The sequence below is a fragment of the Drosophila navojoa genome, chromosome X (assembly GCF_054131105.1).
Source record: "Drosophila navojoa isolate 15081-1374.11 chromosome X, UAZ_NAV_1.0, whole genome shotgun sequence".
Lineage (NCBI taxonomy): Eukaryota > Metazoa > Arthropoda > Insecta > Diptera > Drosophilidae > Drosophila > Drosophila navojoa.
This window is the reverse complement of record NC_142895.1, coordinates 7,037,311-7,584,483: the sequence shown is the minus strand read 5'-3', so window position 1 is coordinate 7,584,483 and position 547,173 is coordinate 7,037,311. Positions and strand designations below refer to the sequence as shown.

Genomic DNA, 547,173 nt, shown 5'->3' with positions numbered 1-547,173 from the left:
GTGACCCTAATAAATAATGATAAAGATCAAGAAGCGATGGCATTTACATACCATGATGAACCGATTCAAGGAGGTAATACAGGCATTACAAAAAACTTTGGCCAAAGTAAAAAGACATTATTATTGGAAAAAATGGCACGTCATATCAAAGAGTACATTAAGAAATGTTCAAAATGTCTTAAATCAAAAATAGCAACAAAAGTAAAGAGCCCAAGGACAATAACAGAAAATCCAAGGATAATATCACATCTACTACTATCACAGAGTGATAGTAGACACTATAGGTCCACTACCACGCTGCGATTTAACAAAATACTTAATATCCATTTCAATTCGGAATAAAAGTGCAACAACTGTTGCCAAAGCTATATTTGAAGGCTTTATTCTGAAGTACGGTCCAAGAATATAAAAATTCCATTATAAATGACTTGTGCAAGTTTTTGAAAATAGACAATATAACGTCTACTGCGCTTCACCACCAGCCCTTACTGACAATAGAACAAAGCCATCGAACATTCAATGAATACGTTCGTTCACACAGGTTAGGTTAGAAGTTGCAGATAAAATAACTAGAGTTATGTTAGAAAAAGCCAAGGCTTACAGGAAATTAGAATATCATAGAAATACTAAGAGTTTTGAATTAAGTGTAGGAGATAAAGTACTAATAAGAAATGAAATAGGGCACAAGACCCAGCATATATAGGACTATACATAGTAGTTCAAATAGAAGATAATGACAATGTTTTCATTGGGGATACTAAGAATAAGTAACAGAAAGTACATAAGGATAGGCTACAAAAAAAATACTATACCTAAAAGATTTCATGAAATCGTGAATACGAGAATATTTTTCTTTTGCTTTTGGATATTTTCAAAATTTATAATGAATATACGTATTATTCTCCTTTCATTTAAAAAAATTTGTTTTGTGTTTCTTTCCCAATACGCTCTAAGTAGCGTTGTCGTTCCTCCGGCGTCTCGGCTTAAACTTTGTTCTTGCTGCCCGGTACTCAGCTATTGTGAGTGGGCGTGGTCCATCGATGGGATGCCCCAGCAACGCTTCTTGGAGTGTTGGTGCGTCCCTTTGCTCGACAGGAGCAGCTTCCTCCAGTATCTCGTAGTACCTCTGCTTGTCTGCTTGTCGTTTACTGCTGTTGAATCAGGAATATGGGTGGTTCTTCGTTGAGCAGCGAGGCCAAGAAAGTGACACAAATTTAGTATAGACGCTGAGGTGGGCCTATGGAGACCTGATGTACAGAGAGCGTACGTTCTGCCAACTCTTCTTGTTCTTCATTAGTTGTAGGATTGTTTGACTGATGTAATTAGATGTCGCTGTGCTTGCACACTACAGTTAAATAACATTTCTGAGTCATTACGATTTTGTTGACTCTGTTTATTTTCACTATAGTCAATGAATCGAGTTTTGTTTAATATTTATTTTCACTGCTTTATATTATTAGCACAACACTGATAGGTTTGTGACCATGTCACGAAGCCTTTAAACTGTTCGGTTTGAGTAGCTTTTATTGAATGATCGAATCATAAGAATCAAAAAATGCCTAAAGCTAAAAGTACATAGATTTCTTATTAAATGTCTCTACCGCTGAAGGCAGCAGAGCCAGAGAGCGCAATATTTACATATATATGTATGTATGTATGTAGATGCAAAGGGCATAAACACTAGCTTGCTATATGAGCCGTTGGGTTGTCAAGCGGTCAAATGCTGACGCGGCTATGTATATGAGCCGCTGCTGCGGAAGGCAACAGTATACAAGCGGCAGCCGCTGGATTGCTAAGCGATCCAACGCTGACGCGGCTATTCCCATGCGTCTTGTTTATAAGCGGTCCACTTATGTGGCCGATAATATTTGAAGTGCATTTATGTTTATAGTATATATATATATATATATGCCTGAAGGCCTTTGTTGCTCTGGCTTAACAAAAAAATTGTTATTTATTGAATTAATTCTTGATAACAATAAATAAATAATAAATAATAATAATAATATATAGATATAGCTAGGAGAATTTCTTGAACTGCTGTATGCTATATGCTGTATGCTGTATGCTGTATGCTGTATGCTGTATGCTGTATGCTGTATGCTGTATGCTGTATGCTGTATGCTGTATGCTGTATGCTGTATGCTGTATGCTGTATGCTGTATGCTGTATGCTGTATGCTGTATGCTGTATGCTGTATGCTGTATGCTCTGTATGCTGTATGCTGTATGCTGTATGCTGTATGCTGTATGCTGTATGCTGTATGCTGTATGCTGTATGCTGTATGCTGTATGCTGTATGCTGTATGCTTGTATGTGTATGCTGTATGCTGTATGCTGTATGCTGTATGCTGCTGTATGCTGTATGCTGTATGCTGTATGCTGTATGCTGTATGCTGTATGCTGTATGCTGTATGCTGTATGCTGTATGCTGTATGCTGTATGCTGTATGCTGTATGCTGTATGCTGTATGCTGTATGCTGTATGCTGTGTGTGATACCAACAATGTCTCGCTATTCCCTTCTTCCCTTTATTCACGTTTCTCTTCCTCTTCGTCTCTCTCTCCAACTGCTCTTCTCCCAGCTTTATGCCCTTTGCAAATTTCGTTTGGCATTTTGGTTAAAGTTAAGCCAAAGATTGAATGGCGACAATTTCTGCACACATACACACTGAATGGCCCAAGTTAGCCCAAGAAGCATAACTCTTGGCAAAGGCATTTCATCAAGTCTTTACCCTGGAGTCTCGTTAATTACACAATTCCATTATTTTTCTGCTTGCAGATAGTAAAGTTTGCGATTTCTGCAATTTAACTTTCCCGCTACCAAAACAGGAAGAACAAAAAAAAAAAAAACAAACGAAATAAAATAAATGAAGAGAACAAGAAAGATTCGTAATTATGTGCTTATGTACGTGGTCCATGGACACATCCATCTGAGAGGCACCAGAGAGCGCTCGCCTCGTCGCGCTTGGGTCACAGCTTTTAGTCATTTGGTTCGGCTTGACAAACCCGCAGCATGAACACCAACAATAGCAACAGCGCCAACAACAACAACAATGGCCACAAAAAGGACAACAAATGCTTCTGTAATGCATGGACACGTACAGCTAATTAATGTGCCTTTCATTCCCACCACATTTGTCAGCTGCGAATTAAGCGATCTAATCGCATATGTCATCCACTTTGTGACACATGTCAGCTGGTAAATATGTTGTATTACGTGCCAGCTGGCAAAAATACCATGAAGTATTATAGAATATTATGTGTGCTTTACGAATTCGGGATACTATAGAGTTTGGCATACTAATGAAAATTGCAAAAAAGTGTCAGTTAATAACGCTCATTGTAACTTGCATGCTCAAGCTAATGTTAATGTTAAAGGTTCAAATTGAAGTTCTTGGTAAAGTACTTTATAAAAGGTTAGTACTTAAGTTTATGATAAAGTTATTTGGTAAATCTGATCAAACGGCTTGTGAATGGTAAATAAGCTGCTAGACTTTAGAGAGAAGTTCAAGTTGAAGTTCATGTTAAAGTTCTTTGTAAAAGTTTGGCACATAAGTTCATGATAATGTTCTTTTGTAAATTTAATCAAACAACTTGTTTATACTTAAGATCCTTGTAAAGATTATTTTAGAGTATTTTATTGTATAGCTTATTGTCCAGTTTTTAGAGACACTTACTGAATACATTTGCAATTCATTGTAAGGCTTAGACTAAAGTTCATGCTAAAACTTTTTGCAAAATCTCAGTGGAACTTTTCAATTAAAAAACTCATGCTATAGTGTACTTCATTTATATATGGTTTGGTTAAGCTTAGGTTTTACTTTAAAAGGTCTTGTTGAATGAAACAAAGTATAAAGCCAAATAGAAATTTTTTTAAAAATATTTTTAACATTGTTACTTTTTAATATTTCTTCACAACCTTTATTCATAAACATATGTACTTTTTGCATAGAATTCTTAGAGTATTTTGTATTCGGTTAGCCTGAAATCATCTTCATCTTGCTTGGCTATTTACGAGCTTATTTTGGTTGTTCTATTCTTTGGCATTTCCGCATTATTACTCACAACTTGACACAAACATTTTCGCAGGTCACACACACACACACACACACACATACACCGACACACGCACACTCGCAGAGAAATGGACACATAAACACATAACATAAAGTTGGAACAGGAGAAACGCGACAACTGGCTGCCCCTTGTGGGACATTTTGCATGGGCCATAATCGAGCCGCAGCGAAGCGGTGGCGGCACAGGAAACCTAATGAGCGTACCGCCCACGCACTGAAACAGTTACACACGCATATATACACATATACATATATATATATGTAGGTGGGACTTGGCGAGGCATACAACAAAGCAATTCGGTCTGCTCGTCCAAGGACAAAAACAATAACAATGATGCACGCGATACTTAAGAAAGTTTTGTGCTCCAGCAACAGGGCGTGGGACAGTGCGGTAGTGGGGTAATGGGCGGCGGACGGTGGGCGGTGCGGGGCGGGGCGTCGCCATAATTAGAATCATTGAAATACATGGAACCATTCAAAGTTCATTTGCTCAGTGAGGCAGCACGGGACAAAAGTGTCCATTCGATGGCCGCGCTGCACGACATATGCCCTCCAATCGTGCGATTGTGTGTGTGTGTGTGTGTGTGTGTGCGTAGGTGTTGTGGCAAATGAGAAAACAATGCCCGAATAACGACTCTCCGATGTGCATTAAAAGATTTATTTCTTTGCGAATAAATGAAGTTCGTTTTTTTTATGGTTTCGTTCGCTCCGTTTAGTAGCTTCGGTTGAGACTAGAGATGGGCGTAATATAATTACATTTACTTTCAAATATCTGAAGTTCTTGGTATTTTTTTAAGTCATATATTTTTGGAGCTATACTGAAATTAGTTACTATTAAGCTATAATGAAAAAATATTTCAAACAAATATTTTTAATTCTTGATTAATTTTGTTCAAATAAATATAAAAAAAATTTTTAATAAAATATACAATTAAGTTAATAATTTATGTTATATACATATGTATATTTTTTTTAATAAATATGAATACAAAAATATTAAAAAATAAAATACTATTAGTATTAGTTACAAATATATATATATTTTTTTTAATATTATTTTTTTTTTTTACCTTGTTAGCTGTTATTATAAAGTTTAGATTTATAAATATAAAAATAAATATTATTTTCAATAATTTTATTTGTATAACAGATGCAGCATTTTGCATCATAATTTGACCTGTTAAGTATGCAGTGTTTTTTTTTTTACATTTTCGTGTCACGCTCTCATCGCTAGTGAAGTGCTTACCTTTATCTCTGGGCGCATTTCGGTGGGGACATACATTAAGCACAAGCACAGACAGAGATGTCCTTTGTTTGCGCACATGAAGTATTTGCGTTGATGTTTATGTGCCCACATATGTATGTGTGCGTGTGCTTGCGTGTGTGTGTGTAATCGCTGAGTAGTTAAATGCTGTTGAGTTGTATTTATGTGGGTTGCAGCCAGCTTAATGCGCTTTGGCCAACGCAACTCTACAAATCACCGCAAATTTATTTGTGCGATGCAAACAGTTTACTCACACATAGACACACACGCACACACACAGATACATATACTATATAAATATGCATATACATACATATGTATATGCCCTTAGCTATAAGCTATGTATATGCTACAAGTAATTAGTAACTGCAAATGTAAATTTTTGGCCTTTTTTTTATAAATAAATATTTTTGTTCATAAAAAGTTGATCATGTTTTTTAAGCGGACCTTCTACGAGGTTTCTTCAAAAAGTATTGCTAACAAGGAATTTATTTGAGTTTGCTGTAATATATTCTTTTATATTGTATAATATACGCCCATAAATTGAGATAGTTTGGCATTACAACTAAATTTTTTGCAGTATAAATAAGCAGCTTATAAAAGAAAAAAATATTCTTATAATAACATATTATTTTATAATACATATTTATTATTGTTTCCATTGCAAGCATTTACCTAAATTATACATTTAAGCTTCAAGTTGCAACTTTGCTGACTTTTGAATTATGGCAACCCTTAAAGAGCACTGCAAACTAGTGTTGTTAAGTAATATGAGAGTTTGATAAGGAGAACACGTGTCAATTACCCTCTTGGTCAGCCTTAGTTTGCGTGCGCACAGCAAAGGGGGTGTGGCATGCGAATGAGTGTGGGTGTGTCTACGTATTCGTGTGTGTGTGTGTGTGTGTCTGTGTTGGCAAATGCAAAACCTATAAATCTTGATACAGCACACATTATTGATTGGCGCTAGCCATAGCATGGGCTTGTGGGGACGTGAAGCGTGGAATACACGCAAATGGACATATGGACAAACATATTATGCATATGGATGGGCAGTGTTTGGCTAGTTGTATTATTGTCAAAAGATATGAAAGGGCAAGGGCAAGGCTGAGGCTGAGGCAGAGACAGAGGCCAGCGAGACGGGGGCCCCATTGCGTATAATAGGATAAATAAATAATTCAAATAAATAACGCCGAAATAAAATCATATGCAATGACGAATTATGATACAATGTGGATGGAGTGTGTGCGTGTGTGTTGCTTTTGGGTACGTTGTTGTCCCACTGTTGTCCCGTATGATTGGGGCGCTCGTAAATCACTGACAATAGGCCAAACGAGCCGAGCTGAGCAAACACCCCTCTGGCTCTGATTAGAGCACTACAAGTCAAACTCCTCTCCGGCCCAGCACACTGGTGTCAAGTGCCAAGGGCATTCCGAATATCTATATATGTATGTATATGTGTATATATCTGGTACATGATGTAGGCTGATGAAGTCGGCCAGTGGCGTATGTGCTCTGCTCTGCTCTGCTCTGCTCTTTTGTCATAAATATTAAACGAACTTATCTCTTTCGTCTTTGTTTGCGAAAAAATTTATCATTTGAGCCAAGTTTGTTAATTATTTATGCTGCCATGTTTCATATTTTGCTGCCCGCTGCAGCTGATTTATGGCAACGGAGACATCCACCCACACACATGGCCACATCACTAAACATATACATATATACAATATATATCTGAAATTTATATATATATATATGTCATATATATCAGATTGTCTGACATGTGACATTTCGTTTCCTTGGGGACCTGAAAGTTTTACTTAGATTTGTTATCATTGAACTACGGCTCTTAATTTGATTTTTGGCTTTGCTGAGCAAAATTAATTTTCAATTTAATTTTCTCACATCTCATATTCGTAGTATTTGAGTGAGGTCAGAATACTCAAATTGGGTAGGAGCGAATTTTCTACTTGAGCTAGTTAATATGATTTGGACCTAACACATAAATCGATTTTTATCGATAGGATGAGTTGATGAATTGAATTGGCAATAGAATGAAATGATACAGTCGATCAGGCGGACAGATAGGTGGACTGATAGACGCCCTGATGGATACATGGATGACATTAGCATGAAGGGAGGGGTAGAGAAATGGAGGAATGCGCAAAAAGATAGACGGATTGGTTTACGGACGCATGGACGGATGAACAGACAGAGGGTTGATACTAGATAATATTCCTAAATATATATGACACTTCTATCTCTACTCACATTCCTATAAAATAGACGAAATCGCGAGCTCCAAATTCCGATGAGTTTAATAAGTAAAGATTACCAAAATATCAGTCAAAATTGTTATTCATTATTATTATTATCTTTTTCGCGTTAATTCTCTATTATGTGTTCCTTATTTTATTTATTTTTTTAAATATATTTTTTTTATAAATTCTTATGAAATCGTGTGCTTTTCATTGATGTATATAAGAATTGCTAGCTGGGCGCAGCTCTATAATTTAGTTGTACATAGATGCTGATTTATTGCTCTACTTAGTTAAGAGTCGCCTTCTACGTCTCCTCGATTCGAGTCTGGGATAGAGGTATGTGAGTGCGTGTGTGTGTGTGTGTGTGTTGCTATATCATGTGCTGCTCAGATTCGATGCGGCCTCAATGTCGGCTTTGGTGTCCATCTGTGTGTCGATGGTTGGTTCGCTCGCTCGCTCGTTCGTTTCGATATTGTTGAAGTGCAATAAAGTCGAATTTAATTGCCCGTTTGAAATGAGCAAACTTAATGGACAATGACTCATTAACACTGACACGTCAAACAATAATGGCGTGTCTGGCTGTTTGGCGCAAAAGGCAAGGACAGGCAAGGAAAGGAAAAGGAAAAGCGGAAAGGCGGAAATTGAAATAACGCTTCCTGCGAAAACAAGGACGACGCAGAGCGAGCATCAGCACGTCCAAAGAGTCAGCAGTCGCAACCTACAATTCGTATGTCCATGTTCACGTTCACGTCCCATGACAAAAGCTTGACTAGCGCCGAGCCCCCCAAACACACACACAGGCACATCAAAAGAATGGCAATACACACACACACACATACACACACACGCAAGGCAGAGCACAAAAAAAAGCAATTAAGGACGTTGAAAGCAATCTTAAGCGCTGGCTGACGGTGACAGTAACGATGACAGAGGCAGGAGCAGGAGCAGGAGCAGCAGCAGGAGCATGAGCAGCAGCAGGAGCAGCAGTTGAAGGGGGACTGCATGTGAACTCTGATGTATGTGTCGTCCTCCTGTGAGGCTCTTAAGGATGTGACATGAAATGCTTATCAGCTGGCACAGGCCCAAGCCCATGTCCAACTTTTAACAGCCGTTTGTGTGCCACTCACTCAAGCCAACGCCCAGCACGCCCAGCACGCCCACACGCCCCGCCTATGAAATTAGTTTTCCCACAGTTTTATCTGTGGCTCTCAATTAACCAAGCAGCCAAACCAAGGATTCAATCAAAATGTAGCAAATGCTCAGCTCTTTAAATGAACTCCGGGGCGAGAAAACTATTGAGCTGCCATTGAATGGCAGCGGCTAATGAATAATGCCTGATTTCCAGACCCGAGCAGGAGCGCCATGCTGCCATCCATACCAATGAGCCAGACGCCAAGAGGCGCGTCGGTCCATCTTTGTAGGCCACTTCAACAGCTGCTAAGTACAACATATGGGCAGTACGGTTAATTGCAATGCAAAACGAGTCAACAGGCCAATGAAAGGACAACGGTTAATTATCTATGCTCGAGCAATGCAATGGAAACAGACGTGATTTATAACAGAGTTTATAACTCATAAAGTTCTGTATGACATACACATAATTGTGTTTAAGACTAAGCTAGAGATGTGCGTGGTAATTCTCATATGGAGCTCTATGACTGTTGATAGAGATTTATAATTTGAAGCTCTATCTGATGAGGCTCTACTTCCATACGTGGAAGCGAAAAGCAGTTCCTGATACCTTATCCATAGAAGCCTTTGATATATTGAGGTTCTACTTTAATCCTCGGTAGGCATGAACGAAGGATCTTTTTTAGATCTTATCTTCGTTAGCTGTGCTTGAGTAGCTGCTGAAGTTATCGATAACATGGAGCAATATTCAATGAGATCTGTCATCGTCTTATGCATTTTAAGTTATATTCTTTTAAAGACATTTTTACAGCGCGATATACTCCCTCTCTATTATAAAAAGACAATATATGTAGATATGTATACCACAAAAAAAGTTCTACTCTTCTTTCTGGTTCTCCAACTAGTATGTTACGATCTTTGCTCCCCTAGTTTCCATTCAATTATGAAAACAAATATTTGTTTTTTCGGGATCTCAGGATTTCCTGCTTATAAATGTCATCTGTTATAATTTTACAAATCTAAGAAGAAGTAAAGCTAGTTAATGCCCAAGAACAATATATTTTCCATTCGTTTTATGCGCTGCTTGGGCTGTGTCCGTCTCATTTTTGTTGTTGTTTGTTTTTATTTTCCTTTGAATTTTTCATAACGAAGCGCAAAGCGTATTTTGTGGACATTAAAATGCCACAAAACGTTTTATAGTAATTTTTCATATTTTCACCGGCTCGACCGTTGCGTCGCGTCGCGTCGCGTTGCGTGGCGAAAGGACGCAAAGGCAACTGGGATGGTTTTTGCCTGGGCTTCGCTACGGGTTGGGCCTGGGCTGTGCTCGAGTTTGGGTTTTGGTTTGAACGTGGGTTGGTTGCTGGAATGTTGTCGACGTTGATGTTGATGTTGATCTCGTGCTGTGAAGTAACGCGGCACACGCATCTACGCTGATAAATTTTTATCTTTGTATGACAAGTTAATAATGTGCCAGCCCAGGCGCCGAGCCGCCTTCTGCCTTCCGCCTTCCGCCTTCCGCCTGCCGCCTCCTTCGTCTTCGTTGGACGAAAGGCGAAACAAATGGCTGGGTAAGTGGTGTCGTTGGGCTTGCGACTCATTCGCATGTTGCTTATTGAAATTTAGGTAAAGTATTTTCATGGAGTTTTAACGGATTTATTGTGATTTTTGGGTCACGTGACTTGTTGTTGTGGAATGCCAACAGGGCGCTTCCCTTCCCTTCCATTCTGTTTCTTCATTTTTTGTAATTGTTTTTTCATTTGATTCATGCCAGCGATAGAGAAACAATTTGTTACACTGCACAAACATTAGCATACATCATGCGAGCGTCTGGGTGTGCGTGAGTGTGTGCGTGTGTGTGGGCATTGGAAATATATACCCACTGTACGTGGATACACTTATGGCTATCGATTTCTGTGCGGCAAATATCGAGAGAGTAACAAATTAAAAAGTAACGCACATTCGACAGTATGCGTAGCGCAAAAATTGTTTTACATTCATATCTCGGAAATTACGACACCCTGGGGAAGCGGGTGTTGGTCACTTGGACAGCCGTACCCATGCCGATTCATTCGGCCCTCTTCCTTTTTTTTTGTTTGGGGTCTTTGAAATGCCACTTTGCCGTTAAGTATAAATCTTGGCCAGCAGCCGAATCAGAGGCGAAAACCGAAATGTTTAGTATGCGCATCACATGCTGCGTCGATGGGATATTGGTAAGTGTGGCCGGTGCCAATGATGCCTAGGTAAGAGCTACGACATTTGAGCGCCTGATGTGGTTAGCACACACACCCAAGCTCATACACACTCACACTCACACACACACACACGCATCTGCAAGCTCGTAAAAAAATAAAAATTGTATTCGATTTTTAAGGGATTCTTTTCAATTTATTGTACACGGTTTGTGGCCCAATCAAGTCGGCTTTATGAATTTATATGCCAGCACGATAACAAAAGTTTAAATAAATAAAATGCGATTGAAAATATGCTAGACTATGATGGTATACAGGTAGATACTCTATAGATGTGACATACAATGTATGTATATCTGTAGATGTTCCACATAGCATATGTCCCTCCTGATGCTCTGAAGGTACTCTGTGGGTGCTCTATACTATTGTATTACTGTTATACTCTTATATTTCTATTGTTCTACTATTGTTATACCATTAAATGTCTACTACTACTGTACAACTGCTACCACTATTATAGTACTATACAGCTGCTATTACTTTTATAGTACTATTCAACTGCTAATACTACTATATTATTCTACTATACTACAATTACTACAATTATAGTACTATATAACTGCTACTACTATAATAGTACAATATACCTGCTACTACAATTATACTACTATACAACTGCTACTACTATTATTCTACTATACAACTGCTACTACTTTTATATTACTATACAACTGCTATTACTTTTATAGTACTATTCAACTGCTACTACTATTATTCTATTATACAACTGCTACTACTTTTATATTACTATACAACTGCTACTACTTTTATATTACTATACAACTGCTACTACTATTATACTACTATACTACTACTACTACTACTATTACGCTACTATACAACTGCTACTACTTTTATACCACTATACAACTGCTACTACTATACTACTATACTACTATACTACTACTACTACTACTACTATTACACTACTATACAACTGCTACTACTTTTATACTACTATACAGCTGCTACTACTATTATTCTACTATACAACTGCTACTACTTTTATATTACTATACAACTGCTACTACTTTTATATTACTATACAACTGCTACTACTATTATACTACTATACTACTACTACTACTACTATTACACTACTATACAACTGCTACTACTATTATACTACTATACTACTACTACTACTACTATTACACTACTATACAACTGCTACTACTTTTATACTACTATACAACTGCTACTACTATTATACTACTATACTAATACTACTACTACTATTATACTACTATACTAATACTACTACCACTATTATACTACTATACTAATACTACTACTGCTATTATACTACAATACTAATACTACTACTACTATTATACTACTATAATACTACTACTACTACTATTATACTAATATACTACTACTTTTATACTACTATACTACTACTATAATACCACTACTACCGCTAATACACTTATTCACTTTATTTTTAATACACTAGTACCACAAATATACAGCTACTACTATTTCGCAACTAATATTACTACTCTAATATCTTGAGGTACTCTCTTAAAAGCTATAGTACTTTTATAAATATGTTGCTAATTCAGCTTTTAATTTCATATTCATTTTTGTTTAGCATACTTTTCGGGTTAACGCATAGAATTGGATGTAATTTGAAGGGGAATCAAGCTAGATTCGACTTATGTCTGTTTAATTACGAGATTCCCTCCGTCTATTATGCAAAATTTTGTAATGGTAAAATACGAAATTAGCAAATCCAAATTGGAAATAATTTCTCTGCTCGTTTCAACAGAATTTTTCGGAGATTTTTCACAGCTACACAATAGCAGGAATTTCGGTGAAAATGATGTTGGCCTCAACTGTGTTGGGTGGTTGGTTGGCTTTGGTCTGTTGTTACCCTTCCGCAAAGCACATTTCATTTACAAATATCTCGCATTGGTGCATATGAATTTATTCTAGTTCATGGTTTGCTTTTATTCCGAACTGTGAATGCTGCTGGCAGCATTTGTATTTTGTTCCATTGTTCAATGCAGCAGTTACATACAGACATTAGATATTTTTATTGTGCTATATAGGGCATATATTACTTATGAATAAGCATTTTGTTACATTTTATGAGCATTACACATTGAACAGTTGGAAACTGTTGAGGCTTAAAACTATAGTATTTGGATGCATTTAAATGTAAAACATTTATTTGTCAGAGATTTATTTGATTCACATTCAATTTTGGCATTAAATATGTTTAAAGAATTGTTATGAAAAAATAAGAAGGAAAGAGGATATATATTTAGGTTAGGATAGAGTGATGTATATTGATAAATCTTAAACGAAGATTTGATGGCCCTTTAATACCAAGTTATATTTAACGTTATTTAGTATTTTTAGTATATCTTGAAGTTTATATAGTAGGCCTAGTAGGTTGGAGGGCTATCCCCAAACATTATCATACATACCTTATACATATACAATATTCCTATCGTATCGACTATACTCAATACACTTCCAAGCTTTCATTACTAGCTCTAGTCCTACGTTCCAAATATTGTAACTATATCAAATGTACCATCAAGCTCACTTAGTTAGCAATTCAGATGTGGTTTGACAGCTGCTGCTCGGCATCTCCCCAAAAATACTTAAATTCGGGAATTATATGGCTAGGTGGACCAGCCAGGCAGTAATTTGAAAATTGCGTTGGGTTATAAAATTTGTGTGTTTACCGCTTCATTGCCATGTATATATAAGTAATAGAAACAATTTATTGTACGCCAACTCCCACCACTCCGGGCGCCAGCTCTCCCCAGCCATTCCATGATGGCCATCCGGCTGCTGCTGCTGCTGCTGCTGTTGCTGCTGCTTAAATAAATGTAAATTTGCTCGATTCAGAAACAGAAGCAGTTTTCCTTCTGGCCATAATGACGGAGCGACTACGATGTTTGCCTTGAACTCTGGGGTCGCGGCATAGGCCTAGGCCTAGGCCTAGGTGGGTTTGTCCTTTCTAAACGTTCTATAATTTGCTTATTATGCGCTTCATGCTGCTCGCTTTTATGTTTTGCCACTTTTTCTCGGCACCCAGAGCATAAAATACGCACCCTCTGCATACGCATAAGCGTACGCGTACGCGTTCCCATTCTCCTCCATTGCGTCCACGTTGACGACCCATCCGCCCATCCGCCCATCCGCTCATCCTGTCGCGTCCTTCCGTCGTTGCAGCCATACGGAAGCAGTCGCGGCAGCCAGGACGCCGTGATCCTTGGCCCCTTGCCCGGTAGCGTCGTCAATGGTTCATATTTTGTCATAATTTATGTCGCTTTGGGTGTTGTTGCTGATGCCTCGGCCTTAACTTTGCCATCGGGCCACAGCCACAGTCCCCATCTCCAGCCTCCGCCCCAGTCTCGGTTTCTGCGGCATTGGCACTACCGGCGCAGGCACCGCAGCCGCAGCCAGGACACCTTTTATTTTATTTTTTTTTTCCAGCAGTGGTTGATTTGCTTGCAAATTTATTAAAAATCTTCTGGTTGCTTCATTTTATTAGGGCATATCCGTCAGAAGACACTGTGAACGCGATTTTCAGCTCATCCGAGGGCTGTCACAGCAGTACAGCAAGAGGGTGCGAAAGTGAAGAGTCTGCTGGAGATTGGCCGGGGTTTTTATTTTATATTTTAATATTGAATTTTATTTGACATATATTCCATCTGGGAAGGTAGCTATCTGAGACTAGGATTGGTAACTAACGGTATATAGATAGATATTGATAGAGAGATAGAGAGCTAGATGGAACTATTTATAACATTTTTCCAACTATCCTATGTATGCATCTATCGTACTGTCTAGCTTTCCTATGATCTCATCTCATGTGAACTACTATATCTACCCTACCTATCGGTTCTATATGTCTATCTTGTCTACTATACCAATCCATCTATTCATCTATCTTTCTATAGTATCTGTTATTCCTTCTATATTTTCTATACATCTATCCCATCTATCTATGTAATATATTTGTCCCATGCTCTATATATGTATATTAATTATGTATTATATCTATCTATATAGCCTAACTACTCTATCTAGTATATGCAACTAAGCAATACATTTCTTTTACATTTTCCATCTATCTATCAATTTCTTCACTTATTCAAATTCGTTCTTATTTAAATTTTTAACTACAAGTTTAATTTTATATCTTCCCAATAGGCTTAGGTTGATGATGTCGAAATTGGTTCAATCGTTAGAGGCAACCCACTGGCTGCTGGGCCACAGTCACAGCCTGGTTGCCTGGTTGTTGTTCCCGCTTCGAAGCCCACTCCAGAAATTGGTATTCCCGTTCCGGTTTTTCGATTGCCAGTTGCCTTCCTGTGCGCGCCCCTTTGTGTGGTCGTCGTCGTCGTCGTCGCATTTCGCATGTTACGCATTTCCTCCTGGGATTCCGTGGCATCCATTGCGATGTTCTTTTGATATTGTAATGTGCATAATAGGATTTTTATGACACCTTCACTGCGGCTGGCAACGCCAACGGCGCTACCACCGACACCGGCACCGGCACCGTTCCCCGACCCCTACACTTGCCATCAGATGGCTCCAGTTGCCTGCCCCATCGCCATCTACATTTTGATTGCTGTGCGCCCATCGCTTGTCACCAAAAAGTTGCAAATTTTATCGGCCGGATGTGCGCACGGCATGTGGATTGCGTGGATTTGCATGAGATCATGAATTTCACACGATGGTAATGGCCACATTAGCATTGACTACACGCCATTAGATGGCACCCTCCATGCCATCCAGCCAGCCCTCAAGTGCATGTGCTAAATTTTTAATATGCAAATTTCGCTGTTTGCCTCCCGTTCACCTTTGCCATTTCATTTACACTTGTGCTGCATATTTTATTGCCTGTTGTCTCTGCGTCTCGGCACAAATGGCCAGTTACATATTAAGTTTGAATATAACACTTGGGGCCCCCGACCCCCTCATTTGCCATTTGGCTGGCGTGCTCGTTGCGACTCCTCCTTGAGGACATTTCGCTTGGCACTTTAATAAACAATAAGATTTAATTTTCGGCACAATTTTTGCTTTCGCATTTGTAATGCACGACATGGGAGAGAGAGGCAAGAGATTCCCATATATGGTTCCTATGGCTTGCATTTATTTCCGTGATTTGCAATAGCGATTTGATCTCACTATTGCTCCTCTACTCTCTCTCTCTCTCCTTCTCTGCGGAAAAGTATGCTATGAATTATATAGTATATTTGATTGAAACTAGTTCAATGAACTTTGCTTAGAACTACATATATTACATGCATTACTAATTCTGTATCTAGATTATTCATGATATGGATTAGATTCCGATTCAAAATGCAAGTCAGTTCAATCCAGGGCAGACTTTGATTTGAAAAGACTTGAGCTAGTTGAATGAGCTTTGTTTAAGCCTAAGGCCTGATTCAAGATTGATTAGAGATTGAGAGATGATTTCAAATAGTGAAACGGTGCGGTAGAGGTCAGACTTTGTTTGGAATGGTTTTGAACTAGTTCTTTGATATGCGTTTAGGATTCATTTTAATACGAAGGTTTGGATTATGTTGTAGGTAAGAAATCGATCTGCTTAGCTTAGTCTCTACACTACACTGAAGCACTACACTAAGGCTTACCTTATGAGGTATAGCAAGTGTAAGCGACAGCTCAGGGGCAGTCTTTGCTTTGGATTGATGGGCTTAGTTTCAATTTGGTATTTCAGATATGAGTTGGGTTAATGAGGTTAATGTTACGGCTTCTACTGAATCACATTACAAACGTTGAATTATTATGCTAATTGATGTTCCAAATGGAAACCAGTTCGCTTCAGAGCATACTTGCAAATATTTACAATACAGCTAATTTGCCTGAAATAATAATTGAAATAACGAAACGGAAGAAAAACTGAAGAGACTCGGCAAGCGCTTAAGTTTTCCCTAGCAATTCCGAAATATGCAAATAAATATCAAGATTCATTTTCTTTAGTTTGTACAATAATTTTCACATGTATATATGTACATTTATATGTATGTGTGTGTGTGTGTGGATATTGATTACCTGTACCTGTTGCTCTTCAATTGCAGACATTTGTCTGGAAATTAATTGGCTTTTCGACTGAAAATTGAAATTGCGAAGCTGTCTGCAAGTGATTTGGCTGTTGACCTGCGCCTCTGTAAATATTTTAGGCCGTCTAACACTTAGTTGAACTTTACGTAAATGCGGTTAACAATCCAAGAGGGTGAAATCAGTCCTCTGTAAATAATATCACGTCAACAACAAAACAAAATTGGGCCCAACACACAAATTGTCGGGTGATAAATGGTCTTAAACGGGATTTTATTTCGACGTATTTGTTGTTGTTGTTCTTGTTGTTGTTCCTCTGCTCCCCTCCTCCATCTGCTTCACATTCATTTACATTGTGCGAGTAGATACTCTCCATTAGAATTGTTTGTGGGGGCGCCCCAAAAGGCGATGCACCGCGGCCTTACTTAATTTTAGCATAAAAGTGTACATAATTTGACATTGACAATAGAGAAAGACAACGGACAGCCGGCAACGGACAGCGGATAACGGTTAGCGGAGAGCGGACAGCGGTGCAGGGTTGATCGAGTAATGGGAACAGAGTCACCGGGTAGAGGCATGGGTACTGGGAGTGAGGCGGTGTTGGAACCCCAAAAATTGATTAATTGGTTTGTGAGCGTCTAATTAAATAAAGCGGTTCGCTGCTCGGCTCTCTCAGAGCGGGCAGCGAGTGGGTGGTGAATTGGCACGCCCGCTAGCCGAGGGGTCGACGTGTTAGACCCACATCAGCGTCACCACCTCGAGTGGCTAGGGAGAGGGCGGTCGCTGGTCGTTGCTTTACTTTAAAAGACCGCATTTTTACTCTGTTTCGGTTTTTTTTTTTTTTGCTCTCTCTGTGTTCTCTGTGTTGTGTTTTTATTAATGTGACGGCTATTTGTTTCTAGTAAGCAATTACAAAGCAATTTTATAGCAATTACCTTCTTCTAACAGCTTGGGACAGGGCTTTTTAATGCTGTTTAGGGCAAACCACACCCAAAATCCCCTACTCAGCCAACGAAGGCCACCCCCAGCCCTGCCCACCTCTTCGATGTCCAATCAACGAAACTGGAGCCCGTTGAAATATGCAACTCAGCCCCCGCCTTCCCGTCATCCTGCCGCCTCCCCGCGTCCGCAATCGAGTCGAAAGTAATTTTGGCCTGGCTCTGGGACAGATGTGACCATGCCATGTGTTGTGAAATATTTGCGTTTCAGCCATTTACTTCCTTCTCTTCCATGCTTTTACACCGATTTTCGTAATATTACAGATTAGTCACCTACTGTCAGCTATAATTAGCCCTTGGTAAAACGTTTTTCCCTTCTTGCATCTTTTACTGTCTCTCCTTCATTTCGTGTTTGCTTATCGTGGGCGTTTGGCGTCCTTAAGCGATGAAGGTCACTTACTTTAGATAAGAGGCAAGACAAATGGCAGATTTCTTTTCTTGCTTCAAATTGAGATTGAGTGTTGGGTCCTGCAATTCCTTTTTTTTTCCAAGTTTACTATGGACAAATTTTGAAGTTGATATAGATGTCATGTAATGAATAAGATTTCCCTTATATTTAATCTGAGGATCTAAGGATCTAGTCTGAGAAATGTTTATAATTCTGATTATATTGAACTCTTATGTTGGTTAGAAAGTTGAGAGTGATCGTTATTGATAATAATATATAATAAGGCTAACTTTAATTGTAATAGTTACAGCTATAGTTACGGTTTTGTCTACCAGATCCGATCTCTGTAGGCTAACTCAGCAAATCTTATGCCATTTCCATTACCCGATAACATTTAGTTGGTGAAATATCTAATATGATTATCATTTAATTTCAATCATGTCTTGCAGATGGAGATTCTGACACCATAGAAGGGAATGGTAAGGTAGCGTTCAGTACGTCTTTATATTCTACGACTTCTTACGGAAACTGCAAGCTAACTCAATCATAATTCAAGTTGTATTGCTCTAGTTTGCTCATACCATAACATATAACATAAACATTTTAGGATTTCACATTTCTTGACCCCTAATTGTTACAAATTATGAATTCTAGCTCAACATTCGCTAGAAATGATATCAGTAATTCATTCAAAACAGATATAAGAATAATAGTATATGCAATTGAATATATTATTTATAAGCTTCGCTCACATTTACCGTATAAAGACAAATTTCCATGATGATCTAAAGTTTCGTTTGCCTAATGTATTATGAAATCTGTAAACTAAAAAAGTTAACAAATATTTGCTTTTGGGAAAAAATGCTGGGCATTTCTTTGAAGTGAGTGCAGACCGCAGTTGAGTTGTGAAAAAAGGGCCAGGGGCTAGGCAAAGCGGGCAAGGAGCAAGTTGTTCGCTTCTGACTCTTCGCTTCTTTTCCCAAAAAAAAAAAAAACTTACCGATAATGCGTAAAATTCCATTAAATCGGGTGTAATTAAATGACATTTACTTTGGCCACATTAAAAAGAACATAAATCAGCGACTACTGCAGCCGAAAGCATATTTGGCTCGCGGCCCTCGCGACCAGCTTCCAGGCTTCTGGACCTCGAGTCGGCTGGGTGGTGGTGGGGGGAGGTCCGCTAAAAGTTTCGCCCTCGTTTGCGTACACAAAAGCCAAAACAAATATGGGGTGAATTGCTTTGCCGCATGCCGTCGCGGCGACTTAAATGGATCCGGAGACGACGTCGACGTCGACGCCGGAATCTGTAAAGAAACCTAATTTATTGAAAAATTGTTGCTCGGGGTGAGTCTTCTTGACTTGTTGTCCTTATTGCTGTTGTTGTAGTTGATGTTGTTGCTGCTGCTGTTGTTGTTGTTGTTGTTGTTATGCCGTAGGCATGCTGTGACCTTTCCTTTGTTTGTGTTCACAGTGTTATAAAGACAACATTCTACTACTTAATGTCCGTCGCACCATTCCCGTTGGCAGTTACGCCAACGCGCCCCGCCCCCCGCCACAGCTCGCGACCAAAAGAAAAAAAATGTAATAGAATGAGAAAAAAAACCAAAAATATTGCATCAAAGAACAAGTTTTGTCGATACCTTCCGCCCAGCCCGGCATTGCGAGCAGTCTAAAAGCCACAAAATCTTACATTAACAAAAAATAAGCGAGAAAGTAAGTGAGGAACAAAATATTACTTTTAAAATACGCATTTCCATTTACCTACTTTTGACTTGCTTTGATTAGAAAATACTGTGATTCACTGGGATGTACATACATCCAAATTACGCATATTTCGTAAAACATCTTAAATCACTTTCCTTCTGGCGGAATTGGGTGTGGGCCAGCTTCTTAAAATTCTTACTATTTTCCAACGGTTTTAAACAAATGTGCAACGAAAAAATATACATACATACATACATAGAAAAATAGAATTAATAAAAATGACAATGACATGACAATGACAATGACAATGACAATGACAATGACAATGACAATGACAATGACAATGACAATGACAATGACAATGACAATGACAATGACAATGACAATGACATGACAATGACAATGACAATGACAATGACAATGACAATGACAATGACAATGACAATGACAATGACAATGACAATGACAATGACAATGACAATGACAATGACAATGACAATGACAATGACAATGACAATGACAATGACAATGACAATGACAATGACAATGACAATGACAATGACAATGACAATGACAATGACAATGACAATGACAATGACAATGACAATGACAATGACAATGACAATGACAATGACAATGACAATGACAATGACAATGACAATGACAATGACAATGACAATGACAATGACAATGACAATGACAATGACAATGACAATGACAATGACAATGACAATGACAATGACAATGACAATGACAATGACAATGACAATGACAATGACAATGACAATGACAATGACAATGACAATGACAATGACAATGACAATGACAATGACAATGACAATGACAATGACAATGACAATGACAATGACAATGACAATGACAATGACAATGACAATGACAATGACAATGACAATGACAATGACAATGACAATGACAATGACAATGACAATGACAATGACAATGACAATGACAATGACAATGACAATGACAATGACAATGACAATGACAATGACAATGACAATGACAATGACAATGACAATGACAATGACAATGACAATGACAATGACAATGACAATGACAATGACAATGACAATGACAATGACAATGACAATGACAATGACAATGACAATGACAATGACAATGACAATGACAATGACAATGACAATGACAATGACAATGACAATGACAATGACAATGACAATGACAATGACAATGACAATGACAATGACAATGACAATGACAATGACAATGACAATGACAATGACAATGACAATGACAATGACAATGACAATGACAATGACAATGACAATGACAATGACAATGACAATGACAATGACAATGACAATGACAATGACAATGACAATGACAATGACAATGACAATGACAATGACAATGACAATGACAATGACAATGACAATGACAATGACAATGACAATGACAATGACAATGACAATGACCAATGACAATGATTCCGCTAATAATCATAATATAGGTATGCAACTACTAATAATTTACTAATGATAATAAAATACATTAAACAATATTCTATTTACAAATAGCTGAAATAAATTGAAGCAGACCCAATTTTCGAGCTACTGTTACTGTAAATTTGCCCACACATATGTTAGGGCCATCATTGGGGTGCTGGGCGCGTGGGATGCGTGGGATGCGTGGGATACGTGGAATGTGTGCAGTTCTTGAAGGGGAGGCGATGGTCAATATTCTAGCCAACAGCCAGTAGCTACATACTTGCTGCTCGCTGCTGTCTGATGCCCGCTGCCTGCTGCCTGCTGCCAGTTAATCGGACTCAATTGCTTCAAAGTAACTTATACACGCTTTTCACGCACAAAACACGCCGAAAGCGTTGCTCATTGGGCGAACCCACAACAATATTTGTCTTTGACCCTATTATTTACTAAATTACCTTTTCCTTTTGGCAAGAGCTACCCCTACCCGCCGGCTCGAGCAAACATCAGACCCTGCCAACACCCGCCATCCCCGCCCCACCATTAACCCTGATAAAGCACAATGGTATTGCCATTTCCGAGCCCATTGCCTCCATATGCGTCCAAGTATGTGTGTGAGTGCGTGTGTGTGGGCGAGTGGGTGTGTAAGTGTGTGGGAAGGGGCTTAGCGCTATCCAGTCGCTAAGGTACTCGTCAGCAGCATCTGCAGGTGAATTTATTTCTTTTGCTCGGGTTAATCCACTACAAAAACAAGTGAACTGAACTGCCGCCAAGTTGGACGGGGAGCTCAAGGACCCGAACTTTACTCGCATTCTGTTAGAGCAGCCAGCTAAGCGAGCTAAGCAAGTGAGCAAGCAGCCCCGAGGACTTAAACGTGTGTGTCTGCCTGCCTGCCTGTGTGTGTGGGTGTGTGTACGTGTGTGTGCGTCTGTGTGTGTACAAAGTGATTATCATTTTCTTTAAGTGATTTCAACATTACCTTAAGGTATTTGGCCTTAATTGAAAACGTTTCCTTAAATGCCTGCTGCGGTGGTTGTCTTTGTGGTTGAATGCTCCAAAACTTAACTCCAGCATTTCGGTATTTTAGTATTCACTGTGATTAACTCTATAGAACATTTGTACTACAAATAAACTTGATGCGTGGGCGTTTATGTACCACACAAAAGGAACAGGAACGGGAACAGGAACAGCAGCAACAGTAACAGCAATATGGATTTATGGGCTCAAGGACAAGGCGTTTAAAGTTGACTTTAATCTTAAAGCCTGTTGATTGCAGAGATTAGACTGATTGGCTTGGATATGACAATGGGTTAACAAAATAATTACTAGACAGACCCAAACAGGAATTATCCCAAATCAATGGACATAGATCTAGGAACCCTAGGATGTCAGGAGGACCCAAACAGTAATTAACTCAACTTGTCTTACGTTTTCATTAGTCCCTAGAATATAGTATAGAGATATTCCGAATGGTTTTAGTTTAACTTTCATTCTTTCTTCTGTTCCTTACTTCCCTGCATCAAGCTTAGATTTCTTCCGGGCAACATTTTCTAGGTCGCTGATTGTTTTTACTCGGTTCTTGTTCTTGTTGCTGTTTTTATGACAACATAATTATGCAAATATTTATGTATTTAGGTATATAGGTACATGGGCGTGACCCTTTGGCTGCATATTTACGAAGTGGCCATAATTCCTTGACAACGGTTTGTGCTCCCATAAAAGTTTATGGACGGCTATTCGAGCTCAACGGAGCTCTCTGGGCCCTGTGCTTTTTAAACATTAATAGGTGCATAATTTAAAAAAAGCTAGAACAAATGAGCCCGCTATGGGCTAACAACGGGTTAATTAATAATGCTCCGGCCCGAAAGTCTAACCTGTACTTATTTGGGAATCCATTCGGCAAATGGCAACTCTTTAAAAGGGTTTGTCTTCAACTCCCAGCGCTGACACCCTTTACCCCCCCCTTCTTAAATGTGTATGTATGTATAAATATATTTTTTCTCGAGGCTGGCAAACTTTTTTTTTTCATTTTAATTATTATTACGAGAAGGCTCCGGATTGTCATGCAGCGCTCTATGCTGTATCCAAATCTAGCCGGGTAAACTTTCAAGTCCTGGCAATTACTATCTGCCTTCCCGAGCGCTGGCTGCTCTTAATGAAGCCGCCCGCTCCGAGGCCAGAGCCGGTACCAGATCCGGATCCACAACCACCCAACAGCCACAATATTCATCCCGTCGTCACGTGGCTCCGAATGTCTCCGGCATGGTATGGCCTGGCCGGGCTTGGTCTGGTTTGGTCCTGGCTACAGGCTCGTCCTGTCGTCGCGCTCGGAGTTTGTCGTTTTTAATCTCCAGCAAGGGTAGCACAGCTGGCGGGGGTGGGGCTGTGAGGGCAGCTGGTATATAGTAGCTGGTGTCGGTGTCTGGGGTGCCAAAATGATTGCGAAATTGAATTTTCAATTTTATTTTGTGTTTTTTTCGTTATATATATACATATATATTTTTGTATTTTTTGTGCGAATAAAAAATTCAAAAGCAACTCCGCTCGACTGTAGCCGAAAAAATATTTATTGCATATAAACTTTTATTACGATTTGTGTTTATTTGTTCAACCTCTTTCCAATTAGAAGGCCAAAAGTCGAGAGCCCCATAAAACAAAACCGAAACTCTAAGAACTGCGAGCTGAGCATTAGCTAATGTTCATGATTATTAAAGTCGAGCAGCAGAGTTACTTAAAATGCGATTGCAGGCGCTTTAAGTGTCTTACAATCCAGTTCAGAGCTGGGAAAGTGAAGGAGGATGGAGTGAGAATTGCATAGAAAGGTGATAGTGGAAGTTGACGACAGCTCACATCGACATGTAGATGAGCTGTACAGCTCTTTCTCTCTCGCTCTCGCTCTTCTTTTCTATCTCTTTCTTTTTTCTCTTTTTCCCATCCTCAGTATTCCTCCCCCATATTATATATAGGGACTAACTGCGTTTTGAGTATATAAGATGATACTTAACTAGACTGTAGTCATCTTCAGAGCTGGCATTACGAAGAAGACTATATGAGAATTGCATAGAAAGACGATAATTGGAGACAAAATAGCGACGGCTAACATAAAGCATAAATTACTCACTCAGCGACTCTCTTCTAGTCGATGGTCCGCCTTTCCCACTCTCTCTCTCTTTCTTTCTCTCTCTTCAATTTACTCTCTTTGCATATCTTACTTAAACATTTCTTCAATCAAAATTAAAGACAATATTGTTATGATTTCGCACACACACACATAGAGTATAACAAATTAGCGCTTCTTCCGATGCTAAAAGTGGGGTGTGGAGCTACGGCCTTGCGAGTGGCTCAGCGGTTCGATATGACAGCGAACACAACACGCAACAGCAGCAGGAGCCGGAGGAACGCTTAAATGATTGATGATTGTCATAGGCGTTGGCCCAGGGGTTATTCCATGCTATGTGAGTGTGTGTGTGTGTGTGTGCTGTTTGCTTGTACTTTTCAATTATTGGTTCAACATGCCATATCGCAATAGGTTGCGTGATTTGCTTTGTTTCATCCATGTGCTTGCACGGGGACAGTCTGTCATTTGTGCATAATATAAGCACAGAAATCCCAATCCCTAAGTGACAGTAAACACGGCACAGCACACCCGGAAAAACCTAAATCTATATGTATATATATGTATATATGTATAAAGGTGCTAACTGCACAGAACAGGATGATTCGCTGAAAACGAGAGCATTATACAATAGGGCCGCGTCATAGCACAAGTCACTCTCATTAATTAAACCTGATTTAAATTTGCCCACGATTTTGTCAACTCATCCACAGACGTTGCTAATCGAAATGTCTAGCCAAAAGAAATCTTTTTCTGGAAATATATATATAAAATATATATATACATATATAGATATATAAACTCTTACCAAATACAAAATAAAATATGATATTCTTCTCAGTTAGTCAATATCTTATAAAGTCTTAGGCCTTCCGTGGTTAGCTAACAGTCGGGTCTGAGTGTATCTCAAATTTCAATTTCTATTCATAACATACCAAAATTCCAATTAGAAATTGTCCTTTAATTATACATCAAATATGAACTTTAATGTTTATGAGGATTATTTGCTGGCAGAGAGTCAGATCCCGCTCCTTAAATGCCGGATATTAAATTAAATGAGAATGAATTTTATAAAAATCAGGAACTGTCTAAAACAATCAAACGTACTTGCTTACTTCCGCTTAATTAATTTTAAACCCTAAATTCAGCTGTGCCAACAGACGCTTACGCTGCGAGCCGAAAATGCCCCTGGGCCATCCGAGGATGTGTGCAGCAGCCGTGGCAGAAGCCGGAGACCGAACGTTGAACTTCAGCTCAATGAATATGTTGTTTATGCAACACAGAAAAAAAAAGAGGAATAAACAACAAGTGAAACTGCTCCAATCGGGAGTATACGACTTAAAGGTATCCGGACTTCAAGGGTTTTTAGCTAGGACTTCATATAATTCGTTAATTTGTCCCCCAGAACGTTGATTGTAATCGATTATTGGGAAATGTGACGTAATATCGGAGTAAGAGCATAAATGTTCTTCAAATAGTTCCTGAAAAACTAAGTCAAAATGTCGATTATTATCGATAAAGCTTAAATGAGTTATTGCAAAAGTATTCCTTGACCAATTTCCGAGAAACCAAGTAAAATAATTGATTATTATAATGAGGGCAAAAAAATATATTATCAAACCCGTTTCAAATACTTTCATCAAGGATACAAGTACATGTATATGAGTACTTCACAGGTTCAGCACCGTCATCTATGGCCAGTTAAATGTAACCATTTATACCCATTATACCCAGAGAACATGTGTACGAAAAATGGGTTTGTCACTGTTGGGCCTGGCTGGAAATGGAGGCGAGTATTGGTAGCCAGTTTTTTGGAGTCTGTTTCACTGTTTGCGTACGCCCACTCCGCCTGTCATTATGCACAAATTAAAATCTAATTGTAAAGAGGCAGCCACAAATCAAGCAAACAAAGAGCAAAGTTAACCCCAGGCCGGGCCAGAGCTGGGCAGGGTAGGGCAGGGCAGGGCAGGGTAGGGCAGGCCACGCACACAACCAGTGAGCCACCCAAACCCCAAAGCACCCACGGCACCACTGAGCCACCAGCTGCGGAAAGAGTCGCAAATTGTTGCTTGCCTATGCGGACATTCCTTTATGCAAATTAATTTCAATTGATTGCGTTTGAAACACTTTTTATTTTGACATTCCAGAGACGCAAACACATTATCCATTATCCTTAGATAAACAACATCAACATCAGTATCAGCATCAGCATCAGCATCAGCATCAGCATCAGTCGTGGCTTTGATGTTGTTCATGTGGACATTGTATGCCATCATAATATTGTTATTTCACAACGGTCTGCACTCTGGTCACTATCCCGGCGGAAAGGTCAGACCTGTTCAGGCAGTGAGAGCCAAATCCTGTCAAGGACATGCAAAATTAACGCCAAAAGCGAACCGAAGCATTTGGCATTTGCCTTTAATCAATATTGGATGAGACTACAAATGTTAACTTTGACTATTGGAATGCAGCTTATCAAAGGCGGTTTAAAATTTTTATTGCTGCATATTTGCTTCACAAGAATTAAAAAATCATTTTTATTGAAATTCATTCAGTTTTCAATTGGAAATACATTTTTGATATATGAATAAATTAAAATAAGATATAAAGCCAGTTTATATACACTAGAAGGTGTCCGCTACTCAGACTTGAGCTTTGAAAACTGATCAAACTACAGCATATATATGTACATATATATATTTTTTTAATGACGACTGTAAAATTATACAACACTTGCCCAAAATATCCTTAGCAGAATATCCTTAGTCTAGCAAATAAATTTTCTTCTTTGGTCACACTGTTCTTCTCACGCTTGCATTATCAATGGCACGAACCCGATGATCGGCATGACAGCGCCATCTATTGACATAGTTTGTCAGCAGGCATTTGCATAATTTGTGCAGTCAGAAGGATTCACCAAGCTGAGCTAAATTTAAGAAGAGATACATAAATTTAAAAATACAAAATAAAAAGAACAATAATAAATATAAAAAAAAATGTTAAGTAAAAAAACATATATAGAAAAAATATTAAATTGCTGCTTTGATTTGTGCATCTAACCTAGATTCAGGTTCTGTTAACATTTGATGTGATTCGAGCAAGGATTTGTGCTGCTCTCGTTATGAAACCGAACCCTTTTTGCACTGAAACGCTGACTGATTTCAATGCGAGTGAGGCTCATTTGCAAAAGGGGTGTGGCTCTGTCCACCCCTTTTCGCTTGCGAATGAAAAATATTTATTAATAAAACCATCAAAATTGCTGGGTTGATAGCCTTGTGTAACCCATTTAGGGAGAGAGAGAGCGTTGAATTCGACCAAGGGGTTACAGGCGCTGGATCATTAGGGTTTAATTTTTGTTTTTTATTTTTTTGTATTTGCTTAAAACATAATGTGCGCATAATCCAGATGGCTATAAGTTTTGTATATGATATATACTGACATAATTAAATGCAGCTTTACATAGGTCCATGTATATGTACTCTAGCAACTGCCTATTAGCAGTCTATTCAGAGGAATATCAATGTAATAAAGTTCAATTTCTTACACCCAACAGCTTGACATGAAATTCAGACGGAGTCCTCTTTGAAAATCTATATGATTTATAAAGCTGTAAAGTTCATCTAAAGTGCATCTCATAATAAAAATATATATATGTATATGTGGAAACGATCTTAACGACAAACTTTTAGGGATAGTAAAGGACCAGCTTAGACAAAAATTGCTGACCTTAAAATGATCTTAAAGGTGTGAAAAGCTTACATTGTTTTTCCAGCACTGAAGACTGAGGACTATAAAATATATGATAAGCTATTTCATTCAACTTTTATCCCCATTTCAGTATAGTATTCTCTGGTACTACAAGGCAGATTTATCCTGACTTTTCCTGACTTAAAATGTAAAGAGGATATATTACAAAATTCTGTTATAAGTACATACATGGTATAGTTATATACATACATTTATCTATTATACATATAATATTGTGTTTATACTTCATATGATCTCATTTTATAGACAAAAGCTTTCGTTAGCTTTGCTGATCTGCTAAAGATAAACAAATTTATTTAGGCAAAGACAGATAAAGGGAGTGATAGAAAGAAAGAAAAAGAGACAGGGAGAGAGAAAGAGAGAGAGAGAGGGAGTAAGAGAAAGAGAGTGTGTGAGGCTATGCTCTGTGGGCTTTGATCGATCAAAAATGCTGGCTCATTTTCAGTAGATGACTTGAATAGTTTTGAGGGCACGAAATGTATTTCATTATGTTGATTGACGATTTACAATTTAGAAATGAAATTATGATTTATACGGTTTTCCTTAAAGTACGGCGCGTACACCTATTCCGTGTATGTCGAGAGACAATAACTGTTGCAATGAGTTGCGTATGTATGTGCATGCGTGTGTGTGTGTGTGTGTGTGTGTGTAGTGGATATTGACTGCCATTGATTAATCATTGCTGGCGCCGCAACATCGGGTGAACAAAAGTTGTGTAGATACATATATATATCGCTCTAGCTGGAAAGTGCAACTAGACACGCGTACTTGGAAATAATGCGGCACAAAGCGAAGCCGCCCGAACAGAAACGCCCAAAGGTAAGAGAGAAGAAAACAGAAACAGAAACAGAAACAGAAACAGGATGAGAATAAATATAATTAACTGCTTATCGACGGGGTGCGAACAAACCGGCCGATTCATCTTGAGTCCAAAAATCATGCCAGATCACCCAATGTGCCCCATGGACCATGTCAAAGTGCGCTTACAAGTGGGCCGATGTCTTCGATATTGGCATTGGGCATTGGGATTTTGAATTTGGACAGGTAGAGGTGCTGCTATGATTTTGATTGATGATTACCTTATGTTCCGATGGCCGTTTCGGCTGACTAACTGATGGACTGGTCAGCGACAGTTGCTTGATGATGCCAGTCCGCTGTCTATCTGTGCGTGCGTGTGTGTCTGTGTGTGTGTCACTAGCAGCTAACAGCAAACAGTTAACAACTGACAACTGACAACTGCCAACTGCAAAAATGATGAGACGGCGTTTACAGTTGCCAGCAGATATAATCGGTAATTGGCTTTCGGTACCAACAGCAGCAGCAGCGGCAAATTAAAACAGCAGGCAAAGGGATAGACTGGCCACTTGGCAGGACATGTCAGGATCACGCATATATCACCGACAAAGCAAACCGAGCTAGAGAAAGAAAGCAGAGAGTGTGTGTGGGAGAGAGAGAGAGAGAGAGAGAGAGAGAGAGAGAGAGAGAGAGAGAGCGAGCGAGAGTAATTACACACACTTGATGTGAATAGGATAATTAGTTGTGTGTTTGCCCTTTGTGCCTTTTGTTGCCGCTTGCTACCGTAGTCCGTAGTCCCGTTCGCGTTGCCCGGCCCGGCTCAGCGCGGCTCGGCACGGCACGGCACGGATACGGATCGACTTGGCCCGGCCAGCAACTGAGAAAAAGGGGCCCGGCGAATGCTCTTTTGCGCCATTTGCCATTTGCCATTTCGCTTTTCAGAGTATTTAACGCTTTGCTGCATTGTTTTTGCCTGCTGCGCTGTTGCCCTTCCACACACACACACACAGACACACGCACACAGAGAGAGTTGCTTTGTTGTGTGCGCTAAGGCCAAGCGCATGGCGCTAGGCTCAGGCAACGGGCAGCGGACAGCGGACAGCGGGCAGCGGGCATCGCAGCCGAGGCGAGGATCAATGCAGATCCTGAGCCATTGTGCGCGCCTTTGTTCAACCTGCCTTAACCTATTATTTTAATTATTCATTCGCAACACTGTGCCATTGTTGGCCACATTGTGCTCGGCTGTTGTGTTTACCTTGCTGTTAAGCAGCCGTATCCAAAATCCGGCGTTAGCCTTTCTCATTTCTCAATTCCTCAATTCCCAATTCTCAGCTCAGCTCGGGTTTGCTTTGCTTTGCGCCCTGCTTTTGCGTCTTGATTTCAGCTTTGGCTAATCCCGGCGTTTCTTTTTGCCATTTTGATGGGATTTGCATTGTGGATTCTTGTTTTGTTTTATTGTCCGCCCAGCGCTTTATTTATGCTACTTTGCTTTTACAAAAATTATAATTGTCTTAGGCTTACCTTGTCCAGAACATTCCTGCAAGATGCGCAAACAAACCCAACTATCTAGATAGACTTTGTATCATTGGGAAAATCGTTGTGATGTGGGAGAATCGATTTTATTGAGTAAAATACTAATGCAATCCAAGATAACTAATAAGATAACGAAATCTAGATTGACTACTGTAACCGGGAGCGCCTAGATAGAAGGTAGATGCTTAAAAATCAAAGTTTATCTATTGATATTAAGGAAATGAGTTTCGATGGGGTGACGACTGACAGACGAATAGACACCCGGATAGGCGAGTGGATTTACATCGACACAGCTCTTCATCCAGATGAGAAATATATAGTTAATGGACTCTACCATGTCTCCATCTGCCCTAAATCGGCTCAATGGGTCCAGTGTAGAACGTGGTAAGTGTTTCTTCTATTTCAGGATACGCAGAGTGAGCTCTCGAATGAGCTCAACCTTCCATATTATATTCTAGTCTATGTATGTAGCTATATGCAGGCCCTAATGCACATGCCCTATATATATAACATATATATCTATGTATGTACTGTGTTTAATGTGCTTGGTCAGATTTGTGGCGGCGCTTGTAAATGATGACGCAACTCGATGGCGTTATAATTAAGGTACACATCAATGAGAGGTGCTCAGCTGAGATGGAGGGCTGGAGGGTGACGGGAAGCGGTAAACCGAAGATGACGATGAGTGCCACCTGGCAGGCATTAGGTAAACAGGGCATAGACTAAAAACACAAAGCAGAGCCAGCTAAGCCAGCATTCTCCAATTAATCAAGTCGAAAAACCAACGACAAAACCAGCGACAAAAGAGATGAAAACTCATAGAGAAAGAGTTGATCATGATCATCAGCGAAGGTCCAGTAGGCGCTATAAAGAAGTGCTATAAAAAAACAATGACATCTAACGAAATACACTAACTAAAATTGGAAAAGAGATAGTGAGAGAGAGATAGAGAGAGAGAGATAGAGATATAAAGAGAGAGAGATGAAAGTATATAATATATATTATTAAAAGAAAATAAGATCATATTTTGAGTTTATTCCCATAGAAGAAGATCTCCGTTGAACTCTTTGACTGGGGCAGAGTATTTAACAGTCTTATAGTTAATCCAGCTCGTGTGTAGCTCTGAAGCTGTCATTATCAGTGCGATCATCATGGAGCATGGAGTCAAGCGCACGATCTGCTTGGGGTAACTAATGTGGACAATAAAAGCCCACAAGTCTCTCATATGGGTCTTTGGAACTCGTGTCAGTCTTTTGCCGTAATTGGTTTAGAGCACGTACCCAAATACACACACTCATACATACGACCATACTATACATATGTGACTGTCTGTGTGTCATCGGAAGGCCGCTAATTGCAGGTTTGGTCGGAATCAGAGCGGTCGCTATAAAAGATTTTTACCACGCCGACACGGAATGTCATTACGTTTGAGACCTTTTCGAAACGTCGCCTGAGCAATTGCAATGCGAGCAGCTTCGTCTTGGGTTTTCATTTCATATTATTTTCTTAGTTTTTGTCATTTGTTTGACTGATTTGACTTTGTGGCCAAGAAAGTTCATCAGAGTTCTGCTAGACAATGGACTTCCTCTATCGCTCATACTAATTAAAGCGTGACGAAAATCATGCGGTTCTGTGTGAAGTTTAGAGAACTGAGGAATGTCAAAGCTTAAAGTTTACACTAATCCAATTCTTGAGTTTGATATTGAAAAGAGAAAACTACGAATGGGATTTATTTTATGTTATTTAAGTGTGTGTTTATAAATAGTGAATTAAAGCTACTTGATTAGATGATAGATGCATATCGGAATTTCATATATGACACTTTGGATTAAGGATAAATATTGAAAGAAGACTAGCTGAGTTACACAAGCAATGAGTAGAGAGTAAATAAAATATCAGCGAATATGTTCTATCAAGCTAACTTAGTAGACTTTTTGTGCATGATATCTAGTCTAGCTAGTGGAGTTTGTCCTTCTAAACAAACAAAGAACGAGTATATTCCAGCAAGTTTAAGCTAAATTAACTATTGACTAGTTATTACTAAAATAAACTAGGTAAAGGAAATGAGTAAAGACAGTGAGAGTAAGCTTCAGCAAGTAAGTTCGAGAAAGTTTATTGAGCAGAGCTTCTGTGCCATTTAGAAGTGTTACTGTAGCTCGTGGTTCGAGTAAGAGAGCAACCAAATTCCTGAGAGTAAATACCAACGGGCAGGCTCTAGTTAAACTGATCCTTATCTATATAACACCTTGCTAGAACTACAACTACTGGAAACTGGAGAACAAAAACGAGAGAGTGAGCTGAAACCTATTCTCTATGACATCTAGTGCAACTACTCAGAGCAAACAAGTGAAGACAGACGAGTAGCCAAAAATTGATTTACTAATGACACCAACAGCAGCTGCTGTCAATGTAAATAAAGTCAAGTAAACAAGAAACGAGTTAAAGCTAACGCATTCGAGTAGACTGAGTGAGAATTTCGAGTAAGATAATTAAATTTGGCAAGACTCAAGTCGATGCAGCTACTAAGTATGCATCCACATATTTGTATATACAGACGTTCTGTGGCTCTGTGTCTGTGTCTCAAGTATGGGTGCTCGCATTCATGGCACCCACTCCACGGCGTTCGCTGCCAATGTCCATATGAAAGAAGCCGACAAAATTGCATCTGAAAGGTAAAAGCATGCAAATATTTGCCAACTCTGCAAATCATACACATAATTGGAATTCATGTGTATGTATGTATGTGCGTGTGTACATATATCTGTGTGTATGTATAGACGAGAGCTACTATATTGTGGAGACTCTCTACATAGGATGTACATATAAATGTATTTCTGCTGCCTGGCCATTGTGCTGACCGACTGCTGTGCATTGAGTTAAAAAAACGGAGAGTGAGCGAAAAAAAAAACAATGGCATTGGCCACGTCCTGCTCAACGGGCCCACACACTTTTCTTTTATTCATGGAGAGCTGACTGGGGGCATACGTCGTTCGCCGTTCGTCGTTCGTCCTTTTATGCCACACGACCAAACATTTTGTATATGAGTATTTAATTAATCCGCAGTTGACTCACCAATGAGCGCGCTAGGGGTGCCTGCACCCCCTTAACACTCATGCCCCAGTCCGAGAGCGAGCCCAAGTCCAATTCCAGTTCCAGGTCCCTTCAGATTGAGCAGGATGTTCCATCATTGCGCAATTTGAATTGGTTCAAGTGCGAGTGCGATTCCGCATGTGCATGCAAATGAGTCTGGCATGTGCAGAGCGAGCACTACGCAATCGACTTATAAGCAATTCCCAGTCTCCCAGTACCATTCAGCATACAGCATACAGCATACAGCATACAGCATACAGCATACAGCATACAGCATACAGCATACAGCATACAGCATACAGCATACAGCATACAGCATACAGCATACAGCATACAGCATACAGCATACAGCATACAGCATACAGCATACAGCATACAGCATACAGCATACAGCATACAGCAACAGCATACAGCATACAGCATACAGCATACAGCATACAGCATACAGCATACAGCATACAGCATACAGCATACAGCATACAGCATACAGCATTACAGCATACAGCATACAGCATACAGCATACAGCATACAGCATACAGCATACAGCATACAGCATACAGCATACAGCATTACAGCATACAGCATACAGCATACAGCATACAGCATACAGCATACAGCATACAGCATACAGCATACAGCTACAGCATACAGCATACAGCATACAGCATACAGCATACAGCATACAGCATACAGCATACGCATACAGCATACAGCATACAGCATACAGCATACAGCATAAGCATACAGCATTACAGCATACAGCATACAGCATACAGCATACAGCATACAGCATACAGCATACAGCATACAGCATACAGCATACAGCATACAGCATACAGCATACAGCATACAGCATACAGCATACAGCATACAGCATACAGCATACAGCATACAGCATACAGCATACAGCATACAGCATACAGCATACAGCATACAGCATACAGCATACAGCATACAGCATACAGCATACAGCATACAGCATACAGCATACAGCATACAGCATACAGCATACAGCATACAGCATACAGCATACAGCATACAGCATACAGCATACAGCATACAGCATACAGCATACAGCATACAGCATACAGCATACAGCATACAGCATACAGCATACAGCATACAGCATACAGCATACAGCATACAGCATACAGCATACAGCATACAGCATACAGCATACAGCATACAGCATACAGCATACAGCATACAGCATACAGCATACAGCATACAGCATACAGCATACAGCATACAGCATACAGCATACAGCATACAGCATACAGCATACAGCATACAGCATACAGCATACAGCATACAGCATACAGCATACAGCATACAGCAGTATTTACAGCAGTATTTACAGCTATTTCTCTTTTTGCATCGCTTTCGCAGGCCCATCAACTTGGCCTTGTCATTAGTAAAAATCTAACACCAACGTGAACAAATACTTTTATTTCTATAAAAAAAAAAAAAACGAATAATACGTGCGATGTACTTAACACCGATATAAACAGTAATTCTAGGCCATTGTTAACTCTTTCTTGTCTCGTTAAGATAAATCGCACTTCTATGCGATTTTCGCGATCATAAAACGAGCCCACTTTCTTTCCTAGACCGAGAGCAACATTATGATATTCCATTATGATAGTATAAATAACGATTATATATTAGATATACAGCTATGTATGTGTCTGATTGGAGCGACTTTGGCTGGAAGAGAACGCCATTTTGAGTAATTGCTTGAAGGGGGCGACAACCGCCAAGTGCTCAAGGCTGGCATGTCAATGATTAACGAAATTATGCTGACAAGGTAGCTGCGAAAGCGACGGCCCAAGTATTTATTAATACAAATTAAGATGTTATCGTCTTAAATTGAATTGAGCCGAGCGCCGCCCCCCCTTTCGCCCAGAGCTACAACGAAATTGAGCAGCTTAATGTAGTCAAGGGACGCCACGCAGCAGAAAGAATGAAAAAAAAAAGAACAAATATAAAAAAAAAAGCACAAGGATTCACGCAAAGGACGCGACTGCTCGAATTCCCAATGCCAAACACCAAAAATGCGAACCAAAGCAGAACGGAACGAGCTGAACGGAACTGAACTGAACTCTGGCGAGCCGAAATGAACTGGAAAGAAGCAGAGCAGCAGAAGAGCGAATTGTAATGCGAACACAAAAGTTCACAAATTAGCAAATTTGAGAAACTGAAAGGAAAGAGCATCGAAAGCAACAACACGAAGGAAACAAAAAAAGCAGCAGACACACGCACACAAAAGAAAACAAACACAAATAAGACAAAATGAAAGCCAGCGAGGGAGAGAGCGAGAGAGAGAGAGAGTAAAGTGGTCTTTTGAGTGGGAGCAGCCGTGGGAGACGAGGCGGGAGTGGGCCCCAATAATAAGGACATGCAAAAGGCGCGCACAAACACAAATGTTTTCTTTCTTTCTTTTACGTGAAAATAAATAAAAAATGGAGTAAGAATTGAAACGTCGTCGTCGTCGTCGCCGCCTGTCACTGGGGGCGCGCTTGATGACCGACAACAGGCAGGTCTAAGTGCCCCAAAAGGCAGAAGAAATAATAAAAAATAAAAACGAGAAAAAAATTGGAAGCAAATCAGTGAATGAGTCGGGAAAGAGGGATGGCACGGGGGGTCCTGGAGGAAGGCAGCAATAATAAACAATTGTGCGCTGGAAATCCGCGATTGTAATCCGCAATTTTTACGGCTTTTGTTGGCGGAGCTGCGGAGAAGCGGAGCTGGAGGCTGGCAAGGCCGGTTGGGCAGCCTCAGCGTCACTTCCGTCACCAGGCGCTGGCTATCGTCGACACCATCTTTATATCATTGTTGTTGTTGTTGTTGTTGTTGAAAAAAACAATCGCAACGCAATCTGCCAGCAACAACAACAACAGCAAAAGCAACAAATGTAACGGCTATAATACCACAAAACAGTTAACTGACTAAGTGACTGCGGGGTTTGGAGTGGGTTTACAGCTGGGCGGGTGGTAAAAGGGCAGCCAAAGGGAGCTTCAGCTGTGGCTGCTCTTGATAACAACAAGGACACACACACACACCCACCCACACACACATCACATTGTTTGCTGCTGCGCACCTGCAACACACAACAGGGGCCAACAAAGCTGCATTGTCTCTGACGATTCATCAATTGTCGCTAGTCAAATGATTCCGATATTACTAAAGAGAGGGAGAGAGATAGAGAGAGAGAGAGAGAGATATAGAGAGAGAGAGACAGAGATACACCAAGAGGGAGAGGTCGAGGGAGAGAGGCAGGCACATACACTGATTGAAATTCCAATTGCGATTTGAGGTTGCCTTCAATGGCGGTAAGGGCGGCAACAACAACCACTCGGCGCTATAAACGTAATTTAACCCCATATGCCATTATGTCATATCACAGCGCAAATACATGCAAAGCATGTGCGTGTGTGTAACATAGGAATACAGTCATATAGGCTGAATATTGTGCGCCTCGCAGCCAATGAGAACTACCCACCCGACTGCATCTGTCTGGAACGGGTTTCCTCTGGGAAAACCCAACGAAAAAATAATGAGCTGATCGGCATTATGTTAAGCAAAAAATCCTGCGCACGCCCTAATAAAAATATTCATATTTTTAATCATGTTTAAGCTAAGCTCTTCCTTTGCTCGTTCACAAATAAATAATGGGAGTTTAAATGGAAGATAAAAATAACAGACGACATTCTTCCCATAGTCTGACATTAGATTGTATGACAAGAAACTATGGGGAAAATATTTACTATCATCATATAATTATTGTCTATTATCATATCATCATATAAGCTCTCAGTCGAATATTTCTTGGGATCTTTGGGATTCTAATATATCATATATACATATATATGTATATATATATTAAAAAACTTGACAATCAGAGGCAACAAAACGCTTCATAATTTAAGTACTAGGTTCAATAAATCTTTGATAGAATCAGCGCTGATCTAGGATCACGTTAGGAATGACAGGAATGAATTTAAGAAATGTCTTTGTGACTGAAAAAGCTTCATTAGTTAAAATATTGATCAGTTGACTGCCTCCGATTTCAACATTCATTGACTTAACTTTTTTGTTTCAAGATGAATTTCGTATATGTATAAGATCTGCATTTTGGCAATATAATTTTTGATTCGTACACGAGAAGAGTCTATAGGCTTTTAGTGCAGTACAAAAGCTACTCACGATAAAAATAGAGACAATAACAGTTTATTTAGCTGCATTCTCAGCAACATTTATATTATATATTTATATAGAATATGTATGTATATTATTCTGAGGTGTATGTGTCTGTGTCTGTGTGAAGGTGCGTGTCGTTAACAGCGAATACAGAGAGAGAGAGAGTGAGGGAGTGAAAAGAATGTGCTTTTGACACGAGAGCGTCCATTGTAAGCGATACTAAATTGGTTTGTTTCTTGGTTGTTAAAATATAATCGTGACTGGCCGTGAATAGGAATTGGAATACCATTTCTTTCTTGTTGCATACAGCTGTTTGCCGGAGAGCCACACCCTATCCAAAATCATTCGCGTATGTCCCGTTTCTGTATGCTGTATGCTGTATGCTGTATGCTGTATGCTGTATGCTGTATGCTGTATGCTGTATGCTGTATGCTGTATGCTGTATGCTGTATGCTGTATGCTGTATGCTGTATGCTGTATGCTGTATGCTGTATGCTGTATGCTGTATGCTGTATGCTGTATGCTGTATGCTGTATGCTGTATGCTGTATGCTGTATGCTGTATGCTGTATGCTGTATGCTGTATGCTGTATGCTGTATGCTGTATGCTGTATGCTGTATGCTGTATGCTGTATGCTGTATGCTGTATGCTGTATGCTGTATGCTGTATGCTGTATGCTGTATGCTGTATGCTGTATGCTGTATGCTGTATGCTGTATGCTGTATGCTGTATGCTGTATGCTGTATGCTGTATGCTGTATGCTGTATGCTGTATGCTGTATGCTGTATGCTGTATGCTGTATGCTGTATGCTGTATGCTGTATGCTGTATGCTGTATGCTGTATGCTGTATGCTGTATGCTGTATGCTGTATGCTGTATGCTGTATGCTGTATGCTGTATGCTGTATGCTGTATGCTGTATGCTGTAAGAAGAAGAAAAAAAGCTAGCAACACGTGAAATGACTTGAATCGTGTAATTAGCCAATACTTGAAATGTGACAAGGAAAACGGGAAAATGTGATTCGCAGAGTTCGATTGTGAATGAATGTCCAGAGATAATTGCGTTGTCGTAGTAACCAGAAGTGGAATTAAATTTGAAATTGATTTAGGAGGGGGCATATGACCAGCAACCGGAATGGGAGCAGGAACAGGAAGAGGAACAGGAACAGGAACTGGCAAATTGAAGGTAGCAGCTAAATGAAGAGAGAGAGAGAGAGAGAGAGAGAGAGAGAGAGAGAGAGAATGGGAGAGCAAGTAAGAAGTGCGCATTAATTAAAATGTGAAACCTAATAAATTTAAATTACAACTTTCAATAAAAACTTTTTAACGCCCGCCTTTTCCGACGTCCCAGCCTATGCCCAAGACGCAGCTCCAGCTACGGGCAGATGCTCCGGCGGAAGGAGCTAAAAACTTTGATGCGCTGAAATTATTTAATGAGCATGAAAATTGCGGCGCAGCCAAAAAAACAACAGCGAAACGTAAGCCTGATGCTAAAGAGGAAGATGGGGAAAGAGGAGGAAAAGCGAACTGAACCAGGTTCAACCCCAAAACAAGAGAAAGAAAAAAAAACAAGAAAAAGGGCTGAATAAAAACATAGCGCGACAAATAGATAACCTCAGGTAAAAATTAATAAACATCCTGCCGTTCCCTGCGGCCAAGAAGAGTCAAGTCGAAACAACAACATGAAGGAAGAGGAAGCTGAAGTAGAAGTAGATGAAACTTCTCCTCCAACAAAGCTCGGCTGGCGTCGCAGACGAAGTTCGTTCGCCTTCAACAACAAAAATTGCGGTGCGACGATTGTTTTTCTTGTAATCAAAAGCGTTTTCATTGTTTAACAATTAAATTGCTGGAAAAGGCATCATTAGCAGGCCGTAAGCAGAAGTCGCAGTGCCAAATCCTGGCGGAGTGTTCACTTGAAAGCCTTAAGAATCGGCAAAAGTCTCGCAACTGGCTGCCGCAGCAGTCGGAGAACAAAGAAAACTACGAGGGCAAAGTAAATGAAAAACATCGCTGGAATACCCCACGGTAATGGGTCGCCCATTAATGAAACGGAACAAGCGCCAAGGCTAGGCTAACCGAATGGTCCACGACGGCAACAGAGAGAGAGAGAGAGAGAGCAAGGGAGTGAGAGAGAGAGAGAAACCCAGAGCAAAGTTCACTTTCAGGCAGACAAACACAACGCCAGACTATGCCAGACAACGCAGACAAGGCGTCTAAGGCGGCCTGTTTTGGGGCAGCAGCAGCTGGAGCAGAAGCAGGAGCAGGAGCAGTGCTTCGGGGTATACGCATTACGGGGAATCAATTTCGAAGGTGGAGAAATTATGAGCAGCATCAGCAGCAGCAGCTTCAATTTTGGCCGACCTTCTGGCTAAACTTTTGTGCAAACAGTTGTTTAAATATCCAGCAAACACGAAAGGGTTAAATTCATAATATGGCCAAATTAGATACAGCGGGCGGCACGGTCATAGAATAACATAATAGAAGACAACTCCACGACCACCCCCCCCCCCCCCACCCCGCTCCCCCTTCTCCGGCCATCTCCTGCCCCGCATTGTGTCCTTGCGTCCTTGCTTCTGTCGGTTGCCTCCTTCCATTCGCTAATGAATTCCCAGAAGGAAATTTTCATGAATTCGCTTACAAATTTTAATACTTTTTCTTGTCGCTGCACCCCACCCCCCTTTCCATTCACCCTTACCCACACTCATTGTCCCTCACTCTCTCTCTCTCTCTCTCTCTCTCTCTCTCTCTCTCGACTTTTTTTTTCGTCATACACTTAGCCGCGTCTCCTGCCCCAACGAAATAGGCTTAGGCCATGTTCTCGGCGAAAATTTTGCTACTGCAGAATCCACAGCATTGGAAAACTTGCAAAAGTTTTTCCCGTTGGTCAAGCACTGTTTTTCCTCATTCAGCTCTGCATAGTTCAGCGCGAAGACTTTAAATTAAGATTGGAGCATTTAGTTTTAGTCTGAAAGTATTTTTAAGCCAAATTAAATTTTTACCAAATTCAACTTTAGAATTGATCGATACTTGAATAGTTTTTCGTGAAAGTTTTCAGACAGAATAGGTAATGAAAAGAGTATATTGGTTTTGTGTAATGTCCGTCCATTCGTCAGGTTGTCCTTACGCCCGGTCCTTACACCGGTCTTCCATCTTTAGAATGAAGTTCTGTTTAGAATATTAAAATTAATATAGCTTAGATTCTGCAGGACAAACAGAGATTGCATGCTGTATCCTGTATGTTTTCCCTCTAGTACTCTTACTCTCTCTAAAACTCATGGAGTCTTACTTTGGCTGTGGGATAATCAAATCGAAAACTCCATTTTATATATTCAATTTGAACGCTAATGACAACAGATTTTAATCCCTTAAAGTGGACTTGATTTTATTTACTCAGTACTCGTGCACACTCACAGACACACGCACGTACACGCACACACTCACACTCATTTATGCAAAGCTGAACGTTGAGGAGCAACCCACACATCAAGTAATAATTATGAATCCTTTGGGGTAGGTTTTTCGACAGGGGCGTAATATAATTGCCCATAGGTCGGCACAACTATCAAAAAACATTAGAAGGCTGCACCCTCTCACAATCGAACTCTATGTGTGTGTGTGTGTGTGTGTGTGTAGAGTCTTCTTCTTTGATAAATGTGAGGCTGACATTAAATGTAGTCACAAGACCATCTAATGGCAGATCGCACAGCTTTCAGCTACGCTCACATTTGATAATGATGGAACAACCCCAGATGCATGACCATTGTTCGCGGACAACGTGTTGCTGTTGCTGGAGTTGTTGTTGTTGTTGCTGTTGTTGTTGTCTATGCTACTATCAAGGGATTATTTGTGTGGTTTACAGTTTTTAATTATGCACCGCGACATGGATGCAGAGCAGAGATGAGTGCCACAGAAGATGAAAAACATTTTTAGGGGTGAACTCAAGTGGTGGCACACACACACACACACACATAGGCAAACGGGGCGAATTGCGGCATGGAATGCAATGCATTCATCATTCAACGCAGTACACACACACAGAGACATATATAAATGCACATACATATCTATATGTACATATACATATACTATATATGCTTACAAAATGAAGGACGCTTTGCTCAGTACAAATTTTTGTAAATTTCTGTGCTCGCTCTTGACAGCCAGCCTGTGATATTTAAAGCACATATAAATGCATATAAAGAGGTATATATGTATGTACATATATGTTTATAATATATATTCATATACATGCTTGTAATTCCTAATCCGTATCACAGCTTATTCAGTCGACTCAAGCACACTGCCTGTCAGAGCTCTCCATCAATCTAAGCGACAAGCCTTTCACTCAACTCGACTTGCAGCTGCTGCAACCCATTCTGATCGCTAAAAACTTTAAATTTAGTTGCCAGATGCAGATGTTTATAGATAGAGAGTGCTACGATTTTGTAGTTCTATGAGCATAGATTATAGATTGGCCAGTTTGGGTCTACAGCAAAGTGAAATTATTTTAGCCTTTTTAGATCATTTCAAGGTCTCCTAGAGTAAGAATTGTTTGTAAAAATATATTTATATATAATGTTCAAGACCTATGAGACTTGCATTAAATGTTATTATAGAGAGATAAGACATGACTGTCATAGATGCCTAGAGAAATAGTGAATGTCAAATAGAGCCTGAAGGACCGACAGAAAGTGCATCTGAAGCAGCTCTATCTACGACATCCATATATAAACTATTTCTGCCATTTTTCATTTATATTCCTTCTATTCTATATTCCCTGATTTCTCTGCCTGTTCAATCAATGAAAGAGAGTATATGGGCTCTACAATGTCTAACTGTTGCCATACTAAGTAAATTATATATAGTTTTTATAACTTTTAGTTGGTTTAAACATAAATGTTATGTAAAATGAGCGAGCATTAGGCAATCAGTTACGCTCGACCGCACAATGAGTGTGGCAATCAATGGCGATATTTAGACTGAATTCACTTGTAGCTTGCGAATGCATTCGATATATAAAACTATTTTTAGTAATTCTTTAATACGCTGATAATCTTATGAATATTAGAGAACAATCTGGAACTCCATTAAAAATTGAAATAAAATCAATAAAAGTTCTGAATAAAATAAAACTAAAATTTTCTAGTTAGAGCCAGGTGAATATCAATGTGAGTAACAAAATAATAAAAAAGAGTAATAAGAAAAACTCTAAGCGAGTTCAAAATGGGCGTGGTCGCTGGCAGCCTTTGGCTTAGATAGCGGCAATGGCTGTGCGAAACCCAAGATGGAGATCGAAAGTCGATATTGTTCAAGGATTATCCATTGCTAACAATGCGCAATTACGCCATAATTACAACTGACAGCCAGACAATGCCAACAACAGCAATAGTAATAGCAACAACAACAACAACAACGACAATGGGCAACAACAACAACAGCAACAATGGAACATTTTGCTGCTTGTTTAGATATCTGTAACTGGGCCTTTCTCTCTCTCTATTGGTATCAAATCTCTCAGTTGTTGTTGTTGCAGTTGTTCAATCTGGCCAAATATTATATGATTTCATATTTGCTGCAGATGTTTTCATCGAGATTAAAATTGAGAAGAGCGCAAAATATGTTTGATGCATTTCCGCTCTCAACAGCAACAATAGATGCCCGCAGATAGAGCACCAAGAGTTAGATGAAAGATATAGATAATAGATTTTACTTTCCTTTCTTTATTTTTTTTTTTTTTTAATTTAGCCCACCCACATGACAAAAGAATATCAAATTGAACTTAATTTAATTATCATAGAAAATTATATCTTAGATTTAGTTATGGAAACTCAATTGATATTGAATTGAATTGAATAAATAAATGCTGTATGCTGTATGCTGTATGCTGTATGCTGTATGCTGTATGCTGTATGCTGTATGCTGTATGCTGTATGCTGTATGCTGTATGCTGTATGCTGTATGCTGTATGCTGTATGCTGTATCCTGTATCCTGTATCCTGTATGCTGTATGCTGTATGCTGTATGCTGTATGCTGTATGCTGTATGCTGTATGCTGTATGCTGTATGCTGTATGCTGTATGTTGTATGTTGTACGCTGTATGCTGTATGCTGTATGCTGTATGCCGTATGTTGTATTCACATTCACATTCAAGCTTAGATTTGTGAATTAAAGAAGATATCCACAAAAAATACAATGCAAACAAAGCAGGAGCAAAGCGCAAAGCGCAAAGCGCAAAGGTTCATTGTTGAGTTTATGCCGCTGATGATAGGCTCATAAATTAATAAATACACACACACACGTGTGTGACTGTGTGTATGTGATACTGTTAAGTACCTGTACAATGCAGCGCATTATCGAGATCCTGTTTGTACTTTGTATGAAGCGTGCGCTGCAGCATAGTTTTTATTGTGCTCGCGTTTCGTACTTAGTTTGCCTTGGGTGCTTACTTTTATTGAGCTTCCTTGATGGACGTGTGCGCGCGGCATAGTCATTGAACTACCTACATAGTATATATGTATATATACGTGAGTGTGTGTGTGTGTGTGAGTGTGTGTAGCCCGGACAATCGTGCATGCTGCATCCGTTCTGTGGTCCTTACCTGATTACTCAGCTGTATAGCCAGCCATCCATCCATCCATTCGCAAAGCTGGCAATTTTTATGGGTCGCGGCCATTATGAAATTTTCGACGACATGTTTGTTCGTAAACCCTTTTTCTCGAGCAACATTTTATCACCCGGTTGCCGGGCGAAGTTCTCATGAAGCCCGATTGTAACCCTTTCACTTAATTATTGGGCACATTATGTGCCACATATTCATGGCAACGCGACGCAACAATGGAAACTAGCTACCTGGCAGCGAGCGAATGTTGTGCAATAGCCAAAAAACAACAACAACAAAAACTCTTACCAACCGGCCGCCCCGTCTCGGCATCAGCCTCAGCCTCAGCCTCAGATTCAGTTGCAGAGACTCGCGCAGATTTCACGCATTCATTGAGAAAATATTTGAAGGGCGCTGAGCGATAATTGCACCACCAAACCCAAAGGCAGCGGTTCAATGTGTGTATGTGTGTGTGTATGTGTATGTGTGTGTGCCTACCCATTACCCAATGCTCATAGCCATGTGCGTGACCCAGCGACCAATGCAGGACGGAGTTTCCATTTTGAACTGGGCCTGGCTCACTCACTCACTCACTGACTCAGTCGTCCGTCTCCTGCTTATTTCGCATATTTGGCAGCCCGGGCGTCCAGCCGCCCAGGCGCAGACGGCGAAGTGTAAACAAATCTCTTCCATTTTGGATTCCCAGAGACAGGGCCAAGGGCCAGGCTGGGGCAGACCGGGCTGGCAGCATTGACAACGATGCACAGCCTCTTGGCACTAACAAGAATTTCGAATTTCCAAAATGCACCTCAGCCAGACCGAGAACCAGTTGCTAAATCAATATTTTGCCTCGGCCTGCACAATCCTAATTGATAACAATATTGCCCAAGCAAATATATGTGTATACAATAGTATATGTTTACATATATATGTATATGTATATAATAGATTAGATTATATTCTGCAATTACTTTAGATGTAATAATCAACAGTAATTGGTTTATTCACAAGATTGCATTTGCCCAAGGCCTAAAGTCTTTAAGCCTAAATTTAAGTTAAAGTCAATATAATTAATAGTTTTAAGACGAACAATACTTTTAAAACGAAAATAAAACAGACTGCTTTCGTTGGGTGTACTTGACCTGGCCCACTGGGGTGAGCTGCTTATCTAATAGGGAGATATATAGCTAAATAGATAGGATAGATAGAGGAATAGATGTATGATAGATATATATGTATATTTATATATATGTAGATAGATATATAACTAGATAGATAGCTAGATAGGTAGATAGATAGGTAGATAGGGGGATAGATAGCGAGATATACAGATAGATAGAGATATAGATAGCTATATAGATAGATAATAATAGGTAGTATTTGATATATTTATATGAGTTCCAGCTCCTTCTTACTATAGTAAATAAATAAGTTGTATCCTGAATGCTTTTGATCTAGCTAAACGGACGGAAGGACGTACTAGTACTTGGGTATTAAACCAATATACTCCTTTCACTTTTGAGAGTGCGATAAATTAATATTTGCTAATTAGACTATGTAAATATTTCTATGTAACAATTAACGCAAATATCAAAGTAGTACTGAAATTAGGTATTGAGCATATCTTAAGAATATATTGATTAAATTTAACTTAAACAAATTTAGGCAACTTAAAATACGGTTGTTAATCAGAAGCGTATAAGTCTTGCCTTTATCAAATCTCTGCCAAAATCTTCTCTTCTTATCAGGTTTGCCCTGCTGTTTGCCTCGGCAAAGCTTCTCATGCTACTTTACATCTACAATTATTATATATTCAAAATATATATAAAACATGAATAACTTTCTTAACTTAAGAAAAATTATTGGATTTGCAGCAATTATTAGCTAAGCACAGTCAAGCACAGGTTTTTTCATCCAACTTCGACTTTAAGCAAACAAATCGTTCTCTATCCTAACTCAAATTTAGTTTAGAGTTTCTTCACAACAAACGGTGTTACCTACCCAATGCCAATTAAACTTTAAGAAGACAGACAGCTTTAAGAATTTTCTCATGATTAGGGCTGAGGGAAAAGTTTTGTGTGTTTAGCCTTGGGGCTAACTGTTATACAAATTAATATTTTTATGATATAATTATATTCGATAAGTAAACAAATATCAGCTCCTTGGCGGGCGCTGCTACAAAAAGGGGGCGTGACCAGTACTGGCCAGAACCGGCCAGCGACTGTACGGAAAATGTAATTAAATGTGAGATGTTTGTGACGCCTTTGTCTGGGCGGCTTTCTGGAGCGGAGATCGAGGCAGCGGCTGTGGCTGAGGTTTCCCATGGCCTTTGTCGCTGTATCTTTTGGCTAGACGAGAGCTCGGGGCGAGGGCGGTTACCGGGCCGAGTAGGCACACACACACACACATAGGTAAAAAGAATCAGACGCAATCGATGCGTCGCTGTGGATTATTAATGGATTTTTAATATCATTTGTGTCGGCGTAAATTGTGTTTTAAAAAAAAGATCTGAAACGATTTATTGACACGAAGTCAAGTACAATCGACAATTCGAACTCGAATTCAGATTCGAATTCGAAATCGAAGTATGCTGTATGCTGTATGCTGTATGCTGTATGCTGTATGCTGTATGCTGTATGCTGTATGCTGTATGCTGTATGCTGTATGCTGTATGCTGTATGCTGTATGCTGTATGCTGTATGCTGTATGCTGTATGCTGTATGCTGTATGCTGTATGCTGTATGCTGTATGCTGTATGCTGTATGCTGTATGCTGTATGCTGTATGCTGTATGCTGTATGCTGTATGCTGTATGCTGTATGCTGTATGCTGTATGCTGTATGCTGTATGCTGTATGCTGTATGCTGTATGCTGTATGCTGTATGCTGTATGCTGTATGCTGTATGCTGTATGCTGTATGCTGTATGCTGTATGCTGTATGCTGTATGCTGTATGCTGTATGCTGTATGCTGTATGCTGTATGCTGTATGCTGTATGCTGTATGCTGTATGCTGTATGCTGTATGCTGTATGCTGTATGCTGTATGCTGTATGCTGTATGCTGTATGCTGTTTGCTGTATGCCGTATGCTGTATGCTGAATTATATCTATGTACCTGTATACAGATACAGTCACAGACACATGCTGTATCTGAGCACTCCACAGGGCTCGGCGGCCTCTCTCACTTGACGCTGGACGCTGGGCCAAGTGTGAAAAATGATTGATCGATTTCGATTTCGATTTCGATTCGTGCAGCACTCACAAAGGGCGCCGTGCTGTTTATAAAGAACTTCGACAGCGGCCAAAGGCGAGAGGCGAGAGGCTATAGGCGAGGGAGCGGGGGCCGAGGGTCGGCGGCGGCGACAGCAACGACAATCGGCATAATAAGATAGCAATTATTTATCTCAAGCTGAATAAAGGCAATTTTTGATTAATGAAAGCAGCAAGAAAATCAAAAATATAAAAGATCCAAGCGCGTGTATTTCTAAATGAAGTGAAAGGAAGTGAAACGAAAGTGTTGACTGGCAATAGAAGATATTTCCATTTGTCCCCTAATAGCCAACTCCATTTCACAATTCGTCTCACCTCTGGGACCCGCCGCTGACGACCTTTTGATTGTGCAAACACACCAACAAGTCAGATTCCACTTGAGCGGCCAAGAGCAAAACGAATTTTCACCTGGGTCACCCAGAGTTCAAAGCGCATTTCGAATAGAAATATCGTTAATTGATCGAAATATAATTAAAGTCAAGTGTGATCGGTTCTCAAGCTACAGAGCTCCGATTGTCCTTAATGATTCGAGATTGAACTAGATTCCAGATTCGCTATTGAACGATGCATGAAAACGTTTCTCCTGCTCTAGTTGGATTGTTGGGAGTATGAACTTGTCGAATGCCGATACTGCATCGATTATTATCGATGCGTTTTCGCTTAATCAGTAGACCTCATACAGATATTCTAAACATTGCATTGATTCGTGCTAGATATTCACTGTTTTCTATAGATCTCTTGAGTGCTAAAAGGGTTCTTCTATTCGTTAGCAGCAAAAACTCTGATTTTTTTTATATCAAAAACAACTTTTTGGTATTCCCCAATTGCTTTTAATGCAGAAAACCTCGCTCATGAACTTTTCGGCAAATTTAATCAGCTTTGCTATTTAATTGCAATTATTTATTTTATAGAGTTCGCATAGCACTGAAAAAGTAAAGCTGCTTAAAAATGCAGAAAAGATTTTATAAAAAAAGGATTTCAGTTTTCCTTTTAAAAAAGTACACAATTAATTTAATAAATAATACTACAAAAATAAATGCTGTGCTTGCAAGATAGTTTTTATGCCCTAAGTAATATTAAGCAATATGTGAGTAAATGAGATTCATTTTTATTTTATTACTTGTACTTCTATAGAGATTTGTGATATGTTTTCCATTTAACAAATAAACACTTTAAAAAGCTTAAGATAACTAGGATACTTGAGGTAAGTTTTTGAGGCTACACAGCCATATGACTCTGGTATATAAGAGTTTTTAAATCATATTAAATTTCTAATTTTGTTTCACAGCTTTGTTATCATCTTAAGCCTTAAAGTCATATTCAAGAGCTTTAAGAGTCATTTACTTCATGTATTACGCGAGACGTTAAAGCTAAAGCTGACTATATTAAGAGCAGATAACTATACATAAGTATATGTATATAAGTGTGTCTCTATGCATATACATATGTATACGTATATAAATTTATATGTAAACATAGTTGTTGAGAGCATAATGTTTATATATCTCTGGCAAAAAGTATCTCAACACTTGAAGATGCGCAGATACATACATATATATATACAACCAGAAATCTATACATATTTACGTATATACACACATACAAACATATGTACTTATGTTTACGCTTTACATAGGCAGCAAAGAAATGCGATGAACAAAATGAAAGCATATCAAAAGATAAAGAAGAAGAAGCAGCAGTAGCAGCAGCAACGGCAGCAACGGCAGCAGCGCAATAGCTGCTTCGGTTCGTGCCTGGGCTCGGGGTCGGGTGCCGTTGTCACCAGAGCGGTGCTCGATTACTATTGGTGCAGGAGACAGGAAAAATCGCCCCCATGCTAAAGTGTCGCTTCGTGTGACACCAATGGCACACATACAAGCACGCACATACAAACACAAACACAAACACAAACACACACACACACATACACACATGCATACAGCTATATAAATTTGTGGCGCAATCGCATAGCCAGTAAAGCAAAGTCGTCGCTGCCGTCGCTGTTTGCAGCAAGCGAGAGGTGTGCTCACGAATACTTGGAGAGACAACTCACACACACACGTATGGACACGCACACAGTCGCACGGGCACGGGCATTCATTGGTGTTTACTAAAAAGAGACGGACACACACTCTCAGCTCTCGGTCGCTGCCGCCGCCCCGTCGCCGGAGCGCAGTGGACAAGAAATCAAATGACAAAAATTTAAAAAAAAAAAAAATCCGAGCTAAAAGAGAAAAAGCAATACGACAAAAAAAATAACCGAACGAAACGGCAGCGTGTGACGTCTACGAAGAGCAGGCGAAGGCGACAACAACAACAACAGCAACAACAACAACAGCAGCAACAGCAGCAACAACACTGCCATAGCCCATAATGAGACGAAGACAAAACGACGGCAATTTCAAGTAAGCTACGGCACATGCACACCGAGCAGCGCTGCTGCGGCCGACGTCGCTGCCGGCGGCAACGGCAACAGCGACAATAAGCAGCGACAACGACGAATTGGCTGGCCATTGCCATTTCATTCGAACAAATGAAGGGGCCAACTCGTTTTAGCTCTGTCACACGCGGGCAGGCTAATGGGACGACACACTCACACACACACACGTACACAGATCTGTATACACATATATATACACAAGCGCACACACCAAGCCCCATGAGAGAGCGCACTGGCGCTCTTTGGTTGGCGAGCAAATGACACTGTGTGACGCTGTGGCCGGCTACGGGAGAGCAGCAGAGCGAGGGAGAGTGAGCAAAGGTGCGTGAGCGGGCAGGTGTGCTGGTGTGTGTGTGTCCGTGTGCCTGTGTGTGTGCTTGTATGCTTCTGCTGCTGCTGGTGCCGCTCACTCGCTCGGTCAGCAAACACAAATACGTCGCATGTCAACCACTCGTCCACTCAGACGACAGTGTGAGAGCGAGACAGCAGTAGCCCAAAATGCTTCGTGGCCTGCTCGCACCAATACCCACACGCACACACATTTGAATGTGGTCGTGGTCAAATGTCCCACGAATTATTTTTTCCCTATACACACACGCACACAAATACACATACAGCGCTGACCGTGCGTATGCGTGGGACATTAGAGTCGCCTACGCTTACGCCTACGCTTTTGGCTTTGCCTTTTGCCACCCCCAGCAGAAGCCATTGCCAGTGGCAGCCGAACTGTTCTTGTGGATTACTTTAAATTTGATGCCATCATAAACTGCCTTTAAGTTTTCCACCGGTGAATATTTGAGACTTATTGAAAATGCAATCAAACAGCCAGCCAAAGAGAGCCGTTTTTCTCTTCGGTCTGCACTGCTTAGCCGACAGCTGCGCGTCAGCGTCAGTGGTGCGACCGAGAGAGAGCCAACTGCCAATAGCGCTGTCGCATTCGTCTATGTGTGTGTGCATGCATGTATAAATTTGTGCGGAGTGTGCCTGTGTGTGTGTGTATGTATGTGTGCGCTGACCCAACGACGACAATGTGACACAGCCTAAACAAGCAGCAAGAGCAGCAGAAGCAGCAGCAGCAGCAGCAGCAGCAGCAGCGACAGCAGCGGCAGCAAAAGGCATCACAAAGACCGCACGAATACACCTACAATAACAACTACAACTGCAGGCCAATTCCAATAGCGCAAGCGACGTCGCTGCTCTCATACTCTCGCTCTCTTCGCCGCACACACACACACACACACACACTCACACACTGCTCACTCGCTCGTTGGCTGGCTGGGCCTGTGCTGCGTTTCAGGTAGACATTTGTGGGGCAGTTACGTTGAACTTGTCCGCTGCTGCGTGTCTGTTGCTGCTGCTGTCGTCTCTGCAGTGCTGTGCTCTTTGCCGTCGCTCGTCGCTGCGAGAGCAAAGTGTCACCCACCCCGCTGCCGCTGCCGCTGCGTATGCGTGCGTTTGTCTCGTCTCTCTGTGTACGTGCTCGTGTATGAGCGTGTGTGACTGTGTGTGTGTGAGTGTCTGTGCTGCCGCTGTCTCTGCTGTTGTCGCTGTCGCTGTCGCATTTGTCGTCGTCGTCGTCGTCGTTACATTTTTTCTGCTCGCAGCGGCACGACAATCAGTGTCACCCACGACTTTCGAAGGAGTGGATCTCTTCTGCTGCCGCTGCTTCTGCTTCTGTCGCAGTCACAGTCACCGTCACAGTCATAGTAACAGTCACAGTTACAGCCACAGTCACAACAATAACTGTTTCGTTGCCTACTACGTTCTTCGTCTCTGTGTTTTGTTTGTGTGCCCCGTGAGACAACAACGTTGCAAGCAGCTACCGTCGCCGTTGCCGTCGCCGTCGCGATCGGACAACAAATAATAATAATAATAATAAAAAAAATTGATTAAAACAATTTAAATAAAAACAATACAAATTAAAAAAAAAAAAGAAAAAACAAACGAAAACTAAATGAAATATGCAAAATATGTGAAATTTTTTATGGTGACAAAAACTAAACCAAAAACAAATTAAAAAAAAAAACAACGAAAAATTTAGTGCAAATTCTAACGGACAATCAAAATTGTAAGTACAAGAAAAACAAATTATTTATTTGGTTAGTTGAGCAATTTTTTTATGTGCTTTGCCGTCGGCCAAACAAAACAAAAAAAAAAAAAACCGAGCAAAAAAATTAAAAAGTGTTGAACAAATTTCGGGCGAAAATATTTCCAAAAAAGAAAAGATACGAAATTTGTAATTAAGATTTTTGTCTTTTTAAATGTTGCTTGAGATACAAATTGAGATACAAATACGCGCAGCGCCCAGAGCTGAGCACTAGACCAAGTCTCCAGCCTCCGTTTGAGCCTCAGCCTCGGCTTTGGCATCATCATCATCATTATCATCTCTGTCTCTCTCTCTCTCTCTCTTTCTCTCTCTTGCCCGTTCATTGCTCCTCCAATTTATTGTTGTTGTTATTATAATGTGTACTAACAGCAACAACCAACAACAACAACGATAAACAGGAGTTTGTTGTCGTCTCTCGTCAGCTCTTGGAATTTGTGACTTTCAACATGCCGATAATAAAAAATATACAACAACAACAACAGTAAACAACTAACAACAAACACATTCGACGCTGGCCATCAAAACTTGTGATTGGTTTTTTGTTGTTGTTGTTGTTGTTGTAGTTGTTGTTGCTGCTGCTGTTGCTTTCGTCTCTTAAGACATTTAAAGCGTTTGACAAAAATAATTACCACACGAACAGCCACACACACACACACACACGCACACATTGGCCACTGCCATTACACATTTCGTTTTGTTACCAACGTTTCTAATGACTCGAAGCCATAAAATCGTGAAAAACAAGAGAGAAGTTTTGAACCAATTTCAAGCACCCAGCAGAAGTTTCGATAGATCATTGGGAAAATTGGCTTTGGAAATTGCTCGAATGCCGTTTGCCCCACTGTGCAGACGCTTGTAGATGCAATCGATCCTTGCGAATCAATGTCACTGATGTATCTCGAAGATATTTTAGCCAATACTTGCGCTTAGTTTAGTGAAAGCAAAGCAAATATACTAAGAGCACTCAAAAGATACATTTCTATCTGAAAATATTCTCATATAAATCCAAGGATACTTTTGTATCTTATGAATATATGTATGTATCTTGATGGTATTTTAGAGCAATCGCCTTAGCGTTTATTTGCTAACGCTTCATTACTGCAAATATACTTTCATATCTCACAGATACTTTTGTATCTTTCGCATTTCACTGCAGAAAATTCTCTCATCTTAGTTATATTTTATAATTAATATATATTTTTCATATTTTGCTAATCATTTATTGTAAGTTACTTTTGTATCTATAAGATACTTTTGTATCTTTTGCTAACATTAAGATACTTTTGTATTTCATAAACAACTTTTGTATCTTTTATCAGTAATATTGAATTTTATGGCAAGCGAATTTCCCACATGAGATGCAGAGTGACAGCTCCTGTTGTATCTCATAGATACTTTTGTATCTTTTGCTAGAAATGTGGCATTTTCGTTGCAGAGAAACGTCTCATAGTTTTGCTCTAGTATATACTTTAATCTCTCCGATTAGTATCCCGCAGATACTTTTGTATCTTCAGCATGGTATTAGATCGTACAAGTCCTTAAACCATATCAGACACCACAAGCGACTGCACTCGCCCATGCCGAGGCCCGTTCACCTGCCAAGCTGGCCGGATTAGAGTATTGCCACATCAAGTACATCGCCGCTCAACTGGGCTGTTGGCTATGTTGGGCACACACACACACACACACACACACACACACTCACACTCGCACACAGCGAGAGATGTGTATTCATTTATGTATGTTTATATGGCTGACATTGGCGCATGTGTTTGTTGAACATTTGAGATTGATTCCGAGTGATAGCGCAATAGAGGGGCACCCAAAGGCGGCTAACAGCAGCGCTGATCGCTCGACATGCGGCTGCGATGTGGCCGCGATCCCCATCGTCGCTTTAACAATTGTCCCCATCGTTGTCCGCTGCCTGCCTGTCTGGCCCGCACCGCACCGCCCCGTCCCGCCCCACACGCTACACTTTGGCCATCAATTCTGCGCCGCTCGTCAGTCACAATTACAGCGAAACACGGCAACAATAAAAACCAAAAAAAAAAAAGACACAAAACTGAGAAAAAAGCCACTTGGACTAGCTGCCGATCGCCGCGTGTTATCGTCGTCTTTGCGGCTTTAATGGGGGCCCCCGAACAGACGAGCGGCCGAAAAGGCCGTAAAAGATTTTGGCCAGGCAAATGAGCAAATGCCGCTGACCAGCGCCCGCTGACGTTTAATACAGATCTCCGGCGACTGGCCAGCCAGCACAGTGATTCACGGCCAGCAAGACGAGTAGCCAATCTGATTTACAGTTATCATATAAAACACAATTCGCTGCATGCCAAGAGATATATGGAGATATATAGATTTATGCGGATTCGATTTGCAATATAAGAATTTGCCCAGAATTGCCTTCGTTGGCTCCACTGTGCGTGTGTCGCAGTGTCTCCGCGATTTAATTGCGCAGCAAATTTCAAATCTGTAATTGGCATGGCTTGCTGCAGGGTGGTGTGGGGTGCCACGATGATAACACAAAAAGTCGCAAAAAGTTGCGCAATTTTCGCAGCTGTAACAGCGACACCCTGCGCTGCCCACTCAACCGACGCCCATTTCTCTCATTTAGCTCTGATTAGGTTTTTGCCATCGCCTTGAATTACCCCCGCCAACAGCACTCCGAACAGTCCACGTCCCTTCGGGCTGCCCCTGCTGCGCTGACCGAGTGACTTTCAGCCACATTTGATTGACGTCCGCGACACTTTGGACTCGCCCGTTGCCCGTTGACAACTGAGCTGCGACGAGCCGTGTCGGGAGCCTCTCTCTGCCTAGCGACTGACGACAGATTCAGCTCAAGATCCGACGGCAAAAAAGCGTTGTTTTGTTTAGCATCAGATACTTTGCTTAATTAAAGATACTTTTGTATCTGAAACTGCAATTCAACTTAAATTCAGCTGCATTGCGGTGCAGGGATATGATATTGTATCTCGCATTGATTTGCTTAGCTAAAGATGCTTATATGACGTGATAAGATACTTGTGTATCTCGAATGAACTTTGAAACTAATCTCAGTTGCTTAGATATGCCTCAAAGATACATTTGTATCTCAACTACTAAGATATGACTTAAAGATACATTTGTATCTCAACTACTAAGCTGGCAGTGATTCGCGTGAGTTTTCAGGTCAAAAGATACTTTTGTATCTTGCATCCGAACTCATGCTACTTTTGTAGTTGAGAGATACTTTTGCATTTTGAACTGATTTCTTTGAGATCCTTTAGCAAAATATACTTTTGTATCCTGAATTGAATCCCTTGAGATTCTTTAGCAAAAGATACTTTTGTATCTCAACTACTAAGATATGCCTTGAAGATTTTTTTTTGTTTAATGAAGTGATTTACTGCTGATTTTTTAGTTAAAGATACTTTTGTATCTATAATCGTCTCTCCCTAGTCAAAGATACTTTTGTATCTTGGCTTGACGGTTTTGTGTACCAAGAACTTTTGTATCTTCAAATCATTTGCTTGAGGTAAAAATACTTTTGCATCTCAAATAGATTTTTAGAAGAAGCGACACCTTAAAGATACTTTTTTATCCTTTAGATACTTTAAGACAGATACGATGTTAGATTTAAAGATTTATGGCCTCGTTAGCTGCATTTAATCTTGTTGTAAGATTTTCCTCATCTATCTTTAAATGACTTTTAGCTACATTTATATCTTTTTCACACACACACACACGCACAAATGTCAATCCAATCTAATCCGCGACTTTTCTCTTCAACTTCTTCTGCTTGCAGCGAGAACCCAGCCAAAAAAAAAAAAACAAAACCAGGAACAATGGAGCACATTATGAATCCATTCATGTCGTCCGCTTATCTGCTGGGCCACCCGCATGCCCATCCCCACTCGCATGCCCATCCCCATGCGCACTCGCACATTGGTGCCAAATCGCCAGCCAGCTCGCCGGGCACGTCGGCCGCCACGGACCGCAGCGCCGGCTGCAACAGCAGCGGCAGCAACCACAACAGCAACCACCACAACAGCAAGTCCAGCTCACATGCCAGCTCAAAGCCGAAGCGCTGGGGCTCGCCGCCCATCAACCTGGCCGGCCAGTTCATCAATCCGGCGACGGGCAAGAAGCGCGTCCAGTGCTCCATCTGCTACAAGACCTTCTGCGACAAGGGCGCCCTCAAGATCCACTTCTCGGCGGTGCATCTGCGCGAGATGCACAAGTGCACGGTGGACGGCTGCAACATGGTGTTCAGCTCGCGGCGCTCGCGGAATCGCCACAGCGCCAATCCGAATCCGAAGCTGCACTCGCCGCATATTCGCCGCAAGATTTCGCCGCACGATGGACGCACCGCTCAGCAGTTTCCCGTATTTCCGGCGGCTGCGGCCGCGGCCGCTGCCTTCCCGGGCCTCCTGCCGCCGCCGCCACACCATCCACATCATCCGCACCACCCGCACCACCCCCATCATCCGGCCGTGGGCTACGGCCCGGCGGCAGCGGCGGCTCACGTCATGTTCGGCGGACAGTCGGGTCTGCATAGTCTCGGCCTGCTCGCCGGCCGCACGCAGCACGAGCGGCTCTTTGCGGAGGCGGACAACGATGCGGATGCGGATGCGGACGCAGATGTGGATGGCGATGCGGACGCGGATGCGGATGCCGAGGATGAGGGCGTCTATGTGTATGTGGACATGCATGCCAACAGCTCCAGTCCAGCTAGTCAGGATTGTCACAGCGATGCCGATGCCGATGCGGATGCGGATGCGGATGCGGATACCGAGGCGGAGGCCGAAACAGAGCTGCACTGCAGCCTGAGCCTGGCCAGCAACACCAACAGTCACACCAGCTTCGATGAGGAGGATCGCGCGGAGCAGCCGCTCGACTTCAGTTTGCACAAGCGACGCGAGCCCGAAGCGGAACGGGAGAGGGAGAGAGAGAGGGAGAGGGAGAGGGAACAGTCACAGCCACGCCCAGCTGCTGCCGAGCCAGAGCAGGAGCTGTGCGATGTGCGTCGCATCAAACGGTCGCCCAGCCCCTGCGGCGGCAGCGGCTTCTCCATGGAGCGTCTCCTGGGCAAGCGTCGCCGGCACGACAGCTGCGCCTCCAGCTCGCAGGAGTCGACGACGACGGCCATCAAGATGGAACTGGAGCTGGACGGCGACAGTGCGGATGCAGTGCATCTACCCACCGACCATGCCCACGATCTGTCCACGCCTCTGGCACGCAAGCACCTGCCCAGTGGCAGCGCCAGCGGCAGCGGCAGCGGCTCACCCCATCCCGCCCATGCCGCCCACGCGTCTCCAGTCACAGCCACAGCGCAGAGCCCCCAGCCTCAGCCCAATGCGCTCGCCATCTCGGGTCATGCGCTGGCGCCGTCGCCGCCCTCGCTGCTCTTCGGCATGGACCTGGAGGAGCAGCATCATCTGCGGCTGCTGCAGACGCAGATGTTTGCGGCCGCCGCAGCAGCCGCCGCCCAGTCGCCCGGCGCCGCCGCCGCTGCGCCCTGGAATCTGTTCTCCGAGGTCTATCGCTCGATGCTGCTCAGCAGCAGCGGCGGCAGCGGCAGCATCGCCGGCATCGCTGGCATTGCTGGCATCGCCGGCAGCAACCTGAAGGCGCCCCAAGCGGCGCCGACGACGCCGCAGTCGGCGCAATACAGCGACATGCCGCCCACCAATGCCGCCATTTCCGTGTAAGCGAATACGGCGGAGCATGTACGGAGACGCGACGGAGAGATCAAGTAATTAGAGGAGAGGCAAACCTAGGAAAAGTTCTCAATTGATCAGCAGCAATCCCCAACAGCCCCCTCCCCTACCCCGTTTTTTTGTGTGTAGCCATGAAATGGTTTTTAGTGTATCCCCAAAAGTTGAAATTGAAATTGAAAACGCAATTGAAGTTGATTGAAACTGAATCTTGATCTTGATTGAATGATTGTATTGGTGCCGTGCCGCACTTAGCTTTTCTACTCGTACTTGTGTTATATATAAAAACAAATTTATTATTATTAATAATTTTTTTTTTTAACAAATCTATTGCTATCTCTATATATATATAAACATTTTTTTTTTTTGATATTCTAAGATAATGCGACATCTAAGTGTATAGTATTCAATCCGTTCCTCAGTGCAAGTGCACCCAGTGTGGTCCAAAGAGTTTGCCTGTGTGTGTGTGTGATTGTATGTGTGTGTGCGTGTGTGTGTGTGCAACTCTTTCGATCCACTGTACGGCGTACAACGAAGTATTCATATTTATATGTATCCACACATATATATATATATATAAATATACAGATATATATATATATATTAACTAAAAAGCAAATAATATATTATGTAATTTTAAGTGCAACAATTTTTTTTTCATAGCCAATAACTATTTGTATTTGTAACTAACTTTATATAGGCATATACCGCTATACATAAATATTATTATTATTAAAAAAAAAGAGAAAGAAAATTAAAAAAAAAAAAAAAAAAAAAAAAAAAAAAACATATCTCGTGTGTTTATGCTCCCCGTTTTAGTTCATAGATTACTAAACGAATTCTACAAAGTCCCGCAACGAACATGGCTAAATCTAAGATATTTGCTCCTTGCATCTACCCGAATAGATCAGATCCATGACTGTTTAGTAGAAATGTTATTGCTCTATCGAAAATCGAAATATTGAAATATTGAAAAATTGAAAATTTGCTCCTTAAGAGTTTTATTGTGTATTTAATAATGATATTTCATTTGAACAATAAAAACCAAACAAAATTAAACAAAAATTGAAAAAAAAAAAACCAAATGTCTTTTGACTTGGGCGGGATTGAAGGAAATTGAAAGTAAACTAAAATGTATTATATTAGATTGTTGAAGAGGTTTTAGGAATGCTAAATTTCATATAGATGGTGTGTGGATATATTAATTTTACAAGTAGATACTAATAATATATTAGAGTTCTTAAATCGAATTCTGGTATATTTATTTATCGGAAATATTTGAGAGCTACGTCGGAACTATATGGAATGGAATTGTATTGGAAATCTACTGGAACTATATTATAACTATGCTTGCCTATAGCAAGAGAGAGAGAGAACTAGATATATGAAAAGATTATATGTAATCAGAGAGATACATAGAGAGAGAAAGATAGAGAGGGAGATTTCAATAAGAGAGAAAATGCAACTAATTTTGATAACTAACTAAACCAGGCATTCGAGTAGTAAATGCCCTCTCCCTCGCCCCCTCTCTATCCATCTACATATGTGTTTATGATACACTTATATATCTATCTCATCATAATCAGATTTGTGGCATTTCTTGGGGAGGCGTGACATTCATATCCAGGCTACTTTTGGGTCTGTCTGACTGGTCGTATGGCAACCGCATTATCAACCACATCATCATCATCATCATTATCATAATCATAATCATTATGGTATATGCTAGGCAGAGGCCACTTATGAACAGATTACACGCAGGCAGGCACTCGAATGCCATATGAATAGAACATTGCGTGGCTCCAAATGCCGAATTCTAAATTCGGCATATAAAAAAACAGTTCAATGGAGTTTCAGATTGAGATTCCCAACTGAAGCTGAAGCTGGAGTTGGAGCTGGAGCTGTAGCATAGTTGCGTGAAACCGAAACCGAAACCGCAAAATTGACATGAATGCGTGTAGACTGTGAAGAAAATGTCAAGTGCCGTCGCGCGAGGGGGAGCAAGACAAAAAAAGAAGAGCAGAAAACGAAAAGGATATATGACTGGCTGAGAGTGTGAGAGTGTGAGAGCGAGAGAGATGGAGATGGAGGGGGCAATCCGTCAGTGTGTGTGTGTGTGCGTCAGTCAGACAGCTAAATGCTTGCCACATTATGAGATGATCCTTGGCAGCGTTGTCACTTGAGACACCAATACACAAACACCAGCACACACACACACGCACACACACATGCATATGGCAACCACAATGACAACGACAACGACAACGTGGCTCTGTGAAATGGCTGCTCTCATCTCTGGGGATCTATTTACTTTTAAGTTTTTCTGAATTGGATGATGTCACGAGGCGGGAGCCATCAACGGGCGGGGGGCGGTGGTGCGGTGCGATGCGGTGCGGTGCGAGTGGGTGACTTTTGTATTCAAGTGGTTTGGCAATGCGACGGAAGCAAAGGAAAAGGTTTCGCTTCGTGCGGCGCATTTTTTTTCATATTTTTTTCTTTCTCTCTTTTCTCTTGGCCTTTATGAAATATTAGAAAAATTTACAAAGCGTTAAAAATTAACATTTCAAATGGGATTGCGATTGGGATTGGGATGTGTGTGTGTGTGTGTGTGCGTGTCTGCCTCTCGTCGCTGGGGGGATGCAAATGCGTTTATTTTTGGAGACAATTGAAAACCACTCGAGGGTTATTGAGATGTGACAGTCAAGTAGTCGGAGGAGACGCAGGCACACAGACATAGACGAAGATGGAGCAGCTAAGGCGAGACAGAGACAGGCAGAGAGAGAGAGGGAGAGGGAGATAAAGCTGATTCGCAATGTCGAGTTAACTTGACGTTTGAAATAGGATCAACTGCTTAGAAATTTTGGCCAGCGCGAATTCATTTGGCAGCAGCTAAAAAACATTGATATAAATACACGCACACACATGTGCGTCTGCTCATGTGTGTGTGTGTGTGTGCGTGTGTGCATTTGCGTGCTGCACACTGTCCAATGCCACATCAAGTGCGGCACTTGACAGGCGAATGACACTGCCAAAAAATAAAGGCGAAAAGTTGGCTATTCAAGCTGGAGCAGGGCCAAGGGCTGTAGGGGAGGAGGAAAGTTTTGAAAGGATCAAAGCGGCATTTGATAATTTGAAAACCATTGTGAAATGGCCAGCGCAACGCTTGTCACTTCCCAGGCAAACATTTTGCATAAATCTAGAGAGATTTCAGATTTCTCAGAGAACGAACTTTACCCATTATCCATATGGTTCAATCGATGCTACTCCACTGTCTACTGTAAACGTGTCTGATAGCTCACTGTGATTAGCGTAATTGAATCAAGTCGAGTCGTGTTCGTGGTAGGCCGATGCCTCTATATATACATACATATGTACATATATGTATATTTGTATATCTGTCTATATTTAGATATCTAGTTTGTCATATGCCTGGCTTTGGGGTCACTCGATCAACCGGTTGGCCGACGCGACTACTGATAAGCTTCTGTTTAGTGGAGATGCAGATGTAATCATCGTAAAATGCATTCAAATTTGGGTAATTGTCGTTGCCAAGAGGCAGCCAAGAGGAGCAACGACAACAACAACAGCAACAACAACTGGCCAACAACAACAACTGGCCAGAGCAGACGGGTTAGCAGGCGAAGAGACAACTTCGATTCCAAGTAAATAAATATACTTAATTTTAATGACATAGAAATTGCTGGTAAAGTGCTCGCTGATTGAATCTCGTTAGTTGCTCGTGTCGGAGGCTGGGAGAATACCAAGAAGCGGCCTCGGCTCGCTCTCAGTACTTGGGCAATTAATTCGACATTTTAATTTACATTTCATGGGAACATGAAGCAGACACAGGTGACTGTATCTAATACACTCTATGTGCGTGCGTGTGTGTGTGTGCGTGTGTGTTGGTATGTGTGTGTGTGTGCAGCCCGAAGTAAACGAACAACTTTTGGACAAGTGGCAGCAGCAAAAAGACATCGACAGTTGCTCATTTACCAGCTGCCAGACACAATCTGCATGGGCAATAGGCGAACTCGGAATTCTGTTGAAGTTTACGAAAGTCGAATCAAAGATCTATCTCTTTGTCTACCCCCCCGAGCATCCCTCTACCGCCCATCGCTCTCGCTGTCTCTTTCTGTCAATATCAAGGTTATATATGACGCATTAAAATATTATTCTGACGGAATTTTATTCGTTTTGGTTTCTTTTTCTCTGTTTGTTGTATTTAGTTTACTCTATATACATCTATATATATGTATATATGTATAGAAAAGACTTTGTTCTTTGATGGCCTCTTAAATTACATAGACTTCACATTAGTTTTATGCAGTATCTCCAAGTGGCGGCACTTTTTATTGCATTCTGATGCTGAGCTTGATTGATCTGAGCAACTAAAAGTGAAACTAGCTAAGAGAGTCGGACTAAGAATGAATTTGAGGAAAGCTCTTAAATGGGTTTGGGGCTTACAGCCACTGTATGTGGTATATAGAATGACTTGGCTGGAGTGCTATTATGAATGGCATAGATTCAACACTTTATCAATAATATTTTTTAAAATATTTTTTTATAATTTATTTATATTTTTTCTATGTAAATCTTTTTTATAATTTTTTACAATTTATTTATATTTTTTCTATGTAAATCTTTTTTATAATTTTTTACAATTTATTTATATTTTTTCTATGTAAATCTTTTTTATAATTTTTTACAATTTATTTATATTTTTTCTATGTACATATTTTTGAAGATCCATTAAAATTTTTCATTTAAAGCAATGCAATTCTGGAAGCTGTAGAGCTAACATTAGCATAAACATTAACAGTGATGTTAGCATTAACACTAACATTAACATTAACATTGAATGGAGCTTACTCGGCTTACAAATTCTTAAAGATGACCAAGGAAGAGTGACACGAACTCCTATAATAATGTATAGGAATTATAGAAAATATCCCATGCAACATATAAGACTTGCTATATCATGAATTGAACTGCTAAGAGCTGTTGACATTAAATTAAGTTTTTCAGCTTACAGAGTCTATTAAATTACATATATGTATGCATGTATGTATATGTATGTATGTATTTATTAACTATTGTATAAAGTGACCAAGTAAAAGTGATACTATTTCCGTTAGATATTTAGCAGCAGCTGTTGCAGCTACATCTCCATCACATAATGCTGTTCAAATATTTATTAGCTCAACTTTCTGGCAGGGCTCGAGGTTAACATGCGAGCTTAGGCCAAACAGCCGTGCCCCAGGCCGCCCCTCAATAGATAATAGCATGATTCTCGCTTCAAGGTGGAAGCTTGAGTGAACAATGCAGTAGCTCACACCGCATCTATTTCAAGCAATTTGTAGCTGTTATATGGTCACCGTGTTATCAATGTATATAATTCACGAAAACTCATTTACCTTGCAATGAAGAGCGAAATCTGGATCTACTCATTGCCCTTCTCGGCTTCAGGAAAGTTAATTTAAAGGCCTCGGCTCAAGTAGAACATTTGTTGCACTCGGCTGGAAGTTGGATTGATTAATAAAGCATTTAGCTGCATGTGGCGTGGGCCAGCTGACGTAGCCTCCTGCCTTTCACACCTGTTGTCCGGCTGGCAGGTGAGGCTTAATCATTATGTGATTAAACAATTGATTAAGTTTTAATAAATTTGTAAAATCAATATTAAAAATTAAGTGCAGTAATTACTTAAATGGCTATTTGCTTGCCAGCCAAAATAAATATTTTGCGAACAACCATTTAAACAACGCCGTCGCCCGTTCTCTCAGATCCTACTCCTGTTGCTGTTGTCGTTATTGTTGTTGTTGTTGTTGCTGGTGTTGTTGCTGGTGTTGTTCTTCCATGCGGCCGTGCGGCAGCGGCCTCTGTGGCTGCGAATGGCCGTGGGCGTGTGTGCATATGCATAAATGTGTATATGTAATCGCACACACACACACACATGCACAGATGCACATGTACACATGCACACGCACACCTGCAAGCGGACAGCATAAATTTACCTGCTGCATTATATAAATATTTACGTAATATACGTAAAATGCGTAACGCCTGTTGTCAACAACATAATCAACAACAACTGTGCCACACACACACACACACACGCACACGCACACAGAGTCAGCCTGGGCAGCAGCCAATGGCGCCCCAACATGGACATGACCAGCAGCCTGAGCTATCATCCCGTTCGACATACGATTTGCATACGCACACACACACGCACACACACGCACACACACACATGCACATATATATGTTTTTTTCTTTGTCATTAATTAAATTACATTGCGCAAATTGCAGTGAGGTCGGCATACCGCAGGCCTTCCTCTCCCTCCCGCCCCCACGCCCATCCACCACCGCAGTCCCAGTCTCATTCCAGTTGGGCACTTGGCAACAATAACGGTAGAATGTTACTGTCTGATTGCTTCGCAGCGAAACGAAAAGCAAAACCAAACCAATACCGAAACCCCAACACGATCCCCATCCTGCGATATTCCGATACTCCAATACCCCGATACTACGACACGCCGTGACTCCAATACTCCATTCCCATTCGCCTGCACAGCAGCAGCTATCGCACGCATGGCTTACTTATTGTTGGATCTGTTACAGTAGCATCGCTCAAAATGCCTTTTGATAGCGCCTCCTGCCGCCTGCCTCCTACCACCTGCCTGCCGCCTGCTGTTGACTTGTGTGCCAAGCCATATCAAAGGGGTAAAGGGTGTATGTGCGGCATGGACCACGGCCATACCGCCGCACTCAGTTCGGCTTGTGGGGCGGCGTAATATAATAACTTTATCGTACGCATTTTAATCATAAATGTACTCCAATTAAAGCTGCTTTAAGGGCGAGCGAGCTGCCTCCAGGTATATCAAATATTAATTATCCCAATGGGGTCTGGGATGCTAGAGTTCCTTCTTTAGATAGTCAACGAATGTCCGTAAGAGCAGAAGAGGTCTTTAGATATCTGTTTAAATGACAGTCACATTCCTTCCTCCCGATATCCAGAATGTAACAAGATTTCATAAGGAAAAACATGAATAATATAATATATTATTAACAAGAATAATTTGTATTTAACAGAGATCTAGGCCCACGAATCTTTAGTTATACGAAACTTTCAGTGACTTTAGTTTTCATATTAATATAGTTCTTGGGGTAAGATTCTACAATCGATTCCTGCTCCTCGACATCAAGCCAAGTTCAAAGTGATTTGTACAGCTTGTAAGCATGGTAAATGCTGTCTCTGTTTTTGTATGCCCATGATTATTCCACGGAAACAGTTCAAGGAACGGCGAGCAGTTGCTCAATCTTATTTCTCTCCTACGTAATTAGCAGTATCATAAAAACACAATGCCCAAATATATATTGCCGTAGCGCTCTGATCTCGACCGACCCGATTGTAGCTACCGGAGATAAGTGGCTAGCATAAGCAGAAGAAGAAGAAGAAGAAGAAGAAGGGGAAAAAAGAAACATACGCAGCTCAAAGCAAACAATCAAATGCGAGGATTGAAGTGTGACAAAATGTAGACAGCCAGCCCGCTATGATGCATAAGATGCTACGAACAGGTAGTACATGTAGATACCGTATGCAGGGATTGTCTTAAGATGCCATCTCGTACTATTATTTCAAGTTAAACGACATCAAACGATGCTAATTGGATACAGAACTGAAGTTCTCATATGGCACGCACACACAGCGACACCGACACCGACACCGACACCGACACCGACTGAGAGGGAGCCCAGGCGATGTTGGGTTTGAGTAAATAGGGATATAGATAAATAGAAGTGAAGAAGCAGCAGCAGGATAACCGTGAAAGGGTAAATTGGGCGACATGTTGTGAAAACATGCTACCGAATTGCAGTTAACAAACATGCGACACCAACAACAACAACAACAACAAATTCGAAATGTTCCCTGCTCAGAGTTTTTGTTTGCAGAAGACTCTACGTTTTTGGGATCTGGCCAAGGTCGTGCGTGTCGGCAATGTTGTTTAATCTGATATCGCATAGCCCATATCGTTATCGCAGTGGCTGAGCGCGCGGTGCAGTAGTCGGCACGGTACGGTACGGTACGGTGCGGTACGGCATGGTACGGTACGGGCAAAAGGATCACTTTTCAAGGAAAACATCGCCAAGTGCAATTAACACATCGCGGCAACAAATGTGTTGCGAGATCCGGGGCCATAGCCGGGTACGGCCAGCCATCGACCAAAGTAAACATATTGATAATGATAATGTGAATTGTGAACTGTGAACTGTTGTGAACTGTGATCTGTGACTGCTGGCGGTGTCGTTTCTAGATGTCGTTCCTCGTTTCGGATTTTCCCAAATTGACAAGCGGCGCGGCACTTTAAGGATTTTTATTTCGTTTGTCGTTTGCCTCACTCACACTCACTCTCTCCCTCTCTCCCTCTCTATCTCTCTCTCTCTCTCTCTCTCTCTCTAGCTCTCTTGGTTCTATTGTTGTGTGTTGTATCAACATAAACAGCACGCAAAGACAACTACAAATTCGTGTCTAACAAACTCATAGATAAGTGCTAATTGGGTTTGCCAGAACGAAAGGGCTGCAGTCAGCTGGGCTCTTGTAATGGACACCCTACAGCACCCTGACGGCTACTGTACAGCCCAGCCAAAATGAACCCATCAAGAGCTGCCACAGCCAGTGCTACTGCTGCCTGACTGCGTATAGAATGGCGGAGATGTGGCATGGGGCATGCGGCATGGGGCATGGGGGTAGCCCGATTGCTGGTTGAAGCTCAAGTTGTGTTTTTCCTGTTAGCGGCCACTTTATGCACTTTAGTTGCTGCAGGCCAGCAAAATTAGTTTTTTTTTTTTTATCCATTCAACTGCTGCTGCAGCAGTTATTGTTGTTGTTGTTGTTGTTGTGGCTGCTTGATTTTTTGCGATTCAATTGAAATTGAATGCCATGAATATCGAGGCAAATCGACATCAACGAACGGCCAGTCGAGTGCCTGGAACGTTGCTTCTTTTTCTGCCGTTTTTAACAAACATAAAATCAATTACACAAGCTTCATTAAGCTTCCATGCGAAGGTGTATGGGTGTGTGGGTGTGGACTCTCTCTGTGTGTGTATGTGTGTGTGTGTGGTCGTCAGGTCGGTAAGGTCACCCGTGTATGTTTGTTTGGGCAGCGCCCGCAAGCTGAATGGCAAATGCGACCGGTAAACGGCGTATGATGAAAAAGGCCCATGGCTATACGTCCCCCGCGCTGCCCCTCCAGCTCCTGCACGTCTCGTGCCTCTCGACCACAAAACACACCAGTGAATACAGCAGCAAGCGCGAGTACTCATCAAAGCCTAAAAAAAAAAAATAGAAGAGAAATAAAAGGAAAAACTTCAGACCATAGTTGAACTTTAACTCCGACTTGGACTGCGACTTCGCCAGCAACTTTGACCTGAACTCTGATATTGTCTCAACTGATTGGGCAGCCCAGGGGTCTCTGGGCATATGTCAACGGCACGGCTCATCGCCAAGTTACGCTTGAATAATTGCAACGGCCACTGTGCTCCAACGGCTGCCATTGGCCCACAGCCCGCGGCGATGTCTTAATTCAACTTAAGTGATTGATGCCAGTTGCAAAGTTTGATGTCTACACACATACACACACACACACACATACACATTCGGTAGTCCTTAGAGATTCATGCAAATTATAAATACAAACTTCAACTGGCAGCCTAATTGGCCAGGCATCAGCCTTGCTTAGACTCCCCGCCCCCTTGTAGGCGGACTTCACTGACAAATGAGAAATCACGTAAATCCAAAGCTAGCTGCCGCTCTACTGCATAGTCTCAGGGGCAAAAATCACGTGTAGTTTATTAGAATAAATATCTCTATAGATTAATGTGAACATCGTTAGGCGATTAGCTAAGTGTGCGCTTAGATTTGCCATATGGGCCTATAGGTCTATATATGGAATTTCGAACCTGGAGATCTATAGACCAATATTTGGATCTTACTGAAGTATGGATCTAAAACTTAAGTCTGTAGATCGATCTACATTGTAGATCTATATCTAAAACATTAATCGATCGATTTATATTGTAGATCTATACTTCAAGTCTATTGTTAGATTTATTTAAAGACCTTTCTTATCCTATATATATGTGTATTTTTTAAAACTTTTGATTCTATCGTTTAGTTCTTTAGCCTTATGCTGATCTGATATATTGACACAGCTTTCAGATCTATGAATCTATTTTTTATATTAACAAATAAATCTAGCTTTTAGTTCTATCCTTTTGATCTTGAATTCTATTCTGATCTGATCTATTGATCTATCTCTGAGATCTATGTATCTACACCTTAGATCTGTAGTTCAATCCTTTACATGTACAGGCTTATCATCTAAATCGACAGATGTATCCCTTAGGCCCATAAGACGATCCAGACCTGTCCTTTAAGTCTATATCTATTGATTATTAAAAGTAAATTGCAATTTTAGAGATCTCTATGGCTAAATTAAACTATCGTCTTTTTATTGGCTTATCGGCTCTAGCAAAATAAAATTTTAAATATTTCCACATTTTTGCTCTATCTCTCTTTCGCTCTCTCAGTCAGCAGCGTCTGCTCTTACTGGGGCGGATTGAAAAGCGATACAAGAGTATGGATTTTAATTGTCTAGATCGTACTATTTATACCTTCTTAAGACTCTCGACAAATGTTTGTATACACTTGTAAATGATTTCCATTTATATGCACTTAAGTATGGCAATTGTCTGGGGCTCAAATCAGCGACTTCTGTGCGCCGCGCTGTGGTGCGGTGCGTGCGGTGGGTGTGATGGTGGTGGCGGTGGCGATGGCGGTGGCGGTGTCTGGAGGTGGTTAGTGGCAATCGGTTTGTTCCGAGTCAGCTGCTGCCTGGGCAAAGTAAATGCTCGGGCCACAAATATTTGAATGGGCGACCGCGCAAACAATGTTTTTCTAGCCAGAAGTTATGTTTTTAGTTTTGTGGCATTCGGGAGTGGATCTTTGGGCAGCTGACCCCGGCCAGGGTGGGGGTGACGGTGGCGGTGGCGGCGGCGGTGGCAGCGGCAGCGGGGGCTGTTTACCCATTAACTTGCTTTTATTGACAACGACGACTTTCAGTGATGAAATGTAAGCAACATCAAAGCCAAATACTCGCTCCTTTCACTCGCCTTGGCGCATTCATTTCGCTACTCCTGCTCAGCAGCCGGTTGTTTGGTTTTTGGTTGTTTCCAATGTTGACGCAGCCCAACCCCGGGCCGACGTTTCGCTTCAGCATCAGCCCTTGCTAAGTCCTGCGACGAATGCGACAAGTGAGGGCCCGCAGGAGTGGGACTGAGACTGAGACTGGGACTGGAGCTGGAGCTGGAGCTGGGCCAGATTGGCAGGCGGCATTATCCCTTTTGACGTGCGCGCATTATAAAAATCAATGAATTAACATTTACATGCAAAAGTATTTGACCACAAAAAAGAAACAAATGTACAACGGCCAACTGTTGGGCGTCCTATGACCATATGGGAGAAGGGGGGGTGCCCACCCAGTCCAAGGACCAAAGCCGGCCCGTGCATCCCTTGTATGCATACACTTGATTACTGGTGTCTTTACCCCTGCCCAGCTCAGCTCAGCTCAGTCCTGCCTTGCCTCGGACTGCCCTGGTCTGCCCCATCTGAATATTTGCTTTTTATGCGAGTGTTTTTCCTTTGCGTTTTCTTTTTTCATTTCATGTTTTTTTTTCTCTCGGTTTTGTCTTTTTTTTTATGTGGATGTGGCAACATTAAAGTCAGAGGGCACTCGGCCTCGGCCACGGCCTCGGCTGCGTTTGATTCATTCCGCTCGGCGTGTGGAAGGGGCGGCGGGGCGGGCAGACGACAAAGCCAGCCTATGCGAAATCATTTCTATAACAAATTTAATCATCCTAAACAGTTTCCCCCAACCAGCAATTGATTCATTTCAGTGCCTTTCAATTGGCTTTTAACCGATTAGCAGCACAGTTACCAGCTCTACCCCATTGCAGCCATTCGCTCTAACCACCTGATCAGTCGGGCACATTAACCCTTTCGTGATTGCCCATACCACTTCATTAGCATAAAACGGCAATATTTGACAACACTCAAAGCCCATTGCCAGTGTCCAAAATATGCAGGCTCCATATGTCCATATGTCCAAAGTAGCCAAAGTTAAGTGAGGGCTCAACTTGAAGTCGAAACTCTACCCGAAGATACCCTGTGAAGAAGAAAACTCTCTCAGAAAGAGAGAAAATCTAGCTGAGTGGTAAAGATCTTTGAAGATTTTGGAATATTGAGAAGTGATTACCAATATATATGATCTTAGTTACCCTAGCTGCTGTAAACCTCAACTGTTCTGCCCTTTAGTCCCTACAGACCCATCGAATGGGCATACCCAGTGCACGGCTGGCACCTGAGTGGCATTCGAGTAGTATGTCAGCTGCCCTTTTAGCCAATTGTTTAGATATTTCAAATGCTTATTGCCATTAAGCTGAGTGAAGTTGCAGCTTGTATGACACTTGGGGCTGGCCGAGGCCACCGGAACAACAACAATACGCAACCGAAGCTAAGGCAACGCAGCTGAGAGAAAGGATCTGGGCATCGGAGCATCGGCAATGCTCAGATTAGATCGACGCGAAGCGACAATGGAACGTGCTGTGTTCGCTGCTGATAAGAGCATCTGCGCTCTGGATAAACGTCGCACTGGACCGCGCCGGACCGGACCTGGAGCTCGAGCTGGAGCTGGGCAATGCTGTGCGCTGTCAAAGACAAAGTGTCTGGCATAATGCTCATGGGCACTTTGAAAGCTGAAACGAGTACGCGAATGCAGAATGGAGAATGGAGAATGGAGAGTGGAGCATGGAGCACGGCAACGGCAACGGCAACGGCAACGGCAACCGTTGGGGGCAGCAGCGTTTCCTGCTTGTAAAGCTGGCCCCTTAATCTCGCTTTCGGCACGTATCGAGGAGCCGACGCGATATGTTGGCGGTCGCAATGCTTTGCAGTAGTTTTACATACAATGCCATGCGGCTACCGCCAGCGACTTTGACTCTGGCTGCGACTGCGACTGCGACTGGGATTGGAGAACTAAGGCAGAGAGTGCGACTCAAACTGGGCCTGGCACTGGGACTGCGACTGGGACTGGGGTGTTGCTGCTAAAGTCTGGGCAGCAGTTGCTTTTGCTGATCGCATGCGATTGCGATCGGCGCGGTAACAAAGCGATAATGCGAAAATCGTGTAATCCATTAGCGTAACTTTTTGCAAATTTGTGACAATGACAATATTAAGATAACACATACAATACACCAAAGCGCTCGACTCGCGCTCGTCGGCCCTCTCGATGCGATAGAGCTCCATGGCTTTCGTAGTCTTGGATTCCAATTGCTCTGTCCATTGTTTGCCCAATGAGCTGCCTGTGCCAAATTAATTTGTCGTCAGCCGCACTCCGCCAAAATCTTTGCCATCGAGTCTGGTGGTCTTCACTCTCGCTCTCTCTCTCTCTCTCTCTCTCTCATTCTACCGACTTCATCAGCTCGAAAGATGTCAAACTGGTAATTGTGTTGCAGCAACTGTTGCAAGTTCAGCTTCAGCTTCAGCTTCAAGTTCCAGCCCAGCTCCAGCTCCAGCTCCAGCTCTAGAGCTGCCGAGATGCAGATCTGCTCGAGGTCCATCTCTCGTATTCAGCATATGCCTTTAATTGAAGATGCGTGCGCGCATACTTAAATCGCGCAAACAACACTTTGATCTTAAAAGAAGTGACGTTTAGTGGTAGTTTTATGGCGATAATGATCTTTCGGATGGGACAGTGATGCCATTTATTATTCAGCGATTATCGGCTAAACATGCCCCAGCCAAAGGCGGACCAACAGCCAACAGAGCCAGCAGCAGATTGTGACACTAGTCTTCCCGGAGCAGCAAATATAGAACACTACTGATATGAACTGGGAGACAAATACATTCTGCATATAAGCAGTAAAAGTGCATAAGTATGTTATATAGCTAAAGTAAGCTGTCAACTTGGACTGCAGCAAAAGAGTGCCATTCCTCCAGACATATAGACTCTTTGGCAGTTCATATGGGTCTATTATATTCTAGAAATGCATTGGGATAGTTACATAGCTCAACAGAATTGAATAATCCTTTGAGAAACCTGATAGAGCTGTTCGGGTTTCGGTGGAAGATGAAATAACAGGATTCTTGGGCAGTAAATTTCATCATGTGTTGACTTCTGTTGTTATTATAATCTGAGCTTATGGATAATGGGTATGAATATAACCGACATTAGGAGGCGTGAGAGACCACACAAAAAGCATTATATAGTCTTAATCAGAACAAATAACTGAGTCGATCATACCTTGTTTGTCTGTCCGTCCGTCCGTCTGTCTGTCTGTCTGTCCTCCTGGCGGTACAACCATCGTCTGTCAGTCCCTCTGTCCGTCCATTCGTCCGTCTGTCAGTCCGTCCATCTATCTCTCTGTCCGCCTATTTTACTATTCTTAACACCCTTCCGTCTATTCTGTCCGTATGAGCGAGCACTGTAAAGACTTTGCTTAAGCAAATGTGTGAGACGAATTCTTATATGATTTGCTTTGGAAAGCTTTACTTTTTCGAAGTCTGATCTATTTTAAGGCTCAATTGAATAAGTACTCAATAACATTTTTTTAACATCGTATCTAAAAGTGACATTTTACCAAATCATAAGCTGGTCAAGCCCATGTTAAGTGCATGTTAAATGAATGTTGTATAGATTAATATGGATAGTCGTGAGTGAGGAGCGATAAATTTGTATCAAATCTAGCTTACGCTATCTAGCATCCGGCTAGATACACACCCCCTCCCCCCATCCATCAGCGATCAGTCCGAGGGCATTGCTCCTGTGTCATTTATCTGTGCGTTTCGGGCCGCAGCAGCCGTTGTGTATTGTATGTAGTATTACCCATCGGCTGTTGTTATGATTTGTCACCTTTTAATTTTTAGATGGCAGCAAATGTAAACTATTGTCGCCCGCGATGTAAACACATCGCAAACAAAGAAAACAAACACCCAGTCACATTCCCAGTTGCAGACGCGACTCCCACCCGCGCCTCTCTCTCCGCCGCCCACCAAGCGGCAGTCACCATGCGTCATGTCGCTGTCGCTGTCGTCGATGTTGTCGTCGTCGTCGTCGTCGTCGTCTTCGTAGCCAGTTCCGTTTGGCGTTTGTCGATTGTCGTTTGTCGTTTGGCGGATCGCGTCGCCCGCTCAGTCACCTGCATTCGGCTCGGCTCCAGCGCAGGGTAGCTGCTGGCTGCCGTTTGTATGCGATATCGGAGCTGGCTGGCAGAGCCAATAATTGTTTGCTGGCTGCTTAACAGCCGAAACGTCAAGCATCTGGGGACTGTGGAACTTCGCTCAGCACCAGCAGCAGCAGCAGCAGCGGCAGCAGCAGGCGAGCCTCGCATGCTCGCTCACACACAAACCCACATCAAATAACAGTTTATGGCATTACACCACAGTGCACAGCACCACAGCACCACAGCATGCCACTGCCACGCATTTCCTTATGCTCTGCGCTCGTACACAATTTAGAGACTATTGCGAGCAGTTGCGGATGATCGCGTGACTGAGTCGTGAGTTCCTTTCGAATGAGTTCCTTTATATGGAAAGGAATGGAAATGGACTAGACTAGGAAACTCATTTCCATGAGAACTGGCCATACGAAGACTATGATGCTTAGCTTTAAGCATTCGGCATCTTTGTGTAGTTATATGTTTCAACTATCGCTTATATTCATCCCATCTCTAAGTCAACTGCAGTTACAAGTTATGCCTAGTTATCTTCATCTTGGTAAGCTGCAATATTTATGGACTATCTTTCTGTATCTATCGACTTCAACTATCGCCTACATTTCTCTCATCTCTAATTCAATTGCAGTTACAAGTTGCGCCTCGCCACCTTCTCAATGCCTGAAACTCCTCGCTTCCATTACCCATTTCGCCCCTCATCGATTACGCGCACTCACACACACCCACGTCACGCACACACACACACATACACAGAGATATATATATCGTATTTTTAGCTAGTGTTGATGTCTTCAATTAAAGAACCGCGGATGCTGCCAACAGCAATTAGATTGCGGTACGTTTAGGCTAGTGCGAGTGCGAGGCGATATGTGAGAAAGAGAGAGAGTGAGCGGAGAGAGAGAAGAGAGGAGTGGATTGGGCAACTGGTGGGAGTATAGGAGAGGATGGGGGTCACATCTTCCCATTGCTAGTCGTGCAAGGTGTCGCCGTTGTCGTCGCCACCTCGAAAAATTAGTTGTCAAATGGCTTTTCAGCAATTTGTGTGACAGACGGCTTTTACCAGAGTGTAAAAGTGAGAGTGTCGCCACGTCGATTATTGTCGCTGTCGCTGTCGCTGTCCCTGTCGATGCGCTGAATCATTAAAATTTGACAAAAATGTATTTGTTCTTGTTAATAACTTACAAATTTATGATTTGACTCGAGCTGCGCGTAATGTATTTCATTATATTTTTCTTGTTTTTACTTTTTTTTCACTTTTCTTGTTGTTGTATATTTTCGTCTTGACGTCGCACATGGCCCACTGTATTGGCCCCCCCTTCTTGATGACGACGCTGGCGACAGCAGCAGCAGCAGCGGCAGCGGCAGGCACAGGCGGTCGCATTCGTGGTCGCGGTCTCCATGTGCCCCCCTTGTCAATATAATCGATTTAATATGAATTTTTCCATTAGTCGCATTCTCCGATTTTAGACGCGTCGTTTTTATAACAGCTCGCCCTCCACACTCCACACACTCCGCACTCCGCCCTCCGCCTGTCTGCCCAGCCTTCAGTTTTGGTCTGAAACGGGTGCAACACATATCCACTGCACTGCAGTCGCGCATTTCCCTTCGAGCTGTACATGTGCCGGAGTTTTGACTATGTACTCGAACTTTAAAAGTATTCATGGGGACCACCAATTGTGGAGTTGCGTTTGCACGACTGCTTAAATAAATAAATACACATATACATATGTGTATGTATGCGTGTACACATGTATATATACATATATATATATTTCTGTGTATGGTCAATCAGAAATGCGTGCGGTTTTGACTTTTATATCCCCGACTCACACACACACTCACACACTGGCCGATCTGCGGTCGACTGCACTTCTCTATTAGGAATCGAAATAGTTCGGGGTATCTGCATCTCCATCTACATCTTTGACTTGAACTATGTCTGCGTGTACGTCTCGGATTCCACATTGCATTTCCTTTGCACGGTGGTCTCTTTGGCCCGATTGAACGATTCGGTTTACCATTCAACTGGACGCCGGCCGCATCTGGCAAGTGGGTCGCCGCAGTCTCCCAATCACGGGGCATTATTTCAGCGAATTAAGCACTCCGGAGCGTGACTCTTGCAGCATATGGGCGTCATATTAACCATCGTCGATATGTGTTCACAACTAGTCACGAACCCCAACAACATATTGATGCCCTATTTATAGATCTTCAGAATACGAGACCTTCGACCTAGGCTGCATGTCTGCCTCACAGAAGTAAGTGCTCGCAAGCATCATCAAAGTCTATGTCTCTAGATGCTCTAATCGACTATATATCTAAATCTCGAGAGAGCGAGAGAGCCTAATAGAGAGCTAGGAGAGCGAGAGAGGCGAAGAGCAGAGAGCTAGGATAGCGAGATAGAGCGAGGAGGAGAGCAGAGGCAGAGCAGATAGCTAAGAGCTATAGCGCAGAGCTATAGCGGAGAGCGCGATAGGCGCATCGCGAGAGCGCGAGAGCGCGAGAGCGCGAGAGCGCAGAGAGAGCGAGAGCGAGAGACGCGAGAGCGCGATAGAGCGCGAGAGCCGATAGAGAGCGAGAGAGCCGAAGCGATCCGAGAGCTCGAGAGCTCGAGAGGCGAGAGCGAGAGCTCGATAGAGCGAGAGCGATATCTCGATAGGAGAGCTCGATGAGCTCGAAGCTCTATATAGCGAGGAGCGATAGCTCGAGAGCGATCGAGAGCGAGAGCGCGATAGAGCGCGAGAAATCTCGAGAAGAGCGATCGTACGAGATCGGAGCGAGAGCGAGAGCGGGAGCGAAGCGGATAGCGAGATATAGCTAGAGCGATATCGATATCTCTAGCGATCTATATCTAGAGCTATCGATATCTATATCTATATCTATATCTATATCTATAGCTATATCTATATCTAGATCTATATCTATATCTATATCTATATCTATATCTATATCTATATCTATATCTATATCTATAGATATCTAGAGCTATATCTATATCTATATCTATATCTATATCTATATCTATATCTATATCTATATCTATATCTATATCTATATCTATATCTATATCTATATCTATATCTATATCTATATCTATATCTATATCTATATCTATATCTATATCTATAGATCTATATCTAGATCTAGAGCTAGATATCTATATCTATATCTATATATCTATATCTATATCTATATCTATATCTATATATCTATATCTATATCTATCTAGATATCTATATCTATATCTATATCTATCTCTATATCTATATCGAGATATCTATATCTATATCTATATCTATATCTATAGCTATATCTATCTCTATCTATATCTATATCTAGATCTATATCTATATCTATATCTATATCTATATCTATATCTATATCTATATCTATATCTATATCTATATCTATATCTATATCTATATCTATATCTATATCTATATCTATATCTATATCTATATCTATATCTATATCTATATCTATATCTATATCTATATCTATATCTATATCTATATCTATATCTATATCTATATCTATATCTATATCTATATCTATATCTATATCTATATCTATATCTATATCTATATCTATATCTATATCTATATCTATATCTATATCTATATCTATATCTATATCTATATCTATATCTATATCTATATCTATATCTATATCTATATCTATATCTATATCTATATCTATATCTATATCTATATCTATATCTATATCTATATCTATATCTATATCTATATCTATATCTATATCTATATCTATATCTATATCTATATCTATATCTATATCTATATCTATATCTATATCTATATCTATATCTATTTCCAAATCAAGTTAGTCTCTGGGCTACCAGTGGACATTGGAGGTATCTGAATGGTTCGATGGGAGAGGAAGGGCACTTGGGTGGGGTTAGCTGTCGCTGTCTCTGCTTTTGCTGCTGACGTTGAGTTGTAGCGCGTGGATATTAAATATTTGACTGGCGTTTCAACAAAGTGAAAATTTATTAAACTTCTAAATAGTGTTGACAAAGATGTACGAGAGTGTGACAGACATGACAAATAGTTTAGCCCAGCCTCTGCCAACACCAGCACCCACACACACACACACACCGTCGCTTTGACAGCAGCAATTTAAAGTGATGGCAGTGACTGGGTCTAGCCTAGGCCTCCACTGGCTGCCAGGGGGAAGAGAGGCGCGGGGGCTGTGGCTGGTGTCACAAAGTGGCGTGAGATTTGGGTATGAGGCGCCACCGCCTGACATACTCCCCATTATTTGTCAGCCTCAATTTGAACATCATTAAATGAGTTAATGCAATTTAAAACTCTCGACATCTGTACTCATATCTGTGCGCATATTTTTCACCATTTGCGTTCGCCATCCATTGGGGTTGCTGTAGCTGCCTATATGTGTGTGTGTGTGTGTGTGTGTGTGTGTGTGGTTCACACTCATTGTTTTGCCAATATGTTGTATCCTGTGTGCTGTATCTGTTACTGTAGGTGTTGCCATATCTGTATCCTTTTTTTCCGTTACATCTATACAATGGCATTTACATTTTTTTTTTTTTTTTTTTTTTTTTTTTTGCTGTTTGCCTCGCGCCGCTGTTGCTGTGCATGTTTTACACCAGGAACTGTTGTTTAATGTGTTGTTCCTGTGGCCCCCGGGCCCCGCTCCATCCGCATCGCAATTCCGTTCCGCTGGCAGCCGTCCATCCAGCTAGCTGGGGGTTGGTTAGAGAGGGTGGCTGACTGGTTGGCTCTCTGGCTGGCAGCCGAAGTCAAGTTCGCATCATTCTTCAAAACGTTTAAGAATCAATTTCAACACAATGCGCTCGACAAGTAACAAGTAACAAAAAAAAAAAAAAACACCGTCCCCCCGCCTCTACCAGTATTTACCCAGGGGCTTTGTCCCCGGCATGCAAATGCCATTGGATTAATTCGTGAAGCTCTGTCGATGTGACGGCTCCAGCTGATGTCTGTGGGTTGTTCTCCACGCAGTCGATTTTGGAGCCCTTTGCGACCTTGGCTCTACTTTTCCATTCCATCTATTGACAGCTCCGTCCGAATGGGAGCATGAATAAAACGAAAAGAAAAAGAAAAACTAACCAAAGGCAACAACAAGCTGCTTATACTTATAAATAATGTCAAACGTAACAAAGTTGTCAGCTTGATTAGCTGCAATTAAAAATGATCCACAGCCCACTCACTTGGGTGTGCGTGCGGCTCGCGTCTGTGTGAGCTGTGCGACGTCGGTGCGGGGTGTGGGCGGGTGGGGCATGAAGTGCGTGGCTCGCTCTGCCGTCGCCGGGTGTCGTGTATGCAAATGTTTGACAGTGTCGCTTTATTGTTCCGCTTCGTTCCATATGGTTTAGCACTCGCCAAGCAGCCAAGTGCCAAGAACCACTTGCTGCTGCTTAGTTGTGGAAAGTCACGCTGCCATATTGCGTGTTTTGATTGATGGATAAGCGCGGTATTTGTTTTGCAAACACTTGACAGGCGGCTTGATTAAAAAACTTCACTGCTCACATGGGACTTGACGCTCTGGCACTGGCACTGGCACTGGCACTGGTGTTGCCACTGACACTGCTGTTGCTGGATTGCTTTTGCTTGGCTAAACGGCAACGTCCTCGACGACATGTTCGGGCGTGTCCCCGGCTGCGGCCCCTTGCCATTGCCTTTTAGCCAACCTGCTCAATTACCAGAGGGCGGCAGATACAATTTACATGACGCTTACGGAACGGCCCGGCCCGTCCTGATTTGTTGTCCCTATTTATTTCACGACCTTTGTTGAACATGCAAATTACCATAAATGAAATTGTCGAAAACCCTGCAACAGCCAGCCGTCGTCTCGTCCCATTGCACAATCTTTCATTCTGTCAGATATGTCATCACAACTCGCAGCAAATGAAAGTCAAGCGTTGATTAATCGAAAATTCATAAACACACACACAGGCCGAGTGGCAAAGGGCGGCCGAGCGGCATGTGGGGATGGCGGAGAGGAAGTGCTCTAACAGAAAATTCCATTAAATATCTTAACACGAATATCTGTAGATATTTCACAAGCAAACACACAGAAGTTTTGTGCTCTGTAATGGACCTCAGCGGCACTGGCGTTGTCTATTCTTGAGTTTATTTTCGGATACTTCCCGTTCGCCAATTGAACGGACTCGAGGGGCTAGCGACAGTGGGCGAATTGAGCTCATTGTAATGGCAGCTGTGTCGATAGCCGATAACTACTCTAGCTTAAATTACTTGGTTTAGATAAGAGTTTAAGAGGGGAACAAAATATATAAGAGCCAATTTGAAATTCCTACACATAGTCGATCCACATGGCTCGCCCTAGACTCAGTGTAACTGAGTTCGACTGCAAGCAAACAGTCATCTAATATCTGACTCTACCATGCATTGATCGCAGTAGTCTCAGTCGTGCATTAGAAACTTACTCTCACTTACTTGCTTGATTGACAATAACTTCACAGTGTCATTAGGAACTAACTCTTCCTACCCTTAACTGACACTACCGAGCCTACTTAACTCTACCTAGTCTTTACAGTAGTTTCAGTCATTCATCCTAGAGTAAATTGGACTTCCTTTACATAGTCCTCAATGACCACAGTTGCACTCATGCATCCTAGAGACGTAGGCAACTGAATCTATCTAGTGTTCACTCACAAAAGTTTCACTCATGCAGGCTAGATTCATTAGGAATTGACTCTACCTGGTACCAGCTGGCAAAAGATTCACTCAGACATCCCAGAGCCATTAGACACTGACTCTACCCAGTCGTAACTAACAGTAATCTCAGTCATTCATCCTAGAGTCAATGGGAACTGACTCTACCCAGTCTTAGCTAATAGTAGTTTTAGTCATTTATCCTAGAGTCAATAGAAACTAACTCTATTTAGTCTCAATTAAACTTAGTTTCAATTATTTAACATGGAGTCGTTGGGCACTGACTCTACCGAGCCTTAACTGACAATAGTTACACTCATACACACCAGAGTAGTTATAAACTGACTCTACCTAGCCTTAACTGACAATAGTTAGACTCAATACGAAAACGCTTTAGATTTCAACTTATAGATTTTTCTTAGATCATCTCTTGGATGCTTATGGCACTCCGGGGACTTTGGCGATGCTTGAGGTAATGAATTGTATATCATTTGCATTTTTGATATGTTACTCGCATTCGTTGGCAACATTATTGCGGCGAGTGAATTTCACGCCGCTCTATATGCTGGGTCCACGCAATTACGATAACTGCATAATGGTCTATTTATCATGAACGGCTGGCTAATCAATATGGGCGGGACGGGGGCGAGAAAAGGGGTAAATGGAATGGAAGGCAAACGGCAAACGGTCACTCACAAATGTCCCCTGGCACTATAATACTTTGTATTTATTTAGCCTGAATAAAGATGTCATAAAAAACAAATTTCACTTTTATGTTTTGGCACGGCCAGAGCGGAAGAGATTCATGGCCCATTCGAATTGGCCTTTAACATTCGCGGTAAGGGAATCTAACACATTTTTGGTGGGGTGGCAGCCCACTAGCTCAGCAGTTCACCAGCTACCAGCCACCAGTTACCAGCTACCAGTTGCCATATAGCATATAGCATATACTCAAATACCAGACCAACATCTATTGCCTTGATGATGCTAACGCTGATGCCCAATTTCAAAAGGACGAGCGACTGCACGAGGCATTAGCATTAGCTGCCTACGGGCCCTGGTTGCGTCCAAAGGACCTGACTACTCAGGCCCAATGCTCAAAGGGTTAACGTGTGCATACATTTTTCAGCTCTTTAAGAGGGGGCCTCAAACGGCTTGGGACTGGGAGTGGGCATGGGTATGGGAATGGGGTGTGTGATTCGCCTCCGCCCTGGGCTCTGATGCATGGCACAGTTTTTCCCGGCAAGGGGGGGCACGGGGAGAGAGGTGGAAGAGAGACAGAGCACAGGAAGCGAGGGATGCTGCTGGTGCTTGTTATTGTTGTCACCCTTGTACTAGATGGATACATAGCGTTACATCGTTAGGCTACAGCCACAAGCGGGCGGGCAGGCGGGCGAGTCGGACGGCCGGGCCAGACGACTTCTGGCTGCGCCGGTCAGTGGGTGGGAAAGGGTTTAAATGATTTGTCGCCTTTTACGCGAGCGATTACCACATTATAGGATAAAGCGCTCCTTATATTGGAAAACACTTTCGTTTATTGCACGATGCGCCACTTTGCCAGCAAATGTATTCCCACTTGTGCGGCCCCAGGAGCTGGTGCTCGTCCTCGTCCTCGTCCTTGTGCCGATGCTGCGAAAGGGGGACGCACCCGGAATTAGGTATTCAGGCAGGGCCCGTGGCAAGCATTGCGACACATTCAAAGCTTTTCCCATCGGGTTCATAAATAATTCCAAAGCAGTTCTTACATAAACAACACCCAACAACAACAGCAACAACAACTCGGGTAAAACATGCTCGCACTTGAAACATGGAATTCAATTTGAGTCTCCCGCCCCCCCTGCTCCCTCATCTTCCGCCTCCTCCCACACAGCTCGGCACTGGGCCCTTTGAGCTCGTTAATGAGTTTCTACGCAATTTCGTTAGCAAGAATTATTAAAGACCCCACCAAATTATTATGCAGCTCAGAGCAGCTACTACAAGAGCACCGGCAACAAACAGCTCATATAATATGCATGCTTGTCCAGCCCAACCCCTTTCATCTGTCCCTCATCGCATGGCTTAGCAGCAAATCCGGTAAGACTAGACCAGGAGTGGCGAATTGTCAATGCAATAGCCAGTGCTCGATTCGTGAGCCGCGACTTGTATCTGATTTGTCATTTGGCATCAAAAGGCGCATCATATTACACCTGGTGCCGAGGGCCACTGGCCGGTAGCAACTGGCTGCGGCTACAGCTGTCGTGGCAAATGAGACCACCGTCCAAGTGGAGCTGTTGCATGCAAAGATTAGATCGAGGACAACAGCTTAAATACACTTGCCCCAAAGGGTAGCTCAATGAATTAAGTTTGTTCGTAACACAGATGACATCGGATTCGGAATAAGCTCTTACCCTATTATACTTTAAAATAACTCCAGAGTTAGCCTTATAGTTCGCCAAATTTGATTGTATTCCCTTGATTAAGTATTCGAGATTTGTTGGTCTTACCAGAGATCTTTAACCATTGGCTAATAAGAGAGTAGACTACGATATGATTATGCTTAAGGGTTATCCCTTTGTTTGACTACCTCTTATTAAAGCTTCCCAAGCGCAAGGGTATTTCATATTCGTTGCTTTGCCTCGAGCTCTGTCTGTTGGTTTTCGCTTGCGTTTAAATATTTGCTCCCGGGCACGATTTCATGAATGCGGTTTTCGGAGCGAGACAATCCTAAGTTCAGGTCCATCAAAATGTGTAATGAGTTTGTATGCAGTTTGCGGTGATTATGTCTCATTGCTACCCTTTTAGTTACCCTTTGTCCCGGCTCCAGATATGCGTGAGCTCTACATTTATTCAAATACACAAATTTCGGCCTCGGATAGGGCATCGTGCATTCGTACCTGCACTGCACTGCACATCTTCTTCATATTCTTCATCTTCATCTGCTTCTTCCTTATTTGATTTGTTTTGTTGATCATCAGCTGGCTGTGAGATCTGGCATGAGGGGTGAGAGGGTAAGGGAAAGCATGAGCAGTGCTTCTGGGCGCCTTAATCATGTGGCTGCAGCTACTACAGTTTTTGTGGGCAGCTCCTGGGCTTTGTGATGCGGTTTTTAATCGTGCTGCGTCTCAGATTTCATAACGACCCAAGATGTCATGTCGCTTGTAGATTGCGACAAAACGACAACAATGGCCAGGAATGCCTACAAATGAACTTGATGAACTACGTACGGATCTTTGCCTAATAACTGCTAATAAGGCGAGCCTTCTTATTCCATTTAAATATTTTGAAGATGAGCTGATTTCATTTTTACACTGTCTTATATAAACTTTTATAAGGAGTATTTGATCTCTTCTATTGAAGACGTGAATGTGGAAATACCCTGTAAATTTCCGAGTTTTAGAGCGTGTGTCTCAGTGACTTTACCTTAGACTCTAACTCAAGATTGGCCAGAAATTATACATCCACGTCCACTGGGAACGTGGCAAATCAGATAAGCCTATATGCCTGCTTATTTATTATTGAATTTCTAGATGCCCTGCCGAAGGATTCGTCATCCTAATTCGTTATTATTTAGGACAGCTTAAAAACCAATTGCTGGTGCTGGCTGACAGCTCGACCCAAATTGTTTTTCGTCTTTTTTTATGGGGTTTGTCAATTCGGCATTTAGCCGAGTGTGGAGAGTATGAAATATTGTTGACGGATCAAGCAACCACTGGACTGGACTGGACGGGACTTGTCGGCATTTACAGTTACGAATGTGTCTGTCTATGTGTGCGTGCTTGTGTGAGTTTTGTGTGCGAGTCCTGGGGACAGCTGCTTGAAACAAATTGCTGATATGTCCAGAAGCGATGCCGCAAATTAGTGTGTTTAATACGTGTGTCTGCAGCACAGTTAACAAATTGAACTCATTTCGTTTACATTGCGATGATCACCGGAAAACAAATGGCCGCCAAGTGGCAGCCAGCGGAAGCTTTAACGGCCCAGCACAAAGGACTGAAACAAGGAAGTCGAGTCCAAGTTCGAGTCCGAGTCCGCGTCGAGTCCGAATCGAGTGGTGTGGCGTGGAGTGGAGTGGTGTGGATGGTGTCGGGCAAGGTGTCTTTTATCTGTCGTTGGCGCCAAGTCCCAGTCCAGGCACTGTGGCAATGGTCAAGCCCCTAAGACTAACCAAACACATTTACAATGGCCCAAGTAGTTTTGCGGAAACAAAAGAGACAAATGAGCGGCACGTAAGTTATTTGTACAGTTTGTCCCCTTTGCTGGGCGCATCAGATGTTATGGCCATAAACAAAAGTGTTTTAATAACAAGGTTAATGACAAGTGGAATGCCCGCAGACAGCCGCAATGCCAGCACAAACAACTGGTAGCAGCGGCAGGAGGAGGAGGAGGAGCAATTGCTGGACCAGGACTGGCCGCTCGTCAGAGTGATGTACGTGAGACATGAAAGTCTTTGGCTATTGTCGTCGTCTCAAGACGACCAACAACGCCCGCTGGTCAGTCACGAAGTAAACAAATAGCGCACCCAATGTCACTCGTCCTGACACGCCACGCCACAGGACTCGGCCAGGCTGAAGCATGAAGGATGCCTTGACTGACTGCGAGCACACATGGGCCCACAGCCACGCAGAAGTTACGAACTTGGCCATTGTGTTTGCCTGGCGGGGTGTGTGGGGGCCAGAATAGGAATGCCTAATAGTTATGGACTTGTATCAAAATTTAATTATGTCAAATATTTCACTTGTCAATGCAGCTGCCGGGCATGAGAGCCACTGCCTGCCTCCAATTGCCGCAGCTCAGTGTCCAGCATGCAGCCAGACAATGTGCAGCCACAGGCAATCGAGCCGGGCCCAGCCAGGCCGTCCAGCTGCGGTTGCCCCGCTTCAACTTTGGCCAAGCCGGAGCTGGTCGCAGCCAAGAAGCCGCCGCTGTAGCCACTTCATAGATTATTAAAGCGAAATGTTACACAAAAGCATATAATTCTTATTCTTTTATTACGAGTATATTGCCAGCAAGTGTCTGAATGTTTGGTGGTGCCGTTTTTGGCGTTGGTGGTGGTGGTAGTGCTGCTGCTGCTGCTGCTTCTGCTGCTGCTGCTGCTGCTGTGGCTGCTGCAATCAATTCATGCATAAACCCTTATGACTTTATACGCTTCACGCTTTCCCCAACAAGAGGCCGCTGCACGGAACACTGGACCGTTGGACCGTTGGACCGTTCGGCTGTGGGACTGCCAATGGACACGAGAGCATGTTATGGCCAGTCGAGAGCGTATGCCACAGTAATATTTTACCATAATGTAACGGCAAATAGCCAAGACGTGGTCATTTCAAATATTTCATTTTATTTCGCTTCAGTTTTCACAACAACAACAACAGCAGCAAAAGGTGTAACGACAGAGAGAGAGAGAGAGAGAGAGAGAGAGAGAGACAGCCGCAGACTGTGGCACCATCATCTTTGCATCTCATACAGTAATAATACTTGCTTAGAATACATATTTAGACTCCGTACACACATTGTATAAAGCCGGCGGCTCGACCCTAAAGGAAGCTCGTGCCAAGATTTTTATCATCTTTTATTGCGATCAATCTGTCAGTCAATCAATCAGCACAAAAGAGTTTTATGTATTAGGATTCCATATACATATATGATTTTATATTGCAAATCGTGTGACAGCAAAGGGAATATAAAGTCCATTCCATTAACTATTGTGGATAGTAAATGCATTATAAAGTATATTAAAACGATTAGCTTGAGTTTCATTAGAAAAGAAGGTTTATTCATCCTAATATAAAAACAACTGATTGACTATAAAATATAATACATAAAATATAGCATACATTATTATTATATAATATATTCTGCGAGGTTTCTTCAAGGAGATTTACACATTTAATGGGAACTACTTGGTATCTAAAAGTCTCAAGAACTTTTGTCCTTTGGATCATTGGCTCAGGAATATCTATTTGAAGATATACAAAAATTTTAGAAAATACAAAAAGAAATATTTAAAAAATCCAGGTACATAAAAAAATTGTAATTAGATGAAAATTAAAGCACATAAAAATTCGTGATATATTTCGAGAGGAAATCGCATGAGTTTTCTATCATTTCTTGTTAAATATCCTATATATGTATATCTCATTCGGCTGCAGCTTCAGCTCTAGACGGCTTTAAGCACAAACTTTTAGACATACGAAAATTTAGCATTTTCAACGAAGTTCGAGAGATAAATTATTCGGACTGAGAGAGGATTGGATGTCAAGTGGTGTCTTCTTCTGCTCAGCTCGGCAAGCGTTGCAACTGGAGAGTTGCACAATCAACAAATTTATATATAGCTGATACATACGTTCTGTATACACATATATATGCCCTGTATATAAAGGCATCGCATGTATATACATACATACACATACATATATATAAGTGGGAAAACTGAAAAGCGGAGCTCTGCTGTCGACTTTCTAGTAGAGGTACGTGACGTGGAAAAAAAGTAGAGGAAGAAGAAAAGAATCTAGAATTCAGGCTGGGGCGCAAAGTTGTTATTTTGTTATTGCGGGAAGGCATTCAAGGATGCGAATGCGGATGCGGATACGAATGCGAATGTGAATGCGAATGCTTCCAAGGATACTCATATATGTGCCATTGATTCATGAGTGCATGGGTGTGGCCACCAGCAGCGGGTGTGCCTCTCTCTCTCTCCTTCTCTCTCGCTCTCTCTCTCTCTCTCTCTCTCTCTCTCTCTCTGTCCTTCTCTCAGTGTGTCCGATTTGAAATTATTGGCTGCTCCCATGGGTGTCGTAAGTATGGACGAAATGCTTGGGTTCATGCATAGTTAGCCAGCAGAGGCTCTTCACTTGCTGCCCCTGCTGCTGCTCCTCCTCCTGCTGCCTCCACATTTTCAGCTGCCGACTCCAGCGATTATTCCGTTTCGTGGTTACGGTCTATTTCTATGTATTTCTTGTTCCTTTTTTTTGTTTTTTTTGGCTTTCCATCTTATTGGATTGTTTGGAGTGACCACAGATTGCCAGCAGAGACGCATATAAAACACGCCAAAATGTTTTATTGGGCTATTTTAAATTTTCCGAATGGCGGCAGCAGCTGCCATTTAAGCCAATTTAACGTTAGCCAGCAGAGATCGACTGCGACCCAAAGAGTGCCAGCCGAATGAGATTATTTTTTAATACAATATTGTCATACCAAAAAGGTGAAATAAAGAAACGAATTTAATTCGGACTGTTTATACGTTGAGCCCATGGAAAATGGGATTCAGAAGAGGGCGTGGCAGAACCCATTGAGGCAGCCTCAAAAGCCGCAAAAACTAAAGACATGCAATTTACAGTATATATCGATAATAATCGATAATTTGCAGGGTATCTCCTAGTCAGAAACTCCCGCCTCACCTGCTTTGCTTTTAGCTTAAGCTAAAAGTATGACAGAGTCGATTATAGCCGATTGCAGCTATGCATTGGGGGTGTGGCTATAGCTTGAGTTGTGGCTTACCTTACGATTGACACCTGTGCTCGGTTGAATCGACACCGTTATAGCTGTCGCTGTTGCCATTGCCAGACTCGTTTTTCTGCGGAGTGCGGGCTGCCGGTTAGCGGGTTGCGGGTTGCGGGGAGCTGCAGCAGCTGTGTCAAACGATTGCAGCGGTGACAATTTAGAGAATCGCCGAACAACTCTTGACAGCGCTGACAGCTGACAGAATTAGCCTTGGCTGGGGCAGACATCGCTGTGGCATTTTGGCCATGTTGTTTTGTCTGGCTGGTTGGCTTGACACCTGACTCCTTCACTCGCCCTGGCTCGTCAACGCCAGCGCAACAATTTGTGATTGTTGAAGCTGTTTCTTCTCACCTGATGTTGCTGTTGCTGCTGCTGCTGGCACAATGGAACGTTACGAATCGCGTTTCTGTCACAGAAATTAAACGACTACGCGTTTGACAGTTAAATTGACACGATCAAGTGCGCCCCTTGCCACACAATGCATGGCCATTAAGTTGGATTAAGTAAAATGGCAACTTCTTCGCGGCGTCGTCGATCCGGGTCTCGGTTATGGCCCGGCTTTAACGAATTCCGATTGCCCATTAAAAACGGCTTGTCAAACGCGTTCGCTTCTAATTGAATGTCAACAATTTACTTATTGTCAAAGCGTCGCCCCCAAGAGCCTCTTGCCGTGCCATTGCCATCGCCCTTGCCCTAATCCCCAACAATCAGAGCTGGCAAATGCCAATAGCAATAGCAGCCTTGCCATACTCATTACTGTCCACCGAGCGGCAGACAGACAGTCAGACGGACTGACCGACACATTTAACACGAAGCTTAACACTTGGCAGTGGGCACATGTGTCCCGGGCTGCGCGCTCGCAAATGGTCGGGCATAGGCCCGTGCCCTAAGTCGCTTGCACGTTGCACGTTGTGCGGCATTTGGGATGTATGCCGTATGTGTATACAATCGAATGTTTATGTATAGAAGAAGAAAACAAAAATAAAGAGAGAGAGAGAGGAGAAAACACACAAAATATATTTGACACGCCACAGTTAAAATACCCTATAAATGCATGGAGGACTCCGCTGCGATCTAGAAATGATGAGAAACTGGGCAAGGGAGGTAGTCAAAATGTTATGTCCTATGAAAGCAATGCAGGAAAAAGTAAAGGAAATTCCAGAGACTAATAAAAGTGAAAGCTAGTTTCTGATTTCTTTACTATATTTACGGAAATAAATAAAACATGTTAACTAATTTTGATAAGAAAGCCAGAAGTAATTTTCTTTTTCCTATAAGAGCCTATAAGGGAGGTAGTCAAAATGTTATGTCCTATGAAAGCAATGCAGAAAAAATGAACGGTAATTCCAGAGACTAAAAAAAATTAAAACTAGTCTCTGATTTCTTTACTATATTTACGGAAATAAATAAAACATGTTAACTAATTTTTCAATTTCATATATTCATTCAGAGTATTTATGTGATAAGAAAAACAGAAGTAATTTTCTATTTCCTATAAGAGTCTTCTATAGATTCCCTTCTATACGGCGCTGGTTAGAGTATTACCAAAATATACATGTGCGACTGCAGCTATTATGGAATTGGCGCCAACATGTTCTTTTTAAAGACTCGTTTACAGTCTGCATTGTAAAAGTTGTGGAGTAATTGGCGCTAAACCGCCTACAAATCATCACGAAAATGTGACGAAATAAAATAAACAAACTGTCAAATGTCAAGACAAGATTCATAAACATCTGTCCCTCCGATTGCCGATCTGCGACGCCCCACGCCCCACGCTCCACACCCTACCCCCGAGGTCCTCTTCTGTTGCTTCTCTCAGCTCATGTGACTTGTTCGCAGCCCGCCTCCCACTCTCTTCCACTCTCTCACTGTCTTTCTCTACGCTCTTCCTAGTCAGCTGGCTGGCGCCTATTAAATAGCTGTCCAGTCCAGCTCTGGAGTTTAGGGTAATTGACTCGACTTAAGAGAAGACCCAACTAGGTTATAGATGGCACCCAAAATGTCTCAGTTTGTATATGAATATGAGTTTGGGTATTCACTGTTGCTGTGCTCTACCATGCACCGTGTCTGGTGCTTGGCTGGGACAGATGCCGTTAGTAGCTGCTTTTTAGTTTCCGTCTCGCCGAGGTGAGCCACGGCCACAGGCGGAAGAAGACAATGTGGCCACACGCGCACATAAATGTGGGTGCCCCACCCAGAGCGTGGCTAGATATTGTGAGACAAGCAGCGACAACGACAACAACAACGACGACAACAACGACGGGAACCCAACTCAACTCAGGCCAAGCGAGCCCAGCACGCGCCCTTAAGGCTCACGGCGTAGTCGTTGCCATAATTCGTTACCTCTTCATCGTCGCAGACGTAAAAACATATAAAAGATAGAAATTTGTCCCAGGAGCTTTGAAAATTTACAATTTAATTTTGCAGATGGCTCGACTCGGCTGCCGTAATGGCATCGAGTTGACTTATTCCGTCTGTGTTTTGACTTTTTGAAGACATTCCCCGTTCCGGTGCCTATTCTCAGACTGTCTCTGTCTCGCTGTCTGTGTGTGTGTGTGTGTGTGTGTGCAGCTCATTCATATGCGAGAATGTAGATTAAATTAGTTAAGAGCGCACTTTGACCTTAAGCACTCAGATTTTGACCAGCTTTATGGGCAATAACTGGAAATCGACTCGGGCAATCACTTTGCAGCATTCTCTCGCCCAGTTCCCAAGCATATTACGAACTATATATACATATATGTAGCTAAACTTTCGAAATATTAAGCGTGCGTGTGTTGTTGTTGTTGTTTCAGATTTTGCGAGTCAGCTGACTTTTGATTGAAGACAAACTCATTGAGTCGCACATGTCGCAATGTCACCGTCCGTCCAGACAGCGGCCTGGTCAGAGCCGAGAGACTGGGAAGTGGGCAATGGGTGTGTGAGTCCTTGTTAAGTCCCTGACGTCGTTATCCGCTTAATTACGATAATCATTCATCAATGTGACATTTGCGTTTGACAGACGGAGCTGAATCACGAGCATGATTAATTTTTCGCTCCTCCAGAACCAAAACTATGCAACACTATATATATAAGTATAAGTGTATATAATTGTTGTTGTTATTATATTTGAATCAGAAATGAAATTGGTTCAATTTACCCCAGCTCAGAGAATTCAATGAAAATTTGCTTTGAGCCGTATTTGGTACAAGAAATTATTCCGTTTGCTCAACAGATAAATGAACTGATGCATAGAACTCAGTTTTTGGCGACATGTTATGTAAGATTATTCATGGGAATTTCAATTTAAGGAACATCTATCTAAAGGCAGAGACAATCAGCATGGATCCCAAAACATAAAGATAGAAATATGAATGCAGGCAACAGATGCCCGTTGTTCCTTTCCTGATGGTATGACATACTTTGGTTTAACTAGAGAAAATTTCATATTTAATGTACTACAATTTATTCATCTTTTATCCATCAAGTCGAGAAGAGGATATCTACTATCTAATCTTATGACCATACGGACCTTATTTTTAGTCAATTTTCCATGCCTCCTTATAGCGTATGAAATTATAGCTTCTCATCTTCTAAATATTCTGTTCAAGGCTTCTACAACCAAGGCTTTTATCGGTTTTTCAAAATACCGCATATAAAGCAGTCTAGAACGCTAAGATTAGGTGATCTGGCTTAAAGTTAAAGCAATCACATGCCGATTCCCCCATTCAATATTCCGTGGGGTAAACCGATTCGTGGGTTGTCTTCATTCACAAAAGTCGGAACCCAATTGACATATGAGGGTTTCCAATCATTTTTTATTACTCTTAGCCCAAACCATAATTACTGTAGATAGTAAATCTCAACTTAAAGTAGCTTCTATATACATATATTCAAGATTTACTATTCGTATGTAGGCTAAATTTTGTAACTCGAGCAAGGCCATAGATGGAGTCCTTGGTGCATCGCTTGGACCTGAAGCAAAATTTATATAATGCTTAAACCTTGGCTCAAAGGTTTCGGCTGAGCTATTCGATGCATTGCCACACACATGTGTGTGTGTGTGTGTGTGTGTGTGTGTGTGTATGTGTGTGTGTGTGTGTGTGTGTGTGTGTGTTTAACGGGCACTTGAAACCATCGAGTGTTGGGGCCGCTAAAACGGTACTCTCACTACAATTGCTCGAGCTGGCGAACTGGGGCTGGTGCCGGCAGCGCCTCGTGCTGCTTTGTCGGTGTGGGCGGCGGGGGGTAAGGTGGGGGTAAGCTAAGGTAGAGTAAGGTAAGTATTATTTTTTTCTCTCGCAGTTGCACACGAGTACGCGCAGTTAAAGTTAACGCTTGAGCGAACGCTGCCCGCTTGAGGTGTCTCAAGGGAGTCCGCATCCAAGTCCGAGTCCGTGTCCGCGTGCTGGTGACGGTGGCGGTGACGGTGACGGTGGCGGTGATGGTGACGGTGACGGCGCCAACACGATTGCAGCTCAACGAGAACGGAAAAATGATCGGCATAGTCATATAGCCAAATACTGACCACACCATGGGTATTGCGGCAATTGCTGCTGCTGCTGTTGTTGTTGTTGTTGTTGTTGGCGGTTAGTTGAGTCCGAGCTGAGTGGCGGCGAGTAACGGCAATGGCCACATGCAGCATGCAACATGCCACATGCCACATGCAACATGTGAACTGTATGATGGGGCAACCGCTAGACGAAACAGTCAAATGCAATCGATGTGCCAATCTGTTGCTAATGATATTTGCCAATTAGTGCGATCTTGATACAGATCACAAGTTAAGTAAGACTTTACAAATCAAAGAAAGAGTGTGTGTGTGTGAGCTACGCCTGGCTAGAGTGTGGCCCACTCTATTTGTGGGAAGGGAGTCTGTTCAGTCCCTTGATCGACAGCTGTTTGATTGATCAGCGTCTCGTTAGCCACTGATATACTTATCATGCACATGGTCATAATTTAATGAAAATTGGCTGTCTTTTAATATGCAATAAACGACTTATTTAACACTTGCGCCATGCAAATTGCGATATTCAGTTAGGGAAAAGTCCGGGCCATGGGCCCAAAAGCCGGTCGAGGACCAGCAGCCACAGCTAACACATTTACATATGCAAATCAGGAAGTCACGGCTGCTCTTCCCCCCCGCACACCCGGACACCCGGACACCTGGACACCCAGTTCCAGTTCCAGTTTCAGTTTCAGTTTAGAGTCTCGAAAATACCCTTACAGATACGCAAATACCCTTGGGTTTTCAATCATTACTCAAATTATGATGGTTTAATTTGGACGCTTGCAGAAACCGCAGTCATTAGCCTGGCACCAGCCCCATCTTGCGCGTCCGGGGGGCATCAATGCATAATGCGTAATGCAATGTTTGTTTTTGTAATGTCCGTGATGCGACTAATGTGACGACCCCAGGCTCAGCCGAAAAGGGAAAGTGCAGCAGTTGCAGCCCTTAAATCGACACAAACACACACACACACACACAAGTGTGGCTGCCTGTCTGTGCATCTGTAGGGCTTAGCTGGTTCAATAAAGCTCAAGTGGTCTCTATTTGTCAGTCCATATTATTAGGGAACCAACCTGCTTGACGATGACTTATTGCTAACACCTTTGCTATTCCTTAAAAGCTGCGATTTTTATACGAAATAGGCGCGATTATAGTACTTAAGATTTATAGACATATACCAGCAGATTCCTAGGGGAATTCTTAGTATTCTCTTAGATTTCGGGTTGATCCTTGAAAGTTTCTAGAGATATGTACATAGATCCCTGGGAATATCAACTGATTTTTTGCAGCTTCTATGACTGAGAATACTTCACACCTTCTTTGGTATTCCAGATTTATGATTTATGATAGATAGGATAAAATGATTCAATGTAAGTATGATCATACATACATAGATCCCTCGGACTATATAGAGATATCTATGTATGTATGATCATATTAGATATTATAGAATGATAATACATAAGTATGTTCATACATAGATCCCTCGGAATATCAACTTCATCTGGGATTTCAATTCCTCTATCCAACTACTCAAAGAGCTTATACTCCACTTTAATCTTAAATATAGTTCAAATACTATGTATCACGTGTTATATAGCTACATATATTAATCCTTGTCAAGTGGTTTACTCGGCTGACTGTGGGAATTTTGTTGAAAATTGAAAGATTGCTAATCTGCTGTTGATTCATAATTAAAATGTGTTCATTTTTGAAACAATTAAGCTGCGGCTAATTGGGGTCGGTTGACAAAAGCAGAGAAAGCCAACAAATCTGTAAGCGAGACCCTAAAGCCCTTGGGTCGTTCGGGCCAAGACTAATAGGTATGTAAATGAAAGTCTGGGGACGGAAGTGGATGGCAGATACACACACACACACATACACACATACGACTAGTTGTTGCACGTGTCTGTGGATGGAACTGGAACTGCGTTATAGTTGGTGATTCATGAATATTTAAACGTCACATTTGGTCGCACTTTTCACGATGCTCATTAATAAGGCGAAGGCAGAAAAAAAAAATGAAGAAAATGTGGCGATCATCGCTGCTTCGTTTGCTGTTTGCCGTTTTCTGTTACGTTTCTGGGGCACTGAACAAGTGCCCTCTCTATGCACACACACATACACACACACGCATCTACGGACATGGACATGGACATGGCACGGTTGGACAACCGCCTGAGCCTGAGCCGCAGAGAAGAGTTTTCTTTGTTTCGGACATGGCCACATGCATGTGCATCTGTTGAATATCTGTGGGGCTTTTGCCGCTGCATTTCACCAGCACTTGGATATGCAAGATAGCAGCCAGCAGCAGATCCCCGCCGCTCGTCGCCTCCTCGCCGTTCGACGCGTCTCAGATATGAAGTTGGATTTAATTTCATGCCGCAGTAGTTCGCGCATTCGTTTTACGCCGCAACATTTCCAACTAAACGGCGACGGGGCGGGCAACGTCTTCGGGTTCGTCTTGGTCTTGCTCTTGGTCTTGGTCTTTGTGTTGTTGTTGTTGTTTTCTGTTTGCTTTTTTTTTTCTCGAATTATTTAAACCACATGCAGTTGCAGCGAGAGGGGGGCAGCATATTAACTTATTCATGAATACATAATCAGTGGAATTGAATGTGCAAGTGGCTGTGGACAATGCGAGAGAAGCAGCCACTAATGTTGTCAACCCCTGGGTAAATGCATAAATGCATCTCGTACAGTGTTAACCCTGGCTAATGACCCCAGCCCCAGCTCCAGCCGCAAGCACTTGCCACAACTTTTGTCAACCCAGTCGTAGTCGCAGTCAGAGTTTTACAGTTTACATTTTACAGTTTATAGTTTATAGTTTACAGTTTATAGTTTACAGTTTACTGTTTGTTGTGGCAGGTGCAGCAGCACTTGGCCCCTGGTCACGCTCAATAAATACAAATATTAAGTAATTCCAGCTATTTATGAATATACAAATAAATATACAGACATATAAATACATATATACATATGTATATGGAAGAAGTATATTCATGAATTACTGCAGATGATCGCTGACCATCAAAGAGCTCAGCAAGCAGCGCTTTAGCCATTAGCTCAGTCAGTTGCTCTCTAGCCCGCTCCCTTTGCGCCATGTTCATGTGCAAGGTGTGTGCGGCCACAGTTGATGTTGCCATCTAATTTGTTCTCATTACCTTTTCTTTTGGGATCTCAAATTGTTGAAGAAATTAATCATTTGCTTCGTTAACGCATTATCGAACTCAACTCAATACCCGCATGACTCTAAAAAAATACTGCATTGATATGAGTACTAGAGGAAACTAGAGGAAACAGCATACAGCATACAGCATACAGCATACAGCATACAGCATACAGCATACAGCATACAGCATACAGCATACAGCATACAGCATACAGCATACAAGCCCACAGGCATACAGCCTACAGCATACAGCAACATCTACAGCATACAGCATACATCATACAGCATACAGCATACAGCATACAGCATACAGCATACAGCATACAGCATACAGCATACAGCATACAGCATACAGCATACAGCATACAGCATACAGCATACATACATACAGCATACAGCATACAGCATACAGCATACAGCATACAGCATACAGCATACAGCATACAGCATACAGCATACAGCATACAGCATACAGCATACAGCATACAGCATACAGCATACAGCATACAGCATACAGCATACAGCATACAGCATACAGCATACAGCATACAGCATACAGCATACAGCATACAGCATACAGCATACAGCATACAGCATACAGCATACAGCATACAGCATACAGCATACAGCATACAGCATACAGCATACAGCATACAGCATACAGCATACAGCATACAGCATACAGCATACAGCATACAGCATACAGCATACAGCATACAGCATACAGCATACAGCATACAGCATACAGCATACAGCATACAGCATACAGCATACAGCATACAATACAGCATACAGCATACAGCATACAGCATACAGCATACAGCATACAGCATACAGCATACAGCATACAGCATACAGCATACAGCATACAGCATACAGCATACAGCATACAGCATACAGCATACAGCATACAGCATACAGCATACAGCATACAGCATACAGCATACAGCATACAGCATACAGCATACAGCATACAGCATACAGCATACAGCATACAGCATACAGCATACAGCATACAGCATACAGCATACAGCATACAGCATACAGCATACAGCATACAGCATACAGCATACAGCATACAGCATACAGCATACAGCATACAGCATACGCATACAGCATACAGCATACAGCATACAGCATACAGCATACAGCATACAGCATACAGCATACAGCATACAGCATACAGCATACAGCATACAGCATACAGCATACAGCATACAGCATACAGCATACAGCATACAGCATACAGCATACAGCATACAGCATACAGCATACAGCATACAGCATACAGCATACAGCATACAGCATACAGCATACAGCATACAGCATACAGCATACAGCATACAGCATACAGCATACAGCATACAGCATACAGCATACAGCATACAGCATACAGCATACAGCATACAGCATACAGCATACAGCATACAGCATACAGCATACAGCATACAGCATACAGCATACAGCATACAGCATACAGCATACAGCATACAGCATACAGCATACAGCATACAGCATATTTGAGTTCTTTCACAATATTACCTAACAATATTTTAATTTTCATCTTGCCGTTTTTTTTTCTTTTGGCGATCCTTATCTCACATTCATCTCACTCTCTGTCTGCGGCAAAGGTATTAACTTCTTCGAAGGACATTTTTAATTAGCGGACACAAAGCGTGTTCCTTTAGATTGAAATGCGCCGTTTCAGGGGCCATAAACGCCCTCATGAAGCGCTTGTGGCTGTGCATAGTGTGTGTGGACTCGGTGTGCTTCGTCTGCTCTCTTTTGCTGCTGCTGCTGTTGCTGTTGTTGTTGTTGTAGCTGGTGCTCCCTTTTGCCCTTTGCCTGTTTGGATATCAATCTGCATTGGGCGTCAACCGTGGCTACGGCTGCGGCTACGACTGCCCTGACCCTGTGCGCTAGTCGAGCTCTCGATTGTTGTCTGTCTTGGCCGCTAGTGTCTTTCGCATTCACTACACTCAGACACTCACATACTACTCACATTCACATTCACCCCATTGGCAGCGGCGTCGGCAGCTGATTCATTCCGCTACGCATTATTAATGCACATATTTTGATAATTGCCGGTTTGGGCAGTCAAACGTCTGCTTCCGCGGTAGGCGTTCTTTTTTTCGGTTTTTTTTTTGTTTTCATTCCTTCTTTGCTCTTTGACTTGAATTTGTTTTAGTTGCTTGTCCTCTGTCGGCTCACACACACACATACACTCGCTGTCAGACAGCACTTTAAAGAGCCATTTGAGCCGCATAGAACCAGTCCAACTGATTGCTCTTTTATGGACAACAACACCTTTTTACCCCTCTGGCTCAGGTAGAGTTCAAAATCTGTGCGATATGCAGCTATATAATTTGCACTCGATTTCTATTGTCGTTGTTGTTGTTGGCTCTATATATTTTTGTGGTCTTATGCAACAGTGCATAATCTCGACAAACACTTGAAATCTGTTGTATCTCATTTAAATCTTGGTGTATGGCCATACGCCTTCTGCCTCTCTCCCTCTCACTCATTTTCTCTCTCTCTCTCTCTGTCTCACTCTCTTTCTCGCTGTGGTCGCTCAATCGGTTACAGGCGCGCATTTACTTCCCATCCGTCAATCAAAATGAAAATGACCAAAAGATTAATCGTTTGTTTCGGAATTTTGTTTGATGTTTTATCGCCACAAAGTCCCCCATACAAACACACGCACACGCACGCACATTCATACAACTAAATGTATATGTATGTATGCCCACTATATACATGTTTATGTCCATGCGAACTTTTGGCATTGTCGGTCAGCTCTTGACTCAGCCGCTCATTTGCCAACTCATGTGCCAGCCTATGATAATAATGACAATGATAATGATGATGAGGTGAATGGCGTATGCATATACCTATATATATGTATATATACAAATATATACATACATATATATTCATACGCACATCTAGCCCTATTATTGCCAGATTTTAATCATCGCTCGAGATTTGTTCAATTATTTACATATTTCATTTAAATATAGTTTTTATGAAAATAGTCAATTCTCGTATAGCTCGAAGATCAATTAACCCCTTGGCTATGCTCTCAATTTAATATTGACAAAAATGCCATAAATCAAAGCAAATCGTGTAGCTGGCAATGAAATCGAGATTTGAATTTGAATTGAAGGAGCTAGGGTTGTGCCTACTATAAAATTGTATATATGTTTATATACATATATGATTGCTAATTGGATTATGATGTTAGCATCTGAAAATTGCAAAAAGTACAAAAGAATCTTCATCAGATAAGTATGAACTCGTTGATGGGCTTACAATAGTTGCTTCTGATTTTTAGTGAATTTCAAAAGAAAGTAGTAGCATTACTATCAGAATTTGGGGCAGTAACTCTAGAACTAGAATATATAATATTTCTAGAAGATAACCCCTTATGATTTGTGACTTATCTGACATAAATATTTGGTATATCAATAGAAAAATCAACAGCTCTAAAGCTGTGAAAGTTATAGTTTTACCACACCTTCAATAGGTATATAATCTTATATAGTATATTTGATAGCCTTGCGTTGCCTTAAAGAGTTGATGTTCAATATTTAACGAAATTTCAAGTAAGAGATTTTCTCTTATACCATATAGAGTATTAGAGTATTACCACGGCCCCAGCTGTACCTTAAGGCTCAATAAGGCGAGGATATCAACGAATATCTATTCAAATTTTCAATATATCCTAGCTTCAATTGGGAAAAATCAGTCAACAGTTATTTGAGCAGGATCTCGGATGAGCATAGACATATATAGACAAAAGGTATAAAAGACCCAATACTAACCTTACCCATATAAAGTTGGGTAAAGGCTTCGTAGCTCTGCATAGATAGTAATTAATTCAGTTTAATGTATTTTTGTTACTTCCTGAATTTTAATTTAATTTAAAGAACTCGTGTGAAGCATAGCCATTCGAGCGACAAAGCTTGCATCTAGATGAATATACTTTAGCTCCATGCCTTGATCTATATAGTAATTAATCTTGGCTCTCATGAGTTTGACTCAAGTCGAGAATTGTCGGGCTTGTGACATCGATTCGGTTGATTTGTGCGAAATGCGAACACAGCTTGAGACACGCAGCCAGATAGATGGGAGTTTCAGTTCCCAAATCACACACTGAGTTGCATAAGTATACGCACTAGTGTTCGCCTTTCTCCCAGTCGCACTCGCAGTCCCTCTTCCTCTACCTATCCCTCTCCCTCTCTTTCTAACTGAAGTGTCTAGTGCTGTCTCTGTCTGTGCTGTAGACCACAACCTCAGCGGCCAATTTGACTTGAGCAATATGGCAATCAGCGGCTGCTTGGCCTTTGCTTATGGCTTTGCTTTTGCTTTTCCTCTTGTCGAAGTCGTAGTCGATGTCGATGTCGGTGTCGATGCTGTGGATGTTGATTGTCGATGTGTTCTGGGCCATATATATTGGAGGCCGCGTCAGGTCGAGTAGATGGTCACAATTTAAATTAATGATTTTTTCTACGCTTGATCTGTGATAGTGACTGACATTTTCCCGTCATTTCTGAGATTAGTCCAAAGTCATCGGCATTTTCAACTTTCTACATTTGGCGTACAGTCGATGGCTGGGCCTGGGCTCGCCCTGGCCTGGCCAGCAGAAGTAACCAGCAGGGCCAGTGGCACGGTGCCAGTGCCATTGTGTCAGGGTTCGTCATTTATCCTCCTATGCGCACTATGAGCGAGCACTTTTTTCTTGTCGATGGAGCAAAACGTAATAATTATATAAAGAATCATGTACGCCTTTTGCGTACAGTAGCTTTTACTTGAAGCCGCCGCAACCAAAACCAAAACCAAAACCAATACCAATACCAAAACCCGAAGCTGAGGTTGAGGTTGAGTCTGGAGTTCTTTGGCTGGAATTGAAACTGTGGCTAAATCGGCTTGGGAATCAATACAGTGGTTACATCTCTACACATGACTCTTCGCCTATGTGTGTGTGTGTGTGTGAGTGTGTGTGTGTTTGTCCGTGACAGTGGCCAGTCACTGATTTTTGATTCGAGCGCCGTGTGTCTGCCAATCTGGCACTCTGGCGCTTCGGCGTCGTCATTACTAGATTGAGATTGATGGCTCATACTCATACACGGTACGAAGTCCCGGTCTTTGTCCCAGTCTTCGCAGTCGGTACTGGTAACTGGCGCCAGCGTTCTGTCGCTGCCTTGTTTTGAGCTCGGTCATGGGTTTTGGCTTTTCTGTTTTGAGTTTGGGTATGGGTATGGGTATGTGTATGGGTTTGGGTTTGGGCCAGGTCTAAAGCGACGGCAACTGCCGCTGCCGTTGCCGTTGCCATTGCCGCTGCCTGATATTGTTGTCAATAATTTGTCACAATCGCGGCAATGGAACAAATTGTTCCATGTCATGTTATTGTCAAGATTTGTCGATGCCGGGCGTCGATAAGCAAGTGACAAAATAATTAAAACCCATTTTTAAGCCCGACGTCACAGTGAATTTGGAAAATAAGGCGACAAAACGTTGAGTGCTCAACATCAGATGGCTTCCAGAAGATGCCTCGCCTGGATATGGGTCGGGGCCCGACTCAAAATCGGTCAGTCATGCACTTACTTACGCCTCTTCAGCCACTTCTTGCAGCCAGATTGAGATACAGAACATGTTAAGTATGAGAGATGCGACAAGGATGAAGCAGGTGTTATTCACGGGCTTACACATGTTTCAATTCGATTTGACTTTTAGCCAAGAGGCTTAGACCTCATATCATATCTAGCGAGAGTTGAGAGTATTAACTGGTATTTCATTATGATATTAGTCTAGGGTAGAATTCTATTGACGGCTTTAAGGGAAAAGGAAAAGTTTATTAAAAATCAATCCATCTAGAGGACATTCAAATTATTTATTTTAAGAAGAGTCAGCACAGTCATACAAATGGCTAGTCAAAAATTATATAACTAACATGTAGTGAAAGTATACTAAGTGATATTTTATTATGCCCAAGCAAAGTCTAGACATATAAATCGATTTTAAGAACTACTTGAAGCATCAAGTATATTGTTTTATAATCAATCCATTTACAGGACATTCAAATTGGCAAAAGTCAAATCAATTTGAAAGAACGAGAAGATGGGAAATCAAAGGCCGAGCCCGAAATTATATTATCTTCATATGAGCTGATCTCTTTAACAAATAAGAGTCAATAATATGATTAAATTAACTAAAACGAACTAAGGTATATTTGATTATTATGCTATACTAGGCTTATATATCTACTACAAAAATAAGTTAAACGTGTCAAAGGCTTAAACTTCAAAAAATTTGATGAAGGCTAAGTCTAGAAAAGTTTCAGAAACCAATCCAACGTATCAGGACATTCTAGTTATCAGATCGATAAACATTTCATATGAATAGAAATACTACATATGGCCCTAAGCAAACTCTCTAGTGTTTCCGTTTCTTAATTATAAATAATAAAATCAATGCATATGTACGGATGGAATTTTTGGGGTGAATTCCCGCAAAATCAGAGCGCAGTCATTAATTATGATTATTACAAGGTATTCCCGAGTCGGCGACTTTGACAAATTCAGCTATGCAGCGTGGATGGCGATAACAAATGAGTGTCCCTGCCCCATGGTCATCATCATCATCTCTTAAGAGAAAGAGTGAGATAGAGATAGAGTAAGAGTGAGAGAGAGAGAGAGAGAGCGAAAACGAAAGATGGAATATCGAAATGATATGGTTGCTCACTTAGCCGGGTATACGGCTTTCGGTTGGGGGAGAACACTTCATATTTTGTCATTACATTTAATGGCCTGTCCGAAACGAGTGTACGAGTGGTGCGAGAGCACCCGCCTATTTTGTTGGTTGCCAACTATGCACAGCATCCAGCATAAACTATTCAGTTGGTTCGCTCTGTTAGCATACGAAATGATGCCCATAGGAAACGAAATAGTCGTAATCTTTGATTGTTGCTCTTGCTCTTCATTTCTGTGCGTGTGTGTGTGTGTGTGTGTGTGTGTGTTTGTGGTGTGGTATGGTGGGTTTTTAGTCATGGCCAAAACATTGTTAATGGCATTTGGACCGTAATTTCGTTTGAGATATTTAAAATTTCCCATAACTCAAAATCAGTGGAAACTATTTGTGATTACCGCTTGTTACCGCTGCTTTTCATACTGCTTTCTACTGCGATCAATCAACTCAATTTGTTGACCCAGCCCCAGCTCTGTGTACAAATTATTAGAGCCAGAGCTCGGCTCGAAGCTGAAGCTGAAGCTGAAACTGAAGCCGAAGCCGAAGCTAAAGCCGATCAGTCGAGTCGAGCAAAGGGCCGCCCCAAAGATCAGCATCGGCATTGGGCATTGGGCAACGGCAACGGCATTTTCATAGCTGGTTATGGCTGTCACGGCGTCCATCTATGAGAACCGCGGAAAAATTAGTGCCACAAGAGGCAATTACCGCATCCAAATGCAACACATGTACAACATGGAGCGGAGAGCGAGAGTAATTAATTACCGTTTCTCGGCTCTAGCTTAGGGATGAGCCGCGGCCATTTTAGATAATCAACGATCGCAGGATCGCAGCGTGACAAGAAAACAAATCGGAAAACCAAATCCAGTTGATACAACCATTGTTTTGATTGATCATTTGTCTAGCTATTGTTTTTGTTTTCTTTTTTTTCCCATATACAAAGTTTTCCTCGTATAATTCATAGATAATTGTTGCGAGGTAGAGAAATTGTCACGACTTGGAGTAAAATAGAGATGGATATATGGAAGCCATAAAATATGATATATGAGCATGTGGTGACACTTCAGTATTTATCGACTGATCTATGGGGTATATGTCCTGGTCCAATTAGCTCCTGCTCTAGTCTGTCTTACGTAGCATTCGTCACCCATTCAAATTTACTTCAATTTATTGCCCTCCATCTCCCTCTCTCTCTCTCTCTCTCTCTCTATGTATTTTCCCCTCGAACTGTTAAAAGTTTTCATTTCGCCTGCTGTCATATTCGTTGCCGTCGCGTCTGCATTACGGGTCGCAATTCGCGTGCACCGCAGCCAGTAGGGCGTGTTCGTATCGGTCTAGGGGTGAATGCCGTACGTACATACAGCTGGCTAGAATGGCCTGTCTCCGTTTAGGCTTGGCACCACTTTCCGTGGGAGGGTCGTGCCATAAATCAGTGAAAGATAATTGAAGGAGTGGTCTATGCGGAACAACGTCATTTTTATTGTATTTCCTAACTACCGTGCACAATGTTACCCCCTTGATGAAAATGGCTGCAAAAACTTAGCATACATACATATGTATATGTATATGTATGTGTGTAGTAGTATGTAACAGCTAATCGTTGCTGGCTTCGATAGATAATGTGCCTAAGTGACCCACTAATTTAAGCTAGCAGCCGGAGAGCAAGCGGGCAAACGGCTAAGTGGGCAACTGGGATGGAACCATAAGGCAGTATATGGTCTTAACTGGAGACGAACTGTGCTATCATAATACATTATTTGAAATATAATTAAATTCTTAGTTAGTCCTGCATGTCCTGGCCTGATTTTCTCAAAGATCTTCGGCATGCTGAAGCCGATGATCCCAAGTCCTGAAAGCTAATTCAGTTCAGGTCCTGCGGCATCGAACATCATTTACCAAATCCTGAAATACAATTTACATTTTGGATATACTTGTTGTGAGTGTTGACTAAATTCATGAACTAATCATTCATTAACTGCCATTCAAAATGATTCATCTGCTCGCTCTACAATACAATTGCAAAGTCGTATTTCTCTGTAGCCTGCATCAGATCACGCTCTGTTTGCTCTTAGTTTAGTTTGTCGATTTCCATCAGGCATTCCATGCTCTCTGGCTGTGGCATGCGAATGCACTTTGAAACTCCAATTCACGTTTATTTGTCTATTGCTGCAAGCGAGTACAAACAGCAAAACGCCAGCGAATGTTTATATCATCATTTCGATTTGGATGCGGATTGTGGGCCGTGGGCCGTGGGCTGTGGGCTGCTGATGCTGATGCTGGAGACAACCTGCTGTGCTTTGAACGCCTCAAGATGAAACAGTCCTGATCCATTTCTCCACACATGCACTTGTTGTTGTTGTTGTTGCTGTTGTTGTTGCTGTTGTTTCTGCTCTTCATTTTATTTTGGACAACTCAAGTGTCTAAGTGCTGGCCGGATTCGACGCCGATTTCGGATTCGATTCCGTTGCTGACTTTGACGCCGCTGCCATCGACATGAACGAGGCGCTGCCACAGCCACAGCCGCAGCCACAGCCAAATCCAAACATTCAAATGTTCTACCCTATGCGAGTACTATGTATGCGCGCTCCACTCAACGCAACAATCCAGCAACTCACCTTTCAGTTCATGCCATGAGCAATATATATGGATATATATAGATATAGATATTCTATGAAAAGGAAGCATTAAGTAGCTATATTTATGGTATTTTCTCTCCATGTAGATATAATATATCTATACAATTTATCTAACTCAACCATCCCCTATATTATAATAAAACATCTCTCAATCCAGGTTTCATTTACGTTTACGAATGTCGCCACAAAACTTTGCTCTCTGCTGAGAGTTACTCGAAAGGAAAGTTTATGCATTGGATCTATTGCAACACTTTCTGGAATCTCGTGCTTTTCGCTTCATTTGCATCAAGTTAATTCTAGTTTTTTTTCCAGTGTACGCCATTGGCGTCGTCTAATACCGTCGCCAGTTTGGTCGTCGCCATCAGCATCAGCGTTGGCAGCTTTGGATCGCTTTGGTAGCAGCGAACGGCAACAAGAATTCGGGCGGGGGCCATCTGTTGCACATCATTCGCACTTGGTTTCTGTCGGCGCGTTGCCCTATATTAATGGTAATTTCTAACTTTTTGTATACATTTTGGTTTTCGAATGTTTTTTGTCTATTTTGCTTTTGTTTCGGGGCAACATTTGCGATGCGAGTTTGTGGGTATTTCAAATAATTTAATCGCTCCTCTTGCTTTGCATCTTAGATTTATATTTTGTTGATACTTAACAATTAAGTATTCTGATGTTGCTGCTGCTGCTGCTGCTGCTACTTCTGTCTTCTGTATATATTGTGTACCTACACACACACACACACATGTATATACATATGTATTTCTATTCATTATATATGTACATATGGCAGCAACAAATTACTAATAAATTTTCCGCATTCAACTTGCTCGAGATCTGCACTAATTATTGCCATTTTGGCCTTTATGGCTTTATAGTGATTATTAATATTGGATCGTAAATGGCAAAACTTGAATTACAATTATAAATGGTCGAGGTCGAAGTGGCACAAGGTGCAAATCCGGGAATCATGGAGGCGATCAGCCGCGAACCCGACCAATCTTTTTAATGGGCCGTTGCAACCAAATGCCGCACACTCACCAAAGCACACCAAGAACAACAAGCCAGAGGCAGCTGGAGCCACGTTAGTGACCGACAAAGTCGAATCATCTGGGCGGCAAGAAGAAGCACGAGCTAAATGTAGGTACAAGTAGAAGACTTGGGCACACACACACGGTATGGGGGAACTTTTTAGTAGTCGAGATTTTTTTTACTATTTCGCGTGAAAGAAATTACGATGAAAAATGTGCTCTAATAACAATAATGAAAAAGCAAACAAAATTCTAACCCAACCAAACGCCACAAAATACGTAGTATGTACCCCGACCAAATCACACTCACACACACACACACATGGACGACCCCTGGCACACAAACACCCCACTATGAACAACAGATTTCACCTCAAGTCATTGCCAATGAAATTTAATTATACATACAACAAATACAATACGCAATTGTATCTGTCTGTTTGTTCCAATATGTTTATATTTGCGCCTGGCCACCCCTGCTCCACTGCCGTCCCCAGAAACAGCTTCCACAGAAGCACGAAATCCTATTTCAAATGAAAGAAAAACACACACACAAATAACTCGGGCTAATTCATTGCTACGTTGCCATAAAGAAGCAGAGAACACTAAAATCATTGTTTAGCCGAAAATTTCAAGCGTCTTAAAACAAAACCCTCAAACAGATACAACTCATTGCCTATGTAAAGATTTCAGTTCGATTGTCTCCAAACGGCTCTTCAAACTTATCCTCAGATTACCAAATAGAACCCCAAGAAATTTCTCCAGCACATCCCAAAGCAGATCCTCAAACCCATCTTCAAGCACATCTCCAAGCAGTTCTGAAACACGTTCCAAAAAATATCCCCAATTGCATTTTAATGCGATAGATCCTGAAACCCTTCCCCCAAAACAAATCCAACAAATAGATTCTCAAATTGATAGTCAAAGGAACAGATTCTCAGATAGATGATGAAACCCATCCCCAAAACAGATTCTCAGACAGATCCTCACCGATCGTCAAACAGATCCTCTAACTAAGCCTCACGTTGATACTCCAATGGAACCTAAAAGAGATCTTTTCCTGGTTATATGAGAAATTCAAGCCTCCTCGAACTTATCCGCGAAAGCAAAGCTCCATTAAATTGATCCTCTTTTGCCCAAAAACAACTTCCTTAACTCCAATTCTGGAGCTCAATGTGAAATTATGAAATTGGGCATTGGTATGAGCAGTGGCATGGGCATGGGGCATGGGGAATGTTGTATAATCATAGCTAGGTGTAGACTAGCAATGCAGGCAGTGTGAAAAGCTATCTGGTCATGCTCATTCCTCTGCATGTTAGCAGCAGCTCCTCAAAATCTGATCTAATCACCTCGGCCCCCCTCCCACACCACGGTGAGTTGGGGGCCTAGCTGTGGCACTAGCCGGCCGCATGTGCCAGCTGAAGATGAAGCGTTCTATTTGGTTTATGCCACGTGAAAAATAGCGGTCCAAGACTTTAATGCGTACTACAAATTTTTTTTATTTCTAACTTGGGTAAACATTTAGCCAGAAGTAAACAAATACAAGACACTTAAAAGGTATTTTCGGTAGTCGGTACTTGTGCCCAAAAGTAGACATTCCATTTGGATCAGTTCGCACGGCAACGCATCGGATCCCATCGGATCGTATCGGTTCACAATTTGTTTCTATTCGTTGCGTTTGGTTTCGTCTGTTCGATTGTAGGAAGCGCAAATGATCATTTCGTTTTTCATTTCTTTAAGTTTCATTTTCTATGTTTTTTTTTTTCGCTTTTCGTTTTTTTTTTTTTTCCATCATATATACATATGTATGTATGTATGTGTATCTGTTTGTTGATTTAAGGAATAAGTTGACTCATGCGCCATTAACACTTCAAATGTGCACATACACATATTATACGACCCATAGAGAACGCGCATAGCACAGATGTGTACATGGAAATGTTACAACTGTCGTGAAGATCTTTGTACGTATCGACAATTTAGGACAAACTGTTACCCCATCATGGCCCCCAGATAGAAGAAAGAAACGAAAATTACTTATAGATAGACAGAACAATTTTCACATCAACTCACCATAGATCATTCTATTTAGAATTCATGATCTTCTCCAGTCTGCAGATTCTCAAAGATTTATAATATATTAAGAGGAAACAAGATTTGTTTCATCTACCTGTAGAAACATTTCACAGCAACTTATCGCATAAAATTCACGATCAGCTCTAGCTTGCCCATCTTTATAGATCCATAATATATCATATGCATATCTGTGTTTTCTTACATATGAAACGAGAATTACATTTAGTTGAAATATTTCATATCAGCTCATCTCATCTCTCATTTAATATTTCAATTTCATGATCTAGTCTGCCAATCCTCATAATTTCTGGGCTTCTTCTTATAAGAGTCAAACGTATAGAAGCATTTCTCATCGACTCATCTATTCCAATTCAAACTCATGATCTTCTATAGCTAGCAGATCCTCAAAGCTTTCCAATACATTGACGGTATAACGAGTATCATAATGAAGACTATTTAAAATTTATGATCGCTTCTAGTCTGCAGATTTTCAAATGTTCAAAGATGGTGAATGATTCACAATTGGCTCAAGCCAAATGGCCTTCAGCTTCTTCTTATAGTCAGGCATCAGCATTTTGTCAAGTCGCCAGACTTTTGTTTTCGAGTTAAGAAATCTTGTGATCCAAAATTGCTCGCAAATTGATGCGTCGTCTGATCGTTTTAGATCGGGCGTTCCGCTTTTTGGCTAACTCTTTGCAAACGGTGCGTGCTGTCTCCGATTTTGTATTGCTTTTGTTTTTGTTTTTGTTGTCGTCTGCGTTTTCATTTTCGTTTTGTCCAAAACAGGCCGCGCCCTGAACTTGAAGCTGGATGGACCTAAGCCACAGCCCAGACATATCCTCTTGCTTTGCGTGCTTTTTGTGCTCTCGTTTTTTTTTTTTTTTTGCCTGATTTTTTTTTTTCATTTGCCCGCTTTGTCTGTGGCTGTGTGAACCAACATCGATCGGCGGCGCTTGCCCGTAAACGGGGTCCACTCTGGTCCAGTTCGGTCCGGTGCTGTGTCCCAGTCCCAGGGCTCCTTGGCCGAACTGCCCTTAAAAACCAACAATAACAATAACAGCGACAACAAAGGAAAATAAAAGAAACGAACAACAGGAACAGCAACGAAAAAAGCTCGCTGTCCACCTATCTGTCTGGAGTTTAGATGCCATTTTTTGACTTTACAGCCAGAAGGTAACACCCACTTGCCGATTCTTGCATATTCCAAATCGAAATTCATTAAGATTCATTCTATGAAGGCCGACAGGGCACGAAGACAGCTTTTTGTGTATCGATAAATATATTTGTGGTGGCCTTTTTTCCAAGTCTGGACAGGATCTGCAGACGGATGTGAGTTTTATTTTTTTTCCCCTTATCTTTTCTCGTTTTTTTGTGATCTTGTTTATGTTTTTGTGGATATTTCGATGGGATTTGACGTTAACGCATCCATTTCTCGCCGATCTTCGTAACTCAAGCTATAACTTGACAGCAAGTCCAAAAAAGAAATTAAATCAAGCACTCATTTTAATGGATTCCCTAAGCCCAAACGCGAGTACCATTCGCCGGAGACAAAAGCAAAAAAAAAAAAAAAATTGGGAAGAAAAAAAACCCATCTACGACAATCAACGCGAGGATCACAAGGATGAGAAGACTGAGAATGAGCATGTGAATGAGACTATGGAACAGCATATCCATATAAATATATATACATATATGTATATGTATATGTATCTGTATACATATTTATATGTATGTGCTTTGGGCTTATATGTTAGCCCTTTGGCTTCCCATGGCACGTCTGCGTCTTGAGGAGAGAATCAAGTCAAAAGAATGGCAACAAATTTGCCTTTATTTGATTGTGTATAGTAAATCCATTTGGTAGCTCGACTTTTATTTGTTAATTTATTATGATGTTCTGCCGAAAATGAGTCTAGAGCTCCCCCAATTTTCCATTATGCATGCGTCTTAAGCCTTTCGAACTGCCCATTCAAGAATACAAACTTACTTGAGCCGTGAGCCTCTCGATAAGGCTTGATACACAATTGGTTAGCTGCGATTCGCTGGAAAAATATTAATCAACTTTTTTGCATCGTGCCTTCCGTTTATTGTTTGTTCACTGTGTGTGGACTTTAATTCTTATCAAAGGTCAGTCGGATCGCAACAATGTAGAGGGCAAGGAACTGACTGTTGTTTCATTTAACTCTTCACCCTGATAATGATTGTAAACTGTTTCATTGTCGGCATTAATCAAACTAGATCACTGATGAAAGCAGAATCAGAATATTGCATTGACTTTTATTTTTCTCAAGTGCATATGTTGTAATATACTTTAATAAATAATTGAATAGTTAGCTCATAGTCCTAAAAGATATTTTGCATTAGATATGAAAACTTTGGCATGACTCAATTCATCACTTAAAGGGTATACGCTCGGTATTAACTTAAAGAGCCTTTCTATCTTCTCTCTCTCTGTCTTTTTCTTGCTTTCTTCCTTCTATCTACCTTATTATTATTATCTTATTATTATTATTATTATCATTCACTTTTTGTCTTTTGCTCGCTCTGTTTCACTTTTTCTTCTATCTCTCACATTGCTCTCTTCTCCCTCTTTCTCTCCCTCTCTCTCTCTCTCTCCCTCTCTCTCTCTTTCTTTCTCTCTCTCTTTCTCTCTCTCTCTCTCTCTCTCTCTCTTTCTCTCTGCCTCTAACTCTCCCAATGGACCTCCTTCTCTCTATAGGTGCTCCCTAATGCTTTTAGATAGAGCTTATACCCTATTTTAGTCATATTTACAGGGTATATACACAGCGCCAACTTTGTCAAAGTCATCTCAGATATTTCTATTAATTTCATTACAATATCTCTCTATTGATCTGTCTCTAGCCCCGCCTCTCTCTCGCTCTCTCTTTCTCTCTCTCTCTCTCCCTCACACTCTCTGTGTTCCTTTTACCCATGTGTCGCTATGACTTTCAAATTTGTTCAAACATATCGGAATTGCCGTTGTACTTACGGGTATTAACTACTTATTTCTTCGTTTAAAGCAACAATTAACCCAATGGCAACAAAAGGCTTACAACAAGTCAAAACATTCTCTGGTCATGGCCATGACGGCCCAGTCGATCTCGATCTCAATGCTGATGTCGATGTCGATGGCGTCTTCGTGGGGCGCATGGAATTAGATTTATACATAGAATGAAAACCTTAATGGGTTTCGGGCCGCCACACAATGACGGATGAACAAATTTTTGATTTTACGCTCTAAATTATGTACGTACACGTTCGATCAGCTTTTTCGGTAATCTGTATATCGCTTTTCATACGATGAATTATAGCGCCGCCCATACAGGGTGCACTTTTGATGGTTGCTTAATATCGCTCTAATTCTCAAATTTCATGGGAACGCGATTATGATTATCATGATGATGCACAGATGTTGGAAGGATCATTCTAGGGTTTTACCGATAGGCACCCTGTATGCGCTTTATTGAAAGAGCTTCCTATATGCACATTCACACGGACAAAATCAATCCACATCTATGTGAATGACCATGCCCATATATACATATATCTGTATATATGTAGGTGTATCCATCCAGACAACGCGGTGACCATCGAAGACCCAGAGTAAGAGCCAGAGCCAGACGCAGACGCGTTTCATGTATGTCCGGCCCGGCATGGCCTTTGCTTCATATGCTCTGTATATATCTCTCTCTGTGTATGTGTGTGTGTGTGTGTGTGTTTGCTTCGAGTCATGTTGTTTTATAATAGACTACGGCTTTGAAGTTGTTTTGGCGATGACTTCGTCGCTTCATTCTCTTTCCGTTTTCCATAAATTTAAATTATTAATTTTTTAACCACGGATAAGATGACGGCGACGATGATTATGTCGTTTTGTTATTGCTGCCGCTCTGCCTGATGCCTTTGTGCCGTTTTAACGAAATGAGAGTAATTTGTGAATTTTTACCTTTTTTTTTTTCAGTTTATTTTTTTCCCCCCCATTTTATTTCAATTTTGTGCGTGTGTGTGTGTGTGTGTGTGTGTCGACCGTGGACCAAACAAAGGCAAACCAATTTGACTACATGCGGCCCAACATCAAAACCGTCGCCATGATGCTCAAAACAAACATGGAACAAGCCGAACAGAACTCGACCAGGGCCACGGAATGCTCCTTGGCTGGTCTGGGATCTGGGAGCTAAGCGTTGAGAGCCGAGAGCCGAGGTCGCCGCCGAGGTCGAGACCAATCGAGGGCCAGACAGACAGACGGCGGGCAGCGGCATCAGGTAATGCCTAATGTCTGCTAATGTAATGCAATAATAACAACGGCCGAAATCTACACGAGCCTGATTAAGGACATTCAAGTGAAAGGATGCCAGCAGGCTGCTGCCACCAGCCCACTGGGCAATCGGACTATCACAAGTCGCAAGGGTTATGTGTATAATTAAATTAAATATTTAAGAAACATTTTAATTATTTTAACTATCATTAAATATTTGAATATTTGTAATGATATTTTGGATACGTTTTAGATCTAATTCACTTGAGCTGCATTTGAATGCGGGAACTCATGTTGTCCTGTGTGTGCGTGTGTGTGTGTGTGTGTGTGTGTATGTATGTGTGTGCTTGTGTTGAAGAGGGTGTTGCAATCGGAAGCTGTGTGGATTAGTGTTTCTGATAACTCTTCAAGCGAATGCCCTCTGAAAAAAAGAAAGCACAAAATATATGCTACAAAATATAAAGCCCAACACTTGGGGCCCAATCAAATGTTTTTCCTTTATTCTGCTCCATTTTTTTTGGTATGCTACCCAAAACATATGGCAATGGAGTAATATTAAAGGGTATGCTAGTTCTTAGAGCGGTTTTGTAACAGACTGTGGACATTACTTATATGTGTACCTCTTTTTTTTAGCAAACACGTGATGAATTAATATTAATATTGAAATACCTTATCTACATTATATCTATGTATACCACAGCTAAGCTAACTCTTGGCCCGCTTACTCCTCATCTTTGGACTTTTGCATCCAGCATAGCTATAAAAATTCAAATACCTTATAAAAAGAAAAAATAAAGTAGAGCACCCATGTATCGTAGGTGAGGGTATCTGCTAGTCAGAGACTTCCTTTCGGCTAGAGCAAAGAAAACACGCGCATTCTTTGTTGTGTTATTTTGTTGTTGCTGTTGTTGGTTTGTTTTTGTAATCCTTGCGGCTGGCACAATCATGGCAATAATCTCACATGTTTGGAGCAAGCGATGCCACTTGACGAGCTGCACTCCAACTCCGAGTCTGACTCCGAGTCCGACTCTGATTCTGACTCTAGCCCTTCTGGGCGAGAGAGAGAGACAGACATCCGCTACGCAGAATGCACCACCAGACAGCCCCACGGTGAGTGGCATCGTCAGCGGCATCGCCGAGGCCGCCAGCAAAATTGACAATGGTAATTGAAACGCGCGCACGGTGAGTGCTCTCGGCAAACTCGCTTATCGCCATAAACCACTTATACGGCAAGTATCCCAATGTGCTGTTAGTTTCCCTGCCTGCATACCCTAACCGAGCGGGTGGCCTATCAGCCCTGGCTCCAAATATTGTATAGATTTATTTGCCTAGGCTATGTGTCTTTAAGTCTTTGAGCGCATTTTCCATTCGTTTATTTTTTATATTTTCTTGATTGTTTTTCATATTTTCTCTACCTCTCTCTCTCTCCCTGGGCTTCTGGTAGGGCATGCGCTGAAACTTTGGACCTTGTTTTTAATCGCATCAAAATGAAACTAATGCGAGTATTATTATTAGAACGATAACAGGAACAGGGCCAGTGGCAGGGGCAGGGGCAGGGGCAGGGGCACGGCCCACAGCTGCTGCTGCTGTGGCGTCTGCTGTGACGCAAGCCCAGCGCCTGGTTGGAAAATCTGGCTTTTCGGAAGTTTTTTTTTTTTTTGTGTGGGGGGGCTAATGAGTCGCTTCGAGTGTCGCACGTGCGTCGACTACAACTGCTGCGGCCCACTTAAAGAGCGTACCCCCAGCTCAGCTAGATTGTTCTGGCAATGCCCAATTAAGGGACCCATTAAACAAATGACCATTCAAGAGCTAAACTTTGGAATAATCTTACAATTGGCAGCAAGCAGCTTAAGGATCCAGCATCATAAGCATTCTATAGCGACTGTCTGAACTGCATTGGCTGGAACATTTGGGGGGCGGACATCTTGCTGATTGGAAGCTTGTAGACAATAGCCGATCTATCTATCTCTCTCTCTCGCTCGCTCGCTCGCTCGCTTGCTGCCGCCTCTTTGTTGCTGTTGTTGCTATTGTGGCTCTCCTTGTTGCGGTTAAGCCCATCGTTGTCAATTTTTCCTGGAAACAATTCCAAATTAATGATGTTTAATGCTGCACGCTTCGTAGGCCACATGCGTTCGGCGCTCGACGTTCGACGTTCGACGTCCAACGTCCAACGTTGTTCGGCTCCTCGCAATCATCTCGCGAAACAGAAGCAGCCGCAGTCGTGCCATATTGCTGATGATTCCAATATGCGTTTGGATACATGTTAATGCAGCCGCCACATAGCCCATAGTCCACCGCCCTTCCCCATGTGTGTGCGTGTGTGTCGGTGTGTGTGTGTGCACAATGAAACATGCACATTCCGAACAAACAAGCATGCGTAGCATAGGGGAATAATCGGACATGCAGCGCAATTATGCTTAGATACTCGAGCTCTACATGTATGTAAGATGCAGCCAGCCATATGCCATGCCTATGGCCAGTCATGCTCGTAATACTCACTATTTCTGGAGTGATCGAAACTGCAGCGATATCATATTAATTAACCCTAGAAGTCAACCAACATCAGAAGGTTTAAATCCTGAGGGTTCAAGGCGAAGGCAAGTCAGGAATATGGTTTCCTTCAGATTAATCGACAGGCATTTCGGTTTATATCATATATATATATACATATATATATAATTTAAAGATTTATAAGATCTTTGAGCACACTTTATAGTGATTATTTTATATCATACTTTATATATGTAGATCGAACTCCCCTAAAACCTACCTAATTTAGACTCGTTTCTCTTTCTATAATAGGGTATTCCTTATTCTTCTATTTGGATTAGTATACCATGCATTTCATTCATATGTATATTCACAAAACACTGTTCACAGCTTCCATTCAGTCCTGTGTGCGTCTGTCTAATGAGCCCCACGTACAGCTACAACTAGCCCAAGACTTCTGCTCTCTGTTTTGTTTTGTCTTTGGTTAGGACAATGGTGCGTGGCATTTTGAGCCAGTTTTTATGGGTTTTCTTATGAATTCTGCTAAAATCACATTTGTCCACTTGCGCTTCCCCATTCAATGACATTCACATGCATTCGCGAATCATCAGCGAACAGCAGCAAAAACAAAATATATGAAGAAAAAAAAAAAACTGAACAAAATCACTTGTACTCATATGGTAAATTGATTTTGAGAATTTCTCGCGCGTGCATTTGTTTATCCCTTCAAGCGTTAAGTGAACAACTGCGCTTAATGATCACAACAGCAGCAGCAACAGCAACAGCAGCAGCGGCAGCAACAACAGCAACAATTGCTGCCGCTGCCTGCCCGCCTGCAATTATGACTATTTGCATTGCATATTACACATTTCACACTGCCAACTCTTAACTCAACGCCAGGCAGTTTTTCATACTTATTACTTACTCGTACTACCTTCTCCTTTCTTGTTATTGCTGCTGCTGTTGCTTGTTGTTGCTGTTGTTGTTTATGTTTTTGTTATTCTCAAGTTCCCAAAACCCGGCCTCGTCTTCAGTTCAGTTGAGGCTTTTCGCATCAGGCAGGCAACAGAGGCAACAGGCCCACAGCATCTGGTTGTCTGCTTGTTATACCCTGTACCCTCTCGGAAAGCGATAAAGAGGTATACACAAGTTATGTAGGAGCATGCGTAACGGACAGAAGGAACATGTATTGGACAAATCTGTGGGTCAACAAGTCAAAACAACAGATCGATAAATAATCGATATATATCGAGCAATAGCATATTACCCATGTGAATACATTTTGAGTACAGTTCAACTCTACGTCTACTTCTCTCAGCACTAACTGATCACAAGATCGATAAATCGATAAACATCGGCATGCCATTCACTATTATTACTATATCGATAATTATCGATGCAGCCTATTACAGACTTTTCTCCCATCCCTCTCCATACACAGTACAGAGCATCAATCAGTCGATCACAGCCGACTCTAGCAATCATACTTGTTTCGGGTTGTTTGAGATGACGCGAACCGGTGACTAGAGAGTAAGAGACTGTAGACAGGAGACAGGAGACTTCTCGAAATGGTAAAGTCAGCATACAGAGCTGCGATGCAATGCGATGCGATGGGCTGGGATGCCATGGGATGGTTATGGAATGGGCTGGGCTGAGCCCACCGCCATCATACAGCCAGTGCTAAGTAGCTGCTAGCGAGCACACGTACCTCAGCGCGTAGAGAGCGGTGCAGCAGTCCGTTTATAAATAACACATATTCACACTTTCACGTTCGGATTGAGCTAATTGAAACGTATCTGCATAAACTGCATCAGGAACTGCCCTCTCTCGTTAAGCAGCATTGCCTGCGGCCTGCGGCTCGACCCGCCAACAGAATCCGCATTGCCATCAGCTGCGGCGCAACGGTCTGGTGTGTGGAGTGTGGAGTGTGGGGTCGGTGTCCCAATACTTGGGGGCTCCGCAGATTGCAACATGCAGTTGAAGCTAAAGCTAAACTCATTGTCATGGTCGTGGGTCGTGCTAATGGTAATGACTCTCCTTAGCCACAAAACACACACACACACACACACACACACACACACACACAAATACAGAGACGCTCTCATAAAGCTCTACTATTTAGCACTTGCAATTTTCAGCTCACTGAAAGTACATAAAGCTAACAAAGCTTCATCTCTAGTCACATTACAGCAGATAGTGTCGAGAGCTACAAGTGAACCCATTCATATGATCAATCGAAAACGATTTGAATTTGACATACGAAATATGATTTAAATTGAAAAAACAAAGTTTTGATGAGCTTGATGTCGTCTTGCATTCGCCCTATTGAAATGGAAATAGATATTCATTGTTTAAAAAAAAACTGTAGAGCAAAAAAATAGACCTAACCTGTCAGTTGATCTTATAAGCTCAGAAACCTAAGTATTCCAAACGGTCAGCTGTACATGCATAGATAGATCAACTAGACTATCGATCTTGATCAACAAAAGTGATTAACTTTATGAGTCTGCCACGCACCTTCTGGCTGTTACATAAATTTTAATAAAAGAAATGTATCCTGACTTCCCATATTCAAGGAATTTTAGTTACACTTCCATTTCAACTAACTTGAAGTTGAAAGATCACTTTCAATCAACATTTTTGCTCTACTAGACCTTAACAATTAATAAGTCTTCAGTCAGTCAATTCACATTTTATAAAACTTATAAATTTATTGAAAAGGAGGTAGAGAGGATCAAGAAACCCTCATTTTTGAAGGACATTCCTTGCTTCATTTTCAATTACTTTCAACTATGTAATCATGAATTTTCTCAACAATGAGCCTTCATTCCGAAAATTCTTTCGCATAGCCATTAAGAAAGAGGCGGGTTTTCTTTGCTTTTCCTCAGTTGCTGGCCCAGAAAACCAAAAACTAAAACTACAGCAAAAAAAAAAGATCGTTTGCCAGTTGAGATTTGCAATCGTTTATGCGATGGCCAACAGCGATTCCAATAGATTGGGCTGGTAGCGCACATGTCTATGTGTCTGTGTGTGTTAGCGCGTCTGGGCTACTGCACATGAAACCCGGCCGCATGGTCGTAAATTGTGAATGGGTTTTGGGGGTATACACACACATACATATATGTATATGTATGTATGTATGCATGTGGTATCTATCTATATCTATCCATGGCTATGGGTGCTTCATCAACCAAACATCGGCAACGACATGGACAGCGACAGCGACATCGACATGGATATGGACATCGCCACTGCGATCATTATTTTAGCTTTCAGCGATCGGTGCCAAGTGAAACGACAGCCAACACCAACACCAATAGCAACATCAATAGCAATAGCAATAGCAATAACAACTGGCAACTGGCAACTGGCAACAATCCATCGCAAGTAGCTCGAGCGAACGTGCCACACTCATTTCTAGGCATTATGCATATGTATGGTACATATGTATGTGTATTTAGGCGGGCTGCTGTTACGGTACGGGGGGCACGGTTTACGAGTACACGACAGTAAGCCGCAGGTGGAGACGTACTTGGAGACGGGCCCCAAAAGCATTCGTCCTCTAATCACAGCACTGAGCGCTGAGCGCCTGAGCGCCTGAGCGTGACTAAGTACGACTACGAGTACGGGCTAAGACTATGGCCACTCGTTCAATCGTACCGTCCAAGTCGCATGGAGTGGCTCTGTCTTACACATTTGAAAGAGCTGCAACATGGTCGCTGGTCGCTGGCCGCTGGTCTCCAGTCGCTGGCCGTTGCATTAATAGCGAAGCAATCAGGGCGTTGCAGAAGCGAGCGCGGAGATCATAACGAACGGTTTAAATACAATATATTAAATGGATTTATTATGCCAAGATATTGCGCCTCTGCACGGCCGCAGCGCAGCTATCGAGCATGTAACCAACTACATGTGTATGTGTCTGCGTGTGTGTGTGTGTGTGTGTGTGTACACCACTCTCATTCACAAGTACCTAAATATAAGCGATGCCATGCATACTATGTTACACGATGCCCATATAGCCCAACCGAGCCAACCAATGGCCAATGGCTGACCACGAAGATTCGTTGTCGCTGTCGTCGTGCGTCACTCATCTGTGGGAGGCTCAGCCAAGTAGAGATGACAGCGTGACACGATCGTCAGTATGCATTTGAGCATACGTCGTGAGAGATCTATCTCCTCCTCTCCATCTAGCTGTCTTTCTTTTTATATATTTTTACTATATTTAACTCCTTGTCAATATTTCTATATGCAGGTACTTTTCTCTCCATCTGTCTCTTTTTCGCTTTATCCGTCAAGATACGTCAAGATTAGTCTATATTTATTAAGCTGTCTTTTCTCTCTCTCTTCCCGTCCCTATCTCTCATCTTTCTGTTTTTTCGTCTTTCTCTCTATCTTCTCTCTCACTCCCTTTCTTTATTTCTCTATCACTCTCACTGTTTTAATCTCTCTACTTATATAATACAACTTATATAATATACTTATATATACATTATATACATATATAATATATAATATATATACACTTTCCTTCTCTCTATTTCTCTCTCTCTTTCCATCTCTCTCGCCCTGTCCGTGTCTTTCTCTCTCTCTCTCTCCCTGCTCAGCTCAATCATATTCCATATCATATACTTAGTAATACGTTTCCCATATAGCTCAGTTCATATTTAGAATTGATGCATGCCAAAAGTGAATCCATTTTATTTTAATTATAATCGACACGCGCTCATCTCTAGGGACTGCCACTTGGCTAGCTACGATTTCGTAGTCGCAGTTATTACTCAGTCCACTCGCAATTAATGCTTGAAAGTAGAAGAAGAAGAAGAAGAAAAACAAAGTAAAGGTAACGTCTTTGGCTGTGCAGTTTGCCGTTTGCCGTTCGCCGTTTGCCGTTTGTTTCATCGTCCTCACTGAACACGCGCATAAATTTGGACTTAATTAGAGATACGAAGACGAATACGACTACGACTACGAATACGTACCCCAAAGATGTGTAAATGTAGTTCCAAGTAACGCTATCACTCGCATGCCGTGTCGCTATCCACAAGAAAATTGACTATGACATCGTTATCTCCCACCCCATCTCTCTCTCTGCAGCTCTGGCTCTAACTCTCCCTCTGCCTCCCTCTCTCTCTCTCACACTCTCTCTCTCCCTCTCTCTGTAATAGCAGCAAGGGGCCTCTGCTTTCGAAACTGCATAAAACTCCAGAGGCGCATCTTTCAACAGCTTGAATATAGATGTACCTATAAAATGTAGGAGAAACTAAACAGATATATACTTGATCTAAAACTAAGACTAGAGCAAAATCTAAATATTTTTCTCTTTTATTTAATAACCTAAGCTTTACGTCAAGCTTGTGTAGCTGCTAGATAATAGACAAAGAGAAACTATCCATTCTTCTTTTTCAATATCTATTGGATTATCATTAGGCTCAAGAATAAATAGATTTATATATGCTAAATGATATAAGCTATGATCCAGAAGTAATTTTAATAATTTTTTTAAGCCTTAAAGTAAAAACTGTGCAGTCAATTTATGGACTCTTCTAAAGTCTTATCTGATATGCTAAAATCCATAGCAAACATATATTTATACGAGGATAGTCTATAAATTTAAAATGCCTAGATATATAGCAGATTTTTAGAGGACCCTTTTTTAGAGGATATTAACAATAGATCACATAACAACAGTTTGGCTTATAGCATAGCTCCCAATGGGCCCAGATACACCTTCTATATATTATGAGTAGGCGAGCAAATTATATTTGCTCTAATACTTTAGATAATAGTCTATTTGTTATGTAGTTATATATTTGCCACGCCCCCTAGAGAACGTATGTAAAACTCTAGGATACAAAACAGAAATACCTTTTAAGGTTCCATATATCTAACTAGCGAAGAAATGGTTTGTGTTCATATGAACAGGACGAACTGGTAGACGAATGGAAGAAGTGGAAGGAGACACGGATGGACAGACGGTCGGATAGACGCGTAGACAGATGGTTCTACGGATGGATATTGCACAAAACCAAAATAGTCTTTTCACAAGATATTAATATCTATTATGATTTTATAAATTGCTTAAGCATTTCGCTCTTTGATATAAAACAAATTCATTATCAATATAGAGCAATGGCAACTTTTTCACACACCCCCACACACACACACACATGCACACACTCACACAAAGTCCGTTATATACCCACGTATTTACTTAGGTAAGTGCTGAACTTGAAAAGATACGCTTTGCCTGGCAATTACCTTATAAGTATTTCATTGTGGGAACTCTGCCGCCTGGATTATGAGAGGCATACATATACATATGGAGGATATGTTGTGAACTAGATTTAGACTACCCTTACCTAAGAGACTGCGTGTGTGCGAGAGAGAGAGAGGGCGAGCGAGTGTGTGTGTGTGTGTGTGAGAGAGAGAGGGTGAGTGAGATCTCAGCCCTTCAACCGCCACGCTCATGCCCAGGTCCATATACAATATGTTGCGTAAGTGTCTAAACAATGGAGGCCAATGCCAAGGCAGACAATGGGCAAAAGTGCGTAGGCACAATGCTCGCAGCTCGCAGCTCGCTGCTATACAAATACACGCTGTGGAAAAGGACGACAGCGAGTCCTCCATGCTGTCTGAGCCAAGCAGATGGCCCTGGCCATGTCTTCAATATCATGCTCGTCATTTGGCCTGTCGCAGCGGATCGCAAGAATTGGGATTTCTATTTGAGAACAACAACAGCAACAAAGCAAAAAACAAAAATGACAGCATAATAATGCTGCAGCCGAGCTTCCTTATAGGGGTCGCGGCGTGTGCGTCTTGATAATGGCGTCTGGCGATGATTACACAATATTTATTTACAGAAATTATTATCATTTATGATACCCGCCAGGCCTGGCCTGGCATTTCTATTCACATCCTATCATCGCGCTGGCTCATCGGGCCCGCTACTTAGCCCCTCATTTGGGAATCGAGACAGTTGCTTCCCTGCTTGTTGAATTGTTGTTGTTGTGCAGAGGATATAGCACATACGGCCGACACACACAACAGACACAATTGCCAAGTACTTAGGGCCACTCAATTTGGGGCACCCAAATGCGACTCATGCACGCCCTGACATCTCTATGCGCACTCACCTCAACTTGATGAAGATTTATAATGTCCAACAATTTGGCTAGCGAATCTCCTCTGGAACCAACTGTCAAATCTAATAGTCTGTGATCTATGCTGATCTATGTTGTTAGGGAGATCATAGAAGATATCTAGTACTAGATAATACTTGCCAAGTTGAGCTTCAGATTTTTGTAATTAGCTAAAGCTATAGCTAGATTGTAGACTTAGATAGGCATCAGATATGGTAAAAGATGTTGACTGATCTTTAGAATTTCGCTTGGGATACTTTTGGTTCATATTGCTCAAGGTCTATCCAGCTGCTTGCCTAAGGAAATTACTTCCTAGAGACATAAGATATGAAGAAGCAAATCAGTTGTTAGGAAGATATTTAGAATTATGATTATATTTCCGTATAACAACTACATATACGAATCATAGATATCATAGACAGGGTTTCTTCACAAACTATCTAGCAGCTTGCTTTATATAACTGCTCGTTTCTCACAATCCTAAGTCACTAACCAACTAAACCTTCATATATTTTGCCTAAGTATTAGACTAAGGCTTGCATATGTATCATTTTCTTAATTCAATTTCAATATACCAACTATATTTATGGATCACAGGCATCACAGGCAGAGCTCTTCACAGTCTGCAAAAAATGTTTTCCTGTTCGCAAATCCCAGTCGAACAATGGCAGGGAAATCTAGTCTAGCGTTATGTAATATCATATTTGCTTTATACAAAATGGCGTACAGCAGCTGATAGCAGGGTAAAAGGGTCTCTGGCTCTGCCAAAGCCAATGACAGCCAGCAGCTGCCTCGGAAATCGGATGCACCGCAGGATTAACACATTGATTACGAATCAATGGATTGCTGCTGCGTCTGCAGTTATTGGTATTATTCAGCAGCTCAATTATGAAATCGATGCGTAATTTCCTGCAGCAACAGATTACAAAAGTTAACTGCAAAGCTAGATCAGATCCAAGATCCACAAGATCTGTGCACCGATCGTGACCTTTCACCGGGGGCGACGCGTCGCTGGCCTTGAACCTTTCGCATTGCCGAGCAGATTAACAATTCAAGGCTGTGACTTTAATAGCAGCGACAACATGAAGAGAAATATCTACATAGCGAAGCAGTTGCTGTGACTTGAAATGGAAACAACAACAACAACAAAAAAAAACATCCAACATATAGAAAATGGGGCGACACGATGCGACGGGGCGGCTAGGAATGTTATGTAAATTGAACTTGAAAATCGCTGAAACAATGGCAAAGGTTTTGAATATTTCTCTCGCTTAATTAGAAACGCAAGGAGGCGAACGCAAATAATTCTCCCCCAAGCTGCGGCAGCGGGGTTACGTGAAAAGTCGACGCAACAGCGCGACATTGCCGTAGCCGTAGCTCGACTCTCAGCTCGGAGGAGGTGCCGCTGACAACAGTGGCGCATAAATTATTCAACAGCTGTGGGCTGGCCGAGACCCGAGCACCGCGCGCTCACCGTGGATCGCGATATTCCGTTCCGTTCCGTTCCGCATTGGCGACGCAATCGCAACGCAGCTGAGGGAGGGATTCCCCTGCCCCCATATCTCCCCCTTCCGCCCATCTCTCACCTACCTCTCTGTAGATCTTCAGGTTGGCTAGTGTCGTGGATAATGTCATATGCATACGCGTGTGTGCAGGTATTTGCCAGCGATTTGTGACGCCGACGACGACTTCAGCTGAAAAATCATTAATGTGCTCGTTGATATCTAAATGTGTACGAGCAGGTGCCAGAGGGTCTCTCTCTCTCTCTCTCTCTCTCTCTCTCTCGCTCTGTATCTCTGTGTGTGTCTGAAAATTGCTCTGGGAGACCAAAAATTTGAATCGTCCCCAGCATTGTTATGCAAATGATGTCGCTTGACACGCAAACGCCACCGTCGACAACCGTCACCGACATCGCCTCGTCGCCGTTGTTGTTGTTGTTCTTGTTGTTGTTGTTGCTGATGTTGTTATTGTTGTCGCTTACAGATCTCTTTGTTGTTTCCACCTCCGGCGATTGCATATTATGCGAGTCGAGTCTAGCTCTACACTCGACTCCACAGAGACCACTCCAGCACACACTATACACCACTCCACACTGTATGGCCACTCCATAGGCCAAGAAACTGGTCAAGAAATGTCAACAGAGCCAGCTCTGGCCATTCGGCCAAATGCAAAGTGGATCAGTTGGGGTGATCTCATCAACTTAATGGGTCAGTGATTCCCAGTTATGATTAAATTCGTAACTCGTTTGCCTCGCCACAGCTGTAGCCTTCTAGGCAATATATTCACCCATGCAATTTCATAATTCTGGCGAGACCTGTCGCTTAGCTGAATTCTTTACGATTCGATGGAATGGATCGTAGCCCGAACGGCTTTAGTTTCTGGCCTCTGCACAGCACCTCAGACAAAAGGCAATTATACCTGAGATATAGTTTCTATGAATATATGAAGAGAGGGGGACATAATTCAAGTGATTTGCATTCATATTAGACACATGTTTGCTCAAATTTGCATTATCATTAACTCTATCCCTATTGTTGCTATTCTCATTATCATTGCCTATAAATTGATGAATTATTTTATGACTGTTATTATCATAATTATAGCTGTGCTTATCACTCTCATTCTGATTTATTTTCATTCTCAATCTCAGTCTTTTTCTCATTGGCTTTACGATTTTTATCTCTTATTGTCATGATCATTATCATCATTCATATAGTTATCAATACTTTCGCTTACTTCCATTATTACTTTCAGTGTTATTAGCATTGGCATTGGCATTGGCATCATGATTATCATTCTCATTATCATTGGCATTAGTATTAGTATTAGCATTAGCATTAGGATGAGCATTAGCATTAGCATTAGGAAGAGCATTAGCATTAGCATTCAGATGATCATTAGCATTAGCATTAGCATTCAGATGATCATTAGCATTAGCATTAGCACTAACATTAGCATAAGCATTAGGATTATCATTATCATTGGTATTATCATTAGTATTATCATTAGCATTATCATTGTCATCATCATTATCATTAGCATTAGCATCGGCATTAGCACTATTCAACTGATAAAATCAAATTTTTGAAATGATTTCGGCCTATACCATAGTACGGTCAGTATGATATCCTCAGGAAATATCTTCAAACTGAGCTCATCAAAATAATTCATCAAATCTTGAAATATAAATGGAGTTTCGCTGGATCGCCCTGGTAACCAACTATTGACATGAACAATGCCAAACGAGCAGAAGGGGCGAGGGAGATGGAGGAGGTGGAGTTGGAGAGCGCAAGGGATGGGGCGAGGATGGCGAAGAAACAGGCAACAAAGTCGATAAGAATGACACCCAGGTTGTGGTGATCAATTGCATTCGATCTGGCACGCTGCGTGATGTAGTGTCACGTGAGGAGTCAGAAGCTTCTATTGCTGCGGCACTTGCCACACACACACACACACACACATCCATCCATACAGACAATGGTGCACACACATGGACAAACAAGAGGCTGTAATTAGCGAAGCGGGGTCTTAGCCATTGCATGACATTTGGCTTTGGCCACGATGAATGATGCCAAATTAACCAACACTGAACACTGAACAGCACAAGGCTGACTGCGCGAGATGGCTCCGAACAGTTCAGTTCAGCTGAGATTCAGTTTCAGTTATGTAGGTATGAGTACGAGCATGGGCAATGGGCATGGGGGACCTCCTGCTCTGCAGCGGAGCTGGGGCTACTCTGGAGCTGCGTGTTCGTTAAGATGTGCCCGCCGATAACAGAGGCGGCAACAATTTTTCGAATTGTAAACAATTTGCGCTGCAGTTGGGTCTAGCCGAGTCGCTGCGCTCGCTCAGCTGGCCAAAAGCAATGGGAAAGCTGGGCAGCCCAGCGAGCTCCAATGTGTGAATCGAGCCCAGCATGCGGCGATGCTGTGCAGATCTCGCTTGATTCATTCGTTAATTAAACAGAGGCTCCATCGCAAATACAAAAAAAAGTATTAAAACTAAAAAAAATAATGTACAAACTGTCATAAGGCAGTGAAAATGGTTTTGGTTAACTGTCGATCAGTGTGACCGTTTGCATTTAAGGAAAATGTCAATTAGATCAGTCTAACGGATATATTGAGAGAACAAGCTATAAGGTCTAGCTATGAATTAGAACTACAACTGAAAAAATACGAATAAATTGTAATTAGCTCTCATGTAAGAAACATAAATCAACGAATCAGTGTGACCATACATTTGAAAATTAACGAACGCATATAGATATGGATCTTACATACTCTATAGCCCATACCATATACACATATATACATATATATACAGTACATTTAATACTTGCAAGTCACTTTCATAGTTTTAATTGCACCACGCCCACGCCTAATGCCGCCCATTATCAAATTTAAATATTTCCGACAACTAAACCCCAATTAAAATGTGCTCAAAAATGTTCACAGGTGCATTTGCAGGTGGCAACAGCGAGCCACAGCTATGACTACACTAATAATAATGACGATCATGATGATCACAATGATCCTCATCATCATGATGATGATGATGTTGTTGTTGTTGAAGGCGAATGCAGCTTGCGTGCATCTTCCTAGCTTTTCAGGCAGTTAGTTGGCCCGGCCTCAGCTATGTATGTATGTCCCCAGTCCCCAGTGCAGTAGCCGAGCGTGTAATAAGGATCGAATCCACAGCAATATTGCAATATGGGAATGGAGCACATAGAGCCGGCCAGGCCATTGGTTGGCATCATAATCAAAGGCCGTCAGTGCACGATTGCAGCCAAAGCCAGCTCCCCAGGCGTTCCTGTTGTGATCTGCCCCATTGACAACTGTCCGGGGCCAAAAACGAAATATATATACAGCAACAACAACAACAAAACAGTTTGAGTTTGGCTGGCGGGTTTTGGGGGGCGACTAAGCTGGCACAGCCCCTCCACTCGGCCAGCGACTGAGTGGCTGGCTCAGCATCGAAGCTGGAGTCAGACAATTGGACGGCTGACCGGCTGTCCAGCTGTCCAGCTGTCCAGCTGGCTGGCTGGCTGTGCGACCGATCGCAATGGGGCTGGGAAAATTACATGTCTTCGTATCTAAACGCACATTAACCATCGCATTCCCCAGCCACAGTCAGAACTCTGGTCAGTGCCAGAGACTCTGGCTATGGCTATGGCTGTGGCTGGAGCTGTGACGGTTTGGGGGCCAGTCGCTGGTTCCCTTATATATATATATATACAATTTTTTTTTTATTGTGGGACGCCAGGCAATCGGCAGGGCATTTTCCTCCTTTCTCGTTGCTTACTTTTCTTATTTAATTTCGATCGATCACTTAAAGAGTACGAATAATGAAAAATTGCAGCAACATGCCGCAGGCCAAGAGTTTGGTCTTTTAGATAACACACACATACACTCGCACACACTCACACACTCAAAACAAAAGGGCATGGCACAGGAAGCTTTGCGCTCAGGTCGTCATTGAACTAGCGTCGCCAGTAGAACGAGGCAGATGGCCAGAGATTCGATTCGCTAGACTCGTAAACACACACTTTAGCTTGACGTTTCACAAAAAAAAAAAAAGAAGACTTTCTCGGCACTGCATTTATCTATCGCACTGAAACTGAACCCGAAGCTGAAGCTGAAGCTGAACTCCAAACCCCAGAGCTGAGTCCCCGGCTCGGAGATTACATCGGATTTGTGACGCTCATGCGTAGAGCTTGAACTATAAGCAAACTCATTTGTGGCACATGCATGTGGAAATCAATTAAGTGCAGTTCTCACGATCGCAAACGCGCTGTTGATGCAACAGCTACCACGGCTACCGCATACCGCGAGCTGAATGCAGCTCAAGTTCTCATAGATTGCACGGCTCAAATCAATCATTCTCAATATGCGATTCGCATTGAACTGGCGACAGCTACAAAGGCAAAACATATCAGCGTTGTTACCTGATTTGCTTTAGAGTTTCTCGCTGTGATATGAGATGTGAGAGAAACGCATTCTCGATCAATCAATCAGTTCATCAATGTGATGGTCAATCAGTCAACTTTCCCTCAATCAGTTTAGTTACTCAATTCCCAATCAGCTTTAGTCAATCAGTCGCCTTTCAACTAGTCATTCAATCAGTTGATCCATCACACGGTCATCAATCATTCAGTTGCATGTTTCTTCAGTCAACTCATCAATCACTATATCAATCAATCGTTAGTCAGTCAGTTGTCCAATTATTAAGTCAGTTAGTTCCTTGAAACAGACATCCTTCAATCAATCAGTCACCCAACTAGGATATCAATCAGTCAATCCACCAATCAGTCAGCTACTATTCAGTTAATCATTCATTCAGTCACTTTACTCTTTTCCCAGTTCTTCAAACAGTCACTCGGTCAATCAGTCAATTTAGTTAATCAGTGGAATTGACTCACCTGATATGTCAGTTCTTCAGTCAATCAATCCAAAAATACAACTAGTAATTCAGTCAGCCACTACCAATCAGTCAGCAGTCACTAAATCAGTCAACCATTCAGTCAATCAATTAGTTAATTAGTCAACCATTAGTCAGTCCGTCAGTCTCAATCAATCAGCCGCCAGTCAACCACACAAATGGACACACGACACAATAGTCAGTCAGTCAATCAATCAGTCAACCTTTGGTCAGTCAGTCAGTCTCAATCAATCAAGAGCCAAGCAACTAACCAGTCTTTCAATCAGTCATTTAATCACTGAGTCATTCACTCATGCATTCAGTCCTTCTCCAACTCCGTCAGTCAGAACGAACCCCATTTACAGACCGATTTACATATGCTGTGGAAGTACTTTCGACTATTGCTCGCCCCCTGAATCAATGTACTCGATTAGGATGCTCTGCCCATTTAGGCAGCTGCAAACTGGCCAGCTATCGAGCAGCTCAATCAACCCATCCAACTTCCATCCAGCTTGGCCGCGACCCAACCCAGCACAACCCTAGCCAACTGACTAGCCAAAAGTCTGCCGTTGCAGTTGCTGTTGTTGTTGTTGCTGTTGTTGTTATTGCCTTTGCATTGCAGCTGATGACTCGAGGCATTTGTGTTTCCGATCCCGGCCAGATAGCATCGCAAGGCAGGGAGGCAGCCTGAGGCAGGCTGATGTCAAAAGTAAATCACATTGACTTGGAACTACGATCGCCTACGCCCGGCCAAGAGCCCTTGTTGGCCACTTGTCCACTTGGCCACTTGTCCACTTGTCCACTTGGCCACTTGGCCGCGGCACTAATCGCATGTCAGGTGTCTGAGCCGCAGTCAAGAGTTCTGCGGCGACAAATACCAAATCCTGTCCCTTTTTTCTCCCTCTCTCCCTCTCCCTCTCCCTCCCGCTCTGTGTGTATTCGAGGGTGTTTACGTTTCGAGAGTCCTGATCCACACTTCGGCCTGATCCGGTAAATGTTTGGCTTCACACAAAGGGGATTAAATCATAAAATGCTCATGACATTCTTTGAACCCAACCAAAATTTCACAATTTCATTGTTTTGCCAGCCACATTGGCGCATCCTTTTTTCGTTGTTGTTGTTGCTGTTGTTGTTGTCTTCTGCTTGTGTGTGTGGCTTGCCCTCGGTTTCGTCCTCAGCCACGACTACGAATACGACTACGCTCTACCTTGTGCCAACAAGGTGACATCGCTAAAAAATAAGGTAAATCCAAAAAAAAAAAAAAAATACGAAAAAAATAAACAAGTGAACAATGAGGCTGACTTAGCTGACAGCCACTGTGCGTGTCCGCGATCTGTTTTGGGAATGTTTTTTGTCTCTTTTTGTCTTCTGTTTTGTATTTTGTGCTATCTACAGACTAGTGCAGGGCATTCGTAATTTGAGAGCGTTTCAATTGCGTCAGCGATTGGCAAATTTACGAGTATGTTGATTGAAAACTGCGATAGCCATGCACTCGCACAGTGGTTCGAAGACCCGTGAAAACTGGCAGCAGAGAGAGACGATCTATGGAATGATATTGTTGAGAGAAGTGGAAAGTTTATTATCGTAAATTGTTGGATAACTGCTTGATGGAATAACGGCCACAGCTGAGCGATTGGGTGCTGATTGAAAGCTTATGAAATAATTGATTGAACAACTAACTGATGGTCTGACTAACCGAGCTGATTGATACTACTAATTGACCGCTCGTTCGATTGATTGAATGACTTACTTATTGAGTGATTGATAAACTGTTTATGCGTTCGAATTTAACTTAAGGCTGATTGATCGACTGATTGAACAACTGTTTGATTGATGGATTGATCGATTCAACTTATTAACTCATTGAAAAACTCTATGACAGATTGACTAATTGAATATACAACCGATTGATTGACCAACAGATTCACTGATGAATCTACTGACTGATCAAATGGTTGACTGAACTGATTTACTCAATCTACACAAAATATTGATTACTTATAATTGACTAGCTGCAGAATTATCAGTATGTTTGACTGATTGATATGATTGATTGGTATGATTGATTGAATATCTTATTGACTGACTAATTGATTGACTAAGTGACTGATTTGCCAATGATTGCCAGATTGATGGAGTGACTGATTGATTAGGATATGTACATCGCGTGATTGAACGACTGGTTACTGATAACTGGGTGATTGATCAACAGATTATCTGGCTCATGGTTTAGATAACTGACTGACTGAATGATTGACTGACTGACTTATTAATTGATTGATGGATTGACTGATTGACTCACATGGAGAGACAACCTTTCTGTGCAACTGATAGCTTGACGGTTTATCGAGCTGACTGACTGACTGACTGATTGACTCACCACGCCACTTGCCTGACTGTCTAACTTGACTGTCAATCAAGGGTAACCAACTAGGTGCTACTACTGGAAATCCTTATCATTCCATCTGCTGGCAACGTCCACTGAATGTGGGCATGTAAGACAGTTTGGTGAAATGTTGTATTTGACACCACTGTGCCATGGGCCTGGCCATGTCAATTAACATTAACTGAAGTGAAATTAATTGCCGTGCCATGGTCACTCTAATTGCGGTTAATGTGGAACCGATAGCCCAACTCGCCGCAATGGGCGCAATTTCTGATAAGCGATTAAGCGATTATCAGCCGCGCGCAATTTCCACTGCGCTTCATTAGCAGCAACAACAGCCGTAAAAGAACTAACTGACGAAGAAGAAGAGCGAGTGAGTGTGCGTGCGTGCGTGTGTGTGTGAGTGTTGAAGTGCCATATGCTGCTGCTGCTGCTGCTGCTCAGAGTGGACAGCGTGGACAGTGGGATCGACATGTGGCTATGCAGTTGGCGTGACCTTTACGACACAATCAACAACGGCTGACCGCAGCGACTGCAAGGACCCCAAAAGCGTGCAACAGACGAAGCAGAGGCAGAGGCAGAGACGAAGAAGAAGAAGAGACAGAAGTCCTATTCAATATTTGTCATGGTCATTATGAGTTATAAACGATATTTTGATCCCTAATCACTTGGCCAAAGACAAGAGGGAGAGACGGAGAGAGTGCGAAAGAATGAGGGCGAGAGTGAGAGAGGGAGAGATCTAGCAAACAGTCGCAAGCTGTCAACGCATTCGTTTCACGTTTTACCCAAATGTCGCTGCCTCTGCAGACGTCCTGCCCGACCCGCAGCGACAGTAGGGACACATTTTGTCGGATCGTCGTCGTCGTCGTCGTCGTCGTCGTCGGCGGTGGAATTAAAGGAACAATTGTTGCAGCAAAGGGCAATTATAGATTATCACCTTGTTGCCGTCCCGCTTGCAGCGTGTGCGCGCTATCTCTGTCGCACCGCCCGCAACGCGGACTAAGCCCGGGCATCGAGCAACGGGCATCGGGCATCGGACATCGAAAAAGAACCATAAAAATGACACCACATTGTTTTTATCTTTATCGCATAATTGCGGTCAATTCCCTCGTCTGTGGCCTGGGCTGGCGCGGCTTTGGTGGCTCCGGTGGCTTCGGTGGCTTGGCTTGATTTCAATAGCACGGCAACGTTTTCGGCTTTGTCTTTGATCATGCTCTTTGCCATGGCTATAAGCAGTCAGACCGAGACAGCGAGTGAGGGAGTGCGGGAGTGCGGGAGTGAGGGAGAGGGGCAGTGCTCGCCCCCTGTGTGACAGCGTTAGAACAGCAATAGGTGCGGCAGCAGACGGTAGGCGATCGCGGGGCCAGGGGAGGCAGACACAGCACATTTATCTTCTTGTCACAAATTAACGCTCTCGAACATGAACCAACCAAATCCCCAAGCAAATTGCCCCTAAGAACTAGTCACAGCTGTCACACGCAAATCGGAAATACGAAAAGACACAAAGGAAGTTTCACAAATACTCCGAATTATTCCAATTTTATCTATAGTAGCAGAAAATTGATTATAGATTATGGAAATGCGACTATGTTCGAAGCGAGATCTTGAATAATATCAAATTCGTCGACATCAAATCGATATAATAGTTCGTAAGAGATTTCGAATTCGCATTCGAAACATTTGAGAGATTTCGAACTGATGTTCATATCATCTGAAGTAATATGTCCAAAATATCGAACTCGTATTCGAATTGATGGATGAGGTAATAAATGATTCCTGAAAGATTTCGAACTCGACTTCAAACTTACAACAGATGCAGTAATACCGCTCTTGAAAGATCGAAATCAAAATCGAATTCGAATTGATATAGGTAATACGTAACACCAGATAGATTACGAAATCGATCTCGTACCTAGGTTTCGACTTTGATGAAATATGCATATGCAATATGGAATTCTATAAGATGAGATGTTAATCTGATATAGGGACTTCGAATTCGATATATGTTTATTTGATATATGCCATATGGATAACGGATTTCAAATTCTATATCTAACTAGTAGATCAAATAGATCAAAATTTTTAAGATTTTGAATTCCATTATACATATGTATGTATGAACATATATACCACAGACTTTGATCTGATACTTTATAACAATATAATTATTGTTCAATAAGTATGATGGTCTGGTATTTAATTATTATATAATTATTATTATTCAATATTAAGTGAATGATGTTTAAAATATTTCGAATTCGAAATCAAATGTGCGTATAATAAAATTTAATTCTTAAATTATTTACATTTCAATATCGATTTTATACATGAAGCAAGATATATTATTTACAATGCGATTGGGTATATAGAAAACTTCTCACTTTTGAAACTCTAAATGAATTTTATTTTTGCTCTTATATAATATAACATGATGTTGATCTACATTACTTCTGTTATATTCTACTATAGAGTTTCGAAATTGAAAGAGATAGATAATAATAGGAATAGGAATAGATAAACACTTGTTGAAATATCATATAAAGCATTTACCTTAAGTTCACTCAGCTCATTAGATATGAAGATATCGTAAAATAGTATTCTAATATCAAGTAAAGCTATATGTATATATACTATATGGGTTGCTTCCATCAGACTCGCTCTCTCCTTCGCCCACGCCCTCTCTCTTTAATCATCTATCCTGCAGAGTTAAATCTTGAAAACAAAATAAAAAGTGATGCTGCGGGTGGAGCAACGATCGTTTAGCCAAAGTATTTGATAATTTGCAACTATTTGCGAGTGTTGAGATAATTCAAATGCTGCGCGCTAAAACCTCAATTGCAATCAGCAGACGAAATATAAACCGGTTTAGCCATCCTTGGCAAGCGCACAAAGAGAGCGAGAGCGAGAGCGATAGTGAGAGTGAGCGAGATAGATAAAGAGGAAGCAGCTAAGTGCGAGAGTCTTTGGGGCCTGGACTTGACGACCTTCAGATTGGCTAACAAAAGACCGCGACGCTCCCACACTCCAATTTGAAGTTTGAGCCGACAACAACAACAACAAAGATAACAAACAACAACAATCACGCCAGCAACAACAACAGCAATTGAAGTGCCACTCTCGAAATAACAGTTATGATCTATTCATAGGCATTTTGATGCACATAAATATTTATTTGGCTATTGGGTCAAGTTGTCGCAATTGTCGCAATTTTGTTGCGATTTTAATGCTTGGCCCTAAACTGACACACACACACACACACACACACACACTTATCTTTCCCTTCCCCCTCCCTGTCACACTGCCTCTCGTAATCATTCCCTCTGCTTGCACGCTCTGCTCGCTGCCACCCGCCCTCTCTTGACCGAGCAGCAGCAGCAGCAAGGCATTTGCACTGCTTTGCCGACATTGTCATAAGAGTGAGAGCACAGTGGCAATTGTTGGGTGTTCGTGTGTGTGTGTGTGTGTGTGTGTGTGTGTGTGGAGGCGAGAGGCACGCTCTAGTTGTAGCCCACTCGCACGCTCGCCTCTGCGCTAGCGCTCTCTCGCTCGGTCGCGCGCCCTCTCTGTCTCTCGCTCTCGCTCAGAGCCATGCGCGGCCATCCGTTTCGGCTTTGACCAATGCTGTCTTTTTTCGAACGGGTAGGGCCACAGCAGGGCGTCGCGGCGAGGAGCGCGGCTGCCGACGCGACGACAACGTTCGACGCGCGACACATTTCACTGTGTCACATTCGTTGCGTGGGCAGCGTGTGCTAGAGTGAGAGGTGGAGGTGACGGTGGAGGTGTAGTGGTAGGCGCCGAGGGGCGTGTGGGGAGGGGGGTAGGTGTGTGGGGTGGGGCTAGAGGGTGGCATTGCCGACCGCATTCGTTGGCTCCATTGGCTAACGTCGCAGTTGTCGTCGATTTGTTGCTGTTGTTGTTGTTGTTGTTGTTGTTGCTGGTGAATGCGTGTGGGAAAAGGAGAGCTCTATATAGTATGCATACATACATATACATATATGCTTATGTATGTAAATATATATATAAATCGTTGACGATTACGAACAGACTTAAGCAGCTAACGGTACCATGAGTGCTGAGCCGCAGCAGAGGGAAGATGCCAAACGGAGGAAGAGAGGATAAAGGAAGGAAGTTCAGATAAACAAATGATTCAAGTGGGGCACAGACATAGGTATATATGTATGTATGTGTATACTTATGTATATATGTATGTATGAGCATTAAAGATTTTAGTATGTCTATACATATTTAATTTATAGTTTAGGCAAATGAAAGTGCTATAAATCAATGATTGGCTGAATCTTTAAGTTATAACTGAAAAAAAATCATCAATGAAATTAATTACGATATTACAATATATGTATGATTTAATTTATAGAAATGGTATTTTCCAAAACTAAAATATTAAATTGAATTTCGAATTTGAAACAGCTAAAGAGCGAAATGTTTAATGGGCTGCATTTGTATGTAAAAATACTTTTTTATTTAGCAAGTGCCACAAGATAGAAAACAAATGTTCATTAAAACTTGAATTAAAGTTAAATATTTTTTAATAATTTTTTAACATTCCTATAGAAATCAATACACATATAAAAACTTAATCAGGCATTTATATAGGTATATATAAATGTATGTATTTAAATGAAAATGAAATCACATACATATGTATATAGTAAATCTTGGAATTGAAAAGAGAAATAACACATAAACTTTATAATCACATTTTATCAATCAAATGTCTCATAAAAAAAATTAAATAATAATAAGCTATTCAAATTAAAATATATTATAAAGTTGACTACAATAAAAATGAGTTTCTCATAAAGATAATGCCACAAGCAATATCAATAAATTAAATCAACAGATGAACAAATTTAAACCCGAAAAAATTTATTTGAATAGAAAATTAAATTATAATTATAATATAGTTATATCATATTAGACATTAAATACTATATTTATGGGGAAAACAAGCATGTGTAACCATAATTTTAGGAACAAAAGCCCTATTATAATTATTAAAAAGCTCTTTTCTTATATTATCTCAAGACGTTTTCTCATAAATCTTATATAAATAATGCTAAAAATTTTGTTTAATTACTTTTAATTACCTCTATGTATAATTTAACTGTTACCCTTACTATTACAATTACTAATTTTTACAATTATTCATATGCTAAAATCAAAATATATTTCTATACATACAAAACTGATCAAATAATTAATGTTTTCTGTTTCTTTCTTTTTATTTTCGTTTGGTATTTGATGTGGAATAATGGGACCTAATAACAATTAAATTTATCGATGATCAATGAAATTTGCCGACGGCACTCGATATTAAATATGAAACAATTTCAATATGATCATATATTTACATGTATGTGTATATTAGATGTATAAATTTATATTATACATAAATATATAAAAATATCAATATATAAATGTCTATGTATGTATGTATGTATGCATATGCATTTGTATGGAAATCGAATTTTGTGGCTAAGAAATCGCTTAAAGTGGTTTAATTAAATTTGATTTGATTTGTTGTGTTCGCTCTTTTTTTTTTTCTTTTTTGGCTGCATCAAAAACGGCGACACCCCATCCACACACACACACACACACACACACACAGCCAAACGGACATAAATAGATACTCACACACACAAACACGCACACACAGAGAGACACTTAAAGCTAAGATGTCCAGCAAGCACACCAACAAATAAATACATAGACCCATCTCTCACAATACATGTGCATGTGTGTGTGTGTGTGTGTATGTTGAGCAACGGCTGAATTTTGTGCTTGTGCTCGTAATTAATTATTTCATTAGTGCACACTTGATTCAAGCCATGCCCAGCGCCCACAATGAGTTGGACAGTGAACAGAGCGGCCAGCATAACCACAAAATACCCTGCAAAAATATATTTGAAGTAATAGTAGACACTCAACTGAACAATTACGATGTACAACAATATTACAACTATTTATGTAAAAAATACATTTTATAGTACCATATATTAATATTTACAATAATAGAAAAACCTCCTAAACTATTTGTTCATCGTTCACAACTCACAATTGGCCGAAACGTAGGGTGCACAATCATAGTGCAGAGAGTCAACGCTAACACCAAAGAGCGCACAGCTCGCTCTTAAGAGCGAACGTGGGAAATAAGCATTTGAATTCAATTTTGAACTGCTTGCTCGTTTTTTGGCTCTCTCTCTCTCTCTCTCTATCACTCTCCCTCTCTCTGCCATTCAGTACCAATATGTTTTTTTCTCGTCTTACTCAGTGTGTGTGAGTATGTGTGTGTATGCGTGTGCCTGCTGCTTATGGGCTGGGCATGAGCGAGAGTGAGGGAGCAAGCACTACAATACGCACAGAAGCGAATGGACACTTGCGGCGCCAGTATATGTATTTGTGCATTTGTGTGTGAGTGTGCGTGTGTTTGTGTACTGGTCGCCACCAGTGGCCGTTCAGCTTATGCATGCGGCGAAATATACGAGAGAGAGAGGCGGTGTGAGTATATGTGTGTGTGTGGCTGTGTGTGTGTATTTATGCTGTCTTTTCTCGCCGCTAGGTGGGTCTCGGTCTCCGAGTCCAAGCACGAGCGCCAAACACTGCCCAGGCCCATGCGACGACGACGACGACAGCAGCAGCAGCGTCAGCGTCAGCAGCAACAGCAGCAGCAGCAACCGCGACGGCGACGTGCGTTGGATGTGATTTCAAATAGTAAAGTTGAGTTGCCGCTGCCGCATCGCCATCGCAATCGCCATCGCAATCGCATCGCAATCGTCGCCGCCGTCGTCGTCGTCGTCGTCGTCGTCGTCGCCGTTGCCGTCGCCGCTGTCGTCGTCGTAGTTGTCGTCGCAGTCATAGTCTCTCTTGTGTGAACTGAACTGCTTACCGATATTTTATCGTCGCGGCCATAGCCGCCGCTGCCGTTGCTGTGCTGTAGCTGTGGTGGCTGTGGCTGCACTGTCGCCCCCACCGGCATTGGCTGCGCTGCCGACTTTGCCATAGCCCAGCCAAGCCAAGCCAGGCCAGGCCAAGCCACTGCCACTGCCACTGCCACCGTCGCTGTCGCTGTCGCTATCGTTGTCGTTGTCGCTGTCGTTGACGCTCCTCGTTGTCGTTTTGTTGTGTACGTTTCCTCTGTACGTTGTGTTGTGTTCTGTTCTGTTCTGTTCTGTTCTGTTGTATTCCGTTGCGTTGCGTTGCGTTCTGTTTCTGTTTTGTTGTTGTTGCTGCTGTTGCGCGCGCGCGTCTTGTTTTGCCGTCGCTAAAACGGCAAAGCGCAGAACAACTGCAAAAATAAATAAATAACGAAATTAACGAAAATCGTAAAGAGCCTTACAAACATTTCCACGTTCGTTTGCATTTGATTTAAATGATTTATTCAATAATTTTGTATATTTTATTTTATTTATTTTTATTTTTTTTACTGTGCTTCATCAACGAGAATTTACAGTTTTAGTTGATTGCAATTGCAGCAAAAAAATAATAATAATATAATTTTTTTTTTGTGTTTTTGTTTTTGATGTGCAAAGAAAAATAAGAAGAGAGAAAGAGAGCAAAAAAAAAAAAAAAAAACACGAAACTCTGTGATAAATGCGAAATGCAAATGCACAAAATGTGCTGCAAGTGAAACTTGGACAAGCCATAAAAACTGCCCCTAATGCACACATACACAAGCACACACACACACCCTCCGCCCACACACACACACACACACACGCACACAGAGAGAGTCACATGTATAACTGTATATAGTCCTTGACTGGCTATGTACTGGACGAGCATAAAAAAATGACTACCCTCAATTGTCGCCACTGGCTGGCTGCCTGGCTGGCTGCCTGGCTGGCTGGCAGAGCCCAGCTAACTGTTGTTGTAGGGGTCGCGCTCGTCGTTTGACGACAACGTTCTCGCTCTGCTCTGCTCTGCTCTGTTCAGATGGTGCTGGTGCTGTCCTGCACCACCTACTCGACAGTTACTCCTATTCCTACACTGCTTGCTTTTGGCTTGCATTCCAATTGCCATGCTCTCGCTCCCACTCGCACATAAACACAAGCACAGCCACACACACACACACACACACACACACCTACACATACACAAGTGTCGCGCGTCGTTTGTCGCTTGTCGCTGCTGCTGCCGTCGCCTTTTGCTCTTCTGCTTCGTCATTTTGTGCGTCCTCTGGATTGGTTTCGGCGTTTCAATTGCGTTCGTTTTTTATTCTACCTCCCCCTCTCATTCTGCTGTGTGCGTGCGTGTGTGTGTGTTTGTTCTCGATTCGATTGGATTACATAGTCGTTGTCGTTGTCGTTGTCGTCGTCGTCGTCGTCGTCGTCGCTGCCGACGTCGTCTCTGCTGTCGCCTGCCTTGAGGTACTCTGTGTGGCTGCGTAATTTTTTCTTTTCTTTTTTTTTTTTGCTTTTTTTAATACATATTTTGCTGTCCCTCAGCATCTGCAGCGCTGTTCGCCCCCATTCCTGCCGCGCAACGACGCCGACGACGACATTTCGTTTTTTCGAGATTCGCTTTTTGCATGTTTCGTATATACATGCTGTCGCTGTGTGCGTAGCTCTTTTTGTGTGCGTGTGTGTGTGTGTGTGTGTTCTTTAATATTGTCGTCGAGTGTCATTGGTCGAAGGCAAACGCAAGCAGCGCTGCCAGCGTCAGCGTCGTCGCATATTGTCGCAAAACCTTCGTCTCGGCACGTTTTTTCTCGTTTTTTTGTTGTTGTTTTTTTTTTTTTTTTTTTTTGTTTTTATTGGCTTTCGGCTTGCTGTTGGTGCTGCTGCTGCTGCGGCTGGCTGGCTTTTTATTAGAGTCCATGCAAAGGGCGTAGGGGTGTGGCACATAGAAATGCTTGGTCTGCCTGGTGGCCGAGCGTGCTTTAGGGCCGAGGGCTGGCAGCACGAGGAGGCGTGTGCACCCAAGTAGCCGAATGAGTTTTTGATTGTGTGTGTCGTCGTCGTCGTCGTCGTCGTCGTTGGCATCGGGTGCGGGTGACTGTGTATGTGTGTGTGTGTGTGTTTGTTATTTGTGTCGTTGTCGTTGTCCTCTCTCGCCGTGTGTATATGTGTTTGTGTGTGCGTGAGCGAGAGCGAGAGCGCATTAGCTGCATATATATATATATATGCATGCACGTGCCTCTGTGTGTGTGTGTGTGTGTGTGTGTACGAGAGCGAGTGCAAAGTGCACAAAAGTTTTGCCAAGCAAAAATGGCGACAACAGCAGCGACAACGACAACGACAGCAGCCGCAGCAGAAGCAGCCGTCGTCGTCGTCGTCGTCGTCGCCGTTGCCGTTGCCGCAGCAAATTTTTGTGTCGTGCGATTTTATAACCGTTTTCAAAAGCGGCGGCGCTGCTGCTTCTGCCTGTCGCACAAAAAAATCGCACGCGGACGGACAAACACACAGCAACAACAACAACAACAATAATAATAAAACGAATTAATATAGAAAAAAATCAAATCAAATCAATAAAATGCTGCAAACAGATTCTTTAACCCAAATATGCAACAAAACATTTTGTTTCAGTGTATATATACACACGTGTGTGTGTGTGCATGCGTGTGTGTGTGAGTGCGGGCGCAGCTGTGCTTAACAAAAACAGAACTTAACGATTTAAGACTTGTTTTGGTGCACCCAAAAAGAAAAAAATAAAATACTAATAATAAAAACAACATTAATTTTACAGTTAGCCAACAACGACAACAAACAAACAAACAACAACAAGCACATTAAACATAAACATAATAAAAAGAATTATAATTATAAGTATAATTATGATGTGATCAGAATTTTAACAACAACAACAAAAGGTGCTAACAACAACAACAACAAAGAAGTAGAAGAAGCAGAGCTGACAACGAAGTATTAAAGAAAAAGAAAAACAAAAACAAACGCCTAATAATAGTTAATATAGAAGAAGAAGAATCCAAACAAAAAATGCTCAACATTTGCAACAACAGCAACAACAACAATCGCACACATACATATGCCCAACAGTGTGCGTGTATGTTTGGCATATGCATGTATGTGTGTGAGTGTGAGTGTGTGTGACGATGTTCAACAACTAAACGAGTTAACTAACTTAACAAACAAACACATCAAGCAAATTGATCAAAACAACAACAACTACAACAACAACAACGAAAATACAAACAGCAAACACAACTCTAACAGCAACTTCAACTCCACCAATAACAACAACTACAACAACAACACCAATTACAACTGAAGCAACAACTACAACAACAACAACTATTCTAAGAGTATTAACTAAGAAAGGAGTTAACAAAGGCAGAACAAATAAAACTCCGAATTCAGGTAAGTTCTTATTTTGGCTTAAACGAATTATCTTGAGATAATTAGAAACTATCTATGGTATGTTTGTCATATAGCAAATACTTGGCTATATATATATTTTAGATTCATTTAGATTTAGACAGATTTATATATGGATTTTAAGTGTTACATGACGTATGCTCGATAAAGACCTCCTTTGACACTTATGATACAGAGATCTCCCTCTTTCTCTCTCTCTCTCTCTCTGAACTGTTAAAGTACCTACCATGCATATATGCATATGCTTATATGTACATACGTATGTATCTATTATATATAATTGATAAATACATACATACATATATGTATATATTAATCAGATATGCTATAGAACGGCTATTTCTTTGAAGGATCCATTTGGAATCAATTATTTTTAATGGAAAAATAAAACTTAATATTGTATATTAAATTCTGAGCATAATGTCACTGGATTATTTTGATTAAAAATAATAATAAAATATATGAAATAAGAAAGATAAGATCTGAGGCATATCAATAAGGGAATGAATGATAGACTATATGTTGTGGATAGTCAAATCAAAGACTTATAGTAATTAGATTTAAGATTGCTTAGTCGAAACTGTTAAAGAGATTACATAGTGGGATATATATAAACTCTATATATATATTTCATATATCAAAGGATTACATATGAACTCTTTAAATATAGAATGAGTTGTATGTCAACTCTTTATATGATGGTTAACACTTTATGGTTATACATACAAATATTATGAAATATACATACATATGTATATTATGAGCTATACATATACCTATGTAGGCACTTGAGGGCATTTAAAGTTCATTTCAGTTTGTAGCTATATTATTTACATACATATATAGGTATATATTTATTATGTATGCATATATAGTATGTACAATAAATATATTTCGTTATATGTATATTTCGCTTATCTCTCTGTAAGCTATTAAATCAATGAATTTAATAATATTAATAATAATATACATATGCATGTATATAAATGAACATAGCACAAATCTTATATAGCTTTCTTAAACATCGATCATTTCCGTTGCTTTATCAAGCAGATCTTGAGAATTACTTGAGCTATAGCATCGAAATTTAGTTTCCCATAATGGGTACACCGATTTGAAGTTATATATGCAGACTCTTGATAGCATATCTATATACATATGTAAATATATGTAAAAGACGTTGCTTGTTTTTATTAATATTAGTTTTTTGTTCGCTGAGTTTATCTTCTTGTATTCTAAAGTCATTTAATAACTCTTCACTCAATAAATCTCTCGCTTTCTATATACACTATACACTATATGTATCTCTCCCTCTATATCTATAAATATCTCTAAGAACCAAACTTCCATCTGGACAGTGCTGTTTATGGAAATGAATTGGAAAGCTGCTCAGAACTAAGATTCGTCTCTCAATATCTTTAACACCTTGTATTACCAGTGGTTGGTAAAAATACAGAAATTAAATATAGCCAGAGCTCTGCTGCTCTGGAGTGAAAACAAAGTTTAAACAAATGAAAGTCTTTGAAATACTTTTGACCAGATGCGCGGGACATAATGAATTTCCGACTAAGCATAATCGTTTATCTATATATATATATATAGTATATATATGTATTCATATGTGTTTGTGTTTGTGCTGTCAAGAATATCGATATTTGCCAGTTGTCTTAATATTTACATTAACATCTCGCGCTCTTTGCCTTTTGTCAAATCGCACAGCTCTAAATAGTGAAAAGGAGAAGAGACAAAGATATAGAGAGAGGGAGAGAGGGAGATGGTGAATGGCCATAGGTATACCTATATATATATTTATCTGTATATTGGTATATATAATCGCCTGTTCGTGAGCTGTAAACACAGGCATTGTAAATTTACACCATGCTTATAATTAGCTATAGAACCGAACAGCCAGTTGACTTTTTTTCTTTTATTATTTGCTATTGTTGGGCGTATATATGTATATCTGTGTGCAGATATATATAAATATATAGCTATATATCTATATTCTTGCTGCAACTTCATAAGGTACTCGCACACACACACAGCTTCTGCTCAAGTGTTAACAAAAAAAAGTCTGTAAGACTTTAATTCTCTCTCTCTCTCCCTGTATCTCTCTGTCTGTCTTAAGCTCCCTCTCTCTCTCTCTCTCTCTCTCGCTCCCACTCTCTTGGCTATGCCTCTCGTTACGGCTGCTGGCAGTCGCTGATTTGCCTATGCTTGATTGCCAGCAATAATTGTCGCTCAGGCGTTGACGCTTGATGCCAACTTCAGGGCCCACCAATGCCTCAATGCACCTGCAGCTGCAGCCAAAGCCAACAACAACAACAACAACAACAACTGCAGCTTTGACAATAGAGTTTGCTTTGTCGCCACCGCAGAGTTGTGGCAAACAAAAAAATAACAAAAATAAATAAATAAATATTGACAAATTGCTGATAAATCATTTATTATACTGAGCCGCGTTTGCTAGTCTCTTAGATATACTTTTAAAGATATATACACATGCACATATATGTACATATAATTCGTGACTAAAACCAATTGAAATTTTGCACAAAAAAAAAAAAAAAAAAAAAAAAAAATTAGAAAAAAAACGATTGGATTTTGAAAATCTTTTTTTAATATATTTATATATAAATATAAATTTTATTACTACACACATATATTACATAAATATTTGATGTATTATATTATTAAAAGGCACCAAATTTATTAGAAATATTTAAGTTTCAATCAATAGTTTTCACTGCCCAAACTGATAATATTTAAGCTTTAAGTAAAGACTCAATGCATATAGACTATTATCTCTATAGTTTTATTTTTACATCTATCATAAATCAATGTTACATAATTGGAAATTCCAGATGAAAGTCCCAGTTCAGTTTCTCAGCTACAGTTCCTTCAGGATTGTTTTCGATTCCAAGACTGAAAATCTTTAAATTAACCTATTTGATAATGATAGCTGCCTAAATGACGATTTATCTAAATTATGATTGAAAATATACATATAGACAGCATTTTCAAGTATATTGTTTACCTAATTGTTGTCCAACTCTTATTAGGCTCAAAGCTATTATAAATCTCCAACAATTTTACTTTAATTAATATGGTAATAGTTCCATTTCTATATAGTTCTCTATAGACTATTGCTTCATTTACTTCTCATTCCGCTTCATCCTCTCTTTATTCTTGAATTTCTTTCTATTTTAAATATATTTATTCTCATTCTTCTTCATTTTCTTCTTACTTTTCCTGTTGTTCATCAGATGACGAAGCTCTACACTTGTTCTTCTTCTTTTATCTTCGTTATCATCTTCGTCTTCTTCCTCTACCTCTTTCTCTGCTTCCTGCATATCCAAATCCATTTGAAGCACTTGTAAAATCTTCATATATTTTCTCTACTAAGTGTATCATATCATATGTTTTCCATATATTCTAGACATCTCTCTCTTTCTCCCTCTCTCTTCTTCTCTCTGGCTTGCTCTCAATGCTCCATGCTGCAGTTTCAGCTTCAGTCAGCTGCATTGGCTCTGCTGCCTGTGCCTATTAATTAACATATTTCGTCATGAATTAGCAGTTGAGTTATAATGAAGTGGAAAGCAATTCCGGTTCCCGAGAGAGAGAAAGAGATATTGAGTTTTTGCTTGGATGTAAGCGATATCTTCTATATTATCCATTGCCCTCGGCTTCGTCCTCGTCCAGGACGATAATCGTTTTGCACGCTCTCCAGTTGCACAGTCCCTTCATTTGCCTCCTCTTCTTCTTCCTTCCGTTCCGTTCCGCCCCGCCCTTCTCTCTAGCTGGGGACGGACATTCACATGCCGACATGTCGTTGTCGTTGCTGCTGCTGCTCAGCGCCAGCTCTCATAATCCGTTGCCTTTGCAATAATTGCAGTGTCGCCGCCGTTGCCCTTGCACAGTGGTACTAAAGCGATAAAACGGCGTAGAATTTGGAGAACATATAGGGTTACGATACCAGAAGAAATAGTGGAAGTCACAGAACAGGGAGAACAGGGAGGCATTAAAAAAGGAGGCATACCAATTTTATTCAATGAAGTTAATAAAATAAAATAAAATTAGTAAGAAGAAGAATCTAAGAAAGTGTAGAAAGAGAGATGTAGAATAAGAGTACTAGCTAACTATATATATATACTAGCTAACAGTAAGAAAGAAATACTCGAAGAGTAGAAAATAGAGTACAAACTAAATGAAGAAATATATAAAATAATAATATAAGAGAAATAAAAGTAAAATAAGAAAAGGGAGAAGAAATAGAAAGGAAAGAAGTATAAGTTAAAATAGATGCTGAAGAAAGAGGTAATTATTTCTCTATTTTTACTCTGATATAAATGTTATTTTACATAAGAAATTTCGATATGTTGGGTTTATATTATATATATCAAGTATACGCATGTTATATGAAGTATACGTATAACATATACACACATATGTATATATTATATATTTAACTTGTATACATTATAATATCATGCATAATCATATAATAGATTATGCATTAACTATAATCAGTAAAAATTAAAAAACTAAAAAACTATGGGAGCTCGGCAAGAGGAGAACAGCATTAGATAAGTTGATAGAGCTAGAATATAAAAGAGCTAGAAAGTGCTTCAAATAGCTTTGGAATCAATCTGCTTTCATCAATAGATGAGTATTAATTAGTAATAATTACAATCAACAGGGTCTTAGAAAAGCTCTATAAAATAATTCATAAATACAAAATAATTTATATATTACATATATAGAGAGCTGTCTAGAATGAACATAATGAATTCTTTTAAGATTCTTTTTTTTTTGCCTATTTATATATAAATTTTCTGTTTATATTTTGAGTGTCTTGAGGTTCCTAAATACAGAAACAGTTAATCAAATCAAGCTCTGCTAAGTTAGCTTCAGCCACGGCGCAGCTCCAATTTAAATATATTTTGAATAATATTGGATTATTATTATTTAATTGTAATTATTATTATTTAAATTTTTGGAAGAACATTTCGTAGGTTCTGTTTCAGGTTCTTAAGCTGGCAAACGCACGAACTGCCAATTTGTGACACGAGATTGGATTGGCAAATTAAGAGACTTAATGGGCGCGTGCTTAGGCTAGCCACGAGTTAAGCCAGAGGCAGAGACCCCGCCTCCTTCGGCCCTGCCCCCCCTCTCACTTTAGAATAATTTGCTGAAACATGCATATGTTTTTCGGTCTTAATTGCAAGGGTTTCGCACCACGGTGCGTTGGCACAGCAAGTCACCAACCAGATGTTCAATCCCATGTACAGGCCAATGTTGTTGCTGTTGTTGCCGTTGTTGTTGTTGTTGTTGTTGTTATTATTATTGCCTGTACCTTGGCCGATGCGATCCGATGCGATCCCGTCGAACGGTCGCGACTGCAGATGAAGACGACAATTCGGAGCTTATGTGTCAGGTGCGCGAATGAAACAATTTATTGCTGTTGTTGTTGTTGTTGTTTCAGTTGTTGTTGTTGTTGTTGTTGCTTTGTTGTGGCTGGCTTTAAATTGAATTTTCCCGCAAAGCTCTGTGCACAATTCGCCAATTTCAAAGTCTTTGCGCTTGCTTTGCTCTTTGCAAGTCATAAACAAGCGAGTGTGCAAGGATGAGGGAGAGGGACAGAGAGAGGGAAAGAGAGAGGAAGCGAGCCAGCGATATGCGTTAAATTGGCCTAAAATAAGGATCAGCAGCCGGCATACAATTACAGTTGGCCCTTCTGCTGGCCAACACGTGCGCCATCTGTTGGCCGGAAGTGGCACTGCTGCGCCTTAAGCAACACTCAATTGATTCAGATTCGTACAGCGTGTCGTATGCGTAATGCCTCAATGTCTCAACCAAAACAACAACAACAACAACGACAGACAGCAATATTAATTCATGCATGCGTGTGTGTGTGTGTGTGCGCTGTCAGCCACTAGCTGTCGCTGTGTCCCGGACCTGAATGCTCTGGCATCTCGTCAAATCGCAATCACAAAATGCTATCGCCGATCGCCGTGCCCCTCCCAGCCCCCCAGCTCTCCCCTCTCCCGCTGTCAGCTGGGGTCGCGGTTCAAGGTAGTCGATCCGCGTACACAAAGCAACGAGTACGAATGCAATTGCAGAAGCAGAAATACAAATACAAACACAAACACATACATATACACAGATAGAGATACAGATACAGATACATTTACAGTTACTGTTGCTGTTGCTGTTGCTTTAGAGCCACTCACAGTCTTTAATCGTCAGGCCTGAAATAATAAGCAACATCAAATTGCTCGCTTTTTCAGCGAGGGGGCAACGCACAGCTTCAGCCTGACTACACACACACACACACACACACACACGCAAACACATAGCTGTGCGTACATAATTCATGCACAGCATTTTTTTTCATACAAAATCAATTCAGAGTCACAGTCAAAGTCACGAGGCCGTGAGAGATTGGCAAACTCTCCATCTCCATCGCCATCTTTGTCTCCATTTGTATCTCCATCTATGCATATTTTTCGACGCTCAGCTCAGCTCCGGCAAGGTCAATTAGAAACCAAAAATATAATTACCCAATCACAATTATTAATAAACATTTTGCCGCACTACAATGGAAGATCATTTGTTCAAGCTTTTGATTTTCTAAGCGAACACCCTGTGAGTGCCAATCAGTCAGTCAAGGCACTTTGGCAGTTGCTATAGGGTATGCGTTAGCTGTGCTTCAGCTGCGTGCTGCAATCGGTTTGTTCTGGCCATGCCAAACGATTAGCCGAAGACTTTCAATTGCCAAATGTGAAATGCTAATCAAAGCTTTGCTGGCATTAACAGCCTTAACATTTTCTTCGGCTTTTCTTTTTTGGCACTCTGCCAACACACACAGATGCAGCATCTCTGTGTGTGTGTGTGTGTGTGTGTGTGTAGTTGGCTTTTGCTTGGCCTGTTATGACTCTATAAATGCTTGGCTAACAGACGGCAGCGTCCGCGTCTCTAGCTGGGCGTGCGGCAACAATTGGTTGCACCAAAAAGATGCCACAAACTGAGCGATCGGAAGCGCAGAACTAATTGGGAAATAATTTGCAGCCAGAAGGCATGGAATTCCTAGGGTATTATTAAAGTTGAATAGCCAGCAATTGGAAAAAGAATAATACACCTATTTATGTATATATCTATATCTATATCTATATCTATATCTATATCTATATCTATATCTATATCTATATCTATATCTATATCTATATCTATATCTATATCTATATCTATATCTATATCTATATCTATATCTATATCTATATCTATATCTATATCTATATCTATATCTATATCTATATCTATATCTATATCTATATCTATATCTATATCTATATCTATATCTATATCTATATCTATATCTATATCTATATCTATATCTATCTATCTATATCTATATCTATATCTATATCTATATCTATATCTATATCTATAGCTATATCTATATCTATATCTATATCTATATCTATATCTATATCTATATCTATATCTATATCTATATCTATATCTATATCTATATCTATATCTATATCTATATCTATATCTATATCTATATCTATATCTATATCTATATCTATATCTATATCTATATCTATATCTATATCTATATCTATATCTATATCTATATCTATATCTATATCTATATCTATATCTATATCTATATCTATATCTATATCTATATCTATATCTATATCTATATCTATATCTATATCTATATCTATATCTATATCTATATCTATATCTATATCTATATCTATATCTATATCTATATCTATATCTATATCTATATCTATATCTATATCTATATCTATATCTATATCTATATCTATATCTATATCTATATCTATATCTATATCTATATCTATATCTATGTATATCTATATCTATATCTATATCTATATCTATATCTATGTCTACATAGATCTCATTGCAGTAAATGATGTCTAGGTACTTCTCTTCCTCTGCTTCTGCTCCCATCTCTCTCCCCCCTCTTTTCCTCTCTTGTTGTTTGTTTTGTTTGTTATGTTGGCTTCGACTGTTTGTTGCTTTTAGCTGTTGTTTCGGCGTCTTGAAAGCTTAAATGTTTTGTAAGTTTGGCTAATTTGTGACATGCGCGACCTTAATGGCTTCTTTTCACATCGTAAACTGCGTTTAATTGCTCCACAAAAAGCAAATCAACTTTAGCTGCTTCTTGGCTCTCAGCCCAGCTCCGGCTGACGTTGACAATTCTCTGGGCGGCCGTCTGATGGCTGGCTGGGAAACTGTGGATAGAGACATGAGTCGGGTTCAAATGTAAATTAATTATGCATTTTTGATGTCTGAGAAATGTGTGTTTTTTTTTTTTCTGATTTTCTGTCTTTTGTTGTTGTTGTTGTTGTTGTTGTTTTCTTCTCTCTTGTTTGGCTTGATGTAGTCGTCATGGTACGCGCTCATCAGCTTTCCAAGTAACCCAAGCTGGGGGCTAAGTAATATGCTTTTATATTCAAATTATCACGCATGCCAAACAGGGCAAATGTTGTTAAAGAAAGCCAACAGCATCTGCCTCTCTCTCTCTCTCTCTCTCTCTCTCTCTCGCACACTATCTCTCTCTGTCTGTCGGCATCGCCTAAGTTTTAACGAGCTGCGCTGATGATGGCCGCGGGGCAAACTTTATGTTTATGTTTTGGTCCAAATAAGATTTTCGATTGGTTTTGCCGGCCTGCAATTAGTCGCTGGAAATAGATCCGGGCGAGGAGAGCGAGCGGGCGACTGAGAGTGAGCGAGTGAGCGAGTGAGCGAGTTAGCGAGTCTCAAGGTCGAGCGCTGGGGCCGCTTTAATGGGCATCGGGTGACATCCAGTGTCACACAATTAAACTCGTATTTATTGATGAACTGGGACATTTTTGTAATAGCCAGCGATTTCCTGGCCCCCAGGCCAGTGCTCCAAAGCTGTTCGCAGCGCCTGTAATTGAGCTCACGCTGGCAGCTGTAAGCTAATGACAAGCCCGGTCCAAGCATGCCGAGCGGGCACGCATCCAGCATCGATAGTCGCCAACTTGCCGCCGTGCCATGTCGCGTCGATGCGATTCATTTCGGGATCCCCTTTGGTTTCATATATAGTTTTTTTTTTATTATTATTATTTTTATTTTTATTTTTGCCATGATCTGGCCGGCACTTTGCACCATTATCTGCTGCAATTGCCACGCCGCATGGGTTGGTCGCAAACACGCAACGCCAGCTCGCTCCCTGCCCTCCAGCTGGCACTGTCTCTCCCGCTCTCTCTCTCTCTCTCTCTCTCTCTCTCTCTCTCTCTCTCTGTGGCCATGGCCATCGTGCTGATATGTTGATTAGTCAATGTTCTTGGTGGCACAGTCGGGCTTCTGCTCGACTTGACTCGAGTCGCCTCGACTCGACTCGACTTGGCTCGATTTGGATCGGCTCGGTGTGGGGGGCACTCGTCATAACTGGCAGCAGTTGGCGCTGTGCTGCAGAGCCGAAGACAACATTAACAACGGGATGACAATGCATTCGTACACCGTCATCCGTCTCCCCCTCATCCCACATCTCTCCAAATGTGCTTTCGATCATTATTATTATTATTTCATCTTCTTCATCTTTCTTCTCCTTTTTTTTTTGGACTGGTGAGAGTTGCGGACTTCGATCGAGCATGCCAAATGAAAGTATCGAGATTAAGCTTTAGTTGATATTTTGGCCAAACATTGCTAAAGAGGTTCAGATGCTGCTCCAAAGGAGTTTAAAGTACAGTGAAGCTAAAGAAGCTGGACTGTACAGGGAAAGGTTTAAATTTGAGTTGGCATTGATAGAAATGCATTTTGTTATGATAAAACTGTCAAAGTCTAATAAAGGTCTATCGATTATAAACTTCATGTTAGAACATAAATCTAATTATTAAGTAACGGGAAAAATTATTCTTGCATTAACACAGTTCGAAGGTCTGTAGAATAGAAATTTTTTAATAGAAATTTTTTATTTATAACCAATAATGCCATACAAATTGAAGTCAGTTAAGATTTTCTTCGATGACAGAAACTTGAGAGATGCAAGTGCATGTCAAAGTAGATATTAAATTTGCAAGCAGCGTTAAAACATGTTGCTTGCATAAACCTATTTCTAATGTCTGCTAAACGCTTAAATTGTTAAATTAAATTTGAGCTCAGTGTTAAAGTACATGTTAAACTTGCAATGAGCAAGAGTCAGAAACAATTTAGATCACTTTATGGCATAAAAGCATAGCATAAAGTTTATGCTATCCTATTTCACTATTTTAGGCAGACAGTCGAAAGAAATGCAGCACTTGTAAAAGTATATTAAAGTACATGCTAAACTACATGTTAAACTTACAAGGAACATGAGTTCGAAACACATGATTTCATTAATCTGACGCCAGCAAAGCAGTCCATAAAATAAATTTAGCACTTTCAAGTGCATGTTAACGTACATGTTAAGCTTACAATGAAGAGCATGAGTAAATGGATCCATATACTTAATGCTATCGCATTGTGGCTCAGACAATTATGCAGCCTGAACTAATTTAGGTCTGCGAACTTGGTATTTCGATGTGTGTGCTCAGCGAACATCAAGTGGCAGTCATCAATGGACGTCTAATTTCGCTCTATTGCTCTGGCCATGAAGCTGACTTGGAATGAGCTTGGGATAGCCGAAGAAGATCAGCAAGATCAGCAGCAGCAGCAGCAGCTTTAACCAATTACAAGAGCAACAACAACTGCGCTAAGCACGCACACAAGGCTTCCCAATTGACAGCGGAACGAAGATGACGAACCGGGAATGGGGCTTGGCTTCGGTGGCTTGGTGGTTCGGTGGTTCGCTGCACGTTTTCGCACTGCCCTTTGGTTAATATTTACACCTCTGAGAGACGAATCCATCAAAATATGGCAACTCGTTATATAGCTAATGCTAGTGGGGCCTGTCGACTGAGCGGTGCGAGTGGGGCGAGTCGGCCATGACCTGTGGCCAGTGGATCACGATTGCGGTTGCGAATGCCAGAAACGGCAGCCCGTTGACGGCGGCTCGTGATGAAGCACGCAAAGGGGGTGGGGTCGGTTATTGGGCTTTAAGCTAAAGCTAAAGCTGCAGCGGTTCAGCGGGTGACGGGCTGTGGGTGGGGGTCTAGGCGGACACTTGTCATGTCGCACGACTAGGCCTGGGCCGTCGACATCTACAACGCAGAGAGAGAGAGAGAGAGAGAGAGAGAGAGAGAGGGAGCAAGCGAGTCGTAGAACATGCCGAGTTTAGTTTCTGTTTGAATTTATTTAATGGCATGACAAGGTCAAGACGCCACTACCACTACCATTTCGACAGACTGACTGCATAGCGCTCCAGGTTGGGCTTTAGCTTTGGCAGTCTCTGGCCCTGGCTACCTGCCGACTGACGATCGGCGAGCGCACAAGTTGGGCCGGGCCATAAGTCACAAAGCAATTACAGTGAATTGCTTTCTACAGGCAAAGAGGCTACGGCTACGGCTTTGGATGCGGCTGCGGCTGCGGCTGCGGCACAGGATCGACTGAAACTCAGGGCAGTGCCGCCAAATGCGGGCAGGGCGGGCAATCCACAATAAATGGTGGAGCAGGAGCAGCAGCAGGAGCTGTAGTTGTAGCTGTTGCTGTTGCCGTTGCTGTTGCTGTTGCTGTAGCAGCAGCGCCTGGCGGCATGCAACGTCCATCTTTGACCAGCGGATGTAAGCGTTGGGTGTGAGAGCGTCGACAACGACAACGACAACAGCGACGACGACGACGGCGACGGCGACGTTGAGCGGCAGCTGCGTCTCTAAAATGCTGATCGCACCTGGTCAACCAGTGGCGGCGTTGGCCGGCTTAGCTCAGTGAGCTCAGTTATGGCATTAGCCATGCTTGAGTATCCACAAATGCCAATGCAATGGGGCTTACTGTTAGGGGGGGCTAATCCAGTGTTTGGCTTCGCGTTGGCTAAGCCACAGCTGAGTAGCAACGATAGCTATTTACATGCTGCTGCAACAATTGCTAGTTTACGGCAGCCTTTACATATCGATATGCATATTTATCGATTGCAATAAATACAAAAAGCTACATAGCTAGTATTATGTGTTTACATTTTAACGTGCCATCAAATTATCATGAAAATTATCGAAATATTAAGATAATCGATGTATATCGTTCGATATCCTGTTCGTTTGCATATTAGCTGCATATATCGATATATCCTAAAAAGTTGATCGATAATAGGTTGTCCAGATTTCTAAAATTAATATATTGATAAACCGTAGATAAACAAGATGTGACTATCGATCAATCATATATCGATAATTAATCGTCAAAACATCGATTTTGATTTTGATGCATTTTTTGCTCAGATTATATATTTGGACGTTCCATGGATGGCTGTATGATCGATATATTGTGATCAACTATAACTTTTTAATTTACAGATATCGATTAGCGATACTATCGAGAACTCAAATGAACATTTTAATTAATAAATGCGCATTGCTGTCCACTTCTTCTGGTGCTATACATACCAAGATATATGAATGCATTATAAGATCTTATGTCAAAGAACGAAATCTAATCCCCATTGAATTAACATGAAACGGCGCCTGTGCAGCTGTTGCTGTCGGCCAGAGTGAGCTGAGTGCAGTTTGTGACTTGTGTTGGAGGCGGTGGCGGTGTCGGTGGCGGCGTTCAGCTGGCCGAAAGCTCTTTTTGCGGACCCCAAGTTTCATAACACTATAAAGATGAAATTGAAACCGATTACCGCACTCTTGAAAACGATCAAGTACCACGAATGCTCGCGGACACATTTTACTCATGTAATTTTATTGCGGCTGCGAATGATTGGCAATTCTGGCTAAAAGACAAACGCAGGCAATGGAGTTGCGATTGAGGACAGTCTCTTGGCTGGCGGGGGCGTTGTGCGGGAGGGCTGGGGGATGAGTATCGGTATGGGTATGGGTATGGGAATGGGAATTGAGGGACGACGATGTCCAGAAAACCAGTTGCCGCTGCTTGCCACAATGGCGCAAAATGACGACAACGACGGTTGACGGTGTTGGAGCGAAGCTGATGATGATAATGCTGCTGATGAAGATGCGGATGATGATGCTAAACGCGAAAACATGAAAAACAATGGCAACCAAATCGACAAAGAACGAATCGAAGTCGCAGTCGAAATCGAAGTTGAATCGGCAGCCAAACAGTTAGACGAGAGACACCTGCCATCAATATGGCCAAGAGCACAGCTTAACTCGGCTCAATCCAAAGCGAACCAAGCCAATCCAATCACTCAACAGCACACACACACACACACACATACACAGGGAGACAGGGACAAGGAGCAGCTAAAAAGTATGGCAATCTCAGCCATCATAAAATGTGCGAACGAGAAAACTTTGCCCCGCCATTTACCGCCTCAGCACTCGCATCCGCGTCGTAGATCAGCCAACATCAGAAAAGAAGTAAAATAAAAAAAAACAAAGGAGAGAAAAAAATAAAAGAGAAGCCACTTATCTCTTCTCAAGCTCAATAAGCAAACGGAACAGCCGCAGTTACAGGAACAGGAGCAGAGGCGGGAGGCGACAGGCGGAAGGCGGGGCAAAGGAGCAATGGCATCGGCATCGCTCACATCTCACCTGGCAGCAGCAGCAGCAGCAGCCGCCGCAACAGCAGGCATGAGAATAAAAAGGAAAATACATGTAATGCCGCATAAAAATAAATAAATAAAACCTTTCAGACGCAACCGAAAAATTCTACACACTCGAACGGGTGCAGGGGGGGGCGGAGGCGGAGCGAACGGCGGGCGGCTGTCCGAGGGGCCGCAAAAGACAATGCCCAAAAGTGAGGCAAAGCAAAGGCAACGCCGCATAGCCAGTCACAGCGAGTATATCTATATAGATGACTGACTGATTGATGACTGCTGAACTTGTTGAAGAGTTTCGGATGGTTCCATGTCCTTCCTGTTCAATAAGTACATCTGGTTAGCACTAAAGGAAAACACGCAAAAAAGGACAGAAGAAAATGCCAAGGCGAAAAAACGATGGGAAATAAAGAACGTAACGAAAAACGTGAGAACACCTTGCCACGAGCAAGCGACATGCAAAGAGTGCAAAAAGCTTCAGCTAACTAATTTATTGTCAACAGTTTTCTTGCAGTGTATGCCTAAAAGTCGCTTAAAGCTGCCACAATGCCAAGTGTTGTAAAATAAATGAAAATATTTGGAAATTTACTTGGAAGACGTTCCTAAGTTGACTGAGGGTTGACCAAAAGAACTTGCATAAGTCTTTCATGTAATTCAATAATATTGCGATCGGCCTAAAGATTATTTATTTAGAGCCAACGATTGTATTAAATCTAGGGAGATATCCTGAACCCTGAATGCTGTTTGCTGTTTGCTGTATGCTGTATGCTGTATGCTGTATGCTGTATGCTGTATGCTGTATGCTGTATGCTGTATGCTGTATGCTGTATGCTGTATGCTGTATGCTGTATGCTGTATGCTGTATGCTGTATGCTGTATGCTGTATGCTGTATGCTGTATGCTGTATGCTGTATGCTGTATGCTGTATGCTGTATGCTGTATGCTGTATGCTGTATGCTGTATGCTGTATGCTGTATGCTGTATGCTGTATGCTGTATGCTGTATGCTGTATGCTGTATGCTGTATGCTGTATGCTGTATGCTGTATGCTGTATGCTGTATGCTGTATGCTGTATGCTGTATGCTGTATGCTGTATGCTGTATGCTGTATGCTGTATGCTGTATGCTGTATGCTGTATGCTGTATGCTGTATGCTGTATGCTGTATGCTGTATGCTGTATGCTGTATGCTGTATGCTGTATGCTGTATGCTGTATGCTGTATGCTGTATACAATATTTAGTAACAATAATAATAGTTATAACAATAGTAATATTATAATAATATCCCTTGCTGTATTCTGGCAAGGCATGAGAACTTTAAGTTTCAATGAGTGATTGGCCATAACAAAGAGAAAACCACTCAAAATATGAATGAGTGCAGCCTATAGTCTTCGTAAATACTCCTACACACATACACACACACACACACGCACACATGTGTGTGAACTTGATTCTGTTTTGCACTTTTATCGGTGTTGGCGATCAACGCGTCGGCAATATCAAAACAAAGAGTCCTGCCGTGCCGCCGATAGGATGAGAAAATAAGATAGCAACAAATTGCCATGGATATGGGTGTCTGTAATCGTCAGATTGGGTAACATTTGCTCGTAAAAGTATCACTGTGAATCGACACACACACACACACACACACACACACATACACACAACAGACACATTGCCATTGTGGCAAGAGGCAAGAGAAGAACTAACAAACGGTTGTCCATATCGTTCAGCGCGATATCGATACGGACTATGGCTGCGACTGTGGCCGTGTTGTACCTGGGAATGTGTGATCTGATGGCCAAAAGCGACGCCGACGCGGACAGTATCAACACCAGCAACAACACCAGCTACTACAACAACAACAACAACATCGAGTACTGACAACCGCAGGCAGATCCATGGCCTATTTCGATTTGAGTGCGCAAAAATCGACCGCTGCGCTGCAGCTGAAACTGGAGGCTGTCGTCGTTGCAGACGCAAAACTGCGTTTTTTTCTGTTTTTATTCAGTTTTTTTTTTTTTTCATCCGCTGCCCCAGAGGCCTCTTTGGTCAGCTTACGCTGCATGGTCAAGGAATTGACTTCAGAGAGCGACCACATACGGTGCCCAGGCCCACCTGCCCACCGCCTGTACAGTGCCGCGTTTCCCTCGTCCCCTCTCCATCTCTCGCTGCTCTGCTATACTCTGCTCTTTCCGCTTAGTTACGCAGTGGAACCAGCATAAGCTGCTGATCCGCAGCCGATCGGTATAAGCCCGATCAACTTTGTCTGGTTTAGTTACGGCCTAAACGTCGCAGCCACCGCATCGCCCGGAGCCAGTAATCTCTCGGCCAGCTCAGCATCACATTGAATCGAGCATTCAATGGGGCGACTGGCGGACCTTAACTTGACTGAACTTAACCTCGAGCAGAGAGTGTGCACAAATTAGATCTACCAGCTGCTCATGACCCGGTCCTTGACTTACATTTAAATACTTATGACTAAATTAAGGCTATGTCGAGTTCAATTTGAATTTAGTTTGCTAGCCAAGTTCAGTTGGCCAAGAGAGAAGTTTTGTTATGGGTCTTAAGCGAAGATTAACTCATTTCGGATTTAGGGATGGAGCAGACGTCCTCTACTCCGCCCATTGATTAGTGTTCTTCTGTTAATGTGGAATACCATGATTCATAGATTACTTCGATTAAGCATTTAGAATCCTAGGAATATGGATTAATAATGACATGGGGATTATGAACTAGACTCTTCTTGAAGGGTTTCTAGACATAGTTGAGCCATAGCTTCCTTGCCTCTATTCGTCTCTTTCTCTCTCGCAATCTAATCAATTCTTAGCACTAAACCACCCTATGCAACCTCAATGGATCCTAACCAATTTCAAATGAGAGCAGTCAAATGTTATTATAGACGACATTCAGTCAGTTTTTCCGTTAAACACCTCGATAGAATGCACATCAAACGAATTCGAACTTATTGCACCGCTTCACCAACCAATTGTTTACATAATTTCTTAGTTCTTTTCGTTTTCTCTTTTTTTTGTTGTGCCGTGTTGAATTGGTTTGGATTGACAGAGTCGAGAGGCATTCGCAAGTGTTTTCGGGCGACACAATTCACCTTCTGCCATCTTCCACTCATACGCCCCGAGGCGGTCTCTGAGAATGGCATTTGGAGGAGGCGACGAACTATTTTTCCCCGTTAACGTGTTCACTTTTCAAGTGCTTCCTTTGTGACTGACTGGCTGACTGCCTGACTGGCTGGTTGGCTGGTTGGCTGGCTGGTTGGCTGACTGACTGACTGACTGAGCGCCTGTCTACGTATATAATGCATGGTCGGGCGCTCGGCCGGCATAAACACTGACACAGCCATGACGTGTGCCTTTCAAAGAAACGCAAACGCGAACCGGCGAATGCCAGTCCTCAGTCCTCAGACCTCAGTCCTCCATCCGCCGTCCTCTGTCCTCTGTCCCGGTCCGAGCTCTCAGTTGGCAGTTCTCAGTGCTCAGTTGCAGTCACAGTTACAGTCTCAGTCTCAGTCTCAGTCGCCAGTCTCAGTCGCCAGTCACAATCGCAGTGTCAGAGCTCGTGCGAGCGCGAAAAGCAAAGATTATAATGCCAAACAACTTCAGAACGTTCCTTAGGCAGTTGACGACGCCAAACTTCGTCGTTAACCCTTGTGCGGATGCATTATGATTTATGCCCAATTGTCACGATGCTCACTAGTCCCAACTAGGCCATAAAACGTCAGCGGAATGCATCATATATGCTCCCATATATTAGGAAGTCTCAGCGCGCACACCCAAGGGTTAATGTTCGATATGTGCTAAAGACCTAAATGCATTCTAATGGATTCGTAAGATGTGAAGATCTATGAAGATCTGACGGGACTCAACCTGATGCTCACTGCTATAACTACCCATAAAGTCAACGCATTGTTAACAGGGTATTAAAAACTTAGCTGATTTGACGTCGCACTCGAAAATCGCGCGCACTCTCTTGTCGCACATTCAAGTCAAAGTCACTACTGCCATGTCGGACCCAACTGACGGGGCCCTCGTAGCAATGCCAAATGCCGGCGGTACAGCTAAAAGAGTCAACCTGGTGGACGTCGACGTGGATGTGGATGTGGATGTGGATGTGGACGTGGACGTGGCACGACACAACGGCAAACGGCAAACGGCAAACGGCAACGACAACGACAACACGACATCATTTTGTACGTCACTCAAAATGTTCGTAGGCTGTCAGGGAGACAGTTCAAAAAATGAAATATATACATACACATTATAACAAATTCTAAAACGCAAAAGAGACACTCACTCACACAGACACATGGAACGACGGCCAGTCAGTCAGCCAGCCAGTCAGTCAGTCAGTCAATCAGTCAGTCAGTTAGTCAAGCTTCATTGTTCAATTGAAGGTGTAAGGCGTATGGATCAGCCCCAGATCCGACGACCGATGTCAGAAACCCAGGACAACCCCAACAACACTTTTTCACATTTCACTCCATACAATGAGGGTGCGAGCGAGTCAGCCTTGCTCAAGTGCGCTTGCTGCCCCGTTCCCGCCGCTGACGATGACACGGACACCGGCGCCGTTACAGACACAGACACGGACACGGACACGCTTGGCTGCTATATGCAGTTCCAGTTGTTGTTGTTGTTGTTGTCATTGTAGAAGGGTCTGGGGCGGGGTGAGGGTGCGGCAAGAGCACCTTTTGATTTTATTATTGATTCAATTACAACGTCAATGCTAAAGGAGGCGCATATGGTCGTCGCCAGGATTGTCAAGTGCGCCACTGCCAATCACATACAGTTTCGCCATCAACTTATCAACTGTCAATTCAATTTTGCCTCTTCTTCTTCAACATCAGCTTCGTTCGTTTTGATCATTTGAATCGTTTATGAGTATTCATCTACGTACGTACGTATGTATGTATGCATCCATACGTCTTTGCGACGTTGACATGTGCCTTTTTAGAAAAAATATAATACACATCTGATAATACTGCTAATTGCTATATACAATATTTGCATTGTTAAAAACGAATTTAAGCTGCTAACTGTCCAAGTTTTAAAGCCAAACAAACTTGAGAAAAGGCCAGTGAAAAGAAGCACTGAACAAAAATATGAATAATATATGAATAGCAGCGGGTATGCACGACTTCTAAATATGCAGCAGTGGGAGAAATACATTTTGTTGGGGTAAACAATAACAATATGATAAAACCTATAACTAGTATAAATCAGAAAAGTTTACAGATCAGAAGATAATAGCGAAAATCGGAATATTTATGAAATTAAAATGTTTGTTTTTGTTATTTTTCAACAATGTCAAACTCTTTTCCATTTCACCTTTATCATCAAATCCACTATGTAGTCGGTCAGTCAGCACAGTGTTTTGACAGCGGACAGTAGTACCTAAATGGTACTGCTAATAAGCCGTTTAAATTTTTTTCGTAGTGCTAATGACAATAATATTTGATTAGCCAGTTTAATTGGTTTTCTATTTTCCACTTTGTGTCAAACGCTGTCAACTGACTCTGCCTTGGAGTATTTTTTTTTTTATACCCTGAACCCATTGAAAATGGGAAATCAGGGTATAATGTTTTTGTGTAAAAGTATGTAACAGGCAGAAGGAATCATCGCAGACCCCACAAAGTATATATATTCTTGATCAGCACGATGAGCTGAGTCGATATAGCCCTGTCCGTCTGTCCGTCCGTCCGTCCGTCCGTCCGTCCGTCCGTCCGTCCGTCCGTCCGTCCGTCCGTATGAACGCCGAGATCTCAGAAGATATAAGAGCTAGAGAGCTGAAATTTTTTGTGCATACTCGTGTATACCATACGCAGTACGAGTTTGCTTTATTTTTTCGATAACTCATCCGATAACTTTTTTATCGAGAATAATCGAAAAATTGATTTTGTTTTTTGAGCCTCATTGGAATACTATTAGACATAGAGACTTCAGATTTACTGTGTATATATATATGATGAATACAAACATTTTGTAATCAACAGATTTTGGATACCACGCCCCCTCCGCCCCCAATTTGCAAAAAACGTATTTCAAGTACTAGAGACTTGTGCTTTAGAATGTACACACACTTTGACCATATGATTACGCTCTGAAAATTTCATTAAGATTGCATGTCTACAAAAAAAGTTATTTATCAAATAAATTCTCATACTATTGCCCACACTGCAGCGCAGCCCAAGCGCAGTCGCTGCTTACTGCGCAGTTAGCAGAGCGCGGGCGCGTGAGGGTGGATGCATGTGTATGTGTGCGTGCATAAAAGAAGTGCAGAATGATAAGAATATCAGCTTGGAGGGTTCAGGGTATCTCCTAGTCGAGCAGTCTCGACTAGAGTCTTCTTACTTGTTTTTTAATATGACAAATCGATACTTACTTATCGATAGCCAACGTAAATGTTTCACAAATTATCGCATATTTATTACATCAAACGTTCCTGAACCTAGTCGACTGACAACTCTCTAATATCTACGAATAGTTTACTGTCTGCCGGCGAGCGAATGTCGTGGGATCTTGTGTTTGCACAAGGCACTTAGCACATTTTTGCCGTATCGTATTAGAGAAGACTCGGATTAAATTTTATGGTCGTTTATTATATTTTGTCATTTGATTTGAATTAACACCATTTCGTGGCATTCGCTTTATGCCGCATTACAAATGTGTTAGCAAAAAATATTCTCATATGTATATAATAAACGGAGCATTTTTGATTGTCATTGAAGGCTTTTGCGTGTGTACGCTGGCTATCGATAACATTGTTATCAGTATCTAATTGTGTGTATATATGCAGCATTAGTAATCAGAAGTGAACTCTATTAGATATATAAACAAACCTTTGACATGTCATTGGTTAATAAATTTGTTTGATTTTTAGCAAAATTGGACTATCGATAGAACAGTTATCGATAATTAGTTATTTATAAGTTACATATATCAGAAAGATCAGTTCCAAATAGAAATGAGCGCTTTAACGGTCTTTAATTGGTCAAACTATCGATAGCTTTACTATCGATTTTTATATGATATCGAAAGTATATACAATCTTCAATACGAAGACTGGAAATATAGTTAGATATGGCTTTTAACCATCCAAACAATTTAACAGAGTATTTATAACATTATTATCGATAAGACTATCAAAGTAAATGTGCCGTTAAAAGCTCGATAAAAAGTCGATTATAGTCTAAGCAGATCATACGTCTGTTATTATCAATGATCTTATATCGCGTACTTTCCATTTTTCAATTAACTAATTCGCACTCACAATCTCTATTTGCAGATGTTGATTTTGGAGGCCTATGCACTTTTCTCAATATGTAAGTATCGATGGCTGCTGCAGCCTTTTACTGATCTGAAGCTTTGGTGGCAAAGATTATGTCGGTTGTGTGTCTGTTGCTTTATGCATTCATGTTACCTTTTTGCCGGTCACTCATAGGCGTTTTTGACAATGTTACAACAGACTAATTTTTATTGTTTCGTAGCATATCTTAAGCGGACCGAGATGCCCTCAGATATGCGCCTCAGATACCGGGCCAACACAATAGAGTCACAAAGCTATTAAAAACTGATATAAATCTCATTAAATGCGATGGTTGTAGCACATGAACAAAGCCGCCGCCTTGCCTTCAATCAATCGTTTGTTTCGCTCCCGGCTACAAATAAGATATAAGAATGGGCTCTTGTCTTTGGTTCGGTTCAGCTCAGTTTAGTTCGGTTCAGTTCGTATCGTTTCGTATCGTTTTGTGTCTCTCGTATTGCATCGCTTCTTTCGCTTTTGGCTCTTCTTCACCAAATGACTTTTTATATGGCAATGTATTTACGAGTCTTTCCGTTCATCTCTCTCTCTCTCCCCCCTTCCTCCCACTTTTTGGGGTCCGGCTGTCTTCAGGGCTTTTGGCTTACCTGTGGCCAAGTGAGCGTATCATAACTCATAAATTTGTCGTCAGGTTGATGACGCCACAGCAAGGGAGGGCGTAAACTGCTGCTCCACAATGGTTATTTGGCATTTTGAGCCTTTACACATTCTTCGGCTTACACAAAATATGAAAATGGAATAACGAAATATCAGATTTGCCTCCTGATAAGCTGAGTTAGTTATAAATTTCAAATAGCAATCTGTGTTCGAAACGGATGGCAGTAACTAATGTTCTCAATCATGAGAAATTTTAAGTAAGAATTATTAAGAGTAATTAAGAGTTCGAATCGATATTTATCGATATGTACATGTATCTTGCAATTTGTTCTCAATCAATCTCTATCCAATTTAAGCAAGTTGAAATTGATAATTTCTATTGAAGTCGAATTTGGTATTCTAATCGATAAATATCGATTCACAATTCTGTTATCGTCAGTACTAAGATTTAAGCAATTAAAAATTATGAATCCTCGTAAAATAATTTTATTTAACTGAAGCTTAGTATACTATGGAGTTTTATCGATAAATATCGATTTGTGACTAGCTCGCTCACATCCTTTAAATAAAATCCGATATGATATTTAAAATGTTGTATCATAATATATGAAGTTAACTGACTCCAACTGTGCAATAGGGAAATAATCGTGCCTCCCTGCTTATCGACCAAGTGTAGAGCCACTGTCATCATCGATCTCATGCATTTCAACTCCACTTGTCTACCTTTTGGTGGCTATATTTAGGACATAGTGGCAAATTCACACCTTGCCTCCCTACCGATCGTGGTCGTTCGTTCGTTCGGTCGTTTTCCATTTGCTATCTGTTGATTTGCTTGGCTGAGCATCTCTGGTGCTTGATTCAATTACACAGGGCTCAGCTCTAAATTGCGTTCACTGAGCCAAGGGTCTTACAAAGCTGTGAACAATACGGAGAATGCCAGCTCCTGCTGTGCTCCCAAAAAGCAAAAGAAACAAAATCGAAAAGAAAAAAGAGCCAACACATTCAGAACTGATCGGGAGAGACATGGGGACTCGGCCGGTACAAGTAGCGCCACAGTCTTAGTCGCCGAAGATGAATATGCATTTGTCGCCCAAAATGTGTCAGAGGCAATGCCAAAAACCGCCAGCCCGTATAGCTATGCCCCATGCCCATGCCCATGCCCATGTCCCTGTTCGTGTGTCCATGTTCGTGCGTCCATGTCCTGCCATTGAGCACTCACATGGATGCCAGCGTCTGTTGGCGCTCCGTTGTTGCCTTAGCTTCCCACCTCTGGATATTGTTGTTGTTGTTGCGGTGTAGCTGTTGCTGTTGGCAATGCAACAGCGGCGTCCGTCAACGATCCTAAAGCGATTTGCATATTAAAAAAAAAACAACAACAACAACAAGAAAAAAAATAAAATTTTTGTTGAAATCACTTTGTTAAGCTTTGTTCGGCGGCAGTCGGAGGCGATCAGAGGCGTTCATAATCAAAACTGAAGTGATGCGGTGGTCACGCTGCTGGCGGCTCTGGCTCGGCCACAGACGGCGGAGGGAGACCATGGGAAGATTGGAGCGTTGGAGCGTTAGCAGCCGGCTGCCGGCTTGACCAACACATCTATATATATATGTATGTATGTATGCGTGTATGCGTGTATTTGTGTATTTGTATATACACATATTTTATATGCAGCAAGCCGTGTTGACACTTTTTATGTGTTTAATAAATTAAGTTTTACAAAATAGAGAGAATACGACACGCTGTCGCTTCTGGGTTGCCCCTCGCTCTCTCGCTCTCTCTCTCTCTCTCTTAGCCAACTCCTGAACGCGTCTTTATGGCATCTTTTGGGACATTCGGTTCGTTTAATGGTTGACATTTGAAATTTTTGTTGGTCGACTTTAACACGCATTTATGGCTTCTGCTTTATGGCCTTCGAAATGCGTTACCTTTAACAAAAAATATACAGGTATATACATATATAGTATTTCTAAATATATATACATATAAAGCCAATAAAGATGATTGGTGTCTGGTCTGGCCCGGCTTGGCAGCGCTAAGCCGAGAGATGAATATTTCTGTATTAATTTTCTGGTGGTCTTTTTGAGAATTATGAAATTTTAATGAATTTCTAGGGAAAGTAAAGGTGCTTCATTAGAACCAGTTGACACAACCAAATGGAAGTCAAAAAGTTTTATAATTGAATTTGTTCAGGTCAAATGTGATTTATTGTGAGTATAAAAGCCGGAAATTTTGATTATAGAAAATCACTTTCAGCTGAAGCCCATTGATTCACACTTTCAAACGTAGTTGGGTGAAATACAATAAAAAAAATGTCATTTAATTTTGTTAAATATGGGCAACGCCTGAAATAATTACACAGATATTTCAATAAGCAACAACGTCAGGCAAAGCCACAGCTGAGAACTTGTTTGGCAACAGTGACAAATGAAACTAAATAAATCGACAGACAGACAAACGATACACATATACACAGACATACATACATATATCTATATATATACATATATATACCCATATATATGTCTCAGTCGAAAGCAATTAAAACTTGGCCAGCGTTCATCTCTGTTGGGCAAGTGGCCAGAGCCAAGAGCGTCAAGTAAACTGGGCTTTGAGCTTGGCGTAATCGAAATAAATGTCATTACAACAACAACAACAACAGCAACTACAACACAACAACAACAATATTTACGAACAGGTGGCAATTAAAATACAATTTGTGCAGTATTTAAATGACTTGCCCGAGATGACATATGTCATGCAAACTGCCCACAGACGACAAACAACAAGCGATTGTCGTAATAACAATAATATCGAAACAATACGAGCTTCAAAGAGAAGCAGACATGTACACATATATACATATATATGTATATGTATATATCTGTATCTACTTATGGACACATGTACAATTGTCAATAACAATATTATTTATTGAAAGTGACATTGTTCAATGCTTAAGTAATCTGTTGTATATCTGAGAACGTTCAATGGGAACTTTTGCACGCGGGCATAGGTAACTGCATAATACTCGTCTCTTACATTTTAATATAGATTCATATGTATTTACCCACCCAGCATACAGCATACAGCATACAGCATACAGCATACAGCATACAGCATACAGCATACAGCATACAGCATACAGCATACAGCATACAGCATACAGCATACAGCATACAGCATACAGCATACAGCATACAGCATACAGCATACAGCATACAGCATACAGCATACAGCATACAGCATACAGCATACAGCATACAGCATACAGCATACAGCATACAGCATACAGCATACAGCATACAGCATACAGCATACAGCATACAGCATACAGCATACAGCATACAGCATACAGCATACAGCATACAGCATACAGCATACAGCATACAGCATACAGCATACAGCATACAGCATACAGCATACAGCATACAGCATACAGCATACAGCATACAGCATACAGCATACAGCATACAGCATACAGCATACAGCATACAGCATACAGCATACAGCATACAGCATACAGCATACAGCATACAGCATACAGCATACAGCATACAGCATACAGCATACAGCATACAGCATACAGCATACAGCATACAGCATACAGCATACAGCATACAGCATACAGCATACAGCATACAGCATACAGCATACAGCATACAGCATACAGCATACAGCATACAGCATACAGCATACAGCATACAGCATACAGCATACAGCATACAGCATACAGCATACAGCATACAGCATACAGCATACAGCATACAGCATACAGCATACAGCATACAGCATACAGCATACAGCATACAGCATACAGCATACAGCATACAGCATACAGCATACAGCATACAGCATACAGCATACAGCATACAGCATACAGCATACAGCATACAGCATACAGCATACAGCATACAGCATACAGCATACAGCATACAGCATACAGCATACAGCATACAGCATACAGCAGTTGTCATATCTTTTTCTTTATTTCCTATAACATTTTGCTCTTTTCATCTCTTGCAATTCTCAATCTGTTAAAGCAGCATAAAGCATACAGTCGTTGTCTCCAATAACATTTTTCGTTTTTCATCTCTTGCAATTCGCAACCTGTTAAAACAACAACTAAATTGTCTCAGTTCGCTATTTGACTCAGTCGCAGCGCTGCTCGTGTTGACGCATTTGCGACAAGGTGTTGTTGCTCTCGTTGGCAATACGCATACCACTATTCGATATACCTATTTAGGTGATATTAGGCGCAATTTGTGCTCGTCTCGTTGCTTAATGATCGGCTAATGCTGCTTACCATTTGGGAACGATGTTGAACGATGACGAGGCCGTTCCCAATCATAATTTGCGTATCCGAGTCGCACAATGATAGCGATGGCGATGGCGATCGCGATCGCGATCGCGATCACGAGCTGTGACTTGGGTTGGGGCACGGGCTGGTAGGGGGGGTCTGGCTAGCTCTATGGCTGGTGCCATGGCGGTCTTTGGCTAGACATCGACATGGAGATCGCCTCTTGTGCGGCGCACAAGAATGTGACATGGGAATTTGAAGTGGAAGTGGCCATGGTCGACAGCACGAAGACCGTCAGAGCGTCAGCGTCTTCTTCTCGTATTGGCACTGGTGCTTGTCTCTTCCTCTCCCTCTCTCTCTCTCTCTCACTCTGCGTGTGTGTGTGTACATTGTCATGTCACGCCGGGGCAACTCTAGAGCGCGGCTCGTTCAGCCAAATGTCCACTCTGTGTGTCCAGTGACTGTCTGTGCGGCATCGTTACCATCGCTCTTAAAAACGTGAAGTGTCCACTCAGAATTTGTCACATCATTATTCTTATTTTTCTTTTAAATAATCATATTTACACACACGCACACGCTTACACACACACACACACACACACGCAAAATACGTGGCAGTTGGCTGTGGTGCGCCTGGGAGGTCTTTTGGCCACTTCGTTAGGCCGTTTCGGTGGAACTCCTTGAGCATCAGCAGTGGACAATGTTTCACATGGAGACAGCAACAGTGACAGCGACGGGTGCGTGTTGCCCCCAACGAAGGGCCAAGGGGCGGGGCGCAGGGAGAGGGCCACGAGAGTTGTGCACCACATCGATGACAAGACACGAATTCGAATCGAACGTTTACGAGCCAGGCGAATAAGCCCTAAAGATATAATTTATTATACTTACAGATCATGTGACAATTAATTATATATTGCGAATGGGAAATGATAAATAATAATTAAGGGAATTTAGATGTTTAAATGAATTTATAAAGCTAAAGCTTAATACGTGAATGAGCGAATAAAGAAAAAGGAGAGCGAGAACGAGAGGGAGAGCTAGAGAGAGTTAAGCAGAGATGAAGGGGGTGAGCAATAGGTAGAGAGAAAGAGACAAAGAGAGACAGATTTAAAACTTCAGTGAGAAAAAGAGAGAGAGAGCATCAGAGAATTTGCTTTGCTGCTTTTCTTTCCTCTCTCTCTCTCATTCTCTCTACTGATCTCTCTTTTTCTTTTTCGCAATCGCTACCTCTCTCTTTCCGTAACCTTCACTTGCTCTCCTCTCTCTCTCTCTCTCTTGCTCTCTATCTCTCACTCTCTTCATTCTGCTTTCCCTTACTCTATATTTCCCATCTTATCTCCCCCTATTCTCAAACTCAGTAGGTCTCGCTCTTTATTTCTCTCTCACGCACTCTCACTGAATCTAGCTTTAGCTCTAGGCTTCAGTCATTGTAATACATTTTAGTCGAATAGATCTAAAATAAATTTATTTATTTATTATTATTTATTTTTTTCATTGCAGCTCCGAAAATTATTGCAATATTTTGGAAGCAAGACCAACGAATCAATCTGGATCTGCAACGGAAACATACTATATCAGTGTCTAGTCTAACGTATTGTCACAACTCTATATAGATTAACGGTAGCTAGTAAGGCAGACGCTCTTGATGAATATTGGCCAGGAAGATCATACGCAACACTCGCAGCAGTCGCACACACATCCACACCCACATCCGCATCCACATTCGCATCAGCAGGCGATCGGCAATCGCAGCCGCAGCCGCAGCCGTAGCGCAGATCCACACAGTGTCCCGGGTGCCGTTGCTGCTGGGGCCGCTCCATCTGACCATCCCGGCCTGCTGCTTGGCTACCGCTATACGCTGCCGCCCGGCCATGATCATCGACTGCACATCGAGCAGCTCAGGCGCTCCGCTGGGAGCGAGCGGCAAGTGAGAAGTCCCCACAGCAGTTCCATGGTTATGACACCCAGTCGACGCAGCTCGCCGTCGCCGTTGCCGCTGCCGCTGCCGACGCGCCATGCACTAAGCGCTGGCTCCGTTGGCCCAACTGCCCAGCAGACCCAGTCCCAGTCCCAGACCCAAGCTCAGGCTCAAGCACAGGCCCAGGCCCAGGCTCATGCACAGACACCGACCCAGACGCAGTGCATGAACGCTCACTTTTTACACTTCCAGTCGCAGCTGCATCAGAAGCTATCCGCCAGCTACTTTCGCAACCAGCCCTCGCCATCGCCAACGGAACGTGAACGTGAACGTGAACGAGAGCGCGATCGGGAGCGCAACATTTGCGGCACCGGCTCTGGATCCGGCACATCGCCGCCGGCGACGAGCATGAGCGCAGCGCATCTGAATCCGTTGAGCGATCTGCAGAATATGCAGCCCTTTGACTTTCGCAAAATCAACTCGTTCGGTGGGCCGCCGAACGCGACGGATTTCGTGCACCACCAGCATCTGCAGCAGCAGGCGGCGGTGCTGGCGCAGGCGCGTCGCCGCATCAATGAGGCGACCACAGCGGGCGGGAAGAACGCTGCGATGGCAGCGGCGGCGGCAGCTGCTGCGGCTGCTGCCCAGAGCAATCAGTTCTTTAGCGCCATGGCCATGGCTGGGCATCCGTTGCCGTATCACTTGCCACCACCGCCACCCCCACCGCCGCCACCGCCGCAGCAGCAACAGCAGCAGCAGCAGCAGCAACAACAACAACAACAGCAGCAGCAATCGAACAACAATCAGGTGTCGTTGGCCGGCAGCGTCCCAGAACTTAGTCACGGCCATGGGCCGCACTCGCCAAATCACGCACAGATGAATCACAGTCACAGTCACGGCCACAGTCACGGCCACGGTCACGGCCACGGCCATGGCCACAGTCACAGCCAGTATCACCAGCACTCGCATTCACATCATCACAAGGCCGGACAACCCACCTCGCCGGAGGATTCGAGCATCTCGAGCAAATCTCGTCACTTGGCCGCCGCCATGGCCGGCGACAAGTCGAACAGCAGCTGCTCCTCGTCCAGTGCGTCGGGCACACAGCCGACTAGCGGATCGCAGCGCTTGACACGCCTGGCCCTGGCCTCCGGCTCTGGCTCGGGCACCGGATCCGGCTCGAATATGCGCGCCAGCCGCAAATCGGGCCACTCGCCGGGCAGCAAGCGCCAATGGGGCACGATGCCGGCCAACCTGGGCACGCAGTTCATCAATCCAGTGACCGGCAAGAAGCGCGTCCAGTGCAATGTCTGCCTGAAGACCTTCTGCGACAAGGGCGCCCTCAAGATCCACTTCTCGGCGGTGCATCTGCGCGAGATGCACAAGTGCACGGTGGACGGCTGCAGCATGATGTTCAGCTCGCGGCGTTCGCGCAATCGTCACAGCGCCAATCCGAATCCGAAGCTGCATTCGCCGCACTTGCGCCGCAAGATCTCGCCCCATGACGGACGCAGCGCTCAGCCGCATCCGCTGCTGCTGCAGGCGCCGAACGGCATCATGGCGGGCCTGGGCCCGTTCGGCAGCTTCCCGCTGCTGACACCGCCGCCCGATCTGCGACACCATGCGATGGGCGGCATGGAGCTGAAGCATGGCCAGGACTATCTGCGGCGCTCCTACATGGACAGCAACGGCATGCTCGGCCGCTACGAGGGACAGCGCCGCAAGACGGCGCTCGAGCCGGGCGACGAGGAGGATGACGATGATGAGATACTCGAGGTGGGCATCCACATGCCCGATGACGACGACGATGATGACGAGGCGGATGGCGAGGGGGATGGCGACGATGATGACGATGATCCCGATGGAGATGGCATTGTTGTGGTCGGAGATGAGCTGGACAGCATTCCCGACAAGGACAAGCACAGCCACGACGATTATATGCTGGACAATGGCAACGAGAGCGACGAGCGCTCCACCTCGGCCATCTCCAGCCACAGCCTCAGTCACAGTCTCGGTCACAGTCACGCTCACAATCTCAGTCAGAGTCACAATCTCAGTCACAGTCACAGTCAAACCAAAGAACAACAACAGCCAAGCCCATGTCCGAGCAAAGCTGAGCCGGAGGCTGATGAACAGCACGAGGACTCACAGAGCCTCACCGACTCCTCGCACGCCCTCGGCCAGACGACGGCGAGCAAACGCAAACGCAAAAGCCAAAATCCGGTGCGCTGCACCGTGCAATCGGATGAGAACTCTTGCGACAATTCACTGGATAACTACGATGTGGCCGCCGACCTGTCCATTAAGAAGATCAAGCTCAAGGAGGAGGATGTGGATGCAGTGGCTGCCGCAGCAGCAGCCGCCGCAGCAGCAGCCGCAGCCGCAGCAGCAGCCGTAATTGGAACAGATGCGCCATTGGCCGCCCAGCTGGGCGCAACAGCCAAAGAAGCCGAGGTGTTAACCGGCTCCACAGAGTCCACCAAGGCGATACCCTCGCCCCCGCTGACGCCCTACACCAGCGAGGCCAAGTCGCACATTAAGATGGAGCTCGAAGACGACGACGAGGAGGAGGTGCAGCAGCCAAAGGCTGTGCCACAGTCGGATCCATACGGCCACCCAGACGAGGCAGTTGGCACGCTCGATCTGTCGCTGAGCACGACCAGTGGCTCGATTATCAAGCAGGAGCCGTTGGATGAGCTGGCCCTGAGCTATGGCGCCGATGCGGACGAGAATCGTTATATGCGCATCAAGCAGGAGCTGCTGGGCGACGATGAGCCCAGCTTTGGTCGCGCGGCGGTCGAGGAGTGCCTGAGCAAGACCAGCAACAACAACAACATCATATTGACTGAAAACCTGACGAGCAAGAGCCGCGACTCCAATGGCAGCATCAAGGCAAAAGCGGAGCGTGTACGAGAGTCCGAGCACGAACCAGAACCGGAAGCAGAACCACCAGAGCCTGAGCCCGAACCGGAGCCAGAGCCCGAACCAGAGGTACCCATCGACAAGGAGAATCCATTGAAGTGCACCGCCTGCGGTGACATCTTTCAGAACCACTTCCACCTGAAGACCCACTACCAAAGCGTCCACCTGAAGCTCCATCACAAGTGCAACATCGACGGCTGCAATGCGGCCTTCCCCTCGAAGCGCAGCCGCGATCGCCACAGCTCGAACCTCAACTTGCATCGCAAGCTGCTCTCCACCAGCGACGAGCACAATCTGCTGCTGCCGCCCGATCCGCTGCTGGAGCTGATGAACATCAACAACAACAAGGCCTTCGGTAGTGCTGGCGTAGCCGCAGGCGGTCCCGTTGCCGCAGCCGGTGGCATGCCCAGCAACATTCACGCCGAGATTTTGGCACGCATCTGTGCGGGCGCACACGGGCTAAGCATGCCGCTCTGTTTCGAGGCACTGCAGCATCGTTTCCATGCTGGCCCCGGCCACGGCCAGGTGCCTGTTGGATTCGCTGATCCGAATGTCAATGTCAATGCGACTCCGAATCCGAATCCGAATCCGGGCTTCATGCCGGCAACCGATCCACGTCTGCTGCTCAATCATGCCAGTAATCCGCTGCTCTTCCCCGGCCTGCGACTGCCGCGCTTCCCACCCCTGACGCACCACATGCTGGCGGGCGCCAGCACCCTCAGTCCGTTCTGCCGTCGCACCTCTTCCGATTCCAACTCCCAGCACTCGATAACCCCGCCCGTTGGCGCACGCGGCTGCGATAGCGGCTCGCTGATGGGCTTGGGTCCGCGTTCCGGCTCCGGATCTGGTTCGCCCGACTACGATGCGCAGGCGAATAATCATGGGCATCCGCTGGCGCACACGCACATGCACAAGCAGCCGGCCGGCGAGGAGGCCGAACAGAGCCAGCGGCAGTCGCCGGACCGCATATCATGACCATGTACCTCGTACTATGCCAGGGCGCTGGCATTTTATCACTGAAGGATCGTTGTCGGACAGCAACAACTCATACATGCAATATCAGGCTAAAACTTAGGACTACACAGCATTGCTCATAATCATAATCGATTAATCGATAGGTCGACTTATCGATCGAACAAGGAAGAGAAGGAAGTATTCGCAATCCAAACTGCAGCTTGGCTCATCGGCGCTCATAAATAAACAATACTTTTACTAGGCTAATATAAAACATTAGATGGATCAACTAGCATTTTTTTTTTCTATATATATATATAAACATACATATATATATATACATAAAATAATGAAACCCCCATTTTTTTTGGAACTTGTATTTATAAAAACTGTTGTTTTGTGTACAAGCATGAAATTGTAGAGAATTGAGTAATAATAAAAATAATTATAATAATAATCATCATCATTGCAGCAATAATGATAATACGTATTATAATGATAATGACGAGAAGAGCGAATAATAAAGCAAATTAATATATTAATTAATAACGATATATATTGTTAGTGATACTCGATTATGTAAGCATAGCCTCTAAGCGCATACTTAACATAGATATGTGTGGGTGGGTGGTGTCGACTACTACTACAACTATGAATGGTTTTTTTTTTTTTTTTTTTTTTTTTTTTTTTTTTTGTGATTGATTTGTGTGGAGAATCCCAATATGTATTGTATGATAACAAATTGAAAACGAGTCAACGATAATGATGATGATAATGAACAAAATGCTTTCAATGGGGCAAACTAAACTGATTACCAATTACTGTATCGATATGATCTATCTTCCTAGTTTATATAAATGTTTTTTTTTTCTGTTGTCTTCTTTTACGAGAATCCTAGAGTATCATATAGTGGGATAGTTCTGAAGCAGTAACCAGGCAAATACCTTCAACTCATATTTAAGCTATATATGTTTGCAATAAAATATCATGAAAAATATAAAAACAAAAAAAAAACCAAGCAATGCATTTTTATATTTGGTGCGAATCGGGGCAGCTAAGATGGAAATATATAATTACCAACTTGACAGGCCTGGAAGAAGAAGAACGAGAAGCTCATTGACTAGTTAAAGGTTGTATGTGGCCAGAAAAGGATTGGATTGCAGTAGACCGTACCAAGAACCGTGCCTTAAGAATCCATTCAATTTGGAAATACATTAATGTTCAATGGAAAAGTACGTGGCAAACCCAGTCAGCCTATCCGTCTGTCCGTCTCATCTGTCAATCTAAAGGAACATAATAATAAGACAAGTCATATAGAGAGTACGTATAGAGGGTGCATCTAGGATTTTCTACAACTAATTTCCAGGAGCAAAGCTCAGATTGCAGTGGGTTGTAGAGCGCTGGGGTGTGTGTTTGCATATTACATATATAAGTATAAACGATGATTGGAATAGACGCGACGCATAGAGCTCAGGGTGTCTCGCAGTTCTCTTCACTTTCCACTGCAAAGTACTCACAGATTAGTTAAGATAACTAGACAACGAAAATTCTAACTTAAATTCTATTATGAATAGCAAATTTTTGTCGGATCTTATGACCATTCATGGCAAAGGAAATACCAATAAAGAACCCCTAGTCAAAACATAAACAGTGATTCTGATATGCTTGCATGCAAAGAGCATAGAAACCTATCCATAGATCTGTTATATATTATCCAAAACTCTTAAATAGATATGGTAGTTACCAAGCAAAATTCTTCAATATAATATTAAATCTATATATTTGCTGTCAGTATATAATATATACTATATATTAAATATTCCATATATATGATATTTAGATAAGACGAACTCCAGATATAAAACAAAACCCAATAATTATCAAAGGCCTTCAAATATCACGTATTCACTAAAATTGCTGAAAATTGAGCTCTAATCTCAAATGAAATATGTGAAATAAATGCACAGTTTTGGCATAGGTCAGAGGTCTGGCGGTGCTGCTTATTAGGATGCCATTGATAAAATGCAAACTTGTGGTTAGCACATTTTAGGGGGTTGCTATGCATGCGATTTTAATTTTAGATCGATTAAAATGGCTCGTAAATTTCGCTGCCTCCGCGTGGGCGTTCAGTGTCCAAATAAATAAATGCATCGAATGGGTTGAATTCGCAATCGCACTTGGGCCCACATGTGGGTAGTGTTGTTACCCAGCGCTATCTATCTATATAGAATACACATATGCACAAACGAACAAACATATATGTCTCTATATACATATGTATATGTGTATAAAAGTATCTCCGGGCTTGTGGTTGTCCATGTCACCCCTGGGTCGTCGTCGCCATTGCCAGTGCAATGCATTGGCCTCCCTTAGGAGAAAATAATAGAGTGTACGGTGTGTACGAGTACGAGTAGTGCAATTTATTTAAAGTAACATTTTAGTGTTTCCTTCCGCTGAAATTCGTTCTCTTCCTTCCTGTTTGGCAAAGTCCCGCTGTCTTTCTCTCCCTTTCTCTCCCTCTCTCTCATACCCTTCTACGGCTTCTGTCGCTCTGTCTTTCTGTCTCGCTATCTCGCTGGGCATAGGGCCTCGGCCTGCAGTTTACATACATACATACATATGTATTCGTATTCGTACTCGAGGCATAACAACAGATTGTGGGCAAATAAAATTGCCACAATGTTATCGTTAAGCCTGCAGGACACGCAAAAACAACAACAACACCAGCAACAACAACTACAACAACAACAACAGCAACACCAACGCCATATCCGTAACAACGGCACGTTCAGTGCCGCCTCCCTGCCGTTTACATACCCTTACATTAAGCTTACATATGCACACACATACAATTGCATATGCCACCATATGGCGGCACACACACACACACATCCACATGTGTGTGTATATATGTACGGTACTTAGTTTTTCTGACTGCATTTCATTTGCTACTTTATTCCGACTCATATGTGCAAAGCTTCTATATATATATACATGCATACATACACATGTACATACATACCTACATATTGCAATTATACACATGTACATTAGGCGACAGTTACCCCACGCACACACCTGCAAACTCACACACACACACACACACACACACACTTATACACACAGCTAGGAGATATGACAATATTACATGGATAATGTTGTCCTAGATGCAATTCAACTTTTGTTTACGGCCCGCTTTGTGGAAGCTACGTAATCCTGCACTATTGTGCCCAAATCACAGATACATTCACACACACATACGCACACACACACATACACTCAGAGAACAACTGATGAGCGTGTTTGGTATTTTATGGCTCTAGCTGCAACGCTTTTAAGACAAACAAGCCAATGTACAGACAACACAGTTGCTCGACTAAAAGATACCCAGTAAAGAAATTATTACAGATAATATAAATAAATGAATATATATTATATATGTATAATATGATAATGTATATGAATAAATATATGTAAAAACTCATACAATGTAATACCGGGTGAGTTAAATATTTATTTATTTTTTTATCTGTTTATTTTTTAATAAAAAAATTTGTCTACTTCTTGAGAAAATTGTTTTTCTAGTCCATTAGTAATTATTTCGTCAAGTCAAGAAAATAATTTAGGTCAAGTTGATGACCTTCCGGCACACTTTTATGCCATATTCCCTTACTCTTGCTGCTTCCAGATGAATATTATTCATAAAAACCCAAGTCTAAAACACTTTCACATTTTCTGGCTTTTGCAAGAGTGAAATTATTTTCGACCCTCTTAAGTATAGCCTTCCAATTTAGGCTTGCTAATTATATAAGACTTATAATTGAATAAGTTAACATAATAGGAAATTCTAACCAATAAACTTTTCCTTATATACATACATAATACATATCCATATATCATTATATGTGTTATAATATATATTTAAATCTCGATTCCAAAAATGTTTTAATTTTTAACTATGAGAACTATACGCATATTACTTCAACAAGTTCTTCATCTTATTGAAATTACAAACCATATCTTTATACAAGTTAAGGTCAACCATATAGGACATATGAATGCCCGAATCAAGCCATCAACTGTGTGCAAAGACTTTTTACAGGGTATATGCAAGTAGCTACACTTTTTGCTCTATGAAAGTATGTGCTTATGTGCGTATGTGTGTGTATTGGGACATATACAACTACAAAATGTATTACATAATTCTATCAGAGTACACAAAGGAATTGCCCGGGCAAGTAGACAGGTAAATATCAGTATAGTTTGCTCGTATGTGCATGCATGCATACGTATGTATGTGTGCATGCATGCATGCAGATATGTATGTGAACACATACGAGCATACATACATATGTATGCATATACAGTACTCATACGCTCACTCATATAGACACCTTGGATGCCACGGATAATGCAGTCTATGTCTAGCCCCTAACGTGCAATTGTTAAATTTTGGTCTGCCAGTGGCAGTGGGTGGAAATGTGGTCTCGGTCTCTCGGCTTGGGCTTTTGGGTGTGTAACACGGTTTGGGTCTGTTTACGGTTCCGGGACCGTGTTTTGCACCGCACAATCGCCGCCATACAGATGTGGCAGCCAAAAAAAAAAAACAACAACAACAAAAACTGATAATGTACTTCTCCTGCCAACTGCAAAACTAATTTGTTACCGAGGACCTTGCAGTCAGTGAGGCGTTGAATCGCATCGTAACTATTTCATATATGTACATGCATCGTGGAGCATAGTTTCAGAGTGCGCCATTCCTAGATATTACTTTATAACTACGCCCAATTATGACCCCTTTGGCTGAAGACTTGCATATGTACGGCTTTAATTAGCCGTTCTACACTGAGGCTGACACCTTGACTATTGATTATATTAGTTAGCGTACAACTAATATAATAATTGAGAAATATTAGAAATACATATGTATTTTGTAGGACATTATCAATTGGACTATGATTCTACATGAGGAATAAATATATTATCTATATAATATTTCGTATGCATGTGAGTATTATGAATCGAATAATGACAATGATAATAATGATAACCATTAGAGCTACAATAATAGTGCTTAAAAGAAAAAATATTCCTGATTTTCTGTATTGTATTGAAGTATATACATATTATGGGTCAATAATGACAATGATAATGATAATTGAAAGTAATTGTAATGTTACTACTATAAACCTATGTACACTATGCCATATGGCTATAATTACAATACTATGTAGTACTGAATATTATTCATATTACTTGAACATACATACATATGTATATGTATATAATACCCATATTAGACTAATAAGCTTGATAGAAATACTAATGATGTGATACTTGTGTCTAACTACATTACTCTCTCTCTCTCTCTCCCTCTCTCTCCCTCTCGCTCTCTCTCTATCTCTCTCTCTCCCTCTCTGTCAAGCGCGATAGATCACGAACATTTACAAATATTTCCTGATTTGATAGATCTTTGACAAACGGTAGAGCAGGCAGACAAGCAAACAGATCGAAAGGATATTTATGCCGAGAGAAACTGAGCCGTGCGGGCGCCGAGAATGGGAGTGTTGGGCAGGTAGAATTAATCCAATTTAAAAAGCTGTTGGCTAATCCCGAAAATGTTCCGAATTTGTCAACTAAGTAGCTGTGTGTGTGTTTCAGCTGGGATCAATGAATGAATCCGATGGCTTTGGCTTTCATTGATCTGCAGTTGTGGCCCAGCGACGATTACCAAGGGCGGCCGGGCAAATCGAATTTAATCTATGGCGCAGGATATAAATTCGTAATCCCGCAGCTTGCGCACATTCCCTCTCGATTCCCGGTACGAATGTCGCTGGAATAAATAGACCATGCCAGATGAAGCTGCCGCACAGTCAATTCAGAACATTTACAGCGGACACATCTCAACGGAAGAGCATTATTCATTTGAAACATGTCCATGGATACGGCGCCTGTGTTCCAGTCCAGCTTCTCCATACGCTCGTTGCTCTCCAGCACGCAGCTGGAGGAGGAGTCGGGGCAGCAGATCGATGTCGAGATCGAGGCACAAACCAAGGTAGAGCCACACAAATACTACACCAGTTCCAGTCCAAGCGACTCCTGCAACAGCTCCGAGGATGCATCCTCTGAGGATGGCAACACGAATTCCCCCACAGCTAGCTCCAGCAGCAGCAGCAGTAGTAGTAATGGCATGTCGGATGCGAAGCCCGCCTTTACGTATAGCGCGCTAATTGTGATGGCCATACGGCGGAGTCCGGAGAAGCGATTGACACTGAGCGGCATCTGCAAGTGGATAGCCGATAATTTTCCCTACTATCAGAATCACAAGAGTGTCTGGCAGAACTCCATACGCCACAATCTGAGCCTCAATCCGTGCTTTGTACGTGTGCCGCGCGCCCTCGATGATCCGGGACGTGGCCATTACTGGGCCCTCGATCCGTATGCCGAGGATCTGACCATTGGCGAGACAACGGGCCGTTTGCGTCGCAGCAACAACTCGCTGCTGGGCCGCAGCAAGGCCACGGCTCATGGCAAGAGTCACGGCTATGCGCATCCTTATCAGCAGCTGACCGGCAATCCAGCTGCGGCGGCTGTGCTCTATGCCCAGCTCTTCAAGCCGCACGCTGCCTACTTTCCCATCGTGCCAGAGCCAGCACAGCCCCAGCATCCAATCATGATGCAGAGCGGCCAGCATGCGATTGGAGCTGGCATGGGCGTAGGCATGGGCATGGGCATGGGCATGGGCACATTGGCTATGACAACGGCCGCAGCACAACGATACCAGCAACAGCATCAGACACAGCATCAGGGTACCTTATCAGCGCCTTACCATCAGACACACACTGAAGCTCAGTCGCAGTCGCAGTCGCAGACTCAACAACACCAACAACAACAACAACAGCAGCAGCAGCGGTACAGCAACAACAATTACTACCAACGACATCAGCAACACCAGCAACAGCAACACCAGCAGCAGCAATTCCAGCACCAACATCATCATTATCAACAACAACAACAACAACAACAACAGCACAATTATTATCTACAACAACAACAGGAGCAATACGCATCAGCCTATAACAGCAAATGGCTGCGACAGCCGATTGAAAGTTTGTGGCGTTGATAAATGTGAGAGAAAATTTGAATGTCCTGTAGAGGGTGTGCACAAGTGTGGGTGTGTGAGTATGTGTGTGTGTGTGTCATAAGTATTTTTTGATATTTTTGTTTCACCTGTGACTAACAACAAACAGCAAAGGTTACCTGCCATGGCGTAGAACGCGTTTAATTTAAGATAATTTCGGACTTGATATGATATGATAATATATAATATATGAAATGGTATAATATGATATATGATATATGATATTGTGATATATCTATTCGGAATATAGTATATGAAATGGTATAATATGATATATGATATATGATAATGTGATATATCTATTCGGAATGTGATGACATCGGTATATAAAATATGATAAATGATAATATAACATATATGATGTATGATATACTTTAAATGCAAACATATTAGAAATAGCTTTAAGCAATGGGATATAATCGAGAATAGTTTTATATAGATGTAATCTTAAATACTTTAACAATTTGTTTATTGAATTAATAATATCTATACATAAGTTAGTAATAAATTTTATGATTAAAATAAAAACTAAAAAGGCAAAACCCACGTTTGTTTCCCATATTTCATAATATACACAAGTTTTCTTAACTAAAGATAATTATAGTATATAATATATAGTATATTATAAGTATAGCTAAAAATTTTTTTAAATTCTTAAGAAACAAAAAAAATGTAGATGCTCTCGAAGCAATTTATTTAGTTATACTGGAGACAAAAATTATATAGGGTAATCCCAAATCAAGTAAACTATGTCAAAAGTGATTTTTTTGAAAAGGGATCTATAATTTTGAAGACAAATCCTTGATCTGTTATAATAATACCAAAGAGACTATCGTATGATTATGGCAATGTCAGATGCCTATTGAGTTCCAGGCAAACCTCAAGATTTGATATATACATCTCCAGCTATACTCAGCTCACCTGAGTAGATTTTTCCTGAAAAGCAAAAAATACTTGTAAAGTTTTTATTATCCTCATATTAACCTCAAGCGGCTTAAAGCCGTTGGACTAAGTTGACAAAACACTTGATGCTTTTACAAGCTTACAAGCTGCAATGCTAGTTAAAATGCTTACAAATCAAGCTCAATTAAACTAAGCGGGGATTGAGCTGATGCTGCGGCTGCTGCTGCTGCTGCTGTTATGCATAATTATGGCCAAATCGTGGACTAAGCTGGGCTCTTATGATATTTAGTATTGGCTCTTAGCTACACCTGTCGTGATGATGATCAGCTGCATTATTATTGTTATTAGTATTGTTATGACTTCTATTTTTATTTTTATTTTATTATTATTATTATTATTGTTATTATTATCAACAACATCATAGAGCATCATATGGCTGCTGGCCTGGCTTGGCTTGGCTGGACTAGCTGACTGAGTGGCTTAACTTTGGCTCGTAACTTAATGCTAGCGGTCAATAGCATTACGCCAGCTACAGCAACAACAACAACAAATGGCTTATGAAAAGAGCTAATCTGATAATACAGAATTGAAAGGGGCGGTCACGGCACGAATTTTGCTACACGCTCTTGATACTATGGCAGCAGCAGCAGTTGCAGCAGCAGCTTAGGCCAAAACAAAAACCAAGCTGAGGCGGAGAGGTAGAGGCGCGGTGGGGGCAGAGAGAGGGCGTCAGTGCCAGTGGTCTTCAGACTGAGCCACAGCCTCAGCCTGGAGCCGATGCGACGATTGACGACGAGGACGACGACGACGACGACAACATCAACTGCCCCACCGAACCACCGCCAACATATATTGGTGGTATAGTGCACCACATGCGAGCATAAAAACAGAAGGGATCGATGATCGGACAGCGAAATTGCATTTGTCTGCAGTCAAAGCTGAAGCTGAAGCTGCAGCTGAACCTGAGAGTTGGGAGTTGTTGGCCGTGCTGCACTCGTACTTATTATTGGCCGGCTCTACATGGCCATAACGATATCGAGTAAAGTGCACAGTGCACAGACAAACACACACAAACACACACACACACACACACACACACACATATATATACATGCTGTGTGTACAATGTTCGAACATGCATAATGACGAGAAGCTGCATGCTGCATGTGGCATGCCCCCAGTTGCTTGTTGCTGCTGCTGCTGCTGCTGCTCGTAATCTGTTGCCCGCGATTGGCGTCTGAGCAACAGATGTCAATAATTCAGCAGCAATAGCGGTGTTTTTTTTTTTTGCTTTCTCGCTCTGCTTGCTGCAATAGTTGAGCTCTATATTTATGTGCAACGCGCACTTTGTTCCACTTTGGATCGTTTTAATTTGCTTACTTCCTAACTGATTGCTGATTGCTGGCCGCAGTCGCAGTCGCCGTCGCAGTCGCCGTCGTTTGGGACAAAAGAAGAGATTAACGAAAATATATGCGAAAACGGAATACGAAATCTGCTCTCAGCTCTCAAACTCAAACTCAAACTCAATTATAAAAATTTCAACCCAATCTCAATTCTGGCGAAAATGCTGTTTTGAAGTTTTTATTATTGCCGTTCCGTGGCTTTAGTTTGTCTGATCCCGATTTCAGAACCCTTATCCCTATACAAGTCGCTCTCTCTCTCTCTCTCTCTGTTGTTGTTTTGTGGTCATTCGTCATTTTAAGTTTTGCACAGACATACAGCAGAGAGAGAGAGAGAGAGAGAGAGCGAGACAGAGAGCTGTGGACCCGCTCCCCGTGCCCCAGCGAACCGACAGTCCCTAGCCATTGACACTGATATGTGTGGCAAGATATGTCTTTTGAAATGACAATCTGCAATTTGCTATTCGAAACCGTTTAAAGTAATTTATTTTTACCCTTGCCGAGGACGCGATCCGCGACTTGTTTTCCCAAACGCACACACAGACGGGCAGACAGACAGACCAATGCAGTATATATACATACATATACATATGCATATATATGTATGCATGCATATCTTTTGATACACGCTAAAAAATGAAATCTTTTCAGATATTTGGCATTTGATCAAGTTAGCTCTTTCAGTTAATGTTTATATATACACACACACAATAGTATCAGATTATGATAACACCCAAGGGACCATTATATACGTTTTTTTGGGAACCAGAATCGACCAGAGTCGCTATTACCAGGTTCTACTACATAAGAATTCCGGTTTATATGGATTCATTCGTCAATGAAGTTCGGTTCTCAAAACTATTGAAAATGGGATAATAGGAAGAAGGCGTGGCAGACCAAAAATTATATATAGATTCCAGATCAGGATTACAAATAGAGTTGATCAAGCAGTGCCCCTCCATCCATCTGCCAGTCTGTCTGTTCATCAACCACATTTCCCAGAATTTTCAATTAAGATTATTTTAGAGAGTATTTCTTACCTCAATACCGAAAATAGTTTTCTCTAGGTCTTTTAATTCTTTCCATTTACTAACAAGAACTCCAAACCCAACTTTCTAAATTTGTATTTCCTTTTTGTTAAATCGAATTTAGAATCCGAACAACTCTCCCAAGGTTTTGTACAGTGTAGCTGTCTTCGTTTCTGTAGAATGTCCAACACTGGCCAGCAATAGGCGTTGCACGGTCAACCGGATGTCTGCTCAGATTCAGAGCTTCACACAGTGACGCTCATTATACATACATATGTACAAATATATATAACATATGTATGTATATGCTCTCACATTATGAAACTAACAGAAATGAATTCCCAATAGATGTGCTCAATGCGCCTCCCCTGGGCGGACCACATTGATGCATTGCCCGGATTTTTGTTGGGGACAAATGATTGGCAACGCGCAGACAAATGACACTGGCTGATTAGGGGCCATCGGTGAGGCATTTAATTAATGGTTTCTGCATGGCACGAACATAACTCAAAGAAAACTCCACTGACTCGATAATCAATGAACCGGCCGGACTAGAGTCCGATATATCCTCCGGCATATCCTGCACACATGCACATCCTTCAGTCAGTTAGCTAATAAACAAAAAGACGAAAAACATTTCGTTATGCTAAATTGAGTTCGTAAATATTTTATGCAGCCGAGCGATACAATAGTTTTCGCCCGCAACCAAATCCGGGCAGAAGCCAAATTTACTCTCTTGACGTTCTGATTGAAGAGCGCCCCACACAGACACACACACACACACGCGAACACACACACACACATATGTCAACCCTTTTATTGTGGGTTGTCATTGCTGGTCAGTGGATGGACCATGGCCCAAGTTCCGGCTCCTGGCTCATAAATAATGCAGCCAATTAAGGGAGCGTACATGTCACACATTACATCATGTTATGCATGAGAGTTTGCACGTCGGCCTGGACGCTGCTGCTGCCCAGGTATCCTTCTCAACAAGGACATGCTCGGACAGCCGTCAGCCGACAGCGGCTAGAACTGGCTACTGCATACAATATGTATGGATGGACTCGAGACTAGAGGAATCTGTTCAAGCTGCTTCGGCTTGGGCATAATCTGCGGTTGCTGATTTATACAGGTGTCAGGTGGAGCGCCTTGGAGAGATGTGCGCGATGGAGCATCATGTTGGACTTGGCGTGGGAGTTGATTAAAGTGCAGACCAATACGTAGAGAGTGATCGGCTCAGATTGTTTCATTTATCGATTACATTTATTCCATTGATATTTTCACTTTGTGAACCGAATATACCCTTAAAAACCATTTAGAAAGCCAATTTGTATGCATTCGCTGAGCTTTACTTACGTAGTGCTTAATCCTAACTATGCGGCAGAGTTAGGATTAAGCACTACGTAAGTAAAGCTCAGCGAATGCATACAAATTGGCTTTCTAAATGGTTTTTAAGGGTATATTCGGTTTTTTTTAGGAGGAGGCATTATAGACATCTTTAAATATAAATATCCTGTTCAGGACAATAAGTAGGGAAGATGTCCGTCCGCCTGACCCTCTCTCCAGCCGACCGACTATCCATCTATCCATCAGTCCATTTCTCAATCTATTTGTCTGTCTATCCATCTAGTCATCTGTCCATCCATCCTTCTATCCATCATTTCATCCATCTTTCTCTCCGTCCAGCCATTGCTCCTTTTATTCATCTATCCATCCATTCATCCGTCCGTCCATACATCCATGTGTATATCCATTCCGTCCATCCATCCTTCCGTCTGTCCACCCATCCGTCCTTCCATCCATCCATCCGTCCGACTGTCCAGCAATCTACTTGTCCGTCCATCCATCCGTTCGTCTATCCATCCATTCCGTCCGTCCGCGAAATCGCAAAATCGTGTAGTCGGACAGCTCCTACTCAAAAACTCTTGGTTGTTTCCCATACGTTTCTTAGCCATCAGGCGCTGAGGACATATTTTATGGCCAGTGCAGTTACTCTAAGCAGTAAAAGTTCAATCAGCCTGCACAGCTCTGTTAAGCTGGCCATAACGCGTAAATAACTTGAACCAGTTGTGGACTGATCGGATGGATGACAAATGGACTTAAGTAAAAGTGATAGTGTCACAGTGTCAGGTGACTGCGGAGTGTCGAGTATGCCAGGCCAGTTCACATTCACAAAGCTGTCCCCCCATGATTGACAAATCACATTGGAGTTGGACATGGTCCTCGTGAGCTGAATTTGGAGGCAGCGTGGAACTGGTTAGGTTATGATGAATCAACTGCAATTAAGTCAGAGCTGAGAGCTTACAATTTCATCACGTCACACCATATACACATACATATGTATGTATAAGTACCAGTAAATAGGATTAAGTGCTGCCAAGGTAATGTCAACACGCTGACTTTCGACTCACTTTCGCTGTGACAATTTTCACACAGCTCTGGTCACACTGGGCCAACCTGTTGCCTGCCTGGGGCCAAGCGCTAAATCTGGCGATCGTTTTTCATCTTTTCACGTTGCTCCACTCGCAACTGGAGCGGAGCCCCATAAACCATTTGATTGCCTTGAACCCTTTTTGCAATTGTCTTCAACTGCTTCTTCTTCTGACTCTTCTCGGTTTTTTTTTTCTTTTCTTCTCTTTCCTTGCTCTTGTTACTGTTACGATCGCTGGCGCCGCCTCCGCTCGACTTGCCAAAAAGCAGAATCCGAGAAATTCTTCTTGTTTTTTTTTTCGTGCTGCATTTGGCAATTTCTTATGCTGGGAGCTCTTTAACCGACTCTTCTTGAATTACCTGTAGACGTTGTCCATTGACTCTTCGCCTTTCGATTTCCTTTGTTTGGCTGGCCGCACTTTGTCTTTCCCAAGCTACCAGCACTCGACAGCTAATCATAAACATAATTAAATTATTTACAGTGCTTTTTAAATTAGTCAAAACACGATTTGCGTGTCTGTAGCTCATTGAGAATGTATTTGTTTGATGACTGTATGTTTGCTTTAGTTTACTGTGCTAACAAATCGAACTATCAGCTCGCTTGTTCTCTTTTGAATATTTTGTCCTTTTGTGTTATCCAATGTCACTTTTCAGCCAATTGCCGTTGGCCTTATAATATGATTGTTGATCCTTCCACGATTACTACTGTGCTAGAAGCACACATTTGTTCCTATTCCTTGTCTGCCTTATATACATTTTCTACTTAATGCTACTCCTCCTTGTCTACTTTTAAGACTGAATTATTTGCTTCCATAGTTCCTCCTATAGCAAACTAAGGCTTCCAAGAAAAACTGCGTCTATTTAACGATCACTTTGACGTCTTTACTTCTGTATCCGTTTGTCCTTCTCTCTGTCTCTCTATTTATCTCTCTCTCTCTCTATCTGTCTCTCTATCTCTCTCTCTATCTCTTTCTATCTCTCTCTCTCTCTCTCTCTCTCTCTCTCTCTCTCTCTCTCTCTGTCTCTCTCTCTCTATCTCTCTCCATGTCTCTTTCGCTCACTATCGCTATTTAATTCTCTCTCCCTCTCAATCCATCGCTCTTTGTCTCTGCCTCTCATACCGTATATCGTATTCACACACTAGTTATTACCTACCTACCTCTACCTCTCAGCTGATACCTCCCTCTCTGTCTGCTTCTCTTTGTCTATCTCACTTTCTGAGTTACTTACATTTGCTCGCTCTCTCTTTCTCTCTCTCTTTCCTTCTCATTCTATCTTTCTCATTGTGATAGATGGAGATATTTCTATCCTTCAACTCTTTATATCTCTCTCTTTCTCTCTCTATCTCTCTCTCTCTATCTGTTTCTCTGTCTCTCTCTCTCTCTCACTTTATCAATTTGCATACCTTTTCTTGCCTTTTCTTTCTTTCAATCTCTCTCTTCCTTTCACTCTCGCTCTCTCTCTTTCTTTATGTTACCCAGTCACGTTACCATTATCTTTCTCTCTCTCTCTCTCTCTCTCTCTCTCTCTCGCACTCTCTTTATTAATTTGCAAGTCTCGTCTTGCCTTCTATTTCTTTCAATCTTTCTCCCTCTCACTCAGTCACGCTCCCATTATCTCCCTCTCTCTCACTCCCTCTGTCCTCTTTTTCTATCCTGTATGTATGTATGTCCTCCATGGCCCGTCCATTATATAAATATTGACAGCATGTGCGTAAATGCTAACGAATGCAAACTAGTTTTCTTGTCTATTATTTTCGTCCTTATTAATTGAGACAATTACAAGTCGATTTGTTGTGCTAGGTGTCACTCAGTCAGTCCGTCCGTCCATCCGTCCTCTGGGCCGGCTTGTTCCGCCTGTTAGTCTGCAAAAGCACAAAGAAATGCATGCGGCTAATTAACAATAATTAATAATGCAATAGCTTCAAGCAAATACACATACGCACACACGCAAACACACACATACACACATACATGCATACATATGTATCTCTCAATATACAATGTGTACAAAAGTCAGGTCCAATTCATGCTGTCTCATTGTCTTTGTGGTTGTCGTTGCCGTTGCCGTTGCCGTTGTTGTCGCTGTTGTTGTCGCTGTTGTTGTCGTCGTCCTTGTTGGGTTCGCCATGTCGCAAGTTGACTAGCCGCTCGCTCTTCTTGAATTGCGTGTAAGGGGCACATTTTGCCAACATGCGTGAATAAATAAAAGTTTCTAAAGGGATTGTCACCCATGCCACTAAAAACAAAATCCGCCTGTCATATATATCACTCCACAGAGGGGGCCCCAGACCAAGGCAGTCGAGCTGCCAAAATGGACTCGGCGACTGTTGCTTTCGCTGTAGTTTGAAGCTTGGAGCCGTAGACGGAGACGGAGACGGAGATGGAGCCGGACGTAACCGGCCCATAAAATATGACAAACTTAACAACGGCACGGACTGCATAACAGCAAAGACAACACCAACAACAACAACAACAACCACAGCAGCAGCAGCAGCAACAACAGCAGCAAAAGAACTGTCGGCATGGCCAAGAGAGCCATGGTTAAAGGTAACCAATGGACACCCACTTCGCAGCTGTCAATCGTCTAAATCGTTATGGCCACTTGTCGGGTGGAACTACAACAAAAACAAAAGCAAAACGAACAACAACAACAGCAACAAAAAAGTGCAAAAGGAAAAAAAAATTATATATGCAACCATTAAAAATGCCACAAAGTCAGTTCTTAAATTATTAACGACAACAAATGTTGTGACGGCCCATGTGCCGATGACATGTAATACGAAATACGCCAAGCTAATATGGCCAATAGACCAACTACTAACTGTACACACACACACACATACATGCATACCTATATGGATGTATATCTCATTGCAACTCTAATTAAGCCGAATTCATAATTGACTTCCTGCCAAATAAATGACATCGTATACTTGAGCATCCTGTCGTCACATTCGCTTAAAGCGCTCTGCCACAGCCAAATGATCTTGGCCCAGATGGGCGTCCGTCCCTTTAGGCCATGCAGCGTGGGCTCTAACGACTATGTGAATCAGCTACAGGCAGGACTTACATTTAATGCTAGCTCCTAATCCTATCCTAATCTCTGCGCATTTTTAATCAATTTAATTTTTTTTTTATTACTTAGATAAATATTTAAAACAGACTTTTCGATGCTAGGGATGCACAATAATTTAGAATTGCTATTCCTTAGTTTAATGAATTTTTTGAGTTTTTACTTATACATATTTAAAATAAGCCTAATTCGCACATTGTTATATGATTATTATTATTATTATTATTATTAAATTATGATCAATATAAAAAATCTGGAAAACGTATTTTAGGCAATAAATGGAACTACTATAAATTTGTAAGAAATATCAAACGAGGCTCGCAGAAGTTCTCAATAGAAAATCGGTTTGAATGGTCGATAGAATCTGGTTTCAATCAGGCTAGTATATGAATGTGGTATTATCGTAATGAAAAAAAAATATAGTAGAATTTAATATTTTTAATAAATGTATGCAAAATATTACGGCAATACTAATCCAAATAGTTCCTGGGAGCAGATCTTATGAACTATTAGAAATCAGATTAATGAACAATAATAATGATAATATTCTATGGTAAGGATAAAGACAATAGCCCCACTAATAGTACTGACAATAATAATAATAGTAAGTAATGATAGTAAGAATCAGTAAAATAAGCAAACTGTTAATAATGTAATACTAATGATGAGAATAATACCAATGGCAATGATAACAATTTCAATGATAATGTGCCTAAAGAAATCAAATGATGCGTTATGCATTATTATTATAAATAAAATCGTAAAATAAAATCGTAATACTAATGATTGGTAAGAATAATGATAATATGAAAAAGTTTGATAGTAATGTTAGGAATAATAGGAATGTTATTAGACATAATAATAATAATAGTATTAGTATTAGATGAGACTAGCTCAATCAAAGCAAGTTCTTACTTTGGATTAGACTGGTAGTACGAAAGAACTTACCATATAAGACCTTACTATAGAGAGACATACGCCTATACATATGCATATAGGTCAGATTTATTTCGTTGAGGTCGAACTGTTGTTGTTTTCCGTGGTCTTTGTTGTTAATACGCACAGTTCTGGGCCGGTTAGCAAAAGGCGCCAATGTTTGCACTGCGGGGCGCATTTTCGATGCAGATGAAGCACATCTCTGCTGCTTCTTCCCTTCCTCTTCATCCTTTTTTTTCCATTTTTGTGAAAAAAAAAGAAGGAAAACCGAAACGATTTACCTTCTGAGTAGCATATTTAGGCGATTTTATTGCATTGGCCTGTGAAATGAGAAATAAAACAATGTTGTCGCTGAGCTCCATCTGTGCTGGTGTTGTTGTTGTTGTTGTTGTTGATGGTGTTCTTGGTGTTGCTTTCTATTTGCCGTGCAGGAAGGAAGTTGTGAATCTTTTTGGGCAGCACACGTCTGACAGCTTTGGTACAGCAAAGATTGTATTATTTTTTTCGTTTTTGATTTTGGGTTTTTTTTTTGGAGTAGGGTGTTTCTGGTTGTTCTTTGGCTTTTTGGCGAGAATGACGCCGGTTGGGTTTTTAGTTTTCGAAAACATTTGAAAAGTAATCGTTCAACGAACCGATTGACAAGGTAATCTTCCTGAAAACATGTGTTCACAATATCAAGGCCGAGCCACACACACACACACACGCACACTCACACATACAGTTGGTTGTGGCTGCAAAAGTTTGCTAAAAAGAAAAACCCCATCGAGTTAATGCTGCAAGCGAATGAAAATGATGCAAAAAAAAAAAAAAGAACAACGGAAAAACGCAAAGGGAAAAGGCAGCAGCGAGCGGCGGGGAAAAACGAAAAAAAAAAAAAAAGGCAAACGTGATGGGCGAAAGTTGAAGCATTCTGATAAGATTCGACGAGCGGCCCTTTGGGCAGCATTGAAAAGGGTTTTCGCCTGGTCAGAAGCTGTTTGGCTGGACGGGGGGGCGGGGGGTGAGCAGTGAGTTTCTCGCTTCATCACTTATGCATGCTTTGGTCTATTAGATTTCCGTTTCCGGTTCAACTGTAACGCACGAAAGTTACGCAACGTGTTTGAGGTTTTACGCTCTCTTGGCACACACGTCAATGCGATTTGAACCGCTAAGGCTCACACACCTGGCCCGGCTTATAAGCATACTCCAACTGATGCGGGACTGAGTGTAGCCAGCGCCAGGCCAGGCCCAGCACACAGATGCTTAGCCCATCTCCTGCCACACACACACACACACACACACACTGTTCTACATATAAGTATATGTATGTATTTTCCACTGTTATGGTTTTTCTTTTACTTTTTTTTATTAATACTTGAATTTTCATACTCTCAGCTGAGAGATGCTTGACCATTTTAGCATATGTTGAGAGGGAGAATTATGGTTCCTGTAGGATCGTGATTGATTTTACAAGAGATCTTCCAAACATTTAGAAGTAAAGTCTAGAATTTGAGGTAAAAAACATCTCTATTATCATCACACAGATGTAGAAGTATCCCAGAGAGCAATTTGATCAACTCAAAGAAATATCAAAATTTGCGCTTACCAAACCATCCTTCTCCAGTCTCAACTGCTAGTTAGGGTATCTCAACGTCGTTCAGCTTTCGGTTAAGCACTTTGAAAGTCTTTTGACATCGGATGCAAGAGGTTTAGGTGGACCCTTTGTTGATGTAAGCATTTAATTCGTTCTAGCCCGTTGGAATTCAAGCGATAAGGACGAACGTTTAGGACGCGAATGGTTAGATGGATGAATGGTCGGATGGATGGATGGATGGATGGGCGAGTGAGTGGGTGAATGGCAGCTTGGGCAGCAGAGTTTTTCAACAGTTACCAACAAGACAAAAGGGTGAAGATACAAACACATGTGAATTTTGTAAATATATATACATACATATACGTATATTCTCTATATCTAAGCGTGCATAGCAAGGGGATGCCTCCGCTTAACCTTAGACCCATTGCAAGTTATTGTTGCTGATTTCTTAAGTGGCTGCTTCAACATTTTAGATTGTTTTGCTATTGCGCAATAAATAAAGAAACACTTTCACACAATATACTCAATGATGAATCAGCCAGTCCGCTTCAGTCTCCCCCTCTCTCTCAGTCAGTCGGGCTTTTCGTGCATATTAATGCGTGTTTAAGCGACTCCCTTTAATTTGATGCCCGCAAGAGCTCAAGGAGCTTACAAAGTTTTCTTTTAACATATCATTTAGGACGGGGAATTCAATTTCATTTAATCCTTTTTTTTTTAGACTGTCTGCATTCGAATGGTCAATCTCTGCTCTGTCAAACTCAGCTCTCAGCAGTTCTTGGACTAAGTTTCGCTGGTATAGCCTAGTCGGAGAAACATATATCAAAATTTATGCTAATATTGATATAATAATAATATATCATATTTTGTCATATTAAATATGAGTGCACATTGCTTAACATTTTCAGTTATATAAGCTTATATTTAATATATATATTATATTTATAGGTATAGCTAAATCTACGGCTCTTCAAAGTCAGGTTATACCTTATAGATAGATATAGTTATAGTAGATAGATCATTCACGAACTAGAACCGCTTGCAAAGTAAAATACTCCATATTCCAAAGTAAAATATTTACTTGGACTTTCATAGTAAATAATAAAATAATTATTGAGATCAAACGGAATTCTATTGTATGGACGCCTAGAATTCTAAATGTATTACTGTTTCAGGTGTAAATTACATAATCTGCAATAAACAGCATGTTATACACCACATATAACGACCCATCTATCTTGATCTTATATACAGATACATACATATTTACTTACTTGCCTGCCATATAAGTCAAGAGTCTTGGCGGTTTCAACTTAATTGGGAGGCCGCTAATAAATGGGCAGCGTGGCAGCGATAAAGCGATTCATCAATTAATCGAGAGATCAATGACAGCGAGTCCTTTCTCGATATTTCGATATTACATAGGCAGCGTCTCACGTAGGGACATTTACAATTGTGACAATTTCTCACTCCCCATGATGCAAACTATGCGATTAATCAAATTTTGTAAAGCTCTCAATATGACAAAAGTGGAATTAATGATATACACGAGTATACATATACCACATGCCACTCCACTTGTCGAAGGGGCATGAACAAGAAGAAGAAACAAGACACACACACACACGCACAAAGGAAAGGAAAAGGGCATACAAAACGAAACTGAAAACTGAAAACTGAAAACAACAAATCATCAATTGACAAATCGATGCGCATCACTAAAAACTCATTATTCCAATAACAGGACACAGCAAGCCACATTCTCAGCCTTAGCCCGGCCGAGACGAGCTCTCGGCCAACGGGCAACGTGCATATAACCATCATCGGTTGTCCGTCTGCCCGTCCATCCGTCTGTCTATCTTACTGACTTCAACATCATCACCGCCTCCGCCTCCACCCTCAGCCATAGCAGCAGCAGCAGCAGCAGCAGCAGCAGGGCTCAGGCAGTCGTCGAGCAACATTTTCAAAATCGTCGCATTCGTCATCGTCATATCAGCCGCTCATCTTGTAGTTGAGTGCGAGAACAGTGGTCATTATCTGTTCAGATTTTGTTGCCTGCGTATTTGTGACGACAGACAGACGGGACAGACGAGACAGACGGGACAGACAGACGAGACAGACGAGACAGACAGACAGAGCAAAAGGGCAGCTGTATATGGGCGACAAGAACAGTGAAACAATTTTGTTGCTGACTGCAATCATTGCCAGGATCAGGGGCCTCAGCCGGGCCACATATCGCATCAAGTGTAGGCAAGTGGAGTGAAGAGCAAAGTTAAATCCACTTTGCCTCATTCGTAATTTAGCAGGTTAATGGCTAAAGGAGGCAACCCAAACTGAAGCTGAAGCTGGAGCTGGAGCTGAGGGCGACAGGCGTTGTCCAAAACGATGGCCACAAGGAGCGAAATATGAAAAGAAAGACAGAGAGAGAGAGAGAGAGAGAGAGCTCAGCCCCAAACTAGAACTGAACAATGGTTGCGTTGTGGTTCGATAAAAATGGCCTCAGACCTCGGGACAGTTGAGTTGAGCTCAGTTCAGTTCAGTTTAGCTCAGCTCAGTTCAGTTCAGTTCAGTTCAGTTCAGCTCGGCTCAGCTCAGTCTGCAATCTGTCGAGTTATGTGCCTCTCTCTCTCTCTCTCTCTCTCACTCACTCTCTGTCTCTGTTGGCATCAGCTTGTCTGCGTCTCAGTTTAGTTTAGTCGGTCTGTCCATCTGGGCGCCCCGTCTGCCAGCCTGTCCATCCATCTATCCATCGAGCCAGCGTCCGAGCCAGAGCCAGAGCCCGAGCCAGAGCCACATACATTATTCCAATTCTGATGGTCATCATCTTTATCATTAACTTTTTGCCATCGACGATAATGCCCGTGTGCCGGCCAGTCCCATGCCATGCGTACCGCAACGCCCCCGTTACCAAAGCACCAAAGCAACCTGCCTTGTCCCGCCCTGCCCTGCCCTGCCCTGCCCTGCCCCCGGCCATCGGACGCGGCCTCGACTCCCCACACACACACACACACACTCATACAGACTCACGCTCTCTCGACTCGACAATGGCGCAGAGTGAATTAAAAATACGAAAATGAAAATAAATCATCATCAGAGACGCATGTCAAATTCATCTCTTGACTGCGTGCGCTGCGACTGCGACTGCGGCTGCGACTGAGATTCAGATTGAGATTTGAGGCAGCGCAGCGACTGCGACTGAGATTGACTTTGTCTCTGTCGCTGCCTCTGCCGCTCTCCCTGTCCCTGTCCCTGTCCCTGTCTCTGTCTGCATGTTGAGCTATGTCATTCAAAATGTAACATGATAAAAATAATTAAGGTAACAGCCGCACACATACACACACACACACACATACACTTTACTGGCTGCCGCTCATAGAACAGGAGTCTCTGGAATTTACTGACGCCGCATGCTTAATAATATTCGCATACAATTATGATCCAATCAGATCTGCATAATTACCTAAGCGAAAATGGAAAACGAAAAGAAAACGATAAAAATAACAGAAAAAAAAAAAAACAAAAAAAAAACGTTTGCAATGCAAATCAATTTTCTTGTCTTGAGATTCGTTGCGGTATCCTGAAGGTATTGAAAATGCCTATAAGAAAATGGCAGAGATTAGGCATATATCTATGATTGATTGATTATGGTGAAGAGCTTAGGCGATCGCAGTCGGATTTTGCCTAACTCTGTCTTACATAGATGATGCCAGATCGAAAGTGCTGGACACTTAAAATTTTATTGCTGAATTTTTATTATAGTTTGTTTATATATTTTATGTTTAGTAAACGATATCTGTAGCCACTTAAATATAAATCGATTATACATTTGGCACAAATTTAGCAGTTAGGGAAATACATTTTGGTGGGATGACGAGTGATTTATTCAGAAGTGCCTGATCAGAAGATAGACTGAGCCCAATGCAGAGCTTCTATTTCAATTATTCTAAGCCTCCTTTCACTTCCTGCCACGGACATAAGCCTGCTCTGTGGTTAGACATCTATACATTCATATGACTCCTTTAAACTTGTCCTGAATGAGAATATATATAATTAATGGGTCTTATCTATCATTCACATTCCTTTCTTCCTCGAAATGGGGCTTACAAGCTGTAATGGATCAGCTTTTATAAACCTATTGATTCAGGATATAAAAACAAGTCAAAAGTTCAAAGAACGAATATCCGAATATTCCGATTTTAGTTTAAATTTCTCATACATATATATACATACATACTTATAAACGTATATACTATATCTTAAATATATGTATTCAATCATAACTATGTCCACGTACCTTCAAGTGCTATAAATCTTACTTAACAACCTGGAAGCAATGACTCAATTTCTCTATATTATTATAAATTGATTAAAACTCATATCGAACTCATACTTTATACTTATATTCCTCTTACTGCACCTTCAAAAGTATGAAACGTCTGCCTTTGTTAGCAACTCGAATTGTCAACTCGAATCAATCATTTATAATGCCGAAACTGAAAAGATTCTTGCTGGCCCTTGGACACTGCCTATAAACCTGTCCGTCCTGCTAAATGGTGTGAAAAGCCGAAACGATCTAGTCAATTGCCCAACTGTTTGTGCTCTGCTTGGGCCACTCCAAAAAGAGCGGCGACGACACACACACACACACAGACGTCCTGCCCAGATGTGTCAAACGTTTTATGTGGTAATTACCTGAACCCAATCTCCAATCCACAATCTAACCCAATGTGAACCGAAAAACCGTGCCACAACACAACTGAGCAACCTAATCGGCTTAGACTCAGTAGCGTTAAGCTGATGCTGATGCTCATGGTGATGCCGATGTGGTTACTCTTGCTATAGTCAAAAAATAAAACAAATGAGTACAGCACGACTAGTAGATGTGCTGTAAAGCCTCTATGCCTCTATAACTAAAACTTTGGACTCCAGAGTCAAGAGAAATTTTGTGTTTTTTTAAGACCAAAAAAAAAAGATTTTTATTTTTGAGGAATATTTTTTTTTTAATTACTTTAAAAACTTAAAAATAATAGTACGTAATCCTTAACAATAGTTATAAGCTGAGAAATAAATATACAAAAATTTATTTAAAACAGAGATAAATTCCTTTAATAAATATTTAATATTAAAAAATGATAAATAAAAAATTAAAAAATAATAAATAAAAATAAAAGGATAAGTCAGAATCCTTTATAATAATTAAAAAATACAAACACATATAAATAAAAAATTCCGTTGAATATTAAAGGTAGTTACAAAATCTTAAAAAAAATTAATTTTAATATATTTTTGAGCATTAAAAAAAAATTATTATCTATTCTTACTTTATAATATTTAAAAAGATCATAAAACCATTTTTTAAAAACTAAAAAAAAAATATTATTGGAAAAAATATTTTTAAAAAGTGGTTAAAAAATCGTAAATAAATATTTTTTATATTTTAAAAACATTTTAAGATTCTTACGAAGTAAATGTGGCGATAGTTTTATGTTTTACCTAATCTAGATGATCTTGAAATGAAATACTGGATATAAGCAAAATACATTTCAGTAAAATAATTATTTCATTTCCAACTTGATATCATAGGGATTTGCATCAAAAAGCACAAACTCTATATATGAACTACAAACAATTTATATATTTATATAAAGAATTTCAATTAATATAATATGAATATGATATAATAGAAATCTACTAATGTATAAAGTATATACTAGCTAAAGCTCTTGGCTGAAACAAGTTCCACTTTAAAATGAGCATACCCAGGCATAGTTGCCTATGTATATAGGGTATTCGCAGCTTGGCCACAAACAATTTATTGTCAAGAAACGCGTTGGTCCACGGTTGACAGACGCTCGACTATGGGACAATGGGTCGTCGTGTAATCAATCAAAATTAGTTGTGACTTAGAGGCAGAAGCCCAGTAGTACAGTAGTGCATATTGTGACAAACCGGCGAGACCGCGGCCAGCAGAAGAAGCGCAGACGGCATTAAGCCACATACCAAATGGCATTGCCAGGGCCAAGTAGGTAAGCCATTCAAATTTCAATTATGATTGACAAAAAGCTTGGCAATGGAACTGGAACTGGAGCTGGAACTGGAACTGGAATTGTAAGACAAACTATTAACCAATCTAGTTGCATTCTTCTCTCCCCCTCTCCCTCTCCCTCTCCCGCTGTGAGTGTGTGTGTGGCAATGCCTGTGCTGCTTATCCAGATGCAGATAAAGTCGACGGCGACACGAAACCAGCAATCAAGGCGCTTAATAACAAGCTCCAACAGCCCCAACCCCCAGCCGGCAGGCAATTGCCTGCGCCCTCGACTCTGCCAAGTTCTTAACGCCAATCCCAAGCTCAAGCGCAAGCCCAATCCCAATCCAAGTCGCTGCGATATAGCTGACAGCTGCGTGAAGAGCGACAGCATTGCGATTCCCACAATTTGGAGCAAAAGTTTTGTCAGTGATTTTCCCTTTTATTTATTTTGTTGTTTTTGTTTTTTCCTTTGACTTTCGCACTTGAGTGAGCCCACAGGACTCAACTGCAGGCAGGCAACTGTCGCTTATCGCCATCACCAGAGAGATAGTTTGGCAATGTGACCTCAAGAGAAAGTTGGTCACTCGAGAGTTGACTGACAACTGTAGCTATTAACGTCGTGAGCTAATATTACCTAAGTATCGGTCAGACGATATGCATTATGGGCTAACCGAGGATTGAGCTCAATGAGGAAGCCATTTATTCATACCCCAATAGATCTTGATCCCATTAGGAAAGTTGTGTTTCTTCTATATTGAAACCATTTATGATACTAGACAATTTTGGTATATATGGTGTATGTTAAATATATATACATATGGCATATGATACAGTTTTTCGATCTCTATGCTTTTTTCTATAGCTATAACCAGTAGAATCCGGCTATAACGACGCTCAGAGGACCGTTCTTATACTCGGAAGACTCTATAATCCTGCTCTATAAGTTTGCTCATATGAGTTTGTCTGGGGGACCAGAATTTTCATCGCAATAGTCGCACGGACGCTATAAACGGAGTCGTTATAGCCAGATTCTACTGTATATCGATTTTTAGGTATATAGATATACAATTACATAGAAATATATATGTATATGCTATAAAGATACATAAGTTAAATATATTCGACGGAAATAACTGTCAACTCTATAAGATTGCCCATGTTTTTTTCACTGAATCACCAATTTTTATAAGTTGACAATAATAATCATTTGATATGACTTAAGTAGATTTGTTGATATCTCTTTTTCTTAACATATCTCTCAAGTGGAGGCTTGAATTCTGTACGGCGTACGGTGCCCGTCTCTGTCGAATGATATACAGATGTACAGTGTTGCCAGATGGGACCTGTACATGCAGATATAGTAATAAATATATAATCATCCTCATGAGTCCTTTGAATTTAACCTTTTTATACACACTTTTCACACGCATCTCTTGTTGGGTATATGGCCATGCAAATACCCTAGAATTAACTGTGGACCATTTTGTGAGGTCTGCTCATCCAGTGACCTTGCGTAATGCCAAATTGACAGCAGCTACAAACGGCAGCACCAAATGACACAACAACAACAACAACAGCAGCAGCAAACAGAGAGTCGTTAAAGCCAAAAAGGAAGAGGAAAAGCAATGGATATTAAAAACAAAAACAGATACAGAGACAGCGAGGAGCAACAAAAGTTCTCAGGTAACCAATGGATTGGTTCAAGTTAGTGATTGCAGAGTTTAATAGCCGCATTATTACAGCCAAACAGATCCATGCAAAAGCCATAAAAACAAAAAAAAAAAAACTGCGACTGCGACTGTGGCTGAGGCTGAGACTGAGGCAGCAGCACGTTCGCGCTGCCTTGCCCCAAACGGAGGCAGCAACAGCAGCGGCAGCCGCATAAAGCAGTTGCAACTGCAACATTAATGCGCTGCAAGTTAATGAATATTGTGTTTCATAGCCATCCAGCAGCAGCAGCAGCAGCAGCAGCCGCCGCAGCAGAAGGCCGAGTCGAGCCTTTAACAGCTTCCGACTGGAATCCGTTTGTTGACTGCTGCAGCTCAATAGAAAGAGAGACAGACGCAGAGAGTGAGAGAGAGAGGGTGGGGGGGAGAGAGAGAAGCGATGCAATCTCGTGGCAGCTTGTGCTCATGCTTATAGATCGAATGAGCCGCTGACGCCCGTGGAAGGTCGTGCACGCCATCAACAACAGATCAGAGCACGACACACTTGCGCCTATGCAAGCGCCGTCGTCTCCGCAGTCAACCCCAAAGACGGAGCCAAGTGTAGGCGTAATTGTTTTATGTTGTGCGCTTCGCTACGGCAAGCAGCCAGTGCAACAGATAGAGAGAGGCACAGCCAGAGAGGACGAGCCAGAGAGAGAGAGAGAGAGGTGAAGCGGGGGTGAGTGAGAGCGAAAAGTTACGAGCTGGAAGCTGGCATTGCTTGGGCTTGGCTTCGTTCCAGAAGCAGCATGCCTTTTAAATTGGCCGACCGTACCGCCTACCCAGCCAACGCCAACGTCGACTCCAGCTCCAGCTCCAACTTCAACTTCAACTCCAAGTGCGACTCCAACTCCAACGCCATTGCCATCAAATGGCTGCAAGTTGCACTTGACTCGCGCCGCATGCAGCATCAAGGAGGCATGCGGCATCCCTTGGCCCAATGAGCGCATTTTCAATTTTATGCTAATTAGTTTGGATGCGACTGCAGCGGGCCCAGTTGGGCCCAGGTGCGAGCGCCCGCAGTGGCCACCATTCAATGTGCAACGCCTCGAACGACGCCTCAACGCGCCCTCGAACTGCATGAATGAATGAAACGCTGCCCCCATTAATGGGCCACAGACGGCGGGCAGCCTCTGCACCTGCGACGGTTCCTTGCCCAAATCTAGGTAAACAAACATTGCATCGAATTATCTTGTCTAAAGATTTGTTGTTTTTTATTTATATGATATGCATCTATCCAGGTGGAACTATCTTTAAGAGTGTTTAAGCTAGTGTTAGTCAGATATCCTTTTTTTCAAAAGCGCGATGAAGGTGGGTGAATGAGACACAGTAGGAAGAAGAATTCAGATATGGAGAAGGAAATAAAATAAAAGAAAATGCATAGATTGAGAGTAAAACGGAATGAGAAAGAGGCAGAAAACTGAAGTTGCTCAGAGGAAGAGAAAGAAAAAGAGAGTGGAGGAAGGAAAGCGAAAAATATTCATAGAGATAGAAGTAGAGAGAGATACAGAGGGAGACCAACAGAGAGCAAGAATAAGATTTTTAGAGAATTAACAATTGAGAATTGAGGAATTTGAAGATTACAGAACTTGAAGATTACGGAATCAGCGAATTATTTCATTAGACTTGCATATACAATTGAAGAAAGAGAGCATGGCGAAATGGGAGAAGAATAGAGATAGGAAAATAATGGGAGGCCGACAAAAGAATATAGAAATGAGAGATAGCTAGAGTTAGATAGATTGAGGAAGACAAATAAGCAATAGAGAAACCTTTATAGGCCGATAAATATAGAAAAGAAGATAAAAAGATAATAATATAAGAAGCCGGTCAGAGAGAAAAGATAGGAAAGAGAAATATATAGGAACATAACTATAAACAACATAGACAAAGAAAAAGGGATATGGCAAATAGAGAAGGAGCTAAGATAGACAGATGCTCACAGAGATTAACTATTAGGAAGATATGCAAAGAGAGCGACAGAGAGAGAGAGAAAGCGAGAGAGAGGGAGAGAGCGAGAAAGAGGGAGAGAGCGAGAGAGAGAGAGAGCTAGAGAGAGGGAGAGAGAGCTAGAGAGAGGGAGAGAGACAGAGAAAGACAGAGAAACCCAGAGAGTATTAGAGAGAGGCAGAGGATGACAGAGAGAGAGAGAGCTAGAGAGAGGAAGAGAGACAGAGAAAGACAGAGAAACCCAGAGAGTATTAGAGAGAGGCAGAGGATGACAGAGAGAGACACAGATAGAAGTATTATTGTTTTTATTAGTAAATATTAATTTTATAATTAGCATATAAAGGTTTATATCTTCTACTATTCCATTGGCAATACCCTTTAAAAGAGTTTTGCTCTCCTTTTCTCTAACGGAATTTGGGCATATTGAAAAATTCCGAAATCCTAAGACAATAAGATAAGATAAGACCTAATCAGTCGACCTGAACTCTGTGACAAATTTTCCACAAATCACTTCTAGCTGTGGGAAAAGAATCACAATAGGCGATCGGGCTAGCCCAGTAGGTGCAACTGATATGCCCTTGGTCAGCTGAAGAACAGGGTATTCAATTTGAATTAAATAATTACGCAACTATATGAAGCGAATACGGGGTGCAAGGCATTATTTTTGGGTTGATTAGCAGCGTTTGCTGCAGCTGCGTATGGAAATGAGGCAGAAGCTGAAGAGCAAGAACAAGAACAAGAACGGCGAGAGATTTCATGAGAATACAGTCCATATTGCGCTGAGAGGCCCCAAGCAATTGCAACTTTAATTGAACCCAATGAAAATTATGGACAAGCAAATTTTCCCACAGATTGCCAAAGGTTTAACGATATTTTGCGTTTTTTTTTTTTTTTTTGCAATTTTTTTTTTTATTTCGAACGTAATGAGCCTTTAAGTCAAACGTAGACCTGACAGCTTCAATGGCTTAAACGTAGCACAGAAGCTGCAACTAACCACAAATCACAATAACACCCATGCCACACACACACACACACACACATGCATATGGAGTGAGGTGAGTGTGTGTGGATGTGGAAGGGAACGCATAATCATTATCACTCAAATTGGGGGCCCCCTCGTGTGTGTGTGTGTGTGTGTGTGTGTGTGTGTCTGCCCGATCCAAAGACCAATTATATATTGAAACCCAGAGACGAGACCAAAGAGAGTGAGTGAGAGAGGGAGAGGGGTGGAGAAAGAGAGAGTGTGTGATCAGCATATTCGTATATGCATATGAGCTGGTCCGGCACTTAAACGATCTACAACCATGAAATGGGCAGATCCCGGCATCGAAAATCCCAATTCGAATACCGTAACTTAAGCCCATGAATTAAGCGGCCGCAGCTGATGATGAGAACCAAGCCAAAGCTCAAACTCAAACCCAAACCCGAACTCAAAGCCAAAGCCAAAGCCAGAGCCAGAGACGAATTGGAATCGATGTCCAGCGACGCTGACCACCACGACTCCACAATATGCAACTCGAATTTCGCGTGTGTGAAAGAGAGAGGGCGAGAGAGTAATGCGGCTAGGCGGTACCAAATTTATAACTTAGATCATAAGTGAACCTCTCGACGCGCGCATAGAGCAGCATCGCCTCGAGCTTAATAAGTGCATTCGCCGGCAGCTGAAGCGTTTCAGGCAAATTATAGTCCACATACAGACGATCAAAGATAGTTTTCGGCTAAACAAACGTTTAGATAGGCTAGATGCACGTATATAGAGTTGTCATACGAAATGATCGTTTTAAACTACATTCAACATATAAAGTTATGGTATATGATATAGGTATCTATCAAACGCTGCGTTTGTACAATTTCCGAGGCCATCTTTGCGATTCTCATAAGATCAAACGTTGGCTATTTGTATTATATATAGCTAATTTATTGGTATTCACTTGGTATATTACTTTCACTCAACTAAACTATACTCAAATTTTCTAGATTACTAAATATTTCACACCCCCACACTCTCTCTCGCTCTCTTTCTAACACGTCATCTTAACTTTGAGCTAGAGATCCATTTCGCCTTAATATATCAGAACTTACATGTATTAATATTTTCAAATATTTATATATCTCACGTGTGATTACAATAATACCTATATAAATCAGATCAATATTTATAACTAATTACTCGCGCCTTCCAAATATTCTATTCGTCCACCATAGTCGTATACTACAACCATTTGGCAGCTTTCAAGCTCTTCACCACACCGTATACACATACCTTTGCTAGCGTCATCTACTGCAACGCTTAAACAACTACTACTTAGTCAATGCACGCACCATGCATGCTTGAAAGCACCGCATTAGCATAGACATACACCACAGTGCTCGCACTGAACGCAGCTAGATACTCATACAACGACGAACATCACACGAACTTAACGAATCGACCGAACACTGAACGAAAACTGAAAGAAATTGAACGAAATGTGCCCGCTGTTAGTTAACAGGCAAATTTTCAGATTCAAAATACATGCGACTTTCGTGGTGAGCGGACGTGTTTTTTTTTATTATTGTTGGTTTTGTTGCTTCTGCCCAAGTACTCGACGTTTGAGTACACCGCTTAGTGCGCGTCGTAGATTGTGTTTATTGTTGTGAGTACTGCAAGCTGTTGTTGTTGTTGTTGTCGTCGTTTTGGTAATTGCCTGCCATACAAACACACACACACAAACACGCAGCTAAGTCAGTCATGAATTGGAATCGGTGCGCGCGGTCGTGTGTGTGACGGTTTGTTGTATCTGCAACTGCATCTGTATTGTTGTACCAACGTATATTTTCGTTACGGTAATATTCGTACATATTGTACTTTTTTCTATCATATTTTTTTACTGTTTTTGTTGTAGTCATGAAACGTTATTAGAAATTGACGACAAGACACGCCAAATTAATAACACAGCCCAGACGTGATATGTGTATGTGTGTGTGACTGTGTGCTATTGTATCTATGTGCACATGTGTGTGTGTGTAGTGTGTAGTGTAGCTGTATCTGCAGCCGTGCATCCGCAGCAGCGGCTGTGCTTAAGCAAGAGTTTTGAACGAGACCAAGTTGGATGATTCTTATTGGATTGTTGTGGTTGTTGTTGGTGCCGCTGCCGCTGCTGTTGTTGCTATTGTTGTTGCTGCTGTTGCTGTTGCGTTGCCGGTGAATGAACCCAACCGAAAAAAAAAACGCACAACAAACGTACGCGACGTAAGTTTATGTGCGTGTGTATGTGTGTGTGCGAGTGTGTGAGACCACAAAATGGTGGTAGAAGGTAGAAGAGCATTAAACATTTCTCGAAATATTAACCCAACTGTGCACAACGGCATAAAGCCTCAAACAACAGCAACAATAATAATAACAACAACGAAAGGGAAGTAAGAAAAAGTCAAACGAGCAAAAGCGTCCGCCGTTTTGTTTAATGTCTTTTTTCACAGTTGCTTTTTGTTGTTTAAAAACAACAATAACAATAGCAGAAAAAACAATGGCAACAGCAGCAAACAATTATCATTTACATTCTATCTCTCCAATTAGAACTTACACTCACACACGCACACATGCATACTTGTTATCTTATCAGTTATAATCGTTTGCAATCTGTTGGCAACATTTGCGCGCAACACAAAAAAAAAAAAACATCAAAACAGCTGCCTTTGAAATTGACTGACTAACTAAAGCTGTGCATATACACCAATACTTATACATAACATGCATGTATATAACACTTTTGTTATATACACGTATGTAGATTTACATAGCTGCATGCTACATGCATTACTCAGAGCTTTTATTTTTTTTTCGTCTGCGTGTGCCATATCCGATAGCCGATACCGGTTTAAGGTCTTAAGGATTCGCAACTCGATTCGCAGAAAGCGGGGTGCGCCAAAAGGTGCTCTGCCTCTCGCTCTCTCTCACTCTGCCGCTCGCGCTGCCTCTGCCAGCAGCTTGTCTTCGTCTTCTACTTCGGTTTCTTCTGCTGCCTGTGCTCAGTGCTGCTCGAGTCAAAGCTAAACGTATGCAAAAAAAAGGCTAAACAATTGTTGGTGCAATCAAACAAACGAAAGTGCCTTTATTTACTTATGAAATTGACATCATTCTACAAATATAAATAAATATATATGATAACCAAATGAGTAATATATCAGTTATATTTGTATACATATTTTAATGATTAATTATGCAGTGCAGCTAATGTCAGTAAATTTAAAGCTACTTTTAGCAGTTAGCCTTGCAGAAAAGTAGCTAAACTAAAGTGTATTGAATATATTTTGTTTTTTGTTTTTTTTTTTTTTTTTGGTAATATAAGTGATAAAGTAAATAAGAAGAAGCTACTGAATGTGTGTAAACATTTTATCATCATAAACTTTTTTGTTTGTTCAAAATATACTTAAAATAATGAATTCGAAAACAAGCCAAATGTGACACTTAACAAAAAAAAGTAACTAAAAAGCGGCTAAGTTAGCTTAGCCAAGCTGGCATTTCTGAGCGCTCACCGGCTTGGCTCAGTGCACACGAAACAGTTAAAAGTTCAGGCTTCAAAATTAAAGTTCGCTCCGGTCACATGAGAATGCTGTGAACACAGCTGTACTGGGCGAGTGCTGCGGGCGCTGCGTACTGGCTCTAAAAATGTTCAAATACTACGAATCGAAAGCGCCTTATCATCACACTGTCAAGGTGAATCTGCTATACATACATACATACATACATTCATATGTACATATGTAATCTAAGTGGTTCACACTTCTTGATGTCTGTATATATGTGAATATAGATATGCCGCATACAACAAATTATGATTTATGGGCAAAGCAAAGGCAATTGCCAACCTTCGCTATAGCAATCATATGTGTGTATGTATGTACATATATAGGGGTATGTCTGTATGTCCGTTCTTAAATTTACTGTAGACTTCAGTTACATAGAAGTGTGCACATAAATTTGACTAAAAAACGCTAAATTGCCGGCAAAAGTCACACACAGCGTTTTCTTTATGCTTTATACATACCTAGGTACATATATGTATATAATTTTGTACCTCTTTTTTAGCTGCTTGCTTCTTTCTTTTCGTTATTTTGTCCATTGTTCAGTTTTTTGTTACTTCTGAAAATCTTGCATAACTACAAAGGTACACACAGTGGGTAAAAATGAAATAAAAAATCATAATTATAATATGTACGCGGCGTGCGGTGGAGGGAGAAAGAGAGAGGGAGAGGCAGAGCACACAAAAATCAAATAATAACCCAGCCGTGAGCTTTCATTTGTGTGTGTGTGTGTGTGTGTGTGTGCATGTACTTGTGTAATCAGCATGAAACTTGTTGTTGTTGTGTGTGTGTGTGTATGTATGTAGTTCATATGAATTTGGTGTATGGGCGGCTGCTGTAATCGTTCGTAATCATTTAAGCCGGCGCCCATAGAAAGCTACAGACGCACAAACATACATGTATGTATGTGTATGTAGATATATACTATAGTAGTAAGCATATATAATATTTATATTATATATAAGTGATATACAAAACGCTGTGTGCAAGCATCTGTATAATCGTAATTGCCAGCGATATCTGGCTACCTTCTATGCATATATAAATATATACACGCACACATACATTCATATGCACTCATCTATGCGGTACCTAAAAGCCAGACAGAGCTCAGCCATATAAATGAGGTAGGGGTAGGGATAGGGGCTATGGCAAGGGAGGCGCTGTTTGGAAGGGAGCAGACACTTCATAAAGCTGGGTTAGTAGTTCACCTGTTGATTGCATTGCTGCTCGCGACCGCACAGTGAGTGAAATTTGATACATACACACACACACACACACACACACACACACACGCATACACGTTCGCTGAAACTCACTGAATTATCAATTTAACGGCTCTTTTGCAACTGCAATTGCACAAGTAGTGCACTAACAGCAAAGGGAGGAAGAGTGGGAGAGGGGGGGGGGCGGAGATTGGGGGATTGGGATGGCAGGAAGGGCGACAGACAGAGCGAAACAACTTAACTTTAACCTGAGCTACGAGTTGGCTCTGACGTCATGGACACAGTGGAGTAAAATAAAGATAGCGAGAGCTAGATAGTATATACACATACATACATATATAAGACTCTAGATCATATACATATATACCTTTAAACTTTCTATGTAAAGAGTACATTTCCATTATTGAAATATCCTATATAAGTCCCTATGATAGAGTAGTTTAACATGGAGAGCTGATAAATCTACTAAATATCAGGTTTATACATATATATTACGTTCCAGTGTTGATCGATGATTACTCTGACAGCTATATGATATAGTGCTTCGACTCAACCAATTTCGATCTATAAAATAATTAAGCTATATTGTATTTCATATTACAGACGTCTATTGGTATTGATCTTGAAAATATATACAATCTATGTATATACTATATATGAGTAGACATTAAGTAATTTAATATCTATATCTAATAGACCTACACATATGGTCACAGATATCTGTCTCTGGTCTTACATACATCGTACAGTGGGCACACGATGACGTGACCAACTTGCTGCTAGCTAATCACTGAATTGTCTCCATTTATGGTGCGGCCGTTAAATCAATCAATATCTCATCACTCGACAGTCCACTAAAAAGTTGCCACTAAAAATTGAAGACATTCGAGCCATTCTAACTTTTTGATGGGCCTGTGACATTGTCACGAATCTCTCAAAGTCACAATTAATGCGAAACATGTTGAGTTGTAAAGCCAGGCACAGTGGGAAAAAAGTTACAGTAAAACGAGCTGGAAAATGAAATCCATATCAAATCAAAGAAATGTATGCGTAACACCCATACCCAGAGCTCAATGTACTACTCAAACATATATAGTGCTCGGGCCAGCTGGCCCGTCACATAACTGAACTATCTGCTATATGCCGCATTCCACACGTTTCTCGCAAGTCGAGTCCAAATTACGTAGCTTTCATATTCAATGCTCTCAACTATATCTATGTTACTCTGTACTTTATATAGAATTTTTCCCAAAATATTAACCCAATTTCAAATACCGCTCATGAATTTCTGCATACATAGTTCTTTCCATATGCAAATGGAGATAGACGTAGATGCTCCAGTAATTTCTCAATTGAACTTAATTAAAAGTGCATCGTAGGCACTGCAATTGTCTACGTATTTCTTGAGAACCTATTTCCATATATAGTATATATGCGGATAGGCTAAGATGGTTGGATAAAGTCTATTTATAGTGCATAGTTTATATTCAAAGACATTCACAGAACTAGTATTCGGATAAGGTCTATCTATAACTCAATCTACACTCAGATATGCTCCAGATAAAGTCTATCTACATTCACATAAGCTAAGGTAGTTCGATACCCGATATTTGGATCAAATCTATCCATGCAATAGTCAACATTCACAAAATTTCGGACATTCCGATAAAGTCCGACATTTAGATAAGTTAATATATGTGTATAAAGTCTATCTATACTAATATATACATTCAGATAAGTTAAGTGACTCTATTATAAACATTTTATTGAGTCTCTCTATACTAATGTTCACATTCAGATAAGTTAAGATATGGGGATAACATCTATCAATACTAATGTCTATATTCAGAGAAGATAAAAGAGTCTATTTAAATATAGTCCACTCATACTGCTCTATTCAGATAAGCTTCCGACGTTTATATGTATTAGATAAGTCCAGTTGCTCTCTGGGTATACCCCTTCCTTATTACACTAGACACTTCATTGAGCTCTCCCATATCTGCAGCTAATTTCGTATATAATAATCAATTTTTCCGCTATTTGTACGATTTGTAATGTGAGAGCTCGTAAACAATAGAGAGAATTGAATGCGCATTCGCAATGGCATTCTAGAGGCATGCATAAATTCATGAGGTCTGTTTGTCTGGCTTTTGGTTTCGCAATTTCTGTCTCAATTTTCTTTCAGCGAGTCGGGGCTAATCGAATTACCTTAAACAATATCGAAGACGGTTTCATTCATAACTGCAATTCAACCAAACAGTTCGTGTCTTCACTGTGCCTAGCGAGTGCGAAGCTAGTGCACTGGCGTTTTAGTGGGTCAATCTGGGAGGGGGATGATGTGGGTATGGGGCATTAGAATGGCGTCATCTTTTAACAATTAATCGATGCCAAGAATTAAGTAATCGCAATTGACTTGAGTTTACTGCAATTGCCATGAGTTATATGTGTATGTATGTATATCCATATACATATATCTCCAAATACATACATCTATGTTAATATGCGTATCTGTATGCTTATAAGTCGGCTAGAATATTGGATAGTAAGGTCAATAGATGACGTATGCACAATGCGCAATTAAAGATTCATTCGACTCACTGCACAGATTGAGCAGCGGGGACGCCCAGAGCCATAGACATGTGCATATCATTATAAATACAAGACAGCGACAAATCCATGGCACGACTAGAAGATACCCTGTAAATTGAGTGATTCCAATTGATTGAAGAGATCGGCTTAAGACTTTGTAGTAGAAAATAGAATTAAAATACATTAAAGAGAAATGATCCATGGCACGACTAGAGGATACCCACTAATTGAAATATCTCTAGTTGCTTATAGAGATATGGAAGAACTTTTGCGATTTCTGAAAACGCAATAAACGTAATTGATTTCTGAAGATTAAATCGTTGATGGTTAGCAATTAGAATATACCCTGTAAATTACGTTAATCTATGTATCTTAATTCAAGGAAATATACTTTAGATATGATATAGAATCAAAGAAATGCAATGGCTAGATAAGAATACGACACGCTTTAAATTGAATGTTCCTAGATGAAGAGATATAGAACGATAGAACTGAATAGGGTATCGCCGTAGTGTGGCATATCTAGTCAATGGAATTCGGAAAATATCTTGGGCATTTCTCGGGCATGCTCGTAAATAAAAATCCAAACACTTGAGCCGGCTGGGCGCTCTAAGTAGCGCTGAGTACTAGGCGAACGGAGATCAAACAGAAAAAAAAAAATACAGAAAAAAACACGCAAACAGACGGGAACTGCGAGAGACCAAGATACTTGGACAGTCAAAGATACATTCGGCCAGTCCGGGAGATACAAAGATACAGATACTGAGATACTTGAAAGTGTTGCGCAATTTATTGTGCGTGCGTACCAGATATATGCATACATACATACACACACACACACACAGAATACATATATAGTATATATAGAGAGTTGATAAAGTACGCACTGTGCGTAGCAGACACGTAATCACGAAGTTTTTGCCTGACTTCGAAATTGAATTTCACATCGAATTGGAATGCCCGTTGCCATTCCAATTGGAACACAAGTCACGAGGGCTCAGCACAGCCAAGCGGAGCAGCGGTTCTAATCAGAGCCGCACAGAGCAGTTACTAAAAGAATTGTACAAGTGTTTTTTTTTTTTTTATATACTTTTTTTTTCAAATTGGTTTTTGCCTTCCCCTCCACTTCCAAGTAACTCTTGGCCTTGCCGTAAAGCCAACTGAGTTTATGGGATCAGCGCGTCGAGTAACTAACGTTTAAATATTTTGAGGAAACGAAAACCAGTTTTCTAAATGCGCTTCGTGCTTGACTCTGAAGTTCACTTGAGCAATTTCTTAAAAGGCAGCAAAGCACAGACAAAAAAAAAAAAAAAAATAAACAAAATAGAAGAAGAAGACTGCTGCGATCGGCTATTAGATACATCACTAATTATACCCTGTAAATGAGCACAAGAGGAAGAGAAAGAGAAATGCGGCCACTAAACGAAATCACAATCATAATTAGGCCGAGAGAGTTTACTTTTTTTACTTGAGCATAAGTGCAACACTGATTATACCCTGTAGAAGGGCGGAGGGGGCAGTAAATAGGTGGCTGGGTCACAGTGCGAAAGCAATCACAATTTGACCTGATCTCTATAATAGATGTAAGATGTGTTTGACTTGCCTTTGCAATAGATGCAGCACTCGTAATACCCTGTAAAATAAAGCATAAGCAAAAAGAAATGCGGTTAACTCACTCAGCTGTGTAAAAGAAATCACATGAGCAATTAAGCATAGAGACTTATTCTCTAAAATATTTATATATCACTAGTTATACCCTGTAAAATAAATGAAAAGGCGGCTAGCTCACTGATTTATATAGACGTTATCATTAATGGAGTGCACAATTAATCTCTATAATAGGTATCTAATATGTATTTGTCTTTGCAATCGATACAACTCCAAGCATACCCTGTAAACTGACTGTCTATTGGATATCCATGATCACAATCAAATTTAGGGGGCAAAGTTTATACTCTTTGATACCTAGCATTAAATATCCGCCTTTAGCTTTGAACTTAAGAGTGAAAATAGTTGTAGGTTATCGATCATAAACTTATCGATCGATTTTAACGTTGTTTCCTATAAATAGTCTACTCCTCACATTCTTTGCAAGAAAACATATTTCTATTTATATTATTTTCTATATACCCAGGGTATGTTCTAACCGATCAGTCTTCACCTTTGCCTTTGGCGCTTAGCACATACAAAGCTGCAATATCATGTATCGTCTAACCCAAACGGGATTTACCTCTTTCGAAAAGCAACAACAACAACCATGGCGAATAACGAATAATCACATGAAAACATAATTATTGATTGGAAGCGTAGCTTCGCTCCCTCTCTCTCTCTCTCTCGCTCTCTCTCTCTCTCTCTCTCGTTCTATGTCTAGATATGGGTTTTATGGCCAGCTCAATGCCCCGACAAGGTTTCCCGCACACACATTTTGCAAGCTTTATGCAAGCCATATGAAATTTTGCCAACTCAACTTGGATAGGAATCGATGTCTATTTGACTGTATTGGATTGAAGCAATTGCAGTAGAGTTCTTAGGGAGTATATGGAACTAAATGAACCATTGGGCTTACATATATGGGACTATTGGGGCTAGGGTGAGCTCTATGATCTGCATAGATAGAAGTGTATGGGGTTGAGGAGCTACATAGACTATAAATGCTTAATATATGGAAGAAGCTGTAGTAGACGTGGAATAAATGAGAGCTCCAAGACCTAGATAGACTACATGGGATCTATCATTGGCTTTTGAGGTTGTATGATCTACAGAAGGTTAGACATTGCTAAGAACTCTCTGTATAAGCTAAGGAGATTCTATGGACGGTATAGGCTGTCAAAACTGTGGGACCTGTAGGCTATTTCGGTTACACGGAGAATACAAGCTATATGGAAAATTGGAGTAGTATGTGTCCTATGGGCTATACAGATTGTAAAAGCTAAGTGAACTATGAGATCTATACGGACGACGTAGGACCACATAGACTATATAAGCTAAAGGAACTGTCAGATCATACAGACTTTATAGAGTATATGGTCGGAACGCAGATTGCGCTATCTAGACAGAATAACGGAAATGAGGTTATATAGAGCATACAGGCCGTAAAGATTATATAAGCATGAGGGGCTATTGGATAGCTTGTATACTATCACTATACTACCGTAAGGATTCTGGGAAGTATAAGTACTATACAGCCTACATATACTATATTAGCTTAATGGCAACTCAACCTATAATCTTTATGGGCAATTCGAGCCACATAGGCTGCACATACTGTATGGCCTACACGTACTGTATGGCTAGCATGGGCAGCACGGGGTGTACGGCCTGTGGGGGGGCATATGTTTGCCTTTATTGAGGTCGATTGTTCATTTATCGTCAATGTCAGTCATCAGTTGGGCTGGCTTGGCGCGTGTTTTGTTGTCTTTACACATTCCCTTGCGTGTGTTTCGGTTTCAGCTTCATTCTTTTTGTATTATTTTGTTTACATGGAGTCGGCGGGTCGGGGAGGGACGTTTATATTACAAATGAAGAAGAGCCAAGTGCAGCCAGCAGTAAGCCGAACGAGATCTGGGCGACTCCAATGAGAGACGAACAGAACGAACAAATTGTAATTTAGGTGTTGCTCAATACAAACAGCTGGAGTTTTGCCATTTGCAGGCAACGATAAACACGCAATTAGCGTTAGATATATGTTTGGACCAACACCCAGACAAATCAATGTGTCTATGTATTGTATGGCAGAGGCTGCAGTCGAATCGATAAAGCTTGTCTAGACTGCCCATAGTTGCTTTTGTCTATCTTTAGTTGCCTTTTTTGGCAGGACTTTTGCTGCAGTTTGATTGCCAGCGTCTGGCTAAGATGTGGATCTAAGCATAATCCCTATAGCTGTGCATGCGTTTGTGTATCTGTGTGTGTGTGCGTATCTTATCTGCAAGTTGTCGCATAAATCTTTTTGGACCGCAGCCCATTGACTTTATGGCGCCGCGTCTCAATCTATAAATCATTCCCAATGGTCGTCTGCCTAAGCAGATAAAAGACTCTGGCTGAGAGCCCCGAAAAAACGAGCTGAACTGTAAAACAAAACTGAAGTTTACATAAACCAAATATCATTAGACGTAATTATTGCCTAATGAAAATATTAAATGTTTGAAAATATTTGATTTCATCATACATAGGTCGATAATCATATTTGGGACTGAGAACAAACGCCTTATAGGAGACATTGCATTGAATCTAGTTGAGCTATAGCTAAATTTTACTTTGTCGCGCGAGTTCTTATTGCTTCTGATTGCTCCCTCAGTCTCGGTTATTGGAATTGTATTTATTTTGTGGACACAAAGGAACGATTTACTGGACTTATTCGTTGGCCTTCGAAAAAAAAAGATATCTTTATCTTTACAAAGAATCGATCGCTGCTTGCAACACATGTTTGTTTATATAATATATGTCTATACATATGTACATATATGAATGCACGATAAAGAACACTTCAAACTTGCTTACAGTGCATGTGTGAGAGGGAGAGGGAGAGTGCGAGATATTCTGAGGAGGCAAAGAAACAGTAGAGAGAGAGAGAGAGCGACGTAGAGAGAGAGAAAGAGTGCAAGTGAACATCCTTCTGTACAGCTAACACATCATTTTAAATCCTTGATATTTTAATTTATGAGATTTGCAGAGAAGGGCTCATATTATGGACTAGGAGATGGGATTGCTTTTACGATTGACTTAAACACAGAACACATATTAAACATATTTACAGGATGTATGCCAGTTCCTATGGTAGAGAGAAGATTAATGCAATGTAAAGCGCAAGAGTGAGAGAGACAGAGAGAGCGAGAGAGAGAGAGAGAGAAAGAAAATTCGAGCAAAAACAAGCTCAAAACCCTGCTTGAGCTATGAGAATTGCAAAGAAATGTGTATATTTTACTCTACCATTGCTTCTTTCATATTATTAGCCAGAACAAGGTTTTTATATAGTCTTGTATGCATGTGTAGAGTACCACATAAAGAACATTACAACCCTTTTGCGGGGTATCAATGCCAATTAGTCAAAGCTCGACAACAATAAAATATTTAATGTGGGCAAACAAGAAATAATAATTATTTATATACACTTATTTACGATTGCACTCAACATTCTTGTGTGTTTCTAAATATATCCATGTTTAATAAGCCTCCTTCAACATCCCCGAAAAAAGACTCATAATATACCACATTTACAGATGTGCTCATGGAAATAGTAGCGCTGCACTACACAACAAAAATCAAGAAAAAGAAACATTCATTAATCAGAAATATGTTAATGTTAATATTCGTTTCGAATTGCTTTCAAAATATGGTTTTTATCACTATATTAGGTTGTTTAACGACTTGATGCTCATTCGCACTACTCTTTTAATTAGAACAGCTGTATGTAGAGCGTACCGCCAGAGCTCCCATTCAATGAAATGAAAAATAGCAAAAGCCACAAATTTCAAGAAAAATTTTCCAATTGCAATTCCAATCCGGAAAATACTTTTTCCTATGCCTATGGTTATTTATATATATGTACAATAATATATATATATATATATATTGCTAGTAGTTTCTCGGGGGATGTTAGTTAATAGACGTCGAGCAGGGGTGGATGGCACACATGTATAGGGTATAAGGTAAGGGTGGTGAATGCTGAATGTTGACCCCACAGCAAATGCTCGAACAAATTTCTCCATTTCAGCGAAATATGCGACAAAGGGTGGCATTCCCTTCAATGTGATTCCACTAAGTTTTCTTTTGACTTCTTTCCTGGATATATACATATATATATATTTACGCATGAAGTCTCTTAGAGTTGGGCTGAAGGTTAGAAATATATACTCGTATGTCTGGGGCGAACACCTGTCCCTGTTTGTTTTTATTGCTTTTGGGGTTTGTGTACATTAAATAGAGAACATTTACAGCTTGAAGAAAAATTCATTGAGTTCTTGTCTTAAAGTCGGTCTATCCATCTATTTGTATATCCAGCTCAAAATTACAGCATATCCTAAGCATATTGAGATTATTTTCTTGATTTAAATCTTCAAATACTGTAAGCAGAAATAAAGAAAATTGAAAACAAATGTTGGCCTTTCTTTGCAATTCTCATAACTGTGATTTACATCTGCTATGATTATTTTACATTCCATGAGTCTCTATCGTTTTCTTTGTGTATCTCTTTCTAAAGTTCTTTCTCTCTCTTTCAGTTTTTGACTCTGTTTCTATCATTCGTGCGGTATTCTCTGGTATTCTTCTGCTTACCTTTGTATTACTCTCTCTCTTTTTACATTCCCTCCTTATCAATTTCTCTATCTATCCTTTGCTTGCCTTTTTATACTTTATCTCTCTCTCTATCTATATCGTGGCCTGTGTCTGATTTCCGTCTTACGTCTTCCTAACCTAACCACTAGAGAGAGCACCTTCTACACCTATCTATTAGTTCCTCTGTCCGTCTATCTAACTCTATCTCTCTATCTCTCTTTCAGTCTATGTTTTGATTTTCACTTTATTTACCTATTTCCCTTCTCCCCAAGTCTCCTTTCCCCTCGCTCTCTTCCCCCCTGTTTACACTCTGACCCTTCCCTGCCTCCCTAATTTCTCTTCAATCTCAATGTCAGCATTGTTCTAATTACGGCCCTTCTAAGCAATTTTCATGAACTCAATTAGCTTCGAGATCTTAATGCCGTATAGTCCATATAGTCTGTGTGTGTGTGTGAGTCTGTTTGTATAGCAAACACTTATAGGTAAGCTCATAATTCCAGACAATTTTCGTACGCTATAGAAATGGATTAGCACAAAGGCAGCAAAATGATTCGAGTGAAGCATTCAATTTGCAATCGGCTGGCGATTTTGTGAGACATACACTAAATGCGCAGCTAGTCGTATCAAGGTGCACTAGATATATATACAAAGAGAGTGACAGAGAGAGAGAGGGTGGGAAAGAGAGGTAAAATAGAAGTCGGTCAGATTTGCATGCAAATTGGATGCAAGGCAAATTCTTATTTATTTTTTTTTTAATGCCTCAAGCCGGTTAACAGCTGCATGCAATGCATTGGACAAACCCCTGTACCACCCGCTGCAATCGACCAGCTGCACATGTGTGTGTGTGTGTGTGTGTGTGTGCGTGTGTGTTTGTGTCAACCCCAAGGCAAGGCACGGGGCAATCTTCGTGTTAAGCAATTGTCAACTCTGGCGTTAAATATGGGTGAAAAATATTGATTACATTGGTAAACGCAGGCGCAGGCAAAGCCATTTATGCTACACAGATATACTATGTATATACATCTATAGTTGTATATATGTGGCTATTACCTACATACATATGTAGATCGAAATTCTGCATATGCTTAACCATATGCGCATTTCATTACCGCACAAAAGGTACGCGCAAAAGATTAGCTATCAAGTGACCCAAATGCAGAGGCACACACACACGCACACACACATATGCATAACCAATATGTACATATCTATAGCCATATCTACATGTACTCAATTCAGCTCACTTACGTCTATGAGCCGGAAGAAATAATCATTATTTAGAAATTGCTTTGCTTTGGCTTTGGCTTTGGCTTTTGTTGTTTTTGTTATTTTCTGCTTTTTTGTTTATGCACATTTTTCACAATTCTTTGGCCATGCCCTAATGAACAATAATAAATGATTTGAACAAATTTGTGGCAAAAAAAAAGAAGCAATTCGCAACAGTTGCCAGCGAAAATAGAGAAAAAAAATCAAGAGTCGAGACAGAGAGAGAAATGCCCAACTTGGATATACCCTAACTAAGCTCCTTTAGGCTTTTAGAAACTCCTTAGAAGAAGAAGAAGAAGATCTATTCAATGTTGTACAAAAAACTAGATTGATAAATTCCATTTCCACATCCAAATGAATAACAATATATGTTGAGCTCTATATTCATTTGAAATTGTTTTCAAAATATTTCGTTTATCACTAAGTTGTGTAAGCATTGAAATTAGTAGTAATTTATCTAAGCGATGTTAGTATCAGACACAAGGTTGATAATAGAGCAAAAAATGAGGTCTACCTATAACAAAAATTCCAATATCTAGTACGACTGAGCACTAGTATTATTTGATGTATATAAACATACTTGCATATGCATATATGTATGTACACACATGCCTAATATATATATAGTACATATGTTTTCATAGAAACTCTAGTTCCCCAGCTCTTAAACTTGGAACTGCACTGAAACAAAAGTTTTCTAGAGATTTAAATTGACTCGCGTTAAATGTACGAAAAAATCGTTGATGATAATTTGAAGGGTATAGAGGTATATATGTATATATACTATATATGTAGTCATACTTAATCTACATACATTTAAAATTGCATATATGTAGCTCCCATAGCTGTATATATCTTTATGTACATATATAGTCTTGATCAGGCTAAACGACTGTTCGTGTCGTGTCTTGTTAGCCTTGTTCATCTGACGCTTTGTTACGTCTGTTCAAACGCGGTTTCAAAGTAATATATATACATATGTATTTGTATATATATATTTTCCATATTTCCATATAAATATCTACACATTTCTAGTATTATTCACGTTTACTTGGCTATATATACAGACGTAATGTCTGTTTGCCAAACCAATAACAAACGGGATTCCCGGTAACAATAGATATCATAGCGAGCCAAACATTTGTTTTCCCCAGATCTTGTTCTACTTTCGCATTTTACCTGAGACAAGAAAGTTCTGCCCCTGACTGCCATATGCCAAAAACCCGAGCACAGATGTCACGTAAAATTGCCATTTTAAAAGAGATATGAAGGAAAGTCTCAAATAGGCCTAGGCATCATAATGAATTTCAGTTCGAATGGAACTCAGCGTAAAGTTAGAGCTACACAGAACATGCATCTACTGAACGAAATTAAATTCTATGGAAGAATTTATATATATATGTATATTTTTATCAAGATTGTATAATATCTGGTGGAGATAAATAGAAATTATTGAATAAATACAAAATGCGTATAATTTTCTTATTATATATGCAACGGGATCACAGATTGACTCTACTTATAGTTACATTTTTTTTAGATTAATTGAAAATGGAAAATAGAGGATAATGATAATGATTTATAATAGTTTCAAATGGTTTACAAAGTACTAAACTCTTTCTCTCTCTTTCATTGCTCTCAACTTACAGATAGAAGAAATTCCCCATAGCTAGAGGCGTTATGAACACGCCTAGCGATTGATACAGCTAAAGGAATATAAATTGCAAGTAAGCAATGTTATGATATAGTAGAACCCATCTCTCGATATCTATCTCTCTTCACTCTCATGAATACAATGTAAATCTGTTTCAGAATTTCTTGCTTGCTGGGACTTTGGCAACAATCTCAATGGTGGGCGGATACACACGAGTGACTTCCAACTATCTTCCACTCCAAATCCCTTCGTACTCCCCAGCCCTGTCCCCCCTAGACGAGCGCTACGGCCTAAGATGTCTGACACAGTTGCCAGCGAGCGTAACGCCCCGGCAAATGGAACTTTAAGCGATACGATTGAGTCTATTGAGGAATGCCCAGCTGTTGCTTGATTCGAAATCGAATTCGAAATCGAAGCTATTCAGCGATTATATAGTCCAGGAGGAGCCATTGAAGATTGTGGAGCCGAGCGATACGCTGGAGAAGAGTGTGCAGGAGAAGGATAAGGATAAGGAGAAGGTGAAGAAGTGTGTCACATTCAATCCGAACGATGAGAAGATACGCAAGTTTACCACGGGCGAGCCCATTATCGATCAGCAGAATCCCTTCAAGAATGGCCTCATAGACAGCAGTGGCAAGAAGAAGACGCCGCCGCCGGTGCCCACCAAACGATCCACGCTGAGTGTGAGAAAGACGGTGACGCAACAGTTGCGTGAACGTGAACGCGAAAAGGAGAAGGAACGCGAGAAGCTCAAGGAGCGCGAGCTCGAGGAGAAGTCCCTGAAGGACAAGGAGCGCGAACAGCTCAAGAACGAGGCGAACAACCGCAAGAAGGCTGAGCTCGTGGGCGACGATTTCATCACCACCGAGGAGGTACTTAAGCAATCGAAGTATGTGAAGACCTATATCAAGAATCCGGATGCGTATTTCGTCTATGATCCCACGGTGCTGGCGCGTCTGAAATTCGAGGAACTGCGCGAGATATCGGGCAAGCCGCCCAAGCGTAAACAGGCCTGGACGAACGGGCAGCAGGCGGCGCATCGGCCCAGGGAGGCGAAGACGCCGGCAACGAAGCTAGCGAAGCAGCAGGAGGCTAACGGTAAACCGAAAACGGCCACGTTCAAGAAGTGCTCCAAGCCCAACTATCCGGAATTGGCCAATCTGAAAATCCGCACGGGCACCGACACCAACGGCGTCTACTTCAATCCCGCCGAGGTGACCAAGAATGCCAAGAAGTTCGACGAGCGCGTGAAGAAGCTACAAATCAGTTCCGACGACGATCTGGACGAGATCGACGGCCCCTTGACCAAAAGCGAGTCCAGCGACGAGCTGAATCAACCGAGTGCCGAGGACGATCCAGCCACGATGACCACGAATACAAATGGCAAGGCGAATGACAGTGGAAATGAAAATGAAAATGGAAATGGGAATGCCAATGGACACGCTCCGGGCACCTTCACCAACACCATCAGCTCCGAGGAGTTCCAGGCGTATCTGGAGCGCAAGGGCCTGGCGCTGATGCCCAAGCGGGAGATCAACAGTCCAACGCCCACGACGACGCCCAAGTCGACGCCGGCAGTGACGCCGACGGTGACGCCAACGCGTGCTACGGCCGAGGAGCGGCGTCAGCAGGTGGCCGAATCCTTGGCAGCATTGCGCAAGAGCAATACCAAAAAGCTGTCCGTGCTGCAGCGCCTCTCCAACAGTCTCTTTGCCCCGCGCCGCAAGACCACGCCCAAGGCCGTGCTGCCGGCACCGCGCAGCGTCTACGGCGACGCTGCGGAGCAGAAGCAACTGAAGACGCCCGCTGAGATGCGACGCATCCTGCTCGAGAACCAGCCGAATGGCCAGTTGAGGCAGGAGCTGAGGCAGCCCCAACCACAGCCACAGCCACGCTCCAAGCCCACGCTGGAGGCCCGGCTGGAGCCGGTGCCGTTCCAGCGCAGCACCGTGGAGCGTCAGAGTCTTATCCCGCGCCGCGTCTCGCCGCCGGAGAACAATCTGAGTCGCTTCACGCGCTCCGCCTCCATGGACCGCAATCAGATCAAGCTGCACGGCCAGCGCACCCTGAGCCGGCTGGAGAGCGTGGGCCAGCGCCGTTCCGTGGCCTCCAACGAGGAGCGCAGCAGCAACAGCAACAGCAACAGCAATGGCAATGCCCGCAGCAACAGTTGCAGCTATCCCATTGCCACATCGACGCCAGTGCGCAAGGCTCTGGAGACGCAGTCGAGCAATCAGAATGAATGGGAGCAGCTGAGGGCGATCAAGGAGGTAACCGATAGACAGCTCTACAACAAGGTTATTCAGCAGCAGCAGCAGCAACAGCAACAGTTGCAGCGACAGCGCCAACGCCAGAGCGAGGAGAACATTTATGAGCATCTGCAGTCGCAGCAGCTGGCGGCGCCGGCGGCTTTTGTGCGCGGCTCCGTGCAGCGCAATACCTACGCTGGCGTCAGTGGACGCAATCGCCAAATGCTGCAACAGCAACAGCAGCAACAGCAACAGCAACAACAGCAGCAGCAGCAACAGTTGCCCGCGCGCTGCCAGAGCGTGCTGGACGAGCTGATAAGTCCGCCGGAGCGGGGCATGCGGCGCGGCTACGAGAGTGAGAACGAGAACGAGACGCCAGTGGTGCTGCGACGCAAGGAGTCCAATGCCGGGCGACGCATCGGCGGCCTGTTGACGCGCGACGAGATCCTGGAGAAGGTGAAGGAGTTCTGCCGCAAGTCCATCAATCGTACGCCAGCGCCGGCGGCCAAAATGCAGCCCATCTATGAGCGTCACAATGGCCAGCAACAGCATCCGGCGGACATTTCGCCCGTGTCGTATGCCTCCGTGGAGACGCACAAGCGTCCCGCCTCCCAGCTGAGTCTGGCGCGGCCCCAAGTGCCGCTGCGTGTCCAGAGTCTGCCGCGCTCCAGCTACGCCGCCGCCGCCTCGCCCATCTATGCGCACGTGAACAAGCGCAACAGCCTCCTGTCCAACGAGTCCGAGCAGTACGTGTCCAATCAGCAGCTGCTGCAGCGCCAATCGCTGGTCACGCTGACGCCCACGGAGTATGTGCTCATCCAGACGGAGGATGGGCTGCAGGCGGCCAAGCTGATCACGGACTATCAGCACAATAGCAACTTGTATATGCAGCCGCAGTATATACGGGCGAGTCCACAGGGCTACGTGCGCATCGAAGAGCTGGCAATGGCACAGCAGCAACAGTTGCAGCAGCAACAGCAACAGCAGCAGCAGCAACAGTTGCAGCAGCAACAACAACAGCATGGCCGTGCCACGCCCCTAATCCTTGATCGTGCCGGACAGCAGACAAGCCAAATATATTGGACGCCGCAGCATCAGCGGCTGCAGCAGACGCATCAAGCGAATCAAGTGAATCAGCTGACGCTGCAGAAGACACCGCGCATGTATCCAGTACCGGCGCCCAGGCTGCACATGCCACAGGGCTATGTCCTGGCGAATGGCCAGGCATATGCAACAGTTATGCCGGCGCCAAGAAATCAGTCGAACAGGCAGCAGTCGGTCAGGAATGCGTCCAATTGGGATTGCAGCTCGGAGGCGGGCGAGATAAGGCGCATACTAGATAAATCGTTGTAGGGTAAGTTAATCAAATTGTTTAAGAATAGCATAAGTGGCTAATATGTGGGCAAATTTAAAAATTGCGCCTTAAAAAAGTTTACGTGTGCCCGTATATACGACACACACCGAAAATGACTTAAAAAATACCCAAAACTACAGTATCGAACAGTGTTATCGATATATCGTCTCGTAGCGCAAAAAACATCTGCTTGATTGTGTATTGTATCTATGTGCGTGTAGTCCAAACACAAAGGTTGACGCGTTAGGTAGGAAATTGCGACGTACGTCCATAGCAGCGGCCAGCTGCAGACAGAGTTATTATCTACATTTGTGAGTTAACAACAATTGTCAGAAGATTCAAGGTCCTTCACTTATCAGGCGACAGCTTGATAAATCTGAATATTGAGAAAACCAAACGACGCAAGCACTAAAGTGAATTTCTAAATGTGAACGCGTTCACACACATACATATACGCGCTGTGTGTACATATATATGCATTGTTTTTAAACGAATCTGGTGAGTATGGGTTCAAAACAAACCGAGTTATCTATGTGTGTGGGTGTGTGTGTGCGTGAGTGCATGTGTCAGTGCGTCCACGTTAAGTACGTGCATTTGCACAACAAATGCAGAAATTTGCGTAATAACAACACACACACACATGCATGCACATACGGTGTTGTTATAATTCTAAAAGAAAAAAATACACCAAATCGAATCGCTAAATTTGTAACTTAAACTGTCAAACACATTCGAGACCTTTCACGCAAATGTACAATAAATATATTCCCAGGTAAAGATAATAGATATATACACATACATACATACAAATTTATATAGTCCGAGGCCCGGACAAAACAGCAGTAAATTCGCGCACACACACATGCACATGTACCTGCAAGTGCCAACAGTGCATGCATACATATGCAAATAAATACACACATACATACATACATGCATGAATGCATTAACATGAGCAACAGTGCAGCTCAATTCCTCGAGCTAAATACATGAGACTTTAAAAGAATATACATGTATAAATTGTATGTACGTATGTATTTAAAATTTAGAATGAAAATAGATAATTTATAAACAAAATATTGTGTTTACAAAAGTGGTATTAACTATTATTATATGAAATTTAGCCATGTGTCAAGAGTCAATCAAAATAAATAAGTAAAAAAAAGCTATTAACTCTAAAGGAGCATATTTTACACAAAACAGACAGCAAAAGATTTAGTTATAAGACAACGCATTTGAAAGTCATTAAATGGGTATTTAGCAAACCACATTTACGCACTAAGACAGACTATCTAACATTAAATTCGAAATAGAATAAATGACTATAAAACAGTTGCACTTTACAGTCAACAGTCAATCATCAAATGAATATATATATATATGTATAATAATAATGAAAAACTGATTCAGCACTAAAACACATTTTAGGCTGAAAACAGTCTACTATAAAGAATAAAATACAAATACATATGTATATAACACAGTAAAATCACAATCTAGTTGGGAAGTAGGCTTTTGTAAGAACTGTCAGTAGGAAAGTAGGCCTTTGCAAGAACAGTCAGTGTAGGCAGCGCTCGCTTAACAACACTGTTCAGTATCAGTCCAAAAAATATAAGTTGTCGACAACAATTTGTGAAAAATATTTTACCAAAAAAAAAAAAAAGGAAACATTTAAATATTCGCGCTAAAAAGCATTGCAATTCACTTAACAAATATTCGCATAAAGAATAATAAATTATTTGCAAATATTTGTTCAATAAATAAACAAAGCCAAAAAGACGTTGAAGTAATCTGCGTAAGAAGCAGCGAAATTCAGCTATAAACTCACAGGTTTGCCAGCACTGTTGAGCAGAGGCCGTGGCTAGTGACGCCACTGGCCATTGGCCCATTGGCTAGCTATAATTCTAGAGCGCCACGAAGGTCAATACGAAAATATCTTTGACTTATTCTGTTTCTTGTATGCATTTTTCAGACAAAGAGGCAAACAACGACGACGCAGCATGGATGAGGAGCAGACCAAGAGCAGCAGCAGCAGCAGTAGCAGCAGCATCGTCATGGACGATCAAAGCAACGCCGGCAACAGCAACGCCGGCAACAGCAACAGCGACAGCAATCAAATCAACAGCAACATAACCAAAGCACCGGAGCAGATGCTACCCATTAGTACATCGTCATCGTGGACGATCTTACCACCAGATAGAATCGAGTTTCTTGAGGCAAGCAGCAGCAGCGAGGAGTTGGAACAGCAAGCAAAGGCAAAGGAGGACGAGCAAAACAATGCAGAGTAAGTGCCACAGAAGAGAGAGAAGAGAGATACACAGTATATATAAAATCTCGATATTCACAGATGCAAGCTCGTCGAGGATGCAGACACCCAGGCCGAGGACGTCTCCGATGGCATATCGATAATCAGTGACTGCGAGAGCACTGGCCGCATTTCGCCGCATCCCTTTCTGCGCGAGCATCTCAACGAGCTCAGCTTCAAGTTCGATGAGGGCCATGGAGTGCCGCTGGTGGCCAATATGCCCAATCTGAATGCTGGCCAGGAGATGCGTGAACGTCGTCGCCGTGCCTCAAACCCCATCTTGCACCTCAAGAATAATGTGGCTCAGCCAGAAGCCCCGTCGACAGACATGCAACGTCGCCATCGTATGCTGCCGCTGGTGCATAACGGATTGACAGCCGTCTTCTATGTGGGCGCCACTTTGGCCGTGCTGGCACTTATTGGCCGACTGCAGAATCCTGAGTGGAAGGTGCTCTGCGGCAATGAGCCCGTTCCGGATGTGGCCCAGCGTCTGGAAGATCTGGAGTTGCAGAATAATCTGATGCGTGCCGAGATTGATATCATGTCCAAGCAGCTGCTTTATCTCAGCTCCATAAATGGACAGGGTCACGGTCCGGGCCAGGGTCAGGGACAGGGTCATGGTCATGGTCATGGCCACGGTCAAGGCCAGGCTCAGCCGCGCAAGCCGAAAACATTCAAGGCCTGGCCCGGCAACGGCGACTCTGTGGAACCGGTGGACATTACCAAGGCGGACCTGAAGCGTCCGTACAAGTGTCCCGATGGCAAGTATGTGGAAATCGCCGCCATGTGCATGGAAATAAAACCGCATGCCGAATCTCTAGCCGATGAGATTGGTGATGCGGTCAACGATGTGCTGCGGCAATCTCAAGCTTTTCACGACTTTGAAAAGGTCACCGAGCGGCTAGGCACACTCGCTGGCGAGGAGGAAACGCCCACTCCCACACCCGATGACGGTGCCAGCGATCCATCCAAAGCTTTCCATGTGCATGGCGACAAAATGCGAGCTCCGCCCCTCGAGGCCAACAAGCAACGCTATCCCAACGGAGATGCATCCAAGGAGCGCTACAAGACCAAATACAACAACAATGCAAAGTGGCAGGACTCCAAGGAGCACAAGTATGATTCCAAGGAGTACAAGTACAGCTCGAAGGAACGCCGCAATCGCATGCATCTGGACAACTCCAAGGAGCAGCGTCACGGTAGAAAGCAGCGCCATGATGGCGACGACGACGACAGCGCCAGCGGCGAGTGGCACGAGCGCATGATGCAGCATCGTGAGAACGCACGCCAGCGTCATGACAAGAAGCGCAACAACAATTGGTTCATCGAGCGCGGCGGCGGTCGGGAGCAGATCCGCTCCAGCGAGACGCGACGTTAGGGCAAGGCAGGAGTCACGGGCAGATATGGGGCAAGGGCATTGGGCGAGGGTAGTCTGAAAAGTTGACAATTTATGGCTAGTGTTTCAAGTTGTCAGAACTGCCCTCTTAGAGTGGGTATACGACAGGGTATTGGGGATCTGTTCTGATTGTTCGCATATTTTGAACCCAAAACTATAATCTTAAGTAATTGGATTCTTGTCTAGTTGTTGGTACTATTACGACGTTATATAGAATATCTCGATCTACTGACATCAAATGTACTATGTGCTTATATATAAATATATGTATATTGAATGTATGTATGTATTTGTCTCTTATCCTATGACAAACTAAAAACGCGCTATTTGATGTAAGAACCTTAACTATAATGAATAATAACGAGACGAAATGAAATATATATATATATATATATATATATATATTATGATATACTAGATCGAATCTAAGGTAACCCTAATTTAATTCCACATTGAATGTAATTGGGCTCTTCCTTTATCAATCAACACAATTTTTTTTTCGGCTTAAAATAAAATATACATATTTGTGATATATACACCTACACACTACTACTATGATAATTGTGTATGTTTTTTTTTATTATTATTTTTATTTTTTTTTTTTTTGTCTTAGGCTATAATATTAAATAATTGTACCATACTAGATATTCCTTGGAAGCCAATTCATATAAATATTTTTGTATGCATGTAATTCCTTATACAGAATATATATACATATATATTATATATAAATGGATCTACATATATGTGTGTTTGTGTATGTATGTACCTTTCTGACAATGATAAATAAATAAACCTATCCAAAGCACACGAAACGAAGTTAAATTTCAATCTTATTATGTAAAATGTGAAAATCTATTTATATACGCATTGAGGGGCAGGACTATGTGACACACATACAAATGTATATAAATATACATACATATATAGTAGCATAAGCGTTTGCCCTTTTCAGGACATTTTTGTATGTCAACTATATGTATGTGTGTAGCATGTACATATATGCGCGTGTATGTGTGTGTTATGTATGCACTTTCGTTTCTATGAGAAAGTTCCCTAGGTACAAAACGTTCGCTGTGTTGGGGTTGTCCTACGCTTACAGTTTTTTTTTTACTACGTCCCTAAGCTTTCAACATACACATACATATACAGAGCGTTATGCATGCAGTCGTGTGTGCGTATACAACAAAAGCACACAATATTATGATGATAAAACAAATTTAGCCATCGTAGCTGTCAGGAAAAAGCACAAGAGAAGCGAGCTGAGAGAGAAGACGAGAGGAGGTGTGTGAGCACGAGAGAGCACTGCAACGTTCGTGTTGTTCGTTAAAGACGACATCGGCACATCAAGCATTGTGCAGGTTGCTTTTGGTATGTTGTGCTGGAGACGAATTAGCTTTTTTCCGTCAATTGGCTTTTCCGAGACAATTGCGGAAATTAAGAGGCGGGACGGATTCTGGCTTTTGAAATGATTAGCTTTTTTCGATTTTTTAATACTTCGATTTTTTAATCGAATCAGTCTTTGATTAATTTGTATTTTTTTGTATAACGATGCTATTGCCTAGCTAATATGATGTTCGTAGTAGCACTAACCCACTTAAGCTAAGTCTTGCACAAACCTCTGCGCGCACCATGGTTAACATGGCGGTTGCCACTTGTAAGAAAAGAGCATGTAGAATCCGATATGTACAAAGGGTATGATTTTGAAAAGAAAATCAAGTCTTTAAATATCGATGCAGGCCTCGAACAAGAAATTCGTGCTCGCTGCTCTTCTTTTGTTATTGAACTTATCAAGCAGCTAAAGCAGAGGTAACCAATTTTTCAGATTCTTCTACCGACCGTTAAATAATTTTGATTTTATCTGCAGTCTCCCCGACAATTTTAAAATCTTAAAAAACATTGACGTTTTTTCCGTTGATAAAATTGTGTCAACTAAAAAAAAAGTAATTACAGAATTGTTGGAACACCTCCAAGTAGACAGAATAGCCGACATTGAGCGGCAGTACTATGATATTAATCTAGTTAAGTGGGAAAACGTTAATGACAGCTCCGAATTTTGGAATGAAGTCTCCAATTACAAGGATTCTGGCGGCAACCGCCGATTCCTTGACTTGGCAGCTGTTGCCCTGCAAATGTTTTCATTACCATGGTCCAACGCGGAGGTGGAACGCGTATTTAGCCAGCTTAACTTGGTAAAGTCCAAGTTAAGGAACTCAATGAGCCTAAGCACAATAAACAGTATTCTTAGCATAAGGTAATATTTTATTGAGAGTGAAAAGATGATACCGATATATATATTACTTTTTTATTTAATATAACACACAGATATGGTTTGCGAAGACTGGGCAAATGCTGCTATGAATACAAAGTTCCTTCAAATTATTTTCGCATGATAGGTACTAACAGGTCGTACGATTCTGAAACCGATGCTAGTCGCGAAGAATTAGATAGCATGCTAAAAATCTTGTAAATTAAAAAAAAAAAAAAAAAAACAATCAAACTATAATAACCGCTTTTTTTTAGGCTTTTTTGTAAAAATTTTCAGCTTTTTTTTCCGTTTCTTCCATCTAAAAACAGCTTTTTATTCTGGTAAAAAGTTGGCAGCACTGGCTGGGAGTGCGTAGCATGAGTGTGTGGGTGTTGTACAAGCGCGTATTTGTTTGTTGCTGGCTGACTGAGTTTCGCGTTCGCGCGTCAATTCAGTTTCATTTCAGTTACTACAACGATTTCAAGACCTACGGACGTTCTACACGGCGTTGGTAGCGCGCGCTGCAATTAAGTAACGGGACAGAGCGTTTTACAAAAATTACAATAAAAAACCCACACAACACACGCAAAACAAAAATAATACAAAATAAAATAAAACAAATTAGGTATTAAATTTAGGCAAAAAATCAACTTAAATATATGTACATAGAACAATAGCAATGCAAATGTAATAACTAAACCGTATTACACAACTCGACAACTCTCGCCCATCGTAATAAACAACGACAACAACAACAACAACAACAACAATAGCAACAGCAGCAACAACAACAACAACCGTAATTCAACATAATAAATACATTTGGTATATGCTCAAATAAATACATCAAATATTGTGTTGTGATATCCAAATCCAAAAGTAAATGTTAGTTTTGTCGTTCTTCTCTCACACATAGTACATATTAGTATATATATTTTTTTTATGTATTTTTTTTTTCTTAAGTAACTGTAATTTGCATTACAAATGCACATACGATGTGTGTAAATGTGAAAGATACTCGTATATACAATATACATACGTACATATACATGTGCACTACATAGACAGTGTGCGATAACTAGAAACCGACAACAAAACGCATTGAGATACATAGAGTACACAAATTTCGAGTCCGAATGTCCCTGTCCCTGTTCGCTCTCCTTGCCCCTGTCCCGTTTGTAGCAGAATCAGTTGCCGATTTGACTCCATTTCGTTTTCGTTATCGCTCAGTAGGCCAGTGGAGCTCGTGTTCGTGCTTCGGCCAGCTGTTGAGGCTGTCGCTCTTGCCCCCCTCCCCCGCAACTCAACACAACTCTCAGTCGCATCAAGTCATCATCCCGCGCAACCCCTCGAGCAAAAATGAATGCGGACACGTTCCATCAGCCTAGTGCTGTTGTTGCCTCTAAGTTATTTTTTACGTATTTGCTTCCCGTGCGCAGCAGCACACAAACACACACACACACAGCTACATCTACACCTACACCTAAACACATGCAAACGTACATATTGAAAATCAAATGAATAAAACAAGTGCGTCCTCTCATGCTCTCCCGCTCACTTATGGCCTGCTCTCGTTTCTGGCAGCAATTTGTCGTCATAGTCTGCACTCAGCTGTTAGCTGCTACGAGACTCGACGAGCAATACGTAAATAGGTACATACATACATACATACATATGTATGTGCGTGCGTACATATCCTAAGCATGTTTCTTCTGCACCAGAAAACTAAATGCTAAATACTCCTCTTATTATGTATTCAATTCGATTTCGATTAACCACAAATCCGTTTTAGTGGCTTGACAGTGTTAACATTTTTTTTTAGATATGTGTGCACATACATACATACATATATGTATGTACATATGTACAGGGATAAGTATGTATCGGAATGCATGTTAGCTTGAGTGTATATGTGTGTGTACAAACGTCATTTGGCATACATATGTACATACATACGTACGCTGTGCATAAATACATGCATACATATGTATGTACATATATAAATTCGTAGACGACTAGTGCATAAATATCTCTACAAATGTTAGATGTGATACTTACATACAGATATACATATCTACATACATATCTACAGTTGTTCATATTTACGTATTTGTCATTTCAATTTTCATGTGTGCAGAGATAAAAAAAAATCATGTGCTTTAGTTTTGCTGTCACTTATAGTAGGTACATTCGTACCGACATACATACGCACACATGTACATGCATATGTCTGTATGTGTGCATGTTTATTTTGTGTATGTATGTATGTATGCACACAAAAGCAGACAAAATTAGCAGCAGCGAACAGTTCCCATTGTATTTAATGTTGAATAACATCAGCTGTTTTCCGATACGATATTTGCCAATAATAACGTGCGTGCATTTTGTTATTGACAAAAACAAGCTCCGATAATAATAACAAAATTGTACGAGCAAAAGCATTTTAATTGTGGCAAATTGATAGAAATATACTGAGACACAGTGGTAAAGTTCTGAACAAAATGTGCTCAAAAGCACATACAGAACACGCACACAGGCACAGACACAGATACTACCATATTATACGCACGCACGCAGATGTAAACACATGCAAAGGCTGTCAGCTGTTTTGTGTTGTTATGCCAAATTGTCTTCAGCAAATTTTTTTGCTTGCCTGCTGATGATGACGATGTTGCCGTTACTCCTGCCAGATGTAGGAGAGAGCGGTGGGGAAGAGAGCTTTACAGCAAATACAGCGAAAACGTAAATAAGCGACAGCCGATTGTGAGAATGCGTAAGTGGGAGCAGAGCAGCGTGAGCTGTCGTAGCTTACGCCTCTCTTAGGGTGTATGTGTGTGCATTTGTCCGTGCCTGCCCGCCTTTGCATTTGTGTTAGTGTGGTACATGCTCTTCGGGGGCAAATGAGAGGCAAACGCTGCTCAATGTTGAGACGAGTCAGTGAAAAATATTTCCCGTCATATCTAGTGAAAAATAATTTAGTGTATTTACGATTTTATAATATTAAGTACACGATCAGGTGCTTATGTGCGCGCGCGTGTGTGTGTGCGTGTGTGTTAATGTAGCTGTATGTGTGCGTGTGCTTTGTGTCCACTCAATTTTTAAAGATGTGCTAAACAGCGAATAACCTAAAAGGAATTATGCAATGAATAGAAAAAAGGCTTGCGCTTAACTGTTTCTTTTTCTTTGGTGTAAGTGAAAATTAACACACACATACATATACTTAGACTTACATATAAAACCCATGTGAAATATGTAAATGCGAAAGTGCAACGCTAAAGATAAACAACGAAAAGGTTGAAAAACAAAAACAGTGAAATTTATTGGCAAGCTAAATGAACAAAAAAAAAAAAGAAAATCAGCTGCACAAATGTACACATATGTACTTAAGTAAATATAATTGTACATCTGTGTAAATGTATGTGTGTATGTTGGTATTAGTACATCACGTTTGCCATTTATTTGTATTTATGTAATCGTCTCTGTTGCTCTCTGTTGAGAGTTTAGTGCCAGCTGCAGAAGAACAGTTAAAGTAAGGGAATTCGAACAGTTGTTCAATACTGCATTAACAACTGTGGAAACACAAACACACGCACATACATATATAGTATAAACATATGTATGTACATACGTGCATAGTCAGCGTGATGTAACAACAACAACAACAACTGTTTCTGACACTGACATGTGAACTGGATTACACATATTATTGGCAGCATAAAGAAACAAGCAAGAATAACAAAATAGAAAAAGCAACAACAACAACAACAACAAAATACGTCCTCCCACTTTATATACAGACATGCAAGCTAACGTATATACATACATACACAAATAGTCATTAGTCTGTATAGTGCATATACATATGTATGTATGTACGTACATATATACCAATATGGTTTTACGTACGCTCTAATTATCGACAAACAAGCTATTCGAAGGCCACTCAGATATTTAGATCCGTAGACATCTAGCGATAGGACTGTGGCATATGCCCTACCTTACCTTCCCATTATCACGGTGTATTCATAATCGACGGCTTAAGAGTTAATTAACTTAAAGCTATCTAATTGAAGAAACCAGAAAGTAACGGCAATGACAACGGCAGCAGCAGCAGCAGCAGCAACAACAACAACAACAACAATGACAATGACAACAACAAATACTCTAACACTTTTAATTGACTGCACGAACAATGCCATAATATCACGCAATTCCAAAGCCAACCCATTTGAAAGCACTTTGTCGTGCCCTACACCACAATATGCTATATGCCACATAACGGTAATGCTGTAAAAGTTTCTAGACCACAAACAGCAACAACAACAAATTACGCAAACAAGAGTTGTAGCCAATGATCAGCTAGTCAATACCCTGCATACGATTGAAATTGTTATTAAATATATATATTCGATATATATCGAACGTCTGATACATTACAAAAATATGTATTTACATATAATATTAGTATGCCAAGATATTAGCCCATCATATATACTATACAAGATAAATTGTCTCGTAATGCCTACAGGGTATAAAAATAAAACAGCAAAGAAATGAGAGAATTGCTAGCGAAAGACATAGGAATTATATTATTAAATGATTTTCCATTCAAGGCTCTCAATAAATTGAAGCTTTAAAACAAATGTGAAGCAAACAAAAATGTGTTTTCAATTAAATTAATTGCATTTGTGTTCGGAGAGATTTCAACTTTTAATTAATTAATATTTATGTTGATTTTTTCTTTTACAAACATTTCATTAATAATTTTATGCCTTTTTGTGGCCCATGAAAAACAAATCAACAATTTAATTGAAAAGATAAGCTGATAAAACTTTGATGGAAACTTTGATTTTGGTCAGGGGGAACCTTTTCCTTGAAAACCCATCATATGACCCAAAGGGGAAGGCTTTTGCTATGCCAGCAGACACAGTGAAAGCCCAATTGACGAACAAGTTCCGTTACACGGATATTACTTTTTATCTTCAATCGACTTTTTTTTATTGCTTTCGTATTTGATGCAATTATTGGCAGGAAAAATCAACAAACGAGAATAATTCCTTTTGAAATTGCAAAAAGAAATAATAAATACATAGATCCATAGAAACTGGAAAAAGCTGGCATTGGAAATTTCAATTTGTAAGTCGTTGTGCTTAATCTCTTTCTTATTTAACAGATAGAAGACTAATGTGTGCATATAATGTATGCATATATGCATATACATATATGTATGTATATGGTAGTTTGGTAGTTCCGCTTAATAGAGCTTTCACTGTATATGGTTACATGCATAGCTTTGAAGTCCGTTGGTTCTATAAATACATTTCGCTTGAAGTATATTTGGACATTCAAAAGCATTTTGACAATTTGTTGCACACAGCAACCAAGCAGATAATTATCATCAACAAACCAAAAGCAAGCCAACCAAACCAAACCCACCCACCCACCACCTAGTCACCATCCCTCCATTGATGATGATGATGATGATGAACATGCTTCCAGCCAGCATTAAATGCCATGTAAAAGTAAACACAACAACATCTGCGCCTCGCTCGCTCAGCTCTCAGCCGTCGCTCTCTCGCTCTCGCTCTCGCTCTCCTCGTCGCACTCTTTCAGCGGCGTCAACGTCGTCGTCGTTGTCGTCGTCGTCGTTGTCGTCGTTGTCGCCGTCGCCGTTGCCGTTGTCGGCTGCTCTTTGCCACACAATAAAAATCAATAAAATCTGGGCCACCAGTTTTAAAGGTTGATTTAAAAGGTATGGCGATGCCACTTTGACCTAACTCTGCACACATGCATAAAGTACATACGCACACAGACACACCTTATCATACATTGAGGGTGGTATGTGTCTGTGTGTGTGTGTATGTATGTGTGTATCTCAGTATATAAATAAACAATAATGAGCTATCAACATCCGGATGTTGCCTACCCAGAGGGGCTTTATTAATTACGACCATCTGGCAGCTCTATGGATTGCACTACGCCAAGGAGATTTGTCTGCATCTTATGTAGCGACATCTGCCTACATGTCCATAAAAGTGAAAATTGAGCTTTTTCAAGTTCACACAAATTCACACACATACACATGCATGCATGCCTATTCGTAGATACATATAAATACATGCAAAGTGTAATACTTATACATAAGTACACACATACATACATATGTACATATGCTGTACTCTATTTCTGTACTAGCATTTAAGCTGGTATTAAGCTCTCTGGGAATATGTCAGTAGCTTTTCTTAGGCTTAAACTTAGATCATGGAGTAGACAATATATTTTTATTAATTATATATAATATCAATTTATAAATCATAAGTATACCATTGGTATACTATGTACAATTGAAAATATAAATTTATTTGAAAATATTTCCTGAAGCACCACTTCAATAATGAGTAATCTATAAGTAATTATAATTGGCTCTTATCGTTAATAAGATATCACGTAAGTGATTGCAATTATATATAATACATACATATATACATATACACATGCCACAGCTGAGTATTGATAAGAAAAAATTCATCAAGTTGAAACATATACAATTTATTTTCTTACGGGCTTTCATATCATTCAAATATATATCATAGGGTATTCGCCCGTCGGTGTTTACTATGCTTGCCTTTGCCTCGCCTTCGTCTGTTTAAATGTATGTGTGTGCGTGGCTATTATTAAGCTAAGTTTCCCATAGCGCTGAGCTTTGAGTCGTACGGCCTTCAGCCAGAGCGCAGACTTGCAAACACACATACAAATGTACCTATATACGAATACATACATACAGCTGTGCTGCTATATATGCATACATACATATATCAATGCATTTAACACAGCTGCAATAGCGCGATTAAGCTGTACATGCACTTGTACACATACATGTGTATGTATATATAGCCATGCATAGCGGTGTGCTTGTGTATGTGTAGCAGCGTTTTAAATGTCATTGCGCATACGCACAAGCAATTTGAGCAACAAGAACAACAGCAGCAACAGCAACAACGACAACAACAGCAGCTTTTGCTCTTTGCTCTTTCGTTCGTATACGTCGCTGCTCCAATTATGAACTGCAGCCGAGGAAAAAAAAAAGGAAAAAGCAACAACAACATTTCGCTATTTGTTCTTTGCTCTTTCGGTGTTCGCTCTCGTCTTTGCCCCAATTACGAACATGCAGTTCGGCTTTCGCTCTCGCCTGGACTAGTTTTTAGCTGCTCTCTTTGGGATGGCCATGGTTAACCTATATTCGCGGCTGACATTTAGGTGCAGCGTATTGGGCACCCGTCTGCAACTGAATGACGTAGCTAGCTGTTTGTGTGTGTGTGTGTGTGTGAGTGTGTATATACATAAGTGCAAGTAGAGGCCGTTTTTTATGAGATTTTAAAATATTCATTGAATGGAAGAAACCGGGTACTCACAATTAGCGTGAGAAATAACAAAGACTTAATTAGTCAATTGATTGGCTTTAAGCAGAATCCAGAATCCATAAATTCGCATGGATTTATAGTAAATAAGGTGAGGACTTTATAACGGTTTCACTTATGAACAATAATGCCTTTAGTTAGGAAATTTGAGACGTAACTTAAGAAAACAATTTTGGTTAGGTAATTTGCTTCATTTCTTACACGAGACATCTTAAATGCCTAAGGACTTTACAACTGTTTCACTTAGAAAAAGTCTGTTAGTCAGGAAATTTAGTACATTTATTGTATCGGACTGGATTTCACTATAAAACCGTCAATTTCTCAGTGAGCCAAAATGGAGCACTGCGCACAATTTTACACCTAATTGAAATTTACTTAACCGTCTTCTGAGCACACACACACATAGAATTTGGTTAGCCAAAGTCAATCCGATTTGCTTTAGATAGTCTCTGTAGTTTCAACAATGCGACAGATAATGGGTATATCTTCTAGATGTGTACCGTTGCTGTTGGTCTCAACCAATGTGCTCTGCACATAATCATGCTTGAACTTCTCCCAGCGGCGCGTCTTCATGAAATGATTGAACAGCTCCTCGCGCGACGGTATATTCGTTTCCAGCGAGAATCTGCGTCGCAACCAGATGTGGCCCGGATTCTGTTCCGTTGCCATGAGCCAATAGCGAGGCAATAGCAGACATTGCACCACGGTGCGGGCCATTATGACACGATGGGTGATTTTTTCGCCCAGGCCAAAGATACCGCCATAGGTCATGGAGCCGACATCTATGAAATGCGTCTCTGTGGGCTATCAAAACAAGATTGCTTTCAAATAAATACAACTAACTGTGCTGGTGTCCTAGATATCGTCTAACTAACCATATTTGCTAAACTCCTCTTCTCATGGCGGATGTGAAATCCCAGCAGCGAGCTTGAGCTATCGTCTGAATCGCCTGAGCCCGATGCATCTGTAGCAGCAACAGTTACGTTCTTGGTCCTGCTCAGCTTGGGACCGATTACGGTCGTGGTGAGCTCCACCTCGCTCAATGGCTGCTTATCGATTATCGTAGAAGATTTCGAAAATCTCGTTGTTGAGCTATTCGGATCGCTATTCTTTGTGCTTCCGTTTTCGCTTTTGACTGACTTATCATCATCGATCACATCGTCCTCATCAATAGAGGCAACCATACCCTCTTCGTCCTCCTCGTAATCCGCCTTCCACATACTATTCATTGAATGCTTGTGTATTGGTGTTATTCGCCTGGAGGAGCCTCGTAACTTTTTTTTACTCGAACTGACTAAGGTGTCATTGGCAAGTCCACAAGCAATTTCAATTTCTCGCAGACCCGTTTTACGCTTCTGAAATTGTATAATGAATTTAGATGCTATCGATGAGTTCAATAACCCGAAATAAGGCATAAATACCGCCTTTTTTAGCAGCCTAGACTCCTCGGTGTTCAGGTCCGATGACGATGCCAGCAGTTCAGCGATATTGAACTCCGATTCAGATTGTTTATCCTTTCTTTGCGCTTCGTCGAGGAATGAGCTATTGAATGATCGGGCCGATTTTGTGGGATTGACAAAAATATCCTGTTCCTTCTCCTTAACAGAGATCAATTCGTACGTTCTTGTGCCATCCTCTTTGATCACTCGCTAACAACAGATAGAATAGATAATATATGTATACATATATAGCATATATAGTAGCATCTCTACTTACGAACATTTTGAGGCACTGTAAAACTACGCACTCGCCGCTCAATATGAAGTGAACACAGCTGACAGCTCCCCTGTCCTCCGAGTAGATTGACTGCAGTGGATCGTACTGCTCCAGCTGGCAATAGGCGCATGCTCGCACCATCTAAAACATATATTCATATATACATACATATATCTGATTATATATACATGTATATATATAATATATTTCTAACCTGCTCTTCACTGAAAAAACTGAAATATGTTAACGAACGAATTGCCATTTTTTTTTGCTTCCATTGTTTTCTCATGAATTTACCCAAGACTGTTTTGAACTCATCGTCGGTAATGGAGAGAACCTCACAGTGTGCTACGAAATGGAAATGGGCATTTAGTCTGAGATTTTATCATCGTTGTCATTTCCGAGTCTCAGCACTTACTAAGCGTTACATAAGTGTTAAGTCGCAGGCAGTCCTCGAGCAAGGCCACATCGCCTATGACGTCGCCCACGCCCACAATCGCCTCGGAGACCATGGTCGTTTTCTTTGTGCTCTAGTAAACGTAAATTATCGTAAGATAATTATAGCAAGAAAATCCTAGTATGACCCTGAATGTGGGCCGGGTCAAGGGATTACTTTAAATGTCACTTACTTCGCTTTCCCTCTCTTCCTCTCTATCTCTTTCAGTTAAAGAGACTGATGGAATGAGATTAAGAGCAAAAGAGAACATATAAATAAAAGAAAACGTGTAAATAAAGAACTGGAGAGACAGGGAGGTAGAGACAAAGAATGATAGAAACAAGGGGATGGATAGAGATTTATATAAATGTCAATAGAATGAGGGAGAACAAAAATAATAGGACATATGCATAGAGAATATATGGAGAAATATATGAGAATTCATTTCTCAGCTATTTTGGACGCACCTTATCGATGACGTTTTTCCTCATTTCAACCTCGCCAGATATCATGAAGTAAACCGTAATCGGTATATCATTTTGTCGTATTAGCATTCGATCTTCTCCATAGTTGGAGTACCTTAAATACGGTATTAGCCGGACTCGTAGTTTCTGTAGACCCAATTCATACTGGTAATTGGAATGTCGATATGCTACTAGGCAAACACTTACTGGAGGCAGATGGGAGAAGCACGGCAGACCAGCTACAATTAGGCAGAGTTTCTTACGATCCTCAACCGTGCGGTTCGCATGGGGAGTTCGCAGCAAAGATTTTTCCTATGAAACATAAAGAGATCTTAAGTAGAATATATTGTGAATCGAATATCGTAAAACGAATGTCACAAATCGTATATCGTAAATCGTATATAGCAAATTGCATATCGTATATCGAATATATCAAGTTGAACATATTCACCGCAACTGTCAGCACTCCGGTCTTCCGCTTCTGCCTGATGAGAAAGGCAACGTTCCTCTTAGCATTCATCACGATGCCCTGTTCCTCGGGATCATCCATCCATTGCTGATTCAGCATCACATTTAGCACCAATCTCTTGAAGCGCAATCGAATATTTCGCTTACGAATTTGCTTTTCATCTAAATCGCGTTTTTTAGGTAGCATTGTTATTAAGACGTAAACTTCCCGAAAATTTTTATAAATTTTTTATTTTTTTAGTTTTTACTGTTTAATATGTTTTTTGGTATTTCTTGTTTTTTTTATTCGTTTTTTTGTGTGTTTTTATTTTTATTTTGTTTATATTGATACCATGAGTATACAACAAATAAAAGGATTATCTAAAATAAACATAAAAGAATCGCCTGCTTTGATGTAAATGGAATTTTGAAGAAAGCAAAAGGAAACTCTGTTTCTTTTTTTTTATTATTATTATTATTTGCATAGTGAGGGAGTCCATTCGATTGCTAAAATCTTACAATAGTATAGTTGCTTAGCTATATTTTTCACAATTACCATATAGTATTTATATATTTCAATCAAATTATTTTATATATTTATATATTTTTCTTTTATTTCCAGGTACATAAACTATTAAACATATAATTCTTATGAGCACTGCACACCGCTGTGAGCACACACACAGAGGGAGAGCGAGAGAGAGAGAAAATAGCCAAAGACAATAGACTACCAAGAGCAATAGACAACCAAAACATATAGATGTAGATAAATATACAAGCATAGAGAAACATATGTAAGCAGATATGTATATTTAAGGTATACAGAAGTCACATACATACATACATATGTGTATATATAAGATCTAGTTAGCCATGCCCGATAAGTCAACTGAATGAGGAATAGTTAGTAAACCAAAATAGAGCACACAACTCTCGTTTGACACAGAGAAACAGTTTGATAAATATATTCACTACAGCGTGTAATACACAACAACAGAAAACAGACATTGGACCTAAGCAAAAACAAGACAAAATACAAAAAAAAAGTCAACAAATTAATCACACATACACACACGCACACGGCATAAACCAGAGAACAAGAAGAAAAGCCAAGAGCAGATCAAGAAAGAGAAAAATTATTAACAAAAAACCAAAAACCCAAAAGTTTTTCGACCAAAACAAAACAAACAAAAAAAAATAAATAAATAAAATAATAAATCAATAAAAATAACTTAATAAATTAACTAAAATCGCATAAAATCAAAATAAAAAAATTCCAAATTTAAGTTAATAAGTGAACCGTTAAATACGTTAACTGCCCCGCATAAGGAGAAAAAAAATTATTTTTAAAAAACTTTTTTTTTTTGCAAATTTGAATTTCGTCTGAAGAAAGAGTTGCATAAATATCTCTATATATATGTTGTACAACTATATACATATATATAGCTTGTAAATATATGTATATATATATATATATATAAATATACCTATATATATATATATCTATAAATGCATATATATATACAGTAGATCAAGCGTCGATCGTGTAACAAAGCTTGCGGAGTCTGGGGGCGGCCATCAAAATGCATATTGAAATACAAGTGGCGTTGAATTTTGTCATTTCGTATCTGTACAACAAATTGCCGCGACGTCGTGTGAACATATTCGGGGAGGAGCTAGAGAAGGCGTTGCGCGACAAGTTCCAAGGACACTGGTACCCAGAGAAGCCCTTCAAGGTGAGCTTAAAAAGATAATAAACATCATGGTTAATATCTATCAATCATTACATATCATCTATCATCTATGATCTATTATCTATTATATTTCTTATATCTAATATCTTATGTCTTATATCTTATATCTTATATCTTATATCTTATATCTTATATCTTATATCTCATATCTTATATCTTATATCTTATATCTCATATCTTATATCTTATATCTTATATCTAATATCTTATATCTTTTATCTTATATCTTATATCTTATATCGTATATCATATATCTATTTATCTATCATCTATCATCTATAATCTATAATATATAATCCTTAATCTATCATATATCATATATTTCCTCATAATATCATATATAACTAATATTTCTAATATTTACACCTCCTTTGTAGGGCTCGGCGTACCGCTGTCTCAAAACTGGCGATCCCATTGATTCGGTGCTGGCTCGTGCGGCGCGCGAGAGCGGCGTACCCATAACCGATATACTTGAGAATTTGCCCAACGAGCTGTCCGTCTGGGTGGATCCCGGCGAGGTGTCCTATCGCATAGGTGAAAAGGGCGCTGTTAAGGTGAGACTCTCTCTCTCTCTCCCACTCTATCTGTCTCTTTCTTTCCCGATAACTAATGGTATTTCCGTTTCAGATACTCTATACAGAGAACAATGATAATCCCGAGGATAGTCATTCGGCCGATCGTGAAGTTACCAAAACGTTCAATCCGGAGGCTCAATGCTTCCGTCCCATCGATGTGGTCAACACGACCATGAATAACCTGAGCTTAAGTCCCAAGGCATTGCCGTTGCCGTTGCCGCTGCCATTGCCATTGCCGCTGCCGTTGCCATTGCCGTCGTCCGGCTCGTCGCCACACTCGGCCGCCTCGAGCGGCTCGCCCACCTACAAGGGCAGCCCGAATCCCAATGGCGGCGGCAGCGGCGTTGCCGGTGCCGGTGGTGCTGCTGCTGGCTCCAGCGCTGCCGGAACTCACTCGGGCAGCAGCAGCAGCAATGCAGCCACAGCCAATGCTACAGCCACCGGCGGCGGCGGCGCGGGCTTTGTGCAGCGCGCCGCCCAGGCACCGCTCACATTCACCACGGCCACCTTTGCCCAGACGAAGTTCGGCAGCACCAAACTGAAGACTAGCTCCAAGCGTACCAACAGGTAAGAGAGACTGCAGGATAGAGTATATATATATATATATATGTGCATAAACTGATTCATTCATCTTGTATAGCAGCTCGTATCGCATGTCGCCCACTGAGTTCTCCAACTACATCAAACAGCGTGCGATGCAGCAGCAGCTGCACCATGGCCACACCGTGGGCGGCTCCTCGGCATCGGCATTCGGTGGCCTGGATGCCGTATCGCCCGCCCGCTCCCTCTCGCCGAATCCGCTGACCTTGGCCGGCAATCAGGGCAGTGGACCGAACGTCGCCCCACCAACTGCAGCCGATCCGTTCTACTATTCAAACATTTCGATGGGCCTGTATCCGCAATACAATGGACAGCGTGGTCTATACGAGAATCATTTTAATGCGGATGCGGGCAATCTGGGACTGTTTGGAGCTGCAGGCGGAACAGCAGCAGCAGCAGCAGCCGCCGCCGCCGCCGCAGCAGCAGCTGCAGCAGTCGTCAACAATGGGGGAGCCGCTGCAGCTGGCAGCAATAGCTTCAGTACTTACCTGGACCCATGTTACTTTAGCAATGGTCATGTCAACGTGAATGCCAATGCCGCAGGCGCCACTATGATCAATCAACAGCAGCAGCAGCAGCAGCAGCATCACCTCCACCAACAGCAGCAACATCATCTTCTTCAGCAACAGCATTTGGAGCATGCCAACAGCAGCGATAGTTGCTTCGGCCTGGATACGGATTGCAGCGTCATCGTTGGCATCGAGGAGTCGCCCAATTCGGCTGTTGGCGTCGCTACTGGCGAATCGTCCACCGATAATAGTCCAATAGCCACGCCCACAGCTGGCATTGCCGGCAATGTGGCCAACAGCGGCAGCGACAGCAACAGCAGCAGCAACAGCAACAGCAACAGCAACAGCAACAGCAACGGCAACAGCAACAGCAACGCAAACGGCAACAGCAACAGCAATCCTCAGGCAGACGTAACGACTGCCAGCCTAGCAGCAACAGCAGCCCCATCAGCTGCAGCGGGCAACAATCAGCCGGACAGCAGCAATACGGCAGCTGCCAGCAACACTAGCAACAATAGCAAACTGATCGATGGGCTCAGCTCGTTCTATGGCAGCGGCTCCACCTACCAGCAGCTGCTGGTGGCCAACTAGAAGCAGCTGAAAGCACCGCGACAACAAATCACCGCAGACGAGAAATCGACGTTAACCGGAAATGCAATAAAAAATAATAAAAACAAAAAGACGATGGCGACAAGTGTTCAAGGCAACAGCAACAGCAACAGCAAAAGCAAACGAAAAAGCAAAAGCAAAAGGAAAAGCAAGCGGCCAAAGTCATCTTAACTTTAACTAGATATAAATGTTAAACGGGTCAACAGCAGACTGACCCAATCATAAAAATTTAACTAGAGAAGGAAAGGTCTATATATATATAGAAAGCAAGTCGGAATGGAGTATGTGCTGGCTGGGAGACGAAACGAATGACATTAGACAGAGAGAGAGAGAGAGGAATACATGCCCATATATATAAACAGACAGATGTATATCATATAGATGTATATCTCTATATATGTATATACAACTGTATGCGTGTATATGTGAAGCATCTGAAGCGGAAACTCCAGCATATATTACCAAGCAACAGCCAGCAGAGACAAGAAATCAACTCTCAAGCAACAAATAAGCAGAAAATATACAAAATCGAATAGATAGTGTATATACAGAAATATGTAATGCTCTGTACTTGATTTGATGTGCATATATGTATATATGTATGTATCTTTATATGTATATATATATAGATATATGTATATATATATATATATATATATATATTCTTATAGGGCATGTGTGTGTATGTAGACATATTTATTTTGTTATTCACATATTATCTATATTTATATATATATATATGTAAATGTACTATATATGTATGTATATATATATAGTGATTGTGAAAGTTTATTTAGGCATAGATATATAAACATATATATATATATCTATCAATATTAACATTTAAAGCACGACATTAAAGAACATTAACAACTAGAGACGAGATCCTTTTTAGAATTTCTAAACTAATTGTTTTCCAATTGTTATACACATATACTATATATAAAGAAATAAGAAAAACAAAAACAAAAACAAAACAAAACCAAAAACTAAAAACTAAAAACTATGAAAAAGAAGAGAGTCAAAAAAAAATTAATTTAGATAAAATCCTCTGACATTAAGTTTTTTAATAAGTTTATAAGTTCTGTTTTTTGTATCAAATGGAAAGAAGAAACACAAATCAACATATGATCGATATGGACATACCCTGTGAAGCCTAACGCTAAACAACCCAACTCTCTATAAATATGTTTATCTGATATTTTGTTGCAAGTTTTTATAGCTGGTGTTACTGCCATGAATAGCAAAGTTTTCTCATTTTTCTACCATTCTCATATTTTGTTTTTTGTTTATTTTTCCTTCTAGGGTATGTCGCGCATGTGTGTATTTGTGTGCGTGTGTGTATGTGTGTGGGTGCGTGCGTGTATTACTATTTGACTTTATTTTTTTATATGTATGTATATCTATTTTTATATGAACATTTGTAACTTTTATAAAAAAACAAAAACAAAAAAACAAACAACGTAATGAAAAAAAAAAACAACATTTTACACTTTTTATACGGGCTTACGTAATATACCTTGTGCTATATAAATGTTTACTTTAATTTCCAACAAAAAAACACAAACTGAAAATTGAAAAAAAAAAAATAAAAATAAAAAAAGGCATTTTTATTTATATAAATTAAATAATCTAAACATATATATATATGAAATATGTATATGTATGTATGTATGTGAGTGTGTTTGTGTACGTGCGTGAGTGTGTGTGCGTGTCTGTGCCTGTGTGTGTAGCTATTCAATCTAACCTAACATATGTCAATGCATATACCAAAAAGCCTAATTTAAAGAATATTCTAAACAAATTGAGAATTCAAGAAATATATTGAATGTATATATATAATATATACATATATGTGTGTGTATGTATGTATATGTACATACATAGTGTATATGTTTACATACATATATGAAACAGCGGTCAACAAATTCCTTCTAAATAGCAAAAAAAAAAAAAAAGTTATGAAAGTCTAGTAAATAAATCATTCAAGTTATAATATTTACTAAAAATAATAGAGAAAATCTGTATTTAAAAAATATTTATTTTATTAATTTCATATATATTATTATTATTTTTTTTTTAATATTAAAATAAATACGAATATACATATATGTTTTTTCATATTTATTGTATATATGTATATACACCTGCGGTCAAACCAATAGTAGTAGTAGTACAGTTGGGAAAAAATCTTAGTGATAAACCCAATATATTGAAAACCATTTGGAACTTAATATATATTATTAATTCTACTACTATTTTTATGGCCGTAGCTGTGCATCAAATGAATAAATATGAAATTCATAAAAAATATCTATCGACAAAGTAATTAAATCTATTTTTTTATAAAGTAAATAAAAAATATATAAACGTATATGTATATATATATTTTGTATTATTTTTTTATTTTTATTATTAAAAAAAAGTATACATATGTGTAAATATGAAATACAATTTTATTTTGTTTTTATAATTATATACAAATTTGTTTTCTTTTATTTTTTTTATAATCCATAACTTAGAGTTAGGTTTCTAATGCGAAAAATTAGTTTGATATATATGTATATATACCTACACATACACACACATACATACAAACAGCACACACTCTCTCATACACAGATCCTATCCTATGCATGTGTGTGTGTCGCCTAAAAACTTACCACTGAAATGGAAATTTAAAGAAACATTTAAGTACCTTAAAAAGCTTCTAACTAACTGTACTATAACTAACTATACTAACTGTTATGATGCGAGTGCATGCGAGTGCAAATGATTTGTCTATGAAATATAAAACTCATTTACATGCAACATTTCGATCATGATAGTACGAAAAGTACCTACAAAACAGATAAAGAAAGAGGAAAAGTAATTGAAAAAAGAAAAGTAAATAGAAATTAAACACGAAAAACTTTTAGACAAACTAGAATTGAATTACAATTTTGTACTTTTATATATGTATATGTATGTATACATATAAACAATAAAGAGACATATGAATAATATATATCTAGATATATACTATATCTATCTCCCTCTCTGAATGTATAGAAAACAAATTCTCAATGTTTATAATGCTATTTAGTTAAAGCAAATTTGTTAAATCCGTTTTATATGCATATATAAATATATAGTATATCTAAACATATTCTAGATCGATGTGTGTATAAGCTAAGCTAGGCCTAATGACGTTTTTTTTTTTTTTTTGTTTTTTGCTAACTGAAATTAGGCACTCTCCAATTGTGATAGAGTAGATAAATGTATATATACATACATACATACATCCATATATAAATATAAATAAATGGAAATAAATCTATATAAATCGGATGAGCGGGAGAAATACATAAATGCCTCTGTATGCCCCACTAATAAGTTATAGCCCACGACTGTACCTAGTGCAGACCTATATATGTATGTATAAATCTGTATGTACATATATATATGTATGTACGTTAGACCCACAGAACGAAAGTATATTAATTATAGCAATATTAAAATTGAATAACAAACCTACCAAATAAACAAACAACAAGAAACACAAAAAAGCTACAACAATAATTAACAAAAATTATAAATAATTTATGTAAATATAGAAAATTCTATATACATATATATAGTGAAGTATTCATGAAGAAGTCTTATAAATAGAACAAGAATTATGAAAAAAAAAAAAAAAAAAAAACAGAATTGCTCAACTTTAGTTAGTGCGGATAATCCAGCAACTATCTATATATACATAGATAAACAGTTATGTACTTACATACATATATTCAGCCGAAACTAACAGAATTTATATATAACAAAAAAGGAAAACTGAATTATGAAAATTTAAATTTTTATCTGAATCTTCATGTCAAAGGAAAAAAACTAATTTTTTTTTTTATTTTGTACCTCAAAATGTGTTTCTATGTGAATATATGTATGTGCATGCTAGTGTATGTATGTATATCATCAAATTAAAGTAGTTAAAAAATAAAAGCAAATGTTCTTATGTATGTGTGTATCGTAACATTTAGGTAGTTAGAAAACAATTCATTTAAAATTAGATATATTTTTTACCTACATATATTAATTAAATTGTTAAGCTTTTTCAAAAAAGAAAAAAAAAAACAAACATCTAAATGTCCATTACATCTATGATTATGTATGTATGTGTGTGTGAAGTTTTCGAAATCCTTTTCAATGAATATGCATGTGGGTGTGTGTATGCAAGCAAAACAAACAAGGCTCATGCAATCCAGGCATGCACACATACATACACGAAAGCAAGCTCGTATGTATGTGTGTGTGATCTATGCGATACCCGCTATCAAGAGCTCTCCCATCCCCTAAACAGTTCCAGTTCCAGTTGAGTTTTGAATACGCATAGCATGAACATTAAATATTTAGAAGAAAGGCGAAGCTAATGATACATACATACATACATATTTGATTATAAGCGTGTCTTTTTTTATACTCAAACATATGTACACATATGTACATTTGTTTGTTTTCAACAATTATTAATTAAATAAATGCATATCAGTGAATACAATAATGAGAAATCGACAAACAAACAAAGAAACATACAAACATACACACATGCATACATATATGTATATGTACATACATAAATATGAAATTGAAAGTGCTATATAGATGTACATACATACATATGTATGATTGTGTATGTACGCAAAAATTAGTAAATAAAATATTCAATCAATTAACACAACAACAGAATGCAAATCTAAAATTGTGTACATATATAAACCAATAGAGTTAATATTGTAAATGTAACATATACATATACACATATGTGTACATATATGTATCTCTATATAAACGAATATAGATTTATATACATACATATATGCATGTATTATGTATAGAAAAGTAATAACTTCCATATTGAGTATTTTTCATATTACCTTTAATAGAATAAAGATTATCGTATTATTCAAAAAAAGAACAAAACTTGACTTTGCCTTTTAATTATTTGTTTACCTTGACAATGGTATAGTAACATGAATACATATTTTACTTAAAAGTTAGGCCAGTTCAGGTAGAGCCGCATCAAAAACTAGTTCCGGAACGAAATAGCGCATCACTCTTTGCATATATACATTTTAGCGTTGACAATATCAGCATGAAACTGCGATGAAACTGATTCATGCGTGAGCATGAAAATACGATAGTTGTTATCGGTCATCCCTACTTTTGTTGTTGTGTCAAACTTACTTTGCTGACAACGTTGAGTTGTTTTGCTCATTCTAACGAAATATCTGCTGCGGTATACATAGTCTATAGTCGGAAACTGAAAAATTATAATAGAAATGTCTGAAGAAAAGAAGGTAAATATTCTACGAAGTTTGTTTGTTTCCAGGTAAAAATTGTTCGTGAATAAATTGTGGCTAGTGCGAAAAAAGCCGGCGTGTAGTGAATATACATATACACACACACACACACTTGCAAGCGCGATTGTATGCGCCAAATACCAAAAGAAAAAAATGAAACATGTTTTCAATAATTTAAGCATGGCAAAAACAAATTTAGTCTCAACTTTTTTTTATGTTGAACCGTGATTTTTTGTTTTTGTATTTATGTAAATATATAATGGATTGATATATACAATTTAAATATCTGATTATTTTGATTGCCGCTTAGACTGAAACTGAGCACATCAACTTGAAGGTCCTGGGCCAGGACAATGCAGTTGTTCAATTCAAAATAAAGAAACACACTCCGCTGCGTAAGCTAATGAACGCCTATTGTGACCGTGCCGTAAGTGAAAGATAGCAAACAATCATGGAATATCACATTGAGAACTAACATAATCTCTTTATCTGTGCATTTTAGGGTCTGTCTATGCAAGTGGTACGATTTCGTTTCGATGGGCAGCCGATCAATGAAAACGATACACCCACCTCCCTGGAAATGGAGGAGGGCGACACAATCGAGGTCTATCAGCAGCAAACGGGTGGCGCAGCAGGAAACATAAATCCAGTACAATTCCAATTCTATTCTTAAGTCAACGTCAATTGGTTTTGGGTTCATTTTTCATAAAAAACACATCAATTTCGCAGACATTTGTAGTCGGTGCAGTAAACATTTTTTTGCTATTGTACAGTTACGCTGCTTTAGTTGCATTAGTAAACAAAAATAAAATTAAAATAAATAAAATAAAATAAAGAGTATTTACGCATTCGTTGAGCAACAGCCAACATTAATGCCCAAACGTATAAAAAAAAAACTTTTGTCATCCTTTAATGAAGATGTAAACAACATGGATTTCTTTAGTAACTTAACTATATTTAATAAAAGTTTAACTATTTAGCATTAGGCCAGCGAAGTTGATGTCCTCTGGCGCATTCTCAATTTCAAAGTTGAATCTGAAGGGCTCTTCCTTGCCAGTGGACAGCTGCAAGCTGTTGCTGATGTTTGTGGCAGCTGCAGCCGTTTGGGGCACGTCCTGAGCCTGGCCTGCAGCTGCCTCGTTCTCATTGTTGTTGTTGCTGGGCAACGCAAAATTAAAGCGAAAGTCCTTGCCGGACGTCAACAACGCCGACTTCTTAACAAAGCTCGATTTCGGTTTGTTTTCGTCAGCAGTTGTGAATTTAATCTGTTTCGATGCTAAAGACAGAGAAGATTGTTGTAAGCAAGAGATGTCCGAGATAAACATGAATTGGAAAGGGACATAGTGAGCGAGAGCGAGAGGCATATGATGCATTAATATTTCCATCTGATTATTAAGCTTAATATACATAAGTATATAGAAATTAAATGGAATATCGGGTTTCTTTCTAATTGACAAGATCGTTATCTGAATCAGATACTATATACATATATCTTTCATAAATTAGCTACAACTAATAATACATTAGCTTACAGATATCGTTCTTTATGTTGATTAATTTTAAACATGGATCTTTCTATAGTCACATAATATGTCAATCCATAAGATATAATCTGGAATTCACTTATTTCAACTTGAGCTTCCATCTTCTTGTCTCAGCTTTTCATTAGTTGCTTATTCCATTCCATATATTTTTCTATGTACTATATTCAATGTAAACAAATATTATTAGAGTATACATACATACATATGTATTTAATGCAGTCTTTATAACAATTAAAGTATGTATGTACATATGTATGTATGTATGTATATTTAACATTTGGTTCATATACTTCTTGTATTCCTACATATGTATGTGCATATGTATGTACATCTGCCTAATATGGAAATCCATCTATTTTTACATACAAAACAACATTTACATATATATAATTAATAATAGCTAAATTACTTTTAAATAATTTCTTTATATTTCTCGCTCTCACTATGATTCTTCTTCCTCTTACCTAGCAGCATTTTTTTCTCCTCCTGTTGCATCTTCGAACGGTAATCGCCGAGCGCCAGTTTCATGACCTGACGCTTTTTGATGAGTGGCGCCGTTTGGCTCGTCAAGACCTTCAAATTCTTGGTAGTGTCCTCAGCTGTAGGTTAGCATTGAACGATTTGTTTTCATTTATAATTTACAAATCCGGGCCGAGCTTACCAACTTTCTGGCTCAGATTGCCGCTCTGGAGCGCCGTCTGCAGTTGCTGCACGCACCAACAGAGTTCCACTTCAAATTGTATATCATTGTCACCATCGAAATTGGTCTTCTTTGCTGCAGCTTGTATTGGCGGCGGTTTATTGATAGATTTTGCAGTTTTCATTCGTCGCATATTTACGTATTTCTCTGCGCTACATGTGCGGTTTATCAAAATAAATGTTCTCGCTCACACACACGCACACACATCATATGGAATTTGTGTCTGTGTGTGTGACTTTTGAGTATTTGCGCCCTGCTAGAGCCACCATTTTGGTAACATCTGTGTTGAAACCGATTATGTTGGATGAGTAAAATATATCGATGCTAAGTTCGATATGAAAATACTGAGAAAATTAATGTTCAAAGTTGCAAGGAAAAAATATAATAATCAATAATACACATACATATATAATCAGATATGATATAAACCTGAATATAAATTCTTAAATTAATTTTTGTAATATTTTGATGTTAAATTCGACAAGAAAAAATGGAGCAAAATTAATATATTGCAATTCACAGTAGTAAGCAAAAAAATTGCTTAGTTAAAATGGAGAAACGGCATCGATTTTCAAAGTATAAATTTGAATATAAATACATATTCAAATTTTTATAAGCGTTTCAGAGCTATCGATAAGTATAAGCACCTCTGTCATGCAGTGAATTGTGTCGTGTGTCACCATCTTAGGGATACCGTATTTGTGCTAGAATATTGCTGCAGCCCTGCCAATGGCAGCGTGTTTCCGTTTTGCTGGTTGATCTGCCTTTTTGACAGCGTCACTCGACCAAGGTGGGTGGGTTGCTCCGCGCTTAGTATAAATAATTGTTAAAGTTAATCTTCTTTCTTGTAGTTGTTATTGTGTGACTTAAAACATTCAATATGGTTGCCGTAAAGAAACAGGTAAATAATAAAAAGCAAACCAAATTCTTCGTGTGTGTTAGATTAACGATTTCGTATTGTTTGATAATTTCAGAAAAAGGCCTTAGAGAGCACCAATGCGCGTCTGGCGCTGGTTATGAAATCCGGCAAGTACTGCCTGGGTTACAAGCAAACGCTGAAGACCCTGCGTCAGGGCAAGGCTAAACTGGTGCTCATCGCCAGCAACACGCCCGCATTGAGGTAAAAGAAACGAAATTGAAATTGTGTCCCTCGTTTTGGGTTACAAACCAAATATACTACTGAGAAGTAGATTTCCATTACGCCCGCGTATGAACAGTGATAAGTAGCTGTTGTTGTAGTTATTGGAACCATATGGAGTCTTCTTTAATGCTGACTGAGAAATATGATTCCAATCGAATAATATTTATGGAAACTATGGAGTAGTATAGCAGCAGCAGTAGACGCCTTCGCCGCCGACAATGTGTAACATAAGCCAGTTTCTCATGGCTCCAAATGGTTCCAGTAACAACACACGCACGCACTCACATGTAAATGTGTGAATGGGGGTAAGGAGTCATTCTCAATAGATATGAATAGTAATCCAACTTATTTATATGATGATTTTTTGTAATTCCGAATGCCTTGACGAATTTTTATTACTAGAGACTCTTTCTGATTAGCCATATTCCAGCAAACAGTTGGAAAAATTATGTGCGTGTACTTAAATGAGGAATTTTGTAATTGCAGGAAGTCGGAGATTGAATACTACGCCATGTTGGCCAAAACTGAAGTCCAGCACTACAGTGGAACCAACATTGAGCTGGGCACCGCTTGCGGTAAATACTTCCGTGTGTGCACCATGTCCATTACCGATCCTGGAGATTCGGACATCATCCGCTCATTGCCCGACAATTAAAAGAGGAGTGTTTTATTCGTTAAAGCCAACAGACATTTATTTAAATAAAACTCTTTGAAATTGTATATCCGTATGCTGTTTTTATTCGAAAATAACCACGGTGGTTGCCGGTTAAATTTTGGTAGTGCTTTGGATGGTGGTGGCGCGCATCGAGCGATGCAATTAAATCGATATTTGTGCTTCACATGAACAATTTGACACCCCAGCAAAATCTAGCGATGGTTGCTTTGACGATAACTTTTGAGCCTGCGCTGTGAGGCACACGAAAATTCAACACATCACTAGTGCTGTTTTAAATAGATTTTAAGTAACCTTACGTTCAGTCTCAAAAAGAAAATTTTTACAAAAATGACTTCTGGCTATTTGAGTACGTATCAAATACCGCTAATTACAACAACAGACAAGCAACATAGGCACGTCTGCGAGCCGGTGTCGGTTAAGATTACATCGCATCCGGCAACAAGAATGGCCCCGAATCGTTATTACAGTGCCGCAAAAATAGTGCATGGTGATCAGCCCGTTATGATGAATAATATGGTGCACCCATCGGCAATTGCATCACATCAGCGCAAACTGAAGAGGAAAATGTACGAAACCGTGGAGATCGAGGGCAATAATTTGGTGCTGTTTCAGGGCCGCGACGAAAGCTATCCGGACGAGCTGAACAAGCTGATCCATCCGTTGTCCTGTCAATTGTGCAAGGCGCAGATGACCTCGATGAAGAGCGCCAAGGACCATTACGAGTCCAAGGCCCACGACCGTCACATCAGCGCCTGGCTGGCCAAGAACTACACCGAAATGGGCCTGGAGACACCACCCATTAAACGTCTTGTCAAACAAGGCCCCACCGGGCCGAATGCATTCCACTGCAATCTGTGCGATCTTCCTCTGACCTCGATGACCCATGCCCGCCAGCACTATGCTGGCCGCAAGCACCAGCTGGTCGTTCAGAAGCGCTCGAAGCCATCGGGCGCCGGCTACTACAATTCGGATGGCAACTGGGTGCGCACTGGCACCAAGGCAGAGGTCATGGTTGATGACGGCCGCTACGGCATTGGTGAGATGTTCTTGAGAGGGACCGGTGGAGGTGATATGCATGATATTGCCAGTGATATGATGGACAGCGCCGAGGAGCAGCGGCACCACTTCAACGCTGTCGATGAGAGCCTTACCTGTAAAATCTGCAACATCAGCGTCACATCAGCATCCCAAATCAAGATGCATCTCGATGGAGCCAAACACCAAAAGAAACTGCGCGCTCAAAACCTCGAAGGGGATCCGAACGCCCAGGAGCTGCTCAAGGAACAGCAGCAGTCGATAGCAGCCGCATCTATTATTGATATAAGTGGCGATCTCTCCATGTATCGTACCCCTTCCGGGTCGTATTACTGCAAGCTGTGCAACAAGGCGATGAATCATATATCCATTCTGCAGCAGCACTTGCAGGGCAAGAAGCATCTCAAGACTGTGCGCCTGCAGTCCGAGGAGATGGTCTCCCCCCAATAAGCATTAAGTTCAGATTAGCTATAGGCCCATATATAAGCCTAATAGAACAACAAGTGGGCTATGTAGAAAGAGGCGATGCAGGATAGTAATAAGAACAAGAAGAGGAAGAGGGAGGAGAGGCACTTCAACAACAGCATCAACATCAACCAACATCAACATCGTTATTTAGTTTAATTGAGATTTCATTGGCTTTACAAAATTTGGTTCAGTGCATCGGCGATTGGCGGATGTCAGTTGAATGAATTTTATTTTGATAACTATATACCCTGAAGGAGCAGTCGGGAAACAGCAGGATCACCAATAATCACCGCTTGGATTATTGCCAACCATACTCGAATGGCATCCACAATGGGTTAAAAGAAGACAGAACTGTTATTTTGTTTATAGTTTCGATACCTCTGCGAGGGGTGATTAACAAATTTTTCATGACGTCATATTGTAAATGTATATAATATGTGAATATGTGTGTATGTGTATATATACATATATGTATATGTGTGTATATGTATGTTTATATATAGATAGATATAAATGTATGTATATACAAATATATACATATCTACATATGTATATTCATATATATCAATGTACATATGTATATAAGTGGCTATATATAGATAGATATATATGTACATGCACTTGTCTATATATCATTTATATATTTTCAGAAATATGTATGTACACTATACACATATATATATATATATATATATGTTATTATATTACATATATTTGTCAATATGTTCAATAGCAATCGCAATTCAAAAAGTTTGCACTGCTCTTTCATTTATATTTTCATTTCATAAGATAAATTATTTTTATTCCTAAATCTTCAGCGAAGTCTTTGTGAGCTCGGCTAAGTAGTAATAGATCGGCCATAAGAATTGATTTCCTATGATAATATAACCTAGTGTTTTTTTTTTTAGTTTAAACTAGGCTCAAATCTATCCAACTTAATTGAATTCCACTTTCTGTACGGCTTGAGCAGAGCATAAAATATACTTAATACTATTAAGCAACTGTAAATATTTATAAAAAAAAATGAAAACGTTTAAAGGCAATGAAATTTAGTCAAATGGAAAACATCTTCAAGTGTTTAAGTTGAAGTTGTTCCGCTCGAAGAATGCCTAAGAGAGACCTGTCTTCTATTTATGTAAATTCCAAGTTTTTCTTAACAGAATATGAAATGCAACTAATCGGAAAGTAAAATTTTAAAGAAAATATTTTTCAACTAAATGCGATTCATTCACAATTTATTTGATGTGTACACAATTATATTAACAATTTTATATTCAAATACAATTTTTTTTTGTGCTCCGATCCGATCGATATATACATATACATATATCTATAATTTTCAATAGGAGTCATATGCAAGTGGTAGACAACAAAAATGCACTTTGATCTTAAGAGCTAGGAAAGAATTGAAAGCATTCGAATGCTGGCATTATATACAATTTTTCAACAGAAATATAGGTCGCGCAGGCTTGGCTTGGCTGGGGCTTGGCGTTTGGGGTCACAACAGTTTTTCGTCTTCTTCTTCGCAGCAATTCGTAATGGAATATCGCTGCTGACACAGAGATTAGTCTCTGCAGTGGAAATTATTCGTACTCGGATTGACCCGCACTACTGTGTGGGTGAAAATTCGGTGGGCGCCAGGACGCGGCAGTGCATCTCGCGAATGAGGGGCACGGTATAGGCCACACACTCGTCCCAGCCGGGTGATCGCCAGGCGGCCTCTCTGGTCTCCTTGCGATCCTGCAGCGATTTGTAACCTAATTGAAAGCATATAAATATACATTTATACATATATCTAGTATAATTATGAGATATCTGTTATAATTACACCAAATGTGATGCACATTGTAGAGTCGACCGATTTGCGAGAAGAAGCCGGCAAAGGCCTCATTGTTGTGCTTGCGGAAGTTGATGGCGCGCGCCCAGTTGTTGCCCCACTCGATCATGGTGCCAGGAGTCAGCCGATATGATCTATACGAATATATATTTATATAGAGAGAAAGATATATATAAAATATATATAATAATAAATATGAATCATTTGTTTATACTTGCCGCATCTCGTAGATATTTTTGCCCGTTCGGCTGGTGATCTGTGGCCAGTAGCTGAAGGCCAACAGGTATTGCAGGTGACGGGATCGTAAGAATTTCGAGCGCTCGTTCATTAGCTTCAGATACTCCTCATCGTGCCACAGATCCTCTTTGGCCTGGTCGATTTTCTCGAAGCCGCCGGTATATTTCCACAAATGGAGGCACTGATCCATATCGCCCACCTGGACAGTCCATGAGGCAACCAATTTGCATGACAGGCTCGTCTTCTTCTCATTAATTAGGCCCACAGTGTTTTTACTATTTTCAAATAATAGCAAAAGTAAGAAGAAGCAAATTAATTATTTTCGAGTTATCTGATCTGATTCGATTTGCCACTCACTAATTATTTAGATAGTCGCCCATGGAATCGGGGCGCACATTATGCGTATGCAGCGCGTATATGATTTCCTTATCACTGAGCATGCGACTGTGCGACTCCTTCGTTGGCTCGATCTTGCGCACCAGCAGCTTGGAGAACCATGATTCAGAGTCTTTGCAGCTGGCCGTTGTTGATAAACAGCTGGCAAGACAATCGAAATGAGGATATTAGATGTCGTGCTGATGTCGTAAGTTGGGCAACTTCAACTCACCGCATCGCGATTGGACCGGCATTGTAGCCCACCGCCGACCAGGTGTTACGTAGCTTCAACATGTTCTGCATCGACGATTGTGCCTGTGGGGGGAAATCACTTGCATGTTATTTTTGCTACTGTGTTATCATTCCAGTCGTTTTGTTTTTGTTTTTGCTTTCGTTTCGTTTTTGTTTTTGCATTGCCCCCGTGTACTTTAGTCAAGGTGAAGTCAGAGTCAGACAAACAAGTGGCACAAGGAATAATTTTTTCTGCCATCGATAGTTTCGGCAATCACCCACACACCCACACAGTCCATTTATCTCAGTTAATTGACAAGATAGGCGTTCCAGTTTCTAAATTTGATGCAAAAAGTCGAATATACATACAAACAAATTTTGTATGCAGTTCATTAAGGTACTTAATGACTATATGTAAATATGTACATCTCTCTATACATGGATGTGTCTTATCACTAGGCAATGCAAAATATGTCACACACACTTTGTTTTTATATAGTCAAAAGTAGACGCACTTTTTATGCCTTGCAGGATGTGTTTGAAAAAATTAATAATAAAAAAAAAAATGTTGTGTATGTTGTAAATCAAATGTTGATGTTGTTATATATTTAAACAAAAAGAAAATAAAAATTCGTGCTATAAATAAGTATGCGATTGCTTTTAAAACATCGATCGCTAAACTGGTGCTATCGATAGAATTCTGAATGTCATCGATAGTTACGAGCTTACATTTGCCTAAAGCTCACAATATTGTGGAGCTTTATAGGGCCAATATAGCAAAAGTTGCAAGAAATATCTTGTTGGTCTACTATTTGGCCATATTTGACGTTATAAATAAATAATATGTATGCCGTTATGCAGCAAAATCAGTCAAAGCAATATGCATTGGGCGCCAAATACGTTCGCCAATTTCGATTATAAAGGGGCGTGATAAATATTATTTTTTAATGCTAGCAGACATAAGCTAAATGAAATGGTACACGTACATAAGCTGCTTGCTATGGCTTTCAGTTAAATTAATTGATTAGATAAATGTTTGGCGCAAAAAAATAAACATAATATTAAAACACAGCCACAATTATTTTTCGTTAAGCATTCTAATTCGACAATATATATTAGTATAATAAGAACAATTGTATAATTTTGTCTGTTCCGACACTAAGCCAATTTAAATTGCGTGAAAAGCTGTAATAAAAAGTTTGTTATAAACTAAGTTCTCAACCTCATGAAATGCCACCGTTACACTTACCACACACCTGAAGTTTCAGCCAGTTTCAGTTACTTCATCATTTTCATCTACTCGAACTTCCAGGTTCAGCCACTTCGTCTGCTCGAACTTTGTGGCTAGAAACTTTGGCGCAACAAAATGGGGTTAAGAAAACACTTGGTCTGGATTTTATATTTGAAAGTATGTATTTTGATTTAGTTTGTAATATAGCATGATAATCATGATAATGCACGATTATCGCAATTTAACAATATTGGTGGATCATAGAGTTTCGTTAATCCAACCAAGTAGGTTACCATTAACTAAGATATTAATACATATATTTATGTATATATATATATAAATCAATTCGAATAAATAGTTTAACTATACAATTTTGAGCTAGCAGAATGAGAATTGAGAAAATATATATGCACGGTATGGAGTTGAGGAGGTAAAATCCTAACTTCTCTCATTTTACAATATTTACAAACATACTAATTGCCGAAACATACAATTAAAATGTTAAATGAACTCATTTATGTAAGTGAAAGTTGAACTTGGACTCACACACGTTAAACGAAACATAATAACAAATTTGATTTGAAATTTCACGTTTTCCTTTTTGCATACAAATTCCATTTCTTTCTTTTGATTTTTTTTTTTATTTGTAATAAAACATATACTTTTATTTTCATTATTATTATTATTATTATTATTTTTTAAATCTTGGCTAAGTTCCTGTGGGTTTACTTGAACTGATATTCGGAATTGTTTTCGATTTTCTTTTTCTTTTTTGGGCTTTCGTTTTTTGTTGTTAAGTTTTTAAACAAGTTGTCGACTTTATTTGTATTAAGAAGAATGTCAATGAAAGTCGTGTAAATTGATATAGAAAATTCAATGTATGTATTTTGATGTAATTGATGTAGATACATACATACATAGACGAATCATTGTTTTTGGACAAATCGTTCAGTTTTAGCAGTTACACAGCATGAAACATATACGTACACATATGGAATTCATTTTGCTTTGTTTCTCAGAAATATTCTATGCTCTGGTATTTAGTCAGAAATACCATGTATTATTATATAGATAAATGATCGAATGCTAAGTACAATTCCTTTACGTCTGGCATTCATTCATTCGTTCGTCGCTTTAATACTATGAAATTGTGATGAATGGCTCTTGAGTATGTAAAAACAAATAACAATAATGAAGAGACTCCATGAGAGGGACAGACAGCTGCCGGATCTTCTTGCCAAATTATGCTGAACTGCGGCAGGCAATTCACCCGAAAACGAGAACCAAAAGCACAAGCAAATTGAGCAACGTTTTAGGAAACTTTAAAAACTTTGTTCATTTTATATTACCCTGTGAGAACTTGGACCTGCACAATTACAGTGAAGAGTCGACCAAGGGAACAGGAATAATTTCCACTATCTGAGAGTTTGGCATCGGCTATGGAAATTCGACTATTGAGCCATTTGTCGGATACGCTGTAAATTAAGGAAAAACAATTTATTACAATAGGAACACACTCCAACAGGGTCGAGGAATGAAAAATTCGATATCAACTCTTTATAGCTTTCATTAAGTTTGTCGACTTAAAGATTTCTGTCGCTGCAACAATATGTTGGTGATAAATAATTGTCGGTGAATTAATTAATTTTTTAATTTAAAAATACTTTTTAAAGTTAGGAGCGGTAATTGAAAGCAATAAAGCTCTGCTTGGGAGCGTTCAACTAAAAAATACCCTAAACTCAATCATTTACATTTCTCTTATACATACATAACAAGCACAACATACACATACATACACACACACACACGTAAGCACGCGCTCTGTTTACTGCGCAGTTGACACCAGCAACTGCGCTTGGGTCGTGCTTATGGGCCCTATAATGAGAGTTCCATTGACGAATAACTTTTCTTCTAGCTGAACTTTCTTAATCAAATTTGGAGCATGATAATGACATCTAGATGCCAAAGCAAAAGCCTCTAGTATTTGAAATAGGCTCTTTGCGAATTTTTTAGCAGAATGACTGAGTATACATACATATGTATATCCTAGATAAAAAATATGCTAATTTGTGTATACATTACAGAAACTCCCACAATGAATTAGAAGCTGCCGTCTTAGTGGTATTCAAGTTGAGCTTAAAAAAAGAAAAACCTATTATCGATTTTTATCGATAATTATGACTTTCGGCAAAAATGATGGCCTGCATGCTCATAATATCATTATACCCCGAATTCTCATTTTCAAAGAGCTCAAATTTTCCTTTGAAAGTCCTTAAAAGTTGAAGTAGAACCTACCTAGAACGCCTATGGGTCAGTGCTTGCAGCGGTTCGTCGTCCTTGGCCCAGGTAATGAAATGGGTAAAATATTTCTCCAGCTCCTGGCTAGAGTATGTATTGTGAGTATGATTCGCATCGCCGATTAGATTCATTTCGCTAGCCGTATCATTCAGTAGCTTGCCAGCCGAGCTGCCCAGCTCCGTTGACTTGAGTATGGCCAGACGTTCCTTTTGAAAGAAGTTGCGGGAGATCTGGCACTGGAGATCGACGGTGCTGCCGGACTTGTAGTATCTGTCGCCCACATCCCGTTCGTGTTCGTCAATGATCCTCAGCGGCGGCTCTGCAGCGAAAGACCAAAAACAATCATCAACAACCATCCAAGGGTGGGGCTTTAGAGTCATCTCTCGACTTACCCAGAATGGTGAGATTTGTGGTAAAGACGCGCGGCGGATGTGTTGAAACCTGGCACATATATATGCCAGCGTCTTCCCTCTGGGTTGGATTGATCATCAGACGCCAGTTGTTCGGATATTGGAATTTGACTCGTATACGTGGATCACCGCTATATGTGACATTGCCAACGGTGAGCAGTGAGACCTTCTCAGTGGTGCGCCTAACCCACATCACCTGCAAATACAACAGCATTTACTTGTGATATATTTATGTGATAAATTTATGTATAACTTTTACTACACTGTATAAAAGGAGGAAGCATGGAGTATCGATCTAGCTGTAGGAAATGAAGATTCTGGCTCTAGGGCTATCTTTACAGACATAGAAATAAGCCCCTAGGGGTACGGATGTATATTTAAAATCTTCCGCTATAAAAACAATATTGCTTATTTTGCTCACATTTTGCCACGCCCTCAATAGGATAGTTTGTAATACTTTTTTTCAGTGAATACATAAAATATATAAGAGTACCAAATATTTTTAGTTAAGCTCAGAGCTCGATTAGAAATCCTTGTGTAGAATGAAGAGATATACAACCATTTTTCGGATATATCTGATTATATATAACTGGATATATCTGGTTATATATAACGACTCTACTTATAGCGTGCAATCGGTTATTGCGACGAAAATTCGGACCTTAGATAAACTTACATATATAAGTTTGGTTTTCCCATACATCTTTCAATATTTCAAATGTTATTTGTATATGCCTGAGGCCATTCTGGGACGGTCGACAACGAATTTTTTTATAGAAGCAATAGAAAGCCGGGACAAGTTGGTGTCAGGTCGGGATACTGGGATATTACCCTCAAAAGCGGGTCATGCTCCGGAATTTCAGGACGGATAGCAGTCCTAGTTATATGTATGCTATATCTAAAGTTACAGGTATTTACTGGGTAGGTATTTAAACAAACTTATAGACGATCTCATTTTGTGATTTATTACCAGATAATTTATATAGATTCAATATCGAAGTGTTACATATTTTGCTCCTATCGTCATTCGATATATGTATAGGTTTATCGCCATTCGATATACATATTCAATATGCTTACCGTCTTATCCTTCAGCATGCCGACGCGGCAATTGAGCACGGCTTCCGTGAAGAGATGCACGGCGGCGACGAGCGTCTTGCCGGGATCGACTAGATTCGACGGCTCCTCGAAGAAGGGTCCATAGTGGTTCTCATGATGGTACTTGCTGCGAAATGTGCGCGAACGTTCCGCATCTGTGAAGCCACCGCCACCCCCACCGCCGGAGGCTGTCCAGTGGTTGCGGGAACGCGCCGCATCGATGGGCTGCTTCACGGTGGCGCTGCGTGCGCTCTTGGTGGTCGCCGCTGAAGCAGCCAAGGGATCTTGAGTCCGGGCCGTGCTGCTATTGCCACTCAGGCCAGGCAGTCGAGCCGTGCTGAGGGCCAAGAGGCCGGCTTGGCTGTGAGCTGTTGTTCGCGCTCTTGTGGTACGAGTTGCTGTTGTTGTTGCTGTTGCTGTTGCTGTTGCTGCTGCTATTGCCGCTGGCTGCGTCTCGCCGGGCATCGAGGAGACGTCAAGGAGCTGCGGCGCTGCTGTGTCAGCGGCAATGAGGGAAAGCGCTCTGCTCGTAATACTCTCATCAAAATAGAAATTATTCTCCGAGCTGCTGTCGTTCGGTTTGCCAACAGCAGCAGTTGATATCGATGCAGTTGCTGTTGTCGCTGTTGCTGCTGCTGCTGTTGTTGTTGCTGTTGCTGTAGTGCCTGCAAAATATTTGATAAATATAAGTATTGCATATGAAATGAATGTGCAACAAGAAAGGTTTCCCCTGTCAACTGGCTTCAGCTTGCCTGGAGTTAACCGCATCGCAGCTATTCCAATTACAATTGTCATCTGATTCGCTCCAATTATCCACCGCTCCCTCTTTGCCCACCCTTCGTTTTACGTGTTGTCTTACCCAGCACGAAGTGTACATGAAATTCAATAACTGTGAAAACGGCGAACAGCCAAAAGCATCTCAGACTCCACGGACTCCGCTTCTGACTGTGGCTGGGGCTGATGGCCGGGCTATAGTTCGATTGGGCTGTGTGGGCTGCGATTGCTGATGTCGATGCCGATGCCGATGCTGATGCCGATGCTGATGCCGATGCTGATGCTAATGATGCATTATTAACTTGTAAACGCCTCATCCTTTGCACGGGATGACGTGACTTTGACAAACGGCCCTGTTGAAATCAGAAACCTTCATTGTATTCTCAAAACGTAGCTGCCCTCAACGTTTCCAGGCGCTAGCACACACACACACAGCATTAGCTGTCCATCCAAAACTCTGACGAGCCTCCACTACGTTGGGTTCAATGCGATCTCTCGCTGTGGCCAGCTGGAATTGCATAGAAAGTAGAGTTCACTTGATTTAATATCATACAGAACATCGTAATATATATGAGAAATTGTAGGGTAGATGCGCCGAATCGGGATTCAATGACAGCTTTGCGGACTATTTGCTCGCCTTTTGTGCATTCAACCAACTTAATTTGTCAATTAGTGTTAATCAGCGACTACATGAGCTGAAGTCCGCAATTTACACAGTTCAAATATTGATGGGTCGCCAAAAGTCTGAGCACACTGAAAACTGAGAGCTCAGGGTATATTAGCTTTTTAATGATGTTACGCGCAAAGGAATATATATTCATTATTCATTATTATTGATGATAACGAGCTGCATCGATATATTTATGTCTGTATGTCTGTCTGTCTGTCTGCCGGTCTGTAGGTTCCTTTATTCCCCTCATATTATGCCTAAAGTACACACGATTGAATGGATAAGTAACAAGTGGGCGGCGAGAAGGTGTGGATCAATTTGTCGGAATTTTTTTTTCGGAATTCTGATTTAGTCTACTTAAGGTGTATGCAAAATTTCAGACTTATAGATCTAGTTTTAGAGTTTATATAAAAATGGTAATTTTTCCTATAGAGATCCCTACATCCATCCATGCACGCATCACGCATCCGTCTCTCCATCTGTTCAGCTGTTCGTCTTTCTATCTGTCTATATAATCCTCCATCCGTTTTTATATCCGCCATTCAGCTGTTCGTCTATTAGCCAATCGTCAATCCAATCCTCCGTCCGTTCGTCGGTCTGTCCGTCCAATCTCGTAAGTCACAAAAAAATAGCGAGCTGAAAACATAACTTTTTATTCCATGTACCACACGCTGTACAAGTTCATTATTTTTTTCCCCTATTATCGCCAATTTAAATACCAGAACAGAAGTTGACTTTAAATTCAGTGTGAGGGTTCCTCGTGTAATGCGTACAGATATGCACTGGATACCTCCCACTTGGCCCCAGCAAGCAAAATATTTCACATACTAGACACAACTTATGCTCTAGCATCCACACAGATGTGGATGTCGTTATTATGCTCCGAAAGTTTGATTGGGAAAGTCCATCTAGAAGCAAAGTTATTCAACAATTAAGTTCGCACAGTAAAGCCCCAGAAGCGCAGTACGCAGAGCGTGTGCTGATGTGTGTGACTGGTGTGTGTGTGTGTGGGCATGTGTTGGTTGATATGTATGATTAAGAGAAGTGCCGAATGATTGCAATTGCGGCTTTTCCTCGGAAATTAGGGTAGCTCTTAGTCGTGCACTCCCAGCCCCGAACCAATTCAAAACGGGGAAATCGGAATATATGTATATTAGTTTTGTTTTATCTGTGATTTAGTTCAGCGCTCAGCTCATTAGCCATCAAGTAGGTCCGTTGGGAATTCCGTAAATCTCTCACGTTTATCTCAAGCTGAGTATTAAGCTTGAGCTAAGCTGGGAATTCGATGCACCCACTTGCACTCGTACAGCCCTATAGTCCAATGCTGATAAAGTGAAGAGTAATATTTACAGGTGGATAAGCTCTTTCGCTTTAATAAAATTTTTATATAGCTTATATATATACATATACTTTAATGTCAATCATTTCTTCATCATCTGCAATCTTTGTTCTACTAAAATTGCTCTCCAGCGCTCTATATATTATGGAGCTGCTGCAGCAGCAGCAGAACCATTTTGATTAAACTTTCTTTATTTTATTTTTATTTGTATTTATTTTGATTTATATTTATATTCATTTTTTTGCATAGTGTACCACAAAAGCGTTCCCCCTTTTGACGTGGACAACAGTTGGCGGAAAGTTCATTTCTGTTAACTCAACAATATTAATAAAAAATTGCAATTCAAGAGCGGAAATGATGAGGTAAACTTGTTTAAAAATGTATTGGTAAATAAATGTTTTCCGGTCAAACGCGTTTCATCATTTGCAGTTAACGCGTAAGCGCGTCCAAAGGTGTAGATTCTGATGCGTCACTTATTGATTAAGCAGGCCAAGTGATGGAAGAAAGAGAGAGAGGGTGATGGAGAGAGGGAGAGAGAGAGGGGGAGAGACCATGAGCGACTATTGAAGTTAGTTAAGTTTTCTGATTTGTATCAGAAAAGCTGATTTCAAAGCGATTTTTTACTGCCTTAGGATACAGAGAGACAGGGAGAGCGACAGACTGACAGAGAGAGAGAGAGAAAGACTGTGAGAGAAGGTACATAAAATGAATTAAAGTTTGTTCCTACGGCAATGGACCTTGGCCAGCTGTGTTGTCTCTTCATCATCGTAGTCATCGTCATCGTCGTCATTGCCGGCGTCCATCATAGTTGATATATCTCCAGCTCGCTGCCCGCTGCCCGCTGCCCGCAGCCCACTGCCTGTGCCCACAAAGTGCTTGCTTATTACATTTCTCTCAACTTTCATTTCCACTTTCCCATCGGCCGTTGGGGACTCCCCTCGGGGCCGGGATGTTTCAGAGGCTGTGTGGCTGCGAGGCTGTTGGGCGTTGCTCGCACTTGCCCTTGGCTCAAGACATAATCACCGTAATAAATATTATATTAGTGAAGTTGTTGTTGTTGTTGTTGTTGTTCATCGTGTTCTTGCTGACATTCTCATCTTGTGCCTTTTTTTTCCATGTTGCCTGCGAGAGGGCATTATAGTTTGCTCATCAAGTGTGTCACTTATACCAGGAAGATCTAGCAACTAGCGAATATAGAGTCCAATTTGAACGAGAGGTGTTACGAGTATAGTAGATACCATATAAATACTATGTAAATATTATCCATTTTATACCAAAACTTCTACTATATCATATGTTTCTATATAATTAAGTTGGGAATTAAAAATATTCATGGAATTTTCTTTGAGCTTTACCATGTTTTTCATTCAGATTACGATTTCATGTGATTCTATTATTATCAAGCACCTAAGTGGTCTCCTAGTGGAATTTAGTTCTTCAGTACTACTCTCGGTAATTCTCTTCTTCAGAATATCTGATTACTATGTGATATGTTTTCGATATGGAGAATACTTAAGTAGTGTTAGAAATCTCTATTAAATTAAGTTTTTACGAATTTTTCTTACCTATTGGGCAATCGAACTTAGATTTTATGAATCCCCCTAACCTCTCTTCTTCTTCAATATATTGGTTTACTGTAACATGTGCTTCTAGTATAGAGAATATCAATGGGATTTTGCCAATAGAAATCGGCATTTAACTTGATATTTTTAAAGTATTCCTAATCTTTTTCTTAAAAATAGCAGATCTTATAGCTTGTATGAAATTCTGCTTCCTAATTAATGATTTTTATATATTTTTTTATATTTAATATTTTAATATATGTTTTTTTTTTATATTGTTTCTATATATACTTTATAGTTAAATGTACATACATATATAAGAAGTTCGCTTCAAATGAGTTCTTCTATTCAAACTTTCGTCTAACATATCAATATTATCTACTATCGATTATCTGAAAGGGTATTACATGTTTGGCTTCCTGTTATTCATTATTCTTGCCCCCATCATTTCTTTTTTTTGCTTTCTCTCCTTTTTTGTTGTTCGCTGTTATTGTTCGCTATTGTTTGGTTTTAGGCGCATCCCTTTTGTTTCTCTTCTCTCTCTGTGTGTGTGTGTGTGTGTGCGTGTTGTTGTTGCTTTGCCTTGCCACCAACTGACGTTGTTGACATTTGAATTTGCGAAATAATTTTAAAGGCCGACTCGTTGGCAACTATTTACTTATGCAGCGATAACAACGAAGCGTAGATGAGAGGTGGGGAAGGAGGGGGTGGGGGCGGTGAAGGGGGACAGCGGCAGAACTGGAAAGGCTTAAAGCCTTGCGTATTCTAATTGCACTTGATGGGCGAACCGGGCCAGCTGGGCGGACAGAATATTCTCATAACATAGCAGCAATAAAAGTCGAATGGGGCTCTTGTATAGCAAAATTTCATTTTATGAAATCCTCTTGGTCGCAGCTCTTAGCGCTCGGCGCTCAGCGCTCAGCTCTCAGCATCATCAGCGCTCAGCATCATCAGCAGCAGCATCATCATCAGTGTCACGTGCTTGCGGCGCTTCATTTTTTTTTTTCCTTTTTCCACTCGCTTTTTCTTCTTGCGACCCTGGCCGAGACATCGCCGACCATCGTTAGCATTCGCCTTTCTTTACCTGACTTTGACTAACTAGCTCTTAACGCTTACCGTCGCTTAGCATATGCGTAAAGCTCAACCCCAAAAGAAAAATCTTAGCTGAAACATGTATGTGTGTGTGTGTGTGTGTGTGTGTGTGTGTGTGTGTGTTTCTGCAGTGGAGCACCTGCTGTGCCTCATTGAGTGCAAAACGTGCTTTGTTTTGTTTCATACGCATTACGCGTAAGTCTTGTACACATTTTAGCTAACCACCCACCCACAGCCCTCAGCCCTCAGCTGCGCTGTTTATTACACCAAATTCTTCATCTTCTTTGGGCAATACATACATACGCATGCATATACACATATATAGGTATATATATTCAGATTAGAAAGTTCTTTAGGCGCCCAACAAGCGGGTTGACATCTTGGGATTACGACTTTTTCTTACCCTCTCGCTGCTTTGTAACTTTGTTGACTACTCGTCATACGCACACACCCACGCACACACACACACACACACATACATATATACACAAAGTTGTACTCATACATTAACGCAGTAAGTATAGGTTATTGCGGCATGTTTGTTGGGGCTAACTGAATATAACAAGATTGCGGTTTTTGGTTACACTGGCATTGGTTGCATATGCTGCTGTCTATAGTCTTAGGCTAATGGATTCGCTCCACACACACACATACACACACACACACACTTGTATGCATATATAGACCATAATCTAATCATTATGCTGATACAAACTGGTGTGCAATTGCGTGTAAATACATATGCATACGCACATATACATACACATACATACATATATGGATATTTGTATGTATTTACACTCGCTGCTGCCATTCATTAAAAGCGAAATTTTGAACAGTTTAAACAATCAGCATCGAGCACCCACATTAAGGCCTCTGGAGCTGTTGGAGTTAGCCAAATGTGGAGCGGCTCGAAATTGGGAATCGAAACACAAAATTATGAAAAATGTTGATGGCCATAATGTATTTATGCAAATGGCGAAATGTTTATATTACAAATGTTCAAGCAGACAAATTGAATTGAATTGCATTGAATATAATTTGAAATCAGTTTAGAAACACATCAAAAATGGCTTGTATACAGAAATAACTGTATATAATTATAAGGAAAATGCATTTTAATAAAAATTTATTTGTATATTGAAAGTGCATAACTTATCTATAATAGAAAAAATATTAGGCAATAAATTCATAAATAAAATATAAACACGTTCAAATTATTATTATATATGTTAAAAAATATATAACTAATATAAATATATATTTTTTATAATTATTATTATTATTATTTTTTAAATTTGCATCAAAAATCTCTGCTGTATATATACATGCCTATAATACAAATATAATATATTTTAATAATCGCTTATAGAGTATCAGAAATTTTCGATTCTCGTTTGTCGTAGATCCCTGATAATAAATACTATATATGCATGCATATATTTTGTATAATATCTATTTAAAAAGCATCAGGCATTTTCGATGCTTCGTTATCCTGGCGCTCCTGTGCCTCGCATAAGTCGCCAGGCTCTACCACGTTATATGCTCAAGTTAAGTTATGACAGCTCCTCAGCTTGTACATATTTTAGCTCGTTTTCCATTTTGACTTGCAAAATTTGTAGCCAGAGCCTGGATAAATTTGTGTGTTGGCAACAACAAGATACTATGAGACAACAGCAGTCAGATCTGAAAAGGTTCTGGGAAGGACGCTGCACCGTTATGATTGAGTAGATAAATCCGGCTTGGATATATTTCGAGAATTAGTGTAAAAAATTCATTCTATGGCAGGCGTATCATATCCGATGGGGATTACTAAGAAGCGCGACAAAAGACCTATTTATGCTAAACAAAAACAAGTGACGAAAAACTTGTTATGACAACAGTTTCAAAACATATTTATGTTTATTCAAAGAGTTTTTCTTTTTACATTTGCAGCTTTTTGGCCGACTCTAAAAAACATGTCCTTCCACATCATATCTAAATAATCATATGACATGCGATTTCACGCTGTGGCAAAAAAGTGCTTAAATATCACAAATAAAATAAGAATGCCAAACAAAAACAAATTGACAAAGCAACAACAAGAAGAACGCTTGATTTACATATGACAAATGTTTGTTTTTGCAGCATTTGTTATTTGCTTTCTATGCATTTTGTTAAATAAACAAATTTTATGCACATATCAAAGATAGATTTGCAATGTGAAATGCGGTTTCTGTTGCCCAAATATTTGACAGAAATACATACTATATGCATGCATATATGTACCATGTATAATTTATTTATTTAAGATTTGCTTCTCGTTTAGAGCTATTTTGTTAGCCAAACTCTATTACCAATGACCTTTTTAGCTGTGCAACTATTTGAACCTAACCTGGAACCCATTGAAAGTGCGAACTTCGGGTATCATGGTCTTGTGAAGGTGTGTGTAACAGGCAGAAGTAGGCGTGGCAGAGCACATATAGTATGCCAGCGTAGATTGCTAGGACTGGACCTTCTTCTCAGGCGGAATCATGCTCTCGCACCGAGTCTGTTATACATTGAATAGCATCCATTCGGATTAGGCAAATGAAATATACTCGAGCGGCTGGCAGCTCTCGGTAGTCAATTTCGTTGAATTGAATCAGAGCTGAAGGATATGGAGTGCGAGTCATTATATTAGCATATAAGCAAATTGTGTATGCTGTGGCCGTAGAGAGCAATAGCTTTAATGTTTTTTAAATAATACATTATTTTATTGAAATTTTTCTTAGGGCATCCAAATACATTAATAAGGACTACGCTTGTGCGCCACCCATAAATCAAATCAGTTGCTTTATATCTGCATATATTATATATGTACATGTATTGTATATGTGTTGGTGTGTGTCTTTTACCCTTTTGCATTAAACATTAATGTTTTTGCAACCAAAGTAATTGTTTTAATGTGCAGCAAATAAATTATTCATACCACATTAATCAAAAATTTACATTTCTCTCAATTTCATGAACGACCTCAACTGAATTTCATTTAAAATTAGTTAATTTAAGGGGTGTACGGGAGGAGGGAGGGGCAGTGGGAGATGGCAAACGAGATACAAAGATTGAGCTGCAGGCTAACAACCACATAATTCAAAAAAATGTTAAATGAAGTATGAAAAACTAAATGAGAAAGGGAGAGAAAGACACAGAGTTCAAGAGTGAACGCATGAGTGAGAGTGAGAGTGAGAGAGAGATGGAGTGTGCGGGATTGGAATGCCATAATTTATTTCCGCCAAAAGAATAAAGCGGGCAAAGGAAACAGACGCAATAATTGGGAAGTTTTTAATAAACAATTATGAGAAAAGCCAAAGAGAATGAGAGGGAAAGCTAGAGAGAAAAAGAGATAGAAATATGTAAATATATAAAGAGAAAGATAGAGAGACAGACCGAAAGATAGAGAGCGATATATATACAGAAACAGAAAGAAGGAGAGAGATAAAGATGGGCAGAGATTGTGAAGATTTAGAGGACAAAAGAGCGATTAAGGCTAAGATGGTAAGCGAATCCTAGAAAGGGAATAAATTATAATATAAGGAAGTCAGAAATGTATTTTTTTTTTCGGAAGGCAAAAATCACAATAAAGCAAGACTGTGCGACTTTTGAGAGAAAAAAGGAACAAAAACAAAAGTTTGAAAATAGAAAATTCCAAGAAGTGAAAAATTGCAGAAAATGTATAAGCATAAGAGATAACAAGAATGTAGTAATTGAGGCACAGATATGAGTGCGCCTTAGTGATAAAGTGAGGACTGGTCGGGGGAGGGAAGTGTGGTGTAGTCAAATAGAGAAAAATTACCAGGGGACGGAAGGAAGAGTACAGGCAGAGATCTAAGTGGAGAAAAAGGGGGAGTGAAACAGGTAGAGTAGAGTGATTGATAGAGATAGAGATAGAGAGAAGGTATGACAAAGAGAGAGAAAGAGAGAGAGATGGACAGATGGAAGAAGAAAGGTAGAGAAAGCGAGAGAGAGTGAGAGAGAGAGGGAGAATGGAGAGCCAGAAAGAGGGAGAAATAGAGAAAGAGAGCGGAAAAATGATATGAAGAGTTAAAAGAGAGAGAGAGAGAGAGCGGAAAAATGATATGAAGAGTTGAGAGAGAGAGAGAGAGAGAGAGAGAGCGGAAAAATGATATGAAGAGTTGAGAGAGAGAGAGAGAGAGAGAGAGCGGAAAAATGATATGAAGAGTTGAGAGAGAGAGAGAGAGAGAGAGAGAGAGAGAGAGAGAGAGAGAGAGAGAGAGAGAGCGGAAAAATTATATGAAGACTTGAGAGAGAGAGAAAGAGAGAGAGAGAGAGCGGAAAAATGATATTAAGAGTTCAGAGAGACAGAGAGAGAGAGAGATATTCTCAGCCTCTATCTTCATCTTTTATATCATATACATAGTGTAAAGCTACAGAGAGAGAGAGAGAGGCAGAAATGCAGAAAGGATGCAAACAATGCAAGGATGCCCAGCGCACAATTTGATTTCCTTGATTTGTTTGTCCTTTGTTCTATGCCCCACGTTTGCTTCTTCAAGTAAATTTGATAAGCATCTAATAATGATCACGAAATGCAGATAGGAGCAAACAAGTTCGCGTCGCTCGTCTCTCAATAGCCCGTTGGCTTAGTTGAGTACACAGATGGAAATATGCAAAGAACTCTTGTTCCACTGCAGCTGCCGAGCACTTTCACATGACACAAAAGAAAAAACACGCACACAAAAAAAAAAAAAAAAACGGGAGAATTGCAAACAGTTTTTGCGAGGCAAATGGAGCTGGCATAATAAGAGTAAAGTATATTAAATGCATACGGCAAATAAGCTTTGCGAATTTCCCAGGATTATAATATCAGAGTAGGTAATATGTGAAATTTTCCACTCACCCGGTTAAATTGTTTGTTTAATTTATATTCCTGATATGAACAAAAAGAACGGAACTCGCGCTCACTTGCGACTCGTGGCTAAAAATTGTTATTAAAGCATTTTTGTTGTTGCATTCTGTTATTCTTTTGATTTTTATACTTCACATCACGTTTGGCACTTGTTTGCATTTCCCATATATATATATGTATATGTATAGGGACTATATATATGTGGAAGAAAAAAAATGGTTAAAAAAAAGTCAACAAAACATTTGTAGATTTTACGCACGTAACTTTAATAATTTTTGTTATTTTATTTGTGTTTTTTTTTTTATATTTATTTTATTTTATTTCATTTAGTAGAATCCAAGTCAATTATTTATTTGATTGTGTTTTTTTCCTCTTTTTTGAATCGCGCATTCCGTTAGGCGAGCAGCGAAAGGCGACAATAAAAGACGACAATCGAATTGGATGTTCCGCCAGTGCGGGGCCAGCACGTTGGCATCGCTTATCCTTGAAAACCGTAATGAACTGTCGTTCGCAAAATTACGGACACATGGCGAAGCATCCAAATGAACAGCTCGGCTGGCTCTGAGTGCAAGCTCAGCGCCGTCCTGCACACACTCAAAACTCCAGCCAGCCAATGCCACTCGATTCAATCCACTCAATCCACTCTCGCTGTTCACCACGATGCCAGCACCCCCGCTGCAAAGGTGTCCCAAAAGCTTGGCCAGAGCTTTCTGCAGATTGAGGGGAAAAAGCTGAGCAGCTGCTCAATTGCCAATTGCTCAATCAACGTTCGCTCCCCTACTCTGAGTCAGAGAGCCTTCGATTTGCACTCACAGCTCGTTTTCAGTTAGGGGAAGCAGGAAATTTCGGATTGTTTCTTTAAATTTGTCTTGGCATAGCTCTCAGGTATTCACCTAAACTCACTCAGTAGGTCAAGCTTTCAAAAAACCAAATTCAAAGCAAACATAGTAAATTTCATTTCGTCTATCCCTTTCGTATATAGACGAGACTTCGAGTCTGTAGGATCAAAAAGTACAGAAAACACAACTCACAAAATATATATAAAAAAAACCTCTCTATATACACATATATATTTTCGATTTGAGTCGGCTACAATGAACAAGCGCACCAAGGAAGTGGATGACGCGCTGAGGAAGAAGCTGGCCAAGCTGCGCTTCAAGCGTGTGGTGCGCGTCGCCTATGCCAATCATCAGTGGGTGAATGAGTCGGACGATCAGAACATCACCTTGAATGTGAAGAAGAATGTGGCGATGCTGGTGCGCAAGAAGCACAAGACGGGCATATTGACAATGGCGGTAAGCAGGCGACATGCATAACAAGCTGTGTACTCTACGTACCTTAAGATGACATAGATAATACATAGATAATCCACATAGAGTGTATAATAATCGTACATAATCTGCTATGTACTCTATGTACTCTATATCGTATACCCTGTATTCTCTATATATATTTCATATACGGTATGCAGTATGATCTATACGTTTTATCTACTCTAATATAATATACCCTACAATCTTTATGTATTCTCTATAGTCTATATACCTTATGATCCCTATACACTCTATATACTCTGTATATACTGTATACTACATAGAGAGTACTTACTCCATATACACTCTATGCACTGCATGTGCTATAGATTCCACATATACTCTATTAGAGTTCTATATAACCCTCTATACCACCTGTACTCCCTTTGTATTGCAGCAAAAAGGACTTTTGGCCACTTTACACTCCACTCGCTCTGTGGCGGAGCGCAAGAAACTTTGCACTATTGTCGCTGCCCTGAGCTGTTTTACCCAGGTGCCTCCGGTAAGACTTTCCTGCCTATCTATAACACTATATAGACCTAGAACTATATGAATCTGGTCGAAATCATTTGCAGAAAATTCGAGCTCGTATGGTGCCCTATCTTCACTTTATGATCGTTAGTGCGGGTCGCATCCTAATGAAAGAGGGCGATTGGCCCACCGGCGTTTATTTTGTTGTGAGCGGCGAAGTCGAGATGTCTAGAAAAGTAATGAATAAGGTAATGCCATATGCACATATGCATATATATATATACATATGTTTATCCAACAATCCATTTGGTATCCAGGTAACACAAAAGGTGGAGCCGAAGCTTGAGGCATTCTTTGGGCCAGGCGATTGGATTGGCGAGATTGAGCTGCTCGAGGATAGCCAGCGAATGAATACATTTAAGGCTAACAAGTAAATCATTTGAAAACAAATCGAATGAGAGTGAATTGTTGACATTAATAGGTTTACTTCTTCAGCTCATTGCGAAATTCTGACATTGGACGATTTCGATTTCAAGGCTTTGCTCATGCCCTATGTTAAGAAAGTTTGGCTCGAGAAGAAGAGGGCGATTGCCTCGCTAAGCTATCTGAGATACATGAATCCTTCACAGGTAGGACTTCTTAACTTAACTCTGTAATACATTGAAGACTCTTTAAACACAAGTAAACACAAGCGGGGTTTCCCTAGGGAAGACATATGATATGGTACTTTAATCGGAAAGAGAGGGACATAAGCTAAAATTCCTGCAGGGATTCGTATATTGAGAAATCTAATGAAAAGTTTCATTCGTCCATTCTCTTTCGAACTCATTACGATTTGTCAACCTTCCATTTTCAGATTGTGAGCGCCTGTAAGTTTGGTATCCTAAGACAATATGATCCATTGAGTACAATCTATCCGGATAGTTCGGATAATATACAACATGTGTATTTTGTGCTAAGCGGCGAATGCGTTCTATTGCAATGCTTGTATATGTTGGTAAGCTTCATCTCTCCCTCTTTCTCTCTCGCCACTTCTCTCTATATGCCCCCTGTCTCCTGATAGGCAAGATTTGAAAATGGCGAATGGCAATATGAACTGACGCCCGTGCTCGAGAACGATTCCGAAAATGAGAGAGAAGACGACAAGGCGGACGCGTTCGATGTGCGGGAGCTGCTGCGCTCGAGCTCTTCACTGGACGAGGCCGGGAAAAACAAAAAGAAGGCGGTAAGACTGCTGAGTTCGTTGGCTAAATTTGTGGGGTATATACATATCTGTTTGTTGCCTTTATTTGCCTTCCCTGCAGAAGCGCAAGGCGGAGTTTGCCAAGATCGAGGCACACTGCAAGCTGTTGAAAGAGCAGTCAATGCTTGTCGAGGAGCGTCCGCCGATGCGCCTGGGCCGCCATTCGCACCATCACAAATCGATGTTGAATCATCTGTGGGATGACGATTTTGATTTTTCGACTTGCGAGGGCGATGAGGAGTTGTGTTCGACGTACAGCAACTACTCGTTGAAACGGGACTCGAATGTGACGGACGGCATGCGGCGATCGAGTCGCTTGAGCAAAACGAGCAAAACGAGCAGGCACAGCAATCGAAGCAGGAATAGCAAAGACATGGCCGTAGAAGCGGTGGAAGAGGAGGAGTCGGAGATGAACACAGCCTCATTGTCGCGCTCCAGCACGCTGTCAGCTTACTCGTTCGATTCTAAGAGGGATAAGGTAAATATTGCAAATGCTCAATATATGCATATTCGTTATGGCTGACTCCTCTTGGCCGCCCGCTTAGAGCGAAGACAACTATGTTACCCATTTCGTGGACATCGGCTCAATGACATTTGGCGGACTCTTTGGGGTGGGCGAGAAAGGCGATCATCGCGTTGTGATGGCCCGCACCACTGTCCAATGCCTGCTCATACCACGCTACTGGCTGATGGAGGAGGACCAGAACCCGGGACACATGTGGCAGCGCATGCGCTTCTATCTAGACCGCTGGATACCGTCGAGGAAGACACTGTACGAGGACTTCATCAAGACACGCAAATGGGCCCAGTTCAAGGCCGACTGTGTCGAGGAGTTCACCCACTCGACCATCAGCGACACTAAGGTGGAGGATATACCCATCATAATTCGCATAGTTGAACTAAAGGAGCCTAAGATCAGTTCGACCACTCATTAGAGTCTGATTCATTAAATTTTTGTTCTTCATAGCAATAAATTACGATATTTAACACTTTTTATTCCAAAGTGTGGACACCAACCGATTTTTGGACTACAAACAAATAATCGAAAAAAAGATTCTGATTGAGCTCAATTGATGAAAAGAAATCAAGCATCATTATTACAAATATCAAGTTTTATTACTTTTATACAAAATTCAATGAGCTGGAGGTACAATTTACGATATATAAACCAAGCGGCATTTACAAAATTCCCACTGAAAATTTGTTGTGATATGACATAAACCAATTGAGCCATTGCGAATATCTCAAGTTATCCATTTATTGTGCATAATAAACGCATTTAAGATAAAATATACCACAAAGGCAATGTTGTATTTTGTGTTTGTTTAAGCTGGTTAGCGGATAATATTAGTACATTTAGCGAGTACACAGAAGGTTGTGTATTTTATTTTAGTCAAGTTGTAAACCAAGGCTTTTGTTTATGGTACAAACTTGTTAAAAGGGAAATAAGTGGATATGGATAACGTTGTTCTCATAATTGTCATAGGGAATTGTTGTGGGTTTTTAAGCCCAGTCATCAACCAACATGAGCAAAGGCTTTTGTTTATAGTACAAGTACAACAACGGATATACACGGATAAAGTTGAGCTTATATTACATTGCACGTCATAGGAAATTTTATATATTTTAGCCGAAACATAAACCAACTGGGTTTTTGCCTTAGAGCAAATATTTCATATAGGGAAATCAATAGATACTTGAAAACGATAGGCTTTTACGATATTTTACATGCTATAGGATATTTGTATAATTTATAGTTAAGTCACAAACCAACATGAGCTGGGGCTTTTGTTTATAGTAAATAAAAGGGAATAAAGCCTTTTCAAATTCCGGCATTGATTGGTGGCTTAGGCTCACAGCTTACACGTTTGCAACGAAGGGAAATGAATGAATAATATAGGATTATCCCAGTAAATAAAGCATGGAATTTCATTAATTGGAATTTCGCAACAATGGCTTACCCCTACTTGGGACAATAAAGGGATATAATTTTAGTTGAGGAGAAATTGGGTTGGATTTAAAGGGAAATGCAAATTAGCCGGTCCACGTATTATAGCTATATTCCTCACTCTCCGCACAGAGATTGGTGTAGTTGGGATTGCGTCCCCTGATGCACTCGGAGGCCGGAGGTCCAGCCCGATATACCGGATTGTTTAGCACATTTGTGACCGCGTAATTGCAGGCGAGGAGCGTGTTGCCCGTCCCATTGGCGTCCGTGAACCGGGCGACGGCACAGCCCACGCGATTGTTGCGCTCATTCACCATGGTCAAAAAGTGGCCGATGGCACTGCGAACGAAAGAGATACCAGCTGAATAAACTAGCCAAAGCTAAGCAACGAGATTCGATGGTTATACGCACGGTCCGGGACGGGGCACATAATCCTCCACATCGGCACTGGTCGCATATTGATACTCCTCGAACCAGGCGGCGATGCGCTGCCGCAGAAATGTTGCCGTGTCAATGTTGAGCGTGTAGAGAATGCTCAGGTTCTGGCCGGAGTAGCGGTAGGTGTTCGTGTTGCGGCACTCGTCGTGCGCCATGCGGCACTGCAGCGTGTTGTAGGCGGCCACCTGGGCGAGCGTCGAGTCCCACGACATCGTCGCCATATGCAGGGCACTCGGAAAGCCGCTCAGTCCGCCGCCTGCCACCAGATTGCGTCGTTCGTTGTGCTCCTTCAGGATGAGCGGAATGTAGGCATCGAGCGAGACAAACTCGCCCCGACAGCCGCTCGCGAATTGCTGAGAAACACGGATCATTCAGTTTAATGCCCCCATTCTATTCCATTCCCCTTCATTTCGCTGACGCGGAACTACTTACGCCACTGTTCCCGCAGACGACATGCCGCGTACCTTCCGGGCAGAGCGCGGGATTGCAGTAGTTCTGGGCGCAGCTCAAGCGAGCGCCCAGCCAGAGCAACTGCAGCAGGGTCACAAAACTACAGCGGCGCGCCATCGGCAATCGAGCGAGTCGCAATCCAGCGGCGCAGCAACTATTTATAGGCAATGGCAGTGCTGGGACAATGCCTCCACGTCGTGTCACTGGCACATCTGTTGTTCGCCCTGCCTGCCATACAAATCACAGTACCCATCACATAAAGGGAGAGTGAAAGTGAAGGGGGGAGAGGAGAGAGGGGAACGACTGGAAGAGAAAACAACTAGATGCACTGCCGATTGTTCGGCTCACTGAAGGTTCTGTTCTCATACGCGCGTATACGTAATAAATTCGATAACAGCTGTTGCACTGCCCCTCCCCTCGGCCACCTCGCCACCCAGCCCAGTTGTTTTTTTCAGTTAATTCAGGTCGCTGTCTGACTAGCTGACTGGCATCAAAAGATTGGCGTCTTATGACTCAACGGAACTGCCGCATCTTGCCAATCAACAGCTGTGCTCCCGCTCCCTGGCTCCAATTGGAGAGGAAATCATTTGAAAATCGATAAATGGCTGAGCTCTGATTAGATTCGTATGTGAGCTCATTTAATTATGTTTAAGGCAACTGCATAGATTCGTATATCTTTAGGCATATGCATATGTATGTAACCATGGTATACCAACAATAAATTGTCAAAAAATGCATGCATATGTATGTGTATGTGTGTGTTTGTGTGTGTGTGTATATGTTCGAGTGCGAATGCACGTACATATGCCACGCCCCTACTGGACGTAGACACTTAATTTTTGGCCAGCCTATGTATCGAGCTAACCATAACCTAGCTGCAAAATTTGGATGCTTACGCTCCAAAAATAAAAAGATTGCAGGGTATTTTTTGATATGCAACGCCCCTAAAGAGGCGTAACAATAATACTTGGAGATAGATAGAGGAAGTTACTAGTAACTTGACTATCAAAATTTGAAGCTTCTAGCTCTTATACTTTAGCAGATATAAACTTTTGCGGTTTGTCACGCCTCTGTGGGCGGAAATACAATATATCCACCAAAACGGTTTGGTCTTTGGGAGGCCAGCCAGAGTATATATACCCAATTTGAGGCCTCTAGCATCAATAGTGTCCAACATATAGCAGAATTTGAAAAATCACTTATCTTAGATTGATTGCAGTATGGGGTGAACTATTTTTCATAATCATAGAATCAGGCTGGTATAGGTTTAGCTAAAATAGGGTTGCATAGGTGGGTTAGGGGGTATAGGGGTATAGGTGGGTTAGGGGGTATAGGGGAGTAGGGGTAAGAGGGGGTTAGGGGGGTGTTTAGGGGTTAATAATAGGGGTAGGTATGGGGTATGGGGGTATAGGGCGTCAGGGGGGTATAGGGGTATAGGGGTATAGGGGGTATAGTGGGTATATGTGGGTTCTATAGCGGGGTATAGGGGGTGGTTATAGGGGGGTATAGGGGGGTTAGGTTTATAGGTGGGTATAGTGGGGTTATAGGTGGGTATATGGGTGGTTATAGGGGGGTGGGTATAGGTGGGTATAGGGGGGTATCTGGGGTGGTAAGGGGCCTATAGGGGGGTATAGGGGTATAGTGTTATAGTGGTTAAGGGGGTGTATAAGCGGGTATCGGGGGTATAATAGGGTATGGGGGTATAGGGGGTATAGGGGGTCTAGGGGGATAGGGGGGTATAGGTGGGTTATAGGGGTTATAGGTGGTGGGGGGGGGAATTTTATACTAGGTGGTTGTATAGGGGGTATAGGGGTGTATAGGGGCTGGTGGTATCGGGGTTGTATGGGGTGCTATAGGGTGGGTATAGGGGGTATGGGGTGTATACTTTTTCTTTTTACCTATAAACATATGTATTTTGGATTTTGTATAATGAATTTGTATAATGAATGCATAAAGTGCATATGATGATGAATAAGATGGCGCATATGATGTACATGATGATGCATAAGAATAATACTCTGATGCATATATGTATTATATATGCATAAGTATGTATGTGTAGGTAAATGTATATATGTATGTATACGTATATATGTAAGGGTATATATGTATAAGTATATGATAATGATATATACACGTATACATATAAATATACAAACATCTGTATGTATGAGCTCAGTCTTCGTTAATAAATAACATTCAAACGATGTCTACTGAAGCACTGCCTCTCCATGCGATTCTCAGGAATTGAAGTAGTCCCCAGTGGCCATCATGCTTTGATGTTTCAGTTGTTCTGCCAATCTAAACTAATTTATTTTTAACACTCCATTAAACTCACTCTCTATTCCCTCCCGCACTCACCCTCTTCGCTCTGCACCCCTCCGCTTTGTTGTTGCCTTTTATTCGTTTTATCTAGTTGTTTGTGTTCATCTTTCCAGCTGCTGGCCGGAGAGTTTAACCCGCTTTTGAGCTGCTTTTGCACTTGAAGTGCTTATGAAAAAGTCGTTCACGAAGAATGCAAGATTTCTGTGATACCTTTCGCTGGAAGGGGGGCGGGGCGGAGGTCTGTTCTGGCCACGTTTGAAAAGTTTAATTGAATGGCTTGAACTGTGGAGCAGCTGCACTTTTACTTTTTGACTGTCTGACTTTGACATGTGCCGACAGCACCCACGTATCGACGTCAAGGACCAGACGGAGCCAAACTTCCGACTCGATGCCCGCCTGTCCTGAGCTTGGCTCGACGCACTGGGCCAATCAGGCCTCGGCTGCAGCTTTGTGCGCCGAAGCTTTTGCGCTTCACCATTGACACAGAGCTCAACAAAGCTCTGATGGAACGTCGACAGAGGCGACAGGCTGGACAGGTACAACAGCGGGTAGGCATAGGCATAGGCGTAGGGGTAGGGGCACGAGTAGCGGCACGAGTAGGGGGTTGGCTCGCAGCGAGACGTTAATTGAAATGCTGCAGCTGCACACGTTGTCTGCCATTGGCAACGGCCCATATTTGTTCATCTTATTGAAGCGATGGCTGTGTGTGAAATTTTCCACAGATTTCATTTACATTAGCCAGATAGGTCAGTCAGCTCCAGCTCGTTTTCCCTTTCATTTGCAGCTGCTGCCGATGGATTCTCTTTTACCTTGAGCCATGCAACAATTTCGTTTTCATTTTAACGATTCTTATGCAAGAGCAGACCAAAAAGTTTTTGTAGTTCGTACGAAATGTTAGGCACTTGCTATCTATTCCCTATTGTGCCCAAAGTTGTGCACTCACAGTGGGCGATTCGTTAGCGTGGACATAGGAAAGTGCTCAGGCAACAGGCAACAACATTGTTGAGTCTACAATGGAATATGAGAAAACAGCTGAAAAACAGTTGAGCCCTGTGGCCAATTGTAATTGGAATGGACATGTTTAATTCTAACAGGATTATGCTGTATGCTGTATGCTGTATGCTGTATGCTGTATGCTGTATGCTGTATGCTGTATGCTGTATGCTGTATGCTGTATGCTGTATGCTGTATGCTGTATGCTGTATGCTGTATGCTGTATGCTGTATGCTGTATGCTGTATGCTGTATGCTGTATGCTGTATGCTGTATGCTGTATGCTGTATGCTGTATGCTGTATGCTGTATGCTGTATGCTGTATGCTGTATGCTGTATGCTGTATGCTGTATGCTGTATGCTGTATGCTGTATGCTGTATGCTGTATGCTGTATGCTGTATGCTGTATGCTGTATGCTGTATGCTGTATGCTGTATGCTGTATGCTGTATGCTGTATGCTGTATGCTGTATGCTGTATGCTGTATGCTGTATGCTGTATGCTGTATGCTGTATGCTGTATGCTGTATGCTGTATGCTGTATGCTGTATGCTGTATGCTGTATGCTGTATGCTGTATGCTGTATGCTGTATGCTGTATGCTGTATGCTGTATGCTGTATGCTGTATGCTGTATGCTGTATGCTGTATGCTGTATGCTGTATGCTGTATGCTGTATGCTGTATGCTGTATGCTGTATGCTGTATGCTGTATGCTGTATGCTGTATGCTGTATGCTTGTAGTGCTGTATGCTGTTGCTGTATACTTCTATCTACTCATTTCATCCATTTTTTATTTGATTTATTTTCCACTTTATACAATCCAATCCAGAGAAAGATCTCTCTAGTCAACTGTCACTCCCCAATATAGTCTCTAAGACTTCCATAATGCCACGAGTCATGTTGTGCAGTGTAAACAAGTGCGGCTGCTGATTCCACAAGGATTGTCGCTAGCGGAAATGACTTTCAGCTCGCGCCTGGCTCTGGTCTGGCCTCCCATAATTAACACTGCGGATTAAGCAAACATTTTGGCTTCGCTCTTCACGCCTGTATTATTTGTTTTAATGTAATGAGTATTTACAATTCGAGTGGTCAACAAAAAATTAATGCAAAAAACAAAGAGTGAAAGGGCCGCTGCACGAGCTCCCAAACAAACACAGCACACATGTCACAGAGACCCAAACACAAAGGTATCGCAAGTACGTGGATTGTGGATCGCTGTTTACCAGCCACTGGAGGCCCAGCCACCCTGAGGTGCCCAGCCACCGGCGCCACCGCCACCACCGCCTGCTGCTGATGCCGCCTGCATCGGAGATGACCTTGACGATTTGAACAGTGCCAGAGCTGACACTGTGGCCGCCTCCATAGCCACCGCCATAGCCGCCGCCATAGCCGCCGCCATGACCGCCTCCATAGCCGCCTCCGTAGCCGCCTCCGTAGCCGCCGCCGTAGCCGCCGCCGGCACCGCCGTCGGAGATGACCTTGACAATTTTGACAGTGCTGGCACCGCCGCCATAGCCGCCGCAAGCCGCCGCCATAGCCGCCTCCAAAGCCGCCGCCATGACCGCCTCCATAGCCACCGCCGTAGCCGCCGCCATAGCCGCCGCCAGCACCACCATCAGAGATGACCTTGATGATTTTCACGGCACCGCCGCCGCCGCCACCTCCATGGCCGCCGCCGTAGCCACCGCCATAGCCGCCACCATGACCGCCGCCGTAGCCGCCGCCATAGCCGCCGCCATGACCACCGCCGTAGCCGCCGCCGCCACCGGAGCTGAGGGCGCTGCCGCCGCCAAGGAAGCCCGCATGGGCCATGCTGCACACAGCGAGCAGACAAACGAATACCTTGGAAGAGAAACAGCACAATAAATCAATTCCAATTACGACATTTTCACGGCACGGCACAAAACAAAAAATAAAAAACAGTTAAAAAAAAAAATTAAATAAAGTTTAGCTCGAAATTTCGTTAATCCCGACGACGACGATATTTCGAGCTGAACCGATCCGGTGGCAGGAGGACGCACCTTCATGTTGGCTCTGTGTCTTGCTTGGAGCTAGGAGTTGGGATTACAAATGCGACTTCGACGAGAGCTGAACTTCAACTGTGCCGTTGCAGTGCACTCGCGCTGCCTTATATGGCCCCACAAGAGCTGGCCAAGAGCCCAAGAGGGCCCAAAGCCACAAAACCAGCTCGACCCTGCCCCCGGCCAGCCGGCCCGTTAGCCAAGTGTATGCTAATGCATGACACTCTAATTGGTTGTCCACGCGATGCTCTGCTCGGATTATGCCATCAATACAGCCATCATTCAACCATCAAAGACCACAAAGCCATCTCTCCCGACGCCTTCGCTGGCGTGTTGAGCTCACGGCGCTCACAGCTCTGGGCTCTCTTCATTGGCTCGTTATGCAATTCATCAAAGCGCGCTTGCACAAAGAGCATTAACCAAACACAACAAAGCCAAATGCGAATAAGTAGCGCTTTTTAACACTCTGAGCCCCACACCCCACACCCCACATCCCAAGCCCCAAACCCCAAACCAAACGCAGCTCCGAATCAAACGAAGCCTTCATAAGATGCCCTAGCTATATGGGCATTGTAATAGTTTAATAACGCTGCTGGAGCAACGTTTGCCATTTTCCTCTTTAGTTATTATAAACTTGGCCCAATGATAAACAGGCAAGAGTGCTCTAGTGGAGAGTGTACGACTGGCAGACACCCTAAGCCCAGCCAAGTGTAATCCGTTCACTCTTCTTGTGTGCACACATAGCAAATCACATATGTATACACATAGACATATAGACAAACACACTTACATGCACACACACACATATATATATAAATAATAACTCGCTTTGCTCACTGCCCAGCTTATGGGCTGCTCTTATGGCGCATCTTTCCCATAGTAAAAAATGCTATTACAATTTAATTACCTAATAACTTTTATTCTAGAAAGAAACTTTCTTAATATAATTCATGAAGACATTTAACGTATGTGTGGGCTATGTTTTTTTTTTGTATTTATTTTTCTTTATGTATCAAATATATGTTTGATGTAGGATGGTATATATGTGTATACATGAGACTGTAGTGAGAGTAGATAATTATCAAGGCCAATCAAAAGCTAAGCAAAACTTATTATCACAAAAGGCTGATTAAAGTTAGAGTTATGAAATGATATATGTAGTAAACTCTTTTAAAGAATCAAAAGGCGCGATGAGAATTACAATGACGGTGACAAAATAGATATGCCTGAAAAGATATAAAGGTTATTTGAGAGAATGAGAAAAGATAACAATGCCGATATTGAGCTCATCGAAATGGGTTATATTTATAGAATATCTAGTGTGATGTCGATGTCAGATATAGTAGGGTACTATAACATAAGCTCTGGGTCGTCACATGTCGCAGTCAGTTCCATGGGATGCAGTTCCTGCCGAGGCTAACCAGCTCCTAACCAAAGATCATGTTTTATATGTTATGTATGATATCTATATACAAGTTATGTATAATATGCTTGCGCTTTATTTAATCTTACAAAATTTGATTTACCAAAATCTTGTCGTAGATTAAAATTAATTGATATACATTTAATCTGTACAGCTTTGGGGCTCGTCTCCGCTGTCTCGATTTCGTTGAGTATAAGAAGTGCGCCGAGGGGGCTTATTAATTTGTTAAGCCTTCGGATCGACACTTGATAGATAGCAAATATAATTCAGCTGTGTTGTGCTCCAAGTTAATTGCAGCAGCATTGTTTACGGGGCTCGCGGAAGCTCACAAATCCCACGCAGTCACGACATCCAGCTCGCCCGACTGGCTCTCTGTGGGTCCAGCAATTATGTTGAGCTGTAAATGAAATAAATTCAAGCTCACAAATCTCTGCAATTTGTATGTTTTCAAAACTTTTTGCCGTTGGAAATTCGTTAGATTTACGAGCTAGTATTATTAGCTGAGCTTCAATTCAGGGCTGCTGCCGTCTTCGATTTTTGACGAGGGTTCGTCTGCCGGCGCGGACGGCGTAAGCCGCTAAACAGGTTTCCAATTTACATCATATTGCCTGATCTCCGACATAAGTACACGAATAGAGCTTCATTATAATTTCTTCATTTGCTATAATTAGCGCTAGATTATGCAATCCCAAGATTCGATACGTTAATATATTATATTATTATCAGAGTATTTTATTAATAATTATAATGATCATTGGCATTGGTTGAGACTTAACAGATTTTTAATAGCTTCCTAAGAAGCACTGAAATATAAGACATAAACTTTGTTTTGCTAGTGCTGCAATACCAAGGTACAAACTTATCCAAAGCTCGTAGCTTCTATACATATAATATAATTTGAATGGTGCTAAACTATTGCACAATTCGCGCTGCATTACCACCAACCTCAGGTAGACTCGCTCCCTGTCAGCCTGGGGGCATCCCCTAAATTGAAATTGATCCAACTTGACATCGTTATAACTAAATGTTATCCAAATGTGGCGTGAAGTAATAATCCTCTTATGCTGCCAGTCGAGTTGACTTTTTGGCATATCATCATCATAGTGACAAAATAAAATCAATGTGACAAATATGTTTTTGATTAATGAATGTGTTTTCGATACCCACTCAAATGGGCCGCTAAAAGTGGATAAATGCAAATTATGAAAGCATTTGTCACATCCACATTTGTTGTCTGTTGAGCAAAGCTCAGCTGTGACTAACAATAGATGTGAGGTGAATTGCCTTTCTATGCGATTCGCAAAACATGCATAAATTTGTATATGAGTATATTGTTATATAGCTTACTCTCTTCATTCATCACTATAGCCTTTCTATGTGAATCTCATAAACTCAATGTGTCTTTCAATATACATATGTAAGCCTTGAGCATTATATTTAAGTCCCAATCGTATACATGTGTAAGCCTTTAAAATAGTTCAACTACAACTAGACAAAGAAGCTCCTCTCTGTGATTATCTTATTGGTAGTTTCATCTAGCTGGAAGTATCATTTAGTTCACCTATGTCTGTCATATCTTAATGGGATATTCCTATTCGCTTTTTATGATACTTTCACTCATTCTCCCTCTCTGTCTTTCTCTCTATCTTTATCTATTCTGTTTCTACTATCTGTCTTATATACTCATAGCACTCATAACTTGCTGTCATATTTATAGGGTACCTTCAAGTCGCCCATTTTTCCTTCTGATTTCCTTGCTAAAAAATAAATTGATATAGCTGCAATCAGCAGTGGCATGAAATGTAGAGTGGTTCATATAAAATCTTAAAGCTGCGCGAAAAGAAAAGAAAAGCAAAGCTTATTAAAGTTACTTAATGTCCATAAAGGTATCTACTCTCTCTCGCTCTCTCTCTCTCTCCCGTTCATTCTCCCTGTGTCTATGATAGCTATGACTATACATAAATTAAGGCGGTCCATTTGTGGATTGTGCGAAGACGCCTTTCACCTCATGCCAAAAATATTAATGGGTCTTATTTAAGTCAGAGCTTCCGACCCAGAAACCAGCTTGTTTACCTATTAGTACACACATACATACATGTGAGGTATATATGGCTGGAAACTGTTTGACTCCAGGTGTCAAAATGCTTTTTGTTGCTCGTCTTTCAATTTTCTGCAATTTTCTATTAAGCCGTGTCTGGGGGCACATCTCGATCGGCTCGGATCTGTGCTACATGCTGTGCAGCTAATGATCGAGTTAGGCGTCTGGCCAATTGCTGTTCATGTTAATGATAGATCCGATCATCATTGCCGTGCATAATTGCCGACGTCAAATCGGGTACGCGACCCTGTGATATTTAGTGCGTGGCTCGGGGACTCCCGCTGCCAGCCACACGAGGAATAATGATGTTTAAATGTTTTGGCTTTTGTTTTTATATTTTTCAACACAGTTGAAGATGGTTTGTACAGTTTATAAACTATTTAACACGAAAAAAAAAAAGACTATGTATTGGTAAAAAAAAAAAACAAACGAAAATAAAACAACGGGCACATGGTATGTGTGCCATCTTAAAGATATAGTAACAACATCTACAAGGCTAATGCCGTTGCTCAACTCGGACAACAGAAACAAGCGAGTCGAGTGCCTGGCCAATCACATGGTTGCGTGTATGTGTGTGCGTATATGTGTGTGTGTGTGCGTGTGTGTGGGCATGGGACTATGCTGCTTTAGCTAATGGCCTAGTTGAGCTTAATCCCAGCCATTGCCACCGCCGGCAGACCAGCCAGCACCGCCAATAGCGCCGCCGCCATAGCCGCCCTCGCCCACCACCGTCACCACTTTCACATCCTCGACCTGGTGGCCATGATCGGCGACAAAGTGTCCGGCGTGGCCGTGCTCGATGGCGCCACCAGCTTCGTGGATCACCTTGACGATGTTCACATCACCGCCGTGACCGTGACCGTGACCGTGACCGTGACTGAAGCCGCCGTGCGCATAGCCACCTTCCTGAATGAGCTTGATGATCTTGACTTCACCGCCGGCACCATGCTCGAAGCCACCGCCATGCGCATGTCCATGCGCCTCCTCGTGGATCACCTTGACAATCTTGACCTCGCCGCCATGAACATGTCCATGCCCATGTCCATGGTCTTCCTCATGGATGACCTTAACAATGGTGGGTGCACCACCGCCATATCCACCTCCGTAGCCACCGCCGTGGCCACCGCCGTAGCCACCACCGTAGCCGCCGCCGTAGCCGCCGCCGATGAAGCCGGCTTGGGTCAGGCTCACGCACAGGAACAGGCAGACGAACACCTGAGGCACAAAAGGGAGTCGAAAATTGAAGATGAAATGCTTTCGCCTTGGAGTTGCGGGCGTTTGTTACCTTCATTTTGTTGTCGGTTCTGCTTGGGTTCAGCTTTAGCTCTTGTTGGACGAAGTTAAGCCTGGAAGCTTAATCAGTTACTAATATTGATGCCATGCTCGTTGGCTGCTATTTATACGGCCATCCAGAGCTAAACAAACGAACGAAATTGTTAATTGATATCCAAAGAGAAATGATAGCAACAACAACAATAACAACAACAAGCAGCTGCGCTGCATTAAACCCAGAAACAAGTTCACGACCCAAAATAGACGAATCTATAAATTATTAATGTATCTTTTAATGGCTAACAGCCAGATATTATAATCTTGGCTACTTGTAAAACGAAATTTGTAACATCCATGAGCTGCATATATGTGTATGAATACAGGCATCTATAAATATGCATACGCATAAATGGGCATATGTCTAATGTCTATATATAGTTGATATTGGAGCAACTGCTGCCAACTTAGTTTCTGTCTTGGCCTGACGTTGCAGTTGGATCGATCATAAAGCACACCCACCTAATGAGAGCAACCAGTTTCAGTACATCTGATCAGTTGTGTCTTAAGCATATCTGATTGACTTCATTTTTATTTGGGATACATCGGATACAAACACACCCCTTTATTTGTATAGCTACGAGGTATATGCACATACAAACTATTGACAGGTGTTTACTGGTTGACTGGAGGGAGATAGAGCGGACACCGAGAGAGAGAGAGAGAGAGAGAGAGAGAGAGAGAGAGAGAGAGAGAGAGAGAGAGAGAGAGAGAGAGAGAGAGAGAGAGAGAGAGAGATAGAGATAGAGAGAGAGAGAGAGAGAGAGAGAGAGACAGAGATAGAGACAGAGATAGAGAGAGAGAGAGAGAGAGAGAGAGAGAGAGAAGGTATCACACACTCGATAGCTTACTTGTCACACCTATTGACTCACTTTGGTTCCATTCTATATTCGTCAACTCACTTTTTCCTCAATTCAACTGGTTTGATTTAGTCTTGAATCGCTTTTACACACTCTTTAGTCATTTTTGACTCCAACTACACTGCGTTTTCAGACCCCTGTGACTGCCTATGACTCATACTGACTCACTTTGATTCGATTTGATTCAGCTTAGCTTACTTTGATTCACTTTGGCTCACGTTTACTCATTTTGACTCACTTAGAATCACATATGATTCCACTGCATGCTCTCTTATTCTGACTCTGACTCATTTAAAGTCACTTTGAATCGCTTTAACTCACTCTGATTCAATTCTGACTCAATAATTGACTTTTACTCAGTTTGATTCATTTTGACTCGATTTGAATCATATTTGACAACATTCCATTGCCCGTTATTCTGACACTCAAACTCACTCTAACTCTTTCTGATTCAAGTTAACTCACTTTGATTCAGCTTACAATCCCCCTGACTTACTTTGAATACTTTCGACTCATTTCAGTTCAAGCTTTAGCTAACAGCTAACTTACCCTGTAAGTGTTGGGCACTCATATTCGATTTGAATATTCTATTTTGTTTATCTCGCAAGCGACAGAGTTTCTACATGCTTTGATTTATATGCTTTCCTCTTCTTCCCTTTCGACAGACTTTCACATGACTAAACATTTATTTACGCTTTTCATTTTGACATTCTGAATGAGTGGAGTTTCATATACAACAACAACAGCAACAACTCAAAGGCTTGCCAATTTGTAACAATTGAACATGAGACGCAACAAACATTGAGTTCAAAGGCAATTGTGGGCAACAGAAAGGAAAATACCCACATAAATAGCAGGTCAATCTATCTAACAAACTGTTTTCCATTAACTTTAATACATTTCAAGTTACAAAACTAAGACAAAGGAGAGAAAGAGAGGAGGAAACAAATGTGAATCATAAGCATTGTCCGCAGAGTGGAAAATATGTAATATGCATATTCGAAAGTCCAGTGTGACTGAACTGAGCCCTGGAGACGTTCGATGTGTCGTAATATTGTCGCTCCTATTCCATGGCTTCCAGTGTGCCTCTAATCAGCAGCGCAATTAATCACGCCTCACCTCGCCTCACCTCGCCTCGCTCTCGCCTCACCTCGCCTCGCCTCACCTCACAGCAGCAGCAGCTGACCAGAGTCTAGGGTATTGGGTGTATATTGCCGGGGGTCGCCGGCAGTCAGGCATATCCAAAGCCCATTAGCTGACGCTTAGCTGTCTGTCGATCAGATGATCTGCTCCGTCAATGCCGAGAGCTGAGCAAATTTTTCGAAGTTTTGAGCGCTGCGCTGAACCAGTTTTATTTTCGCACAGCTTAAAACCTAATGAGATTTGAGATGGAAGCAGTGCAAGGGGAGAAGACTGGCTTAGTAGATACCCATTGCTAAAATGTAGCTAAAACATGTTTCCCTGGATATATCGACTTTGACGTGATTGTCTGTGCATCTACTTAAAATTAGTTTGCTATGTCTTGCGTATAGTTAATATGGATTATTAACATTTGCATTGACATTAATGCGCTTGGATTTCAACAAGCTGTATTCAAAGTTAGAGATAAGTGATTATTAAGAGCTTAGCTCTGATTCAAATGCCTTAGAGCTCCGCTCAATCAATCCGCTATGATATTTTCTTTGCACGCTGACATATGTGGCAATGAGACAGTAACTGAGCTTCAGGGTAATCCTATAGGGTATGCTTCAGTCGCCCAACATCTATATTTGCCATATTCAAATTTTTCATTTATTGTCAAATCAGTTATAAATAATCACTATAGGGTATAATCAATAGTCGATCAATATCTAGAACACATGAAACGTGCTTATGAATAGAAGAAACTTTGATATATTTGGTATTTTTTATACACTAAACTTTTACGATCATTCTAGGATATATTTGAGTCGATCAATGTCGGGAACTAACAGTCACAAGACATGTATATGCAGGTTAAAAACTTTGCATAACTTTGTAAAATGATGTTTGTGACACGGTAACCCTAAATGGTGATTACAGGGTATAACTGAGCCATTCAACTATTAGGGAGTCAAGAAATATATATTTGCATATCTATAGTATTACATAAATATATTGTTTTTAATAACAATGCAAGCCTTGAATGGCACTGAAAGGGTATATTTAAGTCGATCAACGCCTGGAATCGATGACAGAAAATATTTAATAAGAAATAAAATTATTCTTGAACTTTATATAATAGTTCTTTTGAACAAATTGAAACACACGCTACATACAGGGTATGTGTAAGTCGGCTAGCTTTTTCTTGTTTAATTTTCAGGTAGTTTCGCAGTTTGAATCTTTGATGGGCTAAATTGGCAAACCACATTAAATAATTTAATTATGCAAATTTCCGTTGGCCATTTAAAGTCGAAGCGCATCTAACAACAAAAGGGCCAAAGTGAAAGAAATAAATGCAAATAATTAAACAACAAAATAAAATCCAATAAAAAAATTAAAAAATTAAAATCAAATAAAGAAGAAAACATTTGAAATGTAAATGAAATTCAAATAAAATACATAAACAAAAGCCGTTTTTTTTTTACATATGTTTTCATTTTTTTTTATGTCTGACCTGAACCCATTAAAAATGGGAAGGCAGGGTGTAATAGTTTTCTGAAAGTGCTTGTAACAGGCTGAAGAAGGCGTGGCAGTCCCAGAATATGTATATACTCTTGATATAAGCGATCAGCCCTGTCTGACCTCTGAACTTATAAGAGCTGTAAATGATGCGTTTGCCTACAAAATAATCGATATCTAATCTCGCTTTAATTTGATCGATTTATAACCTTATAGAGATTCAGATACAAAATTTGATCCCCTACATCTTAAGAGCTTCTGAATTTTGCGTAACGACTCTTGTGTATTTTATAGAATCTTAATATTTCCCATTGCCTTCTAAGATAGGCGAAAATCCTATATAAAATACTAGAGACCCGTGGCTTGATATGCTCGTATGTAATATGCATATATGTATGTCATTATCAGGTCTTCGCTGTGCGCAGGGAATCTCATAGTCGAGCAGTCTCGAGTAAAGCTCTCTTTTTTATTCAATATATGTTTTAATTTTTAGTTTTTTATTCATAAATATATATATATTTTTTGAGATAGATATAACATTATTTATGCATCAAGAGATTTGTGCATTTGCCTAATTAACAAAATGCAATTCATAAACATTTGTTGTTGTTGTTGTTGTTGTTGTTGCTACTAATTCAGTTAATAAATAATTTAAATGTTTTTTGCTTGTCGCTTTGGCAGCTTTCGCAACACGCTCTGCGCTCTGTCATAAAATTATAAATTATATATTCAATAACAATTTGATGATGCAGTCGATAATATTCAAAAGTTTAAGTTGTGCATTTTTGTTGCTGTTGCCTGAATGCAAATGTAAAATACATCGAATGAAACACAAATGAAGGCTGATGGCTCAGTAAATGCGTTAATTTTGCGCTCAAGTAATTATTATAATTAATTATTCATTTGATTGTAATTAATATTAATACGCGCAGCATAAATTTCCATTGAAATGTTGCCAAACATCTGTTTATGAATACAAACATTAATATGTTTCGTTTCTTTGTGCAATCAATCAAAATAATCGTGCATGAATAGTTGAAGTCAAGTTAGTAAAATATTCAAATTGTTTCATCTTTTTTTATGCCCAAACTTCAATCAAATGCTATAGATGTGTGTGTGTGTGTGTGTGTGTGTGTCTGCGATTGACAGCTGCATTTTCTTTGTCTGATTCCATATCATTTTCAGCTGTCATACAACTTCCGGCTTAGGCCACAACTCGCTGCATTTCTACACACACATACTCACATATGAATGTATGTTGTCTGCTGTGTGTGTGTGTGTTAACTGAAATTTATGTACCTAATTGGAATATCAGCTATTGACAGGGCTCCTAGTCGGATATGCCCGGCAAGCACAAGTCGTCGACACAAAAGGGCAGGGAGAAGGAGAGGGAAGTATTGAAAATGAAATATATATCTACATATGTGTAAAATATCTCTCTCTCGCTCTCACTTTGTTCCCCTTCACAAACCAATCAAGATTCCCATTTGATTTTCCCATTTCTTTTTGTTTCTGCGACAATATCTGCTGAGCTATCGAAAGTAAAAACATTGTTATCGAATGCAATTGAATAATTGAATGTTTCTTGTTCACATTTTCAAGCCAAGTATTCTTACTTGCAATGCAGTTGGGCGTCAACGACTGTATGATACTTTGTTTATACTTCGTGACCCCAAATTTATATCTATAATTCCTGGCAAGTGGTGGAAGAAGTCTAGGAAAATATTACCTTAAAACTGAGATGCTTACGCTCTATAAATTAGAAAGTTACAGGGTATTTTTCTATTCACCACGCCCTAAAAGAGGCGCTACCAATATATTTGGGACATCGATAGGGAAGATGATTAGTAACTAAAAAGTGAAATTTTGATATATGTATGTATAAGCTTTAACCGTTTAACACGCTCCTGTGGGCGTAGGTATATCACCACATCGTTTTGATCTTTTGTTGTCAACCCCACAATAACATTTACTAAGCCACAAGTCTCTAGCAACAATAGTGTCTAAAATAAAGCTGATTCGATTTGGCATTTTCTGATTTGTCACGCTCCGAGTGGGCGTATCGGGAAAATCTCTTTCCGGCTGCAGAGCATATTCTAGTCAATCACAAATCAAAGTTCGTTTACGCGCTAAATGCAGGTATAATTGTGCCTGTGTGTGTGTGTAAGAGAACTGGAACAACTTTGATTCCATCTATTGGAAATTATTTGGGGTTAGAGGCACGCAAAAACAGAACAAAAAGCTTTTTTCAATGGGGTCAATAAACCAGAGCACGCGTTAAGCTCCGTGAAAGCTGTTTCATTGTTTGAAACTTGGATACAGCTAAGACAAGCACCTATATTTATGCCTATTTTGAGAAGAGCTTTTTGGGACAATCATATATTTATGGCAACATTGCCATAACTTGGAACGGTTGTGGTATGTGCTAAACGGGTAATGCGTTCCACACTTGACGAGCTGTAAAATTTAACGAAATGTAAACAGGTGTTAAGAGTTGAAAATGCTGATGTATGCTAGCAGAATGTTAATAGTTGCTTAAGCATAGACATGAACCCTGTTAAATGAATTTGAATTTTCCTTTTTTTTTTTATTTTTAATTAACAAAACAAATTTAAATATATGTGTTTTTTTTTTTTTTAAATTAAAATTTTGTATACATACATTTATTTATTTATTAATATATTTTTTCTAAGGAATCTAATGATATAAAATTATCAACTTATTAAATATATATATATTTTTTATTTTTTTTTTTTAATTATTGGGCTCTTCAATTTCACACGCTTGTCTGTTGTTGTTGTGAGAACCTTTTTAGACTTTGCTCTTGGCTTGCTGCTGGTGCATTTCGTGTGCCCTCTCTCTGGCTCGCTCCCACTCTCGTCATCTCTCTCTCTCTCTCTCTTTCTGTCCCCGATGTCCTGCCAGCCTTTCAGCTTGTCAAGCGGCAGTGCTCTGCGGCCATTGTCAATGGATTTGCTCTGGCTTCCCGCTTTTCTAAATATCGCTTAATTGCTCATTAACTTAATTAAAAAAAAAAGGAGAAAAATAATGTTAGCAGCTATTAGCAGCTACTCGACTGAGAGATGCCGCGCACTGCGAGAGATCTCTGGGTGAATGAGATGTGCCAAGTGCTGATAAGCCTAATGCAAAGCTTCCTAAGGAGGCTCAATCTAACTTTCTGCTTGGTCATACCACAGGGTATTCCAGAATGAAATGTGTGTCGCGCACGTTCGCGCCGAGAAGCCATCGATTATAAACCTTTCAACCTTCCTTGGACTCGTGCTGCCCTTGCTGCCCTGCCCATTCAGCAATCCATCCATCCATTCGTCCGTCCGTCCGTCCATCATTCCGTCCGTCCGTGCCGTCCACGTAGTCGTCCAACCTGTTCCGCGCTTCAAGATTGCGCGAGCTGTTCAATTAAAAGCTGACAACTTTTAAGCATTTAATTATAGCACTGAAACTTTTTCGCAGCAAACAATTTTTAACTGTGATTCCAGTGTTGCGAAATGCCTTCGCATTAAAACTTTGGGTCTATGCAAAAAACAATTTCTATTTAAATGAAATTAATGATCGATGGAATTTCAATTTAATTGATTTTGTTTGCAAGCCATAATGTTGATTCGCAGTGCTGGAAAATGCTTCAAAATGAATGTAAATCAAACAATACTTATTCAGATATATACTAAATAAGACTGTTAGCAAATACCTGAAAGTCAATTAAAGATTCACGAAAGATTTTATTTTTATTTTTTTCATTTTATTTTTTAATGATCACCCAAAGATAATATTTAAAACTTAATGCAGATATACGTCTAATAAAATGAAGAAAATACGTACGGGTATACAGAGAGCCACAACTCATGGTCGAGGACTTGCGCCTCTTTCTATATTTGGGAGACGTAATAGATTAGATATAGGGCGCGTGGGGCGAGAGCTTTAATTTTATAATTTACAAAGTTTGGCTGAAATTAAAAATGAAATAAAGGCGCAGGGAAATGGAATGCCCCTACTAACCGTTGGGCCGCTCGCTGGAGCTGCACGTGGCAGCCGCCGCAGCATGAAATGAAACAAACGCCAAAAAGAAAGGCGAGAAAAGGCGATGGAGCGATAGCAGCAGCAGCAGCAGGGACAGCAGCAGAGGCAGCAGAGGCAGCGACGCCAGCAGCAACAACAGCAGCAGCAAACGACGTAAATCTTGCGTTTATTTGTTTATATTTCGTAACATTCCGGCTGCTGTTAGCTAACAGAGCGGCTAACAGCGGCCGAAGCACGCCGCTGTTACGGCTCGTGCATGAAGGAAGCTGTGCGGCAATCGCCTGGAGCAGCCCGTAGCAGCACCAGCAGCACCAGCAGCAGCAGCAGCAGCATCAACATCAACTCGGAATCGTTGCACGTGGCTCAGTTCAGCTCAGCTCAGTTGAAAATTGCGCTTCAGTCGAAGCAGAGCAGACAGCCAGCGAGCCAGCGAGCGAGTCAGCCAGCGAGCCAGTTGATTGTCCGTGGTCGTGTTGCCGTTTGCTGTTGTTGTTGACGTAGTCGTTCGTTCGTCCGTTCGTTCGTTCGTTCGCTGTGGCTCGACGCTGTTAGCGCCGTTAGCGCCGTTAGCGCCGTTCACGCCGTTCAGTCGAGGTCGTGGTCTCGCATGAAACGGTCGGACAAGTCGCACCAAGAAAGAGCCTTCATGCCAGAGTACTCACTGTAGCGCAGCCAGTTGAAGTTAGCTTAGTCAGCGTAGTTCGTGCCACGTGCTACTGCGATTGCCGTTGCTCTGCTACACACGGCCGGAATCGGAGGCGCGAGCCCTTAAGGCGCAGCGACGCGTAAACATCAATTCCTTGCGGCCCACGAGAAGATCGGAGCCAAGTCAACGCTTTGTTGCGCTGTGCACTCTTTGCCAAATGGTTCGTCCACAGTTTGTTGTTTGTTTGTTATTTTTTTGTTGTTCCGAAACGGTGCTTGTGTGAATTGTTGTTGTTGTCGAGGCGGCTGCAAGCTGGCAAGCTGGCAAGCAAATGAAATCCCCTCCCCTCGCTCGCTCAGCGAGAACTCGCCACTAGCTTGCCAGGACTTGGCCGCATTCCTGGCCCTCGCCTGGGCCGCCTTGCGATTGCATTAATTTTCGATTATTCCTTCTCCAACTGTCAGCGCTCTGACAGGCACTTCAAAGCCACTCGCCATCGCCGTAGATCGAATTAATTGAAGCCCCGCCCGGGCGGCCTAATGACTTTCGAAAGTATTTAAAACGCCAATCTCGAACCCGAACATCACCAACATCCAGCAACAGCAGCAGCAGCAACAGCAGCAGCAGCAGCAGCAGCAGCGGCAGCAGCAACAGCATTTTGCCTAATTTCTTTTCGGGTCGAATAAACTTTTCGCCAAGTGCTAAAAACCAAAATAAAAGAAAAATACAAATATATAAATAAAAACAAATTACAGCGAATCTCCCTCTCTGTCTATCAATCTCTCCATCTCTGTTGCGCTGCCTACGCATCTGGTGAGTATTGTAATCCTAAGACTTTGCATTCCGTTCCGGCCAATAGCCAAATAGCCAAATAGCCACAGCCACAGCCACAGCCAAATGCCAAAAGCCAAATGCCGAATGCCAAATATCATAACTAAGCTAATCTAATCAAACATTTACAACAATCTAAAACAATTTGAGCAAAGCGAAGTTAAATAGAAGAATTTACAAGTTTTCTGGACTTAAATCAGGCATTCACAGTTGAAAATTCGCCTTACTTCAATTTCAGTTCATTTAATGTTAATATAATTTTTTAATTTTATTTTATAGTCTTTATATGTTTTGCTCTTCATTTATATTTTATTAAATATGTATTGTACATTTGGAATTTAAGCATGAAGAGTAAGACATTTTAATACAATAAAATATAATTTAATATAATTTTACTATATATAATATAATATAATAATATAATATAATATAATATAATCTATAAATAAAAATTATAATTTTAGTGTATCAAATTGAAAACAAGTTTTTGGATTTTTTTATTGTTTATTTTATATTTAATTTATTTTTCTGTACTATATTATATATTTTATTGTATCCCATTTTTATTCTTTGAACAATGATAAAATTGAATTAAATTTGGAATACATAAAAAAATTTTTTTAATTCTGAAATTAAATTCAACCAAAGTGCAATTAAAAGCGAATGTTTCATTGTCGTTTTTATATTTGTTTATTTTAAAATAAAATGCTGCACAACTAAATATAAAATTAAATTTAAGATTTTTTAATAGCTTTGAATATTATAAATATAATAATATAAAAGGGAAAAAAAACCATATAATAATGAATAACAAAATGTTGACAATATTATGTGGTGTATATTGATAATTCGTATTCAAAAATATTTTAATTAAACAAAATACAAATTCAATTAAAAAATGTGACCAAAATTTGAATACAAAGTGACAAACCTTTGTTTAAAGAGCTCAGCAAAATAGTTTACTTGAATTATAGTATAATATTGAAGAGGTACCTCATTTTATTTGTGTATATTGAGCCGATTTGCAACAACAGAAAACAACAACAGCTTTTTATCAATTTAGTATTTCGGCGAGCTGAGTTTTAGTTTCACTCAACTAATGTATATTTCTGATCTTAAAATACGTAACTGATCTTCGACTAGAGTAGAAAGAATTATTGCTTAGGGCTCATTTTATAGATTATGAAATAATCAATTCATTGTCTGACATTGACTGAAGAATTCGAACTGAATCACCAGAGGGTTTCACTCTTTTCACCTCTGATCTTTGACCTAGAGATATTCCTGATCCTCAGCTAGTAAGCATCAGAAGATCTGCTCAAGACGGCCTCGGCTGCATTCTCCAGAAGGAAGTGCTGGAGGGCGAGGTGTTTGTCTAGTCTGGGTGCCAATTATTTCAGCATTCTGGTTCCTCCCAGGCGAGTGCTATTGACCCCAGCAGCGGCGGGTGCCGCCCGTCTGAGTGAGCGGCAAAGGCTTATGCTATTGGGGCGCTGATTCCATCTGCGGCAACAAAGGAGTCCACAAAGTCTTGGGGAATGCCTGCCGTCGCATCTGCTGCATGTGATGGGCGGCTAATGAGTATAAAATTTGATGCAATTAGAAAGAGGCAAATCTAATCGTGTTAAGCATTCTGAGCGTTAAATATTTGATGGCGCCTGAGAGCAACAGAAATTGAGTTTGCCCCGCAAAGTAGGCAAGGGAAAGCCTCTCGAGTTTTCCCTGATTCTTGAATGTATTCTAAATACTTGCGCAACAAATGTTTTCTTTTGCTTTTGCTTTTTTTGTTTGTGATTTGTTTTTGTTTTTCGTTCTCTAATTATGAAGAAAATGAATATGGAAATGTTTCATGCTCGTAATTTCATACGCTGAATGCTTTTTAATTGCATTTATGCCAACTTGATATGCCAAAGATACATTTTATGTCTGTGTGGGCGCGTGAGCGGGCAGGGGGCAGAGAGAGAGAGAGAGAAGTAGAGTGTAATAGGTGAACATGAAAATTCATGTCAACACATTTTCATTAACGCTTCAATTTCACATGATACGATTTGAATGTTCTCTAATTGTTGCTCCAGCAGCCGACTGCAAATTGCCCCAATTGAGGAGCGAGCTGTGCATTCAAATATGACTGCCTCTCTGCCTCTGTCTCCCTCTCTCTCTCTGCCTCTCTGTCCGGGGCTAATGTAGGCGATTAAGAATTTTAATTGCTGCACTGGGAATACGAAAATCCGCGTGTAGTTTCAACAGCTGAAACTTTCATTTCGATTCTCCACAATCTGCATAAAGTTATGTGTATCTAAACAAGTGTGCAAAATACATACACATATGTATATAAATGACTATGTATATAGGCACATATACATACGTACTTATATATGTTTGACTAAACACTGATTTGTGTCTGCTGTAATTAAATACTTATTGTACGCCTAAGCCCAGGCAAATGTGTTTACTCTCTCTCTCTCTTTCTCTAATCTTCATCCTCTCTCTGTCCCTATCTCTCTCTCTCTCTCTCTCTCTGATACCACTTGACCGACAGCTTATAAGCTAATGCTCGCAAATTATTTAAATTTCATTTCAAAGCTGCTCAAATTTCCCATATTCCTATGCGTCTCATATGCAAATCATGCGGCACTTTCCTCATTTGCCTTCCAATTAGAAGCATTTTGCTCCAAACTAATTAGTTTATTGATTGCAAAATGCATTCTTGGCTCTGCAAGCGACGGCCAGCAGCTCCGAAATTAACTCGTTGTCGTAGGCATACGTCACCCACAGCCAAGTCTTGGCCCAATGTACGCCAAATGCTACTGAACCACATATTACGTATACGCGCCGTATGCACATGAATTACTCAGATGTGAGTGATGCTATTATTAATTGTTAATTTAGGCAAAATGCATTCATTTCACTTAGCAGAACTGTATATTTTCAGTTAGATTTGAGAGATTTGAAAACACTTCCTCTGTGAGATACGACTCGATTTTCTCTATAAATTGAAGTACAATATACTATGTCTACACCTGTAAACAGATGCTTTATTTTGACGAAAATTTATATAATATTTATATGAGTTTTTATAAGTTGAATTGTCGCCGATTACGCTAATTTATTAATTTTTTGTCACTACATTTTTTTTTTAGATTTCTATTTTAATATTTCGATTAGTATTTTCTGAGCTGAGTAGAGTATCCCGTTCTATTTGATTACGTTTTTTTTTTTATTATAATTTTTTGTTTGTCTCAAACAGAAGCAGCTAAAATTGTAAGACTCTAATTGAAATGATATGGAAAATATATAATCTTAGCGGAGAACGTGAAATTCAAGAGAATTTTATACTTGTGCAAGTTCTTTGAAGCTCATGCATTAATTGCGGAGTAAAAAGTTGAGCTATCCCTATCTAACTTACATCTAATGCTAATGCTCATAATCAGCTTAACATGAAATATTATATCTAATGGCAATGCTCATCGGGAGGCCAACCAGAAGTACTTGAGGATGTCATGCCTGTGGCAGATATTAATTTGCTTTCTTCAATTGAGAAAGCTCTATAATAATTGCATATACAGTAATATATAGAAAATCGGAATGCATCAATTCAATATATGTTTCACTTCTTATTCCATTCTCTATACATTTCATCTAGATATAAACACAAGAAGGCGAGAATTCCCTTTACTAAATCAAAAGAGTGTAAAAAGCGAAACAAGCGCCCGATTCGCTGGCAATTAAAGAGTTTAGAGGAGAAGCAGAGGCAGAAGAAGACAGAGAACGGGGACAGAGGATTAGAGAGTAGAGGCGAGGCTGGTGTCAATAGAATTGAGAGCGTTTTGGCTGGCGAAATCACAAATGAAATTCATTTATGAAAATGCGCGCAGTGTGCCCGCATTTGTTAACAAGTATTTGCTTTTACACACCCAGTCACACACACACACATACATGCACATATGTAGGTACTAAGCAGCCTCCTCAGCTCAGCTCATCAATGCAGTGTGGGGAGGACGGCAAACGGATGCCGTCTCGCAGAGATCTGTGAGCCTGTGGAGCAAGACCCGCATTTGCTGGCTGGCTGCTTGACTGTTTCATTTCGTCTCGTCTCGTCTCGTCTCGTTTCGTTCCGTTTTGTTTCACTTGTTTGTTTGTTGCCGTCTCTATTGCTGTTTGACTACAATTTACGTCATTCAGCCGCAAAACACCTGAGCCGCCCCTCCCCCTCTTCCTGTTCGTCGCATTAACCCGCTCTCAACCCCAAAAGGCCCCGCGCCGTCGTCGTCGCAGCCGCCGCCTCCTTTTCACGAATCCGCCCACCAGCCCGTTAGCCCGCCAGCCCACCAGATGGCCACCTGCCCCAAGTGCCCCGCCCACAGTGCGCACTAACGCCTGTACATACATAATTAAGGCGTGTTATCCTTGTTGACTTTGTTATTAATCCACTCCAGCAAATTGTTGTTGTTGTTGTTGTTGTTGTTGTTGGTATTGTCATTGTTGTTGTTGTTGTTGTTGCTGTTGTTGTTGCTCTGTTGCTCTTCTGTTTTGTGCCATATTATTATTTTTCTCTTCACTACGCTGTGCAATACTTCTTTTATTTTGCTTGTATTTTTTTTGGTATGTGTGTGTGTGTGTGTGTGTGCGAGAGGCGTGTACATGTGTGTTGGAAAGGTTTCGAATTTTATTATGCGGAAAAAGGTTAATAAATGGAATTTTCAAGCTGTTAAATTGTTTATTTAGGATGTTTATAACACACACACACACACATACACACACATGCACACTCATACACACACACACACACATATATATATAGCAACACTCATACATGTGCAGCCGCTCATGGCTTGCAGCAGACTCCATTGCCACTTTCACTTATACTCTGTAGACTCAGCTAAGCCAAGTGGGCATATTGAGCTAATAGATTGATTGACACTGATTGACGTGAAGCCCTCTGATTGCCCAAAGCAGTCGAAAGTATGTGCCTTTGCATTTCTCTAGCGAAGAGTTTACCAAACTCTCACTTGACTGCTTTCTCCCTCAGTTCGAATCGACGACAAAAGTATTTTCATATACTATGTTTAGTTGGTTTAATATTTTGCGTGGTATTTGCTAGTCTATCAGCTATTAACTGTTTTGTTATTTTTTTTGGTTTTTTTCTTTCGATCGGCTGTGCATTTTCCTGTTGTGCTACGCATTTTCACAGATTGAAACCTTTTCGCCTTCATGACTGTGTGCTATGTATATCTATGTGTGCGTGCGTGTGTGCGTGTGTGTGTGTGTGTGTGTGTGTGTGTGTGTGTGTGCGTGACTGACTGACTGTTTGTGTGTTTGCGTAGTGCGTGTGCTAAAATATTTTTTGTGTTTCGCTGCGTAAACGGAAGGAAGCTGCTGGCAAATTTTGACACGTTGACATTTTACGGTTATTATTCTGATGCCCTCTCGACAGCAGCGTCAGAAGGGTATACCAAATTAAGCAACGATTTTACATTAGATCAATCAATCAATCAAGCCATGATATACAAATATAAATACATATATATATATGTATATCACGGCTAGAGTTTCAAAAAAAAACCTTGAAAGAATGAAATCAAAGATAAACTCTAAGAGATTTCGAAAAGGAATTTTTGTAGAATTTATTAAACTAATATATAATAAATATGTTTATAAACAAATCAATAAATTCGTAGAGAGAAACTAAAATTTTGTCCAAAAACGTTTTTCTATTTGACTTTAAGTTGAATATTTAAAGGACTCCAATTTTCAATTTTCGTCTAGCAAGGCTTGTGTCTGTGTGTGTCTGTGTATTGTCTGTGTGTGTGTGTACTGGCTCAACGGTGCAAAAAAGCTTGGGGCAGCTGAAAGCAATAACGGCGTCCTTCTTTGGTTAGGGTTTTGGCTTCTGGTCCGGGCTTCCGCTTCGGCGTCATAGCCGAGGCTTAATTCGAGGCATCACTTGATTTTTAATAAATGCTCCAGATTTATGGACAGAGAGGAGACTCGAAAGAGAATAGCAATAGACATAGAGCTCGCGAACTGCGAGAGTGAGATGGGCGGCAGAGAGGGAGAGAGAAGGAGTTTCGAGATAGGTAAAAGGGCGAATCAGTAAAAGTTGACAGACAAACGTAAAACTTGAGCTACAAATAAGTATAAGTGTGAGTAGCTGAGTATAAGTGAGGCGTCAAAGTGAGTATAAGTGTGAGGTATAAGTAAAGTAAAAAGTGGGAATCGGTAAAGAAACAAAAATGGGATGCTGTGGGAGTAGAGCCATCAATGAGTAAAAGAAAACTTTGAAATTGAAAGTAGAAAGCGTGAGAGAGAGAGATAGATAGATAGAGAGAGAGAGAGAGAAGTGGTAGAAACATAAATGAGTATAAGTGTGACCAGCTGAGTTATATTCAGCGAAGCATCAAGTGGGTAGAAGTATGAGGAGGCATAGTATAAGTGTTAGTATAAGAGTAGAGATATAAATGAGAAGCTGTATAAGCACAGTCACTAAAAGAGTATACGTATGACACTAAGTGAGTATAAGTAAAGCTTGAATCGGATATAAGTATAAGTGGAGAGAGAGTTAACAGTGAGTATAAGAAGTTTTATAAGCACAACTAGAAATGTGTCCAAGTGTGAGTAGCTTGGTGTATGAGAATAAGTACACAAAGAAGACAAGTGAGAAACTATATATTCGATCCGCATTTAAGTATAAGTGTGAATAGCTGCAAGTATTAGTAATAGTATATGAGTTGAAGTAGGTGAAGATAAGTACGTACAACTATATAGAAGAAGTAAAAATGGAAGCCAAAGAGTTGACACAAGTGGAGTAGGATAAAAGTAGATACAAGCATAAGTAGATATGCCTTAGTATAAGTGTAAATTGAGAGAGAATCGAGCGTATGAGCCAGAGAATAAGCAAAGTTTAAATTGAGCACAAATGAAAGTTGGAACAAGTTTCTCAACTGTGTCAGCAGAGGCGAAGATAAAGCAAGTACAAGTTGAGGCAGGAATCGGGGGAGATTTAAGAGTTAGCGCTGACACAGCTTAAGTTGCATTGAACTAAAGGTGGATATATGTACACGTATACATATGCATGTATATATGTGTGTTAGAGTAAAGACTGTCTGAATTGAAGGGGAAGAAACGATTTTGTCGACAACTTCTACTTTCGAGTTAATTTCAATTAACAATTCTCTTTCGATTCGTCTGCAAAGTTGCAATAAATTGTACGAATTGAACAACTCTCTCTCTCTCTCTCTCTCTCTGTCTCGCTCGCTCAAACTTTGAAATATAACAAATGCATATAGATGTAACTAAGAAGGCAGCATAAGCCCTTGCAATGTAGTTTTCAGCTGGGCTTAAGCTCTGCTGGGCATTTGCTAATGGAAATATGTCACGTTTCACAGTTTTTGATCGTGAGCAGCTTTTGTGCGCTTTCCAATTCATGTTGCAGGCAGTCTCTCTCTCTCTCTCTCTCTCTCTCTCTCTCTCTCTTTATATATATAGAAATATATATATCTACCATTTTTATTTCACATATATATAGTGTTAATTACCGGCTGGAATACGCTCCTGCATGGCGCTCGTCTTGCAAGTTTTTGGGACTGTGCCCAAGTTGGCTTGGCCCAGATAATTTAATTAAAAATAGCAACCATTTGATATCAAACAAAATTGTGCGCGGAACAACATAAATGACTAACCGGAAAGTGGCCCCAAGGCGCCTGCAGCCAGAGTTTTCTCTGTGCGTGTCCGTTCCAAATCTCCATCTCCATCTCCTGCTCCAGTTCCTGCTCGTTGTTCGTGTCCGTCTGCTGAATTCGCGTGCATGCACATTGAGTCTAGGCGCTGGCTGGCTGGCCGCGGCGCGAGAATTCATTAAACTTTAAACCGTAATGAATACTCAACAAATTTGAAAGACAAGCAGCGAAGACACCGCGTGCGGTGTGCCCAAAACACAAACAACAACAACAGCAACAGCAACAACAACAACACAAATACATAAACAGAACATGAGCAACGCAGGAGATAGGAAAGGCAACAGCTATTGCTGACATTGCCATGGGCTTTTGGCTTTAGCCGCAGCTTCGACTTTGACTTTGGTTCCGCCTCTCGCTGTCTCGCTCCAGCCTTTCCCCCTTCGCGGGGGGTCTGCCAGCAGCCAGCAGCCAGCAGCCATAGACGACAGGGCCAGGCACCTGCAATTGGAAAGTGCCAGCTTTTGGCCACTTGGCACCACATAATCAGCACAGTTTATGCTGTCGCCACTCGCCGGGATCCATGCGCACTGTCCCATCCTCCAGATGCCAGACGCCAGACGACGGCCGATTCCTGCGCTGCCAGCTGCACACGCTCGAGCAATATAAATATAATTTACAGCGGGTAATAATCATAAGAAGCAGGTAAAAGTGCGATGCGCAAGAGAGTATGAAGAGAGCGAAAGAAAAGCAAGAAGAAGCAGAGGCAGAGGCAGAGGCAGAGGCAGAGGGGAAACAACTGCAAACGACCAAAACGAAATTGAAACCAAGCAATTTCGCAGCTGCGCCAGAACGAATCGGGCATGCCCTATAAATAGTTTTTAATTGAAATAAATATATATATGAATATAATAAGTAAATGACTGTATGTATGTATTATATGTATATATAATCTATGTATGTATTTATATATATGTATAAAACGACCTTCGCTTTGACTTGAGTTGAGGTTTGAGGGTTTTAGACAGCTTAGCCCTAATTTGGCAGTGACATTTCGTAGCCAACATTAGTAAACAATGTGCAAATAGTGTTCGACTTGCGTATACCCTGCACTTAGGGTATGCGCTGTAAGAGTATTGTTTAGTATTTGCATGTTTCTTCATAAAATATATCAGCCATTGTTGGTATGGTTCAAATTGTCTGTTCCAGCTGCTCACTTGATGCCACTCTCGTTTTTTATCGACATATCCGATAACTGATATCGATAATATAAAGAGCTTAGATATCAGCTGTCCATTTGCCGATAGTAATTCAATATTAATATACTACTTTGTCGATATATATTATATACATACTACTATAATATGTCTACTATCTTAGAGTTCTCTTTACTCGACTAAATCTCATCCACATCTAGCCAAGGCAAGGCCACGCCCTTCACACATCAAGCATAGCATTTTCAGCTTAGCCACTGATGGCAGGGTATCGGCAATGGCCGTAGGCCCGTTGAATAATTGAGGGCGCGTGTCGTATACGCAACATGCGTACGTTTTTAGTTGCTGTCGCTCATACGCCGCGTGTGGCAGTGGCATTTTTATTTAAAATACAATTTGCATTTCGGGCATGTGTAAAGTGCTTGTGCGAGTTAAGTTAAGCTCTTTTATTTATTCTTTGGGGAACAATCTCTGAATCATCGCATCAGCCGTCGTCCGTCCGTGTCCACGTGCTCGTCTCGCTCATCGCCATCGCCGTCGTCATCGTCATCGTCATCGTCATCGTCATCGCCATCTTAATTGTGTGGAAATAAGCGAGTGAGTGGCCCCACTTCATGGCAAGTTAATTGCGGGCTTTTGAGTCATGTGCTCATATTAAATATGCATGTGGGGGCACGCCAAATGGAAATGGGCACAGGATGCGGGCCAGTCTGAGATAGCGCTCCAGCTCTCGCTCCGGAGCACGGGAATGCGAACGGCAAACGCGAACGTGCTGCCTACACGCCCGATCGGCTGCTGTCTCAGGCTGCTGCTGCTGCTGCTCTGCTGCTGCTCTGCTCTGCTGCTGCTCTGCTCTGCTGTGCGGCAATCCGATTAATTATGCATGAATTTACTTAGCCGCCGCCGCTCGAAAAATATGCTCCCAATTATACAAGCACACGGCCGAGGCACTTGCTAACGCCGCGACCAGTCGAAGAGAGGGGTGGGGGGGGGGGGGGGGGGGGGGGGGGGGGAAGAGGGAGAGAAGCCGGGCCATCTAGCAAGCAGCTTTACGTTTTCAAGTGCTTAACTTAATAATTCAGCAGATCCATCGCCTAATGTCCTGGAACAAAACATTTGCGGATAAATATAAAAGTTTGGTTAGCTAAAATATAAATTTGAAATAAATTTAGCTTGTTGACTAAGAAAAAAAAAGAAGTTTATACATTTTATTATAGACTCCGATTTTAGCTTTGAGAGTGAATAATATGAATAATAAAGGGAATAGAATAAAGAGGGAGAGAAGGAGAGTTGAATATACGCACTGACTTATGAATGGACAGACGGACATGTATACTATATAGGCTCTGCCACGCCTCCTTTTGCATATGACATAAATGTTAGAGTTCTACTTGATCCTGAGCTTTAATAAAGACAGACAATATGTCCAAAATATATGGCATACGTTTTGAATTATGGACAAGCCTCGAGTCGACTCAAATGGCGAATCGTATATAATATTTCAGAGTTTATCTGTGCCCGATAATTCGAGCAGCTGCTGCTCTATGGCAGTCGCAAAGGGTATCACGCCGGCCGGCATCACATGTGGATGGTGTGGCCGCAAGTGCTGGCCGCTAGGGTATACGAGCAATTTAAGTTTCATGGCTGGCCATAAAACGCAGATAAAAAATTGTTTAGCAACAGCACCAGAGAGGACATTACTTTCCTCCTGGTTTTTTTTTCCGGATTTTTTTTTTTCTCTGGTTTTTACAACAAGTTTGAATTAAGCCTCGCAACGGGTTCGAACTCGCAAACATTTTGGCTGTGGCCCGCTCCAAGTGGGTCAACATTGGCATTTGGCAGATAATCTGTGCAGCCATATATGAAATATATGTACTCTATATGTATTTAGTGGGTCACTTGATTTAAGTCGGCTAATAAGATTCCATGGATCTATTTATGGTTTTGTGGCCTAGCAATATTAAAGAGAGCTGCAGCGGAATTATGTGAATGAGTTTACATTTCAATTTTGGCTTGCTTTCAGTTGTAATCGAACAATAAATATAAAACATCTGCAAGAGGCGGGAGATGAATAAGATATTCTTGAGTGAATGAGTGAATACCTCTTGAGCAAATCTCGTATACAATTGTATCTATTCGCATATATTCCTCTCTCGCATTGAGTCCTAGCTGAATGGGAACATTTGCTCAATCACTTCAGAGCCCAGTCGAAATGAAGGTAGTTAGTCGAGTGAATAACGTCTATGGGCATTGTTAGCTGGCCGAGAGTGGAATCTATAGATGGCTATATTTTCTTAAATAGTCCATGCTTGTCTCGCCCTTTGCGGCTTGTTCGTGTGCCGTGCCATGCTGTGACTGTGGTGCGCACCACAACAATTGCAGGCGACAGGTGGAGGCAAATAAATAAATTTGTGTCCTGCTGCTAGCAGGACTGCTGCTGCTGTTGCTGCTGTTGCTGTTGCTGCCACAGTTGCAACACTACTCGTTAGTATTGCTGGCAGTTGCTCCCGGGCATGACCACATGGAATATTACTCATACGCGCTATTAGCCAAACACTGCAACAAACACACACACACACATACATACACTCACACAGAGACAGAGACATACACGCACACCCTCAGCTCGGTTGCATTGGATATAAAAGTGGGTTTTCGGAATTGGATGTCGCTAAGGTTTTGTGCTCGGAGATGCGAGCGAGAAGAGCTTGTGCTTTGCTCTTGTTTGTTGTTAGTTGTTATTGTTATTGCCGTTGCTATTGCTGTTGCTGTTGCTGTTGCTGCTGCTGCTGCCCAAGTGCCAAACGAAGCGTGGCAACCTCAAAACGTAAATTTTAACGTCCTTGACATTTTATGCCGTTTGGCGTTTGGACTCCTTGCAGCGTCGTTTGGCGCCTATATGTATCAAAAGTGCGTCTATATATATATAGATGTACACACATATGTATATATATATATATATATATATATGGCTTCACGTTTGTATATGGCATGACAATCTAATAACGTGGCCAACACACATTGGCAACCGCACTTTATAGCGCTTCATTTATTCGTGCCCAACTAATTGTTTACTTAAGGTCCTGGGCCATAACTAGTTAAGAATTAAGCCAGGTCAGGCTGGGCTAATGCCCAATGGTAGCATAAGCACAAGCCCGAGCATAGCACACGCACACGCACACGCATAGAGACAGAAAGAGAGAGAGAGAGAGAGAGAGAGAGAGCGAGAGAGTGAGGGAGTGCTGCCCAGAGGATTACTGTCAGCTAACCCGACTGGCATTCGCTTGGAAAAAGGTCAATGCACAAGATTTTACCTTTTTTTTACTGTTGCTGTTGCCTTTTCACATTTTTTTTGAATATCATGCAAAAAAAATTAAAATAAAAATGTGACACAAATTCGATTTGTAAAATCGTCTGAGCGCCAAGCGCCAAGCCCCAAGCCTCGGCCTCAGCCTCAGCCTCAACCTGAACCTGAACCAGAGCCGTAGCCATCACCTAAGCCCGATGAGCGTGTGGCGTGCGTTAGATTTTGCACCAGGCCATGACGCGATTGCGTCTCTGATTATGTTCAGGGGCAGTGGGCCAAAACAAAGCAACAACAACAACAACAACAACAGCAATATGAACATAAAAAAGGTTGCCCAGCTCTATGACCCAAGCCCGGCCCCATGGGCCGCGCCATGCCCCAAGGCCGCCCTCCAATGCCAGCCAGTCCCATCGATACCTATACAGTATAATACATATACATATATATATATATGTATTTGATGTGGGCCTAGTTTGTTGCTATTTGTACATATGCTGCATATCGTAATATCAGCGATTTACAGTTAATCCATAGATTTCCTTCATTAAGTGGATTTTACATTCGAATACCGGCTGAAAGCCCGAGCCTACGCTCTGCCCCTAAATTCAATGTGAACAACGGCTGCTCCGCATGTAATGGAACTTTAATTGAACTCTTCAGATTGATAGAAAAGGTTGAATGACGGTTGAAGCCTTTGTATTTATTTTTATTATATTATATTATTATATGTGTATGTATATATTTTTTTGTTTGTGTGTGTGTGTTCTTTTCCAATTTTAATAGCATTTGAACAGTTACATATACTTATTTAATAATAATCATTGATGGACTCTAAAGCAAGTATGAGTGCTTCGGTTGGCTGTGCCTGGGTAGCGAATACCCTGTACCTTCATGGAGGAAAAGGGTGCTCCTTGCAGAGTTCTGGGTATCTGCTAGTCGGTATACCCTTAGAAGTACAGTAAGCTTCTGCTCTCATTTAGAAACCATGTGGCATGCATATAAGAAGCATTGAATGATTGAAGTATCAGCTCTGTTTTTTGTAACAGGTGTCTCCCAGTCGGACAATCCCAACTCTATTAATTTGTTTATACTCGTCCTGGTTTCTAAAAATGTGATTTACATATTACTATATATTATGTATCATAATTCTGATCACTATCAAAGTCCGCCTAAAATTTATAAGTTTAACTTGTATATTATTTGAAATATTTTATGTTTTCATGCAATTGATATAAATTCGTATTTATGAAATTTAAATAAAAATTGTAAATAATTATTTAAACAAAAATTTTTTAATAATTTTTTAATTTAATTTATTCGATTTCTGTTAAATATTACAAAGTTTTTAAAAGTTGCGAATTTTATTTAATGCAAATTTTTGGTTTACAATTTAGAATTGTTAGCGCATTTAAGCTGTTTTCCACTTTACACCCTTTGCAGCTTCAGCTTCAGTTGATTCGCACTCGAAACGGCACAAAACAAGAGGAAACCAAATTTTTGGTTTTTGTTTCTTGTGAAAGGGGTGAAAGTCGTGCATAATTCTTGCGGTTTGCTGCTCTGGCGTTTCACTGATTAAGCGTTCGAGCTCCACTGCGAGATGAGCAGTTAGCCCAGCGTGCTGGCTGCATTCCCTCCTGCTGTGGCCGTGACTGTCGCTGGCAGGACTCGCTGCTGCGAAGGGGCCGCAAATCGAGCTAGCATCAATCAATCAATCAATCAGGGCGTCAAGCAGTGCATGACGGGATACCTGCTCGGCCGCACCGCAAACAGATGCAGCGACAAGCCGCAAAGCGATGATAACTGGCCGATAGTCGATAGGCGACGATAGTTGATGATTGGGTTTGGGGCGTTGTACGATTTGAATTAGAAATGGATTCCCCCGGGCGCCAGCGGAAGCAATAAACCTGATTTATTCCTGCTCCTCCGCCTCCTGCTCTTGCACATGTGTGATTTCTGCTGTTTTCATTCAGTAATATATTTGCAATTGTTGTTGTTAGTTTTCTATCTCGATTATCCTGCTGGCGAGCAGAGAGCAGGGAGCAGGCAGCAGTCGAAGGGCTAGCAAAAATGTTTCCTTAATCCAAGAGGTCTCCTGCCTCTACGTTCTCTCCCCCTCCCACTCTCCCTCTCTCTCTCTCTCTTTCTATGTGTATTGGCGATGTTGTAAAAAGTTTTATTTGTCGCTGATTTGAGTATCGAGGCCAACGCCTATGTAGTCGCATTCGTACTCATCCGTATGGCAGTCGTGTGTGTCTCCGGCTCCTGCTGCTGGCCCTTTTGTTTTGTTTCGCTCACAAGCGCAAAACAAAAATGCAAAGTAATGCAATTTATTTGAAAACTATGCTGCCACGCCCACCCAGCACACTCCCCCACAATTTCAAACAAAGGGGAAGGGGCTGAGGAGAGAGAGAGTGTGTGTGTAGGCACTAGCAAGCAACAAAAACATGCAACATGATGCACAAATTATATTGCTCGATGTACTTGTAGGACACAGAACAAAGCAACAGCAACAGCAACAGCAAACAGACAAAAAAAAAAAAAAAAAGAACAGGACACGAAAATTTAATGTTCTGTGTCACAGCGATTTCAATTAACTTTAGTGAACCATTTGGATTAAATGAGCACGAGTCGAGCTGTTGCATATTTGATGGCATAGCTGAAATGCCCGCCTGTGCAGCCAAACTAAATTTATTTCTTCCGCTCTCTCTCTCTTCTCTCTCTGCCTCCCTATATTTTGGTTTTTTTTTGTTTTGAACTTTTAGCTTTGGTTGCGGTTGAAAAGCGAAAACTTTTTATGGCTTTGCATAGAGTTGAAATCCGTTTCGGACTTAAAAATTAACAGCAATTATATATACATGTGCATGTGTGTGTGTGTGTGTGTGAATTTGAAATTTAAAAATCGAACATTAGGATTTGATAAAGAGCTGAAAATAAACTTTCAATATGATGGTAAAATTCATGTGATGCACGTGAATTTTATGTATGTGTGTGATGTATGACCCAACAGGAGTGATAGTATTTTCGATAAATATGATTGAGCAGCAGTTATCGATCAATTTATATATATTTTTTTTTAAATATTCAATGGGATTTGCCACTTAGGTAAAATTCGTATCATCAATTGGCACAATGTGAGTGGCATTTCTTTTGGAGTATTTATGCACTCTGCGCTCCATTAATGCCAGAGCTGAATAGCTTAACAATAACAGTCTATGAATGAAACCAAAGGCTTGTGTTCTTAGAAAGAAGCAACTGAAAGTTTTTCATTCAGCCACAAGGATGAGCACATAAATCGAATACGAAATTCACCAATTATAAAGAGAGAGAGAGATAGAGAGAGAGAGAGAGAGGGAGTGAAAAGAAGAGGACAACGAAAAACGATGAACAATAATTGCATTGGAGTTAATTGATTTTGTCTTGAATTTATTATAGTTTTCCTTTTGGTATTTTCATTTTCATTTTTTTTTTTTTTATGCGACTTTCCTAAAATTTGCTATCGCACAAGGCACAAATTAAAGAAATCCGAGTTTATTTTGCAGCTTGTGCGAGTATGCAAAATGTGTGAGGATAATAAACTGCTAAATATGCCCGAGTTGCCTCAGCTGTTGGCACACAACAAATATTTAGCACACACACGAGAGAGCGTGTGTGTGTGGGTGTGTGTGTGTGTGAGAGTGTGTTTGCTGTATGTTTATACACATTTATTTCGTTTGCTTTTTGCCTACTCAACAATAGCAGTAGACCTAGAGTGAAAGTGTGTGTGTGTCTGTGTATGTGAGTGTGTGTGTGTAGGGCCACCTTTGTGCTTGTCGTCTCTGTGTGAAAATATTTCTATGTCCTTTAATAAAAATGATAAGTCACAGTATGGGAATAACAGAAATGTGAACACGACGAGCTGAGCTAGCTGACTGTGTGAGGGAGGGGAATGCGGGTCGAGTGGGGTTCCATTGTAATGCTAAAACCTGGCAAAGCTAACACATACGAGTGATTTAATTAAAAGACAGAAAAATACTCATACACACACACACACACACACTCACACACACACAGACAGATACATGCAACTGTTAGCTTTTGGCCCGAAATATTCGAGATCTCTGCACATTGCATCGGTTTCAGAATTCAATTAGTATTTATCAAGCTTCGCATTGCTGTCTATGCGCTGCTTGCCAGACAATGAAGTGATACAAAAAATGTTTATTTTCATCTTCTTTTATCCCCTTTTATCTGCTTGCTTGTTGTTTTTCTCCTTTTTCCGTTTTTTTTTTTTTTTTTGGCTAGAAATGCATGCCTGCAGGAATTTATCGTACATCGATGTGGGCGATTGCACCGAAAAAGTCGAAAAGTCGATGCAAAGAATGCGTGCAAAAGGAAAAAGATTTTCAAAATAAAAGCGGATGCTTAGATGCAAATGAATTGGTGCAATTGTATGACTTAATTATTATAAAGATGCCCATTAAAAATATTTAGACAGTTGAAAAAGTTGGTAAATGTGAATTGAAAAAGGAAAAAGAGAATGAAGTATTAATGAAGCGTTTCTGGGCGTAAAGCAGGGAGTAATTTGAATGATACGAGTAAAGGCTCAGAAGAAAATATGGTATTGTATCGTTAATCGAGATATAATAACTTGACTGGGATATACTTGGATGATTAAACTTCTGGAAAGCCGATAAGTTGTTGAAGTTGTTGAGTTGCCCGTGGAGTAGACTTTGAAATCGATACGTTTTATCGGTGAATGCTATCGATTCCTAAGGATGAGGATTTGACTTGATTTTACTAAAACTTATGAGAATTCCGACAAATCGATATGTTATCGACAGCTTTCAACAGTTGCTAATCTGCCTAATGGGGAAGAGAAAAGCCACTCTTCAGCTTAAGAAAAATCGATAGTTGCATAGGCAACTGTCGATGTCAATCGACAGCTCCTATCAATCGCTAAGCTGCACTGTGACCACAGCTCTACCAGGAAGTACCAGTAGATTAGAGGTCGGTGTCTTTGGTCTTAGCGCAGACATATGGAGCTTTGCTTTATCGTTTTCGTCAGATTAATGGGGTTTTCTTTAGAATGTCATGCTCGATACACAGACTGATTTCACATGTCACCTCAAGCCATCCGGCTGTATTAGAAACGGGAAAAAGCATGACAACGAGTCGTTAACTTGGCCCGGCCAACGCTTCGCTTCTCGCCTGCGTAATCCTAATGAACGTCCTGTCCCACGGCTGTTGCTTTTGCTGTTGTTGTTGCTGTAGCTGCTGCTGTTGCTGTATATCCGTACGGCATAATTGCTGCACACTTTTTCGCCGGCTTACGGCCGCAGGCTGTGACGGCCTCAGGCGAACGACTCTCCCCCAGCCCTGGGCGCCCTTTGGCTTGCCAGTTCAGCGTCTTTTACGCGTCGCTGGCATCGAACAGTGAAGACGATTCCGATCCGATGCCTCAACTGATTGTATGTGGCACGCGACGCTTCGCTTGGCGTCGCATTAATTGAATAAATATTGAGCTAAATATTGAATGAGTCAGGGAGCGCGCTTTAAAGCAAGCTGATTGAATCCAAGTTAATGGCTTATTTATGTGCCACATATATAGCCGCTTAGAAAGCAAGAGAAAAAGAAAGTGAGGGAACTCTCTGTATTGGTAATTTATATAGGGCTCGCTTGGCTTCGGGCTTTAATCAGCAAACACATAAATTGTGCCTGTATTCCGTTTAGCGGGAATCGGAATGCCAAATAGTCTTGTGCCGAATGCTCAATGCGAAATTAAACATAATTTTGAGGCGCATTTAAGCGAGCGACTAAAGATGATAAATGATGCACAACTGACTATGGCAACAATGCCAAAGACTGAGAAAAAAGCCAATAACAGCCAGAGACCCATTGCCACAGAGTGCTAAAAACCCACAGCAGCAGCAGCAACAGCAGCAGCAACAACAACAACAATATTGAGACAGCAATCAGCAGACGCGTGGGCGGCTTTGGCGCCCCAGATAATGCGTATGCTATACGGCGTGTCATTCAGTCAGCCAGCCATTCAGTCAGTCAGTCAGTGAGCGAGTGAGTGAGGGAAACAAATTGAGCTACAGGCAGGCAGGATTCAGGCAATACTGAATCAGCTCGTCAGTCACTCAGGAAGAGTGCGTTTACTGAAGGAAGACGCTTGTAAAACTAACGATAAGCGTCATGTAATTTGTGATACGAAACGTTTACGGCCCTAGGTGATTGGGTGTAAGTGTGTGTGTGTGTGTGCGAGTGTTTATATGTGTGAGCAAACTCACATTATGAGGCAGCAAATTGATTTATTGTAGTTTTACATATACACACACACACACACACACACACTTCTACTAGATATATATGCAAAAAGGTACCTTCCGACCCAAAATAGGCCCGGGGCAGTGACCTATTTGGTCAGCAAACTTGAAAAACGTTCGAACAAATGCGAGCAGATATCGCATCATTTATTAAACTGTGTATGCAGTGTGCGCATACTTACGCACAGCACTGTTGTTGTTTGCCTGGCTAACGGCTTATCGCATTAGTTAGCATGCTTCAACGAAATTACCTCAATATCAATGCACCCAATGCTGCTCTCCATCATTAATCGATTTATTATGCAAAATTTAAAACAATTTAGCCTGCATTATTCATGGACTTCGGCTTGTGTCGTCTCGCCCAGTCCCGTCACGCATTAGATGCAATTATTTTGGGCAAACTCAAATTGTTTTCGGCTCGGGCCGGACGGGATTGGGCTGGTAATTATTTGCGGTTTGTCATTGGCCAGTCGCCCGGCTCGCTTCGCAGCTGGCGACATGCGCTGCATTTCCATTTGCATTTCCATTTGCCTGCGGCCGGTCGAAAGGCTTTCGAACTGATTTTCAATTATCCAATCAAGTCAATTTGCTAATCAGCAATTATACAAACCGATAATGTTTGCTATCCCAGCGATAGTTCGTAGCTAGGAAATCGACTGCAAAACCAAAGACCCCAATACCAAAGCCAGCAGGGAGAGAGCATCTAGCAACAAGTAGAGCTGCAGCAACACCTTATTATTGATTTTTGGAATTTGCATTAATATTTCAAGTGTAGCCTAAAGTGCATTCTGAGCTATTAATAATACTTTTCATCAGAACTTCCAACTTTAGTTTTATTTTCGCAAAATGTTGCTCATACTTAGGTCTATTTAATCTTCAACTACTCGAAAGTAACTTTTGGCAGGTAAGTTTGCCTGAATCCGTAGAGTAACTCAGGTACACACTACACTCACACACACGTACGCTCACACACACCCACACCTATACACATATAGCAGTAGTTAATGGCTTCTCTGTGCTTCTTTTCTCCCTAAACTATAATGTTTATTGGCCGATCTTATTGATATGGTCATGGCATGCATTAATGTAGTAACGAAATGCGTTATATTCCTAAGAGTTCCTGGGGGAAAAATTGATTAAGGTATATAAAAAGAGAATGGGTTAAGGTGTACACTAAGTGGAGTACTCTGCCTTTGCCATTGGGTTTGATTATCATTCAGAATAATTTTTCATTGATCAGCGATTCAGAGACAAAGCTGAATTGAATGAAAAATATTTAATGATTTAATAATTAATGAATATATTATCAATTAATAAGTAAATGAGTAATTTAATGATTGAAAGACTGACTGAATGAATAGATGAATATTTGAATGAATAATAATAATATCCAAGCCACAGAACAATTTTTTGTACCACAGTATTTATATACATATGATTGAGAGCTCGAAACGATGAGTGCCTATTCATCATCCTGTGCTCTGAGCTAATCAATTCGAGTACTTTCCCCATTCGCACTGGCCTGCATATATGTATATAACTTATTCGCAAATTGAGCATCCAAAGTCGACTATGAATGCATTAGCTTCAATAACATTAAGTAAATCAGATTTGTGTTGTCGAGATCAATTTGCAGCTGTTAATATGAATATTTCAATTGTAGCTAGGCTCAGCTTGGAGCTGATGGAAATTTAGGTGCACTAGATGGAAATTTGTTGGTTGCCTGCCAAATGGTTGGGGCTTTTGTTGCAGCTCCAACTGGATGTCAGATGCACTTTGATCCTTTTTGCTAGGCCCGCATCCGGCAACTGTGAAAATGTGTTCCTCTTTCAGTGTGTGTGTGCATGTGTGTGTGTGTGTGCATGTGTGTGTGTGTATGTGTGTGTATTTATGCGTTTGTGGGGCACAGGCTGCAACGTCGTCTGGACACTGATGGAGAACGATGCTGGTTCTGGCTCTGACTCGGGCTCTGGCTCTGGCTCTGGCCCTGTACTTGTGTGTGTGTGTGTGTGTGTGTGTCCCATTGGGACATATTTTATATTTAATGCAAGACATTTGTCATGCGGTTGGCGCATTTATTCAAAGTATTTGCTGCAATTTTAATGCCAAAATGAGAGCGCAATTTCAAATACCAAAAAATGCACACGAACCGCACCGACTCGAACAGGGCTGGAAAGGGGGGAACGGGTGGTACGGGCGGAACGAGTCGGCCCTGCGCCTGAGCCACACTATTTAAAAATGAATTTATGCGAACATCTGTATGCGAATGCGTATGTGTATATAAGTGTATTTATGTAACTGTGTGTGTGTGTGTGTGTGTGTGTAAGTGTCCATATGCCTTTGATGCAAAGGACAATATGCTGTCATTTGCATGTATATATGTATAGATGTCTGCATATATACATATACACACATATGTATGTGTATGTGTATGTGTGCATGTTGTTGACTTAAGATCATTTTAATTAAATTCTAACTGGCAAACTTATTTATTTTGCGTGTTTTATGAATTTCTCTTTGCAGCGCCACTTGGAAGATGCCAAATTGAATCAATTTTTGAATATATCAAATATATGTGCGGGGCAGGCAATAACCAAATGAAACTCTACAAAGCTAACGCTACCCCAAAGGGCATCAATAAATAAGTGTGCATATACTTGGAATATATATACATATATATATATATATATCTATATATATTTGCTACTCTTTCTCTGTGAATGCTTGCATAGCGCAGTCAGCATAAGAAAGGATAGAAAACACAAGCAATCAAATTCTATTTCCAAATTGAATTTTAAATGCACTCACACACTCGCATCGCCATCGAGTGGGCAGCGGATGGCAAGGAGTAGGAGGGAGGCCAGCTGAAAGGACATAACGACAATATTTGCCATCAAAATCGAAATTGAAGCACTGACAAGGCTAGCTAGCTTGGGCTACTTGTTAGCCAGACAAAGTAATCAAAAGCTTGCCAAGCAGCAGAAATAGAAACAGCAGCAACAGCAGGAGCCGCAGCAACAGCAGGAGCCGCAACAGTAGCAGCATTGCGGTCCGGTAAGCAAGCTCCGGAAATCTACAAACAAAAAAGTACGGAAACGCAGCTTGCGATAGTCAACATCAAACAAGCGGCAAGCCGGATAAAGGGGCAAACGGGCCGAGCCGAGTCGAAAGAGGCGTGGCTCATACATAATACATGCCACACGGACACATATAAAACAATTGTGTAACAATCATAGCAACAATCAATCAAGAGTCCGATTGCCACATAGATTTCTCTTGGCGTTGACAAGCTAAATAGTCAAGGTCAACGGCCAACACCGACCGAGCGACCGAACGACCGTACGGCCGTACGACCGAACGGCCGGAGATGCCACAAATGTGGCCACCAGCCAGCCGTAGCCGTGTCGCAGACAGAGACTGAGACTGAGACCGATACCGAGACCGAGACTTAGACGCTCTCAGCAAACACAAACACAAACACAAACATACACACACACACAGAGACACACATACACACAGACAGAGTCAGTCAGGCAGACGTAGAGACATAGCAGCGACAAGGCTTGCCCGCCCCCGATTTCCGGCCAAATATAGCCCCGCAATTGCAGGAACCCTTGCGCCTGCGCCTCCTCCCCCTCCTCCCGCCAGTCCGCCGCTAACAGTCGGCGTACAAAAGAACATTTTTGATAAATGGCAGTTGGAGTAAAAAAATTTGCGGCAAGCCAAAAGTAAAAGTTTACGCCAGCTTGCAAAATTGAAAGGCAAAGAAAGGTGGCACAGATAAGGGCCACAAGCAGCAGCAACAACAACAACCACAACAATAAAACAATAATAACAACAACAACAAACAACAACAACGACAACAAAAAGAACAAACAGCAACAACAATAACAACAGCCGTCCCATCACGAACAGAAGTGGCATTAGCAAGCGTCAGCCTCCACTTTGATAACAACAGTCGAGCAAAGAGTATAAAAAACGAAAGCGAAAGGCAACAAACAAAACAAAAAAACACAAGAAAAGCCGAAAAATAAAATAAAAGAAGCGAAGCAAGCAACAAAAAAGCAAATAAATAAAAAATAAAATCAAATCGAAAGAAAATAAAAAAACAATTGCCGTAGAAAATTGTTTTCCCTGCCGTACATCAGCCCATTTCCGGCAACGGCAACGCCTACGTCTCCACTTCCGCCTTCGCGTACGAGTCGGCATACGGGTGTCGGGACAGCCCGTGTAGCTGGTTACTGATTCAGTTGACCGCCTGATCGATGCGCCATATGTCTGACTAAAAGACGTCTGCCACAGCCACAGCCAGAGCCAGAGCCAGTTGGGCGCATGCCACAGGTGGCGACAGTTGCCCCGTTTCGTATTGGAGTTCGCCTCACGGTTGAGTGATTGCGCCATTGTAGACCCTGCTCGATAGCGACAGATGACCTGCCCATCGATCGGGCTACTTAAGTAAATGCATGCTAGCCCCGATTGCCATCTAACTGCAGAGAGAGCTAGCGACCGAGGCTTCCAGCCAGATTCCCAAATCAATACACTCAGCTAACCGGATGCGTCCCACTGCGCCCGCTGCGAGAATGAGTCGTGCAATCGTCCGTCTCCTGGCCAGCGCCTGTCTCCTGGGACTCCTAATCTTGTTGCCAGGTAAGTGGACCCAGATGATAATACAATTTAATGGACCCCATTGGGATGAGTGTCCTGAACCGAAAGTGTTTATTTCACTTAATAGCAGGTGCCCTAAATTCAATTATTATTTTTTTTTTTAACAATATTTCAAAATATTAAAAAATCAACCAGAAATAGTTCCACAGCTGATTTTAATCACAGATTTCTGAAGTACATAATTTGACTAAATGGAATACCTTATACAATATTTCTTATATAAGTATAGGTATATATAATATTTTTTTTTTTTTTTCATTTTGAGAGCATAATGCTCTAGTCGATGCTCGACTAGGAGCTGAAAAGCTTATCTTAGATGGACATTCCTTACTATTCTAGCCCTAATTTCTATTATATTAAAAACTTGGATGGGTATGCAAAAGCCAATATACATATGTATACAAACTCTTTGTATTAATCAATGAAATCTCTTGCTTTTGTGGCATTACGTTGCTTAAAAAAATTTAAAAATATATTTGTTATCGATAAGTAAGGTTATAAAACGTGTTATCGATAGAAAAAGAAATATTAATAAATTTCAAGACTGTTGCTCTATTACTTACTTGGAAGGGACAAGGCAATAGACATGATATACATGACTTGATCCACTCAGCTCATAGTCCTGCTCAAGCAGGAACACACTCAAGTGTGCTGCCACTCCTGCTTCTCATGCTTCTTATGATATTTTAAAACATGCATTTATAATTCCAACCCAGTTGATGCGAGGCTAGATCGACTCAGCAGGAATGTGTCTTGTGTGTGCTGCCACGCCTCCTGCTACCTGCTGCAGATATTTTCCACAGAACTATCATAGCTCAAATCATAATTTTCAGTTTATTGAGAATATAATTTATTCAACAGCCACAAATAGAGCTCGCAAATTGGCATTTGGCAAGGCAGTTGAGGTGAAATATTCATTTGTTATTATTTTTTTTTTGATAAATCTGATGGCTTAGTTCAATGGCCGTGGCAAATGCCGAATAATTGCATTTGGCAGCGCCGACTTATTAATTTTAATTAGCTGGCAAAAAGGCAATTATGCTTTTCAATTAACCGGCGAGTGAAATTGCAATAAATTCTATTAGCTCTTAATGGAAATACATAAATACATGCAAGCAAGCATGTACATACGTACATGTATATATGTATATAAATGTGTACATTATATATATATGTACACTTAGCACACTTGAGAGTTTTTCTCGTTTGCTCTTTTTATTTTGGGTGTGCGCTGTGATAGCTGAATGCTGGCCCCCAGCTGGCTATTTTGGCCTGAAGTACAATGCGGCATGGCCTTAACAAATGTTTATTACGCATACACCGCGTGGCAACAAATTAAACATGACTCGCTTTGTGTTAATGCCTGGGGCGACTCGGCTAACTGCTGCTGCGACTCCTGCTGCTGCCACTCACTGTTCGCTCTCTGTCTATCTGTCCGTCTGTCTCTCTGTCCGTCTGTCTATCTGCCCTACGCTGTTGCTGTAGCTGATGGCTGATGGGAACGTAAACGTGAATGTGAGTCTGCTGATTCTGACGACTGGCAATTTGTTTATTTGATTGCATTTTCTGCACTCACTCGGGCCAAGGGACAAGGGCAAAGGCACAAAGGTGGCTGGGTCGATGGGTGGCTCCTGGGTGGTTGGGTGGCGTCTGTTTGCCTGACTCGGCGCACAAATCAAAGTCAACTGCGGTAAGTGGAACGACAAATAAAGTGCAGCCGTTTTATGGAAGCAACTGCTGCAAGTAGCCCCGACTGCCCCACCATCTCAACCTGCCTGGCCCACACACAATTGAGCATCGCTCAATGCTGACTGGCAAGCAAATTTTTTGGGCTGCTTTATGCTTAGATGCAAACGAACGGCAATTAGATTGATGAACATCGAACATCGAACAGCGAGCAGCGAGGGGAGAGGCCGAGCCACGCTGATTGCGGTGTCAGCAGAAATGCGAAACTCTCGCTCCGTCCGGCATAATGGCGAGATTGATGGGCCACTAGTGCTTGGCAATAGATAGCATATACTTTGGCCAAGTTGCTTCGTAAATTTATGACAGCAGCTGCTACAGATAAATGATACGATGGCCGTAAGCAAGTACAAGTACGAGTACGAGTACGAGTAGTTTGCTAGCTTAATCCGGCTATTGTTATTGACGCTCAGCCCTGCTGCTGGCCAACGTCCTGGTCCATTTGCATAAGCTGCAACTCATGCGCCATGCCACAGCCGCATTCTGCAGCGGAATTCGGATTGCTCTTAGTTATGCATAAAACAAGTTTTGTGGCACGTTTCAATTCATTTTGCATGAATGCTTTTGGGCAACTCAGCAGCTGCCCCTTTCCACTGGCCCCTGCTCAGGCCCAACCGCATCAAAAATCCTCCGAATTTTTTGGCTTGAGCCTGCTTGGAAATAATTCCTGTTTGCTTCAAGTATTTTTTTTCTCTCGCTCTCCTTTTTTTTTTTTTGCATATTTTTCCCGTGTTTTCTTTCAGTTTTATGAATTTGTGGCACGCCCACGCCGCCGTCGCCCACATGCAGGCCCGCATACACGTGTATGTTATTATATGAATTCCGAGCGGTGTTTTCTTTCTTTATTTTGTGTTTTTCTTTTGTCAACCCGGTTTTATCTTCACCCTTGCACAAGAGCATTTTTCGGTTGCTCTGCCGCACCCACACTGCCCCACTCACTCACTCACTCACTCACTCCCCATTCCCCACAGACTGACTCACATAGCCACAGCCCGAACTACCACATTCGCATTTAAAGCCGCATTCACATTCAGATTCTGGCGCCAGGTGCCAAGCGCTGACCGCCCCTTCAATATGCATGCTAATTTCGGGCTTCCACTGACGTGGACCAAAATCCCGAACCCTGATCCGCTCTCCAGTTACCACTCACCAGTCACCACTCACCATTCGCCAGTCAGCTGCCTCCCATGCCTCTCACCCCCTCTACTCTTTCCCTTGTCCCCGTTTGGCGGTTGCCTCAATTTGATTTTAGGCATAAATATTCATGAATTGGTGTCTATGCGATTGCGATGTGCGCCGTAACTGGAATATTTGCTGGCCAACTCACTGATAGAACAATGCAACAAATTCCCGCAATAACAAATTTCCATCGCTGCTCTAAGCCGCACCACATGCACTGTTTGCCCATCGAACTGCCGGAACAGCGGACTCGACTGCACTTGGCTGGGCCATTGACCGTACTCGACTGGGGAATGCTCGCTCACAATGGAGGGCAATGCATGAGCTGCCCCTGTGAACCTCTCCCGCCTTAACAGTCGCTGAAATATGTCTTCGCTCTGCTTAACAGTTGCTGAAATACATTTGCTTTTCAATAACAGCTTACATAGTAATGTCAACCAATACTTAACACTCTGCATGCCTTTCTCTCCTTGTTACACAACACTAATACAGCCCTTTTGCACACTGTCAGCGAGTATCACCCTCAAAATTCAATTCAAATAATTACATTCAATCAACCAATAGCCATTTTATTTAGATAATTTCAATAACATTCGCCACGGGCACCTCGTCGGGGACGGTGCTCGGTGGGCATTCAATTGCTTCAGTGGATAGTCAGCGATCAGCGCTTGGCTTTGAGGGCAGCGCGCACATTTGCCTCGAGTTCCTTGCGCACGCCTGGGGGCACCAGGAGCCTGGCCTTGGGTATTAGAGCCTTGCACATCTCTCTGTAGGAGGAGGGCTTCATGCCCAGCTCTTCCACGGCGTCGCGCGCCATGATTAACACCTCATCGTAGAAGCCGCAGTCACGCAGACGCTTCGACACCATTTGCTTCAGGTAATGGTTAGGATCTCGCTTCAAGCGGGTGGTTACCGGCTCTTCCACATCGCGCTCACGCACTGAATCCTTACGGCTGCTGCTGGGCTCTACCATTTCGAAAAGTTACAAAAAAAAAGTGGATACAAAAATAATAATAAATTCTGAAAAAATTCGTATACAATCAATTGAAGTGATTTCGAGAAGAGACTGAAACAGACTGACTTTATTTCAGAGAGAGTTCCTTTATTTTGAGGCGAATCTTTGACAGGAGTTGTGATTGAGCAAACAACGCAGCAACGCTTTAAGTGTCTTCATAGTAAAAACCGAAAATTTTGTAGTTGATTGTTTCATATTTGTTCAGCGCTCTCTATTTGTCCTTGGGTTCAATGAGGGCGCGCATGGTTACGTGCATCTCGCGGAGTACGCGACTGGGCACCATCATACGTGCCCTCGGCATTACCTCAGCGGCGATGTCCTCGTAGCTGACTCTGTTCACGCCGCGATCGTCGAGTACTTCGCGTATCATCTTGCGGACTTTGTCGCGCCAGCCGCACTCCTGGAGGCGACGCTGCAGCTCCACCCTCAAGGCTTTGGTGATCTCGCGAGTCAAAAAGGGCCTCTCCATCTCAGAATCGGTGTAGGTGGAGAGCTCGCTGCTGTCATCCATGGTACTAGATCAAGCTTTTTAATATGCTCAACTGTTAACGCTAACAACGCCGTTAGAAAATCAAAAGTAATTTTTTTTTTTTTACGTTTCCGTAGACAACTTGTCACTTCGCCAGTTTTCTAAAAAACGAGGCTTTCACAGTCGAAGTTATTGAAGTACGTCCCAATCGACACTATTTTCCAAACTTGCTTAGATTCTCAACGAAATCGACTTGACATGGAGTCGTGTTGGTAAATGCCGAATGTCTCACTCTCGATGCAAGTTTTTGTCGGCGTTGCTCAACACTGATTCGTGCCGACAGCTGTATATCGAGGTGACAGCACTATCGATTGTTTATGCGATATTCGATGAGCTTTTAGTTTGCATATGTTTGTCAGCTGCTCTCCTTGCCCTTCTATTGATCTGTTTATCTATAAATATTGTTGCTTAGATACGCATTTCCTCAACGTCTTTCCTTCTTATCGATAGGTATCGACGGACTTTGTTGGCACAAGTTGATGACAATAGATGGCAAATTTTGAAAATACGCCGATTCCTATCTGGAATATTCTATCGATAAAATAAATACATCTATGTGTGTATTCCCATTTTAGTTATGGGCCTATCATATGTATCATGTAATAAGTTTTGTTCACTAGCTTATATTCCTAACGGAAACTCATAGAGCAACACTTAGGGTATTTGCTAGTCGTGTTAACCCCTGGGAATCCACTAGAGCCCACTTGTTCACTCTGTGTCTGTGTGAGTGTGCTCAAAATATTTGATTCAAAGCAATTAGCTCAATTGGTTATTGGCTACAAATGGCGCTAGATGCGATAAATTGCATAAATTAGCCATCATTGCGTATACGCAATGTTGGCCGATTTCAGCTAATGCAAATGACGCAGTGTTGCTGCTGTTAATGTTGCGCACTCTGTGTGACAAGAGACAACAAGCGCTTTGGTTTTCGAATCAGGACATCAGCAGAGCAACATCAGCAGGCGGGATCTTGAATAGCAATAACATTGCAAAGCCGTAAGCGTTGCGTACGGCCCCGCCCAGCCACTTAATGCCCGCCCAATTAATGCAGCTTAGCGGCTGCTGTTGCTGCTGCTTCTCATGCTGGTCCTGCTGTCAGCAGCAGCAGGAGCAGGAGCAGGAGGAGCAAAAACGTTACTAACGCAACTTCATGGCGTGTTGCAATTAAGTATGACAAATTACTTGACAAGCGCCTCTGGATGCCGCAACAATGTTCAAGTTGCTCTCCATCGGCAACGCCTGGCTGCATCGCACTTCCTGTTGCTGTAGCAGCAGCAATGTTGCTGCTGTTGTTGCTGCTGTTACTGCTGTTACTGTAGCTGCTCCTGCTGCTGCTGCTGCTGCTCCTGCTATTGCTGTCAAAGTGCCTCGGGCGTTGATGCGTGTTTAGTTACTGACACTTGTCGGCCATGTGTCTGCCATGGCATCCATGCCTGCGCTTTATGCTCACGTTCTCTGATAATTTTCTAATGTAAGCCAATATCACGATTTAATTACAGCGCACTCGCTGCACCTGCCGCACATTGCGTGGCAAATGAGTTGCGCCTGATGCGCATTTGATTAACTCCCTCTCGCGCTGCAGCAGCCAACAATGTTTGCTTTAATGTCAACCGTTAGTTAGCTGATAATTAGCTGAAATTTCTGCGCTTCTTTGCTTGTACGAATCAGGCAGCAGCCAGAGGGTGAAATTTCATCTCCACATGGCCAGAGTAAACTTTGCGTTACATTCTTGTTGAGGTCTTGGAATGTGTGTGTGATAGAGATATTTGCTATTCGACTAGAGCTAATGAGATTCAACATCAAACACGATAGCGCCCTACTCGAGGCAGCTAATCAAAGGCGTATCAGAGCTGATTAATCAACTGGTTAGTCTGTTTCTTATAGAGAGCGAGACTAGAGTTAATGGAATTCAACATCAAATGTAAAGGCGCTCGACTTGAGACAGTTAATCAAAGTCGTATCTGTCTTCAATAATCAACTGGTTGGACTGCTTTTAATATAGAGTTAATCTAGTAAGACTCTCTCATCATTCAATCTATCTCTTTCTATTTATCTGACTCAAACTCTAACTGAAACTATAACTTCAGCCTTTTAAGGCAATTTTTATCTGAGTCTCTATCTCCAACTCAAATACGAACTCTAAATTAAGACTCTCTCATCATTCAATCTATCTCTTTCTATTTATCTGACTCAAACTCTAACTGAAACTATAACTTCAGCCTTTTAAGGCAATTTTTATCTGAGTCTCTATCTCCAACTCAAATACGAATTCTAAATTAAGCTATATCGCATCTGTACTATATTTCAATATCTGAAACCATTTCAATCTCGATAGCTCTCTCATTCTCATTATCAATCTTGATCTCGATCTATCTACCAATCTCAACAAAAATCAATCTCCATCTCAACCTCAACCGCCATCTCAATAGGCTCCCTAATGTAGCTCATGTACAGCTCCTCTATAGATTATTATATACATACAATATATATCTATATATATATAAACCGTATGTTTTCTATACTAAGGCGAATAGACAAGTACATAAATTGATTTCATAGTGAATTCAAGTTGTTTGTATCTTCGTGTTTCCCTCTGTTTCATCGATAGCTTCTGTGCGAATGGCAGTGAGTAATCGATACTTTTTCAGCTTTACAACACTGCAAAGTGCTAGCAAATTGTAATTGATGGGGAAGTGTTGCGACTTTTGAGTGCACTGCAGACATCGAGTTGTTGTTGTTGTTGCTGTTGTTGTTTGGCTGATATTTATTTCAAATTGGCAATTTAAAGACTTAGTTCAATTAACTAACAGCTAGGGAGTGCTGCTAGTGCTGCAGCCGGTGCTGGTCGTGTATGCACTGCAGTAATAAGCAATTAGCGAGGTCTAATTAGCTAGCCAAATGTTCAATTATTCAGCTCAGCGCTGCCAAAAGCCACTGGGCATGGACACGGATGTGGACATGAATGGGCATGGGCACGGACAGAGACATGGACATGGACATGGACATGGACATGGACATGGAGATGGACATGGGATATGCTATGGAACTATTCCGGTCAGGTTCGGTGAAATATAAAAACCACTTTTGCCGCATTTCGCCCAGCGAATTGAGTTCAATGCTCAGTCGAGCCGAGAGCAATGAACCGAATGGCAGGCATCGCAGTTGGCACACACACACACACACACACACAGAGAGAGAGGGACGTAGAGCAAAGAATGAGAATGAGAGAAAATGCCTGTATGCAGAGTGAGCTTTGAGCTGAGCTGCGCTGCTTGCTGCTGGTGTCGCCGTCGCAATGGACCGCTTCAATGTTTATGGGGAAGCGAAACGAATCTGCAGCTAACAAAACATGGCTAAGCAATGCGCCGCCCGTTGCTGCCTGTTTTTGGCTGCCACGCCCACATTTTGTCTATTGCAACGCGCTTGAATGGCTTGGGAGCGGCGAGCCGTTGCAGCTTGCCGTGGTAAATTTCAATTTGGCAAACGTGCGGCGCATTTTGCTTCAGCCTTATTTTTCTCTCATTCCTTTGCTTCTGTTCTTTGCTTTTCCTCTCTCTCTTTTTTTTTGGCTTAAACTTTGAGCAGAAGTCGGGACTGGCGACTGCGTTATTCAATGCGTTAGCAGCTCGGCTGTTGCACGTGCAGCAGCAGCAGGAGCAGTAGCAGGAGCAGCAGCAGGAGCAGCAGCATTCGTATCTGGGCGCGTTCCACGTTAGTGAATGCAATCATTTTGTTGTTTGTTTGCCGAGAAATGCAGCCGGACTTAGCTGACTTAGCAGCGGGCCGCACTGCACTCGAGCCCAATGCGATGTCCTCGCAGCGGCATCATCAAATTTTGCTGGCAAGCGAATCTCGGCACAGACTAAGTTTACATTTTACATTTGCCGTTTTGTTTTCTTGTTTCTCCCGTCGCCCCCTCAAACCCCATTTCATACTCTCTTCCCCTTTTTTTTTTGCTCTCCCTTTTGAGGGATAGAGAGAATATTTGTCGGACGGCACGCGCGTGACACTAAAGCTTCCGACTAAGACCGCCTCTACAGCTGGCATCGATGCCGTTGCCGTTGCCGTTGCCGATGTCGATGTGGGCGTCGCTCCACTGCCGAGGGGATATGCATTCCAGCATGCCTCTGGTAGCTATCAATGTCTGTAGACACAGAGCGACAGTGGACACTGTGCAGAAATAAGTTTACTTAACAGAGCCGGTGCTTGCATATTGAGGCGCATTTGCTCTCAATGCTGCTCCATTACGAATAGTCCAGGTCTTATTAAAATCTCTTGATCCTTTGAGTGCAGTGGATCTGCTCGCCAGCTGTATTTCAATACAGGCACAACTCGCCTCGTCCCCTCGGCACGCCTCTTTGCTCTACAGCTGAGCATCTGTGGGGAGCAGATATCTTAGAAAGCGATTTAATTGTGATGGGAATAGGTTGTCTTCTATTAAACGTCTATAAATTCATTTTTCAGTCTGCTTAAACTAATTGTAGTTAAAGATAAATCTAACTGTCAAGTGTTTATATTATGTTTAGAATAGAAAATTTATTCCGATGATAAATTATATGTTTATAATATATTATATATAACATAAATTATTCAAGTATGGCGATATTATACATTTTTTCAGTATAAGGGAATATTATAGAATCATTTGAGTTCTCATAGATAAACAGGTCCATTAGAAAATGTTCTTTGAATAGACACTTTATCATGTTGATACATGAAATTGCAAGACATGAATCGATTAAAAATTGTTGTATACAAATAAAGTAGATCAACTATAGACCGTTAGCTCAGCAATTGCTAATGTACTTTTGTGGAGCACTTGGAGAGGGGGCGGAAATGAGCTCAGATCGATGTTTCGCACGCCTCTGGCAAGTGGCGTATGTAAATGCTTGTTGTTGGTGTTGAAATGCTGTAGGGGCGCGCAGCGTTGTCTTCTTGGGCCATATTTGGCTAGCTGAGAATCATGTTAGGAATGCATGAATTTGCGCAGAGGCAATAAATTATGGCCCTGGCTGTTGCGGGCTGCGACAAAAGCATCCTTTATTATCCTGTCACACGCATGTCGACAATGTATGCGCACCAACATGTTAGCAGCGCTGCCGACAGCTGGGGGTGGCCGCACAGACCGATCAACTCGCTAACGCACAGCGACAGACGCCCGTACATGCATAACCGTATAAGCATGCCCCAGTGAATGTGGTGGCACCTCTACGAGTCACAGTGGCATCACATTCACGCCAAATCGAAGTAGCGACTATAAATGCCGGCAGCTAAGTGCAACCGTCGAGTGCAGGCATGGACAGCAGCAGGAGGCAGCAGGAGGAGGCAAGCGGCAGGAGGCAGCGGGCGGCAGGTCATGCCAACTCCAACTCAGCCATCATTTTCTGTATTATTGTTCAAGTGCACAGTGGTGCCAGAGTGCAAAATAAGGTGTTGTCATTAAAAGTGAATACAAAATGAACTAGTTTAGTGAATTGGACTAACTAAACTCAGACGTAAAATTAAAGAACTTTGAGAGGGAAGTAGGGACTGGGATGAATGCTTGATGATTGAGGGTACTATCTTGTAACAATATTAATATTTACTATACTATACTATATTATTATCTTATATTACTATACTATATAAAGCTAAGATTATTATAGGTTATGAAAACTAGTTCCTTCATAAATTGCCTCTGAAATCTATATTATATATATTGAAGTTTGTTTTTTAAAGTTTACCCTAAATGTATGCTCTAAATTTTGCCATACACTTTGCCAGTCACTTTGTCAGTCACTTTAGACCGAGATATGTTTATAATATTAATAATATTAATATTTACTATATAAAGTATATGAAGCTAAGACTAGGTATCAAATTTAGTTCCATCATAAATTGCATCTTCAATCTATATTATAAATATTTAGCAGGCACTTTGCCATGTTTATTCATAAGTTTACCTCATTTGTATACTCTACATTTTTGTCAGGCACTTTGCCAGTCAGTTTGCCAGTCACATTATAATGATGCTATAGCTAATCAATATAGTAAATATCAATATCTTACAATAATCGTTAAATATGCAATAACTTAAGCTTGTATTACAATAGTTCTCAATATATATATAGCTCGCCATTGTTATGCTAGAGTAATTTCAATCAATCAATCAAAGTTGATGCATGTTGTGTATGCACTCGTGGCCTTTATTGTCAGCGTTTTTAATTTATGCGCATAATTAAGTGGCTTGGCACCACTGTGCGGCCCCGGATTGGCTGCGGTTTAGTTTCGCGTGTATTTGATTGCCCCTTTTGCCTGGTGCCGCGGCAAAGATTGCGCTAATAAATCAAAGTGTTTTGTTATTGTAGCCACTTGGAGCGTGGTGCACAAAAAGGCGCAGCTACCAAATGCTCCCGCATTGCCCGGCGCGGCCCATCCCTGCCGTCTCGGACTCGGCCCGCATTTTGTCACATGCCGCAAACTGGAACATTATATGTATGAGAGTGCAGTTGCAGCTCGGATAGATGCTGCCAAAGCCGTTTGATGCACGTGAGATACTTGCCAAGTGCAGTGAATGCGAATTGAAATCAACTCCAATTGAGTTGCACGGCTGCTGAGGCCGTGGCAGTTGCATTTACTGTTCATGCTCATGCCCCTGCTGATGTTGATGCTGATGTTCATGTCAATGTTGTTGTTGATTTGGATTCTGATTTTGCTGCATGCACTTGCATGCCTTTGACAGGCTTTGGCTTTAGCTTTAGCTTTGGCTTTGGCCTGGCTTAAGACTGATAAAGCTGAAGATCCGATGTTCGCCCTGTTTCAATCAAAATTCATTCGGGTATGCTCGAACGTACATAATTAATTTTGTAAAACTTTGGCTGGCAAACTTATCTCATGCAATATTTCATTTCCTGCCAGTTTGTGATCAGATTCTTAAAATCTCTTCGAGCAGCAGCAGCAGCAGCAGCAGCAACATTATTCACATTGATTTTTGCATAGTTTTGTCGACTTTCAGCGGAAACGGCGCCCGACGCCCTGCGCCGCCATATGGGAAGCCCCGTTCGCCAAGTTGGGCAACGGGAATTTGTCAAAGTCAAAGTTACTTCCACGTCTATCGATTTTGAGCTTGAGTTAAATTGAAAGGAAAACACAGGATGTGCTTGCGGATGAGCTCAGCGCCGGGCCGCTTCCAACTACCAGCTACCAACTGAACTGGAGGTGAATGTCTGTGCCCCTGCTTTAAGCAGCAATTCAAAAACATTTCGGGCAACTTCTGAAGTGGATGCTTCCAGAAGAATGTGACGCATCACCGGGGCGACAGGCGCACACAAACATCAAACGGCAGCGCCTAGCCCTCGGCACTTAAACTGCTCCAAAGCTAACGTGAATAGCTGCTAAATAACCGCAAAGTTGAACCTCAGTTGAAGCTGTTGGCGGTCGATTAAAATGTCTACAGTTTGTGCGCCCTAAAACTAGGAGCCAAGCCAAACCCTTCTACTCTGTCTCTCTCTCTCTCTCTCTCTCTCTCTGTGTCTCCCTCTCGCTCTCGCTCTCTCGCTGTCTACCACGAAAAACATTTCAGAATGGCATCCCAAATGCATTGTAAGCTAAATTATGGCTAGGGTGGCGCTAAGTCTAGCGGTGCTTCCGTTGAGTGTTGCCTGGCTTAAGACAGTCACGGCCTGTACACAATTTCGATGCACAGATTTATGGAGCAACGCAGTTGCACATCAATCTCCCATCGACCACAAGGAAACTTTTGCCGCAGCGAATGATAAAAGTTTCCCAGAATATATTTAATCTCAGGCATGTACATATGTGCTGCACAATTTACATATGCTCTACCCCAATACTTTTGGGTAAATCTATGTCAGAAGTTGGCTCAGAAGAAGAGTATCTGAAGAGAGGAGCAGCAGAAGAGAGTTATTTTGCAATCAATCACAGTCAGTCAGGCCAGTTTACTAAATTTCAGGGAGTCAATCTATCAATCATCACTCAGTGGGTCGAATAGAGAATCTTCTAGTAAGTCAATTCGTCATATGTCATAAAAGTATTATAATTACTGTCAGTTTATCATATCTGTTTGTCAGTCAATCAGCTAAAACTGCCCATCCATCAATCAGTGAGCCAATTAGAACTCAATTCAATCATTCAGTTAGACATCACGCTAGCTCCTCAATCGGTTATTGAACTATAGAGCAACTAATCATCTTTCAATCAGTCAGTCAGATCATGTATCAGTCGTACGACCTGTCAACACATATTTGTCTATCAGGTCAATCAATTACTTAGCGACTTCATAAGTCAATCAGTAAAAAGTCAGTGACTCACTCATCAAATACCCTGTAAGTACGTGAGTCTATCCAGTTATCAATCACTTTGCAGTAGTGCAGAATACTAAGTATTGTACAGTTGATTGGCCAATCAATCTATCAATCAATAGAGTGTCAATATGCTAATTAGCAAGCCTTTTACTAAGTTCACTTCATAAACACCTTCGTTAATCTGTCAATCAATGAGCTAATCAGCAGTTAATTTACCATCAATCAATCAATCAACAGAATGTTAGCTACCACTTAACATTATTTATCCAATTAACATTATTTTGCCAGTAGTTAGTCAATCGTTTATTTAGTTAACCAGTCAAAAGCGCTCACAGCCAATCAGTTTATTAGCCAACCAGCCAGCCAATTCGTCAATCGCTCAATCAGTCAGATGAAACTTATTTGCATATTTGTTATGCATAGATAAGTCAACAGTCGCATGTCTTATGCTAGATGGAATGATCCAACAGTTGATGCTCCAGCCACCACAAATGGAATACACCCCGTGTAGACTATGTCAATAGGATATAATGTAATGTATGAAGCTCGCATTGACAAGACTGAGGCTGGGACAGAAGCAGTGGTAGAGGCAGCGGTAGAGGCAGCGGTAGAGTGGTAGAGGTAGGGGCAAAGAGAGTGGCTGGTTTGGGTAGCGATAGGGTTAGCTGTGGCGAGGCTGACGGTCGCTCGGTCGGCGCTGTCATTGTACTGCGGAGCATTTTTGACATTTGCATAAGTAGGCGAGCGCCTTGATATAGCCCAATGGCCCAGACCCAGCCGGAGTCGCATCCCCAGCCAGATGACACCGTCAACGAAGCAAACGTCTCCAGAGCTTGCCTTTGTTTGGTGTTTGTTCTTGGGGGCCTGGGCCTGGGCCTGGGTCTGGGCATGGGCCAAATGAGGAAGTTACTTGCAGTGCCGGAAGACTTCAATGAAAACTAAACTACAAATTTCAAGCACAATACAAAGCGGTTGCGGGCAACCTCCCGCACACAGAGTATCTGTGTGGGTGTGCTTGTGTGTGCCCGCATGGTAAGCTCATTAAAGTCTTACTCACACACCCTGTGAATATTTCATTAAATTTGCATTGCTCGGCAGGGCGAGGCAGCACGTGTTTTGGGGCGTGGGGATATGTGCCAAACATTAGCATAAGCATTTCCATGCCAAAAAAAATAATGCCCCTCTCGCACCGACACCCTCTCCCTGCCGTCCCCTGCCAAAGAGAAAATACTAAAACTAACAGGCATGAACGGGACACGTTGGCAAAAAAGAGCCGGAAAATGAAAACAAAATGAGTAAAAAAACCAAAAAAACGAAATTGAGAAACTGAAGAAAAAAACAAAAAACGCGAAAGAGCAAAAGCGCAAAGGCCGAGACTACGCCGCGAGTAGATTTGCAACAAAGGCGGGGCTCGAAAACTGAAACACGGATACGGACACGGCCGATGATGGCCCGGGCCAGAGCCCGTGCATCGCGTTGCTGCGCGGCGGCGGAGCTGCTCGTATTTAATAAATTATGCAAAGTAACCAAGCTCTTTTTTTCGCTGTATGTGTGTGTGAGTGAGTGTGTGTGTGTGTGTGTGTGTGTGAGTGTGCCTGAAATGAATGCAATGAAATTAAACCAAAGTCGGCTCGCTCGCTGCCTGGGCCCGGCCTGCCTGGGCTTGCCTGCATGCGCATACATATTGGTGGCCATCATGTGGGCGTGGCCCAATTGTATTGTAAGCTGCATTGGGCATAGGCATAGCCGTAGCCGTAGCCGTAGCCATGAGCCGGGGACTGCGGACGTGAGCGCTTTGTTCTTTGTAAATGGTGAATGCATATCTAATGGATTAAACGGCTGCCAAGTAGGGTTTGGGGTCTGGCGTTGCGCCTGGCCGCCACTTAGCTACAGTCCCGCATTGCAAAGGACTCTGATTGACGAAGCACACACACACACACACAGACACACACATTAACACACCATTTCTTTTGCTCGACGGTGTCAGCTCTGCCCTGCCATTCGTGTCTGTCAAAGTGCGGCAAACAGAGCACAACAGTGCAGTGAGATATGCAGATACCCTGTAATTAGCCTGCCACAGAGACCCATCGAGTCGTGCATGGCCCACAGCTGGCTGCCTGGCTGGCCTCTGCGCAGTATTCAAATTGCGGAACTTTCGCAGGAAATGAAGATTGAATTTCCAGCTGGAGGAAGGCTCATCATCCAGTGATGAAGTAAACGTTTATCAAATTACAAGAGTGGCCACTGGCTGAATGTGGCTGGCGATTGCCTTTCACCTCGCCGAGCAAGCGCCCTGCCTGCTTCGTCTTCCCTCGGCATCTGCTACCTGAGCGGTGCGCAAATAATGATGAAAAAGCGAAATTAAATACTCAATAGCGAGTCGAGTCATAGCTATCGCAGCAGCGCGTGCAGCATGAATGCAAAAGTGCGATAGAAAACTTCAGCTATCGGAATTTAATTATATTAAGTGCAAGGACTGGCGATAGTTGAGAAGAGGAAGAAGCAGAGGATGGCATGCAGATACTGCAGGGAGTCTATGATGTCATAATGAAATTAAGTATTCAATAGAAAAATTGAATATTATGTATACGCAGGGCGAGAGATCAAAGTGTGATGGGGAGCAACAGTTATCTGAAATTAATTACAATAAGTGTGAGACCTGCGAGAGTTGACAAACAATTGGCATATTACACTGGGCAGAGCGATAAGCGGATGAACGAATCAATCAATGGGTGGACAGTTGAGTTGGCATTACGTATACGCCGGGTTATGCAAAAAAGTAATAGAAAACTTGAGCGAACAGAAATTAATTGAAATAGATGTGGGAGTTGTGGCCGTTGATGAATTATCATGCAATGCATAAGAGAGCTATAATGGAAAAACATCAATAGATGTCAGATTACATAGACACCAGGTATAGTTGGTATGGGTTAGCAATTTAATTATTATAAAACTTCTGAGCGTAAAAATAATTAATAGTTGAGTTATTACGTATGCGCCAAGTATTGCAGAGGCTATAATAATTAGAAAACTTTCGCAGGTCGATCACATTGAAACAATAGAATATGTCAATGAAGAACAAGTTCGTACATTACGTATACGCCTTGTGGTGCAAGAGGAAAACTTTGGGTTATTAGAAATTAATTATAATGGAGAAACTTCTCATAGTTGACAAATTATTATATAAAACATTTAACAACTTAAATGTGATAAATTAATCAATCGGTGAGCACTACATTACGTATACGCCAGGCATGGCAAAACTTTGGCAATGAGAGGGACAGAGAGAGAGAGAGAGAGAGAGAGAGAGAGAGAGAGAAACGTGTGAAAGTGTATTACCATATAATACGTAGCGAGGCTATTGTGAACCGAAAACGATTACACAAAGAGCAGTATAATGAGTCATTACGTATACGCCAAGTAAGGCAAACAAGTAATGCGAAACTTTAACTACAGGAAATTAATTATTATAGATGAAAAACTTGTAACAGTTAACCAAAAAATACCCTAGAAATCTATGAAAATCGAGTAAAACATATAATAAAGGAATGTAAGGCTCAGTCGACATTACGTATACGACAGGTAATGCGAATTGGGGGGAGAAAACTTTAACATGAAAAAATCAGATGAATTGCAAACCTGTTACGAATCTTGCTATAGATTTCCACTTTTCTTCAAGACGAGTTTAGCTGAAATGAAGCTGACAATTAGATCTAATGGCAAAGTCAGTGACAAAGAGGCTGGATTTCGCTTGAAAATCGCTGCAGTTTGTTGCCAAGTTATGGGATTTAAAATGTTGAGCGAAAAAAGAGGAAAGCACATAAAAGAAATATATGAATAAAAAATAAATACATTCGCAAATGCGCGCATATGTGTGCCTGTGTGTGTGTGTGTGTGTGTGTGTGTGTGTGTGTGTGTGTGTGTAAAGCATCACATTTGGCGAACACGAAGCGAAAAAGATTCGTTAGCAAGCGAACAAAAAGCAATTTTGTATAAATAAACGTAAACGGATATGTAAATAATAAATAAAACACCCACGCACACACTCACACACACTATTACACACTCATACACACACACACACACACACACATCCGCAAACAAACATATATATTGGGCCAAGGCACGGGTGCGAGCGAGTCGGGCAGAAAGAAGTATAAATAAATGACACTAACATGTCCTGCACCAGCGGGTGTGTGTGTGTGTGTGTGGGGGGGGGGGGGGGGGGGGTGTAGGTGCTGTGGGGCACGAGGAGTCAGGGGCGCAAAATTTCAGCTTGCATAAAAAGTTCCATTGAATTGAAATTTATTTACGATATTTATTGAGCATGTGGCACGGAAGGGTAACGGCCGCCGCGAGTCGAGTGAACGACTGCCAGATACCCTGCCCGACTGCCCGACTACCCGACCGACTGGCAACAAATGCGCATACCACTAAGTCAACAGTGAGCGCTAAATGTGCGCGCCCCACTGGGTGGGTGCGGCCACAGTTTATGACGGCGCAGTCGACGCTGGGCCAGCAGGTAAAATGTGCAAATTGGCCAGGGAGCCAGGCCGAGCGGGCCATATCAATTGTGCGGCCAATCGATAGTGTCTGTCGATAGTTTTAAAAATGTTTTAACAGTTTTAACGCAAACATTGCTGGTATTCCTGCAATGAAAACGAATAAAAAACGAGACATGAAAAAATACATAAAACAGAAGCAAATACAACAAGTTTACATATGCACATATTCATTTGGGAATCTGCATTCCATAAGATATTTAAAGAAAAATCTGTGATATAAAAACTATTTGTTGAATGCTGAATTTCAAACTGTTTGGAATTTTCAATTGAAAAAAAAAAAAAAACAAAAATGAGAACAAAGCCATAAAGCAGCTCGGCTTTAAAGTATAATACACTAAAACTATTATGGCTTTACTTTGGGCCGAGGCATATTTTGGGCATTCGGAGTCCTGTTTATCATCATACCCTGCCCAGCCTCTTAGTTACGGGGCATGTGAGCCGAGCAGTAAAAACGTTTCGAGTGCTTGGACTTTTGGCTGCTGCTGGAAGCCTTTGTCTGCCAGCTCACATTAAGCATTTTAATGACTGCGGCGTCTTGGCCAGGCCAAAGCGTATACACAGACGTCTTAGAAAACACCAAGCCGCATAAGTAGCTATAATTTTGCTAATTTCCCAACACACACACACACACACTCAGACACACACACTCAGACACTCTCAGACAGTCGAGTATTGGCAGCAAAAAATAAAAAGCGACTTAAGTATTTTGATATGCGAGTGAGTCCAAAGATAACGGAAGCGGAAAAGCAGTGTGTGTGTGTGTGTGTGTATGCTTCAGCCACTTTATATCTGCCCAGCCCTCACCCCTCACCCTTTGGCTGTCAGACATTTGAGCTTGTGTTGTCCCAGCGGTCTTTAGGTCGGCCCACAGTGCGTATTAGTAATTAAAATCATAAAATCATAATTAGTGCATGTCAGAAGAACTTTAAGAGCTGACCAGAGGGACAGATAGCGACGGCGCCTACTAAATCCCATATCATTTTATTGCCCACTTTATGCAGATGCAAATCAGTTAGATGGCAATTAATTTGATTCCTCCAGCTCCTCCTCGCTGCAGCAGCTAGTTTTACTTTTAAAACATGTCCCGAATGCGAGGCTATAGCTGGGCACTTAATTAAGCTCGACTGGGGCTGGCCCCAACGGCATGTCGAGCCAGCAGCGCGACATTATTCAGTGTAGCCCAGGTAACATGGCCAATAAGGAGAGATTCCGTCCGGCAGCGGCATTAATTGCAATTTCGTGCATGGCGTAGCAAAAAACTAGATTGAGAAGTGCCACGAAATGAAGTAGTTCACGCTCGAACGGAAACACAACTAGGGATCGTATAAATTGAAAGACGCTTGATAAGTTGATTGAGAGCATGGCCATAACGTGTTTTTGGCCATTGGCTTAAAGAGCTCTTCATTGAAATGCTGTGTGTTTTAAAGCGCAGCTGTGTGTGTGTGTGTGTGAGTGTGTGGATGCTGAGCATATAAAACGAAATGCCTGGATTATTGCAGCTAGCCAAGCAGCGCTTGAAGTAGTTTGCACAACTGCTGGCACTGGGAGCCGGAATAGAGAATAAGAAGTAGAAGGCAGCAGCAGGGCTCGCGGCTAGCTAACCAGTTTGACTGTAGATATTGGTGGGGCCAAGTGCCGCAGGGCCAATGGCGTGGCCAGCTCGGGCGCCAGCTGGAGCGTATTGCTGGCGCTGCCAATTGAAACTGCAAATGTGAAAGCGGAATAAAAACAATTGTCCGCCAGCAGCTGGCCAAAGATTGTGTGGCCGGGTCCTGCATGCCCTGTCCTCGATAGGGTAGATCGCCTGCGAGATGTGAGAGCTGCCTCGATTTCAGCAGAGCATCACGAAAGTCGACTGGCTTCCTGAGACTGGAAAATATTTTTATATTTTATGTATATACATAATTGCATAATATTATCCATAGACACACACACACACACACACACATACACATGTATGTGTTTATCTATATGTGTGGCATTTACATGCATGCAGCCTGCCCGCACATGCGGCATGCGGCCAAAGCCTGCCAACATATTTATGTGGCCATCGTGCTCATTAGTCGTCGCATGCAGCAGGCGGACAGTCGGGCGTGCGGACTCTAATACATATGCAGTAGGCTGCAATCGCAATGCTATTAGAATGCCTGTGTGTGTACATAAATTTACAGAGATTGAGCGAGGCATAGAGGGGGCCTCTCAGTGTGTGTGTGTGCGTGTGTGTGTGTGCATCTCATGAATATAAAAATGAATATTCTGCATTTGATATGCAATGAGCAGAAATTTGACGCAGCCTCAGAGAACCAATTTGCTACGCTTATTTCTGTTTGTCTGGCATTAATCAAAACTACATTTAATGCCAGCTCAGTTTGGCTTGCGGCGAGGCTGACCAAACATGACCGACTCATTTGCCAAGTGGAACAGCTCAGCTGTGGCATGTGTTGAGCTGTGGAAGCAATCAATATGACTTGCCATTTAATATTTAATTAGCTTACATTGCATGTGTGAAAAGGCATTGAGCGAAGTTTCATGAAATGCTGACTCTATTTTTAGTAAGCAAAGTCACGGATTTCTGTATGCATATTAATCTGATTTAATTCCTCTACTGTGAACTATGTAGCAGATCTTAGCCACTTGAGTAGTCTAGAGCCTTCGGAGACTTTATTTAAGAAGGAAACCTTTTGAAGGACTCTACCCAGCATTGTGTATCCATATTAGATTTTAGACTGTGCTCTTTTTTCCACAAGTTCTTTTCATAATATATATTAAATTTTGATTTAATATACTTCCGAATTTCACAAATTTAGAGCAATTCGAGATTAGTGCAATTTCATATCAAAGGTAAGCGAAATGATATAACCCATATTAAGAAATTTTCATGAAAGATCTCATTATCCTGATATGATGCAATGAATGAATTCTTTTAGATTAAAAAAAATATATATACATTTATAATAATTTTTATGAGAGATCTTTTTCTTATAATACGGCATAAGATTTTTTTTTTTTTTCAAATTTTATTTCCATATATAAGGAAAGCCCATAGGAAAACCTATTCTTAGATGCGATCAACCATGGCAAATAATTTTAATTTTATTTTTCAATTATTACTATATGGTTTTTGCCCACTATATATATAACTGATATGTATATGATTGGCCCAAAGGCTTTGAGACTTGGCCAATTCAGATTTATCTGTTGATTTGCTTGAGTTTTCATCAGCTGCTGTTGAGGCAGAGGCAATGTCAACATTCCACAATTAGCTCGTTTTTCTGATCAGGCAAACAGAGCTGCCAAATGATTGAAATTGTGGTGCAAGCAGCTGCATAGACTTGGTAGTTAACACTGCTTGCCAATACCCTAGCAAATGCTCCAAGAGGCTATGATATGTGATGCATGTATATGCGACAGACAGTTGCTAGAGCTGACTAAAGACTCGCCGAGAGATTGGAAATCTGCTAGAAGCATATTTAATACAGTCAGGGTATTTGCTAGTCAGTCACATGCGACAAGTGCACACATTACCAGGAAGCTTTTTTTTTTGTATTTCTATTTTTATTTGTATTTTTTGGCTTATTCGTTCGTTGGCATTGTCTGCTGTGCCGTTGACCCCTCGACTCGGCTCGGCTCTGGGTCTTGTCTGCCAGGCGGCAAGATGGCTGTCGAAATTATTGTAACGGTGACAACAGCAGCTGGAAACCATTTATGCTCTCTCTATCTATCTGTGTGTGTGTGGGTGTGTTTGTGTGGGTGTGTGCCAGCACGTGACTGTGTCTGCTGCTGCAGGTAATCTCAGTGCTTGGCTTCATGTTTCTGCTAGGCATGGCAATTTTGTTTTTTTTTTTTTTCTTTTGCTACTCCTTCGTTCTGTTATCTTTTTTTTTTTTTTTAATTGCGCACAGTCAGTCGACGTCAGGTAGGTGGGCTGGTTGGCCGGCAAATGCAACTGTAGCTCCATTTGTATGCACCGGTTAGAGCACAGCCGCAACTTTAAAAGATGGGCCAACTTAATGCCATGCTCGACTTGAGCATGCTGCCATGGTTGTTGTCATTGTTGCCGTTGCCGTTGCCGTTGCCGCTGACAGGTGACGGTGACAGTCGACTAATTGGCCCAGCATCAGACCACGACCCACAATCTGGACAGGCAGCCAGCCAAGCAGCAAAGTGGACGCCATCCGTAACCCTTTCCCGCAGCTCTGGCTGACTGAGTGGGTGTTGGATGTTAGGACAGCTTACATTTACTTTACCACTGCAGCTCCTGCTCCAGCTCCAGCTCCTGTCCATGATGTGACAGCCATTTTTCAGCAGGTGCCCGCTCGTCGTTTTGTTCGCTTGTCTTGAATTAACAATTCATGCGCCAATCGATTTATCAAACAATCAATTAAGCCAAATGCACTGCACTTGCAGCTGAATGAAAAGTTGCTTCAATGCCATTCCGAGTCCTAGTCCGAGTGCTGCTTCCGTTGTTGCTCCAGCTAAATATTTACGCCCCCCCCCCCCCCCCCCCCCAGACGCTCTCCACATTCGCTCCCATTCACACGTGTGTCCATGTGTGAGTGAGTGTGTGTGTGTGTCTATTCCTTTTCTTTGTGCTAAGGCTCAAATTTAAATGTGGCTATGCACGGCCAAGTGGATATTCAGAGAATTAAGCTCGAATGTTCGATTGCCATTTGAGGGCGAAAAATTCTGTCTAGCCTGGTGCATATTGTTGTGCCTCAACTGTTGCTTGCCACTTGACTTGAGTGTGTCTAAGCTGGCTTGATTGGTTTTCCTGGCTGCCTAGCTGAGGGCATTGGGCCAAACTTCTTCTCAACGAACATTCTCAAGAGGGGCTGCGACTAGTTCTCCCCTTAAATATGTTTGACAAGTTTGCTGAAATTTCATAAATCGGCCTTATGTATTTCCTGAACTCATTGTAAATAGGCAACGACATAGGGCATATTGGTTCTGTGCAGCATGTGTGCTACAGGCAGAAGGAGGCGTGGCAGACTTCATAAAGTTACGGCTAATAGGCCTTGAGCATCTGTTCTGTCCGTTCGATCGACCCTCCGGGCGTTCATCCAGTTGTCCGTCTTTCCAGTCGATCGTCCTTATTTCCCAGCATCTCATCCTTCATCTCATCTGCCTTACACTTTGTCCGTCCTTCCGTCCGTCCGCCCTTCTGTCTGTCTATTTGTCTGACCACTCGTCCTTCCCTCCATCAATTCTCCGTTTTTGCCTCCGCCTATCCGTCTGTCTGTAAACTCATACGGATCTTCGACTCTCACACCTTCTCCTCTCCGGGTGCGGTAAAGAGTCATTCCGAATTTAAATTTTCTATGCTTAGGGTATCTCCTAGTCGGTCACTTTCAACCAGATCCCTCTTATGTGCATGTGGTCATTTTGTGGACCGCTTCAAGTGACATTGACATATGAGTACTTCACTTCGAATCGGATTCCAATTGAAAATTCCCTCGATTTCAATTCAATTTTCATAAATTTTCTTCATTTCGCTGGAACTGCGAGGGAACGAACCATAATAGTTCAGTTTAAGTGCCGACACCCCATTGTTTAATATTAACAAATTCAATTTATTATGCACAAAACAGCTGAGCGACAAGGCTCACTGTGTAAATACTTTTGACACGTGCTGTCTGTTGAGTGGCATGCATACATGGCTTAAAGAGAACAAACTTCAGCTGTGCTGGAACTGTTCAAGATTTCAACAGAGAGCTCTAGTGAATGTGAGAGTGTGTAGCTGTGTGTGTGTGTGAGTGTGTGTGTGTGTGTGTGTGTAGGTATATTAAATGCCATAATCCAATTATCATCAAAGTAAGCGCATTGCTGTCGCCTTTCAATTGGCCCAAATGGCTCGCCGCAACTGCCAAAACTTATTTGGCCCTTAGTAGTTTGTGAGCTAATTTTGCAGCCAGCAGCGATAATAGCTGCCAGAGGGCCTGGACTGCCCTGGCTCACCTGGCAGCTGGCAACTTTCAGCTTGCAACTGGCAACTGGCAACTGGCAACAGTGGCACATGAAATATTTACACGCGGCTTCAGCAGGCCGTCGCTTAAATGCGAATCCGGCATTGGGGCAGCTGTCGTCATAATCATACGCTGTCAGTCTCTGCGCTTTATGCAGCTGCCCTCGCACTCGCATCTCTGCAGGTGTGTGTGTGTGTGCGCGTGTGTGTGTGTGTGTGCAGTGTGCGCCGGACGGAACGTGCAACATGCAGTTGGCAGCGCTCAAAGCGTCGCCTAAATTATTCAGAGAAGGCAAAACACTTGATGTCCTAATGGTGTTTACATGCCCGCTTATAATGCCGTGAATGGCAGCGATAATGCATTTAAGAGTCGCAGCAAATGCCAGGCAAGTGGAAACAAAGCGTTCACAGCGCAATCGCCTGCACCGCCGCCATGCTGCGCCACCGCCATGTTGCATCATGCTCCAATCCTATCTATGTCCGGGCCAATTCCGTATGCCCTTTCAATGTGTGGGTGTGTGTGTTTGTGTGGGTTTACCACCCGCTTCTCTCGCTCCCACTCTCTCTCTCTCTCCCACGCTCTCTGTGTGTGCTGCTCCCATTAAGCTTGTTTGTGCAGCCACTGCTGGTAAATACTCATACTTGGGGGGCAAAAAAAAAAAAAAAAAGGAAAAATAGAAAACCTGCTGCGGCATTTATGTATTTCACTTCACTTTGTATACATGCATACATATATGTACATACGTATGTGTGCGTGTGTGTGTTTGTGTAGAGTCAAGTAGACAACGAGTGAATGTAACTGTTGATCAGGGAGGGAGCTGCCAGCTGGCTTAAACATAAAACGTTTCAATTCCCTGACATCAGCTGCTCTTTGATTCCATCAGTTGCACATATTTCATATATGTTTACACTTGTATATACATGTGTATATAATATTGTATTTAAGAAGCAGTTAAGTAGCTTGATCTGCAGAAGAACGAATTTCTGTTAACTAGATAAAATAGTCTAAGATCTGGTTCAATCTAAATTTCTTTATATATATGCAATATTGAATGATAGTTGAGCGAACACATTTATACACTATATATGTATGCATATGTGAATATATATATGTATGTATGTATATATATATGTGTGTATCTACATGTATTTATACGTATGATTTTATTGTGTTCAAAAACTTAGTTTTTCATGGCTTTAGCTATATCTTTTATTAGAAATATCTCGATTAATTATCAACATATTAATATCAATTTTTTTAAAAGTAAATTATATGTTAAATTTAATATTTAATTATACTAATTATTTTAGTTATATCGAATTATTATATTAATAAAATGATTACTATAATCTAATATTAATATAACTTAATTAAAATTTAACTTAATCTAGATGTAATTATCAAGAAAATTAGGGTACTAGTTTTTTTTACGAATTTAATTTATAATAATTTTATAATGTTTGTTATCAAAAATAAATGTATCACATTTGAGACTCAGTTTATATAGAATCCTTATGCTCTGCTCCAGAATATTGAAAATGGCCGTTCTGCTTTATATCCGCACTGCGGGAGTTTACTCAGACTATTATCAACTCAGTAAACGATTGAGTGTGAGGTTTATGAGAAGAACAGATGTGACCTCTGCTTCCATTGCACGCCGTGGGGTAGAGGAAAAGCGATGTGCGGAAAAGGAAATTGTTCCTAGTGGATAAGGAATTTATATAGAGGACCTGGCTCTGCGGAGCTCTGAGCAGCTTGGCATAAATAATTTCCAAATGAAGACGTTTCATTGCAAACTAATGTCAGCAGCTAATATAGAGTATAGATAATGTGGATAAAGCTAAAAGAACTGCTAGAGTCGGCATATAAGACGAGAAAAGGCATCACAAATTTGCTGTAATAGAAATTAAAATGGAGTCTTTGTTGCCTATTGGGCATATAAGTAAAGAATCACTCCCAGTACTGATATATGAAGTGGCCCCTACATAAACAATAGAAATAATATTATTTCTTGGGCAATTTTGTTCCATTTTGTTCCATGCTCAGTTGGCATATCGTAAAAATTAATCAGAGCTTTAGGTCAGCCCTTGACCTTCGACGTTATGTAATGTAAAACATTTCAATTAAAACAATATTCAACTGAAATTCCCTTCTAACAGCACTCAACACATTCATTTGGCATAGACAAATTGCAGTCATACGACCAAATTAGGCTTTCATTGTAAAAGTTTCACTCGAATAGGTGACTCCCAGAGGCTGAGGCTGAGGCTGAGGCAGAGGCAGAGGCTCCACATTTTTGCAAATTGGTGAATGCCACTTGTGAATACTTTTAGTGCCATGAACTTTCGACTCAGATTATTGGGCTGGCTGTTGGGTGGCTGACTGAGGGCCTAACGAGTCCTGGGTCTATTCAATTTAAGTTTGTCAAAGAGCATCAACTATGGTTAAAGAAGTAATAAATTTCGCCTCGAAGCAGTCAAAGGTTGTCCTTGCAGTTGTTGTAGTTGTTGTTGTTGTAGTTGTTGTTGTTGGCTGCGCTCCTGGCTGACAGCCTCCGCACAGAAATTGTAATAAAAAGCCAAGCGAAAGTAAAGTAAACAGCATTTGGCCTCGAACCCAACTCGACTCGAACCCAACTCGACTCGACTCGAGTCGACTCATCCGACTCCAATCGTGGCTTGTGGCGTGTTGACAACTCTGACTCGGCGACTGTGCCACGACAACTTTATAAACATCAATTTCAAGTCACTTGCCCTGTGTGTGTACGTGTGTGTGTGTGTGTGTGCAAGCACTTTAAGCAGTGGGAGCTTGGGGCAGCAGCTGCAATATGGCATTGGCAATGCAGGCAGCATTTCCACAAAAATTGATTCGGTGCGAATGCGAGTGCAGCTGCCACGCCCACAGACAAAACGTGTTGCAACAACAGCACACAGAGAGGGAGGCAGATAGAGTGAGAGAGAGAGAGAGAGAGAGAGAGGGAGCGTATGGTAAGCTAACCAGAGCGACCATCCTTAACACTCATACAAGCCAGTGGGGGGGTGGCAAGCCCCCGCCTCCTGCTCGCTCACTTTCACGCTACTTGCAACATGCTCAGCTGGCATTCAACCATCGATCAAAAAAATTTTCAAAGCGCCGCTCATAAAAACAAAAAACAAACAAAGGAAATGGAAAAACGAAGCAAAGAAAAACTGAAGCGAAATTGAGCGTAGATTTTTTTTTTGTTTTCGCTTTTCGCACTTCGTATTTGCCCGCTGCACAGGGAGGGGCGAAGACTGTGCGGGGGCGTGGCTCTAGCTAACGGGCTTAGCGGGGTTTCATTGCAATGGCGAAATTTGTTGCAATATTCGCAATTTGAATTGGAAATATGCTGCAGGCGTTGCATGTTTGCCTAAGTGCCACATTGCTGCTGTGTCACTGCGTGCATGTGTGTGTGTGTGGGTGTGTTTGCGTGTGTGTGTGTGGATGTTGCTGTGTGTCAGAATATATCAAGATAAGCGACATTTAACGCATTTGCCACACGCTTTTCACGATGCATAAGTGCCCCGTGTCAATGTGTGTGTGTGTGTGCATGTGTGTGTGTGTGCGGCTTGTTTGTGTGCTGCTGGGAATGTCAAGTGTGCCGCTTGTTATCCAGTTGCACAGCAGCTGATGTTAATTTTCCCCAGCAACATTTTTGGCGCGTTGGCAAAATTTCAAATTCAAATATTCGGAGTCAAAAACAGAAAGAGTATAGAAAATTCCAATTCGTTCTGGTTGATTTGGCATGCCTCAAAGACAAGCTAAATAAGAGTATTATGGCTAAGAAAAATTTGAAATCGAACCAAATTTTGTTTTAATTCTTGAAATTTATGTGAATTAAGAGATGGAGTGGTGGAAAGAGAGGGAGAGAGAGGGGGAAAGAGATAGACAGAGAGAGAGAGAGAGAGAGAGAGAGAGAGAGAGAGAGAAGGAGAGAGAGAGAGAGAAGGAGAGAGAGAGAGAGATAGGGGGAGACAGGGAAAGACAGAGAACATTATATAGCTTCACAATCATATCCAAAGTTGAATTATCTTCTATTGGAGCATAGATAAATATATATACGTACATATGTATATACAATATATATATGAACTTACTTATGTATATTTAGTGAGGCAATGGAAGAATTATTCGCCTCGCCCCCTCATCAACATATACAAATACCTTAACAAATGTAAAGAATTCTTGGCTCAACTTATTTCAATCAAAGTTTTTGTTGATCTCCACGCATACTTTGAGCTCTACTTGAGCTGATTGCGAAGCGAGTTGAGAATCGAGAATGGAGAGCACAAATGAGAAATGAGAATTTAATCAACTATTTTGGGTTCGCTTTGCATGGACTTTGCGAAATTTCGTCACTTTGTGCCTTTGCTATGCACGGCTGCTGAGATTTCCATCTGCCCTAGGCCTGGCCGGGCTGATTAAGTGCCGCAGTTTGTATCTTGATAAGCTGAAGCATCAACTGCAGCAGCAGCAGCAACAGCAGCAGCAACAGCAGCGGCGGCATCAGTTGAATTGCCTTGACTCGATTACGCGATTCGCCATTGCAAATGCAATTTCAGTTCTGGCTCTGTCAAGCGTTCCGTCCCAAGTCGAATTACAATTTTTCCCACTCGCTCTTTGGCTCGCTGGCTGCGCTTCGTTGTGCATAAATGCTGGGGGGTGGGGTGAGGTCGATTGGGTGGGTGTGTCGGTGGGTCTGTTTGTTGGTCGCTTGGCTCGCTCGGTCGCTCGGTCGTGTTATCGGTTTGCGGCTGTGGCGCTGTTTGCATTACTCATACGCCACGTATGACAGACGCGCATTTTGCGCTGCATTGTGCTGGCAATTGGCGGCAGCTGCTGTCAGCGACTTCTCCTGCTTGCCGCTTAAGTGTGCCCACTTCCGCCACAGCCAAACAACAACAGCGACAACAACAAGCAACAACATTGGCACATTAATCAAGCGTATTTCATTATGTTGCGTAATTAAAAAATGGCAGCAAAGCATGAGCAAGAAGAAGAACGCAAACAGCAACAACAACAACAACAGCAACAACAGCAACAAATTAAAAACTCTTTGGCTTTTATTATTCACTCGCACCTTCGCCTTCATTATGCATTTTTAATGCAACGTTCAAAGTAATGAAACACGAAGTTTTCCCACTTCATCATCATCATCATCATCAGCATCATCATCATCATCGCAATCTCAGCTGAGAGTCTCGCCCGAGCAATGCCGAAAATTCCAATAGGAAAATGTGTCAAAGCTGGAAATAAAAGCAAACATTTTTGACATTAATTCCGACAGGCTTTTGTTGTTGTTGTTGTTGGCTGTTGTTGGTTGTTGTTGTGCAATATAATTTACCGCCAGCCAAATTTTATTGTTGCTGAAACGTGCGGCGGTGCGGCGGCGTATTGCTAAGTGGTTTTACACAGCTTTGTAGATATTTTTCGGTTAATAACATTATCAATGTCATCAGGCTAACTTCCGGTACAAACTTTATGCCACACGTATGCCTATGTCTCACCCTGTGTGTGTGTGAGTGTGTAAAACTGTATAAAACTTTTCCAATTTGTCCTTTGTGCATGTCTTTCGAGTGTAACGAGCAACAGCAGCAACAACAACAACAACAACATTATCAACGGCCAGCAAAGAAAATTAAAATAAAATTCGTCTGCATATTTATGGCGGTGGCTGTAGCAAAATAAAAACACACGCACGCACACACACACACACACACACACACAGAGAGAGAGCAAGAAAGACTGTTAAAAAAAAGTTGGCGCTTACGCGCGAACAACTGCAGAAGCGGAGAAACAACAACAGCAGCAACAACAACAACTAAAATTGTTGGTCAATGGGGAACGGTCAGTGGCGGAGGGTAGGGTGTGGCGAGTGAGTGTTGCAAAGGGGCGCACGAAAATTGCGAGAAAATGATGCAGAATGGCAACGTGTGGCACAAATAAACCAGCCGAGAGAATTTCGCACGCGACGACAACAAAAAGCAAGTGCCCCGGAGTTTTGAGTGGAGCAGCGCAGCGGCAGAAAAACAAAATGAAAAACAGCTACAGCAACAGCAACAAAAAGAAACTGTAAAAAAAAAGAAAACAAACAGCAGCAGCAACAACAGCGAGCGCAGGAGCTGCGGCAGAACTATCACAGCTTCCGCTTTATCAACACCCCGAACTTCCGCTGCAGACGGGACCCAGAGCCGTCAGAAGGGGGGGCGGGGCGGAACTGTGAGGTGGCTGGCGCTGCAGCGGAGATTGCATGGCCAAAAACTGAACCGAGCCCAGCGGACATTGTCGCTGCTGCGACGCGGCGTATGAGCTGAACTTTTGTTTTGGCATTTTCATTTATTGTGCGGAATCTTTTTTGGCGCAGCTTCGCGCGCCACGGCCACGGGCCATTGAACCCGGGCGCACAAGGGTTAAATACCACAATGTTGACGGGCTGCCCGACCCGCACGCACACACTCACGCACATTGTTGCAAATGCATTCAATCTTAGACAAACGACCGAATAACGCACATCGAACGAATGGTGAAGAAGGTGTCATGAACTGTGCGCCGGCCATAAAATTCGAGTGGCAGGTGCGGCCCGGCCCGTTGCCTGCTTTACGGCGTATTTGTGAACTTGCCGAATGGCTTTAATTTTGCTCCAAAATGAAAATGAAAATGAAAATGAAAGCAACAAAATGCTAGTGTATTTTTGTGGCGCACTAAACCGCCAGGCGGCAGCACGCGGCCATAAAGATAACCGCGTACGGCCATTGCCATGGCCTGGCCAGAGTGGCTGAGTGGAGGTGTTTGTGAGTGTGACTCTGTGTGTGTGTGTGTGTGTGGTGTTGGAGTGGCTGCCACAAACCGCACAAGCCGCCAACAGCTCACCTCAGTCGGTGTGCGGCTGCATGGACAACGTTGGCGTTGATGTTGCTAATAATTTTGCCTCTCATGGCCTTCAGGCCAGGCTGCTGCTGCTCCTACTCCTACTGCTGCTGCTGCTGCTGCTGCCAGACGACTCTGGCATGGTGGGCCAGGCATTTTATGTGAATCAGAATCAGTGGACGCATAAATCAAAACAAGGAAGCGCCCTGCCGCATGGCTACTCCTGGCAGCAGCAGCTACTCCTGCGATAGTCGTTCTGCTCGCACCGTTCATAACTCTCCACTCGACTCGGGCCGGCACCTTAAGGGCCTTCACATTACATTAAGCGTTTTATTTAAGAATTTAATTCATAAATTAAACATAAATATATAAATGTATGTGCACACACACACATATACATATATATACATATACATGTTATTTATATGTTTATACCGAATGCGTGTCGCTTGGGGCGGTGTTTCTTGAATACTTTTTAGGCTGTCGAATTCAATTATTTGGCATATTTTTCATCTTAATGGTGGGCATGTTGAATGTGTGTCACATTAACGTTTAGATATGCGCTAACACTAACTGAGTTAGCTCAATATAGATATGTAATCAAACTGCAATGAAAACTTTCGACTCGAGCTATGTTATATTTAAATTCATTTAAATTAATGCATATACCTCATATATAATCTGAACATAATCTTAATTATAGCTAATTCTCAGTTGACTAACATATGCTAATGCCAGGCTCACAACATAGCCTTAACATAAGCAACTATATCTACTTAATAGTCAACTAACATAGCTGTAACAAAAGCAGCAAAAGCAATTTTAGCAGATGACTTACTTGGCTTTAGCATAAGCAAAATTGGCAGCCTAACAGCTGACTAACATACATATGTTTATATAATGATTAACAGATTGCAGACTAACGTATAACTTTAGCATAAACTACTATAACAGTTCTTAACATCACTTTAACATTGGCTATATATTGTATTTCAAAATAACAACTGCTTACATATGTTAATTGAATGGTTCCACAGCTTCAACATAAGCAACTGGGCTTTAGCAGATAATAATAACATATGTTAATTTTCATTAATTAAGGCCAATTCGATTCTCTGTTCAATTCTATATCAAATGACTTAGGCCTATGCCAAATGCTGTCATTTTCCGTTCAGGCTGACCCAACAAGAGAAATAGCAGAGGAATATGTTATGCAACATTTGAGGTTTTTTATGACATTTGTATTTACTTTATAGATACAGCTATGCCATTAGCTTTAGTGAACTCAACTCAACTCGTTGCCATTGCATTCGATCAATGATCAATGCCCAACAAATGTGCTCAAACTTTTCATGCGAAACTGTAGCTGGATCTCTTCTTAACTAAGACTAAGCTTAAACATCTTCAACTTTATGCTGCATACGTGCTTACATATTTATCACAATGACGTTTCAGATTTACTCTCTTCTACATTTGCTACTGCTTGATTTAATTCATGTTGATTTGCATCAGCTATGTGTGTGTGGGTCTATGTGTGTGTGTGTGCCTGTATGTGTGTGCGCTGTCTTCGTTGCATATATTATATATGGGGTTGCTAAATCACTTATGCACATAAATATCATGGCTTGTCAGCCATTGACTCTTTATTCTCTTCAACTCTCTCCCTCTCTCTCTCTCTCTGCATTTCTCTCTCTTTCTGTTCAAGCTGTCACAAATGCGCATTTTGGTGCATTTTTTATAGCGTCAAGTGTGCTTAAAGTCTAACCAAAAGGCATGGCACGTACGCGCAGTATTCCCCAACTGTGCCTGTCAGCTGCTACCGCTACTCCTGCTACCGCTACTCCTGCTGATGCTGCCGCTACTCCTGCTGCTGCTGCTGCACAAACGGCATTTGAGGCGATTTAACTAAAAGAGTGTACAGAGAGAGATAGACAGGCAGGCAGAGAGACAGAGAGACAGAGAGAGAGAGAGAGAGAGACAGAGAGAGGAAGAGAGGGATAGCTGGATAAAGACTGCTTGCTAGCATCTTATATACACAGCTATTAACTGATGCTGCCGAGTCCGGGATTAGGATGAAGAGGGCGAGAGTTGAAAGAAGTTAAGACTGAGATGAAATGCTGCGCGTAAATCCTCATTAATTGCACGCACATTATGAAAACGAATTCGAATTGATGTGTTTGGCTGTAGCGGCCGGGCAGTGCTGCCCACTCCTCAGCTCAGCCACGAGTCAAATCATCTAGCCAAAAAAGCTAGAGGAAGCTAAGCATGGAAATACTTATTTATAATATCTTTAAAGAACTAATAAAGTTATAAGAAATATACTCAAAAATATATTAAATATGAGAGTAATCAAGTGTTTAGTTAAGAGAAGGCATGAAAAGAGAGAAGGAGTCGGGCGACAAATTACTGTGGACTGAGTGGATGATTGGAATGAAGTGTGGAGCATATCCCTCCATCAGCTCAATCAAGTGCGTTTAAGAATTCAGTTATACCTCGTTTTTCATGCAGCATTCCATACTTGCATTCAAATACCTTGATCAAACATGAAAAAACATGAAATTTTGAGGTTTTATCTCTGCTATTGTTACGGCTAAAAAAAGGCTATTTAACGATTCAACATAGCTAGCAAATATGGCTATAGCCAGCGCCTAATGCAGGCTGGCAGCACTATTTGTAACACACACACACACACACATGCATACATACTTGCATACATGCATAAATACATAGACTTATGCATATAACAAATCAATTTGACGAGCTTAGCATGTGAATTGCCTGGTTATAAATGCGGCAAATGTTTGCCTTTGTTGTGTGTGTATGTATGTATGTGTGTGTGTGTGTGTGTGTGTGTGTGTGTTCGGGTCATGTCTTGTTGCCGTGTAACAGCTGCCAGCTGGCCAAGTACCTACATTTTTCGTGGACCGAAGGAGGCAGCAAGTGAAATCCTTTAACAAATGACTGGGCCAGGCCCAAACAGCTTCTCTAGCCAGAGTCAGAGTCAGAGGCAGAGGCAGAGCCAGAGCCAGAGCCAGAGCCAGTGCCAGACTGCAACTCAATCTCAGTGTGTGTGTGTGTGTGTGCGTGTGTGTTACCGTCTGCTCTTTTGCCTGCATGATTTATGCACATTACGCTCCAAGCTAGCACACAGCTGACTCTGTGTGTATGTGTGTGTGTGTGTGTGTGTGTGTGTGTGTATGTCTATGTTGTGTAATGCAAAAGTGCCTGAACGCAAAGCCAAAATAATGCGCAGCATTAATGCCAACAATCAGTTTAGCACTGAATGCTGATGCCCAGTGCTCAGCTGCAAATAGAAACTGAGCCTCGGCTTGACTCGCCCCTAAACTGAATCTGAATCTGAGACAGAATCTGAGGCGGAATCTGAATCGGAATCGAATACGGAATCGGATTCGGAATCGGAATGGGAATTTGAATCTGAGGCATGTGCTTGACTTTAGTCGTTGCATTTTTGATTGTGACACGTTGACAAAATTGCTGGCATCAGCTACGTAAACGTATTTGTGCAATGCACAATTCATGTTCCGCCTCCTGCTGCTGCTCCTGCTGCTGCTGCTCATAGTGGTGCTGCATTCAAGTGCCAACTGTGCTGCCACAGCTGTGGCATACACAATTCGCCTCCTGCGAGCCGCATGCAAATTTTGAATGATTGGCAGCGTTTTGTTTGTCAAAGACTCACTTTGCAAAATGCAATAACAGCAGCAGCAGCAGCAGCAGGAGTAGCAGGAGTAGCAGATGTACAGCTGCCCCAAATGAAGGCGTAACGGCCCGCTGGCCGAGTGGCCGACTGGCCAAAGTGATTGTAATATGGCAAATACTATCTGGCTAGCCACAACTGGCTCTCCGGTTGCATGTCAATGTAAATGGCTCGGAAACGCAGCAGCAACTGCAACAGCAACAGCAACTGCAAATGCAATTGCAGCTACTACAATCTGAGCACCGTTTGGGGTCAACAAATTTGCTGAGCTGTTGGGATGCCTTAAAGCTTTTATCTGCATGCTGCTTGACCCCCCTGGCTGACTTTCATGTTAGTTGACAAAGAGTTAAAGTTTTACTGTCAATGAAAATGGTAAACTTGTTTGTTTGTTGCGGCAACTGAGGCAGCTGAGGCTGCTGTGGCAACGGCTCAGCCGCAAACAAGTCAGCAAATATAGGCTTTAAGGTTTTTCAAGGATCAGCATATCTGTGTGATATGCTAGTCAAATATTTGACAGCCATTGCGATATCTGTCAGCCAAAAACTAACGGGCGACACACATGTTGGGCCAATGTGCATGCCAAAGGCATTATTATGCTTGACAGTGACATGAAAAATCACTAATTCAAAGATTTCCTGCAATTGTTTTTAGCTTTCGCGTCAAATTAAATGTTAGATTTGACAGGCAGCTAAACTTAATAGTTAGTTATGAAATTATGAAATGCGTTGCCCTTGACACTACGAAAGTTTTACTGAAGTAGATTCAATTTGACATTATTTTAGATTTGGATTTGGATTTTAGATAGATTTGGATTTTATTGACAAACAGTAAACCGCTTGTTAAATTTGACAAGCACTTTTAACAGTCAGCTAAAAGTGGTTTTGTCTTGACATCTTCTTATTTATCTACTCTTTCTACTCTACTTTTGTTATGTATTTCAATCTATTAGCAATCCAAATGTCAATTTTCTTGAAGTGAGCTTCAAAGTAATTGTTAAATTGACAAGAGCATTGCCGCTATACTTGTTCCGCGTATTCTTAGGAGTAACTACGAACGATCTATACAATCTATCTATCATAATTGTATGTTGTCAGCTATAAATTGTAATGTCGAATATCAAACTGCTTGTCAAATTTGACAGGCTGTTAGGTAAGGTAAAAGGCTCTGACTGGGCTAATCCACACTAGCTGTTATTTTTCACAACTGCTTCTATATCTCATCAATTTGAAAATGAAAACGTATAGCCAAACATCTTGTCAAATTTGACAGTCAGTTAAAGTTAAAGTAACTCCGGCTGCAAATCATATTTCCTCTGCCGACTGCAAACTGCCATCAATTCAAATGTTTTTGAATTTCAACTCCAAAGTATATTGGCCAACATTAAATTGCTTGTTAAATTTGACAGGCAGTTAAGCACAGGCACACAACGCACAATACAATAGCAGCTGTGGCCAGCCACTAGCTCGAGCAGTCACGGAGGGCGAGAGAGAAAAATGAATGAACTTATATTCTAATGTGATTCCATAAATCATGCGCAACTTTTTCTGCCTTCGCTCTGAGTGAGACCAACTGTCGACTCTGTGCTGAGATTTGCTGAGATCGGATGCGGATGCCGCCAGACGGTCTGCATGTGTGCGACGGCATGCGTATGTGTGATTATTATCACTGATTGCAATCGATGATGGGGTCAATTGTTAAAAATAGTTACGTTCGTTATGTGGCTCGGGCGAGCAGTCAGCCGGCCCAAGCATTCATAAAAGAAAATATTGCTATTGGGGTTGTCGCAGTATTTCAGTTGCTTTCTCAGCTTCGGAATAGATTTGTATGGGGGCGGCGGCGACCGTTTGATGGCGCTTATTACTTGCAGCATTTGGGGGCGCTTGTCCTGTGGCAACGACAAAGGAATTCATAATTTCACTTGCGCCAAAAAATTGTCTGTGGCACTGAGTTGTCGAGCAGCTGAGCTGGGCGAGATGCCGTTGGCTGGCCATAGGCAGAAATGGCAAAAACACTTAACAAGTTTATGAAGCAGTTGGGGCAGCAGCAGGAGCAGCAGCAGCAGCAGCAGGAGCAGGAGCAGGAGCAGCAGCTGTGGCAGTGGTGGCTGCTGAACGGACACATAAATAACTCAATGCGCGTTGAGAGGAGTCGTGTTTCGCGACTGACATAAATTTTAATGCCGCACTTGAAACGCACGAAAGGCGCTGACTGCGCCAAAGATGGACAAACAGTTGCCAACAGACAGACAGACAGAGAGAGAGAGAATGGGAGAGTGAGAGGGATACAGATACAGATGTAAAGCGGACAGTGGGAGCTGTTAAATTCAACGGCATAATGCCAAAATGCTGCACAGCAACCTTAACTCGACCGTTAAGCGCATAAAGCGACCGCCGTCTGCCTCGACCGCGTTTGCATTTTGCGGTCCACAATTTGGCCCCCGCAATCCCACCGAATCCCAGTGTCGTCCCCAGCCAGTGCGCTTGCCTTTCGAGTCGGCTCAGCCAATGCCATAACAATCCCATTCCCGTTCACAATCCGCATTTATCGCTGCATGGGCATTAAACTGTGACTCTGGCTGTGACTGTTGTGACGGCAACGGGTGGTGGGCAGAGGCCGATGGGGCAACAGTGTCCGCACATAATGGAAATAAATATTCGTACATATACATATAAAATGCCCAAAAAAATGCCCAACAAAATAAATAAACACCAAAATCAACAGTGTGGCAACGCTGTGCCCAATTGTGTTCATGCTGCCGCTCTTTTATACCCTCTCTCTCTCTCTCTCTCTCTTCCTTCCTTTCTTCCTTCCTCTCTGCTGGCACAGTTCAATCAATTTGCTAAAGGAACAAAGCTGGGGCCACTGGCTCCACTGGCTCCACTGTTGCCCATGATAAATAAAAATACAACTATCTCGAATCAAGCTAAACGGAAATACTCTTTCAATTATGCGCCCTGTTAAGAAATCTATAAAAAAAAGGCAATAATAAGAAGAAGCGGAAGGGAAAAGACTATAAATTAACTATACTCTTGACTGGGCTTCAGTGGGGCTCAGCGATAACAACTGTGGGGGGCGACAGCAGAACAAGAAGAAGAGAGCTGCACATAAAACATTTCCATGTCGATTATCAAATGGACCAGACTTACGGAGAGGCCAGCGACTCTACGGAATACAAGATGACGGCAGAGTGGAGTGAGCGTAAAAAATTGGCAACTTCAACTGGCGAAAAGCTCCCTGGACTATGAAGAATATATTTCAATATATCATTATTATTAGCGGAGATTGACGGAAAACAATATATATATATCATTTTAAAAAATTTAGCATTAAAAAACTGAATTTAAACAAAATTAAAGTAGAGGCAAAATATTTAGAAAATAAATAAAACAAATAATTAAAAAAAATATTAAATATTATTCTTTCATATTTTTTTTTTCTATTTTTTCATTACTCTAATATTTATATAAAAAAGGCGAATATATGGAGACAAAATTAAAGAATCATTTTTTTATATATTTTTTTTTTGATATAATAAGACATGATTCCTGATATAAAAATTATTTACTTTGTTTTCCCATTTTTTTTTTTTTAAAGAAACAACATAATATTTTATTTTTTTTTTTATTTTATTTTATTTTTTTATTTGTTTTAATAAAGTATTCAAAATGTTGACAAATTAAAAATGCAAAATTTTATTATTTGTTTTACAAGTAAATATATGAATTATCAATTTTTTAAATTATAAAGTGTGCTCATTAAAATGCCATTTCTATGCAAACTGTTAAGAAAGGTTCTTCAAGCAGGGTATCTGTTAGTCTTTCACATGCTACTCACACTCACATTACTTCGCTTTATTTGAGCACTGTTTGTGGCTTCAAAGCGGTTGCGGCAACAAAAGAAACAACTCCGTCAAGCCATAAAAAATATTAATAACGAGTAAAAATGTTGCAGATAAAAACTGGACAACAAACAGAACGAGGAAAACAAATAATGCACACACACACACACACAGAGCCATACAGTGAAAGAGGGGGAGTGAGGGAGCGAGAGTGAGAGGAAAATGGAGAGTTTTGCATTTTTAAGCCGATTTCTGTTGACAGTTCTGCTGCCGCATTTATTGTGTTGCAACAAGCCACACGCAGAACGTTGAGTGGGAGCCGTCGCACATTGATTGGCTTTGGTGTTGGCCCTAATTAGACTGAGAGACAGAGCGGGAGAGAGAGAGAGAAAGAGAGAGAGAGAGTGAGAGACTTGGCAAATAGAAAAGCCCTATTCAAGCTGCTAGTTCCGCGCGCTGTGCGGCTTCAATTGAATTTGCCCATCTATTTGCAGCTGCCAATTTGCGAGCAGGCAAAAGTTGAGCTGAGTCGAAACTCAATTTGGGACTACAGTTTGAGCTGTGGCCGGCAGCGAGACTCGAGACTCGAACTTGCCCTGCGCTAATGTGAAGACTGCAGCGCATAAATCCATTAAGCTAATCACAAAAATTGCAAAATATGTTGGCAAACGACGACGTCGGGGAGTTCCCCACCCCAGCCAAAAAGTGGAGCAGCAAAACAGCTCAACGGCTCAGCGCAGGCAGCGACCGACTGGCTGGCATGGTCAATCGCACAGCCTAAGCCATACAAAGCCATGATATGCAAAAGGAGTGGCTATCCAATCGCAACATCACCCCCAACAACAGCCCCGTTCCCTGCTCCTGCTTCCTGGTCCTGCTGCATTTGCTGTCGCAGTTGCTGCCGGCTCGCCAGCATCAGCATCAGCATCAGCTTCAGCCATCTCACTGAGCCGCACTAAGCCGACATTTAAGACTTTTCCATCATTTTATTTCATTTCATGTGCACCCGATTTTCCGACAGTCTCCCTCTTATCCGGGCTCTTATATATATATTATATATATGTATATATATACTTTTTTTTTTTGAGAAACTGTTCAAGCACTTCGCTTTTAATCTTGCAGCATTCAGCATGACAGCGACAGCAACAACTGCGCTACTTGCGCACAGTGGAACCAAGCGATTCGCTTTGGTATATATTGAAATATTTATTTGTTATATATTTAATGTTGTTTATATTTGATTTATATTTCATATCTTGTTAGTTTTCATCATGCACAAAAGTTTAGCGAGTTTACAAATATTATTCATACCAAAATTTTCTTAACTGTTTTTAATAAGAACTTTTTATATATCTAACGAATCTAAAACTATGTAGATAAGGTATAACTCAGAAGGAAAGACCATATATGATTGATTATGATATTAGTAGAGTGAGTAGAGCATATAGTATTTATTTGAAACTGTCTTCATTTATCAATCTGGTACCACTGTGCGCTGCCTGACCATTGGTTTGGCTTCGCCCAGCCGGCGTGGAGCAAGACGGCTTGAGGATTTTTGAACAATTCACTGGATACCAGCCCAGGGTAGCAGGGCAAGGAGTGCTGGCAGCCAGGGGCTGGGGGAGTGGCTGGTTGGCTTGGGCATAGTATAGGCATATAAAAATTACATAAACCAAGATTAAGTAAGAAATTTCTGCACATTGAAGCTGAAGCGGAAACGAAAATGAATATTGAAATTGGTTTGGCAGCTGTGCATGTGTTTTTTCTTCTTCTTTCGCCTGCCTGCCTCCTCCCCTCCCTCCTCAACCTTCTGTTGTTGCTGCTGAGCATTTTTTGTATGCAAGGGAATCCCCAGTATGTGGGTGTGGCAGCCACATGAAAGACTTACAAATGCGGCGCCATAACATATGCAGCGCACAGCACACACACACACACACAGCAGGCGAGGCAGCAAAGTGTGTGTGTGTGTGTGTGTGTGTGTGTGTGTGTTGCCACACATGGCACATGGCACATGGCAGATGGCAGATGGCACAGGATGCGCAGGACACTGGGTCGGACTGGACTGGAACTGGGCAAAAATCGGAAATAGGCTGACCAAAGTCACGAAAGCTACAACCATCTGGCTGCTCGCTACAAATCTGGGTTCCATTTTGCTACTCGCACTTACGTGTACATGTGCAGCCACGCCCATTGCGCCCAGAGCTCACAGTCGATGGGCCAGAAGCGAAGTTGCACAAAAATGCTCATGTCAAAAACTAATGCACTGAGAGATGAGATGCGCATCTCTCCCTCCCTCTCTCTCTCTCTCTCTCTCTCTCGCTGCTTGCTGCTGCTTCTCCTGCTACTGCCACTCCTGCTGCTGTTGTGCACATTTTAATTATGTGCCCGACTATAATGTCAGGGCAGAATTGCAAAAGGCGTGGCCATGTCTTTGCCTATACGAGCATAAAGTTTGTCAATCATGCAACAATATTGCACAGGGACCGTAGCAGGAGCCGTATAACTGGAACTGGGCGGGTTCAGTGGGGCTCTTTGTGTGCGGGTGTTTGTGAATTTGCCAGCCAAATGGCAAGGTAAGCAGGCATTAAAATGAAATGGAGACTCGACAGAAGATCAGACAGTTGCCTGCTGCCTGTTCCTGCTGCCGTCTCCTGCTGCTTGCTGCTGCTGCTGCTGGTACTCATTTAGTCGATTAGAATCTCTTCGAGCTGTCGTTGACAACACCCAGTTGTCGTAATTTAATTAACGCAGTCACAGCAACAGCCGCTCACGACGTCAACCATCTGCTGGGTGTAACAAGCATTTATGGCCAGCATGAAAATGTAAATGAAAATGGAATTGCGGCAGAAGATAAACACGTTTGGCCAAATTACATATTTTTGCTTTTGTATTTGGTTTTTCTGCATTTGTATTTTGCATTTATAACCATCTATGTATGTCTCTGTATATGTATCTCTGGTTGGGCTATACGATTTGCGTTTTACAACCCAATACTATTTGCCAGATACTATTCGAGCAGCAAGTGCCAAGTCTTATGTTCAGTGTAATTAAGTTGATGAGCCATAAAGCAAAAGCTCTATATGAGGACTTAACTGTTATTGGCGGGCTTCTAGATAGTTGCGCAGGTAATCATACGATAAACTAGGACTGTATAAAGTAAGATTACGACATTAGATATATGACATACGAAATACGATAAGCTGCATAAGGTAAAAATACGATATACGACATTCAACATTCGATACGGAATACCTTATACGATAAACTAAGACTAATAACGTAACAATACGATTTACGATATTTGGCATACGATATACGAAATACCTTATACTATAAACTAAGACTACATTAGGTAAAATTATGGTATACGCTAGGCGACATACGATATACGATATTCTCAATACGACATACGATAAACTAAGACAGCAATAATTCAGAATACGATGGGCGATATATGACATACAATAAATGGTATACGACATAGGACATACGATACATGACATACGACACATGGCGTACGATGTACGGCATACGATATACAATAAGTCTAGAAAACAGTTGGTAAGAATACGATACACGACATACGATAGACAAAATACGATATACTATATACTATACACGTCCAATGACGTACGATATACGATAAATTAAGAATGTAGCTACAACAATAGAGTACTTTATGATTAAATTCAATCAAAATATGATAACTGCTTTCATTTAATATCGTAAATTCGTCCTCCCACATTTAATGCTTATCAGTAGCTGGAACGGCCACGGAAATAGGGTTAACAGAAAAGGAATCACCCTTGATGGGTCAACTCGCAGTTGCTTTGGCTTGTTAGGCAAATGTGAATGGAAAAAACTAATTTGGAATTGAAGCCTCGCCAAGAGCCGACGACTTTCATCCCATTTGAAATGTATTGTAATGCTTGAGCTGCGATTTCATTCCAGATAATAATAAGTAAAAGAGCTCTGATGGGGCTTTCGCCTTCTTTTTTTTTAATGGCATCTACTCGGTTTACCTTTGCATATTTGCGGCTGCTGCGGTTGCTGCTGCTGCTGCTGCTGCTGCGGCTGTGCCCACAAATCTTGAGGCAGAATCAGCTTGCAGCTCGCCCGCTCATAAAACGCAGCCTAAGGGGTGGGGACCACCGCCGCCCCCTTCCGGGTTATCGTAAAAAACTAACCAGCCATTTGCATGCAAATACAACAGAGACAAGGACACTCGATTGGGCTGGCCAGGGCTGGAGGCGGTTGGCGGTTGGCGGTAGGCGGGGCTGGTGTGATGGGTATGTGAGTGTGATCTGAGCTTGACGGCTGTTTCCGGCGGCAGGTTAGCCTGGTTGCCTACGGATGCTGTTGGCGATGATGATGATGGCGATGATGATGATGATGGCGATGATGATGCTGAGAAGCCGTTTGCCTGTTATTAATTGCGCTGTTGCACTTCACAATTCGGCTTTGCATGCAGAGTGCATGGCAGATGAGTAGCACTCCGTGCCCAAATCGCGAACAGTTCGCCCACCCACACACGCACACACTCACAGAGAGAGAGGAGAGACACACAGACAGACAAAATTGCCAAGTCATTTGCCAACTGTGACTCTGTATGCAAATTACTTTTGCGAGCATCCGGATGAGCGTTGCGGCTGTGACAGAGAGCAACACGAATGGAGGCAGCGGCGAGGCAGCAGGTGCACTCTATAAGCTAATGCATGGCACGGTGCATCAACAACTTGGCCAAGCGAGTCAGAGAGGGAGAGGGAGAGGGAGAGGGAGATATCTGTTTTGTTTGTCTGGCGCGAGCCAACGGCAATGAAGTGCAAAGTATGTAAATTAAAATTGGAATTTCGATAATCTGCGTATCAAATGAACACCCGATGCTATATCAACGGTGGGTATTTATCTCTATATGTGCTGCAATGGCCACAAACTACATACATATATACACACACGCACATATACATATGTATGTATATATTGAAGAGCTTTTAAGTCCCTCTCAATGTAGAAACTATGCGCAAAATTGCGCATATTTTTACAGCAACAGCAACAACAGGAAAATGTCTGCGCATTTTGCGAAAAATATGCAAATGGAAAACGCCGAGCCACTTCATAATGGCCACGGCAGGCCAGCAATCGAACGATTAACTTAATTTGAGTAAATTAGAGTGACCAGGCGACGTCCATAATTGCAAAGCTCATTGGGTGGCCAAGAGCCTAAACCGTTTGCGAATGGCAAGCGCGTTGACAAAGAGGTGACTGCTTGTATAAATATTTGATTAAATTCTCTTTCGGGAGAGGAGCTAATTCGATTAATATTGATCGATAATATAGGGAAAGCTTCAGGAAAATCCACTTACAATACGTATAGATAGATTATTTTTGCAGTATGTCATGTGTCGTAGTCTAATTACAGAATGAACTGGAGGATATTTGATTGCCAAGAGTATCGATGACAATGTATCGATAGTATACAATTCTGTTGTACAAAAGCTAATAACAATACATAAACCACTTAGTCTGCCAGCTATCTATCAATAACGACTACAATGTAACTGCTTATCATAAGTATCGAGCATAATTTATCGATAATACAATAAACTGCTCCAACTGAAATACTTGTAGCGAGCTCGGTTTTAGATCTATCTAGCTTCAGAGGGTATATATTTGACAAAACTACCGATGCCAAGCTATCGATACTATGAGAATCGCTTCAGTAACAGCAACTAACAATACAATATAATTATCGATAACACATCGAATACTTCCAGAGCAACAAATCATAAGACTCTCTATAAAACCTGTTATTTCTTGTCTCAGAGATGTCTTTAATACTTTCTATCAACTCGTTCAAGCTTTCGATAGTTACTATCGGCAGAATAAGAATCACTTTAACAACAATTAAGTACAGCTTGTGTGTTCAAATGTCGTATGTCTGTCACAGTCAAGATTCAACTAGCAGCAGTATCGATAATTATCTATCGATACCATAAAACTCGCTTCTAGAGCAACCACAAACAACATTGCCATGCAGCCTGCCCCTCCACCGTCTTACGTCATAGTCAAGGCTTGAAATCCATTACCGTAAATCTGTTGGCCATGCCGCAAGCTAAGCTACCCCCGATAAGTTTTCAGATGCATTATTTAATTACGGCTCGAGTGCAAACAAAAGTTGTGCAATTGTTAACTGAATTAGGGCCTGTACGGCCTGCCAAAACTTGAGCTACTTAACTGATGCTGGCCAGACCGCAGCCTGCTCTCATTTGCCGCACAACAACAAGCTGGCTGAGAAACAACGACAAGAGCCGGCCACAATGGAAGAATTGCAGCCGAGCCCGGTACAATTGCAGGAGCAGCAACTGTGATTCCGGCGCGGGCCGAAAGCATTTCAATTTCTATAAAATAGAATCGCATTAAAACAAAAAACTAAACTGCCAGCTAGCTGACTATGGATTACCCCCCTCGGCCCCTTTCCACACGACTGAGCGGTTGGGTGGGCGGGTGTGCGGGTGGTGGCTCAGCTCAGGCCAGCCTTTGCTTGTGCTTTAAAAATCGATGACAGAATCTGCCGCTGGCCGCTGCCGTCTTTGCTGCCGCTGCTGCCATTACAAAGACTTAACATTTTTATGCTAATGCAATGACAAAACCGACATGAGTTTGTGCTCTCAGTGTGAGTGGTGTGAGTGGTGCGGAGTGGGGGCGGCATGGCAATTTAAGCATACGTATATTGCATAACATTTATGTAGAAGCGCCCGATGCAACCAGCCCGCCGACAAGGCAGCTGCTGTCATTCGAGTCGACATTGTAATATGTACAAATAAGTAGAGCATATGAGGCGTATGATTAATATTTAAATCATGGCAGGGAGAGACAAAGAGAGAGAGAGAGAGAGGAGAGAGAGAGAAACGGAACGAAAACAAAAACTGACTGTGGTCGCGATGTAGTTGAATGCGAATGTAAATAAGAATGAGAATATGCAAGCAGAGCACAAAAATGAAATTGAAATGAAACAAGAGACTTAAGTAATAACTGCCGTTATTAACAGGCAGGACTCTGGCAGGACCCGGCCACAACTAGCAAGTTTCAGTTGTGTGTGTGTCCGCGTGTGTGTGTGTGTTGTGTGTGTGTGTGTGTGTGTGTGTTGTGTGTGTGTGTGTTGTGGGGTTCACATTTTATTGCCTACATTCGAGCGGCTACATGTTGATAATGATGTTTTGTCTGCCTGGCTGAGTAAGTGTGTGTGTGTGTGTGTGTGTGTGTACATGGGAATCGCTGCCAACAGGAAAACCTACTTTGCAAACACACGCCAACGCTTCGCGGCAGCAGCAGCAGCAGCACCAGCTGGCAAATAAAAGACATCAGAGCGCCAGAGCCAGCAACAAATTGCTTTTGGTCAAGAGCGCGTTTCGGCAGATGCGAGCATGACATACCATAATAAAAGAAGCCAACTAGACTCAACTTGTCTCAAGCTCCTCAGCTGTGACGCTGTCGCCCAAGGTGTGCGCGCTGCGCAGAGTAAAGCGCATAAATATTAACATTTCTGAGGATAACAAATCATTTGTTGTGTGCAACTGTTTGCTTATTTATGCGGCTCTCCCTCTCTCTCTCTCGCAGTCCCTCGCTCTCCCTCGCTGCATACTGTTTACCTCTTAATCTGCAGCCAAGTCCCCAGACGGTTGGCTGCGGGGGCGTGGCCATTTCATGGCACTGGCCTTCGCTTCATGCCGGCCACAACTGCATTTGCTATGCGCCGCATTAATCATACGCACCGTTGTCCGGCTGCTGCCAGGCACATAAACACGCCAACAAGCGAATGTCAGTCAGCTTGCCAGCTCTGGGTGTTTAAGAAGAATGAACGAATGCAAGAAAAGAAACGAAACGAAAAGAAAAGAAAAGAAAAAGCAACGAGAAGAAAGTCCTAGCATCATGGCAAAAGTTTATAAGTTCAGCAAGTAAAGAATTATATGAAGTACGAGTTGTGCTTTCGGCGCTACTGAAGTTAACGTTCAGTTGCTGTTGTTGCTGCTGTTGACTGTACAGTTATTCAAGGGTCTTAGTGTTTGTGTCGAGTCGACTTGACGCGACGCAACGTCGAAATGCAACTCCTGACAAAGAAGGAAAGGCAAAAAAAAAAAAAAAAGGAAAGAAAAGGGGAGCACGGAAGCCGGAAAATGGCAAAAGCGCAAAGCGAACAAAAAAGCAAAAATGAAAAAGCAAAATAGGAGAAACACAAAATTAATGTAAATGTAAATAAACTCATAGTTCAAGTTGTGCCGCAGCCAACAGCAGCCAAGAGCCAGGAGCCAAGAGCCAACAGGCAACACCAGCAGCACACCCAACAACAAATGGTGTGTGTAAATAAAATGGCATGCATTTAGCATTGCCGCTAAATTAAAACCAAATAAAGCGTCCGCAATATGTTGACCATAAAAAAAACATCAGGCAACGTCTGCAAAAGAGCAGCTCGAATCGTGAAGGAAGGAAGGCCAACTTGATGCTGGGATTACATTTAGCTCTTAGCTATATATATGATATAAATAATATATATATATATATGTATATATGATATGTACATATATATATTTGTATATGTATATAATGTACGTCCATGAGTAATGCATTTGAATCATAAATTTTGGCTTGGCATGTTGAAAGGCTTTCGTGAAATTGATAAATGCATGGCGTGGCATAATATTTTTTTGAAATATTATTAAAACTAAGTTTTGACGTCAACTAAACTAGAAAATTAAGTGTGCTCTTAAAAGTTTTGCAGCGCATGGAGCCATCAGTCAGTGAGTACATCAATTCGCTAGTCGGCGTCTAACTTCAGTGTATTAGCTACTCACTTTGCCTGCAATGAATCACTCAGTTCGTCGGTCAGTGTTACTTCTGTGAGCAAGTCAATCAGAAGTCGATTGGTCAGTCAGTCAGTCAGTTAATCAACAGAGAGTCCGTTAGTCGAATTAGCCAATCAATCAGATGGACATATCGTTAATTAATCTGCTATTCAGCTCATAAGTCAGTCAATCAATGAGGCAATCAAAAGTTATAAAGTCTGTCAATCAGTTAATCGATTGGAAATCAACGCATTTGCTCAATCAATGAGTCAATCAGAAATTGAATAATAAATGAATCACTTAGTCAATGGACCAGTCATTCCATTCATCTATCAATCAGAATAGAAAAAGTTAGTTAATCAGTCAATCCATCAGTCAATGAAAGAGTCAATCAGAATTCAATCAGAAGTAATACAGTCAATCAATCAATCACTTCTTGGCTCAGTCAATCAATCGCAAAGAAGCTAAGCAGTAAATCAGTCATACGTCAGTCACTTTTCAGTCAAACAGAAGTTATCAAATCAGTCAATCAGTCATTCATTCAATCAATCAATCATTATCATCAGCCACTTAGTTTGCCAGTAAAGGACTCATTATTCCACTAAATCAGACTATCAATCGCTCAGTCAGCTGGCTAGCTTGTCCTCTACCTCTGTCAGTCAGTCAATCAATCAGCCGACTACTCCACTCATCTGTCAGTGAGCCAGTTTGTAAATGCGTCAATCTGTCAGTATAACGTCAATCAGTCCGCCTGTCGTCTGTCAATCAATCATTTTTTTTACAAACTGCACAAAAATCGCGCCCCATTGCTGTCCTCATGTATTATATCAAAATCTCGGCAGATATACATAATATATGTAGGGTATACAACACATCATGAAACAAAGCTGACCCGGTAAATATAATTCTGTTTCAGAAATTACAGATTGTATTATGCATACGCACATATGTATCGATAAATCGCATTGATATGAGGTTGATGTGCTCAATGTCGAATGATTGCAGTGGCCAGGCGAAGCTGATGGCAATTCAATATTTTTGTATGTGCTGGACTGGGGCTGGGGCTGGGGCGTGGGGAAATTGACCCATTTCCTGCTACTGGCAGTACAGCACCGAAAACAATGAACAGGAAAAACAGCTTAATTTTCAAGTTCATTGGCGCGCAGACAGGATCAGCCAATGGGGATCAGGGGCAGTAACACAGACACTCTCACATCATTGTATAGCTCTGGCAGCGATAGGGACAGGGAGAGGGACAGAGATGGGAACGGTTGGCAGGACCGGGAGATAGGGGACAGGCGACATAGGGCTGGAACGTGTGGTATGCCACTTAATATTGCGCCTGAATGGCTGAATGGCAGCCACTAAACAACTTCCGCACTTGAATGGCAGCTACAAAACCGCAGACAAGGCTCATGCCACCAGCAGTTCTGGTAGAGCTCTGGGTGAGGTGGCATGTGAGCCGACGCTCGAAAGCCAACTTAAAACAATATTCTGCAAAAACAAGATGGAAAAAGAATAACGAAACAACAGCAGCAACAACAACGGCAACAACAACGGCAAATCTGTTTCACAATGCAGCAGCAGCCAACAAAGGCACTAACAATGGTAGTTGCATGCATAATAAACTCCTCTAGCTGGGGCTTTAAGGTTGCCATCTTACTGGAGCGAAAGAAGGCAACAAAATAGAGAGAGACATAGCGAGGAGGCAGAGAGAGAGAGAGAGGAGAGAGAGAGAGAGAGAGTGGGGGAGCAGAAAGCTGAAGGTGGGGATAGAGACGGCGGTAGAGGCTGAAGCAGAGGCGAAGGTAGAGGCTGAAGCAGAGACGAAGGTAGAGGCGGAGGTAAAAGGAGTGGTGGGGCGAGCAAGCAGGCGACAGATGAGCGCCAAAATGCAGTCGAAAAGAAAAACCGCTAAGAAGGCGCTGCATACAAGATGCACGACTACAAAATACCCCAGATAGGTATGTGTGTTCTGCTTATGTTTTTATAATATTATTATTAATAACATAGGAATAGCAATTCAATGAGCTATCACTATAAAAGAGTTCCTTTACTGAATCCAAAACACGTACTTTCTCTTTCCACTCTTCGTCTTTCCTCTTAAAACTGTCAACTATGGGTGACTCTTGGATATCAATCGCCTCTACCGCTTCGTTTCGTCATCTCCCATTGTTATTGGCCTACCTTCGTACAGGTAAACTTATATACCCTCCTCCTGTAAATGTATGCAAAAGATACAGGGTATATAAACAGAGCCAGCGAATAAGACTGGGCACTTGAGCACAAAAAGAGTCAACGTCAACGCATTTTGAAGAGTGTGCCATTATGCACTACACACACATACACACACACACACACACACACACACACACACACACACACACTCATATAGCGGGAGAGAGATAGAGAGAAAGAGAGAGGTAGACGCAGTGGCATCTGTGAGTTTTAAGCTGGCTTTTCCTAAGCGTATTAACATTGTTGTTGTTGTTGTTGTTGTTGTTGTGTTGCTTGTCAGCCAAGCAGTCGCTTATTGCTTTGCTCATTGCCTGCAATTGCATAGTTGTATGTCAGCTTGCCATACACACACACACACAGTCACACATACACACACAGTCGCACACATCCGTTATGTATGTATATATCCGCTTATCAGCGCACGCCTGCCTCTACTGGGTTTCAAATTATTAGTAGCTCTGTCTATTTGACTGGCTTGCTCTATATACATATACACACACACACACACACACATACACATGCAGCTCACTTCAGCCGCTTATCCCCTGTGCAGCCCGTTCACAATCCCCTGTCTGCTCGGCTCACCTCTCTCCCATCCTCTCCCTCTCTCTCTCTCTCACTCTCATCGTCGCTTGGCAGTGGGTCGCGTCTGCTGCTATTCACTTGACGCGCTGTTTGTCACGGTTAATGCGACACTCAAACATTTACAGCGGCAATCACAGTCGCAGTCACAATTACCTGCCCGGTCACAGTCACAGTGACTGGCTAAGAAATTGGCGCTGGCTTAGATACCTAAAGATGTCTTTACATAAACAAACTCACACACACACACACACACACTCACACTTGTATTGGCCTAGTCGGAGCTTGTGTGTGTCTGTGTGTGTGTGTTTTGGGGGGCTTCACATGCCTTGCTACACTCGCCACTCGCAACACTTTGCTCGTTAGGGTTACATTCATGTCATACGCTAAGTGGCTAAAACTTGTATGTGTGTGTGTGGTGTGTGTGTGTGTGTGAGCCGCCAAGACGTTTAATAAGTTTCTTGAACCTTGATGTCTGTCAACACTTTTGCTGTATACTAAACAAACAACACGTCTTTAAATGAGTTTTCCGGCCACAGCACAAATCGATTCAACTGTAAATTGCTAGATATATAGTTGCTATATAGGGCTACAATACGCTAGAGAGTGTCAGACATAAGCTCAGATTACGTTTCTCCATACAAATTTAAGTCAGTTCTTAGTTTCTCTCAGATCAAACTCTCTGTGTGACTTTACGGGGTATCAAACTAGTCGGATATGCCCCTATAGATACACTACTCGAAAAAAAATAGACTAAGTAGACAGCTGATTATATGATGTACTTCGTTTCTAATCGTCTTTAGGCTTCATTAGTTAATTTCTCTCATCATGACTCTACCGGGTATATAGCTAGTCGGGCATTGCGCTATAAATACTCGATCTACTCTAATAAATTGCTTTGTATATTAAAAGAAAATTTTAACAAATTTTCAATTAGCGAAATAAATTGTTGCCGCATAGCTGAAAGCTTCAAGATCGAAATCGCTAAATAAAATACTTGAAAGAGAGGAGAGAGAGAGACAGAGAGTGTGTGTGTGTGTGGGTGTGCTGTGAACAATGGGCTAACTGGCAAGACGACATTTAAAGTACAAGAACGTGGCAGCAGCACGAGGGTGCAAAAACTTTTACGGCCAACAACAAAGCGCGATGAAAAAGATAAAAATTAAATATTTTGGCTCTAGGAGGGCAATTGGCTGTAGGTGTGTGTGTGTGTGTGTGTGGGTGTGGCAACCGGAGCTCGGGCACGTGACAAAGTGAAATTGTTAAATTGAAGGCTGTTAGCGATAAGCGAACACGCAAACAGACAGCCGAAAAGGGAAAGGGAAAGGAAGAAGAAGAAGAAACGAACAAAAAAAAAACACAGGCATGCAAACAGGTGAAAAGGAGAGAAAAGGTGAGCAAAACTTTGGCGCAGCTGATACGAACAACAGGCAGTGACAGGTGCCAGAAAGAGAGAGTGAGACGGAGAGGAAGAGACCGACAGAGCGAGCGAGACAGATGAGGTAAGATGTTGCCGTGGCGCATGTGGCTATCACTTAACCCGTAACCCGTAGCCCGCATTGCAGAGTCTGTCAGCTGTTGCTACTCCTGCTGCTGCTCCTTCTGCTGCTCCTGCTGCTGTGAGTGTGTGTGTGTGTGTGTGCTGCTAGAAACAATTTAACCATTTAACTTGGCTCGTTAACATTAATTTGGCTGCCCGTTTCCGGGGCTGCTTGACGGGCATACCCCAACGCCAGCACACCTACCACAATTTGAGGGTCGCCGCTGGCCAAAGGCAAAACACACTAACGAGTTGTCATCAACAGCAGCAACAGCAGCAGCAGCAGCAGCAGGAGTAAGCAACACGAGCAGCAGCAGGAGCAGCAGCAGGAGCAGCAGCAACGCCTGCCCCAGCGGAAGCTGTTGAAATGCTTGCGGATGTTATGCTGACGGATGTGACGGAAGTGACCGTTACTTGCGCCATCCTGGCCAGGCCATGCCCGCATGTGAAGCGTCAATTTGAGTGGCGCCAGCAGCGCGCCTTGAGCAGCCACGACTGCTTAATCTGGCCACGCCCCCACACGCCAGTGTCTCGGGAATTGGCCAAGTGCTCTATGCAAATACTTTTGAGATGCCCCCAGCCCGGGCCATGTGCCACAGCGCCTAGATGCCGCACAATTATTATGCGTATCTAAAATTAAATCAGCTGCAGCTGAAGACAGCAAGGCAGCCACAAAGAGAGAGAGAGCGAGAGAGAGAGAGAGAGCGAGAGAGGGGGAGACTGCAACGGGGCGAGGCCAGAGACAGTCACCCACGCAAACAGCAGCGAAACTATTTAGCAATTGTCGTCCTCGTCCTCGTCCTCGTCGTCGTTGTGATTGTTTGTTATTGCGTATTGTGGTGTAATTTATGTGCGCCTGGCGGTTTCTGTTTCACTTTTGGCAAATAAACGCAATGGCGTAGTGGGCGTTTGGCAATAAATATTTTAGAAATGTTCGAGCCTTGAAGCTAGGTAAGCTAGCAGCAAGACAGAGATGGAGAAAGGGACTTGAAGAGAGGAAGCGAGAGCAAGAGAAAGAACCAGAGTATTGAGTCCTTGCAATAAGACTCTGCGAATCAATGTGAGAATATGTAAATATTTACACAGTGCCAGACGCACGAAATGTAAATTCGATTCGGAAACTGGAAAATTAGTAAATATAGGTATATATTTAATAAATATACTAAAGGTTTAAATAGAGCTTCAAATTATTAATTTATTTATTATTTTTTATGAGACAATGTATACTTATTTTGAGTTTCAACTGAATCAAACACAAAGGCTGGGAAGATAAGAGAGAATAGGTTATTCCAGGGGAGTTTATCGACAACAAATTACAATTTTTGGGTCATCAGTTCAACTGAATTTGATAAATATTTAGTTATTGTTATTTAGTTGTTGCAGTAGTTCTGTTCTGGAATCATCAAGTCTGGATGAGGGTTGTCTCTGATCTAAGCCCGATGATTCCAGAATATACCTTCCCCTACTAAGCATCATATCGTATTGAATGTATCGATAAATGCCAAGTTGGGACTTGACATAAGACAGGACTTAACGCCTCGGCTGACTGGAGAGCCTGAAGTGCAAACTCGGGATTGTCTGGCTCTTGTTAGCTTCTGGCACGTCTTGCTGGAGCGACTGAGCTCCGTGCAATACATATAGCTATTGATAGTGTTGTGATAGGCACACCCACACGCACACGCACACGCACAGTTATATCTTTGTAATTATATGCGCGCACACACACGCGCACACATTCACACACACACACACACAGTCACACGAATATAATTACAATGCTATCGTAGAGTCTTTTGTTGAAGCAATGTGGGCGACATAGACCAAGGCAAGCAAACCGAGACTCACACAATTAGAGAGAGAGAGAGAGAGTGAGACAGATAGAGGGAGACAGAGAGACACACAGGGCATTTCGATTAAATTTCTGGCACGACCGCGACTTATCGGTCCTGGGCGGACGAGTGGGCGCTGGGACAGCGTCTGCTATCTGTTGGGTGCGACATTAGTGGCTGCTGGGATGCTGGGATGCTGGGCTGCTGGGCTGCTGGGCTGCTCATTTAAAGCGCCATCCAGAGGACATTACATTTTATTTGAGCAGCGCGCACGCTCTCGAATTAACTTGCGGCCTCATTTATTGCATTCCGAAAATGATTTCGTATAATTTTGCCGTTAATGCGTAAAATTTTAATGCGGCGCGAACTCAACTTTGGCCGATTCACAATGGGCGCAAGGGCCGTTTTATTTGGCATAAACTCGAGATCTAGAGATTTGAAATGTTGTACGAATGCTCTAAAAGAAAAGGAAGTACTATTAGTAGAAAGTGCTAAATACCTAAACACTAGAATGTGAAGGGGGGCGTGGCAGATGGTAAAATGGTTATGACTGAGTTTGGGCCGTGAATGAGTATTCTGCAGTCAATAATGCCCGACTGCAATGTTATTACTCGTTTATGTTTTTAATTAAACTTTACTTGATTTTTTTATTTTTTATTTTTTTTTTTATATGTATCAAGTAAACAATTTGTATTAAAATTATGATTATATTAAACAATTATTATATTATTAATGTTAAAAGTAAGTAATTTCAATGAATAGGAATTTTATGTGAAACAGTAATAATATGCATCTTTTTGAATTTCTCGTGATATTTCGGGTATAAAAAAAAAAAAAAAAAAAAAAAAAGAGATATAGAGATAGGCTTAATCTGTATCTATTTTTCTGGCAAGCCTTTACATTAGCTATAATAAAAATAAATATTTTAGCCTATATAATAAGTAATGCAAAGACTTATCGTAATCATTAATGAAATTATGCCAGAAAAATTCTTAATTTTCGCCACTGTGCGCTGGTTTGGGGCTAGCGGCAGACGGCAGACGGAAGGTGGTGTATTTAGGCCAATTTCGAGTTATAGTAACAAGTTTCTGTATTAGCTGTATAATTAGCTAACCAAATCAAGTTGTTTTTAATGGCCAACAGCAGCTGCTAGAGAGAGAGAGAGAGAAAGACAGAGAGAGAAGAGGGTGCTCTCAGCCTGAACTGTGCTTGGACTGAAATATTAGATCAATTGGTATGGAAATGGATACTACATCAAGTGGTTAACAGGGCGAGGGAGCGAGGGGGGGGGGGGGGGACAGACAGACAGACAGAGACTCACAATATGGCATAGGTGATCAAATTTATTGCGATTATTACATATTCTGCATGATAATGCAGTGCCACTTGCCACATGCCACATGCCGCTGGCGTTTGCCACGGGGGCCACTGCCACTGTCAGTGTCAAGTGGTGTGTGTTTGTGTGTGTGTGTGTGTGGCATGCATAATTTATGGCAAACAGCTTTTAGCTGCGGGGCCACTGCCTGCAGTCCTGCAACCAGGCCACGCCTCCCCCGCCTCTGCTGGTGGCAAATGCGTCAATTTTGTGACAAGCAAGCTCAAGCCGAGGCCGAGACCCAGAGCGAGAGCAAGCCCTTGAGCCGGGCGCACTGTTGTGCCGGGGCGTGGCACTTAATTGAGCAATTAATTGCAATTAGCCATTAAATGTTGTTGTTGATGCCAGCAGCAGCAGCAGCAGCAGCAGCAGCAGCGCCTGGATTTGCAGGGAACTCAACTCAGCTCAACTCCTGCTGCTGCCTGCTGCTCCTGCTGCCTGCTGCTCTGCCGCATGCAACCGTTAATGGGCGACACTTTAGTGCCTACAAAGCTTCGATTATGGCCGAGAGCAAATGGCAACAAGGCCGCACGTAGTCCGCTAATGGCATTCATTAATATGGCCACGACAAAGAGATGCTGCTCCTGCTGCTCCTGCTACTGCTGCTGCTGCTGCTGCTGCTGCTGCTGCTGCTGCTGCTGCTGCTGCTGCTGCTGCTGTTAGCCAAATGGCAATCCACACTTGCCACGGATAATCAGACATGTGGCCAACTGAGGCGAGACTCTAAACACTTCAAAGCGTCGCCTACGTGATCTGATTTGCTCGCTTTATGGCCATCAAATGCGAAATTAAACGAATTCATAGTGCAAGCATGTCTGTGTGTGTGTGTGTCAAGGTCATAGAGAGCAAAGAATTACGTATACGTATAAGTGAATATTATAGTATTTTTCATAGTCTAGGCAAACAACATAAATATTGAGCTCCTCTATGGCGCTCCGGTCTATCGAAAAATACCCTGTGATTTTTCACTGGCAGGTTTTGGATACCAAATCGATACCAGATCGAAGCTGACTATAATTAGGATCTGCTTAATAGTTTCTACTCTATGCAGATGCGAATCACAGTCTCTAATAGCTTAAAGCTCAATATATATATAGCATGGAAATTGCGACAGATGTTTAAGAAATGTGGCGTCCATCTCAATAGATAAAAGTTATTTTTAGGGAAAAGGGAAATGTTTACTTGCCAAGAGAACATTCCCAGTTGATAGGAAATCGAAGTAGAAGATCTGTTCATCGCAGCTAAACTCAAACACAAACATTATCGCTGCCGAAGCTCTCTCGCATTCAGTTCATGCTGTGGCTGAATCCGTTCTGGGAATGCTAATTGAAATGCCGAATCGATTACGAAGCTAATACAGTTTGCCAACTACTGCAGCAGAAATTATAAATGCGTTGCCCCTGGGCGTCAGTCTATATGGCAGCAGCCATTAAAAGTCTATCAATATTTGCAGAGCAAATAAATTTATGTAGATTCACACACACGCACGCAGACACTCGAGCACACACACACACATGCGCGTACTTGAAAACTTTTGGCCTATGATTGCTGTTGGCTGACAGCAGGAGTTGAGGTGAGTTGAGAAGAGATGAGATGAAGTGTGGTGAGATGGAGAGGGGTGTGGTGAGCTGAGCTAAGCTGGGCTGAGTGGCAAATAGTTATGAAGTCTGTATGTACGTGTGTGTGTGTGTGTGTCGTTTGTTGGTATTGGTAAGTGCGAACAGTTGTGAAGGCAGTTCGATGCCGTTCAGCCGCACCAACCGATCCCCCTTCCCCGCTCCCGCCACGGCAGCAGCTTCACGTGCTCCAGCATGATGCAAAGTTTTTGGCACATCAATAAACTAAACTTGAATGGAGTTTGGGGCGCGCCGACAGCTGGAAATGTGCCTTAAGCATGCCATGAATTATTTAGTTTCTGTTTACCTTCCACTCCACGGCCGTCGGCCGTCGGCCGTCGTCCGCTTTCATTTTATTTCGTTTTGTTGCCGGCCAGCTGCAACTTTTGGTCAATTGCGAGCACGTGCCGCACTGGCCACTGATTGTCCTTTAATATGCACCGCAAGGCGCCGCAGCTTGCGCCGTTTGCACTCTGCTTCCTTAAGTAATTGTCCTAATTGAGCCCACTGACTGCCTCCTGGCTGCCAGCTAGGCCGCCTCTGGATGCACCAAATTACCAGTCAAAGCTATCAAATTAACTAGCCAATTTCCACAAAGTTTGCGCCAAGCCGTCCGCCAATCACTATCGAAATCACATTAAGCAATTCGAGTTGCAGTCGAAATTTCGTTAGGAAATTTCGAAGGACGAAAACAGCTGTTTAAGTGCAAGAGAATCGCATAGAGAGCCGCACTGAGCTTATATATGCATGAGAATCGAGTGGAAGAACGCAAAAAACTTTAAGCAACTATTCATACTTGTAGATCTCAAGGGAGTGCAAGACCATCACATTGATAGGTGGACTCGCTAACTTTGTTTTAATGTTAATATAGCTCTCTATTGTGTACATGAGAATCACATAGAAAGGTACTATATCAATATATGTGAAAAAGCCTTATTATTATTAATATGTGTCGACGTCAAACTCGTTTAATTGGAAGGCGTAATATGTATATATGTATTTTCGAGACTTCACATGCATGAGAATCGCAGAGAAAGATTCTCTAGCTATACAGTCGAATCCCGATAATTCGAAATGCAAGGGGATCAGTTTCTGTTCGATTAACACAGAAAATCAAATTATCGAGATTTATTGAAAACGCATTTTCAATTTCAATTTTCAATTTAGCGGGGTGGAAATTATCAAGACTCGACTATATATGTATATATGGTTCTTTAAGCTTTTTATATTAAAATATTCACGCATGACAATCGCAGAAAAATATATATATATATAAATATTTATATGTATGTATATACTTAAAACTCTTATAATAATATTATTTAATAATATTCGTTGTCCAAACTTAAGTGGTAGAGAATCGCATAGAAGGGGCGATGCAGCTACATGTTGTTTGGGTAATGCTTTAAGGCACTCATAGATATGCAAAAAGATAACATACATATATAATATATATTTACGCACTTGAAAGACCAAAATAATCTATAGCTAAGGGCTTATTGAGCGAATTCATAATTCTGAAAGCTTTAAAATCAAAAACCCATTTCTAATTCGGCACCTGTGGCTGGGCGCACCTAAGCCTAGGCCAATTTAAGGGCTTACACGCTGTTTGGCTTCTAACAACCACACATACTGCCGGCCGCACGCCTCCCCCTGAGGGCTAATTTAGACGGCGGCTTAAAGTCAATTGTTGAAGCCACACTACGCGCGGGCGCTGGGGAGGGACAGGCGGAGGGGGAGTGAAATACTAAGCTCATTGGCTTCAGCTCAAGGTCCGATCTATGAATATTTCTCAATAGCAGCGCAGACCACCTACAATTACAAATGTCAGAAGCCGTTGCAAAATAAGAAAAAAAAATATAGATATAATAATAAATAAGTAAATAGAAGAAATCCCCTGGCCACGGTGTGCCACGATGCCCTTTATAAGCTGCAGGAGCAACATCAGCTGGGGCGAGAGGGCACAGAACGCAGAATCTGTAGCCAGGTGCTACTCCTGCTGCCGCTCCTGCTGCTGCTGCTGTGGCTGGGACTGCGGCTTTGGCTGTGGCATAAGCTGTTGGGGCTAAAGCTGTTGCCAACGTCAAGCCAAACCAAAGCCACTTATTGGTTGAACAAATTTAATTGGCAGCAGCAACAAGCAGCGCCAGCATCGAGGGGCGCACGCTGGGGAACTGCTGCAGCTGGTGGGGTGGGGGGTGGGGGGGCTGTGACAGCTACAATGCCAACGATACGTTAATGCAGGCTAAACTGCCTGCCACGGCTGGCTGGCCCTAAGCCCGGCAGAAAGTCATTGCGAGAGTTTCATAAAATTCAATTGAGTTGCAAGTCGAAGTTAAAACATTTTTCTTCTCCCTTTCGTTCGTTTTTATTTTTCTGTCTTTCTCTCTCTCTCTCCCCCCTTTTAATGCTCCAATGACCTTAGCTGACAACTCACCTGACCATACACACACGCACACACACATCTAAGAACTTCTCGATTTCATCTACTCTGCTTGCAGCCTGCTCAGCTGGACCGCACGAGAAGCGCCTCCTGCACGCTCTGCTGGACAACTACAACAGCTTGGAGCGGCCCGTGGTCAACGAATCCGATCCACTGCAATTGAGTTTCGGTCTCACACTTATGCAAATCATCGATGTGGTAAGTACACAGTAGAATAGTTTCACTCCATCCCTGTGCTCTTGTGCTGCTGCAAGTGCACGGATAATATAACTGGACGTAAATCCAAACGGAGTCAACAATTGAAGCGTTATTTGAATGCTGTGTGGTTCTATATATATACCTAAATATTATAATTTTTAGTGATTGATTTCTTTAGCTTTGTCTCTTAGTCTAACTGAAATGACATTGGAAAAAGGTTTACATGTGTCCAACTCTCGAAATCTCTTGCTTTTCCAGTTAATTTAAGCTATGTAAATCAACCACCGCTCTATGTGATTCTCATATAATATTCGCAAATTGAAAATCGAAATGATATTTTGAGTATAGAATATAGAGCGTGGTATAATTATATTGGCAAGAGTTTCGCTATTTCCCCTTTACTTATAATTTCCTCTTTACTCAATACTCCAGCGCCGCTCTACTGTGCTTCTCAAATAATATTTGTAACTTGAATGTCAAATTGTAACAATTGTTTCTCTATTTCTCCTTCACTTGCCTCTTCCTCTTCACTTAATCTCCAGCGCCGCTCGTTATGCTTCTCATATAGTGCTTAAAGCTAAAATATAAAATTTATATTGTTCAATAATTACTTTTTACTGCCCGTTGTTTAGATTGAACCAAGTTCCATATATGCGAGGTATATTCTAGGTAATGCAATCTGCCGTTCTATGCGATTCTCACGCAGTAATCATGTTGTATATGAAAGTATTTTTATTGTTCTATAGACTTCCTTCCACCCAACCAATATAGATAATATAGTCAGAGATTTTTGTACTGAAGGTCCATGTGATTTTCATATAGCATTAAGTGCTCGATTATCAAATTTGAATTGTGTTCTGCCTACAGTTGACCTTATTGCATGCAGACTATTTGCTAGTTGCTGTAAACTGCCGCTCTATGCGATTCTCATATAGTATTTATAGCAAATATAGGGTATTTTCTAGCTGATCAAGCTAAGCGACAGTTGAGACTTGGTTTAGAATGGCTTTTGCTGAACCGAACTTGAATTTATTTTGCTGCGCGTCGATTTTTGGCTTGGCTAAAAGCTGAGCTCAGCTGACAGTCGGCAAACATTTGGTAAAATGATGGCACGACACCAATATCTGGACTGACATAGTGCCCCCGTACAAGACAGTAGATATACATACACTATCCCTCTCCCCCTACCCCACTCTCTGTCTCCCTCCATCTCCCCCTGTGTGTGTGTATTTATGTGCTTTCCGCACAGGCTTTGCCGATAAACGACATTATGCGCCAGAGATGCCAAACAACTAGCAAAGAGCCCGAAAACTCCAGCGACGCGTGCAAGACAACGGCACAACGGCACAAAATTATGCCATGAGTGCACATTATGGCCATTAGCCAGAAGTGCCAACTTGCCACCGTTGCTGGATTATTGTGGCAGCATCAGCAGAACGGAGCCCAAGTGCCGCCACTTGCCGCAAGTCGCAAAATTCGACAATTTACTCACCATGCTCGAGTTAAGAGTTGAGCCAGAAAGTATTGCCCATCTACCCGGCTCCCTAGAGCCACAGCCAGAGCCAGAGCCACAGCAGCAAATCGCCCGACTTCAAAAATTGCCGGAACAATTCACAAATGGAGCATACGAGCTGCTTTTACATCAGTTAATGACAAACGGAATTTCAGCTAAAACTGCTCTCAGATCTTTAATTATGGGCTGATGACATGCTCAAATGCTTCTGGCCAGGTATTGTCCCAGTTGGAATCCAATTGGAGGTGCTTCAAGTTGAGAAGCTGCGACTGACTGAGCAAGATTCCTATAATTATTAATGAACATTACTTTGGTAGAAATTATGTTGTTCATAATATTTAAATGTTGGAATTTTAAATAGAGAATTTCGCATGTATATGAAACGAATTTTTCTATGAATGCTTCAATATTCAAACTGCTTTGAATGCTTTAGAATGATTTGAATGAACTGAATAACTTAACAATGAAATAACTCAACAATTACTTAAGTAATGAATAATATTTAAATGCCTGAATATTCAACATAGTACGCCATTTAATATACTTTAATAATTTACAATTTTCATCAAAATTCCTATAAAATTTCCTTCAATTTTGCTAACTTTAAATTGAAAATAAAAATCAATGGCAAAATATGGCAACAAAATTAATGGAATTATCAGCACGATGATAGGTTGAACTTTTAGATGCCGTTGGCCTCACTTACACTCGATGGTCACCCAGACTATCTATATCTGTGTGTGTGTGTGTGTGTTTGGGTGTTGCACTCGTGTATTTGTGAAATGTTGCAAGTTTGTATAAGCTCACCAGCTGAATGCAAATAGTGACAAAGCGACCGTAATTGGATGAAACGGAAATGAGGTAGAAGGAAGCGAACGGACGGAATCTCTGCTGCTGGTGCTGCTGGTGGTGCTGCTGCCCGCTGTGCATTTCACCTGATAAAGTGAGCTTCGAAGTGCGCTAATTAAAAGTGCCGTTACCCGCAAAAAACAGCTGCTCACGCCCGCTCACCTGGGCTCGCCCCTATTCGCCACAATTTACAAACGGTTTTTGATTACAAAGCAAGCGTTGAGTGTAGACTAAAAAAAATAAATGCAGGCAGATGCTGCTGCTGCGCTCCTTATAATCGTGGCCAGCTTTAGCTAGACAAAGGTGCACAGGCGAATGAGAAGAAGCAGCGAGAGCAGGTGGAAAAAACATGGCAGACAGCTTAACAAAACCACAATACAGCAGACGCACGAGCGATGATAACGGCTAACGACTAACCAGGATCCAGAGTGGAAAGTGGAGAGTAGAGAGTGTAGAATAGAGAGTGGAGATTGGATAGTGGATACTGGGTAGTGGAGAGTTGTTGGCGGTTGGTGGGGAATCGAAAATAGAAAGTGCCGGGTGAAGAGTGGAGAGTTGAGATTAAAGAGTTGAAAGTGGAGATAGGAGACTGGCTAGTGAAAAATGTAGTAGATGGTGGTTAGTGAAAAGTGGGAAGTGAAGAATTTAGAGTGGATGGTGGAGAAAGGAGAGTGGTAAGTGAAGATTGGGGAAGTGGAGAATGTAGAGAGGATAGTGGAGAAAGGAGAGTGGTAAAAGAAGATTGGATTATGAGGAAGTGGAGAATGTAGAGTGGAGAACGGTGAGTAAAGAGTTGTAAGTGGAGAGTTGAGGGTGTTTGATAGGGAAGTGGAGATTAGCGAGCGGAGAATGGAGGCTGTATAGTGGAGAGTTCCTGGTGGTTAGTGAAGAATTCAAAATAGAAAGTGCCGAGTAAAGAGTTGAAAGAGAGTTGAAGAGTGGAGAGTCAAGTTAGGATACTGATTAGTGGAGAGTGTTTAGTAGAAAGTGGTTGGTGGAGAATGTAGAGTGGATAGTGGAGAGTGAAGAGTGGTATGTGAAGAAAGAAGAGTGGACTATGGGATATGGAAAATGGAATGTAGTAGAGAGTAAGTAAGAGGAGAGAGTTGAAAGTGGAGTTAGGAGACTGCTTAGTGGAGAGTGTTTAGGAGAAAGTGGTTGGTGATGAATGTAGAGTGGATAATGGAGAATAGAAACTGGATAGTGGAGATTAAAGACTACAGAGAGCGATTAGTGGAGACTGTTTTGTAAAAAGTGTTTGCTGGAGAGTCGCTAATGGCGAGTGGAGTATTACCTATTCCTATTGCTCCATCTCTCTCTTTCTCTCTCTCTCTCTCTTTCTCCTTCCCCTCTCCTTCCCCTCTCCTTCCCCTCTCCCACACTCTAGTGAAGCAAATGAGCTTCTCCTTGGGAGTAATGACGGTCAAGTGTGCCGTGGGAGGCCAGCGATTACACGCAAAGTGAAGATAGCATTGTGTGCTTGGCCTTGGCCGTCTGCTAATTAAGTTGGAAGCCTGTGCCGAATCCCAGAGCCAGTTAATAACATTTCGCGGGCTGGAATTGAACGAACGTAGGCGACGGCACTTGACAGTAATAGTAATGTGGCATGCCCAGGGACGGCAACTGGCATTGGGAGTGGGCCTGGCCTGGGACCGGAATTGGGTTTCGGGCTTGGGTTAACATTTAGGTTCTCGAATGCCCGCCAATGGCAGTTCAGTGCTTTGACTTTGGCTAATAAAAGCATCGCATTGTTTGACAATTTGCCATTGCAGACTTTTGGGACTTGTGTTGGCCCACTAGGCTAGGCAGCACTCGCTCAGCCACTCCCACTCCCCACTCCCCACTCCCACTCTCTCTCGCTCTCTTTTTCACTCTGCCATTCTCAGTGTAGTGCACTAGTAAATTACAAACATAAATCACTTGATAAGTGACGCTTACGCTGCCCCCAGGCTGCCGAGCTGCCAGCCTGACTGGCTGCCGCTGCCGCTGCTGCTGCGGCTGTGGCTGCTGCTGCTGCTGCTGCTGCTGCTGTTCGTGCCGCATGTGCAGCGGCTTGTAGGAGCTGAAACTTATCAGCTAAACAGCAATCAGGTCAGCAATAGCAACAGCCAAGTACTCATCCCAATGGCTATATGTGGGCGTATCACATGTGCATGTGTGTGTATGTGTGTGTGTGTTTGTGCAGTTGCACATCTTTTTGTTAAGTTCACTCGAACATAAATTTCTTTAGAATTGTCAATGGTAGCAGCTGCAGCGCCGAAAACCCTCCAGGTCTCCAGTGCGTGTCATACTCTCTCTCTCTCTCTCTCTCTCTCTCTCTCTTCGATTCTTGCCCGACTCACATTTATATATAGTATACACACACACATATATATATATAAATACTCTGTGTGCTTTTGCTACATACTTGCCTTTTTAGTATCCACCCACAGACGCGCTGTCATTTGTGGAGCACTTTTGTTGCACTTTGCACTTGGCATTTAATGGATGCAGCATTGTGCTGCAAGGAGAATGCAACTAAAAAGTAAATTTTGCAAGTAGGTGGCAACTGGCGACGACGACTGTGCGGTCGGTAACGCACGGAACCGCACGGAACCGCACGGAATCGACCGAACATGGTACACGCTGCGTATGAGTGATTTTTATGCATCAACAATGTTTGTCACACTCGAGCTGACTTCAGCTGAGCCCTGCGTAAGTGCGTGGGCGTTGATTGTTTAATGACATCATTCAGTCTAAACGAATTTTTCACTGTTTGCACTCAATTTTCCATTTATTCCCATGTTTTCGGTGCAAAGTTTCTTTTGTTTCACAAAACATTTCGCATCGATTTTGAGTGCAAATATTTAAATTTAGCTTTCGGTCAAGTTAACTTGTTTCTCCCAGCTGATGTCCCGCTGTCAGTGTCTATGTCCTTCTCCCTCTCTCTCTCTCTCCCTCTCTCTGTCTGTCTGTCTTTTTTGGTAGGGTCGCCTGCGTCATGTCTGCGTCAGGAAATTGTGTGTGGCTCTCGGCTCTGTCTGTATTTTAAAGTAATTTTTATGCTGCTTTATGTGGGACGTGCCTTTTACGCAATTTGTCTACATTTAGAGCACCCCTGCCGCCACCCCTCCCGACGCCTGATGGCCGCCCTGCTGTTTGCAACACCTGCTCGCTTGTCGGCTTTTGTTGGTTTATGCCACAAATCCCAGCTAGATGAAGTCCATAATACCGAAAAATACGAAATATTTGTATCCGTTTCCGCCGCTCATGCACCATCAAAAACAACACGTAGGAGTGATCTAGTCGGCACTGACCGACTACGAAATGCCCTTAGCGTTTTCAATCAACTCGAAAATGGGACGAACAAACGGAGGGACGGACAAGACGGACGGTTGCATGGACAGAGGGATGGAAGGAAAGACGGACAGAGGAACGGATGCAAAGACGTACAGCCGGATGGAGAGATGGAGGGCCATATAAACGGATGGAGGGACGGACGGACGGACAGAGGGTCGAATTGAAGGACAAATGGACGGACGTTCGAACGGATGGACGGACGTATGGTAAACGGATAATTGAATAGATGGACGGAAGTATGGATAGATGTACAAATGAACCAAAGGACGGATGATCGAAGGAACAAACGGACAGGCAGACGTCTGGGCAGACTGAGAGACAGACTGACCAATGGATGGACGGATGGATGAACAGATAGGCGGGCAGACAGATGAATAGATGTACAGAAAATTCGACCTACGAGTGCACGGATAGACGAATGGTTCTACGAATGGACAAACGGCTAGATGTAAGAACGAACTGTGGGGCAGAGAGAGGTCTAGTATATCTATAGCTTCTCTATATATATGTATGTGTTCATGTATGTATGTACCTTATGGGATCTGCCCCGCGTCACGCAGCACAAACCAATATACCCAGAAATCGCATTTTCTACAAGTTTAGGGTATACAAATTGTGCGTAACTCTCAACCCCAATACGCCCACTTACCCCGCTCAGTCTCTCTCTCCATGTGTGTGTTTGTTTGTGTGTGTGTGTATCGAGCGATAAGATGCAGAGCTTCCAACAGATTTGCTTGCTTTTTATTGTGCTGAATATGTGCGTTTGGCTGCCGCGTTTGGCAAATGCGGCCTCAATGCGCTGCCTCGTTTATTTCATTTTTTTCTCATTTCTTCACATATATTTTTGGTATTTGTGTTGTGTGTGTGTGTGTGTGTGTGTGTGTGTATGTGTGTGTGTGTGTGTGTGTGTTTGCTTCTCTTCTTTTTTTTTTTGCTTTTTTTGCGTGTGTTTTGTTTGTTTGCCGCGTTAAGCCCAGGAACTTGGATTCGGCGCCCCCTCCATTGCAGCCCAGCCGACAGTGTATTTATTTCAACATTAGCACAGCAGCTGGGCAGCAGCTCGAAGACGCCGAGTCGTCGTCAGCCTCCAGCTACTCGCCATCATTGAGCGGCTGCGGATGTATATTGAATATTTGTCGTATTTCCGCCGGTGACTTGTTATTGATCATCAGCGCCACGGCGCGGCAGGTCAGGTCCATCAGGCCGCGCATGTCCAGATAGTGGGCGGCCAGCATCAGTTGGAAGAGCATGGACTGGTCCACCTTGCTGATGAACTCCATGTCCCAGGGACTGATGCTGCCGGCTGCTGGCTCGGGCATCGCATCGTCATCCGTCGGGGGATCATCATTCTTGTGATGCTCCGCCCAGAAGAGCACATAGCGCAGCGTGTTCGAGCTGACGTTGGAAAGCGACACCACCGAGTCGTCGGCCTTGTCCAGGCAGCAATCCTCCAGCATTGTCTTGAGGACCATCGAGCACTTGGCCGTCTGCACATCCGTTTCGAAGATTTCCCCCTCCGAGGACTCCAATTTGATTCGCTCCATTTATGCCCAAGCGAGTCAACTGTAAATAAAAATTCTGATGTTCTACACAATTTTAGATCGAAATTTTTTCTCGTTTTGCTTACATGTATTTTTATATATTTTGTTGACTCAGTTGACAGCACTCACACCGTCTCGTATCAGTAGCAACTGTGCTATTAGCCTTTGATTTGCTCTGATATCGAGAGCCCCCGGCCTACTACACCTCGAATGATGGATGTATTATTACGTTCTGCTCGTGGCGACATTCCAATGCACATCACGTCGCACACCTCATGCCGGCAAATCACTATAAGCTCTCACACACACACACACACGCACACAGACACACAGAGAACGGCTCGTCGTTCCTTTTTCCCGGAGTGCAATGGCTTTCTGGCATACGCAATTTGCAACTGCTTGGGGCTGGTGCCAGCCGTATTTCGACATTAATTGAGAATGTTATATGCCAGGCACACACATACACACATACACGTGCACACTGATTGGACTTGGTTTGCCGTAAAGCCTCTAAATATTTGCCGCAAAGGGTGAGCCGCGTGCCCGCTGTAAACAAAATTGTGTATAAAAATATTGTCTGTGTTGTTTATGCATATATAATAATAATAATAGCTGCCAGCTGCCATAAATAAACAAGCCCGAGCGCGTGAAGTGCTCGACTAGGAAATACCCCGACGCACTTCACACGGTATTACATTTCAAGCTCTGCCCAGGGCAAGAGGTTAGTGAATAGCTGCGATTGTATGTGTCATGTGGAATGAAACGCAATGGAATGGAATGTGGAAACATAATAACAATGACAATTATAGCTTTCAATAATATGATAGAATAATAATTATTATTCTAGATTCCCATAGTAAAGTCAATAAGCTCAGCCCAAGCTAAATCGATGCAAGCTCAACGCAGCGACTGTTTATTCCTGGATATCTCCTAGTCATGCACGCCCACCTAGAGCACTCTTTCCCATTTGTGCCTGACACTTTGCCACTTGCCAGTCTTGCACATCATATTGTCGCCAGTGCGCCCCAACTTTCGCAAATACCACGATAGTGGGCGTGGCAAGGGTGGATGATGGGCTGAAGGCGATGGTGGTGTGTGTCATTGAGCAGGCAGCTAATTAATATGTTGAAGTAGTATTAATTACGCTGCTGTCCGCACTGGTTTGAGTGCGTTCAATCAACACAAGTGACAAGTGACTCTGAGCACGCACGCACTCACACACACGCACTCGCACACGCACATACATACATACACATGAGCTTGTCCAGCAGACAGTTGAAATATAATAATAAACAACTAGTTAATGCCTCACATATCTAATTGGCAATTAACTTGATGCGCCTATCGTTTTATAACAAATGACTATTCAAACAATAAGCCCAATTTAACCAGCAGACATTGAACACGCCTCCCACTCCACAAATAAAGACAAGCGAGCAGCCCGCCCACCCATTGGTTAAGATGAGCGCAGCTGCTGCGGTCGGTTGACCAACGGAACGAAATAGTGATGGAGAGAGAGTGGGAGGGAGACGGAGAGTGACTGAAGTGGAGTTGAGCACAACTCTATCTATCTCTCTTCCACTCGCTTATTCTATCTGTTCTACGTATGTGTGTGTGTGTGTTTGTGTGTGTCTATTGTGTACGATTGTAATGCAAATGTGAATTGGCAACTGTACGTTGCATGCCCCAGAGGGGGGCGAGCGGGCGGGCGGTCGTTGCAAATGTCGTAAATTGTGCAAAGTTGGAACTGTCAACTGTTGACACTTTATGTGACAAAATAGCAGCATTTATGTTCACTAAAACTAATGTTTGCATGTCGCAACTGTTAGCTCGCACTCAAACACACACTCTCTCTTTCTATTTATCTGTCACCCTCTCTCTCTCTCTCTCTCTCTCTCTCTCTCTCTCTGTGTGTGTAACACAGCTTCACATAATGCATGTAATTGCTCTGGCACGCACCGTTATGCTGCACACTAACAGCCTGACTTTGAGTGACACAGCTTAAAGTAATGGCTGCTCCATGGTATTGTCTGGCCCAATGGCCAATCGATTAAGCAGCAGTCAATGTAGTTGGCATAACAATTTGACCATGGCATAAAAGCCAGCAAAGACAACATAGTCTATTATTGTAGTAGCTGATTCAATGGAATTATTAAACGTATATGAGTACCAGCTTTAAGATCTTGTGCGTGGTTATCTGTTAGCTTTGACTAAGATAATTTTAAGATGATTTCATATGCTTATATGAATTTTTTAAAGTTGAAGTTGACTTGGAGACATTCACGTATCAAACTTGTGCTGCTGTTCGCCATTTCCTGAATGACCATTTATATTCGCTTCTTCTCATCCAATGAAAAGCTAAATGATCATAGCTGGCGAGCCATTTCAGTCTCGCTTAACAGCACGATGGACTACAGTTGCTTGCTATGCTTGTCTCTCTTCCACTTTCGGCGTGCATCCTCTGTTGTGATACTTGTGCAGCAGCCGGTACTATCTTTATCTCCCTCTCTCTCAGGTAGTTTGATATCTTTATAGCTTCTTAGCTACAGCCCAGCAATGCGCTGCGCTAGACAAAAACGCAAACTCAAGTGGATATAATTTTCAGCTCACTTTAACACAGCTCCATCAGTTGCAGCCAATCAGGACTTAATGTAATTAAGTTCATCTTCATTTTTTGAAAAGATCATATCATAATGTACGCATCATACGATCAAATTGACATACGAAGCCATAATCTGGTCCATAAAATGTAAAGTCGAACTGGGTGGGTGTCGCAACATATTTGATTAAATAAAATCTACTTTAATAATATAATCAATTAAATCATTTATATATTATGGAGTTTATTATCAAGTTTTCCAACACACAATTAAATCTATAATCAGTCTATCACAATCATTATTGAATTCTGAATAATTTATCAATATAAATTCGAGTAATTATGTAGAGCGCCCACGGCATAACAATATGAATAAATTCGTGAGCGTTAATGAATTGCTCTGTATATTTAATGCGCGCTGCCCGATCATAATTGTTGGGTCGCTCGCTCGGTCGATTCGTTTTTGCCATATGAATTCATAATTTCGCGAGTTGCTCTTTTTTTTTTTCATTTTGCCCATGTTTTTGCTCTTGTATTATTTTACTTTATTATTATTGTTTCTCTTTTCTGTTCATTTTTTTTTTTTTTCGGCATTTCGACTGCCGGCATTAAAACAATTAAATATGGATGAAAGCACGTTGCTGAAATATGTTTCACTAAGTGTCGAAAAACTTTGGCATATCAAATTACGCGACGCTCTAACAAATAGAGAACACACACACACGCATACCTCCTACTGTGCCGTGCCACATGTCCAGTTGTCTTTGGTTGACCACCGCGAAACCTATTTGCCATATGCACATGTCAGGCATCTGCTGTTCCTGTCTCTCTCGCGCTCTCCCGCTCGCTCTCTCTCTCTCTCTCTCTCTGTCTGTCATCTCTGTTTAACATATTATGGGCATAAAAGGCATTATTAAAGCACGCACGCAGCCGGCGCAGATAAGTATGCTACACATTTTGCCGGGCTTCATATACACGTGCGTAAGTATCTTTCTGTGTGTGTGTGTGCTTATGGATGCATGTCAGATTGTCAGCCGCATATGATACTGTGGCCCGCCCACCGCGCAAAATGGCCAACAACCATAAATTATACAAATAAACAAAAGCACTTTATACTACAAGCCGCAAGCGCCAGCACGCCCCGTTTGGCTGCTGCAACCCACCTCATCAGCATCTTTGGCTCTTGCAATTGAAATGCGCACCAGCGGATAAATGCCATATTATTATTTTCTGTTTTAATATTTTCGAGCTATTTGTACCCTGTTGATTATGCAAATGCGACAAGCGGGTATGCTAATGAATGAGAATAATGTGTACTTTCTTTACATATACAATATATGTATATATATAAATACATTATATTATCAAAATAAAACTAACAAAAAGTTGGATTTAGTAACTAATATAATAATTAGGGAGTATCATACTGTCTATACAGCTAGACACATATACACATCCATATGTATGTTTGTATTGCATATGAATCTGTTTTATATGTTTCCTGTCTGTGTGTTTGTTTGTGTGAAGCGTTTATTAACGAGAGTTTTGCTCGACTTGTAAACCAAATTTGTGCACAATTCATGCCATTTTCAGCAGTTCTTATTGCAGTTGTTGTCATTCACAGCGGTCACTTGTATTGTATGTTTGTTCGGAAAAGAAAAAAAAAAAAAAACAGAAAAAAAACAGTATATGCACATATTTAGCATGAAGTAAAGCAAAAAGTTAATATCATTAATTAATTGCATGCCAAGCACATAAACGCTTAAAAGCCCATTCACTTATTTATGCCATATTTCATTTATATTTTTTCATTTTGCCTGATGGGTCAAAATAGTCTGTAACAGAGCTATAATAACTCTTAATGCATATTGAGTTTACGCCATTTGTAATGCGATTTCAAGCACTTGAGAGTGAAAGAGAAAGTGCGATCAGCCATCAAAATATACACATGCAAATATTAACAGGCATCTACATACATATATGGACATATTCATAGCAGCAGCTGTCTGCCCTACTATAGCAATTGACAGCAGTACTTGAGAAGTTAATATGATTATCTCGCTCGCACACTTATGTGTAAACGCGCAACTTCCAATAGGCAGTGATCTCAGTAGTCATGTGCAATATACAGCCGAAGTTAGTCTTGATCGCAATAAGTCTGAGTAGAGCAGACATATTTACTCTGTATTAGCATGTTTGTTGCAATGCTTGTCTCGCTTACACACATGCAACTTAGACATGCAACTTCCCATGGGCAGGCAATAGTTGATCGGCACGAGCCAGACTAGAGCACACATAGCTGTGCAGAATTTCATACATATTTTCTCTAAAGGTAGATACAAAATGTTTAATTATAAATTTTTAATTTGAAACTGCAACAAAACTATGCAAAGCCAATTCCTTAATTCGCCAGCTGATGAGCTTTTATAGCAACTGTAGCCAGTTATCTCCCTCTCTCTTTCTCTGGTACTCTATCTCTTCTTCTACACATTAAACGTTGACCGCAGCATCTGTAAGTATGTGTGTGTGTGTGTGTGTGCGGTCGTGTGGTTTGTTTACCGTTCTAATTAATTGTTGAGTTGCTTTCACCCACTCGCACGCCTTTTCGCCAGCGCTTCTGCCTTTTGCCTTTGCCTGTGTGAGTGTGTGTACGCGTGAGTGTGTGTGTGTGTGTCTGGCAGATGCTCATTTAAAATTGCATTTGACGCTGAACAAAATGCGGGCAAATTACAAAATATTTATCGCCGATGCCAACACGTCCGACGCAATCAACTGACCCCTCGCTGACCATCACGTCGGGCCGTCCCCCATTGAATTTAGCATATATTAGTTTTATGCAATGCCACAAAACAAGCCTCTTTACCCCGGTGCACCACTGCGGCCCTGGGCTGCCGCTCCATGCTCCCGTCCCCGTTCTCTTTTGCCATTTGCCACTATGCATCTGCAGTTCCAGTTGCAGTCCGAAAAACAATCATTTCTGTCAGCAAGCATTCCATTCCATTCGCCTGCTTCTCCCCCATTCGCCCAACGCTCTTGACCACTATGTCGCTCTCGCTCTAGCGCCTGGCAATGGCGGCGCCCGCCTCGTATTTGCGTTTCGTTTCGCTATTTCAAAGTTTGCTTTTTTCTCCTCTTTTTTTATTTTGACAAATTTGCTCAACAATTTGAACTGCTAACTATGGAAATTTACAGTACGAGCACACATGCATTTGTCAGTATGTGCGGTGTGGGCGTGGGCGTGGGCGTGTGTCGGTGTGTGTGTGTGTGGGTGCGTGTGTGAAAGCTTTTAATTTAGTGCATAATTGCGTAATCATTGTGGCAGGGGCAAAGACAGGGCCAGAAATGTTGGCAAAACTCGTCCATCCGATTTTTGTTTCTTTTTTTTTTTTTAGTGCGGCTAGAAACAAATTCAATTAAATCCAATTAAAATAAATAAATAAGCCAGTTTCGTGGCGGCGTAAAATTAAATTTTGGCACAGCATCAAATAGAAAGGCGCAGGCAGGGGGACGCTCGGTCCGGAACAAGTCCATGAATAGTTCGAATGTGGCACAAATTATTTCTGAATTCGGTTTCGTATCATTGCACAATCTCTCGCTTGCGCTTCCCATCCTGCCTTCCCCTTCCAGCAGCTGCACAATAATGTGTGTGTGTGTGTGTGTGTGAGCATATATCTATCTACCGCTAGATAGACAGCTATGTCTATCCCACTCTCTCTCTCTCTCTCTCTCGTCCTCTCACCTAATTCCCTTTGTGTGCACTCTTTTGGGTATTTAATTAGTTGTTTTGCTTTTGCATTCCTTTTTGTGTTGCGGTTTTCTCCCCAGTTTGAAAACGATTTACACAATGCAATCAAAATCAACATTTGGCAATAAAAATAATGATTGTAATGACAGTAATGATGATGAGTGGATTGGTTAGATAAGATTATTGAGAAATTAAAAACAAAAACAAAATGTTGATTTTATTTTTAAATGAAAATAATACTTGAAGTGATGATAGTGATTGTGATAATGTAAATGCATGAATTTGAAATCAGATTAAATAAATAAAAACTACAATTTGCAAAATGTTTACTAAAAAACAGTTATAATTTCAATTTTAAAAGTAATCTTAATTACTATGATAATCAGACTAATCATGATAATGTTTGTTAGCTGCAACTAAATTCTTAATGGTCTTGTTTTTTCATTAATTAAAGCACTTTCATTATATCCAACGCCATTTGATATCAAAGCTCTCAGCAGTGCCAATGTCAATGCACTTAAATGCTTGCCAACACTTCTGTCAGTGTTTTGCACAGTGTACTACAAACATGCATAGAGGCATTCAAAAAACACTGTAGCAATCAGATCCGCATACATATGTTTGCATGTATGCAGTTGTCTACTTCCATGTGCATCTGTGTGTCCTCTCTCTATGTGAGCTTGTGTTTGTGTGTGTGTGTGTGTGTGTGTGTTTGTGTCTGTGTGCACCTTACACAAGCGAAATAGGTCCGTAGCATAAACAAAGGCGCTATTTTTAAATAAAGCGATGCCGACACACTATACACACGCACACACAGCCATTCACAGACACAACACAGCACACACATACACACACTCGCACACTCGCATAAATACACTTAGTTTCATTCAATTAACGTTGGCCAGAAAACGAGCTGCCGCGGAATGGGAGCGCACGAGTGTGAGTGTGAGTGCGAGTGAGTAAGCTTGTGGTTGAGCATGGTTTGCTGAGAGCATACTCTGTCTGCTCTGTTGCATTGCTCGTCTAGAGTTTCGCTCACTCGCTCACTCTCCACACGCTTCACACTCTCCACACTCTACACACTCTCCACACTCTCCACACTCTTCACACTCTCCTCACACACTTGCTCGCTCGCTTGATCCATCTCTCTTGCGCTACTTACTGCATCTGCGGCTTGGTTTGTTTGTGTGCAATTCTGCTGCCGTTGCTGTGTTTGCTGCTGTCGTGGTTTCTGCCGTTATTCAGCTTTGCATACGCTGCGTGCCGTTTTTTTTTTTTTTTTCATCGCTTGTTTTTTTTATTCTGTCACTGGTGCTGCTCCAGTTTGCATGTTTTTGTTTTTGTTCTCGCTCCTCGTGCAGTTGCTGTTTGCATAGACAATTGTAAAACAAAGCCAGCCAGCAGCACGTGAGCTTAAAGAGCCCGACGCACCGACAGCGACAGCGACAGCGACAACGGCAGCGCTGTCGATGTCGATGTCGATGTCTGTGTTTTAGCACTGTAAGCGCTTTGATTGTTTATTTGCGTCAGCTCGCACAATACTAATTTCTCTATTCTTACTCTCCATACATGCACATGTATCTGTCTCCCTCCCACTGCCGTCGCGGACGACTGTCTGGTTAGCTTTTGCTGTTGCCTTTGATTTGCATAGTGGCCGCAGTGGTCGCAGTCGCAGACTCTTAAATGCACATATATATATAAAGATTTGTATATATGTGCATATATGTTTTTATGCGTGTGTGTGTGTGTGTGTTTCTCTACCAGTCGCACATTAAATCGTTGGCCATTTATCAGCTGCCAATTGGCTTTAAAGCTGCTGCGCTCAACTTTTCCAATAAGCAACTTTTATCGCCAGCTTGTGTTGCCATATCAGCTGCACACACACGCACACACACGCACACATACACACACGCACATTTGGCAAATGTGTGTAACTGGGGGCACACAGGTACGCACGCTGTGAACTCGACCGAGTCAAGGTGAAGGCAAATGTCAGCAGCCCACACACAACGGAAGTGTGCAAGCAGCAGCAGCAGCAGCAGCAACCGCTGCCGCCGTCGCGGCCGTCCGCCTACCAAATGCGGCGCTCCTCGTTTCGCTTTTAATTTCCTTTGAAGAAAACTTATCCCCCAGCACGAAATGCCAAAGAAATAGCAATAAAAGAGAAAGAGAGAAAAAAAAAATATATATATACATATATATAAAACGAAATGCCACCGGAACTTAAAACCTAGTCCTGCTGCAGAGCAAGAGAATAACTTTTGCTTTTTAAGCAGCGACAGCAACAGCAACAGCAGCAGCACAGGCAATGTCAATGGCAACAGCGTCGCTGCCGACGTCAACGCAGCTGCGACTGCCTGTGTGTGTGTGTGTGCGAGTTGAGTTTGTGATTTAAAAAGTGCATTTGATACCCGTGGCAATGGCAATGAATTCTGTCTTAGCCAAAGCTTATTCTCTTTGCGTGTGTGTCTGTCTGTGTGTCTGTCTGTGTGTGCTTGTATGCTTTAGCAGCCCACGCTCACACTCTCGGTCTCGCTCTCGCCCTTGCCCTCTCCACTGCCCTCTCCATTGCCCTTTCGCTTGCCTGCTTATGTAGCGCTGTCATTTGCACGTGGCCAGCGGGCGTGCGCTGCCAGCTTTTGTTCTCGTCTTACTTTTCTTTTTTCTTCATCATCTTCTTCTTCTTCTTTTTTTGTCAATTCCACTTGCTTGCTGGCCCAGTCCTGTCCGCCTGTCCGGCAGCAAGGCCAACATGGTAACGTGACTGGACTGGACCAGCAGCTCAGCTAGCTCAGCTGGCAATCGGATTCGCTTGGCTCATTAACGAGGCGCACAGCACAGCCAGAAGAAATCCTCTCATAGGTGCTTTAAATGCCATTTGCTGATGTAAATGTATGAGAATAAAGCAAAAAATTGCATATCAAAAGTAAAAATAACAAATAAATAAATGAAATATTGCAATTTTGTATGCATTTCAAGCACTGAGATTTAAGCTCAACGGTTAGATTAAAAATATGAAAAAATAATGTATAAGCGAGGTTTGTTCAAGCAGTTTAGGAAATGTTGAATGTGCATATGCATATTGGATTTACCATCTGCGATTTTCTATAATCTCTTTGCCGTATTCAACATTCGATAGTATATATTCAATATTAGTGATTCGATTTTCTATATTCGATTTTCGATATTCCATTTCGATATGCAATTTTTCAGTTTTTTTCGGCTCTTGGTCTTGCATTTGCCAATAATCTATTTTCTGTATTATTCTTTCGATATTTTATACTCGATATTTAACTTTGATATACGAATTTTCCGATATTTTGATTACTTTGAAAGTGATAAAATTAATAATCATAAATGAATGAAGACAAAAAGTTTAAATTATAGTAAATTACAAAACACATGAAGTTTTCCAATAGTTTTAGAGCATACCTCGTACATCTATATATATATATATAGGGTTTTTCTACGCAGCTATTAGTATTGTGCGGAAAACTCATCGGCTCATCGAACATTTTAAATAATTCATAGCGACTTTAGTGCCGCTGAAAAGGAGCAAAACAACAAGCGACAAACAACAAATAACAAACAACAAATAAAACGCGCACGCATCAATGGAATCGCATAATTCCGCGGGCATCCGCCAACAGTGAATAAATTGAACAAACAAATGCTGTTCATGAATTAATTCAACTGCTAGTCGAATATTCATTGCACTCGTTAATTGAGCGAAACCAGAAATAAATTTGGCATGCATTTCTCGATGATTGATTGACGTTGATTGATGATCGCGGCTAGCAGGCCGAGCAATAAATTAATAAATAATAAATTAAAATATAGGTATATGCCATGATTGAGTGATTGATGATGAAGGATGTGGATTAAATAAATATACAAAAATAATTTATAAATTCATATGAATATTCACAGATATATATATAGACTATATTGGCGTTTGATTGATTGATTGATGATTGAGTAGATAAGATTATTAAATATGAAAACATCATGTTAACATCACTTAATTTGTATGTACATATTATAGAGAATTAAGCAGACATATAGAAGTTTGTGTGATGATTGAATGATTGATTGCTAGATGAATGTAGGCAAATGATTGAAGATGACATCTTAAAGATTGAGCTGTATAATTGATTGAGCTGTATAAAAATAAAGAGTAAGAGGAACTACATTGAAAATCATAAAGTAACATTTAACTACTTTATGATTGATTGATTGATGGATAATGGAACGAGTAATGCAAGGACTGATATAACTGATGATGAGATTGCAAAATAGTTATTTGTCAATAAATATATATATGCATTCATACATAAAAGTATATGTCCAAGTGATTGACTGATTGAAGCTCGTGTGATAAGTCCTTAAAATAAGAGCTAGCGCTCAGATTTTGGCTTGCATCGATTAAAGGAAGCAAATGAATAATGAATCATCTACGATGTGATTATTACATCTCATATATCATGATCTTTGTGTTTGATAGACAGCAGTGATAGACAGCAGTGCTTTGCTTGATATCGATTGACAATTGCTTAGCTGACAATTTTTGCAATTATGTCTAAATGCTCCACATTCAATAATAGCAAATACTTAATGCATACACTGTGTGTGTGTGTGTGTGTGTGTGTGTGTGTGTGTGTGTGTGTGTGTGTGTGCGAATGAGAAATGTGACTGGCAAAAAGGCAAACAAATTTTACGTTGATTATAATGTGTGGATGATTTATGAGATGAATGGGGCCGGGGGCTGAGCTGAGCTGAGGGAGTGGCAGGCGGGGGCTGAGGCCTATGTTTGATGACGAATACAACATGTAATTCGCATATACATGACAAATGACTTGCCATTTATGGGGCTGGCAACAACAACAACAACAACAACAAATTGTGACAACGTTGACACAAATAAAAAGAGCCAAATGTATCGACAATCATTGTAAAATCAAATTCGAAACTCATGAGAACCAAGCAGCAACAACAATTAAACCTATGAGGGAAAGGGAGAGAGAGAGAAAGAGAGAGAGAGAGAGAGAGAATGCGATAATGACAATTTGCAATGATTATTTTCATGTTGCAACTGTTTCATTTGCTGCTGTTGTTGCATGCTCCACAACTCGACCTAAATACTCAAAAGATATCAAATATCTTGAATGACATACTCTATAGGAATGAATGAAGATATATCCATTAAGCATGAATATTTTTAGGTATGGTGGCCCTTTTGCCCTTTATTCGACCTCTGCTTGAATTTGTTTTCAAAAAGTTTTTGTTTTCTCACTCTTTGATGATTTTCTGGTCAGCTTCATTAATCCATGTGGCCATTAGCTGCCATCGGAACGCTGATTTTTGAGGGGCACTGTGCTATGACGAAGATGATGAAAAGTTGCGCAACTTGAAAGTTTTTCATATGAAAATCTGGAAAATAATTAATAACCGTCTGTATAAAACATTTGTTTATGTCTTATATAGGATGTGAAGAGTTTCATACAGATGTTAATGGGGGCTACGGCAGCTATGTGTATGTGAATAGTGGACTTAAGTGTGATTATATACAATTTAAATACGTATGAAAGGAGCACTAAACTTGAGTTGGAGAGGCGGATGGTCCGATAGGCGGATGGATCACATAATATGGCTACTTAATAGAGACTGGCACGTCTCTATCTATTTATTACATATACAGTAGAGCTCAGACAGTTTGAAATGATAGGGGAATCAGTTTTTGCTTTGATTTACACAGAAATTGAAATTATCGATAATTATCGAGAAAGAACTTCTTTAAGAGGATAGAATTTTTTCGATCTATTGCGATTTTTGATTTAGCGGGGTTACATATTATCGAGACTCGACTATGTTTTTACAAAGTCAACTCTGATTATCTATTTTCAATGTCTTCATTGGTCTTGTAGAAGTAATAAAAGTAGTACCAAGACCCCAATATCTTACCTATTTGTTATTCAAGTTAATAATAAATTACAAATGAATTAAAAATTAGTCACTTACAATTTTGGCCTTGGGCTTTTGGCTTCATATACAACCGGGAGGGTTAAATGAAACTTTTGTTTACTTTGTTTGGCTCAACTTAAATTATAATTAGAATTAGTTCAGAGTTAACAAAACCAAACAGTAGATACAGGTAAATTTAACAAGCATACACACACACACACACCCTCACACACACACACACATTTTCAAGCCTTTGCTTTGATTGTGAGTTGCACATTTCAGGATTCACCTCATCCAAATGCCAATTTGCTTTGCCATTGCGGTCGTAAGGGTGTGTTGTGTATATGGGTGTGTGTATGTGTGTGTGTGCCTGCTTGGAACTGAGAAACCTTTTTACAATTTATAACAGATCTTGTACAATTTCCTACTCATGCTCTAGGGGCCACGCATACTTCCGCCTTTAAACAGCAACAATGTTGTTGTTGTTGTTGTTGTTGTTGTTGTTGTTGCCATTGCTATTGCTGTTGGGTTTGATTTCCTGTTTTTGGGCAAGCGCTTTTAGTTTGCCATTTAACAAACCGCAAGCACACATTCGTCACCTAAACTGAGGATTTGGCCAGCGGGCAGAGGGCAGAGGGAGGAGTCGTTGGCATTTGCCTGCTTGTCGATTTCTGTTGTTGCCACTTACAAATTGGCTTCTGGCCACAAAATGCCCTCGTTTGGTCACAAGTAGCAGCCACAGCCACAACAGCAGCAGCGCCAGCGCCAGCATCTAATAAGCCAAAAGGTCAAACAGTGTTGCCAGAGCAAAGCAGAGTAAAGAGAGAGAATCGTGAGTCCAGAAAACGCTGCAATTTGGTCGACAAACAAACTTTGAATGCCCGGCACGAAGGGCACATCCTCATTGCGAGGAATTCAGTTTTTAATTTATATGTTAATCATATCGAGCTGGCGCCGCGAACGGACCAGAGCCAGATGAGCCTGAGCTGTCCACACGGTTTGATTATGAAAATGTCATGTAAACAGTCAACAGGGCTGTTTGTTGGCTAAATGAATCGAATGCTGCCAGCGAACGCCTCGAATGCAATTTGGCCAGCTCATTGTCTATTTTGATTTCCGTTCTTTAATGAGACACAAACAGCAGCAGCAACAACAACAGCAACAACAACAATCTCTGGCCCTGACAGACGCTGAGCAACGCTTTTGTGTGCGCGCTCATCAATGCGTCTAACGGTGCGTATACATAACTGAATGATAATCATTGAATTCGAAATATATTGATTCATTCGGCAAATATTATATTTAATCTTGAGCATCAAAGTCAAGCAATACCTCCACAATTCAATGGAATTCAATATAAAAAAAATAAAAGTAAAATAAAATTTCCTCTTCTGGTTTTTTTGACTCTCTCTCTCTCTCTCTCTCTCTCTCTGGTCTGTCTGGCCTAATGCCATTAGCAATTTAATTCAGTAATTTGCTTGAGCTTGTTTATTTCTTTCCGAGCTATTTATGTGTTTAACAAATATTATTGAGGCCAGGCATGCGGCAAATTGTGCACAATACTTGACAATTCAATAGGTGAAGCCAGCGAGCAAATAGAGCGCAAATCGTAATAAATAGCAGACAGTGCAAATATGTACTTCTATATATGTATATGTGTGTGTAGAAATGTATATACTAGAGATCGGCAATTAGCTTCGCTAGCGAGGTTTTTAATGCAGACATCATTAAAGCAGCCTCTGCAGCTGATGAAGCTTATATACATACATATACAAATGTGTGTCGGAGCTGGATCTGGTTGACTGCTTTCCATATTCAGATATATATATGTATATATATATACATATATGTATAGCTAGCTAGGCTCTAAGACGAGTTGCATGTGTTTCTTTAGCCTCTTTCTCTCACCCTCTCTCTCTCTCTCTCTCTCTCACACACTCTCTAGCTCTATCTCACTCTCTAGCTCTCTCTCACTCTCTAGCTCTCTCTCACTCTCTCTCTCTCACTCACTCTCTCTCTCTCACACACTCTCTAGGTCTCTCTCTCTCTCTCTCACTCTCTGTCACACTTTTCGTAAGAGACCTACATGCCATCTCTTTCTCTTCTTCAATTCAGCTAACAAAGCGCCCTTCTATGTGATTCTGCTCTGCTTTAGCTGCAGAATAGATCCACAGTTCAACTTTGACCTTTGATCCTTTGTCTATTAAATTTGATGCGAGCCAGCAAGAGTGATAGTAGCTTCCATAATTACACTTTAGGCTCTGCTTAAGTTATCGATAACGACAATTTAATTGTATTTTTTTGCAGTGTACTAAGCATATGCAAATAGTGGATATGCTACTTTCGATTAAACTTTGAAACGACCCAGCAACAATATTAATATTTTCAAAAGTTAATTTCCATTTTACTTAAAATTCTTTATAGTCAGATAAGCAACCAAAAATTATAGAAAAATCGTAGATATTTTGAACAGAATTTTAGTAGAGCTCGAGCTCGTTGTATAGAGAATTGCTTACCTTGAGGAGAGCGTACATAATACAGAAAGAGCTGTCATATCCAAGTATGTTTATCCCCCAATTGCAATGGACACTGAGGAGAAAGGGGAACTACTTGGTCGGAGCTGTGGATGCAGTCAAACTGAGTCTAGAGTCTAGTCAAGAGCCAACATGACAATGACAATGCGGAGCTAAAGCTCATGGCAGGCGTCCAGTTTCAAGACTAATGAGGGATTACTTCTAGTTCCAAAGTTCCAAAAGAGAACTAAACAATTCATATGAGCTCTAAGCTACTTGAACTACTTTAAATTGCAAGCAGCTCACCATCATTAGTTCGGTGCATTCATATAGCTGCCATGGCAAGCGCTAAAGCCAGAATCTTGTAAATATTATCCAGTTGAAGTGATGTGCTGATAATGACATGAATGCAACTGTACAATAAATGTTAAATAAATAACGTAAATTTTAAAAAATATTTGTTTTATAATCAATTCTTTTGCTCATTTCTGCTCAAGCACTCAGTAGGCAAGATTAATGAGTTTTCAAATTTTCTTAATTAAACTCACTGTTGGTATTCTCCTCCTTTATGTCTCCCCTCCCCCCTCTCTCTCCCTCTCACTGTATGCACTGACAAAGCCTCAAGCTGTGAGCCAAAGAGCTTTGCTCGCTCGCTAATCAACCTTGACTGGCAGGCAAAAATTATTTAAATGCACGTCAAGCAGAGATGAAAATGAAAATGAAATTGAAATTGAAATTGCTCAAAAGGATGTGAAAATTGCAGTTTTACGCATTCATTGGGGCAGAAAGCGGATGTCAGCAAGTGTTTGTGGTAAACCGTTCGAAATTAAACAAGATTCAGTGATCAAAGTTCACTTGAAACATAATAATATTCGATGTGCTTTGCTCTACCTACCTACCTCTCCCTCCCTCTCTCTATCCTTTGACAATGTCAAAATGTTTGCTAAATGCCAATTGAGAATGTTTAAATTTCATTTGCATGCCATTAACTTCGAGTGTGTGTGCAGAGGACTAAGCCCGGCGCTGTTTAGCCAAATAATTTCTATTGACTTCGCTCAAGTTGATTTCAATTTGTCCACCTTGAGCCAACACAGTGGGAACAATTGATTGTGTGTGTGTGTGTGTGTTAACTAAAAAACTTTTAAAGCCATTTCAAATTGTCATTTTCATAGATTATATTGATATTACGGCTACGCATTCATTTTCAATTTTCTCATTTCTCTCTCTCTCTCTCTCTCTCTCTCTTTGCAGGATGAAAAGAATCAGCTGCTCATCACAAACATTTGGCTCAAATTGGTAAGTTTGAAAGTCGTTTAAACTTGAAGTATTAAACAATATGGAAAAGAAGCATTAGTCAAACCGAGTGGCTGCTCTCTCTATCTCTCTCTCTCTCTCTCTCTCCCTCTCTTTGGCGCACATATGAGTCTTGGCCAAAAGAGATTTGTTGCCATTCGAGCCATAAATTTGCCTCGGCCTAAGGCCTCAGTGCAACAAATGAAATTGCCGCAATTTGTCAAAAACCAACAAAAACAGCAACAAAATAAGGAAATACACATATATATATACACTGCGCAAAAAAAGTGGCACTTGCCAAATTAAATGAGGGAGAGCTTGAGAATGAGAGAGAGTGAGAGAGAGAGAGCTAAAGAAATCACTTAATAGCTTGAGAGATGCGAAAATTGCGTAAATGCCACAAATGCCATCCAGCCATGGCATTTGTTTTCCCGCTCGCTTAGCTTTTCATGCGTTTTCCCGCACATTTTCCATTCGCATTTGCATTCGCAAAGCCACCGCCACAGTCGCTCGCTGAGCCCGCAGCTAAATCCTTTCAATCCCACGTCTTTTCGCCATGCTCATCCAGCGAGCTGCGGGCGAGGGGCATGCGGCATGCGGCATGCGGCATGCGGCATGTGACATGTGGCAAGGCGGTTGCAACAAATCAAAGGCCTTGCCACCTAATTGGCAAATCATGCGGCAACATAATTAGCCCGCAAAATGCAGCTTACATTCAGATATAAATACATATATAAATACATATGTATATATATTGAATCCCATCTGAATCGATAATAAACTCCGCTCGCTTCTAATGCACTAGGCACAAATATTTTCAGCATATTTGCCCTAATTGCAATTGTCCAGAACTCAAATCTTGATTAAAATCACTTCAGAGTTTGTGCAAATATTTTGTCAAATTGTGCATGAAATGAAATTGGCAGATAGTAAAGCCAGCTGGGGACATAGCTGGGCAGAGCAGAGCTAAGAGGAAGCTAGAGTATGCTTGAGATAATTCTGATAATATCTGGATAGATTCGAAGAGAAGTTGTCTGAGCCCATTGCAAATAAGAAATCCATGCCATGTTGAAATGCATGCAACAAGCAGAAAAAGGCGTGGCAAGCCGCAAAATGACTTTGCTCTGTTCGTCTGTATGTTTGATCGCATCAATCTCAGAACCCATAAGAGCTAGAGACTTGAAATTTTTGTTGTAGATCCTTGCATAGCATGCCTAATGCGGGCTTGTTTAAAAAAAACGATAACTATTATTATTTTAGAGCTATCGATTAAAAGGATTATCAGAAATCAGCCAACTCGTGTAAATCTTAAACAATTTTGATTTTTGTTATATTTGCACGAAACTGAAAGAGTCTTGTATATTTTGTTGCCTAAGAATAAACACTGATTCATAAGTTAGATATCCGTCCAGCAATTTAGTTACATTTAGGTATTCCTATTCCATCTGGGGTAACTAACGAAGCAAACATTAATTTCATATAATTAAGCGAATCGTATGAAGCTTCTAATTATTACTATTATTAGATTAAATCTACACACATACATATATTATGATATATTTATATACATATACGTATGTGGATGGCAACACTTTCTGCCCAGACAGCACTTAAGACTTTCGCCATCAAATTAATTATAGTGCCTTTGGACTTACAGCGTCTGGGGCTTACTGGGCGTTCCGCTTTCGGGGGCAATCAGAGAAGCGTTTACGTATGTTTGAATGATTAATATTTGTAATTATGCGATAGGTAAATGGATGGCAATCGCTTCTTGTATTGATTAATCGCAGCGATCAAATGCAAACACGACAATTTCTGCACATTAGCAATGGCCAGCAAATCGATGCGCTAATCGCCTTAAGCGTCACAAAAGCAACAAATTTAATTACGATAACGGGCTATGCGCCAAAGAGTATACCAGAGCACACCAATACACACACACACACACACACACACACAACTCTCTCACACAGACGCAGCCATAAATGCGCACTTAACGATGATTGATGATTAACACACCTTCCTGCCATTGCAAATGCCCGATCAATGGGACGAGGTGTGCGCGTGTGTGTGAGGGTATTAGAGACTGTGCTGTGTGTAATTGCGTGTGTGTGTGTGTGCGCGGCCTGTGGTCACGGCTAATTGATATTTTGGTTGATTAAAAACTCACGGAATAGGCTCCGGCTCTGAACAACGCAATTGATGCGGTGCTAAATACAGTTTGGAATTACAATTTGAAAACTTCTGTTGATTGAGAAAAGCTTTCAGCATATTATACTGAAATATCTCTGCATTTTTTTAGTCTTATGATTTTGTTGTGTTAGTCTGTCAGTCTCTAAATCAGTCAGTCAGATGGATTGCCTTAACATTGTCCCTCAATCACAGCATCAATCATGTTTATCAGTGTGTCTGCCAGTCTACTAATCAATCACTTCGCTGATTGACTAATCAGTCAAATTCTTCCACATCAATCAGTTTGTAAATCAATATATTTTTATGTTGCTTAGTTTCTCAATCATTCAGTCAGTCTCTTATAAATTCAATCCATCAAATTATTTATCAACCACTCAATCATTATTCTCGGTTATATATTATTCAGTCAGTTAGTCAATCTGTCGCATTGTTAGTCATCAATCAAACGGTAATTCAATTATAAAGTTCACCAGTCTGGCAAGCAGTTATTCAGTCACTTACCCCATCAGTCACTCATGCAGACTGTCAATCAAATCAGTGAACTTAACTGTGAACCGTTTCATCAAATATTATTTCATTGACTCAATTAATCTACTGATGCCATACAATCTGTAAATTTTAAAGTCAACCATCATCAATCATTTTCCCATTGTTTGTCATGTGAGATCAATCAGGTGCAAATTCCCTCTATCTTGCACTAGCTCAATCAGTAATTCATTCAGTTCATCAATCAAACCTTCTCTCTGTCTCAAGATCATTCAATCAAACATTATGTATGTTATTCAATCCATCGGGCAGTCTATCAATCAAGAAAACTTTTTAGTCTTCATCAATCAGTCATTCAATTAGTCTACCCTGTTTTCTTAGTTGTTCAATAAATCATGTATATGGACTTCCATTACACTTACCTTGGTACAATCGTATTATCACTTTAAATTGAAATCTCTTAAAATATCAAAATGAAAAAACCCATTTGGTTAGCATAAACAATTTGCATCGTAAAATCGTTTCGATTCATTTCGCCTTCGTTTTGTATTTGCTTTAGTTATTCCACAAATGGACTCTAATTAATTAAGTCGGACGTCAGTGACAGAAATCCTTTTGTTGCTTGGCATTATGACCCGCTCTCGCTCCACCCACTTCTAAAGTAAACAAAAGGCCGCACATCAATTTACTATCTCAATGCATTAACATTTTCCTTTTTCTTTTTTTTTTTGTTTGTTTCTGTATTTTATAGGAATGGAACGATATGAATTTGCGTTGGAATTCCAGCGAGTTTGGAGGTGTCAGGGATTTGCGTATACCGCCCCATCGATTGTGGAAACCCGATGTGCTTATGTACAATAGGTGAGTGCAAAGTATCGATCAATCTATTTGCATTATTGAAATACCGAGTAAAGCAAATAAAAATAAATTCAAAAAGGTCAAATAAAAATGTATACATCTATATCTTTAGTATTTCATAGATATTATAGTAATGTATAACTGATGTAGATGTAGAATCGAACTGAAAATCATAGTTATCATAATAAAAAAAAAAACATTTGCCACAAGCCCAGGCAATATGTCCAAGCCCAGAAATATACATATATAAGACTTTGATAAGAAATACACTCGAGTCTCGATAAGTCGTACTCCCCTAAATCAAAAGTCGAATTAAATAGAAAAAATTCTATCCTCTTGAAACAATATTGATAATATTAATTTATATTTGAATAGAAACAAAACTAATCCCCTTGCCATTTCGAATCTTCGGAACTCCACTGCAATAATATCTAAGATTATGTAGCGCAATATACCTTTCAACTCCAAGAAGTTGTAATAGAACCTCAGTTATTTGTTTTTATTTCGATCTTAAATAATCTAATCAATCAATAATCGATAGCTCAGAAATAACTGTTAGTCGGCTCTCTATTTTACTCACACTTTAAGAAAAAACTCATAGAGCAACTGATTGCTTTGATTCTTACACGAGATCGTGATAAGCACATCAGAGAGTCCATCATCGTATCGCTCCCGAAACTATAGAGCGTGAGACGAATATATCAACCGATAAGCAAAGCGAAGAGAAACGAAGACTCTTGCTCAGAGCGAGATGATTGAATATGGTTTCTTTCAAATAACAGTTATTTGCTAATATCTTATTTATGAGCAGAGTCTACATAGATACCTATATTATACAGACTCAACCAGAGTTGGTCTATAGATCGCCTATCGTATGCCTGTATTGTGCAGCATCTCCTAGAGTATATCCGCCCTCACCTCACCCGCCTCTTCACACCTCTAAATTAATTTATTTAATCCCGTCCTCCTTTCTCCACAAACTACAGTAATACAATTATATTATTTTCTGATACCTGATTACAAATCGTAGGCTGTCAGCATGCGCTGTCGGGTATTACCAAGTCGAGTCGACTCCCTGGGGCACTTGAGCACTCTCACTTATTTTCGACTCTCAAAAGGCTGTCAATTTCCAATTCTGACTTCAATTGGATTTCTCTCCTTTGTCTTCGTGTTTGCTCAATATGATATTGACTTAGATTTAAGATGCGAATCGAATTGAAGTCCCTTGATTTATGCACAGGCATTATTTAGCAAATGGCTTTTCACTTACGTCTCGACTGATTAAAGCCCAAAGGGTTCGCCTAATAATATCAACAATTGCAATTGAAAAAAAAAAAAACAAAAAAGGAAAACGGAAAACGAAAATAATAATGACATCAATGAGGACAGGCAATAAAAATGATTGCGACTCGATAAAGGAAGAACAAGAGCGTTGCCGCACACCTGAACTCGGCTGGGTGGGGGGCGAGGGGCAGGTGATGATGATGCTGCCACCTTGATAGACGGCAGCCAATTCAATTCGAGTTTCTACTCTGTTGTCTTTTGGTTTTCAGCTTCTTTTATGGCCACACTCCGCTCCTCCGCTCTCCTCTTCCGTCACCTCGCCGTGCGATGCTTTATAATTCTGCCATAAACGAGAGGAAAAAATTCGAGCGATTATTGCTGTAGCCGTTGCTATTATTGTTGTTATCATTATTGGCTTTGTGGCTGAGGCTTTATTGCTTTATTCATATAATTTTATTTGCATTCGCAACTTGTTTCTCTCTCACTCTCTCATTTTCTCTCTCGCTCTCTCTTGCTCTTTTGATAATAACGAAATTGTGTTTATTTTGGAAAAATCCTTTTCATGTTTATGAGCTGCCATTTGTTTGCCAACGTTTCGGCCTCGTTCGTCCCCTTTAGCCCCCCCCCCCCCCTCCCCCTTTCTCTTGTTGCGCTCTTTTGTTGTTATCAATTTTATTGTGTAATAGCGCTATCCTTTCTGCTGGCCACGCTCAAGCCCCAATTTATCCCAAATTGTATGCGTGTGTGTTACATATATGCTTATGTGTATGTAAATATGTTCAAATTTGCTAAAAATTACGTGAGAATACACTGAAAACAATGCGGTAGGCAATGCGATATCTCCTCACGTTTTTATGGCAATTTAATGTATTGTAAAAAAATATCTAAAATAATAAATTAAAAATATTTACATAGCTAGCGAAAACTTTATTGATAATTAATTGAATTAAAATAAATATTAATTATCTACGGATTTCTTTCATCTCCTTCTCATTGTCACTCCCTCCATCTCTCTTTCGCTATCCCTGTCTTTATACAGCTATCATTCTCATTCTCCCGCTCTCTCGTATTCGTATTTTTCTTCAATTGTCTCTCTCTCTCTCTCTCTCTCTCTATCTGTGTTTACCTTCCTATCTCTCTCTCTCTCTTTTACCCACTTATCTCTTTCTCTACTCCTCCCATTCTCCAACAATCTCTCTCTGCTTACTTCCACATCTCTCTTACATAAACTCTCAATTAAAGACAGAAAGAGAGACAGAGAGAGTGAGATAGAGAGAGAATAGGGAGACATCTCTATTGCTGCTATTCAGCATTCAGGCCAACTACAGCAGAATTGTTTTCAGTGTAGTCACGGCTAGCTGAATTGATGAATTTGGCATATTTTGTGTGTAGTTCTCAAAGTTGGCCCAAAATTCGCTTTAAAGGCAAATACATATTTTTTTTTATTTTAAATATATTTTTATTGATATTTTTCAGCTGTGGTTCGGTTAAAAAGAGTGTTTAATCTATTGGCCGGGCAGCTGGGCGAATAGTCTTTAAATTTTGTTGGGCTTTTATGGCAAATAATAAAGAGCCTGAGTCTGAGTCGAGGCCGAGGCTGAGCAGCTGGCGGCGCAGTAAACGCACAAATTTTAATGCGTATTTGGGCAAGTTTTATGACAAAGTAAATGACTTGCTGGAACAATGGCCGAGCGGCCGGAGGAGCAATTAAGAGGCGGGGGGGCTGGCGCACTTAAAGGGGCGACACAATGCCAAATTGTAGCAACAGCAAGAAACACACACAAACACGCACACACACACAGTCGCAAAAGTATTTTATGATAGCTACTTGCATGTGGGGCGAGGTCTGGGCCGCTCAAGATGGCTGAGATTTTGATGATGTGACTACAATAGATGGCACGCCCGGCATAATGAATCATAATTTAACTGTTGACATGACCAGGCGAGCGAGTCGGCCAGAGCAATTCACAGCTGCGACAATTTGGTCATTTAGTGCCGGAATGGACAGTGCCGAGTGTAACGATATACCCGCTAGCACAGCGTGCGAATTGAGCTGGGTATAATTAATAAATATTAAATAAGTTTTGCCAGCTCTAAAAATATTGAACCGTACAAAATGAGCAAACGCCGCTCACGCATAGCCTATAGATTAATCATTAATCAGTGCCAGGCGAACGCACACACACACACACACGCACACACATGCGGCGGCAGGAGCGCGCAGCTGGCAGAGCAAAAATGATTTATGCTGAAAAGTATGCTACATAAATTTCCATATGCGCCGCGCCAAGTATTCGACTGTAAAAAAGGGTCTTATTAAAAGCGTCAACGTGGCCAGCACGAGACTCTAACACACACACACACACACACACACACACGCACACACTTGTATACTATACACACTCTCACATCCAGCCCCATATGAGATTTAAAGCACCATGACTTATGCATTGCCTTTGCATTCTGCTTGCAGCGCGGACGAAGGCTTCGATGGCACCTACGCCACCAATGTGGTTGTGCGGAACAATGGCAGCTGCCTGTACGTGCCGCCCGGCATCTTCAAGTCGACGTGCAAAATCGACATCACCTGGTTCCCCTTCGACGATCAGCGCTGCGAGATGAAGTTCGGCTCCTGGACCTACGATGGCTTTCAGGTGAGTTCAGCGGCAAACTAACACCCGATTACACCAGACACCAGACCTGCCTGGCTGCCATGCATATGCATGTGATATGTAACAGTGTGTGCGCCTGCAACGGGCAGCATGTAATAAATATGCTGTCAGCTCTCGCTGGGCGCTCGCAATTAATATAAATCCCAGGCATAAGTCAGAGCAACGGCGAGAATATTACAAATAAATTAATTACGGCCCAAGACGGAATCATCATGAAAGTGGAAGTCATAATCTGAGCTGATATTAATGACTTTCGGAGTGGCTTGAAAAGCGCAACGAATAAAGCTAAAAAATCCATAAGACATATATTTCATTATTTTTTTTTTTTTTACAATTAAATTTAAACCAGATTGAAATCTGGTTTTATTTACGTTTTTCTTTAGTATTTGAAGTGCTCCTAGGGATAGACCAATCACTACAGCATTAAAACCTAAAACTTCCTGCGTTAAGGTCTTAGAGCTTTAAGAGTCAATCCCTGTAGGTATTCTAAATTTCAAGCTCTTAAGTTGCTCGAAATAAAACAGAAATTTTAGAAATTACTATAAAGTTATATTCTATAAGCCATATCCCACTCTTAATGCTGTAGAACATATCACCTAAGCTGGTTTGATGATGTCCCCAATGAGCTGGTTTCTGGGTTATCGGAATTAATATTTATTGAATCGACACGCCCCCAGCTTCAAAGCAAGAGGAAGCAAGATCATATTGTCTACATAGCAGCAGAGAGACAGTATAATAAGCATTCATGAATATAATGAACTTTCTCATTATATAAAGCATCTATATATGTACAATTCCAATCCAATCTATTTATGTAAATTTCAGCCTTTCTCTAAAGCAATTCGAGAGAATCGTAGCTACAGCAACAACAAAAATTTGCAGTTACCATTTTCTCTTTGTTCTCTTCATTCATTTCACTTTATATTTGCTTTTATCAGACAATTAAATATTTGCCAATCTACTTTTTTTTTCTATCGATAAGGCTGGCAAATTAATTTAAATAAGTTGCCATCGATGCTAACATCAAGATGTCGGCTCACAAATTAATTACAAACGGCGCTTGATTTATTTTCCTATTTACATTCGATAAGGGCGCTCATTAATTATGTATGTAAAATATACACACATATATGTATAGATCTATGCATGTGTAAGTGTGTGTGTGCTAGCTAAGATTCAGTCGAGTTAGTTGAATTTATGACAAATTACATTGGCTGCCATTTGCGACTCTTGTCCGATTTCATCGGCAATGAGTCAGCGAATTCGTGGAAACAAATTGTTATTGCATTAATAAAGTGACCATAGCGAGTGGCCACTGTGTGTGCCAGTGGCGATTGGCGAAGACAAATTTAGATCGATCCTTAGAGGATGCGACGGTGGGAGTGGGAGAAGTAAATGATGATGGAATGTTTTCTTGAATTAAGTATTAAGAGAGCATTGAGAGAATCGAAATGAAATCGCATATACTTGTGTTGAGGACAACTATGAAGAGATGATAGAGAATAAATGCCGAATACTGATGTGCCGCTTGCCACGCCCCGATTGGTCATTTAGTCGTGCAATTCAGAAGATTCTTCATAAGAAGAGTTTAGCTGTAATTCACGGGCGGATGGACGGTCACATATGAATAGATCTACGTCCTCAATATATAGAGAAACAAATCCTTTGAGAGACAGGTCTCTCTCTCTCCCTCTTTAATCCCTATCTCTCTTTCTGCCTCCTTCTCATTGCCTCTCTCTATCTCTCCCTACCTTCTTCTCTCTCCCTCTATTTCAATCTATCTTTCCTTATTCCTCTCTGTTTTTTTCTCTCTTCCTCTCTGTTATCCATAAGTCTCTATTCATCTCCCTCTCATTGTCACTCTCTCCATCTCACTTTCGCTATCCCTGTCTTTAGACAGCAATCATTTTCTTTCTCTCTCTCTCGTATCCCTATCTCCCTCTCAAAGTCTCTCTCTCTCTCTATCTCTCTTTACCTTCCTATCTCTCTCTCTCTCTCTCTTTTAGCCACATATCTCTTTCTCTACTCCTCCCATTCCCCAACAATCTCTCTCTGCCTACTTCCATCGCTCTCTCTCTCTATCCCTCTCTCTCCCCAACTATCTCTTGTTGGGCACAAAAAAAGAGAAGAAAAAAAAAAAAACACCCAGCCTTAATTCGCATTGTGCAACATTTAATTAGAAGCTGATTAATGCAATTTGGATTGGCGTCAAATTGTTAACACCCGAGTAAACTAATGGCAAACGCAATTTATTTAAATAATTTAATTGTGGACGCGTCCACAGTTCAATTGGCCCTCGCTCGATGGGAGCTGTCCGCCGAGCAGCGTTGACAAATTAACAAACATTTATTTAAATAGTTCACTGAACAGGCGGAACAACTTTACCTAGCCGCATGTGATGCGAATGCGAAAATATCCTGTAAGGATATCGCAGCGCGATATGCATGGGGATTATTTTGTGGACGGAACGTGATGCGGAATAAAAAAGTCCGATGACGTGACGTGAAATGAACGTGTTTTTCAGGAAGATATACACATTGCTTGCCTACAGGCGAAAGACAAACCAATGGCAATGCTCTGGAAGCACCGCCTTTGCTGTCGTCTTTGGGATCTTAATAGGGAATGTCGAATATTGAAAATGGAATATTAAATATTGAAAGTTGATTAGGGATAATCGAATATATATTGTCAAACATCGTATATAAAATGGAAATGGACTGGTCTTTATTGACAGTTGAATATTGAATATCGAAAACTAATTATTGATCTCGTATATCAAATATCAAATATCGTAAATGGAATTATAATGGAATAAATGGATATACCTAATGGAATATCATATATTATTAATAGAAAATCGAAAGCCAAATATTGTCATCGAATATCAAGGACAGAAATCAAATGCAATCGATTGCTTTAAAAATATCGGCTGCCGAATGTAATGAAATATCGAAAAGTAAATATCGAACATCGATTAGTTAAAATCAAATATCAAAAGTTAAACTTAGAAAACTGAATATCGAAAATCAAAAGTTGAATGTAGAAAAGGGAATATCGAAAATCGATAATTTTGAGTCAAATATCGATTGTTAAACAGTGAGAACGGAAGCCTAAAACTAGAGCTGTTTTTAGAGTAAATCTCGTATATCCAACGCATTTTTATTTAAATATTACCCACTTAGTATATACCAAGTATGAATCTAGTATAACTTATTAGTTGAATAAATAAATCACTTGATTAATATATATTATATTAGCCTACATATCACTCCAGCGCAACGGTTATACTCCACATCAGCCATCAAATAATATTATATAAAAAATAAATAATATTAATGCAATTCACCTTAATAATTGACGCCATATATAATTGAATGGGGCACTGATTAAATTATTGAATTTGAGAAGTTTGAGTGGGGCGAGGGATTAACTGCGGATTGAACTGGCAGCTGCATTAAATGTAAACAATACAATTGTATTTAATGGCAACGATAATTAAGCCTGACATTTTGGCAAACACACACACACACACACACACACACATGCGTGTAATTATATACCTTTTAAGGATCACACACATACGCACCGAGAGAGACAAGCTGCTTAGGCATATCCCATTTACCGCGCACATAACTCGTAATGCCGGATATCCGGCGTGGCAATCTATAAATATTTTGCAGTCGCATCGATTTCCTGGAACAGCCAAAGCCTAATGAATACAGCCGAAATGGGGCACAGGGAGAGGGTCGCCAGGGGGGTTCGACTTTGCCCTAACTGCACTTGCACAGCCCCAAGTTTCGAGTTGATGCTTTGATATCGTTGACTTGTGTGAACTGAAATTGAAGTATTTAAATCGTCCTTAATTAGTTAATTGGCCTGGCCGGCCATTGGGCAAATTATGATAATTTATGCTCGGGGCCCTGCGACTCGTAAATGAAGTCGAGAGTCGATTGCAAGAAAAATGTAATTCGATTAATTAAATTATTTATTTATGAGCCGGTGCGATGTGAGATGTAGCTGCGACTAGCACATACCCAGTGTTGCGCTCCAGCCAGTCGAATGGCCGTTAGGGTAGCTGCCATCGGAGCGTATGCCTCGCCCCCAGCCAGACGATGTTTATCCGCATTATTATTGTTGCTTGTAAAAATCAATTAAGTGCTTGGCCCAATGAAATGCCCAAAAATGCAAATATTTCAGTTGAGTGCACAATTTATAATGGCCACTAAAATGCACACACACACACACACACACATACACACACATTTATATACATATATGTATATATACATGTAGAGGAACAAGTAGAGAACTCTACTTGAGGACTGCACGACTAGGAGATGCCCTGAGCCCTTGGATGAACTGATATTTCATTCATTCTATGCTTATATATGCATACATCAGAAGCAATACATGCACACACACATGTATATGCATGCATCCACGATCAGCTCACAGCTGACGCAGCGACTGCGCTTATATATCTATGTATATAAAATTTTCAAATAGTGATAATAACTTTCACATTTCTATATGCCAAAGCATCAGTATCTAGTATTAGAATGATCGATTAATATCGATAAAAAGAAATGGTATGGAAAGAAAATTATAGCCCATGCTTATCACTAGTAGCTCACGAGATTCTCGCGCTCTTATGAACGGACGGATAGACGGACAAAGGGACAGGCGGACACACGGTCATGGCTACTGTTTGAATGATCGATTATTATCGATAAAAACTATTATGATCTATAAAAAAAAAAGTAGGATAACCTTTGTAGCTTACGAGACTCCTGCGATCATACGGACGGACGGATATATGGACAAAGGGACATACGCATCAACTAAGTTCGTCAAGACTCCAGCCAAGATAGTTCTTCTGCCTGTTACATAGACTTTCCCCAAATAATTATACACTGATTTTTCCTTCTCAATAGATCCAGGGTATAATTAAATTGAAAATTCAATTAAGTTCGTATCTAGCGAGTGTGTTTGGGAAATGTACTTGAGAACTGCAGTATATTCCATTCAGTATTTCATTCCCATCAAATGCATGTCAGTCAAAGGCCTCAAATTGCCGTTTATAATATATGAAATATATATATTTTTTAATCAATTGAAGAGCAGAGCAAATTAAGCTAAAAGACGCTACTTAATATTTTATAATATTAAATTTCATTGAACAGTGAAGAGTAGGAAAATATGGGCTAAATGAGGCCTCAATAAGTGAGTGAGCTATAATCGATACGTATACATAATATTTTATTCAGCTATTATACCTCAGGCATACACATACACAATATTAATAAGGTTTTAATACATACATATATACGCATACTTTATATTTTATTAATAATATTTTATTAACCAAGTGGATAAGCAGGCAAAATAGTCTACGATTCACCAAGCCAAGTCAATGTATACGTATACTTAATATTTGAAAGCGGATTTCTGCTCTTGGTAATGCATTATAGGCGCTTTTTCTATGAAAAGCTGACAGATTTGTCATATATTCATACTCATATACTTCATGTTCTTTAAGCTTAAGGCATATCGAAATATAAAGGGCATATGGAGTAGCTGTTAACCGTAAAATTTATGCACTGAGCTTGTACGAATATTTATTTCGGCAAGTGTGCATGAATTGTATAATATAAAAGGCAATCTTCTCTACCGGTATCAGGGGAAAAGCGAGCTTCCCAAAGCCCAAAAGAGCGAAAAGCAAAAATGCCTTAGAAAATGCAGAAAAATAATGAAATACCAAAGAAGCACTATGTATGGAAGGCAAAGAAAGGGATTCAGGCATGTGCTTAGAATTTGTTGCGAAATATGCCACTATGGTATATCCAATCACTTGTTTCAAGCATTTACAGGGTATAGTAGACCTAGTAAGATTTTAGGTAATAGCAAAAAGTCGACTTTAAATCAAACACAAAGCAACACTCACACATGCAATTACAAAAGGATAGTCAAAGGGCTCATGTGCCAAGCGACAGAGAGAGAGAGAGAGAGAGGAGAGAGAGAGAGGGGAGATGTGAGCTAAATGCAAATATGCAGTTGTATGTGTGTGTGTACTCTAATCAGCAAAATTTCATTGGCAGAAAAACTGGCAGCCAACTTGGCATAGCATGCCAAACTCAAGACACAAACACACACACACACAGACACAGACACACACACACATGCAGTGACTCGTCGTCACATACCATCGCACAGTGCATTAATTTGCATGGTAAGACGCGGACATGGGAAGGCCAACGAGCCAAAAGTTCGCTGCCAACTCAAAGTCAGTGCCGGAAAGACACACAGAGAGCGAGAGAGAGAGAGAGAGAGAGAGAGAGAGAGAGAGAGAGGGAGAGAGAGGAAGAGAGAGAGGGGGAAGAGCGCGAGAGGGTCCCAAACAGGAAGCTAGAGTGTCGATTCGGGTGGGCGTGGCGAGGCTAAAACCGCTCATAACCATCTACGCAACATTGTTGCCACCATTCTCTTAGCCCGGCACACATTTTTTGGCACACAAAAGTTGACACGTAAAATATTAAAAAAAAAAAACAAAAAAAAATATATATATACATATATATATAGGGAACGTTAGCTAGCAACGTTTTTCAAAAGTCGTGTGCAGCCTCAACTATGCGGTTCACACACACACACACACACACACATGCACACGCACATAAAGCAAGCTACATGCATTCCGCGTCTTGTGTATTAAATATGCCAAAAAGGCCAGGCAACCAGGCTACCAGGCAGCCAGTCAACCAGGATGGATGCCAGAATGCGTTGAGCTGCTTTGGCTCAGCGCGGCGACCAAAGAACAAGCTGAAGAAAATGCCAAAGGAATTACACCAGAAACACGAACAGAAAGAGTGCAAGAAAATATAAAAACAGATTTGGCACTAATATAAGATCTAAGCAGTCGTTAATCTCTGCCAACAAGGCCAGCCCAGCCCATGCTTAAAACAATTTACACCAGCAGGCTGTGATTCATTTGAAAATACCCTAGAATCAGGCGAGGCATGGGCTGATGGGCTAAGATCTCAGCCGAGACTTTTATTATAGAGCTGTTATCAAAAGTCAAGAATTGTTTATGTTCTTCATTTAGACTCATTTGTAAGCAAATAGCAACGCATAGTCGAAATTTTGTCAAGCATATGTTATCGATAAGTTTCACAACAGCTTCTATCTGTATTTCTATCGAAAATATGATCGCTCTAGATATTATGGAAACCATATAAGTATAATACAGTTGAGTCCCGATAATTCGAAAACGCGAAGGAAATAGTTTTCTTCGATTTATACAGAAATTTAAATTATCGAGCATCATCAAATACAATATGTTTGTAGGGGATAGAATTTTTTTCGATTTATCGGGATTTTTGATTTAGCGAGGTACAAATTATCGAGACCAGACTGTGTATCAATATCAAGCAGCAATTCATATCAAGCAATTAAATGTTATCGATAACTTTAACAATTGCTTGTAGATTCTTATTGTAAATAGTATCAGTCTTACGTGCTCAGTCTGTAGTTGCCAGACTAAAATGGACAATGAAAGTATTCCCCCATATTGTGCAACATTAAACATTACTGATAATAACTTGAAGCTCTATGAATTGAAGGAAATATCTTTACATATATGTATATGGACGAATTCGAATACAGACCCAGTAACCATATCAGACTGCATTTTATTTACTGTAATTGGCTGTTATCTCTTCTCTGCTCACATGCCGACTCTTGTCTCCCTCTCAGTCTCTCTCCCTTGTCTCTCACACCGTCTCTTTGTTTGTGTCCCACGTTTGATTCGTTTTACAGCAATAATTGCGTCTCCTGCAGCTCAAAGCGAGTCTCTCCCTGTCAAGCGTCGTCGTCTCCTCTTACCATGTAAAAGATGGCTCTATAAAAGTTATCATTCTTCCCTTTTCCTATAGGGAATACTACTCAACGAATAGTGAAAACTTACATAACATAAAACTTATGTTATGCCAATATGTTATGTTTATCAAATAACTCTCTGATATATATACCTATAAACGATTCTGCTCTGAGCTAAAGCTATTAGACTTATCTATTTAAGCGTATAAAGGGCAGACGCTCTATTGTAAACTGAGAGGTAATCGTTATCTCTCTCTCTCTCTCTCTCTCTCTCTCTCTCTCTCTCTCTCTCGCCCCTTAGACCTTACACAGCTGTTCTATATAAATCCAAATACATATATCTATAGACTAAAGTCTTATGGCCTTGTAAAGCGGAAATTGAGTTGTGTGAATCAGAATTGAGGCGTCTGCTCAGACTGCTCAGCTTCAATTTTAGCAGCTGAGCCATTCAATTTAGTCAGCTGTCCGGGCGGAGATACCTTGACTGTGCCTGTCTCTCGCTGTGCAGTCCCAAATGAATCCAATTATAATGTGTATTGATTGACATTGATGGAAACTGCAGACGGGTCGCCCGAGGCTCGCACAGATGCCATCAAGTCGATATTAAAACTAAATATTTAATCGGCATAAACCATTTGGAGTATGAATTTCTAGTTGTTCAGATATTGATTGCGATTCATATCAGGCAGCTAAGCTGCTTAGCAATATATTTATAGCAATATCAATGTTTATTTTTTCTATAAATATTTTCACTTTTGTCAAGCGTGCAAAGCTAATCAAAAACAAATACCAGACAAATATATAGAGGTGAGAAAGAGGGAGAGAGGGAGAGAAAGGGAGACAATTTTGCATGACAGACAACAAAACGTGGCAGTCCGAGCTGGTCTCGGCCTCGCTCGCTCGACGCTGTCAAGTATTTTAATAATATCAACGTAAATATTACATTTATCAACTGGCAAAACGGCAGTGGGTGGGCGAGGGACAGCAGCAGGAGCTGAAGCTGAAGCAGGAGCAGGAGCAGGCAATGTCATGCCCAGCTGCGGCTGGCCGACAGCACACCTGACATATCACGAGGCGTTTGGATGGCGTCAATCGAAACGAGTTGTCGGGCTCAACGGGCGAGATGCGACAGTCGACATGCTTAAATCAATATGCATGGACCAGGGATACCAAAAAACTTGATAATCAGACGGCTGTACGGCAGTCGGCAGTTGTCAGTCGGCTGTACGGCAATTGCCCGTTGCCGGCATTTCAATTTATCGCTGCCTTAAATCGAGCACTGACAGCAGCAAAGTTTATTCAATAAATCCTTTAGCCAAAGTTATTGACAAAGCTTTTAATTGCTTTCGAAAATGCCAGCGAGCGATGTCAGCTAAACCGAAGGCCCACGGCCGCCCACAGTTAAGCCCACCCACTGGCCTTCAGCTAACGGCCGACGGCCGACGGCCGACAGTCCCGTCTCCTGCCAGTCGTCTTCCGTTAGCTGCATGTGCTTTTGCCTGCCACGTTTTTAACTAATTGCAATAAAATTTCCGCCCCTCGCCGCGCTCATGTCAAAACTGTGACAGTTCGTCAGCGACTGAGACAAAGGCCAGAGCCCCTAGCCACGCCTCCTCCATACCCATTAAATGACAGCTCAACTAGGGTATTCACTGACATCTCGATACGCAAATATTAATGCCTGTAACACTCCTAGCTCTATATAGGAGCGAGCACGGCAGACAAGTCAATTTTGATGTGAACAATTTCTAATCTTATCTTCCTCTTTATTTACTCTCTTTTTTTTTGGTGGCAAATCTGTAAAAGTGAAATGCAAAAATGGCTTCAGCAGCCAGCCAAATGCGCATCAGCACAATGACATTGCCACTTGAGCGGATATGCCATCCACTTTGGTTTATTGAAATGAAAGTTTGCCTTTGACTCTGCTCCGATTACGAGTCCTGCTCCTGCTGCTGCTCCTGCTCCCGCTCCTGTTCTGGCACAGCGCATGTGACGCTGCTGCTGTCGTCTGACATTAGCGCCGATTAGTTATGTTGGATGTTGTGCGCGTCATGGATGTCAAACAAACAGATTTTCGGCATATTGAAGCGACAGTTCGCTCTGCATTATGCATGGAAATTTCGTTAGCTCTGTTTGTGTAGCTCCTCTCATTCGATTTGCATAGAGTCGAGTCTGGCATCGTCTGCCACGCCTCGAGACATATTTTTAACCCATTTGCTCTTTCACTTAACTTTTAGCTTCATAATTTCTAGCTAGATTACCAGTTGGCTAAGGGAGAGCGGGAAGAAGCAGGAGCAGGAGCTGGAGCAGGAGCGAGCACTTGGAGCCGTGATTATTTCGAGAGCAACTGCTGAGCCGGACCCAGCTAATGCCGAGTGCCTTAAAAGGTTTATAAGTTATGCCCCAAAAGGGTCAACATCTCGTTGGCGCTGCCGCCATGGGGAATTGTCAGCCGGGCCGGGGCTCGTAAAGTACGCACAAATAGTAGCTAAGGCATAAGGCCATAAGCACGAACGGCTCTGTGCTGTGCCGGACGTGCTTGACTCTCATAATAGATGGTCAACACGTTGTTCGCAGCTCCCATCTCTCAGCTCTCAGCTCTCAGCTTTCAGGCATTCGGCTCTCAGGAGCATTTTTGGCAGTAAATGGACCGCAGGGCCGTCGCCACTTACCGGCATTGCCTTTATGCCCATACACTGCTTAGTTTACGCCGTGCCATGTCGAACGCACGCACACAGTGGATAATCAATATCAATTAAAGATGCCCGTTGCACTCACCAAGTACTAACTGCTCCTTCGCCGGCTACGAGTTATGGCCTCTCAGCCTGAGTGCATTGATCCTGAAGAGTCGAAAACTGGAATTCAACTAGATAGGCGACATACAGAGAAAGGAAATAAATATCAGCTATATAACAGCTGTACATTCAAAATTCCTATTTACTTCAATCACACATTCACAATGCCAACAGCACATTTTTTTATAGTTATTTGGAACTTGTTGACCTTCTCTGCGATTCTCATGAACTCAATTAGCTCAGCAAGTTTTAAGGCCTAATTGAGAAAATATTATAGTTGGCATCAGTTTTCGTCGTCAGTCATCATACAATATGTCAGCAAATCAATCATTCAATCAATCAATTAATCAAAGCAATCAATCAATCAGGCACATCGCCAGTCAAAAGCCCAGCGAACAAATCAGGCTAACTTTCAGCTAGTAATCAGATTATAAATCTGTTAATCAATCAGTCGATCTGACAGCCATACATCAAATAGTCAGTCCATCAATCAAGCTAAACGTTGGTCTGTCAGTCAGTCAGCTGGTCAGCTCATCAGTCTATCAAGTAATCAATCATTTAAACACTCAATCAAAGAGGAATTCGGTCAGTCAGCCAGTCAATCAACCAAAAATTAGTCAATCAAATGATCAGTCAATCATCAAACAGTCGGTAAGTCCATCAGTCAATCACTCAATCACTCATACATAAAACAGTCAATCAATCAAGCAGAGAGCAAGTCAGTCAATCAGAAAGTCAGGCAGTCAACCAAACAGCAAGTCGACCAGTCAGTCAGTCAGTCAATCAATCAATCAAAAAGTGTGTCAGTAGTAGTCAATCCATCAAGTATTAAGCAAGTCAGTCACTCAATCAATCAATCAAACAGTCCATCAATCACCCGATCATTTCATTAATGAAACCCTCTGTCAATCATCCAATCACGTAGCCCCAGCCTCAACACGTTCTCTCTGTGAAACGAAGCAAATGAAATATTTGCCCTCGACTTCAGCTCGTATTTGACTTTCTGTCGGCATCCGAGGAGCACTGACAAAGCTCAAATAAATGGCACAACAATGGCACAACTGGAGCTATATGCTTTATGCCTGCTTAAATGGCAAAAAATACATAAATAAATAAAAAAAACAAAAAACAATTTAAAAACTGGCAATTACAAGCCAAAAACTTTTGCAGAGCCCGCATTTGCGAAATGCTTGAAACAAACACAGACACAGATGCACACACACACACGAACACACACACGAACACACACACGAACACACAGACACACACAGTCATCTCGTTACACATACGCCGCGTACGCCGTCATCAGGGCGAACAAAGCGCAGTGCCACGCCTACGCTGTGCGCCCATTGGAGCTCAGTTGGCGGCTAATTAGCAGGCGGCAGCCCGAAGATGGCGCTGCGCATAATTGCATGTTGCATTAAATTAAAAAGCTCTGGCATAGGCATCCCACGCACACACACACACACGCGCACACACACATACGGATAAAGTTGAAAACAACAGTAACAGAAACCAAATTGAAAATTATGAAAAGTGCAGAATAATATTAAATTGTTGGCAGCAGGGGCAGCAGGAGCAGCAGGAGCAGCCGCTTCGCTCAGCTTCGCTTGGTTGGCACACATTGTGCGTTGAGTTGTGTGCGTCTCTCTCTCTCTCTCTCTCTCTCTCTCTCTCTCTCTCTCTCGCTCGCACTCGCACCATTGGCGTCTCGCTCGCTCGATGTTTTTGTTGCAACAGTTAAAAAAGTGAATGCGAAATGCTTAAATCAGCCTCGAGATTATCTGGGTTAGTGGAATTCGCGCGCATTTCCTGCTCATTTCAACCGCATTTTAATGTGACAGAGAAAATTATAATAACACAAGTAAGGGAAGAGAAAGCGCCGTAAAGCAAAAAGTGAATGCTTGCAAGACCACAACACATAGTCAACGTGGGGAGGAAGTGGGGGGTAGTATGGGGTAGCCAACAACACACACACAAACACAGGCTCAACAAATTACGAGCAACGAGTATTTTTATAATTTACACTGACTTTTTCCCCAGCACCAAAAACGGAACAGCCAAGGATCGAGTGGGCGCTGATGTGGGAAAGGGGCAGGGGGTGTTAGGGGGGCTGTTGCGACTGCTACGACTGCGCTGCTATTGTCTTTTTCCGCAACGCTCCGCAAAAATTGCATCGGCAACCAAGGCAACGGGCTCGACTATGTGTATGTATGTGTGTGTGTGTGTGTACATGAATGGGCTGGCACTGCTAGAGTATATGAAATGGGGGGGGGTGGCAAGTAATCAGGCGCAAGCAGCAAACTTTTACTTATAGTTAAATGCTGCTGCTGCAGCTGAAATACTGACAAAAAGTGTCGGACAGACCAGAGAGCTGCGACGAACGGATGGGCGGATGGACGGATGGTGGAACGGCTAGGCGAGCGGGCGGGCATTGGACAACGGCCGCTGACAGGAAATGGTAGCGAGCAAACGGGAGAGGGGGCGCGCGAAGGGGCTGCAGTCGGGCAGACAGCCTGACTACGAGCATCATCTAGGCATATCCCATAGCCCGAACTATCATTTCTATTCCCCAAAGCCGACGCTGTTTGGACTGCGCTGTGTGGCGCCAACAAAACAGTCATTAAGCCCTTTTGCCAGCGCAGCCCAACGCAAAGCATTAACATATATATACACATACACATACATACATATATATATACTGTATATATATAACGTGTACATATAAACGGATACACAGTTAGATAGAGGCGCAGTGCAAATCTGTCTATAATGAACAACAACAAATCCGCCTAATGCGAAATGTTTTGAACTATATGCAACACTGGCCCTAAATGCAAAGCTCTTAAAGCCAAATTGTTGAGTCGATATTGTGCGAGAGGCAAAGAGACGCGGAGAGAGAGAGAGAGAGACAGAGAGAGAGAGAGAGAGACTTTAAGGAATGGAAGCGAAAGGAAGGCGTACAGAGATTAAGCAAAAGTAGGTGGGTAGCAAGATCGGAAGGGGATGGATAAATTGAGAGACAGAGCGAGAGGGAAAGAGTTAGAAAGAAAGAGAGAGATATAGAGAGATAATAAAGGAGAGAAAAGGAGATAGAGATACAGACAGATATAGATGAAGATAGTTAGAGGGAAGAGGATGTCTGAGAGAAAGATTCAGAAGCAGGGACAAAACAGAGAGAGAGAGAGAGAGAGAGAGATAGAGAGAGAGAGAGATAGAGATAGAGATAGAAAGAGAGAGAGCATTAATGAAGATGAAAAATATAGATAAGCCAAGAGGGAAGAGGAGAGCGGAAGAAAAAATCTAAATAAGGAAAGCTTGAAGGATAGAGAGATAGCACTCAGGTAACATAGAGAGAGGGTAGTGGAAGAATAGCACAAAAAAATGAGGCGATAGAAAGAAAGAAAGAGAGAGAGAAACACAAAATCAGAGGATGAAAGCGAACTAACATGAAAAGAGAGCTAAATACAAAGAGACGTAGAGATATTGACAGAAAAAGATGGGAGGGCGAGCGAAAACACCTTGAAATAGTAAAAAAGAGAGAAGAAAACGGAAGTAAAAAGCAAGAGAGAGAGAGAGAGAAAGAAAATATATATAGATCTATTTGGAGTATATCTACCAAATAAGAGTGACTCCATTTTCGATAGCTATATTTTAAAATATTAAATAGAGCTCACCCAATGATCATAAATTGTCTCTGCGACTCTGTTATGCCATGTGATATCATTATACTAGTTAGCATCATCACTGATGTCTCTATAAAGTATGCCTGCATATTTATTGTCTCCAGCATTGAGATTGCTTCCCACATTGATTTGCAACAAATGGAGCTGCCGAATGAATCGATGCGTCGCCTGTTTATTTATTGGTTCAATAGATTAAAAAATAATGTAATATAAATATGATAATTTCAGTGCGCACACACACACATACACATATGTAAATTGTTTATGATTGGCGGCTGTGAAAGTGAGTGGACTAATTAAATTGAACTGGTTAAACATGCAAAAGTCAATATTTTGTTTGCACACCAATAAATGCAGCATGCAAACAATATGCGATTCTGTTATTGTAAGTGAAATTGCAATTGCAATAGCGCCTGCAACGCATGTTCCAGTTGCTAATCCCAATCCCATTCCCATACCCATTGCCATTTGCTATCCTCTTCCCAATCTCATTCTCATTCTCATTCGCTCTGTCAATTCGAAAATGCTTGAAACAATGCCAATGTCGGTTAGAGCCATGCGGGCATGCTGGCCAACCGAATGCCAACCATAATGTTGACATGCCAAATGTGTCATAAACAACTTTGTCTGCGCACTCACTCTCCCAATCGCCCCATCTCTCTCTCTCTCTCTCTCTCCCAGACACCCACACACAGACAACAACTAGTTTTGGCAATTTCATTTCGAGTTTTATTTTGTGCCTTTCGTATCGCATATTTCCGACCAAGACAATTCCTAAGTCATTTCATAGACCAACTGTCGCTGTAAGCAGCGCAAAAAGTATTACGAAAAGTCCACTGAGAGCCAGTTGAAGTAAAATATATATACATATATATATATAGATTTATACATGTACGTATATATGTATGAATAGATATTGCCATTGACCATCTGTGTGCTCAGTTTTTGAGACAGCTCCACAATGGGCATCGAATTATGTTGTTCTATCTATTATCTCTCGTTGATACATTTGTCAATTGGAGTGAACGAAAAACTGTGCGAAGTTGGAGTTGTAATTCCTCTTGGAATCCTTTGGAATTGCACTTTAATTGCAGCTGAATGAGTCAAGGTAGAGGCATGGGCGGTAGTTATGTACCTTTGGGTATTCCAATGCATCTGCATAAAGACATATATAGCTACATACATATATACATATACATACATACATACGTACATAACAATGTATCAAAGAAAAAGTCGAACGTATGTGGCGCAATTATCGAACACAAGTCACGAGCAGAGAGACGGTGCGTGAGGCAAAAGTTTCTGTTGGCATACGAAAGGAGAACAGATAACAGCCAATTACAACTCGCTGCACTCGGAGCATAATTAAATAACGGGAAGTAAAATGGAGTCTGGAGTCTGCATCGGTATGACCTCCGTGCCTGATATGTGTACATATTGGTACATGTATATACACCTGTTTATATACTTATCTCTATGTGAAATCGTAGACGAACAAGCAAGCTGATACGAGATGTGCTCGACAAGTATCTAGTAATTAGTATGATCACGAAATTTCTCCATGACTATTTGAACTCCTTCTAAGTAATGTCCATTAATTATTTTGTCAAAGTATTTCATAGTTCAAGTTGCGTTCTACTGTTCCTTCTCTGCTCCCATTGTTATCTACCGAATCTCAACATACCGCTTTGCTTTCATAGACCCCTTCAGCTCTACCGAAAGCCAGGATGATCTGATCTTAGGCATACGCTAGCTGTGCCATCATTAGCATCTTGTTTTTATCCAAAGATTTGATTCCGATTCTCAGCTCCATTTTTGGCATAGACAAAAATGATCAAATGAACTGATCATACAAAATGAATAAACTTAATGGCACTTGAGTATCATAATGATGGAAATACAGTAGTATATCAAAAGTCTAGAAGACCTATATGCCTCCATATCCCCTCACTTCTCTTTCATTCTTAAAAATAAACAGAACTACTTATCATTCTACCAATAAGAACTGCCAATGGTTCTTTATATCGTATCGCTTTTATCAATGGTTATCACATAACTATCGCCACTATTCATAAACTATCGCCACTATCGATAGTACGGCTATCGGTCTGCTGAAATAAGTAAGCAGCATTCAATAAAAGGCCAAATCTGGCGGTAAAGAAGCTGAAATAGTGTTGGCTATACTTTTCAAGCACACCTCGCCAGCAAACGGACTCGAAATGGCCGCTACTGTCAGTTCCATTCAAGAATACAATGTGTATGCCTTGAGGAATCAGCGATTATCCTTAACGCACTACCAAAATCCCAGATACCAGAATCAACCGACTCAAGCTCCATTTTCTCCCAGATAGTTCCAAATGCGGGCCATCGTGCGCTGACTGCCAGCCGCAGAGACGAATGCGAGTAGTTATAATTTTTGTAGCATTCTTTTGCCTACAACTTTTTGCTGTCACTTTTGCTTGTGCTTGTGCTTGCGCTTGTGCTTGTGCTTGCGCTTGTGCTTGTGCTGCTGTTCTCTCATTCAAGCGCACTTGAACAAATAAGCACTCTTGGCCATACTCACTTAGCCACTTATTTACAGCTGTTGCCATTGTTGTTAGCATTGTTGATGCCGCTGCTCCTCCTCTTCTTCTTCTTCTCCTTCATCTTCTTCTGCGTCGTCGCCATCGTCATCTTACTGTTGTTGCTGTTGTTGTTGTCGCAACTGTCACACCCACAGCTTTCAGCCATCCACGAGCATTATGTGTGCCCTATTAGTGTAACATAATGCGGCGACAATGGCTATGGACGTCATTTTGGTTAAGTACTTTTGCCAGTTCACATGCTTCCCCAATTACACATCCGCAATTCAAATGTACATGTCCATGTATGTATGTATGTGTGTGTGTGTAGCAAATACATCAAATTGAACAATTAATACGTAACATTAGCCACGTACTTTTCATTTACTCTGAACCATCCGGGCATAACACATCCATCGAAATCTATGTAACAGGCAGCAGGAGGCGTGGCAGTCACTATAAAGTATATACATATATTCAGAGTGCCGGAGGATAAGCTGAGTCCATTTGACAGTGTCCAGCTGCCCAATTGTCCGCATGTAATGCCTTGCGTTCGATCGTCCATAAGTTCTTGAACAGCGCGATCTCTGGACTTACATATAAGAGCTAGAGACTCGAAATTTTGTGTACGTCTTAGCGTAGTGGAAGTTTGTTCCAAATAATTTAATTTGCATTTAAAAAGGCTTTAAATTACATAACAAATTAATTATTAAATTATATAATCATATTTAATATAGAAATTAAGGGATTTTTATTTATTATTTTTTTTTTATCTATTACAATCTATGAAAGTGACGGTGTTTGGTAGAGCTAATGCGAGTAATCTCTTAATTTTCTGTTCAACATAATTTTTATTATTATTATTTTTTTAATAAAACATTTTTATATGCCTAAGTTAGCTTAAGAGTATCTCCTAGTCGGCCATTTGCTACTATTGTTTTGTATATTTTTTGCCATATATAAATTGTAATGTCTCTTTGTTCGATTGCTGTAAGGCTTGAAGACAAAAGGTAAATGGGCTTGAGTCAGATCGCCATGGATACAAAAAGCGATATTTGATGCTTGAAGCATGGGCTTTAGAGTATTTTTCATGAAAATGCCTGATGCAATGATTCCATGTAGATGAATTCTGTAGAAAATATAAGACAAACCTTGAAAGCAACATTTTTTAATGCAGTTTCAAGGTAAATAGATTTTAAATTTTTGATTCCATTCAATTTGGATGAAAATTTAAGAAAATAAAATTAAAATTTTAGTTCAGATTCAATTCTAAAGGATTTTACAAGAAATTTCAGAAAAATCTTGAAAGTGAAATTTTCAATACAGTTTCAATGCAAATGAATTAAATAGATGATTTAAGACACATCTTGAAATTGAAATTTTTAATTTAGACTCAGTTTTGATGAATTTAATAGAAATATTAGAAAAATCTTGAAACAAACATTTTCAATGCAGTTTTTCGATATAAATCTTTGATTCCAATTTACTTAAGGCACATATGCATATACTATATCCGACTTTCACTCCCTCTCTCTCTCTCTCTCTCTCCCCTCTCTCTGTATCTCCGTCTCGCTCTCCATTTATCTATAACCTTAGCACCCGAGATTTTGCTAGCTCCTTAGCAAACCGCGTGAAGTCTAGACTTGAGTAAATAGAACTTGAGCTGCGACTTGCGTTGCGATGCGTTCGAGATGCCAACGAGGCTGAAGCCTATGTTGCTGTTGTTGCTGTTGTTGTTGTTGTGCATTGAATGTGCTATGTGGAGTGCGGGCGCAGAGAAAATTTTAGTTTTTGGTACTTAGGAAATTTGTAGTGAAAACAATTTTGATGTCTTCGGGAAATTAGAAAAGCAGCAGCAGCAAAGCTTCTTACCCAACTGGAATGCGTTCGCTCAGCAGCATCGAGTGCTGGCAGCCTAGAATGCGAGCAAAACTTTGCTCGACCAATTTAAGTTACCCAATTACGAGTCGAGCGATGAAAAATGTGTATGCAAATATCAAATAAACCGAGAAATAACAGCAAAGTCAACAAACGTTGCTAAATAAATAGAGCAATAGCCAAGGTAGTCAACAAATTTGTGCTCTCATTCTTGTTCTTGTTGAGGAGGAGGAGGGGGGGAGGGGGGGCACTCGAGCCTTTGGCCGGCCAAAATGTTGTCAGGTCCTTGGAATTGCTTTGCTGTAATAATGGCAATGGCCATAGCCAACTAGCCGACACTCTTTAGCATAATACAAATTATTGAAAAATTTCCTTATTTATTTCAATAGATATCAAGTGGACAGAGAGAGAGAGAGAGAGAGAGAGAGAGAGAGAGCGAGTGGGAGAGGGAGAGTGGGCAGACTGAGGCTTCGAATGGAATGTGAAAATGTTGTCGAGTGCCTGGCAGTTTTGTACTTTATGTGGGACTTGCCCCGTGACAAGCGAAGCGTGTGCCACAAGATAAATATGCGACAAGTTGGGCCTCTCCAGTGGCCCGGCAACAGCGACCTTGAGTGCCCGTCCACCAAGGCCCACGGCTGTCCAGTGCAATGTGCAAGTAGTGTCGTCAAATATATGTACTGGCCTGGCAAGTTCCTTGGATAAGTGCTGGTAGTTACTCTAGTTGTTGTTGTTGTTGTTGTTGCTGTTGTTGTCGCTTGCTTTTTGGAATTGCAAATGCATTATGTGGCCCCGGGCCAGGGCGTATGCCACAAAAGTCTTTTGGCCAAATTTAATTGTTCCAAATGCTTCGCATTTCCACAGCACAGCTGCGACCAGTTTACATCCTCTGCGCCCCTCCCCTTCGCCGTCTCTCTCTCTCTGCTGCTCTCTGTTTGCGCTGGCCCGCAATGCTGCAATACCAATCTAAGACTTCTTTCAACTCTTATTTACATAAATTAATTATTTTTCCGCTGACGGCAAGTTTCGGCATTGGGCCCGAGCTGTCTCCACGAACTGTGTCCTTGCAACAGAATTCACATTTACACTGGTTCCACTTGCCAAGTGCCCCGGGAGCATGAACTACTTCGGCCTCATTGAGCGCACCAGCTAACTGCTAGCTTAACGGTTCCAAATGAATCTGATAAATTTAAGCGGCGATATTTTGAATCATATATGGGCTATAACTTGAGATATATATCATTGATTCGATTTCATGCCTTGATTGAAGTGAAGTGAAGCAGAACTTGATCCAATAGGCGTGACATCATTTTCGAGAGCTCCATATCATCATTTATTCGACTTGTCGATAACAATCGATTTTTATCGCATTCAATAGAACTTGCCATGTATTTGTTTACTATGGAAAGTTGTTTAAATGTGAAAAATATTATTATTATAAATATATAAATATTATAAATATTTGCATTAATCGAATAATAAATTTACAATATTTTAATGTTATATAAATCTTTCAAATAAACTACAATTATACATTTTTTTATTTAATGACATAGATATAATATTAAAATAATATTAGAAATGATGTAATATTTGAATAATATTTTATTTAATAGCAATTTCCCCATTGCTTAAATTTATTATATTATTTATGGTGGCTTGCAAAAGACAATAAAAAAGAATCGTAGACAACTTTTTCTAGATAATAAAGTTTCAGTTTTATTGCAATTTGATTTACTACTATCCTTAGTAGGTCACTCTGCTTTAATGCTCTATCGTGGCTTTTAACTCGGACTGTACGTCAATTCATAAAACATTGCAAAAGTTTATCAAATGCCCTAGCTATAGCATTTATATGAAGTCAAAGGCCACTCGATTCCTCGACTACTTTTCTGTTTTATGGAAATTTCTTTTGGTATATCTCTCACAATGGCTGATGGTCTATTGTTGCCCCAACTGCTCTATCTCTGCTCTCTGCTGTCCCTCAAACAGCTGTCGCTTATTAATATACTTTCAATTTATGCTAATTTGAATAGCAGTCTATTTCATTATTGCTCTCTCTCTCTCTCTCTGTCTCTCTCTCTCTCTCTTTGAATCTACTAAGAAAATATTTGGTCGAATGGTATTTCTTGGACTATCTTTAATCATTAACTAAGCACAGCTTTTGTTAAATAATTTCTCAGATCTAACTCCATTATTGTGGCTAATATTGCCAGCTATTGTTAGCTCTTCAAGTGCGACCGTTGCCTAGGCTAATACCGCTTGGATTTGTAGGGCTGTAGGGTTTTTTTTTGCTTTTTTGTTTTTCGCCCGACACAGCTATTGTTTCTATGGATATTACAAGTGCCACGCCCAGCTGGTGGCAGCCTTGGTGTTGCACTGGTGATGCCATTGAAGTGCTACTGTGCAGGCAGTGTAAACATCAAGAGCTCGTTGCTGCTGGGCTCAAGCAATTGCAATTAATTCAATGTCAGTTCAACTGTAGCAGAGACAAAGGCTAAGCTCCGAATGTGGGCCATGCCCCCTAGCCACCCAGCCAACCAGCCACGCCCAATGCCCCCCCACAGCGGGCCAGATGGCAAGTAGTTTGGCAAGGCGGCGTCATTCGAAATCGCTAAAACTTTTTGACAATGGCCCCGAAAGCGTCGCAGTCGCAGTCGTAAGTGCTTATCTGTGCAGCACAAAGTCGGTGCCTCAATCCATTTGCCTGCCCCCACCACTATTCTCTGCCCCTCCCTCGCCCAAAAAAACTTCAACAAAGTCGATTTCGATGGCGTTGCCTCTTCAGCGATTAATTCCGCCTGCCAGCACCCAAACGTTGACGATAGACAAAATGATGAACACGATGAGGAAGAAGACGCCGAGAGTTATGATGATGACGACGATCATAATGATGTTCGCCGCTGACGTTGACGTTGCCGCCATTGTTAACGCTCTCCAGCCAAAGGCTAGTTGAGCGCCTGCATCGCCCCAACTGGAAATATATCAATTTCTCTCGGCTACAAATTGTATGTGAAATGAATTTGTTGTTCAGCTCAGCTGAAAGCATTGAAAACTCTGATATGAGCACTGAAATTGGGGCCGATTGACAGAGCAGTGCTTAAAAATCTCACACAATATCGATGTCTTCTATGGGAACAGAATATGAATATTGCAGAATATTACAGCTAATGAGACGGCGGCCACTTTACATGTAATCGAAATATTACTCTAAAGTATGCTAATAGGCGAAGCAAATTAGGGATAATTGACGCTTTATGATAGCATTTTGACTTTACTGTCCTACACTCTTCTCTTCTATAACTTTGACGAGTATATTCGGTCTCTCTTCCACTCTGAATTAGCTCTCCTTCGTTCTCTCCTTCACTTTTACTTAACTGTTTTACAATATATTCCCTCTGTCTTCTTCTTTCTTATTCTCTCTCTCTCTTTTTCTTACTCTCTCTCTTCCTCTCTCACTCTCTTTCTCCGTCTCTCTCTCTATCTCTCTCTCTCTATCTATACATTTCACTCTGCCACTTCGATTTACTCCTTCTAAATTCACGATCTCACTTAACTGTTATATATCCTCTCTCTCTTTCTCTGTCTCTGTCTCTCTCTCTCTCTGTCTCTCTCTCTCTCTCTGTCTCTGCCTCTCTTCGACTTTACTTTCCTAAACGGTCCTATATGATTTTGGCTCTCCTTTACTTAACTGTTCTACAACCGATCGCTCGAGTTGGCTTAACTCTTCTTAAGTATTCTCAATTGTCCTACATTCGCTCTCTCTTTTAAACTAGTCTGCTCTACACTAAATATCCCACATTCATTCTCTCTCTCTCTCTCTCTCTCTCTCTCTCTCTCTCTCTCTCTCTCTCTCTCTCTCTCTCTCTCTCTCTCTCTCTCTCTCTCTCTCTCTCTCTCTCTCTCCCTCTCTCCCTGTCTCCCTCTGAGAGCCTAATTTGTCGTGCTGCAGCACCGTCTAGAGAAATTAAAGCGAATCTCAAATGGCACTCAAAAAATAATGTGCATATAATTTATTGTTATACTCAAAACTACTCTTCACGAACACGCTCTTCTTCTTCTCAGCACTCTCAGTAAAAATGTAGCTTACAAAAAAATACATTTTAATGGATTTTCGTGTTGAGCTTAAAATTAATTGCACTACAGACACCTTTTAAGGTTTTCTTTTCTTTTTCCACTACCACTCCAACTAGTTTGCGTTTATTTCACATGCGATTATTATGATTGAGGTGCGTGCGATTAGTGGGCTTTCATCGCTTGGCTCAAGTTGGCTTAATGGCACCCAGAAGTCCAATATGCCATAACAACAATGCGCAGCTTTAATTAGTGTTTAAACCTAATTATATGTATATGCTCGTAATGTGAGCTGTTGTTGTTGTTGTTGTTGTTGCTTTGGGGGGCCATTTGGCATTGGCCATAAAGTGACGTCGACGCTGTCAAAGTCAGCCAAATGCGAATTACGGAATACGAAATACGAAGTACGAGGAAATAGGAAAACTTTAAAACTGCGCACGGCTACGCTGCGGCAGCAGCTGGCTTCCAATGCCCTTTAACCCCATTTACCCCATTTGGCCCAACACCTTGTTCCGGGAGGCGGCAGCAGTTCGGGTTGGTAAAAATACCAAAAAAAAAAATAAAAAATAAGTAAACGCAGCTTAGCAAATTGTGCGCTGCCAACGACTTGAGTTTTATTTTTATGTTGATGCAAAAACTTTACGTGCTCAAGTTTATTGAGTGGCTGCTGTATATGAAATTTAGTTGGCTGTGCGTGCGTATCTCTCCCTCTCCCTCTCCCTCTCTCTCTCTCACTCTCTCTGTTAAATGGGCAGAAAAGGGCTAAGCTTGGGCTGGGTTAAGGCCGAGCTAATCAGCAACTGTCTGCCACGACAACATCGAGTTTGAATGTTAAATAGAAAACACGATTTGGCCAGCAGGCGAAGGGGATTTCATCAGCAGCTCAGCAACCTGTAGATGGATCGCTGGCGATATACTTTGGATCCGCTCGTGAGCCAGAAGTCATCTTTCATCATCAGAGAATGTACGAAGTAGAGCTCAGGTGGGGCTGCACTTGGGCACGCACCCTTGTCAAGGGCACTTTACGAATTCCATTTGGAAAAGCCTTTAAGCGTAAGCCTGAATCCATTTACCATATCTCAACTTAAGGCCCGCTCGAATTCGAAATGCATAAAAGCCAATTTTAGCCACATTAATTAGAGAGTTGCAGCGGTTGCAGCGGATCGCCTGGGCGGTTCCTGCTTTGCATATTCATTTGCTGGTGGAAAGTGGTGGTATGGCCCGTTATATCAGATGCCGGCCAGAGTAAAAGTCTTGACTGCGGGCGATTCAATTTTTAATGAAGCCAACGCAGCAGCGAACACCAGCCACGCCCTGGCGGCCATAAAATGAAATGGAAAATTGGCGCCAAGGGGCTAACAGCTGCTAAAAGAAAGACCAAAAATGTTGCATCACACTTTCACGGAGCTGGGCGAAGGGCATTGGGCAAACCTAACACCAAAGTGGGCCAAAAGCCGCACGCACTAACCACAACTGCACTGCCACCTTCTGCCCGGCCGACTATTCCCAGCCCCAAGATCCACAGCTGAGAAACTAAGTGCCAGCATTTAGCTGCCAAATTCGAGTCCTCTTTCAACTTCTTGCTGTCATTGGCTAACCAAACGTGTTTTCCCCAATTTACATAAATATTTAGATTCATTTTCAAACTTGCACAGCAAGTTGATAGCCGCCTTTGGAAGCCCCTCAAAGTTTGCCAAAAACTGAGGACTTGAGCCTGGTGAAAGATTCAATTTTAGAGGGAAGTAAAGTTGTTACACTCGTCATTGTCATTGTCATTGTCATTGTCATTGTCATTGTCATTGTCATTGTCATTGTCATTGTCATTGTCATTGTCATTGTCATTGTCATTGTCCATTGTCATTGTCATTGTCATTGCTTGTCCATTGTCATTGTCCGTCATTGGTCATGCATTGTCATGTTGTCATTGTCATTGTCATTGTCATTGTCATTGTCATTGTCATGGTCATTGGCATTTCATTGTATCATTGTCCATTGTCATTGTCATGTCATTGTCATTGTCATTGTCATTGTCATTTGTCATTGTCATTGTCATTGTCATTGTCATTGTCATTGTCATTGTCATTGTCATTGTCATTGTCATTGTCATTGTCATTGTCATTGTCATTGTCATTGTCATTGTCATTGTCATTGTCATTGTCATTGTCATTGTCATTGTCATTGTCATTGTCATTGTCATTGTCATTGTCATTCATTGTCATTGTCATTGTCATTGTCATTGTCATTGTCATTGTCATTGTCATTGTCATTGTCATTGTCATTGTCATTGTCATTGTCATTGTCATTGTCATTGTCATTGTCATTGTCATTGTCATTGTCATTGTCATTGTCATTGTCATTGTCATTGTCATTGTCATTGTCATTGTCATTGACAGCGACTTTAAGTGAAAATGTTCACTACTTTAACTCGGTTAAGGTATAAAATGGATCATTGCACACAAATTGAGAATATTTATAGGCAACTTTGTAGGAAAACATTTGCTTATTTAACTTGGTTAATGTGTGAAACGGATCATTGGATGCACAATAATTATTTATTCGAGCATATGCCTCTGCCTTTAAATTACAATTTCTATATTTGTGGCTGAATGCTTGAATGAATGCACAATTACGAATGTGTTAAGAGTTTTATAATTAGGCCGCATATGAAACTCGCAAGATTTTTGCCAATTAATTAATATATCACACAGGCACACACACACGCATACACACACACATATGACAATGTATAAGCAGCTTTAATAGTTTTAATTAGAGGTCGTTCTGTTTGGTAGTTTCTAGCATATTTGGCCTACGTTTTTGGCAATTCCCAGAGAGCTCAAAAAACAAATATTAAATAAATGAATGGATTCGAGCACGTATATAGACAACAGGCAACACACAAATAGACACACACACACACACGCACACACACACGCGAGTGCGCTCACGCACACCAACTACAATTAAGTTTCCATATTTTTGTTCTCTCTTATCAGCGGTGAATGTGTGTGTGTGTGTGTGTGTTTGTTTGTCTGCTGTACGTGCGCATCTATGGCTGTGTGCGTTTAAGTGTTTGCCTACAACTACATTAACACTTTTTGGCTTTGACTTGATTTGCACAAAGCAGATGAGATGCTGCTGTTTGTCTAGCGCCCTCTTTTGTTTGGAACATTTAAATGAGAAAACTTTTATCTAGTTTCCTACCCATTCCTTCGCATACCTATCACTCTTACCCCAATAGAGACAGAGAGCGCGTGGGCAGGGAAATAGTAGGAGGAGAGACTCCTTCTTCACCCATAGATACATGGAAAACATCTAAGAGTGAACTTAACAGTCAAATGACGCACGCTGGTCCAGGCACATCACAAAATACTTGTATTTACCCAAAAAAAAGAAGAAGTCGAGTAAAAGCGATTTTCGTTTTCGTTTTTCTTGTTTGTTTGCTTTTCTCAACTGTACAAGTTACACACACACTCACTCACACACGGCCACAAGTTGTGCGTGAGTTTTATATGACTTTTTATTGACAAAATGACAGCATTATGTGGCTAGCATTCACATAATGATACTATACTACGATTAAAGCACACTGCATATTTTAGTATACCCTGTAAGAGTGTGTACAGCTAATCAGACTTCATGTTAGTTGTATGAGACAAGCCTGCAAATGCTTTTTAACTTTGAAGCTTCGAGTTGAAACAAAAACCCAAAGAAAACCAAAAAAAAACCTATTGAATTATTAAGCCAAACTTTCAATTGCTTTATTCAAGTAGAGTTCATTGTCTATGGAAACAATTTGTCTTACATAAAATTTGTTAATCTGTAAGATAAAGCCAAACGAAGCTAGTTTGGAATGAAAACATTTTGAGCTATGATCAACTTCAGATTGAGCTGAATTCTTAGTTCAATTGGCATTGAAAGTAAATAATTTTCTATCAAGTTTCATGATTTCTGCTTGGCCTACTTAAGATCAATGAACTAGTTGCATGAATAAGTTCATTATTAGCTCATTATCAAAGAGCTGACAATGAAACTTTTGGATGCCAAAAATTTAAGTAAATGCATTTTCAGGTATTCAAATGATTCTAACAGTCTTTGATATAAAAAAGATTCAATCAATTCTATTCAAATTATAGTAATATATAGTTAGCATAAGCAAAAGGATTCACTTAAAGTCATCTGCTTCTAGTTGAGGTATCTGGAAGTCTAACCTTCTGTGAGTCTTTTCCCATAACTATGCTTCAGTGAATTCCCTTCGAATTTCTATCTTAAAGAGAATCCATAGTTAATTGTTCAATATGTTGGCAATTGAAGCATATATTTAGATAAATATATACATGTATGTATGTATGTATGTGTATATATATGTATATCAAATGTCTTTGCCTGCAATCTGAGCAAACTTTGCTTATTGTTTGACTGAGTAAAGATAACTATTTTTGTTATGCCCTGAACCCAATGGAAATGTGCGGGTTTGCTCGCTGTGCGTGTGCATGTGTGTGTATAATACTTGCCCCGGGACAGATTGCACTAGCAGCAGCAGCTGTTCGACTTGTGTTCCAGGTATCTCATAGTCGGACACTCCCTCTCCAGAGAGAGGACTTTTTCTTCCCACCCATATATAGTTTGTTTTTTTTGTTGCTGCTCTTACTTTTCGCCTCACTTTGGCTCTTGTTACATAGTTGGATGTAAGCAAGAGTAAAGTTGCTGTCATCGGCAGCACATAAAAAACTTTAAGCAACAAAATCGCATAAACTGTTGTTAAGTGAAAGTGCGATAAATCAATTTGTAATTGGGGCAAGTTCTGCCAGCCGCCATGGTCTCGTCCTGTGTGTGTGTGTGTGTGTTGGTGTGTGTGTGTGTATTCCCCAGGATAACATAGACAGCGACGCGACTTAACCCAAGTATGTTATATGTGTAGTTATTGGCAAATACATATGTATGTGATGCTGTCGAGGACTTTGCTTGCCAGCCACATCCATGGACAATCGGATGAGTTCTTGGGCTGGTTGGTATGAGTGTTGTTATGGTGATAAAATTACATTTTGCAGCCTTTCATTTTTGCAGCCATTCTTTCTTCGTTTCTTGGCCAACAGCTTAAGCTTGTCTCTGCTGGACTTTGACACAAATCCCTACGAAAAACACATAAGAAAAACATCTTACACATATGTATGTACATACACACATATGTATGTATATTTGTATGTGTGCAGCAACATTTAGGATTAAGCATTTATTATATTTGCACACACAGAATTCTCAAGAGCTTGTTGTTTGCTTGATTTTATTTACAGCTGGATTTGCAATTACAAGACGAAGCCGGCGGCGACATCTCTAGTTTCATAACAAACGGCGAATGGGACTTGTTAGGTGAGATTCATGTGTGGAATATTCATTTCATTTCGATGCCATTAAATATTCTATTTAAAATATAAAAAAAAAATCACACACACACGCACTGAACTAAAACCTGAATTAAATAATGTTTGTAAAATGAAGTAAATCACATAATTAGCATAAATAATTTCCAAAATAATTTACTAATTAATGACTATCAATAATTCTCATTCTCTTTTCTGCATATGCTCATCTCATTTGCACCAACAAACAACAACAACAACAACAACAACTATAACAACAACAACTCTAACCACATCACAATTTAAAAACCAAAATCAATAAATTTAACCAAAAATTGATCAGGTGTGCCCGGTAAACGTAATGAAATCTACTATAATTGCTGCCCAGAACCTTATATTGACATAACATTCGCCATTTTGATACGACGCAAAACTTTATACTATTTTTTCAATTTGATCGTGCCGTGCGTATTGATCGCATCGATGGCACTGCTAGGGTTTACACTGCCACCAGATTCTGGTGAGAAGCTATCGCTTGGTAAGTGTCCGTCTAGAAAAACACAAAAACCAAATAAATACAACACCAAAAGAAAAAAAAAAAGCAACAACAACAAAAACAACCAACAACAACAAGTAGCCATCGCAACTCTGATATTTCCCCCAAAATAAATAGTAAATTTTAATACTATTAACTAGTCCATGTTCCAAAAGTGTTTCGTATATTTAAGTGTTGACAAGTTTGCTGTAGGATTTCTTACTTGCATGCTCTCTCTCTCTCTATCACTGTGTTTCTCTCTGTCTCTCTCTCTGTGTCTATCTCTGTCTCTCTCTAAATCAAATGAAACCAAACACACACGTATATATACATATATATTTATATATTTATTGTGAAACGGAAGCCCATTCGCTATAAGAGGCTGCCAGCAGTAGGACACAAGTTGACTGCCACACACACACACACACTCTCACACACACACACACATTACGTATACGCCGCATAGAGCCTTGACTAACTATGCAAATGCAATGCAATCCAATGGCCGACGGCAATGGCAACAACTCTGCCAGCGAACAAACAAAGCGCACGAGTGTTGCAAGTGCAAAAAAAAAAACTAAATAGGAGAAAAAAAAAAAACAGCAGCCGTCACCATCATTTGTAATCAAAGTCAACGCAAGCAAAAGTGAAAAATATGGCACAACTGCTGGCCCACCTTTCAGCTGGGAGAATAGGACGCAAATGCAGGACGACAGCCAACGAGAGACGGACGACAACGGACAGACGGACGGACGGCAAATGAGCACAGAGCCTTGAACCCTTGAACCTCACTCGACAGTGAGCCTTTCCCTAGTTAACCATGTCAAGCAACGCAACTCAAATACAAATATTTACAATCAACTCACATACATATATATAAAACTATATATGTACATATATATTTATATGCATGTATGCATATATATTTGTGGCACTGCTGCTGCCTAATGCATTCAGGCAACAAGAAGCACAGCCTCTGCCTTTGCCTTTTGTGCTGCGAGTTCATACATTTTCGCATCGTACGCTATTGATAATAAAAAAAAGGAACTAAAATAAAATAGAGTAAAGCTGCATTTTAGCCCTTTTAGACTTGATTTATGCATTCGATCTGTGTGGGCCAAGGCCATGATTGAGTAGCTCACGAACTCTGTTCACAAAGTAGCGCGAATTTGTTGCGTTTATTGTATTTTGCTGTTTATGAATATTTATCGATAGCAGCTGCACTTGATTGCTGCAACTATCGCTGCAAACAAAAGCTGACACCAGTCGATACTATCGTTGCTATCATTGATCACGCAACTGCTTTGCTTGTAAGTCGAGTTGCAAAGCCCAGCCCTGGTTTCAATTATCGATACTATCGTTGCTTTCAACGATCGGATTAGCAGCTCTCATTCTTTTGAATTCTCCTCTCTATTCGCCTTGTAGCTGTTTGTATTAAATGAATGTAACATAAATGAAAATAATAATAGAAATTTGATGAGCATCAAACTGTCTGCAATTTTGACATATACCTCTTTGTACAAAGCTAAGGCGACGCATTTCGGTTCCTTTCTTGGCTCTTTCGCCGGCACAGATACATATGACTATTATGATCTGTTGATCTATGGCCGCTCTGTTGCCAACGCGCGCGCCTCTCATCTTCCGGCAAACAGCTCTGACAACTGACAAGGCACACCCACGCACACATTAAGCTGAGAAAGTTATGCGAAAATGTGGCAAAATGCTTTGCAGCTCATATCCTGAGCACAGACACAGTGGAACAAAACTGACACAACGACAGACAGACATTGGCCGTGGCTATGACGATGTTGGCGTTGGCGATGGCTGTCGCTGGGGCTCATCACGTACTTTCAACATGCAGCATATGGTGCATGCCAAAATTTATACAATACAGCTATACGAAAATACTTATATAAGTATGCTAGATATAAATATATCGCGTTTATGAGCGAGAGCAGCAAAAGTTTTGCTTGCAGCTGCTAGAAAGCAAAACAACAACAACAACAAAATATAAGCAAAAGAGCAAAAAATTGCCATATTTTAAAAATTGTTCATAGCAAACGAAGCCCCAGCCCCGCTGTGCCATGGCCATGCGTGTGTGTGTGTGTGTGTGAGAGTGTTCATGTGTGTGTATAGCAAAACGCATTAGGGCTGCCAGCCATGGCTCATGCATAATAGACAAGTTTGCGTAAAACCCTGTGGCTAATTTATGTTTGCCCGACACTTTTGGCGGCAGCCCCTCCGCCACGCCTCCAGCCCCATCGCCAGCTGACTTTTCACATAATTTATATAACCTCAAAAGAGCAAGAGCATAAAATATGCACAGGACACGCAAAAATACATATAAAAATATATAAAAAAAAATATTACAAAATACAAAAACAAAAAAAATGAAAAAAGGGAACAACAAAATCTTTGATAAGGCTAAGCACTCGAACTGACAAACGCCAGCTGGCCAAAAGAAAACCCCAAGCAAAACCATAAATAATGATAACTTCCATAAGGTGCCGCAGGACCAATGACAAATGTATATGTATGTGTGTGTGTGTGTGTATGCTGTATGTGTGTGCGTGCTTTTAGTTATGTTTTTATTTCGTATTGAAAACTAGTCTTGTGACACTAGAAACGAAGCGAAATTGCGACGGACAACGGACGACGACGCTTGAGGTTCAGCGCAGAGAATACGGTAGTAGTTTTTTATTCACCAAGTGGGACAATTATATCATCTCTCTATATATACTATATATATAAACGCATCCTTGCATCAATGCAGCAGCAGCAACAGCAGCAGCAGCAACGCTGGAGCAGCAGGCAGGATCAGCTGGAAACACGACTCTTAGCGAATCAGTTTTAAACTAATGAATATAATATGAATAATAATGCTATCTCTCTCTATCTATCACAACTGCTCTCTCTCTCTATGTCTCCCTCTCCTTCTCTCTATCTTTTCTTTTTCTCTGCGTATATAACTCTCTATCTTACACACACACACACACACACACATGCCGATGCCTACACACCTTTGTGCAATAATTTTGTGCTGCATACTTGCAGGAGTTACTATTTTACTATCGCTCACAGTCTTCCTGAATATGGTAGCGGAAACGATGCCAGCTACATCCGATGCTGTGCCGCTGTTGGGTAAGTAGAGGCAGCGCCATCTGGCGTTCGCCGGCTGGGCTAATTGCCCGGCGCTCGCTCGCTATCTCTCTCTCTCTCTCTCTGTCTGTCTCTCGCTCTATAAAAATATCGCTGTCTATCTCGCTGACTTCAAATTAACGCACACTCAACTCTGCTCAACAAGAACAACAACAACAGCAATATTTACTACTATTTACTACTACTACTACTACTATTTTAATAATAACAACAGCAGCAACTACAACAACTACAACAACAACAACAACTAATCAGCCAAGATTTTTACCTTCCGCACAGCCTCGATAATTGCCGCCAAGCTAATTTGCTGCATTTTTTGTTGTTTTTTTTTTTTCATATTTCGTTTTGTTAACTCGTTTTTATTAGTTTTCGTCAGGGCTTAGATGGGAATGCTTAAGGCTGCGGCTTAAAGCCTTACAGTATGCGCTGTCAGTATGCACACATAGACTTTAAGTGAAGTTAAATGCTGGAATAACGAGCGAGTTGGGATGATATCTAAGTGAACTTATCCAAGACCCTAATGTTCTATATTTTTTAAGCAGTGTATACCAAGACTATGCTGGCCATAGTAGAGCTATGCTAAAAGAAATTCCCATTATATAAAAACAAATTAATATATTTATATATTCAACATTTTTTGTCCAATAAAATACTATTACAATAATCGGCTTAGCTCTGCTTTCAAATGCTTTCAATATATGTTCATATTCTACCCAACTTGCCTTAACAACTTTTCTGGTTCCGCCTCCATAACAGCTATATTTATCCCAACTTCAGATCAAAAAAGAGCGGAATATTAGCTTGAAATTCCATAAACTTTAGCCAAGCTCTCAAAATGTTCAACTAATCTCGAAATTCACGTTGACAGCGAACGGAATTTCTATAAATATTTATAGCATATAAAGTATCCATAACTAGTACTAGGAAATTCCTTAAAAATATTTTACATAAATATAAAATAAATACTTGTCCAATGGCAAAGCCTATAGAATACGCCAACAGCTCAATATTATCGATTGCATAGACAGCTGCTGAAATATAGCTATCAGAAGTCGAATCACTCCTGCTGGGTCACGCCCCACACGGCGGGCGGCGCAGCTGCTTTGGCTAGATTAACTTCGCTCTACAGTCACGTAGGTATATATATGTATGCATGTATGCATGCATGCATGTAAACATGCCTTGTGGGCATGTCCCCGACTGTTGCTGCTGCAGATCAAATGCGAGCCGTTTCAATTAACGCGCAATGAGGGAAATCAAAGTCAACTAGAATATTAAATAACAGTGAACGTAAACTTCTCGCCTCGAATTCATTTGTAGGGCACGAGTGAAATCAAAGCTCGTCGAAGATTTGCAGCGCTATTAGTTTCAAATTTTGAAGTTTCTCCAGATGGCCATAAACACGTACAACAATAGAGATTGCCTCGTTTCGAGTTTCGTTTCATGCAACACGCGCACCTTCGCGCCAGGGGAGCGAACTTTAGCCCAGTGGGAGCGAAAGAGAGCGAGGGTGGGAGGGAGGTGGAAATGTTTTAGTGTCTAGTTTCTGGTATTTGTTTGCACTTTGTTTTCTTAATATTTCATTTAATGGCCGGCAAATGGAGCTGATGGCTGATGGCAATGGCAATGGCAATGGCAATGGCAATGGGGACCCTCGCGCGCCTTTGGGGGCCGCTGTGATTTAAACGTTTTCATAAACTTTGCACAATTTATGCGCACACATCTCGAGTTTGGCTACGTGCATTGAACTATATACATATATATATGTATATAGAGTATATATATATATGTATGTGTGTATATAGTAGGCCCTGCAATGCATTCAAAAAGTATTCAGCAAAGTGCTATAAATATTAAGTTAGATTTAGAGCTAACAACTGCAGCACGTAACACACAGCACAGTGCCCATTAAAAGTAACGGAACAATAACAATTCATGTCATTCGCATACAACAATGAACTAGCTCAAGTTAGTCGAAATCCCAATTGGAAAATGTAGCGATATACAAGCCGTTGCTAGTCGCTATGCAAATAATATGAGATCATATTAACAATTAGTTAGAATCACATCAATTAGTATTGTAACTATCGCATTTGTATGTAGCGTGTGTGTGTATGAGTGTGTGTGTGTGTGTGTGTGTGTGTGATTAGTAATGAATCTATGCATAACTAGCAAATTATATTGATATAGAACATTTTAGTTCATTAGCAACTAGTTCCGTTCCCACTCACGTTCAGAACTGCGAAGGCAACAACAAAAACAAACTTTTTACTAGTTCCAGTTGGAGTCTTAAATGGAAAACCTTTAAATGCATTCATTGCAAGTTGTAGAATCTCAAACGAAGATTAATGTAGAGTTCCTGATGGATGCATGCAGAATCAATCAAATATCATTTGTAAAATTTCAGTTTTACTTAAGAGCTTCTTGAATTATTTCTAGATGTTATATCGAGATAACAAATTTCAAGACTCTGTTTAGCTCTGCTGAAATTGAAATTGAAATTATTATTTCGAGCCAGTGCCATTGCATAACTGAGATCTATTCAAATGAGCAATCATTCAGCATAAATAAAACTAACCAAAGAGTTTTCAAGAACAACTCTAGTTTATTTCATGATCTTTCTAACGTAACTCAGGACTATATATATACCCTTGGAATGATGTATGATATATAAGATGAAATAAACTATGATACAATTTACAGCTGTATGTGTGTGTATGTGTGAATGCTATGTATGTATATAAATGTATCTATATAGGTATACATATGTATATGTATATGTACCTTTGTATATAGGCAAACATGCATATACATACACACATATCTGTATGTAGGTGTGAAACCATAAACAATATATTATCCAGTATGTTGACACCATTTAGTGACTTAGAGCATTAGTAATTAGGTAGACTCACATTAGCATAACATTAGTTTAGATGCGTATTACTATAACTAACCAAATCCACATTAACAAATCAAGTCCATAACAGTGTCATGCATAGTAAAAAAAAAACAAAAAAAATTGTTTGTAATGATAGAGTAAACATGAATTGGTTTACCATAGTACTAATGGCAATTACCTATTGAAGCATGACAATACCAAGAGCAAAAACCACAACAACAACAGCAACAAGAACACCATTCAAATACCATATACTAATAATCCATAAAAAATAACAAATGTTCAGTGTTCTAATTCTATCATTTGTAGCCTAAATAGTAAGGTAAGTCTCATGTGTAAGTCATACAAACGTTTATTATTGACTGAATACGTTCCATACTTCGAATTACTAGCAAAACGTTCAATTTTCCATTTGGATTCACATTTCAGATATACAACAACAACAAATTTTATAATAATAATTGAAAGTACTGAAATCTTCCAAACCCATTCATCCATTTACGCATGCTAGGTCCCCTCCTTCCGCATATACATATGTATAACCAATAATTTCTGTATATTTAGTTCACCCAAGACATATTTAGTACAACAAGAGCCAATGCACAGATTTACAATAAGTATGTATGCATTACACACACACACACACACACACACACATACATAGACACATAGACACATAGACAGTTGCAGACATTCATTCAAGTTCATTATCAATCCACACACACACACACACACACACGCACACTTATCAACAGTAGTTGTGTATTTTTGAATATCGTATTTTGAATATCGTATTTTATATATACCTATATATTTTATCGTATCGAGGACTGGTATGGCAATCAAACTCACAGCATGCACTCTGGACCTTTCGATAGACAAACTCCTGTAATTTGGTAAATCGAAAAAAAGAAATTTACAAAAAAAAAATAAGAATAATAAGAAAATTGAAAAAGAAAAACGAAAATAAAAAAAAGGAAATTCAAGGCCAGATTCATGAGTCGGGAGTCGAGAGAGTCGTATATTGGGCAACTCTGCCAAGTTTTCTGCTTCCTTAAGTATCACTCTCTACATATGTATATATGTATTTGTCTACATGCATACATATATATATGCCTTTCATATATATGTATGTATAATTGTATATTTTCGTTTTGGATTTGTGTTTTTTTTTTTTTTTTTTCATTCTTTTTACAACTTGTGTAGCGCCTTGTTTTCTTTCGATTCTGTGATTTATATTTTGGATTCTATGCGTACAACGACAAGTGGCTCGCATTATCAATGCCGGTGTCAGATACATGTGTATGTATTTTAGCCAAGGACCACTACCACATAATGTAAAAGAAAAAACGTTCTTGTTGGCATGCAAGAACACAAATGCCTACAAAATTGTTGACATGCCCACGCCCCCGCCCCTCGACCACGTTCCCCTACACGAACACAAACATGCGACACACAGACACACACACACACCTACACACACGCACACATTCACACGTTCATAACTGAAACAATTGATGAATACTATGTCATATAATGTTGTATTGCACATTCATAGAGAAGCCATGAATATGAATACAAATGTGAATGAAAAATTGAATATGAATATGAATATGAATATGAGTGTGTGGCAAATATTGCTGAATTCAATGGGAATCGTGCAACGGGGGCGAAATGGCAATGTCAACCTCAGCCCTCAAACTGAAAGTGAAACTGAAAGTGAAAACTCAAACTGAATGTCAACACGGAGGCCGCTAACAATTGGAGCTAGAGCTAAGCGCCAGCTGGTCACACTTGCCCCCACTCACACCCACACACAAGCACACAAACACACACACACATACACACACCAAATGGGAACAGCTATGTAAATATCTATTGAAACAATTTTAATGTCCGTGATAAATTTATATAAACTAAAAAACAAGCTAAATTCTGGTCTCTCTGTCTCTTGCTTTACTTCACTCTGTCTCTCTCTCTCTCTCACACACACACACTTGCTCTACCCCGCTCTTTCTCTCTAAGTCTGTCTCGCTCTTTGCCTCTCTCTCTCTCTCTCTCTCTCTCTCTCTCTGTCTCGCTGTCTCACGCTCTGTTCTGTTGTTATATATATGTATATGTACCCATATGTATATGTATGTATATATCGAATGTATGCTATGTCTGTCTTTAACTGTTTAAAAATGAAACACACAAACACACACACACACACGCAAATTCTGTATAGCAAAATTAAATGTTAAAAAAAAAAACATAATAATATTAATAATGTTTTGCATGTGAAATTGCAAATGTTGAAACACTCAGAGGGTAAACGACAGAGTGTAACGGATTCAATGGATCAGTTAATATGTTGTATATATGTTTAGGCCTATCTCTATCTATATCTATATCTTATGTATATATGTTCTCTCACGGGCTTTAACATACGTTTCTCTGTACATATTTGTAATATTCATTTGTTTATGTTTTTTCTTCACTTATTTTGAGAACAAATTGGTTTTAGTTTCGTGAAGTAGTGTGGTAGCAACTCTCTCTCTCTCTATCTCTTTCTCTATCTATCTTCATCTATCTCGCTCTCTCTCTCTGTCTCTGTCTCTTAAGTACCCCTCAGAGCCTCATACAAAATTATTGCTAACTGCATATCACATGTTTTGATATATGTTTAATGGTGTTTCGCTTCTTTAACATGTACAAACACACACACACACACAACACACACACACACACACATACACATACATCATTGTATCATACACAATTAGCTGAAGAAGAAGAAGAAGCAACAACACTTGTAAATAAAACAATGCGAAATATATATATATATAAATCTCCTTTTTTTTGTTTGGATACCCTTAGCATACATACATACATACATGCATATGCATATGTATGTATACATATATATATATGTATGTATATACATGCACATATGTCGTAGAATATCGTACGTATGTCTGGCTTGTATGCAAACATTAAGGTAATTCCATGAATATCAAATATATATGCATATGCGACTAGTTGCTGTATATAATAATAATAATAAAAAAAAAAAAAAAAACAAAAACAAAAACAAATGCAAAAAAAAACTTACATTCATTCATATGCTTAAAGCGCCTTATATAACCTACAACTATGTAGTGCAGTGTATGGGACCCAAAACGAAAACAAAATAAAATACTTTAACTCAAATCCAACAAATATTATGTAAAGCTAAATGCAAAAATCTTAACTCATATGCACAGTGAAAAGGCAAACCAGCTAACAAAAGCAAATAATTAATTTTTATTTAATTTTCATTTATTTTTATCACCCATACATTCACATATGTAAATAGTCAATGAAGAAAAAATTAATTAATAATTATATATTTTTTTTTTTCTATTTAATTTTCGCTCCTCACTGTGCATAACCTAAATAAATGCAATTAAATAGTTTAAGCTAAATATGTATATGTAAATCCAAAGCAGTAAAAAAAAAACAAAAAAAAAACAACGCACTGATCCAGACAATAACTCAACTAACCAGTTCCATTTCCTACTTAATTGCCATATTAAAATACTAAAAAAAAAAAATACTAACAACCACAAGTACTACTACAACAACATTAACCGTAGCCATACAGTATACCAAAAAACAAAACCCAATCAATACCAATACCAAATCAAAACACCTTTGCCCGAGACCCAAAGTCTTTCATCAATTTACAGCTCAACAATAATGAGGAACCGAATCAGATCTCGATTTTTAACTCAAAATGATGATTGCGGATAATTGGTTGTGCACAAAAAGCGACAGCAAACTAAAAAAAAAAAATAAATATATATACTGAGAAAGTAGGGTTATGCCAAAAAATACCAATAACCATAAAAAAATAGAGTACAAAAATACCACACATACTGAAAGTTGAGACGCACACAAACGCGCGGTTCGGTTCAATAGAGTTACAGTTCCTTTGGTGCAAGGGAACCGAACCACTCCTTGAATCGGGCCACAAGTTTGCAGCGGCAAATCTATTGAATATATTAAGTAAAAAACGAGGAGGGGGGGACGAAAAAGGAAAGGAACTACATCAGTTAGCGTCTAAGTAGCACAGAGCTTTTTTTCAACTTTACCTAAACTTATCTCTTTAACTACTCTATGCCATATATGTATATGTATATGTCGGCGAGGCGTACACCTGTAAAATAACTCGAACTCTCTCTCTCTCTCTCTCTTTCTCACTGAAAACTAAACTAAACTAAATTAAAAAAAAGATATTGTTTTTTAAATATATACATACATAAATGTTAATATATATACTACCACTACTACTACTACTACTTACTACTACTAACTAACTTTTTTTAAATACTGCTTTGAACTTTTTCTCTAACTCTTACTTCCACTTGCCACAAAGCTAAGTTTTAGTAAGCATTACGAAAGTACCGAACAACAACAACAACAACAACTACTACTAATACTACCAGCGAAAGATCTATCGAAATTACTATAGTCTGTTGTTGTTGTTGTTGCCTTTCGATAAACCACAATAAATACGATGCGAACTTTTTTTTTGTATATATATACATAGATCAGCGCGAGCTATCGAAATGTGTACAAAGTCTATTTTTTTTACTCAAATACAAAGAAACCAACAAACACAACAACAACAACAATAACAAACAACAACACACACACACGCACTCACACATACAAAGCAAACGAAATGAATTGCTTAACGATAACGATAAACGATAAACCGACATCAAAACGCTCAACATCAGGGCAATGGGGCAATAATAGGTGTGCTCATCAAACTTATCGAAGAGCTAAATGAAGAAAACCAACAAACGAAATCTAACCAAAATCCAAAAATCTATCTAGCTTAGAATGAGCGTGAAGCGAATTCGCACCAACAATCGATATAATTACCACAATGTTTGTGTAATTTTTGTGTCCTTCTAGGAACTTATTTCAATTGCATTATGTTTATGGTGGCCTCATCAGTTGTGTCAACCATACTTATCCTCAATTATCATCATAGAAATCCAGATACGCATGAAATGAGTGAATGGGTAATATTTATATTTAAACTAAACTAAACTTAACTAACTTACTTGCTAACTACTTACTACTTACTTACTTATTTATAAAAACCAAAAAAAAAAAAAAAAAAAAGAAATGAAAACCAAACAAAACAAAAACGAAAATCAAGCTATTTCTCCTACCTACCTACTTCTTTTTTTGCTTTTATGTTCTCTTCTTCTCAACATTTACATAAATTCATTTCTTATTCTTTACTTAACTCTGCGAATTCCAATACGTTTTCAATTTGCCTTTGTTTCAATATGAATATCATTTCAACGAAACAATCAAAACATCCAAAATATACGCCACAGCTCACACATACACGCCCCAACATCCACACACAGTCCGCCACACCGCCCCACTGTATATACATACTTATTATGCCCACATACACGCCCAATGTCCTACCAAACATCACTCTCTCAACTCTTACGACATTGAAAAATACAAAAAAAATACAAAAAAAATACAGAATAAAAATGCAAAATACACTTGCATACATATTTACTCACAATTCATATGCATAAACTACTAGCTCTTCTTATACTTTTACACTATGCTGCATGCAAAATATATTTGCAACTCATGCAAAACCGAAAGCAAACATATTTTTTCAATAAACCTATCGATTTACATATACGAAATGGAATTTAAAAAAAAAAAATACTGAATAATATTCTTATAATAATTATACATGAGCTTGAATTTCTCATTAAATAATAATAATATAATAATTACATGCCTCTAAATATGTAATGTATAAAATTTAACCGATTTCTATGTGTCAGAATCAATTTAAATATCCAACAAAATTTTAAGAGGCAATTTTTTTTAATTTAAAAAAATTTAAAAAAAATAATAAAATAAAATAAAAGCTTAAATTTTTCATTTAAACAAAAGAACTTTTTCATACTCATTCACACAAGCGAAATGAGCATATTGGTGTAGCTTAATATCCGTTTTACAGTCCGTCTGTCTGTCCATCTGTCTGTCCTTATAAATGTAAAGAATTTCCATGCTATTCGGAGATTTCAAAATTTGAACACACATTCTCATGTATTCCTTTGAAAGATAGTGTGAAAGATTTCCTCATTTCTACATTAAGGGCGTAGTTATTCGCAAAATGCATTTAAAGGTATCTCTTCAGATATGGCGAATGCATTGGGGGGCGTGGCAAATCGTGCATCTTAAGCAGCTATAGCACTACAATTTTAAAAATAAACGTCCAATTTTCTGTAAGCCATCCTGGTATACATATGATAGATTGGGGGCGTGGCAAACCGGAAGAATTAATCTGTCACTAAATAGACCGTGAATGAGTATTCTGTGGTCGGTAATGCCCGACTGCAACGTTCTTAATTGTTTTTAGTTATTATATGAAAGTAAATTTTCTTATTAAAAAATATTTACAAAAAAAAATTATTAAATAAAAAAAAGTTAATCTAAAATTATTTTATAAATATATATAATATATTATAAAAATTGAATTTATTTTCTATGTGGCATATTTAATATTTATTCTAAAAGTTTTCTTTATGAAGCTTAAAAAAAAAATACATATTTAAAAGACAATTTTAAATGTCAAAACTTTAAATACAGAATATGTTTTTTTTTTTTTTCAAATCAAAAAACCGTTTTGACGACATATTTTGTTAAAAAAAAGAGTCTTACTTAAAAAATGTAAATGCACAAGTCCAAATTTTTATATCTGTTTGAAAACAATTTAAATTGACAGACTTAAAAAAAAATTTAACTAATTTTTTTCACTAAAGTAAAAAAAGTAAAAAATAACTAAATTAGTTTCAAGTAAAAAAAAATATATTAAATTTTAACCTAAAACCTTAAATGTTGCATAAATTCATAATCGATGTTTTCCTTTATATCGTTTTTAATCTTTTTTTCCAAGTCCACATATTTATATATGTCTATATACATACGTATATATATATATGTAAGCCAATTGTTTTTGTTTTGATTCAATGTTCTGCTGAGAGCTACTGTTTCCCCCCTCTCTCTCTCTTTCTATCACTCTATCTCTCTCTCTCTCTCTATCTCTCTCTGTTAAACTTTATATTAATTGCATATTTACATATTCGAGAACCAAAGCACAAATAATCACACCGAATTTTTATTTCTCTAACAAATACTCTGGCCAACTACAACAACAACAACAACTACAACTACTACTACTACTACAACAACAATAACAACTACAACTACGTTAAACTCTGGCAACTCGCAACGCAAACAAAAATAAACTCTACTCAACAACTCAAATGCCTCTTCAACTGTTTCTTTTTCTCCTCTGTAACTAACTAACTAACAAACTAACTAACTATATAACTAACTATCTTCGCAAAACTGACCAAAAATACAAACAACAAATAATATTTATAAAAAATAAATAAAAATGTCTGTATATATTTATATATGAACTACTTCAAATGTGACCAAAAACATTCGGTTTTAATGGTCTCTATAACGCGTGTGCTGTTGCTATCCTATGTCAACACACTTTGAACAACACTCTTAACAACAACAACAACAATAATAATATAAACAACAACAACAAAAACAATTCAATAACCAAAATTCATCTAAACTAAATACAACTAATAAATAAAAATCGAACTAAAAAACATTTTTTTAACGCTATAAACTAAAAACTTTAAATGTAAACGATTTAAACTCTCATATATACTACATATATATATATGTAAACTGTCTACATCCATCTATATATTATGAATTTTGTGTCACGCTAAAATTTCTTATACAACAAAAATATCACTTCATTTGACTTAAAATCAAATTCAATGATATAATAAACTTAAAAAAAAAACTGCTTAAAAAAACAATACAAAACAAAAACCAATATACTCATTTCACTTTCGTTAATGAGTATACATACAAAAAAAAAAAATAAATAAATTTAACAACCAACAAAAAATATATATACTATTTATACCGAAAAAAAAAAACCAAAAATATACTTATTGCTATTATTTTTAACCGCATTACCCAACAAACACCCCGTCTCTCTGTCGAACTCGCACACACAGATAAGAGTAATATTCCTTTATTGGTTACCTTGCATATTGCGCATGCAAAGACCCGGACAGGTTGGCTACGAATGCCCGCCGCCGCCGTCGTCGTCGGGCTCCTCGACAGCTGGTGACAAAAAGCAACAGATCCAAAACGTTGAGCTCAAGGAAAGGTAACCGAAACACATACCGCCAATTCTCTCACTCACACTCTAACTAGAACCAACTGTCCGACTACTAAGTACTAGCCGATCGGCCATCGATATGATAGATATACTCTGCTAATCACATGTTATTCAGTTCACTGATCTATTTACCCACCATTCTCTATTGTGTATGCTGTGTCATCCTCATCCACACACCCAACAGATCCTCGAAATCGCTGCTCGCCAACGTACTCGACATTGATGACGACTTTCGTTGCAATCATCGCTGCACTAGCGCCACGTTACCCCATCAGCCCACGTACTACAGGACAATGTTCAGGTAAAGTCAGAGAGTTAACTTTTAACACAATGACATATGCATCATTTACTGTCAGTTGGTGTATTATCTGAGTATAAATATTGCTTCAAGTTGAATACAATTTGTTGAATCATACATTAGGATAAATTGCCATTGAAGGAATATCTCCATTAAGATTGTAGGAATATCCCCATTGTAAACGCTAAAATCTTAAGTCTTTGACTTGACATATGAAATGATTTAATTTTTTTTTAATTTCATATAAAAAAAAAAAATAAATAAATTAAAATTAAAATAAAAAAAAAAACAATTCCATTGAAGGAATATCCCCATTCAGATAGGGATAAATTGAAGGAATATCGTAATAAAAAGCGCTTAAATCATCTCAAGTTTTTCACTTGAAATATGATATTATTTGAATTATTTGAGTTTCATATAAAAAAAAATCCATTGAAGAAATATCCCCATAAGTTAAGTATAAATTATAATAATAATATAAATTGATGGAATATCCCTATTGACAGCGCTAAAATCATCCCAAGTCCTTGACTTGCAGTAAATGATTAAATTTATTATAAATAAATGAGTCAATTTTTTATAAGTAATTTTAATTTTACATTGAGGGAATATCCCTATTGATTTCATTAAATTCATATCTAGTTTTTGACTGGCCGCAAATCAATAAATGTAATAATGCTCTCTAAGACCTATAGAAGAAATTCTCTAACAAATTTAAAATCTTTTGAGCGAGTTATGGCATGAATCGATATTTATCGATATAAAACATATATATAAACAAAATATATACATTCCCAGCTTAAATAGAGATGAACTGTGAGCCAGGGAAAGTGTTGACTCATTCAAGTTGACAATATATACTTACTTCAAGTAATATCTATAATTATTGATCGATGTCAATTGATATCGATATCGATGATATCGATCACAAAAGCTTGCATATGGTCAGGGAGATGTACTTTCAATATCCCACATGGTATTCTCAATCATTGAAGCCTAATAAAAGACTTTCACTCTCCACTGCTCGAGATGATCTGCAGCTATAGATATAGCAGTATATATAATTATATATCTTATATAAATTATACCGCTATTTATACTACGCTCTACGCTGCTATTAAAACGCACTTGTTTAAAAGAAAATGAAAGGAAAATAATAGAAAATGACAATCAGAAGAGAAGCTTCAACAAGACGCATCCGCATTCGCATTCGCATTCAGCAAGCCTCAAATGACAGTCAATGACAATGACAATGACAATGACAAGATGTGTGCCTCAACAACAACGAAACAAAACAAAATACATGCACACAAAAAAAAAACAAAAAAAAATGAAATAAAAATCTGAGAAAATAGTGGCAAGTGGCAAGGACACGCATTTAGTGACAAGCAGAACGCACAAATGCGACGACTAAGAAAAGGAACAGGAAAAGAGAAATACATTCGTAATAGAAAACGCTTGAGCAGTGAGATGAACATCTACATCTACTGGCACGTGTCTCAGGCTCAGGCCCAGGCCCAGGCCCAGACTCGGGCTCAGCTGCTTGGCTGTTCAGCTCGACAGATGCCCAGCTGCTCCGCTTCTTTCACATGTCCTCTCGCACAATAGACCATTGAATTGGGTCAATAAACCAACAGTCACAATTACGTTGTCCTTTAAAATATTGACTTGAGTTGAGTTGAGTTGGGTTTGGGGCTGAGCTGGGTGCCATCGATAATTCAGTTCCAGTTCCAGCTTGAACAAAAGAAAATGTCATTTGCAACGTCATTTGCTCCATTTAGAATATATACACTCTTGAAGCAGAGATTTGTCTTGTAGAAAATTGAATTCAGCTTGCACATTAAAAACAAATACCAAGCATGAGTAAAGGATTTACTGTAGAGTCGTAAAACTGAACCGATTCACACTTGCTGAAGATTTAAACTGCTTCAAGTACTCCACCTATATAACTGAGACTACTTAAAGCTTCTTCTGGTCTGTCTGAACGCAGAGATCCCGTAAACTACAAATGCTAGGGACTATATTTTTACATGTACATATTCATGTGTGTACCACGATTTTATCGCATCTTTTCGATAAGTCATCCAAAGACCTTATTATCGATAACAATCGATGATTTGACTTCGTTCTTTAAGTGTAACTCGAATACTTCTGGAGCTGAAGATTCCAAATACACAGTGTAACAATACAGAAACATTGTAGAGATTAATTAGATTTTTGATACCACGCCCCCTTCGCTATATTATGCCCTGTACTAGAGAATTCCTGAATCCACAATCAATGGACGATGACAGGGTTCATGTTTCCAGTACACTTATGATAGACTCTCAGAGGCTTGAGTTCAACTAGTATCTAAATATATATAAGTCCGAACAATTCGCATAGAGTATACCGTAAAAATATCTATAATGTATTGATAAAACTATTGCAATGAGTGCTTCGTGCAGGCAAGGCGACGATGGCAGCGTGGGTCCAGTTGGGCCCGTTGGCCCAGTGGGTCCAGTCGCACCAGTGCCCGACTCCCGCATGCACGAGGCCATTTCACACACCTGCCTCAGCTCCTCGGCGGAATACGAACTGGCGCTGATACTGAAGGAACTGCGCTGGATAACCGATCAGGTGCGTAAAATACGAATAAAACATGGCATATTTCAGGTGAATCCATTTATTTCTATTTCATCGAGCAGCTGAAGAAAGAGGACGAGACAGGCGATATAACGCGCGATTGGAAATTTGCCGCAATGGTCGTAGGATCGTTTGTGCCTTATTATTTTCACGCTCTTCACAATTATAGCCACGCTGGCTGTGCTCTTCTCGGCGCCACATTTCATTGTAAGTGAACGAGGCGAATGCCTCCCCTACCTCTAGAGATCATCACAATTTCTGTGCCTCTTTCAGTTCCCATAAATGATTCACTCTGACGGTCTACGTAATTGCTTCAGTTTGACACGAGTCGTACAAAATATTGTTTCTACTTTTGTAAAATACTCAAAATACTCATAATACTTAACAAACATAAGAAGAAAACTGCATAAACCGAAAAGAAATTCAATTCATGTAAAGAATACATAAACAAGTGAATGCTTTTCAAGTTCTTTTCAATTTCGATTCTTGTATAAATTATAATTCATTTCTTGGAATACTCAAATTTTTATCATATTTATAGTCAAATACGAATTGAATTGTACGACGCGTTTGGTATTGACTTAATTTCATCCTCCCCCTGCCCCTGCCCCTGCCCTCTGACACCCTGCTTCATCTCCACACTGCTGCTGACTTCATCATTTTTTGCATTTGTCCATTTTGGTTTTCCTATCGAATTACTGTAAAATAATTCATTTCATTTCTAGTATGGGATAAGTTCTCTTTGATTTTCATTTTTAGTATGTAAAATAGTGTATACAAATATGTTGCTGTGATAGAAAAACGTATGAACAAAACGTAAACCAGTCACAATAAAATTTCAAATTCAAAGTGAACAAAAACGAAAACCAAAAAAAAAAAAAAATTAAATAAAATAAACAAAAACGAAATCATTGACAAATTAATAAAATGAAAGGCACATGAGAGTCGGGCGTTATCGACTGCAGAATGCTCGTTCACTGGATTTTAGGAAGCTCAGCAATTCTGGCAGGCCATGTGAGTAGAGAGACGGCTGTCAATCTGACTGTCAATTTGACTGTCAAATCTGACTGTCAATTTGACTGTCAATCTGACTGTCAATCTAACTGTCAACTAGACTGCAAATCTTACTATCAATCTGACTGTCACTGAATGTCAATATGACTGTCAATTCGACTGTCAATCTCACTGTCAATCTGACTGTCAATCAAACTGTCAAGTCGACTGTCAATCTGACTGTCGTCTAACCATCAATCTGAGTGTCCGTCTGATTATTTAATCTCACTGTCAATCAGGCTGGCAATCTGACTGTCAATCTGACTGTCATCTGACTGTCAATCTAACTGTCAACTAAACTGCAAATCTGACTATCAATCTGACTGTCACTGAATGTCAATCTGACTGTCAATCTGACTGTCAATCTGACTTTCAATCTGACTGTCAATCTGACTGTCAATCTGACTGTCAATCTGACTGCCAATCTCACTGTCAATCTGACTGTTGATCTAGATGTTACTCTGTCAATCTTTCAATCTAACTGTTAATCTGACTCTCAATCTAGCTGTTAGCCTGATTGTCAATCTGACTGTAAATCTGTCTCTCAATCTGACTTTCAATCTGTTAACCTGACTGTTAATCTGACTTTCTGTCTTTCTGAAGGTCTGCTTATATATCTATATATCCGTCTATCTGCTGGTACTGCGGTATATTCTAAACACTTTAAGACTCTATCTTTAACATGCCCAAACCTATTGTTTCTGTCATTTATAGTCCTATAGTCTCTATAGCTCTTATAATCTGTAATCTATAGTCCTATAGTCATTTTATCCCCATAGCTCTAACAGTCCAGATTCTTATCTGACCTATAGTCCTTTTGTCTCTATAGTCTATAGTATATAGGCTAAAGTTTATAGTCTATCGTCTATAGTCTTCAGGCTCTATAGTCGACAGTCTATTGTCTATAGTCTACAATCTACAATCTCTATAGTCTACAGTCTACAGTCTCTTGTCCATGGTCACATGGTCTATATAGCCTATAGTCCTATAATTTCTCTAGTTTGTAAAATCTCCAGAGTCTCTAGACTAAACACCATTTGAACGAGCATCCCCAAGGCACACACACACACACACAGGACACGTTTCATTTACGTTCTGCTTTCGATTGACTTTGATTTTGGAACAGAATTCACAGATTTGAATTCGAACCTTTGGCTTATTAGCACTGCGAATTGGCGCTTAGATACAAAAATAAAAAGAACAAAGAGAAAACCCAAACTAAAGCAATTTGTTTATGTATATCTATCTATCTATCGAAGGACACGTGTTTAGTGTTAGTTTCTTCTGCTAGATAACTTGTTCTGTTCTCTACATTTTTGCCAAAAGATTTTCAGCAATTTTGAGCACTCCAAACAAAAATTTGTTAAAAATACTAAATAAAAGAAAAATCAACAAGTCGAAGAAAAACAATTTGAATGCAAATTCGATTTCGAAATTGTTTAACTGAAATACAACAAACAAAAGAACGAATGAAAAAAAACAAAAAACAAAACAAAACATGGCCAAAACCAAAACAATAATAAAACGAAAAAGACGCAAAGCTAAACTGAAAACCAGCTAAGAGAAATGGAAATTGTGCAGCACAGCATAAACGTTGAGGAAAAGAGTCGAAGGCAAAGTATAAAGTTAACTATTTTTAAATATTATATATATATACATATATACGAGTAAAGTTAAAAAACAAAGGCAAAAAAAAAAAAAAAAAAAAAAACAAAAGCATAAGCATGTAGCATATTGATGCAAAATGAACATTAGATAAAAGAAATGCTTCGAAAAAAGTTAAAAAAAAAAAAAAACAAAACAAAACAAAAACAAGTTAAAAGGCATAAGTAATATTAAAATAAACTACAGTATTTAGATTAAGTAATAGTTAAAGCATAGATCAAGCGAGGTTAGTCAAATATACATATGACAAATACTTAAGTTATAAACTAATATATTAATAAACAAAAAAGGAAATGAATTTTTAAACGAAATTTCAACAAAGAACAGCAAAAAGTTAACAGCAAATTCGTGCGTAGCGTAAAAAAAAATCAATTCAATTACAGATATACCCTACATACAAAGAAATTAATACTAAAAAAATAATATATATACTAATACACACACACACACACACATACACAATCACACGTTTATATGTATTTTATTTTGCATAAAGCTTACAGAACGAGCCAAAACAAAAAGAAAATTATAATAATAAAATGCATAAATCCTCGAGCAGGAATACCCCTCATGCAGAAACCTATACCAATTACGCTGTAAACGAATTCTAATTTCTTGTGTCACATTGACATGCTTCTTATATAACAAATATTATACAATTAGTATATATGCGATTAGTATATATATTAGCATTAGATCAGGGCATTATCATACACTTAGCGAATCAAAACAAAATACAATAAATATATATATATATATATACACATCAATTTTTTTGTTAGCCTCGTAAGATTTTATAGTGTATGCAACTTACACACACAAACACACACACACACACACACACACATACACAGCTGCTAAGGGCTATGCACAAATGCAAAGGTCTTCCTTAATCTTAAAAAAAAAATACCAATAATAAAACACACACACATATATATATTATTAAATCAAACTTACTTACCTAAATCTAAAAACACAAGAAAAAGCTAAAACAAAAACAACTTAAAAAAAATAATAATTAAAAACAAATTTGCATGAATATTTAACTAACTATTTGAGCTCAACTGTTTTTAACTTAAAGCAAGCAAGACATAAATATATATATATATATACATACAAATATATATACACACACACATATATGTTTACATAACTGTTAGCCGTCTGTTAAGCAAACACTGCAGAGCTTTTAGCGTCGTCTAGCGACTGCACATAAAGCTCTGCCCCCTCAACTACAGCTATAAAACTTGTCACAGTTGGCCGCAAAAAAAGCTCAACAGCCATAAAACTGTGCTCTTGGTCTAAAGCTTGCGCTTGCTCCAATCAGAAAAGAGGTCGAAAAGTGAGCTTTCGCTATTGTAACGGTAAACGAAAAGAGAGCGAAAGTGTTGCAAAAAGCTTTTCGAACTTTTAATTATGCCTTTTATGATTTAACATTTATTATATTTTATTATATATTTTGTGTTTGTTTTTCTATTTCATATAAAATTTATATATTTTTATTTTAACATTAATTTAAATTTATTCGTTAATTAATTATTTTCTTAACTAGTTTTAGTTTAACATTTATTCTATTTCCCTTACATAAATAATTTTACTATTTTTAGTTCTTTTTTTAACAATTGGTAATCTTATTTTCGACCTCTACAAATGGACTTTTCGCAAGTTTTCCTTGGACCCCGCTAGACGGCTAACAACATCTGAACTAATTCTCTACTTATAAATACTCGTTAAACCAAACATTTAAAATGCTTAAAATACGCACCTAAACTAAACCCAAAATTTAAATAAAAACTTAAACTAAAAACATACACAAATAAAAATTAAATTAAAAACAAAAAACAACTTAAAATTAAACTACATTTTGCTTAAATACTAAAGCCAAATTAATGCCAAATTGCATTCAGGCTAGCTGCGAATTTACTACCAAAAGCAATTAAGGTAAATAAATTAAAAATTAAAATTTTTTAAATTAAAAAAAAAAAAGAGTAAAATCTGAAGCCAAACAGAATCAATAAAAAGAAGCAGAACAACAACAACAACAGCAAATAAAGGGTAATTTTTCCTCGTAGTATTTTTGTTGTACGATTTTTTTCGATTCGAAACCTAATTGAGATAAGTTGTTTAAATTTTTATATAAAATATAACAAAAAACAAACAAAAGAGAAGCATGAAGACAAAAACTTAAATAATCGTTTTTGATAAACTTTTTTTCTAGTCTGAGGTACATTTTAAATATATGTATGTATTAATAATGTGAATGGTTTCATACAAAAAAAAAAAAAAACAACACACTCAAAGTATTCAGAAACAACAAGAAAATTCAAGAAAAGCCCAGAGAACGATTTTTTTGTAGTTCACCAAAAAATTGGCTCTAGAAACTCTGGAAATTGAATTCAGTTTTCAATTTGCTTAGCCTCACTTCTTTCTACGAACAACTTATGAAGTAACTTTCATATACATATTACGAGTATGTATAGACAATCGCCCGATATAATATGAACTATAAATATCATTTTGACAATAGTGAAACCAAGAGCAGCAAACGTTTATGAAACTACTACTTCTAATCCTATCTATATACATATATCTATATATAGTGAGTAAATCAATTGAAAAATTTATGATTTTTCATTTCACTTTTTTCTTGATACTTTCGAATGATTTGTTTTTGAGAAGGATTTAAAAAAAAAAAAAAACAAAATACAAATACAAATTCGAATGGCATCTATGAGTATATGTAAAAGGCTTACTCAACCAACTCAATGAGCACCTCAACTTTATTCGGTTTCCAACTAAAGAAAAACAAAATCTATGAATATGAATCAAGTCTAGTGCTATATACATATATAACTATATACATATATATGAAGCGACGGAGAAATTGAACCTGCTTTACGTTTAGTATTGCCACTGAGGCATATAGCAGTTGCACTCTCGCTCACCGGGCACTGGCTTTACTAATACGTGTACCTATAGTTATCTCTATACTCGAAATACGATCTGTTGATCTATTCAGATAGGCGAACGACTACACGCTTTGCTTCACACACACACACACACATAGACACATATCTCTAGGTAGAAATGTTCTCTTTCGATGCTGAGTGAAGCATTGGGCAACACGTAATGCTCAAATATTTAAAATTCATATAGATTCAAGTTCTATAACGATTTCAGATACAGTATTTCGATTTGGTTAGACATACCCATGCTTGAGCACATTTCATGTAGATGAAAGATCTATAACGATTTCAGATTCATTGTTCATATATAGAAACCTTTCACAGATTCTACAAAATTCAAGTTCAGATTCAAAACTCCAAAATAGCAAGAAGATAAATAGAATCTATATGTACATTCCATCTGTGAGCAAGTAATACCCACGCTTGAGCACAATTCATCGATTCCAACATTCACATAGATTGAAGATCTATAGCAATACTCATATATTCATTATGCATCTAATTTTCATCTATTATTATTATTATCAGATATTGTTTTGTAAGATTATCTCTGTTCTTTCTTGAAGATTCGAGTTCTTGGCATGTTATAATCCCCATTTGAAATAAATAGAAATATACTTAAAAACGTTGGTGTAAAGCAAATATCTAAACTAAATCTATAAGATGACAAATACACACACACACACACACACACACACAGAGCGATACACTCAAAATGTACATAGTATTAGTGTGTGTGGTTTTTTTTTTTTTTTTTTTTTTGTTCGTGATGAGTTAGATATTAAGCATTAGTTTAGGCCGCCTACAAGACAAGTGTATTAGCTCTAAGGCAACTTCATCTGAGAAGAGAAAGGAAAAACAATGTTTGCAAGCAATTAAAATTTAAGTAAGTGCTAAATGAAAACAATAAATAAAATGTAAAAGCCAAAAACAAAGCAAAAGAAAAGAAAAGAAAAGCAAAACAATGTAATTTTAATATACTCACATGCATATGACATAGGACATACAACTAAACATTATAAAAAATAAATTAATTAATAAAAAAAAAAAACAAAAACACTTAAGCACAGTCGCTCGCTAAAAAAAAAAAATAGTTTAACACAATAAACACTTGAACGAAATAGCCGTAAAAAATTAAAGAAAAAAAAACTAACATAAATGTTAAATTTAACAGGCGCTACTGAAAGCCAGATATATTCTCTATACATCTATAGACTATATATTTAGCCAGGAATTGAAGCTAGACTCAATCGAATGTTTTTTTTTTTTTTTTTTCATTTTCATAAATATGCCCAAAACTCAGCAGGCAGGCAAAATTTAAAAAAAAATTGTATGGAATATATGTAACTTGAGGAAATTCCAATGTTCGTATTACTTGCAAATAGACCTCATTGGCATTCCCATATATAATACGAGCGTAGCCTCCTTTTGAAATAGATTTTCCTGATTTGTTCAAGTCAATAAAAAAATCATTCAATTTAAATTTTATTTCAAACCCATTTTGAAGTAAAATGTAAGCGAGGAAACTCAGATATACTTTGTCGCCTCATAGAGGGCATTTCTCCAGAAAACTCTACTTGTGTACAAGTGTCAAAAACATTTTTGTTTTGACTAATAGAGAATCTCATAGCTCTTGATTAGCGCTCTAAAATATAAGAAAAAAAACCTCAGATGGTTCGCACGCTACTACAGTAGACATTTCTCAAGAATCTCCCATATACACCCTAAACTTAATCTAGGGTTTGCGTGACTCTATTTTTTCGCCAAAGATTGCAATTTAAGAATTGCAATAAGAATTCAAATATAAAGTCCTAGGCCTCTTTATATATAAGCCTCTTGAATGACCCAAGAAATACTTCACCCACTATAGATCTATAGACGGATCTATAGATGCATAAACATGTGTGTGTGTGTGTGTGTGTGTATGTGTGCATGTGTGCAAGCATTTAAGAGCCATCTATGCGCTGAGTTCCGGGTATGTGTTAGTCGGATACTTCCGACTTGAGCACTTTTTTACTTATTTGTTTGAACATTTGGAAGTTGATTTTATTTGTAACTTAATATTATTATTTTTATTTATTTTTGTTAAGAGCAATGAAAGTTGAGAAACTCTGATCAAATGGATGCTATTGCCACTTCACACTGGTCTAGGACAATAAATCGAGACAGCAAACCAAATGCCTCAAATTGTAGTTATTCACACATATTTGATTTATTCGATTGATGTGTGCATGATAGCAACAACAACAACAACAACAACAACATCTTCTAGCATTCATAGCAATCTCAGTAAATTAAAAAAAAACAAAATTTAATGGTTGTACGAAAGAACAAAAATAAAATAAATTAAATACCCAAGCCATTCTCAAGTTTAATATAAAAATAAAAAAATTCAAAACATTTTTTTAGAATGCAAAAGTCAAAAAGCGACAGCAAACCGAAACTAAAACAAAAACTAAAAAAAAAAAAATATTAAAATTTAACTTAAATACACAAATTAATTAAAAGCAAAATTAATAAAAAAAAAATTACATACACATACACGCATTATTAAATTTAAAAATTAAAAAAAAAAAACTAAATGAGAGCAAAGCAAAGAAAATATAAAACTAAAAATTAAAAATAAAAAAATTAAAATTAAATTAAAAATGCCAAAAACTACTAAAGGGCAAAAATGTTAACTTAGTAAATAAAAAACCAAACACAAGAAAAAACACGCAAGAAACGATACAATATGCAATTACATAAAATGTTTTAAACAATAAACAACAACAAAACAAAACAAAACAAAAAATAAAGAATGCAGATCCATATGGAATTCAATAAATAAATGCAAAATATTCGTTTTTGTTTTTTCTCCACTCCCGACTCGACTTATTTATATATTATATTTAATAAAATTTCACGCATTTCAAACAAAACAAATGTTTTTTATTTCACATTAAACTTAAGGGGATTAGGGATAGTAGGTCTTCTTGAAGCGACCCTCGCGATTCTTGCGGCCACCGGGTCGCACCGCCTTCGGCACATAGACCTTGTCGTGCTGGTCGAGGGTGCGGCGCCAGGGATTGATGTCCAGTTCGAAGAAGCGACGACGCGCCTCCATTGCGCGCGTCTTGTTGTCAATCTTGTAGAGCTTCTCCCACATATAGATCTCGGGCAGTTCCAGGTGCCTTGGCCGTTTCGATGCCAAATGCTTGAACGTGTGCTCGAGAAATTCGCGTTGCTCCGCATTCTCATAGTCGGCGGCGCGTCGCAGCGTCGGTCCGCCCACATAGGGCAGCAGCTCGTCCGCGGTGCGCTGAATGCTCGGCGCTCTGATATACAGCTCGAGCAGCTGACGGAGCGTGTTATCGTTGAAATCGACGCATTTGCCCTCAGTGGAGATCTCGGCGTATAGCGGCTGTGGCGCTGTGCCGCGACAGAAATTGACCCGCGGATTCGTATCCACATACGCGCCATGCACCAGCAGCGTATTCAACTGATATTCATAGAAGCTCCATTCACGTCCGTTGGTGATCACGGTCTGTGTGTTCATGGGATAGGTGAGCTCGTTGTAGGTATTGAAGCCATGGTAGTTGGCCTGCGCCAGCAGCCAGGCGTACGATGACTGAATGGCCAGTGCATGTAGCGCCTCCAGGTCGTCGCGTTCACCGCAGGACTTGGGCCGCAGCTGTAGATGGGCGCGCGACTGAAACGAGAGCATGCCGAAGTTGGGCGCATTGGCGCTGGGCCAATAGCCGGGCACATTGACTGCGTGCTGGTATTTGGTGCTGTAGCCCAAGGTGCGTGCGTCAATCTTGAAGCGCGGCAGTTGCTCAGCGAGCGTCAAGTTTTCGCTCTCCTCCGGTGTCTTCCATGTGGGCAGCTGATGGCGGTGGCGGAGCGCCAGGTAGGGTGCGCCTGTATACTGCACCAAACGATCGCAAGTCTCGTGCGCATCGTCCTTCTGCCAGGGACGGCCCTCTTTCGATTTGACCACGCTCTTGGGCGGATCAACACCACCGACGGCCCAGAAGGCCTCGTGACGCGGATTGTAGTCGATTTCAACCTCGTTCAGGTGGCCATAGTCAGCACTGAGTACCTGCAGGGCCGACCGGTTAACCAGCTCCACAATGATTTGCGTCAGCTGCTGTTCGCGCTTGACGGCATCCGGCGGAGTTTCCATCAACTGCAGCTGATGCCTGCAACAGTCATTTTGTATTAGTTGTGATATTCTTAGCAACATATGCCACTTACTTGTAGACATCGTGGGCATATTCCAATGCCTCGATGATATCGTCGCGCGCAATCTTTACAGTCGCATCCAAGTCATCCTTCTTGTCCTCCGTCGTGGCTTGTGGCGTCGGCAGCTCCTCCAGCACGGTGCGCGTGTAGTGTTGCGTCAGCGGCAGGGCATTGTAGGGTATTTTGGTGTCGTTCAGGTCGACTACCTTGTAGCCATAGTAGCGCGGCATATTCACCTTGATCATTTTTTCCTCAACGGTGGGCAGCTGGCGTATCTCCTCGTGCCACTCGGCCGCCGTCTGCTGCTTGCGGCTCTTGTATGACAGATCCCTGATGACGGGATACTCTGGCTCTGCCGTGTATTCGGCATCAGTCACTGCCACTGCCTTGGGATCCGCTTTAACGGACAGATAGCGGCGGCAAGCGGCATTCAGACGCGCACGTAGCTGCTCTCCACGTCGCAGCGTCAACATTTTCGCCGGTCTACAAATTTAATACAAGACTTATTTAAGTAAATAAAATACTACCAGTCGAGCCAACGAGGTTATGAAATCGAATCGCAGACAGACCGATAGCCGTGCAATCTATAAAAATCTATCGACAACAAGCGGTGCAATATCGATTAGCAACGGCGCGAACATCGGTGCGAGTACATGAGGTGAGTATGCTGCTCTCAATTTACAAACACACACATAAATAAATAATATATGTTTGAGTGTGCTAGTGCAAATAATTATAAATTTTTATCTTATCAGTTTATTTTGAGAGAATTGTCGATATACATATTTTATTGCAGACAATAATAAATTGTTGTGCATAGTCTAGTGGCTGATGATTTGAATATCGATATAGATGCTTGATATTTTAAATTAAAAATTGCGGTACGTAATACCTTTTTGAAATCATAAAGATATATGTAAACTGAAATGTAATCTGATCAGTAAAAATAATGCAATTAAAAATTGTAATGTGATCAAAAAATAATTCATTTAATAACGAACAGTGAGCTGTGCATAGAGTATCGATTTTGCTCGCTATCAGTGATCAGCGTACCAGTTGCGATATGACGATCGCTTTTGTTTTGTTTTCGCACAACATCTTAAATTGGATATAAACAAGTATTTGCGTGTATTTAGTATTTAGTGGTATTCCCACGTGAGTGTGCTTCCCAAAAACTGTGTTGGCATTTGAATAAAAGAAGAATCTTCGCTGACCACGCAAAACGCGCCCACTTCTTATCTGCGAAACCCTCTCTTAACTTATCAAAGTATTTATATACACATACATATGTATATAATCTCTAATATATTATAATATTTATATGCGAACTAATAGACAACGTCACGCGCTCATCAAACCAAACATCGTGAAGTGGCATGCACAAAAACATGTCCAATTTGACCACATTGTCTGCAGCTCAAGAACGCACACGGGAATGGCTCGCCTCGCAGGAGGATGAACTAGAATCTTTAGCTGAGTCATCGGTAGTGGATAGCTTGGACGATTACAAATACAGCGAGCATACGTTTACCGAACAGGAGGACGACGATGATGATGATGATGACGATGTCACTGGCGAAGAGGTCAGCACCATTGCGCTGGGCACGCGAGAAGGTGAGTCAACACACAAGCAAATATGCGTATATAAATGTATATATATTATTTATTTATACATTGACAGGCACGAGCAAAGGCGGCATCATCGGCGACACACTGCGCGATCTGCTCAACTCGATCAATAGCATCCAAACAGTGGGCAATGTGAACATTAGCAACTCGACCAACGTTCACATCGGCAATGTGACCAACATCAATGGCAACATACAGATCATCGCTGAGCATATGAAACATCCGCGCAACAAACGCCGGCAGCGACGCAAAGCATCGATCGTCGAAGTGTCCGAAGCAAACGAACAAGACCATATTGAAGGAGAGGAACTGGACGAGTCTGAGGAGCGCGTCAGTGCGGATATGTTTATTAATAGTCACAGTGAGCAGAAAGAGACAGAGAGAGAGGGGGTGAATAAGACATTTTCTAACTTATATATTCACAGAGTTCAAACTACCACAAGAGCTGTGCTGCATCATGCCGCGCCACTCCTGGCTAGCCCAAAAGCCCATGGAACCGCCCGTCCAGCTGCAACGGCCAGTCAAATACGTGGTTATATGTACGTGTATTTATATATATATATGAATATATGGGAATTTATAGATTACACATGTTAAACATGTAAGCAGTCAACCAACCAGATATTATATATAGCTATATTAGAAGCTTAGTCGAGCCATAGTTTAGTTAAGAGATTGTAACTATTTTAAGAGCATTGAGTCTATCTGTATAAATCTGTCTCTAGCTGATAGATCAATTGAGATCATAACTTTCTTAAGAGAAAGTCAAGGGATTGCAGCTCTCTTAAGAGGAAGCACTGGGAAAAGAACAAGCTTATGAAGAGAGGAAGAGATAGGTCCATGAGACCCTAAGGCAGTTCTAAAGGGAACATTGTATCTTATAAGTAGACCACTATTCTATATATAACTGATATGTATATATCTTGCTAATCCACAGCACACACTGCCACAGAGAGCTCAGAGAAGCGTGCGATCAATGTGCGCCTCATACGTGACATTCAGGTAAGTTCGAAGTCCTCGCTTAACATTGATTGATACTCATGCAACTCCTTCTCCACGAGCAGTGCTTCCACATCGAGAGTCGCGGCTGGAATGACATCGCATACAATTTTCTCATCGGCTGCGATGGCAACATATACGAGGGACGCGGCTGGGAGGCAGTGGGCGCCCACACCTTGGGCTACAATAAGATGGCGCTGGGCATCAGTTTCATTGGGTGCTTCATGCGCGAGCTGCCCACACCGCACGCCCTGACCATGTGTCACAATCTGTTGGCGCGCGGCGTTGAGGATGGCCACATAGCCAAAGACTATCGCCTGATCTGTCACTGCCAGTGCAATTCGACGGAGAGTCCGGGCCGTCGACTCTTCGAGGAGATACAAACCTGGCCGCATTTCTACAATCTGGCCCAGGAGGGACAGTAGTAGCAGTATTACATGACTAGATTCGGAATCGAAACCGAGATTCGATATATGTATTTATACAGTTTTTGGTGATTGTCTTGGACAAATATTTTTAAGTATTTAAACTGTTTGTCCGCTTCCTGCACTTTTTTCCTGTTTTGTTAACTATTTGATTTATGTTTTTGTGCAATTATTGTGAAAAAATACACGACTAAAATATACGTTTCTTTCAATATATTAGATTATTCGACAGACTTTTTGTTTGTTTTGTTTTCAATTTAATTTAATTCGTAAATTTTAATTATGGAAACAACTCAACATTTTGCCCACGCTTCCTGTGATGGCCGCCAGTTGACTTGGTAGCGCCTAAGCAGAGTCTGATTGACGAGCTGTGAAAAGGAATACTGCAATTAGTACAAAGTTAAAGATTTGCATGTATATAAATAACAATATTAGTTAAACACAAATAAGGGCTCAGCTTGCAGTGGGTTAAGCAACGTAGGCAATTTTCGGAATAGATAGAGAATGCAATCTCTGTCTGCTTTCAAGGTATTGAACAAGTATTAATAGAGAGAGGCTGGCTAATTAGTATTCAGATGCATCATAACTTGGATTTCGGGCAACTCAAAAACTTACACCTTGCTACAAAACTGACATAATATTGTTGAAGCAATTAGGGCTTCTCATCTGCAAGGCACAGAGAAACGAAATAAATGTTTAACTAAATGTTGAACGGTTTCGGAGAGACTAGCACCAAGGCCAGGAGCAAACAGCCTTGTGTGCATAGCTCGTGTTTACATAATGCACAAATGAGCTAGTTCGTTTCTATTGGCTGGAACTGTTGATCTGTATAACGGGATCTCCGGCATCGATTGCACAACATTCGCTTGTTGGTCGATTACTTACGTGCGGGTCTGCCGTTGGCCCAGGGAGTGAATTTCACGTGGGTCTCGTTGCGCTTGGCGGCATCGGCACGGAGGTCGGCACGCAGGGCATTGCGCAGCACACGGGCAGCAATGTTGGAATATTGGATGTAGCTGCAAAGGAACCGAATGTTGAAGTAGCTTATTAGATCATGAAGAACTTTTCTCTCTTGTGCGTGTGTGGGTCTTAGAATAAAATGCAGCAAAGCAACAATTACGTAACTGCACGCAAAGTTAGCACAATCAACATATGATATTTACAGTTAATGAATTAAATTTGTTATATTTCGAATTTGTAACACTTACGTAAGTCCAGCAGCTCTCCAGGCGTTGGTCATCTTGTCAAATCTTTTTGCAAATTTTTCGCACAGAGAAACAGAATTACTAGACCTTTGCTAGTGCAGGCGCTTTCGGAGTTCGTGATGTGAGCTAGTGGTGCGAGCACTTAATCGATAATCCCATTTATCGGTGAGTACATTTATGCAGCACTGACAATTAATTGTATCGATGCTATACAATTTTACAACTTTAGTGTTAATTTCCATATATTAACTGTATTACCGGCATATGTCTAGCTGACTTAAATACAATAATATTTAATATTTTTCTTAATAAGCTTTTCCACTCAGTTGCAGACGACTGTCGGGTATATAACAGTTGAGTACGGGAATATCCACAATTCTCGCTGAAATATCGATCAATCGATATTTTGCAGCATCGCCCACTGAGCTTTGTTTGTGTTGTGTCTCACTTGCACATGTGTAACTGTTGTTGTTGAATATTAATCTTTTATTGGGAATAACTAATCCCATCTATTTAATATATATAAGTTAGGCCAAAAAAGCTTTAAATGAGCACTGCATCTTAACGGCCATGGCTGAACAGGTGTACATTGTGTTGTAGTCCATTTATTATGCATATATAGCGAGTGTATTATAGGAAAAACATGTGCCGCTAACTTATCCAAAGGTTAAGGTTAAACCAAGCGCATCTATTAATTGCACAACTCTTGCTAGGCCCAGGCATGACGTCTGCCAAGCCACAGATATTAATTATTGAGCCCTTTTTCGGCGGCAGTCATAAGCAGCTGATCGACACATTGGTCGAATGTGAGTATGGAGAGTCCAATCAGAAACGGTCTTATCAGACATGCATATTATTTATTATTAATAGGCCTAAATCTGGCCGACTATGAGATCTTTAGCTTGCCCGCTAAGAAGTGGCATTGGCGTGCACGCACCTCAGCGCTGTATTTCTCGCAGCTGATTCCGCCGGAACACGACTACAAAGTGCTCTTCACCAGCTCCGTGCTCAATTTGGCGGAGCTAATTGGTGTGCGTCCGGATCTGGTTAGCTGCCGGAAGATTGTCTATTTCCATGAGAACCAACTGGTCTATCCGGTGCGCGAGGTCAAGGAGCGCGACTGTCAATACGGCCTAAATGAGATTCTTACTTGGTAAACGAGCTAGATTCGCATTAGATTTTCAATCGAAGTCTAGCTGGACTCTTACTTTCAGCCTTGCTGCGGATGTTGTTCTCTTCAATTCGAACTTCAATCGCATGTCCTTTCTGGACAACGTGCAGCCCTTTCTCAACATCCAGCCGGACTTCAAGCTGAAGCACATACGCGAGCGCATCGAGAAGAAGTGCGAAGTGCTCTATTTTCCCATCAAGTTCCATGCCTTTCCCAACAAGCGCCACATGATGGATGCTGAGCTGAGCACGGCAGAGCCGCATTGCCTGCATCTGATTTGGCCGCATCGCTGGGAGCACGACAAGAATCCCAAATTACTGGTCGAAGTGCTGATGGAGCTGAACAAGCGTCAGGTCGACTTCAAGGTGACAATCTGCGGCGAGAGCTACCAGGCGACGCCCGAGGCCTTCGATGGCATACAACAGAAGCTGGGCGCCAAGCTGATCAACTTTGGTCACTTGACGCGCGAGGAGTACATCAAGGCGCTGCTCACCGGCGACATTGTCATCTCGACGGCCGGTCACGAGTTCTACGGCGTGGCCATGCTGGAGGCCACCTACTGTGGCTGCTATCCGATTGCGCCCAACAAGCTCGTCTATCCGGAGATCTATCCCAAAGAGAATCTCTACAATACGTCCAATTCGCTAATCAAAATGCTTTACAACTGGTGCCGCAATCCGGATATCTTTCGCCGGCATCGCGACAAATTCTTCGACTACTTCAACTTTGAGCGCTACTCGGCCCAGCATCTGGTGCCCAAGTACATGGAGAAGATGCGCATTACGGTCTAGTCTCCAGCCTGGGGCCGCAACGAATTTAGTTCTGTAAGCACACACAACGAAAACTTGACCAATTTTGTTTAGATCTAGTAGCTGCGCAAGTGTAGGGTATATGTATATACATATACATTTAGGATACATAAGCTATTGAGTATATAATATATCTTTTGTATATTAAACATATACAGACATATACATATATATATTGTTAATTTGAGTGCCAGTTGTTAGCAGCGTATTTTGTTTAGCTGCGCGTTGTTGTCATCAAATATGCATTTAGCTAAGTTGCCTTTTTTTTTAATTTTTTTTTTCTTTGTTATAATTACTAGGAATGTAATGTTTATATATACACAAATGTTTGTTTACCATCAATTGCCTTAAGATATTATATTCCCAGTTCCGTATTCCGTATTGTGTATGTCTCGCTCTAGCTCACTCACTCAGTCTGTCTCTGTCTAAGCCGTAATTTAAACCAATTGCTCTCTATAAAATATTGAGTTTTAATACATTCGCATTATATACACACTTGAACTACTCTGATCCAGAACTACTTTAAGAGGAGGGGGACAACAAAGGGGAGAAGGCGAGGAATAATAAAGTAAATTAATGAGTAACTAATCAACAGAAACAAAACGAGCCATTAGAAGTGATTCTCCTTGAACTTGGGCGGCGCACTGTACTTCTCCTTGACGTGCGCCCGGTACTCCTCGTCGTCGTCGTGGCACTCGCGATAGCATTGGGCACAGAAGAGCTCGCCGTCGCAGCCACGGCAGCGGTAGACGGCATCCTCGTCACATATATTGCACCAGGGCAGCTCCTCGTTGATGGCCGCATTGCTGCCCGTCGACAGCTCCGACTCCAGGGCATCGGCAGCCGGGGGCAGGCGCGCCTCAGCCACGTACTGTAAAAGGAAATGGAAAGTTGAATTGGACACAATTGCTCAAGCTGAAATCAAATCGTGCGCACCTTCTTCATGATCTTCTGCAGCATCGTCTCATCGTTTTCATCCTCGTTGTCGCTGGGCGTATTCGTGGCCGCTGTGCTGATGCCCGTTCCCGCTGCCGCTGGGACACTATCAATGGGCGCATCGCGCAGCGCACGCAGACGTCTCTCAATGTCGCTGATGGCATCGTTGCGCTCGGCATCCACGCGCTGATCCAGCGCTGTTTCGCCCATGAATTGCTGGAGCAGATCTTTGATTCTTTCTTGATCGGTTCTTTGGTCGGTGGACAGCAGCAGATCCTTTTTATCGTAGTTCTTCTGGTGCGGCATGCCGCTCAAATTGGACAGACGGGCACGTATCTCATCGTCACTCGTGTCGACAGCCTTGAGATTCTGCAAGCGCTTGCTAATTGCATGGTCTAGGTTCTCATCTATATCCTCGCTGCTTGTGGCTGGTGCTGGAGATAGAGCTGCGGCCGCCTCGCCAACGCCCGCAGGGCTGGTGGGCGAGAGAACAGCGGCCAGCTCCTCCGAGGGCAGCACATTGCTATTGTCAGAAGTACAATTAGCGGACTCTAGACATGGACAGCAGCTGGTTGGGGCTCTACTCACTCGAACAGCGCATCGGCCGCCTCGCTGTCCGGCGGGGTGTGGTTCTTGTGCGGCAGACGCTGCTTGGTCACCAGCTCCCCGGGCAGTGCCTCGCAGTCGATCACCTTCTCGGCATCGGCATTGGCCTGCATCTTGGTCAGTTTGTCGTAGCAGATGAGGCACACGTTGAGCACCTTGTTGCCGTGGCGCGGCACTGCAATTGGGCGCTTTAGGCATTTGGCACAGTACGAATAGCCACAGTTGGGGCAGCCGTACTGCAATAATGCAATTGGGATTAACAACAAAAAGAAACAAGCCTGTCTACCCATTCTCACCTCTTTGCAGAAGAGCCCATACTTACGGCTGCACCCGTAACAGCTCATTTTGTGGACACCTGTTAATTAAAATCTAAATTGCAATTAAACTAGATTTTTTCGTTTTAGAATTTGGCCTGGAATAGCTGGAATAGCAAGTAAACAAAGACGTCTAATTAAACCGTTGACTCACAATATTTTGTGTATCGATGCTATCGATATTTTTGGACTCACTTTGAGCCGATGATGAACTGCACGTCAATAAATAATTAAATATAGCTTTTTACAATGTTTTGTTTTAAATAAATAGTTTATAAATCCAGGTTAGACATTTTGTTGTAGACTAAATATTTGTATTTTGTCAATTTGCCCACATTTACTTATCGTTTTACATCAAATTACAATGTTTGGCTTATCGATTGCAGCGGTGCCATCGCTATACAGGCGCATTTAATATTTCAATTCGAATTGCAAGGCTTTTGTATAAATAGAAAGTAAAAATATATTATTTATAGTTAGTTTATATAATTAGATTGCTTATGATTTCTCATCTTTTTTAATTGTCCTTCTTCCTCATATATTAGTATATATTTATATATGTGTTCCGCTTATTTTTGGAGTAGTTAAAAATCGCAAAGGTTCCTGGTTAGTAATAATTCTTCGTTTTGAGCTTTTCATACACAAAATGTTTTCTTTTATTATCATACATGTGCAAAAAAAAAAAAAAGAAAGAAATTAAATAGATAATATTTCCGAGCTCAAGGCAGCTCGACCAAAGTAACTTTTAGCTGCCGCATATTAAATATTCTCTAGGCTTTTCTCTTTTTTTTATCACCTAATGCACGTGGATTTCTTTTTCTGAAGCTTACTCAAAATTTGTGATGATAAAAAAATATGAATATTTTATAAATATATACGTATATATATATTGGTAAGTTTCAGGGAATGTTCTTCGTCTCGAAACTTAATTCGCATTATAAATTGTTATTAATTATGTATTATGTTGTATGTAAGTAATTGTAATTATCTTTTAGTATAAATGCAAAATACAAAATGTTCATGCGCGCATTGTGTGTGTCTTCTATATACTTTTCTATAGACTTTAATCCTACGAATGAGTATGGAGAATTATATATGTATGCATATATGTATATAAATATATATATACATATATAACAATATCGTAGCTATGTAAGGTGTTTAAGGAAACTTGCGTTTGTTTGCTTTTGGCTTTGTTGTTTGGGTAACAATAAACCAAAAACTTGATACTCCCGTTCAATAGACGAGTAAATACTTTCATTGCTGCAGATCAAGCGGTTGGGTTGAGAGTGTTCTGGATTTCCATTATTGTTGTTGCTGTTGTTGATTGTTTTCGTATATATTGTGAGTTATTCGGAAGGTGTGAGATCGCGTTCCAGTTCGTTTTCATTGAGTATCTGCGATAGCAAATCATGCAATGGCTCGAGTATCTTTTTGGCGCCGGTATTGGTCAGACTCTTGTAGTCGAACATGTCATGATGGCTAATGCTGCCGTCCGTATGCACCAGCCCCTTGTCGATGGCGACAGTCTGCACACGGTCCATGCCCTTTGTCCTCTCCTTGATCAGCTCGTTGATCTCCTTGTTTTTGTCGCGCAGCGCATTGGGTTGCTGGCCGCGTGGCAGAAGCGACTGCAAATATCAAATATGTATACATTCCATAAATATATATACAGTCAGATCAACTTACTGGTAATATGATGTAGGCGCTGGGCAGCTTTTCGCGTATCTTGGCCACGTTGGCGAGCAGGCCCTCGGCCACCTCGGCGGCGCTGTTGCTCGTGTTGTTCGTGCCGACGTGCAGGACGACGATCTTCGGATTCACATTGTCCAGAGTGCCGTTCTCGATGCGCCAGAGAACGTTCTCGGTGCGATCTTCGCGTATGCTGAAGTTGAGGCAGTGCAGCGGCGCAAAGTACTGATTCCAGGTGTCGGTATCCTGCAGCGTCTCGAATATACAATCTCCGAGGAATATCACGTCCGGATCCTTTTCGCGGCAATCCGAGATGAAGCGACGGTGTATGCTCAGCCAGCGCTTGTCGCCGTCAACATCGGGCACGGGTGTGGGCACAGCACAGGGATTCATGTTGCTTCCGCTGATGATGTTGATGTTGCTGTTGTTGTTGTTGTCGCTGCTGCTGCCGTTGTTGGTGTATTCAGCATGCGGTGTCCGCTGTTGCAGCAACCTTGCAGCAAAAACACAAAACTCTTAATGAGCTCAGTTGAAAGAGGCAATGCTGGGTGTTGCGGGGCAAACTTTGCGATCGGTTACTTTTCGCCCAGAGGTTCGTATAACGAGCGCAGATGAAAATAATTGTAACTAAGAGAATAATTGACAACACAAAATAGCGGCGACGATAGTGATGTGCATTCGCATCGGCCACAAATTGCATTCATCGCACAATAATCGAGAAATCGCGAAATAGCCGCACGCAATATATCGGTATATATTGATATATCCATCCGCTTATTTAAATGTCCACAAATATTTTATTTTTGTATTAATAGTAGCACTAACCACTGATAAGCTATCATTTAAAGTAAAACTAATTAATAGCTTAAACTTTCAGCTTGATATTGCAATTCGGAGTTAAGTTTACCTGCTTGCATATTTACATATCACACATATGGTATATAATATTTAAAATACATACTATATAAAAATAAATAAATATATAATACAATCTTATGTTTCTTTATTCACACACATTAAACCTTAAAATGATATATAAAACTTTTTTTGAAACATAATTTATGCAAATACGAAACTCAGCAACCATGAAATTTTTGTCATATGTGAAATATTTTTGTACAGTTCTGCTGTAGAGAAATATCAACAGAGCTTAAGTACGAAAAGAAAAGTAAATAGATAAATACAAAATAAAATTACAAACGAATTAAAAGTTAAGTTCTGCAATAAAATATAGTAACAATAACCAGTCGATAGTTTTCTTAAATACTATCGATTAAGTAGTTGCTGTGCATCCCTGGCCGCCGCTTGTCACTTTTCCCTGACACCATACCAAGCCAGCTATATTGCTTGCCGAGGCAAATTGACGTACAATTTTCCTCCGAACGATTTTTTTTTTGTGCATGGAAATCTGTAATTTTTAAATTTATCAATTAACAAGGGGGCGCCGCGCAAATCTATCATCATGGACGTGGACCTCAGCCTGGACGAGATAATTGAACGCAAGCGCACACAGAATGCCCCACGGGCCACCGATAAAAAACTGTAAGTGCTCGGAATCCAAAAGAAAATGGCGCTGATTCGCTCAACTTTGGCATTCCCACACCATTTATTTTCCACAGACATGCCGTTCAGATGAAGCCGCGTAAGCCGGCTGCTAAGCAGGGCCTGAACACGCACACATACGACGCCCGCAACAAGATCATCCAGAAGACGCGCGCAAAAATCGTTGACGCTCGCGACATACTCAACCAGAATATTCGCGAATCCGGCATCGATGCCCGCAACGTACTGCTCGAGCGCAAGAAGGAGCGCATGCCAATACCCCTGCCGCTGCCCCCGAAGTCGGGTCGCTCGCCGTCTCGTGGTGTCGGCGGTGCCGGCAGTCTACACAAGAGTCGCTTTACTCAACAGATTATAGCGTTGAACAAACCACCGAGCCGCGTCATACAAAATATGTTTAATATGAAGAAGGAACGCACTGGACTTGGCTACAAGCCGAGGCTCGGGGGCAGCACGGGCATCATATATGAGCCCAGGGTGCTCAATCCAGGCGCGAAACCGTTTGTGCCAGCCGGCTACGTGGACTACGACAATATGCAGGAGCTAGAGGAACGTAAGGGGATGTAGCACTAATGTCAATAGCTCCTATCTCATTCTCATCCATTCTTATAGAGGAAATCGCACGTGCTTTGCACCTGGCTAACATACGCACCAATTCCCCGCCACGTGTTCGCATGAACCGCTATGACCTGGACATGGACGGCGTGGAGATCACATCCACGGGTGGCAGTGCTCTGTCTAATGATCCGTTTTCCGTATACGAGGCGGCACGCAATCGTGTGGAGCGACCCACCCTGCCGCCTCCGCCATTGGGTGGCGGCCGTGTGGATGGCGGGGACAAGACGTTCGAGCGACGCCAGCGCAATCTGGCCACCTCCAATCTGCCGGAGTCGCTGCGTGCCCGTCTCTTTGGTAGCGAGCCCGATCGTCGCGTCTCGCACGGCATCTACGCGAACGAGAATGGCAGCGGTCAGTCCAACGGGAACATGACGACGTCCCATACGTCCTCGCGGTCCATTCACCAGCGTCGCAGTCCACCGAACTTATCGATGACATTGCCACTGAGTGTGGTCAACAAGCCCGGCTACCGTCTGCTGGTGAGCAATCTGCACGCGAACGTCACCACGGCGGACATACGTGAGCTGTTCAATGACATCGGGCCCATGTACGATGCCCACGTGGTACGTCCCGGCACAGCCGAGGTCATCTACAAGTCACTCGAGCACGCCGAAATGGCCGTAGAGGCGTATCACCAGCGCGAGTTCGACGGCCAGCCGATGCACTGTGTGCTGGTCAATCCGCACTCCTCCAATCGCTCCACACACTCAGTCAGGTTAGTGGACGCGATGATTGATCTACCTCTGCCTCGTCCTAAAACTCAATTCTGTGCTATTCCCTAATTGCAGCTCTCGCACTGTGACGACAAACTCATCCGGCGTTGAGGTTGACATCGATGCGCTGCACTCGGTGCTCTTCCGCGATCGTTAGGCCACACATCCAATATAATCGCTTCTTGGGCAATTACCAAGCGAACGATTCACCTAGACACTGAATTCATTGGCCCCTCATCTCGATCTGCTTTGAAGGCCGCACCATAGACTTAAGCTACTCTTACTGTAGTCACACACATACACATACACCGCACGTACTCGAAACTTTTAGGAGATCACATAGTCTTATTGACAGCTTTTAATCAATTATTTTTTTTTTTTCGATTTTAATCTAATTGCTCTGTTTTTGTATACACTGTCTGTACCTCTCTCCCTCTGTCCATTAATTATTCTGTTTATACTCAAGAGCATCTAGGAATTAACAAAATATACATATATATACACTTGCATATACTACTGCTGCTACGGCTAATATATATACTAAACCGTATATATGTAGTACCACAGCTAAAATATTTTTTAGTCTAGGCTCGCTGCTGCTGTTCACTCTGATTAGATTAGATACCACATATACACAAAAACACATCTAAATATTAGTCTGGAAATGCGAAATAAACTTGTGTTGTTTAGCGAAATATACATTGTCGAATTTATTGATCTCTTCTGGTAATCGGGCGCTGATGGACGAAAACTTTTTCAATCGCATCCATCTATCTATAAGCTCCGAATTGGACTGCATTTGCATTTGATTTGGTTTGGATTTCGACATTTCGAATTGCAACAAATTAAGTTTTGTTTTTTAAAATTTTTTTTGTACAGAAATTCCGGCAGCTCTTATTCTGCTTGATTAATTGAAATACCAATTGGATTACGCTTCCAAGCTGCGATAGATTTACTCATTCCAATTGGATTCATGCATCGACTCATGCTAAATCCAAAGAATTTGTAGTTTTTATCTGAAAACTGACTCGTAGTTGTTTCCCTGGTTGGTTGATTGGAATACCAGTCGGAATATACGTATAAACCGTTTCCATTCCGCTTCAATGGCCGTTCCAGCGGCAAATACCAATTGGATTTTTAAGTGGAATTGGAGATTTTACTTTAAATATGTTTACTCCCGTTTGGTGCTCTTATATTCAATAATGCCCGTTCAGCTGGCGAATCCCAGTGTAATACTGACAGAGAATCAGTTCTATTGAACCATATTATGACTGGTTCAACGAAATACCAATAAGAATTAAATGCACAAGCAATCCCAATTGGATTCCAGATAATTTTACGATATTTAATGTTCTTTCGTATTTATTGAGAGTAAAATTTTGTCAGTTTTGTGAATCAGTTCAAATGAACTCGGATTGGTTCACCGACATTCCAATTGGATTTAGCTTTAATTTCACGTTAAATCAATTGAATTTCCGTTTGATCTCTTAGTTTGTTTCTTGTTTTAATATTTATTACATATTACATACAAATGTACAGTAAATATTTTAAGATCGCATAAAATTAATTCATAATAATTAAGTAAAAAAGCAGGATTAAGTCAGCAATTGAAGAGGTGCACAGGAAAAACGGCAGAGCCAAGGCGGAGCAAGGAGGGGCAGGAGGAGGAAGTGCTTGAAATCGATTGGTGAACAGGATGACGTGGATGCTCCGTCCGTGTGTCCCGGCTCAGTTGTCCCGGACGCCAGTGCCGTAGTTGGCGCCGCCGGCACGATTCAGTGCCTCACGGAACAGCTCGATGTCCAGCTCCGCCTGGACGCCCGCCTGCAGCTCCACGGCAAAGTTCTGCAAAGATGATGAGATGATTAAAGGGGAATTCGAGGGGGGAATCTCGGTGCGAATTCAAAGCCAATGCCACTCACATTCAGCACGTCCTTGATGAGCGCCTTGTCCGTGGACATTTTGGCACGCTGGATGACGCCCACCTCCTGGCCGATCCATGTCAGAAAGATGAACTTCTTGCGCTTGGACATCTCGTCGCCCATCTGTATGCGGATGTAGCCAAAGGCGCGCTCCGAGTCGCCGAACTGCTCACGGAACTGCTCGAAGCACTGGCCACGCCCATGCACAATTATCTGCGCCCCATCGAACTTGAACACCGCCCACTCCGTGTCGGTCAGATCCGAGCGCACGTCCTCGTACGCCTCCCGAATGGCCTCCTTGTCCAGTGACGTGGCCACCGGCATCTGTCAATTTAGCAAGAAAACAACAAATGAGCCAAACGAAACAAATATACAAATTCAACTTAGAGCTAATACGGAAGAGCTGCCACGCCCATTTTGCAGTTTACATTTTGTTTAGCTTCGCGTTGGCTGCATCGAAGCATCCGTCAGATACTTTCGCTTTCGTTTCCGTGCCAAGAGCCAGCAATAGCAATAACAATAACAATAACAATAACAATAGCAATAGCCATAGCAATAGCAATAAAATTATGAATCCATCACGCCAATGCATTTTGCCTCCGCCAAACTCTTCAATTTGTTCAGCTCGAAATGTTGCATAAATTAAAATCGCATGCGAATTGAATAACTAAAACAGAGCGAGACAGCAACAGCCACAAAAAAAAAAAAACAGTTACAAATTTTATATATGTATACGTGCCTCAAGGCAAAGAGTAGCAAAGTTTTCATAGGAGAATTCATTTTTTTTCTAATTGTTTTAACGGAAATTGTTTTCATTCAATTGATAAAAAATATATAAAGACAATATTTCGTGCGTAATGAAACAACTATTTCAATATCATGTATCATAGATAATATGTACATGGTAAGTAACATCGACATAGACGTAAACGCAGCCGTAGATAAAGCCACAGCAAATTCGAACATAATCTCTAATTGGTTCCGTTTTCATGGACGTCGATAGAGCTGGACATTCTTACTAAGAAACTAGCTAACTCCAGGTCTCTCTAGGACTCACACTTTCTCTTCTTTGCTCGCTCTATTTCTCTTTCAATTACTCTCACTCTTTCTCCCTCTCCCTCTCCTACTCTCTGTCTCGCTCTCTCTCTTTCTCTCCATCTATCTAAAATTCTCTTTCCATATCTCGATTTCTATATATCCTTGTTCTACCTCAGTATCTCGCTTTCTCTCTATATACATATATACAGTTCCTCTCTCTCTTTTGTATCTCGCTCTCTATGTATCTATCTATGTAGCCTCTATCTACCAATAATAATATATTGTAATAAAGCCTTCCATCTACACCGCTGCCCTATAAATTCTTCATTTATTATATATCAATAAGATAATTTGTATGCAAAATAAAATTAGATTTAACTTAAATTAAAATGTATCAAAAATATTTACATATACATAAATACAACTCAATCATATGTAATGGTATACAAATGCAATTGTATTTGCATGCGAGAGTAATTTAGACTGATTGAATAGCCTCACTGACCGATTTGTGCGTGAGGGTAATAAACAAAAAAATAAATTGTTAATGTTTTGTTTGTGTTTCCGTCAGATCAGTAAACGCGTAAACGCGGCTTCATTTATTATTGCTTAATTTAGCTTGCATGGGGGATGATGCATTAATGTGTTAATTGTGGCTGTTGTTGGCTGTCGACTTTTAATGGAGACTGTAGCAGTTTTCGATATCGAAAGTGAGTTCGTTCGCTTTCTGGCTCGATTTATTGTTGGGTACTTTCAAGCGGGCATATACAGATACATGTATATATATACACATACATATATATGTATGTTAGTTTTCGATGTCGAAAGCCAGCCCATATCGCATACGACGCTCGAATAATTCGAGCGAGTTACAGCTACTTTGGAAAGTCATCGAGAGTCGTTTGGGTGACAGCTGATCGGGCGTCTTCAATCGAGATTTATGTATTGTTTTGTTTGTATGCGCTCCATTTGAAACAATTTAAGCATCACAATTTTCAATCAGCAAAGCCGCCGACAACAGCAGCAGCAGCAGCAACAACAACGGGAAAAAAAAATATGAAAAAAAAGAACGGTCTACAGATAATTTTGTGCGGCGGCTGAGATGTTGGCAGCGACAAAACAAAGAGCATCAAATATAACAACAAAACTGTCGCCATATGGAGCAGTGCAGAATGAGCAGATGAGCAGCAGTAGCAAAGCGCGTGAGTGCGACAGAGAGGGAGCGCGAGTAAGAGAGCGGCTGGATCATAATGCGTTCGTTGACCGAAATTGGTTTTGCGTGTGTGAGAGAGATTTAGTGTGCCTGTGAATGTGCGCCTCTCTCTGTGTGTGCGTGTGTGTGTGTGTATGAGAAAAATCAATTAGAAAAGCGCAAAGCGATTTAGAAAAGTGCGCTCTGGAAAGCAGAATCTGATAACAAATTGACAAACAATTAGAAAGATCAAAGAATAGAAAATTTTCGGCCTCCGCTTAGACTTTCACGACGATAAAAACTGTAATCTTTTGATTTGTATTGAATTAATTAGACAAAAATAAATGAGCAGCCAAACATGCAAAAACTGTGCCAGCAGAATGAATACAGACAAACAGACACACACACACATACATACACACAGCGAAGAATAGCAGAGAAGTGAAATAAAACCGTTGCCATAATTTGTGCGCTGCCGACAATTTGCAATAGGAAACAGCTAATGCAGAATAAGAAGAAGAAGCTGAGAGAATACAGAATTATGTATGCATGTCTGTTTGTATGTTTGCATATAGCCAGCTGCCATAATTTCGAGCGCAAATTAACGGCTTTTTGTATTTTGCTTTATTTATCTGATAAGACATTTCTCTCAACTATCTCGGCGCAAAACGAATTGGCACACACTCAGATGCGACTGTTGACTGGGCATGTCTGATAACTAATCATATACATACATACATACATACATATGTATGTATATACATATATTGCCGCAATTGTTTTTTCCCCTTATTATTTGTTTGTCCTAGGCTCGGCTTTGGGTGCGGATGCGGGCAACTGTGCGTATGCGTATGCGTAAGCGGGTGCAGCGGTGACGCAAGCCCAATCGCTTGCTCTCTGTCTAACAAGTCTTGCGACTCAGATAAGCCGAGGAGCATGTGTGAATCGAATTTTGATTTACACCAGCTCTCTCATCATGCACACACACACACAAACACATTGACTTGCTGCTGCTTGTTGCATTTGTGTTTGCTAGTTCTTGTCTTCTGCAATCAGAGTAATCAAATAGTTCCAGTTCATTGCAACTATGTAGTTGATGTGAACCATTTGCTAACGAAAGTGAAAGCTATCGATATTCGTAATCATATCGGCAAAGATTTATTGATTGCCATCCTTATCGCAGTCAGGCTTGCTGCCAAGTGCATACTTATGTATGAATGTTTTATATGCATATGTACAATATTTAAAATATATATTTTTATTTGAGTACTTGTATAATCTTACATTATGCCGTTCTTTTTATCTAATCTCAAGTCAACAGCTACTGATCGCCTGATTCGCTTTAAGCAAATGCATTCAGGATTGTGTGAACAATGGCAGCTTTTTACAGCAAAGCAAGTTGCGATGAGTGGCATGCCAGACTAGGGAATACCCTGGCTAACTGTATTCAAATATTAAATGACCTTTTTACTTATTAAAATTATTGATCAAAGTTTTCGATATTAATCTGAGCCAAAATAGCTTATTTACGTGATTGAAACTGTCAGCTAACGATAGTTCGACTCTGTAGTTTTTTAAGGTCAACAATCGATATACTACGTCTCCTTCTGTTTATACAATCGCATATTATTGTGAATATTAATTTTTATGTACATTTTTAAAGCATTTCAGCAAATGTTTTCTTTTTTTTTTCAACTTGTTAAATTTAATTGTAAATATTTTATTGTTTGACATATTTATTATACATTTATGTAAATAAGTTAAAATCGTTCACAAAGGATATGCAATTGGATTTCAAGCACTGAAATCTTGTTTGTAAAAAGTGCAATTTTTTCGCAATTGTTTTTTAAGTCATTTGCCAATTGGCGAGCATAAAAAGTACTTTAATGGCCTTTGATAAGTCAGGCGATAAAAAAAAACGTACATACAAAATAAATTGTGTGCCAATATCTATAGAAGTCGATATCAGCGCACACAAAGCGCACCATGTCAGCAAATTGCTTTAGCCAACATTTTAAATGTGGCCAGAAAAAATTCGCATGCAGCGAAAAATAAAGAAAATATTAATTAAGGACGTTCCAGTGGGGAGTAACCGACTGCGTGATACTTTGTTGCCAATGGTCGTGGATACATATATTCGCCATATCTCTTTGATTCTGGGATTGGGTTTGGCAAATTTGGTTCCTAAGGACAGACAGACAGACATTGAGCAAAACTAATATACTCCGTTTACCTTTGCAAACAAAGCATACAAGAATTTTGCTTACGATAGCAGAAATCTAAGGAACGCAAAGCAGGTGTTGTTAGAGTAATACATGTATATCTTTATATATATACATATATAAATAGCTTTATATATAAACAAATGTATATATACTATAATCGCTTAATGTTGACTAATGCCACTTCCCAGTCGCAACGCTCGTCGCTTACTTATAAAGTTCCACATAAATCCACTAAAAGTTTTCCGCAAAAATAATGCCAATCTCTCTGGATGTGTGTGTGTGTTAGAAGTTGAAAAAGCAAAAGAATAAGTTGAAGAAGTGGAAGTAAAACTAAGAAAATTATGCGTCAAGTGCGTGAATCACTAATTGAAACAGACTGACATTCTGTGCATACCCTGTAGGAAATATGAGCTGGGTATAAGTGAGCTATGCCAATTATAAACAAAATTTAGTTTCAATAGTATATAATAGTATTTTTCCTTAAGATTTGAATCCCAATAAGTTTTTCCGATATTGATAAATATTTTAAATTTATAATAAAAAATAATCGGTTTTTGTTTTTCATTTGTAGCAATTCTAAATTAAATCAGTTTTTAAGTATTATAGAATATTTGGTGTTTCAATATTAAAAATTATATATTTATTAATTTTAAAAATTTATGAAATTTATTTTTAAGAAGTTTTATCAAATTTTAGTTCAATTAGTTGTTATTTACATTTAAAATAAGATTAATAATAGTTTTTCAAAGTCATAAGTTTCCTTATAATTAAAATACTACAGGATATTCAATCCAATAATTGGGTATTTTGTTTAATTTGATTAATCACCGCATGCTGACTTTCAACAAAGAGAAAATACGCCTAATTATTAAAGTTCAATTTCGATATTAGTTCGATTACCATGAAGGTAAGAGCAGCAAGGGAAGGGGCAGAGGGGCACGCCAAGGATTACTATTCACATGTGTTTTAGTTGTGCTGTTGAAAACTCTATTCAATTTCGAGAAAACAAACCGAACGAGAAAATCACAAAACGTCCAGGGCATGAATCAGCGCTGCGTTCATTTGCTTCGTGACTGGCGGAAGGAGCGACAAGTGTAGCGAGGAGGAGGAGGAGTGGGGGGGGAGGTGGTAAGGGCATTGGCAGACTGCAAGGCTGTAAATTTTTGTTTTATTTCGCTTCACGCGCTGTTTCAGCCGTTGTTGTTGCTGTTGTTGTTATTCTTGCTGCGCTGTATGTATTAATAATTCTGCATTTTTGCAATGAAACAAAGAAACGTCGTTTATTGATTTGTGTGCGTGACTCATTAGTGAATAATAAATGCAAAAAATTAGCAAAAAAAAAAAAAACCGCAAAAGGAAAAGAAACAGCCAAATTTGGTGCATCAGGAAGCGCAGCCAACTTAACAAAGCTGAAGAGAGGCCATGCGTGCAAGTGTATGTGTGTGTGTGTGTGTGTGTGTGTGTGTGCGTGTTACACAATAGCACTGGCTAACACACAATACTCGCTTTCAATTCTAACGGTAATGTAATGCATATCGAATGCAGCTCGTTTGCGGGTGGATGGCTCGGGTAGAGATTTACGATATTCAATATTATTTATTGCCATTGGCATTGATTTGAGGTGTTGGTGTTGCTGCCGTTGCTGTTGTGTACGTATTTTCAGTTTCAATTTCAGTTTTCATGGCTTTCGGTTTGACTTATTGAATTGAGTTATAACCGTAAATGGTTCGTCTTTATGTTCCGACAGATAAGGAAAGAGAATGTGCATACATATGTATGTATGTATGTATATAGATATGTATTTGAAATTGCACTCGTTTGCATTGAGCACGCTAATCGACTGTATATACATACATATGTAGTATAACAAATTTGTTGAACTAGTTCAATTTATGAACATTTTAAGCAAACTTTACTTTATGTGAACTTTTATTAGTTTTCAGCTATAAACCGTGTTTTCCTTCTTCTTCTCATTTTCTTTGCTTTGCAGCAACTGAACAAACGAACGTCTGTCTCTCTCACCCTGCCGTCTCCCCTCTCTATCTCTTTCACTGATTAAATTTTGAGTCATGTCGCTTCGATAGCTGCTTAATATAGTAGGTAATTGAACTGCAGCTGCGCCCAGTCTGCGTGTATTTCTGTTCGTGTATGTGTGTGTGTGAGTCACAGTGAATCAATCGAATCACCCAAAATGACTCACACACACACAGCCAGCGGCCCATATATCACAGATGTCAGAATTACTGTTACACAGTAGCTAAACAAATTTGATATGGAACTCAATGTAACCGCAACAATTACTCGATACATGCACGATAGGATAGAGATTGAAATTCTTACAACATGTGCGTGTGTGTGCACACACATACATACATATATGTATATTAGCTGCTATGCGCACAAGTGCGGCGGCAGCGACGGCGACTGCGAAGCCGTTGCGCACTTGAACTTGATATGCATATTCCTTGTTGTTGTTGCTGCTGTCTAATATGGCCATGCCCACACACACACACACACACACACACACACACACTTACGCCTGCTTATCTACCCCTTTGGCTGCAGCGCTGCATCCTGCATCCGCCCCCGCACTTAAAAATCATAAGCAAGATATTCGCTCGTTTTTGTTGTTGTTTCTTTTTCGTGCTCTTTTGCTGTTCTGTGTTTTCTTCTTCTTCTTCTTGTACTTTTTATTTCGCTGTCTGGCACCGGCGTCGGCATTGGCACCGGCACCGGCATTGGCACTGGCTTTGCCTTTGCTGCTGCGGCTGCTGCTGCTGCTGCTGTGACTGCGACTGCGACTGCGACTGCGACTGGGGGTACTGGCCCTGGCCCTGGCCGGTTCTTGTGTGTGGAGTCACAGTTATTTAAAGTTCAACACTCAGGCACACATACACACGCAAATACATGCACACTAACACATACGTACACTTGACTTTGGGCTGGGGCTCCAACTATAGCGAGGCTACGCTGCCGGACTCTTCCCTCTTCCTTTTTGGCCTGCTCTGCCGCTCGCAGCTTTTGCACTCGCCTCTCACACTCACTCTCTCAGTCTTTCTCTGTCTCTCTCACGCGCGCTATCTGTTTCTGCAGATTTTCTTTTGCGCTGCTGTTGCCGTTGCTGTGTTTCTGCTGTTTAACTGCCCCGTTGTCGCATCTCTTATGAGTCTAATTCTTTTTGTTTCGTCTTGTGCCGCACTTAATATTTTCTTAATACATACATATACCATATACAAATGTGTGCGTGTGTGTGTAAGATTGCGTTAAAAGTATCTCTCACCCTTTTCGGCTTGCTCTCCACAATTTGTTCAACTTCAATGCCGTCTGACATGTTGCTGGCTGGCTGAATGGGATGCTGCGGCTACTGTTGGGTTGCTTCTCCTGCTTCTTCTTCAAGTTCTTCGGTTCTGCTCGGTTTTGGTGCTGCGGCTGTTGCTGCAACTCTCGGGTGACAGTTCAGGGAATTTTCTTTTACCGGCTTGGGTTTTTGGTGCAAATTTTGTGAATACAACACGCAAATACTTAACGACAAGTGTCACGACAAACAACAACAAAATTAATAAAAAAAAATTCTATATATATTTATACATGCATATATGTATATATGTATATGATGTATTACATTAATAACGAAAACAAAGACAAAGGCAAAAGGCACACAGGCTCTAATCGGGAGTGACCAAAATAGCCGACCGACTCCGTCCGACTCGCACGAATTGTTGCTCACGAATGCGGGCCGGCAGCGCGTGCAACTCCAACGAAGTGGCTGACGCAGAAGCAGCGCCAGCCAGCACAAAGCATAACGACGAAAACGAAGCGGGCAGCGCAGTCGGCGAGCGAGCAAGTGGGAGCACCCCAGTTAGCTGGCGAGCTGATGAGCGACAGAGACAGAGACTGAGAGAACGGGGCAACGGCGACGGCGCCGTCACCGCATTTGGTTTTATTTTCAGTTTCAGTTTCAGAGTTGAAAGTGCGCGGGCAGCGACGTCGACTGCGCCGTTGACAAAATGTTTGACACCGCTGAGCGCAAGCGCGCATATGTGTGTGTGTGTATATATGCACATATATTGGAGCATGGTTTAGGATGTGAAGCACTGTACATCAGATTTATTATTATATATATGTATGTATGTATGAATATACTCAATGTTCTTAAAATAAATGCACTGTGACAAATCTTCAAGCAATGCAGCAAAATTGATAAAGCGCCAAAATTAACATAAATAATTATTGAGATTTTGTGGGTATGTGAATACATATATATGTATATGGGTATGTGAATATAGTTGGTGATAAATATATGTATATGTATGTACGTACATATATAGTGTATGATAATTGGTAGACTAATAGCTTATAGATAACTAACTAATTATCTAAATACATATATGATTATGATATACTATTACATACATACATATATATAAATATTTGTTTGATTATTATTATTTTTTGTCAACTTGAACTTATCTTTCAACTACGTATAGTCGGAATTTTATTGAACTTATCTGAAGTTCCATATAAACATTTTCTATCAGTATAATGTACATGGTATAGTAATATCTAGGATAGCATATTTTATAGAAATTATTATCGCATTGAATTTGAAATGGTGTTAAACAAATAGACGCTTTATCTTTTCATGAAGTCATGCCCTAGCGATAACTTGAAATATTTTTTGTTCAAGAATAGATTTATTTTACTTATTATTTGTATTTTCGCTAGACTGGGGCTGAGGTTGGGGTATGTGGGGTGGTAAGGGGGGTTCGTGTGGTGCAGCCTGTTCCCAATCAACCGGTCGAGCACTTGCAAGTCGAGGTGTAGGCTTAACGGCATCTTCGGCCAGCAATCTGTGCCGCATCAGCCTTGCCTCAGCCTTGAGGAGCGCTGCCTAGACCACAGCCGGCTCTCTGCCGCCGCCGCTGCCGCTGCCACAGTCACAGCTGCAGTCGCCGTTTGCTGAGGCTGGGGCACGTTGCAATCAAGTGCGCACGTACTAGTCCACAATGTCTCTCTGTGTGTGTGTGCATGTGTGTGTGTGTGCCTGTTGGGGACTGAACGGGAGACGGCATTGGAGCTTATCCGGTGCAGGGCTTATCGTCGCCAGCGTCATCCACGTCGCTTTATCAGGCCGCAAACAGCGCAATGTGAATCAAGCAATCAGTTGGCTGAATTACCCGCTGCTCGGCAAAAAGTGGCTAAGATATATTATAGAGCGTGAATGTGGCTACAAATAATATCGAGTGAAATACATATACTACAAACAGGGCGTACATCTCTACAAACATACATATCCACATATATGTATGTACATAGTATATGCCAGACATTAGTCTGACCTGAGTGTGACTGAGTGAGAGATTGTTTGAGGTTCCTATTATTTCCATTACTATATACATAATTATTATTGGTCAGTATTGCTATTTTCGTAAGCATTATTAATCATATTAGTAATATTATTATTATTAGAAGCCATCGATCGTTGAGTTCAAAGTAGAGTCTATAATAGAGCAAGAGCAAAGATGCTTGCAGAAGGTGCTGGGACTCCGTATATTTCATATATATATATTCCGAATCCTGATGCTTCTTACCTAGAATTGTAAATATAAAGTTCTCTTACCTAAAGCCCGTTTAAAATTCGATTTCAGGGTATATTGGTTATATGAAAAGTATATAGAGTATATAACAGGCAGAAGAAGGCGTGGCAGATGCCATAAAATGAGACCCAAGAGATGTGTGTGTTAATTTGTATGCCCTGAACCCATGGAAAATGCGATTACAGGGTATATTGGTTATATGAAGATGCAGAGGGAGGCGTGGTAGACCTTATTAAGTATATATAAGATGATAATATGATCAGGATGATAAGGTAAGCCAATACAGATAAGCTCGTCTGTCCTTCCGCCCGTCCATTTATCCGTCTGTCCGTTAGTCCTTCTGTTCATCCGGCCGTACGTCGATTCCGATTGTCTGAGCCCCTCTTGAGCTTCGGATACTCTATTTCCTTTTCTATATATTTCTACCTACAGCTCCAAGAGCAACTAGAGCTATTAGCAGAGTAGCTCTACGCCACCGTTCAGGGTATTCCCTAGTCGGGTACTTCAGAGTGTTTATTAATATACATATTACACTAGCTCTAGCACTCCTCAATTATTCAGTTAGATAAGATTGATTGCCTTATCACACATTTCCACAATTAATTGGCTCTTCTTCGTGTATTTAATGGGCACAGATACATATATTGTATTAGATATGATTGGGCCTGTTGACATTGCCAATTTAGTGCGAAAGCTGTTTCGGCTCGGCTCATCATAATACAGAGCAGATAAACCACAGAGTACATTCGCACTCGAGCCGTCTAGGCAAACAGTTGTCAAAACATGTGCACATGCAATAAAAGCGAATAAACAGATCCGAAGCAGAACAATCAAACCAGTTGGCCTAGAGAGTGCGTTTAGAGATTCCGAAATGCCGTACGGTGTTTGTACACAAAAACAAATATGTTTATGGCCGATCCAAGGAAATCAAATTTGAGGAATCTAACTCTGCCCAGTGCATGTTGATATGTGCATGCACATATGTGCCATAATAATACCAAATGCCGACCAATTGCAGTTACGCTCTACGCTCTTCCAGTTAATGCCGTTCTCGGCGATTCTCATCAACTGATGATGCGGGCGTTGGCTGCCTTGGTTTTTATAGCTTTTATGCTATATATGCAGATGTTTTTTTTTTTTATGGAGAGATTATTGAGAGTGTGCATGTGAGAGCACATGTGCATATGTACACATGTCTGCATATGTATGCAGGCATGCGAATCTGATTGCTTATATATATATGAATAGTGCATATACATATTTGTGCATGTATCTATGTACGTTTGTCTACATGCATGCAAGCATTTATGTATGTAGATGTGCATGTATGCACATGCATGTACAAATGCATGCCTGTACAGAAATAAACATGCATGCATATTTATTCATGCATGTGTATATGTTTACATGAATGTATGTATATGTGTGTATATGTATGCATGCGTGTATGTATACATATATGGATGTATGTATGTGTGTGCATATCTATGTATGTATGAATGTACATTGTATATGCATGTGTGAGTAAATATATGTATATACATATGTATTCATGTAAGGATGTATGTACATATGCATGCGTGTACATATGCATGTATGTATATATGTGTACTTAAGCATGTATGTATGTATGCATGCATGTATTGATGTGTGTATTCATGGGGTATGTACATACATATGTGTACTTATGCATGTATGTATGTATTTACGAATGTATGTCTACATGTGTACATACATATATGTATGTCTGCAGGCATGTATGTTTGCATGCATGTATGCATGTATGCATGCATGTATGTATGCATGCATGTATGTATGCATGTATGTTTGCATGTATGCATGCATATATGTATGTATGTATGTATGCATGTATGTTTGCATGTATGCATGCATATATGTATGTATGTATGTATGTATGTATGTATGTATGTATGTATATATGTATGTATTGGTATGTATGTATGTATGTATGTATGTATGTATGTATGTATGTATGTATGTATGTATGTATGTATGTATGTATGTATGTATGTATGTATGTATATATGCATGTATGTATGTTTGTATGTATGTATGTGTGTATGGATATATGCGTGTACATATGTATATATGTTTGTAATTATGTGTGTACATATGCATGTAAGTATTTATATGTGTTTGTATGGATGAACGTCAGCATGTCAACAAATATGCCATGATGTATGTATGTCAGCATGTATATGTACATATATATGTCTCGGTAGTCAGCATGTGCACATATGTATGTATCCAGGCATGTCTATGTATGTATACATATTAATCCTCTGACATGTGTCTTTGACTGTATTTATACACAGATATGTGTACTTACACATACATACATATGTCTATCTCTGCATTCAACAGCATTCATCAATTCACATGTCTGAAGTATAAATGTCTGTGTGTGTGTGTATGTGTGTGTGTGTGTTTATTTTTTAATAACCTTCTTAACGCAAATTTGCAGATTTAATTAATCTCGCTTACCGAAAGGAAAACATATTAAAATTGATTTTATGCCGCCGCCGAAGCAGTTCCATGAAAAATGAAAATTGAAAATGAAGGAATATCAACAAAATGTTTGTCATTCAATTTGCAATGATTGAATCAATAAAACACCTTGTAAAAATAAAATCAAATAGGATTTGTGGGGATTATTTATGAATTGCTCGTGGAATCAACGAGTAAACATTTTCTTTAAAAAATATTTAAAAAAAACACATTTATGTCTATTATTAAATATAAATTTTTAATAAATTAAATTTAATTTTTTATGTTGATTAAAGTCAAGCTAAAAAGTCATTTTAAAAATACAAAAAAAAAAAAAAAAAAAAAGAATCGGCGAGAATATAGAAATAACAACACGTGAAAGAATTATATTGAATTATATTGAAAACAACTTTAAGTCTTGGGGCGAAACTTTAAACAGATGTCTAAAGGGATAAAAGTTGGAGAGGACGCCGGCTCTCGCCCGTCTCTCATCAGCTGGCAAGTTTGCGATATGCGAAGTTGTACTTCAAGTATATAAATGACTTTGGCGTTATTCGGAAAGGAGCTTAAGTGTTGCGAGTTATTCTTTTTGTCCACATTTTGTTTGGCTTTTATTTGGATTGGCGTGGCTAGAACTTTTCGAACAAACATTTAAGTCTGATTGGATAATAACAAAAGTGTTTTCCTATAACAATTTTCAGTTAGTTTATAGCGGACTCTGCTGGGATGATCATCAATCAGTCAGGATACAAATTTCAGACTGTTTCGACCGCCTTAGTTTAAAGCGTTCTGGTTTGAAATATTCTAGTTCTTCGCGCTGAGCGTTGATAATCAATTAGCTAAAACAGAGACTTGAACATCAATCAATCAGTCATTTGATTTGTTAGGCAATCAAATAATCTAGCACAAATAATCAATTAGTCAGTCTAGTAATTAGTCTCTCAGGCAAACACTTTAACTCATGTATTCATTATCTGACAGTTAGTGAAAGTGAAATCAATCAGTTAGTAAATTAGTCCACGAAAGCAATAAGCTCGTCAATCAATCCGTTAGTTAATGAGACAATTAATTCATCAATCAATAAGGGATCAATCCATCGTACAATCGCATGCTCAGGCGAACAATTAGTCATATAATTCTTCAATCAACCAATTAGGTAGTCAATCAAGTAGTCCATTTAAATTGATTGATTGCTTTCCCCTTATGATTTGTTCTGTGATTTAATCAACAGTCAGTCAATCAATCGATAAGTTAGTAAATTAGTCAGTTGATCGATGGGCTCTTAGGTCAATCAATCAATCAGTCAGTCAAATGGTTAATCAGTTTGGCGATAAATAGACAATTGACAATGGTTAGTGAAACATTCAGTCAAATATATATAAATAAATGGCTAAAAAGTCTATGATTAATCAGTCGATTGATCAACAATCAATCAGTCAATCATTCAGTTAAGTAACATTAAGTAATTGTTTAATTAGTCAAGCACTTTATCAATCATTCAGTCAGATAATTAATTCAGCTAAACAATCATTCAATAAGTCAATCAATCATTTAGTCAATCATAAAGTCCATCAGCTGGGTCAATCATTCAATCAATCAGACTGTTTGACTGAGCAGTTGAAGCTAGTAACCTATTTATGTCCTCTAGCTCATATGGCTTACACTGTGCTACCAGCATCAGTCAATCAATCAATCAATCAGCCCATCAATCACCCAAGCGAATTTTCCCCCAACTTCGATTTCTTGAGCCTTTTAGCTTCATCGACTTCAGCTCCATTTCCATTCCCAGTCAGTCCGTCAACCAATCAATCAGTCCGTCCGTGGAGCAATTTCAATCACTGTCGACATGGAGGCTACATATAGACTGGCCCGGATGCTGGCCGTTGAATATGAACGAGGCGCCTTTCGCATGTTGCTGGCAACATGTTGCGCCGTGGCATGCCCCGTGTTGCTGGCGCCTGTGGTGAGTTTCGTGTGGCCGAAACGCAGGCGCCACGCAGTTGCCCCAACGGCGGCGGCTGCCAGTTGCCAGCGATTCGTTCAACGTAACGGTAACGGCTAGGCAGAGCGAAGCGCGCCAGCAAACGACGTGAACGTCGTGGGCGTCGCTTGCCTCGTACACTCGTATACTACGACCCGTTCCCAAGTACCGTTACTCGAGCCGCAGTCCACGGATCGCGTGTGTCTCTCTGTGTGTGTGTGTGTGTTTCTCTCAAGATCGTTTCTTATTTTGTTTGTGTTTTTGTTAAGTGAAAGACGATAGTGAGTGAGAGGAATCCGGAATACGGACCCGGTAGTGTCACCGTAGTGGCCATGTACAGCGCCAGCGCCGAGGATGCTGCCCATGCGGCCGACACCTACAAGGCCCTGGTGGACTACTACGCGAACGCACGGAGCGCCGCCAGCCACATCGTCTCGCTGACGCTGTCGCCGCTGAACGAAACGCTGTCGCTGGGCCTGGCCGACGCCGGCAACGGCAGCAGCAGCGTCGCTGGCCCGGCCAGCAACGCCAGCAGCGGCGCTGACGACGACGTTGATGCACTGGGCGCTGGCCAGTTCTTCTTGATACCCGATGGCGCCTCCACGGAGAGGAGCATCGCAGCACCGGCCGCAGCGGCCGCTGGCGGCGTTGGCAGCGGCAGCGCTGGCAGCAGCACCGCCAGCAGCGCCACCGAAATGCCCGCCTGGCTAATACCCAGCTACAGCCTGATCCTGCTGTGCGCCATCGTGGGCAATCTGCTGGTGATCTCCACGCTGATGCAGAACCGCCGCATGCGCACCATCACCAATCTCTTTCTGCTCAACCTGGCCATCTCGGACATGCTGCTGGGCGTGCTCTGCATGCCCGTCACGCTCGTCGGCACGCTGTTGCGCAACTTCATCTTTGGCGAGTTCCTCTGCAAGCTCATTCAGTTCTCGCAGGGTAAGTTACCAAATGCCGATTCCCGGATTACAGTGTTCCAGCTGGCCTGGAAGGGGGAGGGGGAGGGGGGATTGCTACTTGTGGGTCGTCAAAAGTGTTGTAAAACGCGGATGCAGCAGGCAGCAGATTTCATAGTCTACATTGGCTACATTGTGGTGCTGGCTATGGCGCCATCTAGCGGCGAGTAGTGCAGCCTAACTGCAGCGCGACCTTAAAGCGTCAGTGAAAATGCTATAAAAAAGTGAGAAAAAAAAGGAAATCAGTTATTTAAACATTAAATATTATTATAATTATTATAATTATTTTATTTATTTTTTTTTTAAATTGTGAACAAAAAGTATTTTTAAATTTAATTTTCTTTAGTTTTACAGCAGAAAAATTTACTAAAAATATTTTCTTTAATTTTGATAAATTAATTTTTTGACAATATTATTATAGTTTTTTTTTTATTTACTCTTTAATGCATTTTTAATTTTAATTCATGATTTGTATTTATATTTTAATGAATTTTTAATTTTAATTCATGAAAGTGAAATGAGTGAGTGAATAGATATTGCGCCATGTCCGCCGTACTGTCCGTCCGTCTGTCGGTATAAATAGATAACACTACGCTGCTATGGAAGTTAGAGACTTGAAGCACATATATGGATATACCTACTTATTATATAGCACCAAAATTATTCCGATCCGCCCACTATGGGCGTGGTAAATCAGTACAAAATGCACTTTCGGATATCTCAGCAACTCTGGTAGTATAGAAACGTATAATAGGGCTCACGTAAATAAACTCAAATTAATAAGGCGAATATATCTACGCCCTTTGAGGGCGTGGCAAACCGCAAACGTTTATAGCTCCTACAGTGCTTGAGCTAGAAACTTCAAAATTAGACAGTGCAGTTACTGGAGTCCTGTCTTGTCCTGCCCTGTCCTTTTGGGGCGTTGTATACTTAGAAATACCCTGTAATTTGCATAGGCTTCGAGAGCAAGAGGTCAAAATTTGTACTTATTTTGCCTTGTTGGTGTTTAGTAAACACAGTTTAACGAAAATTGACCACGAGTGGCATGTCAATTTTCAATCAATCAATCAGGGGCGTGGCAAATCGGAAAGATCTGCAGTTTTAGAACTAGAAACTAAAAATGTAACGATTAACGACTGTTAAAGATAAAGGCTGCTTAGATACTCTATTTAAATTCATATAGTAGACATATACCAATCGAAGGCGTGGCATAATGCAAAATGGATGTGTCATATGAAGGAGTGTGCTGAAGTCGGTAGCACCCGTCAGCAATGCTCCTTGTAGATGTCTGCTGTACTTGTCTCTTTAAAGTTTAAGCTTGAAAGGCAAAGTCTGCTGAAAATATATAAAATATATAAAATATACATCTATTTTATTTTGATGAATAACTTAATAAGACATTGACTAGATTTCTTATTTTCTACTGTCGTGAGCTTGAAAAAAACAAACTATATTTAATTTATCTTGCATCAATTTGGCAGCTGCCAGCTGCCGACACTTGCAAGACAACTGTCAAATTTCGAATTTCAAATTTCAAATTTATCGCCCACCCGAATGCCTTTTTTTTTTACATATTTGGACAGTTTAATAAAAAATTATGAATATATGTATTAGGACGTGTCTGGCCGTCGCACAGTTAGCCACATCTGGGACAGCGGCTGTGGCTGCGTCTGTGGCGCTGCGAAAAGTTGGTCAATCAAGCGCATATGCTTAAATTGAAGTCCTCATCATTTATGGGGCGGGGCCAGCGCAGCGGCGACCATGAAAACTTGTATGCTGCCAGGCTAAAGTTTCAGTTAGTAAATAGCAAATGACAGTGTCGGGTCGGGTGTCATCGACTGCTCAATACACTGTTGAAAGGAATAAAATCAAGGAGAATGAGCTGATAAGAGTTTACTTGGTGAATCTCTGCCCAGTAATTACCATTCCCAAGAGTAATTCTTGAGCGCAGTCTTAAACTAATATGCTCTTAATTAGCATGTAAACAGTGTATAAAAATCGCCTGCATAGAACTGTCAACAGTTTTTGCTATACATACGAAATGAGCAAAGTTTCTCTTCTCCTGCATATTAAGATCAAGTGAAACTGAACTTTCATCAACTTCTATATATATATATTTATTTATGTATGTATAACTCTATATAGCTCTCTATATATATTATATATGTGCATGAATTTCTAAAATATATTGTTAACATTCCAGCGTTTACCACTACAAAAGCTATTAATTTGAATATGTTGAATGTGGGCGTAAAATAAATACGCCACAAATTATGTTTATTAGAGTATCTATATACATATATATATTTATATCTGTGTAAATATTAGAATATCAAAGGAAAAGTTAAACATTAAAGGGCGAAAGTGAAATCCTCTACTATTAATATTCGCATGGGCAGGTGTTACGTGCAGGAAAATCAGATTTAATGAGATTTAGATTTAAGCAACATGAGGGGAGAGTGGACCAGAGTGGAAAGTGCACGACTAGGTGTCACTCAGGCCACGTTTAAGGAGTATTATATTTAGCTACAAGAGTCAAGTATGAATTTCTAGTCCCCTCTAAAGTTCACGAGATTAATTTAAGGCAGATACAAAGCTGGACGCAGAGACGGACAGAGATGGACACATTCCTAAATGGACAGAGATGGGCAGAGTGATTGACGTGCTTACAGATGGGCAGATGGGAGATAGACGGTGGCAGGTGGTACTTGCATGGAGTACAGGGTATATAAATAAAGCTGTTATGGTAGGGTCGTTCAGCAAGAGATTGAGATAGAGGAATTGGGAGAGAGAGAGATAGGAGAATGAAAAAATGAAAGCGATATAAAGAGCGTAAGAGAGAAAAACAGATAGAGAGGGGCAGGGAAAAAGGGAGAGAGGCACTGAGAGCGAGAAAGAAAGGGGGAGAGACAGAAACAGAAACAGAAAAGGAAAGAAGAAGAGCGAAAGAGGGCAGATACAGCGAGGGAAGGACAGAAAAAGGAGACAGAGAGGGACTGAGCCAGAGAGAGGAAGAGAGAGAGAGAGAAACAGAAAAAAAAACAGAGTGAGAAACAGAGAAACAGAGAAAGAGAAACAGAGAGAGAAACATAGAGAATAAGACAGATAGGGAGCTCTGTCCTTTTATCTCTGGGAGAGACATAGGTGGAGCAAGAGCAAGGATGATTGCTGCTTGAGCTTCATCTCATTGAAAAAAATTATACCGTTCCTCACCGCAGAAGAAGAAATAATACTTCCAAATACCGAACTAAGCTTCTTATGCCAGAGTAACTCTATCTTTGATTTAGGATACAACGGAATGGAAATCGCATATTGTCTGCGTCTTCAACCGAATGTTTGCTTCCACTTCTTAACAAAAGGCCTAGTTGCTTGTGGGAAATAAAATGATAAAATATTAAATAAATAAAGATATATTTAGACAGACCCACGCAAGACATTTTACGAAATAAATTTGAAATGTATTTACATTGGAATTAAATTGATTTGTTTATTTTTGTGCTTGTGCCTGAACCGAAACCGAAATGACACTTTAATAATAATAACAACAGGAAAGGTGCGGAGATGAACGACTGGCAGATACCCCGAATCCTTGAGTTTTACTAGTACATATACATATATACACACTCATATCCACAAATAGATAGGCCTTACTCAAAAAACTAAATTAATAAATACATTCTCTTACAGGTGGATTCAGTTTACTAGTAAATTACGTTTATCGATTATTATCGATAGTGAGAAAATGTGATTTTTGTGATAGTGAAGTTATATAGACTTAGAGAGATACTCTGATTGAACACGCCGAATGTAAGTAGGGACGAATGGTCGGATAGCTGGACATATCGATGTATATCGATATATTTCAACTCAGCTATTGGCCCAGCTCAACACTACATATGCATTTTTCCATCTGCCACGCCTCCAACTGCCTGTCACATACATTGTCACAGCACCTATACGCCCCGAATTCTCACTCTCTATGTGTGGAGGGTATCAAAAGGAAGTCGCGATGAATCTATTGAAAACAATTCGTAATTATCTTATTTCATTGACATCAAATCTCTTGCTATAAAATTAGAGCAAATAGATTGCTGAGTCTTACTGTATGTGTGTGTGTGTGTGTGTAGATTAACTAATATTAAGTGAAAGCTGAACAATAGATAGAATATATCGTTTCACTACTGCAAGAGTCGTTGCCATCTTAATTCACAATTTTATTTCATTTAATGGCCCTGCGCGTTTATCTCTTTGTATTTTATTGTTGTTGTTGTTGTTGTTGTTGTCGCCTGTCACATTTGAGATTGCTATTAAAATTACACAAATTAAATCACAATTTATGCCATGCAGACGCAAATAAATAACGCTCTTCACTTTGTTAGCAGCAGTTGCTCTCGTCTGACTTTTACAATCTCGAAATTTTTCTGCTTTTCATTGCAGAATTTTTTAAAAATTCCTCTCTTTTGGGAAATACCTCAGAAACATTGTGGGTGAAACTATGGGCTACTTGAGAGTTTCATACTAGAAAAGTATATGAAAAGAAGTGAGGGCTTGATCTGCCATCTGGGGGTATACGACTGTAAAATACCTGGCATTCGAGAAGAATTCCAAAGTTTCTAACTTTTGATCGATGAACGCATATTTCCCAAAAGCCAATAAACTCTTCTTACTATGTTAGGAAGTATAAAAAGCAATTCATGTAAATCCAATAAAAAACTGATCTATCCTTAGAGCTAAAAGTAAAGAGCTCTAAATAACTTTAGTTGACTTTCACTTGGCGCTCGCAATGCAGGGTATTTGGCAGTCGTTCACTTACCGGCTCATGCACAATTACTCATTTATTTTTTGGTATTTTGATGTCCCTTAGACTCGGACTGCCGCCCACTCGCTTTCGATTCGCGATGCTCCCCAACTTATTTTCGGCGCCCTTTTGTCATGCAAATGACATGCAAAACGAAGGCGGTAGAAGGCACACAAATAACATGTAGCACAATCATATTGAAACGCAAGCAAAGGCCAGAGGCACAACGCAAAAAAAAAAGACAGTTGAAAACAATGATAAATTGCAGAGAATTGGAGAGAGAGTGAGGAGAGGAACTCATCGAAGTCGAACTGCTCCCAAAGGTCGTCCATGGCTTCTTTTATATGAACTCTAGATATATAAACACATACATATATATATTTATATATATATTGTTAAGCTAAAAAGGATATACGTTTTGTAAATCTGATTTATATGACAGCTTCCCCTATGGCAGCTTGAGTGAAATAGTGAAATTTACTCAAGGCATTTTCAGAAACAAATAAGAGTAGCTCTCTATGACAGCTTTATATGGATTTATTGATATACTCAACTATTCATGGCAGTTTGTTGAATCTTAGAGAATTCTTATATATTATTGTTATTCATGAATAGGTTTTTTTGCTTGCTTTAAAGTGAGCCCCATTTGATACTACACAAATGGTGTCAATGACTTTGTTTGGCTGCACTTTAACTCCAGCTCTCTTCCTTCTTCTAATACTGCCCTTGCCTCCTCAAGCGCAAGGTAGAGTCCTCCATTCATGAACCTTTTCAGTTCTTCAGGACTACGAAGTTCAACGGGTGACTAGAACTTCAGGAAAAGAAACGATTCAAGTCAGTTTAATACAAAGTTTTAATTACAAAATCTGGAAAGACTGACAGAGTAGACCTTCTCCAGATTCTCCAAAGTCTCTACATTCTTTACGATTTCCAGTCTATATGGTCGCCACAGTCTCCACAGTCACTTACGGCCTCTAGAGTCTCCCCAGTCTTCAGAGTCTTAATATTCTCCACAGTCTCCAGAATCACCACAGTCTCCACATTCTCCACAGTCTCCACAGTGTTTACAATCGCCACTAGAGACTCTCCAGTCAATACGGTCTCCACAATGTCCGCATTCTCTACAGTCTTTACAGCCTCTGTAGTTTCTACACTCTCTTCTCTACAATCTCTTCTCTACAATATCTACAGTGTCTACAGTCTCTACAGTGTCTACAGTCTCTACAGTGTCTACAGTCTCTACAGTCTCTACAGTCTCTACAGTCTCTACAGTCTCTACAGTCTCTACAGTCTCTACAGTCTCTACAGTCTCTACAGCCTCTACAGTCTACACAGTCTCTACAGTCTCCACAGTCTCTGCAGTCTCTACAGTTTCTACAGTCTCTACAGTCTCCACGGTCTTTACAATCTCCACTGGAGATTCTCCAGTCGATACGGTTCCCACAATGTCCGCATTCTCTACGGTCTTTACAGTCTCCCCAGTCTCCACAGTCTCTACAGTCTCTACAGTCTCTGCAGTCTCCACTGTCTCTACAGTCTCTGCAGTCTCTATAGTCTCTACAGTCTCTACAGTCTCTACAGTCTCTATAGTCTCTACATTCTCTACAGTCGCCACACTCACTACACTCTCTTCTTCACAATCTCCACACTCTCCACAATCTCTAAGCTTCACACATTTCGTGGAAAAATTATGATATCCGCTTAAAGAGTATAAGGGTTTGAGTTGTTTTGCTTTGGCGGCGCCTCGTTGCCACAATTCGCGTCTGCCTCATGCGGAGGCCTTCACGGTTCGTCCTATTTGCCGGAATGAATGCGTGCAGTATTTATGTATTCCGCCGTAATGTGGACTTTGATTAAATCTGTACGCGTATTTTTTGTTGCTGCCTTATTTCTGGCGTGCCGCACACGAAGCCTGACAGCATTGTAATAATTCTGGCTAGCACTTGCCGCATGCCGCATGCCGCATGCCACATTCCACTTGGCACTCATTAACGTAGTGGGCCTATAATGCTAACGATTTCACGACTGAATATTAATAATAATATTCCATAACATAATCAGCTCAACAAAAAGCATGCGTAACTTTCGGTGTATTTTGTCGTACCGGAAACGGTCCTACGAGTTTTTTCTTACAGTTTTCTCTTAGACGGAATGTAAATATAATTGTTGGGGGTATTTCATTTTACATAATAAAATTAATCAAACTTTTTTTTTGTAGCATACTTTTATGAGCTAACTGAAAATATATGCATAGGCTGACCCAGCAAGAGAACTGTTGTTTGTAGTGCTTGATGATGGTAGTTGTTTAAGCAAGGTCTTAAGTAAAGTTGTGAAAATGTAGTTAAGGGTCTGCCCTTTGAGAATTAATTATTATAATCCATCTGAAAATGTGAAAAAAAAAGATCTTTTAATTGTTGGTGGTATTTAAAATACCTAGCTTGGGCTAAGTTTTTGTATCTTAAGCTAAGGTGGAGATTTCTAGGCGGTAAAGTAAAGTTCTAGTAGAAGTAGGTATAAAAAATATACATATAACTAAACATAGGTACCGTAGAAAGTATTTTTGAGAAAGACTCAGCGCAGTTTGTGCAATGAGAGAGTCCATACTTCCGACAAAGCAGACTTAGCTGATATAATATATAATGTCAAAGTAATATCTGTAAACTAAATAAGTGGAATTTCACTTGGTAGAGGCTGTTTGGCTGCCCTGCTCAATTTATCATAAATTTCCATTTCCATGCAGCAAATGGAATTCAAGTGTGAGAACTCCACATCTTTGTGTTTGTTGAGCTAAACTTATGCAATTTGATATCAAGCTTCAGGGCAACACATTTGGGGTATTCCCACAGAAAAACAAAATGTTTTTTTTTGTTATTGATTGCAATTAGCATGCGCTGACTACACAGGGTATCCACATATCACACAGTCGCTGAGGCCTCTCTGGGGAGAGTCCGAGAAGAAAATCGATAATCTGGGTCTACAGGGTATCGCACATTCGCTGATGCCTCACTGCATAGAGGCAGTTCCCCTCTCTCTCTCTCTCTCTCTCTCTCTCTCTCTCTCTCTCTCTCTCTCTCTTTCTCTCTCCCTCTCTCTCTCTCTTTATGCTGCCCTTTGTTGTTGTTATGCAATGCGCTTACATAAGTTTCTAAATAAAATTTGCCGCTGGCCTTGGGCAGCCACGAATTACTGCCCTAAGTTTGTGTACACATTCATATATATATATATGTGTGTGTGTTTGTGCGTTCGCTAATGCGCCTACAACATAATCATAAACATAAGCAACAATAAGCAGCGAGCAAGTCGACCTAATTCCGCCTAATTGTCTTCGCCCGCTTCGCGCCAGCAGCCAGCCAACCGGCCAAGAATCATTTTCCGTTGGCCAAGTGCGAGTCCGCCTTGGGCTGACACAAGTGCGATGCCAAAAATTGCTTTGACGCCCACGCAACAAGACGAGAGATTCGTTAGGTCCAAGGCTGCCCGGGCAGCCGACGTAAACTCCTCTCGCAAATATCATTTTAATAGTCTGCAAGGCGACGGGACGACGGGGCGACGGGGCGACGAACAAGTGTTTGATTTGAAATTATTTGATGGCCATTTGGCACTTGGACACATGCTTATAAGTCTACAAGCTTAGCCACCGCAGCCCATATATCACACGGCCATGGAGCGTCTGGCTTAGCGAGGCTGCGATAATATTGCCACCAAATACTTAATTCCAATAAAGCACAATGAGACATCCTCAAGACAGAAGCAGCACACACACACACACATAAACACCCACACATACACGCTCTGTGTGGAGTAAGGAATTCGATTTGGAAGCTGTTTCAGGATCTGAGTTGCTTTAGTTTCAGGAAACTTTCGGAAAAGTATTGTGAGTGAAGCTTAGATCTCTAGCTTTGAGCAGGGTTTCGTCGTATTTTATACAAAAATATCAAAGGAAGCCTAGGAAAAGAGTTTATTGCGGTCTAAGCTAGGTCCTGAGTCCCTAAAAGTGTGTCAAGACGTCTGCTAAGGGAAACTTGAGCTGCAATATACAGAGCCTGTATGGATACGCTATATATAGTCTATATATGTCTTATTATAAATGCTCTGTCTGCACTCCCTAAGATATTCTCTTAATACTATAGCTATAGTGCATAATTATATATAGAATTTATGTATATATACTCTATATACTTCAAAGGTACTCTCGATATACTCTTTATATATGTATATCCTATATTCTCTGCATAGACTCTATACATATTCTAGCTATAATTTCTATCGAACCAATTTATATAGTATATATGCTCTATGTATACCCTCTATACATAATTTATTTACACCCTGTACTCTAGAATTCACACATACTCTATATATATTCTAAATATCTTATAAGTACTGCATAAATACTCTAGTTACATCTTATCCATTCTGTATATGTATGTGTATCGCACATATATGTATATACTCATATTCAAACCTACATATGTATATAGAGTCATCTATGTGTGTATGTGTGTGTATTGTATGTCATGTATACATATTATCTGTAGTCTGGAATGATACAATCTACTATATTTTCTAATTATACAATACCTGTACACTGTATTTTGTGCGTATAGACTCTCTATATACCCTATATATATTCTCTATATACCTACTGTATACATTCTATATCCTCTACCCTATATATACCCTTCATATACCCTACATGTACTCAGTATACATTTTTCATATACTCTATATATACTGCATAGAGTATCTCTATATGCTATATATATTCTATATAGTATATCTTTTCCGCATTAATATCTCTAGCAACGCTCATATGCAAATAACTCTAATATCTCCCATGATTAGGCTGTATACGAGTGTGTACTCTATATAAACCAAGCTTCAAAAATACTTTAAAGAACCAATATACTCCCATTCCCCGCATGAATGAGCATAGCGAACAATTTGAGTCGCAACTAACTAAAGGCTGGCTAAAGACTTTGGCCAACTTCAGTTAATGCATTCACATGGAAAACTCTGCCTGCATTTTGCATGCCTGATAAAGCCGGAAAGTATGCCAGTTAAATATAGATCGATGCTATTTTTTCGCTGTGGCTGCTGCTGCCTCTGGTGAAACATTAAAAAAACTGAAACTTATGCCAAACAAAGTGGAGCGAAAAAACAGCGAGTTGTCTCCAAATTTTCCGCATGTGTGGTTATCGTGTGGTTGTTGGCAAATATACATACGCCCATGTGTGTGTGTGTGATTGTGTGTGTGTGTGTGTGCGCTGTCTGCCATTGCTAGTTCGTGTCGGGAAAAGTCAATAAAACGATTCATATGCGCAGATAATCATAAAAAATGATTTTAATGGATATACACCTACACCAATACACACACACACACACACACACACGCTCTGCCCTCTCTCTCTATGCCATCCTCACTCTCTCTTTATACGCATTATGCTCCGACGTATTGTCTAAATATTTGTGAGCCTGGCTAATTGACGCCTGGCAGCTAAGCTCCCCACAGACTTGGCTAAAACTAAAGTAACTGTATTTAAGTGGGCCATTATTATAATTGGCTTACACTAGCTGCCAGCCATAGGGCGGAATGTTAAATGCCAACACGCTTCAAATTTAGTTGACTTGATGCGTTGAGATGGGTATAAAAAAAAAACCCGATGAATATAAATAGAAATGTGTGCATATAAAATTTGTATATCATATTATATTATTCATAAGTGTATAATATTATTCATAATTCATGTGAATAAATGTAAGTACATATTGGTATATAAGTATATAATAATATAAGTATATATATACCATGTTAAATTTTAGTTAAGTTTTAGGATCTGCCTGACTGGACTGCTCTTTAATTTCTACCTGCTCCCAAAAACTATTCAAGAAGTCTGCATCTAGCTATATTAGTACAAAGTTCGTAGCTCTTAATTTCCCATAGCTTACGCTCTCTAAAGCTGTTTTATGACTTTGCTGCTCAGCGAATTTCCTTGAAGTTAGTTCATAACATAATTTATATTACAGCCATTGAAAGTGTTATAGAAAGGTATAAAGGCTATGTGCTTATGTTTGTAAAAGGCGTGGCAGACACCATAAAGTGCATATATTCATGATCAGGATAGTGAGCTGAGTCGATTTGTCCGTTCATCTCGTAAATTGCTCTAACTATATAATGATATATAGAAATCCTTACGTATCTTGGATATTATGGATGCTAAAGACTGGGAATATATACTCGAGTAGACAGCCCAAAATCAATAAGATATGGCGAATATAGCTATATCCCATAGGAATCGGGAAAAACTGTATCTTCTACAGCTTTAGATAAAGAGTAAATGACTTTTGATATATTAATTGAGCAAATCGAAAAATGGATCTAGCCGCGTTTGTGCCTTGAATGAGTATTCTGCAGTCTGTAAAGCCCGAGTGCAACGTTACGGCTTGTTTTTCATACATTATAGCTAAGGTCTCGTTTAAGTTCTCATAAAAAGCTAAACTCCAACAAAATCTGAGTGAAATCGTAGATTCATGTTAGAACGGAGATCGCGGATAATATTTAGATTGCCTGAAGTAGCTACAGGATACAGAGATCTACGGAACTTGCTTTAAATGATATGAAATAATTTATTTTATTCCTTTATGTAACAGGAAAACTAATTGATTTTAGTTTATGTTGGAAATCAACGTAAATTGATTTTTATGAACTTTTGATGGGAATATAAAACGTAATGCCTGGAAATGGAGCTGTTTTGTTAGGGTCTGAGTTTTGTTAATGACTTGGACTTGGATTTCATTGCCTGGGCCATTTAATTATAGTTAATGTGTGTCTGAGAGAGTGAGAGAGAGGGAGAGAGAGAGAGACGGAGAGAGAGGGAAGGGGTTGTTTATGGGGGGCTTCAGCACTTCATGTTCAACGAGCAAACTTAACCACACTAAGCGACTGTCGTAATCGCAGGCTTAGCCTCAGTTGGTCACAGTGCATGTGTGTGTGAGTGTGCATGCGTGTGTGTGTGTGCGTGTGTGATATTGAAATATAGTAGAAAATGGCCAGCAGAGCAACAAGCACAAATCTTTTGCCGCTAGCTAAAAAGTCATTAGGCAAATTGTGCAACCTGCCGAGCACTTTTTGGCCATTTCGCTCGAAAGGGGGCGGGTTTGGGGGGTGGGGGGCAAGGGCGACAGCAGCAATTGCCGTAAGTAAACAACATGCAGAGCTCTGTGTGTGCTGTTTGTCATCATGCTGTTGTTTAATCCAGCCATAGTTACGAGTCCGAATATCCTCCAAGCAGCAAGTCCTTCTATGGCCAAAATCCCAGGCTGTCAGCCTGGTCGCATATGTCGTGTGACCACTTTTCCACAAAGCTGGTTAAAGTGCTTATGTGTGTGTGTGCGTGTGTGTGTCTAAGTTTGTCCGCCCTGTTAACAACACATTTTGCATTTTATGTGCACGTTGCCAAGGCATTAAAACTTTTGTTAAACACATTCGTTTCAAATCGCGCTTGAATATAACAAGCAACAGCAACAACAACAGCTAGAACAACAACAACAACAACAGCTAGAACAACAACGAATGTTTTGTGCTCAAAGTAATCGTTAGTGTACGGGGCAACAGTTAGTAAGAACAGCAGAAACTCTATAATTAAATCCAGCCAAATAATTATCTACAAACACTAAAAGAGTTGGCTGCATGAAAGTTACGAAAGTTTTGAACAGAGTTTTGTCACGATAATTTAGACAAACGATGCTAAACTACATAAGAGTGCTGGAAAGGTGGGAGCGGTTGACTATATCTAGAAATTGAGACAAATTTACTGAAAGACATACTTAGTTTATAATAAGATTCGGTCGATATGTTATATATTTTGACTGGCTTAACAAGAAGATGAGCTTAGTTCATAAGATCTATTAATATCTAAAGATATATATATATATATAGCTAGAAGATGAGCTTAGTTCATAATACCTATTAATATCTAAAGATATAGACATATATTGAATGGTTGTTGCTTCGATTACAATATAAATATCTAACTACTATTATCCAGACATATAGAGATATATATGTTGACTAATTGACTGGAAGATGGCCTAACTAGAAGATGAGCTTAGCTCATAATACTATACATTAATATCAATGGATATAGACATATATTGAGTGAGAGATTACCTGACTAGAAGACTTACTCTGTTTTTAATAACGATAGTTACCTGCTCTCTGAAGATATAAACATAAAAATGTTGAAGGAAGATGAATTGACTAGATGATAATCTTAGTCCATAATAATATCTATAAATATCTATAGATATAAACGAATATTTACGGGTTAACTGAAAGATGACTCTACTGGAAGATATACTTAGTTTATAATACGATTATCTATTTATTAATATCCAAAGAAATAGACGGTTTCGAAGGGAAAGGTATCCCAAAACGAAGTACGTGGCGTATGGACTTATATTTATATATGGTATGGCTTATATTCCTATATAAAAGTCAGCTGAGCTAATAGCAGCTAGTATTCACTAGAATCATATTCCAAGAACGAAATCATTTGTATATCCAACTAAATTAAAGATTCATAATATTCTTGAAAAAGTAAATAAAAGTAAAATAGCCAAACAGCAAAGCTATGCCAAAGATCTATAGCTGCCTATAGTTGTAATTCCACGCTGAGCGCAAAACTTTAATCCATAAAGTTATTTAAAGCTCGCCTAAATGCAATCGCATTAAGGTTTAATCTGGTAAGCTCTATTAATTGGATCATTTAAGCGCTGCCACGTACAGGCAGCTAGCTGCTGTTCTGTTCAGTTGTTAAATGATTTTTCTCTTCATATTTACATTGTAGTTGTGAGGAGCACGGCTCAACTATGCTCAGATTCTTGGGAAAGTTTTAATTTTGTTTTTCAGTTGTTCGCTAGTTGCGATGGATGGATGAATGGAGGATGGCTGGTGGCCAGGGAGCAGGGAGGTAAGAGAGGCGAGGGGCCGTAGGCTAGGCGGCAAGACAATGCAATGCCCTGATTGTTCTGGCTAATGACTCTTCAGGGCTCAATGCGTACGTACTGTTGGCCAGATTGTTATCTCTATATATTCCTCCGACTTGGTTGGTGAAGTTGATGCCATCGGGATTCGGTTAGAAGAAAGTTTTTAATGAATGCACATTTGGTGCAGCTATCTGCCACGCCCCTCTGGCTCTTCACCTTTTTCTCCCTCTCTCTCTTTCTTTCTTTGTCTGCGAATCTGCATGCTCTATTATAATTCGCTTGAACAGCTTCAGGACTCTCGATAGACATGAGTTTGGACTAGAAATCAACTTAGCTATATCAAAGTTTTCATACACAAACACACACACACATGCACACATAAATACAAACACACACGCTCACACACACACACAGCTTTACGTAGGCGCTTTAAGATGCTTATTTAATTTTAATTTGACGCGGGCGTCGAGCAGTCTCAGTCAAGTTTGTTTCACTTTTGAGTTAAATAGAATTTTCAAAGCATGCCAAGAGACGGGTATTCGGGCACGTTCGAAAGTTTTCGCTCCGCCGTAACCCTCCGGCCATTTGTCGGCAGTCCGCCGCAGCCGCTGTGATTGTTGCGCTTAAATGCTGGCATTTACTTATGTGTTAAATCCATTGAATCTAAACGAATTTGCCAGCTCGTTCTTGCTGCGCAAAGTTTCAATAATAGCATTAAGATCTACCCGGCACAGTGTGCCGCCCGTACATTTTCAAATAACGCAAATAAAATTAAAAAATAAACAAAACAAAAGTTTGTATTATTTTTGTTTTTCTCGCATTTTCGTCTCTCTGGCAATTCACATTTTGGAACTTTTCCAATATAATTGAATGAACACCCAGGCTAGCCATGAAGCAGTATAGAGTTTTTGGCCAAAAACAGGCGGACTAAATTGTCTTTAAAAGAAGAGTAGTTGAAGTTGAGTAGAGTAGAGTAGAGTAGAGTAGAGTAGAGTAGAGTAGAGTAGAGTAGAGTAGAGTAGAGTAGAGTAGAGTAGGTAGAGTAGAGTAGAGTAGAGTAGAGTAGAGTAGAGTAGAGTAGAGTAGAGTAGAGTAGAGTAGAGTAGAGTAGAGTAGAGTAGAGTAGAGTAGAGTAGAGTAGAGTAGGTAGAGTAGAGTAGAAGTAGAGTAGAGTAGAGTAGAGTAGAGTAGAGTAGAGTAGAGTAGAGTAGAGTAGAGTAGAGTAGAGTAGAGTAGAGTAGAGTAGAGTAGAGTAGAGTAGAGTAGAGTAGAGTAGAGTAGAGTAGAGTAGAGTAGAGTAGAGTAGAGTAGAGTAGAGTAGAGTAGAGTAGAGTAGACGTAGAGTAGAGTAGAGTAGAGTAGAGTAGAGTAGAGTAGAGTAGAGTAGAGTCGAGTAGAGTAGAGTAGAGTAGAGTAGAGTTAGAGTAGAGTAGAGTAGAGTAGAGTAGAGTAGTAGAGTAGAGTAGAGTAGGTAGAGTAGAGTTAGAGTAGAGTAGAGTAGAGTAGAGTAGAGTAGGTAGAGTAGAGTAGAGTAGAGTAGAGTAGAGAGTAGAGTAGAAGTAGAGTAGAGTAGATAGAGTAGAGTAGAGTAGAGTAGAGTAGAGTAGAGTAGAGTAGAGTAGAGTAGAGTAGAGTAGAGTAGAGTAGAGTAGAGTAGAGTAGAGTAGAGTAGAGTAGAGTAGAGTAGAGTAGAGTAGATTGGACTTTAAAGAGTAGAGTAGATCAGAGTAGCGTAGACTACAGAAGGGCACATAAGAGAAGCAATTACCATTCCCATCATCTACGGCTGATTCAAGCATCGCACTTAACACGAGTTGCACTGTGACGCGACGTTAATCATGCACTGGTCAGCATGTGGCAGCACGGCGCACTTAGTTGCAGCTTATCCGTCGTATGTAGGTGCAAATGACGTGACGGAGTCTCAAATTAGGGGGATTGAGTAAAGAAATAACTTTTCCACCAGCAGCTGCAGCTGCAACCAAGCCGACAATCCTTGAGCGCCAGCAGCATGAATGAAAATAATTAAAGCAAAAGGAAAGCAAAAGGAAAAGCATAGCAAAAAAGAGGAAGAAAATAAAAAATAGGAAAAACTTTGCTGCGTCTCAAGTGTCAACGGGCGAAAAGTTTCTCAAGCTTTGCGCAAATTTATAATTCGCCGTCTTCCAGCTTAAAGTCCAACATCAATCTGGAGCATGCAAATGTCAAATGTAGGAGTTCAGACACACCCAAATATGTCAATATATATGCACAGATATATTAAAGAGTTGGAAAGTGCAAGCTTAAAACGACTTTAGCATTCTTTCAATCTCAGATTGATTTTACTTATTCACGAACTGGATGAGTATATTGCTTGCCGTCAGTTTCCAGTCTATTTTTTCCGTCTGTCGCCCAGCTATGCGTCTTTATACAAGTACCTAAATCGATAAACCTAACCTAAAAATCTGTGGATTATATTTGTGCAACATTCTCTCGTGCTTACACTTACTTAAGATCATATCGATTAAGACGTATCGCTGGAGTTTCTTAACATTTCAGAGCTACTGCATTCACTCAAAAGTGAAGCCAACTTTATGCATAGTCACTTGATAAAGATAAAGTTTGACAGAATCTGACTTTAATGTTTCCACTTTAAAGCACTACGAGCAAAGTGGAAAAGGTGATGCAGCGTTTTTCTTAAAGTTCTTCCATTCTGCTGTTTCTCAGCAGAGCTCATTGTAAATTATCGAAGCAGGCGAAACAACAATTTGAACTCCCTGCGGATGGGAAATGGCTTGGAAAAGTCTCTCTCTCTCCTTCTCTACTTTTGTTCAATTGAAAGCGTCAGCAGCTTGCGAGTCATCAATATTTCAATTAATTTCGCACCTCGGGGAGTTGAGTTTTTCTTCTTAATGCGCCCGCGAGTATGCAACGCACTGTGGGCGTGGCGTTGCATACTTTTAGAGTGCACTGTGGAGCTGTAAGGCTGGCGTTATAATGGCGGAAATATGCCGGGATTATATAAACTTTATATCTAAGCGGATCTAATATAAGTGTGTGTGTGTGTGGGTGAAAGGGGTGTGTGTGTGTGATTGTCTCTCTGTGTGTGTGTGTGTGTGTGTGTGTGTGTGTGTGTAGTGAGGCTTGTTTGTTGTTTAACTGAAGTGTGACAACTCAACAGTTTGATTGATTGGCCTTAGGCGCCATGACAACTAAATCATTTTAAAATGCGTGTGCGTGTGTGTGTGTGTGTGTGTGTGGACGTAATTCAATTGACAAATACTAAAGTGACTAGAAGGCGGGCAAGCGACAACCGAAAACGAATAAACATTGAACACAAATTCAATTTTATGCTTTCTTTATTTACTTACTTATGCATATGCATGTATTTATACCCACGCACACACACACGCTGACATTTATCTGTACCTGTGTGTGTGTGTGTGTATGTGTGTGTGTGTGGTTGCTGATTGAATTTGATTTGAGAACGCGCACGCAGCATCTTTAAGTCATCTTAACAGTCAGCAACATAAATCCAAACACACGATTTGTGAATCTCACATAGCTTTAGCTCCTGCTCCAGCTCCTGCTCCTGCTCCCACTCCCGCTCCTGCTCCCACTCCCGCTCCCGCTCCTGCTACAGCATTCGATTTCAAATCTAGCTGCCTGATTTGGTCGACGTGTTGAGCATATTACGTATACGACATGTTCGCGCGCCAGCTAAGGAAAACATAAATAAGTATGCGTCGCTTGGCGCTCTGACAGCACCAAATTTATAAGCGTCAGTTGGGCGATAAAATTTGATTGCCGCAAATAAAAACGGTTTGGGGGCGTCTGGGCGTATGGGCGGCAGGAAAAACAAGGCATAACAAGCATCAAGCAGCCAAATACCACAAAATTTGTATAGCCGGCCCTAATACAAACGAACCCCATTACAAACGTACACGGCAAATGCCACTGGCTACAACAACAACAAGAGCTACAACAGCAACAACAGCAACAGCAGCTACAACAACATCAGCCAAAGTCCAAACTCGATGACATATGGCCGAAATGTGTGCGTGCTGTTTAAGTTAAGGCCCCCTTTGCGTTTCTATGATTACAAATTTAAGCAGCCAATCCTGCATATGGCCCAAAGAACATCAATTCGAGCTCCTACATTCAGCTACCTACCTCAGCGCCAATAGACGTAACGCCAACCAGCCCCATCCCAGGCAGGCGGCACGTTCCACTACATACGTACGTATGTACATATGTGTGTGTGCTGCTCATATGCCAGCAATTTGGTAATAGAATCCGGCACGACAGCGCAAATTTTAATGTGCAGCGTTTTACAACACTTGATAGATGTAGATAAATTTGGCACTTAAGGCTGATGTCGACTCAGATCTCTTCGGCAATACCCTAATTGGGGAAGGCTACAACAATATCTACATGTATGCATAGATATGTATGCGGACTACTACTACTACTTTTGCTACTACGATACTAATACTATTCTACTACTATGTAGTTTTACTACTAAATACTATGCTATAAACTAGTCTACGACCTATTATTCAACAATTCCCCTACTGCTACTATTTTACTTCTACTTCTACGACTCCTCTAATACTACTCCTCTACTGGTAGTTAACTACTGTTCTACTACTATTCTACTACTTCCCTACTACTACTCCACTGCTACTCGATTGCGACTTCCGATACTAGTCTACAACTACCTTACCACTCCTCCTATTAGCATTTAACTACTCTTCTACTACTATTCTACTCCTCTTCTACTCTACGGCTATTCTACTAGTAGTCTACTAACCTTCTACTACTACTACTCTACTTCCGATACTAGTCTACAACTACTTTACCACTCCTCTATTAGCATTTAACTACTTTTCTACTACTATTCTACTCCTCTTCTACTATTCCTATACGTCTATTCTACTAGTAATCTACTAACCTTCTACTTAGCTTCTACGACTACTCTACTACTATTCTGCTACTTCCCTAATACTACTCTACTGCTACTCGACTACGACTTCCGATATTATGCTATAACTCTTTTACCACTCCTCTACTACCATTCTACTACTTGTTCTACATCTTCTCTACTAGTACTCTAATACTATTCTATTCATATTTTTCCTATCCTTTTACTACTGTTTTAACACTCTTCTACTACTTTTCTACTACTACTTTTGTAATTATTCTACGGCCATCCTACTTTGACTCCGTCAGTTCTCTACTACTATTCGACTACTACTCTGCTACTTATTTTACTACTACTTGTACTACCATTCAATTTATACTCATCTTTCACTCAATTTCTACCTCTACTACTATTCTATTACAACCCTCCTTCTAGTCAGCTATTATTCTAATAATACTATTCCACCACTACTCTCTTTGTGCTCCACTACTATTGTATAATGAGGATACTTTCAGGCAGACTTCTCGTCATGAATGCTTAATGTGCTTTATAGGCTCTGCTATTTATATAGGCAATCATGGCATTGGCTTTGCATACCAGGGGTATTTTGGTCCAGGGGTATTTAGTCCGCTTGGCCCTTCTTTCCCTTTGTTTTCAAGTTAAAAAATGTGCCCATTTAATAGAGAATTTGATAAGCAGGCACACGCTGTCCTTTTTCCCCGCATTTCATTTAATTAAATTATATCTTAAGCTTTCGTGGAATCCTTCAGAAAAATGAAACAAACAAAAGGCTCTCGAGATGCAAAGCCAGCGTCCACCTTAGTATCCCTAATTATATATATAGCATGGCAAATACACTGTAAGCAAAACTTGGGCACGTTTTGACAGTTCTGTAAGTGTCAAGAGGGTCTATAAAAAAATGAAAATAAAGAAAATAGGGAAAAACAAAAGGAAACTAAAATGAAATTTCGTAAAAGTAGCTTTTCGTTTTCTCTGAATTCCCCAGCTGCCTCTGTGGCCGTCTCCTCCTGGACCCTGGTGGCCATCAGCTGCGAGCGTTATTATGCCATTTGTCATCCGTTGCGGTCGAGGTCCTGGCAGACAATTAGCCATGCCTACAAGATAATCGGATTCATATGGCTGGGCGGCATTCTCTGCATGACGCCAATAGCCGTATTCAGTCAATTGATACCAACGAGCCGGCCAGGTGAGTGCGCTGCTGTCGATGGCCAACCAAGTAGCTGTTGTCGAATTTGCCGCAGGTTTCTGCAAATGCCGCGAGCACTGGCCCGACCAGGGCTACGAGCGTTTCTATAATATTATGCTGGATCTCATTCTGCTCGTGCTGCCCCTGCTGGTGCTCTGCGTTGCCTACATCCTAATAACACGCACTCTCTACGTGGGCATGGTTGTTGGCAAGGATGTGCGAACATTGCCACCGAGCAGCGGCAGTGCTCAGACGATGGCAACGGCGGCTATAAGCGCTACGCCTGGCAGCAGCAGCTGTGTTCTGGTCCTGAATGTAACGGCCGACTACAATGGTAAGTGGCGCGATATATTTTACCCAACAATCCTACTCCCCTCCCATAAAAACCGAATTGCACGTCAGCAAATGCGCATTTTATGCCCGAATATTCGCAGAGAGCAGCAGCAGCAACAACAACAACGCAACGCGAAGCACAGCAGCACCAGCAGCAGCAGCGGCGGCAACAACAACAACGACACTTACAACGACAACAACAACAACGACATTGACAACCGTTACGCCGGCTAAGACCCCAACCGCCTCGCCGAGTCTACGCATCCACGACGCGGCGCTGCGCAGGTGAGCTCCGTCCAAATAACCCTTAATCCCCAGCTGAGCCCAGTCCAGCCCAGACCAGACCAGCCCAGACCAGCTTAGCCCTTAGCTGCGTATTATCATATATTAGTCATGGACCCAAATTTCCGAATTGGCCTTGCCATAGCACTTAGCATAATTAGCCAGCCAAACTAGCGAGCCATCTCGCTTATCTGCTTACCAGATATTCAGAAACATTTCAATGAACGCGGCTCTGGCGCACTTCATCAGTCGACTCTGATTTGATGCTGGCTGAGAGTGTCTCTTTAACTGGGATTGCAAACGAAATTATGAACGAATTGAGGAGCTGAATCTAAATGTACTGAATCTTAACGCTGCACAGTGGGGCAAAAATATTCATTTCAAATGGGAGGAAAAAAAATGGATTCATGGAACAAATAAAGAATTGAACTGGGACAGAATTTAAAAGGTTTCTTCGTCAGAAATAAATAAATATTGTTAATTATAAAAAAATATAATAATAAAGACAGAAATTTTGGGATAATAAATGTTTCTAAATATTAAAAATATATACAAAAGTTATTATTGTCTTGATATTAAAATTTTATTTTTTTTTTATTAAAAAATTTTTTTTTTTTTTTTTTTTTTTTATTATTATTATTATTATCTTTTTTTATTAGAAAAATATAATATTAATATATAGAAAAAATAATAGGAAATATTAAGTAATGGGATAGCCTCTGGGGATACACTGGGGACGTACTTCATGAATGCTGGATAAATGCTAGAATGAGGTATTAAGTAGATACTACTTGATAAGTTCTTAATACGAGGTGTAGATGTTAAGTATATACTATTAGATCGTAGTTGTGGCTGCAAGTAAAAAATTTCGAGCAAGCTAATACCAAAATTGAGGTAGATATTAAATAAATACTAGACATATAAAGGATATATACCAAGCGGATACTACATAAATACTATAGGTACTCATATGTATTAATATGATATTAAACATATACTAAATAGATAATATTCTACTTATATACATACATTTGGTATATACATATACATAGATACATTCTTATCTAGATACGCTTTGTATATATACTAGATATATGCTTGTATAGTAGATGCTAAATAAGTACAGGATAAATGCTAAATAAATACATTATAAATACTAAATATATACCAAACAGCGCCTATGTATATGCTAGATATATATGCAATATATGCTAGATATATACCATACTGCATATATACTATATAAATACTATACTAAATACTGCATATATATTGGATATATGCTAGAGAAATACTGAATAGATGATGGATACTTTGCATTAAATTTCTAACTTAATTTAATATTTTCTAAATTGAGTTCCAAGTATCTAGATATATATGTGAGCTATTAGACCTTCGTTGCTATCGTATAGAAGTTTCTTATGGTCAGGGTTATCTGTGGCCTCGAATTGCTGTGGCTATGGCAAATCGATAGCAATCCCCTCTAGATATATATATGTATATATATTGCTATACAGCAATAGCTAAAATATACCACCATCATATATGTACCCAATGATAGAGGCAAAACTCAAATTATCATCTGTCTGATCTCTCAACTTTCACAGATCCAACGAGGCCAAGACGCTGGAGAGCAAGAAGCGCGTGGTGAAGATGCTGTTCGTGCTGGTGCTGGAGTTCTTCATCTGCTGGACGCCGCTGTATGTGATCAACACGCTGAGCATGTTCATCGGTCAGGCGCTGTACGAGTACATTGACTACACGACGATCAGTTTTCTGCAGCTGCTGGCCTACTCCTCCAGCTGCTGCAATCCGATTACCTATTGCTTCATGAACGCCAGCTTCCGGCGCGCCTTTGTGGACACCTTCAAGGGATTGCCGTGGAAGCGCGCCGGCACGGCGGGCGGCCAGCTGTCGGCTAGCCAAGCGAATGCCAATCCCGGCCTGGTCATGGGCCTGGACACCTGGCGCACACGGTCGCGCCACGATCAACAGGTGAACTCGGTGATCTATACGAACAGTGCCGTTGCCGCCGACAGTCCGCAGCTCTAAGGCTGCCAGCTCTCTGCTCGGATCGGACGCACTTTTGGGATTAGTTGTCTATCTAACTACTATATATATATATATATAATTATATATATATATATTGCGTGTAAATATGTAAATGTCGCTTGGGTTTTTTTTTTTGGTAGCTTTTATTTTTTACATAACAATTTAATAACTAAGTATTTTCGATGTTTCAATTACATACGATTCCTAAGGGTTCCAACAATAAATAATAATAAAAATCAAACTAAAAAAATACAAAAAAATTGGTCATTACATATCTGAACAGAATGCGGGCCTTTAGCTTGGTCACCAGCCAGAGCTCGCGTGCCCAGTACTTCAGTTGGTGCAGGGTGGGCAGACGTATAGTATAAACCCTCACATAGGGAGGGAATCCGACTGGCCTATAGTTATTATAGTTCTGGTTGAGGTTGTTGTGCAAGTTTTGAAAGTTGCGGAAGTTGTTGCGAACGTTGTTTTGAAAGTTGTTGTTGTAGTTGTTGTTATAGTTGTTACGGTAATAGCCATAGTTATAATCATAGTCATAGTCATAGTTTCGGTTCGGGCTGTAGTTATAGCTATAGTTGTTGTTATAGTTCTGGGAGTACCAGCGGTCCATGGTCAGATTCTGAGCATTCAGCTGCTCTTGCGGATCGATGGGTGTGAAGTACGGATCGTTGGAGATTAGCATTCTATTCAGATCGAAGTGAGTTAAATTTTCGGCATATTCGCAATCGTAGTCAAAGCCGGTTTCGCCATCATCACCATCATCCTCGTCTTCATCATCATCGTCGTTGTCGTCGTCGTTGTCGTTGTCGTTGTCGTCTTCGTCGTCTCCGCCGTTATCATCATCATCGCCGTCATCATCGGCTTCATCCCCATCATCATCATCACGTGCGCCCTCATCGCTATCGGTATCATTAGTATCGGTATCATTACTATCATTATCATTAGAATTATCATTGTAATCATCACTATCATTATCATTATTACTAGCACTCTCATTATCATTTTCATTAGGAGTCTCATTATCATTATGAGTAGCACTCTCTCCATAATTGATAGCCGCATTAATGTTCTCATCTGAGTCACGTTCAGAGGGAGCCGTGATATCCAACTTATATACATGTTCAGTACGGAGCTTCTTCATCTCCGACTTTTTCATCAGGTCACATTTGAGAACCACGATCTCACCGAGAAACGGGATACGACGATTGTTAAGGGTCAGGGCACGCAGCGTGTCGCGCGGCTCCTTGTAGAGCACATAGAATGATGTGTCGGTGATGACACGCATTGTCTTCAGCGTGCCCACTTGGGTGAAGAAGTAATAGATGATGTGAAATAGACGATTCGGCACCTCGGACACACGCACAAAGCGGCCAGCGACGCGCATCAGATGCTCCGTATGGTATTCACGGTAAGTTTCTAGTTTCGGAAGTGTGAGTAGCCTGGGTGAGTAGCCTGGGCTATCCTCGACTCCCTCCTCGTTTTCCTCATCATCTTGTTTTTCACCATTTCCCCCATTTTCCCCATATTCCTCATGTTCCTCCTGTTCTGACTTCTCTTCGTTCTCCTCTTCGTCCTCCTCCTTCTCGTTATCTTCGCTATGTTCGCTATGTTCGCTAGCTTCGCTATCTTCGTTATCTTTCTTTTCCTCCTTTTCGTCTCCTTCTTCCTCACTTATCTTCGCTTCCTCTTCCACGCCTGTCTCGTCCTCTACGTCGCCCACGTCGCCATTCTTTTTGGGTGGCAAAGTAGCCAGAATTAGATTTGGAATCAACTGCTCCACCCTCGGAACACGCTTGTAACACATGAAGAGCTCATCAATCGGTCCGCCAAGGAACGGCGGAAGATAACGATCATGCGGATGTTCTTCAATCCAGCGCTCTTCAAACGTGTACAAATTCATTTTTGATAAAAAACGTTAACTTGGTGTGAACAAATAACTAAAAATATATTATATGAATTTGGAAAATTTATTTTTATTTTTGTACTTTTTTGTTTTTTGAACTAACTTGTATTGTTGCTCCGGTAAAAATGAATAGATTTCCGAAACGAAAAAGGCTACAGCCACAAAAATTGTGCAAGGCTGACTTGATCGTCTATTTTATTGTACAAAAATTATCTACAAAGTTTCACTCATATATCATGAATTTACGAAGTGTGTGAACGGGGCGAAGTCTCTCTTTATCACAGCTACAAGTTTTCACCCACAGATCGAATTTGTCTTGAAATGTTATTTCCAGTTTTTTAAAGGTCTATTTGTCGACCTTTCCGATAAAAGTATTTAAATTTGATAAAACGCTTATAATATTATGATTTCACTTTAAGCGAAATTCCCGCAAATAAACGAGACGTATGCAAATATTTGCTTCAGATTAATTTTGGCAAATCTTCTTGAAATATAATCCGAGGAAAATGTCTCGACTGTCTGAGCAGCAGCTGGAATAGATTATAAAATTCTTGTTAACTACACTTGACAGCGACAAGGTACATGTAAAATTTCAGAAAGGCCTTAGATGATGGGCAGATGAGTGCCTGTTGCTGTTGTATTAAGCCCATTGTTGCTGTTAATTAAGAAGTACTCCAGGGCCACGCTGCCGCTGTCTTGTGCCAAATTCAGTTGCTGGAAATATCAGAGAGAGGGGGGAGATGAGAGGCAGAGGATGGCAGAGCCTGCTGTGGCTCTTAATTGTCGCCAGAGTTGCTTTTAGTGGACAAGTGGCGAGCTCTTGCTCTCGGCTCGAATGCAACTACCCAAATGGCCATCTCAGGCGTGGCCCGGTTGACCGGGCCAACCCTTGTCCGGTCCGTAAGCGGCTTGGGCTCGACGTTTGCTTTTGCCGCTGTCGTTGAGCTTGCAATTAAAATGTTCATTTCGGTTGCATCCATTATGAAGAAATAAAAAAAATATTAAAAAAACACACACACACCGGAAAATGAAAGATGGAAAATGAAAAATGTGAGCACAAGCAAATAGAGCGCACCGAGCACTCAGTACGGCCGGACATTCGGCTAAGACTTTTGAAAGCAATTTAAGCTGCTTTGCACATTGTGTCATTAAAATAAAATACGTTAATTTCCGCATCGAACTGAAATGTCATCGACCAGAGTCTCCTAGCCAATTTTGGCCGCCTCAAACGAGCTGTGACAAATGCGCCTGGGGATCAATTTCAAATTAGAAAACCCGAACATGTTTCGACCCGCTGAAGAGCTGAGAAAAGGTGAAGTCAAAAAACATTTCCAATGCGATTTCCCCGTGGACAAATTAAGCTGACTTTATGCCACAAAACCAACTGAACGGAACAACTATTACCTATATACTATTTCAGCAATAGAGCTCGAGCTGCGGTCAAGCGCCTGCCGAAACACTTCATCTAACGTTACGTTCTCTGGGACTAATTCGAATGTATTGCGAGACCATGTTAAGTTGTAAGTTCTGCTCGCAGTGTTAAGTGCTTGACGGCTTATTGAAATCTATTGTTATAATATTGCAGGAGACAGCAAGGAAGAGCTAGATTACATTACGTTACGTTACCTTGTGACGTGTTACGTTGAGCTACTTTTCGCTACTTTACATAGGTATCACCACACTCCAATTCCCTTTAAAGAACGTTATATTATTCTGTTATATTAACAGACGGTAAATTACGTAACAGCATGGTGCAATAAGTTATGTACGTTATGTTATCATACGTTAAATACGCAACAGAACGTTGATGTACGTAATTATATATTAATAGACTTTAAATAACGTAGCGGACGTTACCTTACTTTATATCATATCTACTTACGTTATATTACGTAACAAGACGTTGTTACTTATTATCACACTTTAAATTACGTAACAGAACGTTGTAACTTATTGTCGCACTTGAAATTACGTAACAGAACGTTGCTTACGTAATGAACGTTTATTTACGTAATGAACGTATCACGTTATGTTAATTAACATGCTCACCCTTACATTATCTCATTTAAGTTTATGTTACGTAATATTAGATAAGAATTTCTTCAGTTGTAGAACGTAAAATTACGTTATCGTGCGTTACGTGTTTTGTAGCTTACGTTACGTAACGTTAGATTCGAGTATCTTGAATTGCAGAGCGTTACATTACAGCATCTTGCGTTACGTTCTTTTGTAGCTTACGTTACGTAACGTTAGATAAGATCACCTTCGATTGCAGAGCGTTATATAACGGCATTATACGTTACGTTAATTTTATAGCTTACGTTGCGTAACGTTAGATTTATATTGGGTTTTGTTCTGTTACGTTATGGCATGCTTATATAGAGCTGTAGCCAACAAGTGTCAACAAAAAAATGCGCAAATGTTTGCCGGCTTTGCACCACTGTGCATTGCTGTTAATTTGCATGCATCTGGATTGCAAATGTGAAATGGTTCGCATTTTCATTCCATGCTGATGCCTGGCCAAGTTGAGCTGTCAACAATGCTCGGCACCCAGACAACTTGTGCTTGGCGAACACTCTTTGCCAGTTTGTTGATTACAGTCTCATTAATGAACCTGTTAGCGGGCTAAGAACAAGAGCAATTCACCTGCTTCAATTAGATTATCCGCGCAGATGAATCTCTGCTCCATCTCCATCGCCATCTCCATTTCCATTTCCAGCAACAGCAACAGCAACAGCAATTGCAATCGCATCGTCTGCTGGACCAACAACATTCGTTTGCCAACTAATTTGTTAGCCTGGCTGAAAACTTAAGCAGGCCACACCAGACTGAATATAGATGGCACCCAGCCAAGCTGACTGAGAGCGAGAGATACTGAAATTTGCATTATATCATTTCTTTGTTTTAGTTTTTTTGTAATTTTGTTTCTTTTGCTTTTGCACATGAGGCGGATATCCAGACGGAGACGATGGCAGCTCAACCAGAGGGCTGCTCAGAAAGTTTCGTTATGTTCAAGTTTATGTTATCAGCGGATACTTAGGAAGATCTATCTTAAGAATTTAATATAGGGTGTTTAAGGTATATAAGGTTAGAGTACAGTTGCTGTCTTCAACTCAGTTCTTGATTTATATACGAAATATATATATGTAAAAGATAAATAATAAATAAATAATAAATAATAAATAATATAGATATACGTATATATAAAATATATATATGTAAATATATAAAATGTATGTACTTTACTTACTCCACTACGATTTTTATGAATATATATTTTGGGTATGCATACATATTATAACAAGAAAGTACCTAAAATTATAATAAAATTAAAAAATCGAAAATTTCTTGTTTTATTTTTTATTTTTATTTTTATTTTTGTTTTTTTAAATAAGTAATAAAACAAAAGTTTTGTAAAGTTCAAATATGTGAAAGAATAAATAAATACCCGTATATATTTTAATTAAAAAATATAATACATAATAAATAAATCTCAAATTCTATTTGTAAAATCCCCATTATGTCTATAACTCTTCGCTTAGCCCTCTGTTAAGCCAAATGCTGGCTATCTACACATGCTCTCTCTGTCACTATCTCCATCCCGCTCTCACTCTCAGTGTCTTTCGCTCTCTATCTCTTGCAAGCAGCTTTATGCCTCCAAGGAAGCTATTGTTAGTTTTTCACACAGCATTTTCCTTGTGCCTTAAGTAATTTAATTTATGTGTTTCACACACACAAACACACACACACAGAGACTGTCGGAGGGAGAAAAAGAAATAAAAAAGGCACAAAAATTAGAGATCCGAGCACACACACATAATAAAAGCAGAAATAAGCATATCCACAAGCTGGCCAAAAAATGTTGGCTATGCCATGTGTAGTGATTGTCATCGTTGTTGTTGTTGTTGTTGTTGTTGTTGTTGGTTTATTCTGTAGTTATTTACATAGTCACTGTGACAAAAACCAAATTGTAACTGCCTTTGGAATTTCAGCTATAACTTATACCCGGCTTGCATCTGTTCCGTTCCATCAGGCAAGGACATTGCGAGGCAAGGCACGATAAGGGGATTCCCTCAATTTCGGCTTTCACCAGCTTCATATTGCTTCATTCATAGCAAGCAAATAAAATGAACTGAAATAAAATGAAAATGAACAAAGTCGGGGGAAATTATCCAAGGCTCGGCGAATAATTAATACACTGACTGGAGAAAATGGACGGAAATGGGGGCAGGAGAAAACGTTATAGCCAATACGTTATACACTTAACGTCTAGAGGGAGGCCAATGAATTTGGGAATCGGGATTGCGTTACGTATCTGATGACAAACTGATATAGCCGGCGACAGGGCAAACAAATTGCGGGGCTCATTTCGTAACAGTAAATTCTGAGGCTCAGATTTGCGTTTGCCCTCGCCTTTCGGATCTCGGATTTCTGTGGGGGGCTGCGCCTGAATGAGTTTTGTTTCCGCTCTACGCACATATTATTCCCGGACTGGACTCAAGCCGGCGGCTAAAAATGTGTAATAACTGAGCTATACTATGCTAGCTATGCACCGGCCGGTCATACGTGCACCATATATGATGTGGTACAATTAAATATTTGAAATATCGTCTAGCCCGAACCAAGTATAGCCCAAGCCCGAGCCCTGGGCCGCGTACAAGGCACCGTGAAAAACGACAACTCATTGTCGCCGTAATGAGGCTATTTGTTGGCATCAGGTGACATTATTCATGAGCTCTGTTCAGCCGACGCAGCGCTGAGAATACGGCTGGGAATAAGGGGGGAGAGGCGAGAGATGCGAGCCGCAAGGCTTCTCAATATTTTACCAAAGGCTAAAACTTAACCACAATCGATCTAGAACGAAACTGCGCTCAGTCTGATTTATGGGATGGACTCGTCCAATTTGTCGGCTAGCCAAATCCTAGAATTACTCTGCCTGCCTTAAGAGCATCGGACATACATTACATTATATCAGACTGTGAGCCCATTTGACTGTGGTTTTCCCAGGGCAATAAAGTCTAAGGCTTCATCTGGTCTTACTTTCTTCTATAGCTTGTTGTATGCTTGTAGAATGCTCCCTTGGTGAGGTTCTAGGCTTCATCTTGTTTAACGTTCTTCTATAACTTGTTGAAGGAGTATATCTTGATCATTTATACTTGGGAAGGTTCTAGGCTTCACTTTCTTCTATGACTTGTTGAGGGTGTCAGTCTTCCCCAATCATTCGAAGGTTTCTTTGTTGAGGTCCTAGGTCTATCTCATCTTGTTTTCATCTATAACTTGTTGAAGAAGTCTATATTGGTCATTCATAGAGTCCAAGGAAATATAGTTTCAGGCTTCGTCTGGTCTTACTTTTTTCTATAACTTGTTGAGAGAGTCCATCTTCTTAATTCATTCGAAGGTCTGCTTCACTTTCTTCTACAACATGTTGAAGGAGTCCATCCTATTCAGTCATTCGAAGGTTTCCCTGCAAGGGTTCATTCATCCAAAGGTTTGCTAGGCTTCACCTTCTTCTATAGCTTGTTAAAGGAGTTCATCTTCTTCATTCATACAAAAGCTGTCCTTGCTCTACAGTCCTCGTTACCTCAGCTTCCTCAAGCAATAGTTTAACAATTGCTTGAAAATTTCAACTTTACTCTCCCCAAGGCTCGTCTGACTTGGATTGCTTATTAAATCAGTTTCTATGACCTAGTTTCTAGTTTCCTTTCTGTCTATCTCTGGCTCCCTCTGCGAATCCTAATGAATTCCATAATTTAAAATCATTAATCGTAGTTATATATAATATACATATATAATAACATTCTATTCCTCTATTCGCCTCGCCCAAACTTGGGAGGCTTGTGTGCTTAATCAAATGAGCTTAGAGTGAAACTGAGACTTTAATCAAATGCAAATAAATATTCAGGGCACGCATCAAGAGCTTGGGAATTACCGGCCCAGGCAACGGCTCGAGTAACAGCCACAGACACAGCAGGTCAATTGGTGTGGAACAGGGCGCCAGAGAAGGGATAAGGCCGGGCGAATGGGGAGCGGAGTGGAGCCCAAACCAGTTGACTGGCGTACATCCGGTCGAGGCATCAGCTCCCCGCGGTCAATCATTAAATAAACAAACGTCAAAGATGAGGCCAGGCCACTTGAACCGTGGCAAGGAAGTGGGCGGCCAAACTTCGAGCCCGATGATGCCCACGATAATGATAATAAAGATGCATGATAGTTCCCATCAGCCGAATGGGCGAGCGCCGACGAACGACGAGCTGGACTCGCCCTCTGCAGCCGGCAAAGGGGTCCGTATTGAGACTTTGTTGGCATTGGAATTAAGAAATAAGGCAAACGTCAAGCTCGAGCAGAGCTGGCGCCCCAGTCCCGAACAGTTAATTTCGTGTGTCCTGGCCATGTCCTTGCCGTGTCCTGAACGTGTTCCAGCTGCCTGACAGCTGCCCAACCCCTAGGCGAACAAGCGTGAGAACTTGTGAATGAGTGTGAACGTATATCCTGCTCCAATTGTGGGCTGAGTGGAGGCGGAGTGGGATGAATCACACTCCCAATTTGTGCCACCCGCTGGCAATTACGAGTCGTAAACGGAACAGTTGAGAGCAAGGCTATATTTAGATTATTCATAAACCGTTTGCTCCGACTCGGCGGCCTCCCGGCGATATCTGCAGACATCGCGACAAATGCTCCTTCCCAGCCCGGACACGTACGCACTCCTGCCCCAAGAGCGACAAATACTAAGGACTCGCACCATAATCGATGAATCTATCAACGATGTCATGATGGGCACCCTTTAGAGGGGGAGACACCATGGGACATCAGCCCCTACTCCCTAGCCCACCTCGCTCTCCTCTCTCTCTCTCTCTCTCTCTCACACCTCTCGCTGGCTAAATGGCTGGCCACAAAATCTTATGAAAACTTTTTATCTTTCGCGCTGACGTCTGCGCGTCCGCTGTCTTTCCTAACCCCCTCCTCCCTCTTCTGTCTCCTGTCTTCATTTGTGCCATATTGTTAATTATTTTTTATCTCTCTCCTCTTCCCCTTCTGCCAGCCAGCTAGACAGCTAGCTAGACACTTAGCCATGGGGCTCAGTGTAATTTGATTGTTCCCAGCTTTGTTGTCGTAAGCTTCTGCTGTTTATGACACTGCGACGTGCTCTTCATCCGCGCGATCCTCTTATGGGCACAGCCACAGCTGGTGGCACTTGATGGCATGCTGCTCATGCCTCCTCTGCTCCACTCCCTCACTCCTCCACTCCCTCACTCCTCCAAGCGCTCGATTATGAGCAAATGCTCAAATAATTCGTCCGATTCCTTGTGGCCTTGAAGCCTTGAGGCTTCCTTTACGGGCAGGGCTCGTCCTGCATGCCAGCAACTACAAACGCAATCATTGCTGGCCGAATAGTTTCATCTAATTGCACTCAAACGCATTCCACTTACCCAATTGTTGCGTTAACTAGACGACGATTCCTTGTGGCCGATTCAGTAGAATGCGAAAAAGATGCAGTGCCTCCCATTGCAATGGAGGCTGCAGGGGTGGCAAGAGAGTAGCTCTGGGAATGTGTCATGCCTGGAGCTAGTGATGTGACAGCGGCAGGAAGAGTTGTTGCTCTGGGGCTGCTGCGATGCTCGGACTGGGAACACTTTAGCAACACTTGACAAATGGGCGGCATGGGACGACTTGGCGCCCTTCGTTCCACTCGAGTGAGTTTCACGGGTGCTTTGACCCCCCCGGCAGCTGTTAATTGTTATCGCAGTGACCGTGGCGACAATAATCCACGACGTTATGCGGTGTCATCGCACCGCCCCGTGGGCGTCACAGCGTGTCATTGAACGTGGCTCAAGATTCCATTGACTTCTGTTTGGGCCTTGCGGCGCAAGTTACTTTGACCGCATGGCCAGGCCGATTGAAAACGTTTGAGACTTGGCCACGCTGAAATCAATTTGAGTCAACAAACAAATAGGCAGTGTGCGTGTGATTGTGGTGTGTGCGTGCTTGTGTTTGAAAAGCGGAAATTGAATTTATATTCAAAGTTTAGTTATAGCTAAAGCCGCTGGCTGGACTTTCGCGCCGGATAAAGCGAGCCAAGCGATGCAATTGCATTTGCCATTCGGCATCAGCGGCCTCTGTCCTCGGCTCTCGCTGCTCTGTCACAAATGTCCGAGAGTAAATAAAATAAAGAGCAACCGTTAGTCCGGCCTGTCCGCTCCGTCCGCTCCGTCCGTCCTCACGGCTGATTGGAAAAAATTGCACGGCAAAGCGTAAATAAATACTCGCGTGTGCAAATATGCACTCAGTCGATACAAACGATGCGAAATGAATTTACAGTTGAGATGCTCTGAACACACACACACACACACACACACACACATCCATATACCAGCAAATACCTCCGCCTACCTGTAACGGAACATAAAACAGCCCATATCTCACGTCTGTCAGCTGTCGTGGGCAGGCTTTCAATGCTTTAACCGTATATTAAAGCTCAGCTGCAGCGAGAGGCAAAGGCAGCTCCAAGCTGATCCAATAAATTGTATGATATACATAGGTCGATTCATGATCCTGGACGTAAGTCCCATTCGACCAATTTCAACAGCAGCAATTATTTTTTTTAGCATTATTCATTCAAATCATAGCCAAAGGCTTTTTCCATTTTTAACTACAAAATCCATTAGATTCCAGCTTATGTTTTGTAATCCGCCTGCAAATAAATTGAAAAATAAAAAGTCCTATACCGTAAAATACTATATAGAGTTCCGCCGGCAATTGGTAAACGCCAGCGTTTCATTATTTATAGCATCATTAGGAATTTTGGCATTTGAGCGCGCAAATTGGCCGCACGTGAATTGCGGAAGCTCGATATTAAAACAGGTAAATGTGAGTCAATGTGGAGTGCTCGACTAGCAAATACCCGGCACTGTGGGTAGTTATCAGGATGGAGGCACTGTATGTCGCTTACAGGGCAGTATATATATCTAAGACTCTACTAATACTTTAATAATACTCTACTAATACTCTACTAATAATCTACTAGAACTCTGCTAATACTCTACTAATACTCTACTAATACTCTACTAATACTCTACTAATACTCTACTAATACTCTAATAATACTCTAATAATATTCTAATAATACTCTACTAATACTCTAATAATACTCTACTCTATCAAAATATACCTTTTAGACACCTGGTGAAGGTATTATGAATCAGCTTTGTACTCATTGGGAAAGTGCTGAAAGCGTCTATCAAACTATTTTCCAGTAACTAAATTATCAGACAATAGTCGTACCAGGCTGACTATATGAAAGACCCCTTGGGAACCCACATAGTTAAAAATAAAATTTTGCTAAGACAAATACTACGATGATGGACTTCAGCTGACTTGGGATCTATGTATCCCAGTGATCTATCCCAGAGATCCATCCCAGCGAACTATGCATCTATTGCAGCAATGAGTAATTTATTCTTGAAAACTACACTACATATCGATACCTAGCTAAAAAAAAGAAGACCTGAGCTCCCACACCTCTCTCTGCCTATCACAATATATACCCCTTTTAAGCAGCCCCAACAAATGGCAGGGCATATATAATTACAAGAGCAATTAAAATAAACGGCTAATGAGATTCGCCAACGCACAAATGATTTGAACAATACAAAATCGAAATAAAGTTGGAAATAATTTAATTGATTTGCAGCAAATTGAAATTGCAAATTTGATGGGCTTCATATTCATATAGTTTCCTAGTGCGCGGTTCTAGCAACAGCCAAGAATCTAGAGTATAGGTGTACTCTTCTGTTTGGTGAAGTGTGAGTAGTCCATAGCATGAATTTGATAGTCTAGAAATTAACATCCGCAATTCCATTCGTGAAATTGCATTCGTGAATGTAAAAAGATCGAAAATATCATCATATCCATGCTTACATACATATATGTACAGAGATATATTAAATACTCGGAAAAAATCAACTCTTATAGCTAACAGACCCTCGGAATCAACTGAATTCCAAAAATAAATTCCGAGCTTTAGAGTTTAATTGCCGTCATTCGCAAACTGAAAGTGGAACCTAAATTATCACATATTTCTGCAAGTCAATTTCTGGGAAACCATACTCCTATACTCGTTCACGAAGTGAGTGAGGCATATTGGTTTTGTTTTATCGTCTGCCCATCTGTCCATACATTCTTTCATTTATCCATCTGAACGTCTGTTCGTCTGTTTTACTATCTCTCCAACCGTTTGACTATCTGTCTGTCGTTCGGTTAGACCGTCCGTCAGTTCGTCAATCCGATTGTCCGTCTGTCAGTTTGTCCTTTCGTCTGTTTGTCCTTGTGTCTATTCGTCCATCTCTTCGTCCGTTCGTTTATCTGTCCATCCGTTAGTCCATCCGTCTGCCCCAACGTCCCGCCATCGCTTCGTCCTTCTGCCTTTCCATTTGTCCATCCTGTCTGTTCGTATGAATGCAACCCACATTTTTGCTTGCTTGAAATTTAAGAGATTTCAGATTTTCTGCCACTAGGAATGTGGTTTATATAACTCTATCTAGTATATAGATAGTATATAGGTAAGGTAAAATTTGGAATAGATACATACTATTGTATGTATGGCTAACTTCAAATATGTATATCTTAGATATATATTTCAATTGTGATAAAATAGTCTGATTTATGGCCCGAGTATTTTTTAGGGCCGAGTATAACAATCTAGCATTCCTTTCGAGCTGAGTCAGAGGAAAATCTGTCATATGGACTTTCAAAACTTGTGTAACTAAGCTCAGTGAGTTTTAACAGTTGTTTTTTTTTATTTGACTCATGTTACGCCCCTTTCTCTGCAGTCCCTTAAGCCCCATTGTCGTCACGTGCAGAACTCCATTAACTTTGCCTGTCTGACGACATTTCTAAGGAACTAGAAATACTTATAGAGGGATAAGCACCGATTCATTGGCGACGCATTACCCGGCTGAATGGCTCAACATTTTCGGCAGGTGTTGCGCTGTGTCATTGATATTGTTCCGTTATTAGATATACTACATATATAGTACGTAATATCTACTGTGAGTAGTTTTTGCTAAGCGACTTGCCGATAAATTTTTAATTAAAAATTGTGGAAACACGCAGACGCCGACGCACCTGTTGGTACTACAGCTGTGGGTGTGGCCGATGGGCGAGGCGGCCCCAGCCGGGCTGGCTCTTGAAAAATCATAGCAGGAAATCAAAAATCCACACAGCTGACGCCATAAATGAGATAACAAGTTTGTAATTTTGGCATAATTGCGCCCCAACCCCCACCCACTGAGCCCCGCCCACAAGGGCAAGGAAAGGTTGCCTTGTAGGTTAACTCAGGGTAACACTTGACTCTCGATGTATATTTGATTTCGCTTAAGCTTAGGCATATTGCTAACGTGGCTGCTGGCGCAGTTGATGCTCCTTTTTTTTATACCCTGAACCCATTGAAAATGGGAAATCAGGGTATAATGGTTTTGTTAAATGTATGTAACAGGCAGAAGGAGGCGTGGCAGACCCCGCAAAGTATATATATTCTTGATCAGGGCGACGAGCTGAGTCGATTTGGCCCTGTCCGTCTGTCTGTCCGTCCGTCCATCCGTCTGTCCGTATGTATGAACGCGTCGATCTCAGAAGATATAAAAGCTAGAGACATGAAATTGTTTTTCTTAGGTCCGTGTATATCACGCGCATATCAAGTTTATCACTAAAAATCGATAACTACTCCCGATATTTTATGATCGATTAAAAACCTTATCGAAAGCTAGTTATTTAATTATAGCGCCTACACTTTTATAGCTAGAGCCTCCAAATTTTATATGTAGATTCATGTCTATTTTACATAATTTCGGTTTTTGTTAAAATTTTCCCCCCACCCCTAAATTCGACCCCGCACGCTCACCTTTGTAAAAGGCGTATTTCAAGCAAACCCAAGCGCAGTCGCTGCTTACTGCGCAGTTAGCAGAGCGCGTTCTAATACGTGCGTGTGTATGTATGTGTGCATAAAAAAGGTGCAGAGTGATTGGAAATATCAGACTGGAGGGTTCAGGGTATCTCCTAGTCGAGCAGTCTCGACTAGAGTCTTCTTACTTGTTGTTTTTTTTTTTTTTTATTAAAATCAAACTGGCATATTTTTGTGCCCTGGCTGTGCGGCTAAACTTTGGTGAAACTCTCGCGTCGCCTACGCTGGCGGCCCCGCACACACACGCGCTGCCAAATGCCAGATGCTCCACACGCCAGAAGAAAATGACAGCCACAATTCCCCACGCTGAGACCCAAGGGCAAGGAGCCGACTCTTGCCGCTCATCTAATTAAGTTCGCATGAAATTTATAGCCGGCATTCGTTTGGCCTTCTGCGTCGAGTGACAGCGGCCTCGTCTAGTTCGGTTGGGCATTGGGATCAGCGTCGGGATCGGGATCGGTATCGGGATAGGGATAGGGATTGGGAATGGCATTGGAGCAGAGCATTTTTCTGCTTCGCTGCTTCGACTCTGGGCTTGCAACAATTACCTGGCCATGAACGATTTTTAGTTAACTGAGCTTCGCCTTTGAAGTTGGCCAGTCTATTGCAGCAAAACATGTTGGCCAAAGTTTGCTTTTCTCTTAGGCTTTCATTTGGCTTGCCAACTTTCCTCAAATAAATATGAGTTTTTCACTCGTGTCTCGGCCACCTAGAGCCTAGGACTTTAAGCATTGAAGCTGAACAACTTTCGGCAGAGCCGAGAGCACAAATTTGTGGCTTTTTACTTGGGCAAGTTATAAATGCAATTACATTAATAATTACATTCTTTCACTTAGCACGAGTTTCCCATAATCCCAGCCAAGCTGATTATACTCTGGCCATACGTGGCAAATAGGAAAGCACATGCTAAAAGCCTCAACCATTTAGAGCGTATTGGTGCTTGCTCGGCATCAAAGACCGTGTCTGAGTAGCCTTTATCGTCCTTTTCTGTGTCCATAAAGTTAGGGTATTCGTGATCAGAATGAAAGATGACAGCAACGAATCTTACATTTTTCATTGAGTTACAGAAATTCTTGATCGGTCTTCCGTATGTCCTTAAAGTTCGGATACCCTGATAGTATATAAATCTTTGATCAGTTGCGATAGTTTGTACTTTCACCGTCTATAGGGCATAGATATTCGAAAATATCTTTTCATAGTTCTGTCCGTCTTTTAAGTATACAAATCTTTAGTCAAAATCTTAGCAGTCTTTTCCTGATTCTATTCAAACTTGGAGTTGGAGTAATCTTTTAAAAAATCCATATCCACATGTGATCATTTAGATATTCTTAATCAGAAGAAAAGCCTTACTCTGTCATTCATCTACAGGAGTCTCAGGCTATAACGACTCCGCTTATAACGATGAAAATTCCAGACCCCAGACAAACTTATAAGCGTATACATATATGGTTATAGCGACTTTTGATTCCTTGAACGTCGTTATAGCCAAACACTGCTGTATATGCGCATCGAAAACATTCTAAAGATGATTCTCAAGATACCAAAAGACATTTTAGGGTATCTGCTAGTCGACTACACTCACTTCATGCACTCTTAGCTGCTAGTCAAAGTAGAAACTCGTGCTTTGGCTTATAAACACATTTTAGAGGTAAAAATCTACTCCGAAAACTGTATTTAGATATGAAAAAAAAAAATTATTCAATAATCCTATTAAAATGGATTTATTATGTACAATCAAAGCACTCTCATATGAGCCGCGTGTGTGTGTGTGTGTGTGTTAGTGTATGGAGCTTAAGGCAATTTCTAATGAAGTGCTTTTAACAGTGAGTGCGAGTACAAGACTCTTTGCTCACACATTGAGAATTGATTTAATTAAGAAAACTGTTGAATTTCGACATGAATTATGAGGCAAACATTGCTAATTCAAGTTGACTAAACAACTAGTGGGCAAACATTGGCTAAGTGGCTGGCGGCCATAGAGATTTGTGCGGATCGCACTAAATGCTTTAATGTATTTGGTTAGGCTTGCTAATCCAGTTCATAAAGGAATCAAGCGTGCGTCGTCTCGTCTCGTCTCGCCTACTCTCGCCTACCCGGGGCAATGGCTGCTGCACTTCCATTCGATTCGATTCAATTCAATTCAATTAAAAACCTAATGAAACGAGAGCTCAACTGATTTGCTGATGGTTAAACAAACAAAGCAATAAACATTCCGTCAGCCAGATTTTCTTGTCTTTGCCCTCCGACCATTTCTTTTTGGTTTTATTTTTGTTTTTTGCCCAACACTCGTTCAGCGAGTACGCTGAGGTATATTAGTTGGTGGCGTGTATCCCAATGGATAGAATTACATATGCATTGAGGATTATCATTAACTGTTGCTGATCTGATCTCCACTCCACAAAGTCAACTACATCCTCCCCATGAATCGAGCGAAGCGCGTATTATGCAGTCGTTAACTCCCGTCTGTCGACTCGCTGTCAGTTATTTTATTTGGCTGCCTCAATTATTTGCTGTTGTTCGTTGCCCCCCCCTCTCCGTCCGGCACGCGCTCAATGCGGGCTGTTGGCGGATTCGGACTTTGGAATGCCGGCGCTGGCCTTAGTCCGGGCACGGCGTATATATATTGCCACAAAATATTTATTAAATTGTAAACATAATGAATAGGAGAGTTCTTTGTGAACGCAGTACACGAAATCAAAGCAAATATTCCCCAGGGCGCGGCCAACGAACATCGCAGCCAGGTATATTAAAAATGTATTGACATGTCGGCCATTTGGCCGCGGGGCAAACAGCTTAAATGTTCCAGCTAGCCGATTCGAACGAATTAATTAAGTGCGTAATCCCCTTTGACCAAATAGTAGTACAAGTCGCTTAATGGCATTTCACAATTTTTCAAATATATTTCAGCTCCTTTATTGCCAGCCTGAGGTGCGAGCCGTCGATGTTGCTTCTGTTGCTGTTGCTGTTGCTGTTGCTTTTGGGTCACCTTTAAGGTTGAACGGCTTGGCTTTAATGTCATCGATTTTCCGGCCATCCAATTATTTAGCGTTTAACTGGCAGCGTCAGCAGCAAGTGGACATCTCAGCTTTATCTCCATTTATTTGCCCTATTCCCGCCCAATACTTTGGCCCGAAATCGAGCAGCATCAGCCTTTGCACGCCCACGATGAAATGAGCACCAAATTGTGGCACTTATCGCAATCAAAAGACGCTCAGATAGCTGCCCAAATGACATACGCATGGCACGGCCTCTGCTTGCTCTGTGCGATGGCGGTCGACTGTGCGTATACGCAACGCATGCACAATTAAGTGGCAAAGAATTTCCATTTGAGCTTCAACTGGGCTGCAGACCGCAAACTAACTCAACTGGACGCAATTAAAACAAAGTAAAGGAGAAAGAGAGAGTGAGAGAGAGAGAACTAAAATACAACTATGCAATAGAATTCAATTAGCAGCAGCAACAAAACGGCAAAACTCTACTCAAAGCACAGACGGAAGTGACTTGAGCGAAAAATATATTTGCCATGCCAACAACTTTTATATATATGTATATACAGCTAGGCAACTGCATTTCATTATACATACATATATATGTATATGTATACAAATAAACTTATACATATAGACAATTTAACCAAGTGAAATGTTTATGTTGCGACAGATACGTCCATATCTGTAGCTGTAGCTGTAGCTGTACCCAGTTGCGTATGAGGGTTGCTCCAGAGCGAAAAAGTTTTTAAATTTTAAATCTGTGTCTGAGAGTATATACATGTATGTATGTATATATTTAAGCCTTACATCGAATCATTCAGACATTCGAATTCCCGGTATGCTGACTTTCACAATTTGCTTTCCCAGAATACCAACTGCTCTTCGCCTGCTCTTTGTCTAATAACAATCGTTATGATCCTACTTTAATAACGCTCTCGCTTAATAACATAATTTTACAGGGAATTTCCGGTGTGGTGCCCTTGGCAATGGCCTTTCCCAGAATGCCAATTGTAAGTCGCCTTCTCGTCGTCCAATGTCAATGGTTACGATCCTGCTCAATCGCCATCTCGCTCTTGCGCAGCAGCACGCGGGACCAGGTGCAGCCAAAGCTACGTTCGTCTCTCTCCCACTCTCGGAGTGAATCGTGTGCTGTTACCCAACAGCTGGGAATTTGTTGAGCAATAGCAGTATCTGTCTCCCTCTCTCTCATGAAGAGAGTTGTAGAGGTTGGAAACGAGCAATGAGAAGCGTGCAGCTAAGACGCAAACTCACTCGGATAATATATTTTGCAGCAGCCATATGCTCAGCTTCACACTAATACAAGTGCAGCAGTGGCAGCCAATCAGAACTAAATAATGCATATATGTATGTATATTCCTTCTTCTGCACTACTATTCTAGTTTATCAATGCACATCTGATAAGCTGAAAATAATTTTGTTTGTATATTACACAATATTGATGCGGTTTCTAGCTGATAAATAATTCAATTATTTTCTTAATATTTAAGCCATGTCAATTCAATTGAATATTTCTCCATATGACATTCTGTCCCTTTTCCCTCTATTGTTTGCCATTTGGTATAATTTGTATTGAATTACATTTTACCTTTGATATACGAAAACTATGCGCATATGTAGTCCCTTTCCTGTTGTTGTTATTGTTGTTGCTGCTGTGTGCCAATGTGTAAACATATTGCGTATACGACATGTGGCCTGGGCTATTTCATAAAAGGTCAATTGGCCTCAGGCCGGCAGACAGTTGCAAATGTGAAATGCTTTTGGATTGTTCTACGGGTCCGAGTCCGGGTCGGCGTGGGGTTGGGCTCGAAGCCGGGGCTCGTTAAAAATTCAATAACTACGTTTATATGAAATATTAAGAAACATTTGCCAGCGGCCAAACGAATGCGATTTGAATGTGAACAAAGCGCCAAGTTTTCGCAGCTTAAAGTGCTTAAAGTGGGTCGAAATAAAGACGATGGCCGCACAACACGACTATTATATCATGTTTGGGTTGAGTGATTGTTCCTAATGTGTTAAGTTGTTGTTGTTGTAGTTGTTGTTGTTATGTAGTTGTTGTTGCCTGTTGTTGATGCGTTGCCACAAAGAAATCAGTGAGCTGTAAGAAACGTCCGCCCTGGCAGCGTCAGCGGCAACGTTGACAATTTCGATTTAATGGGCGGCGCGGCGGGGCGTGGCACATTGCAAAATCAAGCATTTCCAGCAGCCATTTCCAGCAGCTCGGCAATTGCCCATTGCGTTGTGTTTGCGTTTGGCATGGCGTTTTTTCGTCTTCTTCTTCTTCTTTTATTTTTAGGCGCTTCCGTTTCCGTTTCCGCGTCACTGCGCCGAGGCAGTGTGAAATATTTGCGGACCGAAACGCATAAAAGTGCTGTAAAACAAAGTGAGCTCGAGCCGGGAAAGTGGCAACTGGCCGAGCCTACAAACTAAACTTTCTCTTTTATTTTTATATAATTCAAAAAAAAAAAAAAGGAAGAAAATAAATAAAAATTTAGAGTGGCAAAAAAATCAAAACAAAAGAACAGAAAATGAAAATAACATAAAATACGAAATATAAGAGTGTAAAGTAAAGCAAACAAGGGCTGCCGCCCACCGAACCTTCGATTCTGCTTGAGCTCATGTGAGCAGCCGCAGCGACGCGTCGCGACAGCAGCGCGTCAACGGCTGTCGTTGGGCTAAGGGCTAAGGGCAAAGCCAAAGGCAAAGCAAACGCTAAGTACGACTTCAACAACAACAAAAATGACGAAAGAACTCTTCAGATAATCACAAACATGTTCATGTGTAATTATAGATGTGTGTGTGTGTGTGTGTGTGTGTGTGAGGGTGTGTGTGTGGGAGCTTGTGTGTGTGTCCTTGACTTTGGCTCAAGCAGCCGACAGACAAACTTGTTCCCATGCGGTTTTACACAGTGACAGCAGCAACAGCAGCAACAACAGCAACAACAGCTCAGCAAATCAATTGAAGTTTATTGCTCTTAAAGTTGCCACATAATTGCCACTCCACTATGTGTGTATGTATGTATGTGTGCATGGGTTAGCTGCGTCTCTTACGATATTCAAGTGATTCTTGGTTGATCCTTGGCTTCAATTATGTTCATAACAATTTTATTTTGCTTTCTATAACATTAATACAAGGATAAGGATACATTTTGTTGTTGTTTGTTTGCATGAAATGTTTAAAGTGTGTATATGGTAGTGAGTGCATTTTTTGCAGTGTATGGGTTCATTTTCGTTCGTGTGTGTGTGTGTGTGTGTGTTGGTGTGTGTGGTGGAACTAACACAGTCCAAACAATTGGCCATGCAAGCGCAGAAGGCAGCGTCCTTTGTGTATACATTGTGTGTGTGTGTGTGTGTGTGTGTGTTGTGTGCGTGGACGATTCGAAACTTCCAAGTCACCCTAACCTGCCAAGCACAGCTAGGCCAGGCTCTGAGGTGCTTGAACGAGTACGAATGTGTGTGATTTAGTGTAGTTTAAGAGAAACAAAAACTAAGGACGCGCCTTAAATGCGATTTCATGGCCGCACGTGGGACAATGCGAGAATGCACAACAAACAACAACAAATGCGTGTGGAGAGGCGGCAGAGGCACGAATGCAAAGAAGGGTTTGCCTCTGCCGGCCTGCAGCCAATTTCGTTGTTGTTTGTTCGATACGTTATTCGAGTGACAAACTAATGGGAGTGTGCTGTGAGTATTTAGTGCAATATCTTTCTAAGATCGTGTGCTTTCCTCTCGAGGATTGTGTGGCGCGGTCGTATAACAGAAGTCGTATGCGTGGGGACTATGCTACTAGCCTATCTGAAAGCTGGTAGGGGCTTATGGGAATGTTGGTGTGTGTGTGTGTGTGTGTGTGTGTGTGTGTATGTTGTATGATGATGGCTGGCACTTATGTTAAACAGTGTTCAAAAGGTGTAGCCAGCCTACGGTGCGTCGGGCTGCGTGTCGCTGGACTCCTGTGGCGCCAGCTCGTTTTCGGGCTCGTCGTCGTCAGTACTGAAGTATGTATCTATTATGGCATAGGCCTTCTTGTAGATCTCCCGGTTCTCATGCTGCTGCAATGCTTCCAGTTTGTCGAGACCGCCAAGCTCCTCGACCATGAGGCACAGATTCTCGATGCCGCCCAGCCGCTCGGCGAGCGCAAACAGATTGGACAAACCAGTCAGGACCACAGTGATTGTGCGCGGATCTTTGGCATCGAGCAAGTCCATAAATGGCTTCAGTATCTTGTAATTTTCGACCAGATTAATAATCTGCTCGGGTGTGCCCGAAGTGGTGGTATTGGCCACAGCCCAGGCGGCCTCCTTTTGTGCCTTGAAATCGCCCTTCGCGAGCACATGGCGTATTTGCGCAAAGATGCCCGCATCGATGACAGCCTGAATCTGTTTCCGATTGCCAGCCGCGATGTTGCTCACCGTCCAGGCAGCCTCCTTCACAATGTTGGGCTTCGAGTGCTGCAAGAGCTTGGCAAGCTTGGGCAAGGCACCAGCGGCTATAACCACATCGGTCTGCTTATCCGTTCCGGTCACAATGTTGCCCACGCTCCGCAGTGCCGGGGCAATGATGCTCGGCTCATCAGTCTGCAACAGTTGCACCAGACGCGGCACTGCATTCGTATCGACGACTGCCTGTATCTTGCTGTTTTCATCGTCCGTCACATAGGACAGGGCCCAGCAGATATCGGCCAGCACCTGTGCATCCTCCTGGGTGACCAGCAGCTTCGCCAGCACCGGCAACAGGCGCTTCACCTGGTCAAAGGGCGGCGACGGATTCTTGTTGCGGCACAAATTCGACATCAGCCACACAATGTTGCGGAGAAACGAACGCGGCGGCTCATTATTAATTAAGCCCAAAATGCCATCGATCACATTGTGCTGGATTACAATGTCACGCGCAGCCGGGCCATCGCCGGCAATGTTGCCCAAGGCCCAGACGGCCTGCTCGGCGAGATTAAGCGACTTCGACTGCAGCAGTGATATGAAAAGCGGCACGGCATTCTGTTCGATAACAGAACGTGTCTGTTCCGATGTGCCCGATGCGATGTTGGTCAGAGCCCAGGCGGCCTCAAATTGCAAAAGAGAGTTGCTGTCGTTCTGTAGGAAGCGAATGCAGATGGGAACAACTCCATGGTTGATCAACACATCAATGGGTGGATTACGCTCGCGGCTGAGCATTTTGCGTGTCTGCTGCATGCCCGCGAATTGGCGTTCCGGATCCTCACTATTCATGGCAGCGACGATTTCGTCCATCGACTTCCCCTTGAGTTCCTTCGACGGTGTGCTTACGTCCTCCTCAGTGACGTTGCGGCGCTTGAACAACTGATCGTCCTTCTTTGACTTGCGCAGCTCGATGGTCACCTCATGGCGGCGCATGCGCGAGTCCTGCGTATTGATGTTGTTGGCCTTGTACTGGCCCTGGCGAGTGTCTGCATCCGATTTATTCATTTTCGATGTAATTTTTCGTGTGATTTTTCTATTTCAAACAATTTTAAAATGTTTCCGCTTCGATCAGAAGTGTATAGCTTATCAAATTTGACTGTGTTTTAAAAAAGCAGTTCAAGCCTTGGCTACACGAACAAACAAGTCTAGCGTAAGAGCAAAAGCACACTAGAAAATCACAAAAAATAAAATTGTATAACAATATATGTACATATGTATATATATATACATATATATATATAAAGTAGACCTAATGTATACATATGCATAATATTTGTATATTAATTATAAACGTTTCATACATAAGCAACGTAATTTACAGTTTTAATTTTTTTTAACGCTATGAGGTGAATGTAATAATGTAAAGTAAATACAAAATATATTGTTTTCATTAAAGGCGCAATTTCATGCAAAAATTAAGATTGCTGTACAAAAAAAAAAAAAAAAAAAAAAAAAAAATAATAATAATAATAATAATAATATGTATATATATTGGTGCATATTGGTGCCTAATATTGTATTCTTTTGCTCTATGTTTTCCAATTCTATTTAATTTTTTTGCTGATTGGCTCCCACTGGTGTTGTTGACTTTGTGCCTTAAGCCCTCGCTTTTTTTTTTTTTTGTAAACGCTTTTTCCGTGATCGAGAACGAGGCAAAGATAGCTCGGGCTGAGCGATGACCCGGCTGTTGAATCACAGCAGGCGATGCTCTTCGGGAGTGCGAGAGAGACAAACATAGCTGTTCCTCAAGGCAGTCACTCATGCTGTGCAGCAAGAGCGAGATGGCTATTTAGAAAGGATCGTAGCGATTGCTATTGGACGAAGAGAAGCTGATTAACAATGGGCATTTTTAGAGAGCACAATGTGTAAGAAAAGCACACCAGGAATTGCTAGTGAGTGAGAGTGAGATGGCTGCTTATGCAGGATCGTAACGAATGCCTTTAGACGAAAATAAGCTGAGTTAACATATGGTGACTTCTCTTAAGGTATTTAAGTAATTATTTTTTCTCTTTCTCAATATGCACAGATTAGATAAGGCTTATACATAACTTGGCTCTGTTTTGATTGCTTTCATTTCATGTTTCACGCTTCTGCTTGAATTCCATAATGAATTATTCACGTCTTTATCTACAATTTGATGGCCTGTTCCTTTTACTTTCCGTACAGCTGTGCAACATGCTAAATTGCTTTTAATTATCAAACTTCCCTTAATCAAATCAATCAATATTTAAACTCAAAAGTCTTTCAAGTATTTTGGTCAGAAAGCCCTTAGCTCGGCTCGATTTCCGTTGGGCATTTATAATCAGATGGCTTCGCAACAGGAATTCCAATATGCCCACTAACATTGGCAACTTGCCAGCAAGCACGCCGGCACACACACACACACATACAGCGACACAGACACACAGAATGGCAGTCATTTAAATACAAACAGCAATTTACGTGGCGCTAAAGCTTTTGGCCATTTAACTTTCAAGCCGAGCAACACAAACAACTGAGACTTTTACAAGTGCTTAGCTAAGCAAATACCCTGTATTTTGTTTACCCTGTTTAGCTAGAGATAAAATGTATTGCTCTGTGTGCTTACATGGTTTGTATGATAATCGTATTATCAATTTGGGATAAACAATGAAATTCAGTTCATCTTCTCTAACACATCATAGGGTATATATACCTCAGTTAGTACCGCTAGCCGAGCACTTGGCTATGGCCCAAGCTGCGCCTAACCGAAAGTGCAATCAATGCGCAGTCACGTTGCAATCAGACCTCAACGGCTACAAGCTCGACCCTGCCGCTGCACCCCTTCGCTTGGCCATCCTGGAGGCGCGCCTAAGTGGCTGCGGCTGTGGCTGCGGCTGCGGGCGTTGTTTGTGGCGACAGCACACACAAAGCACAAAGCACAGAGAACAAAAGTGAAATTGTTTTGCGATGTATGTGCTGAAGGTGCAGAAGCAGAGACCCGCTGCTGCTTCTGCTGCTGCTGCCTTCAGTTATGTCTAGAGAATGTTTGCCCAGCGGCAATTTCATATACTCGGCTCGGTTTGACTATGCGGCCGCCAAAACTATTTGACAAGCGTTTAAAGGCCCCTGGGCTCTGGGTGTGTGCTTAGCCAGCTTGTTGTCAGCGAAATTGGACAGCGTTGAATAAACTGGAAATGCAATTAGATTTTGCCATTCCTCCGCTTGATTATCGTTGCCCGCTGCCACAGCTCGTAGGCCGGACTTGAAACATTTTTAATTGGAATATTTGTTGGCTCCGAGTTGCAGCTTGTTGCAGCTGTTGGCCCATTGTCCATGCGATTTGGTTTTGGCAACAGATTCGCCAAAGCGACGCATCCAGCTGGAATTGTTTTTAGCCATGGCCAACAAGTCTGGAACGTAATTAACAAATGGCATGTCTCTATCCAATGAAAGCACTATCTCTCTCTCTCTCTTTCTCTCTCCCCTTGTCTGTCTCTCTCTCCCTCACTCTCCTACTGTACGCTCATTTCGAATGATTGTAGCAAAATGATTTACAGCCGTAAATAGCCCATTGGCCCATTGAACAGCTTGCTGCCAGCGCACAGTGGGATCAGTGGCGCACAGTGGGATCTCCCCCTGCATAATCGTGGCGAAAATTAAGATTTTGATTCAAGTAATTGAATCATTGATTATTGAGAGGATTTATCAGAGGGCTAGAAAGCGAAATTGACAAGTTTTTGATTAACAAAATACACAAAGTTTTTTTTGCCTACATAATGCTCTATTAAATCAAATAATTTATGTTTTTTTTTTTTTTTTAAATTTGATTTTTTATTAATTTTTTTTTTTTTTTTTTCAATTTAAGCCTTTAGAAGAACATCAAAGTAGGCTTACATTAAAGTGACTCAAAAGCTATAAAATTTGCAGTGCAAAATGAGCACAGATCCCACTGTGCGACGATGGCAAAAGGGGTCAAAGCTCCCAAAGCACACCAAATGCCAATGAATTGGTGCAGTTCAGTGGCGAAAGCACTCCAAGTGACACTCTTTAAATGCCCAGTTGACAGTCGAAGCCAACGGCCATTGAAAAGCTGAAACAACTCCTGCTGCTTCCCAGCCGGCTTCAGCTGTGAACGACATTGCAAATTGTTTCAGCTGCATTGCTTCACTGCATCGGCTCCTTCCCAAAAGTGAAGCAGCCCAAAGGCTGTTCCAAAAACCTAAAGTTGCCCAAATCGGAATGTGCAAACTTTTTCGCATTCTACTGAATCGGCCACAAGGAATCGTCGTCTAGTTAACGCAACAATTGGGTAAATGGAATGCGTTTGAGTGCAATTAGATGAAACTATTCGGCCAGCAATGATTGCGTTTGTAGTTGCTGGCATGCAGGACGAGCCCCGCCCATAAAGGAAGCCTCAAGGCCACAAGGAATCGGACGAATTATTTGAGCATTTGCTCATAATCGAGCGCTTGGAGGAGTGAGGGAGTGGAGCAAAGGAGGCATGGAGCAGCATGCCATCAAGTGCCACCAGCTGTGGCTGTGCCCATAAGAGGATCGCAGATGAAGAGCACGTCGCAGTGTCATAAACAGCAGAAGCTTACGACAACAAAGCTGGGAACAATCAAATTACACTGAGCTCCATGGCTAAGTGTCTAGCTAGCTGGCTGGCTCAAAGGGAAGGGAAGAGAGATAAAAAATAATTAACAATATGGCACAAATAAAGACAGGAGACAGAAGACAGAAGACAGAAGAGAGAGCAGGGAAGAGGGAAGACAGCGGACGCACAGACGACAGCGCGAAAGATGAAAAGTTTTCATAAGATTTTATGGCCAGCCATTTAGCCAGCGAGAGGTGTGAGAGGAAGAGAGAGAGAGAGAGAGAGAGAGAGAGAGGTGGGCTAGGGAGTAGGGGCTGATGTCCCATGGTGTCTCCCCCTCTAAAGGGTGCCCATCATGACATCGTTGATAGATTCATCGATTATGGTGCGAGTCCTTAGTATTTGTCGCTCTTGGGGCAGGAGTGCGTACGTGTCCGGGCTGGGAAGGAGCATTTGTCGCGATGTCTGCAGATATCGCCGGGAGGCCGCCGAGTCGGAGCAAACGGTTTATGAATAATCTAAATATAGCCTTGCTCTCAACTGTTCCGTTTACGACTCGTAATTGCCAGCGGGCGGCACAAATTGGGAGTGTGATTCATCCCACTCCGCCTCCATTCACCCCACAATTGGAGCAGGATATACGTTCACACTCATTCACAAGTTCTCACGCTTGTTCGCCTGCGGGTGGGTGTGGAGAGCAGCGGTAGGAGGGCGTGGCGAGGACATGACCAGGATACACGAATGAACCGTTTGTTGCTGAGGGCAGCTGCTTGTGTCTGGTCAAGTATTGAAGCTGCAATCAACCTTGATTAATGGCTGCCAATCGATAACTAAATTCGAGCTGACTTTACGTTTGTTTATTCCATATCCACTCCATGCACACACACACACACACACACACACACACTGTGAAGCTCACATCTCCTGGTTGGCTTTAAGCCCGCGCCTCTGCACATTTAATTTGACCGCGAAAAGCATCGAAAGTCAAGTGTCGTCGGGCCTTTGCTTGGCGTGCCTTGAATACTCACGTGGCCTTGATTGGAGGCTTAGTTTCCGTCGATAGAAATGGATGCCCCAACGCCAGCGGCATTGAGTGCTCTCACCTGCTTGAGTCTGGCGGCTAAGTGCTAGAGGAAAAGGATGAACTTGAGCGCCAACCCACAAAGGAGCATCGCATCGAGGAGTGGATCTGGGAATTACACTCGTTTAAAGTAGAGCATTTCACTCCACTCACGCTTGGTTTTCGTGTTGGGCTATTCACAATAGGCACAAAGGGTTTCGTGCCAACATTACGTTTGATTACGGCTTTGGCTGAAGGTCAATGGGGTGGGCGCATGGGGCGTATGATCAATGTAATGGTCGCTGCTTAAGCTGGGTCTAGTTGTTGTTGGTGGTTGTGGAGGTGGTGGTGATTGTGCCGCTACAAATTTGCATGAGAACAGATGTCGCCATCAGAAGGCAGCCAGCTCGAACGACAAGGTCCATCAAAACTCAATTATTGGCACGTGGACGATGGGGCCCCGGTCAGGACACGGGCTGGATTTTTTGCTTAAGCGGGCAGTTTATTAAATTTTTGGCCATTCCGTGCCCATACCAACGGGCCGCGCCAGCTGCGACACCTGGCTGGCCAAATTGTCAACAAAAGTTGCAGTTGACAAGGCGACAAAAAAGCGCAAAGTGGAAAGCATTTGGCAAAAATAAAAAAAAGAGCAAGAGGAAAAACAAAAACAAACAAAACAAAAAACAAATTGTGGCCAGAGTCGTTTGTCAAAACAGAACAACACAAAAGGAATGAGAGAGAGAGAGAGAGAGTGAGAGAGGGAGCGAGATAGATAGAGTGCGAAAATAAAAAACGATTGCAAATTGCTTTGCCCCACTTCGCTATGGCCATGGTCCGAGCCAAAGAGCTCTGCTCCGGCCATTGGCAACTGCGCAACAGGCTCCTGCCACTGTCTGACCATATTCAAATAATGTTTTTCTTCCGAATGCCACTCATTGGAGGCGAGTGTAGCAGCGGCTCTGATGGCCAGCTGAAGTGGCCGCCATTAAAGCCTCTCAGACCAGGGCACTTCAACAGCAGGAAGCGCGTCAATTGGGCAAATGAGGCTCGCTGGGAATCGGATCATATTGGCCTAGTGCAGATATTTAAATCTAAATGTTAATATCAGTTTGGCATATTCGAGAAGTCAAATATCAGATGAAGCATATTCAAGTCCAGGCATCGTTACTCAACTGCAGAGCTGTCTCTCTCCTATTATATTTCTTATGAACTGAGAACATTCTAGTTCCAAGTCACTCAATATTGCACTTCGTATGAACTGAGAACATTCTAGTTCTAGTTCATTCAACTCTACATTTCTTATGAGCTGAGAACATTCTAGTTCCAGGTCACTCAATATTGCATTTCGTATGAACTGAGAACATTCTAGTTCCAGGTCGCCCAATATTGCATTTCGTATGAACTGAGAACATTCTAGTTCTAGTTCATTCAACTTTACAATTCTTATGAACTGAGAACATTCTAATTCCAGGTCATTTCTTATGAATTGATAACATACTAGTTCCCGTTCATCCAACTCTACATTTCATATGATCTCGGATGATTCTAGTTCTAGTTCATTCAAAGCAAATAGACTTTATTTAGAGCTTGCAAATGTCGTATTTTCCGTTCTCTCTCTCTCTCCCCTTTCTCTCTCTCTCTCTCTCTCTCTCTCTCTCTCTCTCTCTCTCTCTGTCTCACACACACACGATAAATAAGTTAGGGCATCATCGTATCATAAATATAGTCTCACATTGGAGCTCACATTTAACAAAAAGCAACTGAATGCAAAAGATGAAAAAAGATTCTCGACTTGTTTATGCAAATTTACCTTTCGCCTGGACATTTTATTGAATTTAATTAAATTCATTGTTTCAGCAAGGCGGCAAAAAGTGCTTCTGTTTTTTCACGCAGATAAATTTTTAATCATTATTAGCTAAAGGCAATTAAATATTGATGGAAATAGATAAAGCATAAAACATGAATTTTTATATATTGAACAAATAAGATTTATATTAAAAAATAAAAATTATAAATATATTAAAAACAAAATATAAATGTACAAAGAATATTTATTTATATATACATACCTATAAAAAGACACAAATATATTAAATATAAAGTGTAGAAAATATATAGAAATTGAAGCAAATCAAATACATACAAAATTAAATATATAAATATGTAAATAAAATACAATATAATTTGAATGTAACATTTGTAATTGTTTTTTTTTTTTTTTTTTTTTTTTTTTTTTTTTTTTAAATTGCTTCAATATGTTTGACCAAAGAGCTACTAAAAATATATATGTACATTTAATAAAAATAAAACGACAAAAAAAGGATGTATAAATAAACATACCTTGATTAATGTAAGGTTTCTAGAAAAACCATTGTTGTGTGTTCGTTCTATTGTTGTTCCTTGTTGTTTGTATACCCTGAACCCATTGAAAATGGGTATAAGGGTATAAGGGTTTTGTGGCAATTTAAGCAACGGGGAGAGGGCGGCCCCCATACAGTGCATAAGTACACTCTTGATCAGGATAATAAGCTGAGCTCATCCGTCCTGTTAGTCCGTCCGTAAGCCTTGAAATTTTACATGGATACTCGAGTATATCATGCGAGGTAAGAGATTATCTTACATTTCGATAACTCATTCATTGACCTTATTATCGATAACAATCAAGAATTTGTCTCCGTTTCTGAAGCGTGATTCGGATACTGCTAGAGCTACAGATTTCAGATTTGCTGTGCAGATAAATTTAATGAATACAAAGTTTTTGTAAGTTGTAGGTCTTGGATATCTTATCTACAAAAGTATCTATTCAATAAATTGGAATATTCGTTCATCGAAGGGTTCAGGGTATCTCGTAGTCGAACAGTCTTGTCTAGAGCCCGCTCACTCGTTTTCCGATGGCATATTATGTACGCATTTTTTCAGGAAAACT

At 40.9% G+C, this 547,173-nt stretch overlaps 29 protein-coding genes and 1 pseudogene across 46 annotated transcripts; 15 read left to right on the top strand and 15 right to left on the bottom strand.

Moving 5' to 3' along the window:
- Positions 1–51,529: 51,529 nt before the first annotated feature.
- disco (disconnected) lies at positions 51,530–59,176 on the top strand. Its single transcript, XM_089263740.1, has 2 exons — positions 51,530–52,467; positions 56,288–59,176. The coding sequence occupies exon 2, from the start codon at positions 56,328–56,330 to the stop codon at positions 58,191–58,193; it is 1,866 nt and encodes a 621-aa protein (XP_089119866.1). The 5' UTR covers positions 51,530–52,467; positions 56,288–56,327; the 3' UTR covers positions 58,194–59,176.
- Positions 59,177–103,351: 44,175 nt separating this feature from the next.
- Positions 103,352–226,341, top strand: LOC115564576 (uncharacterized). Its single transcript, XM_089263337.1, has 2 exons — positions 103,352–103,367; positions 224,434–226,341. Exon 2 carries the CDS (start codon positions 224,455–224,457, stop codon positions 225,502–225,504), a length of 1,050 nt encoding a protein of 349 aa, XP_089119463.1. The 5' UTR covers positions 103,352–103,367; positions 224,434–224,454; the 3' UTR covers positions 225,505–226,341.
- Positions 140,175–172,821, top strand: disco-r (disco-related basonuclin zinc finger protein). Its single transcript, XM_089263471.1, has 3 exons — positions 140,175–140,797; positions 161,762–161,798; positions 168,190–172,821. The coding sequence occupies exon 3, from the start codon at positions 168,335–168,337 to the stop codon at positions 172,502–172,504; it is 4,170 nt and encodes a 1,389-aa protein (XP_089119597.1). The 5' UTR covers positions 140,175–140,797; positions 161,762–161,798; positions 168,190–168,334; the 3' UTR covers positions 172,505–172,821.
- fd19B (forkhead domain 19B) lies at positions 177,913–179,805 on the top strand. The gene has a single exon (XM_089264303.1). The coding sequence runs from the start codon at positions 178,416–178,418 to the stop codon at positions 179,604–179,606; it is 1,191 nt and encodes a 396-aa protein (XP_089120429.1). The 5' UTR covers positions 177,913–178,415; the 3' UTR covers positions 179,607–179,805.
- Positions 203,157–223,918, top strand: LOC115564575 (uncharacterized). Its single transcript, XM_089263338.1, has 5 exons — positions 203,157–203,476; positions 218,214–218,291; positions 218,377–218,600; positions 218,635–221,821; positions 223,794–223,918. Exons 3-4 carry the CDS (start codon positions 218,514–218,516, stop codon positions 221,818–221,820), a joined length of 3,273 nt encoding a protein of 1,090 aa, XP_089119464.1. The 5' UTR covers positions 203,157–203,476; positions 218,214–218,291; positions 218,377–218,513; the 3' UTR covers position 221,821; positions 223,794–223,918.
- A 1,862-nt stretch (positions 226,342–228,203) lies between the features above and the next one.
- On the top strand, positions 228,204–244,307 carry Tob (Transducer of ERBB2). 8 transcript variants are annotated; one of them, XM_089263332.1, is made up of 5 exons: positions 228,204–228,595; positions 239,779–239,987; positions 240,383–240,559; positions 240,633–241,147; positions 241,224–244,307. In XM_089263332.1, exons 2-5 carry the CDS (start codon positions 239,835–239,837, stop codon positions 242,278–242,280), a joined length of 1,902 nt encoding a protein of 633 aa, XP_089119458.1. In that variant the 5' UTR covers positions 228,204–228,595; positions 239,779–239,834; the 3' UTR covers positions 242,281–244,307. The 8 variants fall into 8 exon arrangements, with proteins under 8 accessions (XP_089119458.1, XP_089119454.1, XP_089119453.1 ...); XM_089263328.1 differs by having other exon boundaries at positions 228,205–228,395; positions 241,221–244,307; XM_089263327.1 differs by having other exon boundaries at positions 228,205–228,595; positions 239,782–239,987; positions 241,221–244,307.
- Positions 235,450–238,546, bottom strand: LOC115564548 (uncharacterized). The gene is made up of 9 exons (XM_030388986.2): positions 238,256–238,546; positions 238,012–238,116; positions 237,808–237,951; positions 237,323–237,434; positions 237,119–237,252; positions 236,905–237,045; positions 236,610–236,837; positions 236,064–236,543; positions 235,450–235,992 (listed from the first exon to the last, which is right to left on the bottom strand). Exons 1-9 carry the CDS (start codon positions 238,457–238,459, stop codon positions 235,627–235,629), a joined length of 1,914 nt encoding a protein of 637 aa, XP_030244846.1. The 5' UTR covers positions 238,460–238,546; the 3' UTR covers positions 235,450–235,626.
- Positions 244,308–247,473: 3,166 nt separating the features above from the next.
- LOC115564545 (small ubiquitin-related modifier 3) lies at positions 247,474–248,472 on the top strand. The gene is made up of 3 exons (XM_030388978.2): positions 247,474–247,634; positions 247,948–248,064; positions 248,140–248,472. Exons 1-3 carry the CDS (start codon positions 247,617–247,619, stop codon positions 248,308–248,310), a joined length of 306 nt encoding a protein of 101 aa, XP_030244838.1. The 5' UTR covers positions 247,474–247,616; the 3' UTR covers positions 248,311–248,472.
- A 99-nt stretch (positions 248,473–248,571) lies between these two features.
- LOC115564543 (UPF0488 protein CG14286) lies at positions 248,572–250,116 on the bottom strand. The gene is made up of 3 exons (XM_089264227.1): positions 249,843–250,116; positions 249,646–249,780; positions 248,572–248,913 (listed from the first exon to the last, which is right to left on the bottom strand). The coding sequence occupies exons 1-3, from the start codon at positions 250,012–250,014 to the stop codon at positions 248,606–248,608; spliced, it is 615 nt and encodes a 204-aa protein (XP_089120353.1). The 5' UTR covers positions 250,015–250,116; the 3' UTR covers positions 248,572–248,605.
- A 451-nt stretch (positions 250,117–250,567) lies between these two features.
- Positions 250,568–251,742, top strand: RpL30 (ribosomal protein L30). The gene is made up of 4 exons (XM_030388977.2): positions 250,568–250,671; positions 250,733–250,782; positions 250,856–251,001; positions 251,509–251,742. Exons 2-4 carry the CDS (start codon positions 250,762–250,764, stop codon positions 251,675–251,677), a joined length of 336 nt encoding a protein of 111 aa, XP_030244837.1. The 5' UTR covers positions 250,568–250,671; positions 250,733–250,761; the 3' UTR covers positions 251,678–251,742.
- A 174-nt stretch (positions 251,743–251,916) lies between these two features.
- LOC115564542 (zinc finger matrin-type protein 4) lies at positions 251,917–254,231 on the top strand. Its single transcript, XM_030388975.2, has one exon. The coding sequence runs from the start codon at positions 252,026–252,028 to the stop codon at positions 253,181–253,183; it is 1,158 nt and encodes a 385-aa protein (XP_030244835.2). The 5' UTR covers positions 251,917–252,025; the 3' UTR covers positions 253,184–254,231.
- Positions 254,232–254,404: 173 nt separating this feature from the next.
- Positions 254,405–256,564, bottom strand: Nipsnap (protein nipsnap). Of its 3 annotated transcripts, none has more exons than XM_089263519.1 (6): positions 256,366–256,564; positions 255,883–255,965; positions 255,633–255,812; positions 255,257–255,550; positions 255,030–255,172; positions 254,405–254,958 (listed from the first exon to the last, which is right to left on the bottom strand). In XM_089263519.1, exons 2-6 carry the CDS (start codon positions 255,951–255,953, stop codon positions 254,810–254,812), a joined length of 837 nt encoding a protein of 278 aa, XP_089119645.1. In that variant the 5' UTR covers positions 255,954–255,965; positions 256,366–256,564; the 3' UTR covers positions 254,405–254,809. The 3 variants fall into 3 exon arrangements, with proteins under 3 accessions (XP_089119645.1, XP_030244842.1, XP_030244841.1); XM_030388982.2 differs by having other exon boundaries at positions 256,397–256,564; XM_030388981.2 differs by lacking the exon at positions 256,366–256,564 and adding an exon at positions 256,251–256,289.
- A 707-nt stretch (positions 256,565–257,271) lies between these two features.
- On the bottom strand, positions 257,272–271,801 carry dpr18 (defective proboscis extension response 18). 3 transcript variants are annotated; one of them, XM_089263336.1, is made up of 7 exons: positions 271,232–271,801; positions 261,754–262,200; positions 260,901–261,574; positions 259,803–260,016; positions 259,408–259,729; positions 258,466–258,587; positions 257,272–258,385 (listed from the first exon to the last, which is right to left on the bottom strand). In XM_089263336.1, the coding sequence occupies exons 2-7, from the start codon at positions 262,007–262,009 to the stop codon at positions 258,231–258,233; spliced, it is 1,743 nt and encodes a 580-aa protein (XP_089119462.1). In that variant the 5' UTR covers positions 262,010–262,200; positions 271,232–271,801; the 3' UTR covers positions 257,272–258,230. The 3 variants fall into 3 exon arrangements, with proteins under 3 accessions (XP_089119462.1, XP_089119460.1, XP_089119461.1); XM_089263334.1 differs by lacking the exon at positions 257,272–258,385 and having other exon boundaries at positions 258,443–258,587; positions 261,766–262,200; positions 271,232–271,797; XM_089263335.1 differs by lacking the exon at positions 257,272–258,385 and having other exon boundaries at positions 258,443–258,587; positions 260,901–261,583; positions 261,778–262,200; positions 271,232–271,797.
- A 448-nt stretch (positions 271,802–272,249) lies between these two features.
- Positions 272,250–275,557, top strand: LOC115565350 (uncharacterized). Its single transcript, XM_089263887.1, has 9 exons — positions 272,250–272,535; positions 272,951–273,055; positions 273,129–273,272; positions 273,342–273,454; positions 273,506–273,653; positions 273,881–274,021; positions 274,088–274,249; positions 274,329–274,745; positions 274,813–275,557. The coding sequence occupies exons 1-9, from the start codon at positions 272,335–272,337 to the stop codon at positions 275,200–275,202; spliced, it is 1,821 nt and encodes a 606-aa protein (XP_089120013.1). The 5' UTR covers positions 272,250–272,334; the 3' UTR covers positions 275,203–275,557.
- Positions 275,558–275,855: 298 nt separating this feature from the next.
- Positions 275,856–277,258, bottom strand: LOC115565351 (venom allergen-1). The gene is made up of 3 exons (XM_030390470.2): positions 277,086–277,258; positions 276,627–277,006; positions 275,856–276,554 (listed from the first exon to the last, which is right to left on the bottom strand). Exons 1-3 carry the CDS (start codon positions 277,218–277,220, stop codon positions 276,302–276,304), a joined length of 768 nt encoding a protein of 255 aa, XP_030246330.2. The 5' UTR covers positions 277,221–277,258; the 3' UTR covers positions 275,856–276,301.
- Positions 277,259–281,455: 4,197 nt separating this feature from the next.
- LOC115565379 (uncharacterized) lies at positions 281,456–282,546 on the bottom strand. The gene is given in 4 exon segments (XM_030390515.2): positions 281,456–281,710; positions 281,712–281,942; positions 281,944–282,260; positions 282,440–282,546. Coding segments are annotated over 4 exon segments (627 nt in total). The 5' UTR covers positions 282,446–282,546; the 3' UTR covers positions 281,456–281,637.
- A 3,730-nt stretch (positions 282,547–286,276) lies between these two features.
- Positions 286,277–287,348, bottom strand: LOC115565380 (uncharacterized). Its single transcript, XM_030390516.2, has 2 exons — positions 287,246–287,348; positions 286,277–287,175 (listed from the first exon to the last, which is right to left on the bottom strand). Exons 1-2 carry the CDS (start codon positions 287,249–287,251, stop codon positions 286,609–286,611), a joined length of 573 nt encoding a protein of 190 aa, XP_030246376.2. The 5' UTR covers positions 287,252–287,348; the 3' UTR covers positions 286,277–286,608.
- A 7,841-nt stretch (positions 287,349–295,189) lies between these two features.
- Positions 295,190–457,273, top strand: nAChRalpha7 (nicotinic Acetylcholine Receptor alpha7). The gene is given in 17 exon segments (XM_089263333.1): positions 295,190–295,690; positions 295,935–296,283; positions 317,327–319,450; positions 377,725–377,864; positions 401,176–401,220; positions 404,648–404,757; positions 408,512–408,692; positions 436,874–436,949; positions 437,283–437,477; positions 440,529–440,615; positions 448,483–448,592; positions 451,668–451,822; positions 452,019–452,135; positions 454,580–454,751; positions 454,820–454,882; positions 454,884–454,964; positions 455,031–457,273. Coding segments are annotated over 15 exon segments (1,635 nt in total). The 5' UTR covers positions 295,190–295,690; positions 295,935–296,283; positions 317,327–319,356; the 3' UTR covers positions 455,040–457,273.
- Positions 323,472–324,056, bottom strand: LOC115564829 (enhancer of yellow 2). Its single transcript, XM_030389562.2, has one exon. It carries the CDS (start codon positions 323,914–323,916, stop codon positions 323,617–323,619), a length of 300 nt encoding a protein of 99 aa, XP_030245422.1. The 5' UTR covers positions 323,917–324,056; the 3' UTR covers positions 323,472–323,616.
- On the bottom strand, positions 384,285–385,166 carry LOC149090567 (S-phase kinase-associated protein 1 pseudogene; annotated as a pseudogene).
- Positions 457,274–463,350: 6,077 nt separating the features above from the next.
- Positions 463,351–465,268, bottom strand: mRpS30 (mitochondrial ribosomal protein S30). Its single transcript, XM_030388663.2, has 2 exons — positions 464,681–465,268; positions 463,351–464,625 (listed from the first exon to the last, which is right to left on the bottom strand). The coding sequence occupies exons 1-2, from the start codon at positions 465,139–465,141 to the stop codon at positions 463,398–463,400; spliced, it is 1,689 nt and encodes a 562-aa protein (XP_030244523.2). The 5' UTR covers positions 465,142–465,268; the 3' UTR covers positions 463,351–463,397.
- Positions 465,269–465,442: 174 nt separating this feature from the next.
- PGRP-LE (Peptidoglycan recognition protein LE) lies at positions 465,443–467,954 on the top strand. 4 transcript variants are annotated; one of them, XM_089263322.1, is made up of 6 exons: positions 465,443–465,549; positions 466,004–466,282; positions 466,350–466,658; positions 466,723–466,836; positions 467,235–467,299; positions 467,362–467,954. In XM_089263322.1, exons 2-6 carry the CDS (start codon positions 466,045–466,047, stop codon positions 467,719–467,721), a joined length of 1,086 nt encoding a protein of 361 aa, XP_089119448.1. In that variant the 5' UTR covers positions 465,443–465,549; positions 466,004–466,044; the 3' UTR covers positions 467,722–467,954. The 4 variants fall into 4 exon arrangements, with proteins under 4 accessions (XP_089119448.1, XP_089119447.1, XP_089119446.1 ...); XM_089263321.1 differs by lacking the exon at positions 465,443–465,549 and adding an exon at positions 465,675–465,823; XM_089263320.1 differs by lacking the exon at positions 465,443–465,549 and adding an exon at positions 465,699–465,935.
- Positions 467,920–469,185, bottom strand: sun (ATP synthase subunit epsilon stunted). 2 transcript variants are annotated; one of them, XM_030388669.2, is made up of 4 exons: positions 468,930–469,185; positions 468,607–468,737; positions 468,337–468,387; positions 467,920–468,089 (listed from the first exon to the last, which is right to left on the bottom strand). In XM_030388669.2, the coding sequence occupies exons 1-3, from the start codon at positions 468,959–468,961 to the stop codon at positions 468,374–468,376; spliced, it is 177 nt and encodes a 58-aa protein (XP_030244529.1). In that variant the 5' UTR covers positions 468,962–469,185; the 3' UTR covers positions 467,920–468,089; positions 468,337–468,373. The 2 variants fall into 2 exon arrangements, with proteins under 2 accessions (XP_030244529.1, XP_030244528.1); XM_030388668.2 differs by lacking the exon at positions 468,337–468,387.
- A 161-nt stretch (positions 469,186–469,346) lies between these two features.
- On the top strand, positions 469,347–471,407 carry LOC108657714 (tRNA-queuosine alpha-mannosyltransferase). The gene is made up of 3 exons (XM_030388664.2): positions 469,347–469,732; positions 469,797–470,079; positions 470,141–471,407. The coding sequence occupies exons 1-3, from the start codon at positions 469,648–469,650 to the stop codon at positions 470,886–470,888; spliced, it is 1,116 nt and encodes a 371-aa protein (XP_030244524.1). The 5' UTR covers positions 469,347–469,647; the 3' UTR covers positions 470,889–471,407.
- On the bottom strand, positions 471,357–472,932 carry LOC115564399 (abscission/NoCut checkpoint regulator). The gene is made up of 5 exons (XM_089263323.1): positions 472,917–472,932; positions 472,745–472,869; positions 472,431–472,684; positions 471,843–472,365; positions 471,357–471,777 (listed from the first exon to the last, which is right to left on the bottom strand). Exons 2-5 carry the CDS (start codon positions 472,790–472,792, stop codon positions 471,517–471,519), a joined length of 1,086 nt encoding a protein of 361 aa, XP_089119449.1. The 5' UTR covers positions 472,793–472,869; positions 472,917–472,932; the 3' UTR covers positions 471,357–471,516.
- Positions 472,933–473,538: 606 nt separating this feature from the next.
- Positions 473,539–475,157, bottom strand: Paf-AHalpha (Platelet-activating factor acetylhydrolase alpha). The gene is made up of 2 exons (XM_018111152.3): positions 474,452–475,157; positions 473,539–474,393 (listed from the first exon to the last, which is right to left on the bottom strand). Exons 1-2 carry the CDS (start codon positions 474,845–474,847, stop codon positions 474,112–474,114), a joined length of 678 nt encoding a protein of 225 aa, XP_017966641.1. The 5' UTR covers positions 474,848–475,157; the 3' UTR covers positions 473,539–474,111.
- A 600-nt stretch (positions 475,158–475,757) lies between these two features.
- Positions 475,758–478,040, top strand: LOC115564402 (uncharacterized). Its single transcript, XM_030388670.2, has 4 exons — positions 475,758–475,996; positions 476,074–476,567; positions 476,627–477,347; positions 477,421–478,040. Exons 1-4 carry the CDS (start codon positions 475,917–475,919, stop codon positions 477,500–477,502), a joined length of 1,377 nt encoding a protein of 458 aa, XP_030244530.2. The 5' UTR covers positions 475,758–475,916; the 3' UTR covers positions 477,503–478,040.
- Positions 478,041–478,836: 796 nt separating this feature from the next.
- On the bottom strand, positions 478,837–487,476 carry LOC115564400 (coactosin-like protein). Of its 3 annotated transcripts, XM_089263919.1 has the most exons (4): positions 487,345–487,471; positions 487,003–487,243; positions 479,268–479,591; positions 478,837–479,190 (listed from the first exon to the last, which is right to left on the bottom strand). In XM_089263919.1, exons 2-4 carry the CDS (start codon positions 487,051–487,053, stop codon positions 479,074–479,076), a joined length of 492 nt encoding a protein of 163 aa, XP_089120045.1. In that variant the 5' UTR covers positions 487,054–487,243; positions 487,345–487,471; the 3' UTR covers positions 478,837–479,073. The 3 variants fall into 3 exon arrangements, with proteins under 3 accessions (XP_089120045.1, XP_089120046.1, XP_030244527.1); XM_089263920.1 differs by lacking the exon at positions 487,003–487,243 and having other exon boundaries at positions 487,345–487,476; XM_030388667.2 differs by having other exon boundaries at positions 487,003–487,471.
- Positions 487,477–494,104: 6,628 nt separating this feature from the next.
- On the top strand, positions 494,105–517,479 carry CCKLR-17D3 (Cholecystokinin-like receptor at 17D3). The gene is made up of 5 exons (XM_089263827.1): positions 494,105–494,750; positions 514,460–514,660; positions 514,716–514,994; positions 515,095–515,278; positions 516,883–517,479. Exons 1-5 carry the CDS (start codon positions 494,141–494,143, stop codon positions 517,325–517,327), a joined length of 1,719 nt encoding a protein of 572 aa, XP_089119953.1. The 5' UTR covers positions 494,105–494,140; the 3' UTR covers positions 517,328–517,479.
- A 19,888-nt stretch (positions 517,480–537,367) lies between these two features.
- On the bottom strand, positions 537,368–539,748 carry LOC108658638 (importin subunit alpha). The gene has a single exon (XM_018111296.3). It carries the CDS (start codon positions 539,632–539,634, stop codon positions 538,114–538,116), a length of 1,521 nt encoding a protein of 506 aa, XP_017966785.3. The 5' UTR covers positions 539,635–539,748; the 3' UTR covers positions 537,368–538,113.
- Between the last annotated feature and the right edge of the window lie 7,425 nt (positions 539,749–547,173).

Excerpts from the sequence above, each read along its gene's own strand:
- disco (XM_089263740.1), top strand. The coding sequence starts at position 56,328 with ATGGAGCACATTATGAATCCATTCATGTCGTCCGCTTATCTGCTGGGC.
- disco-r (XM_089263471.1), top strand. The coding sequence starts at position 168,335 with ATGAATATTGGCCAGGAAGATCATACGCAACACTCGCAGCAGTCGCAC.
- fd19B (XM_089264303.1), top strand. The coding sequence starts at position 178,416 with ATGTCCATGGATACGGCGCCTGTGTTCCAGTCCAGCTTCTCCATACGC.
- LOC115564575 (XM_089263338.1), top strand. The coding sequence starts at position 218,514 with ATGTCTGACACAGTTGCCAGCGAGCGTAACGCCCCGGCAAATGGAACT. Across the intron at positions 218,601-218,634 it reads CTATTGAGGAATGCCCAGCT|CTATTCAGCGATTATATAGT; the intron begins GTTGCTTGATTC and ends TCGAAATCGAAG.
- LOC115564576 (XM_089263337.1), top strand. The coding sequence starts at position 224,455 with ATGCAACGTCGCCATCGTATGCTGCCGCTGGTGCATAACGGATTGACA.
- LOC115564548 (XM_030388986.2), bottom strand. The coding sequence starts at position 238,459 with ATGCTACCTAAAAAACGCGATTTAGATGAAAAGCAAATTCGTAAGCGA. Across the intron at positions 237,435-237,807 it reads GGAAAAACGTCATCGATAAG|AGCACAAAGAAAACGACCAT; the intron begins GTGCGTCCAAAA and ends TACGTTTACTAG. Across the intron at positions 235,993-236,063 it reads AGAGGAGTTTAGCAAATATG|CCCACAGAGACGCATTTCAT; the intron begins GTTAGTTAGACG and ends TTGTTTTGATAG.
- Tob (XM_089263328.1), top strand. The coding sequence starts at position 239,835 with ATGCATATTGAAATACAAGTGGCGTTGAATTTTGTCATTTCGTATCTG. Across the intron at positions 240,560-240,632 it reads GTGAAAAGGGCGCTGTTAAG|ATACTCTATACAGAGAACAA; the intron begins GTGAGACTCTCT and ends TTTCCGTTTCAG. Across the intron at positions 241,148-241,220 it reads AGCTCCAAGCGTACCAACAG|CAGCTCGTATCGCATGTCGC; the intron begins GTAAGAGAGACT and ends CATCTTGTATAG.
- LOC115564545 (XM_030388978.2), top strand. Across the intron at positions 248,065-248,139 it reads ACGCCTATTGTGACCGTGCC|GGTCTGTCTATGCAAGTGGT; the intron begins GTAAGTGAAAGA and ends TGTGCATTTTAG.
- LOC115564543 (XM_089264227.1), bottom strand. The coding sequence starts at position 250,014 with ATGCGACGAATGAAAACTGCAAAATCTATCAATAAACCGCCGCCAATA. Across the intron at positions 249,781-249,842 it reads CAATCTGAGCCAGAAAGTTG|CTGAGGACACTACCAAGAAT; the intron begins GTAAGCTCGGCC and ends GCTAACCTACAG. Across the intron at positions 248,914-249,645 it reads GGAGAAAAAAATGCTGCTAG|CATCGAAACAGATTAAATTC; the intron begins GTAAGAGGAAGA and ends CTCTGTCTTTAG.
- RpL30 (XM_030388977.2), top strand. The coding sequence starts at position 250,762 with ATGGTTGCCGTAAAGAAACAG. Across the intron at positions 250,783-250,855 it reads TGGTTGCCGTAAAGAAACAG|AAAAAGGCCTTAGAGAGCAC; the intron begins GTAAATAATAAA and ends TGATAATTTCAG. Across the intron at positions 251,002-251,508 it reads AGCAACACGCCCGCATTGAG|GAAGTCGGAGATTGAATACT; the intron begins GTAAAAGAAACG and ends TTGTAATTGCAG.
- LOC115564542 (XM_030388975.2), top strand. The coding sequence starts at position 252,026 with ATGACTTCTGGCTATTTGAGTACGTATCAAATACCGCTAATTACAACA.
- Nipsnap (XM_030388981.2), bottom strand. The coding sequence starts at position 256,274 with ATGAACTGCATACAAAATTTGTTT. Across the intron at positions 255,966-256,250 it reads ACTGCATACAAAATTTGTTT|GCACAATCGTCGATGCAGAA; the intron begins GTATGTATATTC and ends TTCCCCCCACAG. Across the intron at positions 255,813-255,882 it reads GCCGGTCCAATCGCGATGCG|CTGTTTATCAACAACGGCCA; the intron begins GTGAGTTGAAGT and ends TTGTCTTGCCAG.
- dpr18 (XM_089263336.1), bottom strand. The coding sequence starts at position 262,009 with ATGAGGCGTTTACAAGTTAATAATGCATCATTAGCATCAGCATCGGCA. Across the intron at positions 261,575-261,753 it reads GACAACACGTAAAACGAAGG|CAACAGCAACAACAACAGCA; the intron begins GTGGGCAAAGAG and ends CAGGCACTACAG. Across the intron at positions 258,588-259,407 it reads CTGACCCATAGGCGTTCTAG|CGTATCCGACAAATGGCTCA; the intron begins GTAGGTTCTACT and ends CTTAATTTACAG.
- LOC115565350 (XM_089263887.1), top strand. The coding sequence starts at position 272,335 with ATGAACAAGCGCACCAAGGAAGTGGATGACGCGCTGAGGAAGAAGCTG. Across the intron at positions 273,056-273,128 it reads GTTTTACCCAGGTGCCTCCG|AAAATTCGAGCTCGTATGGT; the intron begins GTAAGACTTTCC and ends AATCATTTGCAG. Across the intron at positions 274,250-274,328 it reads GGAAAAACAAAAAGAAGGCG|AAGCGCAAGGCGGAGTTTGC; the intron begins GTAAGACTGCTG and ends CCTTCCCTGCAG.
- LOC115565351 (XM_030390470.2), bottom strand. The coding sequence starts at position 277,220 with ATGGCGCGCCGCTGTAGTTTTGTGACCCTGCTGCAGTTGCTCTGGCTG. Across the intron at positions 277,007-277,085 it reads TCGTCTGCGGGAACAGTGGC|CAATTCGCGAGCGGCTGTCG; the intron begins GTAAGTAGTTCC and ends CGTGTTTCTCAG. Across the intron at positions 276,555-276,626 it reads TATGTGCCCCGTCCCGGACC|TGCCATCGGCCACTTTTTGA; the intron begins GTGCGTATAACC and ends TTTCGTTCGCAG.
- LOC115564829 (XM_030389562.2), bottom strand. The coding sequence starts at position 323,916 with ATGGATGACAGCAGCGAGCTCTCCACCTACACCGATTCTGAGATGGAG.
- mRpS30 (XM_030388663.2), bottom strand. The coding sequence starts at position 465,141 with ATGTTGACGCTGCGACGTGGAGAGCAGCTACGTGCGCGTCTGAATGCC. Across the intron at positions 464,626-464,680 it reads TATGCCCACGATGTCTACAA|GCATCAGCTGCAGTTGATGG; the intron begins GTAAGTGGCATA and ends TGACTGTTGCAG.
- PGRP-LE (XM_089263322.1), top strand. The coding sequence starts at position 466,045 with ATGCACAAAAACATGTCCAATTTGACCACATTGTCTGCAGCTCAAGAA. Across the intron at positions 466,837-467,234 it reads AGTCAAATACGTGGTTATAT|CACACACTGCCACAGAGAGC; the intron begins GTACGTGTATTT and ends GCTAATCCACAG. Across the intron at positions 467,300-467,361 it reads GCCTCATACGTGACATTCAG|TGCTTCCACATCGAGAGTCG; the intron begins GTAAGTTCGAAG and ends CTCCACGAGCAG.
- sun (XM_030388668.2), bottom strand. The coding sequence starts at position 468,961 with ATGACCAACGCCTGGAGAGCTGCTGGACTTAC. Across the intron at positions 468,738-468,929 it reads TGGAGAGCTGCTGGACTTAC|CTACATCCAATATTCCAACA; the intron begins GTAAGTGTTACA and ends GTTCCTTTGCAG. Across the intron at positions 468,090-468,606 it reads GGCCAACGGCAGACCCGCAC|CTCGTCAATCAGACTCTGCT; the intron begins GTAAGTAATCGA and ends TCCTTTTCACAG.
- LOC108657714 (XM_030388664.2), top strand. The coding sequence starts at position 469,648 with ATGACGTCTGCCAAGCCACAGATATTAATTATTGAGCCCTTTTTCGGC. Across the intron at positions 469,733-469,796 it reads GATCGACACATTGGTCGAAT|GCCTAAATCTGGCCGACTAT; the intron begins GTGAGTATGGAG and ends TATTATTAATAG. Across the intron at positions 470,080-470,140 it reads CTAAATGAGATTCTTACTTG|CCTTGCTGCGGATGTTGTTC; the intron begins GTAAACGAGCTA and ends TCTTACTTTCAG.
- LOC115564399 (XM_089263323.1), bottom strand. The coding sequence starts at position 472,792 with ATGAGCTGTTACGGGTGCAGCCGTAAGTATGGGCTCTTCTGCAAAGAG. Across the intron at positions 472,685-472,744 it reads ATGGGCTCTTCTGCAAAGAG|TACGGCTGCCCCAACTGTGG; the intron begins GTGAGAATGGGT and ends GCATTATTGCAG. Across the intron at positions 471,778-471,842 it reads TGCAGAAGATCATGAAGAAG|TACGTGGCTGAGGCGCGCCT; the intron begins GTGCGCACGATT and ends TTCCTTTTACAG.
- Paf-AHalpha (XM_018111152.3), bottom strand. The coding sequence starts at position 474,847 with ATGAATCCCTGTGCTGTGCCCACACCCGTGCCCGATGTTGACGGCGAC. Across the intron at positions 474,394-474,451 it reads GCGCCTACATCATATTACCA|TCGCTTCTGCCACGCGGCCA; the intron begins GTAAGTTGATCT and ends TGATATTTGCAG.
- LOC115564402 (XM_030388670.2), top strand. The coding sequence starts at position 475,917 with ATGGACGTGGACCTCAGCCTGGACGAGATAATTGAACGCAAGCGCACA. Across the intron at positions 475,997-476,073 it reads CGGGCCACCGATAAAAAACT|ACATGCCGTTCAGATGAAGC; the intron begins GTAAGTGCTCGG and ends TATTTTCCACAG. Across the intron at positions 477,348-477,420 it reads CGCTCCACACACTCAGTCAG|CTCTCGCACTGTGACGACAA; the intron begins GTTAGTGGACGC and ends CCCTAATTGCAG.
- LOC115564400 (XM_030388667.2), bottom strand. The coding sequence starts at position 487,053 with ATGTCAGACGGCATTGAAGTTGAACAAATTGTGGAGAGCAAGCCGAAA. Across the intron at positions 479,592-487,002 it reads TGGAGAGCAAGCCGAAAAGG|ATGCCGGTGGCCACGTCACT; the intron begins GTGAGAGATACT and ends CTAAATTGACAG. Across the intron at positions 479,191-479,267 it reads TCATCAAGGACGTGCTGAAT|AACTTTGCCGTGGAGCTGCA; the intron begins GTGAGTGGCATT and ends TCATCTTTGCAG.
- CCKLR-17D3 (XM_089263827.1), top strand. The coding sequence starts at position 494,141 with ATGTACAGCGCCAGCGCCGAGGATGCTGCCCATGCGGCCGACACCTAC. Across the intron at positions 494,751-514,459 it reads GCTCATTCAGTTCTCGCAGG|CTGCCTCTGTGGCCGTCTCC; the intron begins GTAAGTTACCAA and ends TGAATTCCCCAG. Across the intron at positions 514,995-515,094 it reads TGTAACGGCCGACTACAATG|AGAGCAGCAGCAGCAACAAC; the intron begins GTAAGTGGCGCG and ends GAATATTCGCAG.
- LOC108658638 (XM_018111296.3), bottom strand. The coding sequence starts at position 539,634 with ATGAATAAATCGGATGCAGACACTCGCCAGGGCCAGTACAAGGCCAAC.